This window comes from Rhinolophus ferrumequinum (genome assembly GCF_004115265.2).
Source record: "Rhinolophus ferrumequinum isolate MPI-CBG mRhiFer1 chromosome 5 unlocalized genomic scaffold, mRhiFer1_v1.p scaffold_110_arrow_ctg1, whole genome shotgun sequence".
Lineage (NCBI taxonomy): Eukaryota > Metazoa > Chordata > Mammalia > Chiroptera > Rhinolophidae > Rhinolophus > Rhinolophus ferrumequinum.
In genome coordinates this window covers 2727051-3303766 of record NW_022680355.1, presented here as the reverse complement: position 1 = coordinate 3303766, position 576716 = coordinate 2727051, and the positions used below count along the sequence as shown (strand labels likewise).

General features: G+C 39.6%; 5 protein-coding genes and 1 pseudogene across 6 annotated transcripts; 4 read left to right on the top strand and 2 right to left on the bottom strand.

Annotated features, from left to right (window-relative positions):
- Positions 1–874: 874 nt before the first annotated feature.
- Positions 875–7928, bottom strand: VIM (vimentin). Its single transcript, XM_033100780.1, has 9 exons — positions 7229–7928; positions 6502–6562; positions 4048–4143; positions 3799–3960; positions 3390–3515; positions 2827–3047; positions 2306–2349; positions 1812–1900; positions 875–958 (listed from the first exon to the last, which is right to left on the bottom strand). The coding sequence occupies exons 1-9, from the start codon at positions 7789–7791 to the stop codon at positions 917–919; spliced, it is 1404 nt and encodes a 467-aa protein (XP_032956671.1). The 5' UTR covers positions 7792–7928; the 3' UTR covers positions 875–916.
- A 28212-nt stretch (positions 7929–36140) lies between these two features.
- Positions 36141–92258, top strand: TRDMT1 (tRNA aspartic acid methyltransferase 1). Of its 2 annotated transcripts, none has more exons than XM_033100662.1 (11): positions 36141–36620; positions 63078–63187; positions 71242–71318; positions 73281–73352; positions 73964–74029; positions 74808–74877; positions 75061–75144; positions 76494–76837; positions 78624–78681; positions 79818–79947; positions 86370–86680. In XM_033100662.1, exons 1-11 carry the CDS (start codon positions 36557–36559, stop codon positions 86474–86476), a joined length of 1182 nt encoding a protein of 393 aa, XP_032956553.1. In that variant the 5' UTR covers positions 36141–36556; the 3' UTR covers positions 86477–86680. The 2 variants fall into 2 exon arrangements, with proteins under 2 accessions (XP_032956553.1, XP_032956554.1); XM_033100663.1 differs by lacking the exon at positions 36141–36620 and adding an exon at positions 38660–38744 and having other exon boundaries at positions 86370–92258.
- On the bottom strand, positions 39933–40573 carry LOC117019165 (ATP synthase subunit O, mitochondrial-like). Its single transcript, XM_033100664.1, is given in 2 exon segments — positions 39933–40081; positions 40084–40573. Coding segments are annotated over 2 exon segments (639 nt in total).
- LOC117019166 (histone H3.3A-like) lies at positions 47058–48063 on the top strand (annotated as a pseudogene).
- A 22123-nt stretch (positions 92259–114381) lies between the features above and the next one.
- CUBN (cubilin) lies at positions 114382–351440 on the top strand. The gene is given in 70 exon segments (XM_033100508.1): positions 114382–114497; positions 114868–114997; positions 115940–116035; positions 116609–116647; positions 118932–119033; positions 119683–119786; positions 126548–126674; positions 127648–127813; positions 130177–130308; positions 131212–131307; positions 133232–133350; positions 133778–133964; positions 135118–135230; positions 137873–138107; positions 140919–141100; positions 143206–143368; positions 144807–144994; positions 156910–157054; positions 157281–157459; positions 159783–159948; positions 160273–160489; positions 162981–163111; positions 173000–173189; positions 174532–174692; positions 175106–175287; positions 176105–176261; positions 178783–178970; positions 198242–198392; positions 217707–217888; positions 223175–223349; positions 224807–224976; positions 241594–241753; positions 243465–243578; positions 245366–245476; positions 246791–246919; positions 247920–248052; positions 254506–254540; positions 254543–254628; positions 254630–254671; positions 254673–254712; positions 255643–255827; positions 258003–258195; positions 260801–260998; positions 265491–265637; positions 267764–267954; positions 268114–268297; positions 273016–273190; positions 274977–275155; positions 276338–276547; positions 277138–277278; positions 278574–278755; positions 284086–284257; positions 285521–285727; positions 287500–287649; positions 288583–288704; positions 289235–289460; positions 290990–291177; positions 296554–296710; positions 298748–298897; positions 308710–308910; positions 311336–311465; positions 314582–314799; positions 331969–332177; positions 340436–340598; positions 340960–341165; positions 343725–343872; positions 344789–344970; positions 347686–347851; positions 349329–349564; positions 350978–351440. Coding segments are annotated over 70 exon segments (10860 nt in total). The 5' UTR covers positions 114382–114384; the 3' UTR covers positions 351086–351440.
- Positions 351441–357823: 6383 nt separating this feature from the next.
- RSU1 (Ras suppressor protein 1) lies at positions 357824–528794 on the top strand. Its single transcript, XM_033100801.1, is given in 10 exon segments — positions 357824–358074; positions 358294–358405; positions 378664–378714; positions 395879–395999; positions 401562–401574; positions 401576–401681; positions 403646–403728; positions 404009–404123; positions 443764–443896; positions 528476–528794. Coding segments are annotated over 9 exon segments (834 nt in total). The 5' UTR covers positions 357824–358074; positions 358294–358296; the 3' UTR covers positions 528579–528794.
- The last annotated feature ends 47922 nt before the right edge of the window (positions 528795–576716 follow it).

The following is a 576716-nucleotide window of genomic DNA, read 5'->3' as shown; positions in this document are numbered from 1 at the left end:
CCCAGTCAAATCTCCATCTGTCACCATATATTTGACCCCCTCTACCTTCTTCAACCTCCCGCCACCCCACCTTTTCCCTCTGGTAACCACCATACTGTTGTTTCTATGAGTTTTTGTCTTGCCTGTTCTTTTATTGCTTTGTTGTAGATCCCACGAGTGAAATCATATGGTTCTTGACTGTTTCCATCACTTAGCATGCTAAGTGAAATAAGTCAGATGGAAAAGTTTTCATTTTAGTCAGTTTTAAATTTTAGGAAGTCTATTTGTAAGAACTTAAGTTACACATGGTTGTGGACCCACCTTAACTAATTTTATGAAAAGACCTATCATCATTTTTGCACATTACTTTATACCATTTACTTGTAAATTTAAAAAAAACCCTGAAAATTGAAAAGAACTGAAGTCTACCTAAAATGATCAAATTAAGAACCATACCTCAAGGACAAATAAGTTTAATTTATAAGTTAACCTAAACTTGATTTCTGTGGCCAATTAACCAAAAAGACCAAAAAAAAAATATTTACCTAGAACATATAGCTTCATAAAATTTAGAGAAGTATATAGATATTATCAAATAAGTAAGACATCAACAGAGTTTTCCACAGATTTATTGAAGCAGAAACAAATTGGTCAGATACTGGTTGGAAAAAAGCAGTTTTAAAGGTATTCAAAAATACTTTTTAAAAAGTATTCTAGCACAAGGCTTCTTTGTAAACTAGATTATGTTGTAAACTTTTTTCTAAATCTTTTAGTTTAGGAGTGTTGGTTCTTAAGAACTAGAGCTTATTCCTATTCCAAATCTATCTTGCGCTCCTGAAAAACTGCAGAAAGGCACTTGAAAGCTGTTTCTTTAAGATACGGATTTCTTTTTTTCTTCTTGCTGGTAATACATTGCTGAATTGAGTGTGTGCAATTTTCATTCCAGATCATCATGATGCTGAGATGTTTCATTGATAACCTGTTAAAAAAATATTCAAATCAAACATACTACAACATGCTAAAGATTAAATTCCCCCATTAAGCATGATAAAGAAAAAACCTACAAATTATATGTAATTTATTGGGAAAGTCAGAGGGTTATTTTGGTTCTGCATGACCAGGGTTACAGGTGGGGGGACAGATAATATGTAAAATGAACTTCACCTATAAGCAAAATAAGTATCCAATGGAATATTATGACGTCAAGAAAAGAAAACTTTTTTAAAAAATAAAACTGTGTTTATGAAGAAGGATGTTATAATAATTCTACGCAAAAGTTTAAAAGCAACTAAGACATTACAATGTACATCAAGTACATTTTAAGTATGTGTGCAAGGGATGATTCCATGAAGACTACAATAAATTTCGGCCATTTCTTTCCCAGCATAGAGAGGTAACGAGAAACTACTTGATCATGTGGTCCTTGTACTATGTAACAGGGCCTAGGAATGTTTAGGTGATGGTCAATAGGGAAGGCCATGTGTCTAAGGATGAAAACACTCCTGATTACTGAGGTAGTCTAATGAAACGGTTCATAAAGCTAACCTAGGAAGTAACTGAAGGAAGCTGTACTCCCATTTTAAATTAAGGATCATAGAAAAACCACTAATGTTGGACTGAAGGAAGACTGCTATCTCACCTTCCCATCTAGGAGCCAAATACTTAGTTGGCTGCCAGCAGTGCTGAAAGAAGAGACCTATTCTCTTTCTAGCAGGCACGACTGAAACTGAAACCTCCCAAACTAGCTGGCTGTATCTGAGCTAGACTTATTGATTTAAAAGGATATCAATGCCTGTCTGAGATTACTCCAGTTTGGATTTAACGATACTAACCTGTCCATCTCTAGTTTCAACGGTCTTAATCAGAAGTGTCCTTTTTGAGTGGGTGTCAACGAGAGGGAGTGAATCCACCAGGTTGGTTTCTGAATAAAGAAAACAAAGGCCCCAAATGCATAAGAATGAAATTTTGAAAAGACAAGTAACTATTTTGGCCAAATAATTCTGATTTTTGTTCACAATTTTTGTTTACAGTTTAAAGCACTACTCCCAAAATAATTCTAAAGACTATTACCTATTTTAAAACTCGGGATCTAACATCACTGTTGCATCAGGATGAGATGGACTAGTGCCGTGTATACTCCATCAGGAGAAAGTAAAATGGAGTTTGCATAGAAGGTAAGACACTACTTGGGTTTGCAAATTATGGGTGTTTTATAGAATTTTCTCTTATACGGCATTTTTCAAGTATCATTTAAAAATGAGTGCTTTCTAAACAGAATGGTTTACAAGCTGCTGAAATTTTTCATAAAGAGCAACCAAATGCTTACCCCTCAGGTTCAGGGAAGAAAAGTTTGGCAGAGGCAGAGAAATCCTAAAAAAAAGATAAAGAAGAAGTAAAATTTTTGGAAAGCAACTCGGACAACAAGGAACCAATGTATATACTTCTTGTTTTCATCAAATAAGAAAATTTACTCTCGTAATTCATAAGTGAGGGATTTGCTTCAAAAGCGTTTCCCCGAGTGATCTCATTATTAGTACATTTAAATATTTTCCTCCAAGCATCCTCCCAACAGGCGCATGAGCTGGAGGCCTCCTAGGGTGGGAGGATTATCCTTGGCTTTCACCGAGAATCACAGGCTCAAATCCCAGTTCTGCTATTGATTAACCAACTAGGGCAAGTTACTCAATCTCTCTGAACTTAAGGCTCCTCCTTATTTATAAAAAGTGGTAAGCAGTTCCCTTGAAGAGATGTGCTAAAGATGAATAAAATAATGTTATGTATAGCGAGTGGCATACTACCTAGCTAATGACAGCTGTTAATTCACCCACTCAAATCCTTGTTCCATACCTGCTCTCCTCGCCTTCCAGCAGCTTCCTGTAGGTGGCGATCTCGATGTCCAGAGCCATCTTGACATTCAGCAGGTCCTGGTATTCACGAAGGTGACGAGCCATTTCTTCCTTCATGTTCTGAATCTCGTCCTGCAGGCGGCCGATAGTGTCTTGGTAGTTAGCAGCTTCAACAGCAAAGTTCTCTTCCATTTCCCGCATCTGGCGTTCCAGAGACTCGTTCTGCAGCAGGTGAGAAAGCCTTCCAATGTTCATTGCCAGAAAAACCCAGCTGTGCCCAGAACCCTTTACAGAACATTTGCAACCATTTCCATAAGTGGCCAGTGGTGAACACTCCAACTTCAGCTGGAGAATACAAGTACCACGTCCTTTCCTAGTGGAAGCAATAACCTATGTAAGCGAAAACCTTCAGATCTCAAGGTCTGGATCTGTCTCGACAAGTCATTTTCTTTTGATAGACATTTGTCTTCAACTGAACTTTTGTTCAGACGTCACCAGGAGTTTGGTCAATGGAACAGATCTAAGTGGGTTACTGTCCCTCTTTTACTGCAGTGTGATACTCACGGTTCCTTTAAGAGCGTCCACTTCGCAGGTGAGGGACTGCACCTGTCTCCGGTACTCATTTGACTCCTGCTTTGCCTGGCGCAGGGCATCATTGTTCCGGTTAGCAGCCTCGGACAGGTCAGCAAACTGTCAGAAAGAAATCAGAAATGTAGATCACCCAAACGACTCGATTCTGTCTGAGATTCTACCTTACCTGGACAAATGAGAAAGCGTAAAGATCGCAAACAAATAAGGCTATTATGGAGGCTGAGGAGTGCCGTGGTGAGGAGGCTATAGCAACAAACAAAACTTGAAGTTAAAGCCACCTTTCTGACGGTAGCTAAAGGGTATTTAGGAATCACAGACAGGTAGAGCGTTTGCAGAACAAAGTGCTTTTCTTTTGGTCTAGCCACATTAGCTTGTTTCATACCTTGGACTTGTACCATTCTTCAGCCTCCTGAAGATTCTTGGCAGCCACGCTTTCGTATTGCTGACGTACGTCGCGCAGGGCAGCCGTGAGGTCAGGCTTGGAAACATCCACATCAATTTGGACATGCTGTTCCTGAATCTGAGCCTGCAGCTCCCCGATTTCCTCAAGAAAGAACAGACAGAAGGTCAGCCATCCCAAGTATGGGAGTAGCTTCACCCATGTTCATTCATGAAAAGGGACTCCGCTTACCTCCTCATGCAGTTTCTTCAAAAAGACAATTTCTTCTTGCAAGGATTCCACTTTACGCTCAAGGTCAAGACGTGCCAAAGAAGCATTGTCAACATCCTATTTTGAAAAGAGAAAAGACAAGACATTGAAGATGCTAAAGTCTATGGCTTATTTAGTCATTTCAAATTAACCATCTGAGCTCATTGTATTTAGTATAAAAAGGGTGTTGACAAATTTTATGACTTTCGAGTAAGTTTGTAAATTACCCAGTGCTTAATATACTATGTTTTCTTCTCTTCATTAAAAAATTTGAATTGTGACCCACTGTGGTGTACTCAAGGTGACTAACAGACAATTTAAAAATAAATAAATGTATCCCACCATGGTAAACTGTACTCGGTAAATTACTACTGAATCCACATTATACCAGTGAAGTTTTTTTTTTTTTTTTTTTTTTTTTTTAATTTGGAAAATCAATGCCACAGCATTAAAAAAATTTTTTTTGAAATGTCATGGAATAATGCAATGCTAGGAGTTGACCAGATGTCACAACTTCATAAATGCATGAGTACATGTAGAACAGAAATTTGCACTTCAAATGTGTGTACCAAAGCTCTATTTCCAACCCCCTCTGCTCAAATCTCCTGAATTGGATCCTTACGATCCAAAGCAAATATGGAGTCATCTGGCATTCAAGTTACAAAGCTAGATTAATACTCCAATTCAGGATGGACACTGGCAAAGATGCAGATCAAGCAAATCATGAAAAGAAATGTAACTCTGAACTGTATTTTCTTTGCTTTCGCTGGTGAATTTTTTTCCTTTCTGAAACCCCTGCCTCATTCTACAGGGTGTGTCCATCCTTTTCACTTAGCACTGTGTCAATTCAGTTACTTAGTTTCAGAATGACTGATCAAAACTTTTGCATATAATGAAACTACTGTATATGTAGAATTCTTGCTACTTTGGCTCTCCTTCTGAGTTCCCACTGTGTTACAACTCAGATTTTATTTCCCCTCAAGGGAATATCATAAGGATTTTTATACCTCTGATCTTGTAAGCGGTTATCTTTGGAGTATAGTTTTATAGCCTTATCGTCTTAAAATGTTGATACTTCTTCTACCTTTATGGGAATGTAACTGAGGAATGGGTGATGATTTAAAAATAATGAGGCTTTGGAAAAATTCATTTTTGCTTGTTAGTAAGCCCTAAAAAAAAGATGTAAGAAATAACTTGCTAGCCTCTATTTTAAAAAGTATAATGTGACATTCTACTTCATTGAAGAGAATATGAGGAATGTTACTTAATCCCTAAACAGATCTTTTATACTAATACTGTTTTATGTTAACTCACTACCCTGAAAAACATTACAAATATGATGATCATAAATGCCCAATGACTAAAATGACCACACATTGCTGTGTTTAAATTATTTTGGCAAATGTATTTCTGCTTCAAATTGTTATTCAGCTATGCTGGGAACTCTTCCTGCTTTTGAATTCCAACTTTAAGTTTAAAAAAATCCTTTAAATCCATCTAACTTTGGAGCAAAAACAAACAAAAAAACAACACAAAAAACCCCTTTAATTAAAATTCCATTTTTCAGCCTTGGGGTTATTCTTTATTTATGGAGAGAAGTTAAAAAGTATTAAGACCTTTCCAAATGTGAGGCATGATTGTAGCTTTAAGAACTTTTCACATCACATACTTCACAAGTCTGGGCCAGATATTAGATAACGGATGTTAGCAAATACTTGTGTCCAATTAGAATTGTGCTTACATCATTACATATTCAATAAGAATGTAGCCTGTTGCAAAGCTTCTCTGGGAACACAAAGACTCCTATTATTTCTGTCCAGAGCCATCACACTAGCCAGAGTCTGTATCTACATTCCATAGTGAAGCCCAGAGAAACCATTAATACCTTTCAGCCAGAGGACAGATGGCTCCTTTTCACACTTATTAGACCACAAAATAGTTGTGCATAGCGATACTTCCATCTAATTTTAATGCCACAATAGAATTTGCAAAGGAGAAAACCTTGCTGGCTTCGTTCCAGTTAAGCTAACTTTCTTATCCTCCAACACGTTTTACATTTTTAACTACAGGGCAGAATTGCGCTTTTTGTGGCTTTGTAAAAAGTTAGCCAACTTGACTTCACAAACAGCAATCTCACTCAAACTGTAACTGTTGTAAATCAGATTATCAATGTGTTGCAAGAAATAAACGGAAAAAATATTTCTTTGGAAAAAATCTGGAAACAAAGTAAAAAGTTAAAGACTCTGTCCTTAAGAACAATCATCCTAGGGATTTTATCGAGGAAGCTCCAATCTGGGGTCTTTTTGCCACTAGGGGGCTTTGCGCACAGACGTGAAGTTTTGCACTCTTAGACTTGGGGTAACTTTTAGAATTGCGCGTGGCTTGGGTTGGTTGGGTGGGGTCCAGTGGCTGCGAATGGGAAGAGGATCTACAAACCTGTCTGAAAGACTGCAGGGTTCCCTCGGCATCCTCTCTCTGAAGCATCTCCTCCTGCAATCTGAAACAGTTGCACATTAACCAGAGGGGAACTGGGAAACCGCCAGGGGCGGGGCGGCCACACCCAACCACCAAGTCGCTGTGCAGCGAGACAATAGTTGCTGCGCCACCTCCGCGGGCACCCAGCGACTGCAGCTTTCGGAACTGTCACCCTCGACAAGTTTTAGCGGGACTTGGGTCGCAGAGTAGAAAAGCAATCACGGTGGTCGCAGGGACCTACCTGCAAGGCGAACGCCGTCACCCCGTCCCCGAGAAGCCTCTGCAACCCCTTTGTCTAGCTTCCGGCACAGTTTCTACCCCCCCCCACCCCCGCCTCAGGGCTGGCAGTCCGCCAGAAGGGGCCAGGAAACTTTCTAAGAGTTTGAACGAACTGCGCTCATCGTTTGCAAGGGCCTTCAACTAACAACTGGCACTTTCAAAAAAAAATGCAACCTGAAACGGGCGTTCTTAAGCAATGAGTGGGTGTAGAGGGGAACTGCAAAGTCTGGGTTCCGGGCCGGGCTGAGCCATCGCAGCCACATCCCCGCTTCGCTGCTATCCCCCCTCCCCCCCCCACCCCCCGCTGCCGCCGCCCCGGTTACATCCCCAAGGGCGTGGCAGCTCCTCTTGGGGGGGGGCGCGAACCCCTCTCCCTCCCTCCCGCGGCCCCGCGTGGGCGTCGCCTTACTTCTCCCGGAGCCGCATAACGTCCTCGGCCAGGTTGTCGCGCTCCACCTCGACGCGGGCCTTGTCGTTGGTGAGCTGGTCCACCTGCCGGCGCAGCTCCCGCATCTCCTCCTCGTAGAGGTCCCCCAGTCGCGACTTGCCCTGGCCCTTGAGCTGCTCGAGCTCGGCCAGCAGGATCTTGTTCTGTTGCTCCAGGAAGCGCACCTTGTCGATGTAGTTGGCGAAGCGGTCATTCAGCTCCTGCAACTCCACCTTCTCGTTCGTGCGGGTGTTCTTGAACTCGGTGTTGATGGCGTCGGCCAGCGAGAAGTCCACCGAGTCCTGCAGCAGCCGCAAGCCCGGGACACCGCTCCGCAGGCGGACCGCCGAGGAGCGCGTAGCGTACATACCGCCGGGGGCCGAGGCGTAGACGCTGCGGCTGGTGCTGGGGCGCAGAGCGCTGCCCAGACTGTAGCTGCGGGTGGACGAGGTCACGTAGCTCCGGCTGGAGCTCGGCCGGCTGGCGGTGCCGGGGCCGCCGAACATCCTGCGGTAGGAGGACGAGGACATGGACCTGGTGGACATGGCTGCGGAGGGTGGCAATGGGCTGGGTGGCTGTGGCGGCGCGGACTGGCTCCGGGCAGAGGCGAGCAAGGGCGCGGTGGGTGTGGGCGGTGGGAACGCTGCTGCGTCTCTGGCGCGGAGACCCTGGAGCGAGAGTGGCAGAGGACGGGACCCCGCCGAGGGCGCAGTTTTTATAACGTTGATGGTAAAGGGTCCCCTCCCACCTCCATCCGGAGTTCGCCAGCCAATGGGGACCCGGCGAGTAGCGGGAAGGGTGGGAGGGGGTTGGGGCGTGGGCACTTTGGAGTCTTCCTCCTCCCTGCTCCTCGGCTCTCGCGACTGAGCATGGTCCCGTTACTTCTTGGCTGGGCAGGGACTTTTGGGGGCTTTCCTGATGATGGCCTGAGCTCTGCTCACCCCTGGGTGCTGAAAAAGGCGGGGTCGCACGTTGGTGGGGGAACGCACCCAAGACTGGATCAAAGGGGTCCCGGGCACCTCGCCAAAGAGGCGTGGGAGGAGGCGCGCAATTGGGAGGGGCGGGTGGCTACAAGAGCGGTCGGGGAGCGGGTGGGTGCGGAGACGCACCGGCAAAGGAGTAGGAAGAGGGGGAGTAAGGGATCCAGCAGATTGGAAGGCGTGGTAACAGAAACAAAGAGCGCCTGAGATTGGAGCGCGAGGTGGGGGGCGCACAGCCCAGGACGCAGGGCTCGGGCCCCGGTGCCGCCTCGCGTGTTGGGCTTGGAAAGGGATCGCTCTGGCCCGCATCTCTTTTTACCCTTTCGCCTTAGGGTTCCTGTTCAGGGACGTGACGGGCTTGGTCCGGCTTTGGACCGCGTGAGCTTCGAGGCGGCGACCCCAGGGAGTGGGGTGGGGTCGTTGAGTCACTGGCAGTGAGTCACTGTGCTCTCTGCCTGCCTAGGTTGAGGGCTCCTAGCGGTTTGCGGGAACCGTTAGACGGGATTGACTCAGGTCTCCCCGGGCCCCGCGCGCACTGGTTTTCCAAGTTTTACCCAACTTCGAGGCGGGCCGCCGCATTCTTGTGTGTAGTTCTCTGGTAGGGGAGACTACAGCGCCTCGGAGTTCTTAAGAACTCGCCAAAGCCTGATTTTGCTCCAATGTGCGGACTTCTTAGCAAGAAACATATGCAGACCCTGGATAGCCGCCCAAACACGGGTTTTTTCTTGCCAAGTTTCTTCCCACTCTCCCCTCGGGTCTCCTCTCGGCCTCCCCCACTCCCCCCCCACGAAACCACACCCAACTTTGAACAAGATCTGAAACTTCTGGGTGAAAGAGGAAACTCAGCGTCCGTAGTTTCAAAATCAAATTCAGTGATCACTGGTTTTTGTGCTACAGTGGAAGTCATTAAAGGTATAATCTGCGCCAATTATAGAATTAATTAAGTGTTGCTTTAAAACTCCAATTTGATTAATGAAAAGCAATTATGTGACTCAAAGGTCATAATGTTTGGGGGGAGGATCGATTTATGTGTTCATTTAGCTGTGCACACTGCAGGATTCTGGTGACGTGTCTGGGAAATGCCACAGGTTCTTTCGGCCTGTTTTCCAGAAGAATTTGGGCAGAGAAAACTGTCTACAGAACAAAAAGCGTTTAGTCCAGAGCACCAAGGGAGTGTTCAGAGTCCATGACCAAAACCTTTCTAGGTAAATCACTCAAGGGCTATTGTTGCAATATTAGAAACATGCAGAACAAAGTTACCTCTAAAGGGAGATGAAGAGAGTGAAGGCGAGCCAGTCTTTTTGAATTAAGTAGCAATGTAAAAAATCAGGGTTTTTTGTTTGTTTGTTTGTTTTTGAGTGCATAGAAAATTTAGGGAGTACTGAAAGGATTAATTCCAAAACCTCTGTAAAAACAGAAGCATCTTGATTCTATAGTGAATAGGTGAGGTGGGGGGGGGGGAATAAGTAAAACCCTCCTTCTGGCTCTTGTATTTTTTTTTCTTTTTTGCAGAGGGGTACTGCAGGTTACCTAGCATTTAAGAAAAATAGTGTAGAACCAACTGAAGGTTTTATTCTAGCTTCTTTGTACAAGCGTCTTTCAGGCAATATTTTGTTTACCTCATTTCAGTTACTTCTGCCCTAGTGCACTGCCAGAGTTGAGCTGCAGGACCCTTTGCTACACAGCTCCCCTGCTGTGGGTTTCCTTTATTCTCTCTGACACTGGGAGGCTGTGTATCCCTCCCAAGGAGCATTCCTGGGGCTCAGTGCCCTCGCAAACCAGCTTATGCTCCACGTTATCATCTTGCTCTCTGAGAGCCCTTTATTTAAGCCACTGGTCAGGAAATGTCACCATTGTGAGTTTGCCTGGAACCCTTAGAATGAGAAAAAGTCCTCTCAATATGGGGGGAAAGAGGGTGGACCTTCCTCCCACCTAAAATGCTGATCCCAGGGCAATGCAGTGGTGACGCTTGCTATCAGGGGACGCTTGCTGACTGACTCACCATGGAAAATGAGGGCAAGGCTCTGGTGCAGCGTGGCCAGTGCCCTGCTGGTGACCACAGCAGATTCCTCAGGGCTGTGGTGACTTCCTCTGGGATGGACTCTGGACCTCCTCACCATCTCAGGGGTATCCCTTCTCCAATCTGATTTTTCAGGACTGTGATGTATTCACTTGCTGTCACAGCTCAGGCTGCTATGACAAAATACCACAGATGGCGTGGCACACAGAATACACATTTCTTTCTCACACTTCTGGAGGCAGGAAGTCCAAGATCAAGGTGCCCACAGATTTGGTGTCTGATGAGGACCTGCTTCCTGGTTTGCAGACAGCTGCCTTCTTGCTGTGTCCTCACATGAAGTGCAGGGGAAGCAAACACTGGCCTCTCCCTTTTCTTATAAGGGCACTAATCCCGTCATGGGGCTTTACTCTAAACTGCACATCTAAAACCTCATCACCTCTCAAAGGCCCCACCTCCAAATACCATCACTTTGGAGATTAGGGTTCTAACATAGGAATTTCGGGGTAGAGTACAAACATTCAGCCCATTGCACTGGCCATACAGCGAGTGTGTGCGTGTACACACACACACACACACACACACAGTCTCTGGTGTGTGCTTCCTATTAGAAATTGCCATAGCTTGGGGTGGACTATAGAGTGTAGAAAAGTGAAGGTTACAAAAACACTTTTACTCATTTATATAGAATGCATGAGACTTTGGAAAGAAGTAAATGCATTGGGAAGTAAATTATACAATGTCTATCTAGCGCAATGCCCCGACCAGTGGATGACAGTCATCGCTGAGGGAAATCAGTATGTTTGAAGTAACATCCTTGAATATGATTAACTCATCCTGCTTACTTTTTGGAAGCAAGCAGGATATAGACATAGCTTTTTCAGTTTTCATATTTACTTATGATTGCTGTGAAATACCTATCTCAGAGTAGCTTTAAATGCTGGACTGTGAAGCTGCTTCAAACACTGCATGATGCAGGTTGTGTATAAATAAGGACACAAAGGTGCAATTTGTAGGCCAGGTGTAAACATCACCAAATCTAAAGTACTGACAGTGATTTTGGAATTTGCCAGCTGTAGTAATTTCAGTTGCATTGGGTGATGAGAACTGACGGACCAGCCAGCCATGAGGAGAGGAGCTCAGTGGCCTGTGGGAGCTTTAGGAGAGCTGGCTGGCAGGTAGCCGTGCCAAGAGGACAGCTTCTAGCAGGATCGCCTGGATGGAATGTTAGAAATGAGCAAGTGGATTAAGTGAGATGGTGAAAAGCATGGCAAACCTAAAAGGTATGGAAGCAAAGATAACAATACTATGATAAATGCCTGTTTTCTGTGCCCACTGGATGACCTGAACTTTGCATGGACTTAATTTAATGCTCTCACAACATCCTGTGAGATAGAGTTGATCATCCATTGCATACATGAAGTGTCTAAAATGCAGGCTAACAATTTGCTCACGGTCTTTAACTAGTAGGAGAGAGGAAGGGAGCAAGAATTTGGACTGAGTCCAAATGCATTTTTTCTTTTCTCTTTGCCATGATGATTTTGCTTACTGTCAACCAGTTCAATTCACAAATATTATTTAGGGCCCGACTGTGTTCTAGGAACTGAAAAGAGAAAAGACAGGATAATTATCAATTATGTTGTGCAGGAGCAGATTCCCAGAGGAGTCTGGCAGATATTAAGAAATGTTTTATGTTATTCAGATGTCACTGATTTACAAGGTCAGACAATTAAGTTCATGAACTCATCCTAGAAAAAGTGCTTCATACCTCATTGCTGAATATCATTCCGGTCACCTTCCAAGTACTCTCCCTAGGAAGCTATGCACCAACGCCCGCGCCTAGTTCATCCTTCAAAGCAATTGTGGAACTGTTTCTCTGGAATGGCCAGCAGAGCTATCGTCGTATTACCCTTGATGTCCCGAATGTCATCAAAATGTCTTCCTTTCAATATTTCCTTTATCTTCGTGTAAAGAAAGAAGTCACTGGGCGCCAGATCAGGTGAGTAGGGAGGGTGTTCCAATCCAGTTATTTGTTTACTGGCCAAAAACTCCCTCACAGACAGTGACCTGTGAGTTGGTACATTGTTGTGATGTAAAAGCCATGAATTGTTGGCGAAAAGTTCAGGTCGTCTAACTTGTTCATGCAGTTTTTTCAGCACTTCCAGAAAGTAAACTTGGTTAACTGTTTATCCAGTTGGTACAAATTCATAATGAGTAATCCTTCTGATCAACAGAAGGTTAACAACATTGTTGGAACAAGTTCGGGAACTTAATTGTCAGGCCTCATATAATAGATAAGAAGGGAGTTTGGCTTTCACCTGTAGTCTAAATGCTTACTCTGAGTACTAAGCACTTTCACCTACATTCCTTTCCCTCTCTTCAGAGGCATCGTATCCAAAATTGGGTGTAGCTGATCCCACACCCCAAAACCCACCAACCACAGTAGCTTCCCCTCCTAACTTCCCCTGTCTAGTCAGGGCAACACAGCAAACTAACGAGATTGGAAACTTGCATCATTGCAACTTCCTCACTCGTGGATCATACAACTCCAGTGGGTGCCTTGTCCCATTGCTTCCTATATCCACTCCTCTGTTGTGTAACTGTCACTCATCCCAGCCGTGTTATACTTCATCCCTGTGGTACTGTTATTGGCTTCCCTCCTCCAGGCTCTTCTTACCCCCACCGATGTGTCTGCCTTCAAGCCACACCCCTTTTTGTTAATAACTGCCTTCATAAGACTCCCTGAAAATCCAGAAAGAACCAGTCATTCTTTCAGAATGTAAGCTCCATGAAGGCAGGGATTTTTTTTTCTCTGTTGTTCACTATGCTATCTCGAAGTCTGGAGAGAAGCCTGGCACATTTGTTGAATGTATGAATTAATCCATGAGTAGTTCATAGAGGAAGGGAGAGAGGGAGGTGGGAGGAAGAGAAGAAGGGAGGAGGGAGGGAATATTGACTAGTGCCTGTTGTAGTCATGCATTGTGCTAGTCATTTTACATGTGACTGCATTTGATCTTTACAAGCTATTAATATTACGATGATACACACATTTCATTTGCTTACTCAAAATATGTTTATTGAATATTTACCGTGGACCAAGCATGCTGGTAGACAGTGGGGAAAGTCAACAAGGCAGGTTTAACGCATGTATTCTGGGAATGAAGAGTTGAGTCCCCATGTGCGTATGTGTGATACAGGGAGACAATGGTCAAGTAAAGGAACGAGCAAAGTAATTACAATTTGTAATAAGGATGATGAATGAACCAGACATTTTGCTGCAGAGGAGCTTAGGTGCATAGCTCAACTGTGGCCTTTGAAAGCCATGCTAAGTATGCACATCCATCCTCATCGCCCCTGTTTCCCACCAGACAGACATTGCAGTGGGCTGTCTGCTTACAGTGGGGCTCTAAGCTTCTCTGTGTCCCATGAATACACCACATTTCCCCAGGTCAGGTCTTTTCTCATATTCCATTCAACAGCTCGGTGTTACTCATTTTGTGTACTGCCTGCAATGCTTCTTAGTATATGAGGTCTGGAAATTAGGTTCATGAACTCATCCTAGAAAAAGTGCTCCATACCTCATTGCTGAATATCACTACAGGCACCTGCACCTTCCAAGTACTCCCCTTGGGAAGCTGTGCACCGACGCTAGCACCTAGTCCACCCTTCAAAGCAATTTTGGAACTCTTTTTCTGTCGTCGTATTACCCTTGCTGTCCTGAATGTCATCAAAATGTCTTCCTTTCAATATTTCCTTTATCTTCAGGTAAAGAAAGAAGTCATTGGGGGCCAGATCAGGTGAGTAGGGAACGTGTTCCAATCCAATTATTTGCTTACTGGCTAAAAACTCCCTCACAGACAGTGCCCTGTGAGCTGGTGCATTGTGGTGATGCCAGAGCTATGAATTGTGGGCAAAAAGTTCAGGTTGTTTTCTTCTAACATTTTCATGCAGCCTTTTCAGCACTTCCAAATAGTAAACTTGGTTAACTGTTTGTTCAGTTGGTACAAATTCATAATGAATAATCCCTCTGGGATCAAAAAAGGTTAGCAACATCGTTTTGACTCTTGATTTGGACTGACGGAATTTTTTTGGTCATGGAGAATTGGCTGACTTCCGTTGTGTACTTTGACGCTTTGTTTCAGGGTCATATTGGTATGTTTCATCACCAGTGATAACACGGCCTGAAACATCGTCTTGCCTGCCCAAAAGGTCTTGGCAAACTGCAGCTCTCCTTTGCTTTTGTTCATTGGTGAGCTCCTTTGGGACCATTTTTGTACACACCTTTCTCATAACAAGATTTTCAGTTAAGATTTTCCTAACTGTTTCTCTATCGATGTTTACTTGGTCTACTATGCTTCTCATAGTCAGCCAAGATTTTGATGCACAATTTGATGAATTTTTGCAATGTTTTTGTCAGTTCTGCTCGTTACTGGCTGCCCTGACCTCTCTTCATCAGTGACACGTTCTCTCCCCTCAGAAACACCTTTAATCTGTCTGTACACTGCTGTTTTCTTCATGGCATTATCTCCATAAACTTGGACTAACATGTCCTTGATTTCTCTTCCACTCTTGCCAAGTTTAACAAGAAGTTTAATGTTTGTTTGTTGCTATAATTCAAGCTCAGACATTCTCACGACTGCACACAAAAACACGTAACAATAATAAGGAACGCCACTCAGCAAGACACCGCCACACGTGGACAGGAACACAGCTGTGAGACACTGATATACCAAGGTGATGAAACCTTACCGAGCTGTTTGTACAGGGCTGCTAATCAATGTAAGTGCATGGTGGCAAGTTCGTGAACTTAATTGTCAGACCTCGTATTCAGGTGAGTAAGAACTTTTCATGCCTCTGGAGCCTTGTAGAAGGATTAGCAGCCATAAAAAGAGCTGTAATACATAGCACAGTGTGGTGGGTGAGTGATCTAAAGGAGACATGAATGAGATACTGAAGGCTTTTGATGGACGAATGATCCATTTGGTGGAGATCAAAAAATGTATTTAGAAAAGGTGGTTTGACGAATGGGTATTTTTACAGCTTTTACAGCTTATCATGGTAGAGAAAGGATGTTCAAAACCAGTGAGACAGTATAAGCGAAGACTACATACATGAAAGCGTTCTGGGGACATTTAGGGAATAGCAAGAATCCCAGGGTGGCTGGATGATGAAGCAGTTGTGAGGGAGAAAGGGGATTGAAAGCTAATATGGGATCACGCGTTGGAGGACAAAATGTCAGTGAGAGGAGTTTATAATTAATGTGGTGGGCAGTGGGAATTCACTGCATTTGTGACTAAGAGAAAGACGTGCTTGTAGCTGTGTTTTAGGAAGGTTGTTCTGGCATGTTGTGGAAGATGAATTGGGGAGACTGATTTGAGGGCTGTTTGTCGTAGATCCGGTGAACAGTAAAAGGAGACTGACCTTGGGGGACACAGTGATGATGAAGGGGGAGGATTGTTAGAGGCTGTGAAGTTAGAGAAGCAAGTCACACACAGGGCTCTGAGCGTGCCAGGCAGGGTAACTGAGAGAATGGATACGTGAGACGCAGAAAAAATATATATAGATGAGAAATTGATTTGAGGTGAAAGATAATTCATCGAGATCCCCTTCCCTGGAAATATCTTCCCTTCTCCAGTCTGTATAAAGTAAAACCTCATGGGGAAGGTGGGGTATAAGCTGAATGATGCAGTTTTACACTTTACAGCACTTCTAGTCTGTTCATGTACTTTAATATTATTTGCCTTGTATTGTTCCTTATCTGATATGAGTGTGTCGGTCTGGTCTCCATATTGATGGAAAATTGGAGACTTATTCAGTTTCTTCTAACAGAGATTTTTAACGTTCAGAAATAAAGAAGCTTAAAGACAAACTCCTAGAAATCTCTTTGAATCTTTTTTTTGGGAAAAAAAAACAGATTGTAGTTTCCCATAGAACTACGTGTAATTTATAATTTCAGTAAAGTCTAATGCACAGTCTATGACTAAGGAAAGAGAACGTGGTAAGTATGTGGAAGGAACAAAAGGTGTTAATTAACATATGGAGGGAAAACCTAGTGTAAAAAAAATAAATGCAAGTTGATGTTAGAGAAAGTCATGAAGCTAGATTTTTCCATCTTGTTTCACTTGATCCGGAAAACAAAACAAAACCAACCCAATTATAAAACCCAGACTTTATTTAAAAGACTCCTTCTTTTCTCTTTTTGCCACTCTGATTGGGTGTTTTCTGCTACATTGTGTTATAAATTGTTGATTTGACCCTCTGCTTCATCTAATCTGTTGATTCCCTCTAATGTATTGTGTATTTCAGTTATTATAGTCTTCATTTCTGACTGGTTCCTTTATATGTCTTTTATCTTTATTTTTATGTTTCTTATCTCTATTGAAGTTCTCACTAAGATCATTGAGCATTTTTATAGCCAGTGTTTGGAACTCTGCACTTGATAGATTGCTTATCTTCATTTTGTGTAGTTCTTTTTCTGGAGCTTTGTTCTGTTCTTTCATGTGGGACATATTTCTTGGTCTCCTCATTTGGGCTGCCTCCCTGTGTTTGTTTCTATGTATCAGTTAGATCCGCTACGTTTTCCAGTCTTGGTAAAACGGCCTTATGTAGTGGGTGTCCTGTTGGGCCCAGTGGCACAGTCTCCCTGGTCACCTGAGCTAGGTGCTCCAGGTGCGTCCCTTATGTGGGTTGTGTGTGCCCTCCTGTTGTAGTTGAGCCTTGATTGATGTTTGCACATCAGTGGAAGGGATTGACCCTCAGGCTGATTGGTTGTGAGGACTGGCCATGATTACAGTGGAGGAGCTGCTGTGTAGGAGCAGAATTCACTCTAGCGGGGCTCTGGTGCCTGCCAAATCTGCCCTTTGAGTATGTCATTTGTGGATGTGGTTAGGTGGTGCTCTGGTGTGGTCTGAAGCTGGCCACTGGGTGTGTTCATTCTGGGGCCTATTGGGAGGTGCTCTGGTTCTGCCTTTGCCCTGCCGGGGTCCATTGATATGAGCTACAAAGTGATCTGCAATTGGTAGCCACTTGTGCTGGGCTTGGAGCTGCCTGAGAGAGGCTAATCTATGAAATGAGGCTAGCTGTTCCTAGTGCCTTCTTAGCAAAAGATATGGGGTATGCCAAGGCCAGCTGCTGTTTATTTGGGGTTTGAGAACCTTTGAGAAATTTTAGGAAAGTCTGCAGCATCAGCCAAGACAGGGCATTCATATGGAAAAGCCACTGGAAGCTGCTTGGGTGGGCCTGCACATCGGTTGGTCGGTGTCTCAGGAAATCACCAGGGGCTAACGGTGTGAGCCAGGTTGATGGAGACTGAGATATTGTGGCCATCTGGGGGTGCAGGCTGGGTGGGGAGAGGGCTCAACAAAAGAACAATGGCTTCTGGCAGCACTTCTTATCTGGGAGAAAGCCGCTCCTCCAGCACTCGCGCTGAAGCCAGATAATTCAGTTCCTCCTCCTGTGACCCTGGCACCTTTCAAGCTGCTGCCCCAGTGCTGGAGCCCAGAGTGAGTGAGTCCATCAGTGAGTAAATCCATGCATGGATCTTTAGAAAGAATGCCTGAAACTCCTGCAGCCCTCCATCTCACTCAGCCACAGTCTCTGCTGGTTTTCACTGCTAGAAGTTATGGGGACTTCTCTCCCTGGCACTGGAACCCTGGGATGGGGAGCCTGGTTTGGGGCTGAGACCACTCATTTCTCAGGGGGGACCTCCACAGATGAGATATCCCTCCCAATTTTTAACCACCACAAGTACGTGTGCGACCAGCCTCTTTCACATTTCTGCCCTTCTTACCAGTCTCAAGGTGGCTTCTTCTGTATGTCCTTAGTTATAGGACTTCTTGTCAGATAGACTTCACAAGATTCTCAATGATGGTTGTTCTGTAGTATAGTTGTAATTTTGATGTGGTCATGAGAGGAGGCAAGTACAGCAAGTACCAAAAGTCCCCAGTCCCTTCTGGTGATGCTTTGTTCCACCGCCTCCCTCTGCTCCCTCATCCCACCAGCCCCCATGAAATATTGGTGTTTCCCTGGTTTTGTGTACAATCCTTTCATTACATTTTTCTTAGCCACCCCTTCTCTCTTGAGGCCCTGCATTTAGCAAGTCCCTTTCCTTCTGGCCTCATTGCATTCCAGTTTAGCTGTTCTAAAACATAAATAAGATGACTACATCACTCAGTTGTTTAAAACCTTTTCATGACCCTATTTCACTTAAGAGATAAAGTCCAGGACTCATGGACAAGCACTAGAACCTAGCCCAACTACCACCTCCCACACTGCATCCAGTTGGACACTAGAGCCACAAACTGTTCCCAGAATTCCCCATGCAGCTTCATGCCTCCACATTTCCCCATGCTGTTCCTTCTGTCTGGAATACCCTTAGCAAACATTCTCTCCTTCTTAACACTTGGACAGATTCTCCTCCATGTTTCTGTAATCAGCTCCCTGCAGGTTATTGATGGAGCTCATCCATGTTCTATTATGGCACTTGTCACCCAATATTATAATTATTTTTTTTATGTCAACTGTCTCTTCTTGTTATAGAGAGCCTGTGGATGTAGGACTCAATGGCATATTTGTCTTTGTGTTTGTAATATTTCTCATGGTAGGCATTCAGCAATACTTGCTTTGCCCCCCTTTTTTTCTAAACCAGTGCTGTTGTCCAGAAGAAATGTGGTGTGAGGCATGCACATACTTTAAATTTGGGGTGTAGTCACATTAAAAGCATGAAAAGAAAAAGATTAAATTAATTTTAATAATGTATTTTACATAACAATATATCCAAACTCTATTGTCTCTTCAACATTTAATCAATATAAAAAATATTAATGAGATGTCAAAAAAAAAGAGTCCTAAATGATACTATCAAGTTTATGAAGACTGCTACCAAAAAAAAAAAAAAAAAAAAAAGTGCATGCATATGATCTTTGACTTGTAATGTTTTTACCATTTTTTCAGGGTAAAGAAGAAGGTCATGTCACTGCTAGAAAATTTGCCAAATGCTTTGACATCCTAGAATTTTACTCTGCCTATTTTGAGGAAGTCATCTAGTTCCCAAGTGGTGGAAGTTTGTTTAAGAAGATATTTAGGTGATGGGTCTAAAGATAATAACTGTTTGATGGCACTGTTTTCTTTTAAAGAACTGAGCAAATTAAAAAAAAAAATAATTTCTGATTTGTCTTTATGGTAAACTGTGAAGTTGGAAAGGAAATATCATTATCTGTATCACCAGAATCTCTTTCCTGTATGCTTTTTTTGGGGAAAAAAGAAGTCTATCCCACTTATCTTAAAACTGATTAATGAACTGGCTGCTCTTTTCAAAAATTTGGAGCTGCTTTATCTCTGGCATATCACATTTATTTAGTCAGTGAAATGATTTTCTTCAGAATCCTGACTATTCAATTTACTTTTGAATATGTTTGATAAAATACATCCCATCAAACTTCTGTCTCTATGTACCCATATGATGACAGAGATAATTAAGATTTGTAGAAGTTGGAAGTGAAAATGAAAAAACCAAGTATTAGAAACCAATAAACACACAAAGCAGAGTAACACTACATGGTATCATGTGGCAAATGGAAGGAAATATTGGATGGCATAATTATAAAACTATGCAAGGCAAAAGATAATTAAAATTTATTAAAATTATGAGAAATAATAAGTACAGAAAGATGATTCTGACTTAACTATAGCAGAATAAAGGGATTGTCAGCCCTCTCCATAATTCTACTGCAATGGTTCTAAAATATTGAGTAAAGTTTTATATTTCTAATTTGCTAAGTACTGGAAATATATCTTCTAATATAATGTGACTCATGTGGAATAGCTGCAAAAATATTATAGAACTTGAGCTTAATATAGATTTAATACACTTTCTTCATAGCATAAATTATGAAAAATTGTTCTGATACAATATTGTAATTTATTCATTTTATCTCTAGAACTTTAGAAGATTAGACATGTGTGAACAGAATACAGTGCACAGATATTTGCATGTCTAGATCAGGGCTTTTCTCTTGCTAACTCTGGGTTGGTTTTCATTGTCCTTGATTAGTGAACTCTAAACAATGATAATGATAACCAGGTATTACTAGTCTTGGAGCCTGGCCCAGATAGGAAAGCTAATGGTAATCATAATGATAACTTGCATATAACGAGTGACTACTATATGCCACGTGTTAACTTATTTGCCATGTGTTAATGTATTTACTCCTCACACAGCCCTATTATTAGACATATGCAGAAACTGAGGCACAGAGAGGTTAAGTAACTTACTGAACCTCACACAGCCATCAAGTGGCAGACCTGGGATTTGTACCCAGGACTTCTGGTTCCAGGCCCCACACTGTAAACTTCACTGTACTATGGTACCTAACAAGTCATGGTATTTTTGTACTACTGTGGGTGACATATCCAAGGCTTTTTGGTGTTCTTATCATGGTGTCCATTTATCTCTTTGGACATTTTTCCCTCCTGTTCTGTTGCAGCAATAGGACCCCTTTTGATTCAGATAATATGATGCCCTTAATGAATCATCAAGACATTTATGGACATTTTTAGGGGTTTTCTGTGGAGATCTCATTTCTTAAATCTGACTCAACTCACCAGAATGATTTGATAGCTATGGCATATGACTCCTGCATACAATTAAGTGAATAAAAATCCTTTACCACATTGGCTAGTGGAAAAGAAATAACTGACCACATTTTTGGAACACATTACCTCTATAAATAAGGACAACTTCTCCCCATACTTACTCTCTATTAATTTGAATTTTAGGAAGATTTATTAACATTTGGGGTACTTACATTGTACAGTCCAAGAATCATGAGACAGTTGTGTGAAATGAGAAGGTCAGTGAATAACAGAATAGCCAAGATTCTCAAGGCCAAACTAAAGCAACATTACTGATAACACATACGACGAGTTTACTACCCAGCTTTGAACATTTCTTGCACAGTACTAATGTTATTGTCTTTGCCGATAAGAGTTTTCCAAATAATGCTCATCAACACCAGTTCTGTTTTTAAATGGAGCATGTTTAAATCACCTCACATACCCGTATATACAAGGGTAAGAGCAAAAAGAAATCACAGTCCCATTTTAGATGTAAAGGTGAAAGAATGCATGAAAGTGTTAAACAGCCTGACAAAATCCTAACTTGGTAGTGGTACAATGACTTCATAGATTGGCTTATTCTGAAGAGAAGCAATGACCCCCTTCAGCCAATGCCTTTTGAGTCCTACTGTGTGCCAGGCTCTGTTGTTGAGTGCTAAGGAGCCATAAGTGAATCCAGCACCTCCCTTGTGCTCAGAGGGCGTCTGATATACTTTGCTCTTCTCTGTTAAATCATTTCATCTCTAAGTCTTGCAATTATGTGCTGCCACATGGACACTTAGTTTAACATAATGCCCACCCCCGACCCCCGGTAAAGTCAGAGTGGAATACCATTGACTTTCACTCTGAAATCCTTGAAATGTAAAGTTTACTGTTTTGTTGTCCTGGATAAAATATAGCATAATAACTAGTTGCTGGGTTACTACATAAAACACAGGCCCCAAACTGCAGCCGGGAAGAGCAGTTAGCAATTAAGTAACGGAAATGACTAGTGGGTTTGAAACCCAGCACACTGCCCATGGACTTCTTAGCATAATAAGGCATCTAGGTTACTTAGGCAACTTTTATCACTAAGGAAGTCATTTTGGTGACTCATCTTCATACAGAAAGACTTCTCTCAAAAGTGGTGTATTCAGTGACCTTATCATTATGCTTCTGTTTTCTTTTTCTTTGGACTGGGACAGAAAAACTACATTTGGATGGCGTAGGTTTATTACTTAGTAGTGTATTGTTCACTGGCTGACAGTGAATAATTTTGAAATTAATGGACTCATGGTGATCAGAGTAAAAGGTCAGTAGTTTCTGCAAAATATTGCTATATTAAAGGTAGAACTAACAGCTTATTTTCTAAGCAGAAATGTTATATCTTATATAATATTTCTTGTCATTTATATTTTGTTATTTAATGTAATAGTGCTATTTAAAAATACTAGTCACACTTTTGATAAGCAAACTAGAATAGTGGAGAACTTCATACCATAACATAAAATGCCTTAATTTTTCTTCAAAGAGATGAAAAATGGAATTAAAATCCTCACTGAGACTTGTCTAGAGATAATAATTACAAAAATAAAGGAACCTGAAGGAAACTTCTCTATCAGCTTCTCTCTTCAGATTTTCAGTCTACCTGCTTGACGTTCCAGCAGTATTTGCTTATTGACAACTGACATTTTTTCTATGTTAAAAAAATAATAGAGAAGTTGTAGAAGGAGTTAGTTAATTTAAAGAGTTATAGGTCGATAAAGTGTTTGGAGAGCCCTGTGGAAGAACTTATTGTTGGCAGTTAAAGAAAACTGGGAGCCAAGTGTCTGACTGGTTTCTGGGGTTAGGACGTCGGTTTTTCTGGCAGTCTCGGTGGTACCAACTCTTAGTGGGCTCAGCCTCGGGTGTATCTGAATCATTATTTTCTCTTTTGTCCTAACTCCAGACATCAGGCTATAAGTCTCAGAATTTAGACAGTTTTACTTCAGCTGTTTTCATTTTGCTTTCCGTTTAGACCTTTTCTGTTTTTAATTTTGTGGTTGGCAAAGCTTGAAAAGACAGTGAGTCATGACAACTTTTTTTCCCCCCTCCAGATAGAAGCTTTCAATTTGGGGCCAAGGCACTGAACACCATTTGTGCAATTCATGAACCTTAGCAGCTGAACGCTTTTCTGTGGGGACCCTTTAAGGGAACATGGAGAAGTGCTAGTCCTGTGGTACCCAGAACAGCAGCGTCTGCATCACCTGGAAATTTGTTAGAAATGCCGACTATCCGTCCCCACTCCAGACTGACTGAATCAGAAACTCTGGGGGTGGTGCCCAGCAATCTGTGTTTTAACAAGACTTCCAGATGATTCTGAGGCGTGCTAAAATCTGAGAACCGCTGTGCTAGTGAATTATTAGCATCTGTGGCCATGGAGAGTATGGAAAATACAGTGGTTGAAGAGTGGGGATGTTTATGAGTCTCTCGTTATGAGGAAATGAAGACTAGATAGAAAAGAATGTTTCAACTTTTGGAATTCAGAAAAGAAAAGAAAGAGCCTGCAATTTAATTAGCAGGACTAATGGCTTGCATGGGCCTTTGCTTTCTCAGAGAAGGGAGCTCTGGGTGACTCGCTTACTGTGAAATATATTGGCATGGTTCTGAAATCCTAGAATGCTCTCTCTCATGAGAAAAAGCATGTCTTTCCATATTAGGACATAAATCCAACTCAGGTTTGTAAACTTCTGTAAGATTCTTGCATTCCATTGACATGGTCCACTTGTTTGCCTCTTAAAGCCTCCGTTTCTACCTCTGAAAACCGTGTGCATTGTTACTTGCCATGAATTATCTCAGACTAAAGCGAGGGATTCGATGTATGTTAGAGGATTTCTGAGGCATATTGATTACAGAAAAATGCAAAGCATAAGGATCAAGAATGATTAGTATAAATATTGGTAGTAAAGAGAAGTTTAGAAGTTGGTACAAAAATGGGTTGATATTTCAACTTACCTTTGATATATGCCCCCTTGAGTCCTGGCTCTGTCATGTATTAGTTTGTGATAAATCACAATTTTAAAAGCTTTCAATCTTAGGTTCCTCATCAAAAACATAGCATGAACAACACCCACTCAGAGGATCATTGTGAGAATAAAATTATATTAAAATATGAAAATGCAGTTTTTAAAGGTTCAACGTTTGAATTTTAGATGTTGTTGGGATTATTGTTATTTTATGTCTGGATTTGTCGCTGTTGACATAGTGACATCATCCAGGAGTTGGGAATAAGTGTGTATGTCAGCAGATTGTATGGTTACAAAAATAGCTATGTTTGCTTTTCTACTACTTCACCTTTAGTGGAATGTATCCTTTTCTTCCCCCCCACGAAATGGGGGAGATTTACATACGTTTTATTAAAGTAAGCAAGACTGATATTTTTTATCCTGTGAACTAGAGACTCCACTCTACTCTTTATTTTGGAGAAAGATGACAGACTCTGGAGCCAGGCTACCTGGGTAAATTCCTAGATCCTCTACTTACTAACAGTGCAACCGTGGATAAGCCTCAGTTTCCTTATCTGTAAAATGGGGCTGATAATACTACAGGGCTGTATGAGGATGAAGTGAGAGATGTATATAAATACATAGTAGAGTGCTTGGGACAGGACAAGCACTCAACAATGTGGGTTGTCATTATTAATAAACTGTAGCATGCAGAGGAGGATAAAAACACATGTCTGAAAGTCAAGACGTGGAGAGATTAAGACAAGGGGACAGCTAATAAAATGGTCTGATCATTTTGCAAATGAAAATTCAGTGAGTTCCCATGACTTTTCTGGTCACTCTTATTGAAATCAGACAATTCTCAAGATCTCCTGAGGGTGTTTAGTTGCATGGCTGTTCAGGGGCATATTAAGGGCTTCGGCCAAACCTTACTTTGAGCGTGTTAAAAAAAAAAAATGCTGCTGGCTTTTCTGAAGACAGGTGCTTGAACCTGTCAATTTGTTTTAAATAAATACAATACATAGTTGAAAAATTTCCCTCTTTGCTACATCACTAATACAATATAAAGTAATGAATGAAACCATCCTTATGTGAAAGTCATGTTCTAGATCCAGTACTGTTTAATTTCTTCTGGAGATTGGAAAGCGTTCACTAAGAAACATAGAGATTTGTTTACATGTTACTGTGGGATGCTAGCTAGGTATTTGTGGAATTAAAAAGAATTGGGCAGGCCTGTACTTTAAATTTAATTTAATAAATTGATGCAATTTCATACTTAGGAACATATAAAAGGTAATGTGTGAACTTGTACGCTTTTGCATGTGTTCAAAGTTTTGGTTTCATAAAACCAGATGGATTGAAGCGTTACATAAGGTTTGAACACTCACATGAATCTAATGATTTTTTCTATTAGTGTTTGAATATCTCCATTCCTTTAATTCATGAAAATTCTATGTATTTGAATTAAATAAGCATATATAAAAAAATCAAACAATTTTCTGATCATTTCTAATTGAGAAAATTAATCATAGTGATTTGTAATCTGCATGTCCATGTAATGATCAAAATTTTAATCTTGTATTAAAGTTAAGCGTCTTCCCTCTCCTAGCTTGCGTGTACCGGAGGCAAGAGGCCATAGAAAATGGGAGTACAGGATCTCTCCTGGATATCTGTCTCTCTCTCTGTCTCTCTCTCTCTCTCTGTCTCTCTCCCTCTTTCCCCCCGCCCCCCAAAGTGTTTCATCTCTTTCCTCACCTTGCTAACTAAGGTTTCTTGCTGCTCCAGGGTTAGAGCTCGTAGAGGAGAAGAGGTGAGGGCGATGAGAAAGTTCTTATTTGGCAAGAGCTGTTGGTGATCTAGTTAGTGTTTACACCTCTGGAGTTGGCATGTGTTTAAAACTACCCTCTTTTCCAGCAGGTTCTTCTTTGGAGACTTCTCATCATTGGGATGTCTCTCCCGAAGCTCCCTGACACACAGAAGTACATTTTATTTTTTATTTTTTATTTTTCATTATTTTTTTTAATTTTGGCTTCCACAGCACCTAGAAGTTTTTTAGAAGTACACTCCTTGCTTCTGTTCACTCTGGTACTTTCTTTCCATCGAGTGATCTTTGAACAGCACCTAAGACAGTTCTCTCTCTTGGGTGGCTTCGATCTGGTCCAAGGGAAATACTTCACCTTCTGAAACCGAGGATAATGAGGAAACAATTTTTAAACTCCCTGGGTGGTCCTTTGAAGCACTGAGCTTCAGGCTTGAAGTGAGAAACAAAGGACCCCATAGATTTTCTGGAGAGAAGGTCAGTCCACAACAGCATGCTGGCAACTGTCTCCAAAAACCTTCATCTTCAGCAATCTCCTCTCTTTTCACCTTCCACATGGGTAAGTGGTTGTAAGAGTTTTGGAACTCTTTCTGGAACCCTTCCTTTGAAAGAATGCTATAGTATATTGTCGTATTTCACTTTGGAATGTGGTATCTAGTGTTTGGTACTTGAGTCAAAATTTGCACTTTAACTCCCATTAAAGATAAAGGGAGAGAGGATCATTTGGGGGATGTTCTGCCTTCACTGGCATCACCCCGACATTGCTCGTGCTGTGGAGAAGATGGTTTATACATGCAAGTGTCATAATTGGACTCTCTGAGTACCCTCACTAATCACAAAGGAAACCTTTAAACATGTGAGTGTTTTTATAGATATTTATATGTAATCTTTTTCTCATACCAGCTCCTTCTCCTCCTCCTCCTCCTCCTTCTCCTTCTTCTTCTTCGTTTCAGGTGTACAAAACAATGTAATAGTTAGATATTTATATCCCTCACACGGTGATAACCTTTCTCCCCCAATCCACTACCCCTCTGAGATCATATGTAGCTGTTACGATTCCATTGACTCTATTCCTTATGCTGTACTCCACATCCTGTGACTTTATATATATGTATGTATGTATGTGTATATATATATATATATATATATATATATATATATATATACACACACACACACATATATATATGTATTTATATAAATACATATACATATATATAATTATAGTTTTTTGTTTAAGTGACTGAATTATATCACTTGGGACTAATTTATGTTATTGTTTTAGGAGCTAAAATGTGCTTAGAAATTGTGTTCACATGAAGTTAAAAAATTGTTAACTTTTATCAGTTGTAAGATGATACTGGATTCCTACATGTATTCAAATAAACTAATCTTGAGATAAATTAAACAAAATATATTATGTGTTGTGTTTAAATGATTATTTTTTGCATTTCAGGTATAACTTTTATAATATGAAAATTCAGACACTGACATATGTATACAGGTATATGCAACTCTGGTCTTTTGGCAGAAATGTCCCTGGTTGCCCTGTGATAGTTTTGGAGGTGGGTGTCTACATAAAATATGAACTTGGATTTGGAATGTCATGTAAGCCTCCTGTGTTGGTGTGTTTGTCCTTGTAGATCCCCAGATACTGTTGAGAATTATACAGATCTTTCACAACCTCCTGGGAATTCGATAATTTGGAATGTTAGGTACATTTCTCTAATTCCTGATATCAATTTAGTTACTTTTTAAAAATTTGCTTGATTTGCATGGAGGATCTAGGGTAGTAAAATCCTGAGATAATGACTAAATATCCATGAATGAATCTATCCACCCAAGGGACTTCTGAAATATTAGAATTTAATACTAAAATTGCTCATAATTAAAAATAAATAATAACAATAATAAAATATTGGCACAAATTTGAATTCAAAAATAAAGCAAGGTCTATATTTTGGTTACCAATTATGAAAAATGAGAGATTTTATTTTTGAATCTTGAAATACTTTCTATTTTATTACTTTGACTATTAGTATGCAAAAATGTATATTACACTATTCATGTAGTGAAAAATTGAAGTCGCATAAATGTTCATTCCTGAGAGAATAGAGAAACAAATTGTTGTTTTATGTACTACAGAAACGAGGCAGGGAAGATATTGAGTAAACTGTTAAAAGTGGCTGTTTTTTAGTGTTAAGGATGGAATCAAAGTTTTATAGAAGGACATACTTTTTACTTTTTTATACTTATGTGATGTGTTTTAAAACCCCAAATGAGCATGTATTAATTCTAAAATTCAGAAAAAAATAAAGATAACAGTTAAAAACCGTACACCTCTTTGAGATACTGAATGAAGTTCAGAACTGATAATGATAAAATGTGAAGTGAAAAAAAATCAGGGTATAAGAGATATATATATATATATATATATAGCATATATGTATATGCAATATATATATGCAATATGTATAGATATGCAATAAGATTATGATTTTGGTAAAATATAATTAGTGCAAAGACTAGAGAGAGGAACATCGAAATGTTAGCCATAGTTCTCTTGTGGTTTTTAAATTTTTCTTTTTTATATATTTCTTTATTTTCCAAATTATTAGTAAAAAAGACAAAGAATGGTCAAAAGAGAGGCTCTTACATTTGGACTTTCAATACATTGGGCATTTCTTATGTGTTTATTAGGTCTCTTTCACTTTTAATGACAATCAAAGATCTGCTTTTCAAATAATTCTCATATCATAGGGAGCAAGTAATATGATGAAACTACAGTCTGAAGGTCTTAGATTTTAAAACTATGAACTTTACAAGGATATATAAATAATGCTTTGGCTGCATTCTTTTCCCACCCTATTCTAGGATTTAGTCCTAAAATGAAAGGAGTAAAAAGAGATATGGCATGCAGATTCCTGACATTCTTTCCTAACCAGAATGATTTTTAACTCCTAATGTGAATTTTTCCCTCGAAATATATACCAACTCTCTTCTTTCGTTTATTATTTGATGCCTTCCAGATATTAAAAAACAAACAAAAAAGTACTTTTTTTCAATTTCCTTTTTTAAAATGTGTCTCTGTGATTTGTAAATAAATCTGTTAACCTAGGGAATATTGATCTGTGTGACAATGAGCGAATCACATCAAGTTTTCTCCTTTTTATTCTTTGTAAAAAACAGAATATTAAAAAAGAAAAGCTGATAAGTCTAAGATGAATTAAGCATTTCAAGCATTCATGAAGTTCTTTGAAACTTAGAGTCCTATGTTATCATTTATTATTTATATTATCCTAATATTAAAATATACTTTTGCCATCTACTGAAATAGTCATTAGTCATTATGTATCCTCTGAATGAATGAATAAACATAGAACAAATCCCTTTGGGACTTGTACTATATTTTAACTTCGTAGTCATTACCTTAGATGGAATTGAAACACTAATAGTCTTGATTTGCAGAAATAAGTTTAACTCTCTACTGTAAGGATTATTGGCCCCTGGTGCATTCCAAGTGTGAAGTTGTATTTGTGTTGTATGATGTTTACATAAGTGACTTTGTACGCTGGTAAGGTAAATTTTAACAATTTTAAGTAGAAATGAAATTGGTTCTTTTTTCTTGTATGGGGAATAGATATAGTAGGGGTAGTAGTATGGAACTGTTATTACATTTCAAGTATTTTTATCACTATTGGATCAAATGAAAATGACACTAAGTGAAAATGTTGTGTATCTAAACTAGAACCAAAGTAGCAAGGGTAAAACGGAAAACCCTTATATATGATTTTTCACTGGATTTTGGTTTGTCAGTACTGACAACTGTAGCAATTAAAAAAAAAATGAAGAATAAGGGCTTTTGTGGAGAGAGAGAGAGAGAGAGAGAGAGAGAGAGAGAAAGAGAGAGAGAGAGAGAGTGTGTGTTTTGCTTTTCCTGGTCTTGACAGATCTCTTTTGTGCGATTTGGTTACCTGGAACTGTTCTGAATGTTTGGATGAATTACTAGAGAAAAGGAGCAAAGTAATAACAGCTCTTGAAAGGCATTGTGCATTTATCTCCTCCGTTCCCATCATGGGCTTTTTACGCACCTGAAGTAATGAAGGCTATAATAGAAAACAATAAGGAAATAAATTTTATTAGGTAATATGCAAATTAGTTTTTGGTAAAATACCCTTTTTGAAAACATACTAAGAAAATAATTCTCTAATTGTTAGAAAAAAAAATGGTTATATCTTATATTCTGACAAAGTTGTCAAGAAGGTGGAAGAAAACCAGTATTTATTGTTCTAGGCACATTACTGACTATACTGGGGGTACCAAAAAAATGTATACACATTTTAAGAAAGGAAGAAACTGTATTAAAATTGTAATACTCAATATACACCGATAACAAAAGATGAATACAAGTCACGTGTATACGTTTTTTGGCACCCCCAGTATATATATATATGTATATATTCAATTATTAATTGAGTACAGACAACTACCTTGTTAACAAATATTATCCCAATTTCATAGACGAAGAAATTGAGTATTAGAGGCAGGATTCATGTTAATCCGTCTATTCTAAGGAGCATGTTTCTTGCACTGTATCAAGTTGTCTTTGCCTTTGCAGGAGTGACTGGTCAGAGAACCTATTATAAATGTTAGTAATTAGTCTGTGAGATTGTTCCTCTTTTGTGACGCAGAATTAACCTTTTTGTCTGACCTTTATAACATGCACTACCATATCCCTTCAGGATTGCTTCATCGATCTCACAAGTTGCCTTCCTTCCTCAGGCCAGCCTGTTTGTTCTCAGGAAGCAGTGCATTCTGCCCAGTAGGGCTGCTGTAGTTTGGACCCGTTTCTGAACCTCTGGTCATAGGAGCTCAGCAGACATGGGACAGCTGAGCCTACTAAGTATCTTTTGTATTAAGTTATGGTATAGCCAGCTCTGGAAAGAACTCTGGAAGAAATGTGATGAGGAATTCCCTTTTCTCCATCTAGTTGTGGGCTCCGGCAAGTTACCTAAACCTTCCGGATCTCGATGTCTTTATCTCTAAAATCAAGGTTGGGTGAAATCAGTGGTTTACAATCCATGTCCACAGAGTCACTTAAGGGCAGCTACCGGGGTTGATCAGGGTAGGGGAGGTGATCTGCCAGTTTGGGGCCACCTACCATTCATGCTTCAACAATACAACAGCTCTGTGTGTGTGTGTGCCTGTGTGTGCACCCACATGCGCAAGCTTACGCGCACTCCCTCTACCTCTCTGCCCTGATTCTAGAAGAAATTTTGTTTAAACAAAAGGCTCTATATCTAAAAATAGTTGTGAAAACACTGGAAAATAGTCTTTCCATCTAGGACTAAAGAAAATAAATTCTTTCCATCTCTAACTTTCCATGAGCTTATGAAAGCAGTTTTAAAGATAGAGACTCTCACTATCATTAATTTCACTAAAATATAATCTTTAAAATGTGCTGCATACCATTTTAAATTAGATTTTCGGAATTAACCTCAAAGAGAAAAATCAATGTCAAAATATTGGAGTACTTTGAAATGGTAAGCTATGAGACAAAATGCATGGTTTCTATGCGTTTCAGCAGAAACTCTGGAATTATATTTCTCTTGATTCCAATTTTCAACAACATTCATTCATTGTCTTCTGAGGTAAGTCTAAGACAGTATTCCCAACCGGAAGTCACTAGAATACACTTTGCAATAGAAAAGTACCACTCCTTTAAGATACCATGAGGTTCATCATTTTCCATCTGTTCTTTTTCTTTTGGAAGTTTATCATGTCACTGAGAGAACACGTCTTCCGTTTCCTGTTTCTTTTCCTTTGTGACAGTCTGTGAATACGGTGACTGGACACCAGAAAAGGAAGAGGAGTATTTGGCTACAGGTTTGCTTTTGTATGAGTTCCCTTTCCTCCATATTTTTGGGGCACTTATTTTAAATCAGGATTCAATATACAATAACTTAGCAATTGCTGCATACTTCCACCCTGTTCATTTATTGATGGGCTATCCAGAGAGGATATAACTTTAAAAGGCTGTCACTCTTTAGGCACTCTGTCCAGCAGAACTTTCTGTGATGAAGGAAATGTTATCTGTGCTGGAGCCACCCGCCTTCTGTGGCCACTGAACATTTGAAATGTGCCTGGTGTGGCTGATGAGCTACATTTTGAATGTTAATTGAGTTAATTAAACTCAAAACACCAGGTGTGGCTAGTGGTTACCCTACTGGACAGTGTAGCTCTTGGAGAATCAATGACATTGGACAATAGCCCTATGCTTAGGGAGAAGAAAGTATTAAATTGTCTTTTAATATTGGTAACTTTAGGATCAGAAATAAAATATATATTTTTACATTTTTAAAGTTGCTTTAACTAAAAATTTCCTCAATGCCTGGTGCATAAAAAGAATAAATGATTAGATGGTATTAATAGGTTTCCCCTCACCTCCACCCCAGGTCTCCCCAATTGACACATCCTGCATAAAGTCACTTGAACAATTTCCCCCTGATTGGGAGACCTGTAGACCCACCTGTCATGGTCTTTCAGGGAGGTAAGAGCTGGGGGTGTCTATCTTACTATGTGTGCTGCTGTCTGCTGACTTCCTGCTTTTATGCTCAGGACCCCAGCAGCCATGTCTACGGCTTTGCAAACTTCCAGCCTTTCCTGCACTCTGCTCCACGCCCAGGCTCCTCCTGGACGCCACCGACAAGTGCAGAGACTTAGATGTGGTGGCCACCTTTACCACTCTATAGAATGCTGGTCTTACTTTGTGTAGGGCCCAGTGTTCAGTTATGGCTCCTAAAACAGACATCACCAACCTGGAGTGGGCCTGATTCCCTGGATCAGAGTCATGTCACATGGCATAACTGAAGGGACTGAGAACGCATCACTTAGAGAATGTTATTATATAGCTATTTATAAAACACCTACGCATTGTGCTAGGCATTGGGCTAAGTGCTTTAATTCTCATTTAGCCCTTAGTAACCAGAGGTCCTATTTTTATATGGTTTAGATGTTCGCTAGCCTCAGAGAGGTGAAGTGATTTTCTCAAAACCACATAGCTAGGAAGCGGCAGATCTATGATTCCTATTTACACTCTGGCTCGCAAGCTTGCAGTCCTAACCACAATGTAACTCATTACAGAAGAGGGAGAGTTCTTTAAAATCAGTGCAGAGGGAACAATCTCAAAGGAACTGGATTTTAGGTGATTAGAAGGTGTCGTCGTGCGGGGAGTCACGAGGGAGACCCTGCTCACTGCACCATTTGTCATGCAGGGTGTCAGGCGGGGTCTCAGCTCCCACTCCCCACACAAGAACACAGGACATGGTGAGGCCAAAAAGGAACATCCACGGAGGGAGGAGGTAGGGGAACACCCATAGGTAGGGGAGTCATACCACTATAGTCTCACTGGAGGCTGGATTCACACAACGTGCGACCTGCTGTCTGCTTTTCTGCCGACCGACTCCCTAACTGCACTCCGCCGTGCTAACTGCATCCGCGCTTGCCAGCCCCCATCTTCTTGCTAGCTCCCATTCTCTGCTAGCGTAGCCACGGCAGTTATATTAGTGGCCAGTGGCTCACTGGTTACAGCTGACGGCCAACTAGCCGCAGATGATGCCATCCAATCACAGTTGACGGCCATTTACTACCTGAGCCAGCACCTTTCCACGTGAGGCCGAGAGCCTGGAAACTGCACTCCTGGCTCTGTCCCCACAGAAGGGTTTTCTAATAATTCAAGGTTTTCACCACCAGACACCCCACTGAAGTACTCTGGCCCCCTGATTAGCGGCTCATAAACCTAGGCCTAAAGCTGGATGATCCAAATCACCGTAAGTGACATTCTTGAGTAAATGGGTGCTCACAAGTGCTAGATGAGCTCTCTAGGCCTTTCCAATTCAAATTTCTTCGGGATATAATTTCCTCTTGATGACATTTATTGTCAATTTATTCTTGTATGACTATTTTTTTTTAATTTTCCATGCAATTCCTAAAGAACATTCTTTTTCTGTGTAAAACCAGAATGTAACTTATTCATTACTTAAATTGGCAGAAAGTATGCTCTGCTCTGCCCACAGACAAGCCTGTATAGGACTCCATATCATGTTTCACTGTGGAAATAAAGAATGGCTTGGGTCATGGAAACTCAAAGATCGCTGCAAAAGAGTAATTTAAGCATTGGGCAGACTTTGTTTAATTTTGTTAGGTAGTAATTACAGGCAAGAGAGGAAGAATAAAATATCATTAGATTTCAAGTTATACAATGATCCCTTAAATAATTGAGGGGATGCTATTATCATTTTAATATACCCCTTAGAATTATATTGTGCCCCTTACTTATTTCACATGTGATTATATTTCTGATATATTTCACATGTGCCGGATGTTAACTAGCATTTTTGAAAAAAACAAATGTAGGTTTGCTCTTTTGAGGGAAAATGCACTGACTATCCTAAAGTCCAAATTTTGATTTTGGTATTTTCAAATAGTGTGTTGAGTTTCTCTGATGAGAATATAAGCTCTATTGGATATTTCATTGAGGATAACTTTATGGAAAACTCTAGGATTAGAAAGCTTGTGTAGGATAAAAAAACATTTTCTTTTTTTTTAATCCTGGAAGAACATTTGGAATTTGCTTTGAGAAAGAGTAATCAATATATATCTTCTTTTTTTGCCTATATCTGCCCACTCTACATTCCTCCTCAACTACTCCCAATTGTGGCCCTCCCCCGATGCCCCCATCATGCACACAGCTTGCTCCAGTGATTACAAGAGAATGCATATTTATTCTGAGGGGGCCTAACATCTACAAATGCTTCCATGGAGATAGTTGTAATTTATGATTATGGAGAAAGTTTTCATTTTTGAAATGAGTATCACATGCGGTAAGCTTTAGAGAATAAATACTATGTAAAAAATGTGGCATATAGGAAGTAAAAATTGGGCTAGAAAGAACTGAAAGGAGTTAGTAATAGGAACAGGTGAGATCTGTATTTCAGAAAGCTGGGATGGGCGTGGATTGAGGAATTGAAACAAGCTGCGGTTTCTAACTTGAGAGTCTGGAAGGAAGATTCACTTGAAGTAGATGTCTTGGAAAAGGCTAGGGTTTCTAGTCAGGATAAAAAAAAAATATGCAGGGAAAACAGTGCTTGGTTAATGCTGAGCAGTCTAGTTTGCAGCAGAGTTCAAGATGGGGAGAATGCAAAGTTAACAAAGAGAGGTAAGTCTGGGGTTCCACTGTGAAGACCTTTATGTATCAGAGTGAACAATTTATAATCAGCCTGTGTGGGGATGGAGTTCTACCTGCAGTCCTCTCAGGACATATGTATTTTTCATGAACTCTTCCACGTATTTCTGTCCCGTCTATCCCCTACCTGGTAAGACTTATTTTGACCTATAGCGCTAATAGTTAGATTTATTTGTTATATTGGTTGTTGACTGTATATCAATCACTGTGACTATATAGCTAGCTTCCTTTATATGTACTGCTATAAATCTGTGGTACTAATATTATGTGTAAGTATTAGGAAAGTTTGTTTCATGCATTATATATGTGATGTTAGTGTGTATATGATTCAATAAATTGAGTTGGTTTAAGAGTCATTTGCTTAAAAAAGATTTTCTAATTGTGTCCTTTCTAGATAATTTCAATTTGAGCAGATAATTAACACGTGGCCAAATCAGGATTCACTTTGCCAAATATAGAGTGGCTACAGAATCTTGGAACTGCAGGGCCAAGCAATCATTTCCCTTTCTTCCTTCCCCTTTATGTTGCAGATGAGGAAACCAAGCTCAAAGCAAGGTCACACAGCCACTTATTGGCAATGCCAGAACTAAGACTCAGTTCTCTGCTATCTTTCTACCACACAGCCCTTCTTTTTTGAAGTAAGGGACCGATAAGCAAAACATTCAAAGGCCAGTACACACATTTACAATGTAAATATTTCATAAAACACATCAAAATGGATCAGTCGGTTCTAGAAGTCAGATTAACAATAGTCATACTTTTAGTTATATTAGCACACATGCAGAGTTTCTGACTAATTGGTTAACTTATTATAAGTGGTACTCCCCAATGTTTTCTAACAAAACTCATGGAGATAACGGGAACGATAGAAGGACACTTCACAGTGAGAACATTTCCTTTCTGGGATATGGCCATTTTTGTTTTTCTTCTTAGTTTGTAATCCAACTTCTAACAATTTGGTCACTGGACCATCTTGGAGAAATAAGGCGCTAGCACTTGAAGCTCCATAAATAGTTTTACATTATATTAGCAGATTCTATGTTGGGGATATTTTCCAAGCTAAAATATGATTAACCCCAACTAACCCAAACTAACAATTACAGCAAGCACCGGGGCTCTGCGGCACGTGTGCTGTTTCCATATTTGTAACTCTGGGACCTTCTCTGGAGTAGAGACAGGCTGGTGTCTTTTATCTCCACAATCCCAAACACATGGTATGTGCTCAAGGCTAATCAATAGAAGTAAAGGTTGTAACAATTCAGGCTTGCATGCCTGACGGAAAAGCAGCATGCCTGGAAAGTGAGTTTTTATGGTTTAGAATCTGTGTTAATTCATTTTGAGGCAAAGGCAGATTTCACCCCTCTGCTGAGATCCAGACTTTTTTTTTCCTCTCAAGCCCTTGAATACACCTTAGAAGGATGATGGAGCATAAATGAGGCCACGAGTGGTTGCTATTCACTTGCGAGCCCTCACTGTTTTCTGCCTTGGGCCCCTGCTGACCTCGGCCAGCCCCCAGGCCCCGCGCTACCCAGTGAAGCCCTGAGCTTAAGCAGCAGGACAGGGCGGAACTGAAAAGCCGCGGAACCCGAGACGAGGGAGCGGCGCGGGCGGAGGGAGGGGAAGCTGTGGGATCCGCAGGCCTAGTTCCGAGGCGGGGCGGCGGCCGCGTGGGGATGGAGCCTCTGCGGGTCCTAGAGCTGTACAGCGGCATCGGAGGCATGCACCAGGCTCTAAGAGGTGGGAGTGCACAGAGCGCGTCTCTCGATTCCCGCGTCGGCGCTGGGCCGAGCTCGGGCGCCAGGCAGGGGCGGAGCGGCCATACTCTGGGGCGGAGACCGGGGGAAGGGGGGGAACTCGGTTGTCCTGGAAACCGCCGGAGCGGCCACCTCCTCCCGCCGCTCTGGGCGGAGGCTCCCTTCTTCCCGCCTCCAGCGGTGCCCCGACGCCGGGTGCAGCCCCTTAGAGGACTCCGTTTGTGAGTCCCGATCTGCAAGGCGAGGCTATCAAATGGGAGGGGCGAGCCCCCAGCCCGGTGCCAGTCCGCCTCCCTGCTGCTGGTCACCCGGAGGCGTGGAGGCTCAGGCCTTCCCTCTGGGGGACGTCGGGGGGAGGGGAGGTCGCTCCGCAAGTCTGGGCCGGTGACAGATGGCTCTTCAAGGAGATTGAGTGAACACTGAGAACTGTAGGGGAAGCAAAGAGAGGAAAAACCTGGTCCGTTCTGATCATTGAAAAGAAACATGCTGCCTTGATACATCATCTCTAGATTCATTTCGGCGCCAGAAGAGCCGAGTTGAAACTTAGTTGCAGTGTGACCTTGGGCTAGTTCTTTAACATTTTTGGAACTGTTGCCTAGTTTTAATGTGAAAAGGAATTCTTTCAGAGAAGGACTGTTACGAGGATCGAAGATAAAGCGTGTACCATGTTGAACAATGCCTGTTACATTGTAGCCACTCACACTATACATTATTGCTATCTCTATTGCTTTTACAAAGTACCACTTCTGTTTCGAGGTTTTGCATTTCTTTGGTGCTAAGTTGGAACTGAAAGGTTTAGTTTTGGTGATATTCACTCAAAAATATTTATTGAGCCCCTATTCTGTACCAGGTACTGTGCTGGGCCCTGGAGATATGGAGTGACAGACTTTGCATGTGCATGTTTTTACTTAAGTTACTAAGACAACCATAAACAGGAAACTTCCCTGTTTCCTTTTTCAGTAGCAACAGTAACAAGAGACTGATACTGTAAGATACAGACAATATGTAATGAGTCGAGCATATAAATTTTCTGATCATATGTATTGAGTTTGGAGTCTAGACTAGGTTATTGTTAAATTTCTATTACCGATTATTCTGTAGCTCTCTATGTTCAGTTCTCATATCAAAACTTACCAGCATGAAAACAAAACAATTTACTCTCTTAGTTAATTTTGTAAGATTGGATAATGCCAGCATTTCCCCCATATCTTGAAACCCCTCAGTGAATGCAATTTTAAATGTTGCTGAGTGCTTTACCATAAGCTTTACCATAAGCCTTTACCATTCAGCCACTCCTTAAACATTGAACATTAGATTATTCCAAGATTTTTTGCAAGTATGATTTTTTGCTGCAATTTCATCCTTGAGCGTAAATTCTGCTTTTCTCTCTAAGCATGTTTCCTAAAAGTCAAATTAATTCATTCAGTAATAAAAGACTATGTGCTAAGTCAAAAATTATGAGAAAATTTTTAAGGCTTTTTGTAATATAGCAAATTGCTTTTCAGAGGTTTATAAGTGCTTCCCTCAACTACATATTGAGCAGGATTTGTCTTACTCCTTTTTAATTTTTGTTAATTTGATAAGGGAAATTGTATAATTTTAATTTGCATTTTTTGGTTCATGAAACAGTTAAATATTTTCTCTCTTATTAACCAATGCAATGTGAATTCATCACATATTTATTTCTATCACCAATGCCACTATCCTGAATCTAAGCTATACTGTCTCTTACATAAAATGTTCAAATAGTTTCCCAACAGCTTCCCTGCTTCTACTCTGCTTTCCTACTCCATCCCTTCAATACATAGCAACAGAATGATCTTTTGCACAGTAATAATGATCTTTTGCACAGGGGATAATGTCATTTCCTTGCTTAACTAGCTTCCATCTGATGTTGGACTCATAGCCCCATCTTCTTACTAGGCCTGTGAAATCTGGCTTCTGTCTGCCTCTTCCACCTTACCTGCTACCCTCCCCCTGGTTCTCTTTTCCAGGCTCACTGGTCTTCCTTCTCTGTGTTCCTCAAACCTTCCGCGTTCCTGCTATGTTCCGGCCTTTGCTGTTGTCTCCACCCAGAGTGCTGTCACCCCTGACCTTTCCACTGCAGGTGCATTTCATCTTTTATGTCTTGGTTCGCATGTGGCCTCTTCAGTGTAGACTTCTGTGGCTTAGCCTGTGATCCAACGTAGCCTTCCTGCTGCCTCTCTACCTTGATGCTCATCTTTTGGTGTGAGTTCTACATTTTAGGGATATTGGCTTTCAGTCATACCCGATGCAAATATTTTCCCCCACGTTTGTCTTCCAATGTTCGTCTATTTGATGTACCAAAGTTTTAAATTTTTCTGTAACAAAATGCATTGCTGTTTTCCATGTGGTTTTTATATAATGATAAAGAATAATAGCAATGGCGGCTAACTGCAACTTTTATTAAAAAGTTTTTTTTTTTACATGTTTGAAGGTCCTGTTGGAAGTATGTAACAACTTAGTGGTAGAGCCAGGATTGTAACCTAGGTCTCTCCACCTGACCTCTTAACCTTGCTAGGCTGTCATTTTTCTGAGTGGATCCACTACTTGAATGTACACCTTCAATAATAGTAAGAAGTAGAGGAGGAATAATACTGAACTTAAATTTTGACAAATTTCTAGGTAAGGTTTATGACTGAATGTTTTTATTGTGGTAAAAATATACATAACATAAAATGTGCCATTTTAACTATTTTTAACTGTGCAATTCAGTGGCATGAAGTCCATTTACAATCATCACTGTTACTACTGTCTCCTTCCAGAATTTTTTAATTTTCCCAAACAGAAACTCTGTATCATTAAATAATAACTGCCCAGCTCCCCTTTTCCCAGACCTGGTAACCACTATTCTACTTTGTCTCTACTAATTTGTCAGTATGAGGTACCTCATATAAGTGCAATTATACAATATTTATCCTTTTGTGTCTGGCTTATTTCCCTTAGTGTAATGTTTTCAAGGTTCATCCATGCTGTAGCATATGTCAGTACTTCATTCCTTTTTATGGTTGAATAATATTCTATTATATGCATATACCGATAACCGCCGTATAATACGGTTGTTAGCTTCCTTAAAATTCCATGTTATGTGAATCCGTGTTATGCGAAACAAAGTACTAGTACAAAAAAGGGGGTTAGTTTCCAAAAATTAAAAAGAACATACTATTATATTTTTATAATTAAGAGAAATATCTTTTTTTTTTTTTCTGTTCAGGAAGCATTTTATTGTTGCTCCAAGTTTAAGAATTTTTCCCTGACAGAAAATCAGTTACTTTCAGAAAACCTCCCGCGTAATCCTACTTAGCTTCTGAATCTTGGTTTTTGCAGTCATATCAACATATTTCTCTCCAGTACGCATAATCATTCCACCCATGATTGATGAATCAGTCTTAACTTCTAATTTCAGTATCTGATGTTTACTAAGAAGCTCTTCAGCACCATGTTTAGTTCAGAAAAAGTGGCCTCATCCAAAGGAGATGCGGTGGTGACTGAGCAAGGTGCTTCCCCACGGTGCACGCTCATCATGGTAGAAAAGGCGGAACTGACTCCAGCGGTGTTGTTCAGGCGACCATCTGCAGTAAGCAAATTCATCAGGTTGGATGTGAGGGGAGAAAACTTCTCTTTTGCGGTCATGTCATTTAGGCTTTTCATTGTAACGGAACGCTTTCCATAGGGAGTCATAATGGAAGCAGCCAATTTGGGTTCCTCCAAGGGTTGTGCTGCTCCCAACAACTCCTTTTCTACTTGTTCCAGTTGATGCTGCTTAGACGCAGCAGAGTACAGAGCAGTGGCACAGCGACCTTCAGTACCATATATCTGAACAGGTGGCCTCACAAGCTTGGTAACCGGCCTGTCCACAGATGTACTGAAGCATCGCACCTGCTGGGAGAGCCCGGATGCTGCTGGGCCTGCCATCTTCTCCCTGCCAAGTATCTTTATTAAAGCACTTCTCACCCAAGTGTAACAATATGTATGAAATAATATTTTCTTCGTCATCACTACTAAGCTCTTATTACGTCCCATGTTCTTCGGGGATTTCCCTAATTTCGAATGAGATATTTTTTGCTCTTGAAAGCTCTTATTATGCTCCATGGTGTTCCGGGGATTTCCCTAATTCTTAAACCATGTTAGAGTAAAACCGTGTTCTAGGATGCCGTGTTGTCCGAGGGTTTACCCCAATTCTCGAACCGTGTTATAGAAGTGCCATGTTATACAGGGGTTACCTGTACCACATTTTATTTATCCCTTCATCTGTTGATGGACTTGGTTTGTTCCTACCTGTTGGCTATTCTGAATAATACTGCTATGAATATTGGTATGTACATAATCTGTTTGCATCTCTGCCTTTAGTTCTTTTGATATATACCTAGGAAGGAAATGCTGGATCATATGGCAATTCTATGTTTAACTTTTTGAGGAGCCATCAAACTGTTCACAGTGGCTGCACAATTTTACAGTCCCACCAGCAATGTATGAGGATTCCACTTTCTCCATATCCACAAACTTGACTTGTCATTCCATTGTTTTGGTATTTGAAGTTGTCAAAGAGCTTTCAGACTCGGTTTGAATTGCACAGGAATAGATCAGTGAAGGAAAGAATTATTTACAGCCACGAAAGATGATAAATAAAACATATATGAAGCTGTAGAAGAAAAGGGTGATGAAAACTGGAATATTCTATTTTGCCCTCATTAATCCCTAGAAAACTTACCTTCTCCACTAGGGAACAGATTTTTCTAACCTGACTACTTTGTGTTCATTTCCCTGGCCTCCTTCCTAGTGCTTTCTGAACTACTTCATATGTTTCTCTGAGAGATAAAATTTATGCCATTGTTTAGGAATCAGACAGAACTGCCAAATTCTATTAGGTTGGTGCAAAAGTAATTGCAGTTTTTGCTATTATTTTTAACCTTTTAAACCACAGTTACTTTTGCACCAGCCTAATAGCTGTGTGAATACTAGAAAGTGATTAACGTTCTGAGCCCAGGTGCCCTGTCTGTGAGATGGACAGGGTAACACCTTCTCCAAGGCTGTTGTAAATATTAAGTGAGACAGTTCATGTGTGAAAAATAATGTAGGTACTCAGTAAATCCTAGTTCCTTTCTTTTCCCCACATTGTTTTGTGACTAGCTTTCCCCACTTAATTGTGTTGGGCTTCCTCATTGATAAAATTGGGACAATAATGCTAACCTTATAGGCTTTTTAGGAAGATTTTGTGAAACAGTGTACACATAGGGCCAGTGTAGTTCCCGGTCCATAGTAGATAAGTAACACTGCTGATGTTGCTTAGGAAGTTGAACATTTCCATATGCTTGTTATTTGTATTTATTTTGTGACTTGTACGTGTTGCCATTGGTATATTCTTTTTTATAATTAGTGATTTGCTGTTCAATTTTGTTATGATATTTTTTTCCAAGCGGGATTTTGAAGGATGATTAGGTGTTTTCCAGATAGTCAAGAAAGGAAAGTGTCCACCAGATAGAAGGCCCGTCCTGTGTAGACACACTGACGTGAAATAGGATGGTCTGTGTGGAGACATGCAAGCTGGTATCCTGCGTAGCCGGCTTCTGAGAGGTATTAATCGGTGTGCCTTGATGGTCAAACAAGTTTAGGGAACTCTTCACGTGATATTGTCCCTTAAAACATTTTCAGGACATAGCAATGTATCAAAGGCATTGAGAAGCCCTGCAAAACAGACACTATTTGGTTTAAATCAGCACTTCCAGTATGTATTTAAGCAAGGAACACTTTTTTTTTTTTTTTTTAATGGAGTGGAGCCCCTTATTAGCATGTGGTAAGATAATCTTCCTCAGAGCATGTCCTGCCTGACAGCAGGAGGGCAGGTGGAGCTATGGGAGGACGTGCCTGGGAGGCCTTGAGTTAGTAAGAGGGAAGTGCCAGGGCCAGCGTATTGACTGGTAAGCATTATGCTTGATTATGTTGATAACTCTAACTTTAAAGTAAGCTTCTTTGTCATTTTTCTGTAAGGCAAGATTTGTTAATGTTCCTATTATCTTTGTTTTTTTCTAAGAAGATACAAAACTGAACTCCTGGTTCTCCTTACTCCTCCAAAACTTGCTGCCCTGAAAGCCTTTCAAGCATCTCCATTCCCCAGTGGCCCGATCTAAGCCTTGGAGTCATCTTTATTTCTTCTCTTTCACTCGTTTCAGCAAATTCTGGCTCTACCTGAAAACTATTTTTATGATTCTGTTATTTCTCTCCATCTTAACCTGGTCTACAATCTCTCTCCTGTTTTATCAACTTGATGTATGTGTCACCCCAGATTCACGTGGCCACGCCTACCTTCTGGGCCCTGGGCTGCTTGTTCAGGGAAGCCCCCGACTCGGCTGCTGGTGCCTCATCCTATAAGACGGCCAGGGGTTGGGGCTGGCCCACAATGCTCAGTGTACCCCCAGTGTCCAGACTCCAATGAAGTGCCAGGCTGTGGCTGTGGATCTAGTCGCCCCAGCAGCTGTGTGGAGGGGTTGGGTAACACAGCCCTCAGAGGAGGAGAGGGGGAGTCATGCCTGTGAAATAAGAGAAAATATATGTATAGGTGGCTCTCTGTCCCTAATTCCTGGCACAGAGCTCCTAAATCCCTTGGAATGTTCTAGGTGATAGGAGTGTCTTTTGTGATAATGAGGAGACTCTTGGTGGGCTTCTGGATGGGGCCTGGTCTCCAGGAAGACCAAGCCGTGATTAGAAGCTTGGAATGTTCAGTCCTGTCCCCATCCTCTGGGAAGGAGAGAGGGGCTGGAGATTAAGTTAATGATGGATTGTCCCCACGTGAGGCAGTTCTCACAAAGTCTGAAAAGCATAGGGGTCAGAGAGCCTGTGGGTTGGTGAACACATCCACATGCCAGGAAGGTGGGGTACCCTACTTGTAGTCAGTGTCTGAAGTGGGGGCAGGCTTGTGGGACCGAGCGCTTCACCTGTGGGGTCTGCGCTAACTCTGGGTAGTGTCAAAATGGAATTGAATTGTGCACATTGAGCTGGTGTCTCAGAGAATTGCTTAGTGTGTGGGGGGGAAAACCCCCACACATCTGGTGTCTGAAATATTGTGAGTGTGGTAGTAGTGTGTGAGTAAAGGAGAAACACAGGAAAGAGTGTTTTTCCTATACATACCTCGTGATGTGACTTTGACCAGCAAAAGACGGGATGAGGAAGGAGCCAGCCGGGGCATCTCTCTCCCTTCCTCCTCTTTGCAGTGGTCCTTGCTCATGGAGATGTGGAAATGCTGCTTTCCACCAAAGCACGTCTTTCCTGCAGGGCATCTGGTACCGTTGATACAGCCCTCCGCCTGACAGCTGTGAGGGCGGTGGTCCCACACAGCCTGCCCGCTGAGTCTTTCCCACCAGAGCGTTGGCTGGATTTTCTTGTGAAGCTGTGATTAATTGAGTAATGCATTGCCTTCTGTTTACCTTTTTGCCTCTTTGCCTCCCTACACACACTCTGGCTACTTGGGGATTTTACCTTCCAGGAAAAGCATTTGCAACTAAGCTTTGCCTTGGGTTCTTTTTGTAGGAAACCTGGACAAAGTATTATTGCAGAAGCCTTTTCGCTGAGCTCACAGCCTCTGCTCTATCCCCCTTAGTTTATTTCCAACACAGTGGTCAGTGGGATCCTTGAGAAATGTCAGATAAGTCATTCCTCTGATTAAAACTTCTGAGGGGATTTTCATATCCCTCAGTAAAAGCCCAAGTCCTCCACAAGACCCCAGGACTCCTTGGTCCAGCGCCAGCCCTTTTCCCTGTCTGCCCACATCTGCACGCTCTGCTTGCTCACTTCACTCTAGGCTTCCCAGCTGTCTTAGTAAGTTTGAGTTGCTGTAACAAAGTACCATAAACTGGGTGGCTTATAAACAACAAATTCATTTCTCCCCCTGATCTGGGAATTTCAGGATCCGGGTGGCGGCATGGTTGTGTTCTGGTGGGGCCTCCTTGTATCAGGACCCTTCTAAGGCCACTCATCCCTTTCATGAGGGCTCCAACCTCATGACCTCATCTAATCCTAATTCTAATTCCCTCTCAAACTCCCCACTTCCTACTCCTGTGGTCACATTGGAAGGTAGAATTTGAACCTACGAATTTTGGGAGGGGGGAAACAAATAGTCCATAATATGGTTCTCTGTGCTTTTCCTCCTACAAAACAAGCATGCTCCCATCTCTCGGCCATTGTAGTGTCTCTTCTCTCTGTTTCAGAAAGTTCCTTTCCTAGGCCTGCTCCCTCATTTCCTTCAGGTTGCTGTTAATGAAACATTCTCTAAACAACCCATATAAAATAGAACTTCTCCCACACTGTCTGGCTTACTCTGCTTCTTTTCCCCCCGTAGTGCTTTTCATTGTTAGGCATACAATATACTTATTTATTCATTTACTCTTTGTCCCTCCATCCCCCACTAGAATATATGTTTCACAATAGGATAGCCTTTGTTTAGAACATTGCTTATACATATTTGTTGAATGAATGAGCAGCTGAATAAATGAACTAGAGTCATGCTTGTTATAAAATATGTATAGTTTGAAGTAAATATCAACTGTGATAAATTTAAACTTAGATATTAGGACTGAATCATGAAGGTCATTTTTTTTTTTTTTTGGACTAGCTAAATTAGCATTTCCCAAGGTATAGTTCATGGATAGTGTTTTGAAGGATGTTAATAGGTGTTATAGACTGTGTGTGTGTGTGTGTGTGTGTGTGTGTGTGTGTATGAATGTGTTTTGAAGACTAGTCAAATAAGTAGAATCATTTTGGGTTTTTGTATGCATGATTATATGTGAAATTTTAATGGATGATGGAGATTTTTCTGTGCCACAAGATAAAACATTTGACATTTTCTCAAAATAATCAAGTCCATTGAGAATAAGTTGGTTTTAACTCAATGTAGATAGAATTTAGATTCTGTGTTAATAATGACATGTGGTGAAAGTAATAAAGGTCAAGTGTTTTATTTTTTTTTTAAATTCCTGTCAAGAAACATTACTTGTTTGCATGGAAAGTTAATGAGGTTGCTATTTGGGAACAAGTCTGTAAGTAATGACAGATTGATTACCATCACAAAGATACATGAGATTAAGGTTCCATGTAGCCTTTGGTATCTCTGGGTGTCAGAGCCCCCTTAGGACGCTGTTGGTCTTCTGCTTTGTCCGTGGAAGTTTGTCAGGAGTATCCTAACAAGTGCTGTTCAGAAATAGTGCCAATTAGCTCCCATCCTGCTGAAATTAAAACAAAAACAACACATCTCATTTTTGGAAAATAGGTAGAATGTATGTTGGGATTAAAAAAATACCATCAATACCATTGTTTCCCCTGGATCAATTGTTGCTTTTACTCATATCCACTAATTCCTTTCATTTTAGGACTTTAAATCACCCAAACCTAGCAAAACAAACCCCGTGGACTACAGTAAAACAATTCCATTACAGAGTTCATCATGACAGCTCTTCCCATACATTACTGATTTTCATTCAAACTCAATAGCAAATTTAGTAATTCTTTAGCATTCAATGAATGAGGCTGGATTTAAGAAACAAAGCCTTTTAGCACACACCCGACCCTCATATGCTTTGCTGTGTTCCACATTGACAGGGGAATTTTGGTGCAATAAGAACCCATAATTTGAAGGATTTATCGTTACACAATTCTAGTTAAAAGTACTTTGAACTTTAATAGATGAAATGAGAGAGATTAAATAGCTACTTTGGCCTTGTTTAAATTTTATCTTAAAACCCCTGAGACTTAGATGATAATAAAGTACCAGAGTAATTTCTATGCCTCTTCAGAAGGCATTTTATTTTTGTGGCCTAAATTTACTTTTGTGGTTATTGTGTGCTGAGTCAGTTATTAAAATTGTACTCTGAATATTAAACTTAATGGTGCTCTTTGTTGATTTTTGACTTAATACTGATATTTTATCTCTACCTTGAACTCCATCCAGTGAGATTTCTTTCTTTGGACTGTGAGATCTGAACTGTCAGAATATTGGTGACTATAGCTTGAGGGAAAAGATGTCAATCTGTCATTGTTCTAGATTGTTTTGTGGGTTGTCACTTCAATATTTGGCAAGGGAAACATACTTAAAATCCAGAGATCTGTGTCTATGAAGAGATCAGCTTTTGACTTTCTCCCATGATTGTAAAATCAAAGGGCTTGTGATTCCATTATTTAAAACAAACACAGAAACAAAACCTTAACATATATACTTATGCTCTTAATGACATATTTGTCATAAATTTGGTAATATATTCATTTCCCGCCAAAAAATTTTACTTCAAAAAAAGTTATGGGGAGCAGAGCGGTTTGGTCGTTCGTCGGAGTAGTTTCTTTGTTTTCATCTGCGACTGCGGCTCTCCGTTGGGCGGCAGAAGCGGCGCCGCAGCAGGATAAGCGGCCTAAGACTTCGGCGTTGGGTGAAAGAAAATGGCCTGAACCAAGCAGACTGCTCGTAAATCCACTGGTGGGAAAGCGCCCCGCAAACAGCTGGCTACCAAAGCTGCCAGGAAAAGCGCTCCCTCTACCGGCGGGGTGAAAAAGCCTCATCGCTACAGGCCCGGGACCGTTGCGCTTCGAGAAATCCGTCGTTACCAGAAATCGACCGAGCTTCTGATCCGGAAGCTGCCTTTCCAGAGATTGGTGAGGGAGATCGCCCAGGATTTCAAAACGGACTTGAGGTTTCAGAGTGCCGCCATCGGTGCGCTTCAGGAAGCTAGCGAAGCGTACCTGGTGGGTTTATTTGAAGATACTAACCTGTGTGCCATCCACGCTAAGAGAGTCACCATCATGCCCAAAGACATCCAATTGGCTCGCCGGATACGGGGGGAGAGAGCTTAAGTGAAGGCAGTTTTTACGGTGTTTTGTAGTAAATTCTGTAAAATACTTTGGTTTAATTTGTGACTTTTTTTGTAAGAAATTGTTTATAATATGTTGCATTTGTACTTAAGTCATTCCATCTTTCACTCAGGATGAATGCGAAAAGTGACTGTTCACAGACCTCAGTGATGTGAGCGCTGTTGCTCAGGAGTGACAAGTTGCTGATATGCAGAAGGGATGGGTGATACTTCTTGCTTCTCATGATGCATGTTTCTGTATGTTAATGACTTGTTGGGTAGATATTAAGGTACTAGAATTGATAAATGTGTACAGGGTCCTTTTGCAATAAAACTGGTTATGACTTGATCCAAGTGTTTTAACAATTGGGGCTGTTAAGTCTGACCATGCATCACTGTGATAGAATGTGGGCTTTTTCAAGGGTGAAGATACAAGTCTTAACCACAGTGTAACTTACAGTTTCCTTAAAAAAAAAAAAAAGAGTAAACCTGGCAGCTATAGAATACACTATGTGCATTTATAATAGCTATTTTATATATTGTAGTGTCAACATTTTTAAATTAAATGTTTTACATTCACATGTGGTGGGGAGTCTTGTCATTAAGGTGTGTGTAATTTAGAGTCCAGTTGGTTTTCTCCTAACTAGGCTGCGCTTGTTTTCATAGTAGTAAAATGCTTTGCGCATTATACCTTGCATAAGTCCTCATTCTACCACGTGTTAACTAACCCTCTAGCTGATAATGCAAACACTAATGGGGGAATTTTATTTATAAGGGCTCTAGAATATAATACTACAAGTTATTCACACCAGCATCACCTGTTACTAATATTCTGAACTAGTTAGTGCAGCTTTTCTTTGTGTTGTGGTTGGTCTCATAACTAGGTTGAGTTTCTCTACCAAGAGGAAACAATACCTAAGTTCTTTTCCTTGTGGAGTTTGTATTATAATAACCCTTAGAGTAAACTTGTGGTGGGGGAGGGGCACACAGCTCCAGCTTATTGAACCTCTGCCAGTTAAGATGACATCCAGTTAGGTTACATCTGGTATATATATGGTTCTGGGAAAATCACTTTATAGAGATGGTCTTCAAGTGGTTTTTAAATTTATCCTTCTATTGAAGTTTCTAGGTCAATTATGTATGTTGACTAAATTTACAAATAAACTTGTTTATCCAACTATAAGTGTCAAAAACCTAAATTGAATGTACAAATCTTTAATCCATTATCTAGGTTCTTTGTATCCTAACGTTTGAGTTTAGCTTATTTAGGTTTTGTTTGGTAGATGAATCTTTTATTTGCAAAAATAGTTACAGAAAGCATGTAAAAAGGCCGTCTTCTAAAAATGCCATGATTGGTATTAATATGCTTCCCCCTCCCCCATATTGTCAAGGAATAAAAATTTGTTTAAAGAACAAAAAAAAAAAAAAAAAAAAAAAAAAAAAAAAGTTATGGCCTTGTATTTTATTCCTCATGAAGGATCTTCATATTCCTCAATTATTATACTTTATTTTGAATAGCAAAATATTTGAATAGCAAAATAATAAAATGCTGCTTGGATAAGGTATATTATCCTGACAAAACTTAATACAAGTTTTAGATGCTTAGTGAGGTCACTTGGCGAAATTGATGAAAAATCATACAGATGAATTTAAAGATTTAGAAATAATTTTTACACCTTACAGTTTACAGGTGTTTGATATCACTGTAAACAAACTTTCTGGAAATTACTTTACAAAGCAACATAGTAGGGGATTACTTTTTGGAGATCATAAATAGCTAATGGGTATTTGTGTTGGCATAAAATTTCTGGTGATGTTATCATGCATGAACTCAAAAAATGCTAGATCTCAGGTAACTTTGAGGGATGTTGATGTGCTCTTGAAAACTGTTAGATGACTTAAAAAGTGGCTTTAGTGACGATAAACACCTTGATTTCAAAGATGTGTATGAGAAAGCAGAATAAAGTTGTTTTATGAAATTTGAGTGAAAAAAGCAACATTTCTAAATGAACACAGACAGTGTTATTTAAAATATGTTTGTACAACTGAATAAGTTGCGTAATATGAAGTTATTTTAATAGTTCACCTATATCCTTTCATCATCTATATAATGAAAATGCCCGTACATTTAATTTTGGATATTCTCATGGATAAAATGATGAGGCAATTGACTTTTATGCTAGTTGTCTTATATTTGGGTACATACGTACAGTGCTTGTATGTGTGTGCGTGTGTGTACATACACACATATACACATATATGTGTGTATGTACATGTGTACACACATATATATATATATATGTACATACACACATGTAGGTGAGTTTGGACTTAGAAAACGGTTGGAAAGGATGTACATTGTCCTGTTACCAGTGTTAGCTCCCGGGCAGTGAATGAGGGATGCTGGTCTCTCGCTACAGGGAAGCACACCAAGGACCTCCCTGCTTCAGGGCCATTGCACCTGCTGGTCCTCTGCCTAGTATGCTGTCCCCCAGGGAGCCACTTGACCAGTCCCTTGTCTTTAATGTCGTCTTCTCAGGGCTTCCCTGATCAGCATTGCAGATGGCAGCCTCTGCCGGCCTCCCTACGCCCCTTCCTTTTTTTTTTCCTCTTAGCACTAAGTACTCCCTATCATACTGTATATATTTTACTTGTTTATGTTTTTCATTGACGCCTCCCCTTCTAGAATGTAAGCTCTGTGAGGGTGGGGATGTTTTTGTTTGGGATTTTGTTTGTGTGGGGATTTGTTTATTCTGTTCTACTTTGTTCACTGTTGTATCCTTGGCACGTGGAATAGTGCTCGTTGCACAGTGGGTGCTCAATAAAGATTTGTTTAGTGAATGAATAAGTTATAGAGCATGAGCATTTTAAAAGTTGGTATTGTCAAGTTACATTTTAAAGGAATGTATGCAATAAACTGTGTGACCAGAAATGTGCTCATATAATATTTAAAGCTATGATTTACTGGATGCAATTAGTTTAATTTTTTGATTACTGGTGAAGTTGAATATTTAAAAAATACTATTTTTACATTATTCTTTTTATTTTTAACTATATGATGGATTTGTTTAAAAATGGGAAATACTGAAAAAATATGCACCTATTCATTCAACATGTAATTACTGAGTGGTTCCCGTGTCAGTTACTCTGCTGTGTCATGGGGACACAGCATTAACAACACAACCATGTTCTTTGTCTCCAGAGATTATGGTCTGCTGGGAAATACTGGTGCTGCACAAATGAAGAAGAAAATTTGAAAATAAAAATCATACATGATGCTCATGTGGGGATAAAAACTGTTGAGGATTTAGATTACGTCTTTTCAATCTTTACCTGTCGTGTGTCTGGGGACTTTCAAATAAACTATAGCTTTCCATTTTTACTTAAAATATCTTGAATTGTTCCTTGCCATGAAATATATTTGTATGTACTAAAATGTTACAGGTCTCATGTGATTTCGTCTTAGCTATAAATATACATATATGTGTGTGTGTGTGTGTTTGTGTATATGTATATATATGTATGTATATATTTGTTAATTGGTTTTTAATGATTGTATGATATTCCATTTTGTAAAAGTTCCATACTTGTTCAAAGCAATTACCTGTTTTTGAACATTTAGATTGCTTATACATTTTTCATTATTATAAATAAAATAGCATTTGTTCTTTATATAGGTCTTTTTCTCCACATCTCTATTACTGCCTTATGTATTAGTTTCCTATTGCTGCTGTAACAAATTACCGCAAACTTAATGTCTTGAAGCAACACAGGTTTACTATCTAACAGTTCAGGAGATCAGAAGGCTTAAAATCAAGGTGTCAGCGGGGCTGCATTCCTTTCTGGAGGCTCTAGAGGAGGATCTGTGTCACTGCCTTTTCCAGCTTCTAGAGGTCACCTGCATTTCTTGGCTTGTGACCGCTTCCTCCGTCTTCAAAGCCAGGTGTGTAGCATCTTCCAGCCTTTCTCTCCGACCTCTCCTGCCCTCATCAGACTCTTTCTCTGACTCTAACCCTCCTGCATCCTTCTTGTGATGACATTGGGCCTATCTGCGTAACCCAGGATAATCTCTTCTTTCTAATTCCTTCATCTTGTCTGCAAAATCACTATGTAAGGTAACACTTTCACAGGTTTCAGGACCTAGGATGTGGACATCGTTGGGGGCGGGGGGGGGGTCATTCTAATACCTACCACACCTTAGCATATATGCCCAACTATAAAATTGGTAAGTCCAGAGCAATTTTTAAGGCTTTAGATCCATACTGCCAAGCTACTCTCTAAAACAATAAATCCTCACCTGGGGCTCCATCTATCTGCAATGAGACTTCCTGTCACACCTGGTCCTTTCTAGCATGTGATATTTTAAAAAGTCTTTGTATTTTTGATAATAACAATAGCAAAACCTTTATTGAGTGATTACTACGTAGCCAGCACAAATGTAAGAGCTTTAAAGGTATTAAGTACTTTAGTCCTCAGAAAACCCTATGACATAGGTATTTTATTATTTCTATTTTACAGGTAAAGACATGAGGCATAATGAGGTTAAGTAAATGGTATTAAGTAGCACAGTTGAAACTGGTGGAACTAAAATTCAAACACAGGCAAAGAACGGGCTAGATATCTGTGTCCTTAATCTTTCTTTTCAGAACATATGAATTTTCTCTCTGTAAAACATCTCTGTAGGGTGTCCCTATGACAGTCTTGATACAAAAATAATAACGAATATTTCTTGACTACTATGTGGTTTAATGGGAAAAGGTTTGCAGAGCAATACAGAGGGTGTCAAAAAAATGTATACACATTTTAAGAAAGTGATACTCAATATATACCGATAACAAAAGATGAATACAAGTCATGTGTATACACTTTTCTGGCCCTCCCTCTATGTAGTCAGAAGGACATATGAAAGAAAAATGAGGAATGAAGTAATTGAAGTGTTTTCCTCTGAGGTCTTATGACTAACTTGTATTTTCTGGCCTAGTGCAAAATTGGGAAACTTAATTCTTCTTTTAGAGGTGCCTATAACAGAAATTCAGGATGAGGTTTAAAAACTTTATAAAGACAGTAATGATAAAAAGTATAAGCTTTCAAGGTTTATTATAAAGCAACGGGGCTCAGAATGGCAGGATAAATTTAGAGTGGAGTTTTTCGTTTCACCTTGGGGATCTTTATGATTGATAACATAATTATATTTTTACAAGTCTTTTTATTCACAGTTAACTATATTACAGAGTACTAATGCTTATGTAATTTCTTCCATGAATATATCAGAAATTATCATCTTTTAAATTATGAGAAAACATCAGCAAAGAACATTTTATAGTGATGAACCATTCATAGATATTCTTTCACAAAGCAAATTTGTGTAAAACAAAGTCTTTTTTTGTCTAAACCTGTGATAGGCTGGATCACATAAATTTATATTGTTCATTTCTTAACTGTTTAAATAATGTATTTGTAAACATTGGTAGTCTCCTTAATTTAAAGAGTTTAAGAGAAATATCTTAAATGTCATGGGAAAAATAGAGAAAGATTTATATCCTTTGAATTCTGCAACGCAAATAGGTAGCTTTCAACTCATTACATTATTGGCCATATGCTAGTTATTTGTTGATCTCTAAAATCTACGTCAATGTAGTTTAATTCTTATTGTTTTTTATTCTTTTTACTATTGAAAGTTGGTGGGATAAAGTAATGCATTGAGTTACAGCTGTTCACTGGGTGTGTGTGTGAGTGTGGTCACAGTCCAATGGGCATGTTTTGCGAGTGTATCCGGATCTTTCCTCTGACCTTGATACTTAACTTTCCTTTTGTGATTTCTCAGGGTCACAGCCAACACAAGTATTGAATTCTTTTGTTCAAAGATAAAAATAGTTTTTTGTTAGTTTGCTTTCTACTGATTATAAAACTAGTATTGTAAAGGAAAACAAAAAGTTTAAGGGAAGAAATAAGAATTACCCCCAATCCCACCTTTACCACCAACAGATAGCCCTGTTGACATTTGCTGGGTTTTTTTGTCTTTATGTGCATATGCACATACACTTTACAAAACGTGGATCATTACTCAACAGGATATTTAGCAACTTGCTCTTTGTGCTTAAAAATATGTATATTACTTTATGTCAGTATATATGGGTATCATTTTTAACATGTCTGTTTTCATACATGTATGTGGTCTTACATCTTTACTTATCCAAATAGTTCTTTAGCATGAATTGCCAGAATTGGAATAGCAAGGTCTAATAACAGAAAGGTTGAATTAATGTATACCACAGCCAACCTGGGGAAGGGTACATTTTGTCAAACACTTGCTAGTCGTAGACAGTGTTCCCGTCATATAATCTTTGCCAGTCCGATAGGTAAAACCGACCAATGTGGATTTCTGTCATTATTGGTGAGGTTCAGTATCCTTTTATGTGTTAATTGATCATTTAAAATTACATATTTTTGAAATGCTTGTGATTAAAATTTCTATTTTAATTGTTTTTACTTTCAGAGCTTGAATTTTATAAGAATTGATAACACCGTACCACTGAAAATATGTACTTTTTAAAAGACATTAGAGATACAGGTTACAAATGGCTCTACCTATTTGTTATACTTAGAATACATATGTAGGATTAGGTAATTGACCAGCTTCGTAATGAAGCCCTTGCTCCCAAAATTGGGACTGCTGCCATTATTGCCTCAATTTAGGACACTTGGTGAGAGTTTGATCAAGAGAAGTGCTTCTATTTTGCAGATATATAGTTAATTACTCATTCCAAAGCTGTTGGCAGTGGTGTTGCTCTGCTTGCCAAGTTGGAATGTGAAATACATTTCTTCATAGTGACAAATGATACTTAAGTGTGTGTTCTTTTGAATGCCTGTTAGAACTGTTATTTTCAGTTACGAAAACTCTACCCAAATGGGTTCACATAAAAGTTGTAAAAACTCGTGTAATGATCAAGCCCAACTATAGGCTTGCTTTGGGGTAGAACTTGAAGAAGGGGCTTAAATCATGTCACCAGGAACTTGTTTCTTTCTCTGTATATCTCAGCTTTGTTCCTTCTGCATTGGGTGCATTTTTATATCCACTCTTCCCTTACTGCATCAAGATGGCTGTAGTGGCCCCTGACCTTGTATCCTTCCATGGTTAAACTCTGTCAGAAAGATCAAGGCGTCTCTTCCCAGTTGCCCAAGAAAAAGCCAGGCATTCCCGCTTGTGCCTAATTAGCTCATTTTGAATTTTGTGCTCATCCTGAAAGCACTCTGAGAAGTCTTATTGGCACAGGCACTTGACACGTGCTTACGTAGAAACTAGGGTGGGGGGTTTGAGGGCATCCGAACCACTTTGACAGAGAGTAAGTGAGGTGAGATCCCAAAAAGAAAATCTGGGCCTGTCGCCCGCAAAGGGGGCCTGGATACTGGCAAAGCAGAACACAGACGTCCACTCACCTGGTCGCCTCAGCGCCTGCAGAGTGTCCCGGACGTGGGAGGTACTGTGATCTGTACTTACTGACTGCCTGACAGGGCTGTATGTAAGAAGTTGTAAGGTAAATAGAATTTCGTAGGCCCTTTTGGGAACTTGATTGTGTTTTCAAGGTAAAAAAATTTGATCTAAGTGTCAAACAATCTACTTAAAAACAAACTTTGCGATAGATACCGATAATCACATTAAGTACATGTGTATCAGGACTTTTTAAGTTAGTTCTGTGAACTGGACAGTGAAGAGAGCAATCAGCAGTAATCAGGAGTTGGTTTTAGACATCAAGTTCACTCATTCTCGTGCGTCTATTCAGTCAAGATAGGAGATTGTCCGGGTACACAGGGTCCAGCTCCAGCTAAGAAGGTTGGATTTTATCAGGAAGGCAGTGGTGAATTACCAGACTAAGCAGTAGGGTGATTTGGTTAGAACCCAGAAAGGACCTGATGAATCCCATATGTGCAAATTTACTGATGGGAGTTCAGATAAAAGTACATTTGATGCTTTCATATTTTATTAAAAAATTGACACTAAGTGTTATGTTTATTGATATGTGTATCTTACAAATAAACATGTCCATTGAATACGGACCATCTCCCTTTATAAGGTTTCTAAAATACAGACTTTCTGTAAGAAGCAAAAACAGTTGAAGGTATATTTTCCCTTTAAACAAAATATAGTTTTAAAGTAATCTCATCTCACTTTCCAAGTGATTTTATCTTAAAAATTATCAAAACTTGATGGAAGGAGGCATTTCTTAATGTTAGAACGATAAATTATTTTAAACGCCAAACACCTTTTGTAAAAAGGGCTTATGAACTAGTACTCATTCAAAGAGCTGCTGAATGAAAGTCTGAAAAATTAAATTAAGGTTGACATTCTCTTTTTCGTGATCATTATCGACATTTATAGTTTGACCTTTGTTTCATCTCGAGGATCACGGCCGTTTCTGCCGCTTCTTATCCTTTGATTATTAGGTAGCAATCAAAGAAGCATCATTCTAGAGGGAAAGCACAGCTCCCTTAGTGATAGCTGTTCTGTCTCTTTCTAATAACCAATATGATGCTAAAAATCATCTGAAGAAGTCTTGCATGCAAAAATATTTAGCAAGAGATTATTGAGGATAGAAAATATGTGAGTTTGATTATTGTTGTGCCAAAATTTAAGCCGTTTTGCTTTTGAGTATAACATGGTATTGTTATTAATATTGGTTTTACTAGTAACATTGTTCATATTAGATCTTTGAGTTGTTTATTTAGTGTATCATTTTGGTAGGTTTTCTAAATTCTTTATATTTTCTTTAATCAAAGGTCCAGAGTTTATCTCTTCAGAAGAACACAGATGCAACTTAAAGAAAAAAATGAAAATAGTATTTGTTTAGTTGAAATTCACTTGATAAGGAAAATTGGAGGGGAAATGACTTTTATATTAAGGGAAGGATTCTTGTACTTTAGGGGAAAACAATGTTGTTTTACTTTAAAAACTCCCCTGCCTTCCATAAATATAAACTTTGTATATTCACCCCTCTACGGTCTAGCAAAATGCTTGCACATGATACTCAATAAATGTTTGTTGAATTAAATAGATCTGTTCTAAACACCATGTTTCCCCGAAAATAAGACCTAGCCGGACCATCAGCTCTAATGCATCTTTTGGAGCAAAAATTAATATAAGATCTGGTATTTTATTTTATTATATTATACCTGGTATTATATTATATTATATAAGACCCGGTCATATATTAAAATAAGACCAGGTCTTATATGAATTTTTGCTCCAAAAGACGCTTTAGAGCTGATGGTCTGGCTAGGTCTTATTTTCAGGGAAACACGGTAGGAAATGATCTTGAAATTCTCTTCTCATTACACACACACACACACACACACACACACACACACACACACACTATCCAAACAATTGTGGTATGTGTTAGGATTAAGTTCGACTGTCAATGATAGAAACATCCACAATAAGAGTGACTAAAGGAAGGTAGACGTTTGTTTCCTTCTCACATAAAATACGTCTGAGTGTGGTCATCGAGGGCTGCTGTGGGGAGTCCATGAAGTCACTCAGGGCCTCAGGTCCTCCAGTTCTTTGCTAAGCCTCCTACAGAGTGGTCTTCCTCTTCATGGTCAACATGGTAACTAGAGCTCCAGCCATTACATTTAGCTTCCAAATCAATAGTAGGAAGGCCAGAAAGCACAAGCAACTCTCACCCTCTTCCCTTCTAAGAGACTTCCTGAGAGTGATATACTTCTACTTGTATCTCAGTAGTCAGAACTTCACCCCATGGCCACCTCCAGCTCAGAGGGGATGGGACATAGTGCTTTCACTTGGGTGCATTGCCCCAGGGCATACATTTGATGTTTGGTTATTGAAGAGGAGGAAGAAATTAATGTTGGGAGAGGCAAGTAATTTCTGCAGAGATAGTATGACTAGAAATCATGGAATGAAGTAAAATGTTCTTCATAAACTGGGCATTAATGAGAAATTGAGACATTTTTTGAATTCTGTAATACGAAGATGGTGATGTTTGCTATCCACTGTTTATACTTTTTTTTTTAAGGACTCATTTGTTTAGTGTTAAGTTTGGCTAATAGGTGAGTATTGCTTAGGTAGTTTGAAATGGGAAGAGGGACAAGGGAATTGAAGTCTGATGTCATCAAGAAAGATGTGGCCGTATTTCATCTAAGATCTAGCTTTATCTGTGAAGGGAAAAAAATGAGCATTTATACAGTATTCTTGCAGTTGGGTACCTACAAATCACTTTTTCTTTGCATCATCACTAAGTATGGAAACAGAAATGTTATATTTTTTGGCACAATGTAATTATAGACATATTTTATCCCTTAATAATTTTGAAAATGTAGTAGCTAGAAAACGCAAATCAATAAACAGTCATAGAAGAGTATGTCTCTTGTGTCAGCTGTCTAGTTTCTAACCAGGGAATTAGGGCAAAAAGACCAAGACTGATGCCAAATAATGGTAGGTAGTGAAAGGTATCATCAAGACCTACTCTCCTTTTTTGAATACTCATCAAGTATTAGGGACAGAAAGTAACTTTACAAGTTTGTTTAACTGGACATTTTTATCCGTATTGGGCAAAACAAGTAATAAAAATCATGGAAATAAGAGATTCTGCTTTGTTTTGAAAAATATCCCCCTCTCCCCAAACTTAACTGTTTCCCTCTTCATGCCGGGGTTTGATAGCAATGTCGGGGAAGTTTTTGCTTTTATTAGTGCTAATCTCTTGGGATTAAGTTTTAGTCCATTTCCTCTCGGTGTTTTATAGTAGAGATTGGAGCCATCTAGTTATTGTTATTTATGAAGAAGATCCCTTTTTCTTATGTCACTCTAAAAGCTTTCACAAATATGTTTTCTTGAAATTATTGTCCACATGAACAGTTACAGCTCTTAACCTTTTTTCACTGGTATAATTTTCTAGCTTTAATAACAATAATAAAAACAACCACAATGATGAAAATATTTAATTGTGATAATTATTGTCTATTTAATCTATAATATTCAGATAGATGTCAGGCAATGAATAGGAATTTTAATAGTTATTGAGAGTCTACTATATACTAGGTGTTTTATATATTTTATTTCTCTTGTTTTTATAGTAGCCCTTTGTGGGAACTGCTATTATATCAATTTCATTGGTGAGGGAATTGAAGCTTAGAGTGAGAGGATAAGTGAGTTTTCCAAGGCTACATAACTAATAAGTGTCAGAATTTGAACATGGATTTCTCTGTTTCCGTAGGCCATCATAATATCCACTGTACACGATGCCCCCACATGCAGGACTTCGGATAACAGCGATCCCCATGATTATAGAGCTGTGCTGCCCAGTATGGTAGCCATTAGCCATGTACACCTATTTAAATTTAAATTAGCAAAATTAAATTCAATTAAAAATTCAGTTCCTCAGTTACATATCTTAAGTTCTCAATAACCTAGTGGCTAGTGTACTGTATTGGATTTACAGACAAAGAACGTTTTCATCATCACAGAAAGTCCTGCTGTGCTGTGCTGTTCTCGAGTTTCAAGTTAACTCTAATTTGAGCTGCCTATATTTACAATTAAACTTTCCTTTAGGATCAGTTTATGTCCTTGGAAATTGCTGCTGCCCGCATCCCCAGGACTAAGGGTCGTAGCGCAGGGCTGTCTGTGCAGGGTGTGCGGCCTCTGCCAAATTGGTTTCTCTCTTGCTTTTCTTCTGCCGAGGAAAGGCCCAGATATGGTGAGAGAAGGGGAGGGGAGGGGAGGAGAGAAAAGGGGAAGGGAGAAGGAGAGAAACAGCGGTAGCCCTGTTAGCTAACTCGTCACACCAACACCATTTTAAATGGACTTTCCGAGACTTACAGGAGAGATTTCTCGCATCTTAACTTCTTTCTTCAAGGTCCGCCTCAAAATTCATTGCCTCCCTTATATTATCTGGCATAGCATCTTTATCTTCCTTTCCATGGAAACTCCCTCAGTGTGCCTTTTTGAAAACATTAATTTGGCATATCCCACTTCCCTCGCTGTGGTCTGTAGACAGATCTCCACCAGTTTCATCACTTTCCGATGGATAAGCTCTTGTATTTAGTCTGATCTTGGTAACAATAATCAAAAGTATGTCTTAACCCAAGGTAAATTGGTTTCAGTTGACTATTAGCTAAATGTCTAAGCATTTAAACAATTTGTTCTCAAACTTATTTTTTATTTTATTTAATTCACAAATAGTTTACTTGTGATTTTTGAAATGCAAGAATCTTTAAAATGAAACAAGAAATGTACTTTGCTAGTAGTGATAAAATATTTGGCAATGATTTTAAATTTAGAATCCTGAGAGACAGAGAGAGAGAGAGAGAGAGAGAGAGAGAGAGAGAGAGAGAGAGAGAGAGAGAATCCTTGCTGGTCTGTTTTTGCTTAGTACTTTTATTCCTAATTAAGCTATCACTTTAAATGAGAGGAAGTAGACATTGGATGTATTCAACTGAACTTCCATTTCACAACTAGATGTCAGTGTTAACATACCCAATTAGATGTCTCAGGTGTGATTTCAGTGAGGTAATTCAAATCATTACTCACCTATATGCTATGCAGATCAGAAATTAAATGATAAAGAAGGAAAAGAAGAAATGAGCTACTTTCTTTATTTCAAAGTGGGCTGTTTAATTCTGTATTTTCCTTTTAAAAATATTTATTTTTCCCTACCTGCATAAACAATTAAACTTTTGGTTTGTTTGATTAGGAAAATCAGGTAGAATTATGAACTTGTACCTTTTAGCTACCATATTACCAACCAGAGGTTGGTAATACCCTACAACTTTTCTAGAAAGAGTGATCAGAAAAAGGAGGAGCAAATGGTGTGGGTTATTATTCAAATGGTGTGTGTGTGTGTGTGTGTGTGTGTGTGTGCGTGTGTGTGTGATTTTTGCCTACTTTCATAAGGAACATTTGAGAGCAGGAATTATGCATGTATCATCAGTGACATTTCTAACATCTCACCTAGAAGTCTCTCTTGATAAAACTAAATCTGCCCTTTTTCATTCAGTCCTCGTATAAATGGGAGCATGATACACCTTATCTTGTCCTCGCAGATGCAATCTGACAGCCTTGTGAAATCATTTATATTGCATTTCTCTAACTAGAGCGTCTCACTTTTATAGCTATGCTCCTGTTGATAAATATGAAATCTGGAATAACAACAAATATCATGAATAACATCCAGGTAAAGCAATAGATCAAAATACTGAAAATACATCCCCTCCGTCCACCTCCACCAAAATATCCTGACAGGTCTCCTTTGCAAATTCATACTCCTGGATCACTGAAGTGACAGAGGTCACTTAGACAAAATTCTGTTGAATTATATTCACTTTGAGATTTTTAGTTAAACATTTTCGAATTATGCATATGCAACTTACTAAAGATTTTTGGAGATATCAAGACAGTTTGTCTTTGGAGCTCAATCTAAGATTTTGACAGAATTGACAGGTTTGCTTTTTAAAATTGTTATTTCTAAGTGTAACGTTTTCCTTAGAAATACCCCCATGCCCCCAAACAATTCTGTTTTGAAAAGGCAAGTTAAATTAGTGTCCGTAATATCTTAGTACATCCATTGCTCACTATGGAAATAACTGTTTAAGATATGTAGACGATCTTAATTTTATAACAGTCTAAAATATGTGCATCAATCAATGCAAGCAATGCACTCGTTTACTGACTTTAAAAACTCCATTGTTTCCTGAGAAAGAATATTTAGTTCATCGGTTCTTGGATCACTCCATGAAACAATCATTTGTCAATTGCTTTTTGTCAGTTTTTATGTCTTCCAGGCACATAATACAAGAACATAAAATTAATTATTGATTATAGTTCAGATCCAGCACATCACTGGATATTCAACCTGCCTGAAAACAGAGAAAAGTCATATTAACCAACTCCAGGCAGTCCCGGTTTGCTGCAGATACAGTGGAAATGCAAGCAGGCTCCATCATGCAATGTACAACATATCTTATTTAGCAACACAATAGTTCAGTGACGTTTATTTAATTCTGAGTTCTTACAATGATTAGTAGTGGCTTAGTTCTTGACATGAATTATAACAGGTTTGTGATTTTGCTAAGTGATCTTTATATACCAGTTTTTTTTGTTTGTTTGTTTAAAAGCCATCTTGATTTATGTTTCAAGATCTTTCTGATGCCTTTGACAAAGACACCATTTATAAGTTATATTTATTTTATACTAAGGCGAGTAACTATTGAATTTAAGCTCATGTGGAGGCAGCTACCTATGACACGACTAACCGGACCTCGAAATTTCCAGTGACCTATGTACAAGGCAGCAGGGTAGCTAGGAGATAAGGGGTCCCGGCCAGCCGTCTTGAGCCGAGTAGACCCTTAGTATGTATTTGGAGACATCCATGCCCTAGTTTTCTCTCTGGCATCATCTTCTCTGGGCCTCCGTGAATGGTTTTGTTTTCCGAATGTGTGTGAGCCTCCCACCTTGGCCCGTCTCCTGTGATCTGGTTTTACTTCCAGGTGCCTATTGCAGGAGCCCTAGCTCCTCACATCCTTTTTTTTCTCACTTCATATTTTTTTCATATTGGGACTACCTAAGCTAACTGTGAACAGCAAATTGTTATTAAGGAAATAGCTATTTGGAGCTACTATGTAGTTTTGTAATATTTTCTCTGATATTTTCCCCAGGAAGTCTCAAATACTTTTAAAACTGTTGACGTTTTCTCCTGATTTGGGACAGGGTATACACATAATTGGTTTTGTGTATACACATAATTGGTTTTGCACTTGGGGAAGAAGTGCAAAGAGAGTGGTAATTGCAAAAAGTCACAGCAGCTACGGCTGTTTAAAGTCTATGGCAGCATTTTCTGAATTTGAAAGCATTTTGAAAATGCTTTTCTTTAGCCCCAAGACAGGGCAGTAAATGTGTATGCCTTTGTAATTATTTCCCTTACTCTTCTCACATTCTCTTCTGGTCTGTCAAGATTTTTAATTTTCAGTTTGTGAACTTTTTATATTTGGACACCAATTAATTGTTCATCTCATTAAATAACTTGTGTAAATCTTAAATGGGTGAATTTTGTGGTACGTGAGTTATATCTTAATAAAGCTGTTACTGGAAATAAACAAAAAACAAGCTTACCTAAAACTTGCCTAAAAGCATTTTCAGGGGTACTGGAAAGCAGCTATGTATTAATGTTAGAAGGTGAAGAACAAATGGTGGTTATTTATATAAAGTTCCAAGTGATATGGCTTTTAAGAATATACTTCTCTTTCCTATTTTTGGTTTGTTTTAACTTAGGAAAACTTTCTATTTAACTCATGAAGTGTGTATCTTGAGGGAGAAAAGCAAATGTAAGAGATAAAGACTAAAGCACTTAAATCTTATTTTTAGCATTGGAATGCTGTTAGAGAGATGAACCAGAAGTACATAAATATTCCACTTCGTGCCTAGCTCCTACGGCCGGGTCCTCAGTTGATAATCTGAGCTCTGACTAGATAATTGACCACGTGAGGAAATGTACTAGGAAATTCGTTATTTTGACTTCTTCTATAATAGAATGAGCAAATCGATGTTAAGAACTTTACATGTTAAAATATTCCATTTATCATTACAGAAAGCTGTATCCCTGCACAAGTCGTGGCTGCCATTGATATAAATAATGTTGCTAACGAAGTGTACAAGTATAATTTTCCTCACACACAGTTACTGGCCAAGACAATTGAAGTGAGTAACTATTTTTATTGTTTAATAAATATATAGCAAGGAAAATGTGATTGAAAAACACTGCAAGATACTGGTTTCTAGTATGTTAATTGGAGGATAAGTCATATATAAATAAAAAAGTTTAGGAGAAAGGGAATGAATGTTTTATATTCTATCGGAAGTTGACAGGCTATTTTTTGCCCCTCCCCTTCACCCCCCACTCTTCACCCCCCCACACACGCTTTTAAATTTCCGGCTTTAGAGAAAGAGAGAGAGAGATTAGTATTTTGGTCTCTGAGAGAAAGATTGGAATATAAGAATATGCTTGACTTCTAAATGCTTGGTTCTGTAATGATAATAAACTTTGCTTAATTCTTTTCTTTGAAGCAATACTCTTACATGTAGCAGGAGTGAAAACAAGTGAAATAGTCATTGGCTATTACTTATTGAGTGCTTCTTATTTTAGCAAGCCTGTCAAAATTAAAGGTACTGTTTCACCTATGGTGAAATCAGCAGAAGTATTTAACACTGATGTACACTGTTATTTTAAAAATAATATGACGTTTTTTTCTCCCAGTTTCTTGGGAAAATTTTTGCACACAAATTTCTCAGGATGCCATAATTTACATACAATAAACTGCACCCAGTGTGAGTTTTGACCAATATACACACCAGTGTAACCACGCCCCCCACAATCAAGACTTAGAACATCCATCACCCTGAAATGTTCCTTAGTGCCCCGTTTTGGTCAGTTTCTGACCCCAACCCCGGGCTACCATTGGTCTTCTCTTGTCATTACAGGTTAAATTTCCAATTTCTAGTATATCATAAATAAAATCATAAGTGTAATTTTTGAGTGTATAACTTTTTTTGTTTAATGTAATGTTTTTGGAATTCGACCATGTTTTGTGTATATTAGTGGTCTGCTCTTTTTTATTATTGCTGAGTGATAATCTGTACAATGGAATATCATATACTACAATATGTGTATCTTTCACATGATGTAGACATTTAGGTTGTTTCCAGTTTTTCACTATTCCAAAAAGTTCCTATGAACATTCATGTATGTGTCTTTGTGTGCATCTTTGTTTTCGTTTCTTGTGGATAAATACCTAGGAGTAGAATTGCTGGGTTATATGGTAAGTTTCTTTACCTTTATGAGAAAATGCTAATTGTTTTCCATAGTGTTTGTACCATGTTATATTCCCACAATCAATGTTTAAGTGTTTTAGTTATTTCTCATTTTACCAACACCTGCTATTGTCAGTTTTTTTTTTTTATTTTGACTACTCTAGTGAGCATACAGTAGTATTGTGATTTTTTTGTGTGTATGGTATTGTGATTTTAATTTGTATTTTGCTGATGACTAATAATATTGAGTATCTGTTTTTATATCCTTATTGGCCATTTCTACATCTTCTATGATGAAATTTCTTGCCCATTTCTTATTATTTGATATGTTTGTGTTATTATTTAGTTGTAAGTGTTGTTTAAGTTTTCTGGATTCAAGTTGTTTGTTAGAAATATGTATAGCAAATATTTTCTCCACTTCTGTAACTTTTCATTTCCTTTTTTGTTATTTATCTTTTTTTTCCTTTTATGGGACATATTTATTTTTTGTGTCCTAAGAAGTCTTTGCTTACCCCATTTTTTTCCTGTTTTCTTCTGAAGTTGACTTTTCCTGATATTAATATAGCCACTTCTGCTCTCATGATTAGTGTTTGTGTGCATATATTTTTCCATGCTTTTAATTTTACTCTATGTTCTAAGATTTACATTAGATTTATTGTAGACAGTTTATAGTTGGGTCTTGATTTTTTACCTATTCTGAGAATCTCTAACTTTGAATTGGAGTGTTTGTACCATTTGCTTTTAATCTTGTTATTAATATAGTCAGGTTTAATTCGACTACCTTGTTATTTGTTTTCCGTTTTCCTATCTGTTTATTCATCATTTTACCCTTTTTTCCTGCCTTTTGATTTTTTAATATTTCATTATTCTCCACTCCAGGCTTATTAGGTTTATATTATTATATGTATCTGTTTTATTTTCTTAGTGGCTCTTCCATGATTTATAATATGCATCTTTAATTTATGGGCGCTTACTTTCAAATATCATTATAACACTTCATATATAAATTACAGCAGTATAGTTTCATTTCACCCTCTATTTTGCTATTATTGTCATGCATTTTACAGCTACATGTGTTATAAACTCCAAAATATGTTGTTATTGTTTTTTGGATTAAGTAATCAAATATTTATTAAAGAATTTAAAAAGGACAGGAAATATTTTAAATTTACCTACATATCTACTATTTTCTGCATTCTTTATTCTTTTTTTTAAATCAAGGATTTCATGTGATATACTTTTTTTTCTTCCTTAAATATCCTCCTTTACCATCTCCTATCATGTATGTTTGGCTGGTGACAAATTATCTTAGCTCTTTTTGAGTAAAAAAGCATTTTATTTGTCTCCATTGTGAAATATAATTTTCACTGACTCCTTGGTTGCATTCATTTTTGAAATTTTCATAGCATTCTATGAATTATTTTTTTTTCTTAGTACTTTCCGTTGTTATGTGCTTAATTTCTGACTAGAAGTCTATATTAATTATTTTCATTTCTCCTAATGTATTGTGTGCTTCTCTGGCTACAATTAAGATTTTGTCTATAATGTTTTCATGAATTTTATTTTGATGTGCTTGTATATGTTTATTTATACTGTTTGGACCTTATTGTGCTTTTCTTGTTTATAGTTTTCATTGAATTTGGGAAGGTTTTGGCCATTATAGCCTCAAATATTTTCTCTGTCCTCTATCTTCACTTACTTCTGATTTTATATGTGAATATATACCCTTCATATCATTCTACTGAAAGCATACTATATTGCTGTATATTCAGAGTTTTGGTGTTTTTTTTTTTATTATTGTATAATTTTTCATTTCAGATATTTTCTTTTTCATTTCTAGATGTTTCAGTTAATTCTTTTTAATGTTTTCAGTTTGTCTCTTCATTATGTTTTTGTCTTCCTTTAGGTCTTTGAACAAATTGATGATATTAATAATGACTGATTTAAAATCTATGCTAATTCCATCATCTCTCTCATTTCTGGGTCTGTTCTATCGATGGATTCCACCTTATGTTTAAAAAGGAATAGAAATTTAATGGAAAACTTACGAGTAATGGGAGGCTTCAGGGATGTTAAGCTTTGTAAAAGAACACATACTAATCATTTGAACATGTACTTTATGCAAGGCATTGAGCTTTTTGAGAGAAGTCAGATAGGACTAAGATAGTCTTTCTTTGCCTTTAAGAACTTGCTATTTAGTACAAAAGTTGAACTTGTCACCATTTTGTTTGGGACTCCTGATTGATTGTAGCATGAAAAAGATATTTCTACCCCCAAACTTTATTATCTTTCTTAATAGAAATAAGAAAAGAAGGGGAAAAAAAGGATGGAAAAACCATTATTAATTAAAATAGGATTTAGCCATAGGCCAAAACAAAAACTGTGAAGAATTAAGTGAAGTGCAGTGGAGATGGGACAAGATTGAATGAGGATGGCAAAATTGCACGCAAACCTCTGCATATCTTGTGCAGAATCAAGAAGGAAAGAATGGGAAGAGAGAAGACAAAATATACCAAGCAATTGTTTAAAGTCAGGAGAAGAGACATTTAAAAATCCAAATCACTAGGCTGAAAGGGTCATTGTAACTTCCACAGACTTTCTGCCCAACCTGAAAGCAAGAATGTGGATTAAGGACAGAGGCCCTGCGGGTTCTTCTGGAAACACTGTGGCCATAAAGTACCTCGGTAGATACAGCTGCCACTGTTTTATTTCGTCTTTTAGCAGACTCCTAGGATCGAGTAGCCTCCACTAAAAAGTGAATAATAATTAGAAAGGAACCAGTTAGAGGTGATGCTAAGATAGCATTTTTTAAAGGAGGTAAGAAACATTAAAAGCAGAATATACAACAGAAAAATTATGTGAAGAAGCAGAAGAAACTTCAGAGAAACACGTCTCTGGGAGCTTGAAGCATTTAAGATGGTATCTTCAAAACAAGAACTCAGATAAATATATACAATAGTTCAAAAAGCAATGAGGAGACAATACCTAAGTGGTTTGGAAAAGCACAACGGGAGAGATATGAAAGCATTATTATAGAAAGAAAAGTCATGTCAGAGCAAAAAGTAAAATGGATAATGTTGCAAACAGGGTCATGAAGGATGGAGCTTGAGCAAAATAAGCAAAATAAAGTGAAAAAGAATATGGATCAAGACCACAGAGCATTTATTGCAGAATACATGATAACTGCTAAAGACAAAGGTGATAATAACACATGACTCTGAAGAAGATGACAAAACAAAGGAATAAAAATGATTAACAGAAATAGATGAAAAAAATTCCTGAAATAAAACCTACAACAACTCATGAACTATAGTATCCCTGAGCCCTTAGTGAAAAAATGACTCAATGTAACTAAGCACGGGATGAATCAAAGTAGAGAACCCAGAAACGAAGCTGCCTTATTAGGAAAGAAGTCACGGTTAGGAAACAGGGTGAAAATGTAAATTTTTGCAGCGTAGGGATAATGTAATTGGAGTAGGAAGGGAAAGTGAGACTCGAAAAATATGTCTATTCTTTGAAAGATTAATGAAGCTATAGATTTTTAGGACATTATTTAATGTTATTGTCAGGAGCTGAGCTGGGGAAGACAACTGAGCTGTCGGGGGTTAGAGTAGCTGATTAAAGCAACAAAGCAGAATAAAAAGAGTGAAGCCTTACTCACTTACTGTGATGGTAAAAGCAAGTCTAAAAAGCAGAGGAAACGCAACACCCCATTTCGTTTCCCCATCTGACAGCATACTGGTGGAGAGTTGAGTGGATCAGCACAGATGTGGGGGTCAGCTTACTGTTGGGAGCCCCTGGAGTTGGGGGAAGGCTGGGACAGAAAAGTACCGGATGCTGGTCAGAGTGGGGAGAGGTATCTTCAAGGTTTCCCCCTGCTCCTGTAAGGAGGCCTTGGCAGAAATAGGTGGTGCCTGAAGGGAACCTCTGCCCACGGCCTCAGATAGAGAGACCTGGGGATGCAATTATGTGAAGAGCATGACTGGCTGGGGGCCTCAGACCTGGACTGCAGCTGCCCTCAGAGCCTGAGATGTGTGAGTTCTGCACCAAGTCTGGGTGGAGAGGGTATCTTCCCCAGTGAAGTTTTTACTCTTCCGGGCAAAGCCTTGTAATTGCCTATAGTCAGGTCTGAAAAAATCACATACAGGTTTTTAACCAGCAGCAGGACAGCTCAGTTATAAAGATAACTAGTAACAACACTAAAATCTGTAATTTCTCTAGATAGAAAATGGGAAATTACTAGTCACTACTATATAAACTTTATGTGAGCAGAAACCTTACCTAGTTTGTTCATTCTTGTTTTCCCAGACTTAGCACAATGTCTGGCCTATAGTAGATACTCCGAAATCGTGGTGGATTAATTTATAAACACTGTTTAATGAACGACATATTGTGCCTAAACAATGGACAAGTACGAGGCAAATGTCAGCAAAGGCTAATGCGTTTCAGAATTAATGTTAGATAAGATGGATTTCAAGGAAAAATCACTTAAGAGTCATCGGAAGTTACTTTACCATGATGATTAGTACAGTCCTCAAGAAAGATTTGATTGTCATGAATATTCATGTACAAAGTCACATCAGAGTTCATAGGGCAGGAAATGGTAGGAAATACCTACTCCGTAAATGGTTTTGAGTACCCACTATATGCCACAAAACAGGAAAACCATTGTCTTAGGAATATAAACTCAGTAATTCTGAGTAAAATATGACCAAATAGATCAAAAGCACATTAAAAGAATAGCATTGCATAACCAAAATGAACTTTGTTTTGGGAATGCAAAAGTAGTTGAGTATTTAGGAATTCTATTAATATTATTTAACATAGTAGTAATTGGAAAGAGCCAAACTATATGTTAGAAAACATTTGACAAAATGTAGTGTCTTTCTGATTGTTTTCAATCATTCTTAATAAAATTAGAACAAATGAATATTACCACAATATTATCACTTACCATATAAGTGATATATATGTCACTTACTGGCTTAATATGTGCATGCACGTGTGTATGTTTATATTTGTGTTTAAACCCATGCACACACATAGATACATATCTCCAAATCTAGTAACATGCTAACTGGTAAACCTTTAAAGGCATTCTCATTAAAATAATGAATAAGACCAGGATGTTCACCTTTGGCACTGTTATTTAATATTGTTGTGGATATTAGCTAATGCACTCAGACAAGAGAAATAGTGTATAAATATTAAGGAGGATTCTAAAGAATAATTGTATGTGCCTGGAAAACACCAAATGGCTAAAAATAGTATGAGAAACTATTAGTGTAGTTAATAGTAAGCTAAAAGTAATATGAGGAACAATTAGTGCATTTAATAAGGAGGCTGGTTACAAAAAATATGACAACCACTAGCTTACTACATGCAAACAAAACACTTGAAACCTATGTAATTTTACTAACCATTGTCACCCCAATACATTTTAATAAAAAAAAAGTTAGTAAATATAATTGAAGAAAGTTTTTTTTTTTAAAGTAGCAATGCAAAAGTTATAAACATTGAGAAATAAACTTAATGAGAAATCTGCATGACCCACATGGGAAAAAAAGGGATTTGAAAAATGGAAACATATTGTGGTTTAGGATAGGATGACAGAATATTGTATAAAATTTAGTTCTCTTTAGATTAACTATAAATTCATTACAATTGTCAAAATTTGTTGTTTTCTACTCTTTGGGTTTCTTCTAAAAGTTTAAATGAAAATTAAGTGTAAGAATAGCTAGGAAACTTTCTGAGAAAAGAAGGAATAAAGCAAGTAGGGGGACAAATAAAACTGCCTATCAACATGTGATAAACACTGCTACCACAGAGTTAATCTAATATTGTATGAAAGCAATGATGTTTTTATTAACTTGTATGGCCAGGTTATGGAAAAAGAATAGATTTCCGTCAGCTCTAAAATGTCAGAGTACAGTTGACTCAAGCAACGTGGGAGTCGGGCACCAGCCCAATTTCATTTTACATACATGTCGTAAACTGCCTAAAAGGCCTGCGATGCTAAAATGATAGACATGTACATTCAAATTTTCAACACAATGGAGACAACTGATATATTTCCCCAGTTAACTCACATTTTACACAACTCAGAATAAAGCTTTTCCTGTTTTATTCATATACTTGTACTTCTTAGAAATATGTCATAATTAGGAAGATTGTGATTCTGGGCTGATTGCTTTACATTTCTGGCTAAAAATGCGCACTAACAGTGCTTCATGAGAACTGACACACCCATCATTCGATCTTCTGATGTATAAAACAGGAGGGAAATAGCACATTTTTCAACTCCTTAGCTCAGTAGGGATTATTTTGATTCATCTACAATCATTTGAACTTCTTTGACCACACACAACTGTAAAACAGTATAATAATTGTGGATATCTGAGAATGGGACCTTTTTCCATTTGGTGATATAGTAACAGAGACATACATGAAAGGAATGGCGACTGGTCAGTACATCACATTTCCTAAATAAAAAATATTATTGAGAGTGAGGTGTTTAAAAATTTCCTAGATCCTAGCCTGAAAATTGTTAATTATAAAATAAAGTTCTCCATGTTTGACTCCAGAAAACATAACAGTGTGAGACCTTAGATATCACAGAGACGTGAAATGCAAAGGATCCAGGACACTAGTGTCCCAGCTCTGCATTGGCTGGCTCTGGGACTCGGGCAAAGTCACTTCATTTTTCATAGCGGCAGTTTTGCTTCACTTCCTTCCCAAGATTGCTTTGAAGAGTTAGTTTTACTGAAGTTGATTTGAAAAGTATTAAGTGTTATGTAAAGTAAACATTTACATGTTGTAAGTAAAACTATTAAGTGTTACAGTTTCTGATATATTCAGTTATACTTAGTTACCATTTTTCTTTCTTTCCCATTCTATGCATGTTTTTACATTCTTTTCTTTCCCCCCACGTGTTCATTCTTTAGGGTATTGCCCTAGAAGAGTTTGACAGGTTATCTTTCAATATGATTTTAATGAGCCCTCCCTGTCAGCCGTTCACAAGGTATGTATAATGAATATTTCTCTGTTGAGAAAGAGGACTTTTGAAGGTCTCATTAAATCAAACCATAGCATAGTTTTGAGCATGGACACTTTGAAGTCTATCAGCTGCATGTTCATAGTTTTGAAATGTTTCATAAATAATTCCTTTTATCTACTCGTATTTATAATCCAGTATTAATCATGAAGGAAATCATAATTACTGCCACATGAGCAAAGTAATTTGATCAATAGTAGATATGCAGAGACTATATGGGACCTCTTTTGTATCCACCTAAGATGCAATCATGTGCTGCTTTATGATGGGGATACCTTCTAAGAAATGCAACATTAGGGCTATTTCGTTGTACGCACATCCTAGAGTGCACTTACACAAACCTGGATGGTCTAGCCTACCACACACCCAGGCTCTATGGTAGAGCCTGTTGCTCCTAGGCTGCAAGTCTGTACAGCATGTAACCGCTGAATACTGGAGGCCACTGCAACTCAATGGTAAGTATTTGTGTATCTAAACATATGTAAACATAGAAAAGGCACAGTAAAAATGTGGTATAAAAGGTAAAAAATGGTACACCTGTATAGGGCACTTACCATGAATGGAGCTTGCAGGACTGGACGGTGCTCTGGGTGAGTCAGTGAGCGAGTGGGGAGTGAACGTGAAGGCCTGGGACGTGACTGCACACGGCTGTAGGTTTTATACACACTGTACATCAGGCTGTACACTCCATTTATAAAACAACACGAGATTGAATCAAACAGCAGAAAATGATGCAATCTCTAAGATGCGGTGAACGGAAATACAAGGCTGCTGCCAGCATAACATGACAATGCTGTGTTACAGCACACATTTTTTTTAATAACTAGAAAGAGTGCACTCTAAAATAATGACAAAAAGTATAGTATAGTAAATACATAAACCAGTATTTAACCAATGTAATCGTTTATTGTCATGATCAACTATTAGGTACTGTACATAATTTCCTGTGCTGTGCTTTTACGTGACTGACGGCGCAGTAAGTTTGTTTACACCTGCATCAGCACAGACACGTGAGTGATGCATTGCGCTACGACGTTGTGGCGGCCACGTCACTAGGCGATAGGAAGTTTTCAGCTCCATTATAATCTTATGCTGAGAGTAGGAGCAGTAACTGATTCTGCAGCACCATAATTGTTTGGAACGCTGAAAGGAAAGGGCCAGGATGAGAAGAACCCAACATTTCTGAGGAATGTGTTCAAATCCATTCTTATCTCCCATCCAAGTCTCAGGTCCACTGATGGTTTTGGCCCGGCTGTCAGGTATGAGGAAACTGACAAATGTTACCAAGTAACTTATTTAAGACTCTGAGGCTAATAAGTAGTAAGGTCCTTTTGTTTCTACTTCTCAGGTCCAATCCAAGTCTTCCTTTCTGCTTCTTAATTGATCAGGTGGAATCTTACTTGTTAGATCTAGTTGCTAGTTCACATGCTGCCTGTTGCTCCTGTTTGTAGAATCAAGCCGTCAGCTTAGGTCTCTCCTAGTGTTTACATGGGACAGGACTGTCCTCAGTCTTATTACTTTGATCTGCTCAGATGGTGATTAGTCATGAACGCCATCAGCTCTACGTTGCCCCTACCCAACGAGTTCATTCATCAGAGCTTTTGTCTCATCTGGGGCAGAGCAAAAGGTGTCATCAGCCGTGTGTGTGTGTGTGCGCGCGCGTGTGTGTCCTAATCCAAGTGATTTTAAGAGGGTAATTGATTTTATTCTTTAACTTCTTTTGCTTTGCCTCATGTAAGCTATTTGACATACTGTTTTGTAAAAATAAATTTTAAGTGTTTATTACATAGGCAAGCCTTTTCTTCTTTTACATTAAGTGTTAAAAACCTTACTAGTTTTAATTCACTTGGTTTTGACTGTTTAAAAGTTATTTGATATCTTTATGGAAAATTCTTGATAAATGTATTTGTGCTTTCTCTATCCCTTTAGAATTGGTCTTCAAGGTGATGTGACTGATCCAAGGACGAGTAGCTTCTTATATATTCTAGACATTCTCCCAAGGTAAAACCTGAGATTCCTGTACTAGCTTACCATAAATTTAAAAACTGGATCTGCAAGAATGTGATGTTGGTCATTTTGTACGGATGAGCAGTGTATACATTTCTCCTGGTGCACGTCATTTATCTTCTTCTGCCATGACTAATAGAATAAATGCAAGTGTTTGCTGATTCCACGGTTGCCACTACAGTGAGTGACAGGGAATTACGGCCTGATAGGTAAATTCTGTTGCCTCTGCCCATAGTATTACTGCAGAGGAAGCTAAAGTTAGTGAATACTGTTGCCATGGCCTGGAAACTCATGCTAACCCTGGAATCCGCCATTCTGTGTAAATGGCAGCCCCTCGAGCTGTGCAGTGCAGAGGCTCTGCGTGAACCCATGTTTTGAGATAATGGAAATTAGCATTTCAGCTGTTAACTTCATCAGGTGTACCATGTTTATGGGGAAAAATGAATAAAGTCTGTGTTGTCTCCATCTCTAATAAAGTTATTTTATATAAAAAAGAGAGGTCCGAAAACTACTTATTTCCCACAAGTAAGGAGTTTCTTTACTTCTTACTTCTTCGTAATGAGATGTTTGGGATTCCATTTGTTTTTGTTTTTCTTTTTTTTTAGATTACAAAAATTACCGAAGTATATTCTGTTAGAAAATGTTAAAGGTTTTGAAATATCTTCTACAAGGTAAAAAATGTATTTGTCTTGTGTTCGTCTTAGACTTAGTATATTTTGTAGTAGGAACTGTTGTGAAATAAAGATCTGAAACACCTACATTCTGACGTTTTATATATGTTACATATTTTATTCATTAATATGATTTTGACTAATTATTAATGTAAAGTATCACAAAGTTAGGTTCAACTCATTCTCTTCCGTTTTGATATGTTTGAATGTTTCCAGAATGAGCACTCATTTTAATCAGAAAGGTATTTCTCAATTGCAGTTGCTTATATTGTTGCCTATTTCTTTAGACGTTGGAATGTTTTCAGTAAGACTTGGTTCTGTGGACGGGCATTTTCTGTCCTACAGTGAGATGGAAGAAGCAAGCCCTGTGTCAGGACCCTTTCAGATGGTAGCCCAGCTAGAGAGAAAGCATCGGTGTTCTTGATTCAGCTGCTGTCTGTAACAGTGTTTGCCCATCTGACTTGCTATTGGTCGTTCTAGTTCCCATAGCAGATTTGTCATCAGTAGATTAGTGATTGTAACTCTCACCAATTTGGATAAATTATCTGACAGCTTTATTTATTTATAATAGAAAGTATTTCTGTCTTTTTTTGAGAAATGTAATTTCTCAAGTTCTGGACTTAAAGACCTAGGATCATTCTCTTTCTAAACAACTTGAGTGGAGATACAGTTTTCAGTTAAGATGAAGTTTTATGTATATTTTGTATAAGAGCCCTATTTCCAACTGTAGAGTGAAATCTTTTCCTTTTTTTTTCCCCTTTTATTTTTGTTTTTTCAGAGACCTGTTAATACAAACGATAGAAAATTGCGGCTTTCAGTACCAAGAATTTCTGTTATCTCCAACCTCTGTAGGTACAAATCAGCAATTTAAGAAGTTTAAGAATTTGCTATTTTTTTTTACAAATCAGTAACAATATTTTTTCTGTCAGAAGCTAAAGGTATACATGTATGAATTTCTCTACTCAGTGCTAACCGTTGATACAGAGCTCTTTAATTTCCTATAGGAACTAACTGCTCTGGTTTCCTTGCAGCTTGGTATTCCAAATTCAAGGCTACGGTATTTCCTGATTGCAAAGCTTCAGTCAGAGCCATTACCTTTTCAAGTCCCTGGTCAGGTATTGTCGTTGTTGTTGTTGTTGCTGTTGTCATCCTTATTATAATTTATCTATTGTAAATATATATCAGCCTGCTGATTTATTTCAAGAACTACTTTGTGGAAGTTTGTGTGTATCTTATGAAGCTTACAGTATAGACCGTGCCCTAGCTCTATCCCATAGGCCTTTTTCTTATCCTCTTATTGCTTTAAACACAACAAAAACTAAACAAAAAACAAAAACGTTTCTTTCATAATTAGAAAAAAAATAAGTTGAAACTAAAAAGAAAAAAAAAAAACTTTACCTTTAGTGCTGTTATACTCCTGTTCCCCCTATGATTTACCTTCTGACAGTTGACTATTTTGCATCTATCATTTTCTCCTCCAATACAATCCATGGACTACTTTTGATAAAATTCAGTTATGCTATCTGAAAAATGGCTTAAGGGTATTTTAACACATTGGTTACATTTTCTTTGAAGTCAGTGCTATTTAGCCTTAATCAATTAAAATATAGTAATGGTTACTACAAACTAGAATAAAATGCTCAGTTGCCATAGATAGGATCTCTAATTACGCAAGCAAAGTTGTGTATGCTTCTGTCAGAAATTGGTCTGAATCAGAGAGTTGCAGTGGTTCAGTGAAGCTCCCTGTGACCATCATGGGTAAGAACTCAAAGCCATTTCCTACTGTCAGCGTCAGTAGTGTCATTTGAATCCCCTGCAATACAACACCAATGCATCTCCCTTTCCACAGCGGGCACTTCCAGAAGCAGTGTATAAAATATATTAACAAATTAATTAAAAATGCCTGGAACTATTTTTTGTTTTTACAAAGTAGGACTTCATCCATGGTTGCATATTTTGCAGGAACAAGTTTTTCCTGTGGGACTCAGGAATAGAAATAACCTTTGAGGGTGAAAGCTGCTTTTCTTTTTTTAATTACTAGTTTTCATTTAGATCATGGGTATATTCTAGTTTTTCTTTTTTAATGATGGGGTATGGCAGACTTTGGGGTGTGATGCAAAACACATTTTCTAGAAATGTTAATGTTGCTTTCTAAACTTTTTTTCCACTAATGAGGCTCTACGTATATACAATACACTTCCTATTACTTTGTTGAATGTTTGTATTAAATACAGAAAGCCTTAACTCCATGAAATAAATTGCCTGTAGCCAGATGACACTACAGATATATGATGAATAGCTTGTAATAACTTGTGTAAATACACGTAAACCACAGTTTTTATATTTTTAATGACAACTTTATAAAAACTAAAGAGATATTTTGCATAATGTTGAATGGACATTGTTAATTTGTTTTTTATTTTTAAAAGCTTTTGACAGTTTGTGTATTTTTACTTAATGCCAGGTGCTGATGGAATTCCCCACAATTGAATCTGAACATCTACAAAAACCTGCAATAGATGTAGAAAATAAAATTGAAGGAAAGAAAATTGGACCAAATGTTTGCTTTACTAGCAGCAAACAATGTTCTGGAAAAGAAGCCATTCTTTATAAGCTTGAAACTGCAGAAGAAATTGACCGGAAACATCAACAGGACAGTGATCTCTCTGTGCAGATGCTAAGAGATTTTCTTGAAGATGACATTGACCTGAATCAGTACTTTTTACCACCAAAGTCATTGCTGCGATATGCTCTTTTATTAGATATTGTAAAGCCCACTTGCAGAAGGTCCATGTGCTTTACGAAAGGGTAGGTTTTAAAGAGATTCTTCTATTCGTGGTATATCCAAAATAACCAGGTTTTTATACCTATTGTTTCTTTTAGTTCTTCACAAAACAAGGAGCATTTTATAAAATGTTTCTGCTAGAATGATTGTTTTAACCCTTAATTGCCTGCTTTCGTGTTCTAATAGAATGCACGAGTGAAAATTCCTTCTGGCAAAACATTATGTGTACAACCCACAAAAGTGCTCATAAAACACGATGCCATTTGTTTGGTGACCTTCACAGAAGCTTAATTACCCGTGGTGGAAACAGGGTTTCTATAAATGGTGAATTGCTCATTTTTTAGCACCTTGCTTTTTATGGCACGTCAGACCTCAAAAATTTATATCCACTCTCATGATCAATGTATAAGAAGAAATTAAATTTTAATATCAAGATACAAAATTGATTCATCTGGCACATGTTGGAGCACATTTAAATTTTACTCTGTTTTAAATAAGTAATCTATTCTCATGGTTCAGAATGTAAAAGGTACTAATACTATAAGACTCCCTTCTTTTACTGGTTAACCTTGGATTATTTCTTCAATATATATTTCATCAACTTTTTTAAAACCTAGAAAGGGGGAGAAAATTAGGCCTTTCCAGAAAATTTTGTAAAAATCTCTGACTCAGCTTTGTTAATGCCACTCAACCTCGTTTGATAAGTAGTTGTATGATCTGAAACTTCAAGCCTTTTTACCTACTAGCTAGCTATCTTGCAAAAGGCACTACGTCCCTGATACAGTCACACCAGACTCGTTTTGATTTTATCACACTTTGCCCTTGTACTTTCAGGAACACAGGTTTATTGCCTTCTATTACCTTAAAAGACTTCTCTCGGCTGTTGTCTATTTCCAAGTCCAATTATAAAGATGGTATAAAAGAAGCCATATTGTAAAGTCTGTTTTAGTGTAGATTATATAAACATACATATATACGTGTGTGTGTGTATATATATATATATATATACGCATACATGTATATATATATGTATTTATATACATGTATATATGATATATGAGAAAACAATTAGAAAAAAAATTTTCCCTAGTGTGACTTACTCCAATTTATACTTTAAATAGCTCTATTAGGAAAAAAGATACTGCTAATATGTTGAACAGCCAGCATGGTGATGATCTTACGAAACAAATGTTACTAATACCTTTCTGAGTGTTTTATAATTTCCAATACCATTTTTTATACAATGGTCTCATTGTTTTATGAAAAGAGTAAAAACGTACTGTGTTACAGTAAGAGGCAGGTGCACATTCTGTGGGCCCGTGTTTGCCCCTGGGTCCTGGAAAGTAGGGTTTTGTGTCCAGGAGAAGAAATGATTCTGGCTTTATACAAAAGAGTAGCAATTTATTTTTACCTACATAGTATTTGAGTTAATATAGCAGGGATGCAAATATTGAACAGTATTATATTTGAATATTAAATTGTAATAAGTACATACTTACTAATGATGAACATTTAAAAAAATGACAGTACAAAGAAATGACAATTGATAATCTTTACTTCAAAATAGTATTTACACAACTCAGAAAACTATGCCAAGTTTAGTGTCTGAGAAATTTAAATAGAATGATCTTATGTTTTTTACCTAGTAATTAGTAATTTTTCAGTTACAAAGCATGTGTATGTGACATTATCTAGACTATTTCAGAAGGATATAATTATGTAGCTGATTAATTTATTCAGGAAATATTTAAGAAATTTAGTATTAACAAATACATGAGATGCTGTATAATGTTCGTGTTAATTTTTCAGTTACGGAAGGTACATAGAAGGGACAGGATCTGTGTTACAGACTGCAGAGGATGTGCAGGTACTATGCGAGCTTTAGAACTAAGTTATTTGAAAATAATTTTAAATAAAACTATCTTTAATATTTAAAATTTGCGAATGTTAAAATAATTTTACATGTTCCGTTAAGAAATGAATATATATAATTCACTCATATTTGTATTCATATACAGTAATTCTTTACTCTAGAATACTTTCTTTTTCTTGTTACATATGAGTTTATGTACAAAGAATGTTCCATGTTTTTATTTCCTTTTTATTCTTACCTTTTGTGTTTTTTTATTCCATAAAGAGTAAATTGATATGTAGTGTACAATAGTTAATTTCTCTAAAATTATGCACATATATTTTAATATTGGAGCACATGTTATAAAACTGCCGTTTAGGAAAAGAACTCTATGTTTTAGCAAGACTTTTTATTACTACTTCAGTTATAAACTCTTCATGGCATCATGGTTGAATATAAGCTTGATAATAGTGCAAGTTTTATACTTCAGAATAAGTCTGAAGTGAAATCACATTATCTTTTTTACTGATTTAAACTCTTACTATTAATAAAATTTACCCATGGTAAAAATCCTATCAGAGGCAAATGAATGTCTATATTTGAGAAATCATATTTACTAAATATTTTATCATTTTAAGAAAATAATTTGATGAAATTAATCATAAACAGTAAATATTTTAATGATCTACTTGTTAGCATTGCAAAACTGACTACATTGATTGATCAAGTTTCTTTTTATGCGTCTTTCACTGTATGTCTTTTGTTATATTGTCATTTATTGTTTATATTCTTATGATTTAATTTTTGAGGGATCAAAAATGACAATATCCTGTCAAAAATGACTGCAAGTATCCTGAACTGTTCAACATTAAGCTTTTGTTCATTTTCAAAGTTTACATTTCCGTTCATGAGCCAATGATAAAGTTTATCTCACAGAGACATTTTGCCCCGTCTGTGCATTGGCTGCCTTGTGTTACAGTAGACTATATATATATGTACATATATATATATATATATGTATATACAGACACATACACACACACACACACACACACAACTATTGTTTTTAAACTGTCTCACAATAGATGATCTTATCATAACAAATCTAGTTGCAATCTACTTTATCAGTTATTTTGGATGTTTTCTTACAGATTGAGAATATCTACAAATCCCTTACCAATTTGTCACAAGAAGAAAAGATAACAAAATTGTCAATGCTTAAACTTCGATATTTCACTCCTAAAGAAATAGCAAATCTCCTTGGATTTCCTCCAGATTTTGGTATGTGAGATATATTCAGACCTCTGCTTTTATTTATAAAAGGTCCCCAAATTCATTAGAGACTCATATATGTATTTTACGAAGAAACCCTTACTCAGGCAGATGGATGTAAGAAATCTTTTTCCTTTCCTGGTGGTGCAATTTTTGACATTTTTCTTCTCTTTCTATTTTCGTTTATAATCTGCTGCCATCCATTCCCTTCAGACTCACTTCTCTCCCTCCCTTTACTCCAGTAACTGTCCTGAGTGGTTTTCAGGGACACACGGCCAAATCAGCAATTTCTCACCTCTCCCCATGGATGGAAGCTAATAACATCTCTCTCCAGCTTATTTTCTTGCTTCTAGAATTCCTATTCTAATAATCCAACACTAGGTCACATGAAAGAATACCTTGTATTGTCTTTTTTTTTTTTAACAAAGAAATTAAAAGGCAATTGAGGAATTTAGTTATTCTTTTTTGTGTGAGGGGTTTATTCTCAAAGATGCATTCTTATCAATTATGTCCTTTATCCTGCCTTATAAGGTTTAAGTGGTGAAAAGAGAAGGTGGAGAGGTGGTCTAGGAAGGAGCTTTCCTAATGGAAAGAAAGGGTGACTCGGGAGCATAGATGCGAGAAGTGACCAAAAGTTAGGGGATCTGAAGCAGGAAATCTCAAGAATAAAAATGAAGATACAGTTACAGAGTAAGAAAGACCAAGTCCTAACTCTTTGCAGTGCAGGAACCCAGGGATCGTTCCTAGTAAGAGATGGACGGATTGCCTTTGCCTCTTAGAGCGTCTTCCTGACCCCACTCCTTGGTGCCTGAACTCTCGCTGGATGGACACCAGGAGTGTGTTAGGCGGGGAGGTGTGTCCCCAGTACCTGGCTCATGGCCCCATAGGGACAGACCTCCTTAACATGCTTCCAGGGCTAAACAAAGAGGAAATGTGTTTTTGATAACTCTGATTGGAGTTTGAAGAAAAATCAAACTTTGCTAATGTTGTTGTAATAGTAATACAGTTCTATTCTTGAAACACATAATGAGCTAAATAGATCGTGTTTTAAGTTTTAAATAGTGATGGATTTACCAATGAAGTTTTAGAACACATCCTTTTGTACGTTGGGAACAAAACTGCCGATAAGATTTGACTACACTCTTGGTAATGATTCTTCAAGTGTAGTCACAGCAACCAGGTTTATTTTGAACTCTCTGCCTTTTTCTTGGTGATCTCATTCAGTCACAGATATCATGCAGAGTGTTATTTAAGAAAAACACAGACTTTCTTTTTCTTAGTTTATGTCACAAAGTGAGTGAGAACGTCATAAAATAAATAAAGACCTGAAGGCTAAATTCGAGAATTTAATTCCCAGTCTGCTTTCCTTGTTCTTTTTTAGAACAATTAACCAAAAGTACTCTCCATGGTACTAAAGAGAGAAAAGAGATTTACTATCTGATAATTAATTCCTAGGTTTTATTTGAATGTTTGTTTTTACAAGTAGTAGTTACACTTTGGTAATATTGAAACTTAGCATGGACCCCAGAGTCCGACTGAGTTTGAATCCTAGCCCTGCCTTAACCACTCTCTGGCTTAGTTCACACATCTGTAAAATGGGAATAATTGCAGAATAATCAAATTCATAGAGTTGGTGTGACAGTTAGTATCTGTAAAATGTTTACACTCTATCTCACGTATACTGTAAAATTTCAGTGTCAGCTTTTATTTTTTTAATATCATGAACATTTATTTGCTTTTATAGCTTTTACTTCATAAATATGTTTTCTCATTATTTAAAATTTTTAGATGGGGAAGATAAGCTTTTTCAAAGCTCTCTGAAAATAATACACACACAAAATACATACACAAAAGCCTTTTTCATTGCTTGCCCTCCTTGTAAAATATGCGATATATTTGTGTAGTCAGGCTTGCCCTGATGTCACCACTGAGCAGTACTCTGACAGAACTGCCCTTCACATGTGCTTTTGACATTATTGACTCTGGGTCCAAAATAGGCATTGTTTGCGCTGCCTGTCCACTGGCAATAATAGATTTACATTGATTTTTCCATACATTCTGTCCTGGTTCCCTTTGTGACTCGTGGCATGCATTTGTGAAGTGACAGGCTTTGGAAGAGAGGAACACTAACCTGCACTTACTAAATGAAAGCTGCCAGCTTGGCTTTGTTTATTCTGTGTTTCTTTGTTTTTGAGGATTGTTATTATTTTTCATGTTCCTAAGTTTTTAAAAAGTCACCTTTAAAAAAATTACATAATTTTTCCCATAAGCTAGTTTAGATTTTAGTATCTGTACTCATACATAAAATATACATACATATATAATTTTTACAAATCTTGTTTGTTTTCAAACCTTTCTTCCCCTGTGATGGAATCTTAATATTGCAAAAGATCATTCCTGCCATGACCTAAAAGTCAGTAGATATATTTGTATTTCGGGGTGCATTGAACAAACTAATTGTTGAGATCACTAATATGCTTGCCTAAGACGTATTATCTTTACAATAGCACTTTTATGATCATGCTCAATTGCAAATATAGTTTTATTATGGTAATCGCTGTTATCTTACTGTAGTAAATATAATGTCAAGTTTTGATGAAGCAACTTTATCATAATCTGGTCCTCAAAAGTGTATGAAATTTTGCTATTCTTAATGTTCTTCAATTATTTTCTTAATTATCTAACTTGCTTTTCCTTTATATAATTGCTATGACAAAGGATACTACAGGATGTGAAATTCTAACATTGTAATTAATATTATAGTGTACACTCTTAGGCACAGACAATCTTTTATATTGATACAAGGCTGTGTTCCAGCAAATGCAGTGTCCGTGGGCCATTTTGTTTTGAGAATATAGTGAATAGAAGTCCGCCATGAGAAAGTCAATTTGTGGAATCAGAATATTAAAAACAACTGTAAGGAACTTGTATCCAAAATATATAAAGAACTCTTACAACTCAACAATAAAAAAACAAATGATCTAATTTAAAAAATAGGCAAAGGATTTGAGTAGACATTTCTCCAAAGAAGATAGACAAATGGCCAATAAGCACATGACAAGATGTTCAACATCGTCAGTTATGAGGGAAATATAAATCAAAACCACAAGAGATACCATTTCACAAAAAAGCAAACAGTACATGTTGACAAAGGTGTAGAGAATAGGGTCCCTGTATACTTCTAATAGGAATATCAAATGGTACAGCTGCTTTGGAAAACAGTCTGGCAGTTCCTCGAATGTTAGACGTAGAGTTCCTGTATGACCCAGCAATTTTAGAACTAGATGCACATCAAAGAGAATTGAAAACAAATGTCCACACAAAAACTTATATATGATGTTCATATCAGCATTATTCATAATAATCAAAGAGTAGAAACAACCCAAACTTCTGTTAAAGGATGAATGGATAAATGAAATGTGGTATATCCATATAATAGAATGCTATTTGGCTATGAAGAGGAGTGAAGTATTGGTACATGCTATAACATCAATGAACCTTGAAAACATCATGCTAAGTGAAAGAAGCCAGAAACAAAAGTAGTATATTTCATGGTCCCATTATATAAAATGTTCATAATTGGCAAAGCCATAGAAACAGAAAGTAGATTACTAGTTGAGGGGCAGGGAGGGGAAATAGGGAGTGATGGGTACTGGCTTTTTTTTTTATATTGAGGTACAATTGACTATAATATTGTGTTAGTTTCAGGTGTGTAATATAATGATTGGATATTTGTATACATTGTGAAATAATCACCACAGTAAGTCTAGTTAACATCTCTCACTATACGTACTTACAAAATGTTTTTCTTGTGATGAAGACTTTTAAGATCTACTCCCTTAGCAACTTTCAAATGTGGAATACAGTATTATTAACTGTAGTCACCAAACTGTTCATAAGATCTCCATGACATTTATTTATAACTGGAATTTTGTACCTTTTGAACCCTTTCACTCATTTTGCCCCCCACCAATCTGTTCTCTGTATGAATGAGCTTGTTTTTTTGTTGTTGCTTGTTTGCTTTGTTTTTTTAGATTGCACATATAAGATCACGTGGTATTTGTCTTTGTCTGACTTACTTCACTTAAGCATAATGCTCTCACCCTCCATTTATATTGTTACACATGACAAGATTTCATTGTTTTTATGGCTGAATAGTATTCCATAGTGTGTGTGTGTGTGTGTGTGTGTGTGTGTGTGTGTGTGTGTGTACCACATTTTCTTTGTCCATTCATCCATTGGTGAACGCTTAGGTTGTTTCCATGTCTTGGCTACTGTAAATAATGCTACAGTGAACATGGAAGGGCATATATCTTTTCTAATTAGTGTTTATTTTTAATGTATAAATACCCAAAAGTGAAATTACTAGATCAAATGGTAGTTTGATATTTTAAATTTTTTGAAGAACTTCCATACTCTTTCCATGTTGGCTGAATCAATTTGCATTCCCGTCAACAGTGCACAGGGTTCCCTTTCCATGTCCTCACTAACACTTGTTATTTTTTATCTTTTTCATAACAGTCATTCTAACAGATGTGAGATAATATCTCATTGTGGTTTTGATTTGCATTCCCCAATGATTAGTGATGTTGAACATCTTTTCATGTGCCTGTTGGCCATTTTTATGTTTTCTTTGGAAAAATGTCTATTCAGATCCTCTGACAGTCTTTTAATTGAATTGTTTGGGGTTTTTCTTGCTATTGAGTTATGTGAGTTCTTTATATATTTTGAATATTAACCCTTTATCAGATACCTGATTTGCAAATATTTTTTCCCCCTTAGTAGGTTGCCTTTTCATTTTGTTGATTATTTTTTTTGCTGTACAGAAGCTTTTTAGTTTGATGTAGTCCTACTTGTTCATTCTTGCTTTTGTTGTCTTTGCATCTGAAAAGAGTCAGATACAAAAAATCATCCATCAGACCTATGCCAAGGAGATTCCCACCTATGTTTTCTTCCAGGAGTTTTATGGTTTCAGGTCTTATTTTCAAATCTTTAATCCATTTTGAATTAATTTTTGTGCATGGTGTAAGATAGTAGTCTAGTTTCATTCTTTGGTATGTATCTGTTCAGTTTTTCCAACACCATTAATTGAAAAAACTGTCCTTTCCCATTTTATATTGCTTCCTTTGTTGTAAGTTAATTGACCATATACATATGGGTTTATTTCTGGGTGCTCTATTGTGTTCTGTTGATCAATGAGTCTGTTTTTACGCCAATACCATACTATTTTGATTACTACAGCTTGTAATATATTAATAGTTTGAAATCAGGGAGTATGATGCATCCATCTTTGTTCTTTCTCAGGATTGTTTTTGCTATTTTGGGTCTTCTGTGGTTCCAAATGAATTTTAGGATTGTATGTTCTATTTCTGTAAAAATAGCCATTAGAAATTTTTTAGATATTTCATTGAATCTGTAGATTGGTTTTCATAATATGGACATTTTAACAATATTAATTCTTCGAATCCATGAGCACAGAATATCTTCACATTTATTTGTGTCTTCAGTTTCTTTTATTAGTGTCTCATAGTTTTCAATGTCTAGGTCTTTTACTTCCTTGGTCAAATTTATTCCTAGGTGTTTTATTTTTCTCGATGCACTTGTAAATGGAATTGTTTTGTTAATTTATCTTTCTGATAGTTCATTATTAGTGTGTAGAAACAAAACATTTTTGTATATTAATTTTGTATCTGCAACTTTACTGAATTTATTAGTTCTAACACTTTTGGTTGAGTTGTTTGGGGTTTTTGTATACAATATCATGTCATCTACAAATAGCGATTGTTTTACTTCTCCTTTTCCAATTTGGACGCCTTTTGTTTTATTTTTTTTCTTGCCTAATTGCTCTTGCTTGGACTTCCAATATTATTTTGAATAAAAGTGGGGAGAGTGGGTATCCATATTTTAGAAGAAAGTTTTCAGTTTTTCACCATTGAGTATTGTGTTAACTGTGGGCCAGTTTTCTTTTTGAGGTAATGGAAATATTCTGGAATTAAATAGTGGAGATGTGTGCAAAATTCTGTGACTATACTAAAAATTACCGAATTGTGCATTTTAAAAGGTGAATTTCACAGTATGTGAATTATATCTTCATAAATCTGTTGTTAAATAAAACTGTGGCTAGCCACTGCTTTTCCTAAAGTGCACTAATATACAGATTTCTGAGTTCTATGACTGTTATATGTATACCTGTGTGTGCACTGTGCATAATATGATATGAAATATGGTATAATAATATCACACTGTGTAGGCAATGTACTGGTATATACTCTTGGCTCCAAATTCCCATTTGTTAATGGAACTTCATGGAGACCTTAAGGACTTATTGATATAAATGCCTACTGTGCTCTTACTAAAGGATACATTTTTTTTTTAATCTCTGGAAATTATTACAAATGATTGTGTTATAAATTGTTATCTCTCTTTTCTAGGATTTCCTGAGAATATCACAGTGAAACAACGTTATCGTCTACTTGGAAATAGTCTCAACGTTCATGTAGTAGCTAAACTAATCAAAGTCCTACATGAGTACCTTTAAAATAACTCTGAAAGATGGCCACAGTATTCCTTCATATACAGATGGTAATACTGAAATTCTATTTTAAATTAATTTTTATGAAATTCAGCTAAATTAACACAGTCTTTCTTTAATGAGAAATTTGGATTTATCACAAAAATGCCAATATGTTTCCTTGAATTTATTTTCCTCCATTTTGTAAAGGGAAATTGTTGTTATGCTTTAGGTGAGCATATTTTCATATGATATTGTTAAATGTTTGTGTAAAATATTCTCTTTAAAACATGGTATAAATAAATTGAGAAACATTAGAATTTTAGTGTCTACATGACTATTTTATAAAGTGTCATGACAAGATAGGTGTAATGAACCTGAAAAGTTACATATTTTTGTGTTAATTAAAGAAGTTGCTTATGAATCTTATCATTTTACATTTGTTAGATGATTATTAGAATTCTAAAATGATGATTCTAATTCTAGCCTGATTCTATTATTGAATGTTTTACTTAATTTCAATCCTTTAAACATTCCTTTATTTTATCTAAACAAATGTTTATAATATTTTGAACCAAATTATCATCATTCACCTCATGCAACAGTCTGAAGAAAATGTGAGAAAAAGTCATTCTAAATTCTTGATTATTACCTCTGCATCCGGAAGCTACAGAATATGTAGGTGCACGTTATTTTTAATTCTACCTGTACTTGAAGGGCAAAACTTATAGTTCCTTCATTTGTGCATACTTCCCTTTAGTTTGCTGCTATCAGCGCTTGCTTTTGTCTTTCTTCTCAGCTTCTTGTTGTAAATTAAATGTGTCATCACATCATAATGTAGCGTGGGGTTAAAATTTTAGGGAGGAAACTCTGCCCTTTGATCCCATTTTTATGGCTATTCTGTCAATTAGCTTTTATAATTTTTAACTTTCTCTGTGTTTCCCTTTCAATAGTCTTCTTAGAATTAGGGTTTCTCATCAGACTAAGTCTTGCATCAGAAATCCTGTGGTTTTGATTTCAGTGATAAAAGCAAGTGATAAATGGTGGAGAAACGAAAAGAAATAAGACCAGAATTTATATAACAAAATTTTAATTCATATTTTTATTCTTAAAGAAAATCATTTGATGTGGAGAAATTAGAAGCGGTGCATTCCTGGTGGGAATGTCAAACAGTACAGCCACTGTAGAAAATAGATGATGATTCCTTAAAAAAAGCAATCTAGCAATTCCACTTCTGGGTATTATCCAAAAGAATCGAAAGTGGGGACTTGAACAGATATCTGTACACCAATGTTCATAGCAATATTATTCACAAGAGCCAAAAAGTGGGGGGAATAAACAACAAAATGCCCATCGGTGGAGGAATCGATAAACAAAATATGGTGTTTACCTACAGTGGAATGTTATTCAGAGATAAAAAGGACATTTTGACACATGCTACAACGTGGATGACCTTTGAAGACATTATGCTCAGTGAAATAAGCCATACACAAAAGGACAACTTTTGTATAATTCCACTTTTATGAGGTATGTAAAAGAATGCAGTTCATGGCTGCAGAAAGTAGGCTAGTGGTTACCAGGGCTTAGGGGACCTCAGGAATGAGAATTAGTATTCAATGGCTATAGAGTTTCTGTGTGGTGTTGTAAAAAAGTTCTGGAGATGGGTGATGGTGATGGTTGCAGAACCACTTGATGCCCCTGGATGGTATACTTAAAATGATTAAAATGGCAAATTTTATGTCATGTACATTTTACCACACAGACACGCAAACAATATTTCCCCACCACCATTTTTTTTCCAGAAGAACTCATAGATAAATATAGAAATGGGGCAGCTATAGGCCAATGCGTATATGTATCAACCATCACTGTCTACATTTTGTGTTTATTTAAAAGCATACCTTGTTACAAGTCTCATAAATTTTAGCATACATTCTGAAATTACTTTGGCATACTTTTACTAGGTTCTGTTCACTGCTGAAAGATTCTTACCAATAAGAAAGTTCGGTTTTACTATGTTTTTGCTGTAATTAATAGTTTTCTATGCCCCATTGAGCAATGTTACAAAAGTCAGTGTGTTGAGTTACAGTGCACTAACTATAAACACATGAAAGCTCCATGGAGATACTTGTTTACAAACTAGAAGATAGAATATTGCTTTGTGAAATATTTTAAATTATTGAAGTATATTCATGGGCAGATGGTAATTCTTGCCCTTAATTCATAATTGAAAAATACATGGTAGCAAGCATAAAGCTCACACCTTATAATTTACCAGTGTTATTTAATTAACATATATATACATGCACAATTAGTTTAGAAACTGTCATTTTATTGAATGTCCACTTTATGTTATTGGTAATAAATATGCATAAAATTTGTTCTGGAAATTTCAGATATTTGGACTTACTATGTATTTATTCAATATTTTGGAAAATATAGTCTCTTTTAAAAAGAACTGTATGTAATTAAATCTATGCCATTTCTAACAGTAAACTAATTTTTCATTCTCCTGTTAGCATCACTTGTGCTCTTTTAAATGCTTGTCAAATAACTTTAAGTTATTTATTAATCTGCTTCATATTTTTAGTAGATTTTTTTCAGACCCCAAAATAATGAATAAGGGATAATCAAATGAGCTAATACAAACAAAATGAATCATATTAAAAAATAATTTTGAAGAGATGGGTAGTCATCATAAGACAAATTGCAAAGGCTTGATAATCTTTCATGAGGTGCCCTCGTATAGGATTTTATTAATTTGTTTTGGATCCATATCCTCTCACCTTCTCAGGAAAATTACATTATTCTTCCTTCTCCCTCTTAAATATTCAAATGCACCATCTCAGTCATTCCTAGCATTTACTATGTTCAAATCTCCTCCATGATAAAAACAAGGACCAGTAGAAACCTTTCTAGATCCTGTATTCCTCTTTTATCGCTTCCCTTTCATAGCCAGATCTCTTAGAGTTTATCTAGAACTTATCTGCACTTATGCATCTCTTGTCTAACCCTTCCACTGCTCCAGTGTAACTTGGCCTTGGTCAAACTACCAAAAGAGCATTTACTGTTGTGATCGAGCTTCTCCGTGTGCCTGAGGTTTTCAGTCCTCGTCTTCCCCGACTTCTCAACAGTCCACGCTCCCTCTTTCTTGATACAGTTTTTTCTTTCACCTCGATGGCATCGTATTCTTTTATTATTTTTTTAATGAAAGTATATTTGACATATAATAGAATATTAATTTTAGGTGTACAAGATAATGATTAGACATCTCTATGGTAGCAGGCGACAGAGCCGAGTGACGGGAGGGCGTGGGTCACCGTGTCACTGAGGGATCCGCTGGGCCTCTTCACAGGATGCTGAACATGGTGTTCTGGCTGTTACATCAGACCTGCAGGGTGGGCAGCGCTCTGGGCCTGACGAGGTGAGAAAATGCCTCTGCCCACCAGCCAGCTTGCCCCACCTCACAAGATAGAGCCTTTTAAAAAGACAAAACTAATAGTTGAAATTTTGAAAGTTGAGGGACTACCCAGAACTTAAGTAATTAAGTAAATAAGTAAATAAATAAAATAAATTTTTAAAAGGGGGGGTAGTGGGTAGGATTCCTTAACAAAAATCACAATCTGTCTTTTGCTCCAATCTCAACCTCGTTTGGGTAAGAAGTTATTAAATTGGAGGCTTTTGAGGGTAGAGAAATGAAGCTGGGGACAAATGAAAACGGTTTGATTTTAGCGATAGCAGTCCAGAAGAAAGGAGCCACTGCTATGCCCACTAACCTCAAACCCAGACTGAAGGATGCAGCCTGCAGGCCAGCTGCTGTGTCTGCCTCCAAACTAAAATAGCTCGGGGTCCCCTTTTTGTTTTGTTAACTTTATAATTTAAAATAAAAATTCAGAATCAAGAGATTCCCAAATAAACCAGGATAACACAATAACGATCCACTTTTAAGCCCATGTAAAGTAGTTGAAGTGTGTTTTCCTAAGGTGGTTATATTATTGAAACGAATAACTTTTCATGACTTAGTCTTCAGCTTGGAACTATAACTATTTTAGGCTATCAGTTATAAACTCATTTACTAATAGCTTTGGACTTTGAAATTGAGTGAGGGTCATATTGTCTCAGCAGTTTTACGTAGCCTGTCATTGAACCCATTATATAATTTTTCAAGACAGCTTTGAACTTCCCTGGACTAGAACTCTCTTCCTCTCAACTTCTCATGTCAAAGTAGGCTGCATCCAACTATCATTATCAACTTCTTCCTGTGCATTTTTTTGATCCACCTCCATCCAGCCTGTTCTTTCTCCATTCATCATACTCACCAAGATGTCTAGTTAGTCCTATAATATTTCATTTGGGAATGTCCCTTTGCAAACTTTATTAAAAGGCAGAAAGAATTCTAAACATGTTCTTCAGTTTACACCAGCCAGCCTGTCTGCACCTTTTTCCCTCTCCTGTCATTCCTTCACTTTGCTACTAAAATTTTAAAACTTCAGTGTTTTAAAAATTTATTTCCCTAGGCTCTCTGTCTCTGTTTCTCTCTTTAGGACTTTGAAGAACATCTTCCATTAAGACACTTGTGCTCTTTAAAATCTTATGCAACCATGACCCAAACTATAGTCCTGGTTTTGTCTTGATTTGTGAATTATTTCTTTTTGAATTTATTTATTCAATAACCATGAGCATGTTGAAAGAACTTTTTTGACTTCCTATTCCCCAAGTTCTCAAATTAATTTGTTTTCTATTTACCATAGGGTGAATATAGGTTCTGAGTCTTATTTTCACCTACATCCAGCACTTACAACTCTTAAGTATACCATACTTGATTCCTAAAGCTTCCAGAATCTTATTTTTCTTACAAATATGAGTCTAGATATAAATTTCCCCAAAAACTAGATAATAGGAAGTTAATTGTCCCGTAGAACTCTTCTTTATAGCCCTAGATTGTTCTTATTTCTTTGCTTGTATGTACTATGGTTTCATTGTTTACTTCAAGCATTTGATTTGTATATTGTTTGCATTTTTATATCTATTCAAATCAGGGCAGATTTAAATCATGAGTGTAAATACAGAACATGTTTATTTAGCCGAGTTGGCTCTATAATCAGATAAGATCACAATCTCAAGAGTGTAAAGAGAGACAGAGAGGAGGGCAGAGGTTTGGAGCTGAACTCTTACCTGTTTCTGAAGATTCTGTTCTCAGGTCTCTCTACCCTTCATTGTTCAAGCCCTTTTTCTCAGAGATGTCACCCTTTCCTACAACTTCTACCGTTTTGCCCATGATACCCAGATGACTCCAGATCTGATATGACATTTTTCCTAAGCCCTATTCTATACTTTCCATGCGGGAACAATTTTAGCTTGAGTATCTTCCTGTCACATCAAATTTAACATATTTGCAAACAATGATCCTGCAGTCCAAAATCAGTTCCACTCCTGACTAACTTCAATATTTCTTTCTATGGTGCTGCTTCTGTCCCAATCTCCCAAGTTCAAACTCCGTCAGCCAAGATCATCTTCACCTTCTTTCTCACTCTAGTTCCACTTATCAGCTTCTGTAATAAAGTGGTCTTCACAAGAAGGCCTTCCTGGAACTATATTTATTTTAGGAAAACTGAAAAAAAGGCATTTTAAAGTCTCAAAACATACATGTATGTTTGCAATCATATTTGTATACTTGGCTAAACATGGCTATTTAACAAATTTGCGCCTTCTGAATTTAATGTGGCATGAATATTATTCTTACTAAAATAGTTATTTTGCTCACTTAGCTAGTTCTCACACAAATACAGTTAAATTTCACCCACCCACCCACCCACACACACACACACACACACATAGATGATTGAAAATATCTAGTGGAATGTGATATTCCTAATGTTGTAGGTATAAGCTGAGTGTGGTGTTTGAGAACTCATCATATGGATGAATAGACATTAAGCTGGATAGTTGCTATGATTTTAGTTGGTTTTAAATGAAAAATAGTCCATGTTTTAGAGAATGTAAACTTTTAGGAGAGCAAGAATTTTAATGTTTGTTGCTGCCTTCCCAGTGACTACCAAAGTACCTGGCACACAGTAAGCACTCAATAAATATTTGTGAAATGAGGGAATATAGCCACTGTACTGGATTGACGTAAAAGCTGCACAAAGGTCATCACACTGTGGAGGTTAAGCAGTGTCGTTGAGTCACTCTCCTGAGAGCTATTTAGTTTGTGTTATTGCCACTTCCTCCATACACAGAGGAATAGCCAAGTTTACTCCAGTTTGAAACACATGATTTGAAAAAAAATTCTAGGATAGGGTTTGTGTTTTTTACTTTTGGGGAAGTTGGGCAGATAGAAATTTTTTAAAATATTGTATTCTGACTTCTTGTCTGGACAAGAGGGCAGACTCGTTTCTCCTTGTTCCTCCCTGATAAGTATAATAATTCTGGATAAGTATGATTATAAAATAGTGCAAGAGGCAACAGAAAGAGAACCCTGAAAGGTGGGAAGAGGAAAACAAACTGGCTAAGGACTCCCAAGACTGGAGCAGAAACATAGTTGCCGGACATCTTATGACCTCCCACCCAACAAAAGGAAACCCAGGTGTGGGGTTTCCCAAGCCCCAACCCAGCATCATAAAGGAGCCCAAAATGGCTCATTTCTACCCCAGATGGAATTGGAGTCCTGCTGACAAAGCCAGGTGAGTCTGATACCATCAGTAAGGGCAATATACAGAAATCCCCAGTGACAAGTAAGTATCCAGGGGAAGCATTCTACTTCCCTGCTAGGTCTGAGACTCCTCTCACTTGCTGAGAGATACTGGGCAGCCAGAGAGCACCAAGAAGATGGATCCCATCACAAAAGTGCCTGATTCAGGAGCCATTTCATCACCATGCGCAGGAGGCTTCCTTCCCCCGACCTAGAGGCACCAGGCATCCGAGCCTGGGGAAAACTTCCTCCCCGAAAGTGGCACCATCAAGGACATTGGGAGCTCCAGCAGCAGCAGATAAACCAAGAAGATCAAAGTAGCATTGCAAAGGCTCTGAAAATTAACTGTCATGGGATCACAGACCAAAAAGTAGTCCTGACCCTGCATGCTCCATACAAGCAGAGTGACTGCCTGCTAAAATGGGAGATTAAAATAGGTCCCAGAGTCTCCTAACATAATAGACAAAATATCCAGGATACAATCTAAAATCACCTGCTGTACCAAGAAAATTACAACTTGAATAAGAAAAAAACAAAGTTGGCACTACCAAGATGAATCAGATGTTGGAATGATCTGACAAGGATTTAAAAGCAGCCGTCATAAAAATGCCTCAACAAGCAATTATAAGTTCTCTTTTTAAAATTTTTATTAAATTTATCGAGGTGACATTGGTTAGTAAAATTATATAGGTTTCAAGTGTAGAATTCCGTAATGCATCATCTATATATTGCATTGTATGTTCACCACCCAGAATCAGTTCTCCTTCAGTCATCATATATTTGACCCAGTTTACCCTCATCTACCACCCCTACCCACCACCCTTATCCTCTGGTAAACACTAAACTGTTGTTTGTGTCTATGAGTTTTTGCTTGTTATGTTCATTTGTTGCTTTCAGTTTTATATCCTACATATGAATGAAATCATGGTTCTCAACTTTTTCTGTCTGACTTATTTCACTTAGCATGGTAATCTCAAGATCCATCCATGTTGTTGCAAATGGCAGTATTTCATCTTATGGCCAAGTAATATCCCATTGTTTGTACCACATCTTTATCCAATCATGTATTGAAGGACACTTTGGTTTCCATGTCTTGGCTGAAGTGACTAATGCTACAGTGAAAATAGACGTACACATATCTTTATAGATAAATGTTTTCAGATTTTTGGGGGTAGATACCCAGGAGGGGGATTGCTAGGTTATATAGTAAATCTATTCTTAATTTTTTGAGGAGCCTCTATACTGTTTTTCATAGTGGCTGCACCAATTTACATTCCCACCAGCAATATACGAAGGTTCATTTTTCTCCTTAGCCTGTCCAACACTTGTTATTACTTGTCATGTTTATAGTAGCCATTCTAACAGATGTGAGGTGGTATCTCATTGTGGTTTCATTTGCATTTTCCAAATAATTAGTGAAGTTGAGTATTTTTTCATGTGTCTGTTGACTGTTTTCTTGGGAAAAGTGTCCATTTTTTAATTGGATTGTTTGTGTTTTTGTTATTGGGTTGTATGAGTTCTTTATGTATTTTGGATATTAGCCTCTTATCAGAGGTGTCATTTGCAAATATCTTCTCCCTTTTGGTTGGTTGCTTCTTTATTTGGTTGATGGTTTCTTTTGCTGTGTAGAAGCTTTTTGGTTCAATATAGTCCCATTCATTTATTTTTGCTTTTACTTCCCTTTGAGGTCAAAGTCATAAAATCCTCTCTGAACCCAAGGTCCATAAGCTTAGTCCCTATGCTTTAATCTGTGCAGTTTATTGTTCCAGGTCTTCTATTTAGGCCTTTGATCCATTTTGAGTTAATTTTGGTATATGGTGACAGATTGCATTCTGGTTTCATTCTTTTGCACATGGCTTTCCAATTCTCCCAGCACCATTTATTGAAAAGACTTTCTTTTCTCCATTGTATGTTTCTGTCTCCTTTGTCTAAAATTATTTGCCCATATATATGTGGGTTTATTTCTGGGTTATCAGTTTTATTCCATTGGTCTGTTTTTCTGCCAATACCATGCTGTTTTGATTATTGTTGCTCCGTAGTACAAGCAGAAGTCAAGGAGTGTGATACCTCCACCATTATTCTTTTTTCTTAGGATTGCTTTGGCTACTTGGGGTCTTTTGTGATTCCATACAAGATGATTTTTTGTTTTACTTCTTTAAAAATGCCATTGAGATTTTGATGGGAATTGCATTAAATCTGTATATTGCTTTGGGTAATATGGCCATTTTAACTATGTTGATTCTTCCAATCCATGAACATGGAATATATTTCCATTTCAATGTATAGGTCTTTCACATCCTTTGTCAAGTTTATTGCTAGGTATTTTTGTTGTTATTGCAATTGCAAAAGGAATTGTTTTTTTCACTTGTTTTTCTGAAATTTCATTTTTAGTATATAGGAATGCAGTGGCTTTTTGTACATTGATTTTGTATCCTACAACTTTATTGTATTTGTTTATTGTTTTTAATAGGTATTTTTGGTGGAATTTTTAGAATTTTCTACATAAAGGATCATGTCATCTGCAAAAAGTGACAACGTGACTTCATCATTCCCAATTTGGATGCCTTTTATTTCTTTCTTTTGGCTGATTGCTTTAGCTAGGACTTCCAATACTCTGTTGAATAACAGTGGTGAGAGAGGGCATCCATGTCTTGTTCATGTTCTTAGAGGAAAAGCTTTCAGTTTTTGACCATTAAGTATGATTTTAGCTCAGGGTTTGTTTTATATCGCCTTTATTATGTTGAGGTACTTTCCTTCTGTGCCTGTTTTATTAAGTGTTTTAATCATAAATGTTGTATCTTGTCAAATGCTTTTTCTGCATCCATTGATATGATCATATTATTTTTATCAATTATTTTATCAACTATTTATGTGGTATATCATATTGATCAATTTGCATATGTTCAATTACTCCTAGCACGCCTGGAATGAACCCCACTTGATCATGGTGTATAATCTTTTTAATATATTGTTGTATTTAATATGCTATTAGTTTTTTAGAATTTTTACATCTGTATAAATTCTCTTGAAATAAAAAAATAAAAAGGCTCAGCAAGAAATCGTTAACAAAAGGAGTTTTCAGTTTTTTTTTTTAAGTTAAAAATTACTATGGTATGTCCATTATGTCACTTTAAAAAAAAAAAAGAAAGAAAAACAATTATATAACTGAAAAATACAATAACCAAAATAAAAATCTCATTGGATGCATCTAATAGTAAAGTAGAAATGACAGAAGATAGAATCAGTGAACTTGAAAATAATTAAGTAGAATTTACCAAATCTGAACAAGACAGAGAAGAAAAACTACGGGGGGGAAATGAACCTCAGTAACCTGTTGGACAATAACAAAGTAGCCAACACTAATATATTTGGAGTCTCAGAAGTAGAGAAAAAAGAATAGAGTTGACAGATTATGCAGAGAAATAATGGATAAACACATCTCAGATTTAGCAAAAGATATAAATGTTTAGGTTCAAGAAGTTGAGTGAATCTCAAACAGGATAAACTGAAAGAAATCCATGCCAAGACACATAATTAAACATGTGAAAACTAAAAACAAAACAAAAAACTCAAAAGCAGCCAGAGAGAAGTGACACATCACTATAGGGGAACACAATTTGAATGACAACAGATTTCTCATCAGAAACCATTAGGGCCAGAAGGAAGTGGCACAACATTTTTCAAGTTCTGAAAGAACTATTAACTGCAAATTCTATGTTCATCCAAACTGTTATTCAGGAATGAAGGGGAAATAATGACATTCTCAAATAAAGCAACACTAAAAGTATTTGTTGTTAGCAAACCTACCCATAAATAATGGACAATGAAAGTTCTTCAAACAGAAATGAAATGATAAAAGAAGGCATCTTGAAGCATCAGGAAGGAAGAAAGAACAATGTAAAGAGCAGAAATATGGATACATACAATAAACTATGCTTTTCCTCATGAATCTTATAGATCACATTTGATGATTGAAACAAAAGGTATAATATCATCTGATGCTCAAGAGAATAACATTTAAAAGTGAGAAAGGTAAAGGGACCTAAATGGAAGTGAGATTTCATTTCATTTAAAGTGGTAAAATACTGATATCAGTAGACTTTGAGAAGTCAGGTATGTATATTGTAATTCTCAGAGCAACCATTGTAAAAAAAAATTAATAATAATAATACACAAAGAAATGTACTCAAAACCACTATAAATAAATCAAGATGGAATCCTAAAACTGTTCATATAACCCAGAGGAAGGCAAGAAAAGGGAAATGGAGGAATGAGAAGCAGAGGAAACAAACAGAAAACAAACGATTAAATGGCACAAAAGCTATCATATCAATAATTATCTTAAATATAATTGGTCAAAATACACTAATTAAAATACAGAAATTGACAAAGTAGATAGAAAACAATTTAATTATATGCTATTTATAAGAATCTCACTTCAAATAAAATGATGTTGATAGGTTGAAAGTAAAAGGATGGGATGGTAAAAATAAGACTCACAAAGGGAATCTGCCTTCATTTTATAAGTCAAAATGACAAATGGTTATAGGAATGAAGATATTAAAAAGTAATAAGAAAATGTCCTGCAATGAGAACGGTAAAACCAGTCAATAACACATTGTGCAATAATGAAGCCACTTTGAAAAACAGTTTGGCATGACAATTATTAATGAATTTATGTAAGTTTCAGGTATATAATTCTGTAATACATCATCTATATATCACATTGTGTGTTCACCACCAAGAGTCAGTTCTCCTTCCATCACCATATATTTGATCCCTTTTACCCTCATCTACCACCCTCCTCCCCCCTTACCCTCTGGTAACCACTAAACTATTGTTTGTGTCTATGAGCTTTTGTTTGTTTGTTTTGTTCCTTTGTTTTCAGTTTTATATACCACATATTAGTGAAAGAATATGGTTCTCAACTTTTTCTGTGTGACTATTTCACATAGCATAATATCTCAAGATCCATCCACGTTGTTGCAAATGGCATTGTTTCATCTTTTCTTATAGTAGAATTGTATCCCATTGTATATATACCATATCTTCCAACAAAAAAAACAAGTTACATTTGATTGAAATTTTTTTTAATTTACAGATCAATTTAGTAAGAATTGATATTTTTATAATATTAAATTTTTAATCCAAAAAAGAAAAACAGTTTGGCAGTTCCTCAAAAAGTTGAGCTACCATATGATCCAACAATTCAATCCAAGAGAATTGAAAACATATGTCTACACATAAACTTGTAGACAAATATTCATAGAAGCATTATTCATAATAGCCAAAAAGTAGAAGGGACTATTATGTTTTTCGTTGATGAATGAGTAAACATAATGTGTACATCCATCCAATGGATTCATCATAAAAAGGAATGATGTACTGATACATGCTACAGCATGGATGAACCTCAAAAATATTATGCTAAGTGAAAGAAGCGAGATACAAAAGAACACATTATATAATTTCATTTTATATATCCAGAATAGGCAAGGTAGATTAGTGATTTCCAGGGGAAAAGGAAAGCGGGGAATTACGAGAGGTAGAGGATTTCCTTTTGGGGTGATGAAACTGTTCTGGAATTAGAATCTGGTGATGATGGTACAACTCTGACTATACAAAAAAACACTTAAATAGGATGAACTTTATGGTATATGAATAGTCTTTGAGTGTGTCTCTCTCCATATACTCGCATATAAAACCTTGTTTAACTTTGTAGTTATTGTTAGGGAGGCCAGGTAGTGGCACTGAATTAGGCTCATGTGAAATAAAGACGAGTAGAAGAGACACAATTTTAGACGTACATATCCGATGATTATAACTATGTAAATTATTCATCTGAAAATAGATGGGAATAAAATAATAGATACAAGTTATGTTAGAGTAATTGAATTCTAAGTTTTTTTGTTCACACTTTGCAAATTGAATTTGTTAGTTTTGTAATAAAAATATTCTTTCATTCAAAACCAATACTCTATTTCAAGTCTTTACCATAGAGTCTGATCGTTTTAAACTGGCTTTCAAGTCATTCTTCATTTGCATTCTGGTGGCTTTTAGTATGGCTTCCTCCCCAGACTTTTCTCCTCCAGGACAGAGGCTGGACCTAACCAGTCCTGTTTGCTCAGCCCCTCTCTCAGATGCTGAAAAATATGGGCACCTAAAATTGTCCAGTTAACCTGACTGGAATCTGTATATGCTGACTGTTATAGGAGAATCATTATGGGCTTTTATGGCTTGTTGGAATAATTCTATCAATCAGTGTAAACAAAAATCGCACATTAGATGTTATAGGACAAGTATTTACTACTAGAATTGTGTATAACTCCTAGGAGATTGTTTATGCCTGCTCTAAACATAGTCTAGGCATTGTTGACACAGCCTGATTTAGCAGTACTTCTGTAATAAATATAGCCCAAACCACTATTTAAAAAAATCTCACCAAAGGACAAAGGCTTTGGTTTTTATAGATCTTAGAATAATGGCACTGAAAAAGCTGAGAGGAGAGGAGGTCAGCTCATCCTTCTTCCTGCTCTTGATGACACCACATTATATCTTCCCACAGGTCTGTGTGGCACTTGAATTGAGGAATCCCCTGGGAAGAGGGCCCTTTGTAAGGCATCAGCCTTGTTAAAACACTCCTCCCATCGTAAATCACATCAGTGAAGCAAAGCCTCCCATCACAAGATAAAGATGCTTGTGTACTGCTTGTATCTGTATCTCTCCGATTAAAAGTACAACAGGCGGAGTCCCTAGCATGCCAAGTATCCCTAAACTCTTCTTTTTTCCTTCTCCTCAGTGACATGCTCACCTCAGTTGTTCTCTTCTTCTCGTCAGACACAAAACGCATTGTTATAAAAATGCATTTCCGCATTCTCAAAAGATCAGATCCAATAGAAGTTGCAATTGTTTACCACCTGCACTCTACAGTCACTCACCCTGAAGTGTTAGTGCAATGTGGCAGTTTCCTCTCATTATTGTATGAATGGCATCTAAACTGTTCACTTCGTTGCCTTTTTCAGAGAATCATAGGAGTTACCGAGGAGAAAACTCATTTTGTGCTTTTTAGAAAAATGCTTACCTTAGAAAGGGATGTCAGGAGAGTTAACCCGTCGGGCTTGTCAAAGATAACCTCCACTTCCTGCTTCCCACCTTCACGGAACTCAAGCTTGGATTAATCTAGTGGAAAGTGCTGCAATCCTGGTGAGAAGCACTGGTGGAGGTAGACAAGCTGTGTTGCATTTCCTCGCTGGCTTTTAGAGCTTTTAGAGCCATGAATCCTAGCAATTTATGTTTCCTCTGTTAGGTGCTGCCCTATCCTTAACCAATCTCTGTCTCACAATGACACGAGACCTCTCAGTACATATTTTATGTTTTCTAGAGCTTGAGTAGATGGGTAGATTACGTGTGCGTGTGTGTGTGTGTGTGTGTGTGTGTAAAACTGCCATTAGCATCGCTGTGGTCCTTATCTGAAGCCCTATTCCTCTATTGCATTTCTTCCTCTGGATATGAATTTTCTGATTATATTCTCTTTGTTAGTGTAGAGATTATTGTACTTCAGAAAAAAATCTTAAGAAAAGTCCTTCAAACTTGATCATGTGTAACAATCTACCATCTCAGGAACATCTCTGCCAAACCTGAATTGTTCAGATGGCAGTGATTAACTCATAATTCTTTTTTATTATACTCATGGATAATTGCAGTCATTGCAGTAACGAGCATGGAGAACAAATGCTTGGATTATGTTCCCCGAATCAAGACCACACTGCATTCACAAAGATAGTCTCATCGCAGTAGTGGATTTGGCAATTTCCTAGGAGGCAATGCATTTCCCATGAAATGAGCATATGAATAGTTTTAAACTTTACATGCATTTCCATAATTATTTTATGTGATGCTTCATGGAAAATGAGTAGACAATTGGAGCAATATTGTATTGCCCAGGAATTTTATAGAAAAGCACCAAACTGGCGTATGTAAACGCACCGTTTAAGCAGTGCTGTGTCCCTGAAAAAGAAAGACTTAAGTATCACAAAGGTCACAAGAGATTATTATGTTCATACATGTTTTCATTAATGACTAAAAGCACAGGTTAATTCTACAGTGTTATGTTTTAAACTGATAGGAAAATGAAAAGGGACTAACAAAAGCACCAAAGCCAGACTGAAGCAATAAAATGAAATGGGAGTTAGAACATAGAATGGGAGCTAGACTCGCAAGAAGAATCTTTCCGTTCTTCTTCCAAAGCATCCGTCCATTTCAACCTTCCCTGCTCCTTGTCACGATGCCCACATTGATCCAGCTCACTGGAGAGGTTCTGCTCTCCTGCCAGCAATATCACTTAGGGATTCTTTTACTTAAGCTACAGAGCTGTTCCCTATTAAATAAAAAAGATTAAATCACAGTTCTTCATCCTGCCACTTAAGGACTAAATCAATGCCCCCACCTTTACACAATCACCTTTCTCCAAAATGACCGTCCTGGATTTACAGAGCTATTGTGTCTGAAGTCTGCCCAGGCTGGGTTTAGGAGCTTTTTTTCAGTTTGGTACATGCTGTTTTCGTAACGGCGTATTGGTAAATATTTTGCCCCATGTTGTCATGCACATCTTCATAATGTTGCTTTATTACAGCTCTCTAGATTGGTACAGATGGTTTTATTGCACCAGAGGTCATGACCTGTACTTCTTTTGAATTTCTCTCTTGTTGAGAGAAATAAGCAATAAATGCTTATTAGGACTATGAAACAATGGGATTTGGATGAAGCTAGTAGGAATGAAAAATAATCTTTGCTATATAAAATAATAATTATGGGACTATATGAAGTAGTATTGACGTGCTCTCCAAGAATTTGGAGAAAAGATGAAATCACAGTTTTTAACTAGGGGCTAAATGAAGTCTACATACTCAACAGTAAAATTTCCAGCAAACTTTCCTCATACAAATAGAAAAACTGGTGGATTTTTTTTCTGAAGAAAATAAATGTCCCTAGGGGGTAAATACCTTCAAAAATTGACATTTGGTATTTGTCTTTCTTTGTCTGACTTACTTCACTTAGCATAATACCCTCTAGGTCCACCCATGTTGTCACAAATGTAAGATTTCATTCTGTTTTTATGGTCAAGTAATATTCCATTGTATATGTACAATCTCTTCTTTATCCATTGTCTGTTGATGGACACTTAGGTTGCTTCCGTATCTTGGCTATTGGAGGTAATGCTACAATGAACATAAAGGTGCATGTATCTTCTTGAATTAGTGTTTTGGGTTTCTTCAGATAAATACCCCGAAGTGGAATTGCTGGGTCATAAGGTCGTTAGTTCTATTTTTAATTTTTTGAAGAACGTCCACACTGTTTTCCATAGAGGCTGCACCAACTTGCAATTCTACCAATAGTACATAAAGGTTCCTTTTTCTCTACATCCTCACCAACATTTGTTGTTTGTTGATTTATTGATGATAGCCATTCTGACAGGTGTGAGGTGGTAGCTCATTGTGGTTTTAATTTGCATTTCTCTGATGATTAGTGATGTTGAGCATCTTTTTATATGTCTGTTGGCCAGCTGTATGTCTTCTTTGGAGAAATGTCTATTCAGGTCCTTTGCCCATTTTTTTAAAGTGCAGCACAGGGAATATAGTCAATAATATTGTAATAAGTATGTATAGTGCCAGGTGGGTACAAGACTAACCAGGGGTATCACCTCGTAAATTATATAAATATCCAACCAATGTGCTATTCACCTGAAACTAATACAATATTGAATGTCAACTGTAATTGAATAATAATTTAAAAAATTGACATTTGGGGTTCCTCCATGAAATTGCCTGCTTGCCATTCTATCACCCCATGATAAAGCCTACTAGTTAGAAACACATCCATGCACAAAGAGCTTATAAACCACTCTTTAATATCTTGTTCTTAAATTTAAGTGAACACATAGGATCAATAGGTATTTGAGGGGCACCTCGAACATGGTATAGAAAGACCTAAACAAGCCAACAGGAGACAAAGAACTTAGAGAAATCAGACACCATACAGTGAACAGAAGAAAACTTCAATAAGCAATTTTAATATTTTTAGAGTAATAGGAGAAGATGTTACAACCATGAAACAAGAACAAGAGAGAGGTTTTTTTTTTCAGAGTTTTTGAAATTAAAAATATGATAAAAAATTTTTTTAAATCAATTTTGATTGTAAAAGATAAATACAAAGAATTTCTCAGACAGTAGAACAAAAGATAATAAAGTAGAAAACAGAAAAGAAAGCATGGAAAATTAGAAGATCAATTAAAAAAAAAAAAAAAGGAAATACTGATGCAGAGGTGACCATGTGACTCTTTTTGAGTGAAGATGCCCTCACCTCCTGAGTCAGGGAGGGAGGATCTTTTAAAAATGTGCATTTGGAGTCAATAGGTCTGAGGTTGAATCTGAGATTTTATATTTCTCACCATCTCCTGGGTGATGCCTGTCCTGGGTCCATGGACCATATTTTGAGGAGCAAGGCTGTAGTCTAGGCCATCTCTGAATCTTCCCTCCACCCTTCATCAATGACTAAACCACTTGCAGAGGGAGGTTGTGAGGCAGCAAAGGGTGGTGGATAGTCCTCAGATATCTGTGCATCCAAATTTGACCTCACTGTACTTTCTCCAAAATCCCCTTCCCCTGATTATTCTCTTTTACTCAGTTATTGGCACCCTGATCCTTCCAATTTCATAAGAGGAGGGAGCATCAAGTCCCTCCTCTCTAACTGCCCAAATATTTTTTTGGTAGATCCTGTTTTCTAACTATTTCTCTCACTGTCTCCTGCTCTCTCTGCCCAGTGTTTTAACTGTCCCCTGCTCCAACCAGGTCACCTCTCTTTAACTGTACTCCAACCTCTTCACTAACTCTGGGTCTGAGATTTGGTCACACAGGGATGCTTGTAAAAATGCAAGCATGACCATATTAATCTCCTGCCTAAAATACTCTCATGATTCTCCATTATTTAAAAATAAAATCTAAGCCCATTAAAATGGTTGTTACACAGTAGTCATGGGGATGTAGGGTATCGCATAAGGAATATAGTCAGTAGTATTGTAATAACTATGTAGGGTGTCAGATGGGTACTAGATCTATCAGGGTGCTAGATGGGAGGGACATTGGGGGCAGGGTGAAAAAGGTGAAGGGTTTAAGAAATACAAATTGGCAGTTACAAAATAGTCATGGGGACGTAAAGAACAGGGACTATAGTCAGTAATATGGTCCTTCCTGTCCATTTCAAAAATTTAATCTCCAACAAACACACACTACTCTAGCCATGCTGAGCTCTTTTCTAACTGAAAAGTTTTGGATGTGCCATTTTCTCTGCCTGAAACTCCAGATCCCGTTACTTTTCCTGGAGAACTATTGATTCTGTAAGTCTCAACTGGTCTCCTGGGAAGCCTGTATTGCCCTTCCTAGACAGAGTTAACTCTATTCTCTCTTCTTTGTTTTTCTTTCTTTGTTTTTATCAGTGTTCCGATTCCAGTGATCCCTTCTGAATCAGCAATCCCTCCCCCAAGAAATGCTGGTATGTAGGGATTTACTTTCATGTATGTTTTTTAAAAGATTTTTATTAAAACACAGTTAACATACATTATATTAGTTTCAGGTGTGCACCATAGCTATTCAACATTTATATACCTAAAGAAGTGATCACCATGGTAAGTCCAGCAACCATCTGACAATGTACCATGCTATCACAATATTATCGACTGTATATCACACCTTCATGACTTATTTGTTTTATGCCTGGAAATTTGAACTTCTTATTCCCCTTCACCTTTTCCCCCATTGAAAAAATTTTTAATTACAGTTGACATTCAATATTATTTTATATTAATTTCAGGTGTACAACATAGTGGTTAGACATTTATAAAATTTAAGAAGTGATCCATCTGACTAGTCTCGTCTACCTGGAACTATACATAGTTAATACCATATTATTGACTATATTTCCTATGCTTTGCTTTACATCCCCATGACTAGTTTGTGACTACCAATTTGTACTTCTTAATCCCGTCACCTTTTTTTACTCTGTCCCCAAACCCCCTAACATCTATTACCCTGATAAATCTAGTACCCATCTAACACCATACATATTTGTTACAATATTATTGACTATATTCCTTCTGCTATACCCTAGATCCCCATAATTACTTTGTAACAACAAATTTGTACTTTTTAATCCTATCCCCTTTTTCACCCATCCCCCCCAAACCCACTCCAAGATGACAACCATCAAAAGGTTCTCTGTATCTTTGAGTTTATTTATGTTTTGTTTGTTTATTTGTTCTTTAGATTCCACATATAAGCAAAATCACATTGCATCTTTCTCTGTCTGACATACTCCACTCAGCACAATACCCTCCAGGTCCATCCATGCCACTGCAGATGGCAAGAACCCATTGCCTTCCCTGGCCGAGCATTATTCCATTGTATATATGTACCACCTCCTCTTTATTCATCCATCAATAGACACTGCACATCTTGGCCATTGTAAACAGTGCTGCAATGAATATATGGATGCACTTGTCCCCTTGAAGTAGTGTTTTGGCTTTCTTCAGATAAATACCCTGAGGTGGGATTACTTGGTCCCTCTTTATCTGTTAGTATATCCTGTGTTTTAAAGTCTATTTTGTCTCGTATAAGGATTACTACCCCAGCTTTTTTTTTCCATTTTCTGAAATATCATTTTCCATCCCTTTACTTTCAGTCTGTGTATGTCTTTCAATCTTAAGTGAGTAACATATGTAAGTGTCTTGTTTTCTTATCTATTCCATCACCCTTTCTTTTGATTGGAGCATATAATCCATTTACAGTTACAGTAATTTTCGATAGATGTGTAGTTATTGCCATTTCATTGTTCAAATTATTTATTTATTTATTTATTTATTTATCTATGTGTTGTCTTAAAGAAGTCCTCTAAGTTTCTTTGTAATACTGGTTTGGTGTTGATCAACATTTTTAGCTTTTTCTTCTCTAGGAAGCTTTTAATCTATCCTTCAAGTCTAAATGATAGCTTTGCTGGGTAGAGTAATCTTGGTTGTATTACCTTGCTTTTCATCACTTTGAGCATTTTGTGCCAAACACTTCTGGCCTGCAAAGTTTCTGTTGAGAAACCAGCTGACAGCCTGATGGGAGCTCCCTTGTAAGTAACTAATTGCTTTTCTCTTGCTACTTTTAAGATTCTCTCTTGTTCTTTGACCTTTGGCATTTTAATTATGATGGGTCTTAGTGTGGGCCTTTTTTGGTTCACCAGCGCAGTTTCTGGGATTCTATATCTATTTCCTTTGCCAGGTTGGGGCAGTATTTTGTCATTATTTCTTCAAATACGTTTTCAATTTCTTGCTGTCTCTCTTCTCCTTCTGTTACCTCTATGATGCAAATGTTGGTATCCTTGATGTTGCTCCAGAACCTCTTAAACTATCCTCATTTTTTTGGATTTTTTTCTTTTTGTTGTTCTGATTGGGTGTTCTCTGCTATCTTATCTTCAAAATCACTGATTTGATCCTCTGCTTCATGTAATCTACTGTTGATTCCCTCTAATGTATTCTTCATTTCAGTTATTGTAGTCTTTATTTCTGACTGGTTCTTTTTTATGTTTCCTATCTCTTTGTTGAAGTGCTCACTGAGCTCACTGAGCATCCTTATGTGTTTTGAACTCTGTGTCTGGTAGATTGCTTGTCTACATTTTGTTTGGTTCCTTTTTTTGGAGCTTTGTTCTCTTCTTTTATTTGGGACATGTTTCTTTGTCGCCCCATTTTGGCTTCCTCCCTATGTTTGTTTCTATGTATTAGGCAGGGCTGCTATGCCTCCCAGTCTTAGTAGAGTGGCCTTGGGTAGTAGGTGTCCTGTGGGGCCCGGTGCTGCAGTCTCCCTGGTCACTTGAGTTGGGTGCTCCCATGTGTGGGTTGTGTGTGCCCTCCTGTTATAATTAAGCCTTGGTTGTTATTTGCTCATCAGTTGGAGGGATAGACCTTTGTGCTAATTGGTTGTGAGTACTGGCCATGACTACAGTAGAAGAGCTGTTGTGCAGGAACTGACCCTACAGAGCAGGATTCATTTTAGCGGGGCTCTTGTGCCTGTCCATTCTGCCCTTTGGGTAATGTTCTGGCTCAGTCTGAACGTTGTTATTGGGCATGCCAGCTCCAGGGCTTTTTAGGAAGGGCCCCTGCACAGGCCAAGTTCAGCCTCTGCCTATGTCCTGCTCAGGCCATCTCGCGTGAGCTACAAAGCAATTCACAGATGGTTGCCACCTGTGCTGGGCTTGGATATACCTTGAGAGGCCAAGCCATGAACTGAGACCAGCTACTGCTAGTGCCAGGCTTGGGGTTGCTCAACATGAGGTATGGGACACACTGAAGCCAGATGCTACTTGTTTGGGTTTTGTGAAACTTTGAGAGATTTTAGGAAAGTCCACAGCACAGGACTTTGGAAAAGCCACTGGAAGTCTCTTGGGTGGGCCTGAAAGTTGGGTAGGGTGGAGTCTCAGGGAATCACCAGGGCAGGGCAAATGAATGGTGTTAGCCAGGTTGATGGTGACTCAAATATGTTGCCTGAGTGCGTCTGCACACAGGGAGAGGGGAAGGCTCAACAAAGAAACAATGGCTTCCACCAGCTCCTGCATCCAGGAGAAAGCTGCCCCTCCAGCCTTTGCCCTGCAGCCAGACAACTCAGTTCCTCCCCTTATGTACATGGTGCCTTTTGAGCTGCTGTCCCAGTGTTGGAGCTGAAAGTGAGTGAGTCCATCAGTGAGCAAGTCTGCACAGTTCCTTTAAGAGAAGCACCCGGGACCCCAGCCACCCTCCTCTTACCCAGTCACAATCTCCACTGGTTTTCACAGCCAGAAGTAATGGGGACTTCTCTCCATGGCACTGGAACCCTGAGCTGGGGGAGCCTCGTGTGAGGCTGGGACCCCTTGCTTCTCAGGGGTTGGGGGAAACTCTGCAGCCATTTTTAATGGTCATATGCGTGTGTGGGAGCAACCCTTTCCATGTCTCTGCCCCTTGTATCAGTCTTGAGGTGGCTTCTTCTGTATGTTTTTAGTTGTAGGGCTTTGGTTCAGTTAGGCTTCAGGTGATTCTCAATGATGGTTGTTCTGTAGTTTAGTTGTAATTTTGATGTGGCTGTGAGAGGAGACAAGCATAGCATTTACTTACTCTGCCATCTTGACCAGAAATCTTTCATGTATGTTTTTGATGACTACAGGATTTTCATTTGTGAATTGTGAGTCTTTTGTGAGTTTCATTTGTGCATTGTGTTGGGGATTATTAAAAAGGGTGGGAACTCAAGATTCAGAATAGAAAAAGGAAGTGAAGTCGATGGCACAGAAGAAGCAAAGGTTGTACAAAGAGGTTTTGGAAAAGTTAAAGGAAGAAGAAAGGAGAAGATAGTTCTGTTTCTTAAATTGCATGCTGGTGGTTTTGTAATGAGAAAAGCAGGAAGAGAAAGGAGCTGAGACTTCTGTAAGAAGAGCTGTGAAGCCAGGTGGAGGAAGAGATAGGAAGGTGAGATGATGAGGCAGAATTGGGACCAGAAATCAATGGGTCATGAATTACTAATTATCAATACACTGAACATACAGATGGAGAAACGGATATCACCCTAATTCCATGTACCATGTATAATATCTGTAACACAGCAAAATACGTTTGAATGTACCTTGTTGAAGATGCAAAAGAGAGTAAAGGCTGGACAGTAGCAATCAAGAATAAAACATACACCATTACAAACTTAAAATGTGTAAATGTTTTTAATAATATTCTGAATTAATAATTTTATTTTTATGAATGTAAAAAAAGTGTATAAGGGCTTCCTTAGGTGTACTCTCACACTCCATCCCCTCCCCCAATACCCAGCAGCTCCAAAGCAAACCCTCCTTCTTGCTGTTTTTTATCAGTTCCACCTTAAGCAAGAGATCATTCCTTTTGAGTTGACTACTCTTGAAGACTCTTGGATTTAAATCTAATCTTGCGCTCCACCCATCCATATGGAGTTCTTTCTTGCTTCCTGGTGCCACCTTGCCTGGTTCTCAGACATCAGTTTATATTTACCTCACATCCCTAGCTGAAGGTCAGCTATTGTCTTCCTCACTCAATGTCCCTAATGCATGTCTCTGCTTTGGAAACTTTTCCTATAAGAGAAGCGATTAGACACTCCCGATTTTCCTTGTACTCAAGATTTTAAAGTCAACTATGAATTCTGTCGTTTCTTGCTTTAAGGAACCCAAACCCAAGTGGTGGAAGAGGAAGGAGAGGTATTATGTTTATTTGTATAACAACAGTTCATATTTAGTGGACACTTACGTGCCAGAGACCAAATATGCTAAACGTTTCATCCACCTTCAGTGCTGTAAGATGTTATAATACTGAAAATAGTTATATCCAGACCTCAGAGAGTTAGAATTGTCCTGTGTTGAGAGATTCTAACCCATCCTTTATTTATCTTATTCTAAAGTTGGCAAATAGTTCACAATGTCAAGCGTTCCCCCATCCCTACCCCAAGTTGTTAAGCTTTTAAACAAACCTTGGATGAATGTAAATTTAAAGAAGTGTATTCAACTTGAAATACCATTTTATTGTTATTACACCCATTTCTTCAAACAAACAACAAAATAGCAAAAACTCATCACTTGATCCCAGTATCACCTCACAAAAACAGCAACTTACCAGCTATTTTTGCTATTTTTATTGTGGCTGCATAGAACAGGTGTAAAACAGTGTTACATTTCTCTATAATATCAAATTGCATCACCTTATTTAAAGGAGTAATTTTATATAGATATTATCTAAAATTTAAATGGCACTTCAAAGTTTTTCAGACGAGTTTTCAAAATTTTTGAAGCCAATGAATCAACATGCAAAAGCATCCTTTTATTTCTTAAGACAGTTTCTATAGCAACCAATTTCTATCCCATCTTCCTAGCTCTGGTTTCAATTTTTTACAGCTTATAAAATATACATACCGTATTTCCCCGAAAATAAGACCAGGTCTTATATTAATTTTTGCTACAAAAGACGCATTAGGGCGTATTTTCAGGGGATATCTTATTTTTTCATGTACAACAATCTACATTTATTCATGTACAACCATCTATATTCATTTATTCATATATAAAAATCTACATTTATTTAAATATAGTCATGTCAACTTCTTCTGGAACATCGTCATAACTCTCCAGACCCCAAATTCCGGCTTGAATTTCTTGCGACTCCATTTCCTGTAGAACAATTGGCCCCAATCTCTCATGTCCAGCAATAGAGCTCTCCTTAAATGAACACTTCTTGTCCGGGTAGCCTGCTCATAGTGCATTGGCAACACAGCTGTCAGTGATTTTATCTCATGAATTCTTCACCCAAGTCATGACCCCTTGCAGGTTAGGCTTCACAAAGTTTCCATGCTGATTTCTCTCCATTCTATTTTCAGTATAGTCATTGATTTCCATGCACAAATGGTCCTTGAATGGCTTGTTTACTGCAATAGCGAGAGTCTGGAGATAGACAGTCATTCCTGAGGGAATCATTATTTGATCTATTATTCTCTCTGTAAGGAAGTTCTTCATGTCTTTAGCGTAGTGAGTGCTGGCTGAATCCCCGACTAGCAGACCTCTTTGGCCACCTCGCAAAACAAAAGGCAGCATTAAATTGACCCACTTCCTTATAACTGCTTGTGTGCACCAGGCTTTTTCGTTTTCAAGAACATAAATGCCTGAAACACATTCAACCTTATCTTTTTTGCCCTTAGTGATGATTAGAAGTGAGGCTTTCTTTCCATCCAGACGAATTGCCAAAATACAGGGTAACACGTGCACTTTCGTAACCAGTGGAGGGAATGTAGATTGACGAGGCACCCCTATGATCAACTGTCGTTTGAGATCCTTGGCCCATAAACACTGCAGTTTCATCCATAGAAATCATGTTGGAGAGTTGGGATTTAGAAAAGTCGATGCCATCAATGAAGGATTTGAATGTAAGTGCATGTTTAATAACTTCAGTATCTTCCAGCTTGAACAGTATTGTCGGTCTTCTTAGAGATAGTTCATCACTGAAGGAAGCTATCCAGCCAGTGCTGTGATGCTTTGAATTCTTCTGGGGATATTTTTAACTGTGGTGCCATTGTAAGGGCTAATGCTTGAATATCAACCCTGTGCACAACCAAAGCCTTTGCTCTCCTGTCAGCAATCCATTCATAGATGATGTCTTCCGGTTCAGGAAATAATGGTTGCCGACCTGATCCACACTTGTGCTTCTTAGCTTTTCCCTCATCCACCTGTTGACTGAGGTTATCGTACTCTGCTCGCCATTTTCAGTCCATTCGGAGATTCAACTTTTTCTTTCCAGAAAACCGTAAGATTCTTGCTCCGGGAGTCCTCCATGATTCCTTTCTTGTACTTGATGGAATAGCTCTTTCTTTTTGCACTCATCTGGTCTGGGGTCAAAATATTATTCCTATTAAATCAAGTGTTAATTGAAGACTTACAAGACAGGAGTGGCAACAAAAATGATGACAGTTAAGAATGATGGTCCACACAAAAGTGATGAAAAATTGCAGGCACCTAAATTCAGAAAATATTTCTTTATTTCACACAGTGCATTAAGTATGTCCGTTACAACACACGACATATTGAATTATGAAGATTCATATTAGACACAAACACATGCATTCGTTATCAAGTGCACACATTATTTGTGTGTTGTATCTGTACTCCGATTGGTCATTCGGGAATAAGACTCGAGTTCATCTGTTTACATAGGCATTTACCTCTCGTCCAATTCCACAGGTGCTCACTTGGGTATTTACAAATACTTAATTATAATTTATATTATCATTTATTTTAAGTATTAATGTCAATAATATTGTTTATATTTAATTATATATTAACATTATTATTTTATAATTCAATATGCCCGTTATGTGTTGCAACAGACGTACTAAATGCATCCCTCTGGCTGACGATCTTAACTGGGGCTTATTTTTGGGGTAGGACTTATATTATGAGCATCCTGAAAAATCAGACTAGGGCTTATTTTCCGGTTAGGTCTTATTTTCAAGGTAATACGGTAATACAAAGATTTCCCATTTTAATCTTTTTTAAAGTTTAGTGGCATTACATACATTCACATTGTTGTGCAATCATCATCACTATCCATCTGCAGAACTTTTTCATCTTTACAAAGTGAAATTCTGTACTCATTAAACAATAAATCCCCATTTTCCCTTCTGCCAGCCAGAGAAACCACCATTCTATTTTCTGTTGCTAATGATTTTGACTGCTTTAGGTTCTTCACATAAGTGGAATCATAGAGTATTTGTCCTTTTGTGTCTGGCTTATTTCACTTAGCATAATGTCTTCAAGGTTCATCCATGTTGTAGCTTGTGTCAGAATTCCCTTCCCTTTTTAAGGCTGAATAATATTCCATTATGTATGTAACATGTTTTGTTTATCCATTAATACCTGTTGATGGACACTTGGGTTGCTTCCAATTTTTAGCTATTAAGAATAATGCTGCAGATGAGGGTAAAGGGGATCAAATGTATGGTGATGGAAGGAGAACTGTCTCTGGGTGGTGAACACACAATGGGACTTATAGATGACGTATTACAGAATTGTACACCTGAAACCTATGTAATTTTACTAATCATTGTCACCCCAATAAATAATAATAATAAAAAGAATAATGCTGCTATGAACATGGTTGTACAAATATTTCTTTGAATCCCTGTTTTCAACTCTTTGGGGTATGTGGGGACAGAGCCAGGAGTGCAGTTTCCAGGCTCTCTGCCTCACGTGGAAAGGTGCTGGCTGAGGTAGTAAATGGCCATCAACTGTGATTGCATGGCCATCAGCTGTGGCTAGTTGGCCGTCAGCTGTAACCAGTGAGCCATTGGCCACTAATATAACTGCCATGGGTACGCTAGCAGGAAATGGATGCTAGCAAGAAGATGGTGGCTGAGCTAGCAAGCAGCAGAGTGAGGGTTGCGGATAGTGTGGCTCCTGCTTCCTGTGTCTCCAACCCAGCCGCCAGCGAGAATATAGTGGTATGACTCCCCTATCTATGGCTCCGTGGGTGTTCCTTTTTGGCCTCACCATATCCTGTGTTTTTATGTGGGGAACAGGACCAGAGACCCCTCATGCCACCCTGCAAGACAGGGTATATACCCAAAATTGGAGTTGCTGGACTGTATGGTAATTCTGTTTAATTTTTTGAGGAGCCGCCACACTGTTTTTTAGTGTCTACACCATTTTATATTCTCACCGACAGTATACAAGGGTTCCAATTTTTTTACATCCTCACCAACCGTTTGTTCTTTTCTGTTTTTTGGATAATGGCCATTCTAATGGGTATGAAGTGGTATCTCTTTGGGGTTTTGATTTGCATTTTCCTAATGATTAATGCTGTTGAGCATCTTTTCATGTACTTTTTGGCCATTTGTATATTGTCACTGGATAAACGTCTATTTCCTTTGCCAATTTTATATTTGGGTTATTTGGTTTTTGTTCAGTTATAGGAGTTCTCTGTATATTCTGGATATTAACCTCTTATCATATCTATTATTTGCACATATTTTTTTTCCAGTCTGTGAATTGCCTTTACACTCTGTTGACAGTGTCCTTTGATATACAAAGGTTTTTCACTTTGAAGTAGTCCAGTTTATTTTTTTCTTTTGTTGCCTGAGTTTTTCGTGTCATATCCAAGAAATCATTGCCAAAGTCAGTGTCATAATGCTTTCGCCCTATGTTTTCTTTTAAGAGTATTATAGTTTTAGCTCCTATACTTAGGTACTTGATTCATTTTGAGTTAATTTTTATGAATGGTGTAAAGTAAGGGTCCAACTTCATTCTCTTGCATGTGTATATCTAGTGTTCCCAGTACCATTTGTTGAAAGGTGGCTACTTCTTAAGCAAGGATTGTTTTAGTGGGTGTTTCCAAAGCAGTTTGTTACCATTTCAAAGGTCAAATAGATAATGATTAAGTTGTACATAACTTAAAGGTAGATTTTGACCTCTCACAAGTTGAAGAGTACTGAAGATCTAAGATCATTTACATCCTTCAGGAAGGAAAAATAACTTAGCCTTCTAGGGCAAAAAAGAATGAGCTGGAAAGTTGCAGGACATTCCACAGGTCAAAGTACATCTGCCTGGTTTGCTTTCTCCAAACTCCCACACTCACTTGGTTGTAGTGGCCTCCCTCTTACCTGGCAACGTAGGAGGGTTGGTGAAGAACATGTCTTCACTTTTTCTTTGGAGTTTGGTTATTTTATTGACATTTGCTGAATCAGATGGTGAAGCTGGAAGACTTGAGTTGCAGAGACAAAAAAGAAATACTGACCTCCAACAGTAAGTAGACGTGAGAATTATTTCTGCTGATAGACCAGGATAGTTCCTCATCCATTTTCACAAATAACCAGATAAGGAAAGGTGTAATTTTTCTTGAGGAAAATAATGATGTTAAAGACAAATAGGGAACAGCATTTGGACTGACATATGTACTTATCTTCTTATATACAAATTTACCATTTTGCAAATAAGGCGTATCTCCAGGAAATTTGCAAAGAAAGAAATGGCAGATGAACAGGGAGAATTTGGTTGAGTTGACCACCCGGTGGAGGTGTACGCCGTCTATAGTTATTCAGTGAGAAACTCATTCTTTGGATTTAAAAATTATATGTGCTAATCACTGATGCATTCTATGGTTTTAATTATATAGGCCTCGGATGGCTTCAGAGAGAGGAAATTTAGTGTTTCTCACTGGGTCTGCTCAAAACATTGAATTTAGAACTGGATCCCTGGGAAAAATTAAATTAAATGACGAAGACTTTGATGAATGCTTACATCAGGTAATACATTGGAACTATACTGAGGTCATTTTATATGTCCATGCATGGTCACTTAATTGAACAGGTCTATATTAATCTGTACCTTGAATCTTGAGCATAGGGGACATAATTGGAGGTGACACAAGTCCTTGTGAAGAACAATGCCCGAGGGTTAATGATGGGTAGAAGGAGTAATGGTAGTGGGAAGGGGCGGATTGTGCAGGCCGGTGTACTCTAGTCTAGTGACAGACCAGAGGGTATGCTGGGACTCCTTCCCAAGGGGAGCAAGGAAAAGGGGGATCAGAGAAAGTAATAGATGGGACCAGTTCCCTTTTGCCACAGAGCAAAAGTGGCCAGTTATGCTCCTGCCTTATTGAGTGTTGTTAGTGCTCATTATTTGCTGCACCATGCTGGTAGATGAGCCACAGAGAGAAGCTGGTGTGACATAGAGGTCACTATGAGCTCTGTATGGTGGCCAGCACTCTGTGTGCGTCATCTCATCCAACCCTCACGGCTACCCTTGAGCTTGGCTTGATTATTACCTCATTTATAAAGGAGGTAAAGGGACCCTGCAGCACCTCTGTCCTTTGCCTAAGGACACACACAGAAAACTGGCTGAGCCAAGATTTAAAACATGAACAGTGTGATTCCAAGCCACGCCTCTTAGTAAGCACTCTAAACTAATTATGGAGAAAAAATGCAAATGGAAAATACCTTGATAGATTTCTGAAAAAGGTAAATGGAATTATGCCATGGCTATTTTCGTCCCATGTTTATTATATATGGCACGCTTTTGGATTTTATAACAATGGGCAAGATCTTAGTGCTTAAAGTAGAATACTACTCAAATTTTAAAATTGTGTTCCTCTAATGCAGGCATAAATTTGTCACTCGTATGGTCTTCCTCCTCCTCTTTTCCCTCTTCCTCCTCCTTTTCCTCCTTCTTCTTTTTTTTAAAATTAGATCCAGAAAAACAAAGATGATATTACAGATTTAAAAAGGAGTGCAGTCGGTCTGCCGCAAAATATTTCTAGTGAAATCCATCAGCTTAATTCCAAGGTAAGTCTGACATCCACACAGTTAGAGCAAATGGGTTTTCCTTAACTCAGCTCCTTCCGTACCCATTTTGCAGGGAATATACCAACTTCGCGCCTGCTGTAGAAATGGAGCTCTGCAATGATGGACTTTTTTGGTGAAGTGGCACAGCTGCAGTAGGGGATGTGGGAGGTGGTGATGAGCTGAAGGTCGGAAATACTGACCTTGTTGCCTCAGTGGGCCTGCTCATGTTCTGATGACGACCTTCTTGTTGGTGAACTGGATGGATCCCTGTCATTTATAAACATTCCCAGTGTCACTGTGTGCAGAGAAGCAGTGAATCAACTTGTCAGTGGGTTGTACTTCTTTTAAAAAATACCTTTAAAAATCTTCATGATGAAAGAGAGTAGGGAGAGTAGGAAGGAAGGGAATCGTGGAGGGAAGAGGAAGGAGGTAGGGGAGGGCAATAAAAGAAGGAACAGATAAAGTGAGTTCCCCAGGAGAGAGTATTAGAAAAGCATGTCAAGGGGATAACATCATATATAAAACACCTTTGAACCAGCTAACATTTTTATGCTTTTTCCTCCCCACATCTAGTTTGTGGATCTTGAGAGAAAGTTTCAAAGCTTACAGCAGGTAAGCCTCATAACTACTAGTCATGGAGTGTCTTTCACTGAAAATACACTAGAATCAGTGATGGAGCTGGAATTCTTAAAGTAAGGTGGATGGATGATCACTATCAAGAACTTTGATTTTTTTTCCCCCTGTAATTTAGTTCTTATCATAGTTCATGCTTTCCAGGATGCAGATGAAGAAGCTGAGTCTCAGAAAGATGAAGGGACCAGCCCAGGGTCCCTGGGCATGTGAGTCACGCAGGCATGTGAGGCCCCTGAGTCTGAGTTCAGCCGTCCTCACGCTCTTCCCCTGACGCTGTCGCCCCTTAATGGTGTCAGGGCAGGCTTAAGCGTGCCCTCCCTGGTCAGCTAGTAACCACCCAATTTCTGATCCTGGCATCAAGGACCGCATTTGAAAGGTCACGCATCCTCTCTAACATTCAACTGCGTAGTGTAGGGTATATCACAAAATATCCCAAATTTCCTTAGAAGTACAGTTACTGGCAATTAAATTTGAACAGTTTGTTAGGGTATACCTTCTATAACTTCAGTACGTGCTTATAAACCTTATAATTTTAGACTACTTACCCCTTTTGTAGGTAGCTGACATTTTTAAGACTTTCACGGAAACCATAACCTCTACCCAGAGAAATGCACAGAATGTCCCTACATCTGAAATTTTGAATGAAAGTCAGGGGATTCCAGGTTAAGGATCTCTGCCCTAATATTCTTGATCTGTTTTGATTATGCTTCAAGTGTTGTCTTCTCCTTTCAGTGTTTTAAACTTGGCAAACAAATTCATGTATTCTTTTTCCCGATTTTGATAAGAGCCTTGCTCTTTGAAGGGATTAGTTGAGTTAATGAAAATGAGCAAGGAATTACACCCGGGGAGTAAGACACAGCACTGGCGTGTTTCGTCTCCTCAAGTGCTTCGTCACTCCCACCACAGGGCGAGACCTGGAGGCTTGGGTCAAAATAAGCTGCGACTGCCTCCCTCTCGCCATCCCCCAGGAAGAGCTTTCAGTGATGCTTGAATATACATGCCTTTATGCCTTAGGATAAGGCAAGTACGCTCTGAGCATTCCAGTTGCCACTGGTCCCTGTTGTCTTGCCCCTGACTGCTTCCTGATTCTGTTTCCTGTTTTTTTCCCCCTATAGGCTTTTGTGTTTTTAATCCCCAGACACAGTTGCTGTTGTACACCAGAAATACTTCTAATGAGATTGAAGTTAACTTTCTTAAGAGTTTCCTTTGATGAACAGGGCTAATTGTGGTACTGGCCCAAAGATGGACAAATAGGAGAATGGAAGAAAACAGAGTCCAGAAAGAGACTTTCATTTGTATGGTCACCTGGCTTATGACAAAAGCGGAGAGAGAATGGGCTTTGCAATAAATGGTGCTGAGACAGTCGGCTATTCTCTGGCTCTCAGTTTCATCCATAGAATGAAAGGAATAGAGCTGGTTTTCTTTGAGTTGCAAAATGTTAAAAAAAAAAAAAGTGTAGTGAATAATTTGCTCCTATTTTAATTTTTAAAACAGAGAATTAGACTATGATTCGGTGAAATGAATAGAATAGCTATCCTTGCCTAATCACTTATCCCTTCTAAGAAGTTTTCTCTGCCGCCAAAGGCATTGCAACTCTTACAAGATTGGAACGGGTATCTGACATATGGTGGGATTCCCCAGGTTGTGTAGACAAAGGCGAGTCTGTTTGTGACTCTGGTCTGAAAGTAGTCATGTGAACACGAGAATGGAGGGTGTATTTGAGCTGGTCACATTTCAAACAAAGGGACCTGGATGAAAAGAGTTCAGTCATCTTAACCCATGGAGGAGGGTGACAGCAAAAGATGATCAGATTTCAAATGCTTATCTGGAGGCACCAAAGATAAGAATAACAGCAAAGGAACTGGAATTTCCATTTTATTTTCTTAGTACAATAGGCATGTCCATTATTATTCCCACACCTGAAATCTTTACTCTTGTCCACCAATGCATGTTTCTCTGGTGAACAATGCTTTTCCGGAGAATCGAGTGAGAATTTTCTCCCCTCATGCTTCATCCCATCCAGGGTTACAGGCATGTAAATAGTGAAGGAATATGAATAGGACTGATAATAGAAACACTTATGTTTTCACCCAAGAGTTGAATTGAAGAAGAATTTAAGTAATTGACTTAAAATCCGGAGGAAGACCCTCTGTTGACTAGGAGTAAAATGTAGTTTTCCATACACACCTACACTGAACACACTTTTCACTGCTGCCTACTTCCAGTCCGATTGTCTTGACTGACTGTCCTGTCTTTGTTTCAGACAGTGGACAAAAAGGTGTGTAGCAGCAATCCCTGCCAAAACGGTGGAACCTGTCTCAATCTTCATGACTCCTTCTTTTGTATCTGTCCCTCACAGTGGAAGGTGAGTCACTTGGTCTTCGGTTTAAAATGATGGGGAGGCAGCATCTGTGGTTTCCTTGGAATCCTTCAGACATATTTAATTTTCCATCCCAAGTTTCTAGGATTCTGTGGTCTTCCGAATCAGAATGAATTATACCATGGATGCCAAAATGCAAACAATGGCAAGCATAATTATATATCCCACTAAAGGCTAAGCCATCTTAAGGGGGGTTCACTTGATTGGATAACTACGTAGAAGAGCATGGTATTTCAGCTAGCATTGATTTAAATTGTTCAGCATCGAAAGTCTAAATGAATCTTGACAGAGCCATATACATTTTCTTGCTCTTTTTTGATTAATGGTGGAAATGTGTATTAAAAAAAATATATTGGTGAGTATTCTCAGGCATAGCGCCATGGTGAAATGAGAATTAGTTTTATAAGGATTCCTCTTGTGTGACTGGTGTTTTCTTAGGAAGAGCTCCTGGGCTAAAATCTGAGTTCCAGATGAGGACAACTAGAGACTAGTGTTGTGTTAGTGTTACTGTATTGAACTTGACCGAGGACTCCTTTACTGTCAGCGTGTGAATCCTTATACATCTCACGTAGACAGTGGCCCCGGATGCCTCCATGACCCGTGGCACCTGACTTTGTTCTTTATATGGACACAGGGTCCTCTGTGCTCAGTGGATGTCAATGAATGTGCGATTTACTCAGGAACACCCTTCGGCTGCCAGAATGGAGCCACGTGCATAAATACAGCAGGAAGTTACAGGTAACTTTTCCTTTTTTTGAAAAAAAAACAAAAAAACAAAAAAAAGCAAGCATTTATTTTTCATACTCGTGGGTCTGTAGATTGGCCATGGTAGCTCTGCTTCTGCTTAGGTCTGGTCTGCATGTCTCATTCTTGGGCTGGGGTGGGAAGAACCAGCAGCTCCCTGAGGAAGGTCCTTCTCATGGCCAAGGTCAAACACTCCCAGAGCATTGAGCAGAAACCTGTAAAGTCTCTTAAAGCTTTGGCTCAAAACTGACCGCCTTTTGCCTATTAAATATATATATATATATATATATATATATTAGGGTGTGTTTTTGAAGGACTAAAACATCCTATAGTTAAGAAAATCCAAGATTAAATATCATATGTGGCTCTTATTTGAAGTACACACGGCTATTTGCTTCGATGAAGAAAAGCTTGTGCATCCTCAGCTCTCACCCCTGAAAAATCCTTTCTCTAAAGGCCCTGAGGAACTGGAAGAAGGCCACTGTGGTTGGCATGGAGAGTAAGGATGGCATGGTACAAGATGAGGCTGAAGGGTTAGAAACAGTCAGAGCATTGAATGGACAGCTGTGGAAGAGCTTTAAATAGAAGAATGTGTGGACAAGAAAAAGGGGTGCTGTGGAAAGGAATCTCATGGGGTGATCTGATCATAAATTCCTAACTGGGCAGGTGATGGTGGGTAGTCCCACCCCAGGCATGTAACTTCTTTACTAAAAGGCTTATCTTTGCCTTCAGCAAGCCCTGTCCATTGTATCTGTGCATCTAGGTGAACACACCTTTGAAATGCCCCTTTGAGTCCCCTCCGTCTAAAGCATGACGGCCTTCAAGAGAGCACAGAATCTTAACTAGCTTGTAATCCGAACCCCCCTTGCTCTCTCCCACCCTAGTGCCATCTTTACATTCCCTCCTTAATCTCAAATGCATAAAGAAACTGCAAACTGCTCTTCTCAGGATCATTTTTCTCAGTCTGTGGAGATTTTGCTTCCAGGCATGTCCTCTGTTTGGCTCCAATAAATTAATATAAAAGTTCTCTATAGGTTTGGATGTTCGTATGTCGACAAGGGCTACCCCACCATGTTAGTAAACCGCTGCTGTCCTCATTCAGGAGATGACTGAGCTAATAGACTTAGTAAGGGTATCTTCATTCAAGAGCCACTGAGTGAAATGTCCACCATGACAAGATCAGAGATTAAACTGAGGTTGTGATCAAATAGTTAACTTTCACTGCCTTTCTTTAATTAGCTACAAGGACCCTTGTAACAATCGCCATGCAGCTCCTATCTTTTCTTCTGATGAACTCTGTCACATGGCTTATCTACAGCATATTCTCTGGCTCAGCTCAGGCACACTCCTCCCCAGGATAGCTTCCCTTCCCTTACTAAGCAGTCTCACACGCATCCATGTTCCCATCAAACTCTAGCAGTACTGGTCATTAAAGCTAAACTGGCTGACACATTATCTTTTTCAATAATCAAATCCAAAAATTGATGACAGATAGCATCAAACTTACTTTTGTATAGTTTCTTAAAATCACTTCCTAAAACAAAAATCTCTAGACATTATTTTTTTTGATCTCTTATACTCTGTGGTTATTGAAAGATAAAGAAATTGGTTTTATTATGGCATGAACAGTTTTTTATTACTCTGGGGTATGGGGTGGGTGGGTAATCTCTTTGGAGTGAAGAGCAATTATTTGCTCTCTTACTAGTCTCGCTGCTACTTTGTTCTTCGATTCCCTTTTTAAAATATTCATTCTGTTCTTTCCAACAAAAATAAGTGCAGTAATTTTGTTGTTGTTTTTTCCGTTGTCATCTGTTAACACACTGTTTTCTCAAAAAGCAGTCACAATCCTTCTCTTCTTCATTTAATTGATTCTTTCGTTCTTTTGATCTGATCTTAACAATTTCTTGCTCATTCTAAGTTATAAGCTTAACCCACCGAAACTTCTGGTAGATATGATATACCTATGAGTTCATCATTGTGCAAAACCAAAATTAACCACCTCTAACTTAAATTAAATATTATGTTATTAGAAAGCCTCTTGCTTTTAGGACTCTGTTTCTCACTTAAATGAATTCCCCACCCCTGCTTTTATAAACATTCAAGCTTGGGCTAGATCCAGAATGCAGGTCTAATCTTTCATTCTCTTGAAAGCCTTATCTCGGTCTATTTATAGGCATTTATCAAGGAGAATTACTGCTTGGAGATATCAGTGGCAAATGTCTGGACTCCTAGCACTAATGCCTGACTGCCTTCCTGATTCTCAGGAATGTCCTGCAAATTAGGTCTTACTCTAGTCTTCCTTTATCATCTCTGACTTCTGGGGTCTTGCAAGTGAAAGATGTGCAAGGGGGATGAGATTCGTAGACCAAGGCAAGATTGTTTATACCCCAGCACATTATATTCCCCTCTCCCCAACAAATAGAAAAAAAAGAAAAAAAGGAAAGAAAAACTTTAGCTCTACTATTTACTGCATGTCAGGGGTGAGAGTTCTTTGTCCTGACACAAACGGTGGTGGGAAGGGAGAGGGGAGAGAGAGAATATTTTTTTTCTCTTGAGAGCTTCCTAAACAGATTCAATTGTAAAGGGCAATGCTGAAAATGCCGAATTCTGTCTTGCACCCACCTATAAAAGAAAGAAAGCCTGAAGATTTGTACTGTGCTTCCCTGAAAATAACACCTAGCCAGACAACCAGCTCTAATGTGTCTTTTGGAGCAAAAATTAATATAAGACCCAGTCTTATTTTACTACAATATAAGATAAGGTCTTTATAATATAATATAATATAATATAATATAATATAATATAATTAATATGCCCGATTTTATTTTACTGTAATATAAGACCCTGCTTCACATTAATTTTTGCTCCAAAAGATGCATTAGAGCTGATTGTCTGGCTAGGTCTTATTTTTGGGGAAACAGGGTAGTGCTGACTCTGGAGATGGTTTTGGCTTCCAATCTCCACCCTTCATAGATTTGCTAGATGGAGGACCTTAAAGAGCAGTACATTTAAATCGGGTTTCTTCCTCTTGCTAGTTTATGAAGCCTCAGGAATTCCACTTGATTATCTACAATGTAAACACTCTAATTCAGGCATGTAAGAGAGACTTTTGAAGGAATAAAAGTACATAGAAAAGTGGGCTTAAGTCTCAAATTAAATTCTTGCTTTGTGGAATCTGCGTGTAATCAAACAGTGATCACTTACTTTCTTGACTTCTGTAAATTATGTGAGGTTACATCCTGCTTCATCAATAGCTTCTCTGAGGCTAGTAACCCCTTCGGGAAACTGCTAAAGGTAAACTTGACCTGCTGTTGAACAATCCAGAGCTACAGAAATGGGGTCACAGTGGGCAGAGGTTGCTCTGGGTTTGGGGCCTCCTTTTGGGGTGTCTAACTCCGGGGGTCCATTTACTTGGGGGGACAAAGGAGTCTTTATTTAAAGGGATTAATAATTCCTACATATAAAGACCTTTGAAAAGATAAGGCATTGTGCCGATGCTAATTAATTGGAAGCCCTATTTCACAGAAAAATGTCTGGTTAAAATTATTTTTTAGAGTAAGGAAAGTAGAGCAAGGAAAACTATTGTCTGCACCGAGGAGGTCTTGCCCTCAACTGCTTCAGATAGATAACAGCTAATATTCTGCCACATCTCAATGCTGTTTTTGCCTCTTTGTTCTGAAGAATTGATTATTATTGTTCTCCTGCTTACTTGGATTAAGGCAGCGCTTGGTGGTCCAAATTTGCCATGCATGGACGGTGTATATGTTACATACTTTGGGCTCAGATCGAGAAGGTTTTCTAGAAAAAAAATTGAGTTTGTTGTCTTTTGTTTTTCTCCAGGAACACCATGAGTGTTAGCACATTATACTTTATCGCCATTCTTATCACTGGTGGATTTTAAAACATGGAGAGCTTAAATGATGAGGATGATCTGGTTTGAGCTCAGATGACAGTTAGGCATTAAACTTATTACCTCTTTCAGTTAGTCAGTTATATTAATATTGAACCATGGACTCTAAAGCAAGTTAAATTATGACTAAGAAAGTATAGCTGACCTCTTCGCAATTGCCAAGTGCACTTGCACTGTTTCTGAAAAGCCCACTTTTGTTCTGGAACCCCATCAGCAGTAGATTCACACGAGTGACCTCAGCAGTGAGGTATATAATTCAATATTCTGTTTCTTTAAGGGCATATCCAGATACTTCGAGAATACATTTCACATACAAACATGGTTATGTTAAAAAGACACATTAAAAGGGAAAGTCTTCATCCCACTTTCCTTTTCTCAATGTGGGAATGTGATATGGTGAAACAATGTGTAGGAGTAACACAGATGGAGGTTTTAATTCATCTTCTGCAAATTACTAATTCTGTGGCCTTGGCCTGCGTGAGTCTTGCCAGTAAAATGGGATTAATAGTTCTTGTCTTTGAGGATCCTGGAGAGGCAGCGGATAATGTACTTGGTTTCTTCCTCTCCACCTCTTCCTTCTGATCATATGATCTAAAGTTAAATGAAAGAAGCATACTTTGTAGCTGTTTTGAGAAGAATGTAGGATTAAAATTTGCTCATCTCTAAGTGACAATAGCAAAGCAGAAGGAAGAGAGAGAGAAAGTGAGAAGATTTCGCAGCAGGTTCGTGACCCTGAATCCCCTCTCAAATCTTAAGCCATTTTCCAATAGTTAAGCACTTAGTGATAAGATAAACACAGTTTCCCAAGCACCTCCTACAGGAAAATGCCGTTAGATCCCAAGGTGAAAATCGTGCTTATAGGTTGGCACCATTATTTTACAAGAAACAAAGGCAGAAGGAGTTATTACACTGCCTCAGGTGAACTAAGTATGGTCAGGATTTAAACCTGGGTAGTCTTGTCCCATGAGATTCAGAATACTCAGCTCTCTTATGCGTGACAGACTCGAAAAGCTAGTAATCGTTGTTTTAAAGATCTTTTTTGTTTGTTTTGTTTTTTTTAAATTGGCAGATGGAGGTGGTGGTGAAATAAATTTTAAGCAAGGTAGACACCTGGATCAAATGCTCAAATATGCATATGAAATAGTCTAAAGTTCTATAATCTCCAAGAGCCTAATCAAATCCTCAGAAAGAATAGTCTTTGTAAGGATGGGAGAGTGCAGAGGAAAGGGAAGAGAATATGAAAGGGAGCATATGGAAAGAGAAAGAGGAAGATAAATAGCTTTTCATAGGGCATGAATAACTGGATTTCTTTTTAAGTTTAATCATCTCTTGCTGCTATTAATCTATGACCTTATCTTAATGAGAAAGGCAACCTTGAAATGCTCAGAAATATGATTTTTTAATGGAACATACTTTACACAATTATGTATTGGTGTTGCAGATTACATGCGACATACGTGTACCAAAAAAGTATTCACTTATCTGGTGGGCATCCTATATCTTTATTAGCTAGATCTGGCAACCCTCCATGGGAGTGCCTGCATGGTACTCACTGTATTCTTACTCTCCATCACTAGCCACGTCTACTGATCTCTTCTTCCACAGAACCCACTAAAAGGTGCCGCCCCAGCCATTGTTTCTGGGATCCTCTACGGGTATACCACATTGTGTGCCCAGAGTGCGGCTGTTGATGCTTCTTCAACATTGAAACTCTCATTTCCCACACGGCCAATCACATGTGGGTTTCCCTCCATGGACATTAGCTGAGCTCCTTGTACCTTCATGTGTGTTGTTAAAAGAGCTTCTTTACCTCGTAGAATGGCCCCTTTTCCACAACTCAGAAACTACTTCCTGGTTCCAGACCATGCCGGCCTTCCCGGTTCCTTGTCTCTGACCCCAAGCCCCCATGGGCAGTGTCCTCCGAGAGGTCCAACCCTTGTTTGCAAGTCAGGCAAACAGTGGCTTCTCGGCCTGGCTCTCCGCTCCATCAGCTGTGCTCCGATACGTGTAAATAGGATTGGGCTCTGTGACTCCTCAACCCTTCCCCCTCCCCCAAGTGTCTTTCTCGTACTTTCCACAGTCCCTTTGAACATGCCGGGTACATAGAAAGCTAACTCAGCAATTTTAAGAATCATGTATAGTTTAAAGAAAGTTTACGACAGCTTTGCTTATTTGATTATTGTTGAACTGAAATCTTCTTGTAACAAAGCACCTACCACTAACTATTATGTAATAGGTATTATGTGATAATTCCATTTTGTGAGTTAAAACGTAGCTATGAAAGAAACGTGGCGATGTTAACTACATCTCTTACGGATAGGAGTGTTGCCCTTTGTAAGATAATGACAGTTATCATAGCTATGGATATCACGTTGCTTGTTGGGTTATATAATCCTAGAGAACAATCAGGAATTTATCAGTTCAGTTAAGGTCACCTGTGCTAACCAGTGGGTCCAGGTGGACAGACAGTGAATGCACCCGTTTGGTCTCTCCTTTGACCATCTTGAATGAACTCTTAGTTTATGGATGTCTGACCTTTGAAAGCGCTGGTTGATGACATGATACCAGAAGAATTTATAGTGGCAATCTTGCCCAAATGGTAAGTCGTGCCCCTCTCACACCGTATTTGAAAAGATAACACATTTACTCCATCCACGTCTTGAAGCAGGACAGAGTGATTTTCTTCCAAGACTTCAGCCAGTAAATCGGGTTTCGCTGGTGTATAATTCCACATGAACAGCATTGACCCGCAACTGGAATTATTATTATTGTTTTTAATTGATGCTAAGAAACAGGCGCTCCCCCTGACACAAGCCCTGACATTGCGCTCCTGTGTAACCAACAGCTGTCAGTGCTCACCTGAGACCCACGGCCCCCAGTGTGAATCCAAATACAACGACTGTGAAGGCGGCTCCAAGGCGCTCTGTGTCCATGGCATCTGTGAGGACCTGGTCCGCGTGCAGGCAGGAGAGGTGGGTCCTCTGCGGAAGTGACTCCTTAGAGGGAGTCAGAGTTGTTCGTTTCTCATCCTGTGTGACTGCACACAAGCATGACCCTGTGAGGCTGCAGAGAGGAAATCACTGCCTGCCCTCAAGCAGGACACAGGGGAGGAAGGAGAGGAGAGTTGTCTATAAATAAGCAGAGAACTGGACCCAGAAATTAAGACACCATTATGTAAACTACATACTAATATTTTCCTTACTCCGTCATGAATCTCTCTGTGAGGCATGGCTTTCTCTTGCTTTGTGAGTTTTAAAAGTGATGAGACATGGAAACATAAAAAGCCCACTCTTGTCAGCAACACGCCATTTGGAGGTGTCCACACCTTTTACCTGGCCCCTGTGACTGCTGCAGACTCTGTGAACCCATGAGCACCAGCACCCCTTGTCCTCTGGGACCTGATGACCTTAACTCCTGGCCCTCCAGGTCACCCAGCCCCTGCTGCTTGGCCTTGCATGAGACATTTATGTTCTTTTTAGTTCTATTTTTCTTCTACCCACGTGATGGAAAATGGTCCCCTTCCAATGAGAGTGGTGGCAGTGGGGGGTGTGGGCAGGAGGGGAAGGAGAGACTTTCAGAAAGGAAGCAAACAGTATTGATTTTCCAAGGTCTCTGCCTACAGGGGTGTTTTTCCCTCTAAAAACATAGCAGGCTGTTGACTGACTTTAATTATATTGACTTTCAGTTCTTGATTGTTGTTGCTTTTTCCCGGGCATCTTTGGGGCAAATTATAGGTTTCCCGTACTCTGAAATAAAGATGTTTCTCTTTGTGCATAGTCCGGTATAAATGCTTAATCATATGGGAGGAAAAGGAGAAGCGGCTTCATTGGCCTTATGGAAATGAATGTTAGAGGATAAACAGTTGGGGGCTCGGTGAGATTTTTCAAAGGCTTTTCTTGCTCATGTTCTTAATTATCTTTATTCACACTCTTGCCATCCTGCCAGCCCAAGTACAGCTGCATCTGTGATGCTGGGTGGACGTCCCTGCACGACGACAGCTCGCCCTGCACGCTGGACAGAAACGAGTGCAGCCTCCAGCCTGGGCCTTGTTCTACGCTTGTGCAGTGTTTCAACACTCCAGGCTCCTTCTATTGTGGGGCCTGTCCCACAGGTACGTGGACGCCTCCACTCCCGGCTAGAGGCACCGCGCTAAGTTCCGCCTGCCAGCCAGGCAAGGTGCCAGAACCCGCTTCTTTAGATAAGAAGACCGTTCTTAGGAGGCGTTTCAATCCAGTTTCATGTCCTATCTCACTCACTCCCACTCCCGACCATCTTACTGCTATAACAATTCGACCACAGACAGGGGAACTTTGTCCCCAAACTGTGCTAGAGTCAAATACTGGGGGCAGACACTTTATTTTATTTCTATGGCCAAACATTTTATTTCTGTGGCCATCAACTGACTAGAGTTGAGATCAAAAGACGCATGCTCCAGTCCCACCATTCATACCAGCCAGGTGTTTCTAAACTCGGGCAAATGATTTGCCTCTTAGTATCTCCACTGGAGTCCAGTTGTGCTCACCTGGATGTGTCATTAGAAGACCCTGTGGCCTTGCTGTCAGTCGGGATGTCCCGCTCCATCAAAGACCCACACAGAGCAAATCTCCAGGGGACGTCACATGTTGAGTGGCTGAAAATATGGGCTCTGGACTCAGAGACTGTCTGGGTTTGAGTCTGAGCTTCGTCTCTTTCTACGTAGATATGAGATCATTATCATCCATTCAACGCATCTTTGTAGAGTGCCTACTATGAGCAAAACGGTGTGCTGGGTGCACTGGTAACAACCAACCAGACCTCAGAGAGTTTACAAAGCCCATCTGCACAACCTGGGTGCTCTTAGAACGTGGAGTACAGAGAGAATATAGTAGTAGCAGCTGTTCTTTTACGGAAACATCATTAAGTCATCGTGCTAGGCAATTTTTAATTCTTGCAACTACAACAAAACCAAGAAATGGTAGGAAATAGCATTATTCCCATTTTAAAATATAAGGACTTGAGGCTTGGAGAAGATAAATAACTTGCCCACGATCAAATAGTTTATAAACAGCTGGAATCCAAACCCACGTCTGCCTGATTCTGGATCTGAGCTGAGCTGCTGAAGTCTTTTATTCTGAATCACCAAGCAACCCCATCCATCTCTTGCTTCACTGCGTGACTTTTCGTCTAGTGAATTCTTCATGTTATACGTTTAGCTCTTGTACAACTAGAAATAAATTGAAAAAAACACGTAAAGACTTTTTCCCTCTTAGTTCTCAGGAGCAAGCAAACTTTGCAAATAATCTCACTCTTGAAAGTAATTTGCCAGTCAGTGAAAATCTTTAAAAATTAGAAATTAGAAAAATAAATTATTTAGATTACAAGACGGGAAACATGCTCTGACATTCTTCTTCTTATTGTTGGAGAGAAAACAGAGAAGCTAAAGCTTTTTGTTTTCCTGTTAAGCATCTTATTTTTTCCTGAATACCAAAGTAATATATGCTGCTTATAAAATTTAAAGAAACTACAAAAATATGGGAAAAAAATACCCATAGTTTTATCACTCAGGTGCTCACCATTAACATTTGGGAATATTTCCTTCCAGCTTTTTTCTATACACTCATTTCTTCACCCACAATGTGATAATTTTCTTTAGTTATATTTTTAGAAGGGGACTCTACTTATATCAAAGAAAATAAGTATCTTAAAGGATTTACAAGGTTTTAAATATTCTTTTAATTTTAATCATCTGAATTATAAGCAACCAAACTCATAACGATTGAATAAAACAGAAATGTTTAAATTAAAAGGATTTTCCCTATCTTCACCTTCAATCTCCTTCTCCTAATGAGACCACTGTTAGCAATTTGTTCTCTCTTCTACCTTTTTGTCTGCTGCTACAAACATGCAGGCACACAGGCAGGGTTTTAAAAAATTCTTTCCCCAAACTGGGATCATACTTTGCATACTATTCTAAAATTTGGTCTTTTCACTCATTTTTCTTTCAATATGTGTTTGCTTGCTACTAAAACTAGTTTTTAATATTCAGTGGTATAGATGAGTCATAATTTATTCAGCTCTGCCCACTGACCATGGAGATTCCCCCCCCACACTAAACGATACTGCAATAGACATTGCTTACCTACATCTTTATGCACTGGCAGTTTTAACACTGTGGAATAAATTTTAAGAAGTGGAATTGTTAGTCAAAAGCTTTGTATTTTAAGAAATTTAATGAACACGGCTAAATCTCTTTCCTAATAGGATTTATTCATTTAACTTCTAACAGCCTATAAAAGTACCCCATTTGTCCACCTCTTTGCCAGAATTTGATTCTAAGAATTTAAAACAATTTTTGCCAACCTGATACGTAGAGCATATCTCATTTTAATCTATAGTTAATTACAGTTAAGCAGGTTTTTATATGTTTTTAACTGCTTGCATTTCTTCTCTGTTGACTGGTCTATAGAGCTAACTTTTCAATTCTTATATTTCTAGGCTGGCAAGGAAATGGATACGAATGCAAAGATATCAATGAATGTGAGATGAATAACGGTGGTTGTTCTGTGGCTCCACCTGTTGAGTGTGTGAATACACCTGGGTCTTACCACTGCCAGACCTGTCCACCAGGTGTGCCACCAAATTTCCTGATTCTATTACAGGCAAAACACACGTTAGAAAGTAGGATATTGTGCTCCATTTTAAATAGGACTTCTGTCTAAGGAGGTACACGTAATAGTGCAGAAACTTTTACTTAATTTAAGGATTTGGGTCATATTCATACAGCTGTATTATAAGAAAAAAAATTTTAAAAATCTGAGTATCAGTGGAAAACAAAAGGCCTTTACAAACTGTGAAATAGCCTGCTGAGATAATGCAAAATTTGAAAAGTTTTCCCTGTGGATCACAGACCTACAGCTCCATTGTTCTCACAAATAATTTATTAATGTAATGCACTCATGAGAGCTTTTACCTATAAAATTTACCAAATAATAAGCATGATAGTAGACATACATGTTAGTTTCCCCTTTCTTCTGGGAAGAAGTCATCGCTGCTCTTCTCTAATCTAAATTGAGTTACTACCCAAGAAGTTCAGGGAGTTCTAAGTGATAAACTGAAGCCCTGAGTGTTTTATTAACATGAAACACCAGTACTTTGAACTTCTATAATAATTTAGCTCTAAGATCATCATGTCACTGTCATGAAAAAGTGTCAACTTTTTTTAGTGTCAGCACTTTGTAACACTGAGTTTCACATATCTTTTTATTTTCATTTTTTAATTGTCTCCTTAGAAACAATCCAGATCATTGTTCTGAAATCAGATTCCTAATTCTTGTTGTCCTTTTTTCTTCCTTATGGAATTTTGTTTATGACATTTGATATATTTACATTTTCTGTTTGATGATAACAGAAAGTGTAATCATCTGTGCTCCTCAGATGTTGGTCTGGTTCATGATACTTGATTCTCAGATGGGGATTCTTCTTGCATATTATTAATGTTGTTTGTCATGCCCTTGCACTTGCTGTGATCAGGGTACCAGGGCGATGGAAGAGTGTGCACCCTTATAGACGTCTGCTCCGTCAATAACGGAGGCTGCCACCCACACGCGTCATGCTCCTCGGGTCCAGGTAAGGACTCACCTCTCCCTCTGATATGGGGTGTTTTAATATGACCTTCCAAAACAAATTAATTTTTAAAAACAAACTCTTCTATCCTCAAAATTCTTATTTTGATTTTCAAACCAAAAATGAATCCATGTTATAAAACTGTACATTGGGATTTTTTTAATGTAATGTATTAAGATCTGCTCTAATTTAGCAATTATTTCCCAAGACAATTAAGCTAGCTAATTAATTTATAACTGCATTCCAGGAAACAGGAAGAAGAAAAGGAGGGAGGACATGTCCACTTCCTTTAAGGACACTTTTATTTCTATATCATTGGCCAGGACTGAGCCTCTGGGCCAAACCTGGCTGCAGTGGAGGCTGGGAAATGTAGTCTTTATTTCGGGTGCACATACCCCCAATTAAAATAAGGAGTAAGAAAGGGAAAAATTCATCTAGGATCATAACCAACAGTGTCTGCAATACTGCGTAAAAGAAGCTTCACCTCCTATTCCTTTTTAAAACACGTTGCTAAATTTTCTCTCAGAAATGTACTCACTAACAGTGTATGAAAATATACATTTACCCCCCTCTTGACAATAATGGATACTATCGTTGTATTTCATTTTAGTCAATTTTATTGGCAAAAATTGCTGTCCCATTATTTTAATTTTGACTAAATCAAAGTTAAGTTTTTTTTTTTTGCAAAGTTACTTCTTTTTAAATTAAAGTTTATTGGGATGATAATGCTTAGTAAAGTTGTATAGGTTTCAGGTGTACAATACTGTAATACGTCATCTATATATCACATTGTGTGTTCACCACCCAGAGTCAGTTCTCACTAATAATTAATACTTTTCACATATTTACTGGACATTTATTTTCTATTTGTTCATGCCTTTTGTTCATCTGCTTTCTTATTGACTTGTAAAATCTCATTCTGTACTGAAGACATTATTTCATTATCTGTCTTATATTTTATTTTCCCAGCATGTTGTTTTCCTTTTTCACTTTTGTCGTGGTATTGTCTATTTAGAAGTTTAAAAATTTTTGTGTAGTTAAAAAGGTAAGTCTTTTCTTTTAGGATTTCTCCCCTTAGAATTAGGCCTGCCCAACTCTTTGAAAATAGTCAAATACATGTTCTTTTATTCTTTCATTTATTTTAAACATTACAGTCTTTCATCTTTTTAGGTTTTATTTTTATCTATAGCATCAAACAGAGATCTAGCTTGATTCTTTGTCCAAATGGGTGGCTGGCCCCAATTCCATTATTGAATAATGTATCACATCTCTTGCTATTTCAAAATACCTTATCTATTTTTACTAACATGTCATAGATATGCACATATATAAAAGAAGATATGTGTATCATGTATAACCATATATACTTTTGACTCTTTAAATGTTTATTAAATGATTAACAGCATAGCGAAGTGGTTAGGAGCATAGATTCTAGAAAAAGTCTTCTTGGATTGTGATTTTTCCCTTGGCTCCACCATATTCTTGCTGTGTGGTTTGTCTTCATGTGTAAATAGGGATAATAATAGTACCTATTTATCGGGCTCTTGAGAGGATCACGTTAATCAGTCTATGTGCAGTGCTTGCAATAGAGGCCATCGTCATAAGAATATTCTTTGCTGCTGTCCACCCTCCATGATGAAAAACTCCCTTGGTGAACCTCACATTTGTGCACAACTCAGGACCATGACATACAGATCAGGGTCAATCCATAAAGTACTGGAGACATGTAATGCCTTTCTTATTTTTAAGATAAAAATAGAAAAATAAAGATTCTAGTATTTTCTCCTTAACCCCTTGTCTTGTCTGCCCCTGAGAATATGTGGACTTGACCTTGGCAATTTCTCTCCTAGCAGCAGAGCCTGAGTTTTGTGACTGGGTCTGAATCAGGGAGACCTGTGTTTACACTTTCGGTTTTATTTCTGAACAGCTTCCTTACCTCTCTGCACCTGTCTCCCGGGATATACTGGAAATGGCTATGGCCCAAATGGATGTGTGCAACTCAGCAACATTTGCCTGAGTCGCCCCTGTTTAAACGGACAATGCATCGTGAGTCCTTTATTCTTTCTGAGGAGACTTAGTACTTGAGAATAATTTTAGTTTCACATCTACGCAATACGTTTTCTGTGATTCACCAATTTCTAGGTAATGATTAAACTTCAGATAAGGAACTGTCTGTTACTTTCTGATGAAAGGTAAGCAGTAACTTTAGTTCCCAGGAAAAACCAATGAGTTAACTTTTTCTCTTAGTGATTTACAAAGTAGTAGCACAAAGCCTACAGTTTGATCTAAATACATCCAACTTATTCTTAGCAACCACTTAGATGAATTAATACAAGTTAGGCTACTGGAAGATACTTGTGGCTTAATACCTGCTACACACATCACATAGCACCACTTTTCTTTATTATTTGCGATGATTCATGTTGATTGTCTATCCATTTGTTTTATGGCATTATGTTTTTTCTTTCCTTAGGAAACAGTCTCTGGTTATCTTTGTAAGTGTGAATCAGGTTGGGCTGGTATCAACTGCACAGAAAATATCAATGAATGCCTGAGCAACCCCTGTTTGAATGGAGGAACTTGTGTTGATGGCATTAATGCTTTCAGTTGTGAATGCACACGTTTCTGGACTGGATCTCTCTGTCAGATTCCCCAGCAAGGTAGGCTCAGCATTTCTTATACCACAGATGCTCACAGCTGGAAAGTGTCATCTTTTAATGTGTGCTACTGCAGATTCCACTGAGCCTACTCTCTTATCCAATTGCTCAAATGTTTAGAACTAAGTCTTTCCTCACAGACATTGTATAGAAGTCATAAGGTAAATATGTATCTCAATTTAAGCCAGAAGAACCTTTTCCTCAAAGGAAAAATTAAATTAGTATTTGCCATTTCCATTATGTCTATTCTGAAAACAAAATGTACGAAGGTAGTTTTCTAAGGGAGAGTTTTCTCTATAGGAGCCATTTAATTTTCCTAGAGTATACCACTTAACCATGTCACTCTCCAGCTCTAGAATATACAGTGGCTCTCCATTGCATGTTGAGTAAAAATTGGGATTGTTTTTCTATTGTCCTCTAGGACCAGCCCTCACCCTATCCATCTAACCTTATTTTTCATTCGTTCTCTGAAATTACTCCCCAGATGTCTTTCCTTACCCCTGACTCCATGTGCCACCCCTGATATCTTGGCTGTGTTCCTTTATTTGGGATATTTATCCCCCCAAACCTATCCAAATTCCTTCTTTGCTTCCCATCCAAATGTATCTGCCCCTCAGCAGTAATTCACATCCAACCTCCTTCATAAAGCCTCTTGTGAGCACTTCATCCCTCACTTATTACTCCCGATGCTGAATCAGCTCATTTACTGAGACTTTACTATGTGTTCAGGGCCGTGGCAGACCCTGTGGAGAAACAAGAAAGCATGAGTGTCTCCGCATAACCTGCTTATTTACCAGTTGAGGAGATAAGACTAACACAAAATGGCAGAGAAGAGACAAGAACTAAAGATAAGAACTAAATTGTGGGGTCGACTCCAGTGTCACTGAGGTAGAGAGTGGGAGCCAGGGAAAAGACAAGGAGGCAGGGAAGTTCCTGGCAGAGATGAGGAGGCAACTGGACTTTGAACAAGAGCTGGGATTTGGGTGGCTGTAGAAGGAAAAAAGGGACAGGGGAGAAGAACAAATGGCAGGGCTTTTGTCTGCAGTGCAATTACCAAGATCTTTCTAAATATGTCAGCGGCAAGGTGTGAGAGTGGCCTAGCGTCATCCTTTCTGGAGTCTCGGGAAAGCACAGTTCACCTTCTTTCCCTTTGCAGTTTGTGGAGGGTCCCTCTCAGGGATGAATGGCAGCTTTAGCTACCAGAGCCCTAGTGTTGGTTATGTTCATGATGTTAACTGCTTCTGGGTTATCCGAACTGAAGAAGGAAAGGTAAGTGTTGGGTTTCCTGTCCAGCGTACGTTTCATATTCCTAAATATGCGATGTGTGTATATCTTACATCAAGTACATATAGCGATAATTCATCTATCATACAGTGGGGACTTACTAGATGTCAGGCTTGGTCTAGGTATCTTACATACTTTGCTCTAACCTTACACGACCTCTTTGAAATAAGTAAGAGTGTCTTCATTTGATAGATGAGATAATAGAAACACAGAAGTAGTTTAAAAAAAAACACACACAAAAAAACCACTCCATAGCTGGTAATTGAACTAGTCAGGTTTCAAAGTCAACTTTGTCTGGTTCCAAAGTCCATGCTTTGTCCCGTATGGATGATTCTCTACATGCATTGGTCGGCCAATGCAAGCCAGTGATTTGTAAAGTCATGCTCTTGCTGAGACAGTAGTGTTTAAAGATGAGCACTCAGTAATGTCGGTTATTGTACAAACATGGGAATTGCTATTAAGGTGATTTTCTTGTCGGTGTCCTCTCTGGGCGACTGCACGTGCCCATGTGCTGTGCTAATGGCTCCTCATAGATTATATTGTCATTTTAAATCTCGTAACCCTGAAAGATAAGAGTTATTATCCTCATTTTACATATCAGGAAATGGAGCCTACAGCAGTTGAGAACTTTGTCCAGGGGCATGTGGTTTGCAAGTGTCACACAGGGACTTGAACCCAGGCCATTCAGTGCCAATGACTTCGAACCACTGCATGAATGATCTTCAAATTAAGATCTGAGCCTAAGGTTTTCAGTGCTTTTCTCCCCAACATTAATTATTCAACTTTCCCCAGTATTTATTTCTCAAGCAACTCCTAGACTCATTGAAATAGTTTGTCTGAATAGATAAAGGTTTCCCTTGAAGTCCTATTGACTTTTTCCAGCAAACCACTGTTACAGGGGTCACTGTACAAAGTCAGAAAACATTTTTTTCCCTTGAGAAGAGAGGACTGTTGGGGCCCTGGTAACCCCACAATAGAATAGACTCCAAAATGAATTTCCCAGTGGGCATGTTATGTTAATTTCCTTCCTTCCATTTAGCTTTTATGAATTCTATTTCCTGACATTGAAAACATTTTTCTTTCAAGAAAAAATTATTTTGTGAAAAACTGTTGGTACTTGTATTATCAATTTGCAAGAAAATTCACTCTGTTTTTCTTGATTATTATGATATTCTATCTTTTTATCCCCACTACAATTTACATGATACAGTGGAGATTATTTATAAATCAGGATCGCTCAATTCATGAACATTTATTTGGTTTTCATTGAAATTGCTTCAAGGGCAAGCATGATGTAATGTTGGGTAACAGATCTTAAAAATACCATAGCATAGAATTTCGAAAATATCCTGATGTCCATTTTCATTAGTTGAATACTGTTGTGGTTTTAGATCATTATGGAAATTAAATTCAATAGCCTTCTTTTGGTTGGTTGGCTGTTTTAAATGAGGTTGTCCGCACAAAATCTTTTATATATAAGTAACTAAATCACCATATTTGTCTGTACATTCTAATGCTTTCACCTGGCGACACACTTCTGTGTTTATTCTCCCCTACTTGTATGCTTAGAACGCTTCATATTACCTTTCCCCATTCTCCACTCTTAATGATACGCAGCCAATGAAGACTTGCAGACTTCACATGTGTCTACACTGTGCCTCCTCAGTCTACACCTGAGGTTGTCTATCTGGGCTGGGCATCAGTAACTTGCTGAGAGGTTCAGAGGCCCCTAAGGAATCAGCCTCTGTGGGGTCAGTGATGAACCCCTGTGTGTATGCTACAGGTTATTCAGGTGAACAAGGTATGAATTCTTGTGAATGGCAGTATCAGTCAGTTACATTTAATTCAAGGTAAAGTTTTCAAATGTCCAATGTATTTTACTGACTTGGAAGCATTGTCAGCTATACATTTGGAGTACCTTTGTTTAATAGACTTAACAGTTTAATGAAATCTAGGTAAATCTATTTTATTAACTTATTGAATAACAGCTCACAGGGTGTGACGTTTCAGTTATGCCAGATCAGTAAGTTCCAGAGACCTGCTATACAACATTGTGCATAGTTAACAGTACACTTCAAAATATTGAGCACTTCACAGTTTGTTAAGGGAGTAGATTGTGTTCTTGCGAGAGAGACAGAGAGAGAGAGAGAGAGAGAGACATACACACACAAGGAAACTCTGGAAGGTGTTGGATATGTCATTATGTTGATTGTGGTGATGGTATCACATGCGTTTGCATATGTCCAAACTCATCAAATTGTACACATTAAATGTGTACAGTTCTCTATGTACCAATTATACCTCAATAAAACTATTTAAAATCTATTTAATTAGCATTAAGATTTTGGCACCATTGGTTATGCATCTGGGGGAAAAAAGGTGGAATTTTACCTCACTCCAAAAAAATAGGTTTGATATATTTTGATATTAGTTGAAGTTAGGTCGAAGCATTTTGAACACAAATCGTTTAATAAGTAAAATTTTCATACGTGTTTGTGGATTGTTAGAAAATTATAGGTCTATTTCCTGAAAGTGACTCCCTATGAATGCTTCCTAATTAGTGGGAGAAATACTTTAGAATAACATGGGAATTAAAAAATAATATATTGTGGCCTTTATGTTTTTAGGTGCTGCGTATCACTTTCACATTTTTCCAGTTAGAATCAGTGAACAATTGTCCACATGAGTTTCTTCAAATTCATGATGGAGATTCCTCTGCAGCATTTCAACTTGGAAGGTTCTGTGGCTCCAGACTCCCTCAAGAACTCCTCAGTAGTGACAATGCTCTCTATTTTCATTTCTATTCTGACCATTTAAGAAATGAGAGAGGCTTTACAATAAGATGGGAAACACAGCAACCAGGTATGTGTAAACGTGGAGAAAAATAAAGCAAAATCTTGAGGTTATTAAATGTTTTTTGATCAATAGTAAACTTTTGGTTATATTAGATATCTGGAGATCCAGTGTTATGATATTTTTATAATTATTTTAAATCAAATAAATCTATAATGAATTTGTATTTGATTTTGTGCTCAGAGATAATAAAATGTGGATGAAATGAAAGAGATTAAAAGTCATGAGTCTTCATGGGTCCTTTATGAAGTTATTGAACAACATTTTTACAAGTTCAATTAATAATTTACACAGGGCTGTTGTGGGGTCACTGTCCCTTCCTTCGCTTAATATTCTTTATCTTAATGGCTATTTGATAATTTGTTGTTGTTTTTTGGTGCTTTATTTTTCTACTTTCTACTATGAAATTTTTATTTATTATTATTATTATTATTATTTTATTTATTTATTTTTTTTAAGGAGGGCGCAGCTCACACTGGCCCATGCGGGGATAGAACCAGCAACCTTGGTGTTATCTGTACCACGCTCTAATAAACTGAGCTAACCAGCCACCTCCTGAAATTTTAAATCATGCAAAAAAGTAGAAAGACCAATATACCAAACCTCAAATTCATTTTTGAGTAGGGCAGGTATTAGAGCCTCTTTGAATGATAGAATTCACTAGTGAAGCCATCTGGTCCTGGACTTTTGCTTTTGGGAATGTTTGGATGACTGATTCAATTTCCTTATTGGTGATCAGTCTATTTAGATTTTCCAGTTCTTCGTGCTTCTGCCTAGGAAGGCTATATGTTTCTAAGAACATGTCCATTTCTTCTAGGTTATTGAATTTGGTGGCATATAGTCCTTCATAGTATTCTTGGATGTCCAGTTCATTTTTCAATAAGTTGGTGGATCTATTTTTTGGAATTTCTCATTTTTACTATTGGTCTATTTATTTGTACCTGTGCCACATTGGCTTGATTACTGACACTTGAAATCTTGTAGTGTAAATCCTCTTTGTTCTTTTAAAATACACTAGATCTTTTACATTTCCATATAAATGTTAGAATCAGCTTGTTAATGCCCCCAACCATCTGCTGGGATTTTGTTGGCATTGCATTGAATCTATAATCAACTTGAGAAAAAATGACTTTTTAGAGATATTGACCCTCCCAATCCATGAACAGGGATTGTCTCTTTATTTTCTTAGTTCTCTTTTAATTTATCTTAGCAATGGTTTATAGATTGCCATGTTTACTTATTCCACATCTTTTGCTAGTTTTTTCCTAGATATTTCATATTTTGTGTAATATTAAATTACATTTTCCCTAAGATTTCATTTTCCATTTGTTAGTATACTGTATTTTGCCATGTATAATGCCCACTTTTTTGCCCAAATTTGTGAGGGAAAAATAAGGATGCACATTATACATGGGTAGTACTAATTACTTTTCCCTGAAAGTTTGGGCAAAAAACGTGGGTGTGCATTATGCACGGGAGCACATTATACACAGCAAAATACGGTATTTGTATTTTTTTATGAATGAATGAGGTTGAACATCTTTTCATATGTATAAAGGACATCTACATTTTTTCGGTGAACTCTGTATCTCTATTTTTTTAGAATATATTAGGGATATTAACTTTGTATTATATATTACATTTTCCCCAGTTTGCCATTGACATTTCACTTTGCTTATTTTTTTTTTTACCCATGTGATAATTTTTTAAGTACTACTGTATTTCTCTGAAAATAAGACCTATGTGGACCATCAACTCTAATGAGTCTTTTGGAGCAAGAATTAATATAAGACCTGGTCTTATTTTGATATAAGACCAGGTATAGTATAATATATAATATAATATATTATAATATATAATATAATACTATATATAATATAATACCGGGTATAATATAATATGATATAATACTGGGTCTTATATTAATTTTTGCTCCAAAGGACGCATTAGAGCTGATGGTCTGGCTAGGTCTTATTTTCGGGGAAACACGATTAAGTTTTTAAAAAGTCTCTTCCTCTGAACAACTGAGATGTTTTGTCATTAGAAACAATGAGAATCATGTAACTGATTTGTTTTACTTTTTACCTTGGTGGCAAAATTGTTTTTCTAAATAACCTGCATAACTATGTGAATCTCATATCTTGCATATTTGAAATGTCACCTTATTTTTTTTCTCTAATTTATATTTACCGCAGTATAGATTTTTACTTAGCATTTTTATTTTTTGATTTTGCAGTAGCACTTCTCATAAGCCTGGCCTAGCCCTTCACTTGCTCCATTTCTGGTCAAATAGCTCAACCACTATAGGCATTTGAATTTCATCAATTATAAAATGAATGTTTTTACAATATCATAGTGTTAAGTAACCTTCTCAAATGAAAATTCTGTAGTGCTTAACTATTTTTATGTATAAAATGATCTGGTTTATAGAAAGACATAGAGGCTGACAGAAGTTCAGAATTTTGAAGGAGTTAATATACAGAATGAATCTCCCTCCAAGTGAAAAATAAAATGAATCTATCATCCCATTATTCATCCCTTAGACAGTTCAGCACTGTATTTTAAATCATATCACCATGTGATGGCTGATAAGCATGGAGCTCAACACATGGGTGATTCATGTATTTATCAATTGGTGCTTCTAGACTTGCAACTTTATCAAACTGGAAAACTGAAAGTCTTGTTTCATTTACGAGGGTGTCCAAAATTATACATAGTGATTTAAATGAAGTTGGGCTTCTCACAGCAAGGGCCAGGATAATTCTACATGAATTATAACTTGTATATAAATGTAAAGTTATTTTTTTCTTCTTATTTTAGAGTGTGGAGGTATACTGACAGACACTTATGGTTCTATTAAGTCTCCCGGATATCCTGGAAACTATCCCCCAGGAAGAGATTGTGTCTGGAGAGTTTTAACCAGTCCTGGCCTTCTGATAACATTTACCTTTGGGACCTTGAGTCTGGAGCATCATGAGGATTGCAGCAAAGATTATCTTGAGGTAAACAACTGTATTTAGCTAGAACCTACCATGCTATGATTAGAACTCAGAGAACTATGGTTTGGTGGTGCCCAAGGATGACCACAGTTTATTAGCAATAGTTGGATGCATTCTTCAATAGGCCGCCAATGTCTAAGTTTTGCTAAGTCCTTATTCTTAATTGGGCCAACTTGTTACTTCTTCTGGGCTCCATTCGAATCTGGAAAAGAGACTGACTTGCTTTCCCATCATTTCCTGGAAGCCCGGTGCCCATGGGACTAGCAGAATTAATGAAACACTAAGTAATGGCAATCTTCTCCAATGCAGATTTAAATCTCCGGTTGTCTGTGGCAAACTGACAAAAGCTGTTATATTCAAATGCCACATGCATATAGGTATACAAAAAATTTGGCTCTCCATTTGTAGACTGAAAAGATCATTGAGAAGACTGAGTTCTTCTGTTGTTCCTGTCTTAGAGACATCTCAGTACCCCTTTCAGTAGTGATAAAAGACACCATCCTTGTCTAAGCCCGTTAGAGAAGAATGGGATGCTATGGAATTATTTGTAAAGGGTAGAAGGGTGCCACTGTCAAACAGGGATCTCCACAAGTTCAAGTCATTAGTGATTTAGCAGTGCTGATGGATTTGAAACCTTTGGGGATCGTTGGAAAATCTACCTTTCCCTGGAAAATTTCATCAAGACAGTCTTTTGAATGTTGACATTAAAGTGAATTTTCTTGAAATTAATTTTCAATAAATCCCATCAAATTAAACGTAGAAGCTTTTTTTTCATTCCTACATATTAATTCGGGTACACATATAATAGAAAGTATCAATCACTCTGATAATATTGAAATGCCTCTCATTTCTCTACAAGCTACAATACTTCAAGGAAGGTGTTAAATATAGGAATAAAGTAATGCTACTTTATAATTCTGCTGTTAATAGAAAAAGTAATTTAAATGGACAAAATTGGCCACATTAAAAGATTATTTAGTCCTTTTGCTGTCTTGGTGTTCTATGTATTACAGAATTTGCAATTATAACACAATTATAGAGAGGTTAACATCGTTACTTAACAGATTTTAAAACCAACAATTAAAAAAGGATGTATAAGTCCACACTTTCAGAGTGGTGGTACTTATTTACTATTAATGTTGTACTTTTTAAATTCATTATGCCATATTTCTATTGTGTCTAATCTGACTTCACCTTTTTCACCTCTGATCCTGCCAAATACCTAGACCAATTTGTGAATCAGTTGACATGGCTGGCATTCAATCTACTATTTTCTTTGCATATATTCATCCTCTTCTTGATTCCTGGGGATTCATAATTGCAAAACAAATGCCTGGAAGTGGGGATCCTAGGAAAGAAAACACTAAGATTAGTCACATCATGAGAAAAAATCGAAGTATACATCCAGCCTCTGAATTGAAATTCAGACAGATGATAAGACATCAGGGATGATGGAAGAAGGAGTCTATCGTCTACTGAACCCCGGCCTTGTGTTACATATATACCGTATTTTGCCATGTATAATGTGCTCCCATGTATAATGCGCACCCACATTTTTGGCCCAAACTTTCAGGGAAAAAGCCTTTTGTGTTAATTCAAAATTTTATTTGTTTACGTTTAGGTACTTGTTTTTTGTATTATAAAGGAATTTTAGCATTTATTTTTTAACATATTATGGTATAAGAAATTTTATGTACCAGTCACAAATTTACGATAATTATGCATCATAGAAGGCCAAGAGCTCTTCGTCATTGAAAGTTTGTTGTAAGTTCAACAAAACCGATCATCATATTCCAGGATATAATTTTGCATATAAATATAATTTTGCATTATTGATTTCTAGAGTTATACTTTTAACCCATAAGCATAAATAAAAGAATTAAAAACATTTATATAGATAACGGAATTAGTACTACCCATATGTAATGCGCATCCTTATTTTTTCCTCACAAATAAGTGCACGTCATACACGGCAAAATACGGTACATATATGTGAATGGAAAACTTCCCAGAGCCATTACTTTTAAATGACAGAAATTAATGTACAAAGTGATTTGGGTTATTAAAATCTGACCATTAAAGCTTAATGATTCCCTTTTTTGTTTTAGATTCGAGATGGTCTTTTGACTCAGGATCCTGTGCTTGGGAAATTCTGCACCACTCTCTCTGCCCCACCACTCCAGACTACAGGTCCCTTTGCCAGAATTCATTTTCATTCTGACAACGAGATTAATGACCGAGGCTTCCATATCACCTACTTCACCTCACCTTGTAAGTAATCTGATCGTTGGGAGCTGCCTATGAATGTCAAGGACAGTGCTAAGCTTATATCTGTTTTACTTTTTTTTTTTTTTTAGATTTTTTATTGGGGAAGGGGAACAGGACTTTATTGGGGTACAGTGTGTACTTCCAGGATTTTTTTTCCAAGTCAAGTTGTTGTCCTTTCAATCTTAGTTGTGGAGGGTGCCGTTCAGCTTCAAGTTGTTGTCCTTCCAGTCTTAGTTGTGGAGGGCGCAGCTCAGCTCCAGGTCCAGTTGCCGTTGCTAGTTGCAGGGGGCGCAGCCCACCGTCCCTTGCGGGAGTTGAACCGGCAACCTTGTGGTTGAAAGCCCACTGGCTCATGTGGGAATCGAACTGGCAGCCTTCGGAGTTAGGAGCACAGAGCTCCAACTGCCTGAGCCACCGGGCCGGCCCCAGTTTTACTTTTTAATGTGATGCTGCAGACAACTTACTTTCTTAGACTCATAGCATGCATTTGTAAACATTTCTCTCAGTTCAAGATTTTTTCTTTGTCTTCCCAATGTTCTATTATTTATGCTTCAGTACCCCTGGATCCCTAAATTATGGGGTCCACACTATGGTAGATATGTGTGGAGCACCTACAGTTGAAGAATTCAGACATTCATTCCCTAGCTGCTGCTCAGTGTTCCCTTGTGAGCGACGATGTTCATGAGAGAAGTTATGTCTATCTTGACATTTGTCAGGTTTTATCGCTAGTACGTCTTGAATTTGCACTGATGCTTTAAACCAAACCAACAAGAAAACAAGAAACTATGAAATGCTCTATGATTTTTATTTTAGGGCTATGGGGGATTTTGTTCTTAACACACAACATTGTGCCTCGATGAGCATTCACAGGGGAAAAATACCATTTAGGTCTCAACATTAGGAAAAGTAACAGCGAACATCTTTTTCTGGTTCCCTTTCTCCATTTACTTTGGCTTCAGGTTGAGTCTACAGCTGATCTTCCATAATTTGTGTCATCCATACCTGTTTTTTTGTGCATAGCAACTCCCCTGACCACCTCTTGCTATCCTGTATTCATTATTCCTTTAATCTGATTCATTTTTCTGGTTATATATTATATGTTCATACATGTATTTCATAAACTGCCTCAGATCTTCTTGGAATGAAGGAGATTACAAATATATTTGAAAAGCAATTTGTAGAGGAGGATGTTAGATGGGAAATCAGATCATGCATCTCTACACCTGTTTCTTTAGGCAGTACCTGGATGTCCCGCAAACACACATCAAACTGGAAATCTTATAATTAGATAAGATATATAAATATATTAGCCTGTATAGGGTAAAAAAAGTGGGCATATGACTGCATGTGTATGTGAGTAAGTTTTTCAAAACAGTATGTATTGCCTGGGAGCCAGAGGTCATGCACATGACCTCTTCCTTCTCTTCCCCGTTCTCTTTAGCGGATCTGCCTTGCGGAGGGAACTACACAGACCCAGAGGGTCTTCTCTCTGCGGACTTGTCTGGACCTTTCACTCACAACAAACAATGCATCTATATCATAAAGCAGCCCGTGGGAGAGCGAATAGAGGTCACCTTCACCCACGTGGAGCTGGAAGGTCAGAGTGGCTGTTCTCAGAGTTACATCGAGGTAACTTTCACTACTTAGTGGCCCTTAGATGATGTGTTTTCTATTCTGTAGAGCAGTGGTCTTCAAACAGTTGTTGGGCCAGCAGCACCCGGACCACCTGCAATGAAATTCTGTGCCCTGTTCCAGATCAACTGAATCAGAACCTCCAGGGGTAGGCTCAACAATCTGTTTTAACAGGCCCTCCGGGTAATTCGGATGCAGGTTAGAGTCTAAAAGCAGCTGTTCTAGAGAGTATGGCAGAATTTGCCAAAAATAGCTGTAGGGATGGTGAAACAGGAGATTGGTGATGGAACAGCAAAGGACAACATTGAAAGCTGAGACTAGAAACTCATAATAACGCTAAATAAGAAGCTGTTCAACTGAGTCCTAATAACGAAGGTGACTGACTGCAAATCAGTAAGACTAATAGGATTCACTAACTAACAGGATACAGATTTCAGAGATTGTCCAGGACAATTTTTTATGTGACGGAACTCAAGCCAGAAAAGTTAAAGGATTTGCCGAGGTGATCTAGCGAGTCACCGTGGCAGAGAGTTAAGTTAAAGCATTGAATAACTCTTGTTCTAAAGTTTAGATTTTTTCCTTCATTAGTTCTGTTTATTCTCCTTCAGAAAACTTTAATTCTGATTTAAGTGCGTGTAATGGTTGTAACAAGAGTATCTGAAACAAAAAAGCAGTTTTTGTTTGCCTGGCCTGGTATTTCTTTTGCTTAATTATTGGTCAAGCCACAAATTAAAGTGCTGAGCAAGAGAAACAAAATACTTTTTGTTGAGCGCAATCATTTTCTATAAACTCAGAGAGGCACTGGCAATTTTGCTTGCTCATGTAAGTTAGACCAACTCGCTTTTCCAGGAAAAACCTATATAACCTCTTGCCCTCATCCCTCCTTCACACGTAGAGAGAGGAAACAGAATTTTAGCATAAGATCTAGACTTAGCTGAAGAGTGAAGTACACTGCACACGGCAATATATATATTTTTTAATTCAGAGAATTATTTTTTTTCCTCGGATAGTGAAGTGAATGTGTCTATTCATTCAATTTGTGTTTTCTAAAATCTCTCATAAGGTACATTAAAGTTTTATGCTATGGAGCAATTTTAGGGTTTTTTTTATATATAAAAATTAAACATCTGTTTTCCAACCTCTTTTTTTTTTAACTTTGAGAACAGTAAAAATAGCTCACACGTAGAGAATACTTACTATGTACAAGGTGCTCTTCTAAGACTTTAAAATACAGTAATAAATTAAATAAATAACACCTACTGTCTTCTAACGGCCTGTCAGATATGGTACATGCTTTACTTGAGTTAAATTCGCTTTACCTGAGTTAAATTAATTGAATCTTCACAATCATGATTCCTATTTTTTTTTTTTTAAAGATTTTATTGGGGAAGGGGAACAGGACTTTATTGGGGAACAATGTGTACTTCCAGGACTTTTTTCCAAGTCAAGTTGTTGTCCTTTCAATCTTAGTTGTGGAGGGTGCCGTTCAGCTTCAAGTTGTTGTCCTTTCAGTCTTAGTTGTGGAGGGCGCAGCTCAGCTCCAGGTCCAGTTGCCGTTGCTAGTTGCAGGGGGCACAGCCCACCATCCCTTGCATGAGTCGAGGAGTTGAACTGGCAACCTTGTGGTTGAGAGCCCACTGGCCCATGTGGGAATTGAACCGGCAGCCTTTGGAGTTAGGAGCATGGAACTCTAACTGCCTGAGCCACCGGGCCGGCCCTTGATTCCTATTTTTGATAGTTGGAAACTGAGGCTCAGAGAAGTTGTTATTTGCCCATGGTTGCATGTCTGGGGAGTGGTGGAGCTGAGAATTGATTTTCCCAGTTCTAGTTGTACTGTTCTCTGATAGGAACAAAACTGCAGTAATATAGCTATGACTCTTAAGAGGTGGCTCACCTTCTCTAGGGAGGAAGTGCTCATGAATTTCCCAATTCCATCACTGGCTCCCTAGTCACAGGACTATAACATGGACCCAGAAACAATGCTTTTCTCTGGTAGGCAAACACGTAACTCTAATTTTCAGGGAAATCTGAATATCTTTCTAAAGATCCTTTCTGGTGGTTCTAATGGCTTTAAGGACTTATGAAGGCATCTGGAATGATATATCCTCTCTAACTTTGCCGTAATCTTTAATTGAATTTCCTTCAGGAGTTACATGAATTTTTCTGAATTAATTGTTCTGAAAAGTTATCATAAAAAATATCATAAAACTAGCATTGAAAGATTTAACTTTGTAAACTAGAATGGCAGAATATTTTGTAGCCAGAATGTGATTAGAGTTGATTCATCTAAGTTCTTATTTTAGTTCAGTCATTCGATTACTATATAACTTTGGACAATTCTTTGTCTGGATGCTTCAGATCCTGTCTCTGTAAGATGCCCTACCTATTCCTCCAAACTTTGTGAGGATAAATCAAGGAAATGAATGATAAAAGAAGCTTGAAGAATGTAAAACATTATACAAATGCAATTTCCCCAGGCCAAATTTCCATCTCCTGCCTTGCACTTATCAGTTCAGAGACAGCTGATGAGACCCTTTCATGGTTGGCCACTTGAAGTATCAACATTCTGATGTGCACACACATCGACAAAGGCTTTAGCAGATTTCCCTCAAGGGTTGTTGATGAAAAAATAAAATAACTCTCTTATTAGAAAGACAGGTCATGTACAATAATTTGAATAATTGAATGGACTTTTCTATTATATCCTTGACCATCCTAAAGGAATACAACCAATTAACTTATAGAATTTTAGCCCCATCAAGGGCCTCAGAGGTCATCTAATCTAAATCCTTAATTTTACAAATGAGGAAATTGAGGTCACAAATGTCATATTGTGTTATTGTCACAATGGGATTTAGATGTACCTACATGAGATTCTAGATAGACCTATGTTGACTTAGATCAAAGGTCTCTTGTCATTAAATCACATCTATCCATCAGGAAAATTTGTGAACGAAGCCCATTGTTTAAAAAGTAGATCCACTTCTTTTTATGTCCTTCCAACAGTGGTCATTGGGAGAAAGTGATACTGGAACCAAACTCATATGACATTATTATGACTCAGTATATCATTCCCCAAAATGGTAGTTTCATTTTTAAAAGGTACACCTAAAAAGTGAAATCTTTGAGCAAAGACATTAAAAAAAAAAAAATGTCTTGTTACCATGTGAATATGTCCTCTAAGTGAAGATTAAGATAGCATTGCCTCGTGTATCCCTTTCATGTGTAGTGTGGATTTAAAAGAATTTTTGCTCATTTAGAGAGTTCCATAATAATTTACTTGAGAATACAATTTAACTAAAAAAGATAATAAATGTGTTATTGCCCAGACACAGTGTAGCATAGCTTTCTTTTTCTTTCTTTTTCTTTTTCTTTTTTCCAAATAAGAAGCACACATCTATATGTTAATTTTTGGATTTATGTATCTCTAGCAACTAAATTTTCTACTGCTAAAAACACACATTGGCCATGGGTGGTGTGAGGTTTCTGGTAACAAAAGAATGTAAGAACTGTTAGTTCATCTGTTTTTGTCTAAGAGAGGTTTTAAATTGTATAGAACAATTCAATGCAGCATCTTTCCAGAATAAAAAGCAGCACCTCTCATTAATATTTCACAAGGGATTTAGGCAGAACTCTGAGTGAAAGACACATTAGGTAGTAATGAAAGTTTAATTTTTAGTCTCAGAGAATGCAAATAGTAGGCTGAATAATAATTTCAGAAGCCTGTATAATGCTAAGGTCTGGGCTTGAAATGAGGTGTGGAAAAATATGAATTGACTTGTCCACCCTAGCAAATCTCTTTGACCAATCTCATATTATCTGTCTCTGGCCCGCCAACTCTCTAAGGAAGTGGGAAGGGAAAACTACAAGAAAGACTGATAAGGGAAGAGCAAGGGGAGGTGTCTTCTGGGGAAACAGGAGGGCTTCTGGGTAAGTTATTCTTTCTTAGAAGGGAAAAGCAAACAAAGATAAATGGCATAGAAAAGTTGAAAACTATAATTAATAAGATAGACGGAAGTAAGTTACATTAAATTTGGTTTCTGAAATCTAGGAAATGTGTACCGATTCTATAAATGTCATTAAATGACAAATTAATCCTATTTTAGACTTCTTGCCAATCCCAGTAAATTCACAAAGCAGAAAGTATACATGTATCTCTTTATCGTGCAATACAACTAGAAATTAATCATTAAAAAGTCTGAAAGAGCCAACTACTTGGAAATCTATAAACTCTCTCCTAAATAATTACTGGGTCAAGGAAGGAAGTAAAAAATGAAAGACAATTTAAAAAATAACAAAGAGAAAATGCTATACTCATATATCAAGACATGATGAACTCAACTCTCAGGTAAAATCTTTATTTTAAAGAAGGAACCAAAAAATTGGGACGTGGGAGAGGACAAGGAGCTGAAGACCTGTTTTCCCTCAGAAGCTTTTCTCACCTTCCATCTCTCTCCTTGCTTCTACTCCCCACCTCCGTCACTCCCAACTGGCCCTGCACAGCTTTCCGTCTTCTCCATTCAAGTTCATGAAGGACTTCTTTTGTGTTTTGCTGGCATTGAAGCTATTCAGCTCCAGGCTTGGGATTGGTTGAGGGACGGCTGTGAAGGTTGGTCTGCCTGGACCTGCTTGTTACCCTCACGGGAACGTGCTGGTCAGTCTCGTAACTGTGATTCACAGAGTAATTCTTAAGGGTATAAACCCAAATGGCAAAGAAAGAATAAACAGACCTTTGACAACAGCAGCTGGAATGCAGCCACAGCAAAAACACCAGAGCAAGCAGAGGAGTATTGTTTCCCAGTTAAGTACATATTGAAATTAATTTCAGTTCAGAGAAATACGTTTCTAGAGATGCCCCCACCCGAAAATAAGCGGGGGCAATAAGGAGATGTTCAGTCGTTTGCATTCTTTAGCATATTGGATTTGAGTTTCTGTCAGAGACTGGAAACATTTGGTTTGTTTCTTAGCTCTGTTGTCAACACAGTTTCTCTACAATTGCGCGGCCATCTTGGTGCTTTTTAATGAAGTGATAAAATGTGCCATTGCGCAGGTGAAATTTATTGTCTAAATCATACCTTTTTGCTGTAACATTTAAGGAAAAATGAGACCATTTTTTAAAAAAATAGTTTATTTAGAAAGTATCACGTAAACAAATTGTACCACTTTGCTTTTCTTTTTATACAAGACAAATGATGCAATACTGAAACCACTCATGAAGATTGTGCTTCTCCAGAAAGTTGGGATTTTTAAAAGAACCTCTGTGACCCACGCATGATTAGTAAAAATTTCCTTTAAGGCAAAAAGGTGAGCGTAGTGGGAGCCAAGAAAAAGACTGAGATGGTAGCTCCACCTGGCTTTGGAGCCGTGAGAGACTGTATAGAACAGAGCTTTCCTGTAGGAGTTGCATGTTCATGGGGGACCCACAAATGCAGTGGAACAAGTGAGGTGGAGAGCAGTGAATGAGAAGAAGAGGCTATGGAAAGGGCACCGGTCAGGAATGGCCCAGACTATTTGGACAAATTGAGAGGACGGCTGTCCTCTGTGATATAAATGAAAACAATATTGCATGGAAACATGATGAAGGACTTCCACGCTCTGTTTCACTAAAGGCAAGGCATTTACCATCAGTCAGCCTCAGCTTCCTTGTCTGTAATAGAACTAGTAATATCCCTCTTTTCAGGAGAATTAGAAGAGGTCATTCATTCATTTATCTGTTCATTCTCTATTTGTCAAGCAACTTAGATGCCAGGTACTGTGCAGGGGTGTGGGTGTGTAAGATAGATATTAAACTAGTAAGCACATGACTACATAATTTCAACTTGGGGAAAATATCATGAAGGAAAGAATCATGACTATAAGAGAATAGCAGAGCCCCTGATTTTAATTGCATGGTCAGGGGGAGCTCCCCGAGGATGTCACCTCTGGGGTCTGATGATGAGAAGGAGCCAGTAAACGCAAAGAGCCAGGAGAAGGAGGATTCCAGGCGAGAGGCGCCAGCACAGCCTTCGAGACTGGATTGAGAAAAACAAACAAAAAGCAACTTGACAAACTCAAAGAATTAAAAGTAAACTAGCACGGCTAGAATTACAAAGGAGAAGAGGAAAGAAACAAGAGTTAGGCAGGAGCTAGATCTTGTATGGCTTTGCAGGTGGCAGTGAAGAACTTAGCTTTGCTAAAAGAAAAGGGACGAGGAGAATGTTATTCGTGCAGTGCCCGACACGCCAGTGAGTGCTTGCTGCAAGTTAATGTGATGATGGCGATGGTGATGGGGAAGAGAAGGTGACATACTGGAGTTTGTAGTCATGTAGGGACACATTTCTGGGTAAAACTAGACATGTATTCCTGATTATAGAAAAGCAGATTTAAAAAAAAAATCAGGTAAAGGATAAGTTTACTAACAGAGCTATTTTAAGTAGCACTCTTTCATGAGGCATGCAAGGTTTTAAAATTTTGACTATGAAATCCTGAAACATACTAATAAATAATGAAGGAGGGTAACCTAAGAAAATAATTTTTAGTCCCTGTGTAGCTTCTTTCATCTCTTGTGCCTCCCCTGTTTTGTTCCCTCATTTGGGGTAGGGCCACACTTCCTTTCTTGTGTACCCAGACTAACGCAAGGCTAGGTTCCAGGACCCAGTCTTTATTTTATCAGGGGCGTTTCAACCTGACGCTCATTTCACAAGAAGCCACATGTTGCACACCACTGCCTAGTAGGGTTCTGTGTTCAGCTCCTGGTTGTGTCAAGCCCAAGTACCAGCATATTTGGTTTGCTTTGAAGTAAAGTTTAATACTTAAATAGATTTTGAAATTGCTATATAAAAACAAATCTGGACACATAGCTGATACAAACAAATGAACACATGCATTAAGATGCAGCTTTGGGACCTGATCCATTACAGATGTTAAAGCTTACTCCTGACTGGTCTCTAGCGCTCACATTTAAAATTTCAGATAAACTGTGTCTTTTGGCCCAGTTAATTTTAGTTCTCGCTATAGGCTAAAAATCATGGGTCATGGGTTCTATTTTGGGTCTCTGTGCCTGAAACCATCAATGTTTGCTGGATGAATAAGGCACGCAATGAAAAGTCTGGGCCTCGTCCACAGAGTACTGAATTGGTCCCTGTCATTTTGTCGCGTCCAGCACAACACGGGCAGTGAGGGTGCGAGAAGCAGCAGCTTTGGGTTTAGTTTTTAAGAAAGAAACATACAGAGACTTAATGCAGTTAAATCTCAGAAGGCCAGGGGTCTCACAGTTCTGAAAAACTGGAGCCCAGAACAAGGCCGACTGGAGGGTTTTATTGATAAATATACAAAGGAGTAGCAGTGTTTTTGGCACGGTCTGTGGGACTCACTTATCACGTTATAGAAACAACCCAAACCAATTATATTGATCTTCAAACAGCCAAAGCAGAAAGTCCTTGAGGTGAGGTATGCAACTCTTTTAAGGGACATATATCACATGTTGAAATTGTTTCACAGAGCTGAGCAGAGAGAGTTTAATCTTATCACTCTCAAGACTTTTCTCCCAATTAGGTGAGAGGAAAAAGTCAGAGCCAACAGCTGTTTTTCCCAGGCAGGGGGAAGAGGAGAAAAGGCCCCTTCTCAAATCTTTCTAAGGCAGCTCATCGGGGGTCTCCAAGGGGTTCCGCCTGGCTTGAGTTGTCCCCCCCGACCCCTGTGGGGGATCTTACTCGTCTTTGGCCGCAAACCCTCTTTTGGAGACTAAATTGAGAGAAATATACAGTCCCAGAGATGCATAGTCTCACAGACTATTCTTTCCTTAAGGAAAGACAAGGTGGGGGGTGGGGCAGTCTGCTAGGCTGTTGTGTGACAACATCATTTCTTTGTGTATATGATGCACTGTCACCGGTGAATTTGGTGTGACACCTCTGCAAGTGACCGTGGCATGACTTCACCTGATTTCTTAAGAAGAAACTCTGTTAATACAAATCAGATTGAAATGTGAGTCATCTTTCTCTAGATTAAGCTGTAATAACAGTCAATAACAGTAAAATTGTCGAAAACAATAACACAAAAAATCTGTGATTCACAATAACCTATGTTTATTGTTTGCTCATGTTCATACAGTGATTTGGGGTCAGTCACAGCTCTGCTGATCTGTCCCCTGTCCCTTCAGTCCCTGGGACCCAGGCTCTTGGTCTTGTGAGCGGGCAAGTAAGAGGTGGTTGAATCGTGCAATGACTCCCAAGGCTTCTACTTGGAAATTGGTGTATCACTCCTGCTCCCAGTCTGTTGGGCGAATGGCTGAGCTCAGTCAGTGGGAAGGATAAGTCTTTATTCTCCACGGAGAGGCATTGCAAGTCACACAGCAGTGAGGAAAGGGAAGTAGTATAGTCTGTCTCAGTGCACAATCACAAAGCAAAAGATGGGTTTTTTTGGGGGGGTTATGGGGGGTGGCCATTACCTAAGTCCTATCATATTGGATACAAAATGTGTTGCGACAGTATTTGGGGTCACTTTAGAGCATTTAATGAATTTTATTTGAATGTCTTCTTCAAGGAGGTTGCGGTTAAAGCATCGCCATGTCTGGGATCCAGGGACAATGCAGGCTTTCAGAATTAATAAGGTTTTGTTTTCACAGAGAGAGAGAAACGCAGCCAAAATCAATTGTACCTCTAGGTTTAGACCCTGGAGCGATGTAAGTTCCTCTGCAAACATTTGCACTCCAGCTGCCTTTCTCCTTGCAATAGCCCTTGAATTTCATTAGTGAGGCCCAGGGGAATGGCTCACTTTAGATGGCTCTGATGCTGCCGGGGCTGTTTTTCTTCCTTCTTGTCATCTTCTAATGGGCAAAATAGAACAGAGAGATACAGTCTTAGCAGAAGCGAATGGAACCCTGGAGGATTAGAGAGCAGGAAACTGTCTTACTCTGTGTTTCTTGCTTTCTGGTTTCTCAGAACTGTTGTATGTCTGCATCTCTAGCAAAAATCGAACCATCATACCCTGCCTTAAAATGAACAAATCAACAAGTATTTGTCAAATACCTATTTGTAAACTTCCGTGATTAGGTACCAAAGGGGATACAGGAATTTTTTCTACCTTCAGAGATGAGCTATTTGGTTAGTCACATTCAGCATAACTTTATGATAGTATGTGAAAAATTTATGTTACAGCTCATAGAAAGGAACTGTTTCGGTGTGAGTCAGTGGGGAGGCATGTGATTTTTAATGTCTGCGTGATACTATCATATGGCTGTCCCATATTTATTTAATCACCCTCCTATTATTAGCTATTGGGAATATTTTCAATTCCTGTTATTATATAGCGTACTTTGATGTGGATTCTCGGGTGTCTTTGCCTCTATCTTGAATGATTTCCTTACGCTGGAGTGTTAGTCGTGGAGTGTCAGAATCCAAAACTATGAACACTTTGAAGTTTCCTGATACATATTGGCAGATTGTTTTCCAGAAATGTATACTCCCACCAGTCGGAGACAGGAGTAACTGCCTTACATGTCACCACCAGCTCTGCGTATTATGCTTTTAAAATCTTCCCTTTACTGGCCATTTCCCTGAGCCTGGATAATCCTTTCAATCTCCGCTTGAAACTCATTTCCGCTAAGAAATAGTCCATAATCCCCTGTGTGAGTTCAGCGTTTTGGGTTAAGTCAAGAGTTCTCCTCACTTTAAGACCTTTTTATATCACCCTTTCACTTTTCTGAAATGAAATTCATAGATGACATAACCTCACAACATACATGAGATAAAAATACATAAAGTTGTAAGTGTACAATTTAGGAGAAAAACATTTTTTAAATAAATTTATTTCAGTATGTTAAAAACCTGGGGAAGCTGCCCTTGGAGACAAGCAAAGCAGTAAGTTGTTGGCTCCCTGAATTACTATGAATGTCCCAGTACAAACACAGGCGGACATGGCTGTGTAGGTCAGTGACAAATTTTCTGAAATGGTGACTAACTCTGGGTCCCCAGTCACTAAATGTCAATAGTACCCTGGCACCATTGTGTTAATAAGTAAAACAAAGCAAAAAATATGCCTTCACAGATTTCCGAAGTGCCTAATTTTGATATTTATTGAGAACCATCGTGTCAAGTAATAATACAGTACCCAGCACTTTCGCAAACGTGACATTCATGTTTTTTTTTAAAAAAGCATGCTTTCTTGTTGGAAGTCCCTTGTGAGCGGTGACCCTCTCGCAGTGCTGTCACCAGGACAGCCCCGGGCATTACCGATGCCTTGATAACGTTCACTGAGAAGATGAATTCATATTTGGATGGCTAGATCTTCCAAAATAATTCTACCTGAGGGAGTGGCATGTATGAGCATATCCATGGACAAATTCCTGGTTTTGGTGAGAAACATCTCGTGTCAGGAATCATAGCTGTTCTGTAGTCCACCTTTTCTATTTGTAGGCATTTTTATAAGGAATTCACTCTCTGGAGTCATTTATTTGCTTCTACAGTGTCTTGAGCTAGGCTTGGATTTAATAACTTGTCAAAGTTATTAAGTGAGGAGGTTTGGGACAGAGATGGGAATTGAATCTAGGCCTGTGTGACTCCATGGACTGTGCTCGTGGCCACTATAAGACAGACTGTTGGTGAAAACAAACGCTCTTTATTATATGAAAAAAACAAAATAAAACAAAAAAACTCTTTTGCTCCTAATTTTCTAAGACTTTTATTTCTAATAAATAGGAATGTTAACAAACTTTCTGACATCTATGGAGATATATAGTTTATCTTACTGGATCTATTGATGAGCTTTACTTGTAATTTGTCATTTTAAACAATCCTTGCATTACTCTTATTCTCATATCGCATTGGGTATATAAGCCTAACAATGGAGTGAAGTCACTTCTCTAGACATGCGTTTTGGATTTTCGTATCTTTCTTAATAGGTGAGATTAATCCATTGTTTTCATTTGTATTCTCTATGTTGGGATTTGGTAAGGTGGTTCTGAGAAAAATTAGTTGGGAATCGTTCCATGTTTGAGGGTATCTTAGAACAAATTATATATGGGAATTATTTGTTCCTTAAAAGTTTAAAATAACTTACCAGGTAGAATATCTTCTGGGAATTTTTTTATGGGGAAGTAATTTTTTGATAATGTTTTCAATTTTATCTATGGCTTATTGTCTATTCAAATTTTATTTTTCTTCTCGTTGAGATAATTTTAGTAATTTTTATGTTTTCTGGAAATAACCATTTCAAACATTCAACAATATTAGCATAGAGATGTACGTACAATTATCATATTAAACAAATTCCTCAGTATCTGTATTTGTACCATCTTTGTCATTTTTAATTTTGTGTATTTGTGCTTATTTTCTTTTATCATTATTGCCAAAGATACATCTTCTATACCCCCACCCCCCAACCTTCCTTGAAAAAGTTCTTGAGTGTATTCATCAATTCTACTTTCTTTTGTATTTTATTTGTTAGGGTTTGCTTTTATTTTTACTTTGTTATTCCTTATTTAAATACTTTTTTTCTAATTTTTAAGTTGACTCCTTAGAGTTTCTTTCTTTCTTTCTTTCTTTTTTTTTTTTTTACTGTGCATTCTGTTTTTCTTTCAGTAATGAAAGCAGTTTAGTCTATGACTTCCTTTGATTACAGATGTGGCTTAATCTTGCATATTTTAATACGCAGTCTTCTCACATTTTATTGTTTTTTAAATAGTCCATCACTGTACATTTATTTCCTCTTTGAGATTGTGGAAATCATTAAGAAAACATTTAAAAAATTCTAATGCTTTTTGGCTTAAGATTTTGTTATCAATACTTAGTATCACTGCATTGTGCTAAAAATGTGTAATCCAAATTAGATTATGACTCATTTTCAATCTGCCATTTTTCTTATCTCCAAATAATGCCACCACCGCCAAGGTAATTTTGTTGATTAAGATTACAGATCTATTTTATTTTTCTGTTTAGGTTCGAGATGATACAACCTTACTTGGAAAAGTCTGTGGCAATGAAACTCTCTCTAATATTAAATCCATTACCAATAGTATTTGGATCAGGCTTACAATGGATGCTTCTGTTGTAAGAGCTAGTTTCACAGCTGATTATCAAGTCGGTAAGAAAACATATGCCTTAGTTTTGAAATGTCTAACTTCCTGATTGTAACATTTTAATTTCTGGAAATAAGTTAGTCATTTTATGTTCTCGAGTGGCAAGGAAAGTATTCTAATCGTAATGTCACATTCCATTATATCCTTGTGCATAACTAGACTTTACAATAAAGTTGAGGGCAAGGATCATTTCTCTCTGGACAAACACTTCTATCACTTTCATATCTACAGCTTGTGGAGGTGACTTAACTGGAGAAGGGGTCATTCGTTCCCCCTTTTATCCTAACGTGTATCCAGGAGAAAGGACCTGCAGGTGGACTATCCACCAGCCCCAAAGCCAAGTAGTTCTTCTCAACTTCACTGCCTTTGAAATTGGAAGTTCTGTCCACTGTGATACAGATTATATTGAGGTAAGAGTGAAACACCTCTGAATATTTGTATTTGGTTGTATATGATTAAAAATATTATGCTATGCTATCTTCAAATCGGTTACATGAAACAAGACTGGTTTGTACAGACTATTATCTGTTACAAATATAGATATAAAAATCCTCAACAAAATACTAGCTAACTTAATCCAGCAGGATATAAAGAGGATTATACACCAAGATCAAGTGGGATTTTTCTCCGGAATGCCAGATTGCTAGACATCCAAAAATCAGTTAATGGAAATGAATTTTTTTTAAACCACATCATTACCTCAATAGATGTTGAACTTGACCAAGTCCAATACCTTTTCATGATAAAACTACACCACAAACTAAGAATAGAAGGGAACTTCTTTAATCTGATAAAGGGTATCTGTAAAAAACCCATACCTACATAATTTTTACTAATGAACACTAAGTCGTCAGTAAAAAGACATCTGTTCTCGCCACTTCTATTCAATATTATAGTGGAAATTATAGCTAGGGCAATTAAGTAATGAAAGGAAGTAAAATGCATCCAGAATGAAAAGGAAGGAGTAAAACTATCTCTGTTCACAGATAATGTGATTTTGTATATAGAAAAATCAAAGGAGTATAGATACACCCACACACACATAAACTATTAGAACTAATAAATTCATCAAGTTGCAGGATACAAGATCAAAATACGAAAGTCATTTCTTTTTCTATACACTAGCAATGAACAACTGGAAAATTAAATCAAGGAAACAATTCTATTTATAATAGCGTAAAAATGAATAAACATTGAGGAATAATCTTTAAAAAGACATGTATAACTTATACTCTGAAAACTGCAAAACATCTTGAAGGATATTAAAGACTTAAAAAAAATGGAAAGACATCTTATGTTCATGGGTTAGAAGACTTAATGTTGTTAAGATGGCAGTACTCCCCAAATTTATCTAAAGAGTCAGTTCAATCCATATCAAAATCCCAACTGGCATTTTTGCAGAAATTCACTAGCTGGTTGTAAAATTCATATGGAAATGAAAGGGAATCAGAGTATTCTTGAAAAAGAAGAACAAAGTTAAAGGACTCATACTTATTGATTTCAAAATTTAGAACAAAGTTACTGTAATCAAGAAGTGTGCTATTCGAGAAAAGAGAAAAATATGGAACAGAATTGAAAATCCCAAAATAAATCCATACATTTGTGGCCAGTTGATTTTTGAAAAGGGTAACAAGACATTTTAATGGGAAAAAAATAGCATTTTCAACAAATGCTGCAGAATATCTACATGCAAAATGATGAAACTGGACCCCTGCCTTACACCCTTCACAAAAATTAACTCAGAATGGATCATAGACCTAAATATGGAAGTGAAAACCATGAACTCTTAGAAGATTAGGCAAAGCCTTCTTACGTATGACACAAACAACATAAACAACAAAAGAAAAAATAAGAAAATTGGACTTCATCAAAATTAAAGATAGCCTAATTTTAAAAATGGTCAGAGTCTGAATATATCTTTGAGGATATGCAAGTGGTCAACTAGCACATGAAAAGATGCTCGGCATCACTAATCATCAGGGACATGCATATCAAACCACGTGAGACAGTGCTTCACACCCACTAGGATAGCTGTTATAGAAGACAGATGATAACAAGTGTTGCCAAGGATGTGGAGAAATTGGAGCACTTTTATATTTGTACACTGCTGGTGAGCATATAATATGGTACAGATGCTTTGGGAAAGAGTTGGCAGTTCCTCAAAAAGTTAAATATGGAGTTATCATTTGAACCAGCAATTCCACCCCCAGGTATATACCCAGGAGAAATAAAAATACATGTCCACACAAAAATGTGTACCTGAGTGACTACAATTATTATTCATAATAGCCAAAAAGTATAAACAATCTAAGTGTCCATCAACTGATGAATGAATTAATGGAATGTGATATAGTCATACAATGGAATATTACATGGCATTAAAAAGGGATGAAGTAATGACACATGCTAAACATGGATGAACCTTGAAATCATTATGCTAAGTGAAAGAAGCTAGTCACAAGAGACCACGTATCGTAGACTCCATCTATTTGAAATGCCGAATAGGCAATCTATAGACAGAGAAAGTAAATTGGTGGCTGCCTGGGGCTGGGGTTTTGAGGGGAATAAGGAGCGATGGCTAATGGGCGTGGAGTTTCTTTTGAGGTGACAAAAATGTTGTGAAATTGGCTTTTACTATATTAATAAAAACATTTCAGAGATAATCATTCTTGAAGTAGTCTTCCAAAATAAGTATCTAACAAAAATAAATTTGAATATATCTTTTTTACTTAGGTTGGTAGCAGTTCCATTTTGGGTTCTATTGAAAATAAAAAATATTGTGGCACAGACATACCTTCATTTATAACATCTGTGTACAATTTTCTTCATGTCATATTTGTGAAAAGTTCCTCCACTGAAAATCGTGGTTTCATGGCGAAGTTCAGTACTGCAGATTTGGGTAAGTGATTGATTCCCTCTTGGGTTTACGTCAGAATAAGTGAACAATGGAAATAAATTATTATGAAGAATTTGTCTACACAGTAGTCACCTACACTGTAAAAATTTTTAAGTACACTCAAAGGCAAAATGTGTATATTTTTAATCAGCACACATCAACAGTTAATTAATGTCTATTAATAAAACAAAAACTAGATTTTCTGAAGTGGCATATAAGGAAGATTTTTCTTTTTGAGTTTTTAAGAGGCTATGACCAGATTATTTTATTTTGTATTTCAGGTAGCTTGGTTACTTGTTCTAATAATTACTATTTTTATTTTAACAGCATGTGGAAAAAGTCTTACAGAACCCACAGGAATCATTCAAAGTCCTGGCCATCCAAATATCTACCCCCATGGTGTTAACTGTACCTGGCATATATTAGTGCAACCTGGCTTCCTGATTAAGTTGATATTCAGGAGATTTCATCTGGAGTTTCATTACAATTGCACAAGTGACTATCTGGACATTTATGACACTGGTTCTGAGACATTTCTTGGGAGGTGAGATTATTTAGTTTTGGGTGTTTTTTTTAACACAGAAATTTTCTTGCTTCAGTGAAGGATGGTAAAATCCACCGTAGTGTTATAAAAACCAGGTGAGATCAACATGCTTCTCAATGATCTTTCCTACATGACTGCCCTGTAGTATTGAACTTTCATAATTAAGTCTGGACATACGTGTCCACCCACAAAGACATCCCTAAAACTAAGGTAATGCACACATCCATTGCCCCCCAACCTTCTTCCTACCTGTGATAGTTCTTCACTTCAGCCCCGCGTCCCCATCCCCAAGAGATCAATAACCTGCTTTCTATCATTATAAATTAGTTTTCATATTCTGGAATTGTATAAAAATAGAAGCATACTGTATGTACCCTTTTATTTTTTATCAGTCAGCATAATGTTTTTATGAGCTTCTTGGATCTCAGAACTTCTAATTTTATCAAATTTGAAACATTTTTGGCCATTACTTCTTGAAATACTTGAAATTCTGTCTCCCCTTCCCATTTGGGGACTCTGATTACTTGTATCTTAGGGCATTTGATATTGTCCCACAGCTCACAGAAACTGTTCATTTGATTTTGAGTCTTTGTTCTCTGTGCGTTTCATTTTGGAAAGTTTCTATCACTGTGTATTCAAGTACCCTTATCTGTTCTGTAATGTCAGTTCTACTATTAGTCCTACCAAGTATATTTTTTCATCTTAGACATTGTTGTTTTCATTTCTAGAAGTTTAATTTGGCCCATATTTTATATCTTCCATCTCTACTTTACACACTATTTTTTTCCTCTAGCTTCCTAAATCTGTAGGATGCAGTTATAAGTATTTTAATGTCTTTGATTGCTAATTCAGTCATCTTTGGCATTTTTTGCCATGTTTTCATTGATCAGTTTTTCTTCCAATTATGGGTTATACTTTCTTCCTTTTCATCCCTGGTAAAATTTGATAGAACGCCCAACATTTTCAATTTTGCGGTTTCGTATACTGGTTGTTATTGTATTCCTATAAGTATTTTTGAGCTTGTTTTAGGATGCAGTTAAGTGACTTGGAAACCGTTTGATCATTTTCCAGTTTTGCTTTTAATGTCACTTGCTTCCCATCTCTGAAGAGTCATCACCCTTCACTGCTAGATATCCAGTGTCTTGAAAGCCATTGTTTTGTATATTTTGACCAGATTTTTAGTGGTTTCAGGTGTAAATTTACATCCGGCCCCTGTTATTACATATTTGTTGGAAATGGAAAGCGCCTGATATCTTTTTTATTTCTTTTTCTTGCATTTCTTTTTTTCTCATCCATTTATAAACATTTTCCCTTCATTCATATTTTCTTAAACTTTTTTCTCCTCCTTTTATTCTCCCTTTTCATATTTTGTTCTTATTTGTTTTAATCTTTTATTCTAAAACTTTCTTCTTTTCCTTTTATTTTTTATGGTACTTGACACATAATCCTGCAAAATACATAGTTTTTGCTGAATGACGTAAACTGCAATAATGATCTTGCCTAATTTGGCAGACATGGGCATATACAGACACATTTAAAATATTAATTAAGTCACCTGTCTTTATTTTAATCAAGATATCAAATCTATTTTAAACTGAAATGGTATTGCACACCATTTTTTTTTTCTTTTTCTTCTTCAGAAATTATCAGTTTACCATATTCGATGCTTTCTCTTATTTTGGTTTCTATTTTGCCCCCCATCATTCCATTTGGTTAATTTTACCAAATGTGCTTTGATTTGAGATTTCTATATTCTAGTCACTCTTTCTTACAGGTATTTCTTTAGAAAAAAAGCTCATGGCATAATGTCGTTTATCACCACTCCGCTTTTAGTATTATTAGAATAGTATTTCTGAACAAAATTACTTTTATTCAGCAAAGACTTGACATGACTTTGTAATCAAACTCTTGCCTCTGCATAGGCCAGCTTTTTAAAGATAATACATTCTATCTATGTAGGGCTTACTTTTCTAGGCAGTGGTCTTAGCTCTTTAAACACAGTATATTAACTCATAAAATTCTCAAAACTACTCTATGATGTAGGTACTATCATCAGTCCCACTTTAGAGATGGGCAAACTGAGTCTGCCCAACCCAAGGTCATAATGCCTCTAAGTGATAGAGCTGACTCTAGAGTCTGTGCTCTCTGAGTTTTATGATACGTTTCCCTTTGTTGTCTAAGTTTATTCCATTTCTATTAATAAGGTCATTAATATGCTATATAGCAACCTAGTATAGATTGTAATTGCTGATTACATTAAACTTCTTGTATATGACAAGTCCCACAGCTAGGTGCACACATAAAACCGTTTCAGGAAAGTATTCATGAATAGGATGACCTTCAGCAACTTGATACATGTTTGTGCCTGAAATATATTTGCTTTTAAAGGTTCATAGAGGATATTATTATTATCTACATGTCCTAATTTTGGTACATCATTTCAAGTGTACTAAAAGTATTTAAACCTGTGTTCTTTCTTGGTTTCAAATAGGTATTGTGGGAAATCAATCCCGCCTTCTCTTACCAGTAGTAGCAACTCATTAATGCTTGTGTTTGTGGCTGACTCTGACCTCGCTTATGAAGGCTTTTTAATAGACTACGAAGCAACAAATGCATCGGCAGGTAACAAAACAGCATTTGCATACTTGGTTTCATTTACTCCATTACAAAGTAGTCTTGTGAGAATACGTCATCCCCCAACCTGTGTCACCCATTGAAAGCTGTATTAAAAAGAAGTCCAGGGACATAAGTGCTTCCCTTGTTCATAATAGAGTAACGATTGAACAAGGCTATTGTTATCAATGTTAAATTTTCTAAATTTTGATAATTGTATAGTGGTTTTATAAGAGAATGTTTTTGGTCTTAGGAACTAGACACTGATGTTTCCGGGGGTAAAAGCATGCGATGTCTTCAAATTACTTTCAAGTGGTTCAGAGAATAAGGGAGTGAGCAAGTCAGAGGGAGGAAGTGCGAGAGAGAGGGCAATGGGGCAGCATACAAGTATGTAATAAATCTGCGGGAAAGGAATTCAGGAGCTAGTTCTGACAACTTTCCTGTGAGTTTAAACTTTACCAAAATATTATCTCTTCTACCAAAGAGACAGAATGCTTATTTTAAGAAATTAGAAAAAGGGCAACAGCAGATAAGAAAAATTGGCTACTACATGGGATTCTGTGGCGGAAAATAGAAGTTTTCTTGGGAGAATATACATTTCTGTATTTGACTTAATGAAATTGCACCTTTTTAGCATTTATTCCTTTCGTTGTATTTTTCCTGTTATTTCATTTTCATCATTGCTTTGCTCTTTGCAAATGCAGCATAAGGAAACAAACATCCTTTGCAAGGAGAGTCTTTGGGGTTGTTGGTAAACGGAGATGCTCCAGACCCAAAGCCTCTGGGACTTATGAGAGAGTCATGTTTCTTTAGGCTTATGTTCCCACCTGGGATGGGTACCATTTTGAAGAATATGGGTTTTCTTTTGAAAAACACTGAATGGACTGAAATGCTGTCGATCTAGGGTAGATTTATAGTAGACACATGAACTTCCCAGGCATTTCACAGCCTCCGCGTTACCCTGGAGGCAAGGTGCGATTCACTGACACTCTCTTCAGAAAGTACTGGGAGCTTTTCCTGTGTCCGGAAGTGCTCTCTGACACAGTCGTGTGTCCAGAGATCACTGGGTACTCCTTTAAAGCCCCCGCTCCAATAAATAAATAAATAAATAAATGAATAAATGAATAAATAAATAAATAAATATTTTTTTAAAATCTCCCACTCAGGATCGCTACCCAGTTTCTCATTGATTTCTCCTCTGTGTGGCTCACCACAACTTTTCTTTTCTTCTTTTTTTTTTTTAATGCCAAACATTTGTTATTATTTATTTATTTATTTTAACAGGACTTTATTGGGGAACAGTGTGTATTTCCAGGGCTTTTTATTTTCCCCAAGTCAAGTTGTTGTCCTTTCAATCTTAGTTGTGGAGGATGCAGCTCAGCTCCAGGTCTAGTTGCCATTGTTAGTTGCAGGGGTCACAGCCCACCATCCCTTGTGGGAGTCGAACCAGCAACCCTGTGGTTGAGAGGACATGTTCCAACCAACTGAGCCATCCGGGAGCTCAGTGGCAGCTCAGCTCAAGGTGCCGAGTTCAATCTTAGTTGCAGGGGGCGCTGCCCACCATCCCTTGCGGGAGTCGAGGAGTCGAACCAGCAACCTTGTAGTTGAGAGCCCACTGGCCCATGTGGGAATCGAACCGGCAGCCTTTGGAGTTAGGAGCATGGAGCTCCAACTGCCTAGCCACCGGGCCGGCCCACCACTATTCATTTCAGGCAAAACTACTGTTCTCTGCAATAGTCCAAGTTCTGTGTTTTGATAGCAGGGCTTTAGATTTCTCCAGAATCCTAAGTGTGAGAGAATTACACACCTTTCTCTCCGGTGGGACCTTCTCTAGGAGACAGTTCATTATCCAGCTCAACCACACGGGAAATTGAATCCCCAGCAATTACAGTCGGTTGTGTTCCACGACTGACAGAGTCATGGGACTTTGTTCACGAGGTTAACATCCAGTGACCAAAATGGGATTTTCAACAAATTTTAGTGTGCACACAATTTTCCATACTTCTGTAGTTTTCTCTGCTTCATATATTTGGCCTGAATAACACTGAATATTAGATTAGGATTAGAACCAGTCACTTGAACTCTCTGTACTCTCATTTTCTCATCTGTAAAATTAAAAGATTGGATTTGATGATCTTTGAGATGTCTTTCGGCTCTAATCAACTGTAAGAACACAAGTTTAATTTGCTGCATGAATAAACTAGCTGTATTTTAGCTGATATACGATACAGGCAGGCTCTCCATAAAATATAATATAAATCTTTGTAACAATTTGCAAAGTAAGACATAGCTCTGTAATGACTAAAACAGCGCTGCTAATACCACGCTAGCTTGTAAGGCAATAGCTGGTGCAGTAAGAACCAAGAGCAATCGAAATAATCTGGCAGAGAAGATGTTAAAGTTAAATTTTAATTTAAAAAAAATTCAGAAAGGTAAGATATAGATAAAAGACAAGTAAGTCGAGAAAAAGGAGAGAAGCAAGCTGGACAGAAAAGGAAACTGATAAAGGAAAAGAACAGAAGAAAAGACAAGCGATGAAAGAAGGGGATCCTGGCGTGCTAACTCAAAAACTCCACAGTCTGCCTCCCGGTGTGGCGATCATTTCTTTGGCCTCTGTTGGTTCCAGACAGGACTGAAAACCCAGAGAGTGTTTGCTTTCCACTCCTTGGACAAGCTGACTGGTCACTGTGTGCCTGCTTTTTTTGCTGGATGAACTCATCGTTCTGACTAACACAGTCAAATATTCTAAATAGCCATCAGATAATTGGACCCAGGAAGCCATATGGCACCCTTAGCTTACCATTTTGGGGCGTGTCTCAGTTTCCCATCAATCAGGACGTGAGTGACGGGCTCTCATCTACTGTGGAGATGGCCCCTCCCTGCAGGACTGCTCAGGGAAGGACTGGGCTCAGGAGACTGCTGCACGGTTAGGCTGGTGACAGCCAGGCAGTGGGCAAACCCTCCAGGCAGGCTGAGGCCAACTGAGCTCCCACCTGGAAAGAGGGAGGTGTTAGGATGCTTTTTTGTTCAGCTGTCATCTTATTTTTTAGACTGTCTGCAGTATAAAACAGTATCAGGGAAAAACATCAGTGGAAGCTCACTAGTTGGCCCTCATTCTATTTTATTTATTGCTCTAGCAGAAGTTACTTTCCAAGCGACAATGAAAGTATTTGCTTCTTGATTCTAGTTACTTGGCACAACAGGTGTGAATTTCTCTGCTGAAGTCTTTCCTGTCTTCATCTGATAAAGATTAAATTTCCTGACTTGAATCCAGTTACTTTTCCATCTGTAGTACATGCCATGGGGCTATGATGTCAGCCTCTAAGTATGTGTTTGGGAGGAGAGAGATTGGCTTCTGGTCATTACTTTGACTTCCTCCCTCATCACTGTTTCTGTCTTCATCCAGATGTGCGTGGAGAAAATAAAAGCAAAAAACTAACGAGTAAAATGTTTGTGGGTAGAAACTCTTGAGATTTTCTTCATAACTGATCATAAGACAAGGTTTTAAGTGTTTGCTCATTTAAAGTATGAAACATTTCAATTCTGTGAGATTGCTTAACTTTATTTACCTAATTTGTAAATGAAATCCAGTAGAGTAGTGTTCCCAAACTCTACTGTTCATAAACTTGGGGTAGGAGTTTGTTCTTACAAATTTAATCAATTAGTTAACTTTACTAATTTAAAGCTGTAATTTTATATTCTATTAACATCTGCTGCATATACATTAATATAATCCTACCAAGAGGGAACTTTAAAAGTATAAGAAATAGAGAAATGTACTTGATGCATTTTCTATTTTAACAATAAAAGAAAACCCGTATAACATCTAATTTAGTGTTTTCAGCATTGCAACATTCATGACTCATTAGTGGGTTATGAAATTTATTAGGTATGAATTTGCATTGAACAAACTTGCATTTGTTAAAAGTAATGAATAGAATAGTAAGTATCAGGGTTTATCATACAAAGTTTGGTGTTTATGAAAACTGCAATATTTCTGTATACGTGTGATTGATATAAATTGGGTTTTTTATGGTGCGTCAGAAAGTTTGAAACACTAATCTAGTGCAATTATCTTGTTTTTTAAAGGAAGGAAATTGAAGTCCAGAATTGAATTCATCGTCCCAAGAATACACAGCTAGTTGGTTTAGCAGACAAACCCCCAAATCCAGCCCCAACATCCAATCCATTTGTCTTATTATGTCTAGCTTAACCATTGGAAATGCTCTAGATGAACTGTCATTTTGTGGCTGCTAACATTCATTTCAGAGCTATATAGTAGAAACGTGGTGGACTTTTCGTATTTTCTGTCAAGAGAGAGCTTTACAGTTGCCTGGGGGAAATGGACAGGAAGTTTCAGAACCACATCAGTATAGGGTTAAAAGTGGACCCTAGTGAGCTTTCCCAGTCTCCTCACTCCCAGCTCAGAGTTCCCACCGACTCCCCAGTGTGTGTCTGTTTCTCATCTGTCATCTCGGACTGAGCTAGATAGGGCACCTAAAAGTTAGAAGTCAAGGAATGATTACAAGAAGGGTGAAAGAGGGTTTCTGTAGAAGAAACAGAGACAGTTTTTGTATCTGTTTTAGAACTTAAATCCAGTAGAGCAGTTTTCCCAAAGTCTACTGTTCATAAGAAACTTGGGGTAGGATTTTCTTGTTACAAATTCAGGTATTGGGGTCCTACCCAGAAATTCTGATTCAAATAGGTGATTCTAACGAATCTTTGCAGTTCCTCAGAGACTCTGAAAGTCAACTCTTAGCACGTAAATTGCTGTATAATTACAGCTGAAATGAAATGGTGGATTGGATTTGAACTGCTCATGGTAGAGAGTCCTTCCCATGATATGGTGCAAGACAGGCTGAAAGTGAAACTTGGTTCTGGTTCCCGCTTGGGTATTAACTTGGAAGAATCTCTGGTTCTTTCTATCCACCTTGAATTCTGGATTTTCTGCTAGGAGATACTCAGATAGTTTCCCTCTGAAAAGGGTTTCTTAGTAAGTCTTTTCATCTTTTAAAGATTTACTTTCTTACTGTTTAGTATTTTCTCATATTTTTGTTTATATGGGTACCCCAGCACTTCCCAGTTCAGATTTATATAATGTATTATATTTCTTAGTCCTTAGAAAGAAAATGGTAAAAAACAAGGACATCTAGTAGATATTCCTACCTTCTACTCACTTTCATTTCTAAATTGACATTTCTTGCAGAGAGAAACCAGGGATCGTTAAAGAGCACAGGTTTTGCAAACGGAGGGCTTGGGCGCGAATTTTCTCTTTGGCATGTCCAGACTAAGTGATTTTATAGAACTTAACCTCCGGGAGTCTCAGATCTCTCATCCACACGTACCGCTCTAAAAAGTGAAGGTTATAAGTGGCTGTTTCACATAGTTGGAGAAGATAAAATAAGACATTCTTTGTGAACATTACATAGTACCTATAAAGCATGATAGTTTAAAATGTAATGACTGATATCCAAGTACAATTTTACCATAGTTGCGTTAGTGAATTAGCTTATTTTCATGTTCTTTGAATTGGTCATCTGTGAGGAAACACAAAAAGCTGTGACTGTGACCGCCTAGCAGCAAATTGTAGAGCAAAATGTTAGATAATTCTACCTTTCCTCAAGTCTTCACTTTGAAGAATGTTAAACCAAGGCTGCCAATAGAAGCTGATGACGGTTCCTGGTATAACTATTAATTAACACATAATGAATCATATGGATTCCCGCAGACATAAAACATCTCATAAATGATTTTAGAAAGCATCGCCTATAGATTGCTTGCTAATATAATTGGATAATCACATACATTATCGCATAAGGCAAAGCAGGGAGGTATGGCGCGGCAGTCACCCACAGTCTAGGGTCTCCCTAATAGATACCTTCTCAAATCCACAGGATCATTTGATTCTATTTCTGTCACCCAGATCGTATGGGACTGATATATCATCACTGCTTTGTGGGTTGCAGGATTATCCATGTTTCAGATTTTTCTCCTTTGATAATGAGCTGAATGCTATGTTACTAAAACTTATTTGAAAATGACTAGTGGAGGCAAAGATACATCATGAGTTTTAGAAAGAGAGAGTTTTGATATTTTATAATAGTCCACAGAGGACCTCTGTATAATTTCTCTTTTCTTTCTTAACTTTTTTTTTTTTTGAAGTTGGTCAGAAAGAAAGATATGTGAGGCCTATCAAGAGTTGTCTTTGGTCTTCAGAGATGTGCTTTTCTGTTGCGAGTTCAATTGAATACAGTGGATGGAAGAAATGTACTTTTTTCCTTTACCTCTTTGTAAATATTGTTAGAGCATCATAAAAGGTAAACTGCCACTGGATATGAGTTTTCCTTTGGCAGCATAAGATAAAAACAAAGGCATTTTTATGTTTGCATTTTGTATCGATGCAGTAAGAATTATGGCAATACATGAATATCCTTTTATGGGAATATATTCAATTTTAATTATTTGTGCTTTATTGCAAAGCAGAAGAGGAAACCAAAGCCTACCAGAAATATTTCTCTATATTAATTTTATTCTACGAAGAGCCATTTATGTCAAGGGAAGAAAACATGAACATTGTACAGACTTCAGTGTTAGATAAGAACAGTTACCAGCCTTTCAAGAAATAGACACATTAAGTTCAGAGAGCCATTGTTTTTCTCTCTATAAAATTAAATATGTGAATCTTATAAAATTACAATCAAAATTTAATATGAAATATCTATTAATATTTATAACATGTATACCTGCAAAATATTTTTTATTTTTCTATTTTAATTTTATTTATTTGGTATCTGAATTATTAATTGGATTTCCTTCAGAGAACTCAACCTGTTTTTGCACAGAACTTTCAAACTTTTAATATAACAGATTTTTACTTTGTAATTTCATATAGTAAAATTAATTTGTAGTTTTAACAAATGTATATCCCCATGTAATCACTACTCCATTCAAAATATAGTACACTTTTATCATCCCAGAAAGCATCCTTGCGCTCCTTTCATTGATCGCTCCACATCTGCCATCTCAACAGCTGCAGACCTTATTCTTGTCACTATTGATTAGTTTTGCCTGTTCAAAAGGCAAATATGAGTGGGAACACTCTTTTATGGCTGGCTTCTTTCACTCAGCATAATGCTTCTAGAATTTGTTTATATAGTTCTATTTATAAGCATTTTCTTTTTATTGACCAGTAGCCTTCCATTGTATGACTATGTCATAATTTGATTAGCTAATGATTCAAAGCAAAAAATAATAGTAAGGTGGAGTTTATAATATAAATAGAATTAAAAGGTATAGCTAAAATTGCATAAAAATGAGGGCAGGTAGAATTATATTATTTTTATTGTTGTTGTTGTTATGGAGTCTAGTACTAGTTACTTCTCATGGCTGGAAGCAGAGATTTCTATAATTTTGATTTAATAGACCTTATAAAATATTCAAGAATCTCATCCTATTCAGGAGGGAGGATAGGAAGGAGAGGAAAAATGAGGTAAGAAAAGTGGAGGGGGTAACAAGATGGGGCAGAGGGGGGGGGGAAATTAGATACTTGTCCAACCCTTCTCAGTTTTCCATGCATTATGTAATATAATTTAAACAAGTATTTATTAGATGCGATCTGGGCCGCTACTATGGTAAGTGAAAGTTAACAAAGGTCCTATTTGTTGTTCAATGCCTTTAGAGAACATATACTCATATAAGAACAATCACAATAAAGTATGTTTGGGGCTTAAATTGCTATTTGCGTAAAGTTTTACTGAGCACAGGTAATTTAATTCTACTTGATGGGGAAAGTCTTCATAGAGGAAGTGTTATTTGAATTTGACCTTAGATGACAGGTAAGAGTTTATTTGTTAAAGACTGTGCTGGGGAAGGAGGCGAGGTTGTTAGATAAAGCATTTCAGACAAAATGAACCGTGTGAAGATTATTTGAATACATTAGGAGCTGTGTTTACCTTTGTGACAGTAACAAAAAAGAAGCTTGATATGTAAATCAACATTTCAGTATGGATTAACAAAAAACCACCATTATGCTGCAATAATGACTTATATATGGATAAGGTTCAGGGAAATTACTCATCATTACTTCTCAAAATTTTTATTAAATTGTGTTCCTTTACGTGAGAACCTGGTTATACATACCATCTTCCTACAGACTTGCAAGTTGCATTAGAAATATTCGATGTAATTAAATTTCCCCTCTGGGAGTCGAGTGGGTAAGCAAGGAACATTATCTCTTTAAGAACAAGTGACAAGAATAGATAATTGCTCTAGATATTTGATTTACTGGCTAAAGCTATCTGAATGTGAGGATGGTCAATGAATCTGTCAGTTCTGTAAGCTCAGGGAGACTGGGTCACAGCCTTCATTTAATGTCCATGTGATCCATGAATTTTTATCTCAGTAATTAATGCTCATTACTGGGTCTGAAATAATTTACCACCTCTACCTTCACTTCTCTCTCTCTGTCCCTCTCCCTCCCTCCGTCTTCTACCTGTCTCCTTCCTTCCTTCTTTCCTTCCTGCCTTCCATCCTCCCTTCCTTCCTATCCTCCTTCCTTCCTTCCCTCTTTCCTTCCTTCCTTTCTTCCCCCTTGAAGAAATATCTTGGCAGACCATAGAAAAATATAGGAAAGTATATGACAAATAGAGTAAACCAAATATTTGGTGAATATTTTCTCTCTATAAAGTTAAATATGCGAATCTCAAGGGCTGTACATAGGTAGTAGAACCTGTAATATTTTTTATGCATCTCTGGGCTCTCAATACCAGTGGTTCCTCTTTTATTTCTAAATATGATTATACAGCAGCAACTGGGGAAATAGAATACTTAAACATCCTCATTTTCTTTTTTTACTAATGATTAAATGCAATAGTTTATTCTCCCCCAAAACCTCTTAGTTGGAGATGTGTGTCTATTCCTGGACAGATTTGTGTTTTTACTAGATACAAACGAAGATACATTTCAAAGGCCTTGAAACCAGATTTTCTTTGGAAAATATCTCAGATTTGGAGGGCATAGGAGATTGACTGGGTTGGTTAGCAAATACAGAGTCTGAAGGACTGGACAGGTAAAGCTCAAACTCTTCAAGTAGAACAGTTAATATTTGTTTAGGACATAAAATTGTCCAAGTACTACCTAAATGTTTTATGTGAATGATCTAATTTATTCCTCATAATTTATGCTCTGCTTCTTTTACACTTTTCTATTTTGAAACATAATGATGATTACTACCATGTTTTGAGCACATACTATGTGCCAAGCAAGCCCTATAATTGCATTGTCTCTAAGCCTCACATGTACACTGAAAGATAGTTATCTCCATTTTAGAGATGAGGCTCAGAGAGGTTAAGTAACTTGTCCAAGTTTGCACAGCTTGTCAGTGTTTGAGCTGGGCATTGGTGTAAGGCCACTCTGATCCCTGGGTCTCATATCCTACTGGTTACTGCTTGGTGGAGGTAACTGCTTTGCCATTTCTCATAAATACATGCTTTGGTGCAAACCATTTTAAAGGAAGTTTATGAAAAGGAGAACAGAACTGAATTATCTCTAGGCCCCCTCTATGATTTCTGTAGTGGAGCCACATTTGTAATATTTATGTTAATTTCCATGAATTAGAAAAAAATACAGTACTTTTGAGAACATAAAAAGTTGTTCACTTACAATATATATATAACAAATTTCCACTACTTAGCGTAAGTTTGCTATTAATAATTAACTTCGCTTTTGAGATTTCAAAACCTTTGTTTTGAAATGAAATCATTCTTTGAACATACCAGAATGGCCTGTTGACAATCAAGTACATTGGTACAAATTAACCAAGCGTATATTACTGAATGTCTTATAAATGTAGCGTAATATTTTCTTTTCTTTCCCCTTGTGGTCTATTTATTTTCACAGTATGCTTAATAGACTATACAGAATTATCTGGGACCTTCACTTCTCCAAACTACCCCAATAATTACCCCGACAATTGGAATTGCATTTATCGGATCACGGTAGGAACCAGCCAACAGATTGCACTGCACTTCACAAATTTCTCCTTGGAGGAGGCCTTTGGTGGAAAATGTATGGATTTTGTGGCCATCAAGTAAGCACCTTCGTTTTATCTCAGTCTTTTTCATTATTCACTTTCATTCATAATCTTTCCTGGAAAGGTTAAGGAAAAATACGGAAATTCTCTGTAAGGCTCCCTGTTGCACTCTTTCTTGTACAGGGTGAAGTTTGTCATTTGGACCCTGACTTAACAGAAGAAAACTATAAAATTGCGTAAGAGTCAGTGGTTATTTTGAAGCGATTCTTTTACTGGGAGTATTTGAAAATAAACTCCAGATTTTATTTGAGCAGAATAAACAAATGTACTACCACTCTGAAATTAGATATTTGCTATTGTTGAATATGTACTTTCTTTATGTAAAAACAGTTTAAATTTTAGGCTTGTTTGCTGTCTGATTATATCACAAAATGATGCTAAGATAGCAACCTTATCTTAAGTTTTTCACAAAGTCTTTTGTGTTCAAATAAGAAAAGTCTAGGCTTGTGAATTTCAGTGCAAAGCATTTTTTCAATTCTTTGCTACTTTGAAAGAATGTGTTTAAAAATTATATTTGCACTAAAGGTAAGTTGACTTATCTATTGAAATCTACCCAGATCATTTTATTGAGTTAAATTTACCTAATCAGTTTGGTGTGCATCTGTGTTAAATTGTTTATGTGGCATTTCAAAAGCCTGGACTCTTACACTATTTTATAGTACATTTTATTCTATAATATAAAGTAAGGTACTAAAATAATAAATCACAGTTGTATCATATCATGCTAAAATAATATACTTTTCTTAATTTACAGCAATTAATCATTAGGCTTTAATGATTAACAGTATGTCGAGTGAATACTGTTTGTTTATTTATTTGTTTGTTTGTTTGTTTGGCATGTAAAAGCTCCAGTTTATAAACTAGACTTAAGACCCCCAAAGTTCTTGGGGAAAGAAGTTTTTTAGATTTTGCTAAATATGTCATGTATGACATATTAAATTTTGAAAAGTTTCAAATTAGAAGGAAAACATTTAAGTTTTCTCTGTAAAATTAAGCAACATTTGTTTACACTATTAATAATTATGGTTTCTTTATCTGGTGTTCTTTAACATGTTTAATAGACACTTCATTTGAAAGAGAGAAGATTAAACACTTTATCTCAGTTTGCAATTGGTTATAAAAAATGTCATGCCATCTATAAATGATGTTATTTTTTTAATTAAGTCATTCAAATACTATTGAATAAATTCAAAACTTGAAATTGTGTTTTTTAGAGTATTTTTGAGAGACGTTAATTGATATAAACTAATCTGTGATCTCAAAGTTCAAATAATGTTAAATATTTATACAGTAGTGTTGTCAATACCTAATGAATGTCGATATCTGTATTTTGTCACAGAGATGGAGGTTATGAAACTTCACCATCTCTGGGAGAATACTGTGGCTCAACTCTACCTCCAAGAATCATCTCTCACAGTAACAAACTGTGGTTACAATTTAAAAGTGACTCTTTGGAGTCAAGGTCTGGATTCTCAGCTTACTGGGATGGATCATTAACAGGTAAGTGTCACAGAGCTACCTTTGATTGGATTGGAGAGTCCAGCTGGATTGGTTTCTTGGTTCTCGGACTGCTATACTCTTATCCATTTTTTTTTTCCGGTGTGTTTTGTGATTACTATTTGTAGTCAACTTCAACATTATAAATATTTCTGAGTTAAAAGCTGCCTTTTGTTTTTGAAGGGTAAGGTAAGGGAAAATGTTCTGGCTCCCTGGTATATTTTATCAAGCTGGTCGTCTTGATTAGGAAGAGGAAAGTACACCGACATGAATTAGGATTCTAGGCTAGTTGTTCTCTGGGGATGTAGTTATTTCACAACTTGGTTTAAATGGGAGCAACAGCCTGATATAGACAAGAAGATTCAGTTGTCCTGGAAAGGAAACGATATGCGTCATTCCATCTCTTTCTCCTATAGGTTGTGGGGGCAATCTCACCACTTCCACTGGCACGTTCACGTCTCCCAACTACCCCATGCCCTACTACCACAGTTCTGAGTGTTATTGGTGGCTGAAATCCAGCCAGGGCAGCCCGTTTGAACTGGAATTTGAAGATTTTCACTTGGAGCATCACCCAAACTGCACTTTAGATTATCTGGCTGTATGTATGAAGTCTCAGCTATATCATCCCCGGCTCCTACCTCCCCCAACGTGCATGGATGCATTTATTCATTCATTCATTTATTTATTTATTTTTGAGATTTGGGGAAGGGGAACATTTTGCTTAAATATCCACATAAACATTTCAAACAGAATTAAAAATTGAAAGAGAATTTGATGAACGTGGTAGCCTTCTAACAATAGTGTGTAGTACTGATTGACTTAATACACTAAGTATTTAAAATCTATTGAATATGGACTATTAAAATGTGGTTAAGAGCCTGCTGAAAAGTATTATGAGATTTATCATAATTAGTATCTATGTACTTTCTGCCTATGAAGTGAAACATAACAATTGAGAAAACTATATGGAGGAATTAGAGAAGATAATTAAAGTCATCCAAATAGGGCTTTTTACAGCACCAGCAATTCTGCTTTGTCCATTAAAAAGCAATCTAAATGAAAAATGTATTAAAGTGTCATAAAGTATAAGCAGTGAAATAAAAAGGCAAAGAGGACTACTGATAACAGCTACGGTTTCAAAAACATGTATTAGTCTTTCATTTTCAATTCTCAGATTTCAGCCTGGGTTCAAACCCTTACTGTTATATACAGCCATGGTTGAATGGCCCAAGTTCATGGCTCTAGTTTATGGACACTTAAATATAATTTTTAAAGATATTTTGATCCAGGGCTATTCATATGTTATGTCATATATGTATTTCTTCCCCACTTCTGAAGTATTCCTGAGGTCTTTACATAATGTTTATAGCCATAATCATCTGATTATAAAACCCATTTAAAATGTTTTATTAAAGGTATATGATGGCCCGAGCACCAGTTCTCACCTGCTAACTCAGCTTTGTGGGAGTGAGAAACCGCCTCTCATTCGTTCGAGTGGAGACAGCATGCTTTTAAAACTGCGGACAGATGAAGGTCAACAAGGAAGTGGCTTCCTGGCCAAATACCAGCAGAGTAAGTGGGCATCCTGGCTGCTCAGTGCCTGTCATGGGTCTTTGATCTTTGATGAATGAAACAAACTACAGAAAGTATATAACCCATTTGTTTGAATCATTAAAATAAATCTCACCTTCTTTTGAGAAAAAATTAACTCAGTTTGAAGGAGAAATGTTTATGCATTACATTTATCATATGACTAAAGCATGTGGTAAGCTATAGGAACTCAGAAGAGTGTTTAACATGCTGAGATAGTTGCAATTCAGCTAAAGATCAGTGTCACGGGTTAATAGCTAGTGGGTTTTCATTTGTATCAAACATTACGACCTTCTAATTAGACATTATTCCATTGTACATAGTTATCTCCCACACTATTTTTCTGTCTTATAATGCAGAAGGTAACTTAATTTTATTAAGGGAAATTATGGTCCTTGTGAATCCTACGTGGGCTAGGCACATTCTTTACTGTGGAAAAATCTGGTCTTTATAGACATGCCATTTTAAAATCTGCTTTCCCATGAGGCAACCTGGTGGAATTAAAAGAGTATTAAACAGAAAGTCCAGGGACCCAAGGGTTTGTTCTACCCCCAAATCCTTGTAGGTCAATTTTCTTCCCTGGGATTCCATGATTTTATTTTTCTCTTAAAAAAGATTAAATTAGGTGATTGCAAAAAAGCAAAAGCTTCTTTCTAGCTCTAGAATTAGATACTTTCTAGAGTTTCAAAATGGGCATTCAAGAAAACAAGGTTTCCTTGAATTTCTGCTATTTAATAAACATTACTTGTGTTTTTGAAAGTGCTGTTCCTTGCCCCTTGAAATCTAAATTTATCTATAATTTTGACACAATTGCCTAAAAATGGATTTGAAAGTCACAAAATCATAATCTGAACATATAATGTCCCTTTGGATTAGTTGAGAGAATTAATATTTAACCTTGCTTAGGTATGAATTTGAAGATTCCCATTCACTTATATTGGTGTTAGGCTGAATTCTAGGTAGCTTCCCCTCCCCGCCTTCTTCCTCCTTGCCGACCGCTGGCCGCTCATGGCAGCGCACGGAACCCACAGCGGCACAATCAGAGAGTTTTGAATACTGAGTTTTAATGATAAGATAGCTTTGTTCTTCAGAAATACATCATTAGTGTATGAAAAGCTCTCTCAAATTCTATCAGGGATATATAAGTTTGGTTGAGCACATAAGCATCTCTCTCATTTTATTATTGCTGTGATAATTTGTTTCTTGGTTACAGTCAGAATCCTTACTGAAGAAGGTCCCATCCTTTTCTTTTTATTCCTGTGATACTTGATTTTTCTCTCACAATTTCAGAACATTGAAGGAGTCACTTAATGTACATGGGGTATAGGTTCTTAAAAGTAAAATCAGAGCTAAGCGGTGAGATTTCTCATATAATTTGCCATTTGAAACTGAAGGTTTACAGATAGTATAATTTCTGAGCACTGAGAATAGTCCATATGGTTTTAATGGAATGAATTTTTCTCTACCTTGTTTTGTCATCATTGAGGCACAGGATACCTGTCTGCCTAACACGTGTAACTTCTTGCAGGCATCTACAGTAACAAAGTTATTCTTTAGAAATCCTCTGTGGACAAAAATGTGACCTAAGAACCTTCAAAGAGAAATAGTTTGAGTATTCCCATTCTCCAGCAAAGGAATTTTTTGAAGAGCCACAAATGTATACTTTTCCAAACTGAAGTTTATAAATGGTGTTTCAGCCACCTGCCATGAAGTAACGTGGTAGTAGAAATGCAGTTATGAACCACATTCTTCAGAGAATAGAACATGCCTTTTTCTTTTTCTTTTATTGCACATCATACCGACCATATGAGAGAGACTTGAGAAAAGGCATGTGCCTGCCTTGTTCAGGTCGTTAGGTCTGGCAGCACGCACGTGGCACGGACCGGACCCCCAGGACTAGCCATACTTAGTCTTCCATTCCTTCTTCAAATCGTTTACATTCCCTCTATTCATTTGTTACTTCCTGATGACTAACTATAGGAATAACGGAGCCTTTATTGTGAATTTCATGCTGACTTTTGAATTCAACAAAGCCATGTTGTTATTCCTTTTTAGCATTCACATAAAACTTCGTGTTTTTAAACTGTTGAATTTAAAGGTCAGGATTGGCTGTCACTTCCAAATGTTAAAGTTAGGAAAACAGAAGCACAGAACGTTTAATCCATTTCTCAAAGCAAAGAAATTCAGCTGATCTCTGAGGAGTGCTAAGCTGTGTTGCTCTCTACCACCGCACAAGAATTTGATGCCCATTTTAACATAGGCAATTTTCATGACACTTTAAAGTTGATGAATTCACTTAAGTATTATTTTACATTTGTTCTAAATGGAGACCCTTTCACTGTAAAAATGCTGTACCACACACACACACACACACACACACACACACACACACACACACACACATATAATCTCGATGTTTTCTTAAAGGAAAATCTCACACACATCTTGGAGCAATTATGATTATATGACAGTGGTTCTTAACAGTCATGGTTATTTTTTCCAGCGTGTAAGAACGTGATGATTGTGAATCAAACCTATGGCATCTTAGAGAGTATCCATTATCCAAGTCCCTATTCTGTCAATCAGCGTTGCAACTGGACCATCCAAGCGACAACTGGCAACACTGTGAATTACACATTTTTAGGCTTTGAATTGGAACTTCACATAAACTGCTCCACAGACTACTTAGAGGTATGTATTCTGAAGCTGAAAAATCACTGCATTTTCAGATCAAGTTAGGCAGGCCAACCTGGAAGTGAACCCCTAATGCTGCCCGACACATCTATAATATATCAACTACCCATGGTATGTAAGCAGGTATATTTCATGTCGTTTTCACTGCATCACCTTAATGTTAATGATATTTAATCTACTAAATTTTATACACAAAGAACTATCTGGGCTGACTGACCTCACATTATTTAAATAATGCAGAAGTAGAATAACTTCTTTTTTTTCTTTAATGTTTGTTCTCTATAAACAAGAGATCAGAAAATGTTTTGGTATCATGGCTTTATTTAATACATAATTTGCCTGATACTAGGAATTATTATGAATCTTGTTTTTATTTTTAAATTTGTGTTCATTTTAGTTACTTTTACTTTTTGTAAAACAGAAGTTTCTGTTTGTTATAATATTGACCACCATTAACAAGGTATACAAGGCAATGCAATAAAATTTGCTTGAAAATTAGACAACCCAAAATATGAGGTAAGCTACTATTTATTAATGTGTTTTCGCTAACTTTCCTATGCAACTTTTTAGGGCTATAGATTATAAAGTTAGGCAGCTACTTATTTTACTTACTTTATTAATGTAATTATGCATTCATATAAAATTATATATTTTATAAACCATTAATTTAGAAACACTGGTTTCCACTTTCTCACTTCATAAAACAATTTTACTCAAACTATTTACATAAATTTTGACATCTAGTTTTCATCATTAATAAAATCAGTCACCTAACACATCATTTTTACATCCATCTACATTGTTACTAATATGTAAGACTTTTGAATCAACTTACGATGTTTTCATTAGAAATCTTTTCTGAAGTTGCAAGTACCAACTCTGATAACATTAGGTCATTTTCCCTCCATCCCACCTATCCATAAAACAGTGATTTAGTGTTTTCCTTTTTAAGATGATCAGTGATTTTTACATGTCTTCTTGAAAGACTTCCAGCATTCAACACTTGTCACTTTTAGGATGTAGAAAAAATACTTTATCCTTGTAAAATTTTCTCACCCCTCTTTTTATCATTTCTTTAAAAAAAAAAAAAAAACTAGCATTGATTGAGATTGTTTGAGGTTAACCATATCTTTTCAAAATAACACTTTTGTTTTTCAAAACTAAGGAGAGAAAGCTTCCTGTACTTTGAGAGGTTTTGTGAGGTCCTGATTGAATGGATTCCCTTGTTTCTGAGGGATAATTTTATGGATTAAAAAAAACAATCTTGCTGTATACTGGGGGTGCCAAAAAATGTATACCAGTGGACACTTTGGTCAACGTTGGTCAAGCAGTAGTTCGCTGAAATCAAAAGTGTCTGGATACTGATGGTAACCACTTTGAGCACCTCTTGTAATTGCAGAAGTCAAACGTGACTTGTATTCATTCATCTTTTGTTATCGGTACATATTGAGTATTACAATTTTAATAGTTTTTTTTTTTTTCATTTCTTAAAATGTGTATACATTTTTAGGGCACCCTCCGTATTTAGAAAAGTTCAATATTATGGAAATAGCAGCCATAGTGTTTACTTATTTGAAAGTATATTTACTAGTATTCCAAGAAAATATGACACAATATAAAACAAACTTACAAGCACAAACTTGACAATGGTTTTAAGTCCACTTTCCATGATCTAGTATTTAAATGGTCTCCACAAGCTCAATAATGGTGTGCTTGTGTCATTCCATTTACCTGGAGGAGCCATCGTTTTCTTTTCTTCATATGGTGAGATCTTGATCATTCATTAGAAAATATGGAAAAGTTGCTTTCAAAGCCCCTTGTTCATCCCACAAACACAGCAGTTTATCATATCACATTTTTACCAGTTGTGATTAAGCACACATGCCCTAATGGATTATGAGCTTTTGGAAGGTGCGAGCTGTCTTCTACCAATTTTATAACCCAGGCACTGATTTTAGAGCTGGGACCTTACAGGAGGTCAGTAAGTTAAATTGAATTCAGGTGGCATTGAATATCACAGCCACGTTTTAGCATCAGCCTAATGAAAGCTATCAGTTAATGAAAAAGAACAAAATTCCAAACTGGCCTTTTGGCATAAACCTTACACTTTCACGGCAATTCTACCACTTTGAACGCAAACCAAACTAGAACTCATGGCCATGCAGAGTGTTGTGTGTGTTCAATATGCTAGGCACCATACAGTGATTTGATAAAGCACAATGGAGACAGCTGCTGAGAGGAGGATGCATTTGAACTGGACTTTAGAGGAGCTTTTGGCAGAAAGAGTGGAGAGGAAATGAGATGAAATCTTTCCAGGGACTGGACTCCGTCTCTCTGGACGTACTTGAGGCTGGAACGGTAACAAGGCCCATCAGATCATGTGTGGAGGTGTTTGAAAACTGTCAAATAAAAATTGCTTGTTCCAATCACTGCAAAGCAGCTCAGGAGGGGTCTTTCATAGAGGATATTATAGGCATGCCATCTTTCTTGTGTAACATTGATGGTGAAAGCAGCAGAAAGACAGAATGAGAACCAGAAGTTCAGCACAGGCTTCCAAAGAATGATGCTGTTGCCAGAGGGAGCCGATTTTTTTTTTTTTTTTCCATTTCTGTAAGCCAAGGAGCAAGACCAGAACAGTCGTTACAATGGCTGGTCTATGATGGAAAATTTGAAAGCACAAGTAACCATTTAAGGAGAGAAAAGCCACAAACACAAAATCTAGTTTTCATTATTTTAATAAGTTCTGGTTAAAGGTTTTCTTCCAGTGACTTAGCCAAGTCCCAACGGGGGGACTGTCACTGCCGCCAGAATTGAGTTATTTTGAATTAATAGAACTGAAACTAAGAAAAGACTTGATTAGGTGCTGGTCAGGCATTGTGTACCACTTTGCTGAGGGGTGTAGGTTGGTAAAGATCCCACTGGGAATCTAATCCATCCTTTATTATTTGGTCCTCTGGGCAAAACAAAATGATGGGAGATTTGGCACTAAAATATTCAATGGGAGGAAGGGTCATTTGCTTAAAGGAATAAGACCATATTATTCACATCGTTACGAGAAGCCAACTTGAAGCATGCTTTCTGTATTTTACACCTTAATTTCACTTTTTCACGTTTATTTTGAGTCTGAGTCTCCCTGTGGAAGAGGAGATTTCTTATAGGTGACTGAATATGCAAACAGAAGTGACAGATTTGGGAGAAATCAGCACAGAGACATACAGGAAGGCCAGGGCATGAATAAGGTCGACAGGGAGCATGTGTGTGGTGAGAAAGGAGAGGAGGAAAACGACAGGTTATTGTGTCATGGAAGTTGAGAGTACGATAGAAGGTGACAGTGATCAACAAGGGGAGATACTCCCAAAGGATCAAGAAAGGTCAGGGTTGAGGGGTGTCCCTTGGAGATCAGTGTGACTCGGAGCAGAGCAGTGCTTGAGGGGTAGTAGGAGCAGGAACAAGACTGGCGTGAACAGGCAGTGAAGGGGCAAGAGCGAGTGTAGACTGAAGGGTAACGTCATGAATTCAGTGTCTGTTTCTCTTGAGCAAATCTTCATTAAGTCTTGGCCGCTTTTCTCTAATCCGCATCCTTTATTGCCTTAACTGGTCCTCACGTGGCAAGCTTTCATGGGACACCCTCCTGTACATGGTCTCTTATATATCAGTGTCTCTTAAAATGTGGCCCAGGATTGGATGGAACACTCCAACTGACCTGGCCAGGGCCAAATATGCTGGGGCTACATTACCTGGTTCAGGTATTTCTGGGATTGTAGGCTGAAGGTAAATGAGTTTATTGGTACTCAAGGATCGTGTTGGACTATATTAAGACTTATAATCCCCAGGTTGCTTTAACAGGAATGGTAAGGTTAGTAATAGTAAATTGCAATAGTGAACTAAGACCGAGTCTTATATTAAATTTTGCTCCAAAAGACACAGTAGAGCTGATTGTCCAGCTGGGTCTTATTTTCGGGGAAACACGGTAGGCTATTATCCCTAGTAAGTTATATTTGACTATTCTGCCTAAGAATGCCATTGCATCGTGATCCCTCTAAATCCTGGTTCTCTGGTCGGTAGAGCCTTTTCATTTGCATATTGACTCATTGGCCATTGGTCTACTCTTCTTCAAAAATGATTGATAAAAATGTCAAACAAGATGGCGCCTATTTCAAATACTCCAAAATGATAGATTTCTTTGATTAAAGTGCTCGATTATTGAACACTTTTGCGAAAGCACCATTCAAACAACTCAGTAATAATAATTGCTGATCTTTATCGAGCACTTATTATTTACCAGGTAATTATGATAGCAATCATGTAATGTAGGAAATATTAGCCTCATTTGACAGGTGAGACAATTGAGGCAAATGCAGGTTGTTCACAAAGATTACAGGTGGCAAAGCCAGGCTTTCCATCTGGCACTGTGGCTCCAAGCCACTCTAGGCCATGACACCACATACCCTCTGTCTGTACACTCTTTCACAACTTTCTGTCCCTCTCAGAGGTGACATGAGAGACTGTCCATGGAGTCCTTGGATCTATCACTTTAGTGACACTGTCACAAAGAGAAATTTATATTATTTTAGCATGACTTCTTCATAAATAAGCAGTGATCATTTATTATCATTGCCTCTTTCTTTGCTACTTGCTGACAAATTATTTTTCATGTCTAATTTAGAATTTTCCCAAAAATTACTGTTAATCTTACTCATCTGTGAGACACCAGAATAAATCTTTTACACGTTTTGGAAGTTGAATAATTTTCCCTTTAGGCCCCTGGCCGTCCTATTTTTCATTGTTCTGCTTTGCATTCTTGGTTGTAGGTACACACTCATATTAAACCATGTAGAAAAAACAAGTGTTTGTGAAAGGACTGTTCCTCTGAAGAAAGTAAGAAACCTCATGATACACAGGATAAACTAGAAAGCTGGAGAGGGCAGGAACAGGCAGCTTAGTGGATTCTCCCCCCTCTCTTACTGGTGTGTTGCTTCTCCTTGCATTGTATACTCCGTTCCCATCTCTTTCCCCTAAAGCTTCCTCTGAGTTTCTGCGACATGACAATTTTAATTTCCATATGGCCACCCCAGCCATGACTTTGCATTTTCACGTGATGACCATTTACCTCAAATGCTTACAACCAATTAGACTTTCCTTTGTGGACAAGTGTCCAGCACAGGTGGTTCATCTTTTTGACCGTGACCCAAAGGCGTGGATCTAGCCTGCTGATGGATGGCGCCCTCTGGGCAGTATGACCAGCTCTGGCCAGAGCAGTGGGGTCCAGCCCTCTGGCCAGCGTTGCTCACAGATCATGTGTGTGGTCTGAGGCAGAATCTTTGAGTAGGGACATGGGTTCTGCTGACCTGCTAAAACATTTCTTACATACCCATGAATTTCAACAAGATTACAAACTTAGCTCTGTAGTGACTGTATGAGTATCTTTCAGTACTGTGAGATGTAATTCACTCAAACCTGAAAAAAATTCATTTAAAGAATTGACTGCCTTATCTTCTAAATTGGATTTCATTGTCTCTTCTTTCAGTTTCAAAATCATACTAAGGCACGTTTCTATTTCCCTTGCATGAAGTTATACTGTTGATCCAATCCACAATTTTATCTTTCTTTTGCCCTAATGAAAGCTTCGAAAAATAGACATTTTTTTCTAACTGTGCTGTTTCCCAAAGTTTAACTATTTTGTATGTGTGCTTATAAAGTGGTCAGAAAGCTCCTAAGAAGCTCCATGGGTTTCTTCTTAATTGATGTCTTCAGAGGTCTTCCCTTTTATTGTTGCAAAAGTTATTCATGACTTTGAGGACAGAATTTAATTTTTGTGGAACTTGTCATTCAAAAATATTTTTTTCTTTCCTTTGTCTATTGCTTCTGTTTTTCCTTTCATTTTTGATTCCTTTGGTCCATGGGCTTATATCTCCTTTTGAAGCCTGGCTCCCTATAACCTCAGGCCCATGACTGATGTGTGTAGTCATCACAGGCTAAGGAAATCGATCACCCTCTCCTAATGTTTCGGTCGCCTCTAGGTTAACAACCACTTCTTTGCTGACCAGAATTAGTCTAGAGTAGCACTTCTCTTCAATATTTACTTTCTGAGAGAGGGGAACATATGAAGAATTCATCAGATGCCATGCTTTTTCCAGAAAAAGACATCTGAGTGATGTCCACATGGTTGAAATGATCTCCCCATTGCCACCACTGTGTATTTCTATTTGCTGCACTAGTCTTGATATATTTCCTTTGTAAAAAAAATGGTAGTCTCCAGCGAGGAAGAAGCTGATGCTAAAGGAAAAAGCCCCCTGCAAGTAGCTACTAAATCTGGCTGTGTTCCAGAACCACCTGGGGATCTTGTTAGAAAAACAGATTCTGAGACCCCACCCCAGACCTACTCAATCAAAATCTCTGGGGATTCCTACTGAGTGTGACCCCCACAAGCCCCCGATGACAAACCACTGTCTGCAGCCCACTTCTACTGTGACAGCAATTTTATCCTCACTTCAAAGCCATCTCCTGGGATGTTATAAATATTTTAATAGGTATCCTCTTAACATATACCTTTGAGTGCTACTAAATGTTTCTATTTTAACAGGTCTTATTTTTACATTGCTTTAGCTGAAGTATATATGCTTTGTCTCATCAAGTCCTGGTGATACTGTTATTATACTTATTTCATGTAAAAATGTCAGATTCACTTTGCAATTTTTGAATTCTGATTCTAAATTCGCCCCCCCTCCGCCTTTCCTCATCTGGCACCTTTGTCACTAGTGTCTTCCACCCTTTCATATCTTTCTACGCTTTTCCTTTTCCACTATCCTTTTCCACGATTCCTTTTCCTATTAGTTTCAAGTGCTCTTGATTATGTCAGTGACTTCTGTCAAATGCATTTCCCACCAAGCTTTAGAAGATTTATTTCATCTCCTGCCACGTCCTCTTGCTGATGTCATCGTGTTCACCAGATGTTTATATCATTGTTTATTTTTATTACACTCTCATGCCCTCCTTTCAATTACAAAATAATGCATTTCAAATGAAAGGATGAACGAAAACATCACCAATGTTCTGAACCTTTCAGTCCTACACCCACCCATGTTTTGCTAGGTCTGCAGCCTAAACGTTTTCCATATTGTGACTGCGAAACATCAGGCCCCTGTGACAGTGTCATTAATGAAGCCAATACTAGCTGTGGTTACAGCGAACTTATAAATTCTCAGGTGCTTAATGAAATGTAAGTTTACTTCTCAGTCACATCAGAGGTCAATGCAGTTGTTCCTTTCCACGTGGTGATTCAGGAACCCAGGCAAAGTGGAAGTCAATTTGGGGAAACCACATAGCTGTTTGGGCCATAAATGCACAGACAGACACCGAAGTTCTAGTAAATCTGGGAAATGCTGAATTAAACACAAACAAGGTTTGTTGTTTTCTGTTTTCGCTGTGGTGCCTCCTCAAGCTGTTACCATCATAAATATGCATTGTTCATTCATTTATCCATTCATTCAGTCATTCACATGTATTTTAGGCATGTAGGCTGTGGAAACATAATTGTTTTAGCGTCAATTTTCCTTGTCTTCATGGAGGAGACAGATGTTAATTGATTTATCACACAATACAGATTTATTATAGGCTGTGTTACGTGCTATCAGGGAGTATTATTGTGTGCTCTGAAGATATGAAGCGAGAAAACCATTCATCTGTGGGTCAGGGAAGGTATCCTGAGGAAGAATAACTGAACCAGGTGTTGAGGAAGCTGGAGGTTTTACTAAGGGAAGTTGTGTTTGAAGAACTGGCAGAGATAAAGCCAGACACTAGTTAGATTGGTAAGGACAAATTTTAATCAGTAATATATTAGCTTGATGCAAAAGTAATTATGGTTTAAAAGGCTCAAAATAATTGCAAAAACCACAATTACTTTTACACCAACCTAACACTACTGCAGCAGGGAAGAGGGTCCAGTATGAACTGAACTCGACTTCAGTTTGTACAGACATGACTGGCGTTTTAAAGGGAGAATGAGGGATTTGGAAGGGGCGCGGCGGCTGCTTGAGCAGAGTCAGGGAAATGAAAACTTACACAGGCTTGGTCAGTGTAAGGCTGGTTAGGTCAGCTGCGTCTGTGAGCTGGCAATGATGGAAGCTGGGATTCTTCCTCCCACAGAGACTGGAATCCTGGGATGATGACATTTCAAAGGAATGGTTTTCAGGTCCTTGAGAAAGACAGTCTTGAACTGTAGAAGATACATATACATCTCAAAGGGACAGAGGAAGACTCACAATTCTAAGTCCTTTTCATTAGTGCTCTAAGAAAGGGTGGTCTGGGGGGCCTATTTTCAGGTGTTGGCTGGTGTTGGCAGCCTTGATCTTTCTCAGGCAGGCACTTTAAGGGGGCTGGGGTCATCCTAGGGGATGTGGCCTCGAGATACTAGAAACTACGTTCGTGTTTCAGCCTTATCATGTGGGGGGATGAGTAATGAAATCATTTGCGCTGGAGTCTAGTTTTCATAGACCAAGTTGGAGACCTAGTAGAGAAGAAGGCTTAGAGGAGCCTGACTAGATTTGGGTCAAGGAAAGAATCCTTGTCATAACTCAGAGAAGACCAGTGTGGCTGAGGCCAAGCGTGAGGCTTCCAGGTGGGCAAGGACAGGTGACTGTAGAGCTTTGGGGGTATGCACAGAGTTTCGGGGACCTCCCCAAGAGAAGCAAGAAATCTTTCAAGAGTGCAAGCAGGGAAATAGCTTGGATTGCCCAGACGGACACTTTTAAAAACTCTGGTTTTAACAGTAAGTTGAAGGGAGGTAAGGGTAGTGGAGATGGGTGACAGAGATGGCAGGAGTTCTTCACACTGCTGTGGAGGAGAATGTAATAGACGAATTGGAGAGTACTAAGGGCTAAAATCGACAGAACTGGATAAATTACTGGATAGGAGGGGGTCATACAGTGAAGGAAAGCAAGACATCGGGATACAGCCTAGTAGGACTGCACACAACCAGGAGAGATAATAGGGCCACTCTGAGAGGGGAACACCACAGGTGGCATTCCAGGTAGATTAGTCTTTGCTCAGAATTCTAACTCACACCTTATTGGACATTTGTATTCCACAGAACATTCTTAGGGAAACATTATTCTAGAGATGTGTTCTGAGTGTTTTCCATTTTTATTCTCACATAAATGAATGAAACTTCTAAGTTTGTGAAAGATTAGAACATTCTCCTTCACGTCCCAGATGTTTATGTTGAGAATTACAATAATAAATGTCTACCGTTATAGACACTTTGATTGATATTATTGCTTATCCTCATGATAGTCCAGGAATTGCATATTGTTGCGCTCATTTAACAGACAGGAGAACTGGGACTCAGATAGGTAACAATACTCAGGGTCACACTGTCAGGCGGTGATGGAGGTCAGGTTCATGCTCAGGTCTGTCTAACCCGAGTGTGAACGCTGGAGCTTCCTGGATTCAAAACATGGCTCCTCGTTAGCAGCTATGACCTTGGACACCGAATTTAACCTCTTGCTGCCTCCGTTTTCTCACGTTTAAAAATGGAGGGAATAATGACACCTACTCCTAAAATTGCTATAAGATCATCCACACACCTGGCAAATATTGAGTACTCAAGAAATGCTTATTAATATTCTCCCACACTCCTTCTGGAAAGAGCACAACTCTTGTGTGGCCATTCAGAGTCTCCCTCCAAACTTTCAGGACGTTTTTTTCTTTCTTACCCTTGTTACAACAGCCTCCTCTCGGCCATGCCATCTCCATTCCTCGTGCCTCGTGCTTGAGTGGCAGCTCCTCCCAGCGAGGTCTGGCTTCCACTCCCAGGCAGAGCCTTGTTCTGTTTAGCAACTCTGACAGTGCTGTCTTTCGCTTCCAACTTCCCTTACTCCATGGGTACAGCTCTGGGTAAGACCTGGATTTCCTTTATCCCTTGAAAGACTTTAATCCTCTCTAACAAGGGAAATGTAAACAGATGTTTGTGTTTGCCCCACACATCACAGTTATTTGCAGGAAGACATACAGATTCTGTACAAGTCTCAGAAACAATTACCTTAGTTTTTGCTTTGAAGATAAACCACAGTTGGGAACAACTCCAGGCACTATTCTTCCTATTGCACATCTTTCTGTCTCCTCCTAGGGGTTTCACTGGAATTAGAATTGCTTAAACCAGCTCTCTTATTACTGTGGAATGGTAATAGTGAACAAAGATTTAGTAATTCTTCTATTGCTCACTCACAGGAAATGTCTAATAGGCGCCCAAGCTTTCCTCTTGCTTTCTATCTGCAGCCTGGTTCATTGATGCATTTTGATGCTTCTAATGAAGGAAACAAGAAAATCTTCTTGAGGAGTTGATGCCTTTCAAAATGTCGAATTACTAAACTTCTACGTACCTCAGTTTCCAGAACTCTAAAATGGAGATAACAATATGACCGGGGTTATAGAGTTGCTAGGAGTTTTAAATTAGGCAAAACAAATGAGGCTTAGAATAATACTCAGCTGATAAATGTTATTTATTAAGTGCTACTAAATATTGTTTATTATTTCAGCACAAACAGAATGTCATGGATTAATTTTTGCTCTCTAAACCATTTCGCAGTAAAGGAAGAGCTATGGTTTCCAAACAGCCCTCTCAATTGTGGTTAGCATAGATTGGTCCCGTGTGTTGAAAGCAGGGTTTCCATCCCTCGGCCTCTCAGTTTTCCTACAAAAGCCACAGGAATTCTGTATCTGAATCTAAAGTGTGGTAGTTAAAATACTCATTGACAGTTGGAGAAATGAAGAGAAGCAGATGAGATTGTATGTCTCAGCAGCAGTGGGTCTGAGCTGACTTTCATCATTATGGCAGCTCCTCAAACATTTCCTGGACAGATGAGTCATGCTTCCTGGAACTGTCTGTCAGAGAAAGTTTGCTTCTAGGACGCCTGGCATTTTGCTTAAAATTCAGAGGTAACTTATTTCAGTTCTGAGGACAACTGCTATTGAAAACCATGCATAAAAAGTGACAACAGTATACCAAACAATTTAATTTATTTCTCTATACCAGATATGAGTCTAGCGTTGCACTAAGCATGATCTGGAGTCAATAGGAGTTAAGAACGAGTGTACGTAGTGGTTAATTAAGCCAAATACTTTGTAGTGTAATTTAAGGTCGCAAGAAGCATTTTATAAGACAGTTAAGACTCTAAAGCTGCCCATGTAAAATGTGATGTTTTTCATTATAAAAAATTAAAAGGAGAGATGTTTACCTCAGTGTGATTAAAATCCCCGTCTTCAAAAGGAAATGCTGATTTTTCCTGACCATCCCTCACAATGAAGAATTTTCACGCAATTACGTTAACTTGCTGCAGTTAATGAGGCAAACACACCAGCCTTCCAAAGAGAGCCTTTGCTCTCAGATTCAAAGGAAACCCTGTGTGTCTCTGCTATTCTCTCAAACAGGAAGGGCAGAATCAGGATGAGTAATAATCAGACCTATGGATAATTTCCAAACTACCCGGAAGCCACTAACAATCACATTAGATGCTCAAAACTCGCTCTATCCACACTCCCCTTCCTGGCCGTCCTCACTGAGCGCTGCTCCAGCCAGGCCCCAGGACGCTAGTGAGTGGAAGGTCTCTTCCACCTTCCAACAGGCACACCACACGGATAAGAATGCAGAGATTGGCCAGCTAAATTTTAAAACTAGGAGTCAGTGTTGGGGATTTCGGTTAATTCTATTGTTTGTCTACTTTTTAAAATAGGAAGGATTTCCAACTGCCACATTTCAGAATGGTTGTTTAGAAATGTCCTCTTTACTCTTCAGTTCTTACATTTACTATTTATTTCACCGGCCCTCGTTTCCTGTTCTCCCCGAGTGGGAAGTGGCTGCTGCCTGCAGGTGCTCTGGGTCCTTCCCGCTCCAGGTTCTGTGATATCACATTGCTGTCAACTCCCCGTGTCTGAGTCCATCTGTAGCAGATGGCTTTTAGGGGGCAGAATACATTGTTTGAAATGTTTAGTGTTTCACTCTGGCAGTGCAGTTTGCCAAGGGAAGGCGGCGGGCGGTTCATGGAGTTAAATGCTCATTGTACACACAGGAGAGTACGAGTGGCTTTCAAAGCCTTTCACCTCCCACTAGGGAGGGGATGAAGCATTTACGCTCCATCAGTGACTGTAGCAACTTCTGACTCTAAGAAGTCTTTAGTCCCTGAACAGCTGAAGGAACTCTTTTTAAATAAAGAATTAGTCTCATTAATAATAATAACCTAATTACTATAAAAAGGACACGTTAGGGACAAAATATAGTTTGAAATTAATGCTGGAGATTCCCTTGGATAATAACATTTTAATGGACTCATTTTCATGCATAATTTTGAGATATGTATAAAACACTATGGAGATAGACAGTGTAATATTTTTAGTAGACTAGCTGGGTCTCTGAGAACCTAAAAGGGTGTGGAATTTTGAGATTGGAAAAGCATTACCAGTGCTTAGCTACATTGCTATATTAATGGGTCCCCAAAGATAACGCTTTACAAATAAGCTTATCTCATCACACTGCCTATAGTCGTGGCAGCAAATTTGGAAAATCTAGACAAAATAAAAATAACCTAAATTACTTCACGACTAATAATATTTGGTGGTGTTTATTTCCTGTAGTCTCTCCCTATATATTTATTTTACTTTAATATTGAAAGGGGATCATTGTGTACATACTATCCTATAATGACTTTTTCCCAGGTATCAATAGCTTATGAATGTCTCTCCCTGTTAGGAACTATACCTTACCATTTACAGCATTGCATCGTCCATCATCACAATGCAGCTACCATTGCTGTGGAACAGTTAGAATCTTTTCAAATTCCCACCGTTGTAAATAATGCTGAAATAAGCATCTTTGTAGTTCAATCCTTGCACACATCCCTGATTAGACCATGATTTAAAGAAAAAAAAAAAAACCCAGTCGGCCTCTGTGGCTTCTAAAATGAGTAATATGGAGGAAGCAGAAATAAAATGTACATCCACCATTAAGAGGAGACAGTCACCAGCCACCACATGGAAGGGAGGTTATCTGGTCTGTGTGTGAGACAGACCTCTAATTCTGGGTGACACAAAGTAACTCAGAATGTGGTCTTTTCGATGGGTTTCATGCTGTCATGCAAAGCCCAGCATTATGAGTAATTGTTTAATTTTGGATGGGTCTTTCACATTTCCTGCCCCACCCTGCCAGCACATGGCTGCTTGGCTTTCCTGTGCCTTGGGGAAGATGTGTGTCTGTGTACTGGAGTCCACAGTGGACAGCCATGTGTCTAATGGAGGGGTCTGCCTCCTGGGGCCATCGCAGAGCCATCTAGAGTCTCCCGTACTCTGCTTATTAGCTTTCCTCTTCAACATTTGTCTAATGGATGCTCCACAATTTGATTAGTTTTTACCCCCTTGAGCTTTGCTCATCTATGATGGGATCCTTTTACTCTATGATTCTTGTTTGGCAATTTCTACTGTTGTTACAGAAACAGTTCAAAGCCCTTCAAATTTAAAGTAAACTCTGAATGTTCCAAGTTTATCCAGGAGATTTGTGTGTGAACTTCAGCAACAACGGTCTCAATGACTATTCTAATGAGGCGGTTCCCACAGGTCCTGTTACAGTTGTTTTTCAGTATGGGCAAAATCTGAAGAGAGGCTCTAAGAATTCACCAGCCCTGACCCCTTTGGAGCGCCAGTGGCTAAGCAGGTAGAGCTGCAGCCTGGCTGGACAGAAAGGGGAGAGGAGGCTGCAACAGGAAAAAGCACGTGTAGGGCCACTTTCCTTACCCGTCGTCTCTCCCCTATCCACCTCACAGGACAGCCCTGGCAGATTTCCTAATGTTCTCTTCGCTGCCACCCTCTGTCATGATCAACCATCTCCCTCCACCCCGACACACACACCATGCTCACATTCCCCTCCACAGTATGATTTCTCTAGGGCTGGGTGCCCCACACATCTGGAAAGACTTCAGTCTCCACACATCACTAGGTCATTACAGATAGTGACAGGCTGCAAGCAGTGGCCGTCCATCTCCTCACAAGTGATTCATTGATGCATTGCTTCTCTGTCTGGTCAGCCAGGGATGGTTTCTATTAAAATCTGTTCATGAACCAGCTCAAGTTCTCAATACCCATACTATTTTTTTTCTCTCACAGCTATTTCTGGAGTGGTTTTTTTGGGGGAAAAATGTTGGTTCCCTTTGCCTCTGACCAAGACTTAGAATAACATTTCGAGCACATTCCACATGCCGGGCCTCACACTCAACCTATTACATGGTTTGTCTTCTTAGCTATTTACAACCTATAAAAACCATCATGATGGCAAATTTATAAAGCAATTTTAATGAGAGAGGTGAAGTCGTTTTCACAATATCATATGCTCAGCAGATTCTAGAGCTGGACTGGACTGTGAAACTGAGCCTGACACGGACCACACTGAATATACCCTAGTATGTTCCTGCAGTGAAATTACTTTCCTGCAGGAAAGTTGAGTTGTAATCTTCTATGATTAGAGTGGACTTCAGAAAACCACTCTATGAATTCATTAAGTCTAGTTCTCTGCAATTGAGCTGTTTTCCTTACATTGACTAGAATTTTTGTTCTCTACAGATAGCAGAGGATTCTCTACTACACCTAAAATTCTCCCTTATGGAAGATACATTATTTCAATTATATATTAAATCTAAAAGATAAAGTTTTTGGAGTTCTTAAAGATTTCTAATAGAAAACGGACCCATTTTTTTTTTCCAGATGTTTTTCCATATTTTAATGACATTGTTCCAAAAACACTCTTATTTCCTTTATGTACATGGACTATATTTCATTGGTTCTTAGAATGAATACTCCACTACAAAAAAAATATATTTTCTTCCCAAAAACTTTCAAGTAAAAAAGAAAAACAATACTTTGAAAATGTGTGAATTAGATGCCGATCTAAAATAGAAAGGGATGAGTTTTAGTTGTTACTGTGTTTCTAAAGTGGGTTTAGAAGTCACTGTACATCCCAAGCTCATACTTACAGGATAATTGGTTCTAATTTCATTCACTCCAGTTACAAATTTTCAAAATCAAAAACAGTTTAGCAATACAGAGACACTTGAAAAGCTCATTTCTGTTCTGAGAGCCCTTACAGTTCACAGAATTGATTCGCACTAAGGGAACAGGTGGAGGTGCCCATTGGCTGACTCTGGGGTCCTCCAGACTTGAGGTTCAGTGACTCCTAAAGTATCTACAAAATCCTTAACCCTACAAAAGTTGTGAGATATGTTTTCTTTCTTATTAATATCTACTGCCTTGCATGTATGGGTCCTTAATATTTAGGAGTCCACGAATCATTTCATATTGCAATTGGAACCTGAAGTCACAAATGTACCAAATTGTCACACTCATGCAAAGGAAGTAGATAGAAATTGGTAAATGTGGCTAGGCAAGCGATTTCCTTCCTCTTTGACTCTCCTAAGAGTGGTTGAGATATTTCAGGCTGGGGGAGGGACCTAAACCACAAAAATCCTAAATGAATAGTCTCCTTAAGGGAATAACTGAAAACATTCTAGAAAAGAGGTTTTGTGTATATACATATCCACATTTGAAGATACATGTAGTGGCTAACTTGAAAATACAATCATCATTTCAGGTGTTTATAAAAGTACCTCTAAGCACAGTTATACAAATTAGATGTGCATATTCAAAATGAGAACATCAGTCTTTCTCTTCTTAATTTCTACTAGTTTCCTTAATGTGGACTTAATTTCAACCTCAGATATTTGCGCAGACCGAGTGGATCTTCAGGCTTTCCAAAAGCAGGAGAATCAAATCTACCCTTAGCAGGACCAGTGCTTGCCAGTAGTTGCAATGAGTCACAGCTGGAATGTCCTGTGGTTAACATTTTGCTCTGAAAACAGAATCAGAGGGCTCCAACTGGTTGCCATGGTAACCAGTATTTGTGTACTTTGAAAAATGACTGTTCCTGTTTTGTGTGGTAAATTTACGGGGGAATGAATTATAGAGGTGACGTTAGCCATCTGTGTGAATACAAACAAAAAAACCTGATTTAATTAAGTGTAAACTTTAGAAGGACATAAAATTGAGGGTATGGATTTTTTTTTTTTGTACAGAGGTATTGTTCTATACTAATTAATTCATTAATTTATTTGACATTATATTTAAGTATTTTAGTCAATGTCTATTTGATGTTTATTTTTATGCATCATTCTCTCCCTTCCAAAGGCAAAAAGAAACTAATTGTTATTCATCAGGCCTGCCCCCAAACCCACCCCCTTTCCCCCTGCCCCCCATCCCATTTACAATGTGTTATTTAAGAACCACTGGAATTCAGGGGCTCTCTCTCGTTCAATGAAGTAATCCCATCCGGAAGGAAGAAAAAAAAATCCCTTCCAAGTCATGTGAAAATGTCAGGTTTCTTAACCTTGCTGAGCTGGAAGGCAAACACACTATCCTACTTATGACCTTGAATAGAATCTAAAATATGGTTCCTCCAAATGTCACTAGCTAGTATTTCAGAAGATCCATTAAGCTTAGAGCGATTACGGTTATAGGGAAATCTTACCTTATGTTTTGTTGGATAAAAATGAAATAGTTAAAGGTTTAGTCACTGAGCAAAAATCCAGAGTTAAGAATGAGCCTTTTGGAGTGGAAAACAGTAGAGTGTTTTCTTGCTTAGTATGCCTCTGCCTGGGAACAGTACGTTTATTTTGGTATTAATTAGTTTAGAATTGGAGCTCATACGCTGGATTTAATAAAAGTGAAGCTGAGAAAAATACCCTCCAGTGAAGCAGTAATATAGCAGTAAACAGATTGCAACATGCGTGGGTCTCCTCCCCAACGTCCACCTCCTACATTAGTTGGTACGGCCTGAGGTCTGAGGCCAAATGCTTTTGTTGTTGTTCCCCCTTCTTTTTCTGTTGCTTTATTCTCTCATTCTCACTCCATCATTATGGCTTCTGTCAAATATCTAGACTATTAGAAACATGATTATAAATATACACATTTGAAGCAGCACTATTCAAAATGAAATAAAATAAAAAGGAAGCTGAAGTGATAAGCCTAAAAAATAAATCTCATCTTTATTCATTTGCTTAAAATGCTTAGGTTTCATACTTAAGAGCAAGTGATGTAATAACTTCTGACTTTCTCTTTTTGAATCTCAACTGACCTCCCTGCCACGTCTCACAAGCATGTATGTCTATTAAACAGCCAGTTTTGAGAACTCTGAATGAGACAGGCCACGATTTATAAATCTGAAATTTATTATGACCTTGAACAGCTCCTGCCTGGTCCTGCCTTCACAGAATAACCACAAAAGATCCACACCTTTTGCTGCCTAAAAGGAACACGCTGAAATTTAGGACTGCAAGACCCTGATATGTATCTAATTCTTCAAGTTTCAAGCAATAGTGCAGATCAAGTCTCATTAAAATAAATGCAGTTGTGGGGAAATCATTTTGTTCATTCACAGGGGATGTCTTAAGGCCTGCCTTGCACTGGCCAGTGAGGGGGATTCCTAGGTGATCTGGGCTCTAAGAAAAGCCATAGACTGTAGGGGAGGTAAGACACATGTGCTTATAACTAGAATGCAAGGAAAGGTGACCATTCCCACACAGAAGCACAAGTAAAGAGTTGAAGGGTTTCCAAGGAAACCGTCTTATGACTGGCTGCTCTAGGGATTAGGGAAGGCGCCATGGGGGTGCTTTGTAGAATTTGATTATAAAGTTTTTCATGCTCCAATCAGTATGTTTTCAGCAGTATTTTATATCATAACTTTTTTTTATATCATAACATTTTAGTAAATGAAAATAATTTGGTCAATTTGGAATTTATTGAATCCAGATGATACGTTTTCCCATGGACACATGCAAAAACACTCACACATACAGTTGCATATGTGTACTCTGCAAGAGAATAATCAAGGAAATCCATGAGTCTCTGCTCAGATACTTTCCATTTTGTTGTCATGAGCAGTTCATACCAAGGCTAACTGGAACAAAATATTTAAAGTGACATTAGGGGATTAAAAAAATGTATAATGGGCTGAGTCATGAGGAAGCCAATCTTTCTGGATTATCTTTCCTGCTTGAAGAGATACGGCAGAGAGGTTTATTTATTTATTTTTTTAGTTTAGGGGTGTGTGTCTGATGAAATCATTAAATGAGGCTGGTAAAGGATGAGCAACAGGATGTATAAATACCTCAGTGGGAAAATGGGCAAAAACCTCAGCAAAAAAGTTCCTAGAGAAGAAATGTAAATGGCCAATCGACATAAAAAAAAGTTCAACCTCAAAGTAACACAAATTAAAGTAATTACAAAAACACGCACAAATTTCAGTGTCTGAACCAACTTTAAAGATGAATAGTAATAGTTGCTAATGTTCTGTTGTACAAAATATTTCTGTAAACTGCTGGTGGGAGGATAAATTGGTATAAAGTTTCTGGTAAGAAAGTAAATAATATACATGAAAAAACAAAAAAAGATTATACTCTTTGATTCATTTCCCTTATAGGAATCTTTCCTGGGAAAAATTAAAAATATCAAACAAATATTTATGTTGGCAAAAAAAATTGAAAATATCCTAAATGAACCACAGAAATATAATGTAAATTGTGTATTAGTAACATCTTATACCACCATTAAAAATATTTAAAAGGACTATTTAGTGACGTGTTTAGTATAAAACAGGGAGCGCAATGAAATGTATAGCCCAAATTTACACACACACGCTTATACACCTACACACAGATGTACATACACATATACAAATGAAAACACATGGGCAAGAAAAAGTTCTGGTATTAACAAAACATTAACAGTGACTATCTTCAGTGGAATTAATTTTTGTATTTTTCTTTTTCATAGCTTTCTTTATCGTTAGTATTTCTTTTAAAAATAGATATCTTATAATTATAATGCTATTTATTGAACATCTCTTATATGTTGTCTATATATAAACATACCTCATTCGGCCTACTATTTCCTTATTCTGGGCCTAGAATATACTTTGGAGGAAATTTGCTAGGCTGACATAAAAACCAAACAATCTCTGGATTTCCAGATGATTGGGCTTGAGAATCATCCGTAAAAAAGTACGTAATGTTCTACTTTGATTTCTTATGTTAAATGTCCTGGACTCAACACACCTGAGTAGATTTAACCTTAACTTTTGAACCAAGCAACAGCTTTTGCTGCATGAGTAGACCTTGCTTTTGCCATCTGACAGACCATGGGAAGCAGCTTTTCATTGGGAAGTTTCTCTTGGATTTCAGCTCTATGACGGCCCACAGAGGATGGGACGCTACTGTGGAACTGACATGCCGCCTTCGGGGACTACCACAGGCTCCATTCTTCAAGTGCTGTTCTATACCGATGGGACCGGGCACGGCGAGAAAGGATTCCAGATGCAGTGGTCCATTCACGGTAAGCCCTGCACCCATCCCAGTCACGGTCGGTAGTTGCTATTTGACCAAGAATTGTCTCCTTCCCAATTCTATATTTGGACACAATGCCATCAACAAACAACGGAAGTTGGGTAGTAATTTGCTGCTAGGTCTTTGAAACTTTACTCAGACCCTGGTGGCTCTCAGAGAATTAAGTCTTGTTAGGGTTAAGAGGAAGTGATGTCAAAGGGAACAAGTGACTGCTTAAGCAGATGCAGTGATAAACTGCCTAAGCGAAAGGAGGGAGCGGAAGGAAGTTTCTAGGGGTGAAGAGCTGCACTGGGATGTGGCAAATTGCAAGGTGGGATGGGGGCGTTGCAGGGGGAGTGGAATAGAGTACGATTTAAGGCTCACCCTGCCATTAAGTAGAGAAGGAATGACATGGACGGAAGGGAAATAATGAGAGTCCATCAGAGAAAGGGAAAGGCAAGAGGGGCTGAGAGGGGCACAGGAGCAGGGAACTTAAGCTAGTGATGCACTAAGGCAGGGCCACATGCTGTGCCCACACAGCCAGGGGCACATCAGAGCCCACCTGTGAACGGGCGGTTCGGAAAGCAGGTAAGATACTCATTTCTCTGACGATGAAAATGCATTTTAACGGGAGTTCTAAAACTTCTAGAGTGACCTCACATGGCCCAGTCTAATGAGAGAGGGTCCCAAAACAGTGGTTCTCTGCACATGCTCCCCCAAAAGCAGCCTCAGGGTCCCCTGGAACTCTTTAGAAATGCAAATTCTCGGGGCCCCATCCCAGACCTACAAAATCACAGATTCGGAAGGGCGGCCCAGTAATCTGTGTCTTAACTGGTCCTCCTGGTGGTTAAAGTGTGAGAATCACTCTCCTAGAGTGATCCAGATCTGACAAATATATCCTTGTGAATATTACAGTAGAAGTTCTCAGCCAAGGTCTTAGGGCTCACTGGTCTGTTTCAATGAATTTGAAAGAGAAAGAATTGCGATGTCATACCAGGAACCACACACAGACCTCTAAGCTGTGGCCCCGCTGTCAAAATCATAGGTGAGCACAAGGGGAGGGCATGCGTGTGTGTCCTGGTTGACCCTTGAAGGTTATAAACATCACAGTACATTTATTGTAGGAATCTCAGTGCTATACATAACTGAAGAGCCCCGTTGTGTATTTAAGAGTGTCAGATGTTCTGAGACTATGACCTACAGACTGAGTGTGTTTCTGTTAAAATATAAGAATGTGGTTTTCAGTGTTTAAAAATATTCAGTGGTTATCCACGGAGATATTTACAGCTTCAAATACAGATTATAAGTTTCCAAAGTAAAGGAGCTATGATGATTAAGTTTGTGGAGGTTCTCAACTGTCCTCTTCATCAAGTAGGTAGATTTGACCTTGGAATGTCAATTTATGGATCTAATAAATGAAGGAACGGGCTTGATTCAGCTCTGTAATGCAGTCCATCTCTAGTATTCTGTGATTCAGAAGTGCTGTGATTCTAAGGAAACTGTGAAAAGACCAAGAAGAAACAGGAAAATCTTGGGAAATGACCCAGATTTTCAAGAGCTAGAAGTATTTTCCAAAGCAGTGTTTCTTAGACTTTCATGTGCATATGAATCACTGGGGCTCTTGTTAAAATGCAGATTGTGATACAGGGGGCCTGAGGTAAGGCCCATGAATCTGTATTTCTAAAAAGCTCCCGGATAATGCTCATGGTGCTACTCTGCAGACAACACTTTACAATTTTTTTCTATCAGTTCCATTTGAAATCTGTTTTCATTTGGGAGAATCAAAGACACTCTCTGTCTATTCTCTTTTCCTGTTTACTATTTCAAAACTTTCTCCCAATTGCTGAAAATTTGCTAAGCTTGAAACCAGAGTTATGCAACAACATTTTTGCCAGCTAGGACCAGAACTGGGGGGGGGGGGGGGGGGGAGGGGGAAAGGGAATTAACTCCGTGATGCCCACTACATATAAATTATACATGGGAAGAACCTTCTGGAAGGGGATGGTAAGTGTCCTAGAACTGTACAAAACTAACTATCATATACTATAGTTATGCAGTACTACAAGTATGTAGAGTTTATACTCTGTGTCTGACCTAGGTCTTTTTAAAATTTTTTTGAGGTTAGATTCTTGAAATGATGAGGAAATACAGTGATTTAATTATGACAATGTGAATGAGATCCCTGAAATAATCTTAATTTTAGTAACTATCAACATGAATTAAGATCTTTATATATTCTAGAATTTGTGCTTTATACAATACATACATTGTTATTTCATTAATACTTCAAAAAAGTCTGTTATGCAGGAACAATATTCTCATCTGTAAAATAGGGATATTTATAGTACCCAAATCATTGGTTGTTATTAGGATAATAAAATAATATAGAGAGTGATTAGAATAGTACATTACTCAAAGTAAGCTTCATAAAAAAAACATTAGCTATTATTTGTAATAGTTGCAAAATATCATTTCATGGTATGCATGTCCCAAAATGTATTCAATTAGAAAACCTTTAGTGAGATAAGGGTCTACGTAATGATCATCGATGGATGCTCAACTTTTTGAATGAACATAGGATGGTGATTAGACAGACAACACCTGAACCTATTAATTAATGTTAACATTGAAAATTAGGACAATTAGATTTTTAACTTGATTTGATAATCTGAGAAGAGGGGCCAACAGAATAGATGAGGGTCAGGGAAGAGATTCCAAAGGACAGGTTCCCCTGCTTCTTATCCACTGGAGGTAAACTGAAGACATAAGTCCGATTTCTCAGTTATCCATAGCTCATTGCACAGATATTAAGGAACTATTTGGGGCCAGGTACTGAGCAAGGGCTGAGGAAACTGTGTGACTCCTATTAGCAGGCCTGCTACTTACTGTCTTAGAGCTTTTGGGATTGGGAGAAGTGGCCATATAGCTAACAGCACACAAGTAAATATAAACAATAAGTGCTACGGAGCACACAAAAGGGGATTTGACCTGGACAGCAGGTCAGAGAAGTCCTGCATGAAAATGAGCCCTTTAAACTAAAATGTAAGAATACGCACGAGTTGCGTAGACAAATAGGAGAAGGAAAAGGATGCCATATAGAAAAAGTCCCTGTGGAGGGAGCCTGCAGAGTGAGGGACCCCAAAGTCAGGAGTGGCAGGGTGGCTGGAGGTCAGAATCAGGGGAAGCCGTGCTGAGCTAAGCTTGGCCAGAGCATCAGGTCACATGCAGTTAGGGACGTGGGTAGGGAGGGAGCTATACTTTTTCTTACAAGTAAATCCATCTCACATTTCAGAGAAATGACTTTTGAGTAGGATCTTGAAGGGGTGAAACAACATGGCATCTTGTAAGATTCAGAATATAAAATAAACTACAAATGAAAAAATACAAAACGAACAAATACAAAATCAACGTAAAACTTAAGTCTCGATTTTCAAGTGTACTAGTAATATTCTTGACTGTGTGTCTGTGTGTGCCCACGAATATGTGCGTATGCGTGCAATTCAAAAGACTCTCTCTGCACAGCGTCTCCCAATCTCAATCTCAGAATCAGGTTCAAGGGCCAAGGCCCAGGGCACCCAAGCTGACACATTGTGTCCTGAGCATTGCCGCTGAGGAAGAATCCCCACGCACTTCATTCGTTTTGCCAATTCATAAATAAGCCCATTTACAAAATGTGCCTCTTTGTTGACTATACAAATCTTCTATTTTCTTGGAGAAAACGCATACAATCGGGCTTTATTTGTGGGCCCATTTTTAAAGCGGAGCTGCAGACATGAGATTAAACCACACTGCCCAGCCTTTATGCCGGCCGTCAAAGCCAGTCCCACCCTGGAAAAAAAGAAATGGCCACAGTTGCCCTGCCTGGCTGAACTGTTCACAGCATTGAGTGCTGACAGCATTGTCCAGAGGCTGCATTCAGTCTCGGGGGCCTCTGTCTGGGTTACTGAAGGGAATATAGAACTTTCTGCAGGCTGTGGGTATAGGGGCCTCCTGGCCAGCTGTGCACACCCCTCGCCTCTTAGGCTCCTCTCTCTCCGAGGCCCGCCTTCACTGGGCCATAGAATCCAGCAGACAAACAAGGTCAAGGAGCTTTGTGAGTGAAAGGGTGACATTTGCGAAGGGAGAGAACCCCCTCAGCTGGGAATAGCAGGGGAAGGGCTAAGTGGCATGTGATCAGGAGCTGATGTCACCCTGGAGTTTCACAAAGGAAAGTTCGGCCTTTTCTTTGGGGAGGTAGATGACATCAGCCTCTCGGATGGGGGCTGGTTTCATTTTCTTTTTTTTTTTTTTTTTTTTTTTTTTTTAGCTATTAATGAGATTTCTTAAGCCTGAAGGTTTTCAGAAATTGGCTTGGGAGAACATTTAAAAATAATTTTATCAAGACCTTCCATGGCTGACTGGGTTTGAGCATAGGCCAGTGCCTTCTCAACTATCTGGGGATATGTAACACTGTAGCAAAGGGCTTTTAAAAATATATATTTTTAGAGTCCTGGCAAAGAACCTCCATGAGGTCAGCGAATGTTTCTCTTAAACCTTCCCTCTGGTTCTCTTTTCCTCACTTGGACTTTTCAATAGTCTTCGTTTATTGTTGGTCTTTCAGGGGAAATCCTTCTAATTTGTAATTTCTACTCCTTTTGGGACCTATAGTGTGTGTGCTGGGGTTTCTGGGAGGTTCACCCTTTGAGGACAAAGGTTTTGTCCTTTGGAATTCATTGTCCTTTTGCCTTATGTGTGAATGCCGGGTAATCCCCCTTAGGGTGTGAGGTGAATGACGGGCCCTATGAGGAGATCTCCTGGCCTACCCTCCAAAGGACAGACAGTTTGCAACTGTGCATCATGTCATAGTAATTTACACATAGTGTCTGCAAGCAGGCATTTGCTGAGATCGTGCTTTTCATTCAGTCATTTGTCCAACCAGCCTGTATTGATTCACTAACCAGGTTCTGGGCTAGGTGTTTAGAATACACAGTTTATTAGTTTGCTCAGGCGGCCATGACAAAATACCTCAGATTGGGTGGCTTAAACAGCAGAAATTTATTTCCTCCCAGTTCTGGAGGCTGGAAGTCCAGATCAAGGGGTCACAGGTTTGGTTTCCCCTGAGGCCTCTTTGGTCGGCTTGCAGATGGTAGCTCTCTTTTTGTGTCTTCACACGGCCTTTTCTGTGTAAGTGTGTGTCCCAGTGTCTCTCCCTGTGTCCAAATTTCATCCTCATATATGGACACCAATCAGATTGGATTAGGGCCCACCCTTATTATAGAGATGATAGAGACTTAATCATCTCTATAATAGCCCTATGTCTAAATAGTGACATTCTGAGGTACTGGGGGTGAGGGTTTCCATATATGAAATTTGAGAGAGACACAATTCAGCCCATAGCAGCGGAGAGAGTATCTTTGACTTCAGGGAGTTCGTCATTTAGTCAGGGAAACAGACAGATAAACCAGGTGTAGAAATAAGTGCATAATCCATGAAGCTGTGGGGACACAGAGGACATCTAGGACAGCCTGAGGGAGTCCAAGAGGCCCTTCAGGCAGCTGAGTACTTGAGCTGAATTTTAATGGATGAGCAAGAATCGACCAGTCAGACATATATCCCGAGAAGGGAAGACATGTCTAAGTAGACGTAGGGAGGCTTACATCAGCTAGAGCATATATCAAGCCCAAGGGAGTGAAAACTGGTTTGGGGAAGGGTGAAAAAAATCTTAAGCTTCATGTATAAAGTACACACATATATATAATACATAGCATATAGCATATAATATATATACATATACATATACATATGTGTATATATATGTATATATATATATATATATATATATATGGTATATCTGTGATATTAAAATTTCATGGGGGAGAATTTTGGAAAAAATATCTAAAAAGGCTCCTTAGAGAGGCAATAATGAACCAAAAATGGTTGAGAAACACTGAGCTAAAGGGAGTGATAGAAGCTGAGGCAGGACAGGTTGTCAGAGGCCAATTGCTAAGAACCACTGCAAGAACATGGATATTATTTCTTGTCTGGCCTGAGCCTTGCTTCCGCACGGTGCAAACATTCACAGCTACACGAAGGTATGATGTCTACAATGAAAGTGATTTTATGAATTGTGGTTTGCAAAGATCCCAGGGCATGCTCACAAGGGCGAGGGGGGAAGTGAATCACCCCGTCTGGTCCTAATATCAGACAGAGACCTTTTTCTCTGCTGGTGATGAATTACTTTCATAGTGTCACTTCCTGCTACGTGCTGATATAATGTCACAGAGAGAAACGGTAAAACACCTGTCCCAGTCGGCCTCTAAAGTAACCTCTTTTATCATCAAGAATGCGTCCTTCAGTTCAGTAAGTCTGTAGGCAATCTCTTGCTATAGACAAATGGACATAGACTCCTGGGATAGTTTTATTGTGTAGTGTTTTGTTATATCACATAGCGTTTATTGCTTTATTATATAGTGTGATAAAAGATAAAGAAATCCTGTTCAGTTTGGGTACAAATTTACATAAAACAGAAACGTTTAAGAAACAGTTTAAGTGAAACCTGATTTCCCTACATGCTGGCTAGGCTTTCTTTCACATACACACATGCTATATTCTGTCCTGCTATTCTAGCCCCTTCAGCCTGTTCGGTGTTTTGAACTTTTATCTTGGTGACACTCTTAGCAAAATTCTAAGCCTGGAGAATGGAAAAGAATACGGTCTTAGTGTAGGACCATAGCACCGATTTCTGCGTGATGATACTCTGTCTGATTTTTATTTATGGCAAATTCTCACATGTCTGTTTTACAAAGAAGTTCTTAATAGATGACGCTAATGTTTAAAAATCTGTTCATAAATTCACTCACCTTTGTAAAATTGGGATAATAATTTACTAAGAAAATCATGCAGCCTTTTTTACCTTGGCTTCAGAACCTTCCCAGCAAGGTCCTAATAATCAGAGGCGTATGCAGACATTTCACAATGAGTGGAAAGGCTACGAGATGGTGGCATTATTTGCCTCCTTGACGACGGCAGAAAATACACATACACACAGTTGACCTTCATTTAATGTTGGTTTCGAGCCTTGTAACCAGTAACGGCCTTTTAGGAGTCCCAATTCCCATGTCATTTGAAAAAAAAAATGGAGCTCTGTTTCCATTGCTTCTCTTTGAAACAGTTATAAAGAAAAAAATAACCCTCAAACAACCATGACCTTCCCAAATCATATATTGCATAATTTGTAATCGCCCTTGAGATTTGGGCAAAGAAAGGCCTTTCTTGAATCTTCTGTTTGTGTTCTGGTTCCCTAGCAACAACATCCCTGATAGATATTGCACATAGTTTCCAGGGGATTCCACACTTTTTCGTACAACATGAAAAAAGAAACCACCCATTTTCTTTCATAGTTTCAAATTTTGTAGCAGCCAGAAATGACTAAACCTGCACAGAACAAACATGATGTTCAGTGTAAAACATTATTAATTTTTGTCCCCAGAGGTTTCTCTTTTTGAGTATTTACTTAAATATTGCCATATTTGTCTCTAACATGACATATCCAAGGACTTGTTTTACCTGTATGCCACTGTGTGCTCAGAGGAAATAATGCAAGCCTTCCATGGCACCGATGGTAATTACATTCTAGAAGATTTAATAGAATTTTATGTTCTCCATATAAGTAGTGACATTAATTTACTGTGTCCCTGATATTTTCTCCTTCTGGTTATACTTACAGACTCATCACAAGCTAAAAAATATTGATTTTGCTACCTATATGTAGTTTAAATTTATTTTAAAACATTAATTATGATGAAAATAAACCACGTTGCCATATAAGGAGTGAATGAAGATATGTTTTAAGTGCTTAGTGCATTGATTTAATTGACATCTTGTATATTATTATTGGACCAAGTAATTATTTAAAAAATGTTAATGTCATTTACAAATCACATTATCATTTTAAAAATGTTGATGTCGTCATTTTAAAAATGGCACTTGTCTTGATGTTATCATTTAAAAAACATGACACTTGATGTTATTATTTTAAAAAATGATACCATATGCCAGGCCCATTGGTTAGTGCTTTAAAAATATTATCTCATGTCTCCTCCCAATAATTCTCTGAAATAAGCATCAACATCCCCATATATGGATAAGAAAACTGAGGAAGGAGTCTTAGAGAAGTTAAGTAATTTCCTCAAACTCACAAATACAGTAAGAGATGGAATCGTGACACAAAACCAAGTGTGTGGTGCCTGAGTTTTAATAGCTTCACTCTGTCTAAAACAAGTAATTTTTCTCTGCAACTTTTCATTGCAAAAACACAATCATTATATGATATTGTAATGCAGAGAAGGTTAGAGCTCACAGTAGGTAATTTTGTAAATAAATTCCCACGAGGAAAATTGATGTTTCGAAATGAACGTATGCAGTTTTTTTTTCCCCAAGTAAATATTGTTCTGGTTCCAAGGTATCTCCTCTTAACTACACAATTCATTCTTTCTTCAAGTTCAAGTAGCAGTAATGGGGGGAAGCACATCACTTCGCAAACGACTGGTTCAAAATAGTTGATGTTTGAGCTCTGGCACAATATCTGCTTTGTTACTTAGTTACACAGTGCTCTTCTTTTGGAGTGGCTGTGTGTCATTGATGGAATCATAGGCTTCTGAGCTGGGACAGACCACAGGGATCACCGAATCTGTTACCACGGTTTACTTACACAAACTAGTGTACAAGAGGAGTTATAAGAAGGGGATGAGTGAAAGGGTAACAGTCCCCCAAATAGACTGGTTTGACCTGAGGTAACCAATGAAAGATGGAGTAGAGCACTTGAGGATTTGATTCATTTAGGAGCCCAGCCAGAGAGTTTTGCCTCCTCTGAGCTGAGGACTTTGGCTGGCTGTATGCCTGCAGCATTTTCCCTGCCAGAGGCTGTACCCCCTGGTGTTATAATCACAGAAAACCCTCTCATGGCTCAGGATTGGAGGGTCAGCAGACATCACGACCGTTGACCATCGGCATGGTATGGGGCTGCTCACGTGTGTCCATTTGTTGATGTGGGGAACCCTCGCTGAGGAGGAAAGGTGGGGAGTGGGGAAAAGACGAGCGAAGGAACTTGGGGTGGGTGGAGTGATGCAGAGCCTGGGCTTGGGTGGTGGGGAGGGGAGGAAGGACTGATGAGCTTTTCCTTGCAAGAGCGCCATGTACCAAAATAATTAAATTGAAAGAAAGCAGGCTTAGAGTGAAAATTTTTAAATAGAAATATGGGTATTGAAAGTTGGAAATTGCATAAAGAAAACACATTTCCTTGTTTTTGCCTGTGTTCGGGGCATTTCATAAAGTAGCCTTCTGCATGACTACTTAGATTAGGGGGAATTAGTCCAGTTGCCTTGGTCTCATTTCATTTCCTTGGAAGATATTTTTATACTACTTTCATATCTTTTGTTCTGAAATCTTCAGTATTTCAAACATGTCTCAGTGAGATTGATTGATTGATTTCTCCTAAATTGTAAGCATAGAATTTCTACTGGGAATTTGTAATTTGGTGGAATGAGTAGATTGGAAGGTCAAGATACAGCTGATCAAATTGAAAAGATGACGAGATTTGCTATACTTTTCTGGATCAAAATGAAAGATGTTTATCCTTTTGTATACAGGAAATTAAAGTTTATCTTACCGTATGTGAAAAATCCTAAAATATGGCTACCCTGGGTTCACTCCTCTTTAATGGTGTACTCATGCAAAATACTTTGATATTCAGGTTCAACACATCACGGAGGGTAAGATAGCTGTGATAACCTTAAGTTTGAATATTCATATGAAAACTTATATCGCAATTTAAAAGTCATTTTATAACTATGGACAGCATTGATTTTTTGAGCTCCTTGTATCTATTTTCCAAGTCATTAACTTCATGTTGTGGCCTTATTCTCCCCTTCCCCCTTTTCTGTCCCTATCATTGAAAAGAGATAATTCTACTCCATATCTATGGCTGTAGGGAAACCAGTCTGACAAAATGATTATCAGAAAGTCTGGCACTGAGATGAAGTCCTTACGGAAGATGAAACCTTGTAAACCCTTCCTAATGCCTCAATGCTAAAAAGCATTACCATTAGTTCTTGAGTTTGCATGTTCCCTCCTAATCTGATACCTAATCCTAAGTTTGTCTCTAGTGTTCTCAACAGTAGACTTTGCTGAGTCTGAACATTTGTATCCCCTGAAAATTCACACGTTGAAACCCAACCCCGAAGGTGATGGTGTCAGGAAGTGGGGTGTTGGAAAGTGATTAGGTCATGACGGTGGAACCCTTCTCACTGGGATCAGTGCCCCTAATGGAAGAGGGGCCAGAGAGCTCCGTCACCCCCTCGTATCATGTGAGCCCTGTGACCCAGTGGGACCCTCACCCACCCCCAAAACAAACAAACAAACAAACAAACAAACAATAAGTTTCTCTTGTAAGCCACCCAATTTGCGGTCTTTTGTTAGAGCAGCCTGCACACACTAAAACAGATGATCCTCTATCTGTCTTATCTTTGACCAACCATCATCTAAACCCTAATGTGATGAATGGATGGTAATCAGTACAAGAGGGAGTAAGGGGAGCTTACAAACCCCCCATTCCTTCAGATGTTACCCCCAGAGTTGCTATCATTTTTTGCCTGCCTTCGAGTTTGGCCACCTCGTTTTCCACGAAAAGAATGGCGGTATATTAGTTTCCTAGGACTTACATAACAAAATACCTTAAAATGGGTAGCTTCAAACAACAGAAACGTATTCTTTCACAGTTCTGGAGGCTGAAGGTCCCAAAATGCAGGCGTCAGCAGGGACATCCCTCCAGGGGTTCTAGGGAAGAATCCTTCCTTACTTCCAGCTTCTGTTGGTTGCTACAACCCTTGGCTACCCTTGACTTACAGACCCGTAACTAATCTGTGTCTCCGTCTTCATATGGGCTTCTTCCCTTTGTGTCTCTGTGTCCAAATTTTCCTCTCCTTATAAGGACACCAATTGTACTGCATGTGAGTCCCACTCTGTCCCAGTACGACCTCCTCTTGACTTGATAGCATCTGCAAAGACCCTCATTCAAAACAAGTCACATTCACAGGCTTCTGGTGGACATGATTTCAACCCAATACAGGAATTTCTGCAGCTTGTGACAACTTTCTCCTCTCCTGGAGTCACCATGCTTTGTCTTCTTTCTTCTTCCTTTTTCTTCCGGAGAAGTTCATGTTCCTTAGTCTTTATATCCCTTGATTTTTCTTCTCTGATTTAACCTCATGGTTGCTCCAGCTGTGTCTCTGTCCTCACGGAATAACTGCTAACCCACAAAATCCTCCAGAAACTCCATCTGCAAATCCTTACAATCAGATGACTGCTGGGGCTCCCTCCTTGGCTGTGTCTTCAGAGAGGACGAGTGCTCTGATTGTAGTTTTCTCTCTTTGTGGGATAGCTACCTGTCATTTGTCTTTTGCCTCTGTCCCAGGAGAGTGGCATACACTTTTAGACTGGTAGGGAATTAACTGGTAAAATGAAACCAGGAATTGTTGACTTTTAGTGGTTCTCATACCAGCCACAGTTACCTTTGGATAGCTTTGACCATTTTAAGGATCTCACATTCCTTTCCACCTCCACCCCCTTCCCCAACCTGAAAGTTTCTGTTCAAAATCCCCTTAATTAAGTCATTTGCATATCTCATAGCTCTGTCAGAATCGAGGCCTGTGTGCTCTAGAAAATATTTCAGCTTTGCTTTTGGTTGGATCTTCCCCCAATTCTCGGCTCTTAGTTACTATTTCGCATCATACCTGCCCTGCCAGAAGAGTCCTTGGTAGCTTCTCCCTGTGATGCCACATCCTCCACACAGGCTGCCTTTCGGAGGGAGATCAGGCTAACCAGTGAGGCTCCCCTCAAGGTACTGCAGAAGGGAACATTTTTGTTTTTAAATTATAGAAAAATTAGTAAAGTATAACTAAACCATTTTTGTGAAGCATGTGGGCACTATTATTCATAATGTTCAAAATATATTCTTTTACTGCACGTTGGCTTTTCAAGTTGTTTTTAATATTGACAGCTAATTTCTCAGGCATTTTCCCCTAAAATTAGAGGATAAGGACATGAAGATGTCCTCTTTGGGGCCTGTTCTCCGTTCCTGTTCTTCCAGCCTTGGTGGGCCAGGTTAGTTCCAAGCTGGCAGCTCTCCTGGTGCTATCGGTTTGTGGAATATAGTTTCAGGAAAATGAAACGCCAAGTGTAAAGAGCTGACTCCATTGGAGCAATCGTAGGGAAATACAGAATGTGGCTTTAAAACTCAGTGCCTCTGATTCCATTTAGCTGTTTCATTGCCAGTTTGCTTTTATTAAAGCTTTTTCATTTAAAAACAACAACACAAAACCTTGAAGATAGAACGTATATAGATTATGCTTAATATAAAATTAAAAAAAAAAAATCCTTGCTTGTTTTAGACCACAGTAAAACTGTTAGGTGAATCCTTCTGTGAGAAAGATTTAAAATATCTTCATAAGTAAACAGGTTTAGCAACAGCTTGTAAGTCTTCCTGGTTATGAGTTCAGTAGATCAGCATGCTTCCTGCTGATAAGGTAAGCTCTTCCTCTCAGCTCATGACCCGGAGTTTGGAGGAAAATAGAATCAAATAGATGATCAGTTACCAGTGCTAAAAGTTTGGTAAAGATGAATTACAACAGAACAACATACGATTCTCTTCAGGACGTTATTTTATTCCAGTTCGTCTGAGGTCTAATGGTGTTACGATATTAGATTTTGTCAGATTTGCCTCAAATTAAATGAAAAAGATTTTTGCTTTATTTATTTATTTCAGGTTGCCATGGTGATGTTTTGTCCTCAGTAGATGGACAGAACAGTCATGAGGGCAGTGTTTAGCGCTGCCATTCCAGTGCCTTAGGGCTGGAGTGCCCAGCAAGGCGTGGAGAGAACATAGAACTGGGGTGGGGCTGCCGGGGGGGGGGGGCCCAGATCTGCTGTTCACTATGTGAGCTGCAAGTCCAGCAGCCTTCTTGAGCCCCACTTTGCGTATCCCTAAAATGGGCCTGACATGCTCCTTCTTACATACTTCATTGAGTAGTTGTGAATTTCAAATAAGGTAATGTGCTTATTAAAAACACTACGAAAACCTGTGAACTGCCATACAGATATGAATTATCTTTATTGTAGCTTAATGAACAATTGATTTCTTACCTCTCATCAGCTTTTCATGATGGCTCTTCAGCTGCTATGGTAATTCCTTTTCCAGCTCCAAATCTTTCTCTAATCTCCTCCTGTGTTTAGATAAACTCTTGTTAAATTACAATGCACAGAATGTATGCAATGGTTATCATATGCAAGACACTTAGCTAAAAACCTTACTTTGGTTATTTCATTTAATCTGTGTAAAAACCCTCTGAGGTTAAATACTTTCTGTTACAGATGAAGAAATTCAGGATTAGAAAGTTTAAATTAGTTATCCAAGAAGTCACCCAGCCAGGGTTAGAATCTGTTTTGTCTTATGTCACAGCCTATGCTTAACTTGATATGTTAGTATATTTCCAAACGTTTTGCAACCTAACATGCAAATTCTGCGACTCTGAAATCATGTCATCTCCTCCATGAAATTCTCCTCTTTCCAATTGGATGCAAAGAGCTACTATTTCTATTTCTTCTAAACATATGTCCTTCAAAATTATCATCACTCTATTGCCCACTCCTTAGTTAATGTTTTCATCATGTAATCATTGTCTTTATGTAGACCCCTGAAATTCTTTCCTAAGTCATTGTCCTCCATTTTACATTACTGAAGCCCAGTTATAGAAAATGTCTCTATTTCTTTTATGCTTTATTATTCATTCAACCAGACAGGTACCATGAAGATGAAGAGGATATTGGGAGTCTAAACGTCACCTCCTATTTTATTTCCTGATAGCTATCGGTTGATATAACCTCTTTCATCTCCAGCCTTGCCTGTCCTCCATCTTTCTTTCCTACTTCGCTGACTCCCTGGTCACCCAACATCACAGACAGGACTGACAATGACATGACTATTTTAAAATTATCGAACAGCCTGCAAAACTGTGTGTTTTCTCAGTAGTTTCACTTGTTTTAATATTTGCAGATATGTCTATACCATTTTCTTACTCTAAATGAAATATAGACACCTGAAATTTTCCAGAAGCATTGTTGTTCCCATCTCCAAAATGGGCAGATAGATTTATAAACAGATTTTCTTCTGTGACTCCTTCAGGAAAAACTGCATTTTGACAAGAGATTGTCAATCCTAAACCCCACACAAAGGGAAATTGTGCAGTGAACAAAACATTTTCTCCTGTTCCTGGCCCCCCAGAAATTTAAATTTAATAGGACAGTAAAATTTGGATACTTGTTTATGTAGAAAGATTTCAGTATTAGACATCAGCAACACTGACAACAACTACATAGGTAAAGCAGCTTACCAAATACGTTTTTGAATTCCACAATCTTTATTAAAAGTAAAATAACAACAAATCTTGTCTCTACCACAGGAATTATAGAGATAGTAAATCAAGTAAAATGAACAACATTGCTGCTCAATAGGAACAAGAAATTGTTGATGAGGCAGAATTACATTGTTTAGCTTTTGATTCATTTCAGCATTTAGAACACATTTCTCTTCTTCAGAATTATACACAATAGGATTTTTGGATTATCTTGGTATTTCTTTTGACTGACAATGGGATAGTATGTCTTGATATAGGTTCTAAATCACTTTCCTATATTGTAACTGACGCCCTTTGCTGCAGCTAATTAAGTGGAAAACAATGCATACATACAATTCAAAAGACTCACAGTATACATTTGTATTATAAAAAAGCTACTGATGAATTGTACTTGTTTGCTTTCATTTATAGTTTAAAAAGTTCAACTCTTGGTGTGAATGTATAATTTTTTATTTTTATCCACAATTATATAGTTCCAAATTCATGTTCTAGTATTTCACTGTTGGCCTAATTATAGCTTGAATTTATGAAACAAGGCATCTAATAATTTATTACATATTTAATTTTTTTTGATTCATAGAAATTTTCCTAATTTTGTTGTGAATATGTTTTCCTTTGTCACTAAAAAAACAGCATAGGAAAAACAGACATTATTTGTTTTTTCAGTTTTCCAAATATATATATATCTTGACATATTTTCTTTTGCCTGATACCAAGCACGCATTTGTCAAATTATCCCAACGTCTAGGAGAAAGTGATGCTACCCAAGAGAGGAACGCTAATCAAAATCTCTCGTCTGTGGACCGGAAATTTGTACCAAAAAAGAATCATGCTAACTTTGTACTGCAAAAACTAACTAATTTAAAGATGTCTTTTAGCAACTCAGTATGATGATTTATTTATTCTTCTTTGTAACTTGCCACCAATTAACATGTAAAGGATAAAACATTTCAATGGTTGTGTTTTTTTTCAAATCAAAACTTATTGACATTACTCTTTGCAAACTGAAGGGAAGCACAAAGAATTTAATGATTTGCAGGCGGGCATGAGGTAATGGTATTTTTTATGTCAAAAAATGGATTTTTAAAAAACAGACATTAAATACACCTGGCTACTACAGCACGGTTTGTACTATGCATGGCATATGCTCAACAAGTATTTATTGAATAAATGAATGAATGGGAATTGGAAGTTAATTTTTATCTCTTTCAAAATTTAGAAATTCAAAGATGGAGTTAAATTTCTACCATAATTATCAAAATTAACTTTATTTTCCAGTGCTTTATAGGTTTTTACTGTAAAATATCACTAAAATAATTTATACTATTCTCATTTGATGTGAACTTTTAAATCAAAGTTTTTACCTTCTGATATGTTAAACTTCAAAGGTAGTGAGATCATGAAGGAGAAAAAGAAAGTTTCAAAGAGTTTCCAAGCTCCAACAGTTTTTCTCTCCTTCTCACAAGCACACAATATTTTTCACCAAAAGGGTATCATTTGTAATAATATTGGGATTTCTCCTTGGAAGACACACATAAGTTCTGTTGATGAGAAGAGAAATTCTCATACCTAAAAGTAAAATTTTGCTGTTTTCATAAACCTTGTTTATGTTTGTTTAAAATCTTAGGTAAAGTACACTGTGGGTGTTAAGAGCTGTAAGTGGGTAAATAAAATAAGTACTGTAATTTTTCAAAGCATCACTAAGTGCCAAGAATCTGATACTATCATTGCAGTTTTACAGTGACTAGCTAGTGAAAGGATATCAGCATCCTGTTATTTGCAAAAGAATTTTCAAGGAAACCTAAAACGATTGGAAAAGACAATGGAAAAATGTTGTGCAGATTTTTAGATGAATCAACTATGGTAAAAAAAAAAATGAATTAGATTGTCTGGTGAACTGAAGCTAAATAAAAATGAAGAGAAGAAATATCCAAGCTTACATTTCCTTGTTCTCTTTTATTAGTTGGCCATAGAGTATTTTTCTCCAAAGATTTTTTTTCCCCAGTGGATTATTTAATTTGATACAACTGATCTCAAGAACCATAAAAGCTGAAGATGTTGGTTTAAAAAATTGGGGTAACAGAATGCTTTGCTTATCTATAATGTATTTTAGTAAAAGGTGCTATATGTTAGGATAATTTATATGGGCCACCACATTGCACAATCTTAGAGAGCATCATTTGATGGAATACTCTGTGACTGGTGCTCCCTGGATGTGTGCAGTGGTACTGAGGATATATACAGCCTGTGCTGATTTTGGCTTCAGGAATATTTTCCATGTGTTGTTATGGTAAGAAAAATATTTTTTAATTTTTCATGGTACTTATGTTTTTTTTAACATTCACCACAGTCTATAAACAATGTCCGTACATCTAATTTTAAACAGCTTTTTCACAGGGCTTTAACCAGAAATAAAAGGCCATAGGAAAGATACTGACTTGGGCAACAAATTTAAAGTCTGAAAACATGGAGGTTTTCAAATGGAAGCAGGAAACTGGCAACTCTATATGGTAGCATATTGAGCTGGAATCGTATTTCTTTTCTGCTTCAAGATTCTTCTTAGAGTTCTCCACAGCTCTTTTTAGTTAAGTGGAGATTATGTATAGAGAGGTTTTGTTTGTTTGTTTGTTTGTTTGTTTGTTTGTTTGAACTTCTAAAAAACTTTTTTCTAGCTCATCATACAGGATAGATTTGCATAAGGTGGATAGTAGACATAACCTCAACTTTAGTGTCTTACGTTTTAAGTTACAGCGGTTGAATTGAATTCATGTGAAAATGCACATATATTCATAATGGAGTTAGGTGGCACTATCATTTTCAAAAATGAAAAGCCTTGATGCAGAATAAAAGTAGGCACTTGGAAGAATTTACCAACCAATAAAGAATATTCTGAAAAAATAGAAAAGAAGGCCCAGATATGTTAGCAGAGCAAACAACTTTTTTTGTGTTTTGTTTTTAATCACCAACAATTGCTATTGGAAAACAAGATAAACTCTCTCTTTCTCTTTTTTTCCCCCCTTATTTTGTCTTTAAAATTTGAGCCTTCCTCAAATTTTCTTTCTTCCATAAAGTTTCTCTCCCTCTGCGTTCTGAAATTTCTGTCTGAGTTCCTACAGACTGTGAATCTGTAGAAGGTAGGAATTAAGTCCTGTGGTGTGGCCAGATCACCTGTACTGATGCCCTGACTCCACCCCTTACACGCCAGATAACCTGGGCGAGTCGCTTCATCTCTGTTTACACTGATTTGCTCCTTTGAAAAATGTAGATAATCACACTACCTGTGTCACATGGTTATTCTTAGTATTCAAATAGGAAATACTTGTGAAACACATCTAAGCACCCAGTGGTAACAGTTTTTTGAAAGGTGCCACATGTTGCAACATTTCCTTTTTTGTGGTAATGATTTGCCTTAATCACTTTCTGGGGCATGATATATAAATATTCATAAAGCATATGTTGTGGTATTTTCTATGCTTGTGTTTTACGTATCTGGTTTTTTGTTATTTGTTTATTTGGTGTTCTGATGTAAGTTCCCTTGGCCAGGGCCTACATCATTTACTTTTTAAAAATTTTTTTATTAATAGACTTTGTATTGTAGAGCAGTTTTAGGTTTACAGAAAAATTGAGCACATAGTACAGAGATTTTCGATATGCTCCTTGCCCCCAGTCCCCCTGTTTTTAACGTCTTACATATCGCCACATACCACATCATTTACTTTTTAATAGACTATTTTTCAGTAGAGCCTTAGGCCCACAGCAAAATTGAATGGAAAGTAGAATTGCCATATACCCCAGTCCCCACACATGTACAGCCTCCCCCATTATTATCATCCCAGTCTGCCCCACCCCCAGACTGGGACATTTGTTACAATTGATGGACCTACATTGACATGTCATATCACCCAGAGTCCATGGTTTACATTAGGGTTCACTCTTGGTGTACATTTTTTGGGTTTCGACAAATTTATAATGACATATAGTCCCCAGTATAGTATCATACAGAGTATTTTCACTGCCCTAAAAATCTTCTGTGCTCTCCTATTCATCCCTCTCTCCCTCAGTCCCCTGGCAACCACTATCTTTTCACTGTCTCCATAGTTTTGCCTTTTCCAGAATGCCATCGAGTTGGAATCATGCAGTATGTAGCCTTTTCAGACCGGTGTCTTCCCCATGTTAGTATGCATACACATTTCCTCCATGTCTTCTGTAGCTTGATAGCTCGTTTGTTTTCAGTGTTGAATAATATTCCATTGTTTGGATAAACCCCAGTGTATTTATCCATTCACCTACATCTTGGTTGCTTCCGAGTTTTGGCAATTCTGAATAAAACTGCTATAAACTTCTGTGTACAGCTTTTTGTGTGGATATATACATATTTTTATTTCCTACAGTCTCTCGTACAAAGGTGAGGAATTTTAGCACTTAGAATTCTAGATCTTAGGACTGAAAGGGCTTAGAAATAATGTATTAAATATAGGGAAACTGAAGACGGAGAGACATGGTACTCACTGCCTAACACTGCTCACACAGTCCAGCGTACCCCAAACTATGAAATTCTTACCTAAATAACGAGAAAAATCTAAAATATTTTGAAGACATCATCAAAGGGTTGATGTGGTAAGAATAAGGATTGAGAATTATTGCACCAAATGATATAATCAATATTTTTCTGTAAAAAGAATAAATTTAGTAAGTTGTAGCCACAATTTTTTCCTCATTGTTTTATAACTGCTTAATTCTAACTCCATTCTAACTTTACGGTTTCTCTCCTAAATCAGGCATGTGCGTTTTCAATTATCTTTGGTTCGTTGGATTTTTGAATTTTCCTCGGTGGCTGGTGCCCACTTTGGACTGACTGAGCCTCGCTGTTTTCACAGGTTGTGGTGCGGAGTTGTCTGGGGCCACTGGCTCCTTCAGCAGCCCCGGATACCCCAACCCGTACCCCCCCAACAAAGAGTGTATCTGGTACATTCGCACAGCCCCTGGGAGCAGCGTTCAGCTCACCATCCACGACTTTGACGTGGAGTATCACGAAAGCTGCAAGTTTGACGTCCTGGAGGTAGGAATTTAGATTGCTTTTCAGTACGTTCCAAAATTTGGGGTAGGCCTGGAAATCACTCCGCAAAACTCCCTCAGTTCTTTCCTGTGTTCAGAGCAGCCTTCTCTTCCTAGACATTTTGATCAGTATCAGCCCTTCCTGGGTGACATTTGCAGACAAGTGGATTGACGTCTCAGTTTGGGTTTCTCCACAAGCAGTCCCGAAGGACTCAGTGGGAGGCCGTTTAACCAGGAGGTGATGTGGGAAGCAGGTGTGAGAGAGGGTGCAGGAGGAAGAGCCACTGAGTGGAGCCCCTGTGGGGCAACTTGGGCTTAATGCTGTTGGGACCCTCTGAGGGCCCTTGAGGACTGCGCCCCAGAATCATCCCTCTAAGGACACAAGGCTGATGCATTGGTTCCCCCAGCTCTGGTCCCTACTGATGGAGGATTGCGCTGGGGATTGTTAACTACCCACACTTCCAGTCTGCGGAAGCTTCCTTGAGCAAGGCGATGGGGAGACAGACTGTAGACAAGAGGTGGGCACTGTGAGAGGTCGGGGCAGTAAGCAGAGGAAGTGCCCACCGCGCTGCAGCTGCAGCCTGAGCGGTTCCACATGGTGCCAGGCACAAAATGCATCTGCTGCAGAAGGCTTTTAACAACATGGTCACTTAGTGTGAGGCATGTGAAGATAAGACTACTACAACACTACGGCAAAGGGTTTATCTCAGATAAATAAGATGGCCTAGGAGGATCTATTGTAATCAGCTTTTTATTGCAGGAATCTGGTCATCAGGATGTACATACCATGTTTCCCCGAAAATAACACCTAGCCGGACCATCAGCTCTAATGTGTCTTTTGGAGCAAAAATTAATATAAGACCCGGTATTATATTATATTATATTATATTATATTATATTATATTATACCAGATATTATATTATATTATACCCGGTCTTATATTAAAATAAAACTGGTCTTATATTTTATTAAAATAAGACCAGGTCTTATATTAATTTTTGGTACAAAAGATGCATTAGAGCTGAAAGCTGATGGTCCGGCTAGGAATTATTTTCGGGGACACAGTAATATATATACATATATATATATCAAACATAATACATTATATATATATATTATATATATGTGTATATATATATATCCTGAACTTTGACCTATATGCAAAGTTTAATGGAGTCCAGTACACGAAAAACTCCTATCACCTCAGCAATAGGGACTGCTATAGCACATTATGACAAGGGTTCTATTATCTAATGGAACTTAAACTCCATGAGGGATTAGTATTTGTGGGTTTTTTGGTTTTGTTTGTTTGTTTTGTTTCGTTTTATTGCTATACCCCTAGGGCTACAGATTACTTGGCAAAACAGTAAACACTCAATTTGTATTTACGGAATGAATGAAAGCATCCAAATCTCTGACTGATATGTCATAATAACAATACATTTCAGGTGGTTTATAAAGGGATTTTGACATCCATTTTCCCATTTGAATGTTCAATAATCCTGTGAGGTAAGGAGGGGTGGTGCAGATTTTGTCCCCATTTTACCATTGTCAAAACGAGGCTCAAACCGATTAGTGCGTTTTTCAGGGACCACAAGGATAGTGAAGAGAAGAGCTATGCAATGAATTCACCCACAACTCAACACGCCATGTACTCGTAAGCCAGTACAAGAAGGTAGAAGTGAACAGTGCACAAGATTTCAAAATGAGGGACATGTACTTTGCAGGGAACTTGAACACTTAGGAACTTTACTTAACTACAAAGCGCGTTCTTTCCTTGAAAAGAAATGGGGTTCTCAAATCATGCCGTCACTGAGTGGATGCAGGCACTAGGAAATGCATTTAGCAGCTCAAGGCTCTAAAGGAGGATAATACTGCAGTAAGTGAAATCAGAGACAGAGCTGGTGATGCTTGGGTTAAAACCCATAGCCTCATCTTCACGTAAGTGCTGCTGCCACGTCAGGACTCCATCTCCAAAGAGGAGCGGTTTTTAAGGGGGAGAGAACAGAAGGGCAACCAAAATTCACGCTCACAATAGCGACCAGGAACAACACTCAAATGTGGAATGTTCTAACGGTCTCTCTCAAAGCACTTGACACTCACTCACAAAGGGCTGGCAGCAGTCTTTTCCACGGTAATGTGAAAGGTTCCGACCCCTCCATTTTCATATTCCAAAGGGCATGGGATCCTGCCCACTTGGCAAATGCAAATGGGTTCATTGTGCTTTGGGTTGTGTCACACCCTTTACTGAGAAAGCAAGGACAGGGGCTGTTCCCGACCAACAGCCTTGGGGACAGAGGGACAAAACAGGGTCTCCAGGTGGCAATACTCAAGCGGGGTCCCGTGCCTGCACAGAAAGGCTATGAGAAGAGTCTGGAGTCTGCTTGGGGCTCATCTGTATTAGGACAAGGTTGTCTCCCATGTTCTATTAAAATTAGGGTTTGGAGGAATATTTTGAGGCCCTTAAATATTTTGGAAGACCTTTTTTCTTTAAGGCTGAAATGCGTAATCCCCTTACTTTTTGTGCCAAAACCTTAGTTGACGTCTCTGCAAAGGCCCCAGTCAGGTGGAAAGTGCTGTAATAAATTTGCGCTAATGACAATCAAAGGAGTGTTTTCCATCCTTCATGCCATGGACGCTGATAACGTGTTAGCAAGAGGTTTCAAAATCTGTTACCCCTGATGGGTGTGTGGCCTAGAAACATTACTGACTCTCTTATCCGTTCTCAGCCTGCACGTTATCCTTTCCTGTTCTCTGCACAGCCAGGTAGGACCTCAGTGTCACCAGCTATTGGGCTTACCTGGACTTCACCCAACGTAACCAGGAGCCAATATTTTTGTCCCTCAAAAATCTGTGTCCAGAAAGTAGGCAGCTGCATTAAACCAACAGCCGTTTGGTTACTCATAACCCTGGAATGCTGACTTGATCGTGACAGTAAATGGAACTAACAGAGCAGAAAGAAATGTTCAAAACAGATTTAAACCGTAGGCTTTGAAATGTTTTATATCTTAAGAATTTGCGAAAAACACATTTTTTAATCTCTGATCATCAGACCCGATTCTCTTTCCCCCAAAGTTTAGTCATACGCTGCAGTCGAATGAACCACACCCTGAAATTCTTTCCATCTTTTTCCCCTTTTGTAGAGTCATGTGCTAATGATTGGTTTTATGCGTGGAAGCCAAAAGTGCCATTCTATTGTGTTGGTCATGGAAACACTGGCTGGTTTTATTTCAGCCTCTGAGAAAAAGAGCCTGAACTGGCATAAAGCAGAAAAGGAAATCCACTCCTCAGTGTGATAAAACTAGACAATTGCTTGGTGTGGTCCGTTAGCTCCCTCTGATCTCTTGGCGATGGTCTTTCTGCGAATCCAGCCCAGTAAGAGGGGAAGCAGAAGTGGCAGTGTTTATTCTGGAGGCTTCTAGGCCCACCGACTCATACCCATTATGTTTGTGATCTCAAGGGGACCCGTGAGCAAGGAAAACAAAGAATATTTTGCCGACGTGCAAGTTTTCTTTGTCAGGACTAAACCCTTGTGCCCGAAGCCCTCTCCAAATACGGGCTGCTTATTGGGCTTGGAGGATTCGGAGCACATGCTGTCAGCTTCACGCTCCGAGGACTGTGCCCTGGGTCAGGGGGTAGGGAAATCTTCAAAATGGGCAAGGGCAGTAAACAAGAAGCGATCTTGTTTTTTTGCATTTGCATATGTGTACGTGTGAAGGGCCACACGGGGCTCTTCCTAAAGTCCAGCTTTGGATGGGACTTAGGGGGCCACACAAACATAGCTCTTCCTAATAAGCATGAAGCCGTCAGCCTGCTTCATTCCTTTGCAATTACAGGCCTTGTGCTCAGGCCTCTGTGGAACAGCAGTTTCATTCATTTTGGCCTTTCCCGCATGGCTGGGGAAATTAATCAGACAAAGAAATCATTATAGATTCGAATCACATACTCCTCCCCCAAAGTAAGCGTCTTGTTCTCACTCGCTCTCCCTAGAGAACACAGGAGTGTTTCCCGTCTCAGTCAGCAGCTGCCCCGAGCGTGGGCCTGGGCCAGGGGCTCTGAGGAAGGGGGGAAAGTAACCTGAGTTGGGAGAGCAGCACAGATGGGAGAGGTGGGAGGGCGTACAAATCTCCCTGAGCGCTGCTTTCCTGCTTCTGATCCCAAGTATAGAATTATGAGCATATACGTGTGGGGGAGGCGGAGGACCCAGACACCGATATGCCTGAAAACTCTTGCCCCAAGTGGTCTTTCTGCTACAAATTCAAGTCTGGCAAGACCTGAAGCTAAGGGCTCAGTATCTTCTGTTTGATTCTTATTTTTCCCACATTCCCCCTGTCCCTACCCTGAACCTCCAACACATACACACGGTAAGTAGAGCCCACTGGAGATTGAGAAACCTGTGTGTGATGTGTCCTGGAGGCCCAGCCTGGGCTAGACTTGCCTGCAAGATGCTGAATGTGAGACCAAGAGATCACTTGTCGAGAGGAATGTGTGTGTCACTAGGGTATTGGGACCCAGTCAGATAGATATTTGTAAATGGGAGGAGCCTAGGAGATTCGAGGACAAGTGAGAAGGATCTAAGGGGAACCGTCTTGGTGCTGGGGCAGAGTGCAGGGTGATTCCTGAGCAGAAGTCGATGCCCCTGGTTATTTTCCTATGAGCGGGCATGCTGGGTGAGCAATGGAAGGGTCTGTAGGATTCCCTTCTCTAGGAGACCACAGAACACAATGACAGAGGTTTTCACTCCCTCTGAAAAAGCAAAAATATTATATTAAATGTCTACTCTTATAGAATATTCAGATTGCAAAGTGGAAAATCCTAAAACTATTGCCAGAAGTTCAGTAACCTTCAACAAACTTGATCCTCACAAACAAAATGGCTTTATGCTAAACCTATTCCTATGTGCTTAGAAGAGTTAGAAAAACAGATTTGATGCTGCGTTATCGGCAATGCCTCTGCCAAAGAAATCAGGAAACCCCATGAAGACATGCAAAAGAAGAAGAGGGGATATAGGGAAGATTCTGGAATAATTTATTCAGTTCAGCTCTACAGTTCTGGCTGATAGAATAAGCAAGCATTCTGTGGGTTGTTGAGCTTGTGTGTTCCAGGGCAGAGGGAGTGCCTTTGAAAATCCGTCTTAAGTTTATAGGTCATCCCCACCCAGGGAGGCTGAGCTTTCATTCAGTCTGCAGTGGTAATAAAATCCAAGAGCTAGTGGTAATCTGGGGAGGGGCTGTAATTGTTTAAATATGTCTCTTAATGTAAGTCCTTTTTTTGGACGGCTCATCTTAGATCTATGGAGGCCCTGATTTCCACTCACCCAGAATAGCCCAGTTGTGTGTCCAGAGATCATCTGAGAATCCCATGCGGGTCTCCAGCACTGGAAATGAGCTAGCCATCCGATTTCAGACCGACAACCTCATAAACGGGAGAGGCTTCAATATCTCATGGCAAGAAGTCCCTGGAGGTGAGTGAACCCACAAGGAATCACAAAGTACTGAAGCCAAGCCCTTGTTAAATTTCATGACATGATTGGCGAGAGGTATGAAAGCTGCATTTTGACGACTCTGTGACTTCCCAAATGGTGAATACTGCTTTGGCATGTGCTCCTCCCTAAAACATGTAATAAAGTTTAACTTCTGAAGAGTTGCCGTATATGTGAAAGCAAGGAACGTATGCAAATCCCTGGTGAGAGCAGAAGCAGGGCTATTGGTTAGACTCACCTCTTCTCTAAGGACTTGTGCCTGTTCACCAGCCTCAAACTGCTGGGGCCTCAGCAAAGTGGTAAATGACATCATGCCTCCGTACAGACCTCTGGATTCTTGGCAAATGCCAACACTGTAAATGTTAAGTTTGTGAATTCCAAGGAATTACTACTACGTGTTATATAGTGACTTTCTGCCCAAGAACTTAGGCAGTCTAAATAAATCACTTGCAGACTGCTGAGGTAAAAATTAATGCACAAAATATTTTAGCAGACGTTAACCTGTACAACTACTTATATTAGCTGCATTTATTGAATACATACTACGTGCCAGGAACCTTCCTAACTAGTTCTATAAGAATTTCCTTATTTCATCCTCACAACCAACCTGTGAGGGAAGTTCATTTCATGCACTCATCATACTAATGATGAAGTCAAAGCTCAGAGAAGTTAGCGACTTCTAGAAAATGCCAAAGCAGAGGTATAACCCAAAGCTGGCTCGTAGCCCACTTCTGCCACTCTGAGGGACTATAGTAAGTATATTACATCTTTCCTACAGTCAATGATGTATGAATTCAACGAGAATTATAAGTGTGTCTTATTTAGATTACTCCAAATGATTACCAATGATTAGAAAATAACACTGAATTTTTCCATTATTGGTTTATATCAACATCAATCCTAGAAATGTTGGGTCATAGAGATAGACATTGGCAGGTATTTGATAACATCATAAGACTAAAAAAAAAAAATTGAATAACCCCACCAGGTCCAGAATATTAAAATTTAAAAGACAGATACTAAATTATTTGTAAAAGCATGCACTACTGAATTATCAAAATTCTTGGAAGCAGATGTGTTATTCTTATAGTATGCTATATTTTTTGAGAATCATGAAAGGCATTTTATGGCTATGTGAAAACATGATTTCATTTGCACTTATTTTTCAGTGTTTTTATTTTATTTCTTTTTTTCCAATATTTTAAAAATAACTTTTGGCATCAGTATTTAAAATATTTGAAATATCTTCTTAGTTCTTCTTTGTTTTGTTGGGATGAATGAATTAATGTCGGATATTCAGGTCTTTAAAATGTTTAGCATAGACTACATAAAACTGATAGTCAAACAAAGTAGTATCTTGTACTATGCTACCAGGTTATGGGGTCAAGTTTTATGCATCAGGGATTCTTCTCATTATTGAATTGGTTTCCCATCTACAGGTTGTGGTGGGATTTTCCAGGCTCCCAGTGGAGAGATTCATTCTCCGAATTACCCCAGTCCTTATAGGAGTAACACTGAGTGTTCCTGGGTCATTCAAGTTGAAAGACATCACCGTGTTCTCTTGAACTTCACTGACTTTGACCTTGAAGCTCAGGACTCTTGTATTGTGGTAAGTGACACAAATTTCAAGCATTGTTTAGAGTCAAAACTGGGTCAAAACATTGCCATATGAGCATATTTAGTGACTATATGAGTTATGGATGTTTTCAACATCAAATCACAGGAAACCCAACTATTGGCAACTTAAAATATAAAGACATTTTTTTTTTTTTACCTAAATGCAAATCAGAAAGTAGATAATCTCAGGGTTTGTTTAGCAACTCAATTTCCGCTCTGTCATTCTTAGTGTGTTGACTTTTCATTTTGTATTTGTTACCTCATTGTAAAAAGATGGCTGTAGAGCTCTGAACACCTTGTACAAGTTCAAATCTGGTAAAAGAAGAGGAATAGCGTTAGTTGTTTCTATTTTGTATTATTATTATTGTTATTATTCAAGAAAGAATCCTGCCTGCATATCATTGGCCAGAATTGGCTGCAAGAGAGATTAGGAAAGTATAGTGGAATGGATTTATCATAACTACTTTAAATGAATTACTAGTGTGCTTCTGGTGGTTCTCACAGGGTTCTACATTTCTTGAGATCAGGATATCTGAATCTGCTGTTTGAACAAATCAGTGTCTGATAGGACAGAACATATTGGGATATGGAGTAAAAGGAGAAGGGATATGGCTATTAGTTGGTTAGATGACATAAAGGTTCTGTTACTGACACCAACTTTAATATATTCTCACCTGTAACTAAAGCTATATGGTTAATGTAAACGCAAATGAGGTTGTATTATTCGGGGATTTTCTTTTTAGTTTGAATTTAATTTCTTTGGTTATCTTATTTTTTTAGCAAAATGTCTTCATCTTTCATTTGTATTTTGAAACATTTCATTCAGATGTAAACCACATATAAAACATTTCATTCAAACACCAACCCAACTGGCTAGCTTTCAAATTTAACTTAAGAAAACTCAAATGTTGTTTCACGTTTTTCAAATTAGCCCAGTCTTAATGGTCTAATTCCCAGTATTATTTTATAAGATTAAATCATTAATGTACTAACAAGTTCAGTTGAATTATGACTATGTATTCACCTACTAAATGAGTCTTTGGAGCCTAAATTAGCAAAGCATTATACAAACTTAAGGTGTAGGATATCTACCTTCCGTAACGGTAACTCAGACCAACTCTCCTGACAAAGACCATATCAAAATTCGGGATGATCTTTAAAAACATCTGCCAAAGTACGACACCAAACTCACAAGATACTGTGAGATTTCTGAGTTAATATTGGTGAGATTTGAGTCTAGTAGTTAGAACTGCTTTTGCCCATAGGGCATTTGCTGATCCAGACGTTAGTTAGCAACACTGCAAAAAGGAGCAAAGTTTGAGTACAAAGTCCCAGTAGAATGGCGGTCCTGGAAACCATCCTGAATCCTAGATAAAATAAAAGTAAAACAGTCTTCTCAGAGACTTCATCCCAGCTTCGAGTCACCCCCAGATCTGAAGCCCTGGAATAATGAGTGCAACCCTGTATGGCTAATGTATTCATGCTTTGGATATTCAGCAAAAGCAGTTTCAAATCTTCTTCTAAGGGATATAAAATCATCCCACACTCATTATGACCAATAAATTTTCATATGCAATCGCCAGGGCACTATGAAAGATATTCATGTACATGAGACAATATAACATAAATGAGATGCCACATTAATAACAGACAGTGCAAATAGACATACTAATAAGGCAGATGCTAAAATCACCAGGCACAGCTTGGCAATCAACTATGGTTACTAAGCTTATGGAGGGAAAAGTAAAACGTAAAACTTTCAGCAAGGACTGCCAACTATAAAAAGTGATATTGCAAAGATGAAAACGAACTAACTGAAAATTTTAGAACTGAATAAATACAACAGCTGAAATTAAATTCTCAGTGGAAAGGGTTTTTTGTTGTTGTTGTTTTTTGTTTTGTTTTGTTTGGCATAAGAGACAAATTGGACAGAGATGCAGAGAGAAAGGGTGAACTGGAAGATGAGTCAGAAGAATCTATCTGGAAAAAAGCCTGGATAAGCAAAAAGATAAAAAATACAAAAGAGAAGTAAAGACATATATAAAACAGATGTAAAAGATAAAATGGTAATCCCACAGGGAACAGAGAGATAAATGCAGCAGAAGTGATATTTGCGGAGCTAATGACTAAGACTTTTCTAAAACTGATGAAAGACATCAGTTTATAAAAACAAAAAAATCCCGAAGCACCCAAACAGCCAAGAAGGATAAATAGAAAGACATCCTTATCTAAAAGAGAAAATTAAAGATAAAGAAAAAAAATGTTATAATCAGCTAGGGGAGTGAGTGTGTGGGAGAACAGGTTACATTTTAGGAAGTGGCAGACTGAATACTGACTTTTCAATAGTGATAATTGGAAGCAAAAATGACAGTGGGATGGTATTTTCAGTTTCAAGAAAGAAAATAACTGCCAACCGGGCACTCTGTAGTCTCCTAAAATAGATTTTACAAATGAAGATGAAATAAAGCATTGAAACAGAAGAGGGGCCTTCAAGAGAAATTTGGAGCGGCGAGGGACAAATTGTTGTCCTCCTGTTTTGCCTGTGGTGGGCATTTCTTTATCTCTTGCTCCCTCCCCTTGTACGGTGCTAGGTACAGTTTCTTCTCTTTGGTAAAGTCTACATAATCCATACAATTCAACATACAAAGAGGTGTGTGAACACAACAGAGCCTAGGTCAAAGTCACACCCAGCGTGGCTGCATTATTTCTCTCCTGTGGTCATAAGTAGGATTTTCCACCTACCTAGTGGAAATATTAAATACCACTGCCATATCTCAGCATGCAGCTGGGCTTGCCTTAAACTATAGTGAGAGGGAACAGATAGGAGCAAGTGAAACATCAAATATGACCTGGTCATAGACATGGGGACAGAAAATCAGTCCAAAGACAGGTGCTGGGACTAGTCCAGTGTGGCAGATAAGGTACAGTGCAGAAGGTCATAGTATAAACAAACTGTCGGAACCAGGGCCTCTCGTATGGAGCAGCTGGAGTATCCCCACTGGTGGGCAGATGATGCTTTCAGAAGCAGATGCCACTAAGCACTTGAGCAACACATCGATATGAAAAGTGAGACACCACAGTGTCTCATTTCCATGGTTAGGAAATCTAACTCTGGTCGCGCTGAGCCTGGATTCTGCCATTTTCTAGCTGTGTTACCTGGGAACAAGTTCCTCCCTCGGCTTCAGTTTCCTGAACTGGGAAATGGGGATAGTAAGAGTCTTTGTGTCACATCGGTTGTTGGGATATTTGAGATTATGTAAGGGACCAGCCTGTCCCAGAGAAAGTCCCCAGTTTGTACTCGCCAGAATTATAATGATGCTGACAGTGAGTGCCCTCAGACGTGTTCAACACGGAAAGAGGAAGGAGGTGTGGAATCACTAGCAGGGGCGGCGGCCTTAGGGGCTGGGGCTTCAGACCTGTGAGCTGGGCCTCACGGTCTTCAGTAAAAGAGCCTGTTTATGAATCCTTCTCGTAGCATGGAGACTAGCATGCAGTGTACTTAGGACTCAATAAACTGCAATAGGAATCGTGAGAAAACAGAGGGGTGATTCATTGGGGCCTGGAAGCCCAGGGAAGTTTCACAGTGAGGATGACATTGAAGTGGCAGGATTTCAATAGTAGAAATGTGGTAGTGGAGGCTTCAGGGAAGGAATAGAGGAAATTGTGCACAGAGGTATGAGCATGCACAGACATCTGGCATTAGGAAAAGAAGGTGTTGTGGGTAGGGTGTAGCTATGTGTTGGAAAGCATGTGGACACCAAGGGTCCATAGAAGACATCCAACTTGCACAAACTCTTTTATACTCTGTGAAGCATTTGAAATTATCCTGTAGATAGTATGGGGTTGATGAAAGTCTTCTGTAAAACAGAGGAGTAATGTACTCAAAACCATATTTTACAATGATAACAGACAGTTGTTATAACATGGTTGGTAGAGAAAGAGAAAGGTGGTAGAAAGGCTGTTTGGGAAGTGATGGAAAAATCTTGGGCAGGGGATAGAGAGAAAGTCCATATTGGAAAACTCTTATGGTGGTATAGTCAGCAAAACTTAGAGGCTGATTATATGGTGGGGGGGGGGGGCTGGGTGACAGAGACGGAGGAGTCTTGAAGAATGGCTGAATCATTAGCCATGAACTAAGAAAGCAAAGGGGTAGACGACTGCATGTGGAAACTTAAGTTTGAAGGTCTACACTATGTCCCTTCCGGAGTTCAATGCATGAGTTCAGTGTTCCAGGTGGGCTTTGAGCTGGACATCCCGTTTGAGGATAGTAAGTGGTCTCTTCTGGGAGTATTTTGTAAAGAGAAAAGGGCCAAGTAAACTCTTTGCAAAACACCCCCATTCAAGGGGCAGACGGAAAAACGAAGAAAAGGAGACTGAGGAAGGATACTCCGTGAGGTGTTAGGAGAGCCGGGAGAGAGTGGTGGCATAGATTGAAACAAAGCGCCTGGATTCAGTCTTTGATGAGCAGGGTTGGCGTGGGAAGTAGTGGAGGACTCCACTTCACAATAGGTTAAGAGGTGCAGGAGCATCTTCGCTTTTTGCCAGAATTATGGAAGTGAGTGGTAGAGGGGGATAAAAGGTTATAACCTGTGGGTCAGACAAGATCGATGCAAAGTTATTTTTTTTTTTTTGATGGAAGAGCTTGCGCATGTTGAGAGGGCAGGGTGCTGGCGGACAAAGAGCAGCTGAATGTGAGAGAGAAACGGAATAATTGATGAAGCCATGTTATCGGGGCAGAGCCTTAAAGAAGAGAGACTGGTCCTATAAATTTTATATTTTCAGAATGGGAAATTGCAACACATGCCCGAGCATAAGATTTTTTTTTTCTGATTGCAAGTTTATTATATTGAAAATTGCATAAATCATATACAAACTAAATCATTTTTGTTTTTTACAATTTATCAATCACCTTTACAAAAAGGTAAAGCGATGTGAAAAAGGACTGTTCAGGTAAATTTGGGGTAGAGGGCTGCTGTGTATAGTTGCCAAGTGGACTTAGTTATGGGGATGGGAGCTTGGCAGAGGTTTGCAATCAGGCGGGCCAAGTCCTGGCCGCTGGTGAGGCAGGAAGCTTGGCCCCAAGTTCTAGTTAGTGGTCCAGGAGTTCATGAAGGAAGGCATTGAGGCACCAGCCACCTATCCTTTATAGCTAGATGGACACTGCGTGTGAAACGTACCCTAAAGTCCAATATCTTACACAATATCTCTGCAGTTTCAGTTCGTACAAAGTCCCTCATTCATCCTGGACACACGCAAGTTAATTTCTTGGTCCTGTTGCTTACACAGAATCATTAGCAAAGAGAAAAATAGCTGCCAGTGATGCTGCCAGATAATGTCCGTGTTCATGTGATTTTTAACAGAGCTCAAGTTTCCTATTTAACACCAAGGTAAATTATGCGCGGATGGGACCAGCCATCGTGTTTTATAAAACTCCTATACCAGTTTGGAGTTGGGTTTATGGGTAGGAAGAGGAGGACACGGTGGGAGTTGAAGACATGGACAGTACAATTAGGCGATGTCAGCGGTGGGTTCATTCCGGAGGTCACCGCTCTGAGCCACCCCTCGGGTAGGACAGTCACTTTACAACCCATTTTCTCCACAGGAGACAGTGCTCTTCCTGTAGTTGGCCTAGTCCCCGGTGGTCCCAAGTGGAGGCAGGGTGAACCCACAGGCAGCCCCAAGCCATCACTCTTGCTTTCCTGGACCTAAAGGCAAAGTTCAGCAAGTAGATGAGGATTTAAAAATGGAACAGTAGTACAAGCCTCCACCCCCTCTTGCATAACCCCCAGCAGCAGTCTTCGTATTTCAAAGGCATCAGTCTGTTGGATGCATGAATTACTAATAGACGTGTGGCTGAATAAGTGATTTTTTTTTGTCTCTACTGCAGTGATCACTGGGAAATAGCAGATGACACATTGGGACTGTGCTGTGCAGAGTTCACTCTGTGGCACAATTATTGATACACAATCTCACTATTTTGAGCCACATGAGAACTTAGATAATATCGCAGAAGTGCCTTTTCTAGAATTACATGTTGCTGTAATGAAAAAAAGAGAGAAACTGGATTTTCTGACTTCTGTTGAAAAGGTGATGGCATCCCAGGGAGCTAATCAGAAAGCTGGGCTGGCACTCAGGTTTCAACTCATTTGATAATGGGTTTGCTCAGTCCCTTTTGAGTGGTCAGTGTAATTAACCTCCAGCTCTCCTGAATGACACGTTCTGAGTCGTTCTTGCCAAGGCAGCAAGTGGGACCCATTGGCTGGGCATGACCCTGTATAGTCAGCACGAAAACGGCTCCATTATGCCTCCTTTCAGGTAGGCTGAGTTTTAAAGAGACTTCCGGCAGACAGTTTACTGGCTTAATTAGAGTCTTTTTTCTGAGCCTCAAATTCGTGTAGGCCTATAGGTTCTTATTGATCTCTGGGAAATGCTGGCTGTATAGCTCAGTGTGAGAGCGGGGAGAGCCTTTAGTTCAGTAGCCCCTCTGGCCCCTGGAGACTCCGACCTCTGATTTCAGCATCCTCTTTGCTCAGCGCAATGGAATGTGGGCCTTGTGAAAATCAGCAAGAAACTGATAAAAGCTAGCAGACCACAGTCCAGATCCAGCCTCTCATTTGGGGAAAACATACTCTAGGCCCAGCGAGGCTAGTACAAAGGAAGGGCACACGGTGAGTAAGTGTTTTCCTTTCTGAAGTTCTCTGTACTCTGATGTAGGAGAAAGAAAGCAAAGTGTCCGATTTGAACTGAAGAAAGCCAGAGGCCCCACCTAAAGCTGCAGTGTCTGTTGTTATTCACATTGTTTGACAACACGGGGCAGGGTGGAACAGGGCAAACACAGAATGCACTTTCCACATTTTGTTTTCTTTTCTCAAGACACTACCCATGATGTGTTTCCTTTCAAAACACTGATCATTCCCAAAACAGAGCAAACAGACACAGGAATAACAGAACTCAGTGCTTCAAAGAGACAGTGGAAACAATTCTTTCTTAAATATTTATTGTTTTACAAATAAATCCAAGACAGAAATCAATCTCTTCCTCTTCCCTCCTCTTCTCCCTCCCTGCTCACTGCAGAAAATGTAGTTTCCACTTGATAATCGAGGATGAGCTCTGCTGATCTCTTCAAAATGTGTCATTTGTGACTTGCTTTTGATAACGTGCTTAGCCATGTTGCATCCCAGCGCCAAACTGGTCACCAAAAGCTGTACCAATACTCTCCATCCTCAAAGCAAAGAATAACAGAATGGAAGCCACAGTTCTCCATCTGTGGACACAGGCTTTGCTTTGTTTGCATGTCAGCTAAGAATCTCCTTAAATGCTTGTTTATTTGTGGGGAAAAAAAAAGACCTTCTTGGATTTCTCTTCATGTTAGCATTGGTGTTACTGCTTGGAACAACTGCCAATCATTAGAGTTTACAGTCTCCTGTAAACTTGGAAGACGGAGAGCTGTAACGTAGAAGAAAGAAATAGAACTGACAATGTCCTGACATGAGCTGTGGGGCTGTGAATTTAACTTGGTATTTAATTTCAGACGAGCGTAGCTGGAAAATATCACTGACTGCGGAAACCAACGCTTCCTACTTCCGCTCCCCTAAGAAAAGCTGCTATCATGAGTAATACTTTCATTTCCGTGCTCACATTTACGACTTTAAGAGCTTGGACAATTTCCTGAGGGATCCCTCTCCCTGTCACTGAATATGTCCTCTATCTTAGAGCAGTTCACATTCCCAAAGGGAAATTCCATCAGCAGCTGTGCCACCATATGTAATACGTGAAAATATTTCATAGACTCTCATCCTCAAAATTGACTTTGCTCCCTGATGGAAGTGATCTTTTCTGCACCCTTAAATATCTTATCCTCCACCACATTTTTTTTTTTTTACGCTGATAAGCTTTAAGGCAATCCGAAGCAGTAGACATGTGTTGCAAGGAATTTAAAATGAAGTACAGAGTCAAGACCCATTTGAAAGCTGAATTAGGCCAGGAGTGAGGTGAAAAAAGAGACCATGCAGGACCAGACAGTTAGGTTGGGGTTACAGCAGGAAAGCATGAGGAGTGGATTTATATCTGCATGCAGGAACAGAACCAAGTTTAGGAATCCCAAGTTTAGGTTTAGTTGGCCCCAGACACTGGGCCCTTTGTTACACAGTCCGCTAACTTAGCCGCGCTGGGAATGCCGAGCGTGTCCAGGGCATGGAATGCGTGACAGGTGCCAACCACTCTGACATCCGCGGGGGGCCCAAATAAGACTTTCTAAAATGCCACGAAGGATGCTTCATTGCAGGTCTGGACACGTGAGAGGAGACTTCCATTTGTTCTCGAGAGCTCCCATGGTTACCTTGCTAGGAGACCATGAATATCCCACTTCGCTTCACAGAATCATGGTCTCTCATTATTTTCAATGAATAATACTTGATTTCGTCTTTTCGGTTGGCTTAATGATAATCAATGTCAGATGGACGTGATCAAATGGATACTGGTTCTACCTACTCAGTGTACAACTGTTAGCAAGTCACGTCTATGTTTTCTGACTGAAAAGTGGAAGTGTAAGAAGGATTGCATTTTTAAAAATGTATTTCAAGCATTTATCAGTGTCTGGTACAGATAATGTTAGCTGCTACTCCTAATTTTTCTGTTACTATTACTCCTGCTTCTATTACTATTCATACTATGTTAAAGGTCTTCACTTATCTTTTTCAAAATTGTGAACCTTAGGTACACAGGATGGGATTCATAATCCTCAGTGCATTGCTAACTATCCTCATTAGTTCATAAACACATTCACTTTATTTTATCTTAAAGTGTTTTAAAACCTTAAAATATATTTTATATATATATATATAATACATTTTTTTCACACATTCTTCAATGTATCATCTCAGTGAAGTTTATCACATCAAAACTGTGTTATTCTGATACCTTCTAAAAGGTTCACAGCGCTGAAAATGAAAATAAAAGCATACTCATATTCATTCATAATTTACGTGGAAATTAGCAACTCTGAAGCTAAGGGGAAGCATTGTCCTTGGGGATTCTAAAATACTTTGTGTGTCTTGCTTTTGAATTAAAATCGTTTCTTCTTACTCCAATGTATAATAATTTTAACCCCCACATTTGATTGGTTTATTTTCTTCCCGAGCATGATGCAAATTCATAACACAAGAAGATAGAAGCCTCAGTGGGAATATTCCAACCTCCCACCGACTCGCCAACAATCTGAGGGAATGTATTCCCGTGTTTAGAAGGGAAAATGCAGTCATTGCTGAGGAAGCTGCTGTCCGTTTCCCACTTCAGTCATGTGCTTCGGGCAGTACGTGATGACTGTTAGTAAGTTATCACGAGTCAATCAGCCAGGGGTTTGATCATAGGCAGGGGCTGCGGGAGGAAGTGCCATGCCGGGCGCTGCCTCCCTGTCAGGCGCTTGCTCTTCAGCTCGCAAGCAAAGTGTCAGTGATGGCTCGTCTTTATTTGGTGCAATCTTAAAAAGTATTGGAACCCTCAGCTTTCCTTTGGTATTGGATTTCACGTTTTACAAAGAACACCCTTCACGGTGGCAGTTGTTTTGGAGACTGAATTGAAGGGGGCACCAATTCAGGCAGGGAGAATTTCAGGCTGCTGTGGTGACCTAGGCAGGAGGACACCAAGAGGAGACCAAGGAGGGGCAGGGCGGAGAGGAGAGGAGGCAGGAAGGGATCCAAGGGATACACCAGAGAGAGACCTGACAGCACGCCAGGATCCACGGGATTGGGGGAATAAAGGAGAGATTTACAGTGGCTGAGCAATTGGGTATGTGGTTCTGGCATTTACTGAGGCAGGAAATGAAGGTGAAGGAGGAATTGGGGGTGGGGGGGGCTGGGAGATGACTTCAGTTTGAAGGTTTATGGAACCATACAAGCCCTGAGGTCTGGAATGCCGTTGGACATACGAGCCTGGAGCTTGGAGAGAGGTCTAGTACAGTTGTAGATGCTGGCTAACTAACAAATATCTTGGAGGTCTTCAAATGGAAGCATATTCATTTAACTTGATGCATTCTCAGGCAGCGAAAGGCCAGATTAAGTGGTATTACCATCCATCTGGCTTAGTTCCTGCAAGACTGTTACATGGCTAGCATGTTGTCATGTCTCTGTGTGGTTGTTTACACGTCTGACTGGCTGAACATTTAAACATTTTAAATATACACGTTCTTTAAAAATTTTACGTGCTCCTCATATTACATTTTTAAAGTACCGAAAACAAGAAATAAGAAATCAATGCCATCCAAAATACTGCAGTGCAGAGACAAGTAATTAAAATCATTTCCTGTACAAGCGTACATATAAACATACACGTGTACACTTACACACACATAAACATAGACAGTTAAGGTAATACTGCATGTCATTTTGTATCCTACCTTTTTCACATAGTATTATTTAATATATTTATTCTTAAAAGTAGTTTCTTTGGCTATATAGTCAATTACATGGACAGACCAGAATTGAGTTAACCATTAGCTTATGATTGACCACTTAGATAACTTCTGGATTTTTTTTCTTATGGTAATAATGCTATGAAGAGCATATTTATATGTGAATTTTAGTTTCATTTCCTATTATTTCTTTAAATAGATTCTCTTTTCATTATTGAACAGTCTATTATGAAATATTTTAAGTATAGCCTAAACAATGCATGCATATAAAGTACATAATGAACAAAACATTTCACTGACCAGACTTGCCACATCTTAATATTTTGCCCTATTTGCTTCAAGTTTTCTGTTTTTGTTTTACCTAAGAAGAAATAAATTGCTGAAGAGACAGTGGAGACCCATGTGTGGCCCACACAGATATCATTCCCTGCCCCTATCCCAGAGGAAGCCACTTAGGAGAATTGGGGTTCATGATTCCCATGGCTATTTTTTAAATTAAAGTATGCTTGACCTACAATGTTATATTAGTGTCAGCTGTACAACATAGTAATTTTACATTTTATACCTCATATGATAACCGCAATAAGTCTAATAACCATCTGTCACTGTACAAAGTTATCACAGTATTATCGACTATATTCCCTATGCTATACATTACATCCCCATGACTAATTTATTTTATAACTGTGTGGAGAAGTGAGGAGACAAAGAAGAGGTACTCACCCAGGTGTCCATTTCTTGCCACTGTTAAAATTCAAGCCCTCTGTCTCTTACTTCTTCTTCTTCTTATGGCTGTTTTCCCTTTTTCTCTACCCCTTGTTAAGAGAAAGTTGGAATTTGGAACTCTTTCCTTAATTTCTTCAAAATACCACACACTTGAGACTCTTTTGTGTAGTAGACTTTGACTAAATATTTTAGGCACTGGCAGGTGGTGACTGCAAAAAGCAGGCTGGCAGTTGAATTAAACTGTAATATTAGACTTCCTTGTCTTTAAAAATCCACTGTTCATTCCTTCCTCAATCCCGTACTTCCCTCCCCTTGCATTAGTTATCTTTTGCTCCATAGTAAATTATCCCAAAACTTAATGGCTTAAAACAACAGCATTTCCAGTTTCTGTGTCAGGTATCCAGGTATGGCTTACCTGGGCCTTTCCTAGCTCACTCATATGGTTGTTGGCAGGATTGAATTCCTTACAGACCATTGGCTAGAGGCCTCCCTCATCTCCTTGCCATGAAGACCTCTCTATAGAATATCTCATAGCACAGAACTTGCTTCATCAGAGGCAGCAAAATAGAGTGCAAGAGACAGTGCCAACATGAGGGCAAGTGCGCACAAGATGGAAGAGTCCATCTGTCACAACCTGATCGTGGAAGTGAAATCCTATTTCTTTGGCTGTAATCTATGTATTACAAGGGCATGAATCATTGGAGCCAGGTCAGAGGTTGCCACCCCCATAATCCCACTTGCGTAATTACCATGTATTGCATGTCCTACTCATGTTCCCACCTCATCTGATATTGCTGGAAAATGCCCACCCTTGGAGCTCTTTTTGTATTTGCTTTTATAGCTCTCTAGTTCCATTCCTCATTTCTTTTAATATTTTTTTTAATTGGGGGATATTGGGGAACAGTGTGTTTCTCCAGGGCCTGTCAGCTCCAAGTCATTGTCCTTCAATCTAGTTGTGGAGGACGCAGCTCAACTCCAAGTCCAGTCGCCGTTTTCAATCTTAGTTGCAGAGGGGCAGCCCACCATCCCATGTGGGAATCGAACCAGCAACCCTGTTGTTCAGAGCTGGCGCTCTAACCAACTGAGCCGTCCGGCTGCCCCAAAAACCTTATACTCATTTCTTAAACAGCAATTTACCTATCACTCTGCCTGGCTTTAATAGTAGAAGCTAATGTCTATTAGGTAATTATTATGTGCCAGGAACTATCCTAAGTACTTTATATCCTTTAATTCATTTAATTCTGATGAACAGTATGAGCTATGTATTCAGGTCCCCTTTACAGATTAGGAAGCCGAGGGATAGAGAGCAGGGGAACTTGCCCACAGTCACATAAAATAATCTCTCTCCTTTCACAGTTATTCTCTGAGAGCCTGTGAGGTGTTTTGCTAAGTAAAGACTGTTTTTTTTCTCTCTAAGAGGAATTCTGGCACCAGCTTCTAAATAATGTATACTGTTAAATAATACATATTTCTATCATCATTAAGTGTATGGGAAGGCAAAAGTTTCCCTTTGCTTGGCTCCTTTATTTTCTCAAACTACCGGACCTTAGGACTCTGACCATAAGCCTCTTTAAATATCATCAGAAAGGTGTACTGGTCCCTCTCCCAAATGTTTTTCCTCCCCGTATCACTTTATGACACATGTGAACTTTGAAAAAGGGTTGACATTTACCCAAATGTCATTAAGATATTAATGCATCAAGTATTAAAATTAATAAATGTTTGGCTCAGTTCTAACTTCTGGCTCGAGCTTAGAATGTGGGGTGCCCAATAGCACCGTATATGTCATGTGTTCTGAATACTCTGGGCCCTGGGCATGTGTCTGTTGTCCTCTGCCCACCTTCCGCCTTCCATGTCCTCTGACAACTGGTACCAGGCTGGTACAGCCAGTGAGAAGGCACCTGGGAGCTGTGTGTGTGGCCCGGCCTGTGTCCTGTGATTGGACCCTCCTGCATTGCCCTTTGGGCTCAGTTAGTAGGAAGTCTTCCCACAAAGCAGCCCCCAACAGACCTTTACCATGCTGTGCCTCTTTTACCCACTGTTGTGACTGCTATGCATTTACATACTGCAATCCATGAGAGAGAGGACAGATTTTTCCTGCCTCTGGATTTCCCTCAACCCTCATCCTCGTGCTTAGAGGCCATATACTCTTATATATGCTTTCCATTTACTCATTTGTACATCAAACTTTTGTTGTCTGTTATGTGGCAGGTTCTGTTCTTTTAAAAAGTCTCCTATTTTTATATTACAACATTAACATTTTGTACTTTGATTGTGTTGCTGGCATTTGGATGTTTTACAAAACTCTGGATACTTTCTAAAGAGACTAACTTTTCTGTAGAAAGTAGATGACCCCTTAACCAGCTCTGTCTGTTTTGACAGCCCCTGTAATTGTAACTCCCAAGGATGGTGGCCACTTTTTTGTTTGTGGATTCAACTTCAAAATTGTATTTTACTAACATCAGATCAGAAAATCAATTCCCAGGTCTAGAAAACTCTCGGCAATGGACTCAGATAAAAATTGTGTACCTATAGGTTATATAAATATGTTATACATGTAGCCAGTATGATAAATTAGTAGTGTAATTTGCTAGCTCTGCCTTGGGCGCTAAAAGGGAAATGTATATTGATAATTTTCATGACTTTAAAATTTTAAATAAATGGGAACAAGTTTTCTCATAATTTCTTCCTTGCAATTTTTTTCTTATACTTTTAAAATTAGAACTTAAATTTGTTTGATATTACAACTGTAAAGAATACTCTCAAATAAAAGAATTGCTATTCCAAACTTAAAAAAAAAATCCACTGTCTCCTTGATAACCTGAGGTGTTATACTTTCATACAATAACAATTAAGTGCATGTAACTTAATAACTCTCAGAAGCATTTTAAAGAAAAGTAACATATATAATGTAGAATTTGGAGAGAAAAAAAATTGATTTCCTGACTCTGCTATTCATGATCTTGGATCACTAGCTTCATGATCTTGGATCACTAACGCCCATTGGATGAGACAATAGTTGAATAGCTAATACACTGTTGAGTCTCACTTTCTTCATTAAAAGCATCGCATGGTGTTGAGGACTAGGTTTGGGTGTATGTGATAGTACTCGTACAGTTAATCAAGTTTACGGTGCAGGGACATTAGGAAACTTACCTTGGATCCATTCCTTGGGAAGCAATGTTTCAGCTATATGAACTTCAGCAGAGGTCTTGTCATTCCAGGTTCTCTGGGGTGGGGGAGGCCCGGGAAACACGTAGACCCCCCTGAAAGGAGTGCCTCTCAAAGGGTTTCCAGGGCAATGGCTCATTCACGTACTTTCTTAAGTTTCCAGCCTTAACTTTCTGCCTTACTTTTTAAAAATTTTTCCTTACAAGGATTGCAACCATTCAGAGATGAAAGGAGAACTTATAAAGGCAAGGAACAATATCTATTTACTCACTAGACCTCTGAATTTAGGGAGAAATCAGGGACACCAGAAGAGTCTTGCCTTTTTTTGAGTGACTTGTAAAAAATCCTCTGAATGAGTGTGTTGTTGTTATTTGGTGAGGGTGTCTATGTACCTCACAGAACCCCAGTATCCACTGGAATTTGAGAAATGTTGTTGTTAACAAACAAACAAACAAATTATCTTAAGAAAAGCAAGTCGTCTTGTATAAGTAGTCTTGACCAAGAAACAATTGGTATATTGCCCAAACCCTGTAACCTAGACGTTCTAGAAGGTATTCTCTAAAGCAAGATAGTATTAATATAACGTTACTGGAATCTAGGTTGTTAAGATTTCACCTTAGGAAAGTAGGAAGCCAAGTATAGAGATGATAAAGTCTTGAATTGAACCAATGATGGTAATATTTGAGAGTAGGCTGACATGTAAATGTAGTAAGAGGTTTTGTACTGATGATTTATATGTTATTTTGACTACTATTTAAGGTGTCCAAAGTGTTCAAAAGAAGCAGTCATACTAGATTGGACACTACGTTTTGAATTGGTTAAGAAAATGTAATTTAGTTTTTAATCCATCTTGAAATGTTGAATAAAAATCAGTTTTAATGTTTTGTTTGTTGAATATATAGGTCTAAAATGTGAACGGTAAGTGTAAAAAAGAAAAAGAAGAAAGGAAATAATTGCTGCTCCAGAATGCATTTATTTAAAATTCATTGTTGTAAAATCTTTAGCCCCCTTATGAGAGAGCTAAAAATTCTATTAACGTTTGACTCGTGTACTTATATACTATATAAAACCGAGAATAGCCTCCCAATCATACTTACATTCTAAAGAGAACACTGATTGTAATCATCACTAGATGTTTAAAGTCATTAGTGTGTATCTTCCTTGCATTAAATACTTGAACTTTTAATTTTTTCCCAAGACTTTTTATTATATATAAATGAAAATTTATTTTGAATGAAACAGCCATATTTTAATTTCATAGTTTAATCCCACTCTGGTGATAGGCCCCTGGCCTACTTTATTGATATCGTGCGTTGGATGACATGAGAGTTTCAATTCTGTACTCTAGAATCTAGCTGTTTGCTTCAACATGACCTGCTCCCTCTTAGGAATTGTGCGGCTTGGCCACATTGCTTATACTCTTTGTACATCAGTTGTCCTCATGTTGAAAATGGAGGGATTGTTGGGAGGAGAAAATGAGACAGTATACATGAAGGGCTGAATCCAGTTCCTGGCTCATAGTAAGCACTGAATGAGTGGTTGCTATTATTATTATCACCCAAAGGAAAAGAACTCATAGACTCCTGCTTGACACATAAGAGCATTAAAAAATTCACACCAGACACACAGAGTTCCAAGAAAATAAGCAAGCTTGAATTTCACAAACCAGTACAGCAATTTTGGGTGCATGTAATGTAAGCTCTATTCCATTGGTAAGTTTGGGAGGTCACCTTGTCCCAGCATAGCACTGGGCAGACACAGAGCCCAATATATTTTCTTAATTTTATGAGGTAATTTTCTAAAGCAGACTCACATCTCACTGTATCATTTGAATGAATTCTGCCATTTCTCCTACTTGACCATGGCCCTATGAAGAACAAAAAGTGCTAGCAAATGTTGGGTTTCAGAAAACGAATGGTTACCCATCATTGTTTTTCATCAGTTTGCTCCTGTATTCATTCTTGCCACAGACATTTTCAGCACATATTGGAGGTGTGGCCTGTGGTGTGACTGCTCTGGAATCAGGGAGGGTGGAGCGCTATTTAAGCAATGGCGTTTATAAAGACATCTGGAGGTCTAATAGCGGTTCTGGCAAGAGGCCCTCCAACTGGAATCTCTAGTGTCCCTAGAAATAGCCCAAGACTCAGACATGCCTGTGGAACGACAACAAAATAAAGCACTAGATCCCGCAAATGTGTTGTTTTCCACTAGCTCACCAATGTGCAGATAGTCCATGGGACTTGGGCCTCCTAGTTGTAAGTATGAAGTTCTGAACCATTATTTTCCCTGTTGTCTTTTTTGTAGGCATATGATGGTCTAAGCTCCACCACTGCCCGCCTTGCTGGTGTGTGTGGAAGACAGCAGCTCACTAACCCAGTCATCTCTTCAGGAAACAGCCTCTTTGTGAGGTTTCAGTCTGGCCCTTCCAGACAGAACCGGGGCTTCCGAGCTCGTTTCAGGCAAGGCAAGTACCATGTGGGCCTCCCCGAGGCACAGGCCATCTGTTTTGAAAAGTGCCCCTGTTGGTGCTGTAATAAAATGAGACTGGCCTTTAGAAATTGATCCCAGCTTTGTACTTACACAGTAATTTGAATAGAACCAAAACACTGTGATTTGCCAGTATTCCAATTGTTGATCCTTTCAATTTACCCTTGTCTAACTTAGAGGGTGCTAACTTCCTTTGGATCTCTGTAGCTCTCAAACAAGTTTCAGAATGATACTTAAAAGTAGCTTTTACTAGAGATACGATTTTTGAAAGTGTCCAAATCCATTCATCCATAATAAATCACCTAGCATTTATCCTAGGTTTTATGCTAGAAGGAGATGCACCACTGTAAATTACAAGACTTTCTTGGAATGTACTCTGATTCTAATCCTCAAGGCATTTGTGAACCCTGCCACTGTCCACCCAAAGAACCAATGTTTTCCACTGTGTTCTTGAATCACCACTGTTCAGTTTTTCTTGTTAGACCTTTTCATCTGGTCTTTTATCTGGTCTTTCTTAGAGATTTACCCTCTATCTCACTGTCAGAGATGGAACCCAGGTTGTTGGTCTGCTTCAGTATGCCTCTGATTTTTATTCAGATGATCCTTGTTATTTCAGATAAGTTTAGTCCATTTAGTCATTTAGTCTGGTTCAGTGCCTTTGCTTATATTCCAGGCATAGCTTCTGGATCGAGGGCTCCCAAAGACACACTGTACACTCTGGAGCAAAACAGACTGCATAAATCAATCACTCTTTGCACTTTCAAAGAAAGAACAGTTTCTTCACCCATTTTTTTTCCATTTAATTAATCACTTATGCTTTGCTTCAGAGTAAAAAAACAAAAAAAGTTCCCAGTAGGTCTTCTCTTGGACACTTATAACAGCTTTCTCAACCTCCTCAATCTCACCCATGCTTCCTCCATTGCCTTCAAAGTCAACTCGCCAAAACCCTGCTCTGGTCACACTCTTGAGAGTGCCAACATCTGTGTTGGCACCATGCTGCTTTGGGAATGGAGCCCGAGGTCCTCCAGATGTTACCCAAGGGCCCAGGAACCTGCCCGATCTATTCTCCAGTATCGCTTCTGACACTCCCCAAGTGCCCTGTGCTTCAGCCAAGTCTGTGTAGATGCGGTTCTTACCCTCCTCTATGTTTTGTTCAGGCTGCCCTCCCCCTGGCCTACTCTTCCACACCCCCAGTTTCTTCCTTCGGCCACTGTCTCCTTCGTGAGACGCCTCTTACATTCACTGGCTACAAGCTCTTCTCCTGCACTTCCATAGAGCTTTGCACTTCTCTGATAATCCTTATGAAGTCTTATTCAATTGCGTATTGATTTTCCTAGAAAAAGAAGTCCATAAAGATATTATTCCTATACCTATAATTTATGAGTAGGCAGAGTAAGTGAATCAGTGCCACAGTTTTGTTTGAGTGACTCAGGCAATTCATAGTCATTTAATCTGTTGTTCTATGTCACTCCCCACTTCCTGTGATTGAAGAATGTTGTTAGAAAGGTACAGTGTGTTCCCATTCTCTTATGGTTTATGTGCAGCTTCTTTGTCAAAGTACTTCCTTGGTCTGCATGTCAGAAATAAGGAAAACTCAGTTATGTTTTCATTCATCAAGTACTTGCTTTACACAGTCAGTGGAAATCAAAAGTCAATGATGTGTGTGTGTGTGTCTCTGTGTTCCTCAGCCTGTGGAGGCTACATCCTCACCAACTCATTTGATACGATATCCTCTCCATTGTTCCCTGCCAAGTATCCAAACAATCAGAACTGCAGCTGGATAATTCAAGCTCAACCTCCATGTAAGTAACAAAAAGGAAAAAGAAAAGAAACCAGGATGGATGGTGTCTGTGGGAAAGTCCATCTATGACTAATAATGTTCTTATCTTCCCGGTGGTAACAATTGATGGCCTTCATCTTCCTTTTTCGGAAGTCCCAATTCCTGATGTGCTCGAGAACAAGCATTTCCTGATCTGATAGGGAAGTAATTTCTATTCTTAATTTCAAATTTGTTTGAAGTTTCAAGGCCTAGCAAAGAAAAAAAACAAGAACAAAAAAAATTTTAAAAAACCCAAACCTATAACCTTGTTATATTGACCCGCATGTGGGATGGGAATAATTAAAAATAATTGATAAATATATTGTTTTTGACATGTGTGCCTCGAGTGTAGTTGATGCACAAGACTGTTGCTAAAGGAGTAAAGAATAAGAACCACAAACTGAAAAATTAATGACTCGTAGTTTGGGAATGCAGTGTCATGAGCTTACTGATCTTTAATCAAAGCAGAAGCTAATTATAAAACCCAGTCTCTCCTGGAATGCATGTATTAAAAGTAAAAAATCCCAGCGTAGGCCTGGAAGGAACACTTAATCAGTGCTTGCATGATTTTATTTTTGGAATCCTAGAATCTTATTTTCTGACCTGGTAACAATCTGGTGGTAAAAATTACTTTCCACATTCTACACACCAAGAAAAGGAGGGGACCCTTACGGACTCAAGCAACGTGACCAGAGTATCGTCTGGGGCCCTCATGGATTTTGTTTCAGATGAGCCCTGCCCTTCCTTGAGGTTTTCAGGAAAAATTAATGATTTCAGACATTGTGTGGGAAAGGCAGTAAGTTCTTGACTTCTCTCTATAATTAATGACCTGTGTGACAATAGACGAGTCGCTTAAGCTAATGAAGCCCCGTTAGCTAATCTGAAAAATGCAGTTTGGCTTCGATATCCTCTAACACTTCTCCTAGGGATGCTAAGAGTTAACAGATAGATATCTTTACTGGCTTGCATACGATTTGGAGGTTGGTGATGTAATTCTTAGCCAGTTGCAGCCTGGGAGCATGGAGCCCCAGAGAAAGTTGCCAGCCTGCAGGAGACTGAACCTTAGGTAAAGAGGCCCCCTGCCTTGAGCCCAGCAGTTCTGCACCTAAGGATAATTTCTAATGAGTTGTAAAGCATTTAGGTGAAAGATCTCACTGGTTCAAAGAGAGCAACAAGAAAAGATCCTCTTCTGAAGACTAGGGCCCCAGGAAGAACAAAAGAAAACTATACCCAGGCACTTGGTGTTCTGCAAGCAATTCAAAGCTTTCTTTATAAATGACTCTGGACCTTCAGGGCCCTGGCTCTGGCCTTGAAGTAAAACTGGCAGTGCTAGGATACATGTGCCCGGGAGAAAAGAGAATCTTATTTACAAACACACAGAAAGAATCAGGATTTAAGAGAACTGATCTACAGAGAAAAATACTTGGGAGAAGAACACAGCAATGGCTGATACAAAAATGTGTAAAGACTATATATTCCAACAAGCCATTGCCCGCAGGCCAAGGAGTGAACCTACCTGGGAGTCCCCTTCTTTACTTGCATTTCCGATTCTATAGGCATATTCAAAAACATCAATTCTGTCGCTCGTCAGAGGAAACCTTTCAGCAGAGTAGCGGTCCCTTTCTATCTTCATCCATTCGACCCCTGTACAAATCTGCCAAATCATTTCTTCCACGGTGAACCCACAGGTGAAATCGTCAGAGGTAGAATTTCTCTTCCTGTGTTTATTTGCCAGTACTTTATTAAATAGCCTTCTCTTTTTCCTTACAGTCAATCATATTACCCTCTCCTTCACCCACTTTGGACTTGAAAGCAGCACAATGTGTACCCGAGACTTCTTAGAAATTTTGGATGGTGGTTATGATGACGCGCCCCTCCGAGGTACTGCGGTGTTTACTCATGTACATCTGTGGCCTGGGCTGTGTTTTATTTATAGTCTAACATATGTGTATGCTGTCATTCAAGGTTAGAATGTTTCCAATAAAAACAAAGAGCAGCATAAGCCAAATAAAGATAATTAGGGGGTAAGAAAGCAGGATTTAATGTGTGGATTCAAGAATCTCAGTTTGTTCATACGCGAGGATGTGAACAGTTGCTTTGTTTGTTTGTTTGTTTGTTTGTTTTCATTGAAAAGTTGCCACCACTGTAGATAGTAGTGAAATGCAGTCCACCCCAGGGTTCGATAATATTCTGTGAGAAATTTCTTGTTAATAGTTGACCACAGTTCTGATATTCTTCACATTGGGCATTTCCCCTCCCTGGTTTTGTCCTCAGTGGAAAAAAGCAAACAAAAAAAGTCATACGTAAATAAATAATCTGGAATTCGGTTTCTAAGACATCTCAATCAAACCAAACATCGCCGCTGTCTGGTTTCTGAAATGTCATCAAGCAAAATAATCTCAGGTGATTTCAACTTCCTCCATGAGTCCCTCATCGTGTTTGAGCGGCTCTTCCTGAACTAGAAGACGGGCTCCCTCTGGAGGAGGGACTTTGTTTTACTCGTTGCTTTATTCCCGGTGCCCAGCACAGAGCCTGAGACAATAGGGGACAATGCTTTATGATTTTTATCTGTAAGCATTTGATCGAAGATGAGGGTATATTAATTATTTAACAAACACTTACGTAGAGCTCTCCTTGTACTGAGTACTAGTCTATGCACTTAGTAAATAGTAACCTTCAACCTTCATACCTTTATGATGTGGGTTTCATGATTTCTGATATTCTCGTTTCTCAAGTGGGGAAACTGAGGCACAGAGAACTTAAGTAACTTACCCAGGTCCCGTAGCTAGTAAATGGCAGAGCTAGGAGTTGCATCTAGGTATCCCGGTTCTGGCAGCCAGGCTTCCCTCTGCCGCAGTACTTTGCTTTTAAGTATTAGTATGTTTATTTGTGCAGGTTCCTACCGTGCTAGAGATGTTAGCATTAGTTGCATTTAGAGCCAGGTCACCTACATTTTCCTTGTCTCCTCATGTTCGTTATCATGTTTATACATGATCTCCCCCGGGCTTGTATTTATAGTTCACTTTCAATTCTCAGGCGTTTTCTCCAACACTGACCTTGATTCAAATGCTTCTCCTAATCGTGATGTCTTCTGTTCACTTGGGTCTCTTGTGTTCACGTGATACCTGTGTGCTAGAAATAGTGGCCTATGCTGTATCATCGTCCATTCTCCTTGTCATTCTTTTCACTCTTTAGGCCGCTATTGTGGCGCCACCATGCCCCATCCCGTCACTTCCTTCAGCAATGCTCTGACGCTGAGGTTCATCTCTGATTCTAGTGTGAGTTTTGATGGTTTCCGTGCTACCTATGCCGCATCATCCTCAGGTAAGACACGTCAGCAAACGGCACTACCCGATTCAGAGGAATGTGGTCAAAATCCTTGGTTTGATATTTGGGGCTCTTACCTTTAGAGCCAGAAGCTAGTTTCCCGAGATCACCCCTGTGACTAACTGTACACTCTTCCAAATTAGGTTAACATACTTGTAGATTCTAGCAGTAATGAACTGTGAACATCTTATCTATTTGTCCACCCATGGACACTTAGGGTGTTCCCATACCTTGGCTACTGTGACTAAAGCTGCTCACAGGGGAATCTGGAAGTGCGGAGAACTGGTTGGAATGATCTTGGCTGACTTGCTTGTCAATGTGTTGGTGTTCTCCATGACATGTTCATTAAGGCAGCCCTGATAGACAACGTCTGATGACATCTCTTATGGATGGACAACTGCTGTTCTCCAGTCTCCCCTGGCATCGCATTTGGGCTCAGGCAGGATCTGGGTGTTGTCACTGATGGCTAGATGGATGTAGAATGGGGGTAGAAGGGGAACGTGGAGCCACCTAGTACTGGGACTCTTAGCCAGGAAAGTGCTGTTTGTCATCTGGCAGCTTCCTTTTAATTCGTGTTGAAAAGCCTTGCAACACCTAGAAGATTTGCGTGTGTGTTTCAGTGTTCTCCTGAGAGGAAGTGCTGGAATACTGCCTTCTATTGTGGGCCAGGGCTGAACTCATCCTGGTCAGAAATACCAAGTGGGTTGTAGGATTAAAGCCAGTCTTTTATTATCTGAAGTTATAGTTCACAGGGAGAAAAAGGCTTTGAGCAAAGAAACTACAGAGCTTTCTTCTGATCTGCCATATCCTGTAGATTTTATTCTTCAGTTTTCAGAATCTTTTCCTCATTTTACATGGCATGGATTTTTTCTTCTCCGTTGTAATGAGAAATGAAATAGCTCTCCTGTGATATTGCCAACAGGTTCTCTAGTGCTCTTTCTCCTTTATCTCGTTGGACCTTGGCTCTGACACTCACTTTGTGTCTCTTTCCTTCCAGCTTGTGGTGGAAACTTCCACATGACTGAAGGCGTCTTCAACAGCCCTGGCTACCCGGAAGTTTATCCTTCTAACGTGGAATGTGTCTGGAACATTGTCAGTTCCCCTGGCAACCGGCTCCAGCTGTCTTTTATGTAAATCCTTTTTTATGGTGTATTGTTTCAGTGAATCTGCAGGAAGGAAGCACTGTTACTAATAGGATGGATAACTAATAGCATATGTGTCCAAGCAACTGTTAGAGAATACGGTGGGAACTTTAGGAAGTCTGTTTCCAAATTTCCTCTGGTTTAGTCATAGTTTGGGTTATAAATAGCATTAAAATTCTCTTGAGAATAGTTCCAGAGTCCTGCCTGATATTACAGAAGGACATGCCTGAGCATTAATTTGTGTTCATTTTCAGAGAACAGGAATTCTATCGTTTTTTTTAAAAAACAAACAACAAAACAGAAACATTTAGATCCTTCCAGAGAATTCTAGCATTCTTTCTTCTAGCAGAAATCCCATCTCGATATGGCTTCCTGCCTGTATACGGTATCTCCTCCTGCTCCCTTTCCTTCCACTCCTACAAGAAGAATGATTTGGTAACTTTTTTTTGGAACTTAGTGGTTGATTTGTTAAATAACTCTCATCTTCCTCATTGAACTGTGAGACTTTTTGAATATAGTCTATGGGTGTGGAATTAATCATAGGATCCCACCAAGTTCTGAGTGGCCTTTGATTAAATTAAACAACAATAATGTATTTTCTAGAAGTAGGTGGTGAAAAGCACATGGTAAATGAAATGAGACTTTTTAATCATCGGTCGAGAGGTACCTGTGATACGCCACACCCTGGTGATAGATGCTTGACAAATATTGAACGATAAGACTTTGGTATTTAAATTGACATTTTGAATGGAAAGTTATTTATTATACTATATTATATTCAGTTGGGCATTGGTTGGGATTACTAATTCTGCTTTTGAAGAGAATACAGTAAGTTACTTACTGCTGAGAGAGGAGGATTGTTTTGAGGATACTCGGTCTGTTTATTAAAAAAAAAAAAAAAAAAAAAAAAGTCTTGCTCCTTCTCCTTGACTTGCCTTCGGTGCATTAGGAACGGATTGAAAAAGAGAGAACAGCCCTATTTGTGGACCCACATTCAAACATCTCGAGTTGCTTTCTTTCAGTCCATCAATCAGAAAGTGCCTCTTCAGGGTACAAGAGGCACTGTGGTAAAACAAAGACACCCTCTGAGTGCCTGAAAGGCACTGCAAGTTTAAGTTGCTACATCGGAAAGAGGTTTTTATTTTTGTCTGTACTAAAAGCACAAAATTCTGTATGGGAAGAAATATACACACCTATATATGTAATTATATATGTAATATACAGTAACTATGTAATTTTTACCTGATCTATATGTCCTTTATTCAACATATATTTATCAAGCCCCTACTGTGTGCTAGGCACATAGTCAGACTCATGTTACTCCCATGCTAGATGCTTATACATAATAATGAACAACACATGATCATTATCCTCATGGTAAAGTCCCAAGTCCTTCACATGGCTCAGCAGGCCTGCTGATGGCCAAATAAAAGAGCTCCTTTTCTGGCCTTTTCCTCTGGGTCTCTACCACATTCACACTGCTGACCAATCTGACCTTCAGTGGTGGCCAGGCATTGGGCCAGGCACTGGGGATGTTTAAGACCCTTAAGGTCCCATTTCTTGATGGGTTACTAATAAATTAATGCCAAGAAACTATTCATTTACAACCTAAAGAGATACATTTCATCTGGAGCAGATAATCCTATACACATAGGGCCACTGTTGAGATTACAGATGTTAAGTTTAAAATGTATAGCACAAAGCTGATGAATGCCAGATGTTCAATGAAATGTTAAATTCTCTCACTTTACCATTTCTAAAGTATCTTGTATGGCAGTTTGCAGCTAAATTCAATTGGACGACACTGAGCTCGCCTTCTAGAAGGTGGGAGAGAAACACAAACAAACGAGTTCCACCCATTTTACTGTCTAAGGGACACTAAAATCCTAATTTTTGCATAGACAAATCGTAGTGACTCAGCTTTTTCCTTTCTCACCCATAAGAAGTTAATTTTGATTATTTTTATGTTACTTGTTTGTGTTTTATTTTTTAAATAAATTTTATAGAATGCAAGATGTTGCTCTTTATGCAGGTGAAAACGAGAAGGGCTTTATGGCAAGGCCTGCAAGTTCTTTCTGCCCTGATCTAAACTACATCCAGATGGATGCTTATAGACATTCCTCTGGGGTGTGTGAGAAGCATATTAGAGGCATATGGAATACATCAAGTTCTAAAACATGGGGTTTGGATTGTGGACACTGTGGTGAAATTGAGTAGGGAGAAAAACTGGAGAAATTATGGTTGAATCTGCAACAAAAAGGAGGGGGGGAGAAATAAAAACTGAAAAAGAGTTTTTTGGTGAAGGAATTAGCAAAAAAATATATTTTATGCTTGCAGAGTGCTTTTAGAAAGGGATTGATCTTAGTTCAAGGATCAAAACGAGGTAATGAGAAACAGTGATTGTACTATTTTTGTTCCACGTCATATTTTTTACGCACAGATCTTAGCCAAATTGTTTGGAAATGGGAGATTTGTTTCCAAAATGTACTGACCTGAAACAAAGACTTCCAGGAACCATAAGCTTTTTAAAAAGTTGGATTTGATTCTGGTAGCTATCATCCTACCATCATTTTAATCAAATGTCTTTTCTGGCATTTAGCACTGGATCATACCATTCTGGTACTAAAACAGAAAAAAACCTGCTCTTAGTAACCTTCTGGACCAAACTGTGGACCAAACGTTAATATGCGTACTGGCCACCTGAGATCTTGCGAAAATCCACAGTCTAATTCACTTGGTTGATGGAGCCTGGTTCTTCATTTCACACAGGCTCACAGGCTATACTGTGTAGCACACTTTGAGTAGAAGGGTTTTAGAGGTGATTTCATGTAAATCACCCGCTGAGGAAAATGACTTCCCTTTCTCCTTTATTTCTGAGAAGCAGAAGAAAACAATTTTAGCATATTTCACGGTGTTGATACTTTTATGGGCAATAAAACTAGGCCTGAATTTAAATGCCAAACTTGGCAATCATCCTAAAGATGGATGCAGAACAATTCCTTTAACAAAATGATTGTAGGTATACATTTCTTTTTATTATCAAAAATCAAATCATCAAGGAAGACGAAAGACAAATGTATGCTTCATTTAGCCTGATGTGTTATTTCCTGATTTCTTCTGCTACTCAGTTATCAGTCTATAAATAGCTTGCTGCTAGAACTCTTTCCAGAACATAGATCCCGAATATCTGTACTGTAGTAACCCTTGATAGGGTTACTAACCCTTGATAGGATTGTAGTAGCCACTTACTCACTGTTTGTCTGGCTAGACAACTACGGGTGCGAGTGTCTGGCCTGAGAAGCTGGTGGTAGAGCAGAGCTGACCAGTCAGTTTGCCCCAGGGTTCTGGGCAGCAGTGAATGCTCCAAGGTGTGCCCGATACACCGGGCTGTCGTGGGGCTGGAGGTGACCACAGCCCCCAGGCAGTTGTTTCCACCGTAAGCATCTTCATCCATTAGCCGACATAGAGCACACTTACCATCATGTGAAATCTCGCAATTCAGCATATATTGAACATTGGCTGAAAGACACACACAGTCGAGAAGAACATTTTCTATTCTCAAGACATTATTTTCCCCCTTCCCAACAGTTCTTTTCTATAGTCTTACTCGGTCGTTCTTTCTTCTTTTCATCTTGTCCTTCTTTCTCTCAACAAAGACTCCCTCCCATTATTCCTGAAAAAAAGAGTAGCTTGCATTCATGTCTTTACCTTTTTTTTTTAACCATTCAATTACATTTTTCTTTAAAAATTAATTTTAAATAAATAAAATGGCCTAAGACAGTAAAAGTACTCCATTTCCCTTTATGTTCTTGTCACAAAGGTAACCCATATTTTGAATTTTGTGTGTGTCACTTCCACAAATGTTTTCATATTTTACTGTATGTACATACACTATATATAGCATATATACAAACACATATATGGATGGATATATATATATGTGTATATATATTTATACATATATATATATATCCATGCACACACTATATAGTATTGCTTTCTGTTTTACATTTTACATGAATGGAGTCATCCTTTATTTTACTGGAATTACATTGAATTTATAGATCCATTTTGGGAGAATATTTACTGACTCTTCATATTCTTAAACTTGGAATGTCTCCATTTATTTCAGTCTTCTTTTAAGTCCTTCATTAAAACTTCATATTTCTTCCATAAAAGTCTTAGAGATATGTTGCTATATTTATTCCTAGGCATCTTATTTTTTGTTGCTATTGGAAATAACATCCATTTAAAAACTACAGGTGCAACCTGCCCACCTTACCCAAAATAACCCTTCCTTCCTTCCTTTTTTTTTCCACTTAGAGCTTATTACTGCCTCATCATATATCTGTTATCTATTATCTGTCTCTCCTATAATACAGGCCCCCCTACGGGAGAAGCATCATCTGTTTTCTTCGTTGTCTATCCCTGGTCCCCATGACAGTGTGTGGCGGTATAAGAGAGTGTCATATATTTGTTGAATGAATGATGACTAAATTTTTAATTTAGTTTCTAAATTTTTGTTTGCTGGTATAAGGAAACCCTATTAATTATTGTATGTTATCTTACCCAATAACCATTCTATTATTTAGAATGATAGAATTTTGTGTCTTTCTTGTTTACTCCTGTATCGTCAGTGCCTAGAAGTGGGGGGCTTGACATATTAAGGTGCTCAGTAAATATCTAAAACTGAATGTGCTCTTTTGAATTACAATTTATAGCTCTTCTTTTCCAATCCTTACAACCTTTTCCCCCTTTTCTTTGTCTTACTGCCCTGGGAAACCCTTCAGTAGAATGTGGAACAAAGTAATGAGATCAGCCTTCCTTGTGCTGTTAATGATTTAAAGAAAGTGTTCTAAAATTTTTACATCTATTTGCTATAGGGTTGGGTAGGCATTTCTCATCCATTTAAGAAAATTTTGTTTTATTCCTAATTTTCTAAGTGTTTTTATGATGAATGGATGTCGAGTTTTATCAAACGCTTTTCTGCTCTTTTCACTGATTCCACCTTAATATATTTTTGCATCTATTTTTCTCTCTTAATCTGTGTGTGTGTGTGTGTGTGTGTGTGTGTGTTGAATTGTTCTAATAGATCCTCTAATCTTAAACCATTGTGAGTTTAATTTGGTTGAGATTTACATGCTTTATAAACTGATGGATTCATTTTGCTAACATTTTATGTAACATTTTTCATTTATATTGTTAAGTGAGATTGACCTAAACTTTTTCTTGTTTTGACCTTCTTTGACTCATTTTACTCTCAAGGTTATACTAACCTCATTAAATGAGTTGGATTCTGTCCCCTCTTTTGTATTCTTTGTTACAGTCTGCATAAGATCGAGTTGAAGTATTGATTTATTGAAGCTGTGGATTAGGCTGTATTGGCTCCATATTTGTAGCTTTTTCTCTGGACTTTCTTTTCTATGTCATTCATCTGTCTATCCTTACACCAATGCCATACTATCTCAATTATATCCAAGTTTTTAAAGCATCAAAACCAAGTTTTAAAAGCATTCATTTAGCACCTGTGTCACAAACACTTTATATATGTTACCAATGACCATTATATGACATAGATATTATTTCCCACCCTCCATTCCCCCATGTCATCATAATTGCAAAATATAAAACAAGAAGAATAGGATATGCTTGAACACCAGCATATTTTTCTACCTTAATTCCAGAAATTAAGTGCGCGTGCCTTTGATTGGCATTTAAGTTCTGCCAAAATTAGGCCAACCTACTGCCCCAGCTATGTCTTTCAATCTTTTCTTAAAAGTACTCAAAGTTCCAACCAAACTAGACCTCTCACAGATTTCTAAATATACCCCACATTTTTCTGCATATATGCTTTTACTGACATGCATTCTCTGTCCACCATTTCTGCACCTAAATTCAGCTGATATTTATATTACCATCTCAAAAAAAAAAATCTCTCCTTCAAGCTATTACTGAGCCCCACAATCAAATGTGACACTTCTGCCTCTCAATTCTTACACAACTTTGTAGCTCTGATGGCACTTAGGATATTCTGCTTCCTAATATTTTTTCTTGACCAATTCCGCCCCCCCCAGAAACAAAACTCCTTGAAGTCAGTGTATTAATTTTCTTTGTATCTCTTGACTAGGTATTTAGTGAAAGAAATTGGGTTTTTTTTTTTTGTATTTACTGTTTACTGTTTATCTCTCTCTCTCTTTTATTAATTTTAGGTATACAAAACAATGTAATAGTTAGACATTTACACCCCTCACAAGGTGATAATCCCCTCCCCCAGTTGAAAGAAATTTTTTCAGTTAGTTGAAAATATTGTGATTAAAGGTAAAGAACATTAAACAAAGTAAACAGGTTAACCCAACAGGTGATGTGGTTCAGGATAATCCCCAAATTTATTCAATTTGTACCCCCCCTAAAATTTTCTTTTTCTTTTCTGTTCCAAATCAGAAACTTCCAATTGGAGGAGTCTCAGGACTGTAGCAGAGATTTGTAGAGATCCGGGAAGGAAACGCTACTGGTCACTTGGTGGGACGATACTGTGGAAATGTCCTCCCCGTCAATTATTCATCCAATTGTTGGGCATAGCCTGTGGATTAGATTTGTCTCAGATGGCCTCCAGCAGTGGCACAGGCTTCCAGGCCACATTTACTAACGGTAAGTTGGTTCTGTTTCACTGATGGCTTCCAGAATGAGTCCTACAAACTAGAAAGGATAACACTCCTTTCAGGAAATGCACTAAGAACAATCCTGAACTCTACACTATTCTCCTATATTTATTGTCTTTGTGGAATTACTTCATTATATAATATATTAGAAAAAGTATATATGAATGGCTCATTAAGAGCCAGCGAGAACCCTCAAGGATTCTAATATTTTTCTTTAGCTTTAGTTCTACCTAATTGTTAAGTATTTTTTGTGATATTGTGTTAAGGAGTCAGTCTTGAAGGTATTATAGTTCAGGTTTGGTATATTTATAGAAATGTCTTTCATTTGATTACATAAACCTCTATATTCTTCACATTTAAAACCTTTAGTGTTACTTTGGATTGGTTTAAGTGCTCAGATGCCATTAGAAGAAATACAGGGTATTTATTTTCCTAATTACATAAAATGTTAAGTATTATTTTCTAACTCAACTTTTTCATAATTAGCTACTGTATATGTGGTTCCCAAATGTTAGTTTCTCTTGTTCAATTTTTAAAAGCATGTTTTATTCTTTTGTAAGACAAATTAAAACAGGTAAACCAAAATTGAAGAATGGGGCTGGAAACACCACCCCTTCCCATGGCTGCAAGTCCCCTGGGAACTGGGAACCAACCCGTTTTCAAATGGGAAGTTTCCTCTCCTTTCACATCATGCAACCTTTTAAGGAGATGAAGTTCCATTCACAAAATTCACCCTCTCCATGAATAACAGATAACACAGAGACCAAAAGGGAAGCAGTATTTTCTTTCAGTGTTCAGAAAAGAAATCATAGTCAATTAGAGGTCCATCCTTTCAACACCCCTTGCCTTTTGTTTCTCTTCGTTTGATTAGAGAGCTGTTTTAAGTAGTTCTGATTTACTGCTCTGTTTTTCCTCCTAGTCTTTGGCAATGATAATATTGTGGGAACTCATGGGAAAATTGCCTCTCCCTTATGGCCTGGAAATTACCCCCACAACTCTGATTACCAGTGGATAGTGAATGTGAATGCCTCTCAAGTTGTCCATGGTAGAATCCTGGAGCTAGACATTGAATCGGCAGAAGACTGCTATTATGACAAATTAAGGGTGAGTTCCCAAGCGCAATGTTTATAACTTTTGGTGAATTGCTATTGGCAAAAATAAATCCAAGTTAATGTCTGTTCAAGCATAGCAAATCATATGGGATGGTCTGCTTTAAATCATGATACCCTCTAGATTACTTATAATCTTGAATTACAAAGGTAATTCTGGTATTATATTTATTTGTATTGAAGATTTTGTTTGTTTGTTTGCTTTTTAGCATTATTATAATTTGCCCCTTGGGCTTTATTTAGGCATATATGTATATCTTAATTATTCATCCTATCTTATATCCCATTATGAGGCTTATTCTTATTTTAGGATATTAAAATTCAAAGGATCCTTTTAACATAAATAAAAATAGAAAATTTGTGGTGATCGTTGCCATCCAGACATTGATCACCGTATCCTTTCCAGAAACCACGATCAGATTCTTTGTCTTCTCAGTTTTACTGAGATATATTTGACAAATAAATATGGTATATGTTGAAGATGTACAACTTGGTGTTTTGATATACATATACACTGTGAAATAATCACCATAATCTAGCTAATTAACATATCATCATCTCACCTGGTTATTATTACTATTATTGTGTGTGTGTGTGTGCGCGTTACGTGTGTGTATTTGGTGTGGTGAAAATACTGAGATCTACCTTTTTAGTAAATTTAAAGTATATAATACAGTATTGTTAGCAAACAAATCATATTGCTGTACAGAGATCTCCAGAATTACTCATCTTGCATAACTGAAACTTTGCACCCTTTGATGGTGATCTCTCTCTTTCCCTGTCTCCTCATCCTCTGGCGAACACCATTCTACTCTCTGCTTCTGTGCGTCTGACTATTTTGCAATCAGATTCTTGAAGGCCATGGTTTCATCTCATTCATCTTGTGTTCACATTGCCTCGCCTAGAACTCAGTGCTTGACAGGTGCTCAGCATGTGTGAAATAGTTATTACATAATTTGAAAAAGAACTTACATAGTAGCTTTGGTAGAGAAATTTATAATAATAATTATAATGAATTTGCTCCAAATTATTTAGAAGATCGAGGGAAGAATGGGAAATGTGGTTGTGTGGCATCCATCTACATGTGCAGAAAACAAAAAGGTGCTCTATGCTATGTGTTTGGGAACTATCATGAAATATATTTCTAAATAGGTAATTTAATATTTTAAACCAAGTGCAAAAGGCTGAGTGCTTTGAAGGTGTTGCAAGCTATGATTCTTTTTTTAAATTATTATTATTAGTTTCAGATGTACAAAACAATGTAATAGTTAGACATTTACACCCCTCACAAAGTGATAGCCTCCCTCCCCCAATCTGCTACCCCTCTGATATTGTATATAGCTGTTACAGTTCCATTGACTGTATTCCCTGTGCTATACTCCATGTCCCGTGACCACACACACACGCGCGTGCACACACACACACACACAACATTGTACCATCAGCATGTCTTATGCATACAGATACTTAATTTAATTCAATGAATATTTGAGGATTTATTCAATGAATATTGAGGATTTATATGTATTTATAGTTGATAATATTTATAATTACAGTTGACATTCAGTATTATTCAGTTTCAAGTGTACAGCGCAGTGATCAGGCATCTACCTCGTCCATGAAGTGGTCTCCCTAATAAGCCAAGTGCCCATCTGACCCCCTACAAAATCTTTACAACATTATTGATTATGTCAAGCTATGATCCTTTTGTTGTCATTAATTCTGCTGCTTCTTTAGGATACCTCCTTTAGGATAGTCTCCTTTAGGATACCTTTCTCTCATTAAACCTTTCCTCTTTCTTGTTTTTTCCCTTTCTTCCTAATTCCTCCCTTTGAAGCCCCAAAGCACATTCAATATGTTCTGTGTGTGCAAGTATCCTGGTTCCCACTTTTCCACCCCCAAATTTTATTATAAATCATAATGTGTTTATTAATGTAATTCTACAGCAAAGCTATAAATAATTTTAAACACATTAAATTATTGCAATCATATTATATATTTAATGACAATTTTTATTTTACACTGATATATAAGGTTTGCTCATTTAGTATTCTTTTCCATTATGATAACATTATAATAGCATACTGCATCCTTTTAGTTTTTCTTAACAAAGAAAAAATAGAGATAATTGCCTCAATTCATTGCTCTATTATCTGTTTTTTACATGCAGATTTATGATGGGCTTGGAATTCATTCCCGTCTGATTGGAACTTACTGTGGTACCCAGATTGAATCTTTTAGCTCCACTAGAAATTCTTTGACATTTCGGTTTTCTTCTGACTATTCAGTCTCAGGGAAAGGATTCCTTCTGGAGTGGTTTGCAATGAATGCCTCTGTTGGACCTTTACCTACCATTGCTCCAGGTGTGTTTGATAAAAAATGAAATTCTTTTTAGGGGCTGATATGTGTAGGTCAATATTTCAAAGGGTCCTATCATAATAGGGACCAAATACACAAATGAGTAAGAAGAAGTACAGCCCCAAAACCTTCCTCCATATATTCAGGTGTTCTTTTAATTTCATAAATATATAAAAACTATATGTTTGTTTCATTAAAAATGCTAGATTCCCATTACATTTTTCATATTAATATCCATAAGGTATTCTACTTACAATTTCTAGAGATCACCTTAAAGATCTCTAAAAATTTGATTTGCAAATGCACACGCACACACACACACACACACACACACACACGGATCCATTAATAGAAGTAACTATTTTCCCCTCTATGTTTCATTTTAAATTTGCCTTCAGAAATGCTCTCCTTTCTCCTTAGCTGGTTGTAAATCTTCATGTTTCAAGGTAAATTTGGGCTAAATTTTAAGCTTTTTTTAAAAATTATTTTTAAGACATCCTTAGTTCTCTCACTAAGCAGTGTTTTGGGGAGATTGTGCTTTTCCTTGAAATTTTGTTTAAGCAATTTTGAAAAGCTTTTATGGATTTGAGGGCTGACATAGAAGAAATTCAGCAGATATTTCTTGGAGGATAGTTTTTATTCTTGAGATATTTGATTGGGACACATTATCATAAGATCTCATTGAAGAATATTCAAACTGTGAACTTGTTCTGGGAGAAAACAGACCCTAAAAGATTAGAGTCTATTTGCTTTTAACTTCTTGGTAATTTGTATCAGCAGAGATCACTGATGTAGGTATAATTCATGCTTATTTTTATTTAATGCCGCTTAGTATTCTTTTCTGAGATGTTATTTTCACCTCCGCTATAAAGTACTTTCATAACATTGAGTATGAATCTCTGCCTTAAAATATTAATCTATTTATCTAAGAGCAAAGAGCCATCAGCAAGATTATCAAATATAATTTAGAGCGCTCCGTTTAATCTGTATAGCTCTTGTAAATAAACTAAAATTAAGCTTTTCTTATATCCACAAATCTCAAAATAGAGAAGGAATCACTCATGCAAAACATATCAGCAAATATGATTTAATATTCAAAAAATAACAAGTGCTCTTCTCATTCATGTACTGTATAACTATATGATGTAAGTGAATGAGTAAATATAATATCATAAATCTCATTTTTCTTAGCCAAGAGCAAGGAAAGGATAAAATAAGAGGGTGAGAGAATTTTACAATTTACCTGTTATCTAGAGAGTATAAAGGATTATATCACGGTGACATAACATTCTGAAAGTTTCATTAAAATAAAAGAAAAGCTTAATATTTTCAAATGTGTTAATATATTGAACATTGTGCCATCAGCATGTCTTATGCATACAGATACTTAATTTAATTCAATTAATATTTATTAAGGATTTATTATAGATAGACTGAGGTAAGTGTGCACTGACTAAGAAAAGAAACCAAAATATACCCTCTACTCTCTAGGAACTTAAAAGTAACTTTAGAAAACACTTTAGCCATTCCTCAAAAATTGAACCACAGTGTTACCATATGATCTGGCAGTTCCACTTCTAGTTATATCCCTACGAGAATTGAAAATGTACGTCCACACAAGAATTTATACATGGATGTTTGCAAAAACATTATTCCTAATAGTGTAAAAGGGGAAAACACGCTAAATGTGAAACAGCTGGTGAATGGAAGAGCTAAATGTGGTATATTCACATAGTGGAATACTATTCAGCCTTAAACTAGAGGAAGTACTGAGGCAGGCTAGAATACTGATGACCCCTAAACATTATGCTAAGTGACTGAAGCCAGTCACAAAAGGCCACACGTAATGTATGATTATATTTATAGGAAATGTCCTGAATGGGCAAATCCATAGAGATAGAAAGTAGATTATTGATTTGCGTAGACTAGTGGAGTGCAAAATAGAGAATCAGTGATAATGGGTATGGAGTTTCATTTTGGAGTGGTGGAAATGTTCTAAAATCAGACAGCAGTGATGGTGGCAGAACTTTGTGAATATACTGAAAACGACTGAAGTATACACTTGAAAAGGGTAAATTTTATAGTGTGTGAATAACAGCTCAATAAAGCTGTGATTTAAAAAAAAAACGAAAATTAATGAAAGACCCTTGTTATTATTATAAGCTCATGTGCTTTTTTGAATATTTAAGTTTACAAAATTGAACATTATTTCAAAATTGCCTCGACATAAATTATGGGATGAATAGCTCTACTAAAAAAGGTAAAGATTAAAGTACGTAAGAAACATGAACATAGTTCTACATAGGTAATAATAATAATAATAATGTCTTCTACATGGACTTACTTCATCTTAGCAAACAGTAGGCACTCATTAGTGAATGGGTTGTGTGGCAAAATGATGGTGAGAAAAGTAGAATACGATGTGTTTTTCTTCGCAAAAATTATGTTCATCACAGCTGTCTGAATCAGTGGGTTCAAAATATGTATAGATTCCTACGAGAAAATTGTTTATTGGTGGTTTTGCTTCATCACAGGACTGGCACTTTAAAAAGAGAGTGCTAGTTTCTTTGCGTCAGAGGTATGTCAGAGGTATTGCTTTGCATTGTGCAGGTGCGTGCGGTGGGTTCCTGAGGACGGGAGAGGCGCCACTCTTCCTTTTCTCTCCCGGCTGGCCCGACAGCTATGGTAACAGGGCTGACTGTATGTGGCTTATCCAGGCTCCTGATTCCACGGTGGAACTCAACATCCTCTCCATGGACATCGAAGCTCACAGGACATGCAACTATGATAAACTTGTGATACGAGATGGTGAGAAACATTCGAAAACAAACAAAATAAGTTTCCACCCTGGCCCATATTTAGTGACTTTCCATTATAATCATGCTTGTTGACTGCCTTCATCCATTTTGCATGGAATTTCAGTGATCCCGGTCAATGCAAGCGTCACACACTAGGATTGGCTACCATTTCTGAAGAACATGAGGAAACTATGAAACTGCCTGTAGCAAAATCAACCACATACTATGTCAGGGACAGCATTTAATTCCTAGGAGGAAACACTACTATTGACGGAAGTAGGAGATAATAGTCTTGAGTTTTCACATGGTGCTACTTTCTTATTGAAAGGCTTTGGAAATAAATCTTGATATTTTATACCGATGACTTTAAGATTCAAGGGTAGAATAGTATTTATAATTGCAACACATTCACTTCCCTTTGTCTACTCTCTGGGTAGATGGGAAGAATGACGGGCTGATATTTTTTTCATATTTTCCTCTATACATAGGTGTGGTATTGCTATGCATTGAGTGATTGACATGAATAATGCTAATAGTCAACACATACAAAATTGTGCTTCACAGTTTACATGGGCCCGAGACGAATAGGGAGGCCCTGTCCTCGGACTAGAGTTTCTCCCAATGTGGTCCCCAGGCCAGCCACATCCACGAGGCCTGGGAATGTGTTACTATAGAAATGCTAATTGTCAGCCCCAGCCCAGACCTAAACTAGAAATTCTCAGGATGGGTCCCAGATCGGCGACTTAAAAAGGCCTCCAGGCGGGGCCAAGATTAAGGCAAGATCGGGCAAGAGTAAGAACCTATCTTCATTTAAAATTTTAGTATTTTGTTCATTTGACATTTAATTCAATTTTTAAAATATTGCTCTAAGATGTTATTTATCTTGATTTCTGTGGTCTTGGGCACTCCGTAGATTTTTCTCCCCTGATGTGAGGTGCTTTACTTGCCTTTCTAGTCCTGGCCTCCAGGTGACACCGATGGTCTCTAACGTTTGAGAACTAGTCCTGTCCATCACAAATATTGCAACCTCAAATGCCTGCCTAGACAACAGGTGACATAACTAGTGAAGTGTCAAACTGGAGAACACAATTAAAGGGACAGCTGTTAGGAATGCGGGTTCAGTACTACAGACATTATTTTTCAAAAGATGTGAGAAATAAAGAATTTTCTATACATTTCCCAATTGTTAAAATTTGACAATTAATGAAAAACATTTCAGAGCAATTTTGGGGACCAAACAAGCATGTGTTTGCTTTCGGCCCACAGATTGCTATTGTGCAAGCTCTTGGTTCCCTTATCCCCTCAACCCTAGACCCACGCAAAGTACAGTGAGAAAAATCAAATTGCAGAGTTGCTTTATTTTCTATGGGTGGAGCTGGACCCCAAGGAAAGACTCAAATCAATCATACAGACATGCTGAGATGATAAACCATAACTTCCTCCCCTTTTCCTATCAACAGTCGGCTAGCATATTGCCCAGAGAAACTATTATCTTTCTTTACGTCAGGGCATTTCTGTGGATATTAAAATTTTTACATTTATCAAGCAATAAAATTCATGTGTCCTCAAACACATATTCTAAGCATTCAGAACCCAGTAGAAACTTTAAAAGTATCGTCAGTAAGTAACTGCGTCCATAAGTAAATGACCATTATTTTTTTTAAATCACTTTTATTGAGTTGCTTTTTGTTCTACCAATAACTTTTCTTAGAAGCCGCAAACCTAGTAGGCTGTCCTTTTCTTCTTCTGTGTGACCTCGTACAAGTTACTAAATGGCTCCAAGTCTGTCTTATTGTCTGTGAAAGAGAGACAAAAATCTACCTCCTGGGGTTGTTGTGGGGATCAGGGAAAGGAATGAATGCAAAATTCTCTATTTGATAGACAGAGAATTTGGAATAGTTTAGATTTCAATTGACTTTGGTAGAGATAATTCTAAAACGTGTTAGCATATGCTCTTCATAGAATGAAGGTATTCTTGCTGAGAAATAGACTGCTTGAAAGAGCTCAGCAAATTAAAGTATATGCCAAAGCAATGACAAAATTTCAAATTGGTTGTATGACCTATCTATATAGATTCCTTTATTCACTAATGATGTGAGTAGATGCCCAATAGGTTCATTCTTTCCTAATTTGCTTATTTACTCATTCAAGAAATAGTTATTGAGTGTCTACTCTGTATTAGTTGTTGGGTATTGTTTTCATTTGCACAGTGGTAATATATTTTTAGAATTAAATTTTAAAGTCTCACTTCAATTATTTGTTCTTGTCCACTTTTTTTTTTTTTTTGCTTCGGAGTAGCAGGGTCATATGAAATTCTGAAACAAATATCTGGAGCCAATGGGCCAGTAGCAATGATACATGGCCAGTCATCACACCCTCTTGGCCCTGGGGTAGCTGTGGACATTCCTGGGCCACGCCAGAAAGGGCCCTGTGGCTTTGTTGGGAGAGTCAAATCACTCTTCCACCTGTTTCTTAATTTGGCAGAATTGTCATTTTGCAAAATTGAGTCTTCTCTAGACCATGCACTAACAAATTTTGTATACCAAAGATTTCCACAAACTGAGGTTCTATGAAACTACATTGGGCCTGAAAAAAAAAAAGTTAAGAAAGAAAGGGAGGATAGAAGGAAGGAGAAAGAAAAAGAAAAGAGAAAGAATATATAAAAAAAAATCAATAATTCTTTTATTCCTAGATCTGACTTTACTATCTTAAGGAAATCATTTAATAGCATAGTTTGGACAGCTGGAGATAATTGTCCAAGGTTTCAAATCCTTGTTGATTTCTATGCTCTATGCTCATAGGCAAATTAAATATCCCCTCTAAGACTGTTTCCTGTCTACAAAATGGGGATAATAGTAATACCTGACTAATGGTGTTATTGTGAAGATAGAATCAGGTATTACATGTAAAGCACCCCAATTGGTAATAGTAATTGCTCAATAAATGTCAGCTACTACTTGCTAATCTTGGGGCCCCAACTTCCACATCTCTAAAATGTGGATGTTGAACTAATGAGAGAAACATCAAATCCCCTTCTAATCCTAGTCCTTTACTGCTCTTTGATTTGTCCTCTTTAAAGGCTGGTTTCACTCCTGCTGCACTCCATACGTGGAGGTTGTGGAAAGTTCTAGAAATACTATAATATTTATTTTGGTTACTGGGAAAGGAGCAAACTATCTTGTGGTTATTGGGTTATCTACCAATCGGTTAGTTATTTGATAAGTAATTATTTAAAGATAAGCATTGTTTCATTAGTCTGGGTGAAGTTTAGAAAAGAAACCAAAATCAGTAAACCCATCCCAGTCTCACTGGGAGATAAAATATACATATATGAACCAAATAACAACACCTAATAACTTCAGCATCTAGAGAGACAGATGAATAGAGAATAAGTCAACAAAAACAATTTGGGGGGAAGTGTGTAGCAAAATAGCATATCGAAGATAAATGCAAAAGGAGTTAGAGATAAAATTTTGAATTATAAAAAATACAAAAGTTTCCAGAGGCCAGAAGCCCTCCAAAGAAAGCCTTTTCAAGCATTTGTTGTATTTGTAGCTATGCTATTACATGTGTAATTACAGGAAATAATTTTTTTTCTAAAGTAGTTAATAATGAATGAGTTTTAGGTGGTAATCAATGTCAAAAAGGATTCAGTTTGCTGCTTGTGTGAAAAGACAAATTTCCTCATGTCTCATATTCTTTTTTTTTTTCCTTAGCTTGAAATTCATTACTTCTCCACCTTATGGAAAAAACAATGTGTTTTTCCAGCCAGGGAATCCAATCTGTTATAATCTCCTTTGATCCCTTCTAGCTTTGACTGGCACAGTTGCTTTGACTGAAACTTATATCCAAGAGGAACTAAAGGAAAAAGGGCTGTGAGGTGACCCCGCCCTCCTTGGTGTCTCTGGGAGAGCATACTTGCTAAGTCTATTTTTCTCATTTTCCACACATGGACATCAATGTGTCCTTTTAACAGCAAAACAAGCAAACAACAACAAACGAACGAAGGGTAAAAACAAGAAAAAGACCTTTGGAGCCAAAGGCACACACCTTGGCAAATGACCTTATAACATTAGTATAGGATGTGAGGCTGAAGAACCAACCTTTGTTCTCTGATAGATACTCGACCTTCAGCAATGAGAATAATTTAGCTCGGTGTCTAATGCACACATCAGTACTGGTCACACACAACCCCAGGTGCTCTGATTCTGAGTTTTAGTGCCAGGAACAACTCTGGGCCAGTTTTCAGAAAGACAGTGGGGACTGTCAAAGAAGTCTTTATCCGAAAGCCTAAAGAAAAAGGCAGGCAGCACCGTTACAAACTAGAACCAGAATGATGTATCCCCTAGAGTGTCCTTGTCTGTGAGAATTCCCATTACGTCCTAGGGATGGTTTTGAGAATAATGTGTGAGCCGCTTTGGCTGGGTTGCAAATGGTCGGTGGTGGCAGACATTCTGAAGACGTCGTATTTTCACACTGATATTTCCATTCTTTGGTCCTAGGAGACAATAACTTGGCCCAGCAGCTAGCAGTTCTCTGTGGCAGAGAGATCCCTGGACCCATCCGTTCTACTGGAGAGTACATGTTCATCCATTTCACCTCGGACTTCAGCATAACCAGAGCGGGCTTTAACGCATCCTTTCACAAGAGTAATATGTTCTATGAGTTTGTTTTAATTCATTTAGTCTCATCCCATGTCATCTCACCTAGCTCTTGCTCTCTCCCATTTTATATAAGCAACATACTCTGCTCATTTTCTCTTGCCAGGACACAGGTTTATTATAAGTTAGAACACACGGGTGTCTGCTCAGCCTCTGGGTGGCTATCTTGAGGTCAGGTACTGAGTCCTGATCCAAAAAAACCGTGGCCAAGTTGTTAAAAGAATCCCCTGCCTGCAGCTCTCTGGGTGGGGTCTCTTCCCTCCACAGTAGGCACAAGAGTACAATCTTGCAATTTTTCAGCCTAGCTGCGGGCTGGAACCAGGAGACAGCCCAAGGCCATAATGTGTCAAAGGAGCCATAAGTCAGAGTTATCATCAGTCTTAGAAACACGGAAGTATTTCTCCATCAGTCAAAGTAATAGCGGAAGATGTCTTCATAAATCCCTTGGTTGAAATAATTCGTTTGAAGGGTGGCAGGAAGAGTTTGTTGCTCTTGAAAGATGAATTTGATGAGTTAGGGGATGTGCACGATATACGACAGGCTGTCAGGTGTAGTATGACTGAGACTTTCAAAACGACAAAATGTGAGGTCCAACAATAACTTTAAATCCAAATTAAATTTCAAAAAGTAGTCCGTGGGATATGGAATATCAAAAGACTCTCATGTTTTTAACTGAAAGACGTACTTTTAAAGTCGATTATCAATCTAGACATTAAAAATTAATAATTTCTCCTCTGTTTTGTACGCCTTTTATAGAGTAGGGAGCAACTGAAGATAAATCGTCTTCCTCACACTCAGGAGAGGCAGGCTGCATGGTGGTTTAAGAAAATGGGCTTTGGAATTAGACAGACCTAAGATAAATTTCCACCTCTGCAATTTGACTAGCTGTGTGAACTCTCTCCACTCTCTCTGATGAGCTATTCAATCCCTGACAGCTGGCGAATGAATGGCTGCTCCGTCCATAATCTTTCCTCTGTTCCCAACCTCTCACTCTCTCTCATGTTTCTCATGTAAGTATGTATGACAACTCAGGACATATAAAGTTACCATGTGGAAAACTGAACGCTTGACTCCCCCCATTTCCCACGACTCACCTCCAAACTTTCTCATGCCACATTCTTCCCAATTTTAGTAAGTGGAAAGTACATTCTTCTTGTTATTTAAGCCAAAAGGCTTGGCGTCATTCTTGATTCTTCTTTTCTCCATAAATCCTAATCATCAACAAATCAAAATGGTTCTACCCTCATGATATATTTAGATTCCAACCACTTCTCACCATTTCTTCCTTGCTTTCTTAGTCCAGGCATCTATCATCTCTCTGATGGACTCAAGAAATCATCCCTTTATTGGGCACCCTGCTTCTGCTTTCCCCTGCTTTCCCCCACTCCCTCTTATAGTCTGTTGCAGACAGAGTGATTCTTTTAAAATTTAAGTCAGATCATACCATCCTGATGCTCAAAACCCTTCAATGTCTTCCTCTTCTTATTAAAAATAAGTGCTTTCAGTTTCCTGCATCACCTACCTTTTGGATCTCTCATTCTGTTTCATCCATTCTGACTTTCATGACGTACCACTAACACATCGAGGTTTTCACCAGCTGTTGACTGGCCTGGAATGCTTTTCTCTCACAAAGCCTTGTGGCTCGACGGCTCGTTTTATTCAGGTTCTGCTCAGCTATTACCCAACAGCGTGGCCTTTTCTAACTTCCTCAGACAATACCGTACCATTACCCCTCTCCTCATACATTTTACTTTGTAGAAATTATCACCATCTCATCTATTATATATGTGTTTATTGTATGCGTATGTCTTATTCATCTATAAAGTAGGCTTTGTGAAAGTAAGTAATCTGTCTCTATTGCTTCCTTGTTTATCCCAGTCTTAGCAACAACAACAAAATGAGTCCTCAATAGAGTGTGCTCAATAAATTCTTGTTGTGCTAATCATTTCCCACACTTTGATCCCAGTTAGTTGCAGACTACTTTTCTCTTGCCTGACTTTGAAAATCCTCTAGAAAAACAGGAAAGCTTAAATATCTAATTGTCAATGCTATTTAAAGACTTTCTTTATTTTTTCAATGAAAAAATTAAATTTTCTTTGTTTCTTCTTGGGAAGGTTGTGGTGGATATCTGCATGCAGACAGAGGGATAATCACGTCACCCAACTATCCAGAGACCTACCCTTCCAACCTCAACTGCTCTTGGCACGTCCTGGTTCAGAGAGGTCTGACCATTGCCGTCCATTTTGAACAGCCCTTCCAGATTCCAAACAGTGACTCTTCTTGTAACCAGGGTGATTACTTGGTGGTAGGTCTTGTTTGCTCCTTTTTCTAATTGTTTTCTCTGCAGACTTCATTCAGAAAACAGAATGATGGCTTTTCTCTCCTGGGGCATAAATCGATAGAGCAATTGTACTCCATCTTAACCATATGAAGGAATTGGTACAATTTTAATCTGTGTTTACAGCTCAAAAACGGACCTGATATCTATTCTCCACCCTTGGGACCTCATGGAGGAAGTGGTCATTTCTGTGGCAGCCGTCCTTCATCCACTCTGTTCACCTCAGATAATCAAATGCTTGTTCAGTTTATTTCTGATAATAGTAACGGAGGGCAAGGATTTAAGATCAAATACGAGGCAAAGAGTTTAGGTAAGTATTTTCACTGAGAATAATGTCTGTACTTTTCCTGCCATTGCTTGGTCTTCCTCGTTTAAATAGACTGAGACAAAAAATAAGCTTTCTTTTCTGCAGTAAGGGAAATGATGTTAATAAAAAGTAGCTGCCTCTTAGCAAGCACTTAGTTCATGATTGACACATGCGCTATCTCATCGTGATTCTTTTTTTTAAGGAAGGTATCCTTGTCCCCATTCTACAGTAAAATGAGGCTTAGATTTTTCCAAGGTCGCATAATGAGAGAATGGACAAAGTAAAATTCTCCATTCATATAAATTGAACTGATCTTAATGTTCCTCTGAAATTCCTTAGACTTCTCCGTTATAAAATGTCTAATTCTAAGTTGCATTCCGTTATAGAAACATTCTAAGAATGATAATTACATTATTTTGCAATCATTGGTATGTTTCTCTTTAAATAAAAACATAATCCTCTGATTCTATTATTACCCATTTAATTATATATTACAGTAGTGATCTTTACTTAATTACACTTGATTATAATTATATTTAATTCCACTGGAATGATTTCATTTTTGTGACATTTATTTTTATATATTGTTTAATTTGATAAATCAGTAGATAACCAGAGCTTCAAGGGGGTAGTATCAGTAGAGAGAATGTCTTTGCTTGTCCCACCAAATTAGATAATATGGATTTCAGGATAATCTTATTATCTCAATCTCAGATTCCTGAACATATTTCAAAGTACGTATGAATCTATGAAGTCATATGTTTTACTGCACATTCTCCAAAATACGGAAATTTAAAATGTCAGCATACTTTCTTCATTTTGGGAAAGGAGAAGAAATAAGTGTCCACCAAGTGACAGAGAAGATCCTCTAATAGCTTGAGTGGGTTCCATGACCACAGGGAATGGACTCCCGTCACTTCCCAGCACACACAGCGCTGACACTTGGAAGGAGCCTTTAAAGACACAGCTCTGGGACCCCAGCACCATTACAGTATAGGTCAGGAGTTTCTCATCCCTTCCTGTCTCCTCGCCAAGCTTTGCTGCTGAGTCCTGATGGAGCCGGACTTCACCTGGCGCTGAGACTGTGTAGAGTAATAGTTCCTGTGTGTGGTGAGGAGAGTCAGCCCACTGCACAGAGTTCGACCTTTCCACCTTGACCCATGCTGGACCCAGTCTTGAATTATATTTTTAAAGTCAATATTTAGTGGGAGGTCCGATGCACTAAGGATCTATTTGCAAGTGCTATGACTCTTTTATTCCTCTGTGGACCCTCTCTTCATGCACGAATGGTATGGCCATTACCTTCTCCCCATCTTTCTGTCCTTAATATTGGACTTTAAGGTCTTTTGATTTTAAACCTTGTACTGGGCAACCCCAAGGCTGTGATCACTCTCTTCCTCCCAGCTTTCTAATGCGACCATTTCCCCTAACTACAGTCAGCCTTCCACTTCCCTCCAGCTGTCTTTCCACCACACCCACTTCTATGCCACAGCCATTTCTCAGCCTTTAACATACGGTATTTGGGGAACAACCCGTGACACCAAATGCACCTACTTGTGTCCCAACTTTCCCCAGAGGTACTCCTTCAGTATGGTTGATTGAGATTTCCATATTCCTATGTTCCACGCTTTTTATTTTCACATTATTAATTGGATTATTAATAACTAACCAAACATTACAAGGCATTTCCCATCTTGCAAACTAACAAGTTTTGTCAAGGAGTTTACAGCACAGCGAAGGAGACGGACACGCAAAAGTGTAGTTAGAACATGGCATGATAACTGCCCAATAGATGAATGTATCAGGAGCTGTGTGAACATGGAAAAGCACTTAGCCTCACCTAAAGGATCAGAGAAGGCTCCTAGGGGAAGGAGTTGAACAGGCATTTGCCAATCAGTGAGGAAAAGATGTGACAACATATAAAGTCTCAATGGTTATGCCATCATAAGCCATACGCATGGATTTGAAAGAATTCACTACTGCTGGAGAAGAGAGTCCAAAGGAAGTAAATATAACGGTGAAGCAGGAAGGAATCTTGATGCTAAGTGCTGTAGATGCCACCGTAATGAGTGAGGAGATTAACTGAAAGGCAGTGCAGAGCCCTTGAAAAATTTTCATCCAAAGCATGAGACGCATGATCCGTGTGGTGGCAGCACTGAAAACACATTAGAGAGAGCAGATGAAAGTCATTCAGGAAAAAAACGATAGGTCCTGAACTAAGGCAATGACAATAAGAATGTAGAAGAGAGGGCATATTGGGAGATACTATAAACATGGAACTGAGTGGGGTTGGAGGTCAATAGAGTGTGGGAAAGGGGGCAAGGGACGGGAGACACCATAGAATGCCCGTAGGTTTCTGGTTACATGGACCCTTTCTCCCGCAGACGTTATATTAAGAACTTGCCATGTGACAGGACACTATACTGGCTCCTGGGGATATAGCAGTAAACAGATAAAATCCATATCCTCGTGGAGCTTAATTTATGTTAAAACATAGGTAATAAGTGAGATACATAGTATGTCATATGGTAAAAAGTATTAAGGAGAAAAATAAGGTAGTGGAGATGGATAGGGAGTCAGTATGAAGGAGAGATGATATTATCATTCACTTATATATGGACCTAGTAGAAAATCATGTTCAGTTTGAAATCTCTGAATTACATCCACTGGAGATATCCCATAGGCTGCAGGAACGGGAGTCTGAACGTCAGAACAGGGATCTGAACTGAATCTAAAATATGGGAATCATTAGCAGACTGGTTGTAGGTTAAGTCATGAGGGTGGACACCATTACGAAGAAAATTACTTAGACTGAGAAGCTGAAGAGCCAACAGAGAGACTCCGGGGATCTCCAGCGATGCTAGGAGAGACCTGGAAAGAGGCATGCAAGGACCAGCGGAGGAACGGTGAGAGGGTACGAGAAGGAGGAGGAGAGCTCAATGTGCAAGAAAAATGGGCAAAAATGTGAAGAAGAAAGATGGGCCAACCATGTTAAATGCTGTGGATGTAGAATAAAGATTACAAAAGACCTTCTGGTACTCACCTGGGAGGTGATTGGAGACCTGGAAGAGAATGCTTTCCTAGGGTTGAATAGGGAAGGGATGATGAAGAAGACGAAGAAAGAGGGTGGTGAGGAAGTAAAGTAAATGACTCCTGTGAATTACTTGAGCCTTTGATATACATGTATGGAAAGTTTAAAGGAGCAAGGAGTAGAGGGACTAGGATGGAGGGAGAGAGAGAGAAAGAGAAAGGGAGAGAGAGAGAGAGAGAGAGAGAGAGAGAGAGAGAGAGAGAGAGAGAGAGAGATTAAAATCATAAGGCAAGTGGAGGGATTATATAGGGCAAGGTCCCTGAGGAGACAGAATGGAATGGGAGCGCAACAGAGAGATACAGGAAGACAGTGTACAGGAGAAAACGAAGGAAGGTAGGGCTACAGATGAATTTAGTAAGGATGGTAACAAATCAAGGGAGTTCTCATCTGATTTCTTCTACTTTCTTTCTAAAGGAGAACTCAAAATCGTGTGCTGAGACACGAGAGGGAATGAGGAGAATGAAGGGTTTAGGGACTATAGTCAAGTTTCAAGTAGCTGTTGTATGTATATTAGAAAACAAGAGGATTGCTTGGCGATGTTGAGAGTGGAGAACTTGCGTTTATAGTGGCATCAATCTCCATGAATGGCCTAAACTGAATACTGGCACGGCATTGAGATTTTGCAAGGAGACTCTGAAGGAAAGACCAGGGTTGAGGGAGTTAAAGGCATTCAAAAGAATTTGCATTTCTGGGTAATGACAGAACGCAGGATCTGACAAGTGGTTGAATAATAGCAGAAATAAATGTTCATAGAATTTAGCAGATCTGATCATTGTAAAGCTAAGTTGTTGAACAGGTTAACTTCATTGGCATTGTAAGTACCCAGTTTATGCAGTTTATTGCTTGGTTTGTTTGCTGAGATTGCCAAAAACATGTTCATTTACAAAAGGAAACTATTTTTACACAATACTTTGGTCTTTTAGAAAAGTATAAAAAGCTCCTTTGTCTTCTTGCAAAAACTGACTAATAAATTCTCTCACGCCATTCATCTCTTGCTCTTCAAATGTGTCTGTATCTCATAGACACATAATGAGTGAATGCCCACAGAGCTGTGCAAGTATACATCTGCTTAGTCTTTTAAACATATCAAGATCAGGACTCTGTGTCATTGTACTGGACTGAACAGTCAAGGCGTATAACAGCTAGTACATTTGTGTGCTTATCTATAGGGCGGATGTATAGTGGTGCCCCCATGGCGTCCTCCTGCCTACACCGAGTGCCATAAGCATTTTGTTGGCTGTAAGGAAGAAGGAAATTTCCAAACAGAATATATAGTTTGGCAAATTAGAAAGTGACATACTCGGTAACTCCCTTGATAGCAAATTCAGATTTTATTTGTTTAAAAACAAATGAGTGGTGGAAGGAGAATGGACTCTGGGTGGTGAACATACAATGCGATATATAGATGATGTATTATAGAAATGTACACTTGAAACCTATATAATTTTACGAATTGATGTCACCCCAATAAATTTAATAAATACTTAAAAAAATAAATAAATGAGGATAATTTCAGATGAAAGGAAATTGAGATTGGAAATGCAGATAGTGACTTTTAAAAATGATCATGGCAGTTGACGGTACCCTCTTGGTCCAGACTGTAGACTGATTTAACTGTGTTTTCTGACAGCCTGTGGGGGCAACATCTACATCCATGATGCGGATTCTGCTGGATACGTGACCTCCCCCAACCACCCTGACAATTATCCCCAGCACGCTGATTGCGTCTGGCTCATAGCTGCTCCTCCCGGAAAGCTCGTAAGGCTGCAGTTTGAAGATCGATTCAGTATTGAAGTCACACCCAAGTAGGTCACCTCCATCGAATTTTTCTCCTACCCAGAGTTAGTATTTTTCAGCCGTCATGTCTCAAAATAATTTCCTGCTTCTCTTCTGAGCTACGTAGACCGCACAGGAAATCTAGGGATGGAGAAGGGAAGTGCTTAATGCCTCCAGCCTGAAAGCATTGGCTGCCCGTCACTGCCCTGTCACCTGGGCAGATCATGTACACAGATCTTATCCCACGGGATCTTATGCACATCCTCCCAGAGACACTGAGAATGGCTGCTCGAGATTTATGTGGTCTGTTCTTCCTCCCACAGGAAACGTATACCGTCTCTGGTAGCTGAGTTTTTATTTGTCCAGCCCCATCCTCAGTGTCATAAATGATAAAATATCTGTCTAACAAATGGGAATTTGTGTTATGTGACACCAGGGGTCACCAGTGTCAGAAACAGGACTAAAGCAAGTACAGTACAATCCCTAATCTCGCTTTAATAAGAATTCTGAATGATTACACACCAGAAAGTAAGTCTTACTATGTTGTACACAAAGGTAGTAACTACATAGACTGGGGGAAAAAAATCTGTATTTTTTTTCTTCATTTACCAAAAGCATGTACACATTTGCATGAATACGTGTATCGTACAAAACTTAGCTACAAGAGATTTGCTTACCATTTCTGGGCACCTCTTCTATATAATTCCGCTCTCCTGCTCACTGAGCATTAATTGGCTGATTGACTTTCTCAAGAAATTTGGCATAAATACTTGCCTTTTATGGACACAGAAAATTCCAGTTGAGATTCTCTATTAGCCCAGGTCACAGAGCTGTCAAGTGAAATGTTGGCTTTGTCATGTGAAATGTTGTTATAGAACAGAAAGAGTTCTCCCACCCAGTGCTAGGAGAGCCAAACACTGAACACCGAAAATTGCAGTGGAGAAATACTGGCTATTTTCTTATGCCTGGTGCCTCCCAGGAGAACGTGAAGCTAATGCTCAAAAGCCCGAACTCCCCAATGGGGTGTAGGTTACAGATTCTATAGAGCAAAATCACGACATATTGCGGGTTGGTGGTTTGGGGTCGTGCTGGGAGCTGATTGGTCAGAGGTGAGGTAAGGGTAATGAGTCGTGTCTTCAGGTCTTGAGGAAAGTTCTGATGTCGTTTCTGGAGTCCCTCTGTCCTGTCTCACGGGAAAGTAGCCAGGGGGTCCTTCCACCTTAGGGCTCAGGAACTGAAACGTAACTTATGTCAAGATGTTACCATTAGCCTGCGCGAAATATGGACCGTGATCATTAGTCAGGTCTGAGCTACTGTCTGCTGCCTTGGGGGTTGCTGGTTATTGGGGGAAAGGCTAGGTCTCTGAGGGGTGTATACTAAATAGAGAGGGATATGATTTCTAGAGCTAAGATTTCAAACTAAATTTAATCAAAGTCATAAGGACCCTCAATTTCAATGTGTTGAATCATCATGTGAAACAAAAGACTCGGTTTTTAATACTCCTACAGGGTAACTTAAGAATGACTTTTATATTTGTGAAACTAACACAGAATGTGGAAGGCAAGTAAATATTTTCAATGCGGTAAATGTACAACCTATCTTCTCAAACTGCTAACTAAAGGATATGTTATGATTAGGGGAAAGATTATACAGTATTCTGAAGTGACATATTGTTTAATATGACTGTTATAGTGTCTTGTGCTCCAAGCATAATGATTTAACAACGCCCTTGGAGAAAGTTAATGAAGTCTTTTATATAAAAATATGTCAAAACAATTGTCTGTATATAGTAAACAGAATTTCCTTCCACTTTAGCTGTACATCTAATTATCTTGAGTTGCGAGACGGAGCTGATTCAAATGCACCAGTGATTTCCAAGTTTTGTGGGACATCTTTGCCTAGCAGTCAGCTGTCCTCAGGAGAGATGATATATTTGAGATTCCGGTCTGACAACAGCTCCACTCATGTGGGATTCAAGGCCAAATATTCTATAGGTAACAACACTTTTCATATTCAATAAGTGGTGATAGAATAAATACATTAAAACTTTTTTTAGTTAAATTTTTAAGAAGTCTTTCTATCTGTCTAATTTTAACAACTATTTTAATGATAAAAAAGGTAAAGAATATAAGTATTTAAAAACAAAGTCATTCATCAACTTAAATTTTTACTATGATTTCCAATTTAAAGCACTCTTTTTAGTAAACATGAATGTTTTGCATTTCTCCTAACTTGTCTGCAGAAAACATATTCAGTTAAATCAAATTCTTGTTTCTTCTTGCCATAAAATATGTATAATATTGTTTTAAATAGTAAAGCTCTTTAGTAATGAATAACTATATTTAGAACAGTGATTTTGAACTCCTCATCATTAATAGATAACCGAGATATTTTCCCGCTCATTCTGTAGTGCCAAATCATTCAGTAGACAAACAGTGAATGTCTCTTCACTGTTTTGATTCCTGTACTTAAGAAATGAGCAGTAAATATGCATACTGAAGATTCATTATAATATGGCCACCATTACGTAGAATCGAATGTGGGTCTGGGCACCAAACATATTTAATACAGTCAAACCTCAGAAAGCCTAGTTGTTAACACCATTTAACTTACACCATAGACTGTTCCATAGCCTGAGGCAAATTGTATGTAATTCAATCCATTAGATCCAGCTAATGAGAAATAATTGAATAGTAATTTTCAAGGCCCTGAGATATCAGTTACTACACGAAAACGTGTATTTGATAGTTAAACTAGAAATGGCAGGCATCACTAATGAAACACAGCTCCCTTCCCAGCTGAACTTGGACTCAGTTTTCAGAATCACCAGCACGGGGTACTAGGCCGACCCTATCAATCTGTCAGTTGGTTCTTGAAATGAAACCTACTTGCAACCACTAGCTCTTATGTGGTTTCCCAAGAGAATTAAAGAAACATTACAGAACACGTCCTTCATCAGTATTCCAGTCTTCCATTTCTCGTTTATGGACTGAAAGTGTGGTATCATTTCTCTTCACTTCAGTGGTAGATTTCCAATGTTAAGGGAAGCACTCACCAAACGTTTTCAGAATTTTAAAAATTTCAATTCATTTTCACTTGGCACAAAGTTGTCAAACACGCTAGTGAAATTAAAAAAACACAAAAAACACTAATAGAATATTGCTTTTTTTTTGCAGCCCGGTGTGGGGGCAGAGTGACAGGGCAAAGTGGTGTCATCGAAAGCATCGGCTATCCAACACTTCCATATATAGATGATTTATTCTGTGAGTGGCATCTCCAGGGTCCCTTAGGACACTATCTCACCATCCATTTTGAAGACTTTAACCTTCAGAATTCCTCTGGTTGTGAAAAAGACTTTGTGGAGATCTGGGAAAACCACGCCTCTGGTCAGTGAAATATGTCTGCTGTCTTTTGGGGGTGTTTATTTTCACATGTACACATTCAACCTCTGAAGTTTCCTCACTTCTAAGATAGGTAAAACTGGGTCTATTTTTTACGAAGAAGCACAGAGCCGTCAGCTCTGGGCAGTGCCAGCTTTGCTCTCTCTGGGTTCACCCATGTCCAGTGGGTGTCCAAAGCCCCTGGAGACCACACTGAGAGAGCCCGTATTGGGAAGTCATCTGCTTCCTGCTGAGACCTTCCAGTGCCATATGCAATTATCTGAGGGGCATCCTGTAGTGTAGCCTGGAAACTATATGTGATGGCCACTTGTCGCTCTGTTTCCTCACACCATTTCTTTAACCAAATGAGCTAGCCTTCCTCATTGTGCTGGGATGCCCTCACCCTAACTTGTTGCAGTTTTTGTTAAACGTCTTCATGTGTTTGAATATATCTATTTTTATTCATGTTTGTCCTGCTTCTCTTGACAGAGGTTATCGTTTCTTTATGGGCAGGATCTTGTCTTTTATTATTGTCTATATACGTGTAGAATGCCTCAAGGAGCAGTTAAATTTTCATCATTATTTGACTCTCATAGGAAATTTACTCGGCAGATACTGTGGAAACACCATTCCTGACAGCGTAGACACTTCTAGCAATGTAGCTTTGGTCAGGTTTGTCACAGATGGATCTCTTACTGCCTCAGGATTCAGACTACGGTTTGAATCCAGCTTGGAAGGTAAGTTGAGTCACTATATATATATATATATATATATATATACACACACACACACACACACACACACACACACACAGAGGGTGCCAAAAAAATGTATGTACATTTTAAAAAAGGAAAAAAAACTGTATTAAAACTGTAATACTCAATATATACCCATAACAAAAGATGAATACAAGTCATGTTTAACTTCTGCTATTACAAGAGGTGCTCAAAGTGGTTACCATCAGCGTCCAGACACTTCTGATGATGGCGAACTACTGCTTGAGCAACATTGACCAAAGTGTCCACTTGTGTCGCTGCACATGCCATTTCAATTTCTTCACACTGTACCAAACTTATCATGAATGTGTGCAATTGTTAGGTGTGTTGGAGGTTCCGTTGCCTCCTCACGCCTCCATTGTCATTGTACTTCCACAACATTCTCGAATTTCAAATATCACTTCAAAATGGTCTTGCACTCTTTGAATGACAACCGTGCTTCCACCATTTTCTTTGACTCTCCTGTCTGTCACATGGTGATGCTAGCATTCATTTGATTAATGCCATTTTTCAGTGAACATCATACTACACATTACTACTGTAATGCAATTCAACTTCAAAAAGTAATACATAGATAACATCTCTTAAATGTGTATACCTTTTTTTAAATGTGTATTATTGAGCACCTGCACTGGATAGACACCATGCTCGGCCCCAGTGTTATAATAGATGGAAAAAACATGACCCCTGTCTTCTTGGACCTTACAGTTGGAGAGCAGACATTAATCAAATAGTCACACCAATAAGCGAAAAATCAAAGCTGTGATCAATGCTACAAAGGAAGGGAACTAGTGCTGTGAGAGACGTAAGGGGGTGGGAGTTGTACTGCATTACTCATCGGAAGAAAGCCAGTCCATTAGTCCTACACTTACTCGAGATTTGCGTTCCAAATTTCCTGACAAACGCAAGTGAAATAAAGACCTTGTCTGAAAAAATTGGATGATGACTTTAGCCTTCTGGTTTTCCTGACTCTAAGACTACCACATGCATAGGTTTCTCACATTTCTTGGGCCATGATGATAAAATGCTACCAGTGAACTCTCATGCATGGAAACAAAGATTAAATATTATAGATCGAAGTCAACACAAATGTTCTGTATAAGTCCTCACCTACATATAGTGATAAATAAGAGCAATGGGTTTTGTCTGGTGGGATAATAAAATGCTTTAATTTTGAATACATTCCTTATAGAAGGGGTCGGTTGATTTGATTGGATGTTTTCTTGGTTTTGTTTTGTTTTGCTTTTCCCATTCAGAGTGTGGTGGGGATCTCCAGGGCCCCATTGGAATATTTACATCTCCCAACTACCCGAACCCAAATCCTCATGGCCGGATCTGTGTGTGGAGAATCACCGTGCAGGAAGGAAGACGGGTCACACTAACTTTTAACAACCTGAGGCTGGAAGCTCATCCATCCTGCACCAGTGAGCATGTGACAGTAAGTGTCCCGTGCAGTCAGGAATGTTCTATTCCATTGTTTAAGTTTATTGACTCATAAATCATGGTCAGAAAATTAGGTCAGGAGTATTCCCATCGTGCAGCTGTATCTCAGACAAATTCTAGTATTTCAGATAGAACAAAATCACAGTAAACCGCCATATTTGTAAAAGCTGTTTCAAGAGACTATTAGTTGTCACCACATACATCAGGGTCATAGGTAAGATACATTTTAAAAGCCAGTGATCAGTACACTTGACAAAACTGGGTAAACAGAGAAAAGTGAAGCCTATGGGTAGGTAGCACATGGCTGAATGGGATCAGTCACAGAACAAGCCACCACCCAAAGTTTAAGCAGATGAGTGTTCCTGTGTGATGACTGTTCTCTGCCAGAAGTACTGAAGACCCCCAGAAGTTCATGGCTGCCCACACTCCATGTGGCCCAGCTCAAATGCTTTCAGATACACCCTCAGCATTCTTAGCTTCCCTTAGCAAAAGCAAGCAAAGTCTGTGAGTGTGAAAGAAGAGTCACTGTGAAATGACAGATCTATATGCGTATGTACTGCTGTGATTGTAGGTTAATCTTAGTGTATTTCCCCACCTAACTTGCCCTTTACTCTGTCTTTCTTACCTAAGTCAATAATGATTCCAAACTTCTGGTCGCTCAGGTCAAAAATCTTGATGTCTCTTTTGGAGTCCTTTCTCTCACATCTTATATTACATCCATAGGCAAGTCCCAATGGCTGTATCTTCTAAAAAGATCCAGACTCTAACTACTTATCATTTCCACAACTACCATCATCCCCAAGCACTTAGATGTATTTTAATAACTTCCAACTGGTCTTCCTATTTCCATCCTTGTCTCTGTGTAGTCTCATCACAGCAGCCATTGTGATGGGTGTAAACATAAATTAGATTATGTTTCTCACTCAGAGGAAAGTCCCAAAACTTTACAGTGGCCCGCTCGCCGCCCCTTCCTTTTCCTACCCTGGTGTCTTATCTCAAACTCCCCTCCTCTTTTGCTCCCCAGGATGCAGCCATACTGGCCTCTTTTAGGTTCTTTGAATGTGTTAAGATGCTCCCATAACCTGCTTCACATGCACTGTTTCCTCAGTCTAGATGGCTGCCAGGTTCACTCTCTCACTTCATTCAGGTCTCTGCTCAAATGATTGATCCATACACCTTCCGTAAGCACCCCACGTTAAGTAGACCCCACCGTGGCCTCTCCCTTTCTCCTTGTGATTGTTTTCATAGCATTTCACACCAGCTGACATTCCACATATATATTTGTTTGGCTGTTTATTGTCTGCTCCCCCCACTAGGATGTGAGTTCCATTAGGACATGCACTTAAGTTTCTTTCGTTGCTGAATCCCCAGTGCCTGGCACATAAGAGAGAGACAATAGTTGTTGAATGAATGAATAGTGGAAATACCGTCCTTATCATTTTAGAAACAAGCCAGTTCTGTTTTCCATTTAATTGTCTTCTGTTGGGTAGTGAATTTCAAAGACATGAAACATTTTTGTATGTTACTACCATTTTGCATTGCCCTAAAATGATCATATTCAAGCTTCAAATTTGCCAAGTTCTAATATTTGAAGGACTGAAGTGTTGTTTTTCATCAGATATTGAGAAAAAAATATATGTTTTATTTGAAAGCCAGGAAATGTTGGACTACATTTGCTTATTTTAAAGGAACATTTTTCCTATTATTGAATGAATATATAGAAAAAAGGATGATGTAGGGAAAAATTAACTACTCCCACTATACCAAATTTTGTAGTATTTTCTTGGCAATGAATAATATTATGTACTTGTAACCATGTGACATAAGTTCATTTGTATACTAATTTTAATCTATTTTTCTGATTATAAATATAATGGATGCTTATTGACTGAAATTGGGAGAGTTCAGATAATAAAAAAATATAAAAGTACTTGGAATTCTGCACACATTGTTAAAATTTTGATGTATATGCTAATAGTTTTTTTAAAAAATTGTTTCCATAGTTTACATCATATTGAATGTAATGATTATTAAGAATCTTACCAGCAGAATTTTCACATACCCTACAGGAAAGATAAGAAGAAGGGTCATAGTTCTAGAACTCAAATAATTAAAATAAAATTTACGTAATAACCACAAATTCTGAACCACATCTTCTCATTTCCTCATCTCTGAATCATAGATGCCAAAGGCATCCAGTTTCAACTCTTTTAGCTACTTCTTGTGGAATTTCTGTCATTATTTCAAAATAATATTCCCCTTCTGCTACTTCTTTATTTTTCAGTCTTAGACATAATCTATCTACATCCAACTATGGAAGATGAGGATTTAGCTCTCTTCACAAGCCAGCCACAACCCCCACCACAAATGCACAACGGATATGCATACTTCACATACTCCCCCAACTTTCTTCCAAAATGCTATGTCAAAGGTGTTGTTTATGTGTTATGGTTTTGCAAACACCATTCCCACCTAAGCCAGGCAATGTACTGTGGTAGCATTTGCTTTTGTTTTTTCAAGTACTAATAACGTTCTTTTTGCATTTTCTTGGTTTTTCTATGCATCACTGATTCTTCCACACACTTTCCACTACTCCAGGTGTCCGTCCCTACCTTATATAATAAAACACATCTATCATTTTCATTCACTTTCCTTAGCAATATCCTTCCTTGGATCTCTGTCCATCAGCTGCAAGCCTGATGCCAGCTGTCATCTTGGGATTTCTCTTCACCATCAAATTTCTAAGTCTCTTTATTCCTCTCCTGGGCTGGGTACCTGGTTTTATGATATGAGCCTTTCCCTTGATTAATTTCCTCTTTTGGTGAAGCATGTGTTCTTATAGCTTCCTAAGGAAGTGGACATGGGTGATAAAGTTTTTGAGAATATATATACCTAGAATTGTCCTTATTTTACCTTTATTTTTTGAATATATTATTTATTTCTAAATATCATATATATTCAATATATTCACATACATATATGACTATATGAATCATAGTTTTGAAGTATGTTACTTCTTTTGGCGTGAATTTCCTTTATGTTCCTATTTCTTATTTACGTGTATTGGTCTCTGCCTTTGACATTAGACATTTCTCTAATGGTCTGATGACCCTTGACTGTTCATTTATATTTAAGAATAAAGTACTAAATGGAGATTGGAAGCTCCATGTGCATGACAGGAGCTGTCGACATGTTGGCTTCATGGGAGGTGACAGAGGGAGCCTTGGCCATTCAATTAGCGGAAACTACAAATGTCCTATCTACAGGTCTTTTCTCCTGGGGAGGTTAACACTTCAGCAAAAACAGTTTCAGAATGAATTTTTTTTCTGAATCTTTAATATGATGTTCACATTCCTTCCCTTTGAAATATATTTTTATAGGTTTAATGTTCGTTTTATTTCTTCTTCACTCTGCTCCAAACAAAGGGATGAGGCTTGCCCTCTGCTCACCCTTTATTTACTTGAGAACTTGTGTGTGTTTTGTGTGTGTGTGTGTGTGTGTGTGTGTGTCTGTGTGTGAGAGAGAGAGAGAGAGAGACACAGATAGACAGAGAGAGAGCAGAGATAGACAGACAGACAGACACCGAAGGAGGGAGGAGAAGAGGAAGGAAGGAAGACTTCCTAAGACCTACAGGTTTAAACGCACTGCATCTAGACTAGCATCTGACCCAGCTGGCCTAAGCATACAATTCCTCCTAATCCAGCTGCCTGTCTGCCATTCTGTCCAGATGGAGAAGAGGAAAAGCTACACCATCCAGCGTGCACGCCAATGAGCTATGTGCCTGATTTTATTCCTGCATATAGCAAGTTGTAGAGCTTGTCCTAATCTCATATGCCTACTTCCTACCTCATTTTCTGGGAGTTGCAGTTACTGAGTACAAACAGAAATGGAAGAGGGAAGTAGAAGCATCACACTGGTTGCTTCTAAACGCAGGAGTTCATGTGGTACATGGATGCCTGCACAATTGTCAGTCATTTTGATTCTAAGTTCAGGGCTGACAGTGGGACAGGGATAAATGTCCTCGATCATGGTTTCCAGCATGTTCCATTAGCCTGTAGTTGCTAATAATCCCCTTTGATTCTGGCAGGTGTTACACATTCGTGTTTCCCGTATTATTGAAATGTTTGTCATCTTCTGTTTCCTTATGCATTACTTCGTGGTTTGGAATTAGAGGGATGGCTCGAATACCAGTTCTACTATTACTAGCTCTTTGAACTTCAGCAAATTGCATAATCTGTCTGAATTCTAATGTCTTCATCTGGAAAGCAGGGATAATATCATGTGTTTGCGAGGGTATTGTGCTAGTTCAATCAGGTAGTCCCCGTGGGTGATTAGCAGAGCCTGGCATTTTGTTTGCATTCAGAAAATGATAGGAAATGCTGAGTCTGGTCCTGTGAGCTGGAAGACACTTTAAACCAGAAGCTCCCAGAGCTAAATTTAATGATCAATTGAAGTAAATAAAAAAAGAACTTACATCTTTTGTTGTGGGACACATTCTCCTCTAGAGCTTTTAATGTCATATTCTAAATCATTATTTCTAATTGTAAGCCACTCAAATCCTTTCTAAAAACAGGAATATCAATCATTCAGTCAATCTTGTTTAGTTACTGCTGGATTTTTCTTCAACTGTGAAAACCAGGCATGCTAAAACCTTTAGTTGGTTTTGTACAGAAGCAAATTAGGGCTTTGCCAATTGTTATAACTATGTGCCTAACTAGAGTTATTGTTTAATATTTTTGGAATGAACAATACTCTAATCCATTTTTCAAAATTCAAATTAGTAAAAAAATTGAAGCTTGAATCCATTAGTAATCAGGAAAGAATTATTGATATTGAGATTGATTTTTTAAAATTACTTCTCAAAGCATTTAAGAATATTTGAGTCATTATATACTTGAAATCATCAGAGACTGGCATTTAAGCCTTCACTCCAAATATCAAAGGTCCTGCTGCATTGTTAAGAAAAACTGCCCATCAGTGAACTCTGTGAACTAAGATGTAACCATATTGGAATATCTACTTTACATTTAGAGCACGGTTACCAGTTGCAAAGAGTACAGCAGTTTTTCATTTGTTACTACATGGCAGGAGGGCATTACCACAGTATTTCCATTTGGTGAAGTGACCCCGAGGCCACAAAATGCATTCTGGGTAGCATAGTGGTTTGTGGCACTGCGCTAGGAGCCTGAGCCCTTATTGCTAAGTAATTTCTTTTAGCACTAAGTTTCCTTAGAAGGAAGTGTGTCTGGGCTGGGACTGTAACCTCCTAGGACATATTTAGTAAGATGGACTGTGTGTCTAAATGTTAAACTGTTTTTCCAACAGGTACTCAATGGCCTCAGAAGTAACTCACCCCAGCTTGCGAAGCTGTGTAGCAGTGTGAATGGAAGCAATGAGATCAAATCTTCAGGAAATACCATGGAAGTCATTTATTTCACTGATGGATCCAGGCCATATGGAGGCTTCACTGCTTCCTACACATCCAGTGAAGATGCAGGTAATATAGGATGCTATAAATACATATGCAGTGCAGATGCCCCACAGCTACTGCCAATAGCAGCACCAGCTATTTTCACTTTAGTGACCCAAGTTACACTCAGGAACTTCTACGTGAAACAGACATACATAACCAGATAGAAAACCCATGCCAAATAAAACCAAGCAAAACAACCTTTGGTTTTGGAAAGAAAATGGCCATTGTAATTAAAACTTTCAAAAAGGCTGTTAGAGGGTAAGGGGGGTCAAATATATGGTGATGGAAGGAGAACGGACTCCGGGTGGTGAACACACAATGGGATTTATAGATGATGTATTACAGAATTGTGCACCTGAAATCTATGTAATTTTACTAACAATTGTCACCCCAATAAATTAAAAAAAGAAAAAAGAAAAAAAAGAAAAAGGAAAGGCTGTTAGAAGAACTTCTAGTTGAGTACCATGCAACGTTGCCGTGACAGTTGGTTTCCAGTCCTGTAGTCCTCCATCAATTATTTTGTGCTGAGAGGTTATCTACCTCACAGGAGGTAACTCGCTTCTAGAGAATAACTACACTCATTGAAGACAGACATATTTTACACATTTCCAGTGTAAATAAACGAGTAGTTCCCATTTGACATAGAGTATTTAAAAATAAAACAAGATACATATGGACTTTCTATTCTAAACATCCTTCTACTTTCTAGATTGGTGTCATTATCTAAGAGTTTTTAAATTTAGGAAGAATGGAACTATATATATATATATATATATATATATATATATATATATATATATATCCCTTTTACATCATTTTATTGATACCAGGAATGTCCATTCCCTATTCAAAGGGGCAAATTCATTGGCATTCCAATGTTATATGATCTGTTTCATCCATTTAAATTTTGGGGTCAAGTGGGGAATTGCTAATCAGATGCCATCGGGACCACCATTACATTTCGATTTTCCTCTAAATTCAATATTAATGAATGGCAGGCTCAAATTAGGAGATACTGACACACAGCCAAACCCACCCACTTCATCTGCATCTACAAGGAAGTGAAGCTGTTTATTGTTGCACATCTTTCATTCGAAACCCACAGAAGCTTCTTCCATCGTCTGCACGTGTGAGCCACCCACAACCTTCCCTCCACCTAGAAAAACAAATCAAATCAGTAAAAATGTTGCTGCTGTTATTTTAGCAATTGTTCCTTTGTTGTTTGTATCTTTTGCTATGGCATCAATCTTACTACTGCTTTCTCTCTTGCTTTTTGTTTTTTTTTAGTGTGTGGCGGGTCCCTAACAAATTCCCCTGAAGGAAACTTTACTTCTCCTGGCTATAATGGAGTCAGTAATTACTCAAGAAATCTAAACTGTGAATGGACTCTCAGCAATCCAAATGAGGGAAATTCATCCATTTACATTCATTTTGAGGCTTTTCACCTAGAAAGTCACCAAGACTGTCAATTTGATGTCCTAGAGTTCCGAGTGGGTGAGTTCAATCAAGGACCACTTCTCCCGTTTACAGTATTCTTCTTATGTCTGGAGACCACCAACAGCAAAAGGAGTCCAATTGTTGTAATATAATATATGTACATAAGATCCAAAAGAATGTTGTTCAGGCAAAGTCATAATTCTGTTTATGCCCAGCTGAGGAAATAGTGAAGGAGAGGGATCAGTGTTTAAAACTAGACCCTATGTCTTAATTTGATGTGAGGTTTACCCAGGATAGATTCTGGTTTGTCTTTGCTTTCTCAATGAGTTCAGGTAGTCCCTTCAATTATCATCTACTTCTCAAGACTCCTTTCCTCAGAGACTGCAACATAAAATGGTCAAAATGTCAATGGATTACTGAACTTTCGGGATTCACAAAAGAGACTGTGGATTTCTACTTAGGCCTTAGAAGTCAAAAGAAGTTTTGGAACACATCAGATGGGGAAGCACATGGAGGCTAATGGAAGAATCGTCCCCAGAGCAGTCAAGTTTGTCTTTGTTTTCAGGAAAGGATTGAGGTGTAGTTGGTAAACCATAACTCCCTTAAGAATTTTTAAATATCTTCATTCATGGAAGATGAATCTGTTTTACTTTTTTCTTATAGTCAACACATAGGGTATCTATCAAATTGCCCCCATCATTATCCTGACACTTTTTTCCTCATTAAAAAAAAAAAAATGAGGACACACAGTAACATTGTAGATTCTATACTGTCAGAGGTTCACCAAATTTTATGTTGTTGCAAAATTTAAAGGAAAGGAGGCTGAAAGCAACAGAAGGTAATGTAGTTTGCTGGTGGCAAATGTTCTGGGACAACTATAGGAATCGATGCTGGCCTTGAGAACATGGAGGACAGACTTTTCTAGAAGGAGAATTTGATAAAGGGTGTAGTCACAGACTACCCGCCACAGCAGGGGATTCATCTGGGCACTCTGAGGTAGATAAATTGAGAGAATGCTTATGAGGGAAATGGATATTGTAGCTTGAGAATGCTCTCCCCATGAGATTCTGATAAACCCTCCCCACCACCACCTACCTCAAAACCACTGGCTTATAGAATCAAGCAAGAGCAGCTGTAGATCAAGTTTCAGTCAGTTAAATGTGAATATTCTCTCTATTCCCTCATTTTAGAGACAGTTAAAATACTATACTTTGTTGACTTATAAGATCAGTAATGTTGTCTGACTGAAAAAACAGAGAGCAGATAAGTGGGGGCTCAAATTGCTGTGAAAAGTAATCTTCGTAAAAATATTCAGTTACTAATCTGATAGTTCTTGGCCTGAGTATTGAATTTCTCATTTATTTTAGTTGATTAAATATAGTGAAGAAATCATCAAAATGTTAGGTCGCTTTTATCTTGATGATATATTTTGTCACTGTTGGTATTATGTTTCTTACTCCCTAAAAAAAGGCACATTCAAAAGCTTTTTTAAAAATTTGCTGTGTCTCTGTTTAATATGCTAAAATAATTATGAAAACGCAAATTGGAACAAGATGGCACCTCCAGTAGAGAAAGAGGTCCATGCAACAACAACAACAACAACAACAACAACAACAAAAGCATTTTTTTTTAATTTATTTTCTTTTACCCTCTTGGGGGGCCTCTTTCTTTTGTGGCTGACAAAGATGTCTGCTATGAAAACAGAATTTAAAGGTGTGTCAATGACTACCTTGAAGTGTTTTTTATTACTGATTCCTATTGAATTCATTGACCATATTTCTCAAAAGCTAGATAAATGGCACTCAGTGTCAGTGTGTTATTTTGTTCAGGTAATGCTGATGGACCTCTGATATGGAGATTGTGTGGACCTTCAACTCCTGCAATGCCGCTGGTTATCCCTTATTCTCAGGTATGGATACACTTTGTCACCAACGAACATGTGGAACACGTTGGATTCCATGCAGAGTATTCCTTTACAGGTAAGACTTATGACTAAACTCTCAAACTCTGGCAGTAAAATAATCGACAAAATTTTATAATATTTGCCACGAAGATCTCACAAATATTTTGTTAGATTTATTTCTAAGTAGCTATTGGTTTTGTTGCTAAGGTCAATAAAACATTCCAAATTACATTCTCTGATTGAGATTACCCCTCAGAATTTGAGTATACTTATTGAGTATACTTGTTTGTTGATTTGAGAGATCTCCTTCCTTTCCATTCAGTTTGGCTATGAGTCAAATTATGTTTGGATTATAGTTTTATCTAACCATTTTTTTGTGTGTGTGTTATAATCAAATGGTTGTTTGGGAGAAGGAGTGAGATTGATTATCTATTTAATCAACCTTCTTGCCCATTGATTTTTCTTTATTAGACTGAAAAAAAAGTCAGACTTCAGGAAGCAGCATTATTTGTGTGAAACGTCATGCCATACTATGCTTTAGAAATGTATCTGTTTTTCAATTTGAGAGCTGACTACAGATATATAGTTATTATCAAATAACAAGGTCTTTAGTTATGATACTGCTCATATTCTTCAAGCTTCTATTCATTTTCACTGGCCTAGGTTTTTCAACAAAGGCAATATTATTTATTTTGTCCTTACTACGGACAAAATAAATATTTACGCTCAGTGATACACATGTATAATTATTCTCCATTTATGGTAGATTATCTTCCTTCTCCTTTGTGCTAAATTTGAGCCTGTTTTTACTATGTGACTCTGTATATGGGACTCTCTTTATTTCTAATCTCCCACCCAGTTTTACTTTGCTTTTATCCAATTTCATCAATTTATTCATTTATTGTATTTTTGTAAATCATAAAACATGACAGCTGTAAGTACTACTGACTTCAGCTTTGCAGGTTTTTTTCCCCCTATCTTATTTGGAAGCTTACAAATCTAATTTCAGACTGTGGTGGCATACAGATGGGTGAGAGTGGAGTCATCGCAAGTCCGAACTATCCAGCCTCTTATGACAGCTTGACCCACTGTTCTTGGTTGTTGGAAGCGCCACAAGGACACACCATCACCGTGAGTTCTGATGCCTGAGTAACGTACTTCTGAGACTATACAACTCCAATAGCACGTCCTCTGTGGGAACAGAATGCTTTAAATAAGCAATTAGTAAGCTTTGATCTTGTGACTAGATCATGTTCTCCCTAAAATTTCCTCGTTAGAGTACATCTATTGGCATATATAAGTTTACAATTAATGAAGAACATACTCTCTTCTTCAAGATAGAAGAAGCTATGTAGAGAAGATAATTCCCCATCCAGAAGAGACGTGTCTTCAGTGATATGAGATGCCATCCCAGCCTAGGGGACTGTGGGAGGCCCCTGCATGACTTCAGTTTGGAAAGAAATATCCCCTCTCATTATATCCTGGAGGAACTTCAATAAGGACAAAGAGAGGAGGGCAGGGGACAATTAAATAGGAGACATAAATACAAAATTATGTAAATTAAAACAAAATGAAAGGACTTGTGAGGACCTCATCTAACTCTAGATAGACAAGCTCACTTACAACTCGGAGTGCCTCATTATTTCTTTTTTCTCCCACAGCTTACATTTAGTGACTTTGATATTGAAGCCCATTCAACTTGTGCTTGGGACTCTGTCACTGTCAGGAATGGTGGTTCTCCTGGATCGTCCATAATAGGACAATACTGTGGAAGTTCAAACCCAAGGCCAATACAGTCTGGTTCTAACCAGCTGGTGGTGATTTTTAACTCAGACCATTCGGTGCAAAGTGGTGGATTTTATGCTACGTGGAACACACAAACTTTAGGTAACAAAAAAAAAAAAAGCGTTCTCTGTACTTATTGTCTTTTTTCATTGAGGTATTCTTAACATGTATTAACTAATTCAAAAAGTGTACATTTTGTATCTACTCTCTTGTCAGACTCAATGATAATGTTTCCATGTGTCATCTCATGTAGCAACCCTGTAAGAAAGACACAGTATGGATGCACATGTTCTCCATTTTGTGTAGGCAGAAATTTAGGATACATGGGTTGATGTTTTTCCCAGGTCACGTAGATGATAATGGTGCAGCTAATAATCAGGAGAGTCAGGATTTCAATAAAGACAGTGGTGCCCAGAAACTTTGATCTGAACATTTCACCCTGCTGCCTCCATAGGCAAAAAGGCACAGGCACAACCAGGGAACAAGTAATAGAAAAGATACATTGTAGTCACAAGTAATTTAACATATTCGGAGCATGGAGGCAGATTGCTGAGTGGTGAGCTGAGGGCAGGAAGAGAAGCAGTTCACATCATGAAGGAGTTTGGCTTCCATATTGTCCCTTAAGCAATGGGGAGCCCCTGAAAAGTATTGAGTAGCAAAATGACAAGATGTGTGATTTAGAATGAATACTTTGCCTGGAGTATGTGGCAAATTGTCATAGATTTGGTTTCAAAAGACATAGCTTTTGTGCTTATAAAATATAAACTTTAGGGAAATTCCAAGGAAATGTAAGAAACTTTAGTCAGGATTTCTTTAATGCCTTGCAGTATCACACACACGAGACAATTCTTTCTAGGCGAGTCAAAGATATTGTGAGGATCGTTGTGGAATGAATCAAACTTTCCCTCATTAAACTACTGGCTGCTGTTGAAGTCAGAGGGACATTTTAGATGAACCACTGGTTTTCCAAGGGTTTAAAAGTAAAAGATTCAGGGAAGACTTTTTAATTTGACTTCATTTTGTCTTGAGTTTGTACTTTTTTCTTTTGTCATGTCTTAAGTACATATTTCAACAGTATAAAATAATTCTATTAATAGATTTTTCTTTATGTCAATCCATGTAATTTGTTTTCATCCATCAACGTTTCAATATGAATGAATCAGGATACTTAATGGAAGAATTTCCCTCTCTTCAGAATCATTTTCTCTAGTCCTGTGTGTTAGAATAAAATTACAAATGAGTATAGACTTGTGCTCTCATAGGTTACTGGTAAGAAAACACAGAATTTGAGATTGTTGGGCCACAGATATTAGATAGCCTCTAAGGGAGTGAAACATATTGTATTGTTTGCAGACAGGATAGCAGCCTGTCTTTATGGCAGGGATTAGGGTTCCCAGTGGAGCTCATAGAGGTGTAACAAAACAGTAACAGCTGAAGCTTCTTGTGGATTCAGTGCACCTTACATTTATTGAGCGTTCTTCTGGCAAACCTGCCCCAAAGGCCAGTGATTCATGTGTGAGGCAAGATGAACTGAAATCTCCCATTTAGAAATGTGTCTCCTCGAGAAGTCTTAGGTTACCAGAATTGTGTTTTCCTCGCAAATTAAGGACTTTTTCCATGATGTTTTTAAGGCTGTGGTGGAATACTTCACTCAGATAATGGTACAATCAGATCCCCTCACTGGCCTCAGAATTTTCCCGAAAACAGCCGATGTTCCTGGACAGTCATTACTCATGAAAGTAATCACCTGGAGATCAGCTTTGACAACCACTTCCGAATCCCCAGTGGTGATGGACAGTGTCAGAACAGCTTTGTGAAGGTCAGTACACTTGTTTGTTTAGTTGGGGGTAAACGGCTTTCAGCAACATCAATGTTTACATTAGAAATTACTCATTACCTCTCAAAGTAAGAAAAGGACAATTTTGCTAATTGGATTTCTTGAATAATAATAATAAAAAAAGAGACCCCTCAACTATTAGGGGTGACTATTTGAACCACAACACACATATTGCCATGTGACGTTTTGTTTGTTAATACATAGGCAAAGTAGCTTAATTAAGGAGATAGTTTTCTGGGCTTAAATTCTCATAAACATTGATGGTTCTTCCTTTCTGTAGAAACTAAAGAGAGAAGGCCAGATTTTTTTTTTCCTTCCTTCCTTCCTTTCTTCCTTCCTTCCTTCCTTCCTTCCTTCCTTCCTTCCTTCCTTCCTTCCTTCCTTCCTTCGTTTCTTTCTTTCTTTCTTTCTTTCTTTCTTTCTTTCTTTCTTTCTTTCTTTCTTTCTTTCTTTCTTTCTTTCTTTCTTTCTTTCTTTCTTTTTGTTCTTTACTCTCTCTTTTTCTCTCTCTCTCTCCTCACTCTCTCTCATAAATCCTCTGGGACAAAATGAATGTAAAGCATCATTACAAGCACCATTTAAAGTATGCTGTAAAAATTACAGAAGGCTAGAGAAATGGCGGGTGCAGCCTTCACCTTGGCCTTCAGAGCCCACAAGCTGAAAGGACCGTGAAAGACCCATGTGAAATGATGGCAGTGGGGCAGTCAGTTATGCTTTTTTTCTTGAAAGTTACAAACACTGCTCAGGTAGCACTGACCTCCCTTTTCCTGGACTTATGACCATGATGACTGTGTTATACATTCATCCCCTCTGTGTTCGTTTTCATCTCACGTTTTATCTCTAAGACTCTAAGCCTTCCAGTGGAAAGAACACCAGCCTTCAGTTCACATTAGCCTGGACTCCATGCATATCTCTTGCATTTGCCACCTACCTGCTCCTCTGTAAGCTAACTAAACATTTGGACTTTAAATGACTGAGCCATGAAATAAAGAGAACAGTTCCTACTTTTGTGGGATTATTTTAAGCATTAGAGGTAATCTGATATAACATAGTGTTCAGTACTAGGAATAGAAAACCACCTAATGAATAAAAGTGGCTTTTATTGTCAATATTAACACTATTTTACATCATCTCTCAAATTATGTTTTAGAGCTAATTGATCTGTGCTCACTGTTTAAGTAAAAATCCCATACTTATATAAAATATGTGTACAATAAAACACATTTAGTATACATTTTTGCTAATTGCTTTTTTTACAAAACAAATGAACTTTCTCTCTCTCTCATGGACTGAGTCAACAGCCAATGTATAGATGTAACTAAAGCCTTGCAAGTTCTTCAATTGTAAGAATGGAATCTGAAAAATTACTTCTGCCCATTTTTCCTCTGGATTGAATGGGAGTCCCTCTGACATCAGGCAAAGCTAACACCACTAGCAGGTGGGGTCAAATCAGAGTCCTGCCCAAACTAAGTGGCCTGTGGAAGGACTCACTTTCTCTGCTGGCCTGAAACTCCTATTTCTGACAAGAGATAGTAAAATCAGTGGGCAGAACCCACAAGAGGGACCCAGCTACAACCTTAAACCTCACACCTTATATAAAAATTAACTCAAAATAGACCACAGACTGAAATGTAAAATTTATAGCTATAAACTTTAAGGAGGGAAAAATAGAAAATCTTTAAGACATAGTGATAGATGAAAAGTTCTTAGACTAAATATCAAAAGCATGATCCATAAAAGGAAAAGTTAGTAAATTTCATCTCATCAAAATTAAAAATCTTTTTCTCTGTGAAAACCTCTGTGAAGAGGTTGAAAGACAAGCTACAGATTGGGCAAAAAGATTTACAAACCAAGTATCTGAGAACACGTTGCTGTCTAGAATACATGCAGAACTCTCAAACCCAGCAGTAAAAACACAATCCAATTAGAACATGGGCAAAAGATAGGAAGATCATTCACCAGAAAGCATATACAGATGGTAAATAAACATATGAAAAGATGTTCAACATCACTAGCCGTTAGGGGAATGAGACTAAAACCACAATCCCATATCGCTGTACACCTATCAGGATGGCTAAAACTAAAAACAGTGACAAACTCCAAATCCTGGCAAGGCTGTAGAAAGCTGTCATGACTTCTTGATTGCTAGTGGGAATATAGAATGGTCCAGCTACTCTGAAAAATAATTTGGCAGGTTCTTATATAACTAAACATGCACTTACCATAAGATCCAACAATTGCAGTGTGAGGCATTTATCCCAGAGTAATGCAGACTATGCCCGCACAAAAACCTGTATATGTTGATAGCTGCTTTATTTGTAACACCCCAAAATTGGAATCAGTGCAAATGTCCTTCAACAGGTGAATGGTTAAACGAGCTCTAGTACATACAAATCATGAAATACAACTCCTCCGTAAAAATGGATTATTGACGGAGTAATAATAGTTTGGACAAATCACCAGGGAGTTTTGCCAAATGGAAAAAAAAAAATCCCAAAAGGTCACATAATCTATTTATATAATGTTTTTAAAATGACAGTATTTTAGAAATGGAGAACAGACGGCCAGAGATCAGCGAGCCAGGGCTGCTGGCAATTGTGTGGTTATAAAAGGACGCCTCTAGGGACCCTCTGGTGTTGGAGCTGGTTAGGATGATGAATATGGTGGCATATAACTTGTATATAATTGAATACAGCACACTCATGAGTGCAAGTAAAAGTGGGAAATTGAGCAAGACTATTTGTATCAATCTCAGTATCCTAGTTATAATATTATACTATAGTTTTGCAAGATACCCAGGTTGGGGAAAACTGGGAAATGTGTACAGGGGACTTGTCTACATTGTATCTTACAACCAACTACATGTGAATCTGCAGTTATCTCAAACATTTTCTAAAAAATTACTTGAATGATAAAATGTCATATGAAGCCAGGCTGAATTATACAAAACCTTAAGAGAACTCAGAAAGTTTTTGACCTGATGACAATTGCGTAACAATGTGTAGACCCAATGAGTAGTTCGATGAGTCTTGGGTCACGTAACCAATGAGCTTTTGACTGACAGACAGCAATGAATACTAAATAACTCTTTATCATTATTATCATTATAACACTTATATTCTTGGGCCAAAATGTAGAGCTGTCAGATCCATAATGAATGGCTTCAGAAAGGTATAAGTGCTTGAGTATTCTTGAAGATCTTTGTTAAAGAACTTGAGATTCCTTATTAAAAGTTTTTAGTAGCTCTTATCACTTTGCCTTTTAGTAACGTTTGTAAAAATAGTCTATGCACTATCGGTAAATCATGTTTATAATTTTACAAGATGTGGGTAGAAAAATTCTGTATACTGTTCCCCGGGATAGTTAAGGGGGGATAAAAACTTAAAGGGGATAATAGAGAAAATTGGTAGTACGTGTTTCTTTCCTGACACACTTTTGACCTGAGGTCTTTGGGCAGAATATCTGTGTTTTTTTTATCTCAGTAGCTCCAGTGGCACGCACCTCCTAGATCTAATAGTGGAAGTATAGTTTGATTTTAATAAGATGACTAACAGCTGAATGCCAATGTTTGACAGTCCATTGGCATGATATGGCTTTAACGAACTAAGAAATATTAAATCAGTGCTGTGAAATCAGTGCTATTTCATACCTCTTCCTATGGACTGATTTGTCAATAGGAATGTTTTTAATGACTTGATGTTTTATTGCTTTGAGAAATATCCCTGAAGGTGATCTGTTCACATGAGTAATTTTATATAATTTGATATGAAGACAATGTTGAGTAGTCAAGGAAGATTAATGCAAACCCAATTACGTTCTTGCCTTCTTGGGCTAGATAATTAATTATTAGTTAGGGGAGGGCATCTTGTGCTGTACATTATTCGAGGTTTAGCAGCATCTCTGGCCCCACATGCCACCCCCACACCAAATGCGACAATCAAAGATGCCTCCAGAAATCACTACATGTCCCTGGGGGAGGGCAAAATTGTGCCCAGTTGAGACTCAGTCAACTAGAGGGATCTTCTCTGGTTAAATATGTTTAATAGTCTTTCCCCCAATAATGTGTATTCATTACCTAATATCAGTATTTTCCTTGAGCGACTCAACATTTTAGATACCATGATCTCTTGCCTGAACTACTGCCAAACCCTCCTGGCTGATCTCCCAGCATCCTCTCCTTTCCTCCTATTCTTCACGTTGTAACGTTTTCCAAAAACTGGGCATCACTGAGCCTTAAGCTTACCAGTGGCTCTTTGCCATTTTCAGGACAGTGGCCCAGATCTCTAACGTGCCACGGGGCCTGCAAGGACTCTGTAGCTTTGCCTCACACCTTACTCAGTTTCTCTCTGTTCCTGGAACGAGACAGGCCCCTTCCTGCTTTGGGGCTCCTTCAGGCAGGCTCTCCCCTTCCAAGTCACGTGAAGCCCCTTATTATACACTGGACAGTTCCATTACAGCGTCTTTCAAAGTTGGAATTTTGCATTTAAATCTGTAATTCTATGATTAATGTTCTTCACTAGGCTGGTTAGGATTGCCTTGATTTGGAATTTTGATGCTCACAATTTATTCCTTGGCAACTATTTTTCAAATGAAAATATCAGTTATTTCTTTTAAACTGACCACGCCAATGAAATGACAGACGAGGCCTACCTGGGAGTTACCAAACCAGTCTTTAATGAGTAATAGCCCATGGTGACTGGATCTCATCCTTGCTTCAACATGAACCTTAAAATTCAACATGGCCAGGAAGTCTTCTATGCTTTATTCCAACTTATGCCAATTACATGTATACTTGGAATTCATGTCTACTTTCATCATGCTCTACAAAAATATTCATTTCCATGGGCTTCTTGCTTAGTAATATTTTCTAGTCACCACCCATAGCTTGCCATCCACTCAAGACAAATGGTAAGCCCCACAGTACCACATATCGCTGTTCTCTCTCTCTCTCTCTCTCTCTCTCTCTCTCTCTCTCTCTCTCTCTCTCTCTCCCTCTCCCCCCACACCCTCTCTCTCGCACTCTCCCTCTCTCTCTCAGCACTTAGCAAGCTCAGCTACATCAGGTCAACTAGGAGAAGGTAAGAGGAAACTGGGTAGTGATAGATTTTGTTTTTACATTATACATAGCTACATAAAAACAAACTCCTTGGAAGGGTCAAGAATGGGATGTGCTATATAAATTGCAGCTTAAAAATATTATTCTCAAAAGAGCATATTGCAGATTTGGATGTATTTTATTTACTATTATGTTTAGGTCTGTGTACACCTGAGTACCGTTATTCTCCAGCCTAACCAAGCACTTTAAAGTGTTGACAGGGGAAAACCTTGAGCAGTAAGTCATGTCTGTGTCTCTCCTAGGTGTGGGCCGGCACTGAGGAGGCGGACAAAGCCCTGTTAGCCACCGGCTGTGGGAACGTGGCTCCCAGCACCGTCCTCACACCAAGAAATGCATTCACGGCCGTGTTCCAGTCTCAGGAGGCCCCAGCTCAGGGCTTCTCTGCATCCTTTGTAAGCCGTAAGTAGCACTAAAAACCAAACTGACAAGTCCTTGAAAGGAGGTGGCTGCCACAGCTGGGCTTAGGGAAGAGTGGGGACTGCAAGGAGGTTGGCTGAAACTGGGGACCCAAGGAACAGATATGGGCGGGTCACCTGATCCTGAGAGTACGTCCTTCCTTTAAAAATCAGTGAGAATGGAACTGGGTTCACCAGCAGGTCAATTGCAACACCATGTACAAATCCTGAGTGCCACTAAGACGTCTGAAAACAACCCTAACATCCAGGGTGGGCAGGAACTCAGCAGGAGCCCAGGAGGCCAGTACTTAGTAGACAACCAGGCACCTGGCATGTAGTACATTGACTACCTGAACCAAAATCCTCTGGAGCTTTAAAAGCACGCTGATTCTCGGGCTACTCGACCATCTGAATTCAGAATTTGCATGGGTGGGGTCTGGCCTATTTTCACTCTCTCCCAGGTTAGTCTCCTGGCTGGTAAACTTTGGGAGCCACTTTCTTCAGACTTTTTCGTCCTTCTGTTATAACTACTCACAGATTTGGTTAGTGAGAAATGTTGCAGTTTTTAAGCCTGAGAAGCAATGGTGTGTGCCTGTTGGCTGAATTGAATCCAGTAGCTACTAACTACAAACCATTGTTTAGTTTGATGAAAAGAATTCGAGGAAATAATGCAGCGAACAGATATCTGAGACCTGAATAAAAGAATGAGAGTGGTGTAAAGGAAGTCATGAAAGATAACCCCAGACCTAACTTAGGCCTCCAATTGGTTCCGTGTGTGTGTGTGTGTGTGTGTGTGTACGACTGTGTGTGCTTTAATATCAATTTAAAAGGATACTGATATTTTCATATGATCATTTCATATGGTATGATCAGCGAGTGCTGTGGATTAACTAGTTAGTGGTTACATGGAAACAAATGTCATTTTGGTGGTAAAATGGTAGTTCTATTTCTGACACCAGGGAATCATGTGAGAATTTGATAAGAGTTGGGATTAGTATATTCAATCATTTTTTTTAAAAGCTGGTATTGTTTTTAATGGTCAGATTACAATGGTAATGGAAATAAAATAGCTTTCCAATAATATAATATTTTAAAACCATTAGATACATCCCTCTAATATTCCTTGTAGTACTGGTTTGGTGGTAACAAACTCGTCTAGCTTTTTCTTATCTGGGAAGCTCTTTATCTGACCTTTGATTCTAAATGATAGCCTTGCTGGATAGAGTAATTGTAGGTCCTTTTTGTTTTATCGCGTTCAAGATTTCGTGCCAAACCTTTCTGGCCTGCAAAGTTTCGGTTGGTACACCTAAAATTAATATAAAATAATATTGATTTATTAACAATATTATTGAAAAATTTTAAAAGGGATAAAGGTGAAGAGAAATAAGAGGTTCAAATGTCCGGGTATAAAGCAAATAAGTCCTGAGGATATAACGCACAGCATGGGGTATATAGTCAATTATACTGTGACAGCGTGGCACGGTGTCAGGTGGTTGTTGGACTTATCATGGTGATCACTTCTTTAGGTACATAAATGTTGAATAACTATGGTGCACACCTGAAACTAATATAATATTGTATGCTAGCTATATTTTAATAAAAATCTTTGAAGAAGACATTAGATCTACCAACTAGGTACAAATCACTTTTCATCAGTTTTATTTCTTTATCCATACGAACCATATTAAATCTTTGCTAAGTTATCCTTTAATATCTTAAAATTAAGTGATTTAAAGTCGATTTGTGGTAAATTTTATACTGCTTAGTCCAAGACCTTACAGCATTTAAATATATATATGTAGCTATACATATATATGTATGTATATATACGTATAGATACATATATATACATATATGGATAGTTATCATTTTTTTATTTTTAAATGAGAGCTCTGTTCTCTTTGTTTTTATTTCTTCCATTTGGAGTACCTCAGGAAATATGTATATAGAATTTAGGAAATTCGAGTCTTGCCCCTCACTGATAAAAAGATGCTGTATATGAGAACAAATGTTCTGATAATGCCTTTTCCTTCCCACATAGGATGTGGAAGTAATTTCACTCAACCTTCAGGTTACATTGTTTCTCCAAACTACCCAAAGCAATACGATAACAACATGAACTGCACCTACATCATAGAGGCTAATCCTCTGTCTGTGGTCCTCTTGCTGTTTGTATCTTTCCATTTGGAAGGTAAGTTTATTCTTATATAAATCACAATTGAGTCTTAATACATGCATGAGGGATAAGTAAAGGCAGAGATAGTCTTCAATCACTGTTTGAAGAAAATATTTAAAATGTTGCAGAGTATATTTGATGTAAACTTGATTAAAATTCCATCCAATGTTTTAAGAACACATGCACCATTCTCTACAGTCCATTCAGAAGGGGAAAAATAACACAAGGACTTTAAGAACACAAACATCACCTAAATAACTTAAGGAAAATAAGTCTGAAATGTATTACGTGTTGATAATAGTTTTTAATTTATTCATTTTCATTTTTGCTTTATACACGTGCATGTGTGTACACACACCCACATGCGTGCACACACTGTAAACTAACGACAGAAACTATCCTGCTGAGTCAAAGTAGGTGCTCAATAAATGTTGAATGAGTGAATGAATTAATAAAATTAGTGAATATCTGCACTCTACTTTTATTAAGTATTGCCATAGGCATGCTTTCATCTCCTTTCTTTTTTTTTTTATCTTCATCAATTCCATAGGGATTGTAAATCCCTAACCACAAGTGCCACTTTGGGTTCATTCCAGCCCTTGGGAATGGGCTGTTGCCTAAGGGAATGGTGGAGCTTCTGATTTGGGCTGGGCTGTGGCTACAATAGACACAATCTAGTGTTTAATGGATGCTGCGATACCGCAGAAAAAAGATTCCTTCAAGTAGATGGGTATTTTCAATCACTCAGTCACATTGATATATTTTATAAATTAATTTTTTCACTTTCAAATTATAATTAATCTGAAAATTTGGCAAGTTACCTCTGCATAATCAAATTTCTTTCTGTTTGGGTTAGTCTACCATGGCGGTGAGAAGTTACATTTAGCAAAATGTCCTACAGTATTCAATATCCAGGAAATTTATGTTCCATCAAAATAGAAAGGACATGTCAGTACTCATACACTAATAAATTATACAAAGCCTCTCTCACTTCATTCATTTTCTGTGACCTCCTTTTCCTATATCTCTACAAGTTGTGGTTTGGAACATATGTGTTTGCTAGAAAATGCCAAATATGAATTGATGTATGTCACTGTAAAAATGGAATATGAGGTAAAATATAATCTTTTCAGCATTTGCTAGCACAATGATATATAAAGTATTAGGGGAAGGTGAAACAATGTATCTTAAGATGATCCAACTTTCTCTTTAAAGTAACATGCATGTGAATAAAATCCATAAGGCTCATAAGCAGTACTTGTAGAGTTGTTACCACTGTACCATAGATTGCGATACTGATTTTCTTCTTTATACCTTTCCTATTATTTTTAAATTCAGGGGTACATTGTTTTAATAACAGCAGAAAACGTGTGGCTTGGATTGTGCATTTGTATGGGCGTTTATTCTCATTACGTTACATAAATACAAGAATGTCATATGCCAATATCATTTAGGGTGAAAAAGGAGATGTGATATATCACATCTCCACAAAAAACCACAAAAAGCACTGCCATTGCCAATGGTATATGTATTATTACAAAGGAACCTATATTACCCCAAACAGTAGCTTCCTGAGTTTCTTTGACTAGGTGGGTAAAAGAAAAAGCACACTCTAGAATACCTTACATGGGTGTGGTGGGAGAGAACACAGCCTTTTAGGATGGGTTCCAGGGCCGGGTTGTCCACTTACTAGTCACGTGACTTTGTGTAAATGTCTGCATCTTTCCTCCTGATAACCACTTTCATTTTTTAAAAATATAAAATATTAGTTATGAAAGTCAGATAATGCCTGTAGAAACATATCATGTGAACTGTAACTCATCAGATTGGTCATTGTTTTGTTATTTTTTTCTGCTACCAGTGAGTCAGGCTCTCCAGACACACCCTTACACAAGTCTCCTGAGAGCAGATATTTGGTTTTGCCAGATTAAGTGATTTCTGCTTCTACTAATGAATTTGCTAATCATCACCCAGTTAGAAAGATTGATTTTTTTAATACTATCATATCCTTATGATAATGCCGTGTGACATTTCCAGGCTTACAAGTACTCAGCATTTTCAAACTGCGAAGTGAGTAATTTTTGGCTATAGATCAATTGAATTATGATGATTCCCAAAAAGGGCAACATTAATTAAATTTATTTTATACTTAGATTCTTATCACTAATCATATCAATGCTGACATTCATTGAATACCACCAACACGCTGGAGATCCTTTATCTACAGTAAAAACAAACTTCTACCCCTTCTAAAGTGAGCCTGAGGGATCATGTGCAGCATGTTATGATAAAACTGAGAACTGATCTCAAGAAAAATCAGCTTTTTTTTTTTTTTTCCCCCAAGAACATTGGCCTTTCTAGCTGCTCTAGGCCATAGGGACTCTTTATGAGAGACTATGTCCCAATGACTAAGCATTTCCAAGCAGAGCCAGCACTGACCTAGGTGAGATGAAGACCTGTGTTCTAGACCTGTGTTTTTGGTGGGCCATTAGCATAAAAGGTGGATTTGGCAAGAAAAGGATGGGCTACCCCAGGCTACACAATCCAACGAGGAAACACTAGTCCATACATTGTGTTTGCTAAGCAGTGACAACTGGTTAGGCAAGGTTTACTCTTCAGGCTAGGATACTGATTGATTATTCAACCACATGCTGGTACTTTCCCGACAGGGAGGTTACCAAGGTTCAGTAACCTACTTTCCACTATAGTTACGTTACTCTAAAAGTATGATGTGATATTGTATGTTGACCTACGTTTCTCTTTCTCATTATTACATTTCCAATACTGGTCTCACTATAAACTACAGACTTCTTATATCCTCTATATAATCACTACTTCAGTATAAAAATTCCAATGGAATCAGTTAAAAGTCATGGAAGAAATTTTCTTTTTTTTTATTCTGAATGTAATCTCAAGACTAAAATGGCTCTTGAAATTCTTAATGGTGTCCTCAAAAATTGTAAAATAAAATAGGGAATTCACAAATTCAAAATGTTTCTTTTGGTCAAAAATAAAAAACCAGAAACAGACAGAAGTTTACAGCAAAGGATGAGAGAGAAACTCTCACTGTTTGTATTTATTTTGGAATTGGATGTCATTAAATAGTTACTTATTTAATTTCCCTAATATTGCGTAGTCTAAAAGTATATTTTGTGCTTTTGTTATTTATTCGGCCAAGTAGATAATTCCATGTTGCTGGGAAAATTATAGTCATTTTTGTTGTTTGTTTGTTTTAGATTTCCAGAACAGCCAGAGAGGAAATCCATAATATTTGCTTGAATTTTCTTTTATTAACTTGGAAATCTTGGTTTATAGGCTATACCTACTATAAAGCTAAAAGGAAAAAGGAAAGACAGTTTAGGTTTAGATTTCTCCTTTTGCCCTTTTTTTCCACCAAGAAGCACAAAAACTGAGTTTTGCCATTTGTCTTAGTTTGCATCCCCCGATCACCGCATTTAAATCTAAGGGTTTTTTTTGCTTTATTTTTTTTAAGTGATATTACTCAACTACTTACTATTTATTCTCTTTGCTTTCTCAATTATTTCTAAAGAAACAGAATGTAGGCCCATTTCACAATTCATTGTTTTAGAAGTATTGGGCAATGATTCTTAGGAAATAGTTCTTATTAACATTTTATTCAAATTGGCTAAGCACTAGCGGAGACACTTTAGTTATGTGAGATCCTTTGCTTGCCTGTGTTATAAGACTTTGGCCTGCCCACTCCGTGGGGCTTAGTTTTATACTCACACATGCTTCTCCTGCCCGCTGAATCATGTCCTCCACTGAAGTTACTAGTCTCCAAACTACTTGGAGCAAAGTTAATTAGACAGACAACAGATCTCACTCATTGCTGCCCCCTAATCCACCTGCTTCTCCCTACCGAAAAAAAACACTTTATCTTATATACAATATAAAAATATTCCAACCAAAAGAATTTTTCCCTCTCTTCCTCTTTGGCATCTATCTCTGCTTCTATCTATGACTCTCAGGGGAAAATTGCAGTCTGAATCTAAATTCCACAAGTTTCTACCGTTTGCTGAATGACTCATTCTTGGTTTCCTGTCCATTTTCTACAAGTTCTTGGAATCATGATGGAAATCAGAATTGAACCTTGCTCTGTGATAAAGTTCAACATGATAAAAATTATATTTCAGGAGATTGAAGAGAGCCTTACTCATTTTAAACAATAAATGTGTTTTAAAATTTTTTAGAAGGATGGAAAGTACTCATTAAAACATCATGGAAGATCGTTTTGTGCTTCAGAGATTTCAGTAGTAAATATGCACGAAAGCATTTACTGGAGATAGAATTGAGAATGACTCTAGCCCCTTGTCCCAAGACATGGGCTGTAGTCCAAGGAGAAAGTATTGTTCAATGTCAGGGTACTTCTCTTCCTGACAAGTTCTCCTGTGTCTGAATGCTGCCTCTCGACCATAACTCATTTTTGATAACCATCTTGCTTCTTGAAGAACTCTTTTCAAACCTTGACTAAGTTCCTTTCTCTCCCTAGAAGGCAATCTTCCTAGCTGTATTTAATTATACATATTCTACTTTAGAGTTTTGTACCTATTTTGATTATATATTCAATTGGTTCCCCCTATGATTATGGAAAAGGTTTTAATATCATTATTTTCTGCTGCCTATAGTCTTTGTCACCAAGTGTCCTCTCATTAAAGAATCTGATATCTTTGATCTGATGCAGTGATGTGATAGGTAGAGCTTGAGAAAAACGTGTATGTGTGTGAATTAGTTGATGCCTAATGACATCTTAAATCTCACTCTGTTGTATATTACCTGGTTCAGCTAATCCTTGATAGCTCTTAACTTTAGGTAACTATACAATATCTGATATATTGTAATGTTTGATTTCTTGTGGAAACAATTTGGAAGGACACCATAACTTTAAGAAATGACTACTGGAAAGGGTACAAGAATGTTTGAATCCATCCAACAACTTGCCTAAATCATAACTTTCACAATTTATTGAGTCAGGCTTTGAGAATGAACAGATTATCTTGAATGGTTTGTTTATATTTGATATTCTGTTGCTATCTACAAAAACCTTAAAATCCCCTCATAACTTCCTCTGCCTCTCCCCTGCCCAACTTCCTTATGGTTGTATACAAATCTTTTATAAATAGTTAATGAGTTTTGGTTATGTCTCAATATTGATATATCACCTCTACTTCATGGATGACCTTTCTATAATTAAACTAGTTCTTTTAAATTATTATTTGGAGGAATAACCAAGCATATGACACACTTTACCTTATTTTTCACAATCTTTCTGTAATTTTGTAAGACAACTATCACTGTGATATGTCATTAGGCCAACAACTTAAAAACTGAGAAATACTTAAAGGATATCTGTATAGCCGGCCATTTGACCAATGTGAGACCAAGATTTTAATCTAGAATCAGCAATATTTGTTTTCATTTTGGTTTTACAACTTTACATATTTTTGCCGGCTAAAGGTATTTTTACAATTAATGTATAACATTTTTTTCTCCTGAAACTCACATACTCTAAATTTTCTAAAATTCCAGTGGAGCTATTGTTGTCTTGAAGACAAATTCTGAGATTATAATTAAGGTACATAGTCTGGCAATATTCAAACGAGTCTATTTCTTTTTTGTCCTATTTTTCCAAAACCATACTGCTTCTATTTATGTGATATAGTCATTGAGGACAAGCATTTCACATTTTTAACTTGTAGATTTATGCCCAATTAGAAGCATTGCTAGTCCAGAATTTTCAAAGCAAAGGAATTCTTTGAGGTTAGTTAATTTAATAAATACATCTTGAATTGATACCTCAAGATTTCTTTAAGCTAGATAGAAATTCATGTGAGGAACCAAATTCATTCCTAAAATGACTTAAGATTTATATTGCATAGATATTTTCTGATAAGAATATAAATTTTATCTAAGATAATACTCAGGTCTAAAAAGGTAAGGGAGCTTTTAAATGTACAGATATGTACAAAAATGCACTCATCTGTGACTCCAATGTCACTCAACGAAACAAGCCTTTAGTGTAGTCAATATATCACTCCTGTATGAAGGAGATAATTTCATCACATTTCTAATGAATAAAATATGTATACTTGACTAAAATATTTGAGAATTATACAGCAAAATTCCAATATGGCATAAACTTTGTAGAGACCTTTAAAAATATCCAATAAAATTTGCTTTATTTTTTTCCTAGAAAAAAAAAATGCACTCATCAAGGTTCTTTCAAGTTAGATTATCTTCAAGTTAGCTTAGATAGAAATCAGAGCTCATAGGAACGGTACTGGGTTATCTCATCTCCTCAAAGGAAGGTTTCAAAATAAGAAGGGGTGTCATGGGTTTCGAGAACAAGTGGAAGCAGGAACAAGAGTCCTGCAGAGTGCTCTCTCTATCCCCCTCTCTTTTTGCTGCTTTCTACATGACAACTTTATTTTCCCTTACTACAGCATGGCTTCCTTCCCATGACAGGAGATAGCTTGTGGAACAACGCTTTTCCAAGTTGAACATCTCTGGCTCCCACTGTTGACTCCTCTTACTCACTTACAATGTGAACATGTCTGACTGGCCCAGTCGGGTCTGATATTCTACCTTGGAGTAATCATCCTATCAACAATGCTCAGAATGGTGGGGTTTTATAAAACATAAACCCCACAAATTATGATAATTTGTACAAATTATGATATTTTGTACTATATGGATGAGGAATTTTTATGGTACAATTAACAGGAAACAATTCAATGTGCTTTAAACAGACAAGGACAATTTATTGACTTTAACTTCTGGAAGAGCTCAAAGTTGGGTGTGCCTCAAATCGGCCTCATCTAGCATTTTAATTCCGTCATGGGGTATTCTAGCTTTTTTGTTCTCACCTGTGCAACCGAGTGTGAGCCTCACTTTAAGGCTGGCTTTTCTCCTAGCTGCAGGGTAGTTGCCCTCGCAGTGGGGATTGTGTGTTCCTTTTGCACATCCAGGAAGAGAGAGGGCAGCTATCCAGTGGCAGCTGGAGTTGGCTTATACCATCTTGCAAGAGTCAGCCTTGCGCCTCCATTCCACATTCTGCATTTAATGGCCTCATGTTGGTAGCTTGGCATTGGCTACAGGGGGAATATTTATACCATGGAAATTGGCAACTGCTACAAATGAGGGCTATTTTTTCCCTCAGAGAATTGGTTGTTATATTTACCAGCACACTACTGTCTAGTCCAGATTCCAAGCAAGGGTGTTGAAATTTACCCTAATTGAATTGGCTTAGGTCACATGCCCATGCTTGAAACAAGGTCTATAGCCAGGGGACTTGAAATTATAAAGCAAGTGTATATCATAATTTCTTTCATTTATAAGAGTGTTCTAACAACAAACAGGCAGTCTTATGTCAGAATCCAGCATGTCATAGTATACAATCATATAAAATAATGTAATGTAGTTTTATTCAGTTACAACGGGGAATTTGTAAGTACAATGGGGGGGTGTTAGATATATGTTCAATTTGACATCTATATGAAATAAAAGTGTTTTCTGTGGTTGTTGGTGAGAACATAAAAAGTATTCCATATCATTAGTTATCAGAACAATGTAAATTAAATATCACAATGAGGTACCATTTTACACACACCAGAATGACTAAAATTAAAAAGACTGACAGTACCAAATATTGGCAAGCGTGCTGAGCAACTGGAAGTTTCATACATTCCTGATGAGAGTGCCCACAGTTATAATCACTTAGAAGGATTGATTGGCAGTTTCTTATAGAATTAAATACACCCCTGATTTATGACCCAGTGATTCCACACCTAGGTATTCACCTAGGAGATATAAAAACATATGCTCATGCTAGTATCCAGAATGTAAAAGAACTTTTACAGCTGAACAATAGAAGACAAATAACCCATTTTGAAAATGGCAGAGAATCTAAACAGACATTTCTTCAGGGAAGGTGTACAAATGGCCAATTAGTACTTGAAAAAATGCTCAGCATCATTAGTCATAGGGAAACACATATCCGAAGCACAGTGAGCTGCCACTTCATTCCCACAAGAAAGGCTGTAATAAAAGACAGACAGTCACAGCTGTTGGCGATGATGTGGGAAATGGGAACCCTCATGCGTTTCTGGTGGGGTGGTAGATGGTGCAGCCTCTTGGGAAAACAGTCTGATAGGGCCTCCAAATATTAAATATAGGGTTACCATGTGAGTCAGCACTCCCACTTATACACCCAAAAAAAATGAAAACATATATCCACACGAAGCCTTGTACATGAATGTTCGTAGCTGCATTGTTCATAATAGCCAAAAGGTAGAAACAACCCAAAGGTCCATCGACTGCTGGATGATAACAAAATGTGGTCTATCATACAATGGAATACCACTCGGCCTTGGAAGGAATTAAGTGCTGACACATGCTGCAACATGGACGGACCTCAAAAACATTGTTAAGTAAAAGCAGCCAGTCACAAACGGCCACATATTAGATGATTCTGTTTCTGTGACATGTCCAGAAAAGACAAATCCATAGAGACTGAAAGTAGGTTAGTAGATGGGGGTGGGAGGACGATACAAACGGGGGGAGGAACGGGGAGTGATTGTTAATGGCTACGGGGTTTCTCTACAGGATGACGAAAATGTAGAATTGGGGGAAATGTCAGATATCCAAAGTGCTATGGGACTGTGAGTTAGGAGCGCCTTCACAAAGAGCCATTTGATAAACCTGAAAAAGAAACTTACCTCAGTACCAGTAACTAAACTTCTAAAAATTTATTCCAATGAAACAATGAGAAGTTTCCACAAATATTTATGTACAGAATGTTTGTTTTGACAATATTTTTCATCACAAAAAGTGGAAAAGAGAATTGTCAACCACAGGGGACTAATTGAACATGGTATCATATACCTGTATGTGATCATTTGAGATGCATTAAATTCAATGCTTTAGAAGAATATTTAATCACATAAAAATGCATGATGTCATGTTATTTTCTGTTAATAAAAATTAGGTTATAAAAGATCAGTATGATCCCAATTAATGTTTTAACAGTATCATTCAACCATAAAAATGACTGGATACATTGTAGTAATCCCAGGTTTTTAAACTTTTTGTTTATTCTGGATTTTATGTCTCTTTGGGATGAGTTGCAGTACATATTTGTTTTATAACTAGAAAACAAAACAACGGTATTATTTTACAATCACTGAACTCTTTAGCTAGTATTGCTTGTGTGAGCATTTATAATGGGTGTTCAATAGCCATTAAGGAATTTCTAAATATCTGTCCATGATTGGAGTTCAAGTTAAAGCAGGTTTTCTCAATAGCAGCGCTATTGACGTTTGGAGCCAGGCAACTTTTGTTGTGGCTTCAGGGCAGGGGTTGCGGGGCTTCTCTGAACATTGCAGCATATTCAGCCGCATCCCTGGGGTTTTACCCAATGCATGCCAGTAGCTACCCCAGTGTGAGAGCAGAAAACACCTTCAGATATTGCCAAATGTCCCTAAGAGGCAAAATTGTGTCCAGTTTATAATCTTTGAATTAAAGAACCAGTTGACAAAGGAAGAAAAGTCTGGATTGTTTCCAAGTGGGATTTACCTATTGTGAAGTTCTCCCAGGGTTCTTGTACCTGTGCTTGTTTTGTAACTCAGGTAAACATCGTTTCATCAAGAAGCTAAGTTAAAATAACGATTTACCAAAATAGCTCCCGATTCTCATTTTTCTTTTGTGCGTAAATTGCGTGAATCTTCGTTCCATCTTTGTTTGAATGTTTACAGCATGGGTGGTCTATGTGGCCTCTGATTAAAGTGCTGGTTGTCCCTCGCTTTGCACAGCTCGCTCAGCAGTCACGGGAAGCTGTGATAACGATGGTGTGCACATCATCAGGGGTCGCAGCGTAGCTTCCACGCCTTTGGCCACCGTGTGTGGTGATGAGATCCTGTCCCCGGTCACCACCTCCGGTCCAGTGCTGCTTAATTTCTACTCTAACTCACACACCACCGATTTTGGATTCAAGTTTTCCTATAGGATCACCTGTGAGTAGCCATAATGATGTAGCGTGGAAGTTTATTTTCTTCTTGAGTAATTCCCATAAGCAGTTTTAATTGTGACTCATACATCACCAACTTGAAGATTCAGAGTGTTTAAGGGAAAAAAAAAATCATCAATTAGGTTCCTAGTCCAAAAATACTTAGACATTTGTCTTTCATAAAAAAAAAAAAAAAAAAAAAAAAAATTGGGGAGGGTCTTTTTCATGAACTTTGGCTAGAACTACTCTTTGAAAATGAAGTGGAAGATTAAGGTTTATTTTGATCAGTTAAAAATGAATGTTCCTGCTATTTTCAGTTCTTTGTATGTTACACAAAGGCGATTTTTTTTGGCCTGGTCTGTCCAGGTGATCATTTCATTTTCCCCAGTCACTTTGCTAATGGGAAAAGCAATACTGGATTAATTTAGAAAAAATGTAGGAGAATAGCTTTACGATCTTCTGGTAGGAACGGATTTTTTTTTTTTTTAACAATATATAAAAAGTGCACACCTTAAAGAAAAAGGAAAGATCGATGTATTCAACTATGTTAAAATGTGCGACTTATCTATATCAAAGTCACAGATTGGGCAACGGTCTTTGTAGCTACCAGGATCTTGTCATTCTTTACAATTTGATGTGTGTTTATTTGAAAATCATCAGACAATATCTGTCTTTTCCTCTCCAGCGATAACCTTGGATGGTTAGCTTGCTGGCAGCATTTTTCCCTCACCATCCATCCCAACTTCAGTGAAATGGCACACAAATCATGCAAAAATCTGTGTTGCATCTTTACTTGACCAAAGCCGTTGCTAAAAAAAAAAGTTAAATAATTATCTTTCTAATAAATGACTGTTCCCATCTACAGAGAAGACTGAAAATGTTTACTTACTTGTGAAAAAAGAAAAAAGGGCCTGCACAATTATTCACGTGAGCCACTGCCTGAGTCCTGACGCCTATTTATAAAGTATGACTTTCTGTAGCTCTGTCAGTCTGTTGGCACAAACAGAATAGAACTGAGCAACAAACATTCCTTCCCCTTAAAGAAAAAGATTGATTTGTTTTATTCTTTGGGTACAGCTGCTGTTTGGGGGAGTTTCATCACTGCTTTATATTCTTTTACTCTTTAATCCCTCATTTTCCTAAAACACGGGGTTTTACATATCCACATGTAAAGTGTGTTGTTGATATTAAGATTTCAAATCCTGACAATGTACAAATCTGGGAGTTACTTAGGCTTTGATAAGCTTTCAGGGACCACATAATTATGTACGAGATGAAGCAGAGTAATGGCTAGACAAATCTGATGTTCAATCCACCACAAATGTCCTCAGGGAATCTTAGCACGTGAATACTTATGGGCATATAAAGAACAGCTTTCCCTGCAAAGTGGGCTCTGCTGAAGCTAGATACATAAATAAATAAATAGCCTTAAATGGCAGCTACCACTTGTTTCTTATTTCTAAGGGATCTCAGGGGACGATGTCCACTGATAGCACATAAGCCATAGGAATAGGATCAAAATGTACTAACCCCATTCCAATTTTAGAATCACGAAAGAAAATAAATATAAACCTCTTTCCTGCAAAGAGAGTTGGGCACTTTCTATCCTTAGCTGGCACAACCTAATAATCCTCCTCAAATGTAAGTCCAAGCAAACCTAATAATTTTATTTTTCTTGGAATGGGTTTATTATATTTTTATGGCTGTTGTTTTGACCAATGGGAGTCAAACTAAGGGCTCTGGGCAGATTGCTGACTCAGTGTGAGGCGTGCGCCCGGCCTCCTCAGGCTTGTTGAGTACCAATTATACAAATGTAGGCAAGTATGGTCTTTACCAGTCTCCCAACTGAATAGAAATACACGGGACCCAAGAGCTATGCATTGGAGCCCACAGAGGGAATTAAACTCAAACATTCCAAAATGATTTCCAATCCTTCACCTTTTAATAGTCTACCATTGACAGAGGAGACGCTATAGTATTTAAGATTTCTAGATCGCAGATCTTCCTGGATTTATATGCCCACAATGTGCCTTGGATTCTGCATGCCTTTTCTAAACTTCCATTATCAGTGTAATCCTTCCGAATCTGTGGCTTCAATACAGAGAAGAGAAAAGACAGTTACCTCCCAACACATGAAATGTCCTTTCTCATTATTTTCGCTCTGATCATTAATTTGGCTCCAGACCTATTCCATTCCATGATGTGCCTTAAAATTTTCTTTCCTGCTTTTCCTCCCTTACTGTCTCGTCTTCCCATCTCAGTGGAAAAACCAGAATTATTTGTAAACACAATATAGGAAGGTTTAAGTTGCTCTAAGACAATTGTTATCTCTCTTACGGGACAAGTTACAATAGCAAAGAATATCTCAAAATTATTTTTCCATGCGATGAGTACTAATTGTTCTCTGCATATTCCCCTGTTCTCTGTTGCAGCCTGTGGGGGTGTGTTCAACTTCTCCACTGGGATCATCACAAGCCCTGCCTATTCGTACTCAGACTACCCCAGCGATATATACTGTTTGTATAACATCACCGTGGCAGACAACAAAGTGATTCTGCTCAAGTATGTATGACAAACGTATCTTCTTCAGAAAATCGTTTCAGCTCCAGTGACAGAAAAGATATTCCTTTAACGACGGGAATCTAAAGGAAGGGAGAATGCATCCTTGTACAGCAGCATAAACCCGGGAAAAAACAGGCACTCCACCTATAAAACAATTGTTACCATTCTCCAGTGATTTCGAAGGAGCGTCATGTAATTCATTGTAAAATTATAAGCCTGTAAAGAGTGTGGAGAAGGCAAGAGAAAGCAGTTTCCATTTGTTTGGCGCTTATACACAAAAAGACTTTAACACTTTCCATAATTCTCTTAGTTAATTCTTAAAACAGTCATGTGAAGTATACATTACTAATCTCATTTTATTGATGAGAAAACTCATATGTCAGATGGGTCCATGGACTGTAAGACAGGTCTCATCAAGCTCGATTTGGTTCCAGTATCAGACAATAAGTGGTCTGTAGACTGGACCTTGAAGGAAACGGCAGATCTCACCTGAAACTATCTCACCTGGAAGCTGTGCCCCAGGACCAAAAAGTCCTCTAAATTCTCAGAGCAAAAAAATAAACAGTAATTTCCAGGTGACCAGGAGCTGTGTAGGGGTCACCTGCCCAGAAGGGATCATAAGGCATGGTTCTTGTCATCTGCCATTATGGCAGAGTAGTTGTTTCTTATACGTGTAGGATTATAGATGTGTGTGTGTGTGTGTGTGTGTGTGTGGTGTATGTGTGTGGTGTGTGTGTGTGGTTTGTGTGTGGTGTGTGGTGTGTGTGTGTGATGTGTGTGTGGTGTGTGTGTGTGGTGTGTGGTGTGTGTGGTGTGTGTGTGTGGTGTGTGTGTGTGTGGTGTGTGTGTGGTGTGTGTGTGTGTGTGTGTGGTGTATGTGTGTGGTGTGTGTGTGTGATGTGTGTGTGGTGTGTGTGTGTGGTGTGTGGTGTGTGTGGTGTGTGTGTGTGGTGTGTGTGTGTGGTGTGTGTGATGTATGTGTGTGTGATGTGTGTGTGTGTGTTGTGTGTGTGTGGTGTGTGTGCTGTGTGATGTGTGTGTGTGTGTGTGTGTGTGTGTGTGTTTCTGTTTCCTGCCCTAGGGCTCACTATAGTCAAAGTTCACATTAGCATGTTTGGAAAATTATTTATTATACTTTTTCTAAGAACCCATGTTCTATGAAACAGATACTATTCTAGGTGCTACAGAAGTCATAGATGTTAGTAAATTATAAATCCTTCCACAGGGGCTCTCAGAATGTGCTGGCCACCTAACGTTTTCTGCCAGTGGGCTTTTCCAGATAGCTTCTGTGCTCCCCTGGGAAAATGACACAAAATATAAAGCCAAAAGTGCTTTGAGTCCTCTTGGAAACTCAAATTTTTGTCTTTCTTTGTAGGTTTATGCTATGAAAAATAAATGTGTTGTCTCTAGAGAGTAAAAATAAGGGGAGAGATTTTGGAAATTATCTAGCTATTGTTCTGTCCTCATCTTCTTTTACAAGACATTAAATGTTACATGTGGCTAAAGAACTTTTTCATCTTGTTCTTCATCATCAGTTTAAAAAAATTCAGCCAATCAAAATTTTTTGATTAAAAAATTAAGAGATTCTTTTTTATCTTAAGGCTCTTAAAAGAAAGTATTTTAATCATTGGATATTTTCAAATTATTCTATATTCTATGTTATTTATTATAGCTGCTAGAAAAAAAACTGAGAAAGCAGAAGAACGTACGAAAATGAGGACAGGATATCAAATAATTTAAACAGGTTTTTAAGAAAAATAAGCCATAGTAAACCCACCATAAAATCCTGAAGAAAAACCATGTGGGAAGCCTTGCTTGTTTGGGATCTCTGGGTATAGTTACTTGAAATGACAAACCATAGGCCTAGAATAAAATACTGTGTTAGGCCGTAAAGGAAAAGTTAGGGATGCATCTGTCAGGACAGGTTATAAGTGGTAACAAGCAGCCCTAAGGCTCAGTAGCTCAACTCAATGAGTTTGTCTCTTACTAGTCTGAGTACGTCCAGTGTGGCCTGGCCAGAGGCTCTGCTCATCTTGGTGACTCACTAGCTTCAGGCTGGTGGAATCTTCATTCCTACACTTGCTTCCACAATCACCACTGCAGTGGGAAAGCAATGAATTATAAAATTCTTCCAAAAAGTAATACCTACCACTCCTGCTTACATTTCCATGGCCAAAGCAAGTCTTAGGGCCATGTCAAACCTCAAAGTGTGCCCAGAAGGGCAATCCTAGCAAATGTCGGGAAGACAGAGACTGGGGTGTGTGTAGTGAAGGTTCTAGGACGATCACAGCCATATCCTGTGTGAATTCCTGGTTATGGCATCACATGTGACTCGAGAGAATTTAGTTCATTCTTTTCTACCACTGAGTTTTAGTCTTTTTAAAATTTCTTTCATGTAAATGAACATTTCATATTCCTGGTTTTCAAAATAATAATAATGATCACTTATTTTGTATTTTTTTTAACATCTATTGTATGCCAGATGTCATAGTTTGGTTTTTGCATATAGTTGCCTTACTATATGCAGTTAACCTTACTATATGCAGTATGCAGTTAACCTTATTACAAAGTGCATTTTAAAAGAGGGAAACAGAGGCTGTGAGAACGAGACCGGAGCTATCATTCTAAAGCCAGCGTTTCTTCCACTCTATTAGCATTCTTCCCATAAGTAAAGAATAGGATGATGGTACTACTTGATAGTACAAATAACAACAGAACAGAGTAAACAATATACTATTAATGAGACTGTAAAACTAGAGTGTTACTGAAATCATAAATAAATATTAGTTCAACTTGTCAAAACTTAATCTAAAATAGACTTCATCTGCTCTTGACTGTAAACTCCTAGAAGCCAACGCCATATTTTACTCATTTTTAAATCCCTAGCTCTTATCCCATTTTTTGATCTATTGCAGTCCCTCAAAATATTTTGTCTAAACATTTGCACTGATTAGCAAAATACTATATTGTTTATAATATTTCCTATTAAGTAAACTGAGATGTTGTGCTTTTTTAGCCTTTGTCTTGTCTTTTTTTTTTTTTAAGACAAGAACTAAAGGTACAATTTAATGGAAATCAAATGGAGAATGTCAGTATTAACAAGGTTCATTTCACAGGTTTATTGATTTTGATGTGGTCCCTTCCACCTTCTGTTCCCAAGACTACCTGGCAATTTATGATGGTTCTACCATCAGTGATCCCCTTCTTGGCAAATTCTGTGACTCCAATCTTCCACCAAATGTGAGAAGCAACAGGAATAGCATGGTCCTGGCATTCAAGACAGATGCATCTCAAACAGCAAGAGGTTGGAAGGTGTCTTTCCGGCAGACATTGGGTAAGAATTTTAGATATGTAAATCTATTTTTCAGTACTGTTACTTTTATTTTTTTCTCACCTGACTAAACTTACTTTTCATTTAAGTTTAGAGGAATATGTCACATAAAGTTTTGATTTTCAAAATTATGTACAGTCTGATTTTTTTAAATTGTGCAACCAATGTACTTCCCTAGTATACAAAGGTAACGTCCATCTGCACAACCACCTCATGTGAGATCTCAGCCTCATTCTATCCCTCATTTTATCACCCATGGAAGTGGTAACAGTTGAGCCTAAAGGCAGGCTGGGGCCAAATGGAGAAAGAAGGCCCCATCGCCTGTGTTGATTTTATCCTTGAAAAGATTAAGAGCCTTGGAGAATTTTAAGTAGAGACTGCAGGTCCAGAATTGACTTAGAGAAAGACCGTAGTGATACCAGGTTGGAGGAAGGCTTAGGGAGACGCTAGGACCTGAGAAGGAAGAAGCGTATCACAGAACTCCCGATCTGACACAGCAGGAATGGAAATGCAAGGGTGGAAATCTCAGAGATATTCAGAAGGTAGACTACACTGGAAATACAGTGTTTGAGACTTAATATGTTATATGAGAACGACTTCTTATGAATAAGTTGTTGGATAGTGGTGACTTCAGAGGCTAAGATTTAGGGAAGAAATATTATATTTAGTTTGGAGCATTTGGGGTTGGAGAGCCTACGGGATGCCTAAATGGAGAAATATAGGAGGAATTTGAAGCCGGAGAAGCAATCTGAGCTGGAGATACATAATCTGGGAGCCATGTAGAGGTGAAAGGAAAAATTGGTATGAGGATAAATCAAAAATAGCACCCCAGTTTATTCGCACTGCATGTGAGAAACAATTATCTATATAAAATCAACTCAGGACTTTGAATCATTTAACATACAAGGCAGTTAATCAATCCTCTGGGTATCTATACTCATAGCATCGGTGGCACAGTCTAACATAGTTTATATTTGACTTTGTGAAGTGTTTTGATTCTTCTATTTGAATATAGATGTGATTAGTGTTCTGAAAACAAACAGCTCACCAAACAAATCCCCATGCTCTGAAGTCTCACAGAGACCTGGGATGTTTTCTACGATAAAAATCCTGACTTACTGTTCAAACTCTTTCTTTCTCCTTACCCCATGCTGTGGATAACTTCATCCCTCCGAGTCAAAGCAGAGCTCACCTCAAACTTCTTCTCATTTGGCCTGATTGTGTGTGTGTGTGCATTTCTTCAGGGAAGCAATTGGACTCTGCGCTTTGAAGGCTTCCCCACAAACAGCAGACATCACGACCAATTATATCAGAAAGTCACTTTGCCACCTACCCAATGTAGCTGTATCAACAGTATCTTGAAAGCAAGTCTCTCCGGCAGAGAGAGACTGTCACCTTAATGGAATTGCCTACGTGAAATGGCATACAAAACACACGAGGCTGTTTTCAAGGAAACATTAATTTTCCCTTGCAGATTGTTTTTGTACAAAAGAACTCATGGAGTCTTGCCCTTAGCCCAGCCTTTAGAATCAAATGGCATATATTTACATTTGTTCTTGGTTCCCGCTTTCAAGCTGTTTTTCTTTTCCCTAATATATTCTCACATGACCGTTGAAATAGTCTTAAAGCACTCCACATGGTTGTCGTCGGCAGGACGCTTGCCAGGATAGCCCGTGTTCTCTAGCTTCGTTTAATTCCTGTGTTTTTCTGGGCTACAAAGGAGATACTTTTGGGCTTACTGTGAGGCTACTGAAGTAGCACAGAAGGAAAAAAAATCTTATACTGTCAGAGGCACTGCTCATCCACGAGCATCAGACACTTTCAGTCAATTACTGTTTTCCTCTGGTCACAGTTAGAGAAAAGGTGTAAGTGCCGAGAGCAGAAATAAAATTTCGTTACCTGCCAGCATTGTGCTGCCACTGCATTTCATGATGGTGACTTTTGCCTCTTTTTCATCTGTACAAACACCATCAGCCACTTGGAAATATTTCAGTAATTTTAAGTAATTTTTTAATGATAATTTTTTACTGAAAATCTAGGTGTTATGATTTTATATTGTATGGTGTTGCAACGCTTTCAAGACCGCACATATAAATTAGCAGATCATTCTGCATAACTTCATTTAATTTTGTTTTGTTTTGTTCTCTGTTTGTGATGAGGAAAAGGGGAGGAAAAATGAGAATGGATTTGAATTCTAGAGTTTGTATAAATGTTTAGTTACAGATCTGGATAAAAAACTTAGACTTAGCTGTTAAGATGCACACGTCATGACAACTGCCCTGTGTTTCCGGTAAAGCAACTTGTGGGACAGAACAGTGAATTTTTGTTTCCAAGGCTGTCAGTTCAGCCTGGAAAACAAGATCTTCACAGAGTAAACAATTCATGTGAAGAGGAGACCGTTTTAGTCCACAACATCTCAATTTAGCTTATCTTGATGAAAACACTAGAGTTTTGCAGTTTTGCTATTTAGGTTACGTACTAGGCGAGACTTTATAAACATGGGCTTTAACTTTTCAGAAGTTAGTAAAGAGCCGGCCCATATAATTATGTGATTCTTCAATAAACTCCTCGTGCATTTGTTATACTTGTATTGCTCATGGGTCAGAGCACATAGGGGGTACATATCCTTACTTTATTGCTAATTACTAACTATGTAGTGAAATTGGGTCTCCTTTCATGGAATGGCTGCTGTTAAGGGCCACGTGGTCGGATATCAGGGAGGGAAAGCAGAGCAGGCACTTGGCAAGAGCCGCTGTGTGACTGTAACGCGAGTCTGCCTTCCCCCTCATGCACTCCAGCACGTCATGAATAATTGATCCCTTGCAAAGTGATCATGCCGGGCCTTGGGGAATGACCTGCCAATCTGAGCATTTTTCTCCAGAGATAGCGTTCATCTGATTGTTAATGGTATCTGTGATCCCATAAAGTTTCAAAAGCCACCAGTTCTGCGGATTCGGCATGCTCCACAGTGCAGAATTGACACTTACAACTACCCTTTATTCTCGTAACTTCTGCTAGCTGAGTTTCTGCCCCTCCTTGACCACCGGGATCCGCCTTGGCCATGACCGTGCTTACTTACCGTACCACGCATGAAGCATTCCAGACTTGCAAGCGTGTTTTGAAACCAGGAAAGCCCCATATCCTCTTCCTCTACTGGTCTCATGACAGCGTGCTGCTCAGGCAGCCTATTTGTGACATGATTATCCCGTTAGACACCAAGCGTAGATGTAGGATTAGATCGGGGATTTCAAGTACATTTATAGACAGTGTAGTGCCACAGTCATTTCATGTGTTTTCTTAAGTAATATATTCTATAGCACTTTAGCTCAATGTCAGGGCAGAACACTGAACTTGGCCCAATAGGTATGAAGTTTGTAGGCATTTGGATCAGTGAGTGGCCAAGGAGAGAGTGAAGAGTGACACCTTCAGGACGGGAGGTCCTAGAAGGACAAGGCTGTCACCCTGGAGAAGATGGCAGTATCAGGGACAAGCTGACGCTAGTGACCAGATGTGCACTTCACCTATGGCTGTATATCCTGGACACGTGACTAACGCTCCTGGCCCCCTGTTGCCCACAGCTCATGTGCGGAGGATAAGGGCACTGTCTTCCTACACCCAGGGTATTTGCAGTATGAAGAATGAGTCAGGTGACATTAAGGTCAGACTCACAGACCTCTGCTGTGAGACAAAGGCAAAAATACCAAAGCACGTGTTTAACAAGGACAAAGTGACTCACAGTCTACAGGTGGAAACACGCCCACATGGGCGTGACCAGAAAGCAGGTGGCTGAGACCCAATGGTTAAATCATTGCCTGCCTGGTAACAGTGCTTTAGAAAAGTCCGATCACAGCTCTGAGCTCAATTTTAGACACTAAGAAAGATCAGTTTGAAGCATTACCCCTTTCTATCTTTTAAGAAGGTGATAGGGACGAAGTGGGTAATTCCTGTGAAGTACCATATGCAGAGACGTCAAAGAGGAAGACTGTTCGTATTAGAAAGTAATATTGAAGTCCTGGGTTTCTATAGGGTTCCATGACCCACCTGTCCTATCTCTAAAGTGAGGGAGGTGAGTGATGGGGAGCGTTGTCATTAACAGGACCACTTCGTGGTACAATAATTTCTTTCTAATTCACTTTGCACTGGAATCTAACCAGCAAACCCTAAAGTACATTTTATAACTTAAATCTGAAATCAAAAGCTAAGTTCCAATTATATTGTAAGGCTTTGCAGAGGCCTAGCACATAAATGTTACTCCATCAATACTGGATATATGAATGAATGAAAGAATAAGTGGATAAATTAGGCCTACTTCACAATTCCATGGTATATAATATATACAGCATGCTACGCATTATATTTTATCTAGATTTGCCTCACTCTCAAAAGGCAATCCTGGTTCATATAGTTCAGCTATTGCTAGGGTAGTAAGGTGGGCCATTTTCATCCTTAGCGAATTAGGAATACAGGATCAGACTCAACTTTCGAGACATGTCTGGTTCCGGATTTTTACCTGCTACCTTAACATCTGGATATTATCTCTCAAATGTGCAAAAGAAAGACAGGTGGCAGTGGTGGGAAGAAGTTGAGGGAGTTGAACAAAGGTTACCTTAGGGTATAAGATGATTAGAAAGGGAGACAGAGAAAGCTGATGAAACTGGGGCCCCAATGATGGAAAAATGCTTCTAGTTATTTTTTTCACAGTTTTGGTGTTAAGTTTGGACCTTGAGAGGCATTCTAAAATTCCGTAGCTAAACTATAAAAGAATAAATTTAAAAATTTTCAATGACACAATAAATATCAATGTGTATACAAACAGTCAGACAATTAAGTTCGCAAACTTTCCACCGTGTAAGCACACGGTGGAAAGTTCGTGAACTTAATTGTCTGACATTTGTATGTCTTGATGTACTTCTTAGCAGCCTGATATAAGCTACCAAACCACATTACTTCTAAAAGTACAAGTGCAATAAGAGTTGAATTATAGCTTGAATAATTTTATAAGTCACTGCTCAAACAGCTCTCAGTTTAGCAATAATGGGGGTATTACTCGAAAGCAGTGCTGTTTGTCTGTTCTCTTAATGACATTTGCTCCCTCTGATGAAGGCTGAGAATGAGATGAGCTGAAATTGTAGACCCATTTGCAGAAAACTAGACTAAGCTTATTTCCGCCCTTTTTAAGCCTTGTAACTTTCACTGGTGATTGGACTTCCCTTGGGAGCTGATGCCAAAGAGAAGGTTATCTGCAGTTTATCCTTTGTGGGTTTTACTGAAAAGGGTTTTTTGCTGAGCTGAGAATGTGGGAATACGATAAAGAAGCCAACAAATGCTTAGTTCACTGAAACCTCACAAAAGCAAGTAGACAGGAGTAAAATTCCAGATCAGCAAAAAGAAAAGAATGTTTTTTATTAAAATATATTCCAGCATCAGAGCCTGTGCTCCCTGGAATGACCCGATTGCCGCCCCTGCTCTTGAAGGGGGAGGCTGTTGGAAAATAAAACCAGATGGTACTGTGGAAACCAAGCTAAGTGATAAAGGTGAGGTCATGGTAAATTATAAGATAACATTTTGAAAACCATTCAAGTAAGCAAGAACTGGGAAGCAATTATTCGTCATAACTTAAGACATACCAGACCTCTTCAAAATGTAACCCAGTTTTGTCTCAGATAACTGGATGTTTTGGGTTAAATTGTTTGTCATTATCCTTATTCAGCTCTGCCTGGCTTTGGTGTTCCGAGAAGCATACAAGCAAATTATATCTGGTCAGCAGTAAACATTTAAAAAAATTCTTTGGCTGTAAATTGGTTGTTTAGAAACAAAACATTATGAGGGCAATAGGACTGTATTCTTCTCTTTGTTCTGATATATATAAAAAATATCTGTTAACTTCGTGTGGTAGCTTTGTTTTATGTGCACTCCCAAGTAAGACTTGTCACAAAATTCCAGGGCACACCGATAATGACGCCCTGTCACTGAGCACCTACATGACGCACTTTATATGGATTATCTCATCTAACCCTCACAACTACCCAAAAGAGAGGGATTATTCCTTTCACAAAAGAGGAAATAAGAAGTAAAGAGACTAATTTGTCTGCAGTCAAAAGGTTCCTAAGAGGTAAAGACGAGCTTTGAACCAGCTTGGCCTGTCTCCCAAACTCGTGGTTTTCCTAATCAGCCCATATCACCTCTGTCGTCATCAATAAATTTACCCAGGGACAAAGAGAGATTATGGGGGAATTTTCTGAGAAGCAAGCCATTTCTTTTCTTACTCTTTGGGGTGGATAGAGTTACTTTTCTCCAGTTTTTTGTTCTCATTTGACACTCTGCTTTCTATTAGTAGCACTCCAGTTTATACCGAGTCCCAAATAGTATATTTGCTAATATCCTATTACTATGTAAATATGGCACATAACTATAGCAGTCACTGTTTCCTCCTTTTCATAAGGAAAGCAAAAATATATATTTTAATAAAATATACTATTTATAAATAGAATAATTATATATTTATAATTATAAATATATATAAGTTATATTAATACTACTTATATTATATAATCTATATTATAACTTTGTATTATAAAATAGTTATATAAATGTTTATATTACATAATTATAATTTATATATTATATTATATTTATAATATGAACATTATATATTTACACAAATATATAGTATAATATATTTTATAATATATTTATATTATAAACAGTACTTATACTTACAAATAGTGTTATAATTGTACATGTAATATATATGCCCATATATACATATAATAAATAATGTATGCATTGTATAATATATAATATATTAACATAATATATAATATATACATTTGCAGTAATAGCCTATTATCTTTCTGATATTGACAGATAAATGTCATATCTCTCTTATCGACTTTGCATGGCATCATGGTAAAGAATTAGCGCAGTTAAATGTGGAATACAATTGCATTGGAATATAAGAATAACGAATTTCTATATAACAAAACACTCTAGTCCCAAATTATGGCCTTCAATTTAGTAATATTCCTTACCACAGGATTCTAACAAAATGAAGGAATTTGGACATTTATTTTAATGCTATAACCCTGATTGGTATTCTTATCATATACTTTAGCTTACAAATTGGAGAACTAAGTCACAAGGAAATTAAGTGACCTGCCAAGGTCACACAGCAAGTTTTCAGCAGAATTGGGAAAGTAATCCCTGTCCACAGAAAAATACTACCACCAGAGGAGTAAAAGTTGAAATATCGATAGAAGTGCACAACCTAGTATATCAAAGCGAACAACAAAACGATTTCATGTCCTTGTTTAAATATTAAAAAGCTGTTGAATACTTGGTCTGGTTTTACGAATTCCACATCTCCTATGTTGCGACCTATTTTATGACTAATAGCACATTGCTATTAATCCTGCTTTCTCTAAACAGAACATTTTTAAATTTTGATAACTTTTGATTTTGTAATTGCCAATGTTGAGTAATGTTTTACTTCTTTAAATAGTGCTGCTGCACCTAATGTATCCTGAATTTTACAAATTATTTATTAAATTTACTCTGCTGAAATCTAATACTAAGAGATTAAATTTTCTTAAGTAACAGAGCTAACATTCATCATGGCAACTTTTTAGCTAAAGAAGCATTTTCCTACTAAAACACAACTCCCTGGGCAGCATTTTAAATATTTTAGTGATATTTTTATTGTTGTTCTAATATTTTTTTTTACAGTTAAATATACCACAAAGTCAACTAAATTAGCTTTAATAGCAGGTTAAGACATAGAACCAAAAAGTCATTTTGTTAAAAAAAAATTTATATTTATATATACATGCACATACACATAATGTGTTTATAATATAGGAACAACCTTATAAATCAAGAAATGCATTTAATTTCAAGAATTCCCCCTATAAACTTAAACTAGAAAGCGAAAATCCATCTAATAACTATTTATATTTTTTATTCATTCCTTCATTGTTTATTCAACAATATTCACCAGCTACTTATTATGCAGGCAATGAGCTTTTCTTTGGGGATACAAAGATGAATTCAACAAAGTCCCTATTCTTGAGAAGTTCACACAAGTAGAAGAGTCAGCAGATAATTATAAATTCGGTAGAACTGCTTTTGACAGACACGTGCAAAGAAGAGTGCAGGCAGAAAAGAAGGAACCTATGGTACTTTGGTGTTGAGTGAAGAGAACAGAGGATTGTGAGAGAAAGCATCACAAGAGTTAAACTCTGAATTATAGTGTAAATGGTTAATAGCGCAAGCTCTGGAGCTAGACTACGTGCGTTCAAACCCAGTTCTTGTACATCCCAACAAATTTGACCTTGGACAATTTACATGTCCTCTATGTCTTGGTTTTTTGTCATCTGTAAAATGGGCACACTAATAGTAACTACCTCATAGGACTGCGGTATGGATTAAACTAACACATTCCTGGCACCCAGTTAGCATGCAGTGAATTTGAGCTATAAATAGTATTGACTTGGAAGAGTGAGAAGGCATTGGTTGAGAAACAAATATTCTATGGGGAAGATAAAGCACCTACAAAGATGCATCCCATTTCAGAAGCTACAGATTGACCTGCACATTGTTTGGTAATGCTTTGGGGTATAAAGTGGAGAAGATCAATAGGAGCTGAGACAGAGATAAGTGGAGGGCTCTGTCTCATATGCAAAGGGGACCATTGATTTTTTTTGAGCTGGAGAGAGCTACAGCCTAATTGGATTTGTTTTCGAAGGCACATTCTTGCATCTGTGAGGACGATGTTTTGAAGTAGGGGCTGCATTTCAGACAGGAAAAATTTAGGAAAGTATTGCAATAATTAAGGCCGGGGGTGATAAAAATAGGGACAATGTGAAAATAAAGAAGGGGGTTGAAAGGAGAAATATTTAAGTTGTACAGTCCAATCAGCGGGACACAGTAGTATTTCATCAAGGCAGTGAGGGAACATGGGGAAAAATGATGATCCTAAGGGTTCTGGACAATATTTTGTGATAGCACTATCCAACGGTAAAATTGCTAGACGAGGGCCAGGTTTTATAGGATAAATAATAATTTTAGTATGGAGAATTTGGTGCCATCCAGCTAATGTTTAGTAGTCAGCTATGAGAATTAGAAGCTTAGTACAAAGGTCTGGGTTAGAGTTTTGTTCTTTTTTACTTTGAGGAAATGTAATGTAGCACATCTACATTTCAAATTATTATATCTTGGTGAGTTGACTCATATCATTCTGCATATCCTTTTCTTATTTGTTTTTGTTTTGTTTTGTTTTGTTTTGCATATCCTTTTTTAATGCTTCTTACCCCGATGTCCACTTTCTCTGATGTCGGATTGCTTCCCTAGGTTTCTCTCAATTCAGTTTGCATGGTATGTTTTTCAACCTCTCCACTTTCAACCTTTCTCTATCCTAAAAAATGTATTTGGGTTTTGCTTTGCTTTGTCTTTCAATTGGAGAATTTAATATGTTTATGGAGAATAAAATTATTAACGTTGTTGGATTTAAATAGACCATTGTACATAGTGCTTGGACACTGTTCCACCTGTTATGTTCCTTTGTTGCCTTTTTTTAATTGATCAGTTTTTATTATTCCCTTTTTAAAACCATTACTTAGATATTCTTTTACTCTCTTTTTAGTAGTTATCTTAGAAGTTACAATATTCTACCTTGACTCATTAGAATCTAATTTAAAATTAGTCCTTTTACCACTTTATGGTACGTGCAAGGACCTTAGAACCTTTTAAATCTATTTGTCCACTTCCTGCCTTTTGTGCTACTAATTTTAATTATATTAATTCTACATATATTTTAAGCACATCAAACATGTTTATTATTTTATGCATTTAGTAAATATGTATACTTACCATTGTTGTTTATTTCTTTCTGAATTTCTATGCTTCTATATGGAATCTATTTCTTTCCTTTTGAAGAACTCCCTTCAGAGTTTTTTTCATTTATTGCAAATCTTCTGGTAAAAACTTTTCTTGGTTTTTGTTTTTCTGAAAAACGCTTTATTCTGTCTTAAATTTCATAGACTATTTTCTCTGAATATTGGATTATAGGTTGGCATTTACTTTTATTCAACACTTTAAGATGCTATTCCATTGTCATCTGGATTCTATCATTTTGGTTAGAAAGTCACTGTAGAGTCCATTCTGTGCTATCCATACTTGGGGACCTTCAACCCTGGTCATCCTACTGTAGAGTGCTATACTCTGCAATGAGCTATAACTCTGTGTGTGTGTGTGTGTGTGTGTGTGTGTGTGTGTGTGTGACTATTTTGGCCAGGATTATCCAGTGATAATGTGCTTTTAATTTGCATTTCCCTAACGGTGAACACTTTTCATGTGCTTTTTTTTGGTCGTATGTAACTCTTGATTGCTGAAAAACTGTTCATATCTTTTGCCTGTTTTGTAATTGGATTATTTGTTTTTGCTATTGGATTTTGAGAATTCTTTATATAGTCTCAATAGTAGTCCTATGTGGTTTACAAATATTTTCCCCCAGTCTATAGCTTATTTTTTAATCCTCTTAACAGGACTTTCTTAGAACAAAGGTTTTTCATTTTGATAAAGTCCATTTTATCAGTTTTCCTTTTGAATATTGCTTTTGGTGTCAAGTCTGAGAACCCTTTGCCTGTCCTGAGGTTTCAAAGATTTCTCCTCTGATTTCTTATAAAAGTGTTATGGTTTATATTTTTCATTTTATGTCTATGACCCATTTTGAACTAATTTTTGTTCAAGGTCTGAGGTTTAGGTTGAAGTTAATTTTTTTTTTCTTCTGGATGTTCAATTGCTCTAACACCATTTATTGAAAAGGCTATCTTTCCTCTATTAAACTGCTTTTGCACCTTTGTAAAAAAAATCAGTTGGGCACACTTGTGGAGGTCTATTTCTGGGTTCTCGATTCTATTTCATTGATCTAGGTGTCTAACCACCACCAATATCACACTGTCTTGATTAGTACAGCTATATCGTAAGGCTTAATATAAGGTAGACTGATTCCTCTTACTTTATTCTTTGTCAAGATTGTTTTAGCTACTCAAGGGCCTGTGCCTTTACATATAAATATACAAATAAACTTTTTTATGTCTATGGAAAAATCTTGCTGGGGTTTTGATAGAACTTGCATTATATCTGCGCATCAATTTGAAAATAACTGGCATCTTTACTATGTTGAGTCTTCCAATCCCTGAACACATGTGTCCATTCATTTAGATTTTCTTTGATGTCTTTCTTTTATCATTTGGTAATTTTCAGCGTGCAGATCCTATGTATGTTTCATTGTATATACCTAAATATAACATCTTCTTTGAAGCAATTGTGTTTTTAATTTTGATTTCCACATATTCATTGTTAGTATATAGAAATGTGGTTGATTTTTGTGTATTGTTCTTCTATCCAATTTTTCCTAAACTCACAGTAAGTGTTCTAGGAATTTTTGTACAGTTTCTTTGGAGATTCTCTACATCTGCAAATAGTGGTAATTTCATTTCTTCCTTTCCAGTGTATATATATTTTTCCTTGCCTAGTACACTGGCAAGAATTTCCAATACTATGCTAAGTAAGAGTAGTGAGAAAAAAATATTCTTGCTTTGTTTCTAATCTTGGGAAGAACGCATTTAGTTTTTCACCAGTAAGTAGCAAGTTAGCTGTAGAATTTTTGTAGATTTTTTTTATCAAGTTGAGAAAATTCCCTTTTATTCCTGGTTTGCTGAGAGTTTTTATCATGAATGCTCAATGGATCTTATCAAATCCTTTTCTTGCATCAATTAATAAGATCATATCATTTTGCTTAGAAAATCATTTTTAAAATTTCAAAGTTGGCAAGGATTATCCTCATGAAATGCCCTGGGACTAATGATACATGCATATGGTGGTTTCAATAATACCTAAATAATGCAAAAAAATTAATAAAAGATAATAATAAAATTATTATCCTGAGCTCTTTATAAATTACATTCCTCTTTTTCTAGCGACTGTAGCTACTGATTAGCTGCTGAAATTACTTTTCTTTTAGTAAATTACCTTTCTTTTAATACTTTAGTTTTATGCTTCCCAAATATTACCAGACTAAATAAATACACATTCTAAGTTAAATTAGGCTGGGTCTCAAATTAGGATATCTAAAATAAGTCAAATCGAATGATGTTACCAAAAATAAATTTAAAAAATCCCAGACAATTCATTACAAAATTCCTGAAGGTTTTTTTCTTACGTAACATAAATATGATACCTAAATTGTTGTACATGTTTAAGGTTAGGGATTAGAATAATGAATCCAATTTACTTTTAGAGAAAAAAGACAAAACAGGTTCATCTGGAACCTAGTTGCATTTTTTTTATCTTTATTAAATTTGTTGGGGTGACACTGGTTAGTAAAATTATGTAGTTTTCAATTTCTATAATACATCATCTGTATATCGCATTGTGTCTTCTCCACCCAGAACCCAGTTGCATTTCGAAAATGAATTCACTGTTTTAGGGTAGTTGTAGACTCTGGCTCTGAAAATCACATCTCTCTGATTGGTGCACCCCCATTTCCCGAAGGCACCAGTTTTAAATGCTTTTATGTCCTGCTTCTTGCGCTTCCTTCAGCTACAACGTAAAGCTGAAGCTGGCTCACTAGAGAATAGGGAGATGCCTGCAGTCAGGCCAATTTATATCATAATTGCGCCAGCCATTCACTATTTGTCCGAGTAGTGGTTGTCCAGAGATGGACGGATATCCTATCCAGAAGACCTCAGTAAAATGTCAGCCACATGTAATGTCAGCCACAAAAATGTCAACGCTCAAGATAGCTATTTAGCAATGTCTCTGACTCCACTAAAACCTGCAAGATGTTTTCTGTTAGATAATAATGCTATTTCTTACTTTGTCAGATTTATCCCCAGCTTGAACTTCACTCTGAAGTTGAATATGATTGGAGAGAAATAATTTAGGATTCAGTTACTGATTTTTACTTAAGTACAGCTCGACCCAGATCTCACTGCTTACTATGGGTTTATATCGCCAATATTTCTTTAGTCAAACATTTTCTTTCTTGGAAGAAGCTCTCTTGTAGGAAGTGTTTCCAATTTGGGGAAGAAGGTTAGAGTGACATTCGTTCTTGGTTCTTGAGCACAGGGAGTGTCATTACTGAGAGCTTCTGACGCAACTTGACTGATGGAGGAGGTGCTAATTGATGGGAGTTTGCTGGATGGTAGAAAATTGTGTAGTAATGAGGAAGATGATGGATTTATGAGCTAAACAACATGTCAAGGTTGAGGTGTTAGAGTCGTTTCTTAAAAAAAGGAATTTAAAAATATCAATATAGTAAATAAATATTATTTTCTTATGTATGAAACTATTTCATAATCACCAAGTTCTCCCTTGTTCTTCCCATTTCCTCAGCTGTTATTGGAATATAGAATTGATAACATGTCAATAGTACTTTTTGGTAAAGAATGCTTCTTTTATTAATATTCATCTTTATATTTCCCCAGATGCATATGTTGATGTTTCCATTTTTCCATAGGAGTAGCAGAAGTGCAGAGCAGTCGTACTATGTTTAAATATAAAAGTGGGGGAATCAGAGGTGTTATAAACATTTCCTGTACCATACAAACACCAAAAGGTGTTTGCTCATAAATACTGCATTTACTTCAATCATTGGACTGCTCACTCATATAATACGATGTTTACACATATAATATTATTTACATTTATATATAATAGGAATTAAATAATTTACTCATATAATGGTATATTTACTTCAATTATTTGAAGATTCTGGCCATGAGTATCTGATGATAATGTTAGTTCCTCATTTTCTTTATTCTGTGTATATATTTTAAGAATTAAGCCATGTGCTCTATTGCAGTTTGATAACTCAAACAAGCTATTCGTCAGCGATGGCCACAATAATGCTACATAACAAACCATCCAAAATTCAGTGGCTGTACCTAGAGCATTTCTCTACCACTTATATGTCTGCAGACTGGGTTGCCTGCCCGTGTTGCAGGCTGCAGGTTCACTGTGCTTGGCTCTAGGGTTCAGGTTGGGTTCAGGTCTGCTCTGCATGGATCCACTTTCTCTCTCACCAGCAGTTACCTGGGGCACAAACTCTTGGGGGTCACAAGAGGACAAAAGGCCGAGGAAATAAACATAAGCCACTGAAGGCCTCTTTCCACTTCATGACCACTAGCACTCAACATCTAAAACAAGTCATATCGCCAAGCCTAACATCAAGTGGACAGAAAAATATCCTCTGCCCATGCTAGGGCACAGCGGAGAGAGGAACTGAAGACAGAGGGACTGAAGCATTAAGCATCATTCAACCTACCACTCAGTCTATGCCATACATGCCAACGACACATGGGTGCTTATCTGGGATTCTCTGGAGGGAGGGTGGCTCTGTCTTATGACATCATCATCAGTAGTAGTAGTAGTAACAGCAGTAGTAGTAACAGTAGTAGTAACAGCAGCACTAGTAACAGTAGTAGTAGTAACAGCAGCAGTAGTAACAGTAGTAGTAGTAACAGCAGCAGTAGTAACAGCAGTAGTAGTAACAATAGTAGTAGTAACAGCAGTAGTAGTAACAGTAGTAGTAGTAACAGTAGTAGTAACAGCAGTACTAACAGCAGTAGTAGTAACAGCAGCAGTAGCAACAGTAGTAGTAGTAGCAGCAGTAGTAGTAACAGTAGTACTAACAGCAGTAGTAGTAACAGCAGCAGTAGTAACAGTAGTAGTAGTAACAGCAGTAGTAGTAACAGTAGTAGTAGTAGCAGCAGTAGTAGTATCGTATAAAAAATGTATATAATGACATTTACGATGTCCAAGTGCAGTTATCATTCTGTTCCTATTAACTTCTTAGTAACAAAATATATAGCTAGAATTTCTAAAAATCGCATTTAGTTTTGGAGCTAATGTATTGATAGAATAAAGCTCAGCAGCACCGTTTTCCTGTGTATAAACCTCCAACACTTCGTTGCCTGTTGCTACCTCCAGCCCAGACCATGGCAGTGTCCTCTTACCTGGCTTCATCCCCTCCAGTCCCATTCCCTTCCCTGTAAATGCTACTACATGTAAAAGATACATTTTTAGATCAGACTTGACTAGAAAGCGTGTTCCGACCCTGCCACTCCTCTGATCTGAAACGTGTCATGTGGTTCTCCATTATCCGCAGAATAAAATCTAAAGGTCCAATTCAATAATTTGGCATTTCAGGCCCTCCATAAAATAGCCTGTCCTGTTTCCCAGTGTTACTTCTCATTCTTCTTCTTCATGTGCAATATTGTTTTCACCAACAGAATCATGCTTTCCTGTGCATATAATGTAAATTCTTGTCCACTTCATCTTTGGTTATGAGGTTCTTGCAACCTGGAATTGCCATTACCAGACTTATGTCTACATGGTCTCATCCTATTTATCCTTTAAGACTCATATCAAATGTCACCTCCTCCTTGAACGTTCTGTCGTAGCTCAAAGTAATCTCCCCTTCTTGCAAAACTCACAAGACTTTCCTGCCTCTTTTATGGCACCTATCAGTTTCTAAATTGTACCATCATTATTTATCTAGATCCTGTCGCTGCTATTGGACTACCATTCATCTTTTCCCACCTCAATACTAATTACGTGTCCATGAATATTAAAACATTATTAAATAAATCAATTTATCTCATTAATACTGTAATTGCTCTTCTTTGTTATGTATGTCAACAAGTTGAAGTGGTTTCCTTAAGTAACAGGCAGTCGACACTGAAATACGAGCTGTGCAAACACCAATCCTTTTTTAGTTTGCAGGCCTGTTAAACAGGAAAAGAATTATTAGCGATAGGTAGGTAGTTCAGTTCTGTGCCTCGCTGTGGTTTCAGGGTAATTTTTTCCTAGATATCATCCACGGATATATCAGGGACTGGGCCTTTGGAAGCATTTCAGCTCCAGGTCTGACTATGCAAATAATGTATTTTGACCTGACTTAGAAGCTATGTCTAGGGCAGTCTGACTTACTAAATAATGCATCTATCCTGAAAAATGCTCTGCACAGTTGATACCCTTGCATCCGAGGAGGGTTGCCATCCTTCACATTTCCTGCAAGCTCCAAGGCCGAAGTCTTAGCACCCCCTAATGTTGAAAGCAGCTCTCTCACTGTTAACAGCTAAATAAAGGAGAAAAATAGGTGAAGGTGATGACTGAAATTTAACTCTGGAACTAGTGATGATCTCTATTTGTGTAGAACACAAGTTTTATGAACATTACTTTGGGCACCTATTTAATCCCTAGTCCCGTAGGGCTATTTTGAGCTGAATTCATCCTCATTGTTTCTTTGGAAATTGTCAATAAGTTTTTCTTCCTTTGATGTTCTTCTTACATTCATTTCTGAGGCATTGAGTTAGGCTGTAGAGTGGACGAAACTAAGTCCAATGTTCTGAGGATTTTTCGTTTTTTTTTTTTCGTAGTAGACCATTTCGTCATCTTGAGAGTATTTTTAATCTCTTTTTATTTCTCTCATTTTACGCTGAATTTCAAAGTTTTTATTGCAGAGGACTTTTTTCTTTAATAAGGTCTTCTTTAGTTTTCCATTCTTTTTGAGAAAGGGAAAAAAATCAAATATGGAGTGGTTTAATATAAACTGACCTGTAGTGTTAAAAAACTCTCACCATCATTCTAATAGATAATTTAAATAAAAGGTTTGTTGGGAGCCAATTTTCTTGGAGTGTTGGATAAATTCCTCATAAATTCAATTTTCAGTGGGATAGTGTTCATAAAAGCAGAACATAAAAGTAAAACATGCTCACAATTCCCACCAGTTTTATTATGCAAGCTACTTTATTTTTCTCTAGAATTGGATTTCTCAAGGATAGAAAAAGCTTCAATAAATCACACCGGCAGTTCTAAAAATGCACATAGAGCAAATCTGGTTACTCATTTTTCTAGGCAGCTCTGTGTCAGTGAGAAGGGGGCTGAGGGGGTCGTGAGAGAAGTGGAGAGGAAATCTGTAATGAAGACGCTAGGGAAGCAGCAACAACAGCTGCAGGAGCCCACTGGAGCTCAGTGAACAATCTGATACTGTTTCTAAAACTGTAAGAGACAGTAGGAACAACGTGATTTTTAAAAGCCTCCACGTACAACTTAATTAAGACCTGTGCTCTTCGGTTGGCATGACGATGAGTCTTTGTTTTAACACAGGACCTCAGCAAGGATGTGGTGGCTCTCTGACCGGTTCAAATGATACCTTTGCCTCTCCTGACGCTGATTCAAATGGCAGATACGACAAGAATTTAAACTGCGTGTGGTTCATAGTTGCCCCTATAAACAAACTAATCAAACTCACCTTCAATACATTTGCTCTGGAGTCAGCATCTGTTTTGGGAAGATGCATCTATGATTATGTGAAGGTAAGGCTATTTTATTTCTTAACCGAGTCTTCTAATCCAGACTTTTATATGGTGTACTCCACTTTACACCATACAGGAAGTCCTGAAAATTGTATCACTTATACTTAACATGACCTATTCTTCAAAGACATAACGCATAATATTACAGACACTCTATCTTCATTATCAAATTAATCTTTACTGTGGATGACTCAAAAACCTTTGTGTGGCTTCTAACATCAGTTTTAAGCTTCACTGCTCGTCCATGTCTTGTAACGGGATCATTTGTGCGGAGATAGGTTGTGTGGAAAGAGATACTCAGAGGACCTTTGAGCACATACAGGATTTATATACAAATCCTGTAGATAAATAATCACCCCTTCATTTTTCTGCTTTTAGAGTTTATATATTTACTTTCCGTGTTTTTACGTGTGGAAAATATCTTAGTTCTAAAAGTTCATAAAAATAAATCAAGAGACTTTTCTGCTCAATTTTTAATGACTCTTTAATATTAAATTATTGTACCTATCAGGCTATATGAATTTCTTTCTTTTTTTTTTCTTTCTCTTTTTTTCTTTTTGGTTTTTCTTGTTTGGGGCTCTATGAATTTAGATTAAAAATTCTAAGTAGTATGAAGCAATATACACTAGTACGTTCTTGTTGGGGGGAACAATGAGTATGGCAAGATTTCTGACCATGAGAAGGTTAACTCTGATTGCAAAATTATGGGATGGCATATGCAAATCAACAATAAGCAATTCAGGACAGCCAATATTTAAGTGCCATGTAATGCACTGGATACGGACTTGAAGCAAAGTTAAACTTGAAAAGGAGGACATTTTATAATAGTCTGGTGTGAACAAGAAAGACTTCATAGAGTGAGGGAAAGCTTATTCAAGTCAGGAGAGAAGGCATTGTAGTCAAAGTGAACATAAAAAAAGGCACAGAAGTTGGAATGTGCTTGCTCTTGAAAGACTGAAGGGGCTGGCTTTATTAGAGCAGAACACCACTAAAGAGTAGCAAGAAATAAGATTGTCTCCGTGGAGCAATGCCCAGATTACAATGGATCTTAAAACACAAAGTAATGAATTTCGATTTTATGCAGTTGAAAAGAAGGAGTGATTGCAGGATTTCCGATGAGTGATATGCTCAGAGCAGAATTGAAGAAAGAAGACTAATCTGGAATCAGCACTCAGGGTGGATTGTCAGGGGGAGAGTCTGGAATTAGAACCCCAGGAGGAGGTCACCTTTACATCAAGAGGGTACCAAGATGGTCGAGATGACAATCCTGGTACAAGAGAAACTTCTAAGTTCAAAAATCGTGTTACCTTTTAAAGAAATTGTTTTCTCATTTAAACAGGAGAGAAAAAGTCATAGATGGACTACACACTCGAGCACTTAGTTATAATATACGCTGTCTTACATTTTCACTGTGATAAGCGCCAACCCTAGGAGAGCAGAAGAATGTCAGTGCTATTAGAGACCACGCTTTTGTAAGAGAAGGGGTCCAGGTTGGGTGATGCAGTGCAGACAGGTGGCATTGCCCATGGGCAGAGGATGAAAGGGAGCTCCAGCAAGTCGACAGCAGCACGGAGAGAAAGGAGACAGAAAAAGAGCATGTCTGAAATCAGAAGAAAAGGTGCTTTCTCTGAGGGGGAGCTAGCAAGCCAGGGTCCCACTCAACTCCAGGAAAGGTTCACAGTGAGAGCTGGAGAACAAACGACAAGAAACACGATTCATGAAAAACAAAACAAACAAAGCACAAAACACAGGAATAGTGAGCGTAGTGTCACTGAAGTCAAGGGAGAGTCTTTAACGGAGTGTGGGTGGTCAATACGATTAAATTGTAAATTAGAGGCCAGGAAAGGTTAAGGTGAAGGAAAAAAACTCACTAGATTGGATGACAACCATTTAAATAAAATATTGGCCCAGAAGCTGGATCCGAGGGAGTTCATGAAACACTAGAGATAACAAGAAATGCCAGTTCAGGTTGAATTCTTCTTTTCTGAAATGAGACCAGCGTGGCCAGAGCAGCCGTGAAACTGATGTTTAAGACCGTTTGAGAGATACTCTGATGTTACAGACAGGTAATAAGCTTTGGAGATAGATAACGTGGATTCAAACCCAGTTTTGCCACCTGACAAATTTCAGCATCCTCCTGATTCCTCACCACAGTGTCAGCATTAAAAAACAAACAAACACATCACATAATCATACTTACCTTGCAGGGCTGTTTTGAGGATGAAGATAATGCCTGCTAGTGTTCAGCACTGTGCCTGACATATAATTTGTAAACAAATTTTTTTCTTTCTTTTTCCGCCTTGTGTAATCCCAGATGGGCATGAAGGCTGTGCAATTGGCTTTTCTTGAAATATTAAAAATAATTGATTTACAGGTACATTATTATAAATATAAATTCATGTGGGGTGCTTTGGGTGTGGCCCTGCTAGGAGGGTTGATAGGATTTATTCTCAAGATCCATTTCTGCCACTGTGACTTGATAATGTCATTAAAACAACTGGTAATTTTCTGAATTTCCTCAAGTTACCTAGGATAGAAATACCAATACTGAAGACAAGCAGTCATTTTCCAGCTCCAAAATAAAACGTCCTTGTTTTAAAAGAAGAAATTCTGTTCAGATGTACTCTTATTTGCCTTCTCGGGAAAGCAATTTCCCTCACCTGGCAACTTCTTCAGCTTCTACTAAATTGGCAGATCAAAGAACAATCCTCCTTGTAATGGGAAGCCTGCAGGTCTTTTTATGAAAGAGATTCTCTGTGATAAATGGGACATTTGATTCCTTTTAGATTGTTTCTTAGATATTATAATCAACTCACTTTTTAGAAAAGCTAATTTAATTCAATTCTGTAGGTAGACATACAAGGGAAAACTTGCCAATTCCATTTTTTTCATTTCGTAATCATACCACTGTTGTTTTTGAACGGGTTGACTTGGAAAGTTGTTAAGACACGTAGTGTTTCACTGAGTGGTTGCTGTTGAAATTAACATCATATCCATTCCATAAGGAGTCACGTGGCATGATTTTGTGCTGAACATCGTACTCCAAGGAGAGAGTTAAAAATACAGTCCGTCAAGGAGCTATAGGGTGAGGAGACCAACATGTGAGCGTATAAATGACTCCACAACATGACAAAAATGATAAATATGAACAATGTAGGAAAGGAGAACAGAAGAGAGAACGATTGGTGTCATTTGGGATCAGGAAGGGCTTCCTAGATGGGACAGCTGAGCCAGGCTCTGGGGGGTCACAAAGGCGTGCTTCCTGTGGGAGTCCGGCTACCAAAGAGAGGGGGGCACAGAGGGGCTGCGAGCTACGTAGAGCGTGCCTAGCTCCTCAACACTTACGAGGACTTAAGTCCCTCCTCTGTGGTGAGCAGTGAGTGAAATGGCAGAGAGGGCTCAGACCTGACACCCACACTGACAGTTCTCTGCTAGGCAACATGGAAGAAGCAGAAAGGAGATGGCTCCTTCCTAATGTTACCCAACTCCTACACAGCCCAGTCCGTGCCTGTTTTAACAGCCACTAGTTTGTAACGCTTCCTTGGCCATCTGAAGGGACTGTCATCTATGCTACAGCCTGCTTATATGCAGATTTCAAAGATATCAATATAACGAACTAACTGCAATCAAAAGGAGAGTGAAAAGTATATAAAATAGTGCAGATTTCAACATGTAAATGCCCTGACACAACTATGCTAAGTAACATGATAAAGGAGTTAGATTCTTCTTATTTGGGGAAAGTGTAAATTTAATATGGGAGGGCTTTATTTGCAACTTCAATGTCATGGCGGTATCACCATCTGCCATTAGAATTTCTAAAATGGGGGAAAAACTAAAATAAAAAGTTCTAAAGAAAAACTCTTCCCTCGACTTATACAGTAATTGCATTCGTGGAAAAATTGGTGCCTATTAAAGCTGTGCAAAAATATTTTGTATGTATATACAGAGTGGATGTATGTTCTGGGATCAAATAATTATAAACAGTGTTTTTACACAAATATCTGGCAGGGCATTCACAAGTGACGTAGGGCATAGAACAAATCTTCGCTTTGCAGAATTGTCCTCTGAATTGTCGGATGGAATTCTGCCATGTGGCTTCTAAACGCTAAATGCCAGTTATAGCCCCAAATTATTGTGATAACCCCAAAAACACCACACTTCTGCAAAACACTCTCTAGAGGGTAGTACTCTTCTCACTGAAAACATGTGTCTTAACCCACTGGACTTAACCATTCAGTCTGTGGTCAGCCTCTGAGAGGAGGGGCTGTCCAACTCTGGGGAGACCAACCATCTATCAAGACATTGGGTTCCTAGCCTTATGAGGCAGTACCTATTCATTCACTCATTCATTCATTCATTCATTCATTCATTCATTCATTCAATAAATGTTCATATGAGCACCCACTATCTTTCAGTCACTGCTCCAAATACTGGAAAAGAACACTGGGATAAAATAATAATAATAATAATAGCATAAAAATTCCTGCATTGATGGAGCTGATTCTAATCATTGCTACTTGTGGCTCTTCCCAAGACCACTGACACCAGTATAACATTTTTCCTAAAAGATTCTGGAATGGATCAGAGTTCAACCCCAAACCTGAAAAACTACTCTATTCTCTTTTTCCATCCCAAATTATGTCCAGACATGTTGTCCAACCGACTCTAACAGAGGCTCCTCAATATAATCAAAGAATCCATGAAGGTACTCTGAGACGCGATGTAGAGATGCTCCAAATAAGAATGTAAAAAGCCTCCTGTTATCAAATTCCCAGGGAAATATTAAACGATAAAATCCTAAGAAAGTTAATGTCTAAATTATTAAGTTAAATTTGAAAAGAATTAAAGTCCAATATCAAAGTACATTGCCCTTTTGCACTAAAAGTTCACAGAAATTAAAATCCAAACACATCCTTCCCCACTTTCTTCTACTGCTCGAATTCATGGTTGGATAAAATGCAGGATCTTGCACCAGTACTTGTCATCAGAGTCTGTCTTCCACTAACTTACTTGTGCAACTTCTTCAGGATCTGAAGTAGATTCTAATATGCTCCACTCTCAAAGAATTGTAAAAGCTTAGAAAACACGAAATTCTTGTCATCATTTCTCTATGTCCAGGAGACTTAGAATATATTTCAAGCTCCAGGTCTACAGCAGTTATGCCAGACATCTGGCCGCCGAATGCAGTATGTGGCAGCAAGCGGCTGTGTGTATCCTCAGGGCACGGTCCTAGGGGCAACGTTTATATCTGAGCCCACATGGTTCCCATCTCCAGCGTCGTGCAGTGCCCCTCCTGCCACACTCCCTGGAGCTGCCCTGCGGAAGTCCGGACTGGAGATTTAGGGTGAGCAGGGAATGGGAAAGCACACAGAGAAAATCTTGGCATCGGCTGCACTGGAGTCCAGGAGCCCATGCCAGTTGTGCGGAGGCCACAGCCTGCTGATTGCAACTCAATGAAGAGAAATCTCATTGTGGCAGTGAATGAACTGCTGCAGACATCAGCTGGAGGCTGGGCATTATGTAATTCCCTCCCATCACATTCATCAGTTAGCTATTCAAAACCCAAACCAGATCTGGTGACTCCTACGGCAGAAGATGCAGACTCCTTTGCATGAAATGTATGGAACGTCACAGTCTTGTCCCAATGTGCTTTCCCCATGCCACTTCTGTTCTCTCACCCTCACCTCCAGGGACATGGAAGGGTGGGGAGGTGCTGAGACACGCCATGCCTGGTATGCTCCTGCGGCCTTCCTTCCGCATCATGGTCCCTCTGGTTGGGCTGCCCTTCCTCTTCTGCAGGGCTGCAAGGTCTCTACTTCCTTTTAAATGTCTGTGTGAGCTCTTCCCTGACTCCGTCTTCTTGATTCTGCTATTACATTTGATTCTTTTATTGTAGCACTTATTTTTCTTTATCCTATATATAATTCACACACACATATGTATGTATATTTAGTTTTTGGATCTCATTCTCTCACTAATTTGTGAATGTCAGTGAGTGTCTTGAATGCATGGAAAGTGCCTTATACATCCTTGTACGCATAGGACCCAGCACAGGGCCCCGGCAAGCAGTACCTAGAATAACACTGTAATATGAATATGTTGATAAAGGCAGCAATGATTATAATAAAATTTTAACTTGTTTACCAGAAAAAAAGTATGTTACCTAAAACTTGGCCAATCTACTCTTTTATAAAATGAGGGCCTAGATTATCCAATTCTTCAGTCTCTTCTGGCTCCAAATGTTCTAAAATCACATTTAAGCGGGAGAGACAGTGCCATCTAGTGGTAAATTTATTTTTTCTGTTCATTATGAAATTACTCTTGAACCATTTCTATTTTATGTTTACCTAGCATTTTAAAATAATGTCAGTGGTCGTGGGTAGTCTGAGGTTTATACATACCATGGTTCTGTTATAAAGTCATCATTTGGGTCTGCACACCTGCTTGTTTTAGAAATACCATGAAGATTACTCAACCGGAGAAACCTTTGTAGTCCAGTAATGTATTTGAGAGAGATCGATCCAAGCATCCACTATTTCAAGAGACATTTGTTGAAGGCTCCTGTAGCTGGGACTTGTTGTGGGCACTGGCAACCCCACAGTGAATAATAACCCACGGCTTTTAAGATCTTGTTGGGAGAGAGACCAGGAAAAGTCAATAAGCCACAAATAAGATTAGCTTTCATTCTGATAAGAAAATAGAAGAGGAGGATGTGGGGGGCGGGCCACGTCAGGTTGGGCGGGCTCTGTGAGGAGGTGGCATTTGAGCTGAGAGCCTGTGGGGGAGGCACGGTCATCTCAGAGCTGAGGAGAAGGTGCTCCCAGCAGGGACAGCAGCGAGCAGGAGGCCGGGGACGGAGGGCTCACGGGAAGCAGGGGAGTGGGAGCGGGCTGAGCACAGGTCCGGGCCAGACCACCACCAAGAGTTGGGGTTGTACTTTGGGTGTAATGGGGTCCGCGGGAGCATTTTAGGCTGAGCAGGATCATAATCCGATTGAAGTTTGCGAACACTCAGGCAGCTTGGTGGTCAAGAAACATCTATCAGGAAGACATTACAGGAATACTGGTGAAGGACGAGGGCGGTAGTAAGGGAGGTGGGGCCCTGTGGGACAGATTGTGAAGGCAGAGTAGAATAGTGTGGGGTGGGGGGGGGGGGGAGAGAGAAAGAGGAATCGAGGACGATTGAAGTTTTAGGCTTGAGCCGTTAATTGATATACTGAAGACTTGGGGAGAACTGGGTCGGGAAGGGTGGGTACTAGTAGAGAGGAACCACAGTGCTTACTCATCCGTTAGATACTCACTGAGGGCCTCTCATGTGCCAGAGACTCTTCTAAACATGGGCCATAGCAGGGAACAGAGCAGACAGGAATCTGCTTTCACGGAACTGGAATTCCCTTCAGAATGGGAGACAAGAACACCAGTAATATACACAGTATGTAGAGGCCATGCCCGCGCTAAAGAAAATCTGAAGCAAGGAAGGAGAAAGGGAATGAAGGGAGCGTTTAGATTTCAAGTAAGGGGGTCAGGGAAGGCCTCACCAAGTCGGTGATATTTGAGTGAACACCTGGAGGAGTGAAGGGAGTCAAGCCATATGGGCTTGTAGGACAAGAATGTTCCAGGCAAAGGGACCATGAATACAGGGCCGTGAAACAGGAGTGAGCCTGCCGTGCTCAAGGAGCAGAGAAAACTACATTAGGTGGGGACAGTGAGCTATCAGATGGGAAAGGTCAGGGAGGGCAGATCCTACCAGGCCCCGGAGGCCACTGTAATGGCTGGGCTTTTACACTCAGTGGGTGGGAAGCAGTTACCAGGGTGCTCAGCACAGTAGTGGCCTGGCCCCCTTCCATCCTCACTGAAGCCCCTGGCTGGCATGTTGAGGACAAGCCTGAGAGGGAATGAACTCGGGGAGGCAGCAGTGAGAACCCAGGAGGTGGCAGTGGCATGGACCAGGGTGGTAGTCGGTGAGCGTGGAAGTGAGGATGGCGACGGGTTTGCTAACGGTAATGACACATTGTTTTTAAAATCATATATTACTTTAACAATGAGAAAATAAACGTGGGCATCATACCAGGTTTCTACTGGAAGTCATTACAATATAACCGATTCAAGAGCAATTCTGTTCCTAAATGAAAAGGAGCTCTGAGAACATCAGTGGAAGATTCTTAATCATGAACTGTTGTGACTTCACGTCTATTTTAGCGTAACTTTTGCAACTTCCTTGTGAATAGTGGAGAACTAATGAGCTGTTTTCCTTTTCAGTTGTATGATGGGGATAGTGAAAGCGCCAACTTGGCTGGAACGTTTTGTGGTTCCACTGTACCTGCTCCCTTTGTCTCTTCTAGTAACTTCCTGACAGTTCAATTTGTCAGTGACGTAACTTTAGAAAGGGAAGGATTTAATGCTACATATACCATCATCAACAGTGAGTACATTGAGATATTTTTACATATTACGAAACACGTTTTTATGCACTGAATATAGTGCCATGCTTACGTATAAACTCATGTTAATTAATACACTCAATGTGAATTGTCATCTAAGCTCCGTGTCAATTACTAAACGCCACGTTAATCCCCATGTTTAATCCGTGACTAATCCAAATCTAGTATAATTCTCAGTCAAGAATATATACCCTAAATCCTTCACAGCGCAATGTAAGTACAGCTCCTTTGGGCTGGAAGGGCAGGGAAAGCAGAATTTTAAATATTGTGTGAGATGAGATGTGAGTGAGATGAGCCTTGAGTAAAAATTGTCCCGAAAGCTGTTCTTTTTCCCCATCTCAGTGACTTGTGGTGGAACATATAATGCAACTCGGACCCCACAAAATATGTCATCACCCAATTCATCAGATCCGGATGTCCCGTTTTCCACCTGTACTTGGATCTTTGAAGCTCCCCGACATCAGCAGGTTGAGATAACTGTGTGGAAACTACAGCTGCCCCCGCAAGATTGCCACCAGAATTACTTAGAGTTTCAGGACGCACCACAGGTAATAATTACAGGATGAATGACAGTCACATCTAGTAACCTTCTCACCGGTACTGGAGAAACACGTGAAGTAATGAGGGCATGAGGGAATAAATTGTCAAAGTTACTTCCAGCTTAATGTGTTTCGCAGTTAACATAAACCCTCTGTTTAAGTGCTAAGAAACTTGAACTTGGTTCTTCAGTCAGAAGCTCTCAAACTTTCATGTGCAAAAGATACATCTGGGAGTCTTGATACAAGTGCATTCCCTGGGACCCACCCTCAGAGACTAAGTCCTCCACGTAGCACCCATTCCTCTGAATTTTTGACGAGTATCTCTGGCATTGTGATACTCGTTCTCCCCAGGCGATGCCTGGAAAAACACTCCGATAGTTAATGGCACCTGTGTGAAAGGTAAATTGAAGGGGTCAATTCAGAACACAGGGAAATCAATGAGGAGGCCGTTTGGCCCCAGTCCAGAGGACGATATTCATGGTAACTGAAGAGAGAAAAAGACAGAGAGAGAAAAAAAGCTGTTTTGCTTTAAAAAGAATGATGAGTCTGAATTGCCCATGGGATATTGAGGAGACAGTGGGGCGTGAAAGTGTGGTATTGATAGACGGCCTGAAGATTCGGTTGTCATCGTCATATGAGTCGGTAGTTAATGTAACGAGAGTAATGAGATTATCCAGGAAACCTAAGTAGCGTGAGGAGTCAGGAACTGAAGATGGATGCCTGGGGGAACACCTGGATTGTCCCTCTGCTCTCCGAGGAACAAGTCACCTACCCCAGTTCATTTTAGGAGTGTCATAGTCACCCCGCGGCTATGTGCTGGCAAATTTGAAGTCTCCTGTTTTACACATGTATCTTGGTGGAGGTAGAAAAATCTAGTTTGGCTGAGAAGTGCTGGCTGCTGAGTAGACACCAGATTTGCTGAATTATTAAAAGGCAGAGACACGGAGGTACCTCCTACGATTCCTATTCCCCTTCCTGGAAGGACGAGAGCCAAGTGGAACAAAGCCCTTGGCTAAAGCTCTTTCCACTTCCCGCCGCTTCACGAAGCTGAGACAAAGCAGATCCGGGCAGACTACCATCTGGGTGCAGACATGCTCCTTACTGGACACCAGGCAGCTCTGGGTCGTAATGGCAGCTAGACTGGCCTGAGATAAGATCCGATATTTGTCAGGAATGAATAATGAATTCAACTGACATAATTAAGGAAAGAACAAAGGGTTACAGTAGTAGGTGAAAAGATAAGAAATTGATGGATAACTGGCAGAAACTGGAACTCTCCAGGTGTCCAAGAGTAGAAAGGGAAGATACAGTTGGAAGATCCTGAAAGAGTGACGTGCTGGAGGCACTGTAGTTGATAAAAAGATGTGTCTGGATAGCTGGCATTGGGTTGGGCACCAGAGCACAGAGACTTTGCCAGGAGAAAGTCACTGGTGGGAAGGAATGCAAATCAGGACGGTTAATGGGTCATCTGTGGAAAGAGTGAAACCTCCGAGGGTTCAGAAAATGGCTCTGAGCTAAGACACAGCAAGCCCTTGAGGTAACCACAATGAAAGTGAGAGTGACGAGAAGGGTCGGCGAGTATCTCGGGTGAGATGGAGAGACCCTCAAAGGAGAACTAACTTTGATGCAGGGACAGGTGCTACAGTGAGCAACCTGAGAATCCCTGCCCCCAGCCCCCCATATGCCTACACAATACTGTAGAGTATGGGAAAAGAAAGGCCTCCACCAGGAGGCTGCTGGAGACCCAGGGTGCACTCAGGACACAACGTGGATAGATTAAGGATGTGTAAGGGGTGGTTAGCAGTGCAGGTAAAGTTCAGAGGATCCAGCAGGCAACGTTAGGAAAGGTCCAGCATCAGGAGGTGGAAGCACAGATGAGTGACTCCTGTCTACCAGCAGGAGAGGGGGATGGGCCTTTCAGGAGGTGACCAAGAACTACAGGTGTATAGACAGGCAGACCTGTGCGTGAGAGGCAGCAGATGCCCTGATTTAGCTATGGGGTTGTTTCCGTGCAATGATGGATAGGTGTTAGACTGCATTTCTCCTATCCCCTTCAGAGGTGACGAGGGCTGCCCGAGTTTTACAAAGGGAAATGGACCTCGTGACAGGCAGCAGCTGCCTTGCTCACAGTACTGTCAAAGTCCCTGGTTAGATTTGAGAAGGGGTAGTGGCAAGGAGCAGTGCTGGGTTAGTCTTGCGGAGTCCCAGACTGTGGACAAACCCCCAGAAGGAGAACTGCGGGGAGCTGGGAGAGCTGGATGAGTTCAGAGCAAGGGCCCAGGCCTTGCCTGTGAAGAGAGGGGAAGGGTCTTGTTTTCAGGAGGCAAGTGTCTGTCTCGTGGTTTCAGCAGAAACTTGGCCTCCCTGCCTCCTGTCCCTCAGAGAATGAGACATTTGCGGATTCTAAGGCCAATGAGAGTGAGTCTTGCTGCCGAGGGCTTCAAACCCTCTCACTAGTTTCCATGTCTGAATATCTAAGCGTTACTTTTATATGCAGTTTAATTTCTGTTGTGGCCTCTCCTCTTTTGAAATGAAATCTGATGTGGTTTGGCTTCCATGTCTTTTCAGAATAATGGAAATCCAGGAATTCACTTCTGTGGCAGAAATGCTTCAGCTGTGCCAACGTTGTATTCTTCTACAAGCACCGCAGTTGTCATTTTCAAGTCAGAAGTCTTTAATGAAAACACTGCAGTGGGTTTTACCTATCAGATTGCAGGTGCGTGCTGGAACGGTATCTTTTGTTCAGAAACCTGCCCCCATTATGACGATTACTATTATAGAATGGACTCCTGTGCGTAAATGAGAGTTTGTTAACATGAGCCACAAACCAGGCCCCATTTATCAAATTACTAAAGTTGGTTTCTGAGGAGGTAAAGTGAATAATACACCAATGAAAATGTTTAGGATGCTAGCATATTCTTGGAAGTTCCTATAGTTAATTTAAAAATATACCAGTTACTTTGTTAATTATCCACTTGACCACATAAATCACCTATCTTAGGAAATTATTTTGGAAAATCCAAGAAGTTCTGAAAGCGTTCTTTGATTACTGTAACTGAGAAGTTTATTTTCAGAGAATATTTAGTGTTCATTTCAAGCTTGATTAAAACTAATGCTGCCTTTCATGAAGACAAACACATAGAAGTACTCAGGGTGTATTTTTTTTTTTTTACCAAAAATGATAAAGAACAATTTGCCAGTTCTATCAAAACAAATAACTTGTCAAAAGATTTAAAGGAAAATCCTTATACAAGACTCTGTCTTGGAGGTAGACATGTTAATGCCTAAAAAAAAAAAAAGTCTAAATGGCCACCAAGTCCACCTCAATGTCATCAGAAAAGTGCACAGAATGCTGGAATATTCATCTTCTAAGGAGAATGCTCAGACCTCGCCTTTCCCATGGGGGTGGGGGAGGGGCCTCCTGTTAATCACACAGAGAACTGCATTCCCTATGGGCTCTTTACCTCACCTCTTGAAACCTCCGCCATCGCAAAGGTAAATGAAGAACCTGGGTTGCCTTTTTTTCTAAAGTTTGTTCCAATGTAATCATCTTTTTGAATTATTCTGTGAGGTTGAAAGAACACTAAATATCGGCACACATACATTAATCATGAATTTTATTTTCCTCTAAGGTTGCGACAGGCAATACAACAAGGCGTTTGGCAACCTGAAGAGTCCTGGGTGGCCAGATAATTACGACAATAACGTGGACTGCGCCGTTACCCTCACAGCTCCACAGAACCACACTATTTCTCTCTTCTTCCATTCATTTGGCATCGAGGACTCAAGCGAATGCAGACATGATTTCTTGGAGGTAACATACATTTGGATGCCACGTAAATGAATTATGTAAAAGATGACGGGTCCCTTCAGATTTTCCACCATGTTCTCTGCTAGTGCTAATCGTATATCCCTTATTCATTTCATGAATGTATTCATGATTCCTTCATTCCACAGATATTTACCAAGCATCTTCTAGATCCAGGCACCGAAACCCAACAGGAAGCATGACATGTTGAGGGCCCCCCCAGAGGCTCATGGTCTGGTGGGACAGATAGACAGGAGGTAGTCAATTCCCACGCGATGTGGGAAGAGTTGGTTTGGGGACACAGGAGGCTTCTTGAAGGAAGTGATGTGTGAGTCCCAACTGGAAGAACCAGAGGGGTGCAAGTGCAAAGTGCTACCTTGGGAGGTGGACGATGGCACGGACTCTAGGAAGTGTGTTTTGTGTGGAGCTGAAACTGAAACCACACAATCCTGTCAGCCTGATTTCCCTGACGCCAGGACAAGGAGGCCATGCCCTTGACACACTGCTCAGCAGAAGCAGGAAGCGTGTTCTGGTCCTTCCTGGAGAGCTCCCAACTGGAAAAAGAAGCATCTTGGGTTTGTCGTTCTCCCACCCAGCCTCCACTCCTTCTCCCCAAACACACCGGGGATACACCTCCTGAGCCTGGAGCAAGAGCCCTGCTCCTGGAGCGCTTGCACCTTCGCGACCCCACCCCCACCACCGGAAGAGCCTCCTGTGTCCTTTCTGCCCGACTTCACTGTCACTGTCTAAGTGAGAAGGACTGTTAGCTTGCCGGTCACAGCGAGATGTTCAGAACGAGCCCGTGACTGATGGGGGGGTGCACCGGAGCTCAGCGCCTCCATTTTGCCATAAAAACCCTGGAGCTCACCTGGCTGTCCTTTGCAAACTCTGGAAAATGAGTTCGTTCTTAGGAAATGCATGGGGTTGCAAGACAAACCTTGTAGACACAGAGGGTGCTGAGTTCCTCTGTGCATTGAATTTGGAGCCACACGAGAGTCTTCGGTGAGCTTTCCAACAAGTTTGCCCCTTTACACTTGTTAGAGAGTTTTCTTTTCCTGGAAAGTTCTCCCCTACAGAATTCATCTAAGTTTTTGTTCATGAATATTCTCAGCCTCTAGTGTAACAAGTCCTGGGTGGAAGTACATACATTTTTCATGGGAAATACTTGCCATGGGAGGAAACGGGGAGGAGATGAGATGGATTGTAGCCGGCGGGAGGAAATGAGGAGAGAAATACAGTATGGCTTTGTGTCAATCAGGGTATAAACTCTCAAATGATGTATCTCACCTACCATGGAGCCTAGAAATGTTTATGAAGCCGTCAGCAGACCTGAGGGGAGGAGAGGGAGACGGAGAAAGCACAGAGTTATCCCATCAATCCAGAGTCCTAGGGCAGCTACTCCTGGCTCATCTCAAGCCTCCGCTTGCTGCCACCGATGCTAACGTTTGCCATTTGCTTCTGGGTGCTGGGAAGCAAAGGCCAGCTCCCCCCAGCTGTCCCTCCTTATCCCATAGAAATGGGTCTGACACTTCCTATGCACTCAGCAAGCCAGGAAACTGCAACTCAGGCCTGTAAAGCGTCCCTGCATCTGGTTCTTGGTGGGAAGATTGTGGCACGGTTTGTGTGGCAGCCACACCAGCAAGCCTCGGTGTTCCATCCATGTTAACTATTGCGGGAACGAAACTTTCCGAGGATTCCAACTCTATTACTACCACACGGAGGCCAAACGCTAGATCACATTTGGAATCTGCATTTGTCTTCAAAACCATCACCTTCCCTGTCAGGGTCCTCTACTGTCCCAGAAATGGGGACCACTCTTGTGGGTCCCGTGAAGAGAAAAATGAATAGAACAAGTGTTCAGGGCGCTCAGTGGGAATCAATATCTCACTGATTCCTCTCAGAGCGTCAGCGTTTTCTAAAAGAAAATCCTCTGGAAAGAGACCCAAAGCCAAGAGAACAGTGGTGGCAGGTCTGGTCCTCCTGTGTTCTTGGATATGGCACCCCTCTCTGTCTCCTGGTAGATAACTGGCTACTCCATCCATGGCAAGGCCACCTTGTTTAAACACAGAGCGGAATACTCCAAAAAGCCCCGGAGAGGCATTCTTCTCTCCCACTGGTTACTAGTACCTACGTAGACCTAAAAGGAACCTCTGCAGATCAACACAACCCAACAAGACCAGCCACTGAGCCTCCGAAGAAACTCTATGACTTAAGACAACCAGCAGTTGGCCAAATGTTAAAGCATAAAGTTATAAAGAGAATGGAGGAACTCTCAGGATTGTGAGTACGTATATCAACAAGACCAGCATCCCTCCACGTCGGGCTGGTTCCAACTCTGCCTTTACTCCTCCTCAAGGATCCTCCCTCCTCTGAGTCCCGCTGGTTGGGAATACACAGGAATTAGCCAAGCTTGAGGACAGAATATGGCCGATTTCACAGTGGTTACCCACATATACTCCCACTGACTCATTTCCTGTTTTTATATGTGTCTACTCCATGCAGTGAACTTAAAAAAAATAACAATCTGTTCTGCTGCAGAGCGTTTTTAAAAAATATATCTAACATTCAAAAATTGTATACATTTGTTGAGTTGTATCCATACAGAAATTCCTTTTGTTTGAAACTTATTATATTTTATTTCATGCTAATGCATCACAGTGATACATCGGAGAAGAAAGTGTAACGTGCTCACATATAACGATTCATAATTCATTTTCAAAGGTCAGAAATGGAAGTGATAGCAGCTCACCATTACTTGGCACGTATTGTGGAACTCTGTTGCCAGATCCTATCTTCTCTCAAAATAATGAACTATACCTACGATTTAAGAGTGATGGTGCAACTTCCAACCGTGGATATGAAATTATCTGGACTTCATCACCCTCCGGTAAGACATTTGTACTTTTCAAGGCAAAGCAATACAGGTACGAAAAACATAAGGCATCTAATAGAAAAAGGCCATTAAAATGACCTTATCTTTTTAGTCATCTGTAGACTCGATTATTTCCTGATAAAACTAGAGATAGTTTTAACAATGAAAAGTACAGAGATTCTTTTTAATTCTTTTACTCATTATTTGTATATATTACTACATAGTAAAGAATACATGTTTATATATAAAATACAGATAAAGTATAAAGATTTCAAAAATGTTCTATAAATTCTGATTTTGTTGTATTTTTATGGTTTGATCACCAACGTAGTTCTCTGAGAATTAAAAGGGTTTCCCAAAAGGCACATTACTAACACATTCTTGTGCATTTGTAAGTGGCTGTGTTCCTGGCACTCCCTGTGATTTCTTGGCAGTCCTGGAGGTTAATTGCTTTTTTTAGGGCAGTAAGTACCTTCCTGTATATTTGGTTCATTGGTTGTCAAATAACTGAAGAAAATTTAAGTCATGTCAATACCTTTAACTCAAAAGAGGAAAAATACCTTAATGAAATTTCCTCAAAAACACCTGAAAACTTACAAAATAAGAAGGATAAAAATGACTCATTTTAAATATACTGAGGACCAAGAAAAGGGTTCAATCAAGACAATCATAGATAATGAAATCTTGGCATCTAAAAATGCTTAAAAGATGATCTCCAATGCCCTAATTTTACAGATAAGGAAACAAAACAGCAAATTAATGAGCTGCCCAAAATGCACAGCTGGATTGTGGCAGAGGCAAGGCTGGACCCCAGTGGTCAGACACCCAGCCCAGCTTTTTTGTTTTTGTTTTCCATTGCGCCCTGTGCAGTACCACGTCTGGATCCCCAGGGCTATCTGGTCAAAATGATAATAGTTTTCATATACAAATTAATGAATTGAACAAATTAACACCAACACTTAAAGAGCTTTGGCTTTAAATATGCTAGTCTTGGAACTGCCAGTTATAAGCCTGATAAAGTCAGTTTTATAATAACGATTACTGCCACATCCGCCAATAACATGCTCTTGTTTGTTCAGCCCTGGAATCTCGCTTTTAATTTTACTTCACCTACAGGAGAGTTCTACACCATCAAAAGTACACAGCAACTTTAACTACTCTCTCCTAGTGACTTGAGCCAGTTCTCGGTCTTCCCATTGTGTTTGCAGCCCACCATTTCAAAGAACCGACCTAGAGGAAGTTGTCCCTTAGTCATCAAATGCAGGGAAAGGAATATGCAGGGGAAAAGGGTGGCAGAGCGGTGGGGTGAGGGAATGGGAGGGATTTAGGCAAAGAAGGAACAGGAAAAACGGTTTCTGCTTCCAAGATTCTTGGAGAGGGTCTCAGCACCTTAAGAGAATAACAACCTTATTGCCTTACAAGTAAGTGCACTAAAGCACACTAGCTGGTTTCTACTTTGTTGTATCAAACTTCCTGCAATTCTTTCTGGTAGGCTGTGGTGGAACTCTTTACGGAGAGAGCGGCTCCTTCACCAGCCCTGGCTATCCGGGCACTTACCCGAACCACACTCACTGCGAATGGACCATCATTGCTCCTGCTGGAAGGCTTATCACCGTCAGCTTTTACTTTATCAGCATTGACGACCCTGGAGACTGTGTCCAGAATTATCTCATCCTCCATGATGGACCAAATGTTAATTACCCATCCTCTGGACCATATTGCGGCGCAGTGAGTAAAGCAGGCTTTAGAAATTCCCATTGGTTATGTTTAAATAATGAAAATAACTTAGCATACACTTTTAAAGGCAGATACATGCAAAGTACAAAGCACAATGTACTTTTGCAAATTCAGTAGTTTTCTGACTTTTCTGTCTATTTTGGGAGCACGAGTACCACCTAGTGGGCATTGCCCTAAATGACTAGTAATATAGTCACCTGTGCCTCAGAATAACCTATGCAGTTAGTTACAGTTATGACATTGCAGCCCTCTGGTCTCCTCCCACACCTACCGAATGAGAATTTCTGCGGCAGGAGCCATGGCACGTTGTTATTTTAATAGTTCCATATGTGATTCAAACCCACCAGTCAGGGTTGAATACCCACATTTGTTTCTGCATGTTTACAGCTTTAGAAAATTTGGATGCCTGGCTATTTTGTCTACCTCTTGTTGAAAATTGTGGGAATTCTTTGAAGAAGTACACAGAGATATTAAAGACTGGTCTGGTGACTAGTTGTTTGATCATTTTTGTAAAGTTCTGATGGTCTAGATCCTCCCTAGATAATCAAGTTAGAATTCTGACATTGACTCAACCTTGCTTTCATCTGCCCTCACTGCCCTCTCCTTTTACTAAAAGTCAATACTTGCATAGCTTTTAAGTAAGGGACGTATGACTGCTGGTGAGAGGATATGTGCTTCTTACTGGTATGCTCTTTACCCACTTAGGCTTTCTAATCAGACTAGATTTGTAAAATTGGTAAATGTTATTTTCAGAAATATCAGAAAATAGATACAAATTTTCAAAGCCCTGAGAATTCTCCCACATATTTTTCAAAACACATTTCTTTGAATATATTTGCACATAAACACATATTTCATACTGTTCTGTGGTGTGTTCTTTTCACCTCCTGAGTTATTAACATCTTAACATATCAATAAGAACACTGGTGAATCATATTTAATCGTTGGATGGTATCCTATTGCACCAGGACACCATAATTTATTTAACAAAGTGCCTCCCGTTTATAGACAACACTTGGATAAATTCTGGTAGCTCTCTCCTTCTATGCAGTTAATTATGTGGGGAGAAATTTTGGTCACCTGGCCAGTAGGTATGACATCACTGCTATTCAAATGGGCCCACAGAACAGAGAACCCAGTAAAGGTCTCATTTCAGATTTAGAAGATGACTAAGTCTTAGACAATTAGTTGACATTGGCAAACATTCCAAAGGGGAATGCAGTATTCTTTCAGAAAGTATCTACATTAATTGTTAGCAAGATCACTTCTAGACATATATGAAGATTTACCGTAAATTTTTTTACTACATTATGTAGTACTTCTTTTGTACAATACTAACATTTCTAGAAAAGTGTTTAAATTTCTGAAAAATATAACTTGTTACTTCTTTTTTTTTCATTTTAGGACACTAACATAGCTGCCTTTGTGGCCTCCTCGAATCGGGTCTTCATAGAATTTCATGCAGAATATGCAGTGCGTCCATCAGCAATCCGGTTAACTTGGGACAGCTAAACGCGCATGTGTGTGTTCTCTCTGCCCTCTGGCCATCAGACCTCATGCGGGACAGAATTCTGCCATCCTGATCCGTGACCCTGCGTGTGCCACTGAGAATAATTTGAACTTTTATGGTTTTCACCAAAGGATGTACAGAATCAATATTTGTACATTTTTTTTTAATGTAGAATGTAGCTTCTTTAGTCCTGGCTGCCACGTCATCCTTCTAACACTGAGCTGAAATTTTCTAAAATTCCATAAAGAGTTGGAAATGATTGTGACTTATGTGCTGTACATTTTCAAAAGTTGATGATAAAATAGAAGTATGATTTTCACTGTGAATGTAAAATTAGGGGTAATAAACACTATTGAATTGTACCTAAATATGCTGCATTAATTTTTAACTCATTAAAGTTTAGTCTTTCATTATGGGGTATATGTAATTTTCAAGGTGAATTTTTACAGTTTGACGAAGTATATGAATCCTTCAGGGTAAGAACTCTGGAACCAAGCTGCCTGCATTTGAATTTAGTTTTACTAGTTTAGTGCTTACTTAACTTTTCTGTGCCTCGGTTTCTTTTTTTGTCTTTATCAAATTTATTGGGCTGACATTGGTTAGTAAAATTGTGTAGATTTCAAGTGTACAATTCTATAATACATCATCTATATATTGCAATGTGTGTTCACCACCCAGAGTCAGTTCTTGAGTTTCCAGAAGTACCACCATTGTTTATTCCTAGTTTAACAATACAATACGTGAAGTTACAAACAGTTAAACAAAAATTTTATAATTTTTTTCGCTGCCTTTCACAAAGCAAGAGACTTATGTTAAATATGCAAAGTTAGGTCTTACTAAGAGCATGGGACCAAGTGAATGAAAGAAGCTGTGTTACTTCACTGTACTCTTATACACAAATGCCAGAGAAATTAGTTCTGCACAGACAGAATAGAGAGCCACATAAATAAGATATTTTTACCTTAAAAACTCCTGCTTATTTTGACTCTGTATTACAGATAGATACATCAACTTTATGGATGACACACGACTGGAGAGAACGGTGAATGCAGTGAAGAGTACCATAAGACACAAACAAGCTGGAACGATGGACTCCAACTCTCAAGATGTAATTTGTTGGGGGTTGATATAAGACCTAGCCCTTTTATCTAAAAATGAATCACAAAGCTACAGGATATGGAGAAAGTTTAACAATAACTTACAAAATGATGTAAAAATTTTATCTGAAAGCAAGGTTAACATAAGTAGCTGTCAAACAATAACGATGGTTTGATCTTAGATTGCACTGTTAGAGTAATGGCAATTACAAGAATAATGTTCAGTCAGAGACACACTTTCCTAGGAAGCATATTAGAATATTTAGGAGGTTTATATACCAAGTCAAAGAAAGCACAGTCAGTATTATTATTGTAATTTTAAAACCTGAAAACTTAAAAGAGAATATTTTCTCTCATTCTATAGGTTGTCTTTTCAATTTATTGGTGATTTCCTTTGCTGTGCAGAAGCTCTTTAATGTAATGTAGCCACACTTGTTTATTTTAGTTTTTGTTGCCCGTGCTTTTGGTGACTTATCCAATCATTTATTGCCAAGAGTGAGATCAAGGGTCTTTTTCTATGTTTCCTTCTAAGAGTTTTATGGTTTCAGGTCTTACATTTAAATCTTTGATCTATTTCAAGCTAATTTTTGTGAAGTGGTATAAGACAGGGGTCCAGTTTCTTTCTTTTGCGTGTGGCTGTCCCGTTTTCCTACCACTGTTTATTAAAGAAACTATCCTTTCCCCATTGTATGTTCTTGGCACCCTTGTCAAAAATTACTTGACTGTATATATATGTAGGCATGTATTTCTGGGCTCTCTATTCTGTTTCATTGATCTATGTGCCTGTTTTTAGTGACAGTATCATATTGTTTTGATTACTATGGCTTTATAATATACTTTGAAATCAGGAAGTGTGATGCCTCTAGCTTTGTTCTTCTTTCTTAGGCTTGATTTGGCTATCCGGGGTCTTTTCTGGTTCCATACAAAATTTGGGATTTTTGTTTTATTTCTATGAAAAAATGCCATTAGAATTTTGATTGGGATTGCTTTGACTCGCTAGATCACTTTGGGTAATATGAACATTTTCCCCAATATTAATTCTTCCAATCCAAGAACACAGGGTATCTTTTTATTTATTTGTATGTTCTTCAATCTCTTGCATCAATATCTTACAGTTGTCAGTGTACAGGTCTTGCACCTCCTTGGTTAAATTTATTCCTAAACTATTTTATTGTTTTTGATGCAATTGTAAATGGGATTGCTTTTTTGATTTCTCTTTCAGATAGTTTGTTGTTAGTGCTTAGAAATGTAACTGATTTCCATATGTTGAATTTGTATCCTGCTACTTTGCTGAATTCATTTATTAGTTCTAACAGGTTTTTTTTTTTTTTAACAGAGCCTTTAAGGTTTTCCATATATAAGCTTATGTCATAACTCATTAGTAACACCTGTCTTGTTTCTTCTGGTTCTGCTTTACATTGAACTCGCTCATTTATAAACGTTTATTGAGCATTTATTATGTGACATGTACTAGGCACAGTGAGGATAAAGAGGTGAACAAGACAGCCGTACAACTCCATCAACTATTTGCCTATTTCAAAAAGCCCGCGTCCCAGCTCCATCTTGCCTGGTTTCCTGAGCCAGTGCCAAAGCCAAATCCTCAAATTTCCTTATCTGGTGAAATTTACACTAACCAGTTTCCTCAATCTAGTGGCTAAGGGGTAACTTTCCTGCCCCCAAATTGCATCACTGTGAAGCTCTATTATTAGCAATCAGACCCCTGGACAGAGCCAATAATCAACTAGTTCACATTGGTCTAGTCATTCTGGTTGTTAAAATATTGAGATACACCAAAACGCTGCTTTCAGGTCATAGTAGAATCCAAAAAGCTGTAATGTAAAATGCATCGGTTTGAGGGGTGGGGAAGAGGAGGTCTTACTCAGAAGTTAATGGAAAATGGTGTTCCGCATGGGTCTGAAAGAACTAAAACCACCACAAATTTAAAACAAAGGACATGTCTAGTATCTGCGACTAATCGTACACTGAACTAAGAAAGTCTCACGGGCGCCTTCTAACCCCATTCCACTCCAGGTGAGAATGGGGACTTTAGACACCCTGTTTGAGAAGACGTAGGACAAGGGAAAATAGCCAAACCCCAGCCACACCTCTCTTGCATCCTCCTACAATCCAGCAACCAAAGGGCTGACACCAATGCAGAAAGGAGCTTTAGGACCCTCTTCCACAACTACCTGGTGGCCATTCTGATTCAGTTCTCCTGGTAATGCCCACACCTACATGCTCATAGTCTGGGAACACAGAACTTGGGGGGAACCAGGCTTCTGCCTACTATCTGACCTCTCTCCCATCTGACTTCCTGTCTCCACAAACAACTGGACCTAAGCAGGAAGAACAGAGCTCATGCCTTTTGTTCTTCAAGGTTAGATGATCAGAGTCACCCTTGTCTGGCCTTCAGGGAACTGGCTGGGATAGGTCAGCGAAAGGTCACCACAGGCTCTCTCCAGACCCAGTGGCATCTAATGGCACTTCAGGTAATATTGTGAAGAATGGCCCAGGAAAGGGCTGATGACAGTTTGGGACTAAGAGATGCCTAGGACATGGATTCTACTTGTCATAATTTTATATTAAATTTCAACACCATTTAATGGGAGGAATTTGATAAAAATTTGCCAAGCACTCACCAAGGGAACACGAACCATTTATTTTATTAAGAAAAATGAGAACTAATACCGATACAATATTTGCTCTATGCCAGGCATTATTCTCATACATCACTTACTGAAATAGATACTAAGAACCATCAGCCCCATTTTACTGATGAGAAAAAATGAGACAGAAAAGTTATATAAAACTTGAGTGACAGAGCTATGATTCTAACCTCAGCAACCACCCAAGAGAGAGGCGCCCATCAGACTTGAAAGAATAGATGTGAACTTATTGAATATGACAGTGAGATTGTATATATATATATATATATATATATATATATATATATACACACATATATATAATAAAAAAGATTGACACTGTTATATGACCTAGAAAAATTTATAATGTAATTTCTGTTAGTTTCATAAAAAACTTATAGATTATGTAGCATCAAAAGTAATGTTAATAGAAGAAAATCTTTTACTTACTGAGACCACAAGTCACACCATGGCTATAAATTTAATGGGGGATGCTATTGGAAGAAAAATGGTAATTGTTGGATATTTCATGAAAAATTTGCTTTTCAAATTTTAGTTTGGTATCTTTATGTGTCATTTAAGTAAGTGGTGTATTAGCAATATACTTTAGAGAATAAAACAGGCATTTTTAAAATTAATGATTTATGGAATAATTTATGTGAATTTACTAGTTGTCATACTCTAGTGTGCCTCATTTGGACCAGGCATCTTCCATACTCTATTTTTGATTGGGCCTGGGGGTGTGGGGGTAGTGCATTTCTCCTAATGGGAAGTACTGAAATAGTAGACTGTATGTAAGTATAGAGCACTTGGCAGTAACGCTATGGAAGCGATTTAAGCTCTGATAAATATTGACTTTCCATGCAGGACTAGCTACATAATTTGCAAGTCTTAGTGCAAAAGGAAATGCAGGGTCCCTTGTTTAAAAATTACTAAACATTTCAAAATGGTGATTGCAGATCATCAAACCAAACATGGTGCCCATGTAGGTGTGGAGCTTTGTGTAACTGCACAGGTCCCATGCCCAGGAAGCTGGCTCTGTTTCCATGTTATGAAAATATGGAACTTTGGGACATACAGGTCTGACAATTAAGTTCGCAAATTTGTTGCAACGATGTTGCTAACCTTTTTTGATATCAGAGGGATTATTCATTATGAATTTGTACCAACTGGACAAACAGTTAACCAAGTTTACTATTTGGAAGTGCTGAAAAGCCTGCGTGAAAAAGTTAGACAACCAGAACTTTTCGCCAACAATTCATAGCTCTTGCATCATACAATGCACCAGCTCACATGGCACTGTCTGTGAGGGAGTTTTCAGCTAGGAAACAAATAACTGTATTGGAACACCCTCCCTACTCAATTGATCTGGCCCCCCCATGACTTCTTTCTTTACCTGATGTAAAGGAAATATTGAAAAGAAGACATGTTGATGACATTCAGGACATCAAGGGTAGTACAATGACAGCTCTGATGGCCATTCCAGAAAGAGAGTTCCAAAATTGCTTCGAAGGGTGGACTAGGCACTGGCATCGGTGCATAGCTTCCCACGGGGGGTACTTTGAAGGTGACCGTAGTGATATTCAACAAAGAAGTATGTAGCACTTTTTCTAGGATGAGTTCACAAACTTCATTGTCTGACCTTCGTATTTCATTAAGAATTGCACTGGTTATGTGAAGAGAATGAGAGGAGAATTACAAGGGAGTAAAAACAGTTTCTGGAGAACAGGATGTGAATGGAAGAATGCTGACAAATGAAAGAAAAATTGAAGCCCAAAATAATTTCAAAAGAGAAATGCAAGCAGAATAGGGAATTGATTTTCCAGGTGTTATCTGGACGTGGGGCTGGCAGGTACAGTGTAAGAAGGTGAGACTAGAAGTAATAGAACTGTATTAGTTGGTGCTCACAATTCATCATTTCCCTCCACTAGTGAAGGCAGCCTTGAGATTACACGCAGGCATAAAACTTGGTTCTCACCTCCAAAGAAATTTAACAAACAGACCAGGGAAAACTAATGCTGACTTAGGAGGGAAACAAATACACATCAACAACAGAAGAGCTACCACACCAGCCATCTAGAAAAATCCGCTCAGACCTTCATGCTTGAATATGAAAGGACAACCAGGAATCACCACACAGAGAAAGAATTACAGCAGCAAGAATGGGAAAGAACTAGATAAACACACATAAAAGGGATACTTAAGGAAACATAATTTAGAAAACAGAGGTACTCCAGTGGGTTGTATACAGAGAAATGTCTGTTCGTGGAAACCCAGGCACCAAGGGAAATCACAGATAACCATTCAACTGGAAGGACAGAATCAGTCTAAGAGCTGTAAGTTAGTGGGTTAGTAAAGTTTTCAAGAATAATCCATTGGATTTCCAGCAATGGAGGGGAAAGAAAACATGTAAGATTTTAGAGAGATGGTAAAGAAAGTTACAAGAAAAAGAAAAGCAGTTAGAAATCTTAGTAAGAAAACAATGACATTATCATTAAATAGAAAGCAAATTAAAACATGGCACAATTTTGAGTGTGGTATAAGAAAAGTAAGTTATCTGTCTTGGTATTTTCCCCTTCATGTGACACAAAGGTCCGTGTTTGAGAGCTGGGTGAGGGGACACAGAGACCACCATGGATTCTTGTCTTTGACGAGCTCATAATATATTGGGAAGCACAATCGTGGATAAGGAACTAATGGTAGCAACTTCCGATTAGTGGATTCACAACTATAGGAGCAGGACACAGAGAAAGTTTATTTCTACTTCCCCAGCACCTAAACTCGGAGTCGCTTCCTAAACTTCCCCACTTCCGCCCACAGCACTCTCCACTTCAACTACGAACTGAGCCTGCGCTAGCGCTAGTGCGCACGCGCCGTCTCTTGTCCAATCGGAATTCCAAACCGGCATTTGGGTGGACTCATCTCGGTGAAGGGCGGAGCCTCAAAGCCGAATAACTGACGTGATTGGCCGGCCTCGGGATGTTCGTTCTTTTAAGGGCGAAGCCTCGCCTGAGGCCACGTCTAATAAACTGTTCTCCTAATTTGGGAAAGGTCGCGCGCCAGCGCGGGCTGGGCGAGCAAAGGCGCGGAGCACAGAGTGCGCCTGCGCGGAGCGGCGGGACAGGGCGTGTTCATTGTTTGGGTGCGCTTTTCTCTCCGGCCCACCGCATCTCTCTGAGCGCGGTAGTGCTAGGGTCCTGCGAAACCGTGGTCTTGTCACGCCCCACCTGCTAGGTGTTGCCCTCCGCGGTGAGTGTGTGTGGCATTGCATTTGGGTTTGCTGGTCTCCGCTTGGCTGGAGGGGTGCTGGACCCTTGCCACTTTCCTGCTGCAGCCGGACCCTGCCCGCTGATGCCCGCTTTCCGGGGCCAGGGGAAAACCGGAGCGTGCCAGCCGGGGTTCTCTCCTTTCTGTCCCTGCACCCTCCTGGCCGTCGCCCACGTGCTTTGTTGTTGTCGTTTGGTCCAGATCATGTCCAAGTCTCTGAAAAAGTTGGTGGAGGAGAGCCGGGAGAAGAACCAGCCGGAAGTGGACATGAGTGACCGCGGCATCTCCAACATGCTCGATGTCAACGGCCTGTGTGAGTTCCCAGGCAGGGTCTTCCCGTGGAGGAGCTGGAAGGGCTTTTAAGTTTTCCAAGTAACTGCCGGGGTCGTGGTGGGAGGAGTTGTGATGGTTTGCCTCCCACCCCTGCTTGTAAATGTCACTTGTCAAGACCTTAATGCAGAAAGTTTGTAATCAGATTGGTTCCGTGTTGACTGGAAAACGAGAGTGAGACCCAGGGTAAGGATTACACAGACGGTCGCAGCTGTGCGGCTGTACCCTCAGCAGTTGTCTCTGATTTATAGTATTTGGATGGATTTTCCACATGGTTTACTTAATAGTCACTTTATTTTTTAGTTGAAAATCATTTTTGAGTTATTTTTTCCTTTCTGCTAATATGGTCTTTGGTCCTCGGACAAATGTCACACAAAAAGTACATGATAAGGATTCTTAGGCTTGGAGTGTGTTCAGCCTTTCTTGACTCATTCATTACCTTTTTCCGGGTTTTTATTCTAACGTATTTCAGGCTTTTGTTATCGTCTGCTTGTTCTACTGTGATGTGTTCCTAACTTTTCCTCTTTTCTCTAGTTTTATTGCCCCTGTAATTTAGTCACTGTGTTGCTTTCCGTTTGTTTTGTTTTGTAACACACATCATAGAGTGTTACTTTCTCCTTTAAATGAGGAATTGCAGACTCAGATGCCTGCAGGGGCTAAGTGAGGGCGGTTGTGAATTCCTTGATAGTATCCCATCTGAATGAGGAGCTACTGTTACACCTGGTGCTCAGCTCTAAGCAACTGTTACCACCTGAGGATGTTGGCCCAGTGTTGCCAGGATTTTTCTTTTCTTTTCTGAGAAGCGAAGAATCCAGGTAAAGTTTCCCAATTTTTAGAAGTTGGCGAGGAATTCCAATATTTGAAAAATACTTCATAAAGGTGAAACAAAACACTCTTCAGGCTTCAGTTTGGACCTTCTCCCTTAAACACGTCTCCTGGTTGTTCATTACCACAATAATGCTTCAAGTTCCTTGTTATGGCAAGGCCTTCCTGAACCTGATCACAACTTACTTAGCTCCCATCCCTTGCATGCATTTTGTGTCCCAGTCATACGACTTCATTGCTTTTCCTGAACCAGAGCACACGCTTTCCAGTCTGTGCTGTTACAGGTATAGTTTCCTCCCTTTCCACTGGAAATCTTACTTTTTATCAAGAGTCGGCTCAGATGTCACAGCCTAGGTGATTCCTTCTCTGTCTGTATCAAGCTGACATAGTGACTCTCTCTTCTCTGAAGTTGGATATGCCTTGCTTCCTGACTCTTCATGCTCCAAACTGAGGATTGTAATGTGTTTTTTGTTGTTTTTTTTTAACCATAATCAATTGCCTCCATTTATTGAGCACCTACTATATTCTACACACATATTTATCTTATTTTGACACTTACAATAACATTAGGAAGTATATACAGTTTTATCATCCCAATTTACAGTTCAGGAAACAGAGACTCAGAGTGGCTAAGTATAATAGGATTGTAATGTGTTTTGAATCTAGATGTCTCTCTTCCCCACTGGGAGACTGGAGGGGCTGAAGTTGTGCAGTATTTATATTTGCCTTCTTTGTTATAGTGTCTGGAACAGAGTAGGTGCTCAAGAATGTTTGCTGAATGAAGGAAAGAATGATGGATTAGGCCTGTGAGTTTACGAGAACCAGACCAGGATGTGACGTTGGAGAAGAAGGGGGGAGGTCCAGGAGACCCTACAAGGTGATGGATTGCTTATGAGGCGTGGAGAGAGCAGATTCACATTTGCTGTGAATCCGTGGTTTCTGGGACAGAGATTGGGGTGGGTGCCATTGCTGCTTCTCAGGAAAGGAAAGCGGATGAAAAGCTGTAGACAGTTTGCATTGGGTGACCCTTAGAAGGACACTTGCCATTAAGCTTAGCTTTTGTACTAAGGAGCATCTTAGCCTCCTGGTATATGTTGGCCTGTGGTGATGGCTTTTCAGTGGCAGCAACAGAGCAGATATCTCTGGAACTGAATTGGCAGTTGCGGACCTGGACGTGTCCCCATGCTGTTCCTGCCTGGTTCCACTGTCATGCTGGTGGTCATTGGGGGCAGTTCTTCAATGGAGGGAGGAGATGGTGAGTGGCAAGCAGGAGGCCTGGCTGGGCTGTACTCTTGGCCCCGTGGCTTTCTGTTCCTTGGCACCGTTTTTATTCTAGCACGGACTTGAAGAAAGAGATTGCTCTCGGCAGAGGATTGTTATACTTCTCAACTTTGAAGAGGATTCTTCATGGGATATTTACGAGTAGGGAGAGAGGCGTTAGCTATTTCAGTTCACTGGCATTATCTCTTTGAGGCCTTAGCTTTTATTGAAGAAGAAAAGATAGCCACTTGCTTCCTGAAAAAGATGTTTCCGGTGTAATATGAGGTGGCGAAAAGTAAGATCATACTTACATGTTCCCAGAGAAGTAGCTTAAGGAAGAACAACGGTATTTCCTGGAGTTCAGTGGAAGTGAATTTGGCCTCTGTAGTGTGTGCAGACCCAAGGAGTGGCTGCTTTCTGCTCTATCTCCCTGACTTCTGGCGTCCTGGAGAATGGAAGGTTCCAGAATGCCTTCAGAAGCTCATTCCTCAACTGGGACTTATTTATCAGTGATGCACATAATGCTTACTGTATATATTTTAATATTTTACATAGTAAAGTTTGACGTGGTTGCAGTACTGGTAGTATAAGAATTCCCATATTCCCTTACTTAAAAAATTTTAACAGTAATCATGAGTTTTGTGTATCAGCGTGAAGATCAAACACGGGAACGATTCATTTTCAGGGACAGAGAACAGTTACTGCGCCTCAGACTTTCCCTTCATTGTCCTTACTTTTTTCAGTTTCTCAAAAGATAAGCAAGAATTAAGGTTTGAAGATAGCAAGTGGAGGTTTTGTACTATGACATGTCTCTAGTTGGGAGAGTTGTGTCTTACAAGCACCGCGCTTCTTCTGAGGCAGTGAATTGCCGTTCAAAAATGTTTTCAGGAGCTTAGGTACCAAAAACTTTCTGATGGGGCAAACTCGGTAGGCTGGAGACAGCCAGCAGACAGGTTCTAGAGTTTTCTGCCAGATTCTGGATCTCGTCTGATCTGCCCTGCGAGGCAGCAGAGAACAGCGCTTAGGCATGGGGCCTTGGCGTTGAATAGACTGGCTTCAAATTCTCCATCTTCTCCTTAGTGCTGTGAAACTTTAGAGAAGCTGCTTAACCATTCTGAGCCTCACGTGTGTCCTCATCAAATGGAGACGTAAGTACCCGCTTGGTAGGACTGGTTTAGTGTGAGTGCACGGATGCATGTCACCTGCTTTAGCACTCTGGCGGTTCCGAGCATAACATGACTCAGCGCCTGGAGCCTGTAAGCCTCACATGTCACCAGTTCCAACACAGTCGATGGCCTGAACCAGGAATAGCGTGGGTTATTAGACTGGAGGAGGCATTGGTGTCCCGTGTTGATGTTTTCTATGGGGCTTGTTAGGACCTGGAGGGTTGGCACTTTGGCGTAGATTTAGATTGCTGTATTTTGTGTGAAATTACCCGTGTTTCCTTTTCCTTCATTTTTTCCCCCTATATGACATGTAATCTGCACACATGTTCTCCTTAAAGCTTCCAAGAGTAATGGCACTGATTTCATTCTTTTTATTAAAGGAATGGCACTGTAGAAACTATCCCACACAGCAGTCTTCACCTGGATGTTAAAGCCGCCTTTGCAGGTCCCGTTATCAGCTTCCAAGGGAGCCGAGAATCCCATCCGTAATCTGGGAGACTTTTCTCCTTTCATTTAAGTCTTTTGTGACTTTTTAATTTCTTCAAGTGTATTGCCCTCTGGGTGGTCAAGCCTTTATCATTTCTTTTTCAGGTCAGACTAAAATATCTTTCCTATCAATCTTAAAAAAGAAAAATAGCCTGCCTCAGAGGAAGTGGTCTTTCTAAAGGACCCTGCAAAATAATCCACAAGCGTACTCATGGGTTTCTGGAAAGCTGTTTCAAAAGCCCCGTTAATCCTGGAAGTGGTCACTTCTATTCGGGGTTATCAGTTACAGAAATACCTCGTTTGATTGCACTTCATAGATGATGTTGCATTTTTTTTTTTTTTTAATTGAAGGGAAGATCCTTCCCCAGCAAAACGATTATGACCTGCTTTAGTGTGACACTGGCTTTATTGCGGTGGCCTGGAATCGAACCTGTGAAATCTCGGAGGTGTGCCTGGAGGCCATCTTGGGGGAAAGATAACAGCTGGGAAGACTATGTCCTTTAGCTGTAATCGCTATGAGGACCTTTTATGTTTCTGCTCCTCTCAGCGGCCTGTATAGGCCACCTTTGTGTTTTGAAACCTACAGTATCTTGGCCTGAGGAGGCCTTTGCTCTCTCCAGCGAACTCCTTCCCCCCTTGTCACTTATGCCTTCTCTGTGCACTTGACTCTGAGGAGCTCCCCACCTTGCCATCCAGGCCGGTTTAAGTGGCCCTTCTGGGCCTGCTGTGCATGCTTCTGTTTTCTCTGCACTTGGCATAGTGCTTGGGGAAACTGGGTTGAAGAAGGATGCTCTTGCTTTCAGTTGAGAATTCAGGGGAGCTAAGGTGGAAAGTGTAGCACAGGAGAGAGATTGTCGCCTCTGTCTCCTGCCGCAGACGTCTCCCCAAGTTCCCAGAGGGAGGACAGCTTACAACCATCAGCAACACAATACAACTGTTCAGTGTTCGCATTTGGTTTTAGGACAGAGTGAAAATGGAAAATGTTTCATCCAGATAGGAAATAAAAACAAAGAAAAATTGAGGTCCCTTTGGTGTAACTGAACTAATAATGACCTTGTACTCTTTTTCAGTCGTTTGACATTCTGGTTCCAGTTAGCCATGGCCTTTTGTTTTATTTTGTTTTGTTTGTTGTTTTTTTTGTTTGTTTGTTTTGTTTGTTTTGTGAGCAGCTTTTTGGTTATTAGCTGTGTAACCTTGGGCACATCACTTCACATCTCTGTGCCTCAGGTTTCTTATCTATAAAATGGGAGTAATAAGGATAGCTACCTCATAGAGTTAGTGCCTAGTGCACCATCTCATGTCTCAGTCCATTCGGGCTGCTCTAACAAACTACCATAGACTGGGTGGCTCATAAAACACATTTATTGTTCACGGTTCTGGCGGCTGGAAGACCAGGATAGCAGCACCCACAGATTCAGTGTCTGGTGAGGACGTGCTTCCGGGTTCACGGACAACGGTCTCCTCACTGTCCGCACGTGGGGGAAGGAAACATCTACCCTCATGATCTGATCTCCTCCCAGAGGCCCCACTTCCTAATAATATCACAAAATGGGGGTTCGATTTCCAGAAATGAACGTTGGGGGGAACACAAGCATTCAGTCTATAGCATGGCCTGTATTAGTCTTAATATCCATTGTTATAATTTTAAACTGTTTTATCCATGATTGTGTAAACAGTGCAAAACGATACCTCTTTAGTTTTTGGAATTCTCGGTAATGGCACTTACCTGGTGGCCTTCCCTGCTGGTCTCACTGTGTCATCACGTCTGGACACCCGGTGTCTCATTCCTCACCTGATTGAGACTTCCCGGATGTCAGAGGGGCATGGTCCATGAGATGGGGCCCGGAGGAGAAACAGTGGCCTCACAGAGCAAGTTCACAGCCATGGACAGGGTGGGAGGTGGCGGGGGCGCCGCAGGGCATTTCCCTGGGTTTCAGTTGTGTGCTTATGTCTGTTGGGAATAGCAGACAGGCATAAAACCTGTTGGCAATTTTTCCACTGATAATTAAAATACCGTATGTTGCTAATAGCTATTTATTGACATTTTTTTCCCCCGTGATGGGCACTATCTAAGGTGAGTGGGAGTTTCGTCTGTGTTGAATCTTTAAATTGTCCAGTGATAAATTAATATTTGCTCTGTTAAGAAGACGGTAAGCTATTTCATGGATCTAAACTGCTTAGAATTTTTGTAAGAAACTGTGACACCCACTGATTTGCCCTTATAGCCAGCTCTTAATTGTGATAACCAGTGCGAAAATTGATAGGGATAATAGTTGAAAAGCCTTCCCTGGATCCTTCTTTCGTAAATTTACATGCACGTGGTTTAAAGAAACTCCATTTAGAGGTGTGAGATTCACTATTACACGGCAAAAGCTAGAATTGATTTCTTTCCGTCTCATAAAGGCCTGTTGCTTCATTGAATATCAAGTTTGTACAGGTTGATTTGTTTTTGTTTTTTATTTTTTAAAGCAAACGAGAGCATCCAAACGGGGCCGGGGGACAGTCCCTGCAGATGAAGTGCCTGACTCTCAGGGGTCAGTGTTGAGCCTCCACGCTTTTCTCGGGGTTCCGCAGCCCACACTCACTGATCCCGGGCTGCTGCTGATCCCCCTCCCCCACTCCCCACCCCATCACGCCTCTTCTTTCCGGGAAAGAGACATCCTCTTTTTATGGTACTTTATGAAGCTCCCAGTCAAAGAAACCTCCCCTTTGTTACGATCTGTCTGATCCAAAGCATCTTTAACATTGGGGAGTTTCGTGACTGCAGTGCACGTCTGATACCTCCGCTGAGGGCACAGAGGCTTCTGAATGGAGAGGTGCTGATTCAGTCAGCGTGCTTCCCAAGGAAGGATGGGGCAGAATGGACTTTTCAGCGTCCCCTCTGGGCAGATGTCATCAATGTGTTGCTTAACAGTGTGAAGGAGTATTTTGGATTTGAGATGTTAGTAAGGCCAAAAAGACACATGATGGTGTAACATTATCTACTTTATTAGTTTGCTAGGGCTGCCACAGACAAAAATGCCACAGACTGGGGGGTAGGGAGTGGGTCTTAAACAACAGACATTTTGTTTTTCACAGTTGAAAGGCTAGAAGTCCGAGATCACAGTGTGGGCAGGGTTAGTTTCTCCCGAGGCCTCGCTCCTTGGCTTGCAGATGGCCGCCTTCTGGCTGTGTGCCCGCATGCTCTTCCCTCTGTGCGCGCATGTCTCTGGTGTCTCTGTGTGTCCACCTCCCTCTTCTCATAAGGACACCAGTCCGCTTGGATAATGGCTCACCTTAGCGGCCTCCTTTTAACTTGATCCTCTTTTAAAGGCCTTATCTTCAAATAGAGTCACATTTGAAGATACTGGGGGTTAGGGCTTCAGCATTGGAATCTTAAGGAGTCACAGTCCAGCCCCTCGCATCTGCATCCTAAGTCCGATTGGTTCATGCGTGAGTGCTTCCGTGGGGCAGGTGCTTCTTACACTTACATAACATCTCCCTAATCGTCGGTGTTTCACCGAGGAGCAAGCAGAAGGTTACCTAGCGTCTGTAAGTCCCAGCATCGCACGGTTAGTGACGAAAGTGTAGTGCACACTTCATTGTACCTGACACCTTCGTTCTACAACACCGTGTTGTGTTATTGCCCATCCCTGAAATGCAGCAGGGGCCTGGCTCACATGTCCAGGACTCGGATTTCTGGGGCTGAAGGGGGCAGCCGGCCTTACCTCAAGGCATTTGGTTTAAGAATGCTTGAAAACACTGTGCTGGGAGAATAAAATGCATCATTTGGCCAGCCTGCCAGCCCGGAAACTTAGGTTTAGCGTATTGTTGCAGAGCTTTTAATTGTTGAAGAAAACACTAGAAGAAACTTACTCTCTGTCTGGTCGATATTAACTGTGAACTCTCCCCTTTTCCTTAAATTGTCAACCTTAACTGAATTTAGAGCTCAGGTGCGATATCTTTTTGCATTGAATATTCATTTTTTTTCTGTCTTCAAACTTAGAACATTAGCTTAGAACACTGAAGTGCGGTGCTAGAGAAAATTGTGTTTGGGAAATACTGGTTCATATAGTTTAACAGAATAAACCTGCATTACATGAAATGGTAGCTTTAGTTGTAATTTGCCTGTACTTCATAAAGAGCCTTTTCATTTAATGCATTTTCTGTACATCTGTTAATTATTCCTCTGGACTCAGAATAGTTCAGAATTCACAGGTAAACTGGGCCAAATGAAAGTCACACATCAGACTAGGCAGTAAATTGGAAGGGGTCTTGGCCTCTGAGTTTTTTAGGACAGTGAGATCAGAAATTGGTGACGTGGTTTGCAACATCAAATGTTCATATGTAAGTGGTTTTTTAGAGTTGTAAATATTTGTCTTCAGGCCATGTGAAAGATACCTGTTTAACGTATTATATATTTGTGTTCTGCCAGTTGTATACACTTTATTAGAGGGGTAAAAAAAAAAATATATATATATATATAATTAAAGTGCCATATATATTAATACATGGAGTGTATTAAATACACACACACACACACACACACACACGTTGCTTATCACGTACCAGGCATTGTACTAAGCTCCTCATATGGCTTATTTCACTTAAACCTCACAATTTCATTATCCTCTTCTTCATCGTCATCCAGTGTATAGCTGAGAAAACAGATTTCTAGAACTGAAGTAACTTGCTCCAAGTCACACAGCTAATAAGTAGACTCAGGATTGGAACCCAGCCAGTGAGACTTTCGAAGCTGTGTTCTTAGCTTATGCTCTCTTGCCTGATTCATGTACTAACGATTTTGACAGGCTCATGTACACATAAAGATAAAACAGCTAGTTCAGCAAGTGGACACTGAGTGCCTGCTGGCAAACTGGTCCCCTTCTGGAAACCATGGGACCTGCCTGTAGGGGCTAATGATTCTGCATCAATTTAGGAATGTGTTCACGGATGTCCACAGATGCTGACCTGCCTGGGCTTGTGCCCCTTGGCCGAGGAAACAAGAATCCTCTTTTTTCCAAAGCACTTACGCATACTTAAAAAAAAAAAATCCACTTCAAAAAAACTTTATGGAAGGATTCATATGGATATGTGCACATGTAACAGTACAGATTGACATAGTTTCAAACCAAGAAGCGGAATGCGATCAGCGCCTGGGACCTGCACCTCCCAGTTTCTCTCTTCTCAGTCACTGTTCTGATTCTAAAGCAGAGATTAGTTTTGCCTGTTTTTGTGTATTCTTTTAAAAAAAAAGATTATTCAGTGTGTACTGTTGAGTGTCGGATTCTCTTGCTGAGCATCGTGTCCTAGAGATGCATTCACGTTGTGAAGTTGTTTACAGATTCAGGGAGTGACTGCACCACTGTTGATTCATCCGCCTGCTGTTGATGGACATGTGGGTCTTTCCCAGGTGGGGGCTGTTACAGATAGTGCTGCGATGAACATACGAAAACACGTCTTAGTGAACACATACGTTCATTGCTGTTGGTTGTAGATCTAGGAGTGGAATTGGTAGGTTGTGCAGTACACAGTCTTACATACTTTTTAAAACGGAAGGGAAGGGTCACCCAAAAGGGGGCAAATATTTGAGACTTACAGTTGTCCCCCTTTATCTGTGGTTTTTCCTTCTATAGTGTCAGTTACCTGTGGTCATTCTTGCTCCAAAAAATGTTAAATGAAAAATTCCAGAAATAATCCATAAGTTTTAAATTCTGCCCTGTTCTGAGTAGCGTGATAAAATCTTGTGTCGTCCACCTCCCTCCCAGGATGTGACTAATCCCTTTGTCCAGCATCTGCACACTGTACGTTTCCTGTCTGTTAGTCAATGAGTAGCTGTCATTATCAGATCTACTGTTAAAGTATTGTAGAGCTTGTGTTCAAGTAACCATTATTTTACTTAATGGCTTAAAGTGAAAGAGTAGTGATGCTGGCAATTTGGATATGCCAGAGAGAAGCTGCAAAGTGCTTCCTTGAAGTGAAAAGGTGAGTACAGTATAGCAAGATATTTTAAGAGAGAGAAATGACCATCTCATAACTTTTATTACAGTGTATTGTTGTAATTATTCTATTTTGTTATTAGTTATTGTTAATCTTTCTGTGACTAATTTATAAATTAACCTTTATTGTAGGTATGTATATATGAGGTGTGATAAAAAAATTACAGCGAATGTTTAAATTTTAAAAAATTTATTACAGTAAAAGACACATTGCCATTAATCCCCCACAAAACATTCTTCCTTTGCTTTGAACACACTTACCTTGTGCTGTCATGGCTGCCTCAGTGTCCTGAATCGATTCATACATTTTCTTTTCATGGTCATTTTGACTTTGGGGAAGAACCAGAAGCTGCATGGTACCAGATCCGGCGAATAAGCTGGATGAGGACACACCATAATGTTTTTATTTGACAGAAATTGCCATATACCAGAAGGGATGTGTGACAAAGAGCCTTTCTGTTGTGATCACAAAATAAGGTGAATGCTGCTGCCGAGTACCATCCAACGGAAAGGCAGGGATCTTCAATATGGGAAGCAGCGTGTCAAACCTTAGTAATAGTGTATGACAAGTTTCAACTTGTTCGGTGCAGTCAGTCAGGTGTGAGCTACAGTTGAGAGAAGGTATGCCTTCAAGTGTGCTGTAAATCATCCTCCATCATGACGGTGCTCCGTGTCACACATCCCTTCTGGAACACGGCAATTTCTGTCCAATACAAACATGGTGTGTCCTTATCCACCTTATTCACTGGATCTGACACTGTGCGACTTCTGGCTCTTCCCCAAAGTCAAAATGACCTCGAGGCAGCCATGACAGCACAAGTAAACACAGTCACAAAAGAGGACGTCCAGAACTGCTTCAGAAAGTAGCAAGAATGATGGGATAAGTGTGTTCGAAGTGAAGGGGAGTATTTTGTGGGGGATTAATGGCAATGTGTCTTTTACTGTAACACTTTTTTTTAACTACTGTAATTTTTGATCACACCTCATATAGGAAAAAACAGTATATAGAGGGTTCAGTACTAGCCGCAGATTCAGGCATCTTCTAGGAGTCTTGAAATGTGTTCCCTGTGGCTAAGGGGGGACTGCTTTAATAAAGGAAGCAATAAAACACCATGACACATTATCGAATATAAGTGTCATATAGGAGGTAAGCTGATTTGAAACTCCCATTAAAAGGGAAATGGTTCAAAGTTTTTTCAGCCATAGTAAAATGTTCAAGGTACAGAGTCAGTTTTATTCTATATCTACCTATGTTCTTCTTTCCCTTTTTTGGGGGGTTGGGGGGGTTGTCTAACTGATTAATTTTATTGTGTAAAGTATTTTATTTATGTAACATGAAATAGCTATAGTTTTAGAAAACAGGTACAGAACCCTAGAAATCAAAATACGTAAGCTCCTCGTTTTATTTACGGAGAGGAGAACTATGGCTCAGAGAAGTAAATTGATTTTTCTCAGATTTCACAGACACCAGAATCAAACTCAGACTACAGTCAAGTTTTCCAGATCTTGAGCTACTTCTTTCCAAAATGGGAAAATAACATTCACACACGGATGAAGTCTTCTTTACAAGATGGTGGAAATTCCCAACATAATAAAAAATATAATCCTGAATGGGAAAATTCCTTTCTTTCTTGAATAAAATACGACAGTTATATAAAGAGACTCAAAGCAAAGCAGACACAATTTCCAGCAGCATGAGACCCAGATTATAAAGCCATCAGATCCTGGATTTCTCTGGAGCACGGATAATCTCGTTTTGAAGATGAAAGTCTGAATTAAGTTATTTGATTCTGTGAAACAAGCAAAAGATAAGAAAGCTAATATTTACGTAATGCCTGCTACAACAATATGCAGTGCTGGGCACATTATAACCACTCACTAGAATCAAGCAAGTTAAAACGAGGTAATAACAATAGCTAATGTTTCCCAAATGCTTAAAATGTGGTGGGCGCGGTGGTAAGAACTTGGTTACCGCATCTATTCCTCACAATCACCCTGTACGATAGTCCCATTGTTAACCACCTCCTGTGCAGTTTTAGCTGAGAAAAATGAGGCGCAGAGACTTTGAGTGACTTGTCCATGGTTTCGGAGCGAGTGAGCAGAGAACCCTCTAAAGGTGTTTCCAAACAAGAGACTGATTCAGTCTGGCCTGTTTTTGTTTGTTTTTTTGTTTTTGTTTGTTTTTTGTTGTTTGTTTTTACGGGCCAAACATAGCAAACAAATATCCACAAATGACCTTTGCATGCCCTTTTAAGATGTCCCAAAGATAAAAAGGTTAATTTCCTCCCCCCCACACCCAGTGGAGACACGGGCAGTAGCCAATGTGTGTACTTTCCTTTTTGTACAGTACGGTGTATTCTCAACCTCCATGCGTCCCTGGAGATAAACAGGTGGGGGTGGGGGCTGGGGGCACAGGCACTGTTTTCCTTTTTTCATCCCTGGGCCTGATGGTAGACATTTCTCTCTGATTCTTCATTTCTCTTCTCGAGCAGTGGTTCCCTGCACCGTCTTCCATGCCTCTCCCCTCAGCCCAAGAGCCCGTTTCCCTGTAAATACAAACCCCCTCTGAGGCAGGAAGACCGGAATCTGAGACCTGCTGCCTACACAAGCGAGGTGGTTCTCGGAGCTCAAAGAGCCAGAAACCTTCGGCAGCCACTAAATACTTGACCTCTGTGCTGCGTGCTGCCACCCGCACCCATGGCAGGATTTGCTCTCGGGGGCAGTTCACTGCTGCTTTTACCCTTGGCTTTCAGCTTCTCTCCCCACGCAGTTCCTTATCCTGACCTCCAAGTGCTGCCTTCTCTGGTCTCAGATAACTAGTCTCCGGGACTGACTCTCCTCAGCTGCCCCCAGCTCAGACCTGGTATGTTTTCTGACCAGCTACCAGTCCTTCCTAGTTCTCCCGGCGTGATGTGTCACCCCACAATCCTGCTCCGGCCTCTTCCCCCGGCCTCTCTCCTCCACACACAGATCCAGCAAACAGATATGTCCCAAGTGGCACCCACAAACCGTCGCCTCCACACCTCACCCCAGTGACCGTTAGACTCTTCACCGGACCTCCTGCCCCACTAGAGCTCCCATGGTGAGAGCTTCCAAACAGCCTGCGCTTCGCTGAACAAATGCAGAATTTCCTAATTACTGATCATAACCATCAGTTTTTGAGTACCTATTCTGTACGAAGGGGAAAAATCATTATGTATTCAGAATGTTAATCCTTCGCCTGTCATATGCAGTGGTCCCCACTTATCGCCTGGGATACATTCCAAGACCCCCAGTGGATGCCTGAAACCACGGATAGTACTGAATCCTGTATACTGGTGGTGCCAAAAAAGTGTATACAAGTGGACACTTTGGTCAACGTTGCTCAAACAGTAGTTCGCCATAATCAGAAGTGTCTGGACGCTGATGGTAACCAGTAACCACTTTGAGCACCTCTTGTAATTTCAGACGTGAAACGTGACTTGTATTCATCTTTTGTTATCGGTATACATTGAGTGTTAGAATTTTAATAACAGTTTTTCTTTCTTAAAATGTGTATACATTTTTTGGCACCCTTTGTATAATGTTTTTTCCTGTCCAGACATACCTATGGTGAAGAGAGAGATTCCTAGGCACAGAGAGGCACCTAGGCACAGAGAGAGATTAACAGCAAGAACTAATAATAAAATAGAACAATTACAATATATATGAGTGTGGTATTTATCTCTTTCAAAATGTCTTACTGTACTGTACTCACTAAAGGAAGCACTTTCCGGCTCCTGTCTGGCCTGTGGGGATAGGCAGCTTCACTACTGTTGTGCGTTGGGCCATTATTAGGTAAAATGAGGGCCACTTGATCAGAAGCACTGCAGTGGTTCAGTGGATCTGATAACTGAGAGGTTTGCTAAGTGACTGATGGGTGGGGAGTGTCTGCTGGACAAAGGGGTGATTCACGTCCCGGGTGGGACAGACGTCTGACATTTCGTCACGTGACTCAGAACGGTTCTCAAGTTCAAACTTACGAACTGTTTATTTCTGGAATTTTCCAGTTAGTATTTCAGTCCATGGGTGACCACAGGTAAGTGAAATTGTGGAAAGTGAAGAGGCAGAGAAGGGGGGGACGACTGTATTGCAGAGTAAGCTTGTTGAGGGCAGTAACTGTGTGTCACGCAGTCTGTGCCTCTCACACCACGTTAAGTACGGTCTTGCAAGACGGTCATAATTTGCTGAGTATCTGTTAATACTGTCCTATTCACACCTCTAGAGCAATTAACGACTTTGTATGTGTCTTAGTTAACTACTATATTTTTATCTGTAATTCTTCTAGACGTCTTCAGAAATATAATTGTCCTTTGTCTTTTTTTCCTGAAGTGATGTGTTTGGATGGGAATGACATGGGCTCCACATTTTTAATAACACAGTGACTTGGATCGAGGATCTTTTGACTTAATCCCGATTGATGCAAAGGCCCCCTTCAATGAGCAGCTCATGAGGGGGGCAGTTTCTCACCACATGAGATTTCTTTGCTCTTATTTATGTATGGAAAGAGGTAGTAAAGTTTTTTCAGTGGTCACACATGATGAGTTGCTTTCTGTTGAATGAAAGACCAATTAATTATGATTGCTAGACCCTTTATCTGTAAATAGAATTCAGTCAAATAATCGACTTTGAAAACTTGTTCCTAAAGAGTTTCCAACTCTCCAAAATAATTAGTCATAAAGGAAAACTTTCCTACCGTGGTGATTTTTTTTTTTTAATTTTAAATTATGAATGAAATTCGAAAGAAATGTTTTTATGATTCTGAGTGTGTTGATGAATGTGGTACTTATATCTTGGTACCAAACATTTTATTGTCTGTCTTTAATGTATTGTCAGAATCTGCATATTTAAGATCTGAATCTGTATCCTACTATCAAGGGTGAAATAACTTCAGCCATGTGACATGGGCAGGCATTTTAATCATGAATCGTTTAAACGTAAAACCCAGCTTCCTGCTGCTGACATCTGGCTGGGTCCCACACCCCTGTTGAGTCTGTGAATCAGGGTTATTTAGGACTGTTGCTGTGTTTAGCCTACTGGGGAGCCAACATGGAAAAGCCATTGGAACCATAATGCATTTTGAGTTCAAATCCTTTTTGGCCGACAACTTTGGGAGGACATGAATTAACAGAGGATACTGTTTGCAATGTAATCTGTAGAATTACATAGAATTTGAATGTGGTCCCCTGGAAAGGTCAAACAAGGTAGCTCTCTTTGAATATCCCAGGAGGTATGGTGGTTCTTCCGACATGGCAGCATTTGATACCACAAGAGCTGTCAAAAAGGGGTAAACCATTGGCCTTCTGACGGTAGCAGTGTTTTCTGATTGCTTCCATTCACGATGCAGTCTGTGAAGTGAACTGGTGTTACAGTCTAGTTTTTGTGACCAGCGTTACAGACTCTTCCATCTGGAACCCAAAGATGGCCAATTCGAACCAGGACAACATTACAGGAACTTTCAAGTATCATTTCATTTCCCCTTATGTCATCCTGGCCGTGTCCCCCCCCTCCACCCCCCACTGGGGATATAAATGTCATGCTGTGAAGCTAGAACTTTCTTCTCTCTTTAAAGTGCTACCAAAGAAATAATTTGCCAAACTTAAAACTAGAGACAATTTCCAGTGTGCCACATCTTTGTAATATGTTGGGTTATTTTGAAAACAGGTCTGTAATTTCATCTTACGGAGCTGTGGATTTCATCATACTTTTCTCATTCTGCCTACTTTATGCTAATGAAGGGGAAAAAAACGGAACGTATTTTAAATAATATGTGCTTCCACATGTTATCTAGACATGATGATTCTTTTTCTAGGAGTGTTTAGTTTTCCTTTGATTTTTCTGAATTTATTTAATTAAAACACGGGTGGCCCCTCTAGTCCTATGCCTTCCCTGTTTTCCATCATTTTTGCTCACATATGGGACCTAGGATTTCTTCCATTAACCTCTAGTTTCCATATGTCTTCCAAGTCCAACTTCTGCGTCTGGTGTACCCTCTGCCCGGTAGCATTTTTGGATGTGTCATCCGTCCCATTTCCTTCTGAACTGCCATGATCCTTGCAGATACACTTGGCTTGTATCCATGATCCTTTTATACCTGGGATTTTGGTGCCTGTTCTGTGTTTCCTAAATTCAGTGACTATAGTTTGTTACCCAAACCAGGATAGTTTTGAGAGGAACGGTAGGCAGAATCTGAGATTGTCCCAGGCTCCCCAGGGTGAGTGGCCGCCGTTACTTCTATGAGGATCTCTAAGTTGGACTCGGCGCCCTGGGTGTGCTCAGTAAATACCCGGCAAGTGAGTCCTTGCTTGTCTCTCTTGTGAAATTTTTGAACCAACCAGTTCCTCTTGGAGCGTTTTCCTGCTGATTGCCTTTTTGGCTAGAGTACGAATGATCATAAATCATGTATACAGTGCCAGCAACCTCACCTCCCTCCCAATTTTGTTTCCCACTCTTCGTTTTGGCCCGATACACTGTTCACCAACATGCCATTTCTAAAGGCTAGAGAGAGGAGAGCCAAGGCACAGTAACATTTAACGGTGTCAATTCACTTCTTAGTTATTTAGCTGGCTCTTGAAATATATTCTACTTTGAAAATAGCTGGGCAAAGCATAGTTGAATATGACTCTAGGAATTTTAATAACAGTTTTCACTGCTCTGGCAGTGCTCATTCTTGACAGTGTATGGTAGCAGGACAATTAGAGTGTTATTCCCACAGTGGAAGACCTCCCAGTGTGTGATTCAGGTTAGCAAGGCAGGTCAGTGGGTATAGCCTGCTTCCATTTTCCCAACATGTTTGACTAGAATGGCTTTTGTACTTTTAAATAATCTGTTCTATTTTGGTAGACCTTTTCTTCCTTCTTTTTTAACAGAGTAGTTTCCATACAAGACTCACAATGAACTCACCATTGTCAAGTGGAAAGGAGTGGCTGGTTTTATAAGTATGCGTGCTGCTAGTTGGTCTTTGCCTGTACCAGGCTTTGTGACTGATTTTGTGATTTTGATTCTCTCCAACCCAACTACCCTTCCGCCAGACCCTGCCCAGTGTCCTTTGTTGCCTTAAATATTTTAAAGATCTTTTTTAGCTTTTTTTTTCCTAGTTCTAATTTTTCTCCCTCTCACCTACTTTATTTAGCATGTATCCCTATAACAATAGTGAGAAGGAAAAAGACATTCTAGTGGTGTGATCAGCTGAAACAATAATTGGATTTCTCTTATCCAGGAAAAAAAAAGTTTTAAATTTTATAACTTCCTTTCTTGCTAAGTGCTTATTGAAATGACACAGTGAAATGATTGGAAAGAACCAGCTTTCCCTGATTAAATCTTTCATTGGGAATGTTAGTTGGGAGAAGAGCAAAATTTTTTTTCTTTTTAATTAGTTGTGATATTTTAGGAAAAATTAAGGCAGGAGGAAAAGATAGGATTATCAGTTTTCTTTTGTAATCAGAATTGATTTCTGTGATACTAACAGGCCACTAGTTGTCTGCTAGTTTCATTTTGCCCCATCTTTTCCTAATTTAGTTCACCCCTAATTTTAGCCGGCACATGGTCTCCTGGAATACAGACTGCATTTCCCTGCCTCTCTTGCAGCTAGACATCACTGTATTACAAAATTTTGATTAATTGCTTATAAGTGGAAGTGTCACGTGCAACTTCTTGGAAGTTTCCTAAAGGAAGAAAGCTTTCCCTCCCTTCCCCCCTGCCACACACACCTTACCATCTTCCTGAAGGGTAGACCTGATAGTTATGCTCAGGCACCCATCTTGGACCATGAGACACAACCCATGCATGGGGGATAGTTGGGCAACAAGCAACAGGAACCTCTAGATTGCCTGTGTGTACATGAGAGAGAAACTCCCGTTTTGTGTAACCCCTTTATTTGTGGTTTGTTCTCACATGGAGCTGGTCAGCGTCTCAACTGATATATCTATGCATCTGTTTCATCTTGTTTGGTACAAGTGCAGCTCTTTGAGATTTCTTTTTTTTTTATGTCAGACTGTATAACTCACAGGTAAAGGCATGCTTTATTTGGTAGACAAAAGAGTCTTAACTCTTAGAAGTAAAAATGTCTGAAATGTTCTTCAGGGTCTACAGTCTTAAATGTCACATGGGAAGCTATTATTGTGACTTTTAAAAACCACAGAAATGCTCTTCTGCTTTGCCTTTCTCTCCCCCTTCCCTAGTGGTTCTGTCCTAAAGCCAGTAAGTGGGATAGAGAGAGGTGCCCAGTGTTTGGGGAGGCATGGTGGCCTAGAGTGGGGTGTGGGAACCCAAGTGGGGTGAGGAGAGCATCTGTGTGGGACGGGGAGCCTGTCTTGAGAGTTCCAAGGTCAGGCAGGGGGAGGGGGCTGGGGGCGGATAAGAAGGGTGAGCCTAAGCAGGGTGCGGAGGTGTCCAGGTGGGAGGAAGGGGTGGAGAGGTGATCGGTTACTGCAGTGCTACCCTGGGAGTTGAAAGGACTCGGAAGAATCCACAGAACCTACTCGTACGTGGCTTAGAGCAGGGGTGTCCAAACTGCGGCCCGCAATCCATTGTTAATTGGCCCGCAGCAAATTCCAAAAATCTATTTAGTTTACTTAAATAAACCAGGTGAGGCAATACGTACTTCACCTCGAGTGAGTGGCCCGGCTGTGTGTGTATTTTACCGCATATGGCCCTTGGTAAAAAACGTTGAAAGAAGTTTGGACACCCCTGGCTTAGAGGAATAAGCAGGCACAGATGAGCCTCAGGGGCCTGCGAGGCTCACTGGTGACTCCACAGGGTGGTTTCTTAGCTGCCCAGGACATATTTCATCTCCAGATATGAACCATCACAACATCTGGAGGAATCAGAGTTTCAGGAGAGCACAGGCAGTAGCGTCCAGCCTTGTGTTGTACGCCCGCCTGGTCGTGCACGTGTACTCAGGTGTAAGCCATTAGTTTGCACATCCGGAAACTTGTCAACAGGCTGGCCCTGAGGGCCTTCAGAGTGTTTTCACCTTTAAACAGAACATTACGCATCGCTAGGTAGCCTGATTTTGTCCAAGAATCAGTACCAGATTTCTGGTGTGCCTGCAGAGAAGCATAGAGGTTTAGGGTTTCTGGGCAGGAATTCCCGCCTGTTCTTGTGAAATTTTCTCACTTTCCCATTCCCGAATCCCAAGAAAAGTTGGTCGGGAAATCGGGAAAATCGGCTCCTTGAACCCAGTAATACCAACAATGGGAACTAAGCATACTATTCACAATGTATCTCTTAGACATTTTTCCTATTTATTGCTAGTGTTTCCACGTGGGAATTACTACCCATTCTTGGGAATTCTTTTCACTTTTCCGTTCCCAAATCCCACGAAAAGTTGGTCGGGAAATCGGGAAAATCGGCTCCTTGAACCCGATTTCAAGGAGGTTGGTAGTATCGGCCGTCACTTTGTGGAAACGATTCATCGTGGAAAACAGAAAACAGTTTGTATCTCGGGATTCGGGAATGGGAAAGCGAAAAAAATTCCTGAGAACGGGCAGGAATTCCCACCTGGAAACCCTACATAGAGCTGTCCCAGTCTAGCTGTGAGACACCTCTGTGCAGTGACATACAGAAGTAGTGATTAAGTAGGCAGGTTAAAGGTGATGGAAACCAGAGTTCTCACTGTTAGAGAAGGGAATTACAAATATGGAAAGGGAGGAGACTAGAATGAACCGTGTCATGCTGTATTGGAATTGGATGTGGCTGTGCAAATGCATGTTTTCAGTAATATAAATAATGAAGTCTGTGTGTGTGTGTGTGTGTGTGTGTGTGTGTGTGTGTGATGCTGAGCATACAGTGAAGTTTTAGAACCCTAAATAAAATGGAAGGCAGATCCCTTTTATTGTTGGGGCTTTTTATTTATTTTTTTCTTTTTTGGTGGATCTGTGTTCGTATTTTTTGTATACTTGGAAAAACCATCTTTTAAGCAAAACTAGCCTTGTTTAGCAGATTAAACCTCCGTGGTAATGTTTGAAAATTGCTGTGCATTAAAACGTCAACCAACATTTTGTTACAGGACGTTTTTATTTTTTGATCGTCTGGTAGTGAGTAGAAGAATTTCGGGGTTGACAGTGGGCGCAGATGACGTAATGTGCTGCCAGCCTCTGTTACATGATCTTTCTGCCTTGATGTGATAGTTTTTTCGCTCAGGGCGTTGGGCCTCTGCACACTGCTGGCTGGTTCTCAGACGGGCACGGTTTGTTGAGCTGGATGAGTAAGGCTGGGCCCGCAGAAACCAGGTCTCCAAGCAAAGCTGACTGGCCCTGGTAACGTCTGAGCCTGTGACATTAATCGCATTAGCTCCAACTTGCTGTGCTAATCATACCGCTAATTACATGACTTTTCTTAATGTGGTGTCGCATTTAACAGACAGTGTTCTATGAATCCTTGCTTCTGTTTTTGTGAGCGGTAACACTTCAACCTGTGAAAATAATTTAGCACTTTACCTTGTAGGAGTGTAGCTCTAATTTGGGTATGTGAACTGACTGTGATTTTTTTCTTTTTTTCTTTTACAGTCTCCTTATCCCACATCACACAACTGGTCCTCAGCCACAACAAGCTAACAAGTGAGTTGACTTGATCATTTGTTTCCCAGTTTCTGACTTTTAGGTAGTAATGTGGTGATGCCGTGAATTCCTGTTTTTCCTTTGGAGACTCTAATGACAAAATGTTTATTTGGGGAAACCTAATGTTTATTTTGGTGATGCTAAGATTTATTAGCATATTGTCATCCTCTAGTTTTGTACTTTGCTCTGTTTTGAGGATTCTTTCCTATTGTGTGTGTAAAGTGAAGAAAAAAAATGACATTGCTTTTCTGGGAATGGTCCTGAATTCAGGGATGGTGAATGCTGCAGTGACCTGAACGGATGGGCCGTGCATTAGTGTTGCCATGAAAAAAAAATTATCAAAAAATTTTAGAATAAGAGTTCTTTGCTTTCATCTAGATTTCCTCCTCGAAGGGGAAAATTTAACTGTTGATATGCTTTTCTGCCCTGCTTGATAGGGGAAGAAAACCACACAGTTGCGTAAATTACATAAATTTGCATTTGCCATTTTCAAATTGTTGAATCTGGTTTCTAAGAAAAATTCCGTTGGGTATTGGTAGTGTCACAGTGTGGTTAACATATACCGCAGTAGATTTAATACCTGCTTTTATAAGAATACCTTGTATGAATGATTTTATTGTCAGAGCTGTGGCTTTAAAGACTTTAATGACAGGGACCCACTCTCCTTTCTCATTCCTAATTGACTGTCACTTCTTTGTGCTTGCCATATTTCCTGCAGACCTGAATGATTTTCTAATCATGTGGCAAGAATTTGTTCGGGAGCTTTCCGAGTTCAATGAAATTGAGCAGAATGTCATCTTGAGGGATTTGTGCCATGAATTTATGTGCGTATGTGCATTACATACAGCTTGAACCAATGTCACAGAGCTGTTGATAATCTCGAATTAAGAGTGGCAGGGCCCCTTGTGTGGAGGATACAGGCAGATTAGTTCATTTTTAGCAAAAAGGTCGTATTTGTCAGGCAAATGTGGGGGCGCACAATTGTCATGTTTGAGTAGCAGGAGCCTAGGCAGCTGAAAGTGAGGGCTACAGATAACGTGTGATCCTTTCTGTAACAGGCAGTATGCTGTCACCTTTATTGTTTTTTGTAGCAAACAGTCCTGTTGTCCCCTGGAACCCTAATCCCAGTCAAAGGGGTTTTGCTGTTTGTTTGGAAGGCTGGACGGCATCCTCACTCGATGCCCCAAGATTCTGTGAGCAGAAACTCCTCAAGCTCATCACTGCATAGTTCATAAAAAGGTTTCTTAATTGCCAAGATTACCATTATTAGATCTGCATCATTAGAGCAAATCAGTTTACATTCAAACAGAAAAACAAAACATGTTTTATTCCTACTATATTCATTAATTGACCTGTTCTTTACAAAAGCCTTCAGATAGTTTTAGTTTATTTTTTTTCACATGTCCACAAAGATGGGAATCTGAGCGATCGATGGATCGGTTTCTTCCTCTAGGTATGTAATGTGAGATTATTTTAGGCATAAACATGGAGTTAAATTGTGCTGCTCTGAAAGAGGCTGACTGTGAATGGATCCAAACTTCATGTTTCTTCTTCTTTCCCTGATTTTTTTTTTTCTTTTTTCCTCATTTAAGACATTCTTGACCTAATCCAGTAAACTCTAATTAAATGTCTTGGTAAATTCTGTTTCAAGCCATTGTGAGGGGTGTCAGTGACACCCAATCTGTTCCACTAAGGTCAAATTAGCATCTCTTACTATTTTTCTGGCATTTAAATGAATGACTTTGCTATGTTTTTTCAAGTGTTTATAGTAAATATGTCTATTTGATGGCAATATAAATATGCATGATGTGTAAGTGGCTGAGCACGCCCTGCTGTCACTTTTTATTGTAATCAGTGTCTTTCACTTTCCGTGGTTTTTTAATAGGGACTGGCTGACAACGCTACATTAAAACCACTAGGACTCAAAAGATGAAACCCTCAGCATTCCTTTTGTCTGCAAACGTACTTGTGTTTGTGTTTTTCTCCTAGCACTCCAGTTATACCATTCTCTGACATTTCCACTTGTGGGCTTAGGGAATGAATGGTTGGCTTATTCAAACCGGGACCTAATCTGGGGACACCGTTTGACCCCACACAACAGCGTCAATATCTGCGAGGCCGTCGGAACCATGTGGCACCGAGTTGACTTTCTGTCCCTGCTGGTGGTTTTGCCATCGACAGGTCCACCCAGCGCAGTACAAGAGAGGCCTCCAGGAAGCTGAAAGTGGGCTCGTGATCCTTGAATTCCCCAAGGTTTTGTGAGCAGAAATTCTTGAAGTTTTCTAGAGTATAGTTTATTAAAAGTATTCCAAAGTTGTCAAGCTAGTTGCTGTTAAAGATTCATCATTTTGACAGTGACACTATTGAAATTTAGACCTGGGGGGTTGGGGCTGTGTGGATGGGTTTTGGAAATCGGGAAGTCAGTGGGAAATTGTTCTGCCTGCGGCCACATTCCCAGCTGTGTGCGTTTCCAGGATGAATTTAAGAAGGCAGGAGGCAGAGTAGCAGGTGAACCTTTTCCTTCTGCCTTTTTGCTGTGACTGGACAGGTGTGGTCTGGGAACCCAACGGACGTTCTTTCTGGCACAAGGGGCATGGTTTCAAGAGAAAAGGTGAGGTTCTGCCACCAGGCCATCCTTTCGGAAGCACCGCTTTCCCTGCGATACCGCACACATCCTGCCCTGCTCTGGCCCGCATCCTGCAGCCAGCATTTCCTCCCCACGTGCTGCTGTAGGAAGGTTCTCCATCTCCTCCCCCTGCCCAGCCCTGCTCTGTTTCAGACCGCCTTGCCCCCTCCCTTCTACTTTGCAGTGGCCTCGCTCCCCACCCGCCCCTGGAGGCGCCCTAATGGCTGGGCCAACTGCAAATCTCTCTTCCCTTTGCAAAGTGCTGTTGTTCCTAGACTCTTCACGCCAGTGGAGCACGTCCTTCTGTTGCTTCATGTTTTTCTCCCTCCACATACATCTTAGGCTTTCTGGAAAACAGGGACCATGTCCTAGTCTTGTCTCATGCCTGTTGCGGAGCACGCAGGGGCTTCCCAGCCTCCTGCAGAGAGCAGGTGATGGGAGGAAGCAGTGAATGCAGGGGAGGGGACAGAGGAAAGGCTGGTCTGAGGGGAAGTGGTGGTAGTGGTGGGGAGAGCGGGCGGTTTCTTCTGCACTAACCAGTATCAGGACTTGACGTGGCCACCGCAAACTCCTGTCTCGTGGATTCATTTCAAATGTGCTGGACCGTGAGAGCTCGAAAGAAACATTACTTTAGATCCTGGAAGGTGGTGTCGTATCATCTGTATGGCCACTGGGTTCTTTCGCAGTTGAGGAAAGACGTGCTGTGACGTCCGCAGGTGGCGAAAGCTGGGACCCTGACCGGCCACGGATGCTTTTTCCACCCAGCGACCTCGTGGGCTCAGCCGAGGGTCTCTGCCCCATAAAACCTCCTTTACCACTCTAGGTCTCATGGCTTCTGGGCCTGTTACTCGTTCACTTAGTTTATATATTTAAGGTCCCAAATTATTTACTCATTTCTTCATACAGTTAACTGTGTCTTATACGTACCCTGAGCTGAGGAGCCCTGTCTGATGCTGTTTTGTATCCCGTCCCTCACAAAACTGCCCAGTGCGTGGTGAACATGAACTAGGCAGGTAACACCGGTGGATTAATGGATTGGTAGTTGACGAATTGTGCCAAGTCCCAGCAGCACGCCGAGATGATACACCCCAGGGCGGGCTGGCTGTGTTTCCAAAGAAGGATGAATGTAGCAGTTATTCCCAAGGCGGACTTCCTCCCTCTGCCCTCCTCCTCCAGCCCCTGCCCTTGCGACTGCCCTCCCTTGTAAGCCTGTGTTAGCTGAGTCCTTTTCCGTCTGCTCTTTAATCTGATCCCTGCTGGTTGTGCTGTTTGGAAGTGTTAGTTGTGTAAATGTTTTTCTACTTTTGTCTCGAGGAATTTCTTTTTGAGACAGCCATTTTAAGACTGGTCCACTAGAGGTCACTGTTGAGATGGGTATACGTATATTTTTTTCCCCCCAGGGGTTTGTGCCTAAAGATTAAAAAGCAAATTTGTATTGCCAGATGAAATATTTTGCAAGCTGTTCGGCTCTGTTCAATGGGGCGTATTGCTCTTGCCATTTGTATAGTGCAGTTTTACCATAATTAAGGTAGATCCTCCTGTAAGGAGGTGTGTTATTTTTGTTTTGCTTCTAAAACTACATATTCACTTTCACATACCATTTTTTGGTGTTCATTAGGGCTACTTTCTCAAGTTAGAAACTTTTTCTCCCAATATCTTCAAATGGGAAGAATTTTATTGCCTTCTTAGTATTTTTGTATTGAGTATACGGGAGATTTCCAGCCACCCCCCCCACCCTCCGGAAGAAAATTTAAAATATGTATGTATGTAACCAGGTTTTAATTCAAAAATAATGTGTAAATCTCAGGAAAATGTGCATTTGTACATATTTGTACTGCTTCTTCTACACAGTGCCATTGTGTGGGGAAGAATACTATGCATTATGAAATGAATTATATTCTGCATCAGTGATAAAACAATCTCTGGGCATAATTTTTTAACGTGAAGCTTTTCTTAATTTTGTGTAATAATATTTAAATAATTGTGTTCTTACAGCAAGACCCATATTACACATAGTGCTAGCACCTTAAATATGACAACAGTATTTTTCATTTTGTGACCCATGCATATTGAGAATTAAGTACCCATCATTTTGTGCAAGGAATACAAAGGATATCTTTTTGCTCTGTGCACACACTGAGCAGCCAACTCTGTAAACCTTTTATAAGTGTGGGTCTCTGAATGTAAGGTTTAGTTTTATTCTTTGAACTTTTAACTGCCATGTCAAACCTTTCTTTGAGGTATTAGCAGTTTTGCCTGCAGTTTCAGGCCTTAATGTGACCATATCTTGTCATATAATGTATCGGAAATGGCGAGGCGGGCTGTAAACCTAAGTTTTATGGCATAAGGGGTGTGTGTGTGTGTGTGTGTGTGTGTGTGTGTGTGGTTTTTTTTAAAATAGACTATTTCCTATTACTTGTAGCTTATGTATGAATTTGAAATGATAGGGAACGAGAAATGCTAGGCATGTTTTTTAGTTCAATAATTTCTTTATCAAAGATAATGTTCTAAATATATAGAAGTTAACATAATATTTAAAATTTTATGCAGATGTGTATATTGATAGGCTACCTGCCATGAGTGTTATTATAAATGAATTAAGCACCGGCTCCACATAAAAATAATGCATTCTCCAAATATGCAGATCCAATTATAATGAGGAAAATGAAGCAGTTTTTAAAAAAGCATAATAAATTGAAATACTTTGCTACAGACATAATAGATTGTTGAGATGAATGAGAAAACGTAACTATCTCAACTCATAAGAATGACCTTCACTGGTCTTTCTTCCAACACCCTGTTCTAAAGTCTCTTAGTTATTTCCTCTTTCCTAGATTATTTGTCATGCCTTATGCAAAAGTTCTTGTGCATGGCTTGTATGAAATTAAACTATGAGGGAGAATATGCAAAATAAATCGTCTCTGTGTCATGAATTTATCTTGTGACAATGTCAAAACAACTTGCTGTTTGCATTTTAACAAAGTATAAATGTATTTATAATATGGAGGCTTTGATCAATAGCTTATTTTTTTAATTAGTGCACATTTATCAGTTACTGGGCCATCATTTGAAAGATTGGATTTGTAAAAACAGATACCCAGCATTTTTGAGTCTGACAGCTATAAATTAAACAATATCTGTCGGATGGTACCAGTGGTTAGGTAACCATAAAAAATAGCTTGCAATTGGGAGTTTGCTGTTGTTTTGGTTTTGGTAAGGAAGCATGCAAGAGCATCCGTGGGAGAATCTGTTGGCCCCATACTTCAGAACCAACATGGTCAAAGGTCAGCGGGGGAGGTTGGAGAAACTGGTTGTTGATAGGATTGTGTCCTCAGCTCAGAGACTGTGGTCCCCTGATCCCCTGAATGCAGCCCCACCAACCACAGTGGACCTTTTTGCAATCCCTGCCCTGTGCAAAGAGGAAGCTAGCTAAATGTGGTGTATTAATTCTTCCACAGTTTCTTTCTAAATGGAAGACTTCAATTATGAGAATTTCAGAATGGTGGCGGGTTGGGGAGAAAATAAAGTGGGGGTAGGTTGAATCTGGCCCTGTCCAAATCATAACTAGCTCATTTGGGGGAGCTGATCTTGAAAAGGGTTTCCTTTACTGTTTACAGTAGAACTGTCCAACAGAATTGATTTTATAGCAATAATTTATATCTAAACCATCTGTTGACTCTCTCTCTCCGAGATGGTATGTTTGTGTGTGTGTGGTGTGTGCATACGAGTGTGTAGTGTGGAGGAGGGTGGGAGAGGATATTCGAAGAGGTGCGTCTAGAGCAGTTCTTTTTAACCTTTCACAACTCACTGACGTTGTTAAAGAATAGGGTGAAAGCTGTGTCCACACTCCCTAGAGATGTGCACGTAATGGTTATAATTTCAACAAATTTGCAAATCCCATTAAAATTATCCATTAATTTTTTAAATTACTTTTTTAAATTAGTTTCAGGTGTACAAAACAATGTAATAGACATTTACACCCCTCACTAAGTGATAACCCCCTCCCCCCCAAAGCCTACTACTCCTCTGACAACGTATATAGCTGTTACTATTCCACTGACTCTATTCCCTATGCTCTATTCCCTATGCTGTAAGAACATCCTGTGACTTACGGGGGTGCCAAAAAAATGTATACAAATGACTTGTATTCATCTTTTGTTATAGGTGTATATTGAGTATTACAATTTTAAAAGTTTTTTTCCTTTCTTAAAACGTGTATACATTTTTTTTCGCACCCTTTGTGTGTATATGTGTGTGTGTGCGTATATATATGTATATGTGTGTGTGTATATACATATATGTATATGTATATGTGTGTGTGTGTGTATATATATATATTTTAAACAAGGATTTGTAACGTTGAATGGAATTCATGTGCGTGCGTGCATACATGCACATATTTTTAGCTCCCATAAAACCTTGAGAATGCCTTTCCCATTTCAATTTTTCTTTCTCTTTCTCAATCAGCTTAATAGGACAAAACACCATGCTGATATGACTGACCACTAGTTAACACTCATGGACCTCCTTTTCAGCTATTTTCTGTGAACATTCTTTTGTTTGGTTTTTTGCTGTTCCTTTAGCCTTTTCTTCCTGCCCTTATATTCTCTGTTCTGAACACCTGATTCTTCTCTGGTCAGAAGTACCTGCCCCTCTCTCCAAATCTTGCTCATCCTTCAAGAAGTTGAGATGAATTCTCATCTTTTACCGTGAAGCCCCCTGAAGCAGCGCTGCGTGGAAAATAAAGTGAAGGCACCCCACAACTCTGACGGACCGTACTCCACATACATCATGACTTCAGTTTGGAAGGAAGGGGAGAAAAGAACTAGCGTTTATCGACACCCTATTCTGTATGCCATGGAAGCAACAGGCTTAAAGTGGTTAAGGAAGGAGAGCTGGAAGGTGGGGAGGGGGCTTTTTATGGCTTGGAGCCTCTGCCAGCCATTGCCCTGCTCCTCTGCCACTGATGTACGTGTGCGGTTTCCAGCGCCCACTGAGGCACAGCTCGGCGCTCCGTGGATGAAGCCTTGGCCCTGGATCTTTACTTGTTCGAATAGAAGAGCAGGGAGAATTCCTAAGGCTCAAAAGCATCGTTGTCATCTTTAGAGGAGGTTAAACAAAGCTACTGTGTGGGTTTTTCTAGCACTGGGCATCTTCCCCCACGCCCATCCTTCCTGACTCATATAATTACTTCCCTCCACAGTATGGAAACATAAGGCAAGGAAGGAAGCAAAGCAACCCAGTGTGGCCTCTTGCTGAAATAATTCTTAACTGCAAAAGAGATGTGAACTATTGGCAGAGCCGTGTGTATGTTTGTGTGTGTGTGTGTGTGTGTGTGTGTGTGTGTGTGTGTATTTGCGCATGCGTGTGAATTCAACTTGTCTGCTGTCTCCCTCTTACTGTTAATAATTGAGGATGGAGAGTGTGTGTGTATGAAATTCTGTAATCTAGTGATACTTTCTTAAGAGCCTAGAGAGCTCTTTGTATGACTGTGAGCTTGCATTCCCCATTGAATGGAGTTTTTCCATGTTGTCCTTTTCCTTCTCGCTCTTTCCAGTTTCAGAACTTCTTGTGCGTTTTTTCCTAGAGGAGCCTCTGACCATTTCTTACCCTTTACTAGACGTCACGTCCTCCCAGGCCATCCAATGCGCTGGCCTTTCCTCTTAGTGCTGCTTTTCCCACCCAGCTCTCAGATTAGAGCTATTTACTGATGTGTTTGTTGCCTTGCGGGCGGTATAGCTTCTCAGCACTGGAGTGTGATTCCAAAGGTGTGTTCCTAAAAGAATTCCGGATTTGGAAGTCCTGAAGGTTATGTGGACCGTCCCTTGGTTCTCTCTGGGAAGTTAGTGCAAGATTCAGACAACTAATTTTTGCATCCTCACAGGAGCAGAAATTCATGCTTGTCAGCTTTTTAGGACATTTGTTTGGCTCTCCGTATACACTTTTTAGAGCCCAGGGACATATATATTTGCATGTTGGACTTCATGCTATAAAATCTGTCTACTGCTCGTCTGTAACATTTTCCCCTCATTTTTGGATAATTGATTATTCTCATGATTGCTAAAAGAGTATGACTTTTTTTTTTTTTTTGCGGTGAATTAAATTGGAGATTTTTTGGTTAAAATTACTTAAGCTGCAGAATCTTAAGGAGGCCCATAATGCGTGCAGTAAGTGTGCACTCGGAGGTGTGGGTGGTCGGTAAATACCGATGACTAACTGAAAGTAGCATTACTGCTGTCATTTATAAAGCTAATAATATTTGGCCCTTAATGCTGGCCCTTACTCGGTGGATGTTTAGCTATTTTGCTATTTTATTATTACCTGGAGGACCATGCAGATCCTTTTAAATGAGAATTTGCTTTACTTTTTCATAAACTTTGTGTTTTTAAATAACCGATAACTACTGCAATACACTCTCTTAATAGCTGCTTTTGGGGAAAATCCCATAAAATCTACAAAGTTAGTTATTATCAGTACACTTTTGGACTTCAGATTCTTCTGCTCAGATATAATTACTTTGTTATTTACCTTGTGTTTTTTGGCCAGAAAACACAAGTCACGAATCACTATAAGTACACATGAACCTTTTTTTGCATGTAAAATTCTGAAGAGCAGAATCGTTTGTATGCGAGCGTGAAGAGATTCTCTTTCCGTGTAATCATTAAAACGACATTCAGGACTATGATTCCTAATTGGCTGAAAGAATTGGCATCTATATAATTAGTCTAGACATCACCTCTGTGGTGTGAATAGACTAACGTCTTCCAGCTATTGTGGCAAAGGATGAAAAGGACTGTCCCTTCACTCCGGCGAACAATGTCCCAAGTCATAATTCAAATATCCTCTGTTAATTTGGCTTCTTTCTATCTTGCTTTGTTAGGGGCGGGGGGACGGGGTGGTGGTGGTTGTTATCCTGTATCATATTCGTCAAATGTTGGGGCAAAGCAATGTTTGCTTTCACTGTTTCCTCTTACATGGTCTTTCTCCCCCCACTCTACGTATAATATGTGTACTGAATAATCGGACTCATTTTCATGTATTCTTATATTTTTCATAAATTACTTCCCTCCACAGTATGTTTCAGTAGCTTCCTTGTAGCGGTGTAACTTAGGAATCTAACCGGCTTCCCTTTGATAACCTCTTCTGTCCCACTCTTACTTTATCCTCCTCTGTTAAAGAGATGTGTGTTCTGCAGTTTGGGGATGAAATGTTCTATAAGTTAAAGAAACCTTTTACGCCATTTTAATTAATGTTTTTAAAGCAGCAGAATCATGTAAACAATTCGACTGGATGTTTTTATTTGTTATGTGGCAACAGACAAAAATCCCGTGTGTTTAGTATAAACATTTATACTAAATGGGACAACCATGCCGTTCGCTGTAGTTTGCTTTGCCTTGTCCGGTATGGTGTCTGTGGCCCTGGTTTGGCCCACGGGTCTGTGGCACTTTGGTGTCTGGAAATGGACACAGGACAGCAGCGTGTTACCTATAGCAGCACAGGGAGCAAGCCCACCACTGGTCCTGTGCTCCCGTCAGCCCTTGGTTCCCATTTAGTTGCCCTCTTACTGCACTTGTGGTGGGTAATAATAGTCCATCCTTGGTTCCTGTAAAGGAAGCAGTGGCTGAACCTTGAATTTGGTTTTCCAGAGAGACGTGTGGGCAGGGTGCCCTGGTTTTCATGGCCCAGCCTAGCACCTGTCCTTTGCAGGAATTACCAGAGCTAGAAACAGTCTGGGTGCTTCTGCAGAAATACTTGGGCAGAGTGTCCTTCTCACTGCTCAGCAGTTTGCTGGAAGTGGTGGATGGAGTTTACCTGCGGATTTTGTGTCCATGCAGATGACGGAAACTTACATGTGTTCTGAGCAGATTCCGGCTTCCCAACAGCGTGGGTGGGTGCACAGTGCCTGGTCCATCACCACCCTTTTGTCGCTGAGAGGACAGGCTGCCGGGGCTGCCCATATGGCTCTGAAGACCTAGGCATGGCCCACCGGCCCTCCCGTGGGCTGCTCGCAGGCGTGCTCCTGTCCTTATGTTTTGCGTGGGACCTGCTGCTCCCTGAGCCTGTCACTCTTCACAGTTGTGTTCTTTGCCTCAGGGGCCACAAGATGCTTTTGCTCAGAAAGCCCCCGGATCGGCTGTCCCCCAGCTGGTGTGTCTGTGCTGTCACTGCCAGCAGCGTTTTCCGTGTAGGCCTCAGCGTTTCGAAGGCCAGAAGTACAGCAAGTGGCATCTCTCCATGTGACCACACTTGGGCGTGATGAGGTGGCTGCTGAGTGACTTAATTCGATGGGCGAGGGGAGTCAGTGCTTTTTTCATACTCGTCCATACTGATTCACCGTAACGGTCTGTGTGGGGAAGCGGGAGTGCACCGGAAATGGTTTGATTCCAGCCCCCACCCAGCTTGGGTGCATTGGCCACCGAGAGCGTCTCTTTTCTTTTCTTTGTTTTTTTTTTTTCACTTTTCATCCACCTCCAGACTCAGTAGCTCACCGAGGTGACAGAGGAGTCTTCATTTGGACGAGATTCGTTTTTTATAATCTCATAGCATTATTGTGTTTGGTAAGGGACACGTGCACTACGTGAATGACGGTGGTGTCACCAAGGAGTTAGAAGTTTTCTGAACCAGAGTGTGGTCCCCAGAGCAGCAGCCTCACAATCCCCTGGGGACTTGTTGGAAATGCAGATTCTCGGGCCTCGTCCCAAACCTACTGAATCAGAAATCCTGGGGTCTCTCCCCACCTCAGTCTGTTTTAGTAAGCCCTCCGGTAATTCTGGGCTCTTGGAAGGTTTGCGCACCGCTTTAGGGCAGCCCTGTCCAGCAGAACTTGCTGGAGTGATGGCCATGTTTTGTACCCACGTTGCCCAGAGCAGTAGCCACATATGGCTGTCAGGCTCTTGAAATGGGGCCAGTGTGACCAAGCAACTGAATTATTAATTTTATTGCATTTCAACTGTAGATTTTTTTTTCTTATTTATTTATTTATTTTAATACCTTCATCCAGTTTCCTCACCCAACCCCTCAGCTCCCCGAGCCCTTCTTCTGGTAACCACAAATCTGATCTATTCTTCTATGAGTCTGTTTCTGTTTTGTTCGTTTATTTTTTTTCTTTAGATTCCACATGTAAGTGAGATCACACTGTATTTGTCTTTCTCTGTCTGACTTATTTCACTTAGTGTAATGCCTTCAGGGGCCATCCGTGTTGTCACAGATGGCAGGATTTTCTTCTTTTTTTATGGCCAAACAATATTCCATCATGTATATATCACATTTTTTATCCATTCATCTGTCGATGGACTCCTAAGTTGTTTGGATAAATACCCAGAAGTGGATTTGCTGGCACGTGTGGTAGTTCTATTTTTAATATTTTGAGGAGCCGCCGTCCTGTTTGTCATAGCGGCTGCCCCAATTTAAATGCCCAATCTGGATTTCAGTTTAAATAGCCACATTTAACTAGTGGTTGCATACGGGACAGCCCAGCCCAGAGCAGACCCTGTTAATTATTGTATGGATAGACTCCTAGAAAGCTTTAAAAAATAAGATATAAAACTGAAAACAACAAAGGAACAAGACAAACAAATGAAGAAACAAAAACTCATAGACACAGACAATAGTTTGTGACCAGAGGGTAAGGGGGGAGGGGTAGTAGATGAGGGTAAAGGGGGTCAAATATATGGTGATGGAAGGAGAACTGACTCTGGGTGGTGAGCACACAGTGTGATATATAGGTGATGTAATACAGAATTGTACACCTGAAACCTATGTAACTTTCCTAACATTGTCACCCCAATGAACTTTAATTAAAAAAAAAAGTTATTTATTGTGGAATTATTAATTGTATATCCCAGAACAAAGTGCTCCTAGAGTGGATCTCCAGTTGCTATACCAGTCATTTATTTAGGTTCTTCTCTTGCGGGAGGCGATAGCTGGGGGAGCGTGTTCTTGAGTGTAACATTGATTTTGTTGAGTACCCTTGAGCTGTGCAGCGTCTGGTAGCTGTGCCTCTTGTGATGTAACCAGTGAGGAAGGATAATATGTCCTCTAGAAGACATCAAGCTGTTACTCAGGAATAAAGCTGGCTCAGCGGTTTCTAACGGTTGGAGATCTGGTCTGTCTGCTGTGTCCAGTCAGTGCTTTCTGAGGTTTCCTGCCTCAGGGAGCTTTTTAAAGACACATTAATGCAGGAGATTAGGCAAATCCCCTTCGGGGACCCCTGCTTCTGAGCTTCCTAAGCATTTTGGGCTTCTTGTTGTGGAACCATCCAGAATCCAGGGCATCGTTGCTGAGTCTGAACCAGCACATGGTTCTTGGGTAGGTGCAACTCTAGAATAGCGTACAGGTTCTTAGATTTCCAGAAGATTGAGACCAGTCTCTGGGCATAGTTTCTGGGGTGACATGACCACATCTTCGTCACCTTTTTCAAAACATGGTGGAAGCTCTGGGTCGAGCATGTCCCCAGCAGTCCCCTGACCATTTGACCAGAGTCAAATAGCATTTAGGAGCCATGAACACCTAAGAGTAGTTAGGGACCTTTCTCCCAAATCTAGCAACTGAAGCCCCCAAATTACAGCAGCCATCACTGCTGGAGAGAAAATGACACTGAATTCTGTCATAAGCAAAGTTCTACATGACTGAGCTTCCTAATTGAGGGCCCCGTTTGTTCCCTTATTTAAATCCATATTGATTTTTATAATCCAGCTCTTACAACCATAGAATGTCAAAGCCAGCTAGAAGAGAATTTAGAAATAGTCCATAGAATAGTCTGGTCACGGTCCAGCCCTCTCCTTTAGGCTGGAGGAAGCAGAAGCCCAGAGAGGTGGTGAGTTGAGTAAGGGGCACACAGATTTTAAGGGCTGATCGGGGAAGGCCAGTGTCAGCCCGAGATGAGCAGGCCAGGACTGCCGTGTCCCTGCATCACTCTGTCCTCTGTTTCTTTGGTGTGTGAACTTGCTTGTTGTCTGTAGGCCGTGTAAGTACTGGTGGGGTGATGGTCAGAATCTGGACAGATTGATGAAAAGGGAACATTGCAAACACATAATCAGAAATAGCTTGGTGCTTACTATTTATGTATATTTTAAATTTCTTCTTCTTACTCATGTGTCACATAGATATCTTGAAAAATTCCACCAGGATATTCTGACCAGTGACATACAAGGTGTGGTCAAAAACTACGGTAAATGTCTAAATTAAAAAAAAAAAAATTATTATAGTAAAAGACACATCAGCATTAATCCCCCTCAGAATACTCCCCCTCACTTCAAACACACTTATCCCATCATTCTTGCCAATTTCTGAAGCAGTTCTGGAAGTTCTATTTTGTATCTTTAGTTGAGGTGTCATGGCTGCCTCAGTGTTCCGAATCAATTCAAAACATTTACTTTCATGGTCATTTTGACCTTGGGGAAGAGCCAGAAGTCACACGGTGCTAGATCCAGTGAATAAGCTGGATGAGGACACACCTTAATGTTTTTATTTGACAGAAATTGCCATATACCAGAAGCAATGTGTGACACAGAGCCTTTCCGTTGTGATCAAGACATACAGTGAATGCTGCTGCTGAGTGCTGTCCAACGGAAAGGCAGGGATCTTCAATATGGGAAGCGGCGCGTCGAATCTTAGTAACAGGGTGTGACAAGTTTCAGCTCGTTTGGTGCAGTCAGTCGGGTGTGAGCTACGGTTGAGAGAGTGTGTTTTAACGTGTGCCGTAAATCATCCTCCATCATGACAATGCTCTGTGTCTCACATTGCTTCTGGTATACAGCAATTTCTGTCAAATAAAAAAAATATTATGGTGTGTCCTCATCCACCTTATTCATCCACGTTAAAATGATTCAGGACATCGAGGCAGCCACGACAGCACAACTAAAGACACTCACGAAAGAGGACTTCCAGAACTGCTTCAGAAAGTGGCTAGAACGATGGGATAAGTGTGTTTGAAGCGGGGAGAGTATTTTGAAGGGGACTAATGTCCATGTGTCTTTTACTGTAATACATTTTTTTATTTAAACATTCACTGTATTGTTTGATCACACCTCATATTTATTGCTGCCACCTTTTTATAATAGCTTTTCATAAGTTATTCCTGCCATGTATGTTATGGTTTAGTTATTGCACAACTGTTGTTAGCTAGTTATGGTTTATAGACAGTTTTGTTGGGATGAGTTAGTTTTCCAAGCACTAAACCTGTTTCCATTTATGGACTCTGATACCCCTTCTTTTGTAATTTACTTTCTTTGAACAGTATGCCTTTCTTACTTTATTCCCAACGGACTGAAAATGCTAAAAGTGTGGTGCTATGCACATAATAAGCATTCGCTAAATATTGGTGGAAAGAGTGAATGTTATCCCATCCAGACAGGTCTGAATGTTAATTTCTTTTGCTTTTTACTATGGCCGGGGGAAAAATTCTGTGGTTTAGGAAGAATATTAGCTGTGTAATTTTTTTCCCCTCTAGCTTGAATGCAGTCTCAAACACAATCTTCACATGCTCACCAAGAGGCTGGGAGAGGTTTAGTAAATTGAATGTGGGGTTATTGTTTGTGTCCACAAAACAAAGCCCTAAATCACATTTCGCATAATTTGTGGTTTTAAATTGGACTGATTTAGCAAGGAGAGTGAAATAATCTCTCATCCTGTCAAAAAGGCGATACCTCCAGACCAGCATTTAATTGCATTGGCAAAGTAACTTTGGGAAGGCAGCAGTAATTCTGGCTGCATTATTCTTGGTTTGTGGCTAAATTGGGATCATCATTTTCTCCTGGTTGCACTAACTTTCTTTATTGCTCTTCACACTAATCAGATGAATGCAGGGAGAGGAACTCTGTGGTCGCTGGATGGTGAACAGGGAGAAAGAAAGGGTGAGGTCTCTGAGCAGTGCTGTTGTCATCTGTGGAGCTCCCACACTTCGTGGTCCAAGCTGACACCTGGTGACCCAGCAGGCACAGCCTGAGTTTCTCCATGATCATTTACACAAAGTGAATACCATTCATTTGTACAAAAGTACATTATCGACTGCACATCTAAAATGCCTTTGCAGCCAAATTGTACAGGTAGGGCGCACATGTGTTCATGCTGGTGTCCAAGAGTGTGGTTTCTGGGAGTAAGTCCCAGCTGCCTCAGTTACCCATTAAAATCTGTCCTTGTGTCGCCCCTCCCCACCACCAGGCTCGGTAATGAATCCACGCCTTGCTCGTTCTCCATCTGGATCACTGCTTCGTCCCAAGTGCCTTTGTCTAGAATGATTTGTGTTCTTCACAGTCCCTTCCTCCAATGAAAGCATTTTCCTTCCCAAGCTTTCTTCCCTCTAAAAGAAATCAGGTCGTTGGTACCCTAGACGTCTTATAAAGCTGAAAATGATGACTCAAACCTGTAACGAGCAGTCTGCCTGTCCTCTGTACTTATTCCCCTGGGAGTTCCACACTGGAATTCTTGGAGTGGCTCTCCCCTTCAATATGTTAGAGACTCTGTTTGGAATTTTACACACACCTTTGTAGTGGGGCTAGGCAGAGGTGCTCCCAGGTTTTCCCAGCTTTTTGGAAGATTCCCTGGAAGAAGCTGGTGGGAGGGGGAGTAAATATACGGGGATGAGAGAAAACACTGTCTTGTGATGTACCCAAGTCCCCTGTCAATGGTTTCAGACACCTGGACAGTCTTGGTATTGGTGTTTATGTGAACTGTGGATGAGCTCTTAGCCGATAACAAATGTTTGTAGAAAAGACTAAATCAAATCAGCAAATGGGGTACATGAAGAAGTGCAATCTATGTATTTCTGCTGCCAATTGAGAGTACTTTTCAGGTAAAGATGCCATTGGCCTTTAAATTTGTATTTGCGCGTGTATACTCTACGGAAGGAAGAAAGTTTCAGGCCCCAGTGGTATATTAACCTTTGATCTACTTCATCTGCTTACTAGTATTCATGTCATGCTCTTCTATAAAATATTTCTATAAAATAACAGTGCATCGATCTGTTGCTGATCTGATGCAACGTGTGTGTGTGTGTGTGTGTGTGTGTGTGTGTGTTTGTGTGTGTGTATTGATCAAGGTGCAAAGGCCAGAGGCTAAAATCGGAAACTAGGTAGGTTGAATATTGCATCACTTAAGGTTGAACATAAATTGTTGTGATTTAGTGCAATGTTAAGAGAACAGCTCTTCAGATACCAGATTATTAAAATAACTCGATGAATATATCAGGAAGAGAATTGGAGTTCACTGTCTTTCTCTGGTGGAACTGCAAGGAAACAAAAAGAAAGGAAACAGTTGCACGTCTTAGGTCCTATGACAATTATAAAAGTATAAATACTTTGCAAATTCATTTATAGACTATTTTGGGCACAGAAGTTCTTTTTCGCCCTTCGAAGAAACATTTCCATGTCTACTCAGTGGTGAGTTACAACCTAAGAAAAACCTGCAAAATATAAGTGTACAAGAATCAGATGATCGTACATCTCTCTTACACATGAAAGAAAAATACGGTGTGTTGCTGGCATTCCTTGTTGTAGTGCGAACGGTTCCTGTGTTCACACTCGGCGTTTGTTTCCGTAGCCGTGCCACCAAACATCGCGGAACTGAAGAATTTGGAAGTGCTCAACTTTTTTAACAACCAGATTGAGGAGCTGCCCACCCAGATCAGCAGCCTTCAGAAACTCAAGCACCTGAACCTCGGGTGAGTGTCGGCGAGAGGAAGCGGGGGAGAGGGAAGGGGGTATGGGCTGTGGGCAAGGGCGAGGGCACCATTTACCTCCCTGCGTGGGAGAAGCTGAGTTCTCATTTCTTTTTATGTTTTAGGTTTTGAAAAGAAGTTTTATTGTTTTTAATACATTCTTTCCGTGGCCTACATTAGTGCGTATCTACTTGAGAGCTAATTGAGAAGCTAATTGTTGGCGCAATAAAGGATCTTTTTTTTTTTTAACTGAATTTTGTTTCCAATAAATTTTATTTCAGTTCTGTTGACTGAGAAGGACTTATTTGCATAGCATTAACTGTTCAGACCAGTTGTAATAGGGTTGATTTTTCTCTCTGTATTAAGTAGAGGTAGTTTACAAAGCACCTTCCTTCTGTGTAGGGGAGAGTACCTTGCTCAGCACGGCTTCATTGATTCTTGGAATTCTTTTATGTCGTTGAGAGGTTCTAATGCTATGTCGGTCTTCATACAAAGACGAAGGGCGGCGTTGGATTCAGTTGAGGTTGCAGAAGCAGGTAGCAGTGAGTAATAATAATACCTTGTAGCCACATACTGCTGTGTAGTTTTCAGAGTCCTCCTGTCAGGATTTGACCCTCTGAACCATTACGAGGGAGGGTGGGCAGGTGGGCACAACTGCTTTCCTTTCCTGAAGAGGGAGTCACACCCTTTCCTGGAGGTCAAGTGACTTGCTCCTGATCGCGCCTATGGGTAGTGGCAGAACTGGGCAGAGGACCTTTTGTTTGGGGTCCGTGCCCTCTCCATCAGACACCCAAAATGTGGGCTTCTGAATTCCAGCCTCGTTGTTGTTGCAGCTCTTAGATGAAACTGCCCACTTATGCTTCATCCACTGTGTGAAGTAATATATTCCTGAAATTATAGCCATTGAAAGCTCTAGTTAAGTTAGTGATTTACGTGGGGTGGTAACAGGAACTGGCCAGGTATTTGTCAATTTAACAGGAAGCAATCGGGGAAAGAAAAAACCTCACTCATGGAATGAGTTTTAGTTTAGCTCATGCTCTCCCCGGGGAGTTTGGTTAGACACTCTTTATTTTAATGTTCACTGTGGTTCAGAGACAATGTTTAAAAGATCCACAAGCATTCTTTTCTCTAATGTTGAGGGGAAGTAGAGTTTAAAGGAGGGAAGTATCACTTTAGATCAGATGGCTTTTTCCCCCCTACAAATATGGAGACTGTATACCCATCTGGCAAATCAGAAAAGAAGGATTTTCCATTATATCTTTGTTTTGAAAATGATTAAGTCGGATATTTAATTTGCATGTAAGAAAGAAGCTAAAACTAGATACACACACTAGATATGTAACCAGATCTGTTCTTACTGTTAATTTCTTCATTTATGAAATCAGTTATTTGCATGGAAGCTCTAGGAATAGGATCTGGTGCATAGTCAATATTCCTTAAGTGTTAGCTTATCATTATCACCATCATCGTTTTATTATTAATTCATTATTTGTGACTGTATAAGGCCCATTCCGCATCAGGAACCTCGCTAGTGCTGGGGGTCACCGGTGAAATTACAATTCCTGGCCTTAATCGTGGGCCAGAGCCGGGTGTCAGTGAGCAGTGACAGTGTACAGCTGGGTCACTGACGTGGGGGGCGGGTGGGGGAGAGGGACCAGGAGCACGTTAGCTACAGGTTATTTTCTCAGGGGAAGGTTTCCTACCGGGGTGTTAGTGCAGCCGATCTTGATGCCAAAGGGGAATTTCTCAGACTCCCAAGCAGAGGGAAGACATCTCAGATGAGAGAAGGACACACTGAAAAGCTCAGAGCTCAGCTCCTCCTGGACTTGCTAGTTGTTTGGTGTCACCGAGTACGAAGTGTGAGGTAGGGAGTGGTAAGCTAAGAGCTGAGAAGAGAAGCATGCGTGTCCGCTCTTCATTAATGAGTAGTTCTCGAGCTCCAACTGTGTGGATAGTTGGAGGGTAGCAGCCATCCGGCCGTTACGGAGCGTACATCACATTTGGGGAAACGGACTGGAACAAAACAAATCGTCCTCTATAAGGTCAGGGAGTCAGTGTGCTCGTGAAGGGGCTTGCGTTGTCCATGAAGGGCTCCGATTTTATCCTGCCGATTGTTGAGTTTGCACTGTGGAGTGACAGGTATGAGATAGGTCAGATTTTCGTACGAAGGGTTCTGTGGAGGAGAGGCTGCGGGGAGGTTTGCTGGAGGTCAGGAGCCCCTAAGAATGTTGGTTCTCATTCCTGGTGTGCTCAGAGTGACAGTGGAGGCAGGATGGGATTGTATGTGGAAAATACAGAGGAGGTGAACACTGACAACACAGTAATGGGAGGGAGGGGCCCTAAGAGGGGCCCCTACCTAGAGATCTGCAGTGGGCCGCTGAAATAGAAATGCTGATGGAGGGTGGTTTGGGAAGTTCGTGAGCTCCGGTGTCGTTCAGCTGGGTTTAGTTGTAAACTTACTTTTCTATTGAACCTCTCTGTGTCTTGGGAGCTGTTTGTATATTTTTGGCTTTTGGTGCTTTACTGATTGTGTCAAGTTTTCTGTATTACGTAGCTACATAGATGGGGTTGTCAATGTTTGAACAAAAGGAATTAGGATGGGTTTCAAGAAAGGATACTTTCTGTCCTCAGTGTCGCAAAGAATTATACCTCCAGAGCCCTGGTTAAGGCAAATAGTATAAAATTAGCAGCCAGAATACAAATAGACACCCAGGAGACCCTACAGCAGAGCAGTTGGATCACGGGTATGCATAATCGGAATGGCACACTCAACCAGAAGTTTGCTTTTAGTGTTTCGTTATAGTATTTGCTGTTTATCCTGATGATCACAAGACCTGAAAGGATTTTTTTAGGCCCTTTGGACAAATAAAGGGTAGTTGAGTTATAGTCTTAATTCTTTAAACGTGGCCCATTGTATCATTCCTTTCCCCAAAAATGTAAAGGCACCATAGGTTGCATGTTGGTAATTATTTTGGGAATAATCTCACTGCAAGAGAAACCATGGCCCAAATGTTCTGCAACAACTTTCGACCTAGTGAGATGCAGTCTTTCACTATCTGGTTTGGTGAATTCTCCATCACGTGCAGGCGTTTTCCATTTCCAGTACGCATTTGGGAGATGTCCACATGCAAACCAACGCGTTTATGCCATTTGGCGTGGTTGAACCTCAAGCAACTTACCTTTGAATACCTGGAGTGACCTGAGGGTAAGCAGGTGTCGTGCAAACAGAAAATCCACACTTGACAGTTGAGGTGTCCACAGAGGTCTTCTAAGGTGAACTTGTCTGTTTGGGGCTGAGTCAAAATTTCTCTCATACCTCCTGAAACATAATTGTAGTTATACCTGTCGTTTCTTGAGAACCCACGTGTGAGCCACGAGTTGTATTAGGCACTTCACATTTTCTCTCTTATCCTCTGGCGATCTTGCCGGAAGGTATCACTAGACTTTGACAGTTGAAAGAAATTGGGTCTCAGAGCAGCAGAATCACTTTGCCAGGGTCACCCAGCTAACAGGTGCTGGAGCTGGACAGCACACCTAGATCTGTTCTTTGACTGCCTTGCTGTCAGGTCTCATGGACACTGGGAGTGCCAGCGCTCTCGGAGGGGGCCTGCGGACACACGTCCCACCCGTGTAGGTGGAGTGGGTATTAGTGCCCACCGTGGAGGGACGCCAGCATATGCCACCCATCATTCTGCAGAGATGGGCTGTCCGCTCACTGTGGCTTGTGCTGGTGTCCGGAGAAACAGGCCCCTAGTCCCCCTGCTCCTTGCGTTGTTGTAACTCTCTGCACCGCTTGTGGACCTTCTGAGGCATTTCAGTCGGGCTTCCATTCTGCCCCCCCCAGGTTGGTGAGCCTATGGTTGTCACTGCTGTTCAGCTGCTCGGGGGCTGTGCTGTGTTCCTGACACACTGGGGGTGTTGGTTTATCGATCAGGGGGAGAGAAACCTGCAATTTAGTAGATTCAGGCTCGCGCCAAGCTGGAGATGGGTGGGAGCTCGCTCTCCAGTGAGATGCCTCTTCTGAGGACGTCTAATCATGGCTTTCCTGCACTTTGTGTTTCAAAGCCTACTTTTGTGTTTGGAAAGAAAACTTTTATTGGTGATTTAAAAACTGGGTCTTAAAGCAATATTAAAGAAAGAAGCACCTAAGCTATACTTCTGTGCCTTTTCCACTCTCGGTTTTTCCTTCCATTTTCTCAGATCCTTGCATTGGCGTCTAAGGATTAGGGGCACCTTGGCCTCCATGAGGGGCTGGGTGCTTCAGCCACCTGTCACCTGACTGGAGTCAGCGTCCTGGTGCTTAACCTCTCTTGGCCTGTTCTCTCTTGTCGCAGCATTACAGAGATAATTATATGCGCTGCTGTCCATGATAGTTGTAGTGATTCGGGTGAAATACTTGATATAAATGTGCTTCACAATTGTGAATTCATAGGAAAAATATCAGTGTTTCCATTATCGCCATGATCACGGAGGTTATTTCGTTAAGCGTAAAGGAAGATAACCTAGGACTTCTCTACCCAGCTGGCAGTGGAGATCACTTTTTTCCTTGGTTTCTCCCCTCCTGCTGTCAGCTCTGTCTCATGAGGCCCTGGTTGTGGGGTGTGGACAGGCTGCATCTCATAGGAGCAGGATCGATGTCTAGAAGTATTTGTCCTGTCACAGCCCCTCCCACCTTTCAGTATCTATCAGCCTCTATTAGATTTTTTTTCAAAATTATTTTTAAGTCAGCTTTTAAATATGCTCAAAGGGAACCATGTTAGCAAACCTAAGGGTCTTAAAGAAAATAATAAAGCTAGTAATAGCAAAATAATTTCCTTTAAATTTTATTGGAGATATATATAATATAATAATTTATATATTTATAATATATATAATTTTTATATAATATATAATTTAAATATACATACTTAGATATTATATACATTTATATATATTTATTTTAAATTGTGGTAAAGTACACATAACAAAATTTACCGTCTTAAAATTTTAAGTGTATGATTCCGTTGTGTTACTTGCATTCACATTGTCGTGCAGCTGATCACCAGAAGTTTCGCATCAGGCAAAACTGAAAACATCTTAACCCACGAAAACAGCCATTTCCCTCCTTCAGCCCCTCACAACCACCATTCCAACTGGAGGTCATTTTGAATGTAGAAGTTGCAGAACAAAAAGTTGCTTTTGTTCCTGCCACTGTGAAATAAATAAATATGTGAAATAAAACCCTGAAAACTACAAAGCTTGCTGTATATCTTTGAGGCATTGTTATCACTACATTCATAAGAAGTTTCTCTCTGGGACAGATATTTTGTGAAATTTAATTTTCTGTGTGAAACAATGATTATCACCATTGGAGAAAATGAAAATTAAGACATTTTCAAATGTTTCATGAATATACAGGTTCTCTGACTAAAATTACTAGGCAGGTTAAATAAAGTGATTGTAGAGTTATGGCATCTTTTAAGCTCTCGCACATGGCTCTTAAGGCCTGTGACATAGAGGGGATCTGGGTATTCTGTCAAACATATGTTTGAGTGTGACGTCTTGGATTTTTTTTCCCATCAACAGCATGAACAGACTGAAACACTTTGCCTCGAGGATTTGGCTCCCTCCCAGCTCTTGAGGTCCTTGATTTGACTTACAACAACTTGAATGAAAATTCTCTTCCCGGAAACTTCTTCTACCTGAGTAAGAAACTTTTAATTCTATAAATCTCCTTAAAATGGTACTTGGCGTTATAAAAGTGAAATTTATTTGCCAGGGCTCAAACTCTAAGAGAAATGATTAGACATATATATTTTTTTCCTTCACCAAGATTCCTTTTGAATATTCCTTCACAGCTCAGCAGTATGTATATTTGATAGATGGTTCTCCGACCTGAACTGAAGTGGACTTGGTAATGTCATATTAACTTTCTGATAGAAATTATGTACCTAAATGAGATCAAATCTCACAGTTAGCTAAGGAATTTGACTTTCTTTTTAAAGAACATACAAAAAAATAATAATGTATGTATCTTCCCATCTTGCTATTAACTCTTCGTGGGCTCTTTGCTCAGTGAATTCCAGTTAATTATTTATAAACACATCTGTCAATAAATCACTAACAGAATTTTTTAAATTTCCAGTGAAAATTGTTGTTTTAACCTTTTAAAAAGTACTTTTATTGATGTAGTCTATTTTGTTGACAGAACACAATTGAACATTAAGAAATTGTTAGTCACCAATGAACACACTTCATCCTTTCATTTGCAGACAAATTCTTCTTGCAAATACTTGTGAAAATTAGGAAAAACTGATCTTTCCAAGAACTCATGAAATATTTAGGAAAGAGTTGCTTTCCTTCAATGAGTGCTCTGCTTATACAAATAGTGACATATATAGCATCCAGAAATACTGACTTTTCCTACTAGCTAGTCTCTAAAATTTCTTTTTTTTTTTAAACCTTATGTGTACCCTCGCTCCCAGAATTTCTCAAGCACATGAAACCAACTCTAAAATATTTTCTTGGGCCATGGAGTAAATTGTTTTCTGTTATGTATATTAACGCACAGTTTTGTTGAATTTTAAAACATCAGAATATAATATTGAATATCTGTAAACAAACAGAACATACACCTAATTATACTCCTTTTTTGTTGTGGATAAAAGGATGCTTCAGGATTTTAGCCTTCAGTAGTTTGGGATCATGTAATCTTTGCATAGTATTGTGAAGGAATGTCTGCCTAAGTTAGGGTTTTTTTCTGTGTTTAAACTCTATGTCATTATTTTAGCCCCTTTGTCTTCATTTATTTTTGTTATTGAGGCCTATAGAAACAAGTAAAAACACACTTGACCCTTGAACAACACAGGTTTGAACTGTCCACTTATATGCAGATTATTTTCAATAAGTACAGTAAATGTATTTTCTCTTTCATGGTTTTCATAATATTTTCTTTAGCTTAATTTATTGTAGGGATACAGTGTATAATACGTGTATGTATAGCATACAAAATATGTCTTAATCAACCGTTTATGTTATCGGTAAGGCTTCTGGTCAACAGTAGACTGTTAGTAGTTCATTTGGGGGGAGTCAAAAGTTCTAGGTAGGTGTTTGACTGTGTGTGTGTGGCGGGGGTGGGGGGGGGCCTGGCTTCTAACCCCTGCCTTGTTCAAGAGTCAACTGTAATTAGTCTGATAATGGGAACAGGGAACAGTGATTATGGGCCCTCCATCACCTGAAATCCTTTTAGTTGCTTATTTATTTTTTAACATAGTTCTATTTACATGAAAGAGCTCTTTTACCCTAAGTATTGATATAAGTGACACAGTGATTTCCTTTGTCTTCCTTTGGAGTCAGTGGTTCGGGAGTAGTAGAAGGAAAAGAGCTGTCTTTGTCTGAAGGCTATGGAAACTGTCCCTGGGACTGCTGGTGCCCACAGTTGTTAATTGTGTCAGTCCTCGCGGATATAGGTGTTTTCCTGAACGCAGCGGCCCCACAATAAGCCAGTAAATCTAAGTTTGACCTGCTTGTTATTATTGTGAGTCCGAGGTGTGTCACAGGCTTTTCACCGAGCCAGGGTTATTAATCAAAGCTGACTCCCTTGTATTGATCAGGCCGCAAATGGTTGGGTTCCATGCCACCCTGTTTATATATCGCTGTTTAATTTGCAGCCACCCTGCGTGCACTCTATCTAAGTGACAACGATTTTGAAATCCTGCCGCCAGATATTGGGAAGCTCACAAAGTTGCAGATAGTAAGTAATTTATCTAAATTCTGAGAAAATCAATTCACTTCTGCAGCCCCTGTAGGAGTAGAATCAAGTCAATTTGAGCGGGAGTAGGGTTTGTTTTGCAGGAATAAGCCACTGCTCTGGGTACTGTTTCTTGTTCCTCGGCACACACTTGTGAATAAATTGAAAGGGTTGAGCCTTAAAGAAGAGAGGGCATGGAAGAGGACAGGCGTTTCTGTCGAGTGCCACTTTGTGGGAGTCTGTGTGCAATTGTTCTGACAAGTCCTTGTTTTCTCCTATTTAGCTGAGCCTTAGGGATAACGACCTGATCTCGCTGCCTAAGGAAATCGGGGAGCTTACTCAGCTCAAGGAGCTCCACATTCAGGGGAACCGCCTGACCGTTCTACCCCCGGAACTAGGTAAGCCTGCTGATGGATGAGCTTGGTTCTCGATTTAATTAATAACGAGTATGCAAATGCAGCAGTTCTGCACAACCCTCTCTCCTCTTCCTGGCAAGTCCCCTCCACAAAGGCACCCAGCCCTGATCATTTCCACTAGCGTTTGTCACCGACCAGGGTTCAGCCGGGGTGGGTTGGACCTGCCCCGATGTCACATGCAGCAGGCACAGCGCCCCGTGTCTCAGCAACTGCAGACGAAAGATGACCCGACCCACCCCGCCGTTGGCCTGGTGGAGTGAAAAGAGGCTGTGATTACTAGTGATCCTCTTTCTATGGCTTCTCCTTTCCTACGTGATGGGTTTTTTTTTTTTTTTTAATCAAACCATCACTCTTCTTTTTTCTTAATCCCCCAATTTTTTATTTTAATCCCTTGAAAAATTACCAAGTCGTTCCAGTGTTTGTTCCAGCTGCTTGAAAATACCTTTTCCGGTCATGGATTTGGTTCTCTCCTGATCCCACCTCCAGTGGCAGTTGTGAAATGTGTTCTGGCTGGGGATTCTTCCGACCTCGTCCCTTGGCTGCTGAATCTCACTACTCTGCCTGGTCATTTAGGTGGCCCACGGTGGACCTCATGACCTCCCCGGAAACAGTGGCTAAACCTGCCCTTCTCGTGCTGAGGTTGTGCTGCCTTTCTGGAGAAGGTTCTCGAGTTCACTTCTCTCGTGCACCCTCTCGCTAGCCTCTCATTTCTTGAATACTTTGAACTGCACTGTTTCTCAGACTATGACTGTTTGCTTTTCCGCTCCAAAACACCATCGTTTCAAAAAGCACAGAATTCTTTGAGGAAGTACCTCCAATGAGTCTGGTGGTTTTAAAAGGGGCCAATTACTATCAATTACACTGTAAGCTCCCTGAGAGCAGGGGGCTTTGTATGTGTTCCCTTCTGTATCCCGTCCCTCCCATGTGCTAGGCATGAGGTAGCACTCACGGAATATACAGAACATGCACTGAGCGAGTTGGGTGAAACGAGGACCTCACATAGCACGGTATTGGGAATGCTACCAGCCTGAAAGCCACGAGCCACATTTCAGATTCTCAGTAGCCACGTGTGGGAAACACAGACAGAGAACATTGGCGTCAGCTCAGGAAGTTCCGCTGGGCAGCGCTGGTCTGAAAGAAAAGCGTTCACGTGGTTTCATGGAACATAAGGGAAAGTTTCAACCCCCCCTTTCCATCTCCGTGAGCTCTTTTGTTGGTGTACAAGGTGCAGAGGAATTTGTACTGATCTGAAGAGCTGAGAAGGAATGCCGCACCTTCTCTTCTCTGAGTTACAGGCAATCAGCTCTCGCTTGAGGAACAGGCTACAGTATCAAGAAAAGGTCTTTGCAAAAGTTTTTAAGGCAGAAGACATCTTGTCCAAAGAAAGATTCTGTACAGTGTTTGTTAACCACAGGTGTTAGCATTAGTAAAACCAGGTGAGCTTTGGCAAAATGCAAGTACCGGGTTGCTGCCAACCTGCTGGGTCGGAATCTCCCAGCAGGAGACTGATTCGTGCCTAATTCGGTACTTCGGGCCTGCAGCCTTGCTTAGTAGTGTTATTAGGAGAAATGAAAAAGAAAAATGTATTTTGTTGTTTTATTTCAGTTTTTAAACAATGAGGCAATGTAGGGCATTAGATTAATCAGTGTTTTCTATCAGATAATTATTTGCTAGAAGTACCTCATTGAACGGCACATACCTATGTATTTTTATCTTTTAAAATCTTAATGCGTATTCCTTATCCTATTTAAATACTGCATGTAATCATATTTGTATAACGTTTCTGTTAAGCTCTCGAATAACAAATTATATATTTTCATTCAGCAGTACAGTTAAGGAGAAAGCCTTTAAATGACTTTATTTTTTATGAACCATTTCTCGAAAAGCTTAATCTCAACATCTGCCTGTGGCAGTTTTCCCTAATTGTAGGTAAACACTTAGCTGGAAATCAATGATAAACCCCTGGGAGTTTGTTACAAATCAGAAATCAAGATGAAGCGATGTATTATTTGTTTTTGAACTGTGTGTTTTCCTTTGTGTGTGTGTGGTTTTTTTTTTGTTTGTTTGTTTGTTTTAAGTCAAATATAATACCGTAGGTAGTGATAGTCGCCAGCGTGCAGTTGTAAGGCTTGTGTGACAAGGCCGTATGCGGAGAACTTCCTGCGATTGTTATGAGCATAGAAAGCTGACGTGTTAGAGGTGATGAACCTGAGGCTTACACAGGGTGGGTGAAACGTCCCCAACGACACAGTGAGTCACAGAGGTGAGGTTGGATCCTCCAGGTCCACATTCCTCGCCTCTGTGGCGTGTGCCTTCCCATCTGTATGCCAGTAAGAGGATTCCTAGAAAGCGGTTTCCAAGTGTGAAGAAAACACTGTATGTAGTCCGCCCTCCAAAAACAGAAAAAGTATCCTGATAGGAGGACATGGACCTGATTTGGCCAGTCGCATGGCTGGCTGGGCTGGTGTGAAAGCTGTGGGGCCAGAATAATACTTGAAAATACAGATGAGATGGCCTCTGGGAAGGCAGTTCCTATTCTGCTGTTCCATGCCAAGCCACTTGCATTGTCTCCGATGCCCTTCCCCCAGTAAACACCTAGTCGCGATAGCAGTGTCTTTTGTCTGCGCACTGGATATCTAAGGTGCTCATGTGAGCTGCTGCCCTGGCCGGCTGACAACATACTTGAAGCTTATTATGTCTGTCCCACCAGTATCTGCTGGCTGCACATTTGCCTCTGGGTGCATTTAAAAGTGTGGATAATGCTCTCTCCCCTGTGTATCTATTTTTTTTTTTACATATCTGAATAAGGAAGGTAAAAACTTCTGAGATTTCTGTGCAGTTTCCTTCAAACATAAATTCAGAGTTTATTAACTTGAAACGTTGTTGGTTAAGAATGTTGGAGAGCCAAGCGAGGGAATCCAGGTGAGTTCAGACCTGTCAGATACAAGAACGTGCAAGGCCATGGCAAAATGCAGACAGGGGCTTGGTTGGCATTTTAATGTGTAATTGCATTACTTTCCTTTGCTGTGCATCCCTGAGTAAGTTACTTTAACTGTTAAGTCTGATTGCTAAACAGTGCCACACATGATTGCCCATGTATCTATAGAAAATTAGATATCAGTTGGGTCTAGCATTCACCCATCCATTTATTCATTTATTCAGACGTTTACTGAGTTCCTGCTTTAGGCCAGGTCTTGTCTCCAGGGAACATGCCTTTCCAATAAAGTCAAATTCACTTATTCAGCAACTGTTTATTGGCCCCAGCTTGATGTTTTATTTCCTGGCGATACAACAGGAGACAAAACAGCCCTAGTGCAGGAGGATGGATGGGTGTACATAACAGACGATGATAAGTGCTCTGGGAAGAAAAATAAGCATGGAAGCCCAGGTAGGGGAGGGGTGTCACTCTATTATATACAGAATCAGAACAGAAAGTCTCACTCATAAGGTGATGTCATTTAAGCAGACACCTAAAAGAGGGAGGGGGTTTCCCTGTCAGAGGGAACAGTAAGTGCCAAGGTCCTGAGATGGGTTTGTGTGTTGAGGAACAGCACGACTGGTGACCTGGAACAGAGTGAACGGGGGAGAGTTGGAAGACGTGAGCTTAGATGAAAAGTGGGGACTAGATCACAGGGGAATTTGTGGGACATGATAAAGACATGGCTTTTATGCAGGGTGACGTGGTGTGATAGGGTGAGTAATGCACGTCTGAAGAAGCCCCATCCTCACCTCCAGAACCTGGGAGTGTGTTACCTTGTGAGGTAAAAGGACTTTGCAGATAGGATTTAGAATCTCGTGAAAAGGAGATTATGCTGGATCACCCAGGTAAGCCCAGTGTAATCATCGTAGACCTTAGAAGGCGGAAGCAGGAGGGTCAGAGACAGTAAATAGTAGATGTGATGACAGAATCACGGGGTCAGAGCCATGCGTGGAAGGGGCCATGAGCCGTGGAATGAGGGCGGCCTCCAGCAGGTGAAAAAGGCAAGGGGATTGATTTTCCTCTGAAGCCTCCAGAAGGAAAGCAGCCCCTCTGCGTTCATGCAGCTGGCAGTGATGGTTAGATTCTGGGTCTGTCTCAGAGGCAGAACTAATGGGAATTGGTGTTGATTTAGACGGGGGTTAAGAGTGCGGATTGACTGTGAGATGTCGGACCCGGGGAACTGAAAGGATGGGGAAGATAACGGGAGAGGAGAGGAGGTGGTCATGCGCAGAGTTTGAGATGCCTCTTGGATGTCTGATGGAGAAGGCAACCGGGAATCAGAACCTGGAGTTCACCGGAGAAGTCTGGGCTGCATAATAACTTCGGGCATTATTGGCATACAGTAATGCCACCGATGGGATGAGATCCTTGGATGTGACTGTAGAGGTGGAAGATTCGGCTGTGTGAAGCACAGTGGTTCCTCAGCACTAAAGCCAGAAGGCTCGGGGCCTTTATGGGTTGGGCTGACTCCCAGGCAAGCCTCTGTGGCCAGGTCAGGGGCTGTGGCTTCCCCCTGGGTGGCCCCACGACGGCTCCAGTGCTAGTGCACTGGGTGTATCTGTGCTTCATAGGAAGACTGTTTTTCCCGATGGTGTGTAGTTAACTGTGCCAGCGAAGGAGTAAAATAACCACAACTGGACATCTTCTCCTGAGCCTGCCCTACCTCCGAAGTCTCTTTAGGACCAGTATTTTCAGCCCACAGCCCCATCTCTTCTATAAAGCAGCACCGTGACTAACTGAAGGTTCACCCACTTTTAATTAGTTGAAAAATTAATTAGTGAAGTGGGGAAAGGCTTGCCCTGGTAGCAGAGAAAGGAAAGGCAGAGACATCCTAACCAATCCTCAGAAAAGCTGAACAGACCCAGAGTAAACAGCCTAACGGTGATTTCAGAGCCGGGCCACCCTTCTACTTCTGCACTTCTCACTCTCACGTAGACATTGTTGTCATGTGAGCTGAAGATGTGAATGTATGTTTCTGCCTGGGCTCTTTCCTAAGTTTCCCAGAGTTCAGTTACTTGATCTTGATGGAATCATTTCTGATTTTGTGGCTTTGAGACAGTCATGGGACCTCTTCTCCTGCACTTGTCACCCAGATGTTTGCCTCTGGACAAGGGAATCACATTGATCGGCTAGGCATGCAATGAAGCAAAGGTTTTCGATGTCTCCACCAGTGTGAGCACCCTATGGGGGGGCTGCATGCTATGCTGCACACACCTGGGGCCAGCTGGCTTCGTGTCCCACTCTGTGACGGGAGTCAATGGCAGTTTTTACTGCAGAAATAAGAGAAGCATATGTATCTTTCTAGTAGCATGCTTGTGAAGGACGAAAACAAGCATCAGTCGGATTCCGAGAGTAAGGGATATCATGAACTGAGAAATTCTCTCCTGTTGTATTCCCCAGAGTGAACAGAATTAAGCAAGAGTAGCTATACCAGTCTAAAATCCTTCCTATTCTAACTCTTAATCCTTTCCTTATGGGCGCTGAGAAGCTAAAGAAAAATACTTTCTCTACTGGGGCAGGAAAGAAGGAAATGCAGTATTCTCTTTTTGGTCATTAAGTTCCTGGTTATAAATGTCTTATCCTTCTTGTGTTATTGTCGCTCTGTCAATTGATTCCCAGTTATTCAGATATTTAAAACATGTTTTAATGTATGCAGTAGACTGTAGAGGTTTGTCTCTTCCTCACTAAGCTTGGGTTCCGTTTCTCACTAACTACCCTATTCCTTGCTCTGTGACTGTGGATAAGTTATTTTACCTTTTATGCGCATGTAGAATGAGGGGTAATAATAGTCCCTTCTCAACATGTTGTTGTGAGAATTAAAAGAATAATCTATGTAAGGAACTTAGCCTCGCACCAGAATTAAGTACAGATGCTCAGTAAATATTAGGTAAATGCGCGTGCACACACACACGGGGGATTTTTATACTATTCAACTTTAACTATTTAGAGGCTGGTTTTCTGGAAACCTACAGAACATTATGTTAAGTGAAATAAGTCAGACAGAGAAAGATAAGTACCATATGATCTCACTTACTTGCGGAATCTAAAGAAAAGAATAAGTGAATGAACTAATCAGAAACAGTTTTGGAGACAAAGAGGAAAAACTGAGGGTTGCTAGATGGGCGGGGGGGTGGGGTGGGGGTGGGGGGGAGGGTGAGGGGATTAGAGGGCAGTCGGTGACCACAGGATGGCCACGGGTTTGAAAATTAATCTGGGGAATGTAATTTAGTGGTTACCAGAGGTAAGGGGGTTGGGGGGTGGGAGATGGAGGGTAGGGGGATCAAATATATGGTGATGGAAGGAGAAACTGACTCTGGGTGGTGAACACACAATGTAATTTATAGATGATGTGATACAGAATTGCCACACCTGAAATCTATGTAATTTACTAACAATTGTCACCCCATATAAATTTAAAAAATAATAAAAATAATAAAATAAAATAAAATAAATAGTCTAAGCGTAGAGGTCGCCCCAAGTCCCTCCCTTTTGACAGGGAAGAGCAGTAGTGGCTGAGCACCTGGTGAGAAAGAAAGACCAAGTTCCAAAAGCCAGTCTCCATCACACACTGTGATTTATCACATGGATAAAAGAAGGGCTGTGAATTTGCGTCCTATGTGAAAGCTGAGGAGAAGCATGGGAGGTGTCAGAAGAGATATGCAGGGGAAGGTCAGGGACGAGAAGAGGGTGAGAAGTTGTGGCTCTACGTGGCTAACACTCAGGGCGGACACGAGCTCTCAGAGGGAGGGTTTCATTGCCATCCTTTCAATCCCATCCTCATAATTTAAATAATAAACTTTTAATTTCACAAATGATTTTCAAGTCTGTGCTTTTTTGAGAGTTTTATACTGAGGTTGGGAGCAGGTCACCTGGTTCTTCTACCTAGAAGCTCTGTGGTTAGCTTTTCGATTGACGATTGGTTGCTTGATTCATTCATTCATTCACTTCTTTATTTTTTGACATCCTTTGTGTGACTATGAACTTGTCCCTAAGTATTGAGTACTTTGTAGTACTTGCATTAATTGGACTCACTTGTTAATCCCATGCTGAGATCTCTGCAAGTGGCAACTTCGTTTTCTGGTTGTTTAATTTTTCACTGACGTATGTTACCTTTTGTGACCGTGCTCATTTCATTGACACTTTTTTCCTTTTCCTAGAATGATTTCTCATAATAATCTCTGTTCTGCACTAATTGTCTGTATTTTTTAATTTTACTGATGTGTGCATACACTGTAATCCTTTTGTCACTTATCTACATATTGGTAGTTTATTTCATGTTTAAAGCACACTATATAAATCCATCTTTCTAAATCTGTCTTATTTTATTATAAACTTAAACCTATTAATGATCCAGACTGTGAAGTCTGATTGTCTTGGAGTTGGGCGAACTAATTCAGCTATCAAGTGAAATCTTTAACTCTCTTCTTAAGAAAAGAGGTAGTGGCAGTTATTAACCATCTCCAGAATAATCAGACATCAGAACATAATAAAAGTCAAAAGCTGTTTTTTAGTCTACTTTTTTCATTTTGGACAATTGCCTGCCCTAACCCAGGGCATCTTTCTATTGTGATCAGAATTGGTTTTCTCTGCCTCAGTCCTGTTACTTGTGAAAGGCAGAGCTGGATCATGGTCTGTCTGACTCGCCTGAGACGCAGTACGACTGAATTTGCTCTCTTTTCTCCTTTTCTTCTCCTAAGTTTGTTGACATGTCCATCTTAGACTTGTGATTGAAGTCAAGACATGGGACAGCACGGTTAAAGGCAGTGTGTAGTCTGGATGGTGTTGCACAAGTTTCAAATGATACGGTAAACATAGTCTCAAACTCATTTGTTTGAGTTGAAAGCATGTTTCAAACTCACTTGTAGAAAATGTCAACAAATGTCCATTTGAGACGTTTTTGGAAGTGCTGTGAGTCCAGTGCCCTCCCTCGCATTATTGTTTCCTTTGCTCCTCTTACTGCATTCGTTTCACGGGCCCCTCTGTGCACTTGAGTTCGCAAACCTTGATTTGACTTCTGGACCCTGAGCTCTAATGCGGTAATTGCCGGCTGCACAGGTGTCCAGTGACCATCCAGCAGGAAGCAGTCAGTGTACGTTTGCTTCTGCTGTGACTTGCATCGCTGATGTTTTTCAGAACTACTCTTGGTCTCTGGCTCTACCCTTTAGGAGAAGTAGGGACTGGTTCTGGCTGAGACACACCTGCTGGAAGTCTTCACGGAAAGTTGAGTGTGACAGAAGCCTCTGGCACAAGGGCTTGTGATCAGCGGGAGAAGTGGGTACAGGTTGTTCTGAGAGGAGCCGGGAGCCAGGAGGTGCCAGAGCACCTGTTTGTATGTGGACGTCGTTTTCTGCGTTAAATGTTTTATGATTTTGTTTTCTTTCAGTTTTTTGCCTTGAACCAAAGAAGCCGAAAGAATGTAAGGGGAGAAGGCTAATCTTTATTGAGCACCTAAATTGTCCCGTAAGGCATTTTGTGCATATCTTCTCATTTAAATCTCATAAGAGCCGTGGGCGGTTAGGGCTTCCTCCTGCATTTTATGTGTGGGAACACGAGGAACCTGCTGGGTCCCACAGCCAGTTAGACGAGAACATGGAAGGGAGAGCTCACGCCACAATCTGTGGTCACGTACCAGGTTAGCAAGGTGGGACCCTTTGCTGCTTCTTATTTTATGCCCTTTCAAGACAAAGTAAAATATAAATCAGTCTACCTAAGATACAGCATTTTATGAAGAAAAAAAGGCTTTCTGGATTGGATATTAATGAAGACACATGCCGCCAAAGACACCATTGTTAGTCTGTAAAATTGTTGCCAAGTTCATGATCTGTTAGTTTAAGAGCGCAGTAAGTGGGAAGTACGTTCTTTATGGAATGATAAACTCTGCCACTTGTACCAAATTGAATCTGTCAGTTGACCACAAGCAGTTTTTGAAGTTACTTTAAAACCAAATAGAATTATAAATACATCAATTTTACAAAAAATGTTGTAACTTACAAATCAGTTTCATGGGCTTTACCTGAGTGCTATAATTTGGGAAGGAGAGGTTTTTTTGCTGCTTTTTAAAGATGGTGAAACCAAAGTGTAGGGAGATTGTGATTTGCCCCAAAACTACATTAGTGGCTTGGCTTGCCCTTGACAGAATCAGATTTTTTGTTTAGATTTTTTGATTTCAAAAATAAGTATTCCAATAGTATATCCATAAATGTATCAATACTCAGCCAATAAAAAGGCATCATGTACCAATAGATGACAGATTGCAATGATTCCAAACACATGCCTTGATAGTTTTGTTGGAAAAATAAAGAAAATGGGAAGGATAGACAGTCTTTACTTAACTTTAAATTTCGACTTGAATTATATGACATGCTCTTACATTTTATTTCTGTGTTAATATTCCTTTTGCCATACTTCACAAAAAAATTATATATCGTATTCTTTGATTCCCATGCTCTTAGTTGATTTTCAAAAAGTGACTCCCGGCAGGTCTGCTACATGATTTTTTTTTTAACAAGTTCCACTTTCCATATTCCATTTCAGTGAATCGTTAGCCCTGGAAACTGCTTTAAGTGTGGATTTTAAAAATGCTAAGTGAATTATATTTCTACCTGGTGAGTTATTGCCTTAAAGGGGGTGGGACGTTGCAACACATAAAACGTTTCCATTCTGGAGGATAAATTTTAGGAAGCCCAGTGTCAGGTTAAGTGTGATTGAACACGTGCATCAATCTTTGTTAACACCAGCTGGGAAAGCATGCCACCGTTTGCAGTGGACCATCCTTTGATTTAATAGGACACTAAATGTATTTTTGCCCTGGGAGAAATGCTGGCAGTACTGAGATTCCAGATTTAATTTATTTTTTTATTCTAGAGGCATATCTGTAAGCACAGTTCCTATCACCTGCATACATATATATCTTACATGTCTTTATGTCGCATCTCCCTCAAAGCACCCTCTATATATTATATTATGCCTATATAAAAAATAAGCAATATTATACTGAGCCAGACTCGAATGGTATTGCCTGTGTGAACATGGGTTTCTTTTGGGGGGTTGGTGCTGGGGAAGGGGTGAAATGGAGGATGGTGTGTGTCCTGCATGTTGTCAACACCAGGATGTAGTGAGAGACTCATGGTGGTGATGACGTATCACACCTCATCATGGACCAGCCTTTCTCATTCGTGTTTATTTAGACCTTGCCAGAATCATTCACGTTTTCAACTGTCTTTTCATTTCCCAGGGTGATTACCTACTGCACGAAAGCATCTAATGGTGCTGCTTGTACTTCGGCCAAGTTTTAGGCAGTAGCCACGTTCCAGTGTTAGTGAGCAGGCCCGTGTTCATTCTCTTAAAATCACCTTTAGTGATTTTAATGGGCTTCCGCACTCTCTGTTGCCTTCTATGTTTGCTGTCTTCAAAAGAATGGCCCTTCTCCTCAGACAGCCACTTTCTGACGTACTGTGTCCGATTCTGACCTCTCACCCCGCATACAGTGTGTTCCTGTAATCTGTTGGGTTTGGGGAACAGGGCTAAATGGAATAGACCTAATTCCTGCCCTCCTAAAGAGAATCTTCGAAAGAAACAACTGAACAAAGTTGAAAAATGACAAACTGGAAATCACAACTCCTACCCAAATCTGCTAGAATGTCAGCTCCAGTGTTACCCTTGAGAAGGTTCACCTCCCTCTGCTCTCACCTGGGTGGCTGGAAGACGCTCGTGCCTGGTTTCCCTGCTTCCTCCCTGGCTCCTTCCAGGCCATTCTTCACACAGCAGTCGAGGGGATTTTATAAAATCTCCAATTGGGTGACATCACTTCTGTGAGTAGAATTCCTTAATGTACTCAACAGATTGAGCTATAAGACCCCAGGCCTCCATGTTTTTTAGGCTACTGTTACTCCACTCTCTCACTCACGGGCCACTTCCAGGGGCCTCCTCTCAGTTCGTTATCCCCTCTGCTTGGAATTTTCATCTGCTGAATATTTGCAGAGCTGGTCAGGTGCCAACTCACGTGATTTTTTCATGGTGAGCTCTTTCCTGACCATTATCCCATCAGCTCCTTCCTATTATTGTCTAGTATGGACTTCTTTTTTCACGCATAGCTCTTTTATGCAACAGGTATTTATTTAGCACCAGCTCCATGTTATGCACTGTTCTGTTCCTTTGGAGGCATCAGTCTGTGGTGGGAAAAATCCCTGCTCTCATGGAGGTTTGAAGCTATGCTAAGCTCAAATGAAATTATGTGTATCATATGAGATCAATGTTTTCCATATAACTAATTACTCCAATGCCATTTGTAGAAAAGAATTTCCTTTTCCTGTTGAATTGCTTTGGTGCTCCCATCAAAACCCGATGGGATGTGGGTGTATTTCTACACTGTGTTTCCTTGTTACCCTTTGCAGGGGAACCACACTGTCTTCATGACTGTAGAGTCAGTGATTTTTTTCAAAATGATTTTGGCTATTCTGTATCTTTCGCATATGCACATACATGTTAGAATCACCCTGCTGGAAGTTTGATTGGAATTGGACTGAATTGACGGCCTCGAGGACTCTTGCCCTGGACATTGCAGTTATTCAGCCAAGGACTGGTGAGAACCCTTTGGCAGGTTTCTAGGTTTTGTTTCCTTTTTTCGCTCCTTTCTTTCTACTTTCTTTGCCCCCACACATCGTGAGGCGCTCAGTAGCCTCGCACGCTAATCACCCTCCTTTCAGCTCAGCAGCAGGCCTGCGTCGTGTCATCTCCCACTTGCTGCGTGACTGTCTGGAAATGCATTCAGGGGAAAATCAGGGTGACTGTGGGCTTCTGCTCCTTTATTTCCCTTCTCCCGGGCTTCATAATCCAGGGCTGCCTGTTGCCCAGCATCTAGAAGCGGTTACATAGTATGATTTGTCCCGTTACTCCGTATGGCTAGAAGCAGACATCTGGATTAGTTTTTGATAACTTTTAGTGTGAGCAGGTGTAATATGATTATTTTTCTGCCTCTTCCTTGCCCATTTATACAGGCTCAAGAAGTTATTTTTACTCAGGTTATTCCCTCAACCTTATACTCACTGGTTGGGTACCATAGCAGACGTGGAAGTATTATCACGCATGCCATCCTCCCTGCTACTTACTCATGTTCATTATGAGCATTTCCCCTTTCATTCTTGGTATCGCCATGTTTTTTAACCCCCGGAATAATCTCTTGGTCTTTATTTCTTTTTGAAATTATCTCTTGATCCATTGTTACAGCGAAGACCATCTACATAGGTTTGCTAGAGGTGCTGTAACAAAGTACCTCAGACTGGGTGACTTAAACAATAGAAATTTAAGCAACAGTTTAAATTAAAACCACAAGTTGTGGAGACTAGAAGTTCCAGATCATGGTATCAGTAGAATCGGTTCCTGCCAAGGGCTGTGAAGGAAAGCTGTGTTTCAGGCCTCTCTCCTTGGCTTGGAAATGGCTGTCTTCTCTCTGTGTCTTCACGTCATCTTTCCTTTGTGCGTGTCTGTGTCCAAATTTCCTATAAGGACACTGGTCATATCGGAAGAGCGCCCACCCTAATGACCTCATTTTGACTAACTCATCTCTGTAAAGAAACTGTCTCCAAGTAGTCACATTGAGGTACTGGGGGTGAGGAATTCAGCATGAATATTTTCGGAAAGGACGCAATGCAGCCCGTAACCCCAACCATTTCTCTCATCTCTTCTTATTTATCAGCCGAGGTGTAAAACTGGATGTCCCTTGATATTATTTCATTGTTTGTGTGCTTAGTTATGCCTTTGTTCTCTTTTGTTTTGCAACAATAGGTCAAGTTCCCTCAAGTCATCATTTTTAATCTATTCAAGAATCACTGACCCTTTGAGAAACCGGTGGAGCTACTCTCTAGAGCTACTCTCCCCAAAACAAATATTTTCACGTATGAAGTTTTGCCAGTAATTTGGGGAATTTAAGATGCCCCCAAGTCCATCTGTGGACCCTTCAATGTAGAATTCCCACCACAAATTCTCTTTAGTTTTGACCCTTTATTCTAGGTTCTATTAGCTGACTGTCATGGACATCATTTATGTATACCTCCCAGATTTTCCTCTGAACCACATACAGATAAAGAGCAATGAGTGAGCCCAGGATACAGGAAGGGATCGTGCATTAAGTTATAGCTACCTAAAGAGAAAAGAAATCCATCACCCATTTGATCGGTTCTCTTTTAAATCTAGTTCATAGGATATAGTGGTAGATGGTCATATATAAACTTTAAAGAGGTATTGGCTTTTTCCCCTTGCATTTAAAAGGTTATGTGCTACAATGTGAGACAAATAAATCATGATTCAGTACAGCAACAGCATGGCAGGCAGCTATATAAATTGCCCGTGAAACACTAAATCTGTCACTTGGGTGTGCTCTGACCATTTAACAATTGGAATAGTGTTGGAAAGGAGGGCTGACTGGAAACAAAAGAAGCAAATATAGTGGCATATGCAATTAGCAAGATCAATGGTTGGTGTTAAAGGTTCATTGTTTGGTCATTTTAGTTGACCCAAGCGAAAGCAATTGCTATCCAAAAGACTTCGCTAGCTGTAATTTGCCGTACAAGAATGCAGAAAGATGAGTTGCCCAACTTTACGACACCCTGGAGAATGTTTTTTCTCAGTTTACTGTATTCCTAGGACCGTGACCAAAAGATCAAGCTTGTTCTTTTCATTCATGCTTTAATTGGTATTGTAGAACTTTACTCACTAAGTATACTTTTTTTTTATTTTATTTTTTATAACTTTAGCTGTTCACCTGGTTCTTTAATAAAAATCTTCCAGTCTGTGTTTGCATCCTTCATAGCAGTTCTTTGAACCTCAATTTCTCACAACTTTCTCGTTCTTCAGATTAGCAGATTTTTGCACTGCCAAGACATAACCTCAGGATGCCCAAATGAACTGTAGCAGACACCACTTTGAATAGCGTTGAACTTTTCTGTGTTAATAAGACTTTTATAACTTTGCATTTCATTGTCTTAAATTGATCTGTGTTTATAAATGAATAAACGTGAAAATGTTTCAGTAATGATAATGATAACTAATAACTAACGTTTATGAGTGTTTATCTCTTCTAACTAAGATATTTGTTCCTAAATAAGGTATACCTATGAAATGCAGTTACTGTTTTACCCATCTTACAGATGAAGAAAGTGAAGCTCAGAGAGAAGGTAACTTGCCAAAGTCACACAGGTAGAATCTTTATCTGAGAGATCCCATGCTTTTATCCATCTTGTAGGAATGGTTAGGAATCTATTAATGTTTATCAAAGATCTTTCTAGGCCTCGTGACAGACACCAAATTCTCTCATCATGGTGCTATTAACCGAATGAAACCAAATGATGGCAGGCTGGCCAGAGATCATTATGGCTTTAGATAGTCTACAGAACCTTCAGCTCAGGCTGCTGTAACAAAAATACCACAGACTGGGTGGCTTGTATTTCTCACTGTTCTGGAAGCCAGAAGTCCAAGATTCTGTTCCTGGCAGATTTGGTTCCTGGTGAGGAGCCCCACTCTTAGTTTGTAGGCAGACGCCTTCTTTCTGTGTCCTCACGTGGCAGGAAGAGGTCATATCTCTGTCCATTCTATTCTTAAAAGGGCACTAATCCCACTCATGAGGGCTCCACACTTATGACTTAAATCATTCCCCAAAGGTCTCACCTCCTAATACTGTGACATCTGTAGTTAGGGCTTCAGTTGTAATAGGACAAACCGTCAACTCATAACAAGCAGAGATGAGACTTCGGCTGGCCTTTAGCAGAATCAGTAACAAGCAAAAGAAAAAGGAAAGCAATGGTATATATTAAATTTCATGACTTCGGTACAATTTAACCTGTTGCTGTGCCATCATCCCCATCTCCTCGTGTACCTTCTCAGCACTCAGCAAAACTTGTGCCTTTCTTTCAGTTAGGTATTCTGTGACTGGTTGCACTGCTCTGAGTGTCCATGGTGAAACCTGCTCATGTTGTTCTTCCTTATTCAGCCCAGCTGGTTCTCAGAATTTATGAGAACGTGGACCACTTAAGGAAGCTGTGAAAGCTATGGATTCTCTCTTGAAAAAAATGTGTATACATGACCATTGGACCTGGGGTTAAAAATCTCTGCCTGGCTCCACACTATCAGCTTATCTTCACTGCTGTTAAAGGCGTTGGGAGATAAATGGCAGAGCCACTTGGCAAACCTCAGTAGGAGAAAAAAAAAAGCAAGAACAGATGTTTAGGAGCGAAGATTGATGGCCACGCATATGAAAAACTGGTCAGCCTTATTAGTTATCAAACAAACGCGAAGTAAAACAAGTTGCCATTTTTAGTGTATCAATTACCAAAGATTTTAGAAAATTATACAAAGTGATGTGAGGGTTTGGTGAAATGGCCATTCTCATACCGTGCTGTTGGGTTGTAAATTCGTATGGTTGTCCTAGACTGTACTTGAAATATATATAGATATATATATATACAGACTCTGTTTCCCCGAAAATAAGACCTGGCCGGACCGTCAGCTCTAATGTGTCTTTTGGAGCAAAAATTAATATAAGACCCAGTCTTATTTTAATATAATATAAGACCGGGTCTTATATAACATAATATAATATAAGAACAGGTCTTATATTAATTTTTGCTCCAAAAGACACATTAGAGCTGATGGCTTAGCTAGGTCTTATTTTCGGGGATACTGTGTGTGTGTGTGTGTGTGTGTGTGTGTGTGTGTGTATCTACCAGGCGCTGTAATAGTTTCCCACTTTTTGTGACAGTATGTCCCTTTCTGGGAATCTGTCCTCAAAAGTAATCAAGAACTCAGGCAAAAGTTTGCACAAGTATGTTTTTTTGCACTAGTATTTATAATAGTGAAATTTTAAAGCCACCTTAAAGACCAATGATATAAGAATGGTTAAATAAACTATGGTAGGTTATAGAATATAAAATGACACGGAAATGCTTAGAACAGCACATTATAAGGTTGACTTTACAGTGTGTTTTTAATTATGGAGCATATTTATAAAGCTACATAAAATGAAGCAATCAAAATGTTATTAATGTCTTTATATATTAAGATTCCAGGTAGATTTTTTTTTTGCTTGTTTCCCCCCACCACCACCACCATTTCTATTACGTATTTGTGTTAGCTTGATAAACTATTTATCACGTTAGCTTTTACTGTACCACAAACTGCCCCAACACCTAGTGGACGAAAACAGAGCCGTTTTATTTGTTCACGTTTCTCTTGGTCAAAATTGTCTCAGCTGACGTTTATTGATTGTCATGGCTCTGGAATCAGCTGGGGAGATGGCTGATGGCCGGATGATCTGGGATGGTGCCACTCACAGGTCTGGAAGCTGGCCGCCAAGCCTCAGCAGCACCCCTCTATGTGACTGCCACCTTCTGGAGGGCTCGTGTGGGGTCATGCACGTGGTACAAGCCCGGGTGCATCTAGCACTTTCTCAGTCTCTGGTTCCCATTTGCTAAGGTCCCGTTGGACAAAGCACGTCTCATAACTGAGCCTACAGTCAGTGTGCAAGGGACTAAGGGCATGGTTGCAGGGAGAAGGGAGCGTGGCAGACATTTTTGCAAGTCATCTTTGACATAAACAGTGAAATAAAAGCTCTAAAAAATGAAAAAGAAACCACTAATTACCCTGAAGTCCTGACTTCTCAGCCTTTGAGAGTCTTTATGATTTGGAGGCGTTGTCTCCTTATCTTTTCTTTCCTGTGGTTATGATGAGTAAGGAAGAGAGTCATGAGCAAATAACTGACATACAGTTGGTTTTCTCTGCCTTTCTTGCCTTCATCTCTCTATTACTCCCTTCCCTCTCCTGGGTAGCCAGGTTCTTGGGCTTATCCATTCATTTTTCTTTCTCTTTTACTGAAACTTTTTACTATCCACAGAAGAACATCAGTGGAATGAAAAGGACATGGAGGGTAATAGAGGTTGAACAGAAGAATGCCCTCTTTATGGGTCTGATATGGAAGTATATTTTTTATTTTTCTAATACTGCTAATAATATTTTATTGCCTTCTATAAGAATCCAAACATTTAATTTGCAAATTTTCTATGCCGAGATAAAAATATGTTACTCTCACTGTGTAACAGGAGGCAACAGTTTTCATAGACCTTTATGAATATTCCATTTGAGAACTTGAAAAGTTTCCCAAGTTGAAGAAGGGGACATTGTGAATAGTTTAAAGAGTGAACGTGGTTAAGCACCCAGAATTTTTTCATGGTGTTTTTTCATGGTGTAGCAGTTTACCATCGCTGCTCTCGCAGGTTCCTACAACTCACTGGCGAAAAGCAACACGAATTTGTTCTCTTACTGTGCGGGAGGTCAGAAGTCACTGAGTTAAAATCAAGGTGTTGGCAGAGCTGTTTCCTTCATGAGGCTCTGGGGAGAATCCATTTCTCTGCCTTTTTCAGCTCTAGTGACTGCCTGCAAACCTTAGCCTGGGGTCCTCCACCTTCCAAACGCACCGCATCCGTCTCTACTTCCATCGTCACACCAATTCCTCCCCCATTCCTCCAGAGGGACCCCTGCAATGGCATCAAGGCAACCCAGAAAATCTCCCATGCCAGGACCCTTAACTCAGTCTCATCCACAAAGGTCCCTTTGCCACATAAGTTGACATTCACAGGTTCCGGAGATTGGGACCTGAATCTATTTGGGAGGCGGTGCCATCATGCAGCCTATCACGCATAGTAACACACACATGAGCTGTGTGATGCAGTCACATTCGTGAAAATCCTTTCTGTCCTCCACTTCCTGGCTGGCCCACTTCTCATCCTCCAGAATCGTGTGAGCTGGCTGCTTTCGTAGTACCTCTTGACTTTGGATTCTAATTCCACTGGGATTTGGGTCTCGGTTTGATGGAAGGTGTAGGTGTATGTATGACTGATTTTCATTATTCATGTTGGGGAGAAGTAAAGTTTCTATTGCTTGCCTCCTTCATTCTATATATTGATTATGATTAATAGTTTTTGACACAAAACTATTTTAAAGCAGGAGTCTTTTATGACGTATGCTGACAGCAGCAATGTCATGCGTTTAGCTGTTCTAACAGGAGTGAGATACGGGGACTCCTAGCTTAATATTCCATACCTGAGTAATCAACCAAAGATGGCGTGGCCAGAAATATCACTGAAATGTCAACCACAAAGTCTGTAAAATAAACTCATTCAGAGGACTAGAATCTTCCTTCCTCGCAGTTTTGAAATACCAAATGTTTTCAAGACCGGGAGCCCTAAGCTATTTCTTTCTTTTTCAGAGATGCCAGATGGATGTTGAGTTAAGTACAGGTTTTAGTTTTTCTTCAGATAATCTTTTACGTACGAGGTGGTGTTTTGGATCATTACCGGCGTATCAAGTGTGCATTTCCTCCTGCGGTCCCCCACTGCTCCCCACTGCCTGGCATAAGCATGGTTGCCTTGGTACCTGTTCCTGAAGGATGTTTGCAGTGAGGTTTCGTTGTTTAAATAGCACAACTTGTCATCTAAAAGTAGAAGGCATTAGCACGACATCATTTGGCTGGTGGTGTCTTAAATACTGTTTTAAATTTTTTCTCATTTTATCACTTTACTGTTAATGTTTACTCATCTCGCTGCTGGAAATTTCGGGGCCCTGTTCATGGCATGGGTCTGGAGTGAAAAATGCAAAGCGCTCTCCTTTAGAGTCTCCTGACACTTGTGCCCAAAACAGTAGCCTGCGTTAGACGTTGTGTATATTTTGAGAGAAGCAGACTTTGCAATTCTAGCTCCATCGTTACCCTGTGTGATCACTAATACTTAGATGTTTGTAGCTGTAATCCACAATTGAACAGCCTTTTGCTGTTTAAAAACGAATTCTAAAATTCTTGCCAGCTTCTGTTTGAACTTTAGTTGGCCTCCATCGTGATTGGTGAATTTGCCAGAGACAGATATTTATCTCAGAAAAGGTAACACTTGTTTTTGTTGAGTATAAAAATGAGTTGGCTGCTTGGGGAAGATTTTTCTCCATCCCAGTTATCTACTCCACATAATTACTACAAAAGACGCAGCCAGGCAAAACATCTTCACTCTTTCTACCCAGGTGAGTTGACTTTGAGTCGACGGCTGCTGTCGCCGCAGGCGAGAGGGTAGCAGCCTGTTTTTCCGCTGGTGGGCATCTTGGCAGAAAGCACCAAATGGCAGCCTGTGTCCGGAGATGTGCGTTAATTAGTTGCTTGAAACTCAAACCTCATTAACTCCAGGTAATTGTTAGAGAAAATATTCCAGAGGTCAGAGTGTCGGGTTTCGGTAACAGGAAAACAAGTTCAGTCATCACAGTAGGCCATCTTGTTTGTAAACTAGTCAAATCACATATAGTTCGTTCCCTTGGCGGGGATTCTATTTTGTCGTGAGGTGCTGACCTTCCTTGAACTTCACGGCTCACTTCATCCAGTGGGTGCAGAGCATAGAGAATGTGCTCTGTGTAAGGCACATGAAATTTTGTGGACTTTTTTTTTTTTTTCTTTTTTTTGGTGGGGAGGGTCTGGTAGGCTGGGCGATGGGTAAAAGGAGAAGGGACACCATATTTTGGTATCAACTAATTCAATTCGGAAAAATAGATTGCTATTCTACAATAATTTATGTTCATTTTTTAAAGAACTGAAACAATCAGAAAGCTCAAAAAATTCAAAGTCTCACCAACTTCAATGAACAATATGTTTTGGTGGCCATTATTCATGATATCTTTCTGACATGGGCAGAATCGTGAGTCAAGGAGACAGAAAGGCCACTATATTGATAAAAAATAACACATAATATTTTTAAAAAATACTAAATTTAAGAAAGGAAAATCAAATGAGAAATTGCTGACGTTGTACTGCTTGAGACCAAGAATATTAAGATACTAATTCCTTAATATTTACTATACATTAAATATATTTTATATATAATATATAAATTAATATATGAATATTTAATATTTAGTAAACTACATTTTTCAAAATAGGTTGATGGCCTTTTTATTTGTTGCTTACTTGGCTAGATTAAGTGTCAGGTAGTTGTTTTTCAAAGAGGTTATTTTATGTCCTGAGATCTTCCATACTTAAGAATATCTGCCCTTTCTTCTTTGATAGATAATTTGGGTTTAAATATCTTCCATAAGCTTTTCTTTTCCTGGAACTTTGTAGACTTTGACATTGAATGTTGCTATGGAGACATCAGAGTCCATCCTACTTTTCCACTCACTGGGTGACTTGCATTTTCTACTACTAGGTTAGTGCAAAAGTAATTGTGGTTTTTTGCAATTTTAACCTTTTAAACCACAATGACTTTTGCACCAACCTAATAGATGCCTATAGGATTACTTACTTATTTTCTTTCTCCCTCTCCTTTCCCCTTTCCCTGTCTCTTCCCACTATATTTATTAAAGAATAACACACACACATGAAGTTCATACAACATAAGCTTATAGCTCAGTGAATTATTAAGCTGCAAAAAACTCAAGCAACACTACACAGGTCAAGAAACAGAATAGCACCAGCCTCTGGAGTCCCTCTCAGTGCCCCGTCCGGTCAATCATTAGGCCTTCCTTTCTGCCCCAACGCAACCATTCACATCTAATACTATTGTTTAGTTCAGCTGTTTTTGAATTTTACGTAAATGGATCTATTCCTTTTGTGTGCTGGCCACTTTCACTTTACGTTATGTTGTAGGATTTATCTATATTGCATATAGCTGCACTTCATTTTCATTGCTCCCAGGATATGAATTATCTATGCATCCACCCCGTTTCTCATCTGAGCTATATATTTGCATGACACCATCCCTCTCGCTTTTCAGACCTTCCCTCTTTGGGGCCAGCAGTGGAATCTAGGCCCTCAGGGTGCTGATGGGGTCCTGCTTGCATCCTCTCCCTCGTTCCCGACACTTCCCTCTCAGACAGTGCAGAAGCTGCTTGTAGCTCACCTGCAGCTCGTCTTCTCTTGTTTGCTGAGGAATACGGTTTCAGAGATACTGCTTTTCTTCTATCAAGCCCTCACCCTTAGACATTAGTGCTTCAACAAAGGCTCATTTGGTGGGAGTTTTCTTTTTATTGAGGTATAATTGACGTGTAACATATTAGTCTCAGGTGTACAATATAATGAATGATATTTGTACATATTGTGAAATGATCACCCCAATAAGGCTAGTTAACATCCATCACCATATATAGTTAGAAAAATTGTTTTTCTTGTGATGACGACTTTTAAGATTTACTCTCCTAGCACCTTTCAAGTATATAGTACAGTATTATTAACTATAATCACCATGCTGTACATGACATCCCCAGGACTTACTTATTTTATAATTGGAAGTTTGTACCTTTGGACCCCTGTCGCCCATTTTACCCAACCCCAACTCCTGCCTCTGGCACCCACCAACCTGTTCTATGAGCTTGTTTTTTGTTTGTTTGCTTTTGGTGTTTTTTTTTTAAGTTCATATATAAGTGAAATCATACGGTATTTGTCTTTATCTGACTTATTTCATTTAGCATAATGCCCTCAAGGTCCATTCGTGTTGTCACAAATGGCAAGATTTCCTTTTTAGTGGATGAGTATTATTTCATTGTACATATTTACCACATTTTCTTACCCATTCATCCATCAATGGACACACGTTGTTTCCATGTCTTCGCTATTGTGAATAGTGCTCCTGTTAACAGGGGGGTACATATATCTTTCCAAATGTGTGTTTTCGTTCTCTTCGGGTAAATACTAGACGAGTGGAATTCCTAGGTCATAAAGAAAGTAACTCTATTTTTAATTTTTGAGGGATCTCCATACTCTTTTCCATCATGGCTACACCAGTGTACATTCCCACCAACAGTGCATGTGGGTTCCCTTTTGCCCACATCGTCACCAACACTAGTCTTCTTGATAATAGCCATCCTAACAGGTGTGAGGTGACATCTCGTTGTGGTTTTGATTTGCATTTCCTTCGCGGAGATGGGGCTTGTAGGACAGTTTTAAAAATCTATATCATGTTTGAATTTTGAGGAGCTCTATGTCACCTCCCAGTGTTCTTTAGTTTGGTCTAAATTTCTCTGAATTCCGGTACCATGCATCATAAATTGTGATACGAGGTGGTGACTGTTTACTTGTTTCATTCAATAATTATTCTCTCCCTTCGCCCAATGGATTTTAAGGACGGGGAAATACAGATAAATGCTTTTATTCTATCCTGTTTAACTGGATGCCTCAGAAGTTACCTTAGGAATAAGTACTTTTAAAATCTAAGGCCGATAGTGCAGGTTATCTAATATGAAAGTAGAGAGGATCAACATGCAGGTTCCTTTGGGGGCCACCTCGGTCTGCAGTCTTCCTCCTCACCACCCCAGCATGGTGCCGGCGCCCGCCTGTGTCATCTCTGTCTGTCTTGTGTTGGCCCTGCCACCTGCCACCTGATCTGAAGCTTCCCATTCTTCTTCGAAGCTGGGGATCTCAGAAGAGTGCTTTCACCAGAGGGGGTAAATTATCGTTTGAGTCCAGCTTTATGTTCCTTTATAGGTTTTTAATATCAGGGAATGGAGAATTATTGTATGCTGCCTTCGAGTAGGAGCTTAATATTATCATTCATCATCCAAAAGCATCTGAAACCTGCCATCAGAGCTCCTGCTTCTGTGCTTCCTTGGACTGCATTGAGGTGTTTTTTCGTTCTGTTGCGTGTTACTTTGGTGCCAACATGGCCATTCCCTGAAGATGGAGCCGTAATTTTTACAAAGGAGCAGTCCTTCTTTAAAGAACATACACAGTTTAAAGATTTAAAGTGACAGCAGCATTTTTGAGGAAACATTTTATCTAACGGATGAAAAAATACTGGATATTATAACATAAAAGGGGTTAACCTTTATATCTGATTGTATCCTTCTTTTTCTGAGCCACCAAAATGATGCCCATAGTTGAAAGGCCGATAAGAACAATGAAGTCAGATTGTGATGCCCTGTACTCCCCCAGCCCAAATCACGTCAATTAATACAATAAATTTTGCACTATATTTGCTTCTATTATACTTAAATATATATAGTAGTTTGAGTTACATCCAAACAGTGGGCTCCTTGGAAAGCTTAATTTTCTCTGATCTCTCTTGCCCAGAATGTTGTCTGTCTGGCCCGCCTGTAAGTTCTGTGGGCCCATTTCTTTAACTGTGAATGGTGTTTACTCAAGAGTTCCTCCATATCCTCAGCCTAGCTGGTCCTCTGAACGGATATTCCAGACTGTATGCCTCGCGGCCTGGTGGCTCTTTCCACTTTGATGTCCCCAGGACGTCACATCAAACAAGCCTGACGCTGTGCTCTTCCTGAGTTCCCTGTTTAAATCGGTGGCTCCGCCATTCTTGCGTTAAAGCCACGTAAAAGCCGGGGCATCAGTTCCTACTCTTTTTCAAATAAGTTTTCTAGGTCAGACGTCCTCCCTCGTCTTTCGTCTTTTTTGTTATAATAGAGTAGTGGTAGCAGTCGCCATGGTGGTAATAGAATATATTCTGTTATGTTATACTTGCGGTGTGCCTGGCGCTGTTCTAATAAGCCTTACCTTTACTAAGCATTTTAGGCCCTTGGTAGCGCTGTGAGATACACGCAGTCCTCATCTTGCAGACGAGGCACCTGACACGCAGGGAGGATGCATGACATGTGTGGAGTCTTAGGAAACGTTGCTCCTGGGGTGTGAATGGAAGTGCAAAAGGAGGAACAGAGCATTGTTTTCCCCTTACAAGTTTTGGTACACTAGTTGTTTTCCACCCATTTCTCACCCAGGTGTAGGAGCATGTTGACATTACAGTTAGTCTTGGATTTAGCTCGGTTTGTAAAGAACATTTTACAAATCACTCGATTATCGTCAGGAAAAAATCACTTGGGAAGCAGCCTGTGTAGTGCAGACTGCCCTCCTCGGACGTTGTGGCTTCACAGCTGTAACCCTTTCTTTGTTGCATTGCCGACAGAGCCCGAGCTGTGGTCTAGCCCCACATACCAACCTACATGCACCTCCCCACCTTCCCGATTCTCGTCGTGCTTTCTGCTTTTCCCCTGTGGCAATTTCTCCCTCTTTCTGGAGACTCTACTGAAACCTGGCTGAGTATCACCTTCCCAAGGGAGTCATTCCTAACCTGTGCCGCCATCTCCACTCTGGAGCAAGTGGCATTATCTCCCCTGCGTACCCACTTGAACCACTCAATAGACCGTGAGCACCTTAAGGACAGTTTCTTCTTCATCTTTGTGGCACAAACTGTACGAAACAAATGTTATTGAATGGATAAGTACCTTGGTTAATCACAACCAGATTATATAGGGCAGACTTTCCATTACTCAACTATTAAGAAAATAAAGGTAGTGGCTGTTATGGCCTGAATTGGGTCCCCCCTTAAATTCACATGTTGGAGCTTATCCCCGAGCTCCTCAGAATGTGACTTATCTTTAAAGAGGTGCTTAAGTTCAAATGAGGCCCTTAGGGTGGGTCCTGATTCAGTTTGACTGGTGTCCTTATAAGAAGAGCAGTTTTGGACCCACTGAGAGACCCCAGGGATGCACACACAGGGGACAGCATGTGAGGACACAATGAGAAGGCGTCTGTCTGCCACAGCAAGGGGAGAGCCCTCAGGAAAATCCAAATCTACTGACGCCTTGATCTTAGACTTCTAGCCTTCAGAACTGCGAGGAAATACATTTCTGTTGTTTAAGCCACCATTCTGTGATGTTTTATTATGGCAGCCCTAGCAAACTAGTACAGTGACATATAAAATAACTTCTAAAAACCACTGTGATGTGTGGAGGGGTGTGTGTGCATGCTTGCACACACATGCATGTGCACATGGACACACGAGAGTTAACAGTCCTTGGAGTAATTTCTCTGTAGTAGACTTATTAATATGAGAAACTCCAGTATGTGAGAAAATGTTCAGCAAGAATAGAAGTAAAGAGGATTTTCTGCTTAACCTGGGTTACTATAAAATTAGTAGGATTTTTTTCATTCTTGTTATTGTGCATGTTGTTTTGTATTGTGAAATAGTCAAAGATCATCTGTGTAACTTGGCCACTATTCATAGTGATTTAGTGATTCTTTGCATTTGTTTGATACTCGATTTCTATTTCAAATTTATATTTATGTTTCTGAAATATGTATGTTTATTTGCTATCCAGGGTATTTTACACGGTACACTGTGGTTTGTATTATAACATGGTTATGTTCTAGTTTAAGCATAACCAGCCAGGCGTCCTGACCCCAACATACATCAAAGTAGGTTTGCCATTTTCACTGTCTTTTTTTATTTGGCAGAGAAGAGAGAGGGAAGAGGAAAAATGGGCCAGAGTGGGGAGAAGGAAAGAGAATGAGCTAACAGTCAAACTGGGCCTTTCTGACAGTTGACTGTGGTGGGTAGGCAGGAGCAGACCTTAGTTTTAATCTCAGCTCTATTATTTACTGGCTCTGTGGCCTTCAGAAAATGATGGAATCCTGTCCAAACCTTATTTTCCTTAACTGGGAGGCACCCCCTCAGTTTGCAAGTTCCTTTGAGGCCTGAGATTGTATGCATAAAGCCTCTAAGCTGGTCTCTGGTACATAAAGGGAAAAACAGAATTTTCTCCAGTTTTGAGTTATTCGATGATCACTTAAACCAAACAGTTTTGTCCCCTTTTTATGTTTGGGTGAAGTTGAATCACATGTACTATACACAAGCACTCATAGCCTCCCCCTTTGACCTTTGAGCGCTCGGTACAGGCTTTCAGCCTCTTTTCTGGGCCCGTCCACGTCCTGCTCACTCATGTCGCTAACGCATCCTTACTGTCAGTTGGGGTGGAAAAGGGGGCGTATCAGACTCTGCTGGGCGCTGGGTGAGTGTAACTGAACATATTCAGTTGTTTTTAAAACCCTTTCCTTTTAGATCATGTGAAAGACACCTTTAGAGGGATCAAGTCTCATCCCATTTGAGACGTGGTAAACCCCTCTCATGTGCAAGACACCAGGGAAAGAAGAATGAGTCAGATAAAATTCCCATCGTATTTAATGCGCTGAAATGGAAACGACTGGTTATAATTCCAGTTTTGGTTATGGAATGGGAGGGCAGACACAGCAGCCCGAGCTCCGAGAGGAGCTTGGAGAAGACCAGAGAAGGGGCGTTTGAGCTGGAGCCAGGCAGCAGGCTGAGCGAGACCATCATGGCCTCTGGTTCAAGGAGCTGACAGCGCAGTTAGACCGAAAGGAAAAACAAAGCCAACAAAAGATTAGATGTAAGAAGTACCGCGAAACACGTAAGCACTGTGATGGATGAAGAGCATAGAGATCAACTTTCAGTGGGGAAGTCCAGGCAGGCTTCTCTGAAGAGGTGACATTGAGTGAAGTTACCTTTTGTCAGGAATCGCAAGGGGAGAGGGCATTTGGGTAGGTTCAGAAGCAAGAAAGACCATGGTGAGTTTAGGTCCTTGCCAGTAAGTCACACATTGTCCAGTGGAAAGTGAGTCTGGATGTCCTGTGCATGATTTTGCATGACTTCATTTTTAAAGTCCCATTGTTTCAAGATTGAAGCCATGGTTTGACCACGGTGTAGAGCCTCGTTTGTTTATCCTAGACTTCACCTTTTATTGTTTTAAATTTACATCCTCGATTCGGGGTCCTGGCTCTTGATTAATCCGTAGGACACCATTTGTCCATATTTGTTGATGTCAAATTACTACCCCAAAACTTCCGCTGTGAACATCTCTTTAAGTCTCCAGATCATGGAGATTAAATAAAGTGACAAATGTGAATAATGTATAAAATGTCACATATAAACCATTTAGTTACTACATGAGGTGGTTCTTCTGTGTTTCAAACAACACTTGCCATTGAAAACACATTAATTCTGGGAACAGTTTTTATGATGATAATGATAAGGAATATCACGATGGTCTGAAATTTGGGAATTGACAGTAGCAAGCTGGAATTTCAGGGCTGACAACATTGTGTAAACCAGAAGCAATGAGAAGAGTTATTCAGAAGCGCCATTGTCTGGCTAATTTCAGCTCTGTCCTTTGGTAAACATATTAAGCCTCTGAAACACCTTTACACATTGAAAATGATTGTGTATTTGTTGATTGTTTTTCCCTTGAGTAGAGTATCATAGTACTTTCCTTTTTTATTTGTTAACTGTGACAGTATTTCATATTTTTAACCCAAGACAGTTGGCTTTCCAAAAATACTGGAAACAAATTCATGATGTAACCAACCTCACCCGAGTCCCAAATTATGGTAAATCTCTGTTTTTCTCTCTGTTATTTATAGTAAGTGCTTTTTCATATGTTAGGACTGGTTAATTATCTGAGTAGGTCCTAGGGAAGTGGGTTAGCCTGTTTTCCCTTGAGTTACATAGTTATTTTGTTTTGATTTTTCTTAAGCCATATTGTTAAAATTTTTCAGCATGCTAATTTTTGGTCTTTTGCTTGTGCCTGGCTCTGGATTAGCTAGACAATACGGTGCTAATGTTTATATTAGCTGATTTGCCTTTTATCACTTACAATGAAAAAGGAAGTATACAGTTTTCTATATAAGTAGAAATGTGATTTTTTTCTACTTTTTTCCCTACTACGTTCTTTCTGCTATAGTATGTAGTTTTTGCTTTTATTTTACTTCTTAAGTCATGAAGTAGGGTATGTGTCTATGCGTGTGTACGTGTATGTGTGTATTTACACACATGGAAATACTGCTTTCAGATAGTTGTGTTTTCTTTCCATTCTCTCTTACTTCTGAGCTCTTATTGTTAAACTCGAAAATAAGTGAAAATAAGTTTCATTAAAATGTATTAAAAATAGATTGTTAACGTGTAATCTAAAAAAGCATTTGGCATTTTTAAAAATGTGAATAATTTTGATTCATTGGATATTAAGTTACAACTGTTGCAGTTTTTCATGAAGACTTAGCATTTGTGTCACTCACAATTCTTAATTATCTTAGTACATATTTTATATGACATAATATCTGTATTCTTCCCTTCTACAGCCTCTGCAGAGAGTGCAACACATGGCACCAAAGTAATAAAAATATAAGCTCTGGAGTGAGAAGCAAAGCCGAAACAAGCCAATTTTACATATAACTTAAATTTAGGTTCTGTGTAGTAGGTTGATCCCTTACTTAACCTTAATAAAATTGGATTCAAGGGTATTTATATATAAATAAAAAAATAAAATTAATTTTGTTTCATACTTCCATATGAGCAAGTCCTTGTAATGCATTACAAAGACATTTAAACGTCAGCGTTATTCCTATTGGCTGAAAATTTGGCATACTTTTTTTGTTTTAGGAGGATAGGCATTGAAAAGGTAAGTTGTTGCCATTTGGGTGGGCTATTAAGATGAACATTAAGTTTATGTACTCATTCACACTGATTGAATCAGTCTGTATTTGTCTGATATTTCATTTCCTATGAAGTTATCTAAAAAGTTGTTTCCTTTTTCTACATAATTTGGAAATTAAAATTCTGTAAAAATCTGGATATATTTAAGACTGCATCCCCACTAACCTCTCACAGTTGTACACGCATCTGGATTATGGTCAGATTCCTTCTCCTTCTCTAAGTAATGTTAGTTAGAATACAGACTTTCCCTGCTATCCAAAAGTAGAGTGTTCCAGTGAAAACTTCTGTAAACCGAAATGGCATAAGAAACAATTACCATTAATTTATATGGAAAATTTTTTGAAGGTTCCCAGACCCAAAAGGTAATCTATCATATCACACTGAATATGCTTGACGATGTCCAGTTTTACGCAAAGCGTATCACTCTGCTGAGCTCTCCTGGGCTTTTCTGATACCTTAGGTCCCATCTTGCGAAGGGTTGCACAAAACCAATGGAGATGAAGCCCCGCTGCTCAGACACAGTTCAGAGTTCTGTGGTGGTTTGATGACGAGATGCTGAGTGTAATTCCCATGGAAGGAGCTTGGCGGGGCCACTCTCACTGCTTGGGGTGAATGCTGCCTCTGTAAGGCTCATCATATGCATCGAACACTGAACGCTCGTTTTGTTTTTCGCCTTTTTTCATAAAAGCGAAAATCCTCTGGGTTTCTTTCAGATAGCGAAACCAGGTACTAATGTGGGTCTTGTGTATCAGCGAAGTGGTGTAAAGGGAACTTCTGAAAAGTGGGAGATATCAGTGTTTATACAATGGAATCTCAAAGTACAGTTATATATGTTGGGTGAAAAGACAGGAGTCCTGGGTCTACTTGACCATGTCTAACCAGTGTCTTTGTGTGGCGGTGGTGTCCTGGTGTGGCAGGAGGTGGCAAGAGATGGGCATGAAGGGGACTTAATCCCATTGCCTCCCACTCCCAATTTCTCCAAAAAGCAGCATTTTAAACTGTCAGAAACATATGAGACCACTCAGAAGTGCTTAGAGTCAGCCATGGACATTGTGAAACATGAGTCACAGCTATTCTCTGCAAAGTGTAGAAGTTTCTGTTTTTAAAAACACAGATTAAAATATACCACCCCCGTCCCCAACATTCACACCCTGGCGCTGGCATATACTGCCCTTCACCTGGCCCTGAAAGCTTGTCGCTGATGCCCTACCCAGACTCAAGCCTGTTCTGCTTTTCCTGTGATCAAAATTTCCCCTGGGTAATTTCAGCTCCCATAATCATGTAGTGATTTCCTGAAATGATTTTGACTTAATGAAATTTTATTCTTTTAAAAATAACGATTTGTTCAACATATAATCACATGAGATTCTATTCTTTTTAAAAACTATAAAAAGTAATTTATATGTTTTTAATGTTTTAATTCAAAGAAACAAACAAAAATTCCTTGACTTGGTGGTGTTTTTACTCTTGGAGAGGGAGGTACCTGTCTGTATTAATATAGTCTGTTAAAAATACACACTCTGTCACGTTAATAAAAGTGTTATCACCCTATCTTGCTTCTCTGCCAGGCTATTTTAATTTAAAAAGAAAATTCCTGGAGGCAACAAGCCTTTCCAGCCTTAAGATAGTTCTGATGATAGAATTCTGGGCCCTGCTAGTGAGGGGAGGGGTGACCTCGTCACTTTATTGGCTATTCCAACACTACCTCAGCACCTTTTTGCACTAGAAGGAAAATGTGTAATTTTCATGTACTAGAAAGACCCAGGGCTTTGGCCGAGCCAGACAAATTGTCCTTTGAGTCCCAGCTCTGCTATGTACTACTTATGTGACCGTGGGCCTTTACCTCTCTGAATGTTCGTTGTTTCTTCTGTTTAAAAGTGAGATAATAATCATACTTCTCAAGGAAGGTTGCTGTGGCTTCTCGGAATCATGTATGCAAAGATCCTGAAGAAACACCCGGTGCATAGCATGTGCTTCACGAATAACAGCAATTATAATTATGACGATGGTGATCATTGGTTTGTGGGTTTATTTATTTTTTGTACCTTTAATAGAACTAGCAATAGTATCTAAAAAGTCAGATTTCTTTTTCAATACTCTAAATAGATTTAATGGGTTTTTTTTCCTGCTTTATTTAAAAATTTTAAAGCTTGATTTTTCAAATACTTTTAACTTTGTTGAAGGATACTTGATAAATATCACTGCATCTGTTTAAAGTGTACCGTGGGATGATTAATACGCGTCCACATTGTTGAATGATTACCAAGATTACTGTGACCAATAAGCAGTGACTTTGCTAAGTGCAGTCCTGGGACCAGAAACATCATGATCCCCTAAGAGCTTGTTCGGAATGGAAACTCTCTGGCGCCCCCCAAGTCCTACTAAATTGAAAACTGGAGATTTTAACAAGGCATCCAGGAAATTTTGATGCACACTCAAGAGAATCACTGCTTTAGAAAATCTGAGAAACACAGAAAAGGGTAACTTTCATGATCCTACCATCCAGAAACAACCCCTGTTAAAATTATGAGTGTATTTCCTTCTAGTCTTTTCTGTATTCGTATGTGTATATGTTTATTTAAAAAAAAATCATACTATACAAGTATTATAGCCTATTATTCAATTCAATATTATATCATGACCATCACCCCATGTCATTAAATTTTATTTGAAAACACTTTTAATCATATGGCTATATAATGTACCATCCTGTGAGTGTCTCATAATTTATTCACCAACCCCTTAAATATTTGAGTTTTTTCCAGATGTTCAAGTGGAACATAAGCAACACTGAATTGAAAACTTGTATTCATAAATCATTGGGAATATCTCTGATTATTTCTTTAGCATCAATGTATTACTACGGTGGAATTACTGGGTCAAACGGTATGAACATTTTTATAGCTCTTAATTTATATTGCCAAATTACCTTTCAGAAAAGTGCCAATTTGTCCTCTAACCAGCAGTGTTGGCAAAGTGTTGATTCCTCAAACCCTGGCCAACCCCAGTCCTTTTGAACAGGCAACAATTTGATATTCTGAATTGTAAATGAGGAAGGTGTAACTTCACATTTTCTACTCTTTGTATGGCCTGCACTTCTGTACCCACAAACGTCAATAGTAGATGCTGACTTGAATCTTGTCTCTTCATTACAGATGTTAAGGTTGTTACCGTGTATCCCCGAAAATAAGACCTAGCCAGACCATCAGCTTTAATGCATCTTTTGGAGTAAAAATTAATATAAGACCTGGTATAACATAACATAATATAATATAATATAATATAATATAATATAATATAATATAATATAATATGATACCCAGTATAATATAATATAAAATACCAGGAATTAACATTAATTTTTGCTCAAAAAAATGCATTGAAGCTAATGGTCCGGCTAGGTCTTGTTTTTGGGGAAACATGGTAATTTCTGTAGCTTACTCTTCCATTACTGCCTGCCCCATCACCTCACAAAGACTCTACAAGTTTTGTTGACAGTGTGTTGCGGCTCTTCTGAAGGAGTGCTATGGGACAGAAACCACTGGGCACCATGGGTGTGCTGGTGAGTCCATGTGCCTCAGGCCGTAGGAATTATGGACCCCGGGAACTTGTGTGGAGTGCAGGTTGGGGTGAGTACATGCTCTCCGGGACCCACCCGGGGGTGCTGCAGACTGTCGCTGTCCAGAAACCCTTCAGTCTTCTAGGACATGAAATCAGTGTGCCTAAATTTTATCATAACCCTGCTTGTGAGCCCAGATCTTTGAGAAACTTATGAACAGGGGCCCTTTCCCCAGCAGAGTGCCGGCCTCTAGGCGAATAGAGACTTATTGTGCCTTCAGTTTTAGGAGGTTCTAAATTCTTCAAGTGAACCTCTGTTTTAGGCAACTTGTTTCCAAATATATATTTTCTCTCCTTGGCATTTTTTTTTTACTTCAAATAATAATGGACAAAGAAAAGAACATATATAGTGATTTCCCATTTATAGAACCATTTTATGAGTATATGCCTGTGGGCCTCTGTCCACAATCCTAACAGTTAGTACTGTCACCCCTACTTTGGCAAATGAGAAACAATGTCAGAAAAGCACAAGGATTTACCCAAAGTATCTTGGTCACAAAGTTGATGAATGGTACTTGGGATCAGGAACCAGGTCTTCTGGACAGATCCCCTGGGGATCTGTGTGCACTTGATAGAATTACATAAAAAAAAAAAAAAAAAAAAAAAAAAAAAAAAAAACACAACAACAAAGGAAATCTGGCAAGCAAAAATAAGGTGACCACCTACCTTTAGAAGAATGGTTTGGAAATGCTACATGAGTGTGAAACAGGAATTATGTCGCCTCCATAGAGGGAGACTTGCGAGATAAAGCAGCCGTAGACACATACGTTGGGTGCACCCATTGCTTGGTTGCTGGGTAATCACAGGTACAAGTGACTGAGAGCCCCTTCTTCTCCATCTCACCCTGGAACCCAGATACCAAATAGGCAAGAAGAGCATCGGAGGGAAACTATGTAAAATGCTATTTTTCTTCACTGGACCTGTTCAAACCGGCACGCACGTAAGTCAGATGTTGCTTTTGTTGGAGCCATTTAGCAGGCTGCTTTTTTTTTTTTCTTTTTTAAAATCTTTTCTATTTAACTTGTACTCTTCCACTCCGTAAGTCAGAAGACTAACAGTATTTGAGTACGTTTCGTAAAGCAGCAACGTGTTGTAGATATTAAATGAACAAAATGCCTGTTTTTAAAAATGTGATGCCAGGAAGGCTAAACAGACACTTGCCAGGATGACAGTGTGGCCTGTCGTTTATTCCCCACAGAATAAACTGTGAGAGCTGTCATGAGACATCCCCGCTCACTTTGATTGCCCTGATGATGCATAGTCAGAAGCAGCCTCAGACCTAGATTCACAGACATCATCTAGAAAGCACAGTGTTCACTGCAGTAGGACGATGCTGGTTTACGTATGTTCTCTTTTGTGCTGATGAGTGTGCATCATGTGTTTTGATTTCATTTTTCATGATTTCCTTTTAATGCACTGTATTCTTTTTTTTAATTATAAAAATAACCTACACTTGTAGTCATACGGAATTCTCGAACGAGAAAATGAGTAGTTTACCCTTCGTTCTGCTAGTTCAAATCCTGCCCCACCTTAATTTCCACTCTTTTGAGGAAACCAGCAGTAACAGTTTGATATGTATCCTTCTCTTCTTTTTCTTTCTCTCTCACATACACATTTCTTCCTACGCATAGATGGGATTTCTTTCTTCTGTATTTTTTCAAAAAGTAAATTGTAGCAAACTTAGTACTACATACATCCTTAGTTTTGTTGTTGTTTTTTTTAATTAATGTGTAAACCACTTTCTAAGTCAGTACAGACGAATAAATCTATTTTACTCATTTTAATTACTGAGTAGCATTCTTTTCGTAAGGCTGTAGCATATACTAATGAGCTTCTCGCCTGTCATTGAACATTCTGGTTGTTTCCAGTGTTTTAGTCAAACATTTACTATTACAATATAAGCATCGTCTCGTAAGCCTTATGGTCATTTAGTAAAGTGTGCTGCTAAAGAAATGGAAAAGCAGGAACCCTCTATCTTCAGTTATTATCTGTAATTATGCACTTCTATAATTAGTAGCCTGTTATGTAGTAGGAAGAATTATAGAGATTTACGTGTAGGATACCTCTTTATATCTCGAGTGGCCCTCAATGTAGCTTGTATTATGTGCTGGAGCCATTTGTGGTTAGCTGCTATGTGTGGATTCACTGCAGAGCGGAGGTGATGTGTCAGCGATCATAATATCCTAGCTAGACCCCTTCAAGAGTGAATAATTACCCGGGTTTGGGCAAATCTAGTAAACTAGTGATAGACTTACCCAGTCAGCCAGGGTTTGCTAGTTTTACCTTGTTAGACCACAGCCTTAGGTTTTTTATGTGTGAGAGAGCCTGGCTTTTAGATGCATTCATTTAAAAAGGGCTCTGAGGTATTTTGGAAATAGGAAGGGAGGGAATCCTTTGATGATGTAAAAATTGGCCCAGATCCCCTCAGTTGCTTAATATGTGATAACTAATGTTACTGGCCACATGTTTCAGGATTATGGATACTCAGGAAGAATTCTTAACTGTGCGATTATGAAAACGACCAATTTCCGTAAGTGAAAATGAGCCGGCTTATTAAAGGGGCCACAGTTGCCTATTGCATTCAATCACATTTATAGCTAGCAAAAGGAATGATTGTTTTGCATGACGTAGTGTTTATGAAATTACAGTCACACAGCAAAACTCACTGTACTAGAGGCTTTGGAAAGAAGCATATGTGGTTCTTTTGCAGGTAGTAAATAGGAAAATCCGAATTGCAATTGTGGCATAGGTCTCTGAGTGATATATCATCTTCCTAGCTGCATCGGTCAGAGGGTCAGCGCTAATCACGGCCCGGGCTGGCTTCCCCCGTGGCCTGGGCCATCCCACTGAAGAGTGAGCAGAGGGAGTCTGTGTGTGGGAGCCAGCCAGCATGCCTGTAGAGACACCACTTTCTGGCTTGTTAGATCCTCTTTGTCACAGTGCTTAATCCTCCTGCCTGATCCTTGTTAGAGCAGCACCAGAGCACCGCTCAGGTTTCTCATAAAGGAGACGGGTGAGGGCTTCTAACTAGATGCACTGAAGCGTGCGGCCGTTAGGGCTCTGGCAGCCTGACTGACAGTGGGGTGAGATGCTTCCTGCGTGTTATTACTTGAAAGGGAACCTACCTCAGACAGCTGACAGATGAGCTTTGCCGAGGCAAGGGTAACTTGTTGCTAGGCCGATGTGAGGTGGGTGTCATCTTTTCACTCAGTATAATGGCCTAGCTTTACTCTAATTATATTAACCCTCTTCTGAAATGGCTACATTCCAGGCCGGCTCCCTGTGAGGCAAGAAAGCCAGAGACAAATAGCTGGCTGGGAGGACGGCGGCTGCACAGAGGCAGGTATTGTGTTCTCCACCAGTGGCATTAAGTGGAAAAACAAAATGAGCACACCTATTACGCCAAGCCCGGTGATAACTCGAAGAGGCAGTGCTCAGTTGGGCTCGCGTGGTTTCCATCTCTGTCATCTGTAGTAGTCGCCTGCTTTACGGTTCGCTGTGGACATTAAACACGATTTCCACGGTTCTTTGTTAAACAGAAAACAGTGTCAACAGCAAAGCTATTGTTTGGGGATCCCCCCACCCCCAGTGGACCTGAATCATTCTTTTCTATTAGGCTCCCTCATTCTGGGAGCTCTGTGAAGCCCCTGTGAATGTGATCGAGTAGCATTGTTTGAGACTAAAACAGCTGGAATGTACAGATGAGTTTGAAGACATGCAAATGAAAAGGCTCATGAGGAGCCCCTGGGGCCCTCTGTGGACCCTGACTTTTCGACATCAGTGTGTGTCTTCCCCCCCGAAGGGAGTGCGTCCATCTCGCATCCAGCGTTTCCTGCGTGCTCCAGTTAGCAGACGTCATTAGCAGTCCCTTGCGCCCCTTCTGCCTCCTTTGACAGCACTTAATAAAGACGTTGCTAGGGATTGACAGATCTCCGGGGGTTAGAGGCTTCAGACAGAAGGGCCCAGAGAACATGGCTGACCTTTCTTGGCATTATTCCCCTAGGTCTGTCTTCCATGTGTTGCAATCAGGGAGCATAGAATTTTGTACATCCTTTTCGGAGGATTATTACTCCAAAGGCTGCAGGCTTTGTAAGATACTGTGAATAAATTAACAAAGTGGGTATGGGGGTAATTGGTGATAGAATGCAAATTCTTCTTTTCCATAGAAATATGCACCTTATGTTCAAGGATACGCCATTAAAACCCGCCTTGCTCGTGATATACCTGTACTCTGGGATTAGTGGGATAAGCCTTGAACCTGGGTGGAAGGGAACTTGTGATACAGCCTGAAAAAGAAGCGAGTCTTCTTTCTCTCACTGCCACATGAAAGTCACCTCTGGGCAAATTTGGACTAGCTGAGGCTTGTCTGTGGGGTCTTTCCTAGAGCTTTTCCCTGATCCCTGTTACTCTCACACTGACCCTGAGCCCTGAATATACAGATGGTGAGAAATGCTCTGTGCTCCAAACTAGGTGCCTTCCCTCCTCTACCCTCTCTTGTTCCCCAGAGTCAAACAATCATATTCCCATGATCCCCAGCTGAGCCAGATGTTAAGAGGAAAGCAATCGAGTTGAGTTAATATGGTAATGTGTGAATGACGGGAAGTCTCGCATCTATGTTCAACAGATAAAATTCTATCCATTAGAAATTTAGACTGTATTTCTCATTAGGATGACCAATTTGGGGGCATGAGGAAAAAAGGTACATTTTAGGGCCCAGTGGCCACTGACAGGGAGATCCTCTTTGCTTACAAATTGGTTTTTTACCTTGTGCAATTTATGCATTTCATGGCTTCTTTTTTCTTACTTTGCATTACATGTATTTTTCCAAAGGTCTTAGTAAGTTTTTTCATAGTTGATTCTGTGCTGATGTCAGCGGGCGGGGCTTAAAAGCAGAAAGATGGTAATGTGTAAGCATACGTTGTTTATTACGTAAATGTTTTAAGAGAGATGTGCTCACCTCTAGCGCCTGCACCCCATCTTATTAGGGAATTACTACATCATAGTTACTATCCCCTGGTATGTAGGCCCTTCCCTCAGTGACATGCTTCCTAAGAGTGGGCGACATATACACTGTGCATTTGAAACAGTTCAGAAATAGACTTGTTTTTAAATGGAAGACTTTTTCTGCAAATTTCTGTTACATTCATTTTTAGGAAAAGTAGAAATGGAAAAAAAGGAAGTAATAAGAAAATGAATGATAGAGAAGAGAGGACATAGAGTGTAGCAAACAAGATCCTAAGAGGAAATAAAAATTATACAGAAATCTAAACAGATCAGTGTCATTCTTGGGGAGGTAAAAACCTCCTCCCCAAACAAAGATGAAAACAAAAAAGATAAATGGTAGCCCACTGTCAAGGTCACACCCAGGTAAGATAACAGCTAAGCAGAATACGAGGTCAGACAATTAAATTTGTGAACTCATCCTAGAAAAAGTGCTACGTACCTCATTGCTGAATATCACTACGGTCACCTTTGAAGTACTCCCCTTGGGAAGCTATGCACCGATGCCAGTGCCTAGTCCACCCTTCAAAGCAATTTAGGAACTCTTTTTCTGGAAAGGCCATCAGAACTGTCCTCATATTACTCTTGATGTCCTGAATGTCATCAAAATGTCTTCCTTTCAATATTTCCTTCATCTTAGGGTAGAGAAAGAAGTCATTGGGGGCCAGATCAGGTGAGTTGGGAGGATGTTCCAATATAATTATTTGTTTACTGACTAAAACTCCCTCACAGACAGTGCCCTGTGAGCTGGTGCATTGTCATGATGCAAGAGCCATGAATTGTTGGCGAAAAGTTCAGGTCGTCTAACTTTTTCACGCAACCTTTTCAGTACTACCAAATAGTAAACTTGGTTAACTGTTTATCCAGTTGGTACAGATTCTTAATGAATAATCTTTCTGATATCAAAAAAAAGGTTAGCAACATCATTGCAACAAGTTCGTGAACTTAATTGTTAGACCTCGTATGTGCAACTGTTGGATTTTCATTTGCCCTAGGCAGTTTTCTAATTTGTGGTTTAGAGAATAAAGCCTGTTAGCTTCCCAAATGAAATAATATCTGACTAATGATGTTTAACCACTAAGATGAGGAAATTGACAATATTGATAATCTTGGAGAGAAATATATTTGCTTGTTTTTGTCCTTAACACCAACAGATTCTAAGTGGCTTTGGAAAGATCATGATGAATTACTCCCTCTTGATATTTGGTAACGTCAGTTTTCCTTAAAGACATTTTGTTAAATTGTAATCACTTTTATCTTGGTCTTTCTCCATTTTTTCTGAATAGTTATAATTTCATATAACAAAGAGAAGACAGATTGAGAGTATCAGTTCTTTTGTTTTAGGAAGGAATATTATATCATCATTCTAGCAAAAATATTCATTTATCTTTTCATTTCTAAAGCTCATATCAGCCTGGAAATGTTGTGCTTCGTGGTATACTTGCATCACAGACTGTGGTTTCATTATCCCGATTTATCAGTTGTGAAAAAATTGGCAGCAGAACATCAGAACAGGACAAATATGTTACTTTGGTTGAGTGCTAGGAAGAATAATTGCTGGGCGTCTGTGTTCAAAAAGCCTTGGACTGTTTTCCAGGAGTCTGAAATGGACTTCCACAGTAGGACTTTTTGGAAAAAGTCCTCAGTGTGTGCGGTGCCAAGTAAAACCACCTATCTGTCTCTGCCACTTAACTTCTCTGTCCCTGCCCTTGTCATAGGCAAGCATGTTATAGGACGTTCTCTCACACACTGCCTTTTCCATGCTTTAATATACCAAACAGGAACAAAAAAAAAAGAGTTGACTGACCATCAGCAGATGGTGACACTCACTGGGCCTTTGATGCTGCCGTCATCAACTCATCCTTGATGGATCTAGATTGACGTGTAACCTTGACATGTACCATGCTCCACCAGACATTATAGGAGCAAACGACATCGGGAGTCAGAGCCTTAGAGGGTCGTATCCCCACTCAGATATTTTCTGCTCGTGGACACAATGTTACTTAATTTCCCCAAGTTTCCATTTCTTCACCTATAAAGTGAAGTTGATAACTGGTCTTAGGGATTGCTGGAGAATCAAATGAGGAAATATTTTCAAAAAGATAGTTGGTAAGCTGATGAGGACAGTACAAAACGGTGTTTCTGTCATTACCACGTTAACGAGATTCATTGAGCGCTGATTCTGAGATGTGCTTATGGTAGTTGAGTAATGCAATTATAATTTTACTTGGGCAATATTTTTATCTTCCTTCACTCATATTGTTCTTTGGCTGATGGAGGACAGTGGTGATCGGGATGGGTCTAGATGAGATTGGACGAGCAGCGATGCCCAGTCAAGATAGATTTTCAGGAGGTTCTAATATTACCACTTCTCTCAGTCTTGGGCTGCATCGTTTTAGTCTCTGTAGCAAATACCTGGAAAAAGAAAGCATATGCTACATTCGTAACTCTCTTTCCAGGTTTACTTTCTTCCTTCCTCCTTCCCTTCACTATTCTCTTCCTCCTTTCTTCTTTCCTGTGTTCTTCATTTCTTGGATTAGGGTCTTATCACCAATTCCTTGTGTACCAGTGATGAATTGGTTAAGAAATTTTTTAAAAAATCAAATCAAATGACCCAAATGGTACTTAGAATTGCATTAGGGCTACTGGGCAGGACTTCTTACTCTTGATCTGTGTTGGATGAAATGACCTTTATCTTTTTTGTCCTCCATCTTTTCAGGAAACTTGGATCTGACTGGGCAGAAGCAAGTATTCAAAGCAGAGAATAATCCTTGGGTCACCCCGATTGCTGATCAGTTCCAGCTTGGTGTGTCCCATGTTTTTGAATATATCCGTTCTGAGACGTACAAATAGTAAGTGGACTATGGTTTTCTAAAGTAGTAGACTGTGGTTTTATAGTTTTGTGATTTTGCGTATTGTCACAAGTTTTGTGACATTGTCGTATTGGTGTCAATTAGTTCATAGCATTTTCAAATGTTTTGTTAATAACCATGTGTAGTAATTGTCTCTTATTTATAGATTATGGACATTGTCAAAGGGAATTTATACCAATTTTGTTTAGAAATTTTTAAGGTATTATATTAGTTGAATATTCATGGCACTAAGGAAATTCACCAGACACATTAAGATCAGAACATACTTTTTTTCTCCTTTGCAAAGAATAACAGCTGTTATGAGCAAAATTGTTAAGCAGTTTGTTTATAAAATGAGTAGAGGATACTGGGAACGCATCATTCTATTCTTTAAAAGCTTTTACTCTAGTGAGACGCTAATCTCTCTAAGAGAAAAAGGAAAGAGAAAAAGAGGAGGAGGAACCAGCTAGCTTAAGTCACAACATCAAAATCCTCAGCTCTTCACCTCAGGTCTAGGGCGACTGGGGAGCCGGCCCTGAAACCTACCTGCTCCCAGTGTTTCAGGGTTGGAAGGAATCCCACCACCCTCTCCTGCTCGGTTGTTTTATTTTCTGCTATCCTACCCCACCCCATATTGAGATGATCATTTATCTCATGCTTCAGTGGCCCCTAATGCTGAAATCTAGTAACCTCTAGTTGTAAGCAAATGCAAAAGACTTGGGGGAAAAAAAAATCCACAGTTGCGTTCCATCTGTTTTTGTGTTCATTACCAACATTTGAGAATTTAACATCCCAACTATTAGAAAAAAGTTAGAGGATCATTGAAGGTCATGTTCAGATAAGACTTTTTTTTCAGTATCAAAAAAATGCCCCACACGCAATAGGGCCCTTACCGAATCTATGCAGGGCTGGCACATCCTGCTGACTGACAGGGCCGGATTCTGCCCGTGAATGGCCAGCTGGGGTCCTGTAGCCTCCTTGCTGGACGCCATGCTCCTGGTCTTACATCTAGGGCTTGGGATGCTCATATGTCCATCTGACCGAATCACTGAGAGCATGAGTTGTAAAAAAAACAGTGGTATTAAAACTAAATAGGCTAGGGGCAGCCGGTTAGCTCAGTTGGTGAGAGCGCAGTGCTCTTAACAACAAGGTTGCTGGTTCGATCCCCATATGGGCCAGTGTGAGCTGCGCCCTCCACAACTAGATTGAAACAATTACTAGACTTGGAACTGATGGGTCCTGGAAAAACACGCTTAAATAAATAAAAGTTTTTAAAAAAACAACACCTAAATTGGCTAAAATTGCCGAAATGATAGCATGTCTTCATATGGAAAAGCAGCTTAAGTCATGGTTTAGATATTTTTAAAGATAATACATGACATTGACAACATATCTTAAAACTATCTTAAAGCGTAAAATGAGGGAATATAGGATGTGTGTTATTGTTTCATGAGTCGCATAGTTTTGTGCAATTATTATAGATATATAGTTTCTTTAAATATGAATATAGCTCAGCCTTGGAAATCAGTTTAGTCAATTAATGAAAATGTGTGAAAATATAATTGCAAATTAGCAAATTATTGTTCATTTGGTTCCTCTTAAATTGTTAATCATTGCTGTTAGCGATTTTGGACAGAGGTGTAATTTTTTGTTAGTAAATGGAAGGCTACTTAGAGCTTGGTTCGTAGGGAATTGTTTTAGAAAAAGCATTGTATATATTTTAACATACAGAAAAATACACAGACAAGCTTCTATTAATCTAGATTTGGGGGAGATACTCTGTTTATTATTCTGGTTAACCACTTTTTATGTTTACCATACATTAATTTATAATTTACAGAGCATTAGAATGTATGAAAGTGCTTCATATATTATGTGAATATATGGAGAATGTATTATAATATATGAAAGTGCTTCTAACTTGCACTTCTTTTTAAAAGATTGAGTTGTAAATTTATGAATTTTGTGTTACATCAGAGTTATTATTAGGCAATTAATCACCTTTATATGCTACTACAACTATTTCTATTTATTTGAACATAGTTAGGATTCTGGATGAACGAGAGGCACGTAGCTTTGATTGAGTTAATTGGTAGTTTATTTCAAAGGGAACATGTGACACACTGTTTTAATCAGTAACATATTTGGTGTCTGTGTTCCTATCCCTTATTGGCATCCTACATGTGGGTATCAGAGTACTAAGCAATTTGCCTACTAGCTTAACCTTTTTTGTGTTTGATTTCCTCGTGAAGTTATATTATCTTTTATACAGTTAAATCAACATTAAAAAGCTTAAGCAAGCATAAGAGAGGCATAGTCCCATTTCTAGGGGACCCATCTGTAACCTTGTCACTGCGTTTGGAGGAGCCTGTGTGAGCCTCTGCTGAACCTTGACGTGAACTCGAGGGCAGGGGCCTTTTGGAAGTCCCTTAGAGATCTTGTCTCCTTGGAAAGGAGAAGAATGCTGACCACTTCCTACATCTCATCCTTTCTGTTCTCCTCTCATTTTCCCATAATTATCGTTACTTCTTTATCAAACATACCAGCCAAAACAGGAACTATGAACTAAATAACAGAGTGAGACTGTTAGTCTTGTTAAAGAAATGCTTGTACAAAAATGCCACCATTATTGTTTCACAGATTTTTAAAATTTAAGGTCCTCTTTTATATGAATATATGTATATGTATACTTATATATTAGTTACACTGATTTTTAAAATTTAATTACTAATATGCACTGATTTTTAAAATTAGAGTTCCTTTTTTTATATGACGAGATATATATTAGTGTATCCTCATGTAACTAGAACCAACTTAATAGCTTAATTCTTTAATGATTTAAGCAGCCACTTCATAATTAGAGGACTTTTAATATCCTTCCTTCCCACCTATCTGAAAAAATATTCTAATTAGCAGGTACTTGGCTACTTATTAAAAGATATACATGTAGCGACTTTCAAGAAAGTAATGTATTCATCACACTCATATTAAAAAAAAATACATTTCACATTCAGTGCCTTATTCTTAGTTCTCTATTCTAACTCCTATAATTTCCAATTTTCACTTTTTTGTCTTTTTAATATAAACCACGTACACTTCCTCCAATAAAAAAAGTCCTTTTTTTCCTCTATAGATCTTTAGACTATCATGATAACATATTTTAATTTTGTTTTGGCCCTGAAAATACAGGTGAATCTCCGTTTTGTTTTGTTTTTTTCCCCTAACTAATTGACCGTTACCTAAATGAGAACAGTAAAGAACTTACCAGCATGTTTCATTTTCATTCACGTCTGCAGTGGACTTTCATAGTGACCTACGTGTTGTAAACACACCCTCAGGGGCCTTCTGAGTGTAGAGCAGCAACAGGCAGAGAAGATGGGCTATATCACTTCCAGGCTCTCATGGACTCCAAGAGAAGACGTGGACGTTGGACACAAAGCAGTGAAGTCAGTGTTTAGGAAGAATTAAAGTAGGCTGAGGTGATTTAACTTCATGACGATACGAACTTTTGCAGTTAAGCCGGAGGCAGTGTGGGTAGGTGTGGCTGGGAGGATGTTCACGCACAGTTCTTCAGGGGATGGTTCTTTTGAGCACATTTTGGGCAGTCATCGTGTCTTCCTCATCATTTCTCAAGTGGAGATTACCCTTTATCATTTATCATACCCTCAGCAATGGGAACGTACTGGCTGGTGTCATAGCATTGCCCATTCATTTCCAGTTATCTCCTCTGTTAAAGCAAAACAACTTCCTTGGTCGGGTGGTTGTGGACCAAATTCTACAAGCCCATGAGTGTTTCTGGGCTGTTGTTGAGCTAGTTATACAGTCACCTCTTCACTCATTATTTGATGGTCCTCATCTCCTTGTATGACCGCTTTTATTTCTGTGATGTGAAATGACGATAACATAGTCACTGTTTGTTAAGCTTCCAGAAGCTAGATTTTTTTTTTTTTTTCCCCAGGAGGAGAAGTCAAATTGGGGTTGGGATCCTTGACAAGATTCTTTGTGAAAGGGAGTAGCTCGCACTGTTCACATTTCTATCAAGGAAAGTGGATAGAAAGAGCAAGCCATTTTCAAAGCTGACAGGTTAACCCTTAACAAAAGAAGAGGTTTGACAAATGTTAGGCCGAAACTGAGTCGGTTGGAAGAGGCGTTGGGAAAGCAGGCTCCACGTGAAGGCTGTGATTTGCGAAGCATGGCAGCCCTAAAGCCTTGTTTCCAGGTGGCGTTGCTCAGTGGATGCTTTGTCATTCGTCCTGTTGTGTGACTTTCTTTCCTCTCTAGGGAAAGGTGTCACACGCATTTTTTGTTGTTGTTGTTTTAAATGAAGACTGGCCCTACTGTTACTCATGTTCACGGAAGCATTTTAACAATGCTTGGTGAATGGTGGGCAGTGATGAGGAAAATGTTGGCATTTTCTCTTCACTAGAAATCTCGCAAAATAAATCATCCTGTTTGATGTGTAGAGAAGGACACATTTATCTGCTGGTTATTGTTTCTCAAGTTGTTTAACTTGTAGAATGAAAATTAAGTAATTTTTTTTTTCCCTGTACTGCGGGCAAACCTATTAGAGGTTGTTATGGTGATTATGGACATAAACGGGCTTTATTAAACAACTCTTGTACCCTCTGAGTCAGTGGCCTAGAAGATCCTTACATGACAGATATATCTGGTCTACTAAAAAGGCTAGAGCGTTTAAAACTAATCGGCGATCCCATTCATCTTAAGACAGCCCTTTGCAGAAGGACTTTATGTCTGACAAAAACTGTAAAAACCTTATTATTTTTTTGTGAAGTGTAAATGGATGCACAGAGCTGGCAGATGGTTTTATAAATATCACAGGAGGGTGGAGGACAGGGTTAAACTCCCAGGACCTTTCTAGCAGTTGGTGAATTTTACGTAGTGACAGTCAGTATGCAGAAAAATACAGACTTTTTTTTGTTTTTTACTATATCTGAAAATAGCTCAGATTAAACCAGTGAAAACCAGTATTTCTTTATAGTAGCCATGAAAATGAAGAACCAATTCTCTTCCTAAAGCTTTTGACATAGAGATTGTTTTTATTTCAAAACGTTGACTGTCTTCTGTTCCTGGTAATTTATATTTCCTTTATAGAGACTATATACAAGTGTGTATACTATTTTGAGTTCTTTTTAAGGGAATAAATGTATTATCACATTTCTTCCATAATACAAAATATGATTCCAACTTTTGACATCTCTGGACCTATTTGCATGCAAATCTGTTGTGTTTAACTAGCCTTGCTAAGAAACATCTAAGAGGAAAGGTATATTTTGGGTAGTATTGTGTCACATCCCTTATCTCACTTTAAATGGTGAAATTACATAGTGTTCCTTTTTCTCTAGATAGTATGTTACCAGCATAGAGATGAAGAATGTTTATTTCATTACTGAATAGGTGTAAGTCAGGGTATGATATCAACTGTTGATCTTTGACTCAGTCATTCAACCATTTCTTGATGTGGCCATGAGCTATTCATTGCCTTGGTAAACTAACACCACCCCTCTTAAGGTAGCAGGAGGAAAATAGACTATTTGAGGAAGAGTACATACCAGTTTTCTCTCTCTCCCACATTTTTTGATGGATTGCTGAATATATTTTACATTTAAAAGGATTTTTGCTTTTCTGTTATTTAACTTGTTTAGCATTATTATTCAGATATACTTTACAGGTAATTAGTATTTTTCCTTCTCCTGGGTGCATTTTCATCATTTTTTCCATACGTCAAGTTTTGACAAGCCTTTGAAGTTTCACTTTTCTGTAATTTTATAGCTCATGCCGAATGGTTCCATTTTTTAAATGGAAGGTGCCATTTGACATTTCCAGTACACTTGGACTCAAGGAGAGTTACAATAGGGAACCTCCACCGCTTGACTCCCCCAAACCTATGAAGGTCAAAGGTGAACCCTGTTAGGGTCTAAAACCAGCTTCCAGAGGCTAGCCTAGTATTCCCAAAGACCTCTAGGCAACCTCATCTTATACATATTCTGGACTGTTTTCACTGTGATGTGCCTTAGACACAAGTCCAGATTTAGAAAACAGTCCCTCCCTTATCCACGTTCATTCTCTGGCCTTCTAACATGGTCACGCCCCAGGCACATAGCGCTGGTGGCCCTGCAGGGACCTAGTGGATCAGGCTGGATCCATGAGCGGGAGCTCTGTCAGTCTTGCTGCATTTTACTTCAGAGACTAGTGCATGTATCATTAAAGAGTTGTGCATACACTTAGAGGGAAAAGGGAAAACTAATACGCTGCTACAGCAAAGGGAGAAGAATGATGTCTATCCCGAACCTTGCAGAACAACAGGCTGTGACATATGACTTTGAAGAGCATGGTCTCTCCCTGTCTCTCTCTCCCATCCTCACTTGTGTGTTGACTGTCAGCATGGCTTTCAGCCTGTCTTGTATAGCCTCTAATGTACAGTCTGATACATTCCAGTATCAATTTAAGGTAAATAGACGAAAGGTCATTTGTCCCACTTGACAAGAGGAAAATAAACATAGGCCAGACCCAGTCCACACTCCAAAAAAAAAAAAAGGGGGGTCGAGTTACTTCCTCTTCCAGAGAAGCTATTTTGAGTTCCTTTTTTAGATGCTATTCACTTGATATAATCATATTGAACTATTGAATATTGACCTACTCAGTGAAATGAAATTGGTTAGCCATACATATTGATAACCTTTATTAACTCCCAGTAATCTTCCAGTTCAATGCTTGATGCTTTCTGTCCAGCTAAGATGAGTTATTGCCAGCATTTGCTGTTTTTATTTGAGAGATAAATTAATAACTGGCGCTTTTATAATCAAACAAAATTGTCTGTGATTTCTATTCTCTATGCAGTAATATCTTGTTTTATTACATGCTGACTTTTTATTGAGCCAGTTGGGCATTGTTGGAGAGTGGGCTTTTTCGTTGGTTTTTTTGTTTTGTTTTTCTTGTAATTTTTGGGCAGTTAAGGGTTCTTTTGTGTTGTCAGATATTTTGGGTTAAAATGTATAACATGATGAAAGGGGTTTTAAACAACTTTATCAGATAAAAAAACTGAAAAGTGAGTTATGTTCTCAGGCATTTGCTGATGCCCCAATTTATTCATTAAGCATTGAGGTAATAACTTTCCATTTTATTCTGTTGTGCTTGTACATTATTTTATATGTGATTTTTAAGACTCATGGTATAAAAAGTTTGTGAAGAAAATAGTGTTTTCCACTATAATAGTTAATTTTGAAATAGTCTCACTTGGAACATACACAATTACATCACCTTCAAAAATGTATGCACTTGTATTCTCTATCCAATTAGATGGTATTTGTTTAGGGAGTAAATAATTTGGTGTTGAGGTTTTGCTTATTTAACAGGGCAAGTATACTGAACACGCACTGTGGTGTTCCCCCACCCATCCCCCCGCACTGATAATTTAGTTTTGATTGGTTAAGCCACCCAGCAGAAATTTACTGTCTCACAGTGATAGAGGCTGGAGGTCTGAGTCAAGATGTTGGAAGGTTTAGTTTTCCTTGAGGGCTGTGAGGGAGGGATCTGTTCCAGGTCTCTCCCCCTATGTCTTCTCATCGTCTTCCCTGTGTGTGTCTCAGTTTCCCTTTGTTTATAAGGATAGCAGTAATATTGGATTAGGGCCCATCCTAATGATCTCTTTTTTACTTGATTACCCCTATAAAGACCAAATATGGTCGCCTTCTGAGATACTGGGGCTTAAAGATGAATTTTGCAGGGAGGACACAGTTCCAACCCACAACACTTTTGTTACTCAAATGCCCAGGAGTAACACGCACTTTTTTATCAGTTTGTTCCACCACCTTCTCTTTACTTTCTCCTGCCATCATCCCCACAATTTCCTCGGTAGACAAATTCTGTTTATTAGTGACCGTGTTTAAATGACTCTGTAAGGTTCGATCCATCCCCAGCCCCCCACGTCTCTCTTATGTGCTTGGCTTTCAGAGTTGTACGTTCTTCCAAAACATGCGAATTCACCGCTATTTCATTTTAGGGACACACAGGATAGGCTCTTGTTCCCAGCACAGGGGTCAGTGATTCTATTTCCAATCTTCTTTTAAGAATGGACCATGTTAAAACAGAAGCTGGTTGGAATTTGGAGGTCTCTTAGGAGTGGAAAACACCTAACAAAATCCCCTGCTTTGTCACATTTGTCTAGAGAGTTCAAGAAGGGAGGGTCGCATGGAACACCCACCATGGACCCCTCGTTTCTTTCACAAGAACCTTATGGAGAGAAGATGCAGCATGGAGAGCCCTTGTGCCTCCTGGCTGCTTCCTGTCACGGGACCCCACTAGTCGGCATGGCACCTTCTCCCCGTGGCTTTGCTGTCCTGAGCGGTACCTACCAGCATTTTGCCCTGTGAGATGTGGAGTCACGATTTCCTGTCTCAGGTTCCAGTAGCCACATCTGGAGCCCTTGTTATGTTTGTTTCTTTTCCTACCTTGTCTCAGGAGATCTCTGGCGCTGTAATGGGCAAGACTGAGGCTTCTAATAGCAGGGCGCAGGATTCTCAGCTCATGTCATTAGAGCAAGTTTGCTTCCCCAAAGCCATCAGCGGTGGAGAGCATGTGAGGCACCGTGGCGTAAAGACGCTTCGCTGTGAAGCTGTGAGGAAAACGAAGGGAAAAGAAAGACTGTTCTTAGAATTCTAGTCTTAGAGGGGCTTCCGGTCCCCGTTCTGTCAGTGGTAAGTGACCTGGTCATGTCCACTCTCAGCTGCCCCATCCTGAAAGCAAGAGGTTCAAGCCAGATCATCTCTGAGAGTCTCCCCAGCAGTGATTGCTAATTCTGAGTTCTTTATATTTCTGGGAAACATGTTTTATGGTATATATCAGTTCGTTAGTTTTTTAACTTAGTCTAATTCTTGAGTTTGCCCCCGATCTGGATTTACTTTATTGATTTTTTTTTTTAAGGGAGCAGGAGATGATGATGACCCTGAATATAAATTGTTACAGGAAAATGGATACAAGATAAAATTACGAAATCAACCTTTTTATTCTATATTTTATGGAATACCTAATATATGTTTGGCAGTAACTTATTCGTACACATGAATTCCTGACACTTTCGATTCTTCAGACTTATTAATCAGTGTAGTCAGCACCCGAGCAATTTTATGAGACTTACCAGTCATCAGAAATTTATTATCAGATAAATCAAAGAAACAACGAGCATCTTAATAGGGTTGAGAAAGTGGCATGTAAAGGATCGTTTAAAACTGTGCTTTTTGTTGGTCGTGTGTTATATTTACAGCCAGTACCAGAGAACTTACTCGTAATTTCATGCAGAGTCAACAGGGTGATAGTTATCTTCTTATGGAAAATCTTCTCTTGTTTTTCTCCAGTAGAATATGGCGTTGGGTCTGACTGTAAGACTGAGAATGCTAATTATACAGACGGTAGGAAACATCGTGTTCTAATGTTAAGCTCATAGCATTTATTTTAAAACAGTATATTTTCTTCAGAATTTTATTGCACTTGTCATCCAAAGTTAGGCATTACCAAGCTCAGGCCTTTCCTGTGGGACAGGATTGCTAGGCCCCTTTTATCATCTTTCTTCACAGCCTTTGCTTTTCTGCAGTAGCAATTTTAATACTAATGACTGTCAGTTACTGTGTGTTTACCACGTGGCTGACGTCGTGCTGAGCTCTTCTGGGTGCTATTCATCAGTTTGTAACTTGCTGTTTATTTCTGGGACTACTACTTATAATTGGGGGTGGGTAGGTAGGTAGGTACATGGCTTTTGTCCCTTAGGAGACCAGAATCTTTTTGAAAGCAGACTCATGATTCCTTCGTGACTGGGCTTTGCGTGTGGTATGCCCCCAGTGTCATAGCAAGGACCTACCAGTCTCACGCACAGGTGCCTCTGACAGGTTGTCCTGATTTCTGAAAGGGAAAACCTGGATGTTGCCATCCAGAATGGACCCGTTCCAGTTCTTTGTCTTTGCTGGTACCTGATGAATAAAACTCAGAGCATTAAAACACATTCTCAGTATGTAATTATGTCTTCACAACCGTCTTCCATGGTGTGTGGAGATCTCTTTGTGCCGCCTCGCTCTCATATTAGAAATGAAACAGTTCCTGAACTTCACAAATCAATAAATTAGGTGTGAAAGCGAGACCCTCAGCCTCTGCAGTCATCTTGTGTGCCTTTTTGTCCATCAAGGGAGTGTTTCAAGGGGTGTGCATGACTGTGTTTGTGGATGTTTGGAGCAGTTCTGAGGGGAGGCGCAGGAAGCTGGTGGTGCTGGTGGTTCTGTCCAGGGAAGGAAACTGGAACGCTAGAGGCACAAAGGGAGGGCGCATTGTCATTTTATCCTTTGGACCTGCTGAATGTTGTATTTTGTACATGTATCCTCTGATAGATTATTTAAAAACAAAAACAAAGACTAGTAACCAGTAGGGCCCATGAAGTTAAGAAGGAAGGAACAGACTGTCGCCATAATTGATTTTGTCCCCTTTCCATTTGTTTGCCTAGATTGAGTGGAACTCCTTTTTTAATCAGTCTCTCTTTAACCAGGTACCTCAAAAACCTTCCAGGTGATGTCACCTCTTAAAATGTGTTCTGAATCTTGGAAAGGGACTGTCTGAATGAAAGCTTGGGAGAAGGTTTCTCACTGAGCTCATGGATCTTTCCTATTCTTGGCTTAAGCATTGTGAAATCTTTCATTGTTTATAACACCTCTGAGATAACAGCAGGCCTCTTTTTATCCTTGGACAAATCTATAGTAATGGTTTTTCCTTCAGAATCCAAAGTGAAATAGGAAAAGGTGGTCATTCATAAAGAGCTAACAAAAGAGAACAAGGGGGAAAAAAACCAAAACCCAAAGAAGAAAAACCCAAAAAGAAGAAAATGTACTTTTTCGTTAGTTTCTTTACATAGGGGTATTTTCCCACCTAAGATTTTAAGTGATTGAAAAGTAAACTTTTCTATACTTGAAAGATCATGACAGTTTGAAAGAAGGAAGAATGGATTTTGGAAGAATTGACTGTGTGTTAGAGGATGAGATTGGGCTTCAGTGTCCTGCATATGAGACATGGATTTTTTTGGTTTTAATTCGTCTCTCTCGTTCAGTTTTTCTGGCTGTAATCTAAGATGACGTGTGTGTTTCAGACTGTTTATGTAAGATTATGAGCATTTTTAATCTGTTTTTGTGCATTCTCAACAGAAACTGCGTGAGTGGTGATCTTTTAATAGAATGTGTCTTGCAACTAGCAAACTTATTTTGGTACTAAATTGTAGATAACTCCTAAGAAATGTAAATTTTGTCAATAAAAGTTTTAAAATCTTGGAACTATATTTTTTAAGTTTTCTGAAGATGACTTCTGCTTTATTTTTATACGTTTGGCTAACAGGATAGGATAAGAAAAATACGGGTCATCAAGCTGATGTGAGTAAAAGTAATCTTAATTTTATACTGGAACATAGAAATGGGGAAAATGCTCCTTCCAGACCACTACGTGACTGCTTTGTTTTTACTGTGGTTAAAGTACTAAGTATCTTGTGCAACTTTTACTAGAAAACTTCAGAACATGCATAATGAGTTCATTCAGCTGCTCCCCGTACTCTCCTTCTCTCAGTTTCCTTCAGTTCATGTATTAACATCCAGATGGATTGGTGTGTGACACGAATGTCCTCAGTCACACTCGGGAGAGAGAACAGTCAGTGACTTCCGGTGTGGCCCAGGCCCTGGTGCGTTTCTTATAGTATTTATCTCCCGTGGTTTCATGATTCCATGAAATGTAGGTGTTCACCCAGCTTTCAGGTGAGAAAGCGAGAGTCGCAGATCAAGTAAAATGACCAGTGGTTTAGCCTAAGTGACGGAGCCAGGATCAGACTCCTTCCGTCCTGTTTAAAAGAACACTGCTGCATATTTTCTTTGTTGCTTTTAGCTAGTATCTAGAAGGAGAATGAGGGAACGCTGAGTTTACAGTGATGTCCTCAGTGAGCAGTCAGTGTATGGACTTCCGGGTGCCGACGTGATTCTTGAAGTTAGCTGATCCTAGACTTGAAAGCACAGGGAGCATCCAGGGGTCCCCAAACAGTACTCCTACTGCCTGCTTTTCGGACCCTGCCAGCCTATAATCCTGCATCTATCCTGATTCTGATTTAACGGCCTGTTACGCGGGTGGTTCAGGTCCGATCCATACAAATCCATTTTCCTGCCAGCTACACCCTCTAGTTCAATGGTTGTGTATTCATCCACCGAGGGCTACACGTTCATATGGTTTTGTAGGTGGGCTTCAGGCGCTTAGTGCATATCCAAGGATGTGACTTTTTTCTACCCTACTTTGTGTTGTTTATCTCTTTGGGCATCATTATAGAGGCCTGGCCCTTTTTAGCTCGTCTTACATTAGTGACCAGCGTCAGATGGGCTAGTCCCTCCCAATCTTTCTCCATGGTCTCGTCTTTGTGTCTGTTTTCTTATTAGCTCCAGACTGAGGTTTTTAATTTGTTTGCCCCAACAAAGAACGGACTCTTCTCCAAGGAGCCTTGGTTCTTTTAAGTGACAAATATAACAGCATTTGAATCCAGACTCTGAGGTTCAGAAGTGCATGTTTTACAAATAAGCATCAAGGGTAGAGTAGAGTGACATGAAGTCTGCTAGCCACTTGAGTGACAAAGCAGAAAAATTTTCTATATTCCTTGTATCTTTATTAAGTTTGTTTTGCCCTTACTGTATTACTGGAATTTATTATTAATTCAGTTCCCCCTTTGCCAGGTTGTACAGACTGAATCATTCACGTGTTTACATGACTAGTGATCCCACATTTGCACGTCTTCATTTTCTTCTCTTCCTGACCCTGGACTCAACTGTTCTAGAATCAGCTGCTAAGTGTATAAGTTCAGAAATCGTGTCACTGTCCCCAGAGCACTTGGAAAGAAAAAGAAATAGTAATCCCTTTCCAGTTTTTATACCAAAAGTGTGGGCCATTCAGGAATATAATGGTATAGATCACATGGTTTCTATTCATAGATAGAATCCTACTCGATTAATAGACCGTCACAACAAAGCAGGGGAAACGCACCAATGCGTTCTTTGGAGGTTTTGTCTATTATCTCTTTGTTTTCTTGGGTACAAACGTTTGCCTTTTTAACACAAATAGCTTTACTGTCATACTCAATTTCTTTCTGGTTTGCTCCTCCATCTCACCCAAGTTTCTGCTCAGATGGCATCAAAGCATTTCTGTATCGCTCTGTCTGAAAGCCCGTTACCCACCCCTGCCTGTAACTTGATCGTCCCTCTTGCACTTCTCTGCCCCCAGGACCAGGGACTTCCGTGTCCTCAGGAGCTTCACCTAGTGCCTGGCACTAGTCGGCCCTCACCATACTTGATAAATCAGAGTTGTTCTTTCAACTGTGTGTTGTGGCCTGTGGTTCAGACATGTCGCTAGACAAAATTTTTTTAAAAACCTTCCATCACACATTCATTACACATTTCTAATGTTTCCTTTTGCTTCTCGTGTCTTGAGTTGCTAAGACTTCATGGTATTATTAGTGCTGCTTCCATCACCATGAATGTTTCTGTGATGTTTCTAAGGCTTCAGCCTTCGCGAGCCAGCTATTTCCCTTTGAATCTAGTAGCTCCTTTTAGCTAGGGTTGGAAGGAACCTCCACGCATGGAATTTTAGAGGGTAACGCGGTAGAATGGTATTTGACCAGGAGTCAACCCAGTCACCTGTTTTGGGTTTTGATTTTGAGTCAGCCGGGCCTCAGTCCTCTGTGTGGGAGCTGGATGTGGCAGCTGAGCACCTCAGGATGCATGTGTGGCTTTTGTCTTCCATCTCGATGGTGTGAATGAGTCTATAAAAGGTGAATTGGCAGGCTTTGAAGTACAGCAGTTGCTTAGCAGCCAACCGAAAACGGGGGGGGGGGGGGGGGGGGGGGAAGGGGGGCGGCCGCGGGGCGAGGCAGCTCCGCCTCTCAGCCCTCAATGTAGATTTTGTGGACAAGTCAGCAAAACCATTGGGAGCCTGATCTCTGAACCCCAGACGCTAGATGCGAAAGGGCTAGATGCGAAAGGGCCTAAGGCATCACTGGGTGCTCACTCAGTCTTGGGGCACCAGGGCGCTCCTGATCCACAACAGGTTGTTTGTCCTTACTTGTCTCCTTCACCTGTGTCATTTGAAGTGCAGCCTGGCCTGTTGAACTAAGGACTGATGCCCAACAGAGGTGAGCAGTGATGGTGTGCTCAGTAAAGAAATCCTGGGCTTGTCTACACATAGAACCAGCCTGTCAAAAACACCCCTTCCAAATTTGATACTAAATTTTTTCACAGGTTGCATTAATTTTCTATATTTCACACAAAATTCTCCTAGTCAAATTTTTATGAACTGTGTTGAGGCCCAAAAGATGGCATTTTATGCATTTTTCCTAAGACGTGGAAAAGGTGTGGATTGGATTTAATTATGTGTACCCAGGAAAAAAAAGAGAGAGAGAGAGAGAGAGAGAGAGAGAGAGAGAGAGAGAGAGAGAGAGAGAGAGAGAATGTAGCTACATTATTTACATTATGCCACAATTCTTGCTTTTGAAAAACAACTCGAGCTGCCTCCTTTAAAAAAAGCACCGGAGACCATAAAGCAGCTGTGAGACCTGCTGCCAGTGTCACCCAGTGTCTGGTCGCAGAGCCTTGCCAAGGCCTGGCGGTGCGCGCTTCTACCAAGGGGACTTGGGGAACCTGGAGAAGCATTTCCATGGGCCAGAGGACTTAGAATACCCCCAAAGGAAATTGTGAAGTGTCCTTGGGGTGGGGAGGGTGGGACACAGGAAGAGAAGTGCTTAGCCTTGGAGAATAAGCTAGCTCCAGGACCCATGCAGGATTCCCTTCCATGATATTAAACCAACAAACTACTTGAGTTTCAATCCCACTATTACCTTTTGTTAGCTTTGCGACTGTGGGTCAATTATATTCTTTTTTAATGTAACATCTTCTTTGAAGAGCAGTTGACATACAATGAACTGCCTATTTAAGGCACACAACTTGATACATTTTGACCTATGTATACACTTGTAAAATTGTCACCAAAATCAAGGTAGTGAACATATTGTCATCCCCGAAAGCTTTCTGGTGCCTGTACATAAACCAGGTCCCTCCTTCATGACCCTCTTCTTCCTCCCCCACCCCCAGGCAACCACTGACTGACTTCCTAGCTGTACATTAGTTTGCACTTTGTAGAGTGTTGTATAACTGTAGACATACAGTATGTACTTCTAAAAAAGTTAGACTCCTTTCATTTAGCATAGTTATTTTGAGAGTCATCGTTACATCTTATCAATAATTCATTTCTTTCTATTATGGAGTAGTAGTCCATTGATGCCACAATTCATTTATCCACTTGCCTCTTGTTGGACTTTTGGGGTCTCCAGGTTGGGGCTATTAGGAATAAAGCTTCTATAAGCTTGTGTGTGAAGTCTTTGATTGGACAGGTACTATCATTGTAAATACCTAGGAATGCACTGGTGGGTCATATAGGAGGTATAAATTGACCTTCTTAAGTAATTGCCACCCCGTTTTCAAAATGGAGGTATAATTTTATATACCAACCAGCAGTGCATGAGTATTCCAGGTCCCTCATCTTCTTAGTTTTGTTAAATTTTATTTGTTATAATATCTTCTCATTGTAGTTTTAATTCACATTTATCTGACAAGTAATGATGTTGAGCTTTTGCCATCCCTATATCTTTAGTGAAATTTGTGTTCAAATCTATCAGCTTTTTAATTGAATAATATATTTTCTTATTGAGATTTTTTATATGTTCTATTTACAAATCCTTTATTAGATGTATGCTTTGTAAAGCTTTTCTCCCTTTCTGTAATTTGTCTTTTCATTCTCTTATTAGTGTCTTTTGAAGAATAAAACTTTTTAATTTTGTTAAAAGTCCATTTTTTATTGAATATATTGGGGTGACAGTGGTTAAGAAAATTACATAGATTTCAAGTGTACAGTTCTAAATACATCTGTGTATTGCAATGTGTGTTCACCACCCGGAGTCATTTCTCCTTCTGTCACCATATATTTGACTTCCTTTACCCTTTTCTACCCACCCTTTCCTTCTAGTAACCACTATACTGTTGTCTGTGTCTATGAGTTTTTGTTTGTTTTGACTTATTCTTTTGTTGCTTTCAGTTTTATATTCCACATGTGAGTGAAATCATACGGTTCTCGAATTTTTCCTTCTGATGTAATTCACTTAGCATAATATTCTCAAAATCATCTATTGTCACAAATGGCAGTATTTCATCATTTCTTATGGCTGAGTAATATGCCATTGCATATATGTACCACGTCTTCTTTATCCAATCATCTATCAAAGGACATGTTAAATTCCATTTTACCAAGTTGTTCTTTTATGGATTGTGCTTTTGGTGTCAATTTTAAGTATTCTTTGCCTTGTTCAAGTTTTTATGATTTTCTTCTGTGTGCTGGTCTAGAAGCTTTATAGCTTTGGGTTTTGCATTTAGGTCTGTGATGCATTTTGAGTTAATCTTTGTATATGATGTAAGGTATGGTCAAAGTTTATATTTTTGCTTATGGGTATCCAATTATTTTTGTACCATTTGGCTGTAGGTTGGTTGATACTGTTGTTTACGTTTTCTGTATCCTTAGTGATTTTCTGTCTATTTGTTTTAGCAATTATTGAGAGAGGTATTGCAATCTCAGACTATAATTATGAATTTATCTAGTTCTTTTTTCAATTCCATTGGTTTTTGCTTCACATTTTGAAGCTCTGTAATTATATCCATAAATATTTTGGATTGTTTATGTCCTCTTTATTAATTGACCCTTTCTTGATTTTGAAGTGAAATCGCCTAACTCTATATAGCAATTTTTTGTCCAGAAATCTTCTTTGTCATATATTAATATAGCCACCCCATCTTTATTTGGATTAATGGTAGTATGGTATATCATTTTTTATTCTTTTAACCTCTTTGTATCTAAATAGTTAAAGTGGGTTTCTTACAGGCAGCATATAATTTGGTCTTGCTTTTTCATCTCCTCTGACAATCTCTATCTTTTAATTGGCGTATTTTGACCATTTACGTTCGATGTGAATAGTCATATACATGGGTTTGAATCTATCCCTTTAAACAATTTTTTTTTCCTATTTGTTCCTTCTGTTCTTTTCTTTTTCTTCTTTGGTACGTTTTAGTTTGTGTTACTTTTTAGGACAGTATTTTATCTCTTTGGTTGGCTTGTTAGCTGTCATCTTTTATTCTTTAATTTTAGTGTATGCTTTGGTGTTTATAGTTTATATTTTTGACACTTCACAGTGATGTTATACCACTGATGTTATACCACTTCATATATAGTGTAGGAACCTTAAAATAATGTACTTGTGTTTCTCATCTCCAGGGTTTCATGCTTCTATTGTTATACATTTTCTTTTACTAATGTGGTAAAGTCCATATTACATTTTTATTATTTTTGTTTTAACAGTGAAAGATCTTTACTAGAGATATAAATAAAAATAAAGCATTTTACGCGTATATATTTTGTTATGTATTTACCACTTTTAGTGCTCATCATTTCTTTGTGTAGATCCATATTTCTGTCTAGTAAAATTTTTCTTATACCAGAAGGGCTTCCTTTAACTTTTCTTGTAATGTAGCACTGCCATGTATGAATTCTTTCTGATTTTATGTATCTCCAAAACTCTTTATCCCACCTCTATTTTTAAAAGAAATTTTTACTGGATATAGAACTTTGGATAGACAGTTTTTGTCTTTCAGTATTTTAAAGGTTTTGTTGTACTCTCTTCTTTCCACTGTTCCTGACGAGAAATCTGCTGTATCTTTATCTTTGTTCCTCTGTTTATAACCCTTTCCCCACTGTGGCTGCTTTTAAGATTTTCTCTTTACCACGTGTTTTCAGCATTTAATTTAATGTGCTTTAGTGTAGTTTTCCTCATATTTTTTTGGTGCTTGGTGTTTGTTGAACTTCTTGGATACATGGATCTAAAGTTTTCATCAAATCTGAAAATTTTCAGACATTATTCCTCCAAATATTTTTTTCTGCTCTCTCCCCACCCTCTTCCCATCTCTCTTTCGGGACTCTATTTATGCATGTTTAGCCTCTTGTAATTCCACAGTTCACTTATTGTTTACTTATTTGTTTAATCTTGTTTTCTCTGAGTTTCATTTTAAATTATTTCCTGTCCCTTTTTCTTAAAATTCATTAATCTTTTTTATCGCATATATTATAGTTTTCATCTCTTGTAATTATTTTGGGCCTCTTTTATGTAATCTAAAAGTCAGATTACTGATTAACTCTAGAGGAAAGAGAGGAGATTTCAAGGAGAATGGCTCCATCTCATTTTCGTTAGTATCCTAGGTGATGGTTACCTGCCATTTGTTTTTAAACTCAATGTTAGTTAAATGAACATATATTTTTAATGCCCTTTTTGGTAATAGTTATATTTTCACAGTTTAAAAAATGTTTTAAATGACTTGAAAATACAGAGGTTTGGTTGTATGTTTTATTGGATTAAACTCCAGTGACAAAAAGGACTGCAGAAAATAGCTGTTTTCAGATGTTATGACTGATAACATTTTTATTGTTTTTGAAATGATGGCATATATATTTTACTATAAACCAGATGAGTAATTATGTTGGTATCATTGGGGACTAAAATTTTCCGCGAAAGAAAAAAATGAAAAAAAATTAAAGAGGTTCATTAAATCTTAAAATTCGAGATTTGAATTTGAAAAACATTAAGGTTTTGTGATGTGTATTTTTCCTTTAAAAAAAAAAAAAAATTTTTTTGGTTCTGCACCAAAGAGGCCTAGAAAAAAGTGACCGACGCAGTAGCAGTGAGTAGCCCTCGTTCCTGGATCATTTCTTGTCAGTACTATTTCCCACTAAGAGAACGTTGAGATCTTTAGGAAAGTGGCTGAATCCAAGTGTGTGTCAGGATCCTGAACTATGTTGCCAATCCGGAAAGCAAGTAGGCTGTAAAGACTGTGCCCAGCTACCCAGGGAGCCGAGTTTACACAAGGTCCACTGGCCAAAAATGGGACACTTGGTGGTGATCAGTAAGAATAATAACTACAACGTTAAAACACTTTTTAAAACACTTCCAATAATATGCTCTTAGAAAATCTGATTTAAACAAACAAGGTGTAAAAAATTTTGGGGGGCGATCATTAGGAAACTTGACTATTGGATGTTTGATGATTTTAAGGAATTATTAATTTTTTTATGTGTGATAATTGTTTGTGGCTATATACTTACGTGTTTTGGGATATGAACTAATACAATTTCTGGGATTCGCTTCAGAATAAGCTAGTGGAGTCGGGGTAGGGGAGAGACAGGGAGAAATGAACATAAATGAAACAAGACATGCCCTGAATAGGTAATTTTGAACGCTGATGATGGGTGAATGGGGACTTATATTGTTCTCTTGACTTGTGTATGGGTAGAAGTTTCCCCCAAAAAATTGAAAATACTTTAAATACAATGAAAAAATTAATAGTACCTCTATCATAGAATTGTGAGGAAAATGTGTAAAGTTATCGCATTACTTGACCTTAAAAAAGTAAATAAAAAAGCTCAGATCCCATGTGTTCCACCCATTTCTCCTAAAAGATTCTTTCATTTCAGTGCAGCGCAGATAGTCTCTGCAGAGCTCTCCATGGTGCTGACCCAGGGCTCACTAGAAGAAAGGGGAGGAGGCAGGGCAGGGTCATGAAAGATCAGTTTGGTCTTCTATACACTGGATTCGAGGTTTCTGGATACTATTGGATGGAGAGATAGCTAACAGAGAAGAGGTTTGATGGGCCTAGAATTTAGGAAGCCCGTTCAGGCTGAAGGTAGAGTTCATCTTCCTTTTGGCTAAGTTCTCCCAGGGCCCCAGCTTTGACTTTAGTTACCCACCTGCCAACCCCTTATTGGTGTGCAGCCTAAGACTTGCAGCAACAGACTATTCTACTGCTAGGCCTTGTGCTTTGACCAAGTAAGATTTCAGCTAATCAATTCATGTCTATGTGGATGCATTGCTAGCAGATAGGCGGAATTTGTCAGCGATTGAGTGCCCATATTTTGGATCTTATAATGGAATGAACAATAGTCCAGTTATGTATCAAACACAGGGAATGTTGGATGGTCTCTTATCCTTTTAGGTAACAAGTCAAATCTATTAGCGCCTGTGCTTTCCTATTTAATTTAAAATATATCACAAATGTCCAACTTCGCTGGTCTTCAGCATAAGTAGTAGACAGCAAATATTCACCTGGTCAGCTTTAGAAAATAATTTATTGGCTCATACTGCACAGGTCTGAATAGAAAGTGCTTTATGCACATCTTAGTTTTATTATTTAAAATTTTGACCCAGAAACTATTGTGATTAGGCTATCCTTTTTTGGGACCTTTCTCGTCAGTGTGTGAGCTAATATGTACTGGGCATTATTAAATACCAACACTTTTGCCTTGTTCCGATGCGGGGTATATAAGCAAGAATGAGGAAGAGAAGATGAAGCAATGGTGGCTATTGTGGAGATGGTCACTGTTAGGAAGAGGGAGTCTTCTCTTTGATGAGCTGAGAAGACATTGGCTCCCCCCCACCCCCCAGGAAAGTAGCCAAAAAGATCAGCAGCTTGTAGAAATTCCAAAATGGAAGTTAATGAGAAATGGTTAAAAAGCACTGTAGTGCTTTAAAAAACAAACAAAACAAAACAAACAAAAAACACCAATAAAATGTGAATTTCCAAAAGACACTGCAAGAGAACTTGCAGCGCTGTTTTAGAGCGAGGCAGGCCTGGATTTGAATCACAGCTCTACAGTCTGGGTGGCCACGTTATGTCAATGCTCGGAAGCTGTTTGCCCTTCTGTAACATGTGAAGAGCTGCAGGCTGATGGGCCACACTCAGAGTAACCGTGGCCTAGCGTTTGGTTGTTGAAAATAAGCTCTGACAGCACCAGCATCTCCCAATTCTGAATTTCATGTCAATATGAATCTTAAATAGCAGAAATTTCCAAATGCTTCCTGTTGACAAGAGGTTGAAGTAAGGAAGCTTGAACTCCTACAGAAAGCAGTACACAGGATTGTGGAAGGAAAAGCTTGTGCCTCTCAGCTAGCTGACGTGTCTTATGGCCATAAGAATGTAGCAGCAGCTTCCTTAATTTAAACATGTATCTAGCCATCTTTGTATACAACAGTCCCTTCGCTAGAACACCATTGCCTGGAATCATGCCAACGAAACGGAAAATGGACATTGCAGTTGGGGAGATGTAAACCACCTTCAAAGACAGAAAATGAGGTCACTGCAGTATGACTCCTTTTATTTACAGATGTAGGAAAGTCAATAATGAGGGAGATCAGAGCAAGGGGAGTAGAAAGGAGATCAAATGAGAATGTTCTTAAATGTTGCCTCTCAGGACCTTTTTGGCTGCATTTAGAACCAGGGAAAAGAGTAAAATATATTCAGTTAGTCTATTTCAAATGCTTTATTTTATTGTGTCCAAATTTCATAGGATTATAAAGATCATGAAACCATAGAAATAGCCTAATTTTCCTCCTTGTTTTCCAGATGATGAAATTGAATCCCCAAATGGTTAAGTGATCTAAGATAAACTAGCTAGTTAATATATTTTGCTCATAGAACCTCTCAAATGCTTTTACTTCTGTCAGAAACACTTACCTTACCCAACACCTGTCCAGCCCCGTTGCTTGGTTAATTCCCACTGTTCTGCAGATTTTAAGTCATTTATCACTTTCTCTGAGGAATCTAACCTTACCACTACCCGTACCCCTCATCAAGGTCAAATAATTGTAATAGCAGAAAACAGCCACAGCTGTCCATTCAGCACTGATTGTTTAATCATAACAACTGTATGAGGTAGGTACTATTTACCCCCATTTTACAGAAGGAAACTGAGATACAAGATGCAAGTTCAATAACTTGCTCAGGGTTACAGTTAATACATAGAAGTGCCAGAATTCAAACCGAGGCAGTCTTCCTGCAAAATCTGAGCTCAACTCACCATACTGTTCCACCACTTATCTGTTATCAGGATACTTTGTATCTCTATCAGCAGGTAGTGCTCTTAATGTTGTATTTATCTGTGTGGTTATGTAATGCATTACTTCCTACTAGATTTAACCTTCAGGAGGGCTCAGATCACATATCTTTTAATTCATCATTTTTGCTTATCTCCTAAGTGCATACATTTTCATATGTAAAATGGAGTTAGTAGTAGTCCATTTTATAGTACTATTTGTTCTAATCGCATTGTACTGAAGCACCACTGCACAGAGTACTGTGATACAGTTGCACTGTCCTGAGAACTAAGTGAGAAAATGTGCACAAAGTGATCACTAGTTCACATCACTTTGTGAGTACTCAGTAACTGCAAGTTATAATTGTAATAAACAAGCTTGGAGGTAACTTAACTTAAGATCACAAGATAGAATCTGAACTGAAGTGTTCATAGCTCTTAACTTTCATTCCCTACTTCTTTTTGTACCTGTGATGAACATAGAAAAGTGAATCTTAGAAAATATTGCTTTCCAGAGCTGGTTTCTTAACTAAATAGGCAGCTGAAGTATAAGTGTCATCCTTAGCAAGTGTTGGTTTCATCCTTGAGACAAGAGAGATCAGAGACTTTAGATCCAATGGTGGGTAACAGGACACCTTCTGACGCTGTCTCCAGAGCATAGGCCATTTAGAAAGGCCAAAGTACGTATTTTCAAATCAACACATTATTTGAGAGATGTTGTTACGTCCTCATTCAGTTACAGTAAATGAGTCCTTGCTTCTGTAACTTTTCTTTGGTCTTTTAGATGTATTTGTTTCTGCATATATTTCATGTCTTCTTGTATATATTTTGTGTGGTTCGGGTAGGATTTATTATTTCAAATCATATCCTTGAAGTTAGTTCAGCAGTGTTATCTTGAGGATATGGAGATGCATTGGGCAAGTGATCGGGGCAATGTATTCTGGTATGTAGAACCCAATTGTAGAATAAAAATTGAGCTACAAAATTATCTATACAGTAGTCACAGATACATGGTGAAGAGATCAAAATTAATATTAAACAGCACAAGAAAAAAACAGATATTCTAGAATTAAAAATAGTAGTATTCATGGAAGTGACGATTAATTATTTAATTCCAAGGACAGACACATTATAGGCTAAAAATATATTTCAGGTTCACAATCTACTAGCTATTTGATGGGGCAGAATACCAGCTTTGCATTTTTATTGAAATTATTCATAACTGTGTAGCTTCCTAGATGAACTGTTGAGTTCTTATTCCTTGATCCCCAATATATTATCTTGTCCATTCCATCATGGCACTGTAAAAGAAATTTGTCTAAATTTTGCATAGTGACCCATAGAATCTTTTCAGTATCAGCACCTCCTAAATACATATTTTATCATTTCCATTTCGCCTAAGATGATCTTTTGCATAGGTTTATAAGAAATCATCTATCTATAGAAAAAAATTAGTTGGTTTTTTTTTTAGGGAATACATTTTAAACTGAAATCTTTATCCAATAGAATAAGTTATAAATCATTAATATTTAGGTATAAAAATATTCCTGTTACCTAAAATTTTGGACAAGGTATGAATTCTTTGGAATAGTAGAAAATAGTGGAAGTTCGTGAACTTCATAAGGATTTTACAGAGAACTGTTTGCTTTCGGTATTTTTGAGTGTTTAGCGTGGTGCTGGATGGTCAGTCAGTGTATCGGTGTGCTTGGCATGGTGAGTTCTAGAACCAGACTGCCTTCAGTTCATACCTTAAGTTCACCACTTATTACTGATTTTATTTAACTTTTTGAACATCTATGATCTCATCTGTAAAATTGAATGATAATGTCTACCTTAGAGGGCTGTTAGGGAAGATTCTATGAGATAAAGCACAGAGAGTACTTAGAACTGAGTCAGGCACATAGTTAGCATTCAATAAAGACCAGGTGCTGTAAGTGTTAGTAATAGTAATAGAGTATCATGGAATGCCACAGAAAGTGTGGGCTGGGGTTTTAGCAACAATATACAGTGAAGAGATGTTTCTCTCCAGTAACATGTCTGTAAACTGGTAAAAACTTAGGTGGTGTTAAGAAAGAAGAATAGATTCAACTTCTTAAACTAGAATACTAATTATGATTCCTAGAATTCATAGAAATCTTAGCTAATCTAGATGAAGGTCGTCTCTCTTTGCATGGGTGGAAAGTGCAGTGCCAGAAGATGAAGTGACCTCCCAGGAATGCCCAGCCAGGACGGCAGACTCTAACTCCTGTCCCCTGGTTCAGAGTCTAGTTCTCCATCTATTTTAAAGCACTGACGTAACAGCAGGACACAGTCATTGAACCTTCCCCGATGTCATTGTTTTAAAGTATGTGACATCTCATCCTGTGTGTGACACTTCTTTGCTCCTCTTGGTTTGGTGTCCTGTGATTATTTGTCCTCGAGAAATATATTTTCATATACACAAGCGTCATGCAGAAAGTGATTCACTCAGTGAGTACGGGCAGCTCTGAATGCCTCAGTAGGACGATACCGTGTTTTCCCGAAAATAATACCAGGTCTTACATTAATTTCTGCTCCAAAAGACACATTAGGGCTTATGTTCAGGGGATGTCCTCCTGAAGAATCATGCTGGGGCTTATTTTCCAGTTAGGTCTTATATTCGGGGAAATACGGTAGCTCTGGGCAGGGATACAGAAAGGGGACATTCTCAGTTGTCTAGAATTTGCCTCAAGATCTCAGAAACTTCGAAAACTAAAATGAAGCTTTTCTTCCTTATGAAACACAGCCATGTGTTCAAGGCGATGCGTTAGGTGCTTCTGAGAAGCTAGATTTTAGTGGGTTCTATAAAATAAAGGAAAGGTCAGTGTTGGACCATCAACAGTGTTCCTGGAGGCATATCAACCCCCCGTTTCTTTCTGACTTCTGGAGTGTAGAGTAATTGAACTGCTCTTCTTTAAAAGTGGCCATGACCCATCACTCCCCCAGAATGACCCCACGGCCACCTGGGCACTCTCTTTCTTGGAGGTACTCACCCCTCGCCTCTGGGTCCAGCTTTTCACCAGAGGGGCAATGACAAGAGGCGATTTCACTTCATTCACAGCCTGGGCCTGGGAACTTCCCTTCGGGCGGGGCTTCACTTTCGTATGTGTGGTTCAAGTGAAAAGATTGTCGTCACACCAATTTGTGCGGTGTGCTGAGTAGAGTCCTTGTGTATTTTCCTGGATACTATGTGTGAAACCAAGGGAGACCACTGGGTGACCTTTGCATACTGACGACACAGGTCGTTGTTCTGCTCGGCAAGTGGCGATTTTTGTGACCTTTCCGGTTGTCAGCACAGGCTCCCTGCCCTCCAGTCTCCTGCACTGCACAATGGCAGAGCTCACGTCCCGGCCTGTTCCATAGAGCAGGGTTGAGGCTTAACTGGAGAAGATTTTTAACCCATTATCAAGAGCATTAAGAGGACGTGTTCACAGAGTCTCGATGGGGCTCTTTCCATTGAAGAAAGCAGATATATCCAAATAAGCAAATTATAATCTTAAATAGCAATCCATCTTTATTTTCAATCTGTCCATCTTTCCAGAATAAAGCGTCTTCTCTCTGATGCATGAAAGGGGGCAGAACAAGCTAGAGTGTTACAAATGATTCTTCCTCCTAGCATGCATGAACACGTAGCACCCCTTGTTTAAAACAGGAAGACTCTGAACAGGCCATCCTGAATATATTTTTCAGAACGGCAGTGAACGTGTCTGACAGGCTGGCCACGATGTGGCCATATCTGGCTGGAAGATATTTAAAGCTGTACAGGCCACGTGAAGTGAGGAATATGAATGGGCTTTTTTTTTACGTCATTATTTCTGGCTCCTTTCTGTTTTTATACTGAGGAAGTATGCTTTCATCCTTTCAAACTTAGAGGGCTTGTTTAAAGGGTTGCTGAGCGATGTCCCCCAAATTATTGTCATTACCACAGCCAAGGTCTTAGTCATACATTATAGTCAAATTTAATCTTATCTCGAACTTCACAGACTTTACCTCTTGCTTGACTTCTTTGATTATTTTGTCTTTTAGTTTGAAAAATGGCAGGAAAAAAAATGGAAAAAGTCTTTAATTAAAATAAGTCTTTAAGAGGTGGCGTATAAGAATGTCTAACTCACTGAAATGTAGAAGCTTCTTTTATTTAAACAGAATTTTCACTACTTTCATTTATTAATTCTCCTTTCCTATATTCGGAGATTTTTTTTAAAAAAGTATTTCAAATCACCAAAAATATACTTCTCAAGCTGTGACTAAAATTTGCCACAACTAAGACCCCCAAGAGTCTGTTAAGAGTAAAAGACAGGTTTGATTGTGTACATGAAGGACAGTCAATCAGTGGCAGGATACTTTTATCAGGAAAGTGAACATAATGAAGTCTTTGTGGTCAGTAAGAAGCTACGTTGTATAGTTAACAAAAATATACGGTAACTTCTCTTTCAAGTATGCAGTAGGAGTTTTTGATGTCTCTTCAGTAAAATATTGGTCCATGAGAATTTCTAGTCTTTTGTTTCATCAGAAATTCATTCAGAAAAATTACACTGATGTTTCTCAAAGAGAAGTGTTACCTGTGGATACCATGGGCACATGGGGTGAAGCGGTCAGTGAAAATGCTTTGTCCTAAACTTGTGAAAATGGGAATGTCAGTGTGATAAATGTGTTAGATTATACCAGCTGTATGGGTGTTGCAGAATGCTCTTTCTCTTAAATTCTGTAATTTACAAAGCTATTATTTCAAAGTCTTTCCTGCCTGCTTCTATGATTAACTAATTTTAACCATCTCTGAAAGTCACTTGCGAAAAGAAAAAGACACCCATTTGGGGGGTATGTTGACCAAAAAAAAGAAAAAAAAACCAACATGGAAATGATACTTTATGGAAACCGGATATACTAAAAGCTTTCTCAGCATGCACGACTAAGTGTAGAATAAATCAGAGAAACACACTTATTAGAAATATTGTTGAACTTGTAAGAGAGGAAGGGGACTCCCCCAAGGGGCAAAAAGTCTGTATCGTAATTTGAAACTAAATGAGTGTGGTAAAGAGACTGGCATTAGGATTGCCCCAGTGGCAGCTCCTGTAGGAGGGATTCGGGACTTAACTGCCCAGGGAAGAAACAGACGAGTGGGCTTGGGGTCTGAGGAAAGCTGGAGCACCACACATGAAGTGCTCTCTCACAGCTAGAACATTCACAAAGGCTGCTCGTTCCGTGAAAGTCAGAGCTGGAAACACTTGCGCTCACCCAGGAAAGGAATAGATGAGGAAGTCTGTTTTTCCTATTGCTCTAAGGAAAGGAAAAATAGTCACCATCATAGTTATCTCCTAAAAATGTGCCATTATAAGCTTATTTTTAAATGAGTGCAGGGTATAAATTTATAGTTCTTGCAGGGTCATGTACACCTTAACCTAAAAGCGATTTAAATTAACCTGGTTCTAAGTTGGGAGAACCCTCTGGCACCTGGTAGAGAGAAGCATGGATCCTCTCTAAAGGAACGTGGTGACATCCACTCCCCTCCGATTCCTACAGATTCAGGGTATGTGAGGGAACCGTAAAAAAATATTGAACACTTAACAGAGCAGTCCCCAAATAGGGAATAGCATAACCCAAAATTCACAAGTGTCACTAGAAACAATAAACAAACAGCTTTAGATCCCCTATGCCTATGACCCTGGGATGCTGAACACTAAATATAAAACAAAGGCATGTGAAATGCACAGAGAAGAAAAATTGAGCAAGGAATAAGAGACTATCAAAAATGATCAGGAAGATTTGACAAAGAACCAAATAGAATGATAAATGAAAACTATAATCATAACAATTAAAAATTCATTAGACAGGTTTTACATAGTATTACACACCACTGAAGAGAGAATTAGTGGACTAGATCAAGAAAATAATAATCCAGCATGAAACGTAGAGTCTCAAAGGAGATGAAAGTAGTAACGAGAAAGACGGAGGTATGATAGAGTGATAAGATGTAACAACTGTCTATTTGAAATTCCATCGTGTTAAAATATTGAAAATGGGGGATATCAAGAACTATGAAGGGTTTGGATGTATCATCATCATAAAAATTTATAAATAGATTTCATAAATAGATAATAAAATTTTACAATTACATGGATGCTGTTTGAAGACATCAGACTCCTGGGTCAGATACAAAGGACTTTATCACTCACAGCACAATAAGCAGCATAAGCTTTATGTCCCAGCCATTTCCCTCTGCTCCCCAAGTCCCGTGGGGGTGACGCAGAGTGGCCCTATGGACCCTGGTTGGGCCCTGAGTGTGAGTCCCGCACAGAGACATCTGAGCTTAGGTGAGCAGTCTGTCAGAGTGGACTGTAGGCACATCTGCTCTTTGCCTTGGACAGATGTGTCATCTTTACTCACCAGGACAGTAAACGAATCTGTTCCCTTCCACTAGAGACTCTACCTCTGTCTCTTCTAAGGCTGTTCACTTTACAAATACCCTTGAAAAGTTGCCCCAGAACTAAAGCTGTTAGGGCCTCTGCTCACGAAACATGCAGGAGCATCATGAAAGTCCCTTGGAGAATTATTTCCCAGTAGTGGAGGGGCAATTTGTTTAAGACAGAATTTTCCAGAAATGTTGAAAAGGTTGGAATACTCTACACAGGAACACACTGTCTACCATGCAGTATAAATAAAGGCTTACTTAGACATGGTGGAATTGTAGGACACGCATGCCAAGACAAAAGAGGAGACATTGAATGAAACCACAGAGAAAAGACAGTTTGAGTTGACAAGCTAGTTCTTCACTTGTTTGGAGGAGCAAAGCATCAGAATGAACCAAGACCTCCCTAGGAAGAAACAGTGCAGGAGAGAAGGGACTGTCTTGTGTTGCAGAGAGCAAGGTGTGTTATAGAAGTATAGTAATTAAGACACAGTGATGTCCCAGTATTAGAGTAGATACAGACAACGAGCCCAGTGGAACGGGATAGAAAGCCCATACATAATTCCATGCATACCGTATGTGCAAACTTCATTTATGACAGGATAGTTATTGCAGATTAATGGGGAGAGGATAAACGTCAATAAATAATGCAGTGTTACAAAGTTATACGCGTGAATAATTAAAAAAAATGAAACCTGATTGTGACGTATGCAGAACACCAGTTCCAGGCAGATTAAATATTTGAATCTTTAAATCACCAATAGGAAGTTACAAAAGGAAAGGAAAACTATAGAACTTTCAACGAACCAAAAATAGAAAGAAAAAAAAAAGAAAGAAGCAAAAAGAAAAAAATGTAAGCAAATGTCTTTATGACCCCAAGCTCTTCGAGGAGGGTAGAGGAAGAGCTGGCTATAGAGGTGAAGTCGCTGAGTGGTCTCCAGCTGTATGTATGGATCCAGGTTTGTCAAACTGTAACACGCATGGTGACAGAAAGTATTAAGCAAGATGTGGCTGAGGATTGAAGACCTAAACCAAAGTCACGGGGTGGAGAATTTGTGGAAGTCATTTCTTTATCAAAAAATGACGTGCTGAAGAGACGTTATGCTCTGCTAGCTGAAGGACATCTGACAGTGGACTCAGAGTCTACTCCCAGGCTCTGGCACTGAAACATGCAAACACAAAGCCATTTTCAGGGTCCACCTTGAAATTTGAAGGCCAAGGACAGTGGTCATACGTGTTTGTAAACAAGACCACCAGGCCTCCTTCACTACGACTTTGTGTTCAGCTTAGTTGAACAAAGATTTGAAATGAGATTTTTCATAAAATAAAAGCAGCACAGAATTCCAAAAAAAATAAAAAAAAAAAAAGGGAAGGGATTATTTCTTACCTCGAACACAGAACGCACAAACTGTAAAGGAAGAAAAAATTGATAAATTCTACTATGTTAAAATAAGTGTTTGATTTAGCAAAGCAGACCATTACTAAATGGAAAACACAAACCACGAATGGGAGGAGTTATCTGCCACACATATTATAAGAAATTAGTATCTAAAACATACATTATGTGAATAAACTAAAGTTAGGTGAACGGTATGAACGAACATTTTACAGAACACGAATGGCTGATAAACATGAAAATGATCAACCTCATTATTAGTCAGAGACTACAAATTAAAACCACAGTGATGCCATTTTATAACACGGTGGTAAAATTTAAATTTACACTATTTGTGGGCCAGGATGTGGGGCCACAGGAATTCTCAGATTCTCATAATCTCATTCGTTCAAAAACCTAGGCAGACATACAGAGCTTACCTTTTCTTTCATTGTGTCATACATAAGGAGAAAAGTAATTTAATAAAAATGTTACATTGATTTTTCTTAACAAGCACCAAGTTATCTTTTAAGCCAAAATCTTTTCTGGTTAAACCTTGAACATTAGGACAGACTTGGTGTATATTTTCAGTCAGAAAGAAATACCTGCAGAGAACACAACATACCACATACCAGAGATCCACAACATACCAGATGATACCAGTTTGTTTGGTTTTTTAATTACGATGTATTGGGGTGACAGTGGCTAGTATAATTACATAGGTTTCAAGTGTACAATTCTGTAATACATCATCTCTATATCACGTTGTGTGCTCACCACCCAGAGTCTGTTCTCCTTCCATCACCATATATTTGACCCCTTTCCTTCCCTCTGGTAACCACTAAACTGTTGTCTGTGTCTCTGAGTTTTTGTTTTCTTTGTTTGTCTTGTTCGTTTGTTGCTGTCAGTTTTATATCCCATATATGAGTGGAGTCATATGGTTCTCGACTTTTTCTGTCTGACTTATTTTGCTTATCATGATAAGATCCCATTTTGGGGAGAAATTTCCCAGCTCCTATTTGAGTACTTGTCAAACTCTGTGGCAGTAGACTAGGTCTGAATCAATATTTCTGCCTGGAAGTCATATAAACCTATGAGAGATTAATGTGGTTATTGCTGGACTGCATTCTCCATCAGCTAAGTATGTGCACTTGTCATTCATATTTTGTTTTTAGCTTGTTACTCTGACAGAAAAATCTCTGTGGAATAAAGAACCAGTTTTCTGAGCATATAAAGCTATATTGTATTTGCATATTTCCAGGATTTAAAGGGAAGGGTATTTTTCCTTGAAATGTTATTTACCTTTGGTTCTGTTTATATGGTGCTGAAAAACATTATTGACAGTTCCTAAAACGTCTGTCTCTCGTTTGTTTCTGCCTCTTGCTAATTTTGTTGATTAAATAGTACAAGAAACAAGAAAATGGTTGTTATTTTTTATTATATGACATAGTTCCAAAAAGTTTTCTTAAAAACTCTGAATAAAATTTATGACTTTTGTTAAGGCCACTTTTTTTTTTTTGTATTACATAATGTGTTTATGTGTTAAGTCGAGTAAGTTGGTCCAGTTTTACCTCTGTTTGGTTGGTGAAGGATGCATGATGGAAAGGAATTCTGCAACTACCCAAAAATCACTTGTTTCAGTTCATTGATTTTTATAACAGCCACTTACAGCCACTGGCCAAAACCTTAAGAGAAGTGGAATTCTTTAGCTGGTGTTTATTTTGCATGTGAAGTAATAATCCTCTTAACAAATTACAAATAAGCAACCAAAAACTTAACCTCATTTATAATAAAAACAATAAATAACAGAGTGCCCCACAATATATGATTCAATAAATAATTATGCAACAGTATGATCAAAAGCAATGCAGCCATTTAAACTTGTGTAAGAGTGTTTAATGGTTTGGAGAATTTTCATAATGTATTATAAATTTACAAAGCAGGCTGTATACCTATACCTGCATACAAATTTGTGTTTTAAAAAAAAGCCTTAAAGGATACACCTTAGATGTTAATAGACATTTTGTCAAGTGGCAGGATTGGATGTGGTTGGTTTTTGCTCTTTCTTTATGCTTTCTATTACTTTCTAATTTTTCTCTAATTGCATGTAACATAATAATTTATCATTTTCAATAACAACTTGTACATGTTCTAATAAAATTTCATAATTAAAAACACTTAAGGAAAAAAGGATCCCCATACTTCTTGTATTTTTATTAACACATCAATATTCAAAATCATTATTATAGAGGTCTTAATTATATATGCATTATTATGTATACATATATGCAAGGTTATATATAGTATATATTGAACATGTGTGCCAACATACTCTGCTCAGCCCTTCTTGTAAATTTTCTTATTGATTCCTGAGAATAATCTATGAGGTTGACAGAAAATATAATCATCCCTACTTTATAAACCAGCAAACAGAGGCTTCAGCTGATTCACTTCTTTGCCCTCAGAAATGCATCTCCTGAGTGACAGAGCCTAGCTTTGAACCAGTCTGTTCCAGTCACAAGTCCGTGCTTTAATCACCACACTTTTTTTGCACTGTTTTGGTTTTTGTTATATATTAGCAATGTTTTTGCCTTTATCCTGTTTCTTGTCTTCCATTCCTCCCATTGTGGAAAAAGACCCAAATTTTATGTTAGAGGAAATTTTCAGGATTGTCACAATTGAATTGAAGCAGATTGTTCACACGTATGTGATATCCTCAAACATCCATTGCCTAAGTCTCTGATTGCATTTTGCACACTTTACTGAATAATACAAAGTGAGTTTTTCCGTTGAGGAAGGAAAAGCTACACGTGGGTTGTTGCATCAATGACTGTGATTATGAAATCCACACTGCCTGGTTTCCTTCATTTGGGTTGTGTGTATTTTAAATTAGGAGTCAGTACAGTGAGCTAAATGTTAAAACCATTTGTGCTTCGAGGTCACGCTGACCATCTTAGGGTAGGCAGTTGGAGTTCCATATGGAGAGAAGGACATTCTTAGTGCAGGATCTGACTCCTGTGTTTAGGCTTTGGAAGGGTCTAGATGAGAACATGGCTTCCAGGACCTGGAAGGCATCTGTTAGCTCCGGGCCTCAGTAAGCTTCTGTGAAATCCCTCTGGGCGTACCATTCTCTCTCACTTTTCCCAAGACTTTCAAAAAGCACATCCCGGTGATTAATTAACAGAAAATGCAGTCTTGTCTGGCATTATCTTCTTCCTGCTCTTCCAAAATCAAGTACAACTAACTTCAGTCAAATCCTAATAGAAATTATACTGAAATAATCAAATCACACTTAAGATGTCTAGCCAAAGAGCCCTTCAGGCCCTAAGTGTTAAGCTGATACATTATTTGCATACCCAAGTATAACTGGTGGCAGATTTTTAAACCACTGAGTGGGTGAACACTTTGGAAAAACAAATTCTTGACTTTTTTAGTCCATGAGCTCAGTTTCCAGCACATGTTGCTGATGACTCGCCAGTCCTGTGATGAAGTAATGCAGAGAAGCTTCCTCACCACTGTGTGAAGCTAACAGTGGCTTTTATTTTGTATGGTATGCACGCAGACTATTGTTTTGCGAGAATAAATATGAGGAGGTGTCTTAGCGATCTATTTGCATCCTTGGCTCCTTCCTAATTGTGTGTCCTTAGGCATTCCACTGAATCCTTCTGTCTTATTCCATCAACTTTAAAGTGAGGGTACTGTGAGAAGCCTACTATAGCCCGACAGCTGGTTTATTAAAAGCAGGGAACATATGTCAGAGTTGTGCAAATACGAGGCATTAGTCTTTACCTTTTCTCGCTTGCCCCTATGGGCACTATTTAAGCTGTTGAAAAGATTTTTTTTTTACTGGTGACTCAAAGTTGAATGGTTTGTCTCTGCTATGCTCCTATTTATGTCCCTAGATGTGCTAAGCTCTCCTTTTTAAAATTTTCTATTATTTAAGAAAGCTTTGTAAAAAGTTAACATAAGACTCTTCATTTTGCATCTAATGTATTAAAATAAGCATACATTTATGAGCTTTTAAAACCTGAAGTGTAAAGTACATACCTGTAATGCACAAACCGTAAGTTCCTTCCCTGAGTTTTGACAAATAAATGTATTTGTGTAACCCATACCCCAGTCAAGCCTCAGTAGTAATCCTCTCTTATCCACTGTTCTGCTTTCTGCAATTTCAGCTGCAGTCCAAAAATATTAAATGGAAAATCCCAGAAAGAAACAATTCATAAGTTGTCCATTTCGTTCCATTCTGAGTATCGTGATGACATGTCACTCTGTCATCTCTTTGTCCGTCATCGCCACGCTGCCTACGCTCCTCACCCATTAGTCTCTGAGTAGCTATAGGTTGGTTATCCTGTGGACTGTTGCGGTATCAGTGCTTGTGGTCAGATCACCCTTATTTTACTTAAGAATGGCCCCAAAGCCTGGGAGTGGTGATGCTGGCGGTTTGGATATGCCAGAGAAAAGCCGGGAAGTGCTTCCTTTAAGTTAAAAGCTATGTACATATAGGAAAACACATCGTATTGATAGGGTTTGCTATTGTCCGTGGTTTGGGGCATCCAGGGGGAGTCTTGGAACGCATCCCTCACAGAATGGGGGATGACTGTATGAAATGTTCTCATCACTTTAGCAAGTTTGGCGGAAGCCTGTCTGTGTTTGGGGATGGTTCATTTCTCCAGAATCTTACTTAATTTTCCTGCCTCGGGGCAAGTGAATCACCTGTTCACCGCGTCAGTGTCCCCTCCGTCAGTTTCAGTACAGACTTTGTGAATTAGCCCCTTTTGCTGATGCCATGCTTTTCAAATAGGAGAAAGTTTGCTTGCTTTTTCTACATGAATTTTCCTATCTTTTTTGCCTAATGTCTCTTCCTATTTCTACATGCTGCTGGCAATATATTTTATGGTTTTGCACCAGTGTGCGTCAGTCTCCAGAGAGGTCACTGAGGGGTTAGGAAGGGTTCCATCTAAGAAATGTTTTAGTGTCGTTTCTTATATTTATCTTACATTATCTGAGCCATGCCTTTACTCTGCGTTTTTGTTGTTGTTGTTTTGTTTTGGTATATAAATATTTTTTCCCCTCAAAAATTTTAGTGAAATGTAGTAAAAGTCTGGATTATTGCCAGTTTTAGGAAATTCAACTCAACAGCAAAGCAGCCTTTCCTGTGCAATGCAAATAAATATTTTGCATATTGGCTTATTTCTTTTTCTCTCTTACACACAAATGATCCTTGATTAGTTCAAAACTCCCCACCTTGTATTTTAAGTCACTTATTGATAATTTTTGAAAAGCCTTCCTTAAAATAAAAGATGCCCATAAGTAACATTTTAAAAATACTATTAAAAGTTGCCAGCCATCATTCTGTTTTTATTCTTTGAATTAATAGCTAGACTCATAAACTTTGGAGTAATATTTCAAATTAACATTGCTTATTGGAACTGTTTTCAAAAGTAAAGTGTTTGTTCTACCTTCCCTGTGTATTTACACCTCTTCGATTCTGCTTTATGAGCAGCAAAAGCAAACTGTCACTATTTGCTGTAAATTGAAGCTTTTAATAACTATATCTGTTCTCCAACATTTGTCAGCTTTGAATATTCTGTCAGTAGAATATAAAAATAGCAGGGAAACTCAGCAGCAGTGACACTGAGAATTTATCTGCTTCTGCTAAAGGAAGGTAAAAAAATATAATCTTGAAGGGTGAGCATTTGGCATTTTCCCTTCAAATAATGTAAATTAGAACTGGCTCGTCCTCAAATAAATTTTAGATGAAAAGTTGGCAAAATAAATGATAAGTTTCATCATTATAACACAGAACACTTTTTAACCTGGAAAAAACAGGACACCTTTTAACTTGAAAAAAGGGAATAAAGAGCTTATTTCATATCGTTGATTAATCATATATGCCTTGTTTGACATAAGCTTGAAAAACAGGTTTTATAAACACATAAAAAGAAACATGATAGCTCAGTAGTAAAAACGTTGATGCATATAGCATTTAAATTTTTAAACTATTTCGTAGTAAAAATTCATGTGCAGAGAATCATCTCGGCGACGTGACAATAAAAAATTAATTTATCTAATAAAGATGATTTAAGTAAATCAAATCTAAATAAATTCCACAGTCCACATTTTTGTTTGTAAGTTGTATGTGTCAGTTATAAATATTAAAAACATGAATGAAATATATATTATGAAAAGTTCACTCCTTTCTCTTTTTAGATACAAACATAAAAAGTTTTCCAGGACTCCTTACTGTTGCTGATATCCAGTTTGTTAATTTAAATTCAGTTCTTGTTATTGTCCCTCCTTTTTTCCTGTCTACACCTGTCTACTTGTAAAAGAGTCTCTTCCCAAAAGATACCTTTATAAATAACGACGTTTATGAAGTACCTACTATGTGCCACATTTGATAAACACTGACAATAGTCAATGGCATTTTGACTGGGACGAAAAGTGTTAAAATTGTGCTTGGCTGTGCTATTGTATAGTTTTCATGTAAACCTGTATTGTAACAGAAAGGGGGTTAATGAGACTATCTGAGCCTGCTTATTCCTGTCAGCCTTGTGACGTGCCTGCATATATAGGGAATCTAAAAAAAAAAAAAAAACAACCTTAATGAGCTAAAGAGATGGTCTCTGCTTTTACAGAATGGACATGCCGGCATATTTTAATTTAGTTTCATGTTAGCGGTATTCCATTATTACAGATTGAGCCTGAGGGAATGAGCAAATTAATTATTGTCAAAATTAATGAGATAATTGCGTATGTGTAATTTTACAAAGCACTCTACAAGTGTGTTGCTTCCTGATGAGAAATGCCCTAATTCGTCTTATGGAGGGAGAGGAATTTGAAAAGAGTTTTCAGTGGCAGGATGTGTTTTGGGTTTGTTTTTTAAACAAAAGTCCTAAAATAGAGTTAAATACTGTAACTTTTTTTTTTGGATAATGGGAAGTTGGAAATTTATCACTATTTGGGTTTGTTTGTTTTTCCAATAAATGTCCTTATGTCTCTTATAAAATTTCATTTCAACCAAGATTAAGGAGTGACTTCCAGTAAAATTGGGGTGTGAGTCAAATATTAACGGTTTGAGAAGACAGTTGCATTCTTTTCTGCAGAGGATTTTCAGTTGTATTCTGTCTCCCCCTCTTTGAAAATCACTTATTTGCCTGTGAAGAATTTACTAGGAGATGGTAATCCTGTTCTTTGGCGTTTTTCTCTAGCCTGATTCGCAAGATACTGATAACAAACCCTTTGATTTCCTTTTCTTTCTTTCTTTTTTTTTGTGTCTCTCTTGTATAGGAAAGTTATTTTTGTTTGTTTTTGTCTTCTTGTATTAGCTCTGACTTTAAGTACCTCTTAGGGTTTACAAAGCTGCATCTTCGGTTCTTTCAGGTACAGTATGTCTTTTTACATACCGATAAGATTCTTTTCCTTTGAATGTGCTTTTTCTTTTTAATTTTGTTAATTGATTTGGATAAATAAGTTACCCAGTTGTTTGGGTATTGAAGAAATAAGATGCCTATCTCGCAGGAGAGTAATTTAATCCTCCATTTTCACACAGGCTGAATAGTATGTCTTGGTGATTCACAAGGGCCACTTCTAATCTGCGTTTTGTTAGGGTGTTGTGCTTGCCTAGGAATAAATTTGAGTGAAAACCTTTTGAAGTTAAAGCTGCATTAATGGTTCAAAAAATAAATTAAAAATAAAGATGAGATTGTTTAAATCTTTCATTAAGCGAATTCATAAGTTTCTCATGGCATTATTAAAAGAAATATTTAAATGGATTTCCCTTAACTATTTAAAAGTCTCTGAACAGAATTTCATTTTATAGGACACCTAGTAGAAAGAGAAAGATGAGTATAATACAGAAAAGTCTTTCTTTGTAAATAAATAAAATCTAAAAGTCATCTGCCATAACTAATTGTTTCACAGTTTGTAACCTGAGCACATGTAACATTTTTTTGTCCCACTGTTTCCTGTTTTTAATTGTTAGGTTAAAGCTAGTAATAAAAACACACTATCTTGGTGTCTTGCTTTTCAGCAGTAATTATGGAAACTTGTTCAATCGAAATCTTATATATTCCAGGTACATTTAATTCTCTGCAAGCCACTGCTTTTAAGTATAAGGTGACTCATTGAATTTCCTATTTACTTTCAGGGAAAAATGAATGTTTGTTGTTTGTTTTAGACATCTGCATACCTCCCTCTTCCTTGCCATTGTCTCCTTCCTGCTTCCTCAAACAAGTCATAAACTTGACTAATTGGAGGTTGCAGCTTCTACTCCTGAAAGTATCTCCAGTTCTGAGGCTCCTATTGGGCTCTGACATATCTTCACAGGCAATATGAGGGAGAAAAGCAATAAGCAGTATATCCAGAGAGTCAGCAAATTAGCGAGCATCTGAGAAATCAGATTAGTTGACCTTGAGAGTTTTAACTGTCTTTGAATGGCTTTAGTTTCCCCCAAATGATCAGACCGATCATTTCTCCCTGATCAGGGAGACCTCATTCTGCATCGAGGACTTAGTTTCTGCTCATAGAATAGGCAGATGCCAAAGAGCTGCTGTGTTGTTGGCTTTTAATAGTTTTACTAAGATACAATTCCCAAGCCATACAATTCATCAGTTCATCCATATCCAGAGTGCACAGTTCCGTGACTTGTAGTATATTCATCCAATTTGTATCCGTCGCCACAATTATAGCACATTTCCATTCCCCCACAAGAAAACCCACACCCCTTAGTGTCATCCTCAACCCTTTCCCCAGCCACTGGTAACCACTAGTCTGCTTTCTGCTTCTAGATAGTTACCTATTCTGGGCATTTTGTATAAACGGAATCATACAATACGAGGAGGTCCTTTGTGACTGGATTCTGTCACTTCAGTGTGATATTGTCAAGGTCCCATCATGTGTTGGTAGTTCATTCCTTTTTATGACCTAACAGTGTTTCATTGTATAGCGATACCACGTTTCATTTATCCGTTCATCAGCTGATAGGTATTTAGGTTGTTTCCACTTTTTTTTTTTTTTTGGCTGTTGTAAATAATGCTGCTTAGAGCATTTGTGTACAAGTTTTTGAGTGGACATATGTTTTCATTTCTGTTGGGTATATACCTAGGAGTGGAATTGCTGGGTATTACGGTAGCTCTGCTTTTAACCATTTGAGGAACTGCCAGACTATTCTCCAAAGCATGGGCACCATTTTCCTTTCCCACCAGCAATGTAAGAGGGTTTTCTACTGTCTTTACATCCTGGCCATCACATGTCATTTGTCTTTTTGATTATAGCCATCCTAGTGGATGTGAAGTGCTATTTCATTGTGGTTTTAATTCACATTTCTCTAATGGCTGTGATGTTGAACATCTTTTCATGTATGTATTCACATGTTTTGTATTGTCAGTTATAGTATCTTGCAAACTGAAGCTTATTGCCATAGAACCTTATGAAACCACTATTCAGAAGTCCCTGCAAACATCTGCCATGTCTGTACTAACCCGTGAAGCTGGGAAGAGCTTTGGGCCCTTCTTCAGTGACATACATGGTAGATGGAAGGGGAAAATAATGTTACATATGCTAAGTGAAATAAGTCAGATGGAGAAAGACAAATACCATATGATCTCACTTATATGTGGAATCTAAAGAATAGCATAAAAGAACAAACTAATCAGAAACAGTCTCAGAGATACAGAGAAAAAACTGAGGGTTGCTAGATGGGAGGGGGTGGGGATGAGGGAGAAGGTGAGGGGATTAGAAAGCCCAGTCGGTACCACAAGATTGCCACAGGGATATGAAAGACAGTTTGGGGAATGTAATCAATAATGTTGTAAAGATTTTGTAGGCTATCCGATGGACACGTGTCTCATTAGGGAGACCACCTCAGGATGATGTAGATGCCTGATCACTGCGCTGTACACCTGAAGCTGAAGCTGAACAATAATGAACAATACTGAAGAATACTGAAGCTGAAGCTGAATGTCAACTACAATTTTATATATATATATATATATACAGATATGTATATTATCCCAGGATGTGGAGTACAGCATAGGGAATAGAGTCAGTGGAACTGTAATAGCTACATACAATGTCAGAGGGGTAGTAGATTGGGGGTAGGGGGTTATCACGTTGTGAGGGGTATAAATGTCTTAACTATTACATTGTTTTGTACACCTGAAACTAATAATTAAGTAAATAAATAAATAAAATGTTACATATATGAAATAAAGTCTTTGGGGAGCTATGATGGAAGGGAGTGTTGGCCGAGAACAGTGGGAACGCAAGGCTGGAAAGGTTCACTTCTGCCAGAGGCCAAGAAGGAGATTGAGCAAGGGAAACAAGAGTCACGGAGGTGATGTTGGTCTACCTGTGCCCAGTGACACCTCGGGCATGGAACCAAGAAGGGGGGTGTGAGGATGAAAAGACAAGGCTCCTGACTATATGAAGAGCAATCAGTGGCCCTTGTGGGTCTGGATTCTTCAGTCAAGATGTGTTAAACACAGTTTAACATTTACTAGCACTTCTGACCTGGTGTTTTCCTGACTGGGGAAAGAGCTTTCTAGTGTCAGGTAAGATGGGGTGGGGGTGGGGGGGCACAACACAGTTGAACGAGAGCTGTGTCTGTTTGATCCAGAACCTGCTTTTGTTGTTGTTGCTGTTTCTGTTTTTGAATACACATGAGAATCTCTTTTAGTGCCTGCTTTATATCTGGGGGAAAAAAAAATCCTTTTGGGGGAAAAAATGTGATTCGTCATCTTCAATTTATAGAATATGAAATGACCTCCATAGGTGTTCTGCACACATGAAATTTTTTAGTCTTTTGGAAAATGTATTACTATTTGCTTATGATAAAATGTTTTGATTTTTGAGTGTTTTTATTATTATTATTCTTTCTGGTAGCTTTTATGATGGTTTTGGAGAAAAATATCAGTTTTTGTGAAGCATGCAAATAAAATCACCTAATGTGCTAAATCTTAAAGACTCTCCAAAATGGTCTTCAAAAGATATACAGGAGAAGTGACTTGCAGCGTTTTTGACTAGCTCACATCCTTATTTATGTTTACTAAATTTGCAACTCTAACATGATATTTTAGAAAGCCATATAAAATGATTTTACCCATTGGTCACAGCATTTGATGGCTTTAGGAAAAGCAGATTTGTATCTTGAAACTTATGGAACCCTTCCAACATCCCTGCTTCCCCTTCCCCCTAAAAAACCGGTGCTGAGAAATCAGAGCTATAAAATATTGTCACACAATTTCTTTGATTTTATTTTCCTGTAGATAAAATTAGATCAGGAACAAAGAGTTTTCTGGAATGCCTTCATGAAAAAATAGGCTATTGCAGAAATGCCATGAAATGATTAAAGCTCAATTATCTGTCCTAGTGGTTTCTTAAATAGAGTAACTTAACACATCCTAATATATATTCCTGATTAAAAAATCACTTTTATTAATAGCTATGAGACAACTTTCATCCCTAGTCCCTCTGCTATGAATATTACTCTATAGTTCACCATAAACATTCCTTTTCCTTTTCTTCTTTCTCAGTCAGAGCTGTACTCTGCGTGGCAGTCCTTCCACGGGCCTTGGAGACACACAGAGTCTGGTTCAGATCCTGGCATCACCACTATCTAGCTCCATGACCTTGAGCTGGTCCTTCACCTTCTCTTACATCTCTATTTTCTCTTTTGTAACATGAAAACTCAGTTCTCGTACATACGTCCCAGGGCTGCTGTGAGGAATAAACGTGATAGTGCATGAAAAGCTCAGGGCAGAGCCCCGGGCACATGGCATGCACCAGCCATGGAACTTACAGTTGCTGTCTTTGTGGTTACATCTACTCAGCGGGAAAGGAGAGTGTTTAAATTTGATCCTTTAGACAGTGAAGAAACATTTCTGTGGTGGTGATAACTCACTTTGAAAACAGGAACTTACTATATAACTTGTAAGTCATCTGCATCTGTGTGTGTAGTGGCTAAGTGAGATAGTGGGTACGTGGATAAGATGGTGAGCACCACAGCTTATATTTACAAATGGCCGGGCTGTGCCAGGCACAGCTCAGGGGTGAGAGAGAGGAGGTAGAGAACTGTACTGTATTTTCTAATGTAGCTTAACAAAGGTCCTGTAAGGCAGTACTCTTATTATCTCCATTGTGCAGATTTGGAAACTGAGGCACAGAGAAGTTAGGCAACTTTCCTAAAGTCACATCATTCAACTAGGTGGTGGCATCAGATTGATACCCATACAGATCATTTTACATACCGATCACTTTTATGTTATGTGACTGGGCATGAATGATGATACAGAAGATGTTTGGTATTTTAATTCTTGGAAGGAGGCGGAGTAAGGGAGCACCAGTTCACCATATCCTTTTCATAGTCTAATTTTTATATAAGTAAGTCACATGATATATTTTAAGTAGTTCATTCATTGTCATAAATATACTAAGCTCACTAATGAAATCTTTATTGTACAAGCATTATTCATATGCTGAAAATAATTTTTACATCTTTAAGTGTCCACTAGAAATCCACTCTGAAGTGAAGGGGAACCATCATTTTTAAGGCAATTATGGTACTTCTCTTCTCAGGAACAGATCACATCTCTTGTCCTTTTCTGTAAATAATTGTTGTGTGTTTGATGTTGTCAAGAAGAAGCGATATGATCCACGTGGCCAGCCGTTATTGGACTGCTCTTCCTGTACGGATTCTTAATTGTCCGTCATGGTAGTATCTGTGAATAGCCATCCTGTTTTTTATAAACTCCTTTGTTAGGAAAATTATAATCACTTTTTTTTTTTTTGTCTCCTGAGTAAATTAAGCAGTAAACCCATTAAACCATGCACTGGTCACAAAGGACTTTTTACCTTTTCACTTCTTAGAATTAACATTTTAATTTTAAACCATTGATACAATTTTGTTTTGGTTTATTATTTAAAGAATAAGTATGAGATTTTACTGTGCGTAAATTACATCCCAGTAAACTTGACTTTTAAAAAGTAAAGCATAAGTATTTGAAATCTTGAGACTAGCAGCGAAGAATCATATATAAATTCAAAATAGAAAGTTCACAAGGATTTTGTTCTGTATGGTAGTTAGCTTTATTTTTTTTTTTTTGAAATAGTTTTAAGACTAGGGCTTTTACGTAATAAATTATTTCAGAGTCCTTTTAGAGAATGTCTGTATGGGTAGAAAAAAATGTTATAGATTGGTTTTCAAGAATAATGGCCTAATTTTATACAACACTGATATTCCTCCAAACCCAAGAATGATGTTTCTTTGTTTACTTACCATATGAAAACATGCCATCCTGGATATAATTAATGGCCAGAAAATTTTAGACCAAAGAAAGAAAGTGGCTCTTCCTTACCACACAGCAGACAGTCTATAAAAAAAAAGAAAGAAAGAAAGAAGGAAAAAAAAATCACTGATGGAAAAAGTTAGAAACCCTGTTCTATATCTGGCAGTTGCTTTTATTGCTGACCAGAGTCCAAAGTTAAAGGATGGCATTGGTGCGATTTCTACCTTTATTTTAAGATGCTCTCTCTGGGTCTCCATAGAGGAACACCTTATTTTTCTACAACTCTTCTATGTGACTCACAGTTTGGTTTTCCAGACCATGTGTTACCATGTTTGTTGCTTCTTTCCCTCCTCCCCTACTCGCCTGCCTTTGCACCTCTGATTGCTTTTTAGTACCTTTATTAGAGAGAGAGTGAATATCAGTATTCTCCTGTATCAGTATTCTCCTGTATATGTTAGTTGACAGTGGAAATCAAACTGAGACTGAAGTCGACCGACATCCATGATTGGTTCCATCCCTGTTTCCCTATCCATGAAAAATCAAAAGCAGGATGTTTTTGTAAACATACAAGGCCAAGTTTATCAAGTGAGCTGTATCTTAGACTGTTAGAGCAGAAAGGAATCATCTAGTACACTCTTTAAACTCACAGCAGCCAGCTTACAGGAAGCCCCTGCTTCAGGCCCTGGATTCCTGCCTCTCTGTGACGTGGGAAAGGTTTCTGTTCGTGGAGAGCTGGGGCCATGAACGAGCGACCCAAGCTCTGGCTCTGTGACTGTCCTAAAAGAGATGTGTTTCCAACAGCCACTGCCACATACAGGAGTGTGTGTTTGTGTGTAACCTTTTTCAGTTCTTTGAGGGATAAGATTTGATAACATAACCAGTTAGTAGATGGTCGTTCTGTCAGCGATTCCCTGGGCAGTTCTGCAGAGCCTGGGTTTTACCAATGGTGATAAAGACTATTAGTCATCTTCTTGCCTACTATGAATGCAGTGAGAGGACCCATTATTCCGCTCCATTCCTGCAGTCAGCTGTGTCGATTGAGCAACTAGTTCACTCTCACGACAGGCCCTCTGCTAAGGTGCCCATGGGTACATGTAGCTGTCCCCCGCGGCGATAACTCTGCAGTGCAGTACGGGAGACACACCCTAACCAAATGTCTATAAATAGATGTTATAAGTGGCAGTATGTATGCAAATGGAAAAGGACACTGAGCTGCAAGAGGTTGTACGAGGGGACCTGTGAGCTGAATGAGCTCAGACAAGTGGCAAGAGCTAACCAGATGAAGGAATGAGAAGGGAGAGTGCATTCCAGCATCAGGCCTGAAAGGACATTCCTGGCACAGAAAGCTGCGTATGCAAAGACCCTGTGGCAACAGAGGGCAGGCTCATTAGGAGCTGGAGCAAGGGGACGGGTGCCCCAGGTGAAGTCCGGATGCTGGGCGGAGACCACCTCATGCTGGCCAGTAGCCCACGTGAAGGATGTTGATCCCAGGGCTGAGGGAAGTGGCGAGTGTGACAGGGCTGCATGTGGTCAGGTTTGCTTTTCATAAAGATCCCTTTAGACTGCACACGTTAAACAGAATGAAGGGGCCAGGAGAAGTGGAGGCACGCATCGCTGGGCCATCTCAGGGGCCTAGATAGGAGCCATGGTAGCTTGAACCAGCGGGTGATAAAGAGGTGGAGAACGTTATTTAGGGTTGAGAATTTGACAGCACTGAAGTCATGATTGGACAGGAGAAAGGGTCAAAGATTGTTTCAAGGGGCTGTGTTCCCATCACAGACAAAATAAATACAGGGGCTAAAATTCAAAATAACCAGAATCCAACCAGCCATGTGTTTTGTCCCTTCCCCCAACCCCTTCTTTTTCTTCACTTCCTCTCTCTCCCCACTTCTTTCTCTATCTTCCTCCCTTCCTCCCTCCCTCCTTTCCCTTTTCCTCTCCCTCCTTCTCTTCTTTCCGTCTCATAATTGTGTTATCTTTCTGGTTCAAGTCAGGCAGAAAGAAGAAAGACGGGGTACTTGTAAAGAAACTTCAGTCCATAACTTTACAGATGCCCAATGCTGGATCAGTTCCTATTCATATAAAATGGGGGTTTGATACGAATCCTTTCTAAAATACATTGTCTCATTCATATTAAAAAGCATGCAACTTCTGAGCACTTATTTTTTTAAACTCGCTGGCGAGGTACAACATGAGCCGGCAAGGCAGTTTCTGGGTGGTAAACTGAATGTCTGCATGAATTGCAGTGTTGCTATAAATATTTCCGGGTCCAGACAGGTCGGTGCAATAGGAAAAACCTGGACAAATTCTTAAGATGCCAATATTGTCGCAGAGTCTCCATGCAGAATGAAGTTGTTTGACAAAGTGTTTCCCTGGTGATTTGGCTGCAGATGAAAATGTCTTCAGCAATAAAATTCCATGCTTGAGTCTCTGCTCTGTGCACTCATCAGTCAACAAATGACACGCCAAGGATCTTTCCTGCGGTACTAGTTAATATGTTGACGGAAATATGTGAAACATCGTTGTTCCCCGCAATTTGTGTGCATGGATTTTTGTTCTACCTTGAAACATTCAGTAATTTTACCAAAATCTTTGCCAGCCGTGACTCTGTGACTAATCAACAGGATTGCATTAGAACAGAGATGGCAGGTTTTTTATTACAAGGTTTTTCTTAGTTACCCATACTGGAAGACTTATAATAAGCAAGAGCCACTCTTTTGCCATCATTTGCAAATAATTTCTGGGAAATTTAAGGGTTGGTAAGGCAATTAGGGATGAAGCATATTTTAATTATTGTAACTGGATAAGCTGTGTACAGCTTTATGAATTAATACATTATTGTTTACTAGGTCACAGTCACGTGTGATTTTCATCACACTTATTGTAGCCAGTTTTATTAGCAGTGGTGTTTTATAACTTAATACTTTATACATAATGAGTTCAGAAGTTTCGTCTCCATGATATCAAAGAAATAATGTTCCACGTACGTTCTCAGTCACCAGCGGGAAGAGTCCTGCAGGATTGCAGCCGCACAGCTGTCTGAGATCATTTTGCATTAAAGGATACTTTTCATAAATGAGGTCTTTTTACACTGCATTACAATATTTCTGAGGATATTGTGTCTGGGTTTCACAGAGTCATTTAAGAAACAGGAGGGAAGACAAATCACAGTCATTTCCCACATGCTTAATAAGCATGAATTATCCAGTGGGATCTACATCCCTTTTTGCAGTTGTGAAAACTAGAAGGGGTGTGAATTCATGCGGTATTGCAGAGTTTTCTCGTCTACCACTGCCCCGCCCCCAGTCCCACCGGGCTCCAGGGCATGTCAGAAGCTGTCCTGCGGACTAGAGTCAGCTGTCTGTAGCTTAACACACGTAACTCAAGTATGTGTGTCATACTTGAGCTTCGGTTTTACAAAACCTCCGCGTATTGTCGCCTCTGGGTGTCCGTGGCCGTCTCAGGGAAAGCCCAGGCTCTTCCCGAACTAACGTCTGGAAAAGCCCCTGTGAGAACCTGGAGCGTCTGCCCTGCTGGGAAGCGGGGAAACGCCCGCTTGGCGATGGAGGACTTGACGGCAGGCATGGGGCCAGTTTACACTGTCATTTTGGTAAAGGTTTCATTTTAAATCATAAGCCCGCTAGGGCTTCCGTTCCGGGAAGTCGTTCGAGGCCATGAAGTGATATTGGAGAACCTCCAGGCTAGGGTGACATGCATGAGATGCAAGGATATTAGTAAGTTGTAAGCCGCACAAAGGCGCCAGGGTCAAACCAGCTTGAGAAACTTCCGGCAAGCGGTTTTCTGATATGTAAGTGTTCATCTTCGGTGTCCAGCCAGGGTGCAGTGTTTTCCAAACTTTACTGACACAGAACTCTTTATGGTTGAGGGCCTTCCCCTCGGTTTCTTTCTCTATAAAATATGTAAATATAAATACATAGAACATATTAAAAGTACATAGTTAACACTATGTTGTCCACAATGAAAATTTTGTCAGGGTAGAAGAAACAATGTATATCCCTGTGATTTTTTTTTCAAGCTGTAGAGTCCCATAAAGATGTAACAGATTAAGATTATTTTTCTCCTTTGATCTTTGGAAATAGAGTGCCAGAGAGACGGTGCCACATTCTTGAGTCATTCAGATTTCAGTGACCTGGAGACTGCTGTGGGTGTCTTCTCTCACCCTGTCCCTCTCTTCTCTGTGCTGGGCAAATCGCTTCTTCATTAGGGGGTCCATATTACTAATTGCAGAAATGGTCATTAGTCCGTGGTTGATCTGTTTCAGGGCTTTCTCTAGTTGCGTTAAAGCTGCCTTTTACATGTCCACAGTTCCTAACGCCTAGCATGGCTTTTCTTTATATTAGTGCAGTCCTATAATTAATTATCTGTATGATGCCTCAGTTTCCCACAGTCAGCTTTTCCAGATTGGTCTAAACTTTAAAAGCAGGGGGGGTAAGGGGGAGTGGCGTTCCCAACAAATTCCTGCCGCACAATTATGTAGACAGCCTGCCCTACAAGAAACTGCCTTCTGGCTCCAGCTGCCTGATTTTCCCTCTTTTAACTAGTTTGTGCTCACAGTAGCGTATTTGTAAATGTTTATTGAATTAATAAGTAACTTTGTATACCATAAATGCTATTTTGAGTTCATGGTTTGATTCAGTGCTGTTGATTCTCTTACGGTGATGTGAAGAAACACAGCTCTTCAGCGGTGGTCTCAGCGAGCTCATTTGTTGATAATGCAATTTCTTTATAGTACTTTGGTTGCAGGAAGTAGAAGGGACATGTTCCACTCAATCCAAAGCATGATATTCTTTTGTTACTCATTTATTCACGCAACCAGTATTGGTAGCGTCTGTTCCTGGACCTGGATACAAGGGGATAAAACACAGTCCCTTCCCTGTATTTTAGCTTAGGTTTTGCAAAGCTTGAAGTTTAGTGCGGAGAGACAATCAGTGAACAAATGGATGGGTATTACGTTAGCTGGTGACAAGAGGGAGGGGCAGAGACGTGTCAGAGACCTCAGATGTGCGGGAATGTAGGGGAAGACTGCTCGGAAGTAGGGCTGGCAGCTGCACCCAGCCAGGGAAACGCAGGCTCGTGGCACAGCTGTGAGGCCATCGTGAGGTCCAAGAGGTGGCAGGGGCCGGAGTCTGGTTTTGTTCTCAAGGAGGTAGGAATCCATTGGTGTGTTTTGAACAGAAGAGTGACAACCATGTTTCCCCGAAAATAACACCTAGCCGGACCATCAACTCTAATGCATCTTCTGGAGCAAAAATTAGTATAAGACCCGGTATTACTTTACTATAAGACTTGGCCTTTAACATAATATAATATATAATATAATACCGGGTCTTATACAATATAATGTAATATAATATAGGACTGGGTCTTATATTAATTTTTGCTCCAAAAGACGAATTAGAGCTGATGGTCCGGCTAGGCCTTATTTTCGGGGAAACATGGAAGATATGGTTAATCTTTAGAAGGATCGCTGTTACCGGGATGTGAAAAGGAGAACGGACAAGACAATTTGGAGGCAATTGCAATGACTTGTGTAGGAGATGATGGTGCCCTGGCCCGGGTGACAGCGGTGGAAATGATGAGAAGTAGTACAACATTAGGTATTTACTTCAAGCGATGGAAGCTGAGAGAATTTGCTGATGAATTGGATGTGGGATGGGAAAGAAAAGAGTCAGGTATGACTTTACCTTAATAGCTTCGCCACTAGAAGCTTGAAGTTGGCATTGCTCAAACGGGGGAGCCTGGGAGTGGAGCGGATTTGAGAGTGGGGGCGGTTTGGGAATAGTTAAGGGGAGTTGCCCTCAGACAGCCAAGAGGACATTCGGTTGGCAGGTGGCTCTCTGAGTCTGCAGAGAGGACTGGGGTCTTGGCTGCACATGCAAACGTGAGAGCCAGTGGGGGACAGGATGACTGGCAGCTGTGAGTCCGCAGGGAACCACCGGGGGAGTGAGTGTAAAGAGAAGTGCAGGCGCGGAGCCCCGGCCACCCAGTGTTTAAGGGGAAAGCCCACACAGGAGACGGAGAAGGAGCCACCAGTCGTAAAAGGAACCAAGAGAGCATAGTGTCCTCGGGAACCGTGTGAATTAAAGGGTCTCAGGTGGAAACAATCAGCTTTGCCAGTTGCCATCACTAATTGGTGGAAGATACGACATGAGATTGGCTTTTGGAGTCAACCTTGCGGAGTTCTTATCCAGGCTGAGCGCTTGTTTTGGTGACAACGTGGAGTTGGAATTGGAAGTGTGGTTAGCTTGGAATCTTGGCTTCAACACCGATAAGTCTTTTGAGAATTTACTCCAAGGGAAGGCAGGGAGATGGGCCATAGCAGGAGGAGGGTGCTGCCTTGACGGACGGTGTTTTCAAGGTGCACAGTGATGCCGTGTGTCTCCTGTCAATGTGAATGCCTGGCAGAGTGGGGGAATAGTGATAGGTGCCGAGGGGAAAGGCGATAGTTGCTGGCACCGTGTCATTGTGTAGGTAAACGGGATTGGGACCTGGCATGCAGGTGGCCTCGGGTAGCGGTCCAGGCTCTTCATCCAGAGGGACAGTAGCGAGGCAGAGGGTGTGTGCAGGCTCGGGTAGGTGGGGACTGGGCGGAACTTCTCCTCCAAGTGTCTCCGTTTTCTCAGTGAAATAAGAAGCAAGGTCATCAGCTGAGAGGGAGGATGGGGGAGGAAGTGAAGTGTCATAGCACCAGAGGTGAGAGAGAGAGGACAGTCCCACAGTGCTGTCTAGGACAAAGAGAAAGCAGCACCAGAAGAAATGAGGGGAGGTGGCCAGGGGTACAAAGGGCTCCTGGTGATCATCCAAGAAAATTGAAATTTCTTCTTTCTTCTTATTGTATCAGGAAAACTCGTCCAGGATATCTGTGAAATCCTGTGTTCCCTGGTAGACATATACAACAATTTGTGTGTCCCTTTGCCTCTTGCTGGACATGAATGTTGTTTCCAGTTTGGGGCTATTAAGAATACAGCTGCCATGAACATTCTTGTACAAGTCTTTTTATGGACACACAGTTTCATTTCTCCAGGGTAAAGTCCTAGAAGCAGAACCACTGGGTCATAGAATAGGTGTATATTTAAAGTAACCAGGCAAATGTTTCATCCTCTTGGGGGGAAAATAAGCCACAGTAAATGGAAAGCAAGTAGTGGAAATTCAGAGTCTCAGCCTAGCCATTAGTTACCCTTAGAAAAGTCACTGAGCTTCTGCAGACTCGATTTCCCCAAAAACTACCTGGAGGAAATGAGCTAGGTGATCTACAAGGTCTCTTTCAGGTCCTGCATTCTGTGGACTGTGGTGAAATGCAGCTCCATGGTAATAAACAGAAAACCACATCTCGGCACATTTTTATTCTGTGGGAGTTGACCGGACACAGGAAAAAAATCTTGGAACATAAGGTGCAGAGGCAAAACGATTAGGCTTCCATGAAGCACACGGTAGCCTGTGAAAACCACATATTTTTTTCAAAGAAAACATTGTAAGATGATAGAGGACTCCGCTCCAAATTTAATATGAAGAGTTGTACACCTATGTGTAGGTCCCGTTCTGTTTTCATTAGAACATACACTGGGAGATGCAATTGGATGGTTCAAGAAAAGCTGCTTACACATCCGCAGTTTGGATCGCTGTGGCTTCCTTTGAAACCAGAGAAACGAAACATTGGCCCCTCTTAAATGTTGCAGAACTAGTAGGCACGTGCTCTGTTTCCCTGCGCTCTCTCCAGCCAAGAGAAGAGAAAATTTCTGTTTCCCTCCAGCGAAAGCCCCGTTGCCATCTTGAGCCAGGTCTTGTCTGTAGGCAGATTTACATGCACGTTGGTGCAGGTCTCCGTCTGCGGCTTCTTGGCCGCCGTTGCCGTCCTTCAGCACTGCCCGGTGAAGGGTACACTTTGGCAAAGACTGAGGAGTCACTGGGTTGAAACCCTCTGTCTGATAAATAGAGGGTGCTAGAAAAGACAGATTGAACACCAGTGTGAGATCGCAGACGTGTGTAATTTGTCTCCCGGGTTAATGAGGATTAGGAGTGCGGAGGGGAAAACCAGTTGGAGATGCGTCCGAGCCAGGTGGGAACCTTGACCAAGCTGTGATTGGTGGGCATGGTAGACGTCCAGTGGGGGGTCCGTCACCCTCTGGGGACATAAGGTGGTGAGATCCTGTCCCCCAGGGCAGGACTAATGTCCTGTGCTTCTCACAGCTTTCTCGGGAGGGACTCTGAAGAGTCTGAGCGCTGAGAGGCGCACGTTGGCCCCTGGAGGGTGGGATGTGAATGTCGGAGGTCAGGTAGGCCAAACTCTTGTCACATGTGGAGTCTCTGCCACGGCTTCTCTGTCCTGAGTGTCACCTGGCCTCCCCGTGGCTGCCTGCAGTGACCGGGAACTCCCTGCCTCAGCACGTGCACTGCAGGCTGCATGTACTTTTCAGAACATTCCCTCAGTATCCAGCCTCACCAGGCCAGTGCCGTGTCAACCTTCTTCTGTGACATGAGGCAACAATCTAAAAACAAAAGTGCACCCAGCTCCGTGGGTGGCAGGCAGCCCTGGTTGGTTTTGTTTCTCCCCCAGGTGGGGCTGTGTCACGGGCACTGTAGCATTTTATTTCTTTTGTTTCTTGGTGGTCTGAAAAACCACAAATAAGCATATTTTGTGCCCCCTCCCCCCCAGTCAGGGACCACTGTATCCTCAGTGGCCCCGATATATCTTTAATTGCTCTAGAAAGATGATTCCTTTCTCACATTGCGCTTGTATTTTTCATATCTGTTCAAAGCCCATTTGCTTGTAATCCTAAAGCAGCGATTCTCAACCAGAGCACTTCTGTTCCTCAGGGACGTTTGGCAGCCTGGAGAGATTTTGGTTGCCACCTCTGGTGTGGGGGTGCTACTGGTATCTAATGGGTCAGGACCAGGGACAATGCTAAACGTCCTGCAGGCACAGGAGAGCCCCGCTCGCCCCAGCAGAGAATTATTTGGTTAAAAATGTCTTTGCACTGCGATGGAGAAACTCTGATCTAAAGGAACCAGAGGCTCCAGCCAGCTGGTAAGTAGTACCATGTGATGCTGGCCAGTGCTGTTGACAGGTTTTGGCTCCAGCACGAAGCTTTATTAGTACTAGGAAGATGCAAGAGTTTTAATGTCGTCCGCAGAAGAGCTCCCACATTTGTATTTGTCTTCACAGTTGGTCCAGAAGAGTTAGAGTAAACTCGGGGTTTGCCGTAGGAAGGATTCATTGAGAATCAGTTGGGGGGCGGGGGGTGCTCCTAACAGGATGCTGGTGGCGTTGCAGTCTGCGTACTTTAGCCCACAACTGCCCTCATGAAGTGGGGGATCCCTTCGAACCCTAAATAGGGACTGATTTTTTTTGAAGGCCTCTGGGTTTTTTTAATATTATGTCCAACTTCTTGCTAGTAAACCAAGGAGGTGTATAGGTCGTTTGTTGTTACCTGCCATTGAGTGGCCTCTAACTCCTGGCGACCCTGTGAATGCAGGATGTCCCCGGTGTCCTGTCCTCAGCTGCCCTGCTCAGCTCCTATAGACTCGTGCCTGTGGCTTCTGTTATGGAGTCGATCCATCGTAAGTGTTACCTCCAATTAAAAGAGAAGCTGAGGAGTCAGGACCAAGAGTTTTAGAAGGCCTGGCTTCTTCAAGCTTATTTATAAGGCTTTCAGAAAGCATTTGCTTTCCATAATTTACATAGAATTCTAAATCGGGTATATCGTTTGTTGGTAAGAGTTTTGTTTCATGGCTTTTGTTTGTAGGGGAGGCAAGAAAAAAACTTTGGAAGAAAATCCTGTGAGCTGTTTTCTTTTTCACATTGTCTCGGGAAGGCATGAGGACTCCCGATGTCAGTTTTGATGTGTAATAGTATAACAGACGTAAGCATTGAATAATTTCCCCCCCACCGCCACCCTTTCCAGGCGGAACCCATGCTGAGAGAGGACGCGGAAGAGCTTGTCAGCCATGGCTGCAGCTAATTAGATGAGCTCCATTGCTTCCTGGACGGCTTCCAGACAACACACCCTGTCACATTTGCCACCAGTGTCTGTCAGTTCAGGTCCCTTCTTCCCCCATTCCTCTGACTCAGACCAATCCAAATTTGAGAATGGACAAAATAAACATTTCTAGGGTGCTTACTCTGTGCCAGGTGTGGGGTATTAGAACGGAAACAGGAAGCAGACATTCTTCAGGGGCATAAAAGGTAGGGTTAGGGAGGGACCCCTGACCCACAATGAAAGGAACTACATGAAATACAGTGGTAGTAGCCCCGTGGTATAGACAGTGAACTGAATTCCCCACCAGCTGGGGAGTTTTTCACTCTTCCCCTGCCCCCACCCCCACCTGCTTGTGAGCATAATTATTGAACGGCTATTTTTACTTTTAAATGAACATGGCAAACCTACCGTTAGTGAGTTCTTGTTAAGTAGCGGTGGACCCACTGGAGTTGGAAGGTGTTCTAGAATCCTCCTTTGGTGGTGCCATGATTCAAGTGAACACTCCCCCCACCCACCCACCCACCCAATTTCCTTTTATTGTGAGCCTTCTGGAAACCCAAAGCAGGCCAGCGGCCTGACGGCGGTGCCACTGGGCACGTGTGCTCTCTGAAGAGTGACTGCGCTCTCTGCCGTGCTAGCAGCACCCGGCCCCCCCTGCGCCCTGGGCCCTTTCATTCCTGGCTTAAATCATCTCAGTGCTCTGAATTGTTCCCTCTGGAGACCTGCTCTGAACCTCCCCCGCCCATGACGGCACTGCAGCTCTCATGCTAAAGCTTGTCTTCTGATCCTCTCCCATGGAACATGACAGTTTTCTCTGTGATGGCCGAATTAATTATCAGGAGACGGTTTGCTGGCAGACAGTTGGGTGCTAATTATGATTGGAACCTTTGAGGCCCGTAATCCCAAATCTGTTGATGTCTGTTGTTGTTGGTAAAAATGAAAAACCATAAAACATGAGAGGAATTTTTTGTTTGTTTGTTTTGAACAACTGGAAGCAACGCAGATTAGATTAGGCCAGGAAACTTTGATTGTGTTAAATCGTGATCTGGGTTCAAGCTCCTCAGTTTCCGGTTGTGAGGAAAGGGGCTGAAGAATTCGTTAATTAATCTTACTTTTTGATAAAGAAAGGATTTCGTTTGCACAGTTCAATGCAAAGCAGAGAACTGGCATTCGTTATATTGGAGGTGACATTTGCGGAGGTCTTCTCAGAATTTCTAAGTTTGATTATCCGATTGGACTTCGTGCTGTGTCCCAGGTTCATGAAATCTTTCTAGCTGTCTCTACCTGGGAAGAATTATTTTCAATTAAATGCATCATGACCACTGGAGGGAGAATCATGAAACGCACCTGTAATGTGGGGTCATGGTGTGAACAAAGCTGCCCAGCCCACAAAGGGACGATTTGGGAGTCGGCCTGCGCTAATACTGACTTTGGCTATCCTTTCATTCTTCCCCTCCATGGTTCCTTAATGAGGCGGAGAGAGGCAGGCAGGTGGGTACTTCCTGGAGCTGTGTGACACAAGCGGGGGATGCTCTCACTGGTGCTCGTTGGGGGCAAACACGGCTGACAGGCCCTTGATCGTTAGAATGGATGATAAAATCTATTGCGAGATCATCAAAAAAAGTAGGAAGGGGACCGAGTATTAGTAGGGAAAGCAGAAAGGTCGGGAAAGTAAGAACAGGAAGCTGCCTATGCGTTTCACGTAGGTATGCGAATGGGCTGGCTTTCTGTAGCAAGGCTTACGACATGATCCAGGCAATGTGCCAAGTGTACATTCTAGAAAAATCTTGAATGACTAAGTAAACAGAAGGCACCCATGAGGACTTTGGGGGGATTCCATGGGTTTTTGAAAGTAGGCTTTTTTCCCCTCAAAGTAAGTTCAGTGATTCATTGTTTTCTTGTTAAATTAGGGGGCTGATATAAAATAAAAATATGAAAAGTAAATGTGTCTAAGTAATGGTGCCTCTCAGATAAGACTCTGTGGCAGAAGCTTAAAGTTCCCTGTGGATTTTACTTGGGGACACTGCAGTGCAGTGAGTCTCCACGCATGAGCCGTTTCTCAGGGGGGAATTAACAGAGGCAGAGACGGGGAATAGAAATAAACTGCAGTGTTCCGTAGCAGAACAGCCTGTGGCAGAGAACGCAGTTCTCTTCGAAGGGGCTATTTTAAAGTCCCTGAACTTTTTCTCCAATTACACTTTCGTTGAATTTCGTGGTAACATTTTCTTGCTTCCAAGGTCCGAATGCAAGACAAGACGAATGAGAAGTTTAGAGAAACATACTTATGAAATCTCATGTCTCTTGGTCTTTTCCAACTTCTTGATCATTTTAATTCTCACCATGTAGCAATTCAGTGACCTCCCTTCTCCCTCTCATCCAGAGAGGAAAGCCCTCTGTGTGTAAAGAGACTCAGAGCCTCTCGTCTGTCCTAGTTCTGCTCACGAGAAGCTGGGCTGTGGCAGAGCTGGGCTCCGGCAGAGACTGGGAGCTCTGCTTTGCTGGCAGGGGTGACGAGGGTAGGGGCCATGCCACCCGCAACAGCACCTGGTGCATTCACGAGTTTCCCTGTTCATTGCTTCACACGCTCGTTCACTCCTTCACTGGTTCCCAGAAACTTACTGAGTGTCATCGAGTGCCGGGAACAACAGACCCACCACTGTGAAGAAGACATGTCCTGTCAGGATGCAATTCTTGGCGGCGCATGAGACCTGCAGACCTACTCGGCACGTCCCTTTTATGAATGGACACAAGAATCATAACTTTGCACTCCCTCTTTTTCGACTGTTAGAAAACCACATCCCGACACCAGCAGTGTAATCAGATGGGTGTCTCAGGATTCCGTCACTTTTTGGAAGCTTCTGCGTGACTTTGGCGGAGTGATGCAGTCAGTCTGAAAAAAGCCTGGATGGGGTGGGGAGGTGAGGAGGATGCGGTGTTCTCCTGTAGGTTTTGAAAAAGCTTCTGCCACTGACCACCTGTCATTTTTGCCAACTCATGTGCCCCAGCCAAGGCCTAATTTATCATTTGTAAAGTAAGATATTTAAACAAAGTGAGTTTAGGTCATCCCAATGTTTTCCTAATTTTCGAAATCTATGCTTTTTACTTTAATGGGTAACCCACCCCACAGTGATCTTAAAGTTTAATCCAATCTTCTTGTTACTAAAATGGATAAGAAAATCCAACCAAACTCCCCCATTCCCCCTGCCGTTTGGGACAAAAGTGAAAATACCATGTGAGCTGCCCGAGGTCAGAGGCAGTATTTCAGTAATAACAACTTTTGTCTACTGAGCAATTACAGCGTGTTCAACCTACAAACATGATGTCAGTTAACACAACCACCTTAGGAGGGAGCTTCCGTTACTACCCTTGTAATACATCATAATGTATGTATGTCCCCATTGTACAGGCGCAGAAATTAAGACTCAGAGAAATTAACTTCTCCAAGTTGATACATCACTGAATGTGAAGATGAGGTTTGAATCCAGATCTTCTATGTAATGGAAAGAACTCTTCCAGTAATGTTGTTCTTCTCATCAGCTTTCCAGCCACAGCAGCTGTCACAAAGGAGGGGTCCATTGCCTGCATGGTGGTGGGTGGGAAAAAAATCGAAATAATTGAATGTGATCCTTTCGCAGGCGTGAACTCAGGAAGCCCTTTTTATTTCCCATGATTGACTATTTTGTCTTTTGTGCCACAAGACAGAGAGGATGCAGTGTTCTCATTGCCAGTGATAAACCTTCACTGATGAAAATGACGATGCAACCTCTGGCCCCCTGGTACTCAGTCTAGTCCGGTCTTCTGAGCTGGCGGTGTTAGCACCTCCTGGTAACCGGTCAGCAGTCAGGACCTCAGGCCCACCCAGACCCACTGACTCAGAATCTATACGTGCACAGCATGCAGAGCTTCGGGGAGCGCGTCCTGTCTGGCGGGTCCCCAGGGGAGCCCTGTGCTGCTGGGCTTCGTGACCACGATGTTGGTGACATTGTGACCAAGGGTGAGGGTGGCCAGAATGGGACGTGCAGGGGGAATGAGAAAGACCTGACTGTGAGAGACGCTGTAGAAGAAGGTCCTTTCCATGGACATTGCTTTTGATTACAGAGTTGAAGATGAAATGGTTTTTATTCCTTTGGGGGGGAAAATATCATTCTAGATTGTTTGGGAGTTCAAACAGTAAAATTCAATTAGTAAAAAAGTAAGAATTGATAAAAAGAGAGAAGATGAATGAAAACTTAATTATAAACTAGATTTTTCAAGGTTTTCATTTGGAGCTAACTGCAGGACACCCTGCTTCTTTTCCAATAAAAATTCACATTTCCCATAAAACAACTCCAAATTGAAAAGTCATACGTGTCATATAAAATAATTACTCGTATTTGTTGTTAAGAAATACACAGTATTCAGCAACAGATTACTTTTCTGCCTGTCTCATACAGCTGTTTCTTAAGTGCACAAAATTTTATAACATAGACTAAAAAATGTAAAATTTCTTGCAATTGGTTTATTCTAACTACTAAGTGGAAATTGAAGCTTAGCTCATTTAAAGGAAGTTAAATTATGTGTTCAGTGAAGTCTTAAGGTTTATTTTGGAAAAAATATTATGTGAAAAACAAATGGATTATAACATAAGTCGAGTCTACTGTGAAATGTGAGAATGTAAGTGTATTAATACATGTGTGTACATAATGTGTTCTGATATGGAGGAAGATTATTACTAACTCTGATTTTGTAACGTGTTGATATTAATATTTTACAGAAGGTTAAAGCAAAGGATTTCCAATCCTCCACATTCTAACTTCTCGGATCTTGTTCTCCAAACTGCTAATTAATGTAAAGTCAGCTTCATATATTGAGATGTTTAATCAATTGGCAGATTGCTATCAATAAATATGTGTCTTAAGTGGTTTGTAATAGACAGGCTAATGAAGCATCCTCGGTGAGTGTCAGAGCTATTGGGAAAAATCTCTCTTCCTTCTGGGCGTCGTGCCATACGTCATTATTCTCCCTGTGATGTCGAGAAACATGCCCTTCATCCGTCTCACCTCTGAATGGAGGATCTGGAGAACCAGCAAGTGAAGTTCATTTTATGCTCGTGGTTAGTCAGGCCCTGTGAGGTGGAAAAGATGGTCATTAGTAACGTGAATGATAATAATAGTAACTAATGTTTCTTGAGCAGTTCCTACGTGCTAGCTCTGTGCTCAGTGCTCTAATTTCAGTTCTCTCATTCAGTCTTCACACCAACCCTCTGAGAAAGGGCCCTGTTTCTCAAACCTCTCAGATCCTTTATGTAACTAACGTTTGTGTCATGCCACTACCACCCTGAAACAGATTGCGTAGAAAACATGGCCTGCTCCACGTGTAATTCTTTTTTTAAAAAAAGTCATTCTGATTCTCCAACTGTAGCGTAGTGGAGAAATAAAAGGAATACGGTTTACTGTTGAATATATTCAAGATATAAATGCTTTCTCCTGGCCACACTAGAGGATGAGAAGTAGTAGTCAAATGTTGGCATCTGTGCATAGACATCCTGTCTGTGAATTTGACAGCTCTAACTGATGACTGATAGAGATGTGATGTACTAGCTCCTCAAAAATGATAAAGGGTCTCAGTGTCAGTGGCATGATTCTCCGAAACGGCCAACAATTCTTAGTAAAGTTGCAAAAACAAAATACAGTTCCGCCTCGATTTGCATGAAAATTGCATTGATGGAATAGCCGGTATACGTGGATACTGGACAGAAGTCGTGTTCATCCTTAAGGCAGATTGAGTTTCCGGGCTGCAACGCACACCTGCGCTGTCCAGTGGGCACTGAGAAGTCGTGTCCCCTAGGAAACATCTCAATGTTGCAGGTCTGTCCTGCTTATCGAAAGACAGGACATCCCAAACCTTCATCCAGTAAATGCCAATAGAACCCCCAATCATTACGACAACCATAAACATCTCCCAGATTTTCAGAAAGTCTACAAGGAAGCGTTGCAATCCTATGAGGAAGCGTAGTGTGGTTTTTCTTGTCTGTCTTTCATGTGTGGCACCTGACGCTTTGGTAATTTTCCCAAAGGCACACAGCCAGGAAGCAGTGGCTGTGACTCCAGAATCCCTGTGTTTCATCCACTGCTCCATCCTCCCTCAGGCATCAAGACAGGCCAGCATCACTGCATTAAAACACGTGCAGGCTCGATGGGTCATTTCTTGGAACTGTGTCGGTAAGAGGAAAAGGATTTCTTGAAATTTATTGAAAACCCCATTGCTTGCCATCTACTGTGTCTGGATGCTTCACATGTGTTATCTAATGGTCACAGCAATCCTGCAGTGTAGTTTGTTTTTATTTCCTCTGCATAAAATCAGGAAGCTTGAGTCTACGCCTCTTCCCAGGCCTGTGAGAAGCAGAACTGGGTTTCAAATTCATTTTGACTTTAAAGCTGAAGATCTTATTCCCGCTCCCGAGAGCTGGAGTGTGCCCTCAGGAGCAGCGTGTGTGTAACCTGTTGATTCCACTCACCCACCTCTCCTTGATTTCCTGTTACTCCTGACCTGATCAGCAGGATGACCCAGCAATTTATTAACCAAACGAGGACACTTGTGAGAGTGAACGTGGACACGGTTGCACCAGGAAGTGGATGTAGGTCACTCAGTGATGCCCTTTCCAGGACCTTGAAGCAGGGAACCCTCACCAGCTCATCAGTGATGCTCGTTTGCGGAGCCAGAAAAGTGCTACATACTTCCCAGCACAACACACTGGGTACTCGGCTCTCCCTGACACACTGCTGTTTCCCGGTGTCTGTGTGACCATCTTGAAAGGGCCATGAGCTGTTGTCTTTGGAGATCTTTTCCAGTTTAAAAATTGCACACCCCACCCTTTCCAAGAGCACGTGAGGCCCGGACCGGCAAGCATTGAGTATTGCATCTCGAGGCACCATGAGAGCTGACGGGTGGCAGGCCTGGTGGGGACGCACTGGGCCCCCAGGGGACAGAAGCCCTTTGTAGGTGGAGACCAGGAGAGAGGCCCTGCTTTCTGCGTCAAACCTCGGCCACCTCCTCTCAGACAGAGGCCCGAGGAAGCTTCCTTCAGCTTATCTGTAAAGTTTATACCAAAAGAGTAGAAGTGACTGATTATGCCTGAATGTCCCATACTCCTGCACTTGTCTTTGTTTATTATATTAATAGATACTATGCGACTAATGTTCCCATCTGGCAGGGCCGAGAAGAGGGCATAAAAATGAAGTTGTGGTTACAGCTCTTAAATACTAATGAAGATGATACCTACTTGGCACGGTGGAAAGGTGGGTCTTTATTTGAGAGTTCTTAATTAAGAACTGCCAAGTGACTAATATTAATTAGAAAGCCAGCTGTATCCTTCAGTTTCGTGGGATATGTCTTCTGACGAACCTGTGAAGGGAGTACGTCTGTGCCTCTTTTAATCAGTCAGCCCATGAGCAATTACCTATTTCAGATACTTTGTGTGTATGGGACCAGGCTCCGCGGACAGATTTATAAGGTACTGCCTCTGCCGTCAGGGTCTCCACCTAAGCACAGACACACCCGCGCAGGAGCCCACCTCTCAGGACAGGCCGTGGGTGGCATCAACAGTGTGAGAGGAAGGTGGCAGTGTGGTGGGCGGGAGCCTTTCCAAACTACACAGGTGCCGTCCCTCTGCCAGGGTCACAGGAGCCAGCCATCGCCGGTGATGGCAGGGTGGCGTATCCCCAGGTGTAGTGACATGGACTAAAGGCTGGGGATCCCCCGCCTCAGCAGCCTGGCAAGTTGGAATTCAGAGGAAGGAACAGTGATCGTGGGCAGAAGTTGTGGGGCTGACTAGAGCTGGGCTCAGAAGGGGAGGGACACGATTTCTAATGGATGGTGATGCATGGACAGTCCACAGAGGTGCGAGGAAAGGGAGCAAGTCAGTCTTACCAGAAAGGGAAGGAAGGGGCATCCGGCTGGCACGCCCAGCCGGCTCCTCAGTGCTGTCCTTGCCCAGCCCCGCCCCCCAGCTGGTGCGTGACTGATTCTGTTGCTTGTACCTCCCCACACGTGTTTTTGAACACGGGAATATTTGCGAAATGTCTTTGTGCTGGACACGGTGCAGTAACCATATACCAAATATACTTTTAAATTTAATCTACGTTAACATATTTCCCATCACATTCTTAAGCCTCGATATTCAACAGCAACATGTATCAACCCATGATTTATAGTGTTTTCCAGTTTCCCTGGTGTGAACACGCCTCCCATGGCCAATTCCAGACTGCCAACACGATGGCATTGAACGTGAAGTTGGGCGTCGTTGCCAGTGGTAACAGACGCCAGTATATTCCATTTCTGGCGTACCGATCCAGTCGCTGCAAATAACCTCAAGAACATAGACAGTAATAAAATGTGTAATGATAAGAAGGTGAGACGTTCTTGTTCGTTTTCTAAACAGGTTAATGCGGGTATAATTATTGCACAATAAACAACAGCACAAAAACCAAACCAGAACATGGTGTCCTGCAGGGACTTGGTTCCCTCAGCTAGAGGTGGTGGCCGTGGCTGAAGCAGGGACTCGTTACGCTCAGCTCCTTAATAAAACGGTGCCGAGGCCGAGGGGCTTCCTGTGGAGCACCTCCAAAGCCCTGTCCACGATCCCGTGTTCTAAGTCTCTTGATGCGTTCACATCCACTGGATTCCAGTTCCTTGAATCGCTAGCAACGGAAGACAGATTATATGAAGATTGAGTTGTAATGTACTTTCTTACGACTTTGCCTGACGTAGAGCATTGATATTCGCTTTTTAAAAAAAAAAAAAAAAAAAAAAGCTCAAATTGCTTTTCAATTTACAGCTCTCTGTTAATTTCATCCCTAGAAACTCCGATTGCCGAATTGTGCCTTTGGATTGACAGTTGTGTTAGATCACCTGGCGCACGGCTGTGGCTCTTCTCCTGCAGCGGGGGGCCTGAACCCAGACATCTGCAACTCTCCATGTTCCCTCAGACTTTCCGGGGTAGCGAGTCCGTCAAATGATCCAAGGAAAGGAGAGCGCTAGGTGAAGACTGCTTAACTTTGAGCCTGAGGCGTGGTTATTCACAAGGGCTTATATCTCACAGACCTAGGCTCATCTTAGGGAGCTATTTGATGTGCACTTCTGCCCTCGTGCTCTGCCACTGAACTCTTTCTTCTCACATCTATTCTGCCTGAGTGCTGATTTTCAGTCAGGTTGCACTTGTGTGTATGCGTGTAAACTCTCTGTAGCCCTTGTTTATATACAGCCGCTTTTTCAATAAATCCAGACATCCTGAAGTCTTGATTCCCAACTCAGACACTTTTTAACTGAGGGTTTTCTGGAACCCTGTCTGCTGTTGTAAAGTCCTGATCAGTTGCCATCCTTGGAACTGTGGCTCTAAAATGTTTGAATGTTATGACAAGCGCAGTTCCCTTCAGAGAAAAAGAAACCTTGGGAACAGTGGACCCGTGCTTTTCTGTTCTTTTTTGTAACCTAGAGAATTTTACTAACTTCATGTTCTCACCAGCCTTGATTGAATCTGTTAAATAGCTACATGTGAGTGGAATCTATACAAAAGACAAAATAAGTATGGAAACACTGTTCATGGATTTTGCCATATCCAGAGAGCACCTTTGTTCTTATAAGGTTTAATATTTTTCCTGAAATCAATTCACATCCTCAAATTAAAAAAGAAAAAAAGTATGGCAGTATTCCAAGTCATAAATTAGCATCACGTGTGATTAAAAAATACATGCGTAGTAATTAAGATTTAAAGCTTGCATCTGTGCATGCACAGCCACCTCACAGAACCTCTGGAAAACATTGCTTCGAGAGGATGTCATATCAAAGGGGGCTGAGGGAAAGAGACCCGTTTCTCCCTGGTTTTAATATTCATCGAGGACCTCAAGTTGCATTTTACTTGTGAGTTTTGTTTACACCAGGGTGTTTCAGCCTCAGCACTATTGGTCTTTTTGGCCCAGTAATTATTTGTTGTTGGAGACTGTCCTCTGTGTGCTGGGATGTTTAGCAGCATCCCTGGCCCGTAACCACTAGATGCAGGTAGCACACCCCCAGGTGTGACAATCGAAGATGTGTCTAGACATTGTCAAAATGGCCCCTGGTGGAGGGCAAAATGGTGCCTGGTTGAGAGCCGCCGCCGTGTAATACTCACGTCAGTATGTTGCTTTTACTGTTGTTGTCTTAAGTTGTTACTTTGTTACATGTGCACATTTAAAATACAGGTGAGTCTTGAACAGCACGTATTTGAACTGCACGGGTCCACTTATGTGTGAAATATTTTCCGTAAATACTGTAAATGTATTTTCCTTACGATTTTTTTAATAACATTTTATTTTCTCTAGGTTATTTCATTGTAAGAATACTATATATATATAGTAACTATGTAATATAGTTAATATATAACTATATATAATATTATATATAAACATATATTTTGTATGTTACATATATATATAGTACATATAACATACAAAATATATGTTAATCAGCTGTTAATGTTATTGTTAAGGCTTCCAATTAATAGCAGGCTATTAGTAGTTAAGTTTGGGGGAAGTTAAAAATTACATGTGGATTTTTGAATGCGGGATTCAGCTCTCCTAACCTCCACGTTCTTCAGTGGTGAACTATATGCTGCAAGTTTTGAGACCATGTTTTAGCATTTTTGACTATGCTTAGAACTCCCTTGTTGTAGGAAAACAGAAGTGGCCCTGGCCCCTCCTGAGACCTTCTCAGCTCACACCGAGTCCCTTCACTATCGAGGCAAGTCAGCTCTACGGACTGGTGGTCAGCTCCCAAGGGATGTCCTTGGTGAACGAAAGACGCGATCTTCCCTGCCCGCCTCATGTGTTTCTGGCTTGTATGCAGATAGGCTTCATTTTACAAAACTCCTTTGAGAAATGACTTCAGCATTGGCCACTATTTTCATCAGTGGAGACCTGTCTTTTTGTGAGATACTGCTTTAAATGGGTTACTTTTTTAACTCTCACTAAAGTCTAATTATGCAGGTTAATATCTTCCCTGTTTCTTCCCCTCTCCCCCAGTGGTAAAAACTGAGGCTTAAATAGATTCAGTGACTTGGTTAAAACCGCAGTGCTGAAAGTGTTCCTCTGTTAAAGCAGAATATTGGAAGCAGTCTGTCCCCAAAGAAATGTTTCCATTCATTGCAAAATGCAGGTTAGATTCATTGGTAGCCAGTCCATAATTTTGTTTATGACTGTGGCAAATAGTGCTATACCTTTTGTTTAAAATTACACCGCTAATTATAAAATTATGAACTATGATCATTACCGCTTTTAAAAAAAAAAGTATTTGGGATGTATGCTTGAAACAAATTTGACAAAATACTAGCCGACGTTATGTTTAAGTGGGAGACATCTGGATTTCTAAATGTATTGAAATATACTTCTATTTCTTTTAAAAATGAAATTTGTAAGTAAAAAATGAAGGACCATGCAGTTCAGATTACTGCCACCGTTCCTTATAGTTCTAGCTAAGAATGTGCGTATTCTGTACATGCACAGACGTGCATGGCGTGTGTGTGGAGTCAGCAGCCTTTTAGAGGTGATGTGATTTCTGCCATACCTTTGGGCAGACGTCGGCCTGCTACCTGCTGTTGAAGGAAGGAAACACACAAGATACTTCCTCAGGATACCCAGCCAAAATTACAGGTACTGATGGAAGCAGGTGGTGGGTCTGCTCCCTCTGGGTTTTTTGTTGTTGTTGTTTTTTAATTCAGATGCCCCTGGGGTGAAATTAGGCTTTACCTACAATAAGAAAGGGCAAGGGATTTGCTGCATGCCTGGATTGGTTGGCTCTTAGTGAGGGCGGTTATCCATGTTGCTATCACCGAGGGATACTTGATCGTGGACCACGTCACCATCACCTTTTTCACTAGTGACGACTCATACCTGGAGCCGGGTTGACAGACTGAAGTGAACACATGGTGTGCTGTCATGTGAGCCGAGGAGGTACTTGTTTGCCCGCAGAATGCACAGAACAGTTTTTAAACCACTTAAGTGGTATCTCCCAGGATGCTATTTTTACTTAAACATCCTTCCATTTATGTCTTTCCATTCATGCTCGAGGTCTCAGTACTTCCTAACAGACAGATGTGCGTTCAGGGGAGTGTTTGGGTGACAGTTGTAAGCGTTGTGGTCCAAATTGGCTGAGTCCCTGACATTTCATCCTCATAACCACTCTGTTAGGTGGTGGGGAGCGAGCCCATCTTCCATACGCGGAAAAGGAGGCTCAGACAGGTGATGATGCCTGCCACTTTTATGCTTCTGTGAGGTGATGTGTTCCTTAGTGATTCCTCTTGCGTATGCAGTGACTGTTGTACCATTTTAGGGAGCTTTCTTTTTGGGGGTGTATCGTTCTCGTCAAATGGCTGGCTGTTCCTTCATTTAATATCTGCTAAAAGTTTCTGATGCTTTTTACTTGTTGGCTGCTTTCACACTGTAATGATGAGTGGGGAAAAGGCGGAGGAGGGACACAGGCTAGAGCGGGGCTAATGAATTTATTTATTTAGTAATATCTAATCAACTTATTTAGCAATATGCAATAGTAAAAGACACAGGCAATTAATAGAACGTGCTAATGACAGAAAGTAAAGGTCGTTAAGACTAAACTATATACATTGATACCAATGTCATGTCAAAGGCGTACACATACATATAAGTTTAAGAGATCCCAATGCATGTTTACTATTGATCAAAAATCACTTGGCTCAATACACAAATAACATCAGTAAGGAGTATCCAAAAGCAGTAATAAGCTCTATAGGACAGCAAATATTACAGTAGATGCCACAAGCTCACCAAACCGGGGAGAACAGCACTGGAAAAGTTATGAATCAAAACCTTGCCAGATCTGTAGCTGAGAGAAACTCAGGCGTCTCCCACACCCGCTGCTTGTTAGTTCCCAAGAACACTGCTGCTGTTGGCGTTGTTGTTGTTGTTGGAAGTTAGGAAGTCTTCTGATACCACAAGCTGCAAGTTACATACAAGTTCCCAAAGATGCTAGAATGATGACAATTCACCAACAAAAGAAGTCTCTACTGTCCATGGAGGCAAGTTCCGATGTCTTACTCTGAAACAATCCAATCCTGAAAAGCAGTTCTGAAACAGCAAATCTTCTGAATAGCAATTTCTTGAAACAGCAATCAATCCATCAGTCCACCTGAGGTCTGTCTTATATATCTCTTTTGATGCACCCCAGAGTCAGGTTTTATGTTCCTGCCTCCCCCTCTCAGGGAAAAATGGCCAGTTCCAGGAGGGTCCGGGAGTTACTGATATGAATGTTGCCCATCCGGCCAAAGGGCCAAATCATCCAGATAAGCAATATCTACTGTTCTTGCTTGGGACCATCAGCCCAAGGTCTTCCAAAGCCTGGCAACGTGCCTGTCACCTGATATAACTTAGCTACTTCTTCACTTCATCTGTTGATGTGGGTGAAACAGACAGAACAAAGAGCGAACACTCTCAACCCCTGATCAAGAATTTCTTTAACCCTAAGCTAACCATCGCCTCACAACATGGACAGGACAACAAACATCATCTCATATCTCCCCTGCTCGGGAGAATGAGACCAAACAGAAAACCTCATGTCCTGTCTCCCCTGCTCGGGAGAATGAGACCAGGGGGACTTTACTTACTCAACCCCTGATCACAGCACAGAAATCACCTCACATGCAGGAACAGATAAAAGCTAATAGACAAAAGCTCACATCAACCAATGAAGACACATTTTCCTTAACATCTACCGTACACACACCTAATTTGAGCTGAGACTTTGGTGAACTGACTACTCAGCGTGATTATTTCCTTTCTGTACAAGGGGACTTGGTTTATCGATTTTGCCCTTGTTCTTGGTAGTAGGTGCGTATGGTGTGTATCAGCTTTGCAGGAATCGCCCTCCGTGCCCATAGTTCTGACATGTTTCTGCACTTGACTCTATGCCCGCTCTCCCCACAACTGCAAACTTCCCAAGAAATATGACCTGGTGTGAGATTATTTTATATCTGTTTACATACATGTGATCTTCGCATCCATCCATAGTTGGTGTGCTCCACTCACCGAGAAGCACTGTGTCATGTGTGGGGGAAAAAAACAATAATGCTGTTTTTAAAGAGCTATAGGCATTGTAATAAAAGTTTCTTCTCAGCTTTTCCCCAATGTGTATCAGGAGAAAAGTACAGTAACAGAGAATATGGCGTTACTACAGCACGCCTGTCTGAATACATGTCAGCTCATCCGGCTAGATTTCCCTGAAAAGGCAGCATTCCCAGCCAAGTCTGCCCTAAAAACCACCCCCAGGGTGACAAGCCCAGACCGTTGGTGCCTGCGGTGGCCATTTTCTTATCCTTCATATTCTCAATTATTCTCTGACACGATGGCAAACAGGATCAGAACGAATGGCCTTAATGAAAAGTACTGACGCCCAGTGTTGGATGGGGATGGACTGCAGCCTCAGACCCAGTGAGGAAGAATGGGAAAGCCTGCAAGTGGCCGTGGTCAGAAAGCCAGCCGCTGCGGTCTCGGAGCCTTTGTGCTGTGACCTGAGGTGCAGCAGTGACGTGTTCTCCCCGAGGACTCGACCTGCTCATAAGCAATTCCAAGCACACGGAGCACACAGGCATATGGAGACTCCACGCTCAAGCTTAATATACAACATGCAAAATGAATTTTTCATATTGGGATTTAAAAAAACTGGAAAAATTCCAGCTTTCCCTCACTCATGTGCCTTTTGGAGTTAGTGCCCTTCAAAGCAGCTGGAGGGGGAGTGACTGTAATGTAAGCAGAGTGGTGTTTGCAAGTGAGAAATGTAGGAGAGGCGATGATGATTTGGGAAGCCTTATTCTGGGCATCAAGTAGAACAAAGAGTCATTACTGAAGGAACAAATAACCAGAAGCACGCTGTTAATACCCTCTTGGATTTGGGCCTAGAGAACCATACTGTACATTGATTGGAAGATAAATAGAGAGAAAAATAGCAAATTAAGAGGACAAATAAGGGGGGTGCCCGCTGGCATGGGCCGGGGAGAACACATAACCAGCGTCTGATGCATTTCCTGAAGATTCAGTGTGTTTGCAAATCGCTCCATTGCATCTTAGCGGAATCTAATCTGAGTAACGAAGAGCTGACTAGCAAACATAGTTGGTTGAATTCCCTCAGTACTCCTGAAATATAACAGAACAAGGAACAGTATAATGAAAAATAACAGAGAGAGTAGCTAGGGGCTTAACTTATGATCAGTGTTCATTACAACAAATGACACTTTCACTGCAGAGTTACCATAAAGATTATTGACTGTTACGTAATGTGGTTCCCCTCTGAATAGATTCGAGAACAGCTTAACATGTGAATGGGAGAGCTGAAGCAAAAGGAGAACGGAAGATGGACTTGCTAGCCTTCCTCATTTTTTTCCTTAGCGCGAGTGAGCTGCCCACTCAGGACCCTGGACAGAGCAAAGAGTTTGAACCTTCTTCCCAGACTTGCCCAGCTGCCCTTTGTCTGATCGGCACCATTATGGATTATAGTTGATGAAGACCAGGCTCAGAATGGAACTAAACGTTTTTTGTTTTGTTTTCTAATATTGTTTTTCTAATTACAGTTGACATACAATATTATATGAGTTCTAAGTGTACAACATAGTGATGAGACATTTATATACCTTACAGATGATCACCCCGGGTAAGGAAAGTGAACGTGTTGATAGTTTTTATTGCCAAGGCTCTCACCTTATGTTCTCTGCCATTTGCTATTTTCCTCAAGCATACATGTTACAACGTAAAATATATGTGTGTGTGTGTGTGTGTATATATATATATATATATATAGTGTGTATATATATATACACACACACACACACATATATGCATACATATAAAGATATATATATATATATATATATATATATATATATATATATATATTTGGAAAGAAGCTGTGTTTTGTGTTAAACTTTTCTCACAGAGCCATAAGGCATTTTGCAACTCTGTGGCTTTAACCAGTTTATAATGGACGACCGCAGTTCAGAGCACAGTGTGTAATAAATAGCCTTGGTGGACTGAGTAGCTGTTTAGTACCTGCTAATAACCACTTCATGTGATTTCATCCTCCTAATGATCCTAGGAGGATGTACTATTGTTAACAGTTCCATTTTCGAGATGACAAATATGCTCAGAGAGGTTAGGTAAGTTCTCCAAGGTTACCCAGCTACAAAGTATTATAGATGAACTTTAAAACCAGGTCTCTCCATCAGTTTGCCAGACATTTTAACTTCCACACAGGCACTGAGCATGGAGAGAGATTTATATTCTCTCTCTCTCTCTCTCTCTCTCCCTCCTTTCCTTTTTCCCCTCCCCACTATCACTCCCCCCCTACCCTCTCCAGGCTGGATTTTGAAATCAGACAAATGAGGGCTTGGGCCTTTACTTTTACATTTGCTATGAGATCCTGCAAAAGTGACCTAACCTCTCTTAACAGTGGTTGTAATAAAAAAAATAAGAAGTTTATGTTTAATATGTGACCAGACACGGTGATAAGCTCTTTATGTGATTTCCTCATTTAGTCCTCACAACTGTAAGCAGTATAGGCATGATTATAATTCCTATTTTACAGATTGAAAAACTGAGGCTTAGAGGAGTCTAGGCTGAACAGCCAGTGATCACGAGTCATACCAGCCGTGCTCCTTGAGGAAAGGTCCTGAGTCAGCTCTCTCTGTAAAGTGGCCCCCATGAGAGAGGCTCCCTGGCGACACGAGCCAGAGGTGAAGTGGCAGCCCTCATTGATGTGGGAACCCACCAAGCCTGGTGGGCGACGGACTGTGTCTTTGCTAGAAAAGAAGCAGTAGCTTTTGGGAACAAGTCAATGTTCGTCACAAAAATAATGAAGACATCCGTGGGCGCTCAATAGTAGGTGGTCTTTGCATCGCACTCTTCCTTTAGTTTTCAATTTCATATTTCTGAGTTTTACGGAAAAAAAATACCTCGATAAGAACTGGAGAATTGAGAAATACTTTTAGCCCTTATGTAGCCAACAGATTTAATACTTGTCCCCTCTCTCTCCTAAGAACCTTGTCCTCCCTTTTGTAAAAGCCGGACTGTAACATCCTGCCTCGTGGCCACCTGCAGTGAGATTCTGCAGCCGCCCTGAAGCCCACCACCCCGACTCTCTGGTCCAGCTGTCAGAGATGGACGGGGATGGAGCAGGGTGGAGTGCCAGAGTCTAGATTCAGTATTTGCTGCTTCAGAAGGAGCACAGCTGGGTGAGGAAGCCCGGCTGGCCTGGGCAGTGACAAAAGGACATGGCCTGTAGCTGCTCCTTCTGGAGCCCCTCCTAATGAAAGCCTCGTGGCTCGTGCTCTCTGGCCAGCTTCAAGCTGAGCACCTTGGGCTCTTAAAGTGGTCTTTATGTTCCCTTGCTTTGGGGAAAGAGAGGAACTGACTGTACTTTTCTCCAACCAAGTAGTGTTCATGGACTTTAGGAGGCATTTGTATTGGCCTGAAGACTTTTCCAGGCTCAAACTCAGAACTGTTATAAACAATGAAAGGTATTGGAAGAAGCTCTAGGCACATGAGATTATTTTTTAAAAAAATTACATGAAATACATACATATATATGTATATATTCATCCTTCCTTTTATAAAGCACTAAAAGTAACCAAGTGCCAAGAGAGGGTCCATCAGCTTTGCAAATGCCTTTCATCTAAGTACAAGAGGATGGCTTGGTTCCACCATATTCAAATGGTCTCTGTGTTAACACTGTATGGTGACTGCAAATGACACGTGGCCCTTGAATTCTAGCTTGTCTGATTCGGATGTGCTATAAAAGTAAAACACCCGATTTCAGAGACACTTAGTACAAAAACAGAAAACAAACAAACAAAAATCATTGAATTTGTATGGCATGTTTGCTAAATCATTTATCTTGAATCATTTATCTAAAATCAATCATTAATCTTTATATTGATTACATGTTGAAATGATCGTTTTTTGGATATATAGGGTTAAATAAAATATACTATTAAAGTTGATTTCATCTGTGTCTTTTGGCTTCGTAAATGTAGGTACTAGAAAATGTAAAGTTACGTTTGTGGATCTCATTTTGGACAGAGCTATTCTATAGACGTGTGCAAGTAGAGAGTATGTCTCTATACATTGGAAGTACTAACGTGTTTAAAAATAAGATTTAAAAAATAGCTTCCTGAAATATTTATGAGGGGAGAAATTAACTCACTGTAGATATTCAATACAGCAAGCACTTGCGAAGAGGGGCTTGCTTTACCATTCCCAGGAAAATATGTGGGGCAGAAATCTTCTTAATAGCCATTCGGGGGAGAATATTGTCCCGTGAGAATGTAGGCCTGTTGAAGTCCACTGTTACGGAACATGGTGTGTTAGTATTAGAGATAAGGGTTCCCTCTGTGGTTTTTCCCCAAGTGTCCTTACATCGGCCCCCTGGTGAGCACAGCCACTGGACGTACTGCAAACCCGAACAGAAGGGCAGCCTGGCTGGGTCCTCTGCCACCTCAGCCTCACGCTTTTTCACCTCACTGTTACTATCTGTATTTAGAACGCTCTGACACTTTCCAGGAGTGTTTTGTGGGTGAGATTCCTAGATGAAACGCTTGAGATTCTTGGATGAAAAGGTCTGTTGTGACAGGCGTTAGCTCTTCTCTCCCCGCCCACAGCCACAGTTTTGCTCTGAGTCGACAAGGCCTGTTAGGGGCATCAGAGAACGAAGGCTTGAGCCCCGAGACAGCATTATACCCTCCTCTTGCTGCGTTCCCCAGGTCCCCACCCAGATTGATTGCTGACGCACAAAATCCTCGTAGACCGTTTTGCAACTTCGAGCATAAACCACAAGTGTCTTAGTTTTTAAGCTTTTTGCACTTGAAGACCATAACTTTCTCTGAGACGCTTTAAACCCTTGATTTAAAAAAAAAAAAAAAAACTAGGAAGAAATGGATGACATATAGTATTAAATCTGCTGAATATATCAGAGCTAAAAGTATTTTTTAAATCCTTTATGCCTTTTGGGAGTATGTTTTTCCACAAAGTTCAGAAACATGCAAGTGAAACTAACATGAAGTGTGGGATCCAAAGACTCGTCTACCGTTGAGCTCTCGTAGATGTCTTCTCCATTGTTCTTTTGATAATTGTGGGCTCGTTCCCAAATACCACGTTGTTTCTTTGTCCACCAAAGCCTGGCTCCTTTCCTACTGCCAGCCTCTCCTTACCACTGGCCAGCCGTTCAAACCTTGGGATTAGAATGGTCGGAAAGCACAAGCCAACTCCATGCGCTGTGTTCTAGAGATACGATTTGGCACTGACACCCACCTGGTAAGAGTCTCCTGGTGTAGGCAGATGGATGCTTTCTGGCTTTGATTCCTAAGGATTTTTTGTTTTTTGTTTTTAATCTCTTTGTCTGTAAGTGAAATGTGACCCACCTTACAGAAAATCCATGCACAGGGAGGAGGGACAAAATGATACAGTGCTGTCTAAAATCTCAGGCATCATGCCGTAATCAGACCAGAACATACAAGGAACCTTAGAGATGCATCCCCTGTCAGGTTTCATGTAACATCATTTTGCTTAAGTGTAAATGAGTTGATATAAACAAAGTGCTACACAAGTTTCATATGTAAAGTGCACAAGTTGCATCCATATGCCCGGCTCTGACCAGGTTGCAGCATTGCCCTGAGTGTACGTGGTGCAGTCTGACAGAGCGCCTGACCAATCGTGAGGCGAGTGGCAGCACACATGCCAGTTCCCGCCCGTGTTGAAGTCCACATGCCCTGTCGTCTGTCTAGAGACACTCAGATTGTGGATGAATTCCAGAGCCTGCTGAGTCCCAAATCAGTGTCATGTGCTCAGCATTCTGGAACCTCTAGGTTTGTACTTAAATTTAAAAAGATGTCTAGCTTTCCATTGATCCGCCCGTGAGTCACCTGCCATGGTCAAATTGTCAAGTCACCTGGGCTGAGAGAAACTGAGAGGAAAGGACAGTCCCAGGAGCAGAGAGTCTAAATTGTTAGCTACACAGAGGAGGAGGAGATGGAGTAATACCTCTGTATTTTACCACCTGTCCTTATCTGAGAAGCAGAAAGAGTAAAGTCATCTCTATTTAGGCACTCGTATTTCTAGTTCTGTGACACTAACTCTGTATTTGTGACATCATCATGTCTAGAGCCACAGCATAAATGTGCACCCCTCAGGTAGCTTGTGTAAAGTTTAAATGACTTAATATATGGAAAATGTCACAGAAGCTTCATGTGGAAATGCTGATGTCTAGCCAGTGGTGCGTGAGTTTTGCTCTTGTGACCACTAGCTTAGTAACTTTAGAGGTTGTGAACAAACTTGAGCTGTTCATGAAGGAACCACATGTGGCCGTAAAGACTCTTATCTTTCCACGGTAATAAAAATTCATTCTGATTTTTAATTTGTCCAAAGGAAAAGAAGAGGAAAATAAACCCACTGCTTTTATAATGTTCATTTTAACTTAATTCTCTTTTATAAGCAATTACTATCTTCTGCTAGTTCTTACTAATATCACGTATGACTAATATTCAAGTACCTTAAAGGAATGTCATGGAAAGTCCTGCTCACAGTACCACGCAAGAGAATCTCCATGAAAGGATGACAGCCAGGGCTCCCAAGCAGCCTCACAAAATGGCACCATGATACATCCACTGCTCCCAGTCTCACCCTCAGCCTTCCAGCCTCAGAAACCCTGCAGAAACAGGAAACCACATAAGAAACTGAAGTAGGAACCAGAATTCCACAGCAGAGCATGGCTGCCCCAAAGACTTAGAACAGCTCGTATTCTTTTAGGAGATAACTCTAGATGGGAAACATACATAATCAATTGATGAGCATGGAATTGTGGCTGTTGGAAAATGTTCTTTGGTGAAGTATATTCTTTCAATCCACCAGTAAATATGTATTGGGTGACTCGTGTGTGGCAAGCACTGGAAAAAACAAAATGATTAAGACAGTCCCTGTTTCAGAGGCACTAATGATCCAGCTGGGAAGACCTTCACATAGTTGGGTACTTTCAATACCTCCTAGTAAATGCGGTGATGCACACTGTTCATTGTGTGCCCGTGGCATACCAGTCAAAGGATACTAAACAAGACAGGCAAGGTTCCTGTGCTCTGAGCGTTAACCTTCTATTAAGGGAAGCAGGAAACAACAAGTAATCAAAGAAACGAAATGGTGTGAAAGAGATGAACATAGTCCAAGACATATTGTGAGCAAAAAAGACCTCTCTTAGGAATTTATTCTTTGACGTAGACCAGAGTGATGGGTCCGTCAGGACTCAGCATTCCTTTGATTGCGAGAGACACAGAGCCCAAGAGGAGTGGGGATTATTTTATACTAAAAGTAATCCAGGGGTACAGTAGACTTCTGGTATGGCGTGATGCCGGGGCTCAGTGTCATTGGACCCCATCTCTCTCCATCTTTGAGTTCTGCTTTGTCTGTGCTGGTTTCTCGCGGGCAGGCTCTCCTCACACACGTCAGCATGGCTGCCAGCAGATCTGGGCTCCTAATTCAACTAAAATAGAAAAGAAAGGACTTTTCTTCCCAGCAGTTTGAGCTAAGGTCCCAGGTCTTTGTGTGGTTGGCTCAAACTGGCCACAGGCTTGGGTGTGAACCACTTACTGTGCCAATAAAGGGAAAGGTTTGAGACCGAATTGTGTTGTGACACTGAAGCTGGGACAGCATAGCCAGATTGGAGTCCAGGTGATTGCCTTGAATTCATATGAAAGGTGTTTAACCTCTCTGTGCTTCTGTTTCCCCACCTGTGAAATGGAGACGGTAACAGCGCCTATCTCAGGAAGACCTGGAAAAGAATATTCCAGACAGAGTGAATAGCAGCAAGTGCAAACCTCAGAAACGGGCAGGGCCTCACTTGTTTGTCCATGTGTTGGGGATTGGGAATGTGGAGGGTAGTGTGGAGGAGGGGAGAGAGCTGGCAAGAAGCTGGACCCTGCAGGCATGGGTCAGCATTTCAGTGGTTGGGGTGGCACCATGTTTGTTTTCTCTGCTTCCTCTTGGAGACACGGCCCTGTCAGGGCGTCCACAGAACACCCAGCCGGGTCCTCACTGCCTTTCTCTGGAGGATGCTTACATTCCCACTGCCAGCATTTACCCCACTGCGTTGCTAACCAATAGCAACACTTCTGATGGACAGATTTTCTCTCTGGCTTTGTAAATAAATACCCCTGATCAGTCAAGTCTTGCTTGCCGAAGACTTGTGCTGGTGTTATTTGGGGTAACTTTTCATGTTGCCGCTTTGATCCATTTTGTGTTATTACCATTTAATACCTAGAGGACGATCTTACTGACTTTAGATTCAAGTTTTAGGTAATGTCTCTCTCTCGCCCCAACTGTCATAATCTCTCCATCCAGGTCTGTATTGGCAGGATGTGAAATTTAAAGCAGGTTGTACGATATCGACAAAAGCAGTAATTTGTGATTATATAGTATTAACGTCCAGCTGTCCATGTTAAGAGATCTATTTAGCTTTTGAGAGCCAAATTCAAGTGAGTGAATTTTAAAGTAGCGTTGTTGTAGGAATAATTTTTGAAGGGCGTAAATGCAAATATAAAAATAATTTCTCCCTCGCATTTATGGGTAGGTTTGTATATCTGTATGTGTGTTGCAAATACATACAAACGTATATGGTTGGATGCGTTTGTTTCTTTTTAAATCTCTATATTATAAAACAATTCTTTCTGTAAATAACGTTCTCCAATGCTCCAGGTATGAAATCTATTAAAGAAATAGCTTGTTTGGGAAACTTAGAAAAGCCCATAGCCTTGTTTTCTTTTGCCTTTTTAGTTTACTTTGCAAACTGCAACATTTAGCACTTTGCAGTTTAATTTAGAAGGATTACCTCTTTTCTTAAATGCTTAAGCAAGGAAGCAAGTTGCGGTTATCGATTTTTCTCTGCATGTATTCCGTGAAAGCTGTATTTGCGCCTTCCTTAGGGACCATACCCCTGAACTGCATGCTTGCTGGTGACAGCTCGGACCTCTGATACATAACCAAAGACCTCGCCTAATATCCTTGCAACTGCTCGGGGAATTTTTATTAAGTAAAAGCATCATTAGAGTGGACAGGATGATGAAGTTTAATGAGCATCTTTTGTGCATGAGATTGTTAGTTTTGCTCTGCCAGAATCCTCATTTCTCCCCTCCAGTGGGGCAGATAGTGAGCCTAGAATGGATGGGGTATTTTAAAATCTGCCTTACATTTTATATTTTCGCATAGCTTAATATCTGTCCTGAGCCGGCTACAAATTCTTCTTGGCTGTTGATGTGGGTGCCATTGGCACACGTGTGTTCATATATTTTTTCCATACTGTGTGTTGGAGGCGTAGAGCAGTGAAGGTTATAATAAGAAATGTGAATGTGAGACACACTATTTGTGAATTACATGGAACCATCTCTTGGAGGTTTGATCTCCAAAAATCATTGCCTTTTGAATTAATCAGACTTCTCATGGGAATATGGTACCTGCTAATTTTTTTTTCCCCTTAAAGACTTATCATTTTACATGCTAAGGTTCTGGCGCCAGCCCTCATAGCTGCTAGATAGGATAAATAAAGGTATTACAAAGGCTTACTAATAATCTCGGCTTCACACTCTCCACACATTTATTTAGGAGATTTTAAATTTAGTATCTTACCATCAGATAACAGATTATAAACAAAATGATCTCTCTCCGTTCTTGTCGCTGGCCATATACTTAGATTTTACAGTTGGCTCTTTTCTTGGTCTGTATAGGGACTTTCCATGGAAACACCCAAAACAACAGGAGGGCGGCAGATGACATGAGCAAATGACTTAAGAGCAGCATATTGTACCTTTCATATACCTGGCGTTCTGAAACACAATATTTACACAGCATGCAATGTGCTTCTCGCAGTGCCTTGAATATATAGGAAGCCAAAGAAGTGAAGTCTGCAGTCCCCACCCTCAAAAAAATGTGCGGCTTATTGAGAAGACAAAACGGAGACATCGAAAGAGATAGGAGACAAGCTGACTTGGTGCATTAAGAGTTTGGACTTTGGGAATAATTGCCTGGGTTTGATCCAGGCCTAACTTGCTGAGCCTCAGTTTCCTCATTTGAAAAACGATGATAAAAGCCCCTACTTGATTGGATTGCCGTGACAATGCATGTTGAATGAATGGCAGCCATAACTGTCATGTGTTGCCATCAGGGTTCTCTGCTGGTACTTGGAAATAACAAGCCAAGAGCAGGAATCACTTCCTGTATCATAAGGACTTATTGGTAAAATCCTTATAAATCCCACAGTATTTTGTGAAGGCAGAAATCGGGGAAGTAGCGGTGCTATGAAAAGCTTAGAAACGTGGATGAGCTCTGAATTGCAGAAAGGACCCAGGCAGGCATTCCAGGTGATAGTAACACAGATCAGCACAAAACAGGCCAAGCAGAGTGCTGGCTGGCAGGGAAGGCTGATTCTAGCCCTGAGATTGATTTAGCGCTTGTACTTTTCACAGCACTTCAGTGAACTGATGTCAGTCTGTTTGTCAGAAGTACCTGCAAAGGCAGATAGTCCCATTTGCCAGTAAAGATAGCAGCTACTCTGAAAGAGATGCGGCGCCAAGGTTACACTCCGCTAATGGGTGGCAGGACTCACACGTGGTCCATCTTTCCCCCTCTCCTCATCCCCTTCCTACTGCACTCGGGTCTGTCAGTGAACAGAGATGAGGTTGGGTGAGTTAGGCGTGAAGCAGCATGTTCTGTGGCTGCTCTGTGCCACACACCAGGCTGGGTCCTTGATCCACTGGGGAGTGGAAGCTGTTTTCTCTACATAAACCAAGGACAGATGATTCCGTCACTTGTGCATAGGACACACTAGAGGAGGGAATGTCTTGGCAACAGGGATACCAAAGAGGGGCCCATTGTAATAATCTAGTGTCCATGTGATAGCGTAGGAGAAAATGAGAATGGATAGTCGTAGCATGATGAAAAGAAGAGTACACGCCATGAAGTGACTAATTGCTTAGTTATGAACCTTTTGAGAGCTGATGAAAGCTGTGTTCCCTTCTGCTGAAAAATACACATACAGCTTTTCTGAGAGTTTCGAATACTTCCCAGGTCCCAAGCTAAGACTGTCTATTGTAGAGGAAGTGTCAGTCAAACTTGATTCATGTGGTGACTGAAAGAAAGAGGCAGATGTCAGAATAACTTCATTTGTGATCCTGAAGGTCTGGAGATGGAGAAGGACAGCCCTGTGGGCGTTGGGGTAAGGAACCGCCATGCGATTTGGTTGGTTTCAGAGCTGTGTCCCAGTGAGAACAAGGCACAGCAGGGCTTGAAGATGGCGGTGGCGTGGAGGGCTGCTCAGAGATAATGACTGAAACTATAAAATTAGATGATGGTTCTAGGGAGACAATGCAAAGGGATCACAGCAGAAATAAGGACTGAAGACGTGTCCGGAGAGAGAATAAGAACCAGGACAGTGCATTGCAACCAAGGGAGGAAATTTTCAAGGAAGAATGGGGTGTTCCACAGCGGTCTTCATGGCTGCAGGAGTACAGGGGTTGAGGCTCTGCGGGTCTCGAGACCCGTGGATCCCCCAGAAACCACACGATTCACAGGTTTTTTTTTTTTTTTCCCTAAAAACATGAAGACGCACAGAGTAAATAAAATGTACCTATCAATGAGAGAAGCATGCAGATCATCATGCTTAATATGACATTTGTTGCAAAATTTATTCTGATTCTGGCAGGCTGGAGTTTTTTGCTGTACAATCTTCGATGCCAACAGGCAGGCGTGTGCACTTGCATGGAACTGGAAGTGGCCAGTGTGCAGGCTGCTTTCACAAGATGCCTCGGAAGGGAGCAGTCTGGGGACCCCAGCAGTCCCGATCCATTTCATGATGATTGCTCCAGTGCTGGTGTTTGGCGGGGGTTCTTCAGGTGGCTGCTGAAGGCAGGGCCCATCCCCAGGGACCGGACCAGTGGCAAACCCCCATGGCAGAGCGGTGCTGACTCACTCCTGTCCCAGGGCGAGAGCCCCCACAGACATTTCAGCTTTGAGAATCTCTTCAGCAACTGAGCCTGTTCGTCAGACTACTGAGCATAATTGATCCCTGCCTGTCACTTTAGATTGTTCTTTGTTGGCTTTTTTTCCCCCTTCCTGAATCATCTCCCAATTACCATCGGTAAACCTCAGATTTCAGGGGAGAGATTTTCTAAGACTCTCTGGCATAGGTTCCCTTCGTTTGCTGGGTTGAGCAGTGCGCCCATGGATGGCGGGACCCCATTGGTGGCTTTGTGCCAGACACCTCCCTGAGAAGGGCTCTGAGGGCAAGGTGGCATTGCCAGCTGTGCTGTGTGTGTGGAGACAGCACCTGAGCAGCGCCAGGGACTGGCTCGCTCAGCCCGAGTCATGGACCTTTTTGAGAGGCCGTCCCGGAACAGCTGCGATGTGTGTGCAGACAGGAGCTTTTCCATGTCGGGTTTGATCTCCTGGGCGCTGCAAGGTAGCTGGAAATTTTTATCCTCATTTTGCAGATGAGGACCTCAGACTGTAGCAAGTTAGACACTTGCCCAAAGTCACACGTCGCTCAGACCCGAGCGGGGTGTGGGGATGCTGAGGTGAGTGAAGCCTGGAACTGTTTTCCAAGCATCTTCACGGCCAGGTGTGTCAGGGGCCACCTATACAGAGCATGGGGTGGATGTGCTGGTGTGGGACGTGCCTTGTGCTGGGCTGTCAAACACGGTTGGAATTGTCCCAGTGGAGGAGGCAGAAGGAACAGATCCGGCAAGAGAAGCTGCATTCACCAAGGCCCAAAGGGGCCAAGTATGTCAGGAGAGGAGGTTATGTGGCAGGCAGGAGGACAGAACTCCAAAGGCTGTGGGCTGTATGAATTCATCATGTGTTTTATTTTCTGTATTTTGCGAGGCTGGAACGTACAGGGGTCTTATTGGCTGGCAAGAGACCGCCCTTCCTTGGGCTCGCTGACTCCTAGAGACAGCAGACAACTGGTCTGCAAGCACACCTTTCACGTACAAACCACCCAGTGCAAAGCCCGAAGCCTCACCCAGCTCCTTTAGCTAATTCATACACACCAAGGCGGTATTTCCCCTGTTCCCGGTAATAGACAACTAAAGACCACCCTGTCACCCAGAGTCCCCTGAAGTGATTCAGATGATCCATCCTGAACTCGCTCGAGCCTGCCTACCCTGCCTCACCCATTCCTTTCCACGAAACCACCGTGGAGGCTCTGGGCGGTGCTCGGTCCTTCGTTCCTTCTGCCCCCTGACTGACCCTGGCGCTTCCCCACGTGGCCCTGCGTGCTGTGCCTCCCTCCCAGCCCCACCCCCACCACCCCCGCTCCCAGGGTCTGCACGTAATGAAACATCTTTCAGGGGCATTGACCTCCTATCGTCCTCACTCAGTGACTCTCCACGACCCTTTGTAAATTAATCCCAGATACATTCAAAACACGGGCCATGAGTGTTAGCCGCAGAGAACAGAGGGGCCAGGACCCCTGTCAGACTGCAGTGGGCAGGACAGTTGCCTGCCTGTTCCCATCCTTCTGGTAGACACAGCACCCTTTGTTCCTTTGGGCACACTTTGTGCCCTTTCTAAAACTTACCTTTTCAATTTTCCTCCTTTTCAGTGAGCTGCCACGCAAGAAAGAATGTTCTTTCTTTCTCTCTCTCTCTCCCTCCCTCCCTTCCTCTCTCTCTCTCTTTGTCCTGTTGAAATTAAGCAGAATCTTCCTAATAGGCTGCCCTGTCCTGGGTATGGCCCAGAGAGTTTCACTTACTGTATGAGTTCCCTGTGGCTGCTGTAACAACTTACGTATGATCTTGGTGGCTGAAAACAAAACAAATGTATTGTCTTACAGTTCCCGAGGTCAGAAAGTGCCCACGGGGTTGCTTCCTCTGGAGGCTCTAGGAGAGAACGCATTTCCTTGCCTTCCTAGCTTCCATAAGCTGCGTGCATCCCTTGGCTGGTAACCCCCTTCTCCATCTTCAAAGCCAGCAGCGTAGCAGGTTCATACGTCGGACGCCCCCTCCTGCCTCCCTCTGATAAGGGCCCTTTGGGCCCTCCCGGATAACCCAGGTTAACCTTTCCAGCTCAAAATCCTTAACGTCTTGACTTCTGCAAAATCCCTTTCACAATAGAACGTATTCACAGGTTTCAGGGATTAGGGTGTAGGCATTTGGGGGGGCCATTATTCTGCCCAGCACACTTACCCGGTGGAGGTCCCATGGTTGATTGCTGGTAGAGCCAGGAATGGAGCTCAAGATGTTGGACCCCAAGGCACTTGTCCGTCCTGCTCTGCCACCGTGGGGCGGTGTCTCCACGTGGGAATGGATGCTCAGTAAAGTGCAGACGTGCGTGTGCCCACACAGCCGGCGGAGTGGAAGGGTCACACGGAGAAGGCAGGGCGGTGCCGTCCGGCTCTGGGCTGCCTCACCCAGGAGGTGGGGCCCTGCAGTTAGATCTGCCTTAGTTGCTTTCTTCAAAGAGAATTAAAACCTTTCTTCCAGAGATGCTGGGGCATTTGGCATCGATAAAAAATGCCATGTCTTTTTTCTCCAAGGAGAAAGCCCTAAAGAAGTGAAGTAATCACATAATTATCTATATTTAATCACTCGGACTGTAATCCCACGTCAGTCCTCTTTTTCAGCAGGCGTTTGCTGGCCACTGGCAGTATGTTTACACGGCGCTGGGTTATTTAACCACCACTGCCACCCCACGAGGAAACCTACACTGTTTCTTGCAGATGGAGAAACTGAGGCCTGGTGCAGTGAGAGTCGCAAATCAGTTGCCCAGAGTCCACAACTAGTAAGTGGCAAAACTAGGATTTAAGCAGCACACACAGGACTGCTGTCCTTCTGGCTCTTTGTTGTGACCTGTGTGGAGCCCCAGGAAATGCAGGCCCAGTGGGTTCTGCAATGAAGAGGCAGGAACAGATGCACTGGAAAATTCCATTTCCTTCCTCAAAAGAGGACGTTTGCTGGAGTCCCAAACAGCTTCTGCACCCGCTCCTGAAATGACTTTGCTAGATGACCAACCTCCCGCCCTCGGGTCACCTCCCGCCCTGACCCCTCCTGGGAAGCTTTCCATGCCTCCTCATTCAGACATGGTACTCAGCAAGCCTGTATCAAATCTCGCTTTTCTCTTCTTCATCCTCTGACCTCCTTTTTGCCGATACCACTTTCCTAGCACCTGTGTGTACTGCCAGGTTTCTAAGTGCATGAACCACGGACTTGTGTTTCTGCAGATTATTGTGACCCTTAGAGTTTGATGTTGTGTATGAGTGAGAACGTGTATGTTTTTTCCCATGTGGGGATAGAGGCTTGGAAGATAGAGGAGAGAGATGTGAAGCTGTAAGAAAGCTGTATAACTGAAGATCCTGGGGACCCTGTGAATGCACAGAACAGTCAGACCTTTGCTTTGTGCCAGGTGACAGGAGCCGGAGAGCAGAGGCGCTCCTGGGGCCTATCACACCGCAGCCTCTGAGCTCCAGGAAGGCGCATCCTAGGAAGAGGAGACAGGCAGGGCCGGTAGAGGCTCAGTATGTTTCAGAGAGGGCGTGATCAAGGTGAGGAGTATAAACAGACGGGTCTCCTTGGCTCGGGGTTCTGCCTGTCTGTCTGATGCATCTGGGAGAGATGCTGGAGGGGTGACGAAAGGGGGTGCAACCGGCTGGACGACCCCTCCCCCAGCTGATGTACGCTAATCTCCTCATCTCAAGATGCTCGACTTAATCACCTCTGCAGACTCTCTTGGCCATGTAAGGTGACAATCACAGGTGTTGGGGATTGGGGCAGGGGACATCACCTGGGCTGAGGGAGCCACAGCAGTACAGCTGGGCTGGCTGGACGTTCCTCTTTGCCTGAACCAGTTGCTGCTGTATCTGGGACCCAGGGTCCCCAGGTGTGCATGACGTAGACATCAGGGAAATCAGTGGTTCTTTTCAAAGTGTAGGGAAGAGGGGCCTACGTGGCTTAAAGATCCGTTCTCCTGGTAGCAGGTTCTTTTGGAGATGTTTTCCTGTGGGGGCACAGGGTGGCCCCCCATTAGGCTGGGGCGGATTAGCCAAAAGTCTAAGCTAACTTACAGAAGTTGAAAACTAACTTGCAGGTGCTCATGTTACCTGCCTAGTACATGGGGTACCTCCTGACCCAAGAGATGGCCCTTCCCTTTACCCGGGGAACAATCCCAGCACCTGGCTGGACATGCGTTCTCCAGCTTGTAGGTGCGTCTGCTGCCAGCTCCAGACTGCGTTCTGAACTCCTTAGGGGCAGAGCTCTGTCCTCCCGATCACTGCTGATGGGACCTATTCAAACCGCTTGTAAGGAAACGTGTGGAGGCCTCTGGAGAAGATCGGATACCGGATGACCTTATCAAAACTCCAGAGTCCAACTTCTGCTAAACACTCCATCCATTGGCCAGCTGTGTTCCGTCCCTTAGCCCAGCGAGCACAAGTGTCATCGGAGCGTTGGTATATGCCCAGTAACACTGCCCTGTGCGCCTGGCAAAATGCGAGCATCAGGAGAGGGCGTCGGTTCCCCAAGTGGACCTTAGGAGAAGGGACACCTCACACAGGCCGCCGGCAGTCTTTGTGTCAGCCCTCGCTCCTTCGGTGATTGCAACAGGCAGAGGTTTCTCCTGAGGAAACCGACACACCCACCAGGCTCTCTCGGGGACGCAATTATGTCAGTAAGGGGAGGTGAGCTTGTGCCATATTATTTTAGGGTGGCTTTTAATTCGTTTAATCAGAATTACTCATAAATTATCGATTAACTACAGTCGCTGTTGAGTTCAATCCTCTCAGCGCAGAGCTAGTTGGCCCTACGATGAATGCCACGGGCCGTAATTGTAGGATACTTTGTCAACATTTAATCAGTGGTACTTACTCACATGGCATTGATGAGTGGTCGCCACCCCGGTGCTATCCATCATGCGTCAGCAGCTCGCGAGGGCTCCGACACCATCGCTCTCTGTCACATTATCCAACCCCTGGGTTTTCGGGCCAGGCGTGAAGCTCACTTTTCACTAAATGGACACTCTATCTCTTCAGTTCAACCCAATTTCTGTCATTGTCGACATAAACACTCACAGCCTTTGGAGCTTCAGTCTGGAATGGCTGGGCTGGGCATTGTCAGCTCTCACAGCCCTGTATCTGTCTTCCTTTGCTGTTTTTACACCTGGCCCAGTGAGTGTGAAATTCCAAGAGACTTGTCAGAATTGGCCCTCACTGGAGTGAGGTGTGTGTGTGTGTGTGTGTGTGTGTGTGAATTTTTAATTCTTAAATATAGTTTATGACCCAGAGAAAGCAGAAGTTATCTTTTGATTTCCTTTGGCTTACTGAATATCCCTGGAGATGAACTTGTTATTTAAAGCTGTACCAATAGAAACTGGTTGTATGTTGGTAAGGTAGATCTCACACTTTCTCCCTCTCTCGTTTCAGTCTCTACGGCAGACACATGCAGGCAAACCCAGAACCGCCGAAGAAAAATAATGACAAATCGAAAAAGATCAGCCGGAAACCCCTGGCAGCCAAGAACAAATAAGGGATTGGCGTGGGCTGGACTTCTGGTCGCTTCTCTCATTATTACTTCTGTTCTCTCTTGCTCTGTCCCACAGACAATTACAGTTTACCCTGAACAACATGGGTTTGAGCTAAGCGAGTTCATTTATACGTGGATTTTTTTCAATAAATACTGTAAATGCATTTTTCTCTTCCTTAGGATTTTCTTAAGATTTTCTTTGCTCTAACTTTATTATAAGAATACACAATATAATACATATAACATACAAAATATGTGTTAAGAGACTATGTTATCGGTAAGGCTTCTGGTCAACAGTAGGCTGTTAGTAGTTAAGTTTTTGGGGAGTCAGAAGTTATATGTGGATTTGCAGCTGAGGGGGAAAGTTGGCACACCTAGCACTCATTGTTCATGGGTCAGTTGTGCGTGTGAGTGTGTGTGAGTGTGTGTGTGTGTGTGTGAGTGTGTGTGTGTGAGTGTGTGAGTGTGTGTGTGTGTGAGTGTGTGAGTGTGTGTGAGTGTGTGTGAGTGTGTGTGTGTGTGTGTGTGTGTGTGTTCTTTTCACTTTTTTCCCTAGTGCTTACTACCTTACCTTTTTTATTTCTTTTGGCAGGTAGTATATTTTTGTAAGTTCTTAAAACCATTTCCATTTGTTTCCTTAAAAATTACCAAAGGCAGGAAACAGCTCTAATTCAACTGCAAATTCCACAGTAGGCCCAGTTTTCAGTTCCTTGAATAGATGCTTACAGGGCTGCTTTTTATCAAAAGAAGAATTGAAGTCATGTAACCATTTAAATGTCACAGTTAACACTGTTCACTCTTCTGTTTCTTCACATAACTCATTCTTTTGCTTTATTAAAAATTTTCCTTCACCACCAAGATATTATGTTAACCTTACTTATAAATGATTTTAATAAAATCTTGAATTTGTATTACATGTTGCTTCTTAATAAAGAACAATCTGATCTTGGGGATACTCCTATATACAGATTTTTGTTTACTTTTTTCCCAAATTATCTCGTCCACTTTTATTGGTTGTAGATGGTAAACCCTGAAACTTTCATGAAAAGAAAAAAAAAGTAAAGTTAGAGTTAGTTTCTTCTCACATCGATTTGTCAGGTTTTTTTTTTTTTCTTCTTTTTCCTTTTGAAGACTGTTGCTAAATTAGGAAGGAGTAGAAAAACAAATCTCAGGGAGATTCTGCCAAAGGATTTGGAAAGCAGCGTTTCTCAGCTGAAGCAGTGGTGACTTCTGCCCGTGGCTGGTCGTCAAGAGCTGTGAAACGGAGAGAGAGAAAAAATTCAAGTATGTTTCTTGTCACTGCAGAAAATCAGCTCCTATCACATCATTCTTCTAAGGGATTTTAGTGACGCCAGAGAAGTGTGTAAATGTGCACACGCTACACCGCACCCCGTGTGGAAATGACATCTGCCATCATTCAACAACCGATTGCTCAACATCAGGGATAGGCAGCTTTGTTCTCATCAACAGTAACATGTATGCAAGTGAAACTACGTCCAAGCAGAATTGTTGTGCTAACAAAGAGGGCTGCCAACACTGGAAAGCCTGCAACGAAGGTGTGTGAAGATGCCACATGCTCTCGGACAGATGGGGGTGCATGTATACCTGCATCGTCATCTTTCAGTTTCATATTTGTTACCCCAAGACCAGGACCAAAGGAACGTGTAAAAAGCTAGAATCAAAACACAAGAAAAAATCCTAGTGACTTAGGCAATGTTTGACTTCCAGGCTACCCATCAGGAATCTGCACTCTGTTTCTGATCACTTCCTGGTAGAACGTTTGTTGTGGGAAGAGGAATCCCAGGTGCCATCACCTGCTTGGGGGAGGGTTGATATAATTTTTCTAGGTGCAGTCTTTGCCTCAGCCTAAATTTTTTTAATTGATTTTTTTTAACTCATGAAAAAGAACAGTCCCTTTTCCTGTTGATTGGAAAGATGTTATCTAAAATTAAAACTAGGAACAAAGCGAAATAAAATATATGTGATATTTAGTTAAAATATCACAGTATACTCTTATGAACAATTTTTGAAAAGTTGAACACTCCAGATAGAAATATGGATAATACACATAAATATACAGGGAGGAAATATCTCCAAAAAAATGTGGAACACCAGGTTTTTTTGGTAATAAAAAAAATACAAATCAAAGCAAAATAAGAATGTATAACAATGAAAAATGTGTGAATATTTTTAAGATAGTATTAAGTGCTAGTGGAGTAACATGAGATAACCATTCTTATACATTTCTATTGGGGATATAAATTTCTCTCCAAGTAAGTGGTAGCAATTTGACAATAAGTAGCAAAACATTTTTTCTGCAAAAAGATGAGACATTTCTATTTGAAGATACTAGTTTTGGTAACTGCAAAGAGTAATTTAAAAGAATGGAAATGAAAGGGTGTGAATATTTCTTCAAAAAAAAAGTTTCCTACATTTTTCTGTCTTTGACTCACTTTTCTACAGTGTAATTTTTTTTTTATTCCCATGCCCATGCCCTCCCCTTTGACAACTATCAGCTTGTTCTCTGTATCTATGGGTCTGTTTAGTTTTGTTTATTCATTTGTTTTTGTTTTAAATTCTACATACAAATGAGATCATACAGTATTTCTCTTTTTCTGTCTGATTTTTTTCACTTAGCATAATATCCTTTCGGTCCATCCGTGTTGTTGCAAATGGCAAGATGTTATTCTTTTTTATTGCTGAATAATACTCCATTCTGTGTAAATAAATACACACACACACATCAGGGGTGCCAAAAAATGTATACACTTGACTTGTATTCATCTTTTGTTATCGGTATATATTGAGTATTACAATTTCAATACAGTTTTTTCCTTTCTTAAGATGTGTATACATTTTTTTTTTAGCATCCTCTGCATATATACACACACAGACATACACACCCCATATCTTTATCCATTCATCTGTTGATGGATATCTAGGTTGCTTCCATCTCTTGGTTATTATAAATAAGGCTGCAATGAACATAGGGGTGCATATGTCTTTTTTGAAATGGTATTTTTGTGTCCTTCGAATAAATGCCCAGAAGTGGAATTGCTGGATCAGATAGCAGCTGCATTTTTAATTTTTTGAGGAACTTCCATACTGTTTTCCACAGTGGCTTGCACCAACTTACATTCCCTATAATGTATGAGGGTTCCCTTTGTTTGTTGATTTATTGAGGATAACCATTCTGACAGGTGTGAAGTGATACTTCATTGTGGTTTTAATATGCATTTCCCTGATGATTAGTGACGTTGAACATTTTTTCATATCTGTATGTCCTCTTGGGATAAATGCCTATTCATGTCCTCTGCCCTTTTTTTAATTAGATTTTTTTTTTTTTTGTGGTGATAAGTTCTTACATATTTGGGGTATTAACCTCTTATCACATAAATCATTTGCAAATATATTCTCCAATTCAGTAAGTTGTCCTTTAGTTTTGTTGATGGTTTACTTCACTGTGCAAAAATTTTTATTTCGATGTAGTCCCATTGTTTAGTTTTTCTTTTGTTGCTCTTGCCAGAGGAGATACATCCAAAAAAGATATTAGTAAGAGCAATGTCAAAGAGTTAACTGCCTATTTTTCTTCTACGACTTTTATTGTTTTGGGTCTTAAATACAAGTCTTTAATCCATTTTGAGTTTATTTTTGTATATAGTGTAAGAAACGGGTCCAATTTCATTTTATTGCATATCTGTCCCGTTTTGCCAACACCACTTATTGAGACTTTCTTTACCCCATTGTATATCCTTACCTCCTTTGTCATAGATTAATTGACCATATAAGTAAGGATGTATTTCTGAGCTCTGTATTCTATCCCATTGATCTATATATCTGTTTTTATGTCAATACCATACTGTTTTAATTATTGTAGCTTTGTAGTATAGTTTGATATCAGGGAGCGTGAGACCTCCCTCTTTGTTATTTTTCTCAAGATTTCTTTGACTATTTGAGGTCTTTGTGGTTCCATATACATTTTAAGATTAGTTCTAATTCTGAGAAGAATGCTATTGGTATTTTAATAGGGATTGCATTGTTATCTTGAGCATAGACGTTTTAACAATGTTAATTCTGTTATTCTCTGAGCAAGATATATCCTTTCATTTATTTGTATCTTGTTCAGTTTCTTTCTTCAATGGCTTCAATTTTCAGTGTACAGGTCTATCACTTTTGGTCACGTTTATTTCTAGGTATTCTTTTTGATGCAGTTGTAAATGGGATTTTTTCTTAATTTCTTCTGATTGTTCATTATTGGTGTATAGAAACACAATAGATTTCAGTATTTTGACTCTATCCTGCAACTTTACTGAAGTCATATATTCTAACAGTTGTTTTTTAGTTTGTTCGTTTGTTTGTTGTTGTTTTTTGTGGATTCATTAGGGTTTCCACATGTAGTATCATGTCATCTGCCAATAATAAAAGTTTTACTTCTTCATTTCCAATTTGAATGCCTTTCGTTTCTTTGTCTTATATGGTCGCTATGGCTAGGACTTGTAATACTGTGTTGAATAGAAGTGGTAAAAGTGGACATCATTGCCTTGTAATAAGTAGCAAAAATTTAAATTGTTTGGTCTGATTTAGAATTTTATTTCTAGGAATTTATCCTGAGGAAATTATCAGAGATGCACACACAGAACTATATTTGAAAATTGCCCTTATAGCAGTGAATATGCAAATGGAAACATGGAGAAAAACCAAATGCGCAACAATGGAAGAAGGGTTAATTGTGATGTATCCACATGACATACTTTTATGAAGATGTTAAAATTGTTAAAACAATATCTCAGGGCAAAGGGAAATAATTATATCATCCAGTTAAGTAAAACAGAATTTTAAACACTATACAGCAATGGTCCCAGTTGTGTGAAAAAGAAATTGTGTTTGTAATATGTATGTACAGAAAAATTAAATGGAAATGGACTGGGATTTACGGCTGATAAATTATCTCTGTATGGTACATTAAGATTTTTATACTTTTCTTTTTTATACTTATTCTGTTCTTAGATCTCCTATAATAAGCATACATATATTTTTGTAATAAGAAAATATTAAATGCATATTTAAAAAAATGAAATTAGTATATTGTGCAATCCAGAAAATAGGATCATATATTTAAATTCAAAGTATAATATAAAATCTCAGGGCGCTTTCTTTTTCTTTGGTGACTAAAGTAGGTTCACATCTTTTCTTAGACGCTTTTTGATTACTTGCTATTTGGAACAAAAATATCCACAATCAAACGGTAGTTTTTTCCCAGTTTTATTGAGATGTGATTTGCAAAACACTGTGTAACCTTAAGGTTACATCATAATGACTGGACTTATATATGGGTGTGACAATCAAGTTCGCAAACTCATCCTAGAAAAAGTGCTCCATACCTCATTGCTGAATATCACTATGGTCACCTTCAAAGTACTCCCCTTGGGAAGCTATGCACTGATGCCAGCACCTAGTCCCACCCTTCAAAGCAATTTTGGAACTCTTTTTTGGAACGGCCATCAGAGCTGGCGTCATATTACGCTTGATTTCCTGAATGTCATCAAAATGTCTTCCTTTCAATATTTCATTATCTTTGGGTAAAGAAAGAAATCATTGAGGGCCAGATCAGGTGAGTAGGGAGGTTGTTCCAATACAGTTATTTGTTGACTGGCTAAAAACTCCCTCACAGACAGTGCCGTGTGAGCTGGTGCATTGTCGTGATGCTAGAGCTGTGAATTATTGGCAAAACTTTCAGGTCATCCAGCTTTTTCATGCAGCCTTTTCAGCACTTCCAAATAATTAACCAAGTTTGCTATTTGTCCAACTATTTGTCCAGTTGGTACAAATTCATAATGAATAATCCCTCTGATATAAAAAAAGGTCAGCAACATGGTTGCAACAAGTCACAAACTTATCAGACCTCGTATCTTGTAAAGCGATTACCACAATTAGTTAAAATCCATTATCTCATATAGACACAAAAAAAGAAACAAGAAACATTTTTTCCTTGTAAAGAGAACTCTGAGGATCCACTCTCTTAGCTTTCAAATACACTTTAATTTGCATCACTGTTAAGTATAGTCATGTTGTACATTACATCCCTACTATTTATTTATAACTGGAAATTTGTATCTTTGACAACTTTTCTCCAGTTCTCCCACCCTCTGCCTCTGTAACCACAAATCTCATCTCTTTTCTATGAGTTTTATTTATTTTCTTTAGAGTCCACAAGATAAGTGAGATCATATTGTATTTGTCTTTCTTTGTATGACTTGTGTAACTTAAGCATAATGCCTTCAAGGTCCATCCGTGTTGTCACAAATGGTAAGATTTCCTTGTTGTTATTTGGCTGAGTAATATTTCATTGTATATATATGTACAACAACTTCTTTAACCATTTATGCGTCATGGACATACAGGTTATTTCCATGTCTTGACTGTTGTAAATACTGCTGCTGTAAACACGGGGGTGCAAATATCTCTTCGACATAGTGTTTTTATTTCCTTTAGATGTATTTCCAGAAGTAGAATTGCTGGATCATATATTAATTCTATCTTTAATTTTTTTGAGGAACCTCCATACTGTTTTCCATGATGGCTGCACCTATTTACATTCCCACCAACAGTGCACAAGGGTTTTTTTTTTCCACATCCTTGCCAGCATTTCTTACATCTCTCTATCTTAATGGTGATATCCATTCTAATAGGAATGAGGTTATATCTCATTGTGGTTTTGGTTTGCATTTCCCTGATGACTAGTAATGTTGAGCACTTTTTCATATATCTGTTGGCCATTCATATATCTTTGGAAAATTATCCATTAGATGCTTTGCCAGTTTTTTATTTGGATTATTTGTTTTGTTGATGATGGCTTGCATGAGTTCTTTATATATTTGGTTTTAACCCTTTATCAGATACATGGTTTGAAAATATTTTTTTCCCAATCTATAGGTTTTTTGTGTGTGGTTTTTTTTTTTCATTTTGTTGATTGTTTCTTTTGCTGTGCAGAAGCTTTTTAGGTGGTGTAGGCCCACTGTTTATTTTTTATTTTGTTGCTTATGCTTTTGGTGTCCTGTCTAAAAAATCATTGCCAAGAATCGCGTCAAGGACCTTTTTTCCTATATTTTCTTCTAGTTTTATGGTTTCTGGTCTTACATTGAAGTCTTACTCTATTTCAAAGTATTTTTGTGAGTGTAAGCTAGAGGTGTAGGTTCATTCTTTCATAGGAATATCCAGCTTCCCCAGCACCATTTAATTAAAGCGACTGTCTTTTCTCATTGCATATTCTTAGCATCCTTGTCAAATACTAGTTGACCATATATGCAAAGATTTATTTCTGAGCTCTTGACTGTTCCATTGGTCTATGTGTCGTTTTTATGCCAGCAGCATGCTGTTTTGATTACTACAGCTTTATAATGTAGCTTGGAATCAGGAACAATAGTGCTTCCTGCTTGTTCTTCTTTCTCAAGATAGCTTTGGCTATTAAGGTCTTCTGTGGTTAAATTAAATTTTAAGATTATTTTTTCTACTTATGTAAAAAAAATGCCATTGGAATCTAATATGGATTGTATTAAACCTGTATGTGGTTTCGGGTATTATGGACATTTTAACAATATTAATTCTTCCAATCTATGAATACAGGATACCTTGCCCTTTATTTGTGTCTAGTTCAGTTTCTTTAATCAATGTCTTTTAGTTTTAGTGTAGAGATCTTTCACTGTTTTGGTAAATGTATGCCTAAGTATCTTACTGTTTTTAATGCTGTTGTAAATGGGATTTTTTTTTTTACTTCTTTTCAGATAATTGATTGTTAACTGTATAGAAATGCTACTGATTTTTACATGTTAATTCTGTATCCTGCAACTTTACTGAAATTGATTAGATCTAACAGTTTTTGGTAGAGTCTGTACGATTTTTTTATATATATATAAAATCATATCATCTGCAAACAGAGACCATTTTACTTCTTCGTTTCCAATTATGACACTTTACTTCTTTTTCTTGTCATCCTCTTCCTCCCTGGTCCAGGCCGCCCTCGCTTCTCACCTGGAATGTTTGTGTCCCCCCCGGTGGTCTGCCAGGCTGTCACTCTTGCTCTCTTACAGTCATGTTCAGCAGTGATCTTTTGAACCCAGACATCAGAAACACAACATCTGTCAGAATCTCCCATTGGGGTTACGCAGGTGTACAAGGCCGTGCGTGACCTGCCTTCTCTGTCTTCCTCCAACTTCTCTCACTTGCTCTACGTCAGCTACCCGGGTGGCCTCCAGGTTCTTCCCACTTCAGGGTTTTTGTGCCTTCAATCCTTTTTCTAGAACGGTTCTTCTCCCAAAGATAACTCCCTCAACCCACTCGCGGTCTTTGTTAAAAAGTCACTTTCTCAGCACGGCCTGCCCTGACCACCCTATTTGAAACGGCCGTTTATTTTGTTGATGGCCTATCTTCTATCCCCAGAATGCAGGTCCCATCATCCCTAGAATATCGGCTCCATGAGGAAGAGAATCGGCAAACCCTGGCTCGCAGGCCAAATCTGGCCCATGCTTGTTTTTGTAAGGAAAGCCGAACTGGAACCCAGCCATACCCATCGTTTACATATTGTCTCTGGCTCCTTCTCTGTTACCACAGCCGAGCTGGCTAGTTGTGACAGAGACTGTCACCCATTTTGGCCCACAAAGCCGAAAATATTTACTATCAGGCCCTTCACAGGAAGTCGATTATTAACTATTACATCCCCAGCACTTAGAATGGTACCTGGTGCACAGAAGGCGCCCTATAAATATTTGTTGAATTGAATGCAGTGCTATTGTCATGTGGGTCATATCAAGTTAACATACGGAAGAACGAAGGGGAAAATCTTAGACATTCCTTGAGCGTTTTCTACCTCCACTTTATCAAGGCCAAATTGCCATAAGGGAAAAAACAATCTCTGAATATTATCGTTGAGACTTTATTTAGCCCTGTAAAAGTCAAACACATTTTTACCTGACTTTTGGGTTTCCCTTGTAATGACCTGATTGTTGCATACTTGTTATTTTAAAACCTTCTGTAAAGAACTAGGGTTTTTTGTGTAGCGTCTTGAGCTGGGAGGGCCTTACACCCCAGATTGACCTGTTACGAGTCCAGAGGAAGGGCCCAAAAGCAAATCTAAAGAGCTCTGGTCAATGTGAGTCCATTTCCAAAAAACCCGTGGGTCTTCACCCAAATACGCTTCCCTGGGCAATGGTGTTTAAAGACAGCGGGACCGGAAGCCAAAGTGCTATGGTTTCCGTTCTATCCAGATGCTTTGTGACTTCAAATTAGGCCTTTCTGTGTATCTCCACATGGAATATGATCGTAAGATCACACCATATGTATTAATATGGATCATTAATCATTTAATCACATATGTGTATATATGTCATTGATCTTCCCATTTACAACCTTAGGGGACCCCTGTACTCTTCAGAAATAAGCCAGGTTTCTATTAATACTGCATAGGAATATTTTGTGACCTGACCCCTTACCTCATGTGTGCTTCATAATAGAATTTGGTACTAGAATACATAATAGGATTGCTTAATTTTCTCCTTAATCTACTTTATGTTACTAGTAGCACTTATTGATTGAGGGACTTCCATGTGTCAGGTACTTTATGTTTTCTTTTATTCTCCTTCAGTGATCTCCTTTTATAGGAAATTTGACCTTTGAGACATTAAGGAACTTTCCTAAGGAACCAGGGCTAGCAAGTGGCAGAACAAGGATGTAAAAGAAGGTGCTTTTGACTCTAGCGCAAATGCCCATTCTTCAGTCTGACATTGTCACCTGCTGTCAAGCAGGACTCCCTTCGTCTCTCCAAAGGCAGCCATCCCTCTTCCCATCATCTTCTACATTGGAGTTTCTGCTTTTGATCTTTTAAAATGTTTCTTTTATTAACACGTGTAAGTCAGTGCATGGCTGCGGCCAGCTTAGGGAGCATTATCCCATTTCTGTACCTGCTGGCCCTTTGGTTTCTCCTGCCTCTGTTCCCCATGCTTGGTAAGGTGACTGCATCTCTCTGATGGCCAAGTGGTGTACTTATCGGAGCAGGTACGTCTCACGCCTGAGAATACCTCTTCTGTCTCATCCAGACAGGCATCACTTCACATACTATCCTATCAAGGAAAGATTGTATTCCAGAAGCCTTCTCTCACAGGGCACGGCCATAGAGTAGGCCCTTCTGAAATAGGTGGCAAGTAGCTTTGGGTTTCATTTTCATGCCGTTTCAGCCGGGCATGGTCACAGCCCCAAGGGCTTTGTTTTTCGTGGTTCAGTCGGAGAGTGAGAAGAGACCCATCTTACCCACCCAGGTATCTTCATATCTGGCAGAGTACCTAGAGCTTATGGGACATCAAGATGTTGTTGGATGAATGAGGCTGTTTTCACTGGATATTTCTAATGTCTTGTTGCTATTTTACCTCGGCATTTATACTCCTTTTATAAATGGCCGTGTCTCATAATGGGATATGGAGACACTTTCTGAAGAATCAGGCAGTACGTCCAAGACGTTTGCAGGCCCAGGAATCAGGAGTGAAGTAAGTAGACAGGGTTGGGTAAGAAGGTGGTGTTATCACAAAAGGCCTCTAAGAAGGAAAATCGGTCATCACCTACTACTTACAAAATGTGTCAGCTCCTCATGTAAGAACCGAACAAGACAGTGGTGGCGCAGCCACTGATGGTACACAGTGCTCAAGACTTCTCTCCCAGGACGGAAAGCATCCCCTTACCACCTCACACAACCAGCTTTGTCTGTCTCCGGGGACACCACCTTGATGCTTCTCCTGCCCATCATGCTCTGAAACTGGCATTTTCTATGTACGGGTGTTGTCAGCCAAACTGGCTGGTTCCTGCTCCAGGAGGACAGCAGCTTCCACTGGCCAACAGCTGAAAGTAGGGAAAGCAGCCCAGTCCATTCATAACTCCCCCAGAGTGCTGCCAGAATATCCCTGCCGTGCCAGGCAGACGGTCTCGCTGCCCGTGTGGGCTGGTGTCTTTGTCACTGTGCAGCCAGCGTTTTCACCAAGAGCCACGTCTTCAATCACGCACTGCAGCCGCGAGACCGAGGTTTCCATGCGGGAAGGCCCAGCCTGCAGATGCCGTCTAAGCTCGACGCTGTCTAACCATTGACAACTCAGGTGTGGACTGGAGCTTTGTTGTTGCTGTTTTCTCAGCATCTGCGATGGAAAGGATTTGGATGAAAGGCAGTAAAAACCACACCCGATCTGCAGTCAAACGGGGCGAGAGAGCAGTGGTTTAGATGGCAAGTGTGTGCCTGGTTCTCGCAGGCTGGGAAGAAGTTGCTGTGGGAGGGAGCTGTCCACGTATCTGGAGGAGTTCAGATGGGCCGGCTTTGCGTTTCCTTGGTCACGGTCACCTGCCTTGGGTACGAGACTGGGTTGAATAGTGTCCCTCTAAAGATTCGTGTCCCCCTGGAACTTCAGCATGTGATCTCATTTGGAAATAGTCTTCACAGATGTAATTAGTTAAGTTAAAATGAAGTCATACTGGATTAGGGGGGGCCCTCAATCCAACGACGTGTCCTTATAAGAAGGCCATGTGACGACAAGGGGTTCATACATGGGAGAGAAGGCCAGGTGGCAGTGGAGGCAGAGATTGGAGGGATGAACCTGCCAGGATTGCTGGCAACGTCAAAAACTGGGAGAGGCAAGGAAGGCTCCTTCCCCAGAGCCTTCAGAGGGAGCAGGCCACAGCTGACACCTTGATCTAGGAATTCTCGCTTCTAGAACTGTGAGAGAACACATTTCTGTTGGTTTAAGCCACCAAGTTGGCGCGACTTTTTTACAGCAGCCCTGGGAAAGGCACATCTAGGACCAGCTCAGAGCAGACATCGGCTGCTTCCCTGGCAGAGGTCAGCCATCGTTGCCCCTCCCAGCAGAACAGAGAAGCCAGAGCCAAGCAGGGCGATCCGTGGTTTTCCTTCTGTTGTTGGCTGACCCAGAACTGTGTGTGGTCCACATCCTACGGTCCAGCGTGTCAGCCTAGACGGTGAGTCCCCCAAACGTTTTAGGGAGATGCCCTGCCCCGTTCCTGGTGTGCATCCAGTTAAGAACCCAAATGATTCCTGTTTCATCAGGTAGCTTCCTTTGCTGCAGGAAAGGCTAAAAATGGAATTCTCTCCTTCGGTTACCTCATTAAAGAAATCTTGTTCCTTTTAGCGGTTGGGTGACATTGCTGTATTCATGCTTATTTTCTGATCCAGAGCTCTAAACAAAGACAAAAAGAATCAATATGAAAAGGGTTTTTTTCTGCACTGCCAAATTATATTTTTTTCTTTGTTGCCTAGGTAAGGCTTACTTTATATAGTCTTATGCACAGAATAAAAGCTCTCATCCCGCTGCCCCCAGAAAAACTTTAACAATGGGTTTGTGATAATAGAAGTGATTCATTAGCTCATTCATCACAGGACACTTATTGGATATATGTGGAAACTGCTCATTCTCAGATTATCTCTGGCAGGATACATAGGTCATGCTGCAGAGGTTGCCTCTGCAGGGGTAGAAGCTGGGGACTGACTTTTCACTGTCTGCCCTTTCTTAAAAAAAGTATCTACATATATTAAATATTTAGGATAAATAAATATTTAATTGTAGCATGCCAGTGGTGTCTCTAAAATAGCAAAACAGTTCTTGAGCATGCCTTATATAATGGACACAGTATTCATTGTGGACTCTACAGTGTTAAAGCAGAAACCAACCTTGTCCCCATGGAATTGAATAGTCTAATAGGAGAAACCATCGAAAACCTAATGTTCACACCAATAATTACATAACTACAAATCTGATCAAATCCAGTGAAAGAGAAGCATTTGGTGCTGTCTGAAAGAAGAATAGGAGGGACCAAATAAGATGAGATCATCACTGAAAATCCAAGAGAATGGTTTTGGGTGAAGCCAGGTAGAAGTTAACCCGACAAGAAGAGGGAAAGAGAGTTCAAGCTGAAGCCTTGAGCAGAGCAGGAACTTGGGATGATTCTCAAACTGGAAGGAGGCTCGAGTGCGTGGAGATGAGTGAAGAGGCAGGAGAAGGGAGGAGCGAGGGACCAGCTCACACAGGATTTTCATTCATTCAGTAGGTGTTCATCAAATGCACACCACATGCCTCGTACTGTGCCAGGATTAGAACCGTAGCAGTAAACAAACACAAAGCTGTCTCAGCCATTGTAAAGAGTTTGGATTTCATTAAGAGTCCAAAAAGACTCCGTTGAAGGATTTGAAATAGCGAATGCATAGGCCCTGATGTAGACATGTAGAAGACCACTTTGGAGAAGTCGAGACTAGACGGATCAGACTGCCTTGGCACAGTGGCACCTGGGTGATGAGCTCCGTCAGGCCACTTTGGTTGTATAGATACCAAGGTTCACAATACCTGTGTTTATTTTACCGGCCTCAGCAAAATGGCAGCCATTCTATTCCACAGTCATGGCGTGTCCATTCTGGAAAAAAATGTTGCCCGGAAACCCCAAACTGAGGAGGTGGTATTTAATCTGCTTGTTTTGACCACTAACTTTTAAAAAAGGTAATAAACTTCATTTCACCATGAAGGTCAGTTAGCACAAATTAAGTTTCCCATTGCACCATCATTTTTAACAAACTGTCATAAAATCAGGGCTATTTACAGACACCGAAATGTGACTAGGCACCAAGTCATCACACTGAGTCAATCAGTGACATATCTCTTAGCATATAACTTTTATTTTGCCATTTTACTCTTCGAGGGCACTAACATAGCCCCACCATCAGCTCATTGATTTTTTTCCTTTATGATTTCTAACTTCAAGAGAAGAGAGATCACTGACTTTATAAAGTAAAAATCATATGTATGCATTACAAAAGAGTCCTTACCCCATTTACATTTTTCATATTTTTCCCAAGAAATGCTTCCTTGCATATAGTTAGCAACTTACACTGTTATATATGGAGACAAGAGTAGAGAGATATCAGTTCTCTACTCAGCCAATTTCGTTTAATCAAAGCTTTGGGAAATACAATATTGCCATCTTATCCACCCTTCTGCCCCTTAAGAAAAAGATCATAGTATGAAAACAGGATGTCAGAGAATCTTGGAGGATTCATTCAGGCAACACTTTTGGAGACCATCTCGTCCCGCTCTTGCAGTAGGCAGGTGAGAACGCTGACATCCAGAGAAGTCAAGTGATTCTAGAAGTTCAAGAAATCATGGGCAACTGGCAGCAAAATCAGGACAAGAATCAGGATGTCGGGACATAATTCAGTGATCATCTAATAAAATATTAAAGGAGAATAGAAACAAACCAACAGAAGGGAAGCGAATGTGGTCTGTCCTTGGAACTTGCATAATCACCACACGTAAGTGCATTTCACTTCCCTCGTTCAAAAAGTGAGAAGGACGACACCTGTCTCTTCTCTGAGGAGCTGAGTGACAGGAGATCTGATGTTCGGGGAGTACTCGGAGTTACCAAAGGAGAGCATCAGTAGCCTGAAAACACGGTGGTACAGAGCCCGCAGCCCCACCACTGCATGTGGAGCCAAACCACCCAGATCCCATCACCGCTAACGCAAAGACTATGTGACAAAGTCCCCTTATCTAGAATAAGATATAACAGGATATTTATTGGGATCATCCTGATATTTGTTTGAAGTATAGGGGAACACAACCCTCAAAGCAAAGACAAACCCCCTTCATTAATTATCGGAGCAATGTAGAGTGATGATGAGCATTGTTTGTTGGAAAAACCGAAAGACAGATCAAGTACAGCCAAGGGCTAGTGAATTAGAGCTGGTAGTTTCATACATTTTGAGGACTGCCTGAAGCAGAGAACTGTATCTGAGTGAAAATCCATCTAACCCACTTTAACAGAAATGGTCTCTCTGGCCAGTGTGTTCATGTCGAGACTAGATTTCCCTCCCAAAGTAACCAAGAGGTAGAAGACAAAAAACGGGGACGACCTGTATTTTACCTGGCTCCTAATACCGTGTTTCCCCGAAAATAAGACCTAGCCGGACCATCAGCTCTAATGCGTCTTTTAGAGCAAAAATTAATATAAGATCTGGTTATATTACATCATATTATATTATCATATTATATATATATAATATATATATTATATTTATTGTATTATATGAGACCCAGACTGGGTCTTACATTAATTTTTGCTCCAAAAGACATATTAGAGCTGATGGTCCAGCTAGGTCTTCTTTTCAGGGAAACACAGTATGTGCCGAGATGTGTGTATGTTGTTTCACCTAAATTTCAATAATCCCAGCATCACATGATAGTGCTAAACAATAGGTTTGCATATCTCATTTGATTGCTCTTTCTCATTGTTCCAAGATTGCTTAAACATTGAACATTTTGAAATACACAAAAGCATCATATTGTAGCTTTGCCTCCCTGCTATCTCTCTGGCTCTGGCCCTTTGCACCCTCCATCTCCTCCAGGAGGCAGTTACAAACACTAAATAGCTCTCCCTAGGTAAAGGGGAGCTTGAAGAAACCAAAAATCAGGAGTGACCAGAATAAGCAAGCGTCTGGAAAGATGTTGGAGTGACAATCCTTGAGTAGGAGTGACAATCCTTGAGTTGGAGTGACAATCCTTGAGTAAATAGCTCTCCCTAGGTAAAGGGGAGCTTGAAGAAACCAAAAATCAGGAGTGACCAGAATAAGCAAGCGTCTGGAAAAATGTTGGAGTGACAATCCTTGAGTAGGTTGGTGTGTGGGCATCAAAAGTCTGGAACTACTAGAATAACACTGAGAAGAAAGAGAAGCATAGCACAAAGATGGTCATTAAAAATCCGCATATCGATAAAATAATTTGGGTCATTAACAGCTGGAATGATGGGATTCACATTTTCATTCAGCATTATTTGAAGGAACAGCGAATAATAATTAAGTCTCCTTCATCACACTTCCGTTTTGGACATGCCAATTAGGATAAATAGTTTTTGGTTTCCAGCCCTATCAACTGAAATCCTCCTGTGAAAGGACGCAAAACACTTTACAAGTGTGGTGTTAATCCTGTTCCGGGAATTTATGGCAAAGCCATGTACTTCTACCCTCTTTTTGACAGAAAGATTGATAATGGTAGACATTTATAGCATGATGTTGTCTACCATAATTTTATGCTTAGATCCATGTGTGGTGCAGGTAGTTGCTAAGCATCAGGAAAGGCTGTCTCTAAATCCCACTATTTAAAAGGCACCCAGGGGGAGGGATCTGAAGCATGCAGAGTCACAAAAGGGATCTGCACTGATGGAGGGGGTCGTATTATGGAAGAGTCTGTTACAGATGTGAACCTATTGCTGTATTTCAAAGCCTGTGTTTCTTGAAACATTTTAATGTCCTCCCTCCGTTGGAAGCATCTGTGTCCAAAATAACAAATAGTCCCATCCTTTCCCCCTCTGTACCTCAGGAGGCTGGCTTTTTTGAAGTAGATGGAAATTGCTGTGGAATCATGAGGGAGATCCAGGGAAGACTAAAATCAGCCATTTACAGTTGCCAGCAACCCCTGGACCCTCCTCCAAATTGCTATTTCCATGTCACAGGGGTGTTTTTTGTTTTGTTTTGTTTTTTGTTTTTTGTTTTTTGTGGGTTTTTTTTTTTTTCACTTTAAAACATTCTGAGATATTTTCATGGTGTTGTGGCTAACCATTTTTAGTCCGTTAAAAAAAAATGCCTTTATCACCTCCCACCAGGAAACTCATGGAACGCACTGCTGGGGATGCTAAAACTTCTTTCATTTCTCCTTAAAAATATTAATAGTGAGCATTACAAAGAAAGCAAAAGTATTTAGTTTGGTTTTCTGAAAGCTTGGTTTGACATTAAAAGTCGTCCATCTAACTATGAGTAAAGCATCTGTGAGTAATCACAAAGAAGAAACCTGATTGTTGCCGTCGAATCACAGGACACGTGCTAGGTTCTCCATCCCAGCAAGTGGGCGCAGAGAACCTGGCAGGATGCATTAGTTAAAGCAGCTCTGGGTTGGGTGCTTCAGATGTTCAAAATGTAAAAACTCTGGTTCCCAAACACTACGAGGTCTGCTGGAAAAGAAAGATGAAGGAAGAGGGAAGTAGACAGGCACTGGGGTTAGTGAGGGAACTGAGTGACACCAGACTGCTTGTCCGCTTGAAGAAGAATCTCCCTTAGATCCCCTCTCAGCTTCCATCTCTTTCCAGAAATGAAACCCGGGGCCCTAGGTGAAAAGACACACTGTGCAAATGGCCTTGGTGTTTGCCTCAAGCAGCTGAGAGCACTCATGCAATGCTTAGTATCTTACAAACTCTTCCTGTACCTGGGTATGTGTATGCTGCTATACAAATATTATGCTTTGTTTTACTCTGTGGTCGACATAAACCATAGCCGAATTCCAAGCACAGTCTCCAACACAAGAAAAGAATGGCAACAAACAAGAACACACTCACAGACTTTTGGCCATGGGTTTTCTCCCCCACGTTGGGAAAAAATGCAAATGAATGCAATAGGATTATTATTTTTTTTCCTTTTCTTAAAAAGAACCAGGAAATAAGTGAGATGCATTTGGAGGGGAATGGAGAGAGAGTGAAGGAAATAAAACCAGGGGAAGACAACATAATTCTTTATAAAAATTGCTGAGTCTATGCAAAATTTTCCACAATGATTTTACCTCCAAGTGCATCATAAATCCACCCATAATGAGAGAAAAGGAATTTTCTACATAGAAAGGAGATCTAGTACATGGAACACTTGGCCAGCTTCTTACTGCCCCACTTATTTCCACACTCTTAAAAGGAAAGGTCCTTTTAAAAGCATTCGTAAATCAGGACACCTGAACTACAGCAAATTGATGAGCAATGTTATGGGTTGAATTCCCCGGCCCCCAAATTCACATGTTGAAGTCATAACTTCCAGTACCTCCAAATATAAACTTATTTGGGTCATTGCAGATGTAATTGGTTAAGATGAGATCATACTGGAATAGGATGAGCCCCAATCCACTATGACAGAGGTCCTTATAAAAAGAACACCACTGAAGAGACAGACACACTAAGAGAGACGATAACAAGGAGTCACAGAGGAAGATAGGCATCTCTGAGCCAAGGAGAACGGTTAGAACAGGTCCTTTCTTCACAAGGCACAGATCCTGCTGACACCTTCATTTCCAACTTTTAGCCTCCAGAACTGTGATACAGTAAATTCCTGTTTGTTTAAGCCACCCAATTTGTCATACTTTGTAACAGCAGCAAACTAACACAAAGCAGTTTCTCTGGAGCAAAATAATATCACAGGATTATCAAAAATAATAAAAGCTAACATCCACTGAGTGATTTCTATGTGCCAGGATCTGTGTTCATCTATTCATTATTTAGTCCTCACAGCTTTGATCTCAGCACCTTAGGATGTGATGTCTGGAGCAGTGGCAGCCAGCTTAATACGTGAGTAGGGATGAGCCTAAAGACGGATGCCAGCGTTCTGAGGATGTGGGAAGACGGAAAACACCTGGTTCTTCATGATGACACTGGGTCACTGAGTTAACCAACCCTCGAACCTTCTGTCTTGAGATTTTTTTTTTTTGATGTGAGATAATATTATTATTTAAGCCACCTTGTGTTGGATCTTGTGTTACTTGGAGTCAAGGGCATCGTAACTGATACCATTTTCTCTCATTGTGTGGTATTTTACCAACTTCCTGTGAAAGTCAGGGTTATATTGCTTTCATTTTTACATTTTGAGATCCACCAATGGGGCCAGCATATGGAGGTAAAAATGCAATCAGTGTTTGTTGAATAAGCAAGTAGCTGAAAGCATCCTCAAACAGTGTCAGCCGCTTTTAACAGATGAAGAGACGAAAACTCCATGAATTGAACTGATTTGTGGAAAATCATGGAGTGATCAGCAGGGTGACAGGGGGTCTGCTGACTGCCCCGTTTCCACATTGTGTTGCCTTCGGTGATATTTTGTATGATTATGGAATTCTGTCCCCAATACTACTCTCCTCCCCAGTGCTTTCAACTTGTACGTGATGTGCATATTTCCTGTGTCTGCATTGTTCAGGATTTTTTATTCTCTCTGTAAATACTTTATCTACTTGCATAAGTAAGAGTCTAGAAGCCAGGAATCACATCTGTGCTGTTACCTTTCTTCAGTACCTGATATTGCTGGCATTTAATTTGGCAATAAATAAACCCTTCTGGACGATGACGATATCTGACAACATAAAATGAACTCCTCAGAGAAATAATCTTTTCTTCTTAGCCTGTATCCTATATGCTCTTCAGGGCGGAGTGGCTAAATGAATAATTAACAGGACTAGAAACTTTGTACCTGTCGTCTGGATTCACAAACCCACAAGCCACCCACAAAACTGGTCTCACCATTTTGAGGTTATGTCTCCACATTTGGGACTGCTAAAGGTGGAATGATTACCTTAATCCTTTGGTCTTTATGTCCAGTGGCCTAGGGGTCATTTCTCTTTGGAAGTCTCATTGTGACCTCAAATCCAACATGTTTATGAAAAGCCTCTGGATCACCTGAGAACAAAAATGTGCTTCCTTTCTTGACTTTCTCACTGTGACATGTGCCCCCATCCTTGCGGTCACCTTGATTCATTCGTCTCCTTCCCCTTCCACATCAAGCCAAATCCTGTCCATGTTTCCTATAAAATATATCTACTCTATTGTCACTCCTTTCTCTTCCCATCGCCGCCACCTCATTTCACTCCCTGACCAAGGATACTGTTATTTCTTTCCAATTTGTTTCACTGAATCCAAGCTACTCCCCCATACTATTTACCCTACAATGCATACAAGCCAGTCTCCCTTAAATGTTATTTCATCGTATTTCCCTACTCACTTCACAGTGGCCTTGTGTTTCCTTGTATGTCTAAGCGCATCTCTATTTCCAGAGCCTTCGCTTGTTTTGCCTACGTAACCATATTTTCCACTATTCACTCACATGCATTGGTTCCCTCAGACTGGCTGATCTGCCCATCCCCCCAAAATGGATAATATACCTTCTCATTCCCTAACTTATCGCTCTCTTTCCTTACAATCTATCAAAACTTGGCCTGGTCTAGTGCAGTGTTCTCGACTGAGGGTGATTTTTGGCAATGACGTTTTTTATTGTTACAGCTGGGAGAGGGGTGTTCCTGGCAGGTAGGGGGAAGAAGCCAGGGATGCTGCCAGACATTCTGCAATGCACAGGACAGCCCCTGCCAATGAATGGTTTGGCCAACATGTCACACTGTCAAGATTAAGGAAGCCCAACCTGGCAGAATGGGTACAGGCCATGGGTCCATCTGAACTCTGCTGGGTAACATCCCTGAGCTCCCTCCCTCTGGCTGACGCATGTCGTGTGTCAGGAGGTGAGTAGACCGAGCTGCCGTGAACCGCCTACCTTTCAGCAAGTCTGACTCTCCTTAAGCCTGCAATGCTTGTCAGTCTGTGCTATGCTCTTGACACCTTCAGACACTGTGTTGGGTGCTGCCTGCTGTTCCTTGTATGCCCGTTTCTCTCTCAGGTGGCTGCTGGCCTTTTCCCTGGGGGTGACTGCTGTGTCTTTTTCTTGTGGTCCCCACGCGGCACCTTGTCTACTGAGCAAAACAGATACCTGAGAAGTCTGTGTGGATGGATTGGTTGATCATATTTCCAAACCAATATTCCCAAGCCATTGGAGACATAAGAATGTGCCTGTATATGCTCAGAAAACCAAAACATTCTGTGTCTTGTAGTCAGGCCAAATGTGGAGAAGGTGATATTTGCCTTGGGCTCACTCACTGGGATGGCTGGTAGAGCCAAATTCCAGGGAGAAGGATGATTTTCTAGGAACTGACATCATTGTCTGTGATTATAAAATTAATACATCTTCATTAAAGAAAAATATAAAGTATAAATATATGTATATTTCACAAAAATTTCAAATAATTCTTAGTCATACCATCCAAAGAAGACCATCGTTAACATTTTAATCCATTTGTTTAGTTTTTTAATGAATATATATATATATATATGAATATATTGTAAAAAGTAATGAGCAATGTAGATTTGAATGCTTTGCTTTTGTTTAAGCAGACACATACACATTCTCATTGCAAACATCGAGAAGTACTGAAGATAAGAAGTCCCCGTCCCTTCTTATAGCACGAATATTTTCCTACAGAGGTAACTAGTGTTAGCAATTAGCAGGTATCCTTCCAAATGTTTCTATTCATATACAAATATATATCTTTTATTTTTACAAAAATAGTGTATATATTGTTATGCAACATATGTCTTCACCTAACATAGTTTGGATAACTTCCTATATCATGTAAATCTACCGTTTTTGGTTTTTTTTTTTTTTTTTAACTACATAGTAATGTAATTGAACAAATGTAGCCCAACTTTTATTAACCAATTCCCAATGATCGCTCCTTGGATTGTTTCAATTTTTGCTCTTATAAACACCTTTGCAAAGAATGTTTTTGTACATCTATATATTTTGATACAAGTTTTACTGCAAGACAGATCCTAGAAGTGGAAATGCTGAGTCAAAAAATGTGCAATCTATAGTTTTTTAGATGCTGCCAATCTGCCCTCCAAAATTGCTCATTAACTCTTAAAAACTGAATTTATTCAAATCAACCTTGTTGAAAATTAGTAGAGTTTTAGTAGAGGGTGAACATATATAACTATTCTTATTTTAGTATTTTTTACATTATACTGCAAGGTCAAAATTATATCCCAGGTTGACTTTTAGATCTGGTATGAGTCACTGTATATTCTCTGTGCAAAACCTCTCTCCCATTGAACATGGTCGGATTGTCCTTGATGTCCAAATATGCAGGCACCAAATTTCCCAATAAAAAAAGTTTCATGTCTTGGTGACTTTAGAGTCAGTAAGATCACATTTGATTCCTACCTCTTCTAATTATTTGCTGTGTGCCCTTTGCGAAATTATATAACCACTCTGAGCCTCAGTTTTATTTTTTGAGAACTTGGAAAAATAACAGTAAAGACTACTTCGTAGAGATGTTTGGAGCGTTAAATTAAAACTCTACAGTGCCTAGCAAACACTAGGCACGTGTTGGTTCATTTTAAGGAAGTGATGGATGTGGCTCAAGCAAGAATGAAGCTTGTTACTGAATATGATCCAAAAAGAGATGCTAGACCAAAAATCCTGTTTTCCACATCAGGCAAGGTCTTGGTGTTGGTTAACTCTAGAAGACTTTCAAGTCATCCTTATTGTTTGCTTAAAAGGGAAAGTACAAAACCTGCATCCCCCAGCACTGTGTATGTGTTGTATCATGAGACCAAAGGGGACCTTTTTACCATATGTTGGTTGATAGGGTTATAATCAGCACATTTAGGATGAACCAGACAAGGAACATTCTGCAAGGATTAAGGCAGCAAGGAAATGTCTTTCTTGAGTAACTAAAGTCTGTTATTTTGCTATAACCAGCAGCCTCTGTAGTAGCAAAACAATTCTTGCTCCCTGTGGATACCCCAGAGCTCAGAGTTGTCATAAAAGTAACGGCAAGATTCCACAAAAGAATGAGTGACAGTAATTGGAAATAATTTGAGTAGGAGGGATATGAAAAAGTAGCTTTTTATTATTCTCATTTTACAATGTAAATGATCATTTGTAAGACATTTATTTTGACAGTAGTCCAAGACTTTAAAAATACTCCCATGAAATCAGTTATACACTCAATCAATTTCTGGGAGATTATACTGATTAAGGAAACTAGTCATCTACTATATTTTTTATCTCAGATATTTTTCAAATGTCACTTAAGTCTCTTAAGCTTAAAAACACCTCACTATTAGCCAGTCTGCATGGTAAATGCAAAACGGATGGCACAAATATTATGAATAGTACCTCTTAGGACAAAATTTGATTTGTTTGAAGGCAGATGCCATTTTAAAGGATAGTCAAGGTGTCAGGTGAAGGAGTTGGTATGCCACTTGATTTACTAAGCATCTTTGTCACTTTATAGATTAAGATATGATTGATGGTAACATTAATATAAAAAGTATGTTAATATTAGAACAGGTTCAAGATTCCCTAACTAGAAAATTCTCCCCCTCTTCAAACTGATGTAATTTGGAATAAAGTGCCCTAAGGATAAAATGCTTAGATTGCAAAGTTTTGATGGAAGGATTTTTTTTTTTTGTAAGTTAGATTAGTTTTATTGAGGTATATCTTTATACAATAAAATCTAACGATTTTAAGCATACATTTTGACAAATTTATACACCCATGTATCCACCACCACAACCAAGGTTTAGGATATTTCACTACCCCAAAAGTTCTCGTTTGTCTCTTCCCCCACGTCCTCAGCCACAGGCAACTGCTAACCTATTTTCTAAGATTGGATTTGCCTTTTTTAGAGTTTTATAAAATCAAATCTTATGGAGTGTGGTATTTTGCATCTGACTTCGTTCACTCATTATGGTGCTTTTGAAATTCATTCACATTGTTGCCTGTATCGATATAGTCCATTCCTTTTTTTCTTGACTTATTAATATTCCATTATATGAAGATAGTGCATGTGTATATTCATTCTCTTGATGACATTTAGTTTGTTCCCACTTTTTGGATATCAGAAATGAAGTTGCTTTATACATTTATGAATAAGTCTTTGTGTGAACATACGTTTTTATTTCCCTTGGGTAAATACGAAGTATTAGAATGGTAGGCCATATGGGAAGTGTAAATTTATCAGAAACTGTTGAACTGTTTTTGAAAGTGGTGGAACAGTTTTATATCCCCACCACTGGTGGTTCCATTTATTTGCCAACACTTGGTATTGTCACATCTTCTTAATTTGGGTCGTTCTGATCGGTGTGTGGTGCTGTAATGTTGCACATTTCGTATGCTTCTCAGCCACGCATGTATCTCCTCAGGTGAAGTGTCTCTTCATATCTTCAGCTCATTTCAAAAACTTGAGTTGTGCATCCTTTTATGGAGTTGTGAAAGTTCTTTGTATTTTCTAGATACGGTCCTTTGTCACAGACATTGTACACAGACATATACAGTCTGGTACCACACAGCCATGTTTCGGTCGATGACAGACGACATAGACAGCGGTGATCCCATAAGGCTATAATGAAGCTGAAAAATTCCGACTGCCTAGTGATGTCATAGCTGTCACTGCTCATCACTCACGTGTCTGTGGTGATGCAGGTGTAAACAAACCTACTGCGCTGTCAGTCGTGTAAAAGTACAGCACATACAATTGTGTACGGTACATAATGCATGATAATGGTAATAGACAACAGTGTTACTGGTTTATGTATTTACTATACCTTTTACCATTATTTTAGAGCATACTCTTCGTATTTATTTTTTTTTAAGTGTGCTATAGAACAGTACGCCGTGGTACGCCCGTGGCCGCTTCATCCATCTTGTGTTTACCATGTCTGTTGACTGCATCATTTTCTCTTGTGCTTGATTTAGTCTCGTGTTGTTTTGTACAGTAACAGGCGGTACAGGCTTGTAGCCGAGGAGCAGCGATAGGCTGTACCATAGAGCCTGGGTGTGTGGTAGGCTGGACCATCCAGGTTTGTGTAAGTGCACGTCTCTCGGAATGAATCCCCATCATTATGTGACACATGACTGTATGTATGTGTGTGTGTGTATAAATACAGTCCAGTCCTCACTTACATCATTGATAGGTTCTGGGACTTGAAGTGAAACCACATATAGTAAGTCCAGTTTTACCATAAGCTAATTGATATAAGCAAGAGTTAAGTTCCTAGGGCAGCTCATCAATTCTGTAACGAAATGACATTGAATGAAATGATGTTATTTGAGGACCTGCTGTGTATGTAATATTTTCTCCAATCTGTGGTTTTACTTTTCATTTTCTTTACGTTGTCACTTGAAGACCAGAAGTTGTGAATTTGGATGAAAAGGGACTCTTTGTAATATCTACTTCTTGTCTCCTCCACAGCTTTGAACAGTGAACAGAGCTTTTTGAACTCAAAAGTAGACCCTCAGGCAAATCTTTGTTTATTGACAGATGAGGAAAGGCAAAAACATTAGCTCTGAATCAGAATTCTATTTTATATACTGACATTCTGACTTCCTTCAGGTAAATTATGCAGACTTTTAAAAGCAGTCTCAGAAGGCAGAAAAAGGTATCTCTGCTCCCATTTTATGGGAAAATAATCTGAGGTGTGAAAAACCGAAGTACACAACCTGCGGTGATGAAAGTGGCTGAGGTGAGGCAGAGCAGGGAACATAATGAAATTAATTGGTCACAGTAATGGGTCTAATCCAAGCCCTTTAGGGTCCATCTTGCTGCCCAAACCCATTGAGCTAAATAATTACAAGGCTGGAGCCTGGAGGGATCAACCTCGGTCTGCTGCTATTGATTTTTTTCATTTTATTTATTTTTGTGCTTTTTCTACTCTCCCTCCCTTCCTTTTTACCTTTCCCTTTTTTTCTTTCTTTTTTCTTTTTTTTTGTTTTGTTTTGTTCTTTTCTTTCTTTTGTTTCTGCCTTCAGGCTCCATTGTATGCTTCATTCAACTAAAGTTAGTTTTGCAGCTCGCTTTCTTTCTTCCTCTCTTCTCCCTCCCTTCCCATCCACCTCTCTACCTGCCTTAAATGAGGAACTCACCTTTCATAACTAATCAAAGCCTGGTTTTCCTTGTGCAGGAAAACATACCTTTGTCTATAAACTCTCCTGATGCCACCATCAGGAGAGCCAAAAGCAAAGATCAGGGTTCCCTCCAGAGCTACAGTGCCCCCTGGGGCGGCAGAGCTGACTACCTCGCTGAGTGGAATAGGACTGAAAACTTTCACCTCGTTTCAGGAGAAAGCCCGATATGTTCTGTTCTTTTTTTTCTTTTAAGTTTACTAGCAATGATTATTTTCCTATTACAAAGCCTTTGTAAAACAGCAGCCATCTGGGTAGATTTTTAAAGGAGTGATCTTTTTATTATACAAATCTCATTATATTTCCCTGTTTCATACTTGGATGAAGTCCTCAATCCCACCTACATAGTTAGCATCTCTCTCTCTGTGCTCTCACCTTGTATTCCTGTGTGTGTGTGTGTGTGTGTGTGTGTGTTGTGTGTTTGTTTCTTTGGTTGTTTTCACACCAAGCCCCTCCTACTGCAGGCTATTCCCTCGAGTCCTTCCATTGTGTCAAACACTCTTCCCCCTGCCCACTCAACCCTCCTCTTACCCCTCTCCTCACCCCCCTTCTTCATAATAACATAATAACTATGTTTGTGTACACAAATATATACATGCTTGAAATAAACCCAAGCAATATGAAGAAGTTCAAAATGTAATTTTTTAAAAAAATTAACTCACCAGTAACAAATAACTATCACATTTAACATTATTTCAAATCTTGTTTGTGTATATTTTATATGTATATGTGTGTATATATACACATACACATAAATATACATATAATACATACATATATACACATAAAATGTACTTCGTGTATATTTTTATAAGAATGACATAGGACAAATGCTTTAAAATTTATTAAAATAGGATTATGTTATACATAGCATTTTAAGGTAAAAATTTTACATTTATTTGAATGTATTGAAAAAATAAAAAGAAACTGAAGGGAAACTGACAGAAGAGCTAAACTTCAGGTAAAGGTTTATTCACCACAAGTAATGTTACTTCGTAGAAATCCCCTGTAAAGTTAATAAAAACACAAAGTATTAATAGAATCATTCTGTTTTATAACAGATTTTTTGAGATATAATTGGCATGCATTAACCTACACATAAAATGTACTATTGTATAATGTACAAATTATCCAGTTAAAAATGTCCAATTTGGTAAGTTTTGCATGTGTACACACCATGAAATTATGACCACATTCAAGATAGGGAACATACATTTTGCCCCAAAAGTCTCTTCATGCCCCTTCTTCTCACCCTTCCCTGCTTCCTTCGTCCCATCAAAGATATTTGCTTTCTATCATCTGTTTAATTTGAATGTCCTACAGCTTTATGTAAATGGAATCATATGGTATGTACTCTTTTTTTCTGGCTTTTTTCAATCAGCATAATTATTTTGAAATTCCTCTGTGTCACTGTGTCCATCAAAAGCTGATTCCTTTTTATTGCTGCGTAGTATCCCATTGCATGTATATCCTACCGTCTGTTGGTCACTCCTGTTGATGAACGTTGGGGTTTCCAACTTGGGGTTGTTACAGTGACAAATTAGACTTCATCAAAATGTATAAGTCCTGTTCTTCAGAAGACACTATTGAACGCATGGACTAGAAATTTGCAAAGCACGTATCTGACAAAGGACTTGTGTCCAGGATGTAGATAGACCTCTCAAAACCCAAAACTCAAGAAAACAAACAACCCCTTATCAATTTTTTAAACTATTTATTTTTATTTTCATAGATTCTGCAAACTCCTTGCTACAAAGGATGAGGAAATTAGCGCTCACACTTCCTCCAACAATCCCCCCTCCCTTTCCTATTTTTGTGGTTGTATTACTGTTTTTATATTGTCTCGGTTTATAGCATTTCCACTGGTGGCCCCATAACCATAATCGCCACTATATTTATTCTTGGTCTTTTGTCTAGACAGATTCTTTGCTCACAGCTAGTCCTTCCATCGTATCTTCTTTATTCCTAAATATTTAATTTTCATTAATTTACGACTCACTGGGTCTTGTCAGTGAGCAGTTTTTTTCCAGAAGGGCTCCCTGTGCTCCCTACTTGCTCACGTGCTGGAGTATAACTTTCCGTTGCTATTTTTCTTGATCATTGCTTGTGTCTGCTTACTTTTCCTTCGCTCTCAGCCTAAAATCCAGTGTCTGTTAAGGCCTTCCCTGACTTGAAGAGTAAGTTAATGCCCCCGTACTTTGCCTTCAGATTACATAAAATTATAATGAATTAGTTAGTTATGTGATTTTTGTTGAATGGCCTTCGTAGACAATATAAATGTTGAGGGTAAGAGTCATGTTTGTCTTATGATGGTGGTGACATATTTCCTAGCGCAATTTATGGCTCAAAATAGGTGCTTGGTACATTTATTCATTTATTTAACAAATATTTATCGTTTGAGAAGCTGGAGATAGTGCTAAGTAAAATAGACCCCAAAAGAAATCCCTATTTTCATGATACCTACCTTCTGGTGGGGTTGCAGGAGGCAGAAAATGAACAAATAAACATACCTAGTATTTTAGAGAAAAATATATTAATTTTTACATAGATATTTTATATGTAAACTATATAGTACATAGAACGTTGTAGAGAAAAATATAGAAATAGGTAGATTCTGAAATAGGTGATTTGAAGAGAGGACTGTTTAAATACGGTGGCCAAGGATGACCTCACCAGCAAAGTGATATTTAAGAAAAACGTGAAGAAGGAAATATTCACTTAGGACCAGAATGAAGATCGTCAAGGGAAAAGAAAAACTGTAACTGATACAAATATGAGGAGAAAGAAGGCAAGTTTAGAATGGATTACTGCTCTCTTCCTTGCCTCCAAAGTCCATGTTTGACCAGGAATTTATACTGAACTGAGAAGCAGAAATGTCATTTGGATTTTCTGATTCACTTCTTTTCTTCAACCATCCCTGTTCTTGACCAAGGAAGAGACAGGTGTGGGAAGACACCCGTAGGCCTCTGTTAGGATTGCCAGATCTCAGTCACACACTGGGAACAAAAAGTAACCAGAACCTCTAAAACAAGGAATTTTAATAATTTGACTCCCCGAAGGTGAAGAACTTCAGCTTTCTCTTTATTTCAGAATAGGGAAGATAGAGAGGTCCTATTCATCCCTTAAATAAGTATCGTTAGAGCGTCCGCCACATGCCATGAACTGTACAAAGTCAAGCAGCAGATAATGCTCTGTTTTGCCGCCATCGCGCTTCCAGCTGAGTGATTAACACTTGAGGGTTACATACTAAGATTTACACCAGAGAAATTGGCAAACGTTGCACAGCTGAGCTTGATTTATTGTTTTGCTGGTTTTCTAGACTTAAGATGTAGTGAGGGAGGAAATGTTAACTGTGTAGATTACACTTAAAGGTTTGTTGTATTTGTCGTTACTACCTTGTGAATAGCATAAAAAACTGAGGCATTCTAGTATTCAAAATTATGACCTGATTCAGCAGAGAAGTCACTTGTGTCATTGATAAATGAGTGAAATTCCAACATCTGTCTTCTTGGTTGTTTCGCTTTCCTCTTACTCATTAACGTAAACGAAAATATCAACCGACATTCATGTCAGAACTAAGCTCATTTATCATTTGCAGCCATAGCTTGGCTACTGATACAAGAATCCGTCGCCAGTTAAGAACCTCTTTCGGTCGAATCCAGCTCACATTTGAATCCAATGTTGTTGTTTTTTTGTCCACGACATCATTGTGAGCTCAAAATCAAAGGTCAGAAAGGCAAATGCTCTATGTTGCCTGTTGATTTGTAACCAAACATCTTCTCCCAAGGGCAGCTCTCTCATGGCCCGTGGTGGGTAACGGCGGAGACCAGCTGACACCAAAATGCTAGTAATGACTCTCCCTGGCAACACTGTGCCGGCAGCCGGTATGACATAAAACTTGCACATGAGGACTTGGCTGTACTGACCCTCCGCTATGAGTTAGATCCTATTGAATTGTTCTTTCCTTCTGTCTTCCTAATGCTATCATTGGGCTACTGATGGGCGAGACATCTGGTCGGTCTCGAGATTGGGTCAGCATTCACAAAGCAGCTTTGCCTCTCTGCAAAACCCAGAGCCTCTATGGAGCAGTCATCCACATGCTAGGCCACTGACTGCTTTTAATACATATACAAATGTTCAACAAACGGATGGTGCAGCAGGGTCACTTTTTCGGGGTTTTTGAGACTTTGCATCTGAGAGTCCTTTCCTCTTGGCTTTTTTTTTTTTTTTTTTCTGTAAATCTAAGCCATGTATAGCATGCCATAAAAGGGACAAGGAAGTTGAATTTTTATAACTGTCTAGAAATTCACCCCTTTGAGGAAGTGTCTCCACTTTATAGCAGAATTTGCCAGGATGGTCAAATGAGTGAGTTTCTGAAAGGTTTTATTTTTCCTATGGATAAAATTTGTTGTTGAATGACAGGGTACCCTGGGTATCTTCGATTCCGCTGCTTGCTAATTCTGGGCTTTGTAGATTTAGGCCTATGATGCAAATCAGTACTGAAGACATGGGAGAATGGTGGGGGAGGAGGAGGAGGTGGAATTTGTTTTGAGTCCCTGGAAGTGGCTCTTCTAGAGGAGAAGACTAAGACACCCAAAAACTGGTGCTGTCATAGATTAGTTACATGGCAAGGCTAGACTTGGGATTCCCAATTCCATCAAAGATCTGTCCGTGAAAGCCTTCAACATTCTGTTTTACCAAATGCAAGCAACTGTATTCTTGTAGAAGTTTATTACCAACCTGAAGGCATTCTGGAAGTGATGATAGCCTGTTAAATCTGCTTTGGCTTATTTTACTGAAAAAAAAAAATTATATAGATAGATAGACAGACAGAAGGACACATGACTCATGTGATGTTCTATCTGTCTAACCAGGAATCAGAAACCTGAGTGTTTTAAAAAGAGGGACTTTAATGCAGGGAGTAGGTTACCCAAGTGTGGAACGGCCGAGAAGCTAAAATGGGGCAATACGGTGAGCCTGAAATTGGCGACATCAGGGAATAAGAAGGACAGAGAGAACAGCTGGAATTACTGGAGCCTGCAGCCAGGGAAAGTATGATGAGCTTGTTCTCTAGTCCCCCCTTCCTTATTTTTCTACTTCCCTTCTCTATCTTGCCGCTGGGAGTTTCTGACATCTCTACTATTAGAAGGGCAAAGAAAGAAGCGGGTGTGGTGGGTAAGGGAGGACAGTTCTTACCTGATGGCAGCTGGAACCATCATGGAAACACATTGACTATGCCAGAGGCCATCCAGAGCAGAGAGACAGGGAAAATACCCTGGCTTCTCCCCACAGCACCTTCATCTCTCTGTAGGACCTCTCACCACCCGAACCCAGGTAGAGCCCAGATGACATGGGAGCCTAGGAAAGTGGTCTCCCAGAATCAAGTCTCTTACATTAAATTTCCACACTGGTGTATCAGGGTACCACAGACTTAGAGGCTTTATACAACACATATTTAATTATATCATACTTTCCCTGGGCTGCAGTCCAGGCGTGGGTTAGGTGGGTCTTCTACTCAGGGTCGTGTCACATGTTGAAATCAAGGTGTTGGCGGGGCTGTGGTCTTATATGAGGCTCTGGTCCTCTTCCACTTTCGTTCAGGATGTTGACAGAATTAGTCTCCTTGCAGTTGTAGGACTGAGTTTTCTTCCTGGCTGTGGACTCTAGAGTGATCCCAAGGGGTCGCACTGAGGTACAAGATACCTGGCCCTCTCCCAACGAGGCAGCTTCCTTCTTGTGTGCCACAAGGAGAGTCTCCCTCTCCAGTCTGCTAAGGCGGAGTTTTATACAATATGACCTAATCAGGGGGTGACTGTCCCACTATTTTCACAAATCCTTCCCCCATTCAAGGGGAAGAGAGTGTACAGAGAGTGTATATCAGCAGTTGGAGATTTGGGGGCCAACTCAGAATTCTACTATCACAACCCTGAATTACTGAAGACAGTGGAAGAAGGCAAAAAAAAAAAAAAAAAAAAGGGTCTGGGGGCAGCTAGACCCAGCACCAGCATAAGTGCAAAATCAAAGCAACTTTATTTCCCTTTCGCTTAAATATCATTAGTGAGGCTCCTTAATTGCTTACCTTTGATGAAAGTGTTAGCAGACCTCGTGGCTTCTCTCATCGTTCTTAGGTCATAACACACTAAGTGAATTGAGTGATAAGGATGACCACTGGCGTGGAAGAGGCTATATATTAAAGTTAACCAAAGTTGCTGCTTGTCCTCTTCTTTCCAACGCGGCCCCAATGGCGACCAGATGCTGTTGTCAGGGAAGGTGGTGTCATTAGTTTCTGCTCTGTTTCCTCACTTTGCTCTCCTCCTCCTCTGCCATGTTGCTCAGTGGAGGTCCTGACACCCCCACCATTGGAGCAGAGGGGAGAGTGGGGCCTTGCAGTGAAGGTGCGAGGTGGGCCAGGAAGTTCTTATTTGACTGGGACTGTGACAGGTTGGTTTCATGCTCTTTAGCCTGACAGATGTTGAGCACTTTCTCTGTGGATGCTTCTGTCAGTTCTCTGGTGACATCTTCAGGGCTGTCCCACCTAGAGTTCCCTTAATGTGGGGAAATGAATCTCTCTAACCACTGGTCTCTAACAGCTCTTTCCTCAGTCTCTTTCAATCCAGATTCACCTCCAGCCTCCTTCCACCAAAGTCCCTTCATCCACTATGTGGTCATCTTAGGCAGGACTAAGACTATCGCTCGTCTTCTCTTTCCCACATGACCCATCTCCAGTCCACAAGAGACACTGGTGGATCCTTTTGCTCTGGCAAACTCCCACAGGCAGGGTGACACCCGGCTCAGCCATCCCTCCTTGAGCTACCAGCCTGCTTTCCGCCCTTCAGGATAGGAGTTAGATACCAGTCCACTGAGCCCACCACGTCAAGCTAACTCTGGGGGGCCTGATGAGGTCCCACTAGGCTTGAAGTGCAGGATACACTGTCTCTACCCTGCTTCCTTGGATGGGCGTGGTGAAGTGGGGCTCAAAGCACCCCGATAGCTCTCTTTCATACCTTTTTAGTCCTCAGATGTGAGTAGGAGCTTAAGGATCATGTAGTATTTTTTTTTATTTCTCTTTTGAGAAAACTGGCATCTTGGCCTGACACCTGACTTAGGAATATTATCTAACTAACTTGAGGTCGCAGTGGGAAATATATTTTTTTTGCAGATACAGAATCTTAGAATCAAGGGGATGCATTGATTGCATAGAGAGGACATACCCATGTTTCAAGGGAAACTGATCTGTCTTCCAGTCCCCACTTTTTTTCCCAGAAGGAGAGTCAACTGTTTTGAGAGGCTGTCCCAGATTTACTCCCAGTAAGATCATTTGATTTTAGAAACTAGGATCCAATACCACACTCAACAGCTTTCAGTCCTATGCAGTCATTCTAATAAACTTAATAACTTGTCTGTGAACATTATAAATCATGTTTCATCAGCAAGTTGTCATAAGCAACTTTAGTTGACTTACAGCCCAAGAGAAAGAATGGAATCAACGTCTTTTCCCGGAAGCATTCTTGTAATGTCGCTGGTGTTTCAAAGATTTCTCATGTCTCAGCATTGAAACATCCATCTTGACTAATGGCAAAATTACACCCAGGGGGTTTTACAAAAGACAAAAATTGGTCCTCATCTTCTGTCTGAGTATCTCTTAGAATTTTCAGCTCAGCGACTCTGGAATACCATGTTTCTTTGACCATGTTTATCCATATGTAGATGGAAGACCCTCTATTATTTTTCTTCTTCCTGTTTTGCTGATAAAATGGCATATGAAGACATTTTCCTTGCTCCAATTTCAGAGGAAAGTATGAAATGTGTATTAGGGAAGAAAAACAAGTTTTTCTCAGGAAACCAAAAAGCCTACAAAAATATAAAATAAACTGCACTTTGAAAGCAGGTATTTCACAATAAGCTATTTGTTAACATAGGCACCCATCTTCTCCACACTTATTTTCTGTCATTGTCTTATACATCTCTTCTCACTCACAGTTTCACATTTTCCCCAAATACCCATTTTCTATCAGATGTCCCCAATTCTCAAGCATGTTTCTGTCTATTAGGAATATCTTTCTCTTTTGTTGCCTGATAGCCAAGGCTTAATTCAAACGTCTACCTCTTTCTTATAGGCAGAGCTGGTGCTCGATTCCTTGTAATCCCCTAACACAGAGCACAGAGTTTGGCAACCTATAGTCCCGTGGATCAAATCCAGCCTGTCACCTGTTTTTATCAATAAAGTTTGATTGGAACACAGCGACCTCATTTGTTTATTGTCTGTGGCTGCTTTTTCGCTACCATGGTAGAGTTGAGTAGTTGCAACAGGGACCATATGGCTTGCAAAGTCTATCCATTATCTGGCTCTTGACAGGAAACGTTTGCTGACCCCTCCCCTAAAACATTTGAATATGTAAAATAGGGCCCCGGACATCTTGAACCATAATTGTTTGCTTAGTTAGCCCTTTGCCCTCCCACATCATCCCAGTCTCGGTCCTGCAAGGTTCAGACCAACAGGGAGGATAATGGTAACCTCACAGGGTTGCTGTGAGGATTAATAAATAAGATACTGCAAAAGTGCTTTGGGTAGAACATGTTAGCTATGAGGAATCTTGGTGTCCCACGCTGTAAGAGTGCCTGAAATCCCGTGCATTCTCAGTACAGGTTTCTTGTATTTGTTGAAGGAGTGAATGAAGAGAAAAAGACATAAATATTCTGGGGTGGGGGGGTTCAAGTAATGGGAAACGCCCGAAGTTGTAGACTTCATTCCATGCACAAGGCAGAAGTTTGACTCAACGTACTTCAAGCAGCGGCAATCAAGCAAAGACATGGAAGTCTTCATAGTAGAAAGAGAAAAGGAGGAACTGAAAAACTTTTCTGACATAATAGAAAGTCTCTGTGAGTTATATGTTTAGTTAAGAAATGGACGTAAAATAGATAAATGTCATAGGAAAGCTTTCTCTCCATCACCCTGCCCTATTCCTTTGAGTTTGAAAGGATGGAAGCTGTGACACCAACATAACCTTCACCTGCAGCATATGCTAAGGGAGCAGCTTCTGTAAATCCTTATGTACCATGATTATTAAATTAACTGAGTATGTACCTCCAAGAAGTACCTTCAGCCTGGCCCCAAATGGGGCTAGGTCCTTCTCTAGCTTGTGTATATCCAGGGCCTCAGCTGGCCATCTCTTTCCTGAGCCAGTGTTACCTAGGCTCTTTTAAATCCTGCAGCCTCTTAAGCAGAAGCCAAAGCCATAGCACTTTAGCGGTGTCACTGCTAAAGGGACCTGTGCTAATTTGCCATGACTAGAAGATCTTTGAAGGTCTTTGCCAATTTGTATCAAAGCATAAAAAGCCATTATTACAATTAATGCAATATACCATGTGTTACTCTTTCAGAAAAGCTATTTCAGGGTAGATTTGCCATCTGTCCCTTTCAGAGTTATAAACCTTATCATTTAACTCCGTCCAGAATCCCAGGTTTTACATGTAAAACCTCAGAGAGCATCCTGAAAGGAACCCGCTCCATCATTTGCCTGTCGGGCTGTCCGAGGTCTCAGGTCCATCCACCCTCTTCACCACCATTGTGAGAAAGACGTTTGTGGCTGGGCAGGAAGATGTTAGACTCCAGCTTCTAAAGACATATTTCGAAGGTTGTTTCTGCAGAGGGAGCCCACAGTCCGCAGAAGGAGCTTCCTTTTTGCTGTCAACAACCCTTTGCCTTAACACACACTGATGCTTGAAGATGCAGTCGACCAACATCGCTCTTGACAAGCAGGAAATATGGGAAAAACACCCTAATTGGCATATGTTGTCTCCCAAGCCAAGGGAAATAGAAAAATGCTTGCCAGAGGGATCCAGGCCTGAACAGAAAATAAAAAAGGAGGCAGCAGAAATATGACTCCTAGTTTATATCAGGTGTTTTTTAAAAAATAAAAATTGACATCTAAGATCAAAGTTCAGCTATCAAAGAGCAAGTTGAAATGTAAAACAACTACTTGTTATTATTATCCTTTTTGAAAAAAAATAAAACCCCACTTGATTTCTGTCTTTGTCTTCCTCTCTATTTAAATAGATGTTGGGGATTCTTGTGAACTATGAATGATGTAACCCATTTTATTTATTTATTTATTTATTTATTTATTTATTTATTTAGTTAGTTAGTTAGTTAGTTAGTTAGTTAATCAGTTTCAGGGTACAAGCAATGTAATTGTTAGACATTTACACCCCTCACAAACTGGTAACCCACCCCCCAATCTACTACCCCTCTGACATTGTATGTATAGCTGTTACAATACCATTGACTCTATTCCCTATGCTGTACTTTACATCCTGTGAATATGTATACATATATGTGTACATATACTATATATATACTATATTAATTATAGTATATATATATATACACACACATATATACACATATATATATTTAATTATAGTTGACATTCAATGTTATTCTACGTCAGCTTCAGGTGTACAGCACAGTGGTCAGCCATCTACACAGTCTATGACGTGATCCCCCGGTAAGTATGGGGAGAAGGGGACGGGATTAGAAAGTGCTAATTGGTAGCCACAAAACAGTCATGGGGATATGACATACAGTATGGGGAATATAATCAATGAGGTAACCCATTTTTAAAAGCATGGTACCAACCAAGTAGCTGGAAAGCTCATACTTTGCTTCTCACCAGTCTTCCTCATTGCTCTAAAAGAAATCTGGCTGCAGAGCTGCTAAGTGTATAGTGAAAAAAGAAACAGGACAGCCTTTTCCCAGTGAAAACAGGATTTACAAAGACAGTGAGAAACAAACCAGCTTTTCTCCCTGTTCATACGTTTGGCAGAAGCAGGGGTTTCTTAGATTTGGCACCTCCTTTTTCTTCAATAACCAAGACAATTTTATATAAGATATTTATACATCTATAAAGTGCTATCTATATGTGATTTGAAAGGCGGAATACTTCTATAATTTGTTTAAATTCCAATGCTTTGGCTTGTATTATACAATAACTTTTTTTTGTTATTTTTATGGAGAGCCATGTAGCTCTGGGTGATTGGTGGAAAATAAATTAGGTTCTTTGAGACGATCTTTGGAACCTTCAGAATTTGTTTTTCAGGAGACATACTCTTTCCTGCTTGCCTACCTTCAGATGGAGGCAAGGGACTGGGATGAGGGCATTTGTCTGAGATGTAATGACAGTGTGTCCTTCCTAGTCCAGAGGGCTTTGGAGGGGCAGAGAGTTACACGTACTGTTGCTGGAAACGTCCCATTTTCCTCAAATCACACAAACCAACGTCATGCTCTCACTTAGGCGGCACGGGAAATAGAGATGTAGGTTTTCCTTATCAGCTTAAAACATCATTTCCCTGCCGATGTTTTAACCATGTATTTACTGTCACATTTCATATTTGCTATCAGGCTTTTGTTTATAAGTGAAGATATATAAATGTTTAAAAAATTACTATCAAGATGTTGCCTTCAAGTTAAGAGATATTTGAAGTTTATATGCAAGATTTGCCTGTGCTCCTACGAGCTCATGTGTAAATGAAATATAATTTGCAAAGTAAATTAAATCAAGTTAACAGATACAAAAATCACCAATAGAGAGATCATCGTTATCTTAAGCGTATGCCCAACCCTTATATACCATTTCAGATTGTGAGCCTTAGGTGGCAACTGAGGTTCAAGCAAAAGGGTTGCAAAAGCAAGGTGTCCCGGACGTGACTGTCATGTCACAAACACTCCATTATTCCTTCTGAAAGAGTAGACTCTGACTGGACCAGTGTGGCATGTATACAGCCCACGGGTAGCCCCCGAATCACTATGTACAACCTCTCGAGCCCTGTTAGACGGCCCTGGGCAGCCAGGCCATACGTCTGTCCACTGACCTTCCATGACCTCATACAAAGGACTCTGCCCAAAGTTACTATAGTAGTGAACTAAGCCAAGAAGACTTAGGTCCTTCCAGAATCTGGGAACACGTAAAGGAATGATCCATTAGGACCTAGAGGAGAACTGAGCCCACACACAGAGAGTCAGGAAAACAAGAAGAGAAAGCATAGACACTAGAAAATCAAGCTAGTCCTTGAAGACATCTTACTTCCTGATGGTTTTGCCCCAGCCCATGCATGTTTTTATGATACGCACCCTTTTGCTCCAGTTGTGGAGTGAGCTTCTGTTCCTCCTTTCAGTATGATGCTAGTGCCTATGGATACAACTACTATAAATAGCCTCGTTCAATCCCTGGAACAAATATTATTATACTTAACTATTCTTGTTCTTCTTAAATATCTCCTAAATGTACTCTTAAACCGATATAGAGCATAAATGACCACTTTTCATTTTCACTTGGTGCTGGGTAGACTTGATTTCTAGGAATGGAGTTTTTCTGCCATACCAGACAGTTGAAGTTCTCCAGAGAATGTAGTTACCTGGTACACACCACCTACAGAACCAGATGGCCTGCAGACTTCCCTGGTTAGAGTGATGAGAAAAAGCTGATCTCTGTTGGCTGAAGGCCCTTCTTTTTATTTGTGAGATTTTTAAAAAAAATATGTAACATTGGAGAAAATACAAAGAGAAAGACTATAAAGGTTAGATAAAAAAAGAAACATCGGGGAGCATGTGACATTTTTCAATTCTGTGGAGTATACAGACATGAATATAGGACTGCTTTTGGATGGTGGTGACTCCCATTCCTTATGAATTGGTTATGGAAAATAAGGGAAAGCTATGAGGTAATTCTCATCTTTAACCTGACGTCAAGTGGTACCAAACTTTGTAAAGGGAATCTGGAGCAGAACATGTACAGGAGATACATGTACATGGCCCAGCGTGCCCAGTTCATTTAGTCAACACATATTTAGGGAGTTCCAGGCACTGCTTCAGGGGGTGAGTATATAGCAGTGATGAGAAGTGATGGAAGTCCCTCCCATCTGGAGCTTACATTGTAATTCACGGTGCCCTACAAAGAGTCTGTAGAGGGTTGGTAGTAGAAAAGAGAAGGAGTCCATTTTAAATCTTGGAAAATACCTGGTTGAATGAAATTAATTATTCTTTTTCAAAATATTTTTATTAAAATATGGCTAACATACTATATTATATTAGTTTCAGGTTATACCATAGTTATTCAACATTTATGTACCTAGAGAAGTGATCACCATGATAAGTCCAGCAACCACCTGACCCCGTGCCACGCTGTCACAATGTTATTCGCTATATTCCCCATGCTTCACTTTACATCCCCATGACTATTTTGTCACTACCAATTTGTACTTCTTAATTCCTTCACTTTTTTCACCCGTCCCGCAACATCCTCCCATCTATCACCCCCAACAAATCTAGTACCCGTCTGACACCATACATGATCACTACAATATTATTGACGATATTCCTCATGCTGTACCCTACATTCCCATGACTACTGCCTAATAAGCAATTTGTACTTCTTCATCGCTTCCCCTTCTTTCATCCACACTCCCAAACCCCTTTTCATCTGGCAACCATCAAAATGTTCTCTGTATCTATGAGTTTATTTCTGTTTTTGTTGTTGTTGTTTATTGTATTCTTTAGATTTCATATATAAGTGAAATCACATTGCATCTGTCTTTCTCTGTCTTACACTCCACTCAGCACAATGCCTTCCAGGTCCATCCGTGCTGCTCTACATGGCAAGAACCCATTCCTTTCCATGGCTGAGCAATATTCCATTGTATATATGTACCTTGTCCTCTTATCCATTCATCCACCGATGGACAGCCAGGCTGCCTCCACATCTTGGCCATTGTAAACAATGCTGCAATGACTATATGGATGAACTCATCCCCTCAAAGTAGCATTTTGGGTTTCTTCAGATAAATACCCAGAAGTGTGATTACTGGGTCCTTCTTTGTCTCTTGGTATAGCCTTTGTTTTAAAGTCCATTTGTCTGGTATAAGTATTGCTACTCAGTTGTTGTTTTTTTTTTCTTTTTTCTGTTTCCATTTTCATGAGATAACTTTTCCTATCCCTTTATTTTCCATCTGTTTGTGTTTTTCACTCTGAAGTGAGTCTCTTGTAGGCAGCATATGTAAGGGTCTTGTTTTCTTATCCATTCAACCACCCTATGTCTTTTGATTGAAGCATTTAATCCATTTGCATTGGAAGTAATTATTGATAGATATGTAGCTACTTCCATTTTATTATTCATAATTTTGCTTCTATTTTTCCTTCTTCTTAAAGAAGTCCCTCTAACATCCCTTGTAATACTGTTTTGGTAGTGATGAATTCTTTTAGTTTTTTCTTGTCTAGGAAGCTCTTTATTTGTCCTTCGATTTTAAATGATAGCCTTGCTGGGTAGAGTATCCTTGGTTGTAGGTCCTATCTTTTCATCACATTGAATATTTTGTGCCAATCCCTTTTGGCCTGCAAAGTTTCTGTTGCTCCCTTATAAGTTACTAGTTGCCTTTCTCTTGCTGCTTTTAGGATTCTCTCTTTGTCTTTCACCTTTACTATTTTAATTATAATGTGTCTTGGTTTGGGCCTGTTTGGATTCATCTTGTTTGGGACTCTCTGCGCTTCCTGGGCTTGTATATTTATTTCTTTTGCCAGGTTATGGAAGTTTTCAGTCATTATTTCTTCAAATAGGTTCTCAATCCCTTGCTGTCTCTCTTCTCCTTCTGGTACCCCTATGATGCAGATGTTATACTTGGTGTTGTCCCAGAGGTCTCTTAAACTATCCTCATTTTTTTTTTTCTTTTTGCTCTTCCAATTGGGTGTTTTCTGCTATCATGTCTTCCAAATTGCTTATTCGATCCTCTGCTTCATCTAGTCTGCTGGTAATTCCTTCTAGTGCATTCTTCATTTCAGTTATTGTATTCTTCACTTCTGACTCTTTGTTTGTTTGTTTGTTTGTTTGGTTAGTTGGTTTTTTATGGTTTCTTTGTCTTTTATATGCTTGCTATCTCTCTGTTGAAGTTCTCACTAAGTTCCTTGAGCATCTTTATAACCATTGTTTTCAACACTGTCTCTGGTAAGTTGTTTGCTTCCATTTATTTTAATTCTTTTTCTGGAGTTTTCTCCAGAAGTCTTTCATTTGGGACACATTTCTTTGTTTCCTCAATTTGGCTGCCTCCATTTGTTTGTTTCTATGTATTGGGTAGATCTTCTATGTCTCCTAGTCTTGGTCGGGTGACCTTACATAGTAGGTGCCCTGTGGGGCCCTTGTCACCTGCTCCAGGTGCTCCAGGAGTGTCCCTTGTGTGGGTTGTGCCATCCTGTTAGAGTTGAGCCTTGATCCCTCAGTGGCTGACATTGGCCCTCAGGCTGACTGACTGTGGGGTTTGACCACATCCATAACTTACGAGCTGCTGTGTGGGGGCTTGTCCCACTCAGTGGGATTCGCCCCAGTGGGCCCTGGTACCTATTGTGACTGCCCCTTGTGTGTGCTGCTTGTGGTGCTAACTGGGAAATACTCTGTTGTGATCTGAAGCCAACATCCAAGTATGTTGTTTTTATGGCATCTTGGGAAGGGCTCCACTGCAGGCTCAGGTCACTCACTGGTTGTGAATGGCTGGGGACTACCTGGTAGGAGCTATAAAGTGATCTGTGGTTGTTCGCTGCCTGTGCTAAACCTGGTGGCATGTGAGAGAGGTCATGCTGTGAACCAAGGATGGCTGCCAGCAATATCAGGCCTGAGTAGCTCCGCAAAAAGCCAGGACACCCTGAGGCCTGCTGCTACCTGCCGACTCCCTTAAGGTTCAGCCTCTGATAAAGCCCTGTGTGGTTATGCAAGTTGGGTGAGGCAGGGTCTCAGGCAATCACTAGAGTCGGAAGAGTTGTGGTCACTAGGTTAATGCAAACTCTGGTTTGGTGCCAGTGCTGAGCCTGGAATGACTCAACAAAAGTCTCAGAGCACATTGAGGCCAGTCTCCACCTGCCTGGGGCCTGGGACCCGTAATAGTTTTCCAAGGAAAAGAGCAATGTGAGCGGGGCTGGCAGCTTGGGGAAGTTAGGTGGGCCTTGTCTCAGTGAAGCTCATCAGTCCAATCAGATTCAGATTTGGCCTGTGGGGGGAGGGGCTGAACAGAGGCAAGATGGCGTCCGCCTGCGGCTGCCGGGGAGAAGGCCCACACACAGAGAAAACGGTGACTGTCTCCCGGCCCTTGCCTGGAAGCCTCACCCCTCAGTCTGCACCCCCATATGCCTCCAACGCCCCCTGAGTCACCACTGGAGCCCAGGGTGAGTGCCTGCGAGCGAGTGAGCCCATGCACGGGCCGTTTACGAGGTTTCCCGCAGCCTTCTGTCCCACCCCGATGGTTGGAATCCTGACTATTTTTCACAGCTCGATGTTGTGGGGGCTCCTCTTCTCTGCTGCTCAGGTAGCCCTCCTGATTCTCAACCACCATCGGCAGGAGTGGGACAAGCCCGTTTCTCGTCTCCTCCTCTCCTACCAGTCTAGACGTGGCTGCTTCTTTATAATTTGGTTGTAATTTTAATGTGTTCCTGGAAGAAAGCAAGCCTGGTGTTTACCTACTTTGCCATCTTGGATCCCTCCCAGTAGGTTTTCTAACAACAGGTCTTCACAGCTGTATTATTTTGCTAGCGCTGCCATAACTACGTACCACAGACTGGGGGTTTAGACAACAAAAATGTATTGTCTGGAGCTAGAAGTCCAGATGAGGGTGTGAGCAGGGTTGGTTCTTCTGAGGTCTCTCTCCTTGGCTTATAGGCGACCATCCTCTCCTTGTGTCTTCACATGGTCTTTCCACTGTGTGTGTCTTGTCCTAATTTCTTCTTATAAGGAAACTAGTTATGTGGGTTAGAGCCCACCCCCAGTGACCTCATTTTACCTTAATTACCTCTGTAAAGATCCTATCTCCAAACTCAGGTCACTTGGATATATAAATTTGGGCAGGGGGGAGAAACAATAACAACAGCTTTGTGAACCTAAGTCTCCCAAAATTGCAAATCAGACCACACCAGTTCCATTTCCCTGCCTATGCTAAGGCCCCTTTAATGAAAGAATGAACCCTAGTGTAAACTATGGACTTTATAAAATAATGTATCAATATTGGTTCATCAGTTGTAACAAAGGCAGAGAGGTTATCCACGAACTCCTACTTTCTGTTCTGTTTTTCTGTACTCCTAACACTGCTCTAAAAAATAAAGTGTATTGATTTTTTTTTTTTTTAAAAGAACAAATCCTATATAAACAGAAAAAGACCCTTTGGATTACCAGAGACATTGCATTTCCCATTGACCTTTACAAGCTGTACCCTTTCAGCCTCCCTGACCTCTCCTGGCTTCACTCTGTTCCAGCCACACTGACCTTCCTTCTGGTTCTCGAGCATGCCAGTCTTGTTCACCTCACGGGGTCTTTTGCTAGTTGTTTCCTCAGCCTGCATTCTTTTTACTTCCCCAGAGTTTCCAGGTCTCGGCTTACATATCACTTCCTCAGGGAGGTCCTCCTTGATTACTTAACCTAAGGTAGCCCACAGGGCACCGTCCCATCCCCCTGCTTTTATTATCCTCACAGAATTCCTCATTGCTTGGTACGTTTTATTTCTGTGTCTGTCATCTACTTCCTTTTCTGCCCCCTGGTCCTTGTTCTCACTGAGCCCTCCCTGACCACTTATTACCATTTCCTCTGAAACCTCCTGGTCTAAGCTGCCATCTGCCCTGATCTATTGCGGCAGCTTCCTAACTGGTTATCAATAAGATACAAATGAAGATGGGTGGGAGTCCTTGAAGATGATTCCAACAATTTGTTCCTTTCAGTCCAATTTGGGTTTAATTTCATACACAAGGATTTCCCCCCCTCCACCTTTTTTCTCGAACAGTGTAGCTGTAAACACAAGGAAAAAAAAAAGATGAATACCCTTCTTCCCAGAAAGATCTTTGTTTAGCATTTCAGATGTAACATCTTGGAACTGTTAGGGTAACCACCTGAGTTGATCTCAGCTGGTATAGTTCAAAAAGGTGAGCCTGAAAACAGCGAGAATTTATGAGGCAATTTAGGAAAAGATAGATTTAAAAACATTGAGTGTTCCTGGTAGATTTTGAAGCACAGGTGTACTTTCTTGTATTTGGAAAGAATCGTGAAGAGATCCTGTCCAACCCTGATGTTGGCTGATGCGTGCCAACAGCCCCTCGATTACCTCAAAGGAAATGGGCTTCTAATAGATGATTTGAGAAGCGGTGGTAGTGAGGGAGGGAATAGGGCTTCTCATGCCTCACTTTCCTGAAGGAAATAACCTCCTGTTTCTCAAAAAGCCATCACAGAGGTGAGTGAGTTGATGGTTTGGTTTTGTTTCCTGTCTTTTTGTTTTATCTTGTGTGTGTATTTTGTTTTGTGTTTGCAAACAACAGAAACAAACTCAAACCAGCTGAAGCAAAGAAGGGGAGTTGATGACAGGGACACAGGGGCGTCTAGTGGAAACAATGGGCAGAAACAGAAATCGGCTCCAGGAAGCTCCTGGAAAGCTGTCAGGGGCCCTGTCACTGCTGCTGTCTGCCTGACTGCACGATCTTTGGCTTTCTCTATCTTTCCTTCTCTGTGCCACAAGGTGAGCATCCAGTGCCCTCCTTCCATTGCCAGAGTATGTAAAACTTAAGTCTTGCAGCCAGAAGAGGCCGTCATGAGCCTCTTGGTGTCAATCCAAATTCCTGGGAAAAGTCGCCTTCGTGGCACAGGATCTACCTCTGGTCCAGTGTCTGTGGCCAAGGGGAAAGCGAGAGACTCAAGGTACAAACTCACCTATTTCACCTCCAGGCTCTGTACCTTGTGGAGGAGAGTGAGGGGTGGGGAAGTGAGAAAATCCTCAGTGAAGAGGGATGGTGGGGAGCTGGACTAGTGTTCCCCCAGGGCTCCACCATGTGGATTCTCACCACTCAGTCATTAAAGATTTAATGAGCAGCTACTACAAGAGGACAGACAGGCAGGCACTGAGGACGACCCCTGCCCTCTTAGAAGCTGGGAATCAAAATAGACATGTAGGGAAATTGTCAGGAAACAGGTAAGTAAGATATTTTGGGATAAAATATTCATGGAGTACCTGCCATTTGCAAGATACTACAGAATGTTAAGGAATGGGGAACTAATAACTAGCACCTCTCCTTCTTGCCCAAGTTTAAAACAATTCAGAAATAATATACAGCACACAGAGGCCAAAGTACTACCTTTATTATCAATAAAAGCTAAACTGGGGAATGTAGTTTTTGTCTTTAGGCAAATGGGTTTCCTTTGCTAAACCCCAGAATTAGGCAGAGGTAGCTGAGGCCAGGGGTATATAGAATGGTGTTAGAATGATATTCCAAACTCCATTTATTCAACACCAACTCTCTGCCAGACACCACTCTAGATATGGAGATATAGCAGTGAACAAAATTAAGTTTCTGCCCTTATGAACTTGACTTTCAAGTGGGGGAAATAGACCAAAAAATAAAAAGTAATGTAGTGATATATATACCTGTAGTAGTTGGCTAGGGCTGCCATTACAAATAGTATGTTTTGGGTGGTTTCAATAACAGAAATATATTGTCTCCCAGTTCTGGAGGCTGGAAGTCAGAGATCAAGATGTCAGCAGGGTTCGTTTATGCTGGGGGCCATAAGGGAAGCCGCTCTCCCTGGCTTATAGATGGTCATCTTCTCCCTGTGTCTTTCCTGGGTCTTCCCTCTGCGTGTGCCTGTGTCCTCATCTTCCCCTATGAGGACACCAGTCAGCTTGGATTAGAACCCACCCTCATCAGCTCCTTTTAATTTAATCACATCTCTGAAGACCCAGTCTCCAAGGAGGAGACAATTCAGCCCATAACAGCATCATAGAGCAGCATAAAGCAAAGCAAAGCAGGGTTCCAGGATTTCTATGGAGGATGGGACACTGTTTCAGATAGAATGAATGATCAGGGAAGACATTGCTGAGGAAGTAAAATTTGAAGAAAGTTTTAATCAATAGTAACTCCCTTAAAAGCTCGGGCCTTTGAAGCTATTCCTGGTGGGGGTAACATAAGAAGGACGCAGGCCTGGAAACATGTGTGAGATATGTCAGTGGAAAGTGAGGACATAGATTGGGGTTATTCAGAGGACCTTTTTCCGTAGTAATAGAAATTAAAGTCATAAGCAGGGTGTATGTAGGGAGGTGATAAAATGCACTTAGTGTGAAGTTAGGAATTTGGGATTTATCTTTAGACAACTGGGCTGGGAGTCCTTTAAGGACTCCAGGAAATGGGAGGAATAGTGAACATGGTCTCTTAGGAAGAATTGTGAATGAGAATGAATGTAGAATGAGCGAGGACTGGACAGGCTGGAGGCCAGGAGATCATGCCGGAGGTGTTATGAGGGTCCCAGTATGTGGTCATAAAGACCTGCTTCAGTAAGCACCTGGAGGCAGAAAAATTCAAAATTAGAGATAATTTCAAAGGAAGAATCATCTGAGTCCAACTCGGAATTCCCATCTCTTAGTTACATGAAATAAATCAGACTCATTAAGCTCCCTGGAAATGGTAACCCAGAGTATGACTCTGCCCGTATCTGTAGTTCATCTGTTGCTTCCATTAAAATGCAGAAAATGCAGCCAAACTTGGGTTGCAAATGCGAAGCAGGTCTCTGGTCTCAGGAGATGGCAAGTTCCTGGCTATGCTAGTGACTGGAATTTTTATTGTTCTTCTGTCTCTCAGGCATAGCCACACGAAGCCTGTTGGATTGTGGGCTGATTTATGTCCCCTTCCCTCCCCAAACTCCCAGTACCTCAGAAGGTGACTAACTGCATTTGGAGACAGGACCTCTAAAGGGGAAATTAAGGTAAAATGAAGCCATATGGGTGGGCTCTAAGCCCATATAACTGGTACCCTTATAAGAAGAGGTTAGGATATAGACACACAGAGGGAGGAGGATGTGAAGACACAGGGACAGAACAGCCATCGAGAAGCCTAGGGAGAGGCCTCAGAAGAAACCAACCCTGTCGCTCCATGCCTTGATCTCAGACTTCTAACCAGAACTGCGAGAAAATAAACTTCTGTTGTTTAAGCCACCAGGCTGTGGTACTTTGTTATGGTGGCCCTAGCAAACTGCCACACCTTTCTAGTCTGATGGCCGCTTCCGAGTGTGCCAGAGAGTTCCAGAACCTTCCTTGATCTTTTCCTCAGGTTTTGCTCCCTGCTTATGTACAGCCTCATTGCTTCAGTTGAAGTCCATTTCTCTGGTTCTGTCCTTTCGTCGAGAAAAAGGATTCTAGTCCTCCTCATCATACTATGCTGCCCAATGCAGAGCCACCAGTCACCTGTAGTTATTTAGATTGAACGTAATGAAAATTAAAAATGCAGTTTCTCTGTTGACCTAGCCACATCTCACGTGCTCAGTACCACACGTGACAAGTGACTGCCTAATTAGGCAACACATAGGTAGAACGTCTCCATCATCCCAGAAAGTCCTCTCAGACAGGGCTGGTGTAGAAGACAGCTTAACTCTCCCTTAAATCCCCACCAGGGCTGTATTTGTTAAGGTTCCCTCAGTGGTCAGCCACGTAAACCCACGTTAGGCAGAATAAGTAAAAAAAAGGGTGTACAGGAAGGTGGTGGTGGTCCTTATTGGGAGCTATAAATTTCCCACAGGATTAGCAGGACAGTTGAGAGAAGCAGGGGCAGCAGGCATTTCTGGGCCTTTCTTCTATGGAGCTGTCAGGTTCCCCATGATTATAGTCTTCAACTGAAAAATCAGGAAAAATAATCTGAAATGGCCCGTTTTGAGACAAGGTTCTCAAATGTGGCTGAAGAAGAAATGGCAGTCGGGTCCCAGAGGACAAAATGGCCACAGGATGTCCACCCCGGTGTGTTCCCAATGATCCCAGAGAGCAGGAAATCACTCTGAGGGGTGTCACCAGCTCAGTCAGGGTCCACTGCTCTGGATAACGGTATCTCTTTAGTGGATGATCCAGAACCTTGCATTGCATATTAAGCATTGTATTCTTTTGATCTTTACTTTTAGTAGTGCAAATAAACAGCCCTCAGACCTAAGGCCCTTCCTTCCAAAGCAACCATCTCATGTACTTTAGTCAATTCCTGTTGCCAAGATCAGCCATGATATCTTGCTGAAGCCCACAATTTTACATCAGGGAGAAAAATCCTGTAATTTTCCACTTTCATGAATGGTTCTCTCTAAAAGAGTTTTCTAACTTCAATCTTGTACATTTCATTTAATCAGTACACAGATACCTGAATCATGCTGTAACACTGAGCTCTGTGATTGAAGCTAAATTCCACACAAAGACTTCAAATCCCTTTAAAATATGCTCTCTACCATAAAGAGGCCACTTCATTGCAGATAATTCAGTTTAGATGGACCTCTCTCTTACTTTAAATTAAAAAAAAATTACACAAACGGATCATTAAAATAATTACATCTGTGTTTAAAAGTTAAATCACCAATGATTCCAAAATTAATAATCCGGAAACAAAAGGGGGAGTATATTGAATAGATGACAGCAAAAATATATCTCCTGACCAACAAAACAGTGCAGATTTTAATTTGGGATCGTCTCACTCCCAGCTATCCATTCATAGTGCACGTCCA

Bases quoted from the DNA above. Each gene is read 5' to 3' on its own strand.
- VIM (XM_033100780.1), bottom strand. From the start codon at position 7,791: ATGTCCACCAGGTCCATGTCCTCGTCCTCCTACCGCAGGATGTTCGGC. The intron at 6,563-7,228 runs GTAAGGCGACGC...CAACTGTTTCAG, and splicing joins GTTATGCGGCTCCGGGAGAA to ATTGCAGGAGGAGATGCTTC. The intron at 959-1,811 runs GTTAGTATCGTT...TTTTTTTAACAG, and splicing joins TTGAAACTAGAGATGGACAG to GTTATCAATGAAACATCTCA.
- TRDMT1 (XM_033100662.1), top strand. From the start codon at position 36,557: ATGGAGCCTCTGCGGGTCCTAGAGCTGTACAGCGGCATCGGAGGCATG. The intron at 75,145-76,493 runs GTATTGTCGTTG...ACTTAATGCCAG, and splicing joins CTTTTCAAGTCCCTGGTCAG to GTGCTGATGGAATTCCCCAC. The intron at 76,838-78,623 runs GTAGGTTTTAAA...TTAATTTTTCAG, and splicing joins TCCATGTGCTTTACGAAAGG to TTACGGAAGGTACATAGAAG.